This window comes from Sparus aurata, chromosome 17 (assembly GCF_900880675.1).
Source record: "Sparus aurata chromosome 17, fSpaAur1.1, whole genome shotgun sequence".
In the NCBI taxonomy this organism is placed as follows: Eukaryota; Metazoa; Chordata; class Actinopteri; order Spariformes; family Sparidae; genus Sparus; species Sparus aurata.
In genome coordinates this window covers 31,303,085-31,783,765 of record NC_044203.1, presented here as the reverse complement: position 1 = coordinate 31,783,765, position 480,681 = coordinate 31,303,085, and the positions used below count along the sequence as shown (strand labels likewise).

The 480,681-nt window shown below is 42.8% G+C and overlaps 16 protein-coding genes across 42 annotated transcripts; 7 read left to right on the top strand and 9 right to left on the bottom strand.

The window, feature by feature from the left end:
• Positions 1–7,124: 7,124 nt before the first annotated feature.
• On the top strand, positions 7,125–132,720 carry rftn1b (raftlin, lipid raft linker 1b). 2 transcript variants are annotated; one of them, XM_030393680.1, is made up of 10 exons: positions 7,125–7,789; positions 22,004–22,187; positions 60,190–60,367; positions 74,053–74,161; positions 81,603–82,068; positions 91,576–91,779; positions 104,108–104,226; positions 119,568–119,671; positions 126,672–126,747; positions 127,512–132,720. In XM_030393680.1, the coding sequence occupies exons 2-10, from the start codon at positions 22,040–22,042 to the stop codon at positions 128,157–128,159; spliced, it is 2,052 nt and encodes a 683-aa protein (XP_030249540.1). In that variant the 5' UTR covers positions 7,125–7,789; positions 22,004–22,039; the 3' UTR covers positions 128,160–132,720. The 2 variants fall into 2 exon arrangements, with proteins under 2 accessions (XP_030249540.1, XP_030249541.1); XM_030393681.1 differs by lacking the exons at positions 7,125–7,789; positions 22,004–22,187 and adding an exon at positions 59,020–59,105.
• Positions 132,721–137,898: 5,178 nt separating this feature from the next.
• On the bottom strand, positions 137,899–147,311 carry LOC115567286 (vitelline membrane outer layer protein 1 homolog). Its single transcript, XM_030393688.1, has 4 exons — positions 147,002–147,311; positions 144,386–144,498; positions 142,357–142,663; positions 137,899–137,993 (listed from the first exon to the last, which is right to left on the bottom strand). The coding sequence occupies exons 1-4, from the start codon at positions 147,209–147,211 to the stop codon at positions 137,991–137,993; spliced, it is 633 nt and encodes a 210-aa protein (XP_030249548.1). The 5' UTR covers positions 147,212–147,311; the 3' UTR covers positions 137,899–137,990.
• A 118-nt stretch (positions 147,312–147,429) lies between these two features.
• Positions 147,430–154,318, bottom strand: LOC115567283 (rano class II histocompatibility antigen, A beta chain-like). Of its 2 annotated transcripts, XM_030393683.1 has the most exons (5): positions 154,179–154,318; positions 153,532–153,801; positions 152,985–153,266; positions 149,014–149,125; positions 147,430–148,912 (listed from the first exon to the last, which is right to left on the bottom strand). In XM_030393683.1, exons 1-5 carry the CDS (start codon positions 154,240–154,242, stop codon positions 148,849–148,851), a joined length of 792 nt encoding a protein of 263 aa, XP_030249543.1. In that variant the 5' UTR covers positions 154,243–154,318; the 3' UTR covers positions 147,430–148,848. The 2 variants fall into 2 exon arrangements, with proteins under 2 accessions (XP_030249543.1, XP_030249544.1); XM_030393684.1 differs by lacking the exons at positions 147,430–148,912; positions 149,014–149,125 and adding an exon at positions 151,182–151,344.
• Positions 154,319–155,703: 1,385 nt separating this feature from the next.
• Positions 155,704–160,441, bottom strand: LOC115567284 (H-2 class II histocompatibility antigen, A-U alpha chain-like). Its single transcript, XM_030393685.1, has 4 exons — positions 160,214–160,441; positions 159,539–159,796; positions 157,149–157,433; positions 155,704–155,989 (listed from the first exon to the last, which is right to left on the bottom strand). The coding sequence occupies exons 1-4, from the start codon at positions 160,269–160,271 to the stop codon at positions 155,859–155,861; spliced, it is 732 nt and encodes a 243-aa protein (XP_030249545.1). The 5' UTR covers positions 160,272–160,441; the 3' UTR covers positions 155,704–155,858.
• An 847-nt stretch (positions 160,442–161,288) lies between these two features.
• On the bottom strand, positions 161,289–172,364 carry brd2b (bromodomain containing 2b). Of its 2 annotated transcripts, none has more exons than XM_030393678.1 (12): positions 172,226–172,364; positions 168,414–168,702; positions 168,079–168,216; positions 167,167–167,308; positions 166,716–166,879; positions 165,920–166,516; positions 165,617–165,745; positions 165,274–165,519; positions 164,900–165,153; positions 164,436–164,752; positions 163,134–163,262; positions 161,289–163,004 (listed from the first exon to the last, which is right to left on the bottom strand). In XM_030393678.1, the coding sequence occupies exons 1-12, from the start codon at positions 172,255–172,257 to the stop codon at positions 162,874–162,876; spliced, it is 2,568 nt and encodes an 855-aa protein (XP_030249538.1). In that variant the 5' UTR covers positions 172,258–172,364; the 3' UTR covers positions 161,289–162,873. The 2 variants fall into 2 exon arrangements, with proteins under 2 accessions (XP_030249538.1, XP_030249539.1); XM_030393679.1 differs by having other exon boundaries at positions 165,286–165,519.
• A 1,060-nt stretch (positions 172,365–173,424) lies between these two features.
• On the bottom strand, positions 173,425–182,705 carry tap1 (transporter 1, ATP-binding cassette, sub-family B (MDR/TAP)). The gene is made up of 13 exons (XM_030392500.1): positions 182,347–182,705; positions 180,659–180,991; positions 180,020–180,248; positions 179,704–179,818; positions 178,927–179,057; positions 178,151–178,356; positions 177,733–177,930; positions 177,392–177,520; positions 177,075–177,269; positions 176,815–176,988; positions 176,055–176,214; positions 174,877–175,013; positions 173,425–174,791 (listed from the first exon to the last, which is right to left on the bottom strand). The coding sequence occupies exons 2-13, from the start codon at positions 180,977–180,979 to the stop codon at positions 174,561–174,563; spliced, it is 2,226 nt and encodes a 741-aa protein (XP_030248360.1). The 5' UTR covers positions 180,980–180,991; positions 182,347–182,705; the 3' UTR covers positions 173,425–174,560.
• A 7,424-nt stretch (positions 182,706–190,129) lies between these two features.
• Positions 190,130–194,089, top strand: LOC115567881 (uncharacterized). Of its 2 annotated transcripts, none has more exons than XM_030394797.1 (5): positions 190,130–190,348; positions 190,670–190,777; positions 191,888–192,025; positions 192,125–192,745; positions 193,057–194,089. In XM_030394797.1, the coding sequence occupies exons 1-5, from the start codon at positions 190,303–190,305 to the stop codon at positions 193,932–193,934; spliced, it is 1,791 nt and encodes a 596-aa protein (XP_030250657.1). In that variant the 5' UTR covers positions 190,130–190,302; the 3' UTR covers positions 193,935–194,089. The 2 variants fall into 2 exon arrangements, with proteins under 2 accessions (XP_030250657.1, XP_030250658.1); XM_030394798.1 differs by lacking the exon at positions 190,130–190,348 and adding an exon at positions 190,393–190,588.
• Positions 194,090–194,360: 271 nt separating this feature from the next.
• On the top strand, positions 194,361–206,169 carry notchl (notch receptor, like). Its single transcript, XM_030394796.1, has 11 exons — positions 194,361–195,618; positions 198,017–198,161; positions 198,910–199,242; positions 200,586–200,806; positions 201,406–201,733; positions 202,159–202,334; positions 202,447–202,508; positions 202,794–202,917; positions 203,916–204,013; positions 204,109–204,440; positions 204,536–206,169. Exons 1-11 carry the CDS (start codon positions 195,567–195,569, stop codon positions 205,047–205,049), a joined length of 2,385 nt encoding a protein of 794 aa, XP_030250656.1. The 5' UTR covers positions 194,361–195,566; the 3' UTR covers positions 205,050–206,169.
• A 1,718-nt stretch (positions 206,170–207,887) lies between these two features.
• On the bottom strand, positions 207,888–209,067 carry LOC115567902 (transcription factor HES-7-like). Its single transcript, XM_030394838.1, has 3 exons — positions 208,967–209,067; positions 208,748–208,834; positions 207,888–208,632 (listed from the first exon to the last, which is right to left on the bottom strand). Exons 1-3 carry the CDS (start codon positions 209,009–209,011, stop codon positions 208,108–208,110), a joined length of 657 nt encoding a protein of 218 aa, XP_030250698.1. The 5' UTR covers positions 209,012–209,067; the 3' UTR covers positions 207,888–208,107.
• Positions 209,068–215,934: 6,867 nt separating this feature from the next.
• Positions 215,935–217,097, bottom strand: LOC115567774 (enhancer of split mbeta protein-like). Its single transcript, XM_030394622.1, has 3 exons — positions 217,053–217,097; positions 216,765–216,860; positions 215,935–216,629 (listed from the first exon to the last, which is right to left on the bottom strand). Exons 1-3 carry the CDS (start codon positions 217,095–217,097, stop codon positions 216,093–216,095), a joined length of 678 nt encoding a protein of 225 aa, XP_030250482.1. The 3' UTR covers positions 215,935–216,092.
• Positions 217,098–219,452: 2,355 nt separating this feature from the next.
• pbx2 (pre-B-cell leukemia homeobox 2) lies at positions 219,453–226,731 on the bottom strand. 4 transcript variants are annotated; one of them, XM_030394200.1, is made up of 8 exons: positions 226,322–226,731; positions 225,577–225,650; positions 223,904–224,148; positions 223,015–223,205; positions 222,261–222,396; positions 221,916–222,057; positions 221,140–221,234; positions 219,453–220,286 (listed from the first exon to the last, which is right to left on the bottom strand). In XM_030394200.1, exons 1-8 carry the CDS (start codon positions 226,561–226,563, stop codon positions 220,206–220,208), a joined length of 1,206 nt encoding a protein of 401 aa, XP_030250060.1. In that variant the 5' UTR covers positions 226,564–226,731; the 3' UTR covers positions 219,453–220,205. The 4 variants fall into 4 exon arrangements, with proteins under 4 accessions (XP_030250060.1, XP_030250061.1, XP_030250063.1 ...); XM_030394201.1 differs by lacking the exon at positions 226,322–226,731 and adding an exon at positions 225,977–226,221; XM_030394203.1 differs by lacking the exon at positions 226,322–226,731 and adding an exon at positions 225,760–225,877.
• Positions 225,497–230,374, top strand: gpsm3 (G protein signaling modulator 3). Of its 3 annotated transcripts, none has more exons than XM_030394206.1 (6): positions 225,497–225,515; positions 227,493–227,584; positions 228,053–228,618; positions 228,903–229,068; positions 229,320–229,573; positions 229,702–230,374. In XM_030394206.1, the coding sequence occupies exons 3-6, from the start codon at positions 228,073–228,075 to the stop codon at positions 229,840–229,842; spliced, it is 1,107 nt and encodes a 368-aa protein (XP_030250066.1). In that variant the 5' UTR covers positions 225,497–225,515; positions 227,493–227,584; positions 228,053–228,072; the 3' UTR covers positions 229,843–230,374. The 3 variants fall into 3 exon arrangements, with proteins under 3 accessions (XP_030250066.1, XP_030250064.1, XP_030250065.1); XM_030394204.1 differs by lacking the exon at positions 225,497–225,515 and adding an exon at positions 225,737–225,854 and having other exon boundaries at positions 229,702–230,372; XM_030394205.1 differs by lacking the exon at positions 225,497–225,515 and adding an exon at positions 227,260–227,278.
• A 2,027-nt stretch (positions 230,375–232,401) lies between these two features.
• On the top strand, positions 232,402–241,189 carry dnase2 (deoxyribonuclease II, lysosomal). Of its 2 annotated transcripts, none has more exons than XM_030393246.1 (7): positions 232,402–232,589; positions 234,335–234,432; positions 234,612–234,783; positions 235,438–235,540; positions 236,118–236,282; positions 238,924–239,142; positions 239,860–241,189. In XM_030393246.1, the coding sequence occupies exons 2-7, from the start codon at positions 234,335–234,337 to the stop codon at positions 240,228–240,230; spliced, it is 1,128 nt and encodes a 375-aa protein (XP_030249106.1). In that variant the 5' UTR covers positions 232,402–232,589; the 3' UTR covers positions 240,231–241,189. The 2 variants fall into 2 exon arrangements, with proteins under 2 accessions (XP_030249106.1, XP_030249105.1); XM_030393245.1 differs by having other exon boundaries at positions 232,481–232,638.
• A 170-nt stretch (positions 241,190–241,359) lies between these two features.
• On the bottom strand, positions 241,360–277,630 carry rgl2 (ral guanine nucleotide dissociation stimulator-like 2). Of its 4 annotated transcripts, XM_030393242.1 has the most exons (21): positions 277,417–277,630; positions 273,415–273,575; positions 262,639–262,686; positions 262,135–262,218; positions 261,869–262,035; positions 259,919–259,975; positions 258,833–259,029; positions 256,957–257,066; positions 256,655–256,870; positions 255,511–255,614; positions 253,562–253,646; positions 248,416–248,475; positions 247,379–247,465; positions 247,226–247,258; positions 246,629–246,750; positions 246,453–246,521; positions 245,103–245,196; positions 244,714–244,938; positions 244,363–244,477; positions 243,480–243,675; positions 241,360–243,400 (listed from the first exon to the last, which is right to left on the bottom strand). In XM_030393242.1, exons 2-20 carry the CDS (start codon positions 273,565–273,567, stop codon positions 243,494–243,496), a joined length of 2,208 nt encoding a protein of 735 aa, XP_030249102.1. In that variant the 5' UTR covers positions 273,568–273,575; positions 277,417–277,630; the 3' UTR covers positions 241,360–243,400; positions 243,480–243,493. The 4 variants fall into 4 exon arrangements, with proteins under 4 accessions (XP_030249102.1, XP_030249101.1, XP_030249103.1 ...); XM_030393241.1 differs by having other exon boundaries at positions 241,360–243,675; positions 277,417–277,629; XM_030393243.1 differs by lacking the exons at positions 273,415–273,575; positions 277,417–277,630 and adding an exon at positions 265,508–265,772 and having other exon boundaries at positions 241,360–243,675.
• A 4,432-nt stretch (positions 277,631–282,062) lies between these two features.
• phf1 (PHD finger protein 1) lies at positions 282,063–306,578 on the top strand. Its single transcript, XM_030394317.1, has 16 exons — positions 282,063–282,375; positions 283,209–283,287; positions 283,448–283,529; positions 284,173–284,259; positions 286,177–286,271; positions 286,844–286,992; positions 288,791–288,886; positions 291,127–291,195; positions 291,409–291,532; positions 293,134–293,201; positions 293,747–293,878; positions 296,421–296,499; positions 297,968–298,083; positions 299,276–299,362; positions 301,645–301,952; positions 302,031–306,578. Exons 2-16 carry the CDS (start codon positions 283,210–283,212, stop codon positions 302,153–302,155), a joined length of 1,695 nt encoding a protein of 564 aa, XP_030250177.1. The 5' UTR covers positions 282,063–282,375; position 283,209; the 3' UTR covers positions 302,156–306,578.
• A 2,865-nt stretch (positions 306,579–309,443) lies between these two features.
• syngap1b (synaptic Ras GTPase activating protein 1b) lies at positions 309,444–479,411 on the top strand. 14 transcript variants are annotated; one of them, XM_030393284.1, is made up of 23 exons: positions 310,669–311,111; positions 340,817–341,032; positions 341,424–341,540; positions 352,815–353,110; positions 372,442–372,547; positions 420,941–421,440; positions 427,967–428,088; positions 440,373–440,526; positions 440,928–441,026; positions 444,261–444,500; positions 446,457–446,792; positions 446,883–447,027; positions 448,770–448,914; positions 449,087–449,323; positions 449,737–449,938; positions 450,450–450,652; positions 451,643–451,844; positions 452,224–452,814; positions 453,759–454,199; positions 454,492–454,665; positions 455,022–455,233; positions 460,545–460,617; positions 473,703–479,411. In XM_030393284.1, exons 3-23 carry the CDS (start codon positions 341,534–341,536, stop codon positions 474,042–474,044), a joined length of 4,827 nt encoding a protein of 1,608 aa, XP_030249144.1. In that variant the 5' UTR covers positions 310,669–311,111; positions 340,817–341,032; positions 341,424–341,533; the 3' UTR covers positions 474,045–479,411. The 14 variants fall into 14 exon arrangements, with proteins under 14 accessions (XP_030249141.1, XP_030249142.1, XP_030249144.1 ...); XM_030393281.1 differs by lacking the exons at positions 340,817–341,032; positions 341,424–341,540 and adding an exon at positions 309,444–309,619 and having other exon boundaries at positions 310,993–311,111; XM_030393282.1 differs by lacking the exons at positions 340,817–341,032; positions 341,424–341,540 and adding an exon at positions 310,037–310,170 and having other exon boundaries at positions 310,993–311,111.
• Positions 479,412–480,681: the final 1,270 nt, after the last annotated feature.

Sequence of the window (480,681 nt, the reverse complement as noted above, 5' to 3'; positions counted from 1 at the left end):
GTGCTAATGCAGCTGACCGTGCAAGCAGCACTTTATCACCCATTTTCACGTTTCTTCTTCTCCAGTGGATGTAGTAATTATTAGCCATCGTTACTACCAGTGTTACGTGACGAAGATGTGTTCATGCTATGAACTTTTTTATTACATCCTGGGAACACCATGGTTGATTTTCATTTTAGGACACAGCCTCTAAACTTTTGTTTCTGTCTTGTGTCCGACAAAGAAATCCAAAAAGAAAAAATAACTATATTGTTTATTATTAAATATTGGTTTGTTACACAGGGACTTAAATTATCAACATTAATACACATTACTAGGATTACACCAGAATTAGTCAAAAGGATATTTTTTTTGTCTGTAGTCTCTGAACAAATGTTAGATAAAGTATTCACCCTGAAGAAAAATAAAGATTTAAAGGAATCTAAAATGACTAAAGTTCAGTTGGAAAAGGGTACAATCACGCAGAGCAATAATAAAACAGGGATTCCAATGTTAGTTAAGATAAAATATGATAGGAAAGTAATGTACACCAAATGTTGTGATGAGGTGCTGATCACTGGAAGTAGACTTGGAAGGAGGAGAAAAAAGTTGTCGCACACCTCGGGGACATATTTGCACGTCTGTTTGTCTGTTTTATTGCAGCCGTCGGGCCGTAGTTAACACTGTTGATCTTGAATTACACGTGGAGCCAGACAGTGTGACGCACTGATGTCTACCTTTAAGTAAAGATAACAAGGACCATAAATAACCATGCTTCATTATCAGGCGCTTGTTGAAATGTACGACATAAACAGAAAATAACACACGGAGCTAGAAACTCATATGAAGAGAAATAAAGACAGAATCACTTCTAATCACAGTGAAAGTCATGTAACATCTTTAAAGGCTCACTTTCCACTTTGAACACCGGGGGGCACTGTCACATCTCTAGTCACAGAGGAGCTCAACACAACCGTGCTCTTTGTATGAAGCCTTGAATATAATGGACCCTGTGATTGAACAACCTTATTACTTTACAGCAGAAATGATGAGACTCATTTAGGTTCTCACAGGGATGTCTTTTGTTCCACTCAACTCTCTCGTCCAATCAGCTGTCCGTCTGAGTCCTCAGCCGCTCATGTAAGACCGACGCTTGCACAAACACCACGCTTGGCCGCCCATCTATACAACACGTCTCACATCATGTGTCTCGTTTCAGTCGTCCCACGGTCTTCGGGTGGGAACGCGACGGTGACCTGTAGGGCCGCCTCAGCGACGAAGGTCAAGTCACAGAACGTTAAACGCACATAATGTAAAGCTAAACAATAAACCTGTTGAAGTGTGTATTCATAGATGACATCATGTTTATGTCATCTTCCCATGTTCTCACATTGTTTCCCCTTTTTGACATGTTTTTAATCGAAGGCTAAAGCACGTTGGCACTCTCTCTGTGGGCGATCATCACGGTCATTCACGCCTCGGCGCCTGTCAGGATTGCTTCAGCGTTTTTGGCATTTGTTTGATTTCATTAACCTGCTGGAAGCCCGGTGGAGCATCCACCCGACGTTAACAATCTCACTCTCTTTTGTTCTTTAATTCCAACCTCAGGTATCTCCACAGGTGTTTCATAGGTATCATTTACCAGTATGACCCTCTTTTCCCCTCCAACATCGAACCTTTTTTCAGGGAAGGTGGTCTAACGCCCTACCAAAACCATGTTGGATCTAGATAAGCTTTGACAGTCTCCAACCGTGCTTTCCGGAAGGGTGATTAAAGTCTAATGGGGCTCCCGGCGTGACGGCAAACAGAGGCAGAAAACCTCCATCTTTTAAAAGACACATATCATTAATTTGCGGCCTGGAGATAGATTGTCGCGGCAACGTCTGAGCGACACAATGAGGGCTCCTCTTGAAACGGCAGCTTCAACCCCAAATGAGCGAGTGAATCCCCTGCTAGGCTAAAAATGACTTTGAGAAAGAGCTCAATGTCATGATCACATTGTGTGGGGCTATAAATCTAATCACAGCGTGTGGAGCGCTTCACCAGTAATTATGGCAACTCATCAAAAAAATCAAGACATCCTTTGTCTGTCTTTATCTCGCCGCTGCCTGTCAGTGCGTTATATCTTTGACAAGCATCAATTTTATTTGCATTTCATCATCTGCACAGATATTTTTCTTGGTTTGTTTGTAAGTTAGATAAACATAGATGTATAGATTTACATTTGTAAGTGCCATTAACATCTCTACAATACGTGTCATATCACGTTCACTTGATGTGTATATGAGCTGACTTTCATATCGGTAGGAGGAAGGGATGGTGGCGGCGTTTCAGCCAGGCAAGAGGGTTTGCGAAGCCAGAGACCACTGTTCAGGGCTGTGTTTCAACATTTGAAAGCCTGAAACCACTTAATATTTTTAAATGGAGATGTCGTCCACGTTAGATGTTGGGACAATTTTCTCGTTTTCTGTGTTTGTGGAAACAAAACCAGGCATTTTAAACCTTACTGAGTGTTGTTATTTTTTTTGGATAATCCTTACTAGATCATAAGCACAGTGCTGCAGCAACATACTATTAAAAATTAAAAACTAAAGAAGTGCCAAGTGGCAGAATATTAAATTTTTTGCATGTATTGGCCAACGTTTTTTCTTGCGTTTGAAAAAAAGTTGGTTTGTCAACAGGATTACACAAATAATTCTGAACAGATTTCCTCAAACTTGGATGGAGGAGGGGTCTTGGCGCAGATCAGACCCAATTAACTTTTACTGCAAGTCCAGGAATGTTTGCGAGACAGGGCAACTTCCAGCATTTTTGGTAATTTCTCAGGGAATGATACACGGATGTTGTTGAAAAAAATCAGGCGTACTGAGGTGGCTGTAGCTGATCCACATAAAATGCCAGATCTAGTGGATTTTAATGTTTTTATTGTATATCTTGATTGAATTAAAGAGGACTGTTGGGCATTGGTGGAGGTATGCACTCTACTGAGAGGCATTCTGGTAATATTTATGAATCCTGAACCTTGTCATAATGCAGATGTTGCAGATTAGGTTGATGTAAGGCTCCACGGTCATGTCAGGTTATACTCTCTGTCATGGGCCAAATGCTCACATGAGCGTGCTAACATGCTCACAGTAACAGTGTCAACATGCTAATGTTTAACCTGTGTAATGCATTCCAGGTTCTCTACCTTAGTAAAGCATGTCAGCATGCTATCACACGCTAATTAGCACTAAACACAACAAAGCTGAGGCTAATGAGGTCATCCGTGTTGGAAAAATGTGCTCATAAACCAGAATTTTGGACAAATTAGAGTAATTTGAACTGATGAATAATCTAGATACAAATTCAAGGGCTGTCCAAAGTTAGTATTCATTTTCTGGGGATCACAAACAGCTGCGCAAACTTTAATAGCAATCCATCCAACAGCTGTTGAGATATTACCGACTGGACCAAAGTCGTAGTTTGACAGACAGACAGCTGTTTGCAAGGCTTAAAAAATATATCTTAATATTTTGTGTACAACAGCTGTGTACTGCCCTCTAAACAGCACTTTTCATCATAGTTTTCTCTGCATCCTTGAGAAACAGATGCTAAGGCCTGTTAAAATAGCACCCATTGTCAAAAACTCTCATTCAGCACGATCCTGAATCCGTGACCCGGCGGGCTCCTGCTGCAATGGAGCCAGATGGATTTCGGCGAAACAAAACAAAACAAAACAAAAAGTCTGTCTCATCATTCCTGTCAATAAATGTGGCTGGAAAGAGGCTGCAGTAAAAAAAATAAATAAAAAAAAACATGCTGCAAAACTTGAATGTCACTCAGTTAATTACTCGGAGACAAAAACAACAAAATTAAAACACTAATCCTCACGACTTATTGCCTTTTTACCCCTGAAGCACCTACAGGGACATTTTGTTATTCGTTCAATTATTGCACATGTTGAGAAATCGTATTCTCTCTCTGTTACATTCCATTCTCATTACGCCCTGAACACAGCCTTTTTATCTAACCTTGACTCATTTTGACGCATGCTGTTTCCATCCCCCTCTCATCCCGAACCAGCTTCAGCATTTATAACTCACTCGTTGTTACTATGTGCTTTACTTCTCATCTCAAGCTTGAGGCAAGTCGAAGCTCTCTCTCTGTATATACCTGTTTGCTTCATTAAACTTCTCAACTCTGCTTTTTTTAGCGCTCGTTGCCTCTAGTGTGTGTGTCACATGACGCTCCTCAGCAGCTGGTCTGTCATCGTGGAGATTATTTAGTGTTATCACATGACCTCATCATTCAGTAATAGGGCTACAGTTCAATGTATATTGCGAAAGATTGAGGATGAACCTTTGAGCGAAGATGAAATTTCCACAATTAAGTAATAATCCAAATGAGTTTCCCTTTTCTTTCACTAGCTTTGTTCCACTCTCTGAAGATGTAGGTGAGCCGCCGGTCAAAGCGTTTCACCCACCAGGATCCAGTCCAAGTCTTAAGCCTCTCTCCAGACACAGGGGTCAGTGTGTCACGTGTCCTCAAAACAAAGCATGCAACAGCAAACCAAACAACTCTGTCTGCTGAAATGCTGTCAACATCATCCTTTTCCTGAACTTTAAAGGGATATTCCGGCGTAAATTTAATCCATGGTCTAAATCACAGTGAAACTGTGTTAGACTCCCTCTCGAGAGATCAAGTTAGCAGACCGCTAAATTTACGGAGTTTTATCAACCTCAGAAACGACCGCACGACAACAATACACTGCAGTAAATGGATCCAAATATAAACCGCCACCAAAAAGCCACAAATAATGCTCAGAACAGCACCAAACTTCAGCAACAGTACAAATAGGGTCTCAGCACATAGTCCGGGGCATCTAACCTCCGCTAGCTTAGCTGGATTTCTACTGAAAAGCTGACTAAATTTACCACTCTTCTGCAGCAGCTTCCTGTTGACGGGAAGTCCCGACGAGTCGATTACCGAGTGCAGTAGAGTTCCGCGGCTCATGGATGAAAATGTATGATTATGACTCCATGGAAAAGCAATCAAAGTTCATATGTGTCTTACCTGCCAGTTTATAACAGTTATTACCGAGAGAGGACAGGGAAAAGAACAGAATTGAGCATTTCTAATCGTCGTGTCGGGACTTCCCCGACCCGGAAGCTGATGGAGGAGAGTTGAAATCTGTTTTTAGCCTCCCAATAGAAATCCAGCTAAGCTAGCGGAGGTTAGATGCCCCAGACTATGTGCTGAGACCCTATTTGTACTGTTGCTGAAATTTGGTGCTGTTCTGAGCATAATTTGTGGCTTTTTGGTGGCGGTTTATATTTGGATCCATTTACTGCAGTGTATTGTTGTTGTGTGGTCATTTCTGAGGTTGATAAAACTCCGTAAATTAGCGGTCTGCTAACTTGATCTCTTGAGAGGGAGTCTAACACAGTTTCACGGTGTGTTAAACTTACACTGGAATATCCATTTAAGCCTCACAACAACTGATTTTGGGGCCACTTGGGAGCAGCAGAAACAAGATGTAAACAAAAAAACTAACATCACCTTTTAAGTCACAGTCACACGTCCAGCAGGTACAACATTAGCAATCGCCTGATGTCGTGTTTCTGACCATCTGATCAACGTAAGTCCAGTGTTCACTTTCCTTTTTTATCAGCTTTAGTTTGGTCTCCACCAACGCCTGAGGAAGATACCTGGTTCATCAGCAGCTAATTGTCTCTTTTTGTTCACCAGCTAGTTGCTAACTTCGTTTGTCTGACATTTGGTGCTGGGCAGGTTGTGCAGCCAAAGTGGACTGGAGAGTTAAATGCTTCAGAGTGGAACTGCAGATTTGGTTGATACTTCTAATTACAAGAGACACCTTTCACAAACATGTCGTCACGTGGTCCATTGTTAAAGAGGAATTAAACAACAATTTTATTTCCCCCTCGTAGAGTTTTCCTTGTCACAAAGATAGTGTTAGCAAGACAGCTACCGTCCAAAGCAAGAAGTTGTTCCAACCTTTGTCCTGTGATTACGATCGGGGGAAAACAATTTACTTTTTTCATGCTGTAATTCGACACAGGGAACCAATCTATACACGGGTGGTGTCATTTTTCTCCATCCATTACACCGTCCGATCAGTATTTACTTCAGAATGATGCGCTGAGGCAAAAAAGGAAAGTTGTTGTTGCCAGATTCACATTAAAATATCAATTGCAGAAGCCTTTAAATCTGAAATGGTGAAAAATATTCAACAATCAAAACGGTCAGCAGGAAGAAACCCAGCCGTGGTCAAAACCAAACAGCCATTTACGGTATCCATCAATAGACTTTCGGCACTGCAGACTGTTAATGGTTCAGCCTGACAGTGATGGAAACTTCTTCCCCGATGCAGATTTGCCTTCCTGTGTTGACCTCCAGCGAGGATCCACTGTACCAACATGGATCTCTGCTGGTTGTTGTTGTTGTTGTTGTTGTAGTTCAGGTAGTGGAAGCTGCTGTCATGTTGTAAATCACAGTTTATGTTTCAGAGGTCTGCTGTTTCTCCAGAGTGGTGGTCCTTCGTACAAACCGGCTTTAAATAATGGATACGGAGCTATGGGGGGTCTCGACCCGGACGTATTAAATATGCATAACCACTACAGAGTGAAGTGAAGTTGTGAGAGACTCGCACACACACACACACACACACACAAGCGTAAACACACACACAGCTACATTCAACAAAACAACCATCATTTAAATATCCCTTAGACTTCTTTAGTCAAACTTACCACCAGCTCCTGCAACACCCCTACAGAGTGCACGTGTGGATGTGTGTGTGTGTGTGTGTGTGTGTGCATGCGTGTGTGCATGTGTGTGTGTGTATCGACTATGTGGCAGTCTACTTTCTTTCTTTCTCACCGGCACAGTCTCTCAAACAAACTATTGATTACAATCTCTACCCGCCAATCTTTCTGTGGTCCTTCACTCCCTAAACAACACCCACCACCACCGCCGCCACCATCCTTCCTCCTCCCTCTCTCTCTCTCTCTCCCTCTCTTTCCCTCTCTCTCTCTGACTCTGGTATTTCCCAGCGAAGCCCCCTCCTCACCTCCCCTCCGTCAACCCCCTCATCCTCCCTCCCTCCCTTTATTTCTATCCCCCTCCTCCTCCTCCTCCTCCTCCTCTCCTCAGATGGATTCTTCAGTCAGCCGAGTGGAACTGGTGCGGCTGCTGGAGAGATAGGCAGAGAGGCAGAGAGGCTGTGCTGAACAGACGCTGGGTCAGAGCGCTCAGTTGCTTCAGACAATCACAGGGGAGCGACAGAAAGACACAGGAAAGAGGCGCACACAGAGACGGAGAGAGAGAGAGAACACCACACAGAAAGAGAGAAAAGAGAGGGAGAGACAGGGGAGGGAGGTAAATATGTGACAGGATGTGGTTTCCCTGAGCTTGCAGAACATCGGCATACAGGCATACTTTGAGCATGACCTAAACACACCGAGCTTACAAGTGTGTTTGAGCTCCGTTAGGTGGCGAGAGGGGGGGAAAGACGAAGCAAACCGCTGGAGCTGCTGCTGCTGCTGCTGCTGCTGTGCCCGTAGAGCTGACAGACGCTCTTGGTTTTCTCCGCCGCCTGCAGGAGGATTGTGTTTCTTTTCACAGCCGAGCCAGCTCCACGGCAAGACCTCAGTCAGCTGGTCGGACAGGATCTGAACCCGTCCTCCATCCTCTCTCTTTTTTGCGCTGGTCTCCTCCCAAGTAGAATGCGTTTGTCTGCTGGAAGCTCTGGTCCAGTCGGTGCCTTCGCGTCCAAGCAGTGAACTTTTTCGACGAGATCGTGAAACAGGTAAGTTCTGCTGTCTGTTTTGTTACTTCCTGCCAGATGTGTTACTATACTCCCCTGGACGGCAGCCACTAGTGTAAACTTGGACTTGCGCGTGAGGAATTGTTTGCACCCACAGAGAGTCGGGGCTCGTTAAGATGTCGCCGCAAGCCACAAGTTTGGCTTTTTTTTTTCTCTTTTCGACCGGCGTGTTCGACGAGAAAAGGCTCGACATCCACTGTACCGCACAGATTCCCATGCTTCACACACTCCGGCCATTCATCAGGCACATCAATAGGTCTGGTTGTTTTGAAGTCACATGCGTGATGGATGGAAGAGAATGTCAAAAATGTCCACTGGATCCAATCACAGACTTTGAACCCTGACAGTGCTTCAAGATGTGCCCGGCGTACAGTATCGCCCCACTCCCACCGGTGAGGGCAGAGACGGGGGGGGGGGAGTGTGCGATTTGTGAGCCGCTGTTCCGTATCCACGAAGGGGTCCAAGTGTGGGCTTCCCTGCGTGTTTCGTTCCTCCCTGTGCAGCATGCGCGCCGATGCGTTCGCGTCTGTCTGTGCAAGTGACTGTTTACACGCTTAGCCTATGTGCTGCGGTACGTGAGCTCAGCCATGCATATGCGTGCGTGCGGGTACGAGACAAGGAGGTTTTTTTAAAAGGGAAAAACAAGTTGAGCGATGGCAGGAGGTGAAGGAAGGGCGGGGGGGGGGGATGTCAGGGAGGAGGAAGACGAGGGCATGAGAGAGAGGAAAAGCCGGGGGAAGAGGAGAAAAGAGTGTGTGTGAGTGTGTGTGTGTGTGTGTGTGTGTGTGTGAGAGAGAAAGTGAGAGAGGGAGCTCCGTCTGACTGAACTGCTGTTAATTAGTTCCAGCTGGTGAGTTGTGGTGCGTCGGGCTGCGTTAACTCTACTGTGTTGGCGGGTCAGGAGTTCTCTCTGTCTCTGCCTCACACACACACACACACACACACACACACACACACACACGGAAACTACACACAGATAAACACAGGTACAAAACCATTTAGAACAAAAACATCACCCAACGCGTTCAGCATATGGGCAGCAACACACAAGCACAAACACTGAAACACAATATGCACAATATCAAACACACGCGTACGCACATAGAAAAGCGTGACACCCAAACTGACACGCGTTTAAACAGAAAAGGCCACAGATGTAAAGATGCGTGACACACAAAGTAAACACATATAAATACAACACACATGTTAACAGACTCGCCGACAAACACACACACACGCGCGCACAGCGAGAAGAAAAAAAAACAGCCATGTGCTCGGCGTCAAGTGAGCTTATCAAAGGGTTGATGTGGCGAAAACATGCAACATGCAATGAACACATGTGCCTACACGCAGCACATGCACATGACGTGCACGTGAACCGAGGAGCACACACACACACATACACACACGTTGAAACACACACACACACACACACACAGGGAAACACTCCTCCACAGAAAGCCCATGTGGCTCCATCGGACGCCGACCAAATGTGGAAGCGATTGTCGTCTGGGCTTCGCTACGCCACAACGTCGCTTGGAACCATTATGCAAAAGGGCAAAAGGTGAAGAGGTCATTACATTAAAGGGCTAATTCACCCAAATTAGGAAAAACGATATTTTCATACGTATCTCTAATGATACGTAATCATGTAGATAGTCATCGCTGTAATTTTTGTCTCCAAACCCAAAACAATGACAATTATATTTTACCACTTTTTAACTTTATCAAGATTTTCTAATTATTTACTTTGGCTGTATACATGTCTTATAAACGTGTTACAGTAATAGATTACTTTAAGTGGTAACAGAGTTATATAATGTGTTTGTTGTGGGATTTGTGGTAATATAGTTCCTTTTACCATTACCGCCCCCAAATTAAACTGCTGCACATGGTTAGATCGGTTGGACAATCCACAATTCCATTTTTCAATCCAGAATTCGCAAATAATTCACATGATTTGCCTGATTGATAAGCAAAAGAGATGAAGAAAAAGTGGTGACTCGACCTCTGAAGCCGTTATAAAGTCCCAATTTGTGCCCATTCTTCCATAGTTTAGATTTAGTGATGGTCCACTTATCAAAATGTAAAGAGAATGATGATAAACAATACATTCTGAATGATAGTTCAAGGTTTTATAGTCAGTAGTGATCAGGTTAGTTCAAGGCTACATGTTTAACCTCTTCTATTTGTCGTTCGTCTGCAGTGACGAAAAAGTAGTGAAACACATACTGTAAAGAAATGTGTTACTTCCAAATGACAATAACTAGTAATGTGTAATACAACTTGCCCAACACTGGTTACAAGTCATTAATAAGAATGATGTATGGGTCGCCATGTTGTGAAGTCTCTCCGGCTGGTGTTCTTCCTCCTGCATGACATTTCCTCCGACCTCCCTCCGGTGGACCATTCAACCGAAACCGAGACCAGAATCAGTTTTTTATCATGAAGTTATCAGAAAATAGGTGCAGAGCTTTTTGAAGGTCTGTGGCTGCGAGGTGAACTCGTCCTATTGTGATTTAAGGGATGGAAGGCCAAACGCTCACCGTCCTTGTTCTGTTTAAAATTGCATTCTTTTGTTCGGCGGCGGACGACACGAGGCTCCAGCGGTTCCGGGTTCAGCCATATCAAGTGAATATCTTCCAGTCTTTTTTCAATATGTAAGCTTCATTTCCCTGACGGAGCTTCGGCGCCGGGCTGCAGTCGAGGAACTGCGAAAAAAAGAAATGAGGAATTGTGCACTGAAAAGACTGTAACCATGAGAGATAACCACTAGATTTGGTTGATAGAGACTTGTAACAGCGAACCTTGCCCTTCGTGGTCATGCATTAGAAAAGGGTGACTTGGCGGCCGGTGCGGACACGAGGAATGATTACAGAGATCGATAACTCTCTTATGAATGCACACGTGGGCCGATATTTTATTAAGATAGACGTAAAGTATCTGGACGTAACCTTTAATGCAGACCTTTAACATCCGGCGACAGATGAGACGGATTGCCGTGAAAACCTTTTATTGATGATTTATTATCGTCGCTAACCTTTAGCGACGGCTTATTAGAAAGTGAAAAACTGACGACTCGTTATTAATGACGTTATTCACATTTCCTCCACAGAACTGATGTTTTTTTGGGGTTTTTTTTAGGAGGTAAGATCCACTGACCTTTAATGTAGATTCATGACATTTTATTTATGACTTATTAGCTCCAACGAGGAGATCTCAAACCCAAAACTAACAGCGTCGCACAAAATCAACGAGAGGTAACGGAGAATATGTCGGCAATTTGGGTGTACTGACTCTTTTCTTGTATATCGGAAACAAATCAGTCAGCCGCAGCCTACAGTAGCAGTCACAAACTCCCTCTGACTTTTTTCAGATGTTGCTTTCCCCTTTTTACTTTCAGCCATCCGTCCGTGTTGATTTTTCTTTTCGCTCCAGTCTTTTAGCAAACATGTATTTTAATCAACTTATGTTTGCTATCTGATCCGGGCACAGCGAATCCCCCTGTGCTGTGTGAAATTTGATTAAGGTAATTGGCAAGCGTTGGCTTGTGTAAACTGTAATGTGCACTCCCTCTCCAGCTCGGTACGTATAGACAAACACCCGCGGAGAGACGCTTCGACAAATACCAGAACATTCCATACTCAGGCAAATTTAGGGTACATCTAATTGAAAGCGGGGGGTTATTTTTAAAACCATTTCAATTTCATTTCGACTTTCATTTCATGCCGCGCCTGTTTTGCTGCTGGAGGAAAACTCACACAAGGTTCAGATTTGGGACATGATGAAATATAAACGTACTGAGTGATTTGACTCCAAAATAAGTTGCCGGAAGGTGATTTTCTGCTCTTCCAAAATCAAAACAAGTACTAAGATTGGATGACTACATACTGTAAGTCTTCGGTTGACAGAGTTATCTGTGTTTTTTGTTTTTTGGAGATATTCGACGCTTGATTCCTGGTATTTTTTAGTCATGGTTTGGTGAGTTTTGAACAGAAACTGAGCAGAAATCAGATTTGGCATCCTCACTGGCAGTAATATCAACCTTGTGCAGTAAACATGGCTGAACGACACACGGGTGAATGAAGCGTCAGTTTTGCAGTTGTCATGACAGGGCGTCATCTTGATTGCAGCCTCCGCTCGTCGTCTCCCTGTGAAATGTTCGGTTACAAGATCTCGGCCAAAGATTATTTTCCCCTCGCTCCCCTCCTAGGTGACAGTGATCATGCTTCTGATGATGCTAAGTTATTCAAGCCTCTGGCACTGCCCTAGACCTGAGACGGCGTATTAGGAGGAGTCCTGCGGGCGGGACGGGAAACAAAAGAGCCAATCTTCAGCCAGTTGTGTAGTAGCTTAGCCTCCAAGGGAAGAAGAGGAAAAAAAAAAAAAAAAAAAAAGAGAGAATGCCCCTTGATATTTCTGTAAGGCAAATTGACTCCTGTTGTAATGGGTGGTCAAGAAAATTGCAGTCGTATTGATTGGGTAATGTTCAACATGGACATGTCGATACGGTGTCTGAAAACCTAAGAACTGGCTTTAATAAAAAATGACCTGCCTGGAGCAAGTTCACAGAAAGCAATGAGTCACTCACGGGAAATCTCTCGAAACCCCTCCGTGTTTTAGAGAAAAATAGCAAAGGAGGCGACCAGAGACTTTATTTTTCTATTTTTAACCAAGTATTTTGCTCTCCTGCTTTTCTGGAGATGACAAACAATCCCTCTTTTCACCACGTCTCTTTGGCTGCAGCTAGAAAACAACCGGCGTAGTGTTTGTGCGGGTTTGGGGGCTGCTTTTTCCACTTGTGAGAACTGTACAAATCCCAGCGTGGATAGATTATGCACAGCAAATCAAACTCATGACTGTCAGAGACACGCAGAGAGGAGAGAGGAGAGGAAGGGGGGAACAGGAGGACATGGAGTGTTCGCTCCTGCACATGGAGGAGAGGAGAGAAGGGGGCCGGTCCTGGTGATGAAGAGGGGCGAGAGCTTATAGCGGCCGGAAAAAAAGAGAAGAAAGAAACTGACAATGAAAGAGAGAGAGGTTGAGAAAGATTGGTGCCTATTATTCTCCTGTGAAGGGAATAGTCATAGAGGGGTTGGTTCCCATGGCAATAGCTCCCTCAAAGCGTTCGTGAGTGTGTGTGTTTGTGTGTGTGTGTGTGTGTGTGTGTGTGTGTGTGGACGGACTGTAACCGGGCCTTGAGACCGCACCGAGACGAGGTTGGCCGCGGCTGTAGCGAAGCGCGGAGCCTCCCGGAGCCTTGAAGCGGCGGAGAATCTCAGACAGACACCATTGTTTACTCGGCTGTTCTCTCCACTTCACTCATCACCCCTCATCTTCCATTTCTCTTTTTTTCTCTCCTCTTTCGTTCGCTCACCATTATGTATCGTCCTTGGGCATTCAGAGCAGATATAACAAATTCAGCGAGTGAAAAACCAATTCCACCTCAGGCACCCGTGGGCTCCTTGCAGGGGAGTGGGTAATGGCTGAGACGTAGAAATGTCTTTCGCTTGTCTGTAGCATCTTCAGCATAAGAATGCTTTAGGGGCCTCCTCAAGTCATCATGCACTGACTCACAATACTTAAAACTCTGTCTCCTTTGTGACCTTTTTACAGTAAATGCTGATTTTACATATTTTATATGTCTAGTTCATATAAGATGGAGCAAATCTGTCCTAAAAACAACATCCTGGATGTGACACTGGCATTAATCGATAAAGAAAGTGATGGATTTTTACTTTGGTGACCCAGAAAAGTGGAAATAGTTCACATTAGTTAGTTCACAGTTTGTCTACAGAACCCCATCAAATGTGAACTCTGACCTACAGGGTGTCGCTACTGTTATCTGTTGTTGTCACATAGAGATTTTGAAGGCATTTTGATTTAAATCATTAAAAAATTTGAGCCAATATTTCCAAGAGAACGGTGTTACGCCAAAGTAATCTACGTCTACTTTAGTAAGCATGCTAACCTGCTAGCCCTGGCCGGTCTTGGCCCCTAATCTGGTACTATAAATTAAGTTTAGCCTTAGTTCATGCAGGACACTGAAGTTATATGCCACCACTGTAATGCCCCAATATAGTTTACAAGTAAACAAAATAAACTGAGATGTTAATTGTCAAGAAGTGTCAAGTATGGAAATATTTTCACACTTATTTTCCTGAAACTTGGCATCTGTTTGTCTCAAAGGCAGTTTTGTATCCAGCCATGCTCACTATGATGCCGCCCACAGAGACACTTAGCTGCACAGCTAAACGAGCTAACTTGCTAACGGTGGCTAGTTGCTACAGCCAAAATTAGCTACAGCGAAGAGTATAGCGAGCAGCGGTTAGCTTATAGTTCTGGAGCTACTAGCCAGTGTCTAAAGTGCAGGTGGGGTTCTGTGTTTTCTTCTTGATGTAAAAGTCTGGACTATAAAGTTCAAATTCCTCCTCAGAACATTTAAAGCTCCGCTACAGTTTTGGTATTTTTGTACAGGCAGTGGATCAAATGACCACATCATGTGGAGGCTAACGCTTGTTGTGACAAACCCACAAATAATGATCACCCGAGTATGCATCTCTGCAAGGCCTTTTAGCCTCTTTTAGCTCGTTGTTTTGGTTTTGAAAAGTCTGCCCGTGACCACAACATGCTCTGATAAACCAACCGTGCACCAAAAATGGGATACAGATAAGATTAGCGACTTGCTTTAAGTGACATCCAGATGATGACACTATACTGCACAGCCAAATGAGCTAACTTGCTGCCAAAATTAACTACAGCGAGCAGCGCTTAGCTTATAGTTTAGGAGCTACCTTCAGCGGGTGGCCATATCTTACAAATGACACCTTTAAAGTAATACTCTACTGATATCCTTTGTTTTAAACATCATATTTGAAGCCCCTGCATGTTAAACAATTGCTCTGGAGAGTCTGCAGTGTTATCTGTTGTGGAAGACAGCAAAACATGGACAGCTCAGATTCACTACAGTCGATGGAGTTCACCCGGTTTCACGGTGAAAAGCGTAAAAGCCTTTTTAGAAGCCACTCATGCAGCACGATGCACTTCGTCTCTGTCCTTCTGTGTGCTCTCTGTGGTCCACTAAGTGATATTTTAACCAAAAATCCCCAATTTTTTGTTAAAGACATAGTCTGTTTGTTGCCTGCCAGCTATGTAAGCTTTTTTTTTTTTGATGCTCATAAGTAGTGTAAGCAGGAGTGGAGTAGGTAAACAGCTAACTGTGTCAGTGACGGTGTATTCAACCACATGGGACCAACATACTTTTCAAGCCCACGGGCAGACAATATACATTTTCTAACCATAACCATTTAAACCATTTAATAAAAGCGTCCTGTCAACAGTATGTACAGCACATGTAGCTACACACTGCAGGCCCCTCTCTTTATAGGACTGTATAATCACTAAAGGTTGCAGCATTAACATCCTGCCTCAGGGTCCATTGTCTTTTCTCTCTCTTGGGTCCGACTTTTTTCCAACCTCTCTGTCCTGCTTATGTGAAGATTCAAGGTGGTAAGGACGGAAGTGAGGAAGGAAGGAAGAAAAGGAAAGAGTGGGAGATTTTCAAATGGTGTTAACATTTCCACCCGAAGCAGCCGAGAGTGAGGCTGAAGTTCAGAGGGTTGGAAAAACGATTTCTTGACCAAACGTAAGGATATTGGCCTCATCGGCTGAGTGTCTTGTGACCTTTTCCACAGACTAGGTTGTTTGTAAGTGCTTGTTCCAGGAAAGAAAGGACTCATCTGAGCGTTTTCTAAGGTCGGGGTAACTCTAGGCAAACTGGTGCTTTCACTCCTTTCATAACCTGGTTGGTGTGAAATCAAAAGGCAGAACAACCGCTGGGATTTAATGACAACAACTGTAATGTCAGCATGAATTCATATTCTGCTGTTCACAGCCACCTTCTGATCCGTAGGCAACAAGTGATGTATAATCATATTTATGCAAGGTCATTTGGTTACCATGGTTACAGCTGGGGACTTTCCCTGATACACCTGAAAGTAAAAATGCTCTGAAGCAGAAGTCTGTTGAGCTCGAGTCACACTTGTCTCATTCAGTAGTCCCCAACCCTGAAGTGCACTGAAATTTCATTCTTTTAATGGCCAACAAGGGGTGTGACTAACCTGGTTGCAAAAGAAATCCAATCATATGTAAGCTTATGAGAAAATTATGCTACTTCTCACTGAATTTATCACCTCGGTAAACAGTTTCCTAATGAGTTTATTATCTCAATCACTAAAGTTTTAAGTCTTCTTCAACACAGCATGATGTTCATTTTGTAAATGATGCTCCCATTTGGCGTTAACTAAACAATAAAGCAATGTTGTGATAAGCAAGTTGCCATCATGGCGTGTCCTGGGGTTCAATCACAGCCCAGTAGGCAGGATATTGTGTTGGCAGGTAACGTTTCTACAACCAGAAGATATTTTTACGTACACCTGGGGATATTTCCATCCATATTTGTCATGTCAAAAGCGGCTAGTTTTATACAGGAAGTTGGACACTCTCCATTCGTGATCGTAGCGACCAAAACATGTATTTTGAACCAAACCACGATGCATTTCTAACCCTATCCAAGTGCTTTATGTGCCTCACCCTAAACAGAGCATACTCATAGCATTGTGACAACCCAAACTGCGTAAGTTAAGTTGCAACATAGTGAAACATTCAGTTTTAACTCATCTGTGGTTTTGCAGAAATGTACTTAGCTAATATTTATTCAGGCGACTGGGTTGCCAGTCAGGATATCCTCCTAAGTCTCCATCCTTTTCAGATACATGTGGTCAACTCTGGCCCCATAAAACAACGAAGTCGACTGATGCATTGCCAGACTTGAGGCTTCAAAATGGTAGTCCACAAAGAATGGGTGACATCACCGTGTTTGTGTCCACGGGGTTAATTATTACACAATCTACTGAGGTTACCCAATAAACCAAACAGTAACTGCCCTCCATTAATATTACTTTATTATAGTTTTATACGATCCTGGGAACGCAGGAGCCCTTTGAGCCGACACACCCAGACAACCTATGATGTCATTATTACAGTAAAGATGACCAGCTGATTTCAGATCTGCGTGGGAGAACTAAACTAAGTGGTGGTGCCTTTTAAAAAACGGTCGATGTTTGTCAGACTGTGGAAAAAGTTTCTCGGTCTCTCAGCTCTGGCAGTCCTTCAAGGTGTACATTATAGTATAAAACTGGTTGGATATTTGCTAAAATGTAGGTGTATGGTGATCACAAACAGCAGGTGACAGTCTGCACAATCCCAGTTTTGATGTAGGCAGGAAGTTAAGAGAGCTGATTCGTTTCTGAAACACACAAGGTCAGAAGATCTACGGTCCCTCCAACTCCTTCCTTTTCTTGCAGCAGTATGTCGTGTTACTTCAACCTTTGTTGCTCACGTCTCAAATACTACATCAGAAAACGACCGCTGCTGTCATTTTTCTCGGAGGACACAATCACAGGAGGCTTCTTATCAAGAAAACATACTGTAAACATGGATCGTTTGAAGCATTTCAACTAAAAAACACTGCTGTTGTTTCCCCTGCAAGGCCAGCCTTGTCCTCTCATTTTTACGTGGTGGTCCCTGATCCCTTGGCTCTACTCTTCACAGTAAACTACGGATGATACCGGATCAGCAGTGCCCACCACCAAACTCAGCCCAGCGCTCCACTTCACATGTCAGATTAGAAAAAAGATCAAAAGTCAGGGGAAAAGGCAAAGAGGACGATAAAGCGTGAGGGAGGGAGAGAAAAGGAGAAAGTGGGCTTTAAAGGGAGACTACATGGAGAGGAACACAAGAACACTGTGTCCTAATTAATGTCTTCCTCCATTAATCCACTCTGAGGCTTCTCATGCTGCTGGGTTTGATCTCAACGTTGATATCAAAGCCTGGAAACACGGCCTTGTAATGTGGGGAAGATCTCAGTCAGACGGAATTAAGGGAAAATCATTCAGCGCAGTTTTTTCTCGTCCCTGTGATGTCTAAAGTGCAGGTGGGGTTCTGTGTTTTCTTCTTGATGTAAAAATCAGGACTTTAAAGTTCAAATTCCTCCTCAGAACATTTAAAGCTCCGCCACAGTTTTGGTATTTTTGTGCGAGCAGTGGATCAAATCACCACATCATGCCGAGGCTAACGCTCGTCGTGACAAACCCACAAATAATGATCACCTGAGTATGCATCTCTGCAAGGCCTTTTAGCCTCTTTTAGCTCGTTGTTTTGGTTTCGAAAAGTCTTCTCTCGACCTAAACATGCTCTGATAAACCAACCGTGCACCAAAAATGGGATACAGATAAGATTAGCGACCTGCTGTAGGCGACATCCAGCTGTTTTTTATCGTAAGGAACTCTGATAAACCTGTTTGCTACCTGCCTACACTGCCTCACTCTCAATGGCAGCGTGGTACACTTTAAACAGTGATGCTTAGAGCGTGAGGAATCGAAAGCGCTAGTTCAGTAATGTAACCTCGAGCCCGAGTACGTTATTGCATCGAGAGCAACTGGGACGAAACAAATGGAAAAGCACTTTGAGTAAGAAGTGCAGTCAACATAGCTAGCCAGACGGGCTAATGTTAGCTCTGACAGGCGACTGCTGGACAGCTCTCACAATATGATCCTCACAAATATCTATCTAACTATTTTATCAGTGCTGACTGTGAGATGCAGTCTGATCCAGCCTCTCCATCCATTTTAATGGATGTTGGGCTTTTTGAAAGAGACCGGGTCTGAGGTGTGTAACTACAAGTCAACATTTACTTATTTGAACTTATTCATGATCTTTTCATAAGCCCGATCAAGTAGTTTTGGTGCCTAAACCTACTCAAAAATTGCGACTTGCATGTTCACAGCAGCAAGCTTCTGTATTTGGTGAGTTGGGAGTGAGAACACAAAACAAACTAAGTTAGCGGCTAGCTTGTGAGTATAACGGCGCATTTAGCAGCTAACGAGCCAGGAGATTCCCCCGGGAGGTGATGGAGACCAAAATAGAGCTAAAAGGAGAGTTGATATTGAACTTGAATGTGTTAGGTGGCCAGAACAACCACTCCAAATGATGCTAATGTTGCTTCATGTCTTAGTCCACAATAACAGCTTTATGAGGTGATAACATGCCCTGGATTTGTGATTTCAGTGTTCCTCTACCCCAAAATCAATGATTCCAGCTTTCAGAATGTGCTAAATCCCCAGAAAAGCAACAGGCAAAGACCCCAGTGATCAATGAGGGCGCAGAAAACAAAGCAAACCTTGATCCAACAAACCGTTGCTGATTGACAGACAGAAAGCATGGGGGCGAATGGCAAACATTCAGCACAATACAAAGTGCCGCGGGATGTTTTGGTTGCTAGGGCCAAAGCTAAGTGCATCCTTACTACAACAAAGCATCCGAACGTCAATGTCAGACTTATGAGTAGGAAATCTCATCGAATAGGACCTCTTATCGAATAAAACCTCAAAAAGCCATTAGCGAGAGACAAAAGATAGAACAAAATGGCAAGAGGATCGTTGCTAATTCAGCAAAAGGGAAATCAATGGCCCCCTTCCTGTTTTTTCTGGAGCTACCCAGCGTCTGTGTACCCAGTGAAGAATCCCTCAGCCCCTGCCTGTCAATCTCCAAAAAAAAAAAAAACCCACGGTGTAGAGGAGACGAGGCGGGGCGTGATGAGGCAGTCGGAGCTCCGGCCTCCGAGGAGAGGTTCGAGGCGAGAAACAGTGACTCAAATAAAAAAAAAAAGATCTCACATTTTCATTGTCAGTTCAGCTCTAAAAATACCCGAACTCGACTCACATCGCCTCCTCTCTGGTCTCAAGGAGCTATGCAAATACACAAGCCCCTCCATTTCTTTTCTCCTCCACTTTGTTTTCCTTCCACACCCCTCCGTCAAAGCCGCCGCCCCCCCCCCGTCCTATTGTTCTGAATACCTCTTCTCCATCTCTTGTAGACTACATGACAGAGCCTCGCCTTCCCTCTTGTTGTTCCTACTCTCTCCGGGGTTGGGGGGGGGGGGGGGGGGGAGAAATGATAAAAGCTATTTACAAGTAACTGTAGGCAACAGCGAAATCCAAGATGTGGAAAAATTCAAGCTTTTTTGTTCCTTTTCTTTCTTTCTTTCTTTCTCTCTTTCACCCTGTTTTCTTTGATGGCAGAGCCACTTGTGATGCTGCGTGCTGAACTGCAGCACAGCGCGGCGCAGTCCTGAGTGACAATTTAAGGGAGGACTGAAGCGCTTTTAGCGACTTTTTACTATGCCGGCGTGTGGAAGAGGAAGCAAGACATCAGTCCTTCTTGGCACGTGCTGAAAGGCAGCGACGCAACTCCTCGGCACATCTCAAACACCTACAAGCCGTTTAGAAGCGCTTCTGAAGTTTTCAAACGCACGAGGCGCGCGGCACGCGGGACTCGGCGTGTTCTGGTATTAATCACAAGTCCATCAGCCTGCGGTCCGCCTCAGGGAGCTGCTGCGAGGCCTCGTGGAGATACGATTGTGAGGCCACGTTAGGATTCATAAAAACCCAACAAAGACTTTTATGTAAGTGCCACTGGAAACACTGGCTTTCATGACAGCCGTAATGAATCTCCTGCCTCATCTCTCACTCTTTCTCTCTCTCCCTCCTCCCTTGTTGTGTGTTGATCACCCCTTTTCTATTCAGCGGACTCTAATTGCACGCTCTTTTTCTCTCCAGACTCGACTCCCCCCCCCCCCCCCCTCCACCTCACCCACCCCCCCGGCATCCCTTTTTTTCTGACGAACAATCTCCAACCCGGCCGCCCCCATTTCCTCTTTCTCTCCTGATTGATTCTCACCTTTTCCATTCTTGCCGTTCACCTCATTAACGGAGCCCCCGTCTGCTCGTTTCCTATTTTTTCGCCTCCCACTCCTTCCTACATCCCGAAACCCCCCGCCGCCCCTCCTCACTTCCTGTCCTGTCGTCTCTCTGAAGCGGCGGCCGTCTCGCGGATTCGCAGTCTCCGGCCAAGGCCCCGCGACGTTCTGTAATTAGAATGAGGCATAATAGAGAGGGTTCCTCATCAGGCGAGGTGGAAGGGGGGAGAGGGGGAGGGGGAGGGCACCGCCGCCATCTACCCATCCATCCATCCATCCATCCTTGAGTTTAATCAGCGGCACACAATAGGATGTCACCTGCTCCCAGACGCGGCCGCTGGAGAGAGGCGGCGATGCTGTCACAAACCATTTGGGGCGAGGCGGCTCTTTAAGGCCTCCTCCTCCTCTCACGGTTGTCTCCGGTAATTTGGTCTCCCTGGGAACGAGGCGGAGGGAGCCCGTGAAGAATCAAGCTCGTTTAATTGTGTTTATTTATTTATTTACCGACGCTTATCCGGCGTGTTCTTCTTTATTGGTTTTTCCCTCCCGGAGTCCCCGAGGAATCACGGATATCTGACAGCATGAATGTTTGCTTTCACATGTGTGTGCATACCCGCCGGTCTGTGTGCAGCGTGTCACAGGAAGCTCATGCCGGCCCTTAATCAGCTGTGACCGGCGTGGGAAAGTCGAGGGAAACAGTGTGTTTACTCAAACGCAGCGACAAGTGTTTTGACATCATCATACTTTACACAAGTTTTCCGTTTCGTATTATGTCACTCTGCAATTTAGCAAACATTTCCTCGACGCTTACAGTTCGGTTACGCTGACGACTGAAGAGTTTACGCAGAAGATGAGGCGATTTGCTAGTAAAAGTCGATGAAGTGTAAACAAATTCCGGAGCCGTTGTGCTTGATGAGTACTTCACATTATGATGCTCCAAGGTTAAATGCACAACATTCACTGCCGCCAGATATGGCACTTGAGCACCAGCATCTCAGAACAACACAAATGAAAGCGTTGTTCATTCATTCAGTAAAGTACGAAAAAAAAAGAAGGAAAGTGACATCAGCTCCATACTCCAACATTAATCACTGTTATAGAGTGTTTTTGCAGTAAACCCTCTCTCCCCCTGCTGAAAATACATTTTCTGGTATCCCTGCACACTTTACCCAATCAGGACAGAGAACTCCATAAAGAAGGCGGTCCTGTCTGCTCGTGAACGCAGAAAGCAGGGTCGTCCTGTTTGCGCTGTTGTCCGCCGATTACTGCTGCGTATTCATACGGTGACGTGGAGACGATGGAGGGGGATTGCAAACTGCGACACGGGCGGGAAGTTAGTTAAAACGACACCGTCTAAGTGTGTTTTGTCTGTTCTGCAGGGTCCGTGCGCTGAGAGACAGACACACCGTGGAGCCATGGGCTGCGGGCTGCGTAAGATGAAGCCGACGTCGGAGGAGACCAGTCCAGGGAAGATTTACTCCACCTTGAAGAGACCACAGGTGGAGACCAAGGTGGGCGTGGCTTATACCTACCGCTACCTGGACTTCCTCATCGGCAAAGATGGTAAGAGTCTTTAACAATCCGATTAAAAGCGACACTCGTTAATCTGCGCTCTTAATTGGTTTGTTCTGCTGGAAAATCCACTGTTTCATCCTTATTTATGTAAACGGCCTGCGATCCTTTTTCGTTTTATTCGGAGTTTCGTCTTCGAAATTGAGTACAGCCCGCCAAGCTGAGCACTAAAAGCCAGAACTCCCTAGTTACTATTGATCAGTTATCCCCACAGCGCCCTTATGCTGATATGTTACAGTCATTTTGTGCCGCGTGGTCGTAAAAAACTGAATTATTGCCTCTTCCACATGCACAGCTGAAATTATATGAATAGCTCAGGGCCTTTGGCATTTTGCTGCATCATACTTCTGCATGATAAGACGACAGTGTGCCTCACAGCTTCTGCAAAAAAGGGGGGGCTGATCTGCACTAGCGATCTACAGCCCTGCGCTGCGTGTGGTGTTTTACTGAACAATGCCACCTCCAGTGTGATTAATCTGTCTAACCCCTCTAAATATGCCATTATACCTGCATATCCCCCGTAGAAAGAAGGATTCAGCTGCAGATCGGTCTCGCGTATGGAATAAAAGCGCTCCGGCTGTAATTTTCATCAGGAGTTTCTTGTAATGATGGAGTGTTAATTAGCGCCTGCTCCCTGTATAGCAGCCACTGTTGTAATTTCGTTTTCTGACAATTAGTCAGTCAAGCTTCCACGTCGTGCTAATGATATAGAATTTTCCAGCCCAATCTACGCCAAACATCCTGCTGGTGGCCATCAATTACGCGTGGCACCGAGTCCGACTTGCCTAGCAGGGGACGCAAACAACAAAGTAAAGAGCGGGCCGGCTGGGTGATGTGTTCAAGGGCAGAGGCTCGGTCCTCACCCCAACTACTGTGTGCGTCAGCTGGTTTTCAGGATGTTTCAGCGGCCTGGTCGGCTCTGTGCTCTGACCGGCTGTCGTGAGCGGTAAACATGAACAAAAACAAGAGTGAAGTAAGATGTGGCTGTCGGTCTAACAGTCTGTGGCTCCCTGGTGCTGTGGATGGAAATATGGGAATGAATCATTTCCCTTTTTTTAAAGACACCATACCTCCACTTACACAGACACACACACACACACACACACACACACACACACACACACACAGACACACACAGAGAAGAGGCCGGCAGTGCCCCCTCCTCTCCTTCCTCTCCTCAGTCTGAGGTGTTTATGAGATAGGAGGTGGGTGTTGTTTCCTGAGATGCCGAGACCTAAATTAACCGCCCAGGGGATTCTTTGTGTGTGTGTGTGTGTGTGTGTGTGTGTTGTGTTTTCAACTTAAAAGAACCCAATTTTCCACCAAAAGCAACTGATTTACCTCAAAAAGGCAGATGTTTACGTTGAGCTTTAACATATAGGTCCATTTCATGTCAGGTGAGGTTTGTTTGGATTGGATTTAGATATTACTTGAGGTTTTAATCAGGTTGTGTCAGGTCACCTGAGGATAAGAGATAAAGTTAAGATACGTAGGATCACTTGATTGATTGGCAAAAAACAGATTCGAAGCAGCTAAAATCTATATTTTTTAAGGAAAAAAACAACAAAAGACGTTAAAAAAACCAATGTCATGATGTGAAAGAAGTCGCTTGTAGTGATGAACCGCACAGAGGATTATCTTCTGAATCTGCATCACAGAGCTTCATGCTGAGTTTCATCTCAACAACTCTCATATGACACGTGAACACAATTGTATTTTTGGACGTGAGGTCACACCCTCCCACAAAAACGCCAACACTTGATGGCTGTCTGCTCCGCGCGTTTCATCCGGAAGCTTATTCTGATGTCATGAAAACGGTTCATGTTTGTCTGAGGTGAGGAATCAGCCGTACAGTCGGCCGCATCTGTCTTCATGTAAACTCAATGATAAAAATTCAATTATTCTTCTTGAACAGTTCTTCAGGAGCATCGTGTGACACCGTGTGCCCCTGATTTGTAGCAAATGAGCAGCAGGCAGCGTGATGCCCTGTATCTCAGAAACGCAGCGCAGCTCTACATGACCGCATTGCGAGGATGTTTTGACGTTAGACCATGAATGGAAAATTGTGAAATTTTGAATCCTGTGCACGGACAATAGCGTCATTTTTCGGCTGCAGCAGGCTACCTACTCGTTGCCAAAACAGCTGACGAACACAGATCGGCATCCAAAAGATCCAGATATGCAGCTGGTAGAGACCAAAAACAGAGCAAACAGAAAGATGATTGGACAACTGCAACTGTTCGTCAAAACAACTTAAAAGGTGATGATATGTCCAACCATTACAGAAATCCGTGAACGGAGACTTAGCATTGAACGCTAACAGCATGGGGTCAGAACTTTACACTGTGTTTTAAGCGTCTTAACATGCTCCACATCTCACACCAAAAGTTATGCAACATCAGCAGACACCTTACAACACAGCACTGTAGCGTGTATGACTCAAACTGAATAAAAAAAGTAGTTAAAACAGTGTGTTTGTGCAAGCAGCTACTTACCTGTTTGTTGACATCCGTGTCGTCCAGTAGCTAGACCAAACTAGTCAATCCGTCGAGCGTGCACTTACTCCCTCACTGGCGGAGACGGAAACGTATTCCAGCATTTTCGTGTTTCTGTTCATAATGTCCATTTCTATGTTACAGCCTGTCATGAGCCATGAGCCTTACAATAGCCTGTTAAGCCTGTTAAGTGCACACTCGATGGATATGCTAGTTTGGTCTAGCTACCGGAAGGCACGGATGTCAACAAACAGGTGTGTGGCTGCTTGCACAAACACACTGTTTTAACTACTTTTTTATTCATTTTGAGTCATACACGCTACAGTGCTGTGTGCTAAGGTGTCTGCTGATGTTGCATAACTTTTGGTGTGAGATGTGGAGCATGTTAAGACGCTTCAAACACAGTGTAAAGTTCTGACCCCATGCTGTTAGCGTTCAATGCTAAGTCTCCGTTCACGGAGCTCTGTAATGGTTGGACCAAATTTGTTTGCGTCTTCGGTACTGGCAAGTCAAGGGTAGCTTGAGCAATGAAGCTGCATGTTTAAATCGACCGAAGTTCTCCTTTAAAAGGTGATGATATGTCCAATGCTCTGTTAAAGAAAAACAGGTAAAAAACGAACATGGAACAATTACAGGCATCGTTTTTGGACCGCCGAGAAAAATGTTGTTATTGACTCCCATTTATAGGTGCAAACAGGCATGGCATGCATGCTGATCCCTGCACACATGAAGAATACGTTCTGCCTGTCTGATGAGACACAGTCAGTCAGTGTGCTGACGTCCCTATAAATAGGCTGTGAACCTCGAATATCCAGATTAAAACGAATACATACACAACCCCCCCCCCCCCTCCTTACACAACCAATGTTCCCGAGGCGGTTAGTTGTAGCAGGAGAGCCATTTTTCTTTTCCTCCGTCCAAACACGAGGAAACGCGATGACATTTCGCCGCTTGCACATGGAACCAAAACAAAGACAGAGACCAGACTGGAAGCAAATCAATACCCAGAGTCATTAAAAAGAGTAATCTGCCTCCTTTATGAGACTGCTAGGATAACCTGATAAAGGTGTTTACATGACAGGTGCAATAATTAAAAGTACTGTGCTGATTATAATCAAATTAACAGGCTGCCTGGAAACAGAGTGACTTCTGTCCCTCTTCGGGTCAGATATATTGATTCACAAAGTAGAGACTAATGTCATCGACCAACTTGCGCTTGAGACGTTCGAGCAGGGCGGACGAAGGTGGAGAAAAAGTTTAAGAGCGGGTGTCGGCTTGGGATCAGACTGAGGTTAAATATGTAATAGAGGTCGTTAAGGTTGAGGTGCATGTGAAATTAATGCGCTCCGGCGGGAAGATTGTGTGTGTGTGTTTGTGTGCGCTGGAGGCCGGGGAGGAGTCAGGACGCTATATTTAGACATCACTCTGTTATTTCTGCTCGTGACAGTTATAGCTGAAATGATGGTGGGAGGGGAGCTCGGCGGCGACGGTGGGAGGTTGCCGGAGTGGAGGAGGAGGAGGAGGAGGAGGGGGAGGAGGGAGGAGGGGGGATGGTACGGGAAGCCGGGAGATGTAGTGCGCGGCGTGTTCGCCCTGACAGTTGATTAGTCTCCATTAGTTTGTCAGGCTGACTAGACTGGATGGATGAAGGAGCTCGAGGATCGTGGGCGTCTGGGGGGCCAGGCAGGCTCATCCAGCCTTCCCCTCCGTAAGGGGGACAGAAGGGAAAGGCGGGGCCGGGAGGGGAGGCAGGAGGTGGACGGGTGCCTGCCTTTTGTTGAACTCTGTGTGTGTGTGTGTGTGTGTGTGTGTGTGTCTTTGGCTCGCGGCCACATTATTATCTTCAAGTATTGCCTGTAATGGTGGGGGTTGGTACTTACTGTAATCAGTTTCCTCATGCTCTGTCGCTCCGTCACTGTCAGTACGCCTCTGTCTCCTCTGTGTTTCATATCCTAAAATATGTGTCTGCAAATGTGTGTGTGTGTGTGTGTGTGTGTGTATTGGGAGCACATTATGTTTGAGAAATCAGTCTTTAGTCCAAATGTCTGAATCATTTGACAGCATCAGCAGATTTTTTTTGGGGGGGGGGGGTGTTGGGTTGAAAGGGTCAGCGTGTTACTCATAGCTGTAATTACCTCGTACCAGGTGTGTAAGTGTAGGTAATGATTCATGTGTCCGGCCTTTTTCCTACAGGAAGCCTTTTGAATTATTTAACACGTCGTCAGAGATTATGAATGTGAAAGTGGTCTCTGGTTCAGCTGCGGGGTTTCACATAAGTACAGTTACTTACAGAGAGAGCCGATCGTTTTTTTTTACTTGACGAGTGGCTCACGGCTTAAGCAGCGTAGTAAAGATGCTCGCTGACAGTGTTCGGATCATTACACGTACTTTTTCCTCAAATAATGACTTGTGTTGCTTCAAAACTGAACAGCTTCTCTGCCCGTCTCTGAAAGGCACCCCGTGGAGGTTTCCGCAAAACAAAAAAAAAAAGTTTTTTCTCCTCGAAACAGACCGTGCGTGTCCTTCATTCACAACAAACACGCTGAATGCTTTTTCATTCCCTCGAAAAAGAAACGGAAAAGTCGACACTGAAAGCAACAAAACACAACTTCCTGGACAAAGATTAGGGTGGTTGGAGAGTTTCATCCCCAGGTCGGCAAATACTGACGTTTTGGGTTGGCGCTCGAATCGAGATGCCAACCCAACGCATCAATATTTGACTTTTGCTCCGGTTGTTACTGCATTTGTACGTCTATGTTTGCTAACAAGCTGTCTGCCTCCCCCGTGCTTTTTGCTAGAGCATCTCTTCTCCGCATGTTACCTGTCAATCAGTGGAATGATGCTCTTTTGCTCGTCATAGTCTCTATAAACGGATGTTTCCATATGAGTGAACCGACTTCAGGCTGCAGGGGTGAGATCCTGGTATCGGAAGCGCTCTGGCGTCCGTTTGCAGGCGATCCGTCCGTGTGGAGAGCAAAGGAGGTGGGACGCTTGGGCCGATATGCTTTTGGCTTTCGTCTGACATTTAGCTCTTCATTAGCTTTTAAAAGAGTGGCTTCTGAACTCCATTAGCACTGTCGTGTCTGCATCTGCAAACTGTTCTCAAAGATGTTGCGACATAGCGTAACTACGCGGGGTACCTTGAATGCAAGAGCGCGACTTTTGAAAAGAAGGTAACAAAACCTTCATCTAGAAAATCAGAAGTTAGAAATAAGAAAGTAAGAAAACCCTTTTTCCAAGTCAACACTCTCACTTCACCACCTTTCTTGGTCTGATATGACCGTTGGCTTGTGAGGGCTAATGTAATCAGTCCCAGAGCAGATGTTGCTTCTCAGTTTCCTGAATGTACGACTCTTTGCCGCTCATGGTGTTGTCATGCTTTCTGTCAGCGTCTCACACCGTGCCAGGAAGCACTTGTTGATTCCTGATTGCAGACCCTTGTCACTCTCCATCAGGTCGCCTAACTGTCATGTTTTTAAAGCAACCGAGCGAATCGGAGGGAAACTCAAAATGCCGTTGTCATGTCAACAAGTCTCATTTTAACTTTTGGCTCACGAAAATTGAATCGGCAATATCATATTTTATTATCTCACGGTTACAAGTGATTACATCAATGTATTATTATGTTGTGACACAAAAAGAAATCAATCTGTTTGTTTGATCTCCAGCATGATAAAACATACTGTCACAGCAGCGCAAGAGCAACTGTCGAAAGAGTGTTTTGTATCTTTTATTTAGGGGAACCAGTGTCGCTGTTTCCGTCAAATCTTTCATTTCTTTATATAAAGTTCACGAACCAGAAGCAGAAGGAACAGTTCCCGCATCAGCATTTTCTGCATCTTCTTGCTTCCCCTTCACCTCTCCTCCTCTTCTTGGGAAAAAAAACAAAAAAATGCCCTCGTGATGCTTTCACTGTGACTACTGCACTGTGAATAATGTTTGTAATAATTTCCCTGCCACCGTGTTAGATCATAGCTTTCCGCAACCGCCGCCATAATGGCCCCTCAGGCTGCTAACCCGCCACCGAATGTACAAAAATAACACCTTTTCGCTGCAGAAGCGGTGATGAAAGGGAGAGTAAATCGGCGGAAAGCTGTAAGTAATGAACCTCCTCTGCACTAAATATCATTGTCAGCCCACCAGTGAGTTGTTGCCTCATGTTGCTGTATCATTTCGGAGCGCGCGCTCAGCTTCACGGCCACTCCGCGGCCATTCAATCACCTCAGAAAAGAGCTGCGGAAAAAAACAAAATCGGGAGAGTCTGTCTGATATTGAGATCATGACCCTTCGGGGAGCTGAGAAGGCGCCTGGCTGTTGCCGTTCTAGATGGCGTGGAAATAAAGGGCCACTGCGAAACCGTAAAAACACGCAAGCACAACAAAACGAGGAAGGTGCGGCGTGAATTTTCTTAAAATGTGATTTTTAACTGTTCGGAAAAATGTCAGCAGGGATGAAAAAAAAAACATGAAAACATGCTCAACACCTTCTCAGCGGGCAGCTTTGGGAAATACGGGGAAATATGAAGATGTCGCCCTTGACATCAAAGCCGCGTGCAGGCTTGTGAGGCCTGCACACACACACACACACACACACACATGCATATGCACACACAGAGGCCCCGACACACACCGCTTGATTTCATCTCAGGGAGCTAGACACGTCATTTATATGCAAAACCCCCAGAGCCCCGAGTCCCCTTGTTAATATGAGCTGTAGCAGGTGAGTGACACGCAGGAGCGGCCTCCCCCCCCCCCCCCCCCCTCCGTCACTCCACTCAGATATAAGACGGAGCCGCAGGAGAGGTCAGCAGGAACGCCGCGCCGCACCGCGCCGCACAGAGTGGCTTTTCCGAGGGGGAGATTAGTCCTCGGATGGCGGGGGAGCCGGGATTTATCCCCCGGCTCCGCGGCTTGAGAGGCGGAATTGAATCGCAGTTATTGAAGGGGAGAATGACATTGAAGACTGAATTCACGGTCATCTGGTTTTTACATTATATTTCCATTATACAGCCGCTGGCCTGGGCGTGGCCGCGCGGCTCAAGTCAAAACACGATTGTGAATTCGACGCAGGCCCGAAGTGAGCTGAATGGGAAATGTGTTTCTGGTGGTCGGAGGAATCAAAACGGGCAAAGCGGGTGATTATGTATCGGAAAAATACTGAATTAATAATTCCGGGCCCTCCTTTGGAAAACAGGCCTGTCGTTGCCCACTGAGCGCTCCTGATGAAGGCATTCAACGTGATTGCCGGTAAATTGCAGGGATCTCTTTTTTCGAAGGCGCGCATGAAATATGCATCAGCCGCCGTCCGAACCGACAGTACCGATTCAGCCTCGTGCCACTGCTCCTTGTTCCTGCCTCCCTCCGCAGCCGGTGGCATGCTAAGTGGATGCTACTCGCGTTGTTTGCGGGGGGGGGGACCAGTCAGGCAGCAAAATGCCAAGCCATCGTTTGCTGAGACAAAGATGTCAGAGCAGCATTTTAGGCGTGTGACAGAGCCAGAGCTCAGCAGGTCCCACTCGCTAAGCTTCAAACGGCTGCAACTGCTGACAACGTTTTCGGCAACAGGAAACTGCTCGGTTCCTTCCTCATTCTCCCTCCTCCCCGTCTCTCGCTCGGCAGTGTGTTTAAGATTAGCTCTCTCCTTGTAACGCTCCGTATTCTGTGCAGAGTATTTCCTGTGTCTGAAGGCTTTGTTGTCGCAGCTAACAGAACTCAGTATCCAGGACGCGTTATGTGTGTGCGTGTGTGTGTGTGTGTGTACGCCGTTTCGGCAAATGCAATTTCGCTTGCGTGGAGAAATATTCTGCTCATGATTTAATTCAGGTCGTTCAGGGCGGCAGGACGAGTGTGTTGCAGTTGTTGTTGTTGTTGTTGTTGTTGTTGTTGTTGTTGTTGTTGTTGTTGTGTGAGACGGGATGTGAGGAATATAAAGGTGGAGGGTCGGAGTGTAAAAGCAAAACAAACAACGGAAGCAGATGTGTCAAAACAAAGATTCATTTGAAGGGGGCAATGTGTAGTTTTGGGGAAGAGATTTGAAATCAGAAGTGATTTTTATGCATAAACAAACTTGATAAACAAACCTTAAAGCACAACAAATCTCATCCTGGTTTACTTTGTTTATACGTGGCGGACCCTGCCACCTTTCTGGCTTCAGACAGCGTTGTGGGGGACCTTATTTCCCTCTGAGAACAGCTTGTTTATCCACTGCGTTATTAACTTATTAATATTGCAAGAGTTGGAATTTCTTCTGCTGCACAGTGTCCCCTTAAAGTCAATCTTCTGGGGCATTTGGATTTTAATCCGAGTCCCCCTGGATTTCTGACATTCCAGTCATGATTGCACTTTCTTAACGTCCGGGTCGTCAACCGTCTCGGTGCTTCAGGAAAGAAAACACATCCTGAGGCTCTCTGGGTTTTATTTTGAAGATTCAAATTCTGCGTGTGGGTGGGGAACCTGCGTCATTAGACGAGCAAGTGAGTGTGAGTGTTTTGAAGAGAGAGGAAATGAGGGGGGAAGATAGAAACCGAGATACAGCCTGTGTGTGTGTGTGTGATGTGTACATATTCTGTGTGCACACATGTAGCCGGCTGACATGTCTTTCTGGTGTCGGGCCCGCCGTGTGTCCGGGTCTGCGTCTGGTCTTTAGGTGTGTTTGCACACTGCTGTGTTTTATCCAGCCTTCTGTCCTCTTATTGCTCCTTCTAACGTGGCCTCCGCTGTTTTTCCTGCCCGCCTGACAGACAATACGCCCGAGCGCCCCCTCAAAGCTTTATTGGCTCTTATTGCCATCGCACTCAGATCCAATATGCCAGTATTGATTGTGTTGAAATGCAATCAGGGTCTCCACAGCAGAGGAGCAAACAATCTAAATTTAACAGAACACCTCCGCCGGCCTTCAGCCCAGCCCTGATAGCACCTCCCAGAGAGGAACAAATGTATTTATGTGTGCGCAGAGAAATCTTTCACGTGGTCACGACTATTGTTAGACGCTCTTCCAAGAAGCTTGTGAGGCCGCGCAGGCAGAGCGTGCAGGAAGTGACCTCAGCCCTGACCTCACTTCCTGCCAAGTGGGCGGTTACAGCGTGTTTTTAAAGCAAAAGATGATCAGATCACAGATGTCAGTTTGCAGACAAACCTGCAGCCCTCAATCACGAGTTATTAAATCACAAAGTAAAAATTTGATTGAAAAAGAGACCACGCCAACCGGTGCTCCTCTCTCCCACAGAAAACACTGCTCCTGAAACGCCTCGTCAGTAGTCCCGCCTTAGAGTCTGCGTCTTCCTGACATCACTACGTCACCATGACACACATTTATATAACTTACGCCTGCATTCACGGAAAGAAATTAAGTTAACTCGAAGCTGAAAACAGGACATGACGGTGAGCGTTGCCGGGTGAGGCGTGTGTGAGCTGACCAATCAGAGCAGTATGGGTATTCGGGAGGGGTCTTAAAGAGACAGGAGCCAAAACAGAACATCAGACTTTACGTGTATTTGTGTTTTTGGAACGTTAAACATGTAAAATTATTACCTAAACTTAATAATATGAATTAATTAATGCATGAAAACCTTAAATCCTGATTTTATTAATATTCTTTAGTTGTTTTTCGACTGAAAATACACCGGTCCACTCCCTTTTTACTCACCCACTGGGTTCTTTTTTTAGATATAATCTGAAGACTATTAAAAAATGGCAACTTAATGAAACTACTGTAGTGTTAATTATATCATCATTTTTAAATAACTAGCTGCCAAATATCTCTTCACTGCTGTCAGCACCTTGCATTAGACCTAAAATGTAATTCATGAGTGCAAACTCAGATATTGCCACTCTTTGCCGCCCCGAAATATAAACAAGTTTTGATTTTGGCTCTTCGGGGGAAAAAAAAAAAATGCATACTTGACATTCCTCCAGGGGGTGTGAAATGATTTTATGAGCTCAAGAGCCCTGACAATTTTCTCAGCTCATATAGGAACCCATGTGATCGCTGAGCTGAAGTGAAGAAGAAGAAGAAGAAGAAAAAAAAAAGAGTTATGAGTTTTCTCCCGACTGTGAGAATGTGAACGCTGTGAATAACCATGATTTGTCAGCGTGATAATGAAATTCTCAGCTGCCTTTCCGCTGTACAAAGCTATAAATTGCTCCTCGTGTCGAACTCTGTGTCCTTTTTTTTTTTGAGAATCAATTTACACAGAGGTAGAAGAGGCAACACTTTATGATAAAGTGTTAGATATTTGTTTAAAAAAATAACCGTTAATTCATTTTTGGGGGAACATGTCACCGCAAACTGGTGTCACTGAATGTCTAAACGGCAGTCTTCAGTCATCGACTGCAAAACAAAAAGGTTCGTACACGTGCAGGAGCTCTTTTCCATTAAGCCTGGAGATAAAACACTGCTTTGTGTGTGGTGTCGGCTCAGCAGGGACAACAACATATTTAATAGAAAAGTGGGATTAAATTGTAATTAAGAGACATCACGGTGCACTGCTGCATCTCTCAAATAGGCACCAAATAAGAAAAACAACCGAAAAATGATTCCCGTGTTGATCAGAGACGGCTGAGTCCTCCTCGTCCTCGTTCACTTAAAGACCCTTTTTTTCTCTTCAACGCTTTGGCTCGGGCTGTTTCGACGAGGGTGGCACGAGAGCCCGCGAAACAGCGATTAAAAGATATCTAGACATCCCTTTTGCAGACAGTTGTGGTCGTCTTTCTCCCTCAGCCAAAATCTCTTCCCGCCCCCGTTAACTAGCTCCAGCTGAGACTTTTCAGGCCTTGTGAAGTTGTGCGAGCCCCTCCCACCACTCTGGACGTGTTAGGAGTTGGAAGCCGGGGCGCCTCTCAAAAGGGCGTTTGAAGTTTTTTTTTTCCTCTCGTTAGTTTGAATCGGCAGAAGCGGCGCGGCCTCTTTGTGCCGCGCCAGACCGCCCGCTGGATTCTCCTTACTCAGATATGAGCTATCAGCTAAGGCTGGAATCAATACGAAAAAAGGAAGAGGAAAAAAAAGCAGCTGTTTTATTTAAGCGTATTTGACAAACAGGGTGAGAAAATGTTTGTCGAGCGAAGCCGAAACGTCTCCTCCTTATGCTGCGCTGCTGACAGCGGCGTCTTCAGACAGCTCCGTGAGTCACGCTACACTCGGCTGTGTGTGCGGCGGCCTCGCAGACCTTTAATGCGATTCTACCCTCGCAAGCCCGGACTAACGATTCGCCCCGAAGCCGCTGTCAGGCGACGAACGGAGACGCTTCAGACTTGCTTGTGTTTTCAACCCATCGCATCGAGGGGTGGCGTTTCAAAAAATAGGACGCTGATTGGGGTCAGCGTTCGTGCACGTTACAGTTTGATTGCACTTACACCCACGTGGGAACGCAGAGAGAGCGATTTGTCGCCGTGACCAATTTGCAGTCGCGGAGGAGAGACAGGGGGAGAAGCAATCACCAACCCCAGGTGCAACGCGGACCTATAATTCTCTATTCTTCGGGCGGTGTCTGGCGAGAGCACCTTGATTAGTGGAGTTTAAAACGCCTGACGATAAGTCTAAACACTGTCAGGAAGCTGCCACCTGCTGTGGAATCAGAGCTCACCGGTCAATTGATGCGTGCATTACAAAGCAGTATGTTTTTACAGATTTTCTCTATAAAACCCCTAAAAAAATAGGTATTATTTTTAAACACGTCATCCAAAAGTTGCTCTGTGCCACAAAAAGACGCCGATCGCCAAACATCACAGCAGTTTGCAGCGAGCACAAGTGAGAAAAATCTTCTCAAAAACAAGCTTCTGGTTAAATTCACAAAGCCGTGTCGACTCTGTTTGACTTGAACTTTGTGACCTGTGAAAATGAGGCAGCCAATAACTCATCGCATCTCTTTTTTCGTCGACTCTATTGTTGTAATCGTAGACAAAAGACAGAGACAGGTGTCAAAGAGGCACAGTGGGTGGTTAATTATGAAATAGATATTGCGCACGCACACTCGCTGTGTCATAATTACACATCTGTCTCATATTTCACTCGGGTGTCTGGCTCTTTGGGTCCGCCATTGTTTCAAAATAACAGTGGTGGGATGCAGGTTCGTATGAAGGGAGGCCACCTGTTGCTCGGCAGGGTCCCCATCTGGAGGGAGATTAAAGTGCGGGGGCCGTCTATAATTTGACTTAATTACTTCTGAAGAGACTGGGTGATGGATTAGCACTGTGTTTCTATTAGCATACGCTCGCTCTCTGGTTCCCAGTGGCCCTCCAGTGCAGCCCAGCGAAACTCTCAATTGTTTAAAGCCAGCCATCCGTATTCCTCCACCTCCAAGTCTGAGTTAGGATTAGATGATTTATTGTTTTGCTTGTATGTGGGGCTGAAATTAAGTTTTGGGGTTCTTTAAGGACACACTCGGTGGCGATGTTGTTCTGGGGGTTAATCAATCAACCGCTTTGGTCCAGGCTTGAATATGTCAATAACGATTGGATGTACTGCCTTGAAATTTTGTGAAAACATTTATGGTCTCCGTAGAGTGAATCCATGACATTGGTGACTTTGGGACCTTTCCTCCAGTGCAACCATGAGGTTGACATTTGCGGTTTTGCATGAAATGTCTAGACAGCTCTTGGACGTGTTGTTATGAAATGAAACGCGGACCTTCACCTTCCCCACAAGATGATGTGCTATAACTCTGGTCATTCCTTGATTTTTCCATCCAGCGCCATCAACAGATCAAAATTTACATCCGTCAAATACGTCAACTACTCGCAAACACTCCCATTAGCCTCAGATGTTTTGTGCTAATTAGCAACTGTTAGCATGCTTACACCAGCTAAATGTCCGCATGTTAGCACTGTCAGCGTGAGACAAGCTCCCAGGAAGAGCGCCGGGCTTTAAAGACCATCTGATAACATCCCGTGATGCACAGGGGCCAAAAATACTTTCTTCCTCATAAGCTTACATTAAGACAGACGCAGTTACAAAATTATTAGTTTCAATATCAGAATTTGATCCGTTCAGTCTGATAACGTTTGGAAGAGCTGCGAGGTTTAGAGCCGGAATCGAGACATATCGGACACTGATCACGGATTGCCAAAGCGTCCATCAATACATCAACAATCCGTGTCATCCATAGCCGATGTGATGGATGTTTGACATTAAAACACTTGCCGGGAAATGTCATTGTCATATTTAACTGAATTTCTCCAAAACACATGTTTCATCTAAATCTTTAAATGCCAGATGGATCCTAAGGTCATGATTGGACAAGTGTCTCTGACTTTAAAGAGATACTAACCCTCTCCAGTTTGGGTCTCAAACTGAAGAACAGTTTTCAGTTTCTCTCAGAAGGTTGTGAGAACAAAGTGCGGTTATGTAACACCATCTTCCTCTCACAAATTAAAGTTGGATTCCTAAGGGATGATACCCAACTTGGCTCGATCCAGCAGGGGATTTGCTGCCCGAGCCTGATTTGGTCCTGTCCTGTACCGTGCTGACTTTACAAGGACTTTATTTATTCTCGTGCTGCGTCACACCTGTTCTGAGTCTGAGCAATGTAATTTATTTGGTTTCAAATGGAAAAACCCCCGAACCACTCAGCGCTGCTTTGTTTCATTTGCAATTCCGGTGCACTTTGTGGCAGGTGTTGCATTTATGTTTGTTTGTGAAATAAAATTGGATTGTGTAATTGCTGTAGCTCATTATAAAATAAAAAAATAAACCTCATGCTTTAGCTATAAATACTTTGAAGTTATAGGCAACAGATATCTGATTTGTTGGCACATCAACACAATATGTTTCTCTGCCTCACACACTCCTCTCAACCGCTGCACACAGGAACTATTCGGCTTGTGTTATTGCAGCACATTAACTAAAATGACGGATTAGTGCTGAAGGTGTAGCCTGGATAACGGGGGGGGGGGAAACCCTCAATGTTTCACGGTCGAACCCTTTTCTGAGAGCTTGAAGATGTGAATAAAAGAAAGGAAGATAATCCTGAGCTTATAGTCTTGGGACGGTGTTCAGAGACTCCGGGCAGTACCGGCCCAGATACTGACTTTAAAACTGCTCTGCTCTGCAACAAACAGGTCACCAGAGCCCTCGTGCAGCTTCACAGTCAAGAGCAATTTGCAAGCCTGGAACCATTTCACACTTTGTTGTTATTTTTAGTCCGACTTCTCGTCTTGTAAGTGTGGAACAGACTGACTAACAGTTGGCTGGTGGAGTCTTTAAAGGAGAAACATATTTAGTGTCAGTGTTACACTCAGGGCTGTGGATGCCGCCTTTGAACTGATTTGCAGTGACTGACCTGCGGTCGTTGACTTATAAACATTCCGCTCTCTGTTCCTGAGCAGTTCATCTTCTGCGCTTTGATCTATGACACTTTTCTAACAGGTCTGTTTTACTTTTTGGTGACTCAAGTGTTCAGAATAAATGTTGGCAAACCGCAGAGAAGTTAAAACTTCACCTCTCTTTATGTTGTTATTCTTGCTGACGCGCTAAGGTTTAGCTACAACATCCACTCGGTTAGGGTCAGGAAAACATTGTGTTTTGGCTCAAAATACCTGTTTTTCGTCGCAGCAAACATGACTTGATATTTCCAGAGGGCGCATTAGAAACATCAGTTTGTTGTCGTCACAAACACGGCTGGAAATTGCCTCAAGTTCTCAAGTGGTTTCACACTTTTAGCCGTTTCTGCAAAACCACGGATAAGTTCAAACTTGATGTTGCTTCATGTTGCTTAGGGTTTAGGATTTCTCTTTTGCCTTTCATGCTCATGCTCTTGTTTGGTCAAGGCACAAAAAACACCTGTTTTTTGGCTGCCACGCTCGTGTATGGAGATGGTTCAAGTCCCCGACACAAATCGCTGGTTATAGTCGGCACAAAAAGACGCTGGAAATGTCTCCAGGTGTCAATAAAAATATCCAGTGGTGGGACTTGAACTGCAGCCTTGTTGGATGTAATAACCGCCACAAATCCCAACGTGTCTGTGGTCTGCAGAAAGGTTAGCTGTCAACATTTCATCCTGCCGACTGAGCTGCATTTTCTTCTTCTGCTCCCATCAGCCTCGCTACAGAAACACTTGACTCTTCAGAGCGGCAGCCACATTCCCACTCGAAGATTTGACAACTTGATGGATATCGAACTGTCGCGCTGTTACAAACCTCTTTCATCTGGCATTTGTAACAAATCGAGGACTCATTTTTCAGTCCTCATCGCCCACACGGTCCGCGTGAGGCACCGGCAGTAAAAGTCTGGCTCGGATGTCAGAGAAACAAGAGAGTGTGACATGGGAGCTCCTACACTCGCAAGTTCCCAGATGTTTCCTTGCATCTTTATCACAACACACCTTGTAGTAAAACCGTGATGTCCCCGAGCTACCTTTGGCGCCCCCAGATCAAGCCCACGCTCGCCTTCGCTTCCCCTCTGACACTGAACATCACCCAGCCGGGTAGTCTGGGCGAGCCTTCTGCCAGCGGAGTATCAGAAGTGACAAGTCGGGTTCTTCTCCCGTCAGGGCCTCGCTGGTAATTGAAGAGGAAAGCACAGCTCGCACTGCAGACGTTTCGATGGGCGAACTGAAGGAATGTCAAGGACTTGGAGCTGGAGTGAGAGTGTTTCTGAGTGTGTGTGAAGGTGTGTGTGTGTCTGAGTCTGCAGTGATTTGTGGGGTTTTTTGTGCCTGTCTCTATCTGTCTACCGACCTTGACATGTACATGATTTTGTAGTAACAGTAATGACAGTAACACAGTACAGTTACTCAGGGATCTTACTTAAATATAGACCTTTTAATGCTACGTTATACTTCTACTTCACAACGCTTACCCTGCTGGAAAAACCAGCATAGACCAGCACCCAAACACAACATATGCTGGTCTTGCTGGTCACCAGCAAGACCAGCATATGTTGTGTTTTGGTGCTGGTCTATGCTGGCTTTTCCCACTAAGGTATTTGTCAGCTGTAGTTGCTACATGCTTTGCAGGTTATCTAGCATATAAAATACACTGAATTACCATAAAGTACATTAAACTACCCAACAGTGTGTACAATGTTCATGAACATGCTGCATTACTGTCTTAAAAATTTATTTATATGTTATAAAATATAATAAAAAAAACATAAAGGGCACATTTTTCCTGCATAGTGAGAACTTTGAGGGTTTGATATGGACGATAAATGGACTAAATACTGCTTTTTATCCAAAGTGCTTCACAATTTGCATCTCATTCACACTCACACGAGGCAGCGGGCTAACCGCTGGGCTAAACATAGCTGAGGAATCTGAGATTAGCAAACACCCCGCTTTACCTGATGTGTCTGCTACATCCGCATGATAAATCTTTGTAAGTGCTTTTAAAGGTACTCCAGAGGTCGCCTCCATTGTTCCCCAGTGCAAACAAACACGACGCTTCCAGTTTCACCAAGGATGGAAGCAGCGTCGAGGAGAAAGAGGCCGACTGAATGAAGCAATAACGGTGGTTTAATGAATGCACGAAGCTAATTGTCGCTGTTTTTGAGCTGATTACGGGTGAATGTTTTTTTGTTGTTTTTTTTACCTAGCTGCAGCAGTTTAGCATAAAGAAAAACAATCCGCCCACTAACTAAACCGACTTGTCCTTCGGAGCGTTAGGCAAGGCACTGGAGCTGAACCTGACATTTGTGCAATAGAGAAGCAAAGTTTGGACGTTTCCGGTGCGCCGTTATTTCTGAAAAGATTTGTACAAACTGCAAAAATGTGAAAGGAGAGTTCACCAGTTCAGTGAGCTTGTTCCGCTAGCCGCAGAGAAGCTAATGGAGAAGTATCGATCTCCGACAGAGAGGACAGTTAAGGTGGACCGCTCTTAAAACTTGGTTCGATATAAATGCACGGGTAATTCATTGTTTTGTTGTTAGCAAAAAAAAAAAATTGACCTTAAAGCTCAAAAAGGAGCCTCATATAAGAAACAATACTAAAATCAAAAGCCGGAAAAGACACGTGAGATATCGCGTTGCGTTGTTGCCGGAAGACAGCAGCGTTCCACCTTAACTCTCCTCCAGGTTACGTCGCATTTTGGAGATCGATACTTCTCGGCTGCCATGACGGCGGCGAGCGGAACAAGCTACTGCTAACTTGAGTTGCTCAAAAACCTTCTTTTTAGTAAACTCTGTGTACACAAACAATGTTCTCAATGCTCGTGTTCATGTGTAGAGAACCTGGTGATACTACGAGTAAAGTTTCATGTTGTATCAAGTCTTATTAGTGTTTTAAAAAAAGGGATTGTGATGCTAGCGTAAAAGTGCCCCTAGCATTCCATTGAAAATGAGTTTGACGTGAAAACGAGAATACGGTAAATCTTAAAAGTGCCTCATTCATCGTAATTCTGCTTTTACACGAAGGTTTGACTTATATATATTCACATAAAAAGCCTAGGTTGCATTTTGGCGCGAGTGTTGCTTTAAATTGACAGTTATCTTTGGTGTCATTCATGGCAAAATACAAACAGGATCTGTCTAATTGTCAGTAACTTCACTTCTGTAATCAAGTACTTTATTTTGCTATTCTGTCCCTGTATCATGTACAGTAACCTACTTCAATCATAATTGAGTCCTGAGTACAATTAATATCTGAACGTTTAATCTGCGTTTCTGAAGCCAGCACAGCTCCCTGATCACAAAACCTGACATACGAAGGAAAAAACAGGAAACTCTGCAGCAGGTTCAGGTTTGGAGCAGAACAGAACAGAGAAAGTTAGACCGAAGCTTTGGAGAAACAGAAACCTGTTTGATTCGAATGCTGCTGCTGATAATGCTCTGATTGAGAAGTTGAGTTTAATAGCAGTAGTTTTCCTTCTGATTGAGTAACATTTCAGTGATGTAACCGTACTCGTACAGATTATCAGTGCGCTGCGAGCTCCGGCCTGCTCTGTTTGGCTGTGTGATGAGATTAGTGCAGGATATCAGCGGTCTGTGGTGTATGATATGGGTCGTTAGTAGATCTGGATGTCGCCAGTAGCCGGGCGACAGAGTTGCTGCTGCTGCCAGTCCAAAACAAAACAAAAAAAAAACCCCCCCACACACACACAGCTGTGCAGCAGACGCAGGGGTAAGTGCTTACTGTCTAAAAGCACACTGACTTTAAACTCGTAATGGAAAAGTTATGCATCTGTGGCTTTGCTGCTAAAAGTACCTGCTGAATATTTCCACTTCCATTACCAACAACACACCTGCCAATAGCGACCACTTTAAAAGATAATCTGCAGCAATCTACGGCGGGAAAAAAAAAAGTCAGCGAAATATCTCTGAATATATAAAACTTTTGATTTCTCTTTTTTCTTGCCTGAAAGGTAACAACAATGATGGCGCCGGTTGTTTGCCCTGGCTGCCGTCTTCAGAGTATGGAGTAAATTATGCACCACAATCAGCGGCACAAAGCATCTAATGGCAGACCCACAGTGTCGCTTGAAACATCCCGAGCCTGTCAGAGAACTTAATCATCGCACAACCCCGTGTTTTAAAATTCAAATGTGCGCTCTTTTGCATTGCTAATGGAAGAAAAAAAAAAAAAAAAAAAAACCCCAATCAAGCCGGCGCGTCTCAGCAGAAAACGCTTCAAATGTGATTTTCGACAGGAGGGAAATGTTGGAGGGTAACTGTATGGAAGGAAAAAAAAAAAAAAAAAAGCTCGCCTCGCAAGTTGTAGTTAGCAGAGGACAGGAAGTGAGAGCGGCGTGCGGCACCCGAGCGGCGCGCTGGTTGAAGAACGCAGCAGTGGAGCCGTCGTGGGCTTTGATCAACAACCTGCTCGTTCACCACAGCTTGTCTCTCAAGCGCCGTCTCCAGGCAACTGAGGGCTGTCAGCAGAGGAGGTGGCGTTGAGCGGACAAAACGCACTCTGGAGGCCTCCTGTCAGCCTCGAGTCTGAAGATGGAGGCAGTTCCTGAGAGAGAGAGAGGGAGAGAGAGAATGAAACAGAGGGAAAATATAAAGACCTTTTCTCCTTCTATATATAAACCTTTTTACTGCCCGAACAAATTACAGGTAGTTTTCCTCCATCAAGACATCCGGGCGCCTGTTCGTTTAGCTGCGAGCCATCAAAACACAGAGTTACAGTCGTTTAGCAAAAAGGGAACGGCTGATGAATCTGGCTCGCTTTTTCTTCCTATCTCCAGTAAAAAAAAAAGCTTCCGCCGGAGCTCTGGACACAGATTGAGAGATGCATACGTATTTGCAAATTTAGCCCAGGCAGCCCTTAAACGCTCCGTCTAGACAAAGAGAAAGCGATTGCATTAGCATTTCGCCGGCCATCCAGTCTGTTTGTTTTTATCTTTATTTACCCAGGAAAGCTCTGCCGTGCGCTCTCGTTCGGCAACAGCAACGCCCTTCACACTCGCTCAGCTGCAGACATTAAGGCCTGGGAGCTGCCCGGTACCACCACAGTCTGGTGCCAGTCAGCACCATCTGAGCAGTCGGCCGTTGAGCACCTTGCTCAAGGGCATCTTAAACAGAAGTTGTTGACGGAGCAAAACAGCGCGTTTCATTCGCTTCCCGCGTCCAGATTTTCCTCGCTCCTCCGGTCCAGAGTTTGCTTTTTTTTTTTATTTTTGCCTCGGGGCAGATGCTCCACCATTTTTTTCCTGTCGCCACTTTCTTTTTCTCTAAAAAGCGATCCTTCGCTGCCCATTACCCTAACGGCAAGACTTCCAAAGTAGGGAGTGGGGATGCTGGGGTTTGTGGGAAGAAACCGGTCGTGTTTCTGCGGCGTTTCTATCATATTTCACTCAAGTTTGAATCTCAGGAGTGTGTCCACTTCAGATTTGTCATCCTCGAGTGTGTTCATTAAAAGCAAAGGTCAAAAAGCTGCTGCGCTCAATATCTACTTACAGCTTCATCTTCATTCCGGCAGCGGGTGTCCGTTTCTCAGACTGATACCAGAGATATAAAAATCAATACTAATCAGAAAACGTGATTAATTCTGGTTTGTTTTCAGTGTAACAGTCACGCCCGGACCTTTTTAATAAAGCGCTCTGTGGCCGTAGGATTTCGACCCTCCGGCAGCAGCTCAGTCCGACGTTATTAGCGCGGCGAGTGTCGTCATGTCCACCCGCAGCATCTGGGAAGTGAACAGGAGCAGACTGTTCTGCTCTACATGCAGGTGTGATCCCATCGGGCCGAGTGTTACTGTGAGAATGTGAGGCGGGAGAGCGCAGGAGGTGTGAAGGCACAGCGAGAGAGAGAGTGTGTCTCCAGTCTGTGTGTGTGTGTGTAAGAACTTCTGCTCAATGATATCACAAAACTTTATTTAAAACTGCGCTCAAACTGTACAGTATCCTTTTTTTTGGATATGTTGCATCTTTGCCTCGATACAAATATGAACGGAAGCGAGGGAATCGATACAGACGAAGAAGCAGAAGAAGGTGCGAGACGTGAACGAGAGAGAAACCGGGCTTTCATACGAGAACAGCAGCAAAGTGTTTGCAGTGGTGAGGCGGGCGTCGTTTCCGGCCCGTTTTGAGTCATACTTTCATGAGTCTGGTGGCTTATGATTAAGAGAAGGAAGTTTCCGACTCTTGATGGTTATCATAGCGACAGTTATATTACCGATCCAATGATTGTGAGGTAAAAAAAAAAAAAACTATTAAAAAAACACCTACAAACAACAAAGAAATTACCAGGAATGAGCACTTTTCATATTTGATTTGTCAGTAAAGTATTTATTTGGGTGACTCAGCTACAGGTCTGTAGTTTGGCATTAAAGCCGCATCGCGGTCATGACCTCTAAATCACACAAGCCACGCCCTGAAGAGTACCCAGTTTAATCTTCTATTCTACTCCAAACCTGATCATTATTTGCAAAATGGACGTCACGTTGTGTTGAAGAAGACTTGAAACGAGCGACTGAGACCGTGAACTCATTAAGAAACTGTCCACTGAGGTTGTAAATCAAGTGAGAAGTAGGGTCATTTTCTCATAAGCTTACATAGAATTAGACTTCTTTTTGAAACCAGTGGAGTCAACCCTTTACAGACTGCCAGAAAGAAGCCAGGTTTAAAGGTTAAATTGACCCCAAAATGAGTTAGTGGTTGGTCCATATGTCTATTCACCACAAAACATTTCTGGACCTTCGCAGCGTTGCATCATTCTTCAGACGATGAAAACATGAAATGGCTCCAGACAGCTCGCCTCTGAGAATCCAAATCGATTTGAAAAGACGTTATCAACACCTTTACTTCGCACCAGAATCTTCACCGTAGCTACAAAGCTTAAAGCGTTAGCGCACACCCCGTCTGAAGCGTGTGCACAAGCCGAAACCTCGTGTCTTTTTAAATCGGTTTGGGATCTCCGGACATCCACGTCTACTTCAGTTGTTGAAGAGAATGTTTCGCTGCGGAAGCTCCGAGAATGTTTTTGCGGCCTCCGAGACGTCACCTGACTTTTCCGACCTTGTGAACTCATCCTGTAAGTCACGCCTGCGTCGGCTTCACTGGAGCTGGAAACCTCTGATCATATTTTATAGCCAGTGGTTTCACACGGAAGTTTGGGGATTTTCCAGTCGTCCTATCTCTCTCTCACACACACTCACACACACACACACACACAACAGATACACTTCATGTTTTAATGAGTCCAGCTGTCCACAGAGGCTGTGAAAATGGGCTTCCACTCTCGTTGAACGCGTAATAAATGCAACGCTAGGCATATTTTTATGGTTCAGGTCTATTGTGTGTTGGGTTCAGAGAGCTGAGTGCCTGCATTCATCCAGCGGAGACACAGACAGGAGGGCTGACGCTGTGATGTTGTTACGTAAGGTAACCTAAAAACATATTTATTCTCTCAGTTATGGCGCTCCATCAACACTCGGGCAGCATTTCTCTTTCACAAAACCTAATACTTTTGAGAACGGCCTGAAAATGCCAACTTAAGACTTGTGTACAAGGAAAGCAACGATGTTCGGCTGCTCAGTCACAGTCAGGAGACCCCGCCGTGTCGTCATTCACCGAACATTTTAGTGTTTGTTGTTACTGCGCTCTGTCAGTGTTGGATATCACACCTGTATCATCCTGAAAAGGGATTTTGCTCGATGTAGTTAACAGGCAGCGTCTGCGAGCTGCAATCAAATCACAATTTCTACGCTTCTTCTTGTCGTCCGACGGCGGAAACGGAACGCGTGAGAACAATTATTTTGCGGAATCGGCTGAACCGAAACACTGCAGGTGCGCGGTTCACGCCAAATGCACGGTTCCGTCGCTGGCGACCAAAATGAAGCGAGGAGGAAGGAGAAGAGATGTGTTAGTTTGTTTTCTTTGCCACTGTAACTGTTTAAACGCTTCAGTGTGGATCCGTCGCTTTCACAGCTAAAACAGCTTTGTCAGATTAAGTCGGGGGTTTAGTGAGGATGAAGTCTGAGGGACCAAACAAGCTACCGAGTACGTGAATCGGGGAGAGAGCGAGCGGGAGAGTAAATAAAGCGACTGATGGAGCACAACTGCGGTCGTTAGCGTGTGCGTGCCAGCGAGCTGATGAGCGATCGGGCCTATATGTCAGAGTGGAATGGCGTGAATACAGTAAGTGTGTGTGAGTGTAGGCCAGTGAGCGAGAGAGAGAGAGAGAGAAAGGAGGGAGGCACCAGCAGATCCAGTGACTTTCCCAGTGACTCATTAGGTGGGTAATTAAGGCACAAAGCTTTGGCCCCAGGGCTTCAACCGAGCTGCACTCTGAGCGCCGACTGCTAATGACGCCGTCCTGGACCTCAGAGAGCGAGGCGGAGAGACACGCTGTAGATTAGTCCACACAGGAGGTGCCTCCTCACACAGAGAGGTGAAAAGACGGAGCGGTCGATAGTGTTCACATCCTGCCATCCTGTAATGGACAGTAAACCCACCCAAACTCTGTTTTGTGTCTGCAGAATAATGTGGAGTTCACTCAGAGGTGCAACACCTTGCGTTTTCGGTGGTCTGTTAGAGGAGCTACCTGTTGCTTTTTGCCACGTACCTCATTGGCAAGACGTGTCATCACCATGAAGGAATTTTCATCGTGAGCTTCTCTCTCCTCTATTGATTTTTTTGGGTAGAATTTCATCTGGCAGGACGGATCTGAGGAAAAGTATTGAACAAGAGAAAGAATAACGCTGTTTTTTTCTTCTTCCAGCCGGGCGATAAATCATATCACTGCGGTGATTCAATACTGTACGGGATTCGGCTGCTGTTATAGCAACTGTGTGGCGTCGACTCGCATTTATATTGTGTTTTTTTCTCTCAGAGCACTCCGAAACACTCGTCGCTCGCTCCACCTCCCGAGCCGCAGTGTGTCCCAGCGCTTTGAAAGCCGCTAAGTGACACAATTCTCTGAGGTTATTCAAGCGTTTTAACTCAACGGTGAACGTTTCTACTTGTTTGAGGTCATTGCAGTTGCATTACGAAGGTGTTTTCCTGTAATCGTGACGAGGAGGTTATGTTTTCGCCCGTGCAAGTTAGTTTGACTGTTGGTTGGATTGTCGGCAGGATCGCACAAAAACTACTGAACAGATTTCCACAAGAACTCGGATGGAGGACGAGTAGACCCAAGAAACTGTTGGTGTGGATCCAGGAATCTTCTCTCGCTTTTAACATTGTGACATTTTCATTAATATCATAAAAATGAGGCGTGTTCAGGTGGCTTAGCGAGTAAAGTTCCCCCGTGCAAATTTCCACAGGCAGAAATCCAGAGCAGCCTACAGCTTGGGGTGTATTTTGACACTCAGAACAAGAAGAACTGAAAATATTGTACACTAAATTCTGGTTTTGTTTATACCAGCCAATGTTTGACCAACTGGAAACCTCAGGTCACTCAGTTTTTTTCCCCCCCCTTCACCGTAGCGTTCAATCTCGGGCCCACCTTGCACCGGCTGGCTCGCTCTGCAGTCTTGACACTGAGGGGAAGGAATTACAGGAAAATACAGAAAATAGACCCCTCGGTGTAGAGGCAGAGAAAGATGTTAGGAGCAAGAGGAGACCCTTCAAAGAATCTGCTCTTCTCTTACACAGTGTAGAGAAAAGATGGAGGGAGGAGGAGGAGGGGGGGTTTTCGGGAGGGGGCAGCGGCAGATAAAAAAAAAAAAAAAGAAAAAAGAAAAGCAGTGGTAAAAAGCGAGATGGAGCGAGCTGAAGAGAGTGGGGCAGATTCCCCGCAGAGAGCCGAGGCAGGAAAAATAGGCTAAACGTGCGGGGGAGCCAAGCAGGAAAACTTGAGGCAAAGGGGGTGAGAGGAGTGGGAGCTGAGGGAGATGAGAGAGGAAACTAAAAGGAGGTGGCGGTGGGGAGGACGGAGGAGTTACTGGCATTTCCATTTTGAGCCTGTATGAAGGCTAATGACTTGAGGCGGGCTGCTGAGACGAGCGAGGGTGCTGCAGGTGGTCCTCGCAGGAGTGGAGAGCTCCTGAGGAGAATAAGGCCATTTTAATTGGACATTGAATAACGATATGACTGCTTCCCAGAGAGAATAGTGGGGAGGTGCTTTCCGTTCCAAAAGGCCAATTACAGCTAGTTCGCGTCCGCGCGGCTTTTATCGAGACGTTATGAAGATGCAAAGGTTCGAATCAGGTTTCGCATTAATCCTGCTCGGGGAATAGACGTCGTGGCATCGATCAAGACAAAAATAACCGTCACTGAGTGGTGTTCTCTTTTGTCCATTAGTCGGCCTTTGGTGTGATATTTTAATGAGCGTGTCCCGGTGGCGTTTGTATCTCAGGCTCTGATATCATGAGCATTAGGACGTACATGACAAAATACACATAATACACATATAATCATACAAAATCCTGAAGAAAAAGTCCAGTTTTCTCATTAAAAAAATGCACGAATAAACCATATTAAAGTATACTATGTTATGTGATCTGCAGGGATGGAGAAATATGACCTCGCTCTGCATTTCCTCTCAACTCCACAGAGATCTCTCACTTCATTGTTTTGGTTCATTTGGATTTCAGCTTCACTGCTCTCATCAGCTGCCGAGAGAGCTGCTGGTGAACACAGTGGTGCATGTGGTACCGACCCAACACAGAGCGGAACGCAGAGTGAATACTGGACTTGAATAAATGCAAATGCCGCTCCGTGTAAGTACGCAACCGCACTAATCTGTGTGCAATGCATAAACGAGTATCCTGGCCGTCTGAATCAAAGCGACCGTCTTGTGAATGAAACACAAAACGTCTTCTCTGAACTGAACTGTACGCAGGTTTATGAAGCGACAAGTGAGCTGCTGGTCAGCTGGTTTGTATCTTGTCCTTGAACTGATTACACGATGAGAGCTGTCCTGTATTGAGTTTCCTCTGGCTGGAGCTTTCGTCCCAACATAGCCTCGGTGTCATTTACACTGGAGACGGTCGGGACATGTCACCAACACTTGGTGAAATGTTTTCATCCGCACCGCTTTTACAAAGTGTAATTAGTTAAAACTGTGCAAGGATTATCAACCACTTTGTGGAAACTAATGTGGGAACATTTAAGAATGAAGAATAACCTTTTGCTTGAGCGTCTTAGCACTTTGTAAGTCGAGAAGATGACAATATTGTGATGCCAGCTTGCTCTTAAGTGGCCAAAGAATCAAATGATACTGCTTTAACTAGCATAAAGTAGGAATATTTAAACCTGCAATAACTGGAGGCAATGGAAGCAAATGACAGCAATAGAAAGAATAGGTTAATAACATATGATCACTGTAGTTGGTGGCAAATTTGTAGCCAACAGCATCATTGGAGGAACATTAACTGTTATTTTAAGTCATCTTTCTAATATTCAAGTTCATTTTTCACTCGCTTTTTGCTCCGTTTTGGTCTCCACCAACTATGAGAGAAATATCAGGCTCTTTAGCCACTAAATGCTTCACTATGTCCACCAGCTAGTTGCTAACTGTTGCCTGCTGTGGCCAAAAATGACATAATGCGATTGATGTAAGTGAACCAAAAACAATAAAGGGGTGGATCAACAACCAAAACAATTTGCTGAAAGACACTAAAATGCTACGTACAGCTTCGTTGTTCTGCAATCAGCCCTGCTTAACTACAAGTAGTCGTACGATCCATTGCTACATGATAAAGAGTAAAAGTATATGGATCATAGCCGCTTAAAGTAAAGAAAACATTGATTCAACACAATATTCCACTGACTACATCCGCTTGTTTCTCTCCTGAAGTGTCAGAAAGTTGAACGTCACGTTGTGACGCACCAGAAATAAGTAGATAATAAATAAATAAAGTGGCTCAGCATCATCGTCCACAACTTCCTTTTCATCTGTAAGAAAACAAATACACTCTGTCCTCTAAGACGCTGTGCGCCAGTACGAACACATCAGCCGCTAATTGAGCCATTACTATTAGCAGAAACAAACAATCCTCTAATCACGACGAGGTGAGGCAATATCACCGACGAGATGTGGTGGGCTGGAGCAGCAGGATCAGAAATCAGTTGCAGCGGGTGGATAATATATGCCGGGCTATTTTCTCCCCCATGCAAATGCGGTCGAACCATTTCTCCCAGAGGCGGAGCATGGCGCGCGCGTGTGTGCAGAGCCTCGGCGCTTCAATCTTTCAGCTTATTAATTTCATATTTACTCATTTATTTTTAAATGTGTTGAGTGATGGAAATGCGGCAGGCTGCAGCTCAGAGGTGCTTACACGGCAGATGGGTTTAAAAGGGGAAGTGAGCCAGTGTCAGAGGCAGGATTTCAATTCGAACTTGAGAGATCCATTCTCTTTTTATTATTCATGGAAAGTGAGAATTATCTCGGCGAAGTCCGCTGAGCATACATGGAGTCCGACTGTGCTGCTTATTCAATACAAAAAAAAGCATTTTAACAGTTCGTCCTGCTCAAAGGCAAACTGGCACTATTTTTCAGACGGGGAAGACTGATTCCTGTCTTTTTTTCATTCGGCTTTTGATGGATTCAAACTGGCAGCCTCACTTTGGCAACAAAACCTCGTCTGTGCTTCCTTCAAGTGTAAATGCAACCGAGGAGCTTTACGGAAGATTAGAAGGTGATTTGAGACGCATTCTCGGCAGATGTTGGAATGGATTTTTGAAGCCACGTTCGTGATCTTTACACAACACCAACACAGTCTCACATCGAAATGTGTAACAGCACAAAACACGAGTCCTTTCTAATTTGCCTTTTCTTGCGTCTGTGTCATGTGACTGTCAAGTTTATGTGGCCGACATCTTGGAGGAAAAGGGAAGATTTTAAGCAAGTTTCTGCATGAAATATAGTATTTCTAGAAAGAACTGTATTTTATTTCCATATGCTTTGTTCTGTGACTGTGTATGATTGTTAGTTTTCAGATATCATAAAGATTTTTCCATCTCTTGCCAGAAATTAGAGGTAAAATGCACCATTTTCTAGTGTTGCCATGGTGGTTGCTATGGACTCTGCTATGGCTGAAACCACATAGCTGGCTCGTTTGAATCACTGTCTTTATCCTCTATAGGTATCAGAGCTGTTATGTCGGTTGTGTTGTGTCCTGTACCTGTTGGACGATGTTATTTCAATACATATGAAGCTCAGTCTGAGGTGGGAAAAGCGATTTATACCGAACCTGTGTCTTTTCAAATCACCCTCTGATATAACAGAAATAAATACTCGATGATCCCGATTGAGACCAGTCTGATAAAAAGTTGAACCCGGCTCAGCGTTGTTCTGCACCTCGTTATCACACCGTCTACCGAGGCACTGTGGTGGACAATCAAACATGTGTAAGGGCTGGTTTCGCACACATGTACGGGTATCTGGGGCGGCTACCAAACGTGTTGTTGGAGACGCAAACAAAGAGGTCATCAGGGTTGAGACTGCACTGTCGTTCAGGTTATCAGTCTTTTATCACACTTTCTGTCAGTGTGAGTGCGTAACCATGGTGAAGGGGTGTAGTGCAGAGACCTGAGAGAATCCACCATTCAGTGGAAAATAAAGACAGGAGCTCCAACGCGTAGATTTTAAATTTCCGAGCCTTGAAAAAGAGCTTGCCACAGACATGATTAGAAGCTTCGCCACTGTAGGTAAAAGGAATAACTCAACAAATGTCTCCACAACAGGTAAAATAACTGTTGCCGTGAAAGCTCTCCAGAGTTTTCAATGATATATTTGAATCTGATAAGCGTCTGATAAGCCTTCGGGCGAATGGATCCATTTCCAACTGGCCTTCCCTCGATCGTCTATCACTCTCACCTGGAGCAACACACCCCTCACCGCTGCAGCCTCTCGCGTCGCCCCGACACAGAGCTGCTGTCAGTGTGAATGCCGGCTGAAATATTGAGGAAATGATTTGCTTGTCGGTTGCCAAAACCACCCGAGGGCGAAGCTTCACCGATGTTCCTCAGGTGGTTTAAAAAAAAAAAAAAGAACGATATCAGCAAGCAACCCAATTACCAGAATAAATGTTGGCAGAGTATGTTTCTGCAAAACCAGGATGATATCAAAACTTTACATTTCGTCGGGTTGTTTTTTCAGTTTTATGTTGTGCTTACCATCTGGTTAGGATTAGCCACAATACACACTTGGTCGGGGTTAGCAAAAGATCACGTTTCAGCCCGAAAAAAAACCCACCTTTGTCTTGTCTCCTCGAACATGCCTGGAGGCCTTCCCTTAAAAATATCCAGCGGTGACACACTTCCAAGTGTTGAATCGCCTTCTCCAACTGCAGCAAATGGATTGGCAGCTTTCTCGGCTAACTGTACGGCTAATGCCAAACCCTCCCTCCTCTCGACAGTCGGCTCGTATATGTACAAATATGAACATGGGTAGAAGAAGATACTGCCAATGTTTAAATCTGGAGACTTTATGCAGATAATGGGACTAAAATAAACCAAACATTGACGTTAAATGGTATATCCATCCCCTAAATTGTATACTACGCGGAGGATAGTGGCGCAAACAGTTTTTAGATCTGGTGGTCTGCTGTCGTAATAATTGTTCATCTAATCCCTCTTCATGCCAACCGTTGAACACCACTGTGTGTGTGTGTGTGTGTGTGTGTGTGTGTGTGTGTGTGTGTGGGTGAGAGCGAGCGACACACATGGTAAGCGAGGTTTTTTTGTCCTGCTCATTCATGCGAGTCATCCGAGTGTTTGTGTCAGTTACTCGTTAGTTAAACTGTTTGAGCACAAGTCATCCAGAAGTGTTCGGCTAATTCTCCCTCCCTCCCACTCGCTCGCTCGCTCTTTCTCCTGCTTCTTCTTCTTCTTCTTCTTCTTCAAATCTCTTCCTCTCTTCTTCCTTCGCCGTCCCTCTCGCTGTCCGCCTTCTCGCTCCTCTGTTTGGATCATTTCTCTTCATCTTCCTTGCGCATTAAATGCTATTTGGAATTTGCCCAGACGAGAGACACGTGAAGTGAGTGCAGCTGCTAATTCCCAGTGATGAGTCAGTGAAATGTGTGTGGCCATGTGTGGAAGGTCGGCCCTCGGAGAAATAAACTGAACGTGTGTTTATTATTTATTCTGCTCCTTGGATGAACCCTCTCTCCCGCATGCATATTCAAATTGCATGTTTACATCTTCACTCCGAGCCGAATGCAGAGCCTGACGAGGCTCGTTCGCACTCGCTCGTCCTCCTTCGTGCTCTGTTTGAACGCGAACGAACCGCGAAATGTTTCCTCACTGTCTATCGAGGCTATCCGAGTTATCTATCCCTCCTTATTAGTGCATTTTCTTAATGAAAATACCTTATTCTTCCCTGTCATCCTCTCTTTTTTTTTTATTTTGGAAGGGCTTATCTTATCTGCATTTTCACACGCTTGCAATTGGATAATCACATTGTTCAATCTGAAGGTTGTTAAGAAAGCAATCTCACCACGAGCTCCGTCTCGTCGCTGCACTGGAGCGTTTGATCAAATCTTGTGATCTCCGTCAGCAGATGGAGTTTGCTCAGCTGTCATGGAATGGTAAATGTTCAAATTTCCATTTTTCTTTTTTTTTTTTTTTTTCGCTAAGCATTTCAAGGATGTTTCATCCATTTTGCCTGAAAAGCTGAGATTTTGAAATTCGCTGCCAACCTTGAAAAACCTCCCGTTTCTTGATGAAGATTATGTGATTTAATCAAAAGCCTCAGAACAGCGATTACAAAGACCCGGTGAACATTTGTTTCGATTTTAAGGTCAAGAATGAATGTTGAACGCGTTCCCCTTCATGTTTTTGTCTTTTTCAAACAGTTGAACGTTTGAGCTTCACTGTATAAAATGAGGTATGTGCAGAGTTTGACACTTAAATGCAGTTTTTTCTCTGCTTCTTTGGAAATCTGGTCTCAAGAGGCGGGACTACGAGCGAGATTTGTGACTTCACAAATAGTTTGGAAGCCAACCCCGGTCTGATATTTAGCCTACAGGATTGTGATGTGGAAACTTGAAACCTCCAGATAACACAGACTGAGAATAGACTTCACAGCGAAGCAGAAGACGTCTTGTGTCCAGCAGTCAAACTTTGGAAATGAAAAACATTAGCACTTTCACATAATCTTGATTTTTTAATGAGGAAGGAGTTGGTGTCATTTTAAGGATTTTAATGTGGTATTTATACTTTTTTCTTTAAAAACCATGACCACCATTGCAATTGACCAATCCTGCTGTTGTGATGTCACAGCTCTGCAACAAGAGAGGCTGTGACAGAGACACAACTCGCCTTATTACAAGACACTGTACCATCAAAATGATTTTAAGCTGTTATTCTAAGGTTTAAAAAAAAGTTACATATGGTTGTTTTAAGCATAGGAGTATCACTCAGCTGGTATCCAGTTTGGAAAACATTATTAAACTGTTCACTTCACTCTTCACACTAAGTTTACTTATTGTTTTCCATTTCATGTCAGTTTTCTGTTGCTGTTTGATCAGCTTTAGGGAACTAAAAGACTTTTAGGTTACGGAAAACATGGTTTGGGTTAAAATCGTCCCTTTCACAATGTTAAACACATGTTCAAAAGAACAACTACGCCAAACTATTACTAAGACATGTTTGGTAAGTTTCAACGATTGTCCTGGAGCAATATTCATTTTGTTCAAGGAACAAGAACAACACAGCTGTTTCAGGTCGTTCAATAAAATCTGTCAGCATGCAAAACTGTGGCCGTCCAAATTACAACTGGGGTTTTGCCACGATGACACACACAGACTAACAAGGCGAAAACATTACCAGCTGACGCCGTTGTGGCCGTTGTAACATGCAACGGGTGTGTTTTCAAGTGGAAAAAGATGGCGAACGTCTTAAACAGCGTCAGCTGAGAATCAAGAGGACAATAAAGACGTCACATCTTGTTGAACACTTTAAATGGCGCCGTTGTTTCACCTGTAATGTTCCGGTGATCGCTTGATATAAACGACTCCTGACACAGCACAGAAGTCATTCTGACCGCCGATCTGTCATCAAAGATGAGCGGCGAGCAGCCGATGGTATACGTTTCCATTAGCCTGAAGATACGACTGTCACTCCCTCCTCACACATTCATACATACATTCCCCCCCTCTGTGTTTAATGTCGGTGTCTGTTTGACGGCTCTGCGCTAACACAATTTTCCAGAAAACCAATTTGTTGGTTGTCAGCCAGAAGCTCCCCCTTTTTTTTTTTTTTCTCATTATTTGTCACGAGGCGATTTGTTCCTGTGAGTTTTTTGGGGGCTTCTTCCTCTGTTGATGTGTGCGAGAATTTACATCCAGGGTAAACAAAAAAAGACGGACGAAGTAATTGGTCGGCCAGTTTGCCACGCTGATCGACCACACACCCAAAATAATTTCGCCGTATCAAACATCAACGCTGACACTTGCACGCGGCGGTTGCGCGGCGGCTAATTTGCTCTCTATCAAATACGCAAACAAAGAGATTCTCCTTTGATAAAAAAACGACTTTAGGGGCATCGTCAACCACAGTAAACATCCGTACAACAGCACGAGATTCAGCACCGGGGCAACGCTTTGCTCTGGGGACGGCGTGATAAATAAAATTTGTTATCATAAATAAATGTACAGCCACAGTGTGTTTAAAAGGCCCCTGGATGAGATTATTAGCAGCTCACACAGCGATTAAAGCAAACTTAAGAAGTCGCCAGCGGCTGTGTTCCCACTGCCTAATTGAAACCATTCCTTATTTACTCATCTCGACTAAGGGGATCAGAGAGCAAGCAAAGACGGTTTCATTTTCTACTTAATATCTACCGCCTCGTGAATCATGCGCACCGGCGATAGCTTCCCTCTGGGGGAGAGGACAGGGTGCTCGCGTCGCACCGAAATGAAGAGGGAAAGGGAAGGAGAGAGGGGGGGGGGGGGAAAAAATAACAAAATCACAGATCACAGACGGATTAATTCCATTTCTAAAGGCAGCCAGCAGTGGAGGACGCGGGAGAAGAAAGGGAGGGAGGAGGGGAGCGGGATACGTTTTTCGCCCGTTTGCTATGGCGGCCTATTTCTTTGTGTTAATTCCTCCATGCCTTTTAACTTCTAAAGCTCCTGCATTGTGGCGCAGTAGGACAGAGTGTGATTGAGAAATTTTGGGAGTATTTTTAGCCAAAGCACTCAGTCGGCCCGAGGGGACAGCATATGATTTTTTTTCTCTCCCTCTCTCTCCCTCTCTTCCTCTTTTCCTCTTCTGCTTCTTTCGTGGTTTCACAATGAACCTCTGGATTTGTGCCCCGGAGGAAGAGTTTGGGATCCGACACTGAATCAGCTCTCGAGCTACATCACAGGAGCTGCCTCTTGATTGGCGCTAGCAGGCTTGTTCCAGAAATCCTTTTTTTTTTCTTCTTCTTCTTCTTCCTCTTCTACTTCTTCTTCTTCTTCTTCTATTGCATTCTTGAAGGTGCCGTGTGGCGAGATGAAAACACGTCACATCCCCGCGTTACAGCCTGCACGGAAAAAGGGGTTGAACAATGTCACACGCGTGAGCTTTGGTTGAATAAGACAGCCGGAGGGGGGGAAGAGCGGATTGTCAAGGTGTAAAAGGGAGTGACAGATTCAATGTAGGAGGATTACAATAATCTCATTCATAAAGAGTAACAGTCGTAATCAATTATTGAAAGGAGACGAATCTCATTAGAGATACAACCTGATGTTTCGTGGGTTTTTTCGACGAACATCAGCTGCAGACGTACGTGTGAAGTTACGAATACAAATACTCTCTTCAGGTATCCGTACTTCACTTGAATATTGTTTTTCGGACGACTTTCTACTTCTGTTCCGTACATTTGAACACACATATCTGCACTTTCTACTCCTTACATTTTCAAAACAGGCTCGTTACTTTAGCTTTGATGCATTTGAGGGAAATTATCGAAACGTGCCTGCAGACGGCTCTCCCTTTCTTCTCATATCCGCGTGTTCGCGAATTAAGTCCCAAAGCCTCAGATTAGTTCGGACTTCTCGACATCTTCAGCTCAGGCGGATGCATGCGCGCCTCATTTGCATCCGTCCACTATCTTCTTTGCGTTGCCTGCACAGCGTACAGTGTGTAACTGTGCCAATATTTGCGCTCAGTCTGAAGAAGCTGCAAGAGCAAACAAGTTGGTTTATTGTCGAGCCGTCGAGCGATGTGCATGTAATAACGCTCCTCCCTTCATTAATCAAAGATGATTATTCAAGTTCGTTTACACGCACAATCGCATGAAGCACGCGCGCCACGAAACGCCTCGGTGTCTTCTCGGATAAATGAAAGAATCACGCAGAAAAATCAACAACAAACAGAAGAAACGCGCAGAATTAAACACCCGCAGCTCAACAAATCGATGTTATATTGAGGACGATCCACAACATGTTACTGTCACAGCGACACGGGAGCTTGTTGACCTAAAAGCGGCCTTTGCTCGGGTCAAATGTAGTAAACGTCACAGATGTTGTGCAGAACAGCTTCACGCGCTTTAAAAGCCTTTAACACCGCACGAGTGACAACACTCAGGATGTGTGAGAGTTTAAATGATGGATGAATGAGTGATCTGAATTTGACCCCCGACGCCGTCGTGTTGCGTCGCCGGGAAAAACAACTTGCTCACATGTGGAGGAAGGATTCAGATATTGCACTTAGGTAAAAGTAGCAATAACGCTGTTTGGAATCAGTTTAAATTGGCAGTGAAGATAAAAATGTTAGCGTCAAAATTTAGAATAACCAGTGATGGAATGTAGCTAAGTACAATTTACTCAAATACTCAGGCATTTTGGTTAAGTTTCTCCAGTTTTTGCACTAAAAGCAGTTTAATTATTTATGTACCGAGTAATTTTCCATTTGAGGATCAATAAAGTTTGATTGTGATCTGTAATATCACATCCAACTCATTCGTTGGTCATACTATGTGTCATTAAACTACAATTGCAGAGTAACCAGGACCAAAGTTAACACATACATGTAGCGGAGTAAACATCAATAATTGCTTCTCAATATTAGTGAGGTGGAAGAATAAAGTACCAGAAATAAAAACAGCATACTCAAGTTAAGAACAAGCACAAGTACAGTATTTAAATAAATGTTATTAGTAACGATCCACCACTAAAAACAACTCAACTGTGAAAATAAATCATTTTCAACAACTCATAATGAGTTATATTTCCAATAAGAGGCAGGAAGTTGGAGTTCTGACGAGTTACCTTCAGGTTTTACAAAAACAATCGATGTCAAACAGTTCAGCGCATCATATTACAGTTTTTAGGTTTTTAAAAATCGAGCAATCTGTATCAAAATGAACCTCAAGGCAGATTTTCCTGCCTCGTCACGAGCTTTACTGTTTTAATTTGAAAGTCTACCACACACACAGTTAAAGACACCTCTCTGCCCGTCTGCTCCGCCCTCCCTCTGACCTCCCAGTGCACTTCTGTACCATGACTTTTCCCATGGATCTGAACCTTTTCGTTCTGTATAGTCTCATTGACTCCAATTAACCAAAACGGCGTTTCCCACGTCTCGTGACAGCTCGCACAGACAACCAGACCTCCTCTCCCTCCCTCCCCTCCCCCTCCTCCTCCTCCTCCTCCCTGGTCTCCCGTTTTGCATCCAGCTCTTTGTCTTGGCGCTCTCCCACGTGCCCCAGCTGTTTGGCCCGCAGTAAATGTCGCCTCGTACAGCGTACTGCTGGGATCCCAGCCGACGCACATCTGGGGCCAAGCGCCGTCTCTCTGGTCACGGCCTCTCTAACTTTCCCTCTCCATCGTTCCTTCCTGTCCATCCTCCTCTCCCTCCATTTTTTTTTCTAATCTAATTGCTCCCATTCCTGAACCAGAACATCTCTCCCTTCCCCCCCCCCCTCCTCCAGCTCATTACCATATGTCTTGATTGGCTGATGTTGCCTGACAGAAGCTGTGTGTGGTTTGTTGTAACACAGCTGGTTGCTCCCCGAACCAGCGCATCACCGGCGGCTGTCTGCGGCAGCTTTTTTTTTCCCTTCAGGGGAGGAAATACTGCTGAGGACGAGCTTTGCACAGCAACTCCGTCCCCAGCGTTCCTGTTTTTAAGCAGCGGGCCACGCGTTGATTGCGAGCCCATTAATGTCAGGCCCCTGTCCGCTCTCCTCGGACAGCTAAGTTGAGCTGAGAGGGAATCAAAGCAAGTGTCAGAATATAGAGAGCCGCTGTGATGCCGAGCCTTAGCAATCAGCTCTGATTGGATTTTGATCCACTCTTATTAACTCCCAGATTGAAGGGATGGAGTGAAAAGCGTGATGCTAATTGCCAAAACAAACTGGGAATGACTCTAAAAATCAGTGTTGGTATCTGAATTGCAAATCTTCACATGTTGTTGTTTTTTTTTTGTTTTTTTCTCCCTCTCTCTCTCTTTGGAAAGCAATTTTCCTTCTCGTCTTCCAGTGTGGTGCCTCTCCATTTCAATCTCGGCGGTGCCGCGTGGCATTATCATTAAAGATGAGCGAAGTCAGGCAGGTGGAGCCGCGCCGCAAACCTTTCTGCAACAATAAAGACCTCCCGCTTTAATTAAAACGGAGGAAAAATCAAAACGAGGCTAACAGCTGTGATAAAGAATTTACATTTCTGTCATTTGCATAGCGCGACAGAAATAGTTCAGATAGTCAGAAGTGCGGTGGAAAAACGTTTCCCATGCGGTTTCATTTCCACAGTTTACTCAGAGTCACCTGAAACCGAACGCAGGGATTTTATTTTTCTTTTTTTTCGCAGAAGCAGCGTGAATCCTGGAACATCTAAAGTAATAAACTGCTCTCAGCTGTAAATGTCACTCCGTGCTGCAGCGGGGAGAAGAAAAAAAAAAAAAAAAAGCGACAGACAGACAGTGGCAGAACAGAATTAAAGAGCCTTCAGTGGTGGGAAAAAAAAAAAAAGACTTTCAGAAGACTTCCAGCAACAGGCAGCGTGTCGGGGCCGAATCAGGGGCCAGGTGTGCGGAGAGGAGCAGGATCAGGTGATTGGCTAATGGAGGGGAGGTCCGAGGGCATCTGGTGGACAGGTGGGGAATGATGAAGTCTGGAAAGGTCAATGAAAAGGCAGGTGTTGGAAAGAGGCTCGATCCCAGACATGTTCCAGGTGAGTCAGTGAGGGTTTAGGGGGCCGTCGAGTGTGTGAGGGCTCCCTCTCAGACACTATGAGCTCTTTTTGGCGGCCACATTTTCTGCACACTTTGCCTAAGGGAATTACCCACAGTTCATAGCGCTGTTATTTATTTATTTTTTTAAAAAAAGAGGAGATTTAATAGTGCATTCAATAAACATTCACATGACCACCCCCTCAAGGCGGGGCAGCAACTCGTAAAAGTCAGAGAACACGAGTTTTGGTACACGAGTTGCCAAAACGTGAAACATGGAGGTTATTGATGATCACGTGGCTTAGATAATATGTTTCTTTGCTCTTCCTTGACAGTTGTCAATGTGTCGTACTTGGAACTACGTGAGCGCAGCATAATACCAGAGGATGCCTTTTAAAGCATTTAGAAAAAACGATGATGCATCCTTGAATAACTGAATCATTTTTATTATGCTATATGCAACGTTTTATAACTTTTTTCCTCTGAAAACTCCAATTAAATATGTTTCTCCTGCGTGTACGTGGCACTGTTGTTTTTTCTGTTTTTTTTTTTTTATATATAAAAAAGTGCCAAACCCGCGAGATACCTTGAAATGTCTCGCCCCTATTTTTACCGTCTCATCCCCTTTAAACCTCTCACACTCAAACACTCGCCAGGTGACGTCAGCTAAGTCTGTGAGACAGCGTGACGGTTAATGTCGTCTGAGCCGCTTCCAGTTGAAAGTGATTCATACTGCAGGAAATCCAGTTTAACCTCCTTGTTCACTCTTTTTTTTTTTTTCCTTCTCTCTTCTGTTGAAGTGATTCAGTTTGGAGACTCAGCGGTGATTTCTTTAGAATAAGCAGAATAATAATAATAATAAGAAGAAGAAGTGCGTTGCGAACATGGTCACTGACCTCAAACATGGATAACAGGAAAACTCCACTTGCCGGGTTTGATGAGCAAGAAACTGTCTCGTTTCCTGACAAAGTTTGATGCAAAACCAGCAAAAGATGTGTGCAGATACATAAACGATGACCTCGCCAGTCATTCCACCTCCAAACTGTTTTGTCTCACACTTCTTTTTTCTCTCCGTTTGTCTCTCAGGTGGGACGTCCACGCTGCGTCTCTCGTCGGTGCGCGAGCTGCCGGGCCAGCTGCAGGAGCTCTACCAGCAGGGCTTCGTCCTGGCCTCCGTTCACCCGTTCATCCACCCCTGTGGTCCAGAGTCCAACAGCCCCCAGCACCAGCTCTACCGGGCCATACTGGTGCGACTCAACGACGGGTAAGCGGCCATTAAATACAGTATGTGATGCATTTGTAACGGAGGCAAGGGTCAAAGCATTAGTTCGCACGAGGCCGAGGCTAATGGAGAACGTCCACCTACGGTTTCTTCAGACAGTTCAGCCGTTAAAGGTCGACGACAGCGACCGTTTGTGTTCCAGTGAAAAGTATGCAGAAGTATTAGTGAAGTATTTTCATTACGTCGTCTGCTCGAGGAAGATTAAGGCCGTGCTCAGTTATAATCGTGGTGCTTCAGGCTTAAAGCTAATGTAGAAAATATCCAGATTCTCATAAACAGAAGTTCAGTTTTAAAGGTGCACTACGCAGTTTCGGGGGACTGCGTAGTGCACGTTAACCAAAAGAGAAAAAATAATCTTCACTGACAGATTGTTTTAACGCCTAAACAAACTACACAAACAGACTCACTTCTCTGTCGTGACTGAACAAACAAGCTGAGCTCAAAGGACGACACAGTTTCACACCGTTTTTACTTTGTTTATGTTAGGCGGACCCTGCCACGTTCCTGTATTCCAACCGCGCTCTGGGACCTTATTTTCCTCTGGGAGCAGCTTGTAAAAAACTATATTTCTGTTTGTATTATTACCTCATTAATACTGTAAATATTCAAATTCAGAGTTTGAATTTGTTTTTCAGAATGACACAGTGACCCTTTAAACCTTCATGTTTTGGGTAAATTCACGTTTTCATGCTTTAATCTGAGAGTTTTAAGGATTTGAGGGGGATTTAATGATTTTAAAAAAATGCAAATTTACACATTTTTCACTAAAATTGATGAAAAAAATAATAAACACATACATTTGCAGCCCACCAGTTTACACAGATTGTTGAGTCTCTCTTTAATGAATCAGCCACACTGTCATTAGTGGGGGGGGTGAAAGGTTGTGACGATTAAAGGAAGGGAGCCTCATTAGAAGACATTTATTTTACCAAACAGAGCGGGGGGGCAGACCCCGAGGTAATCATCTTCCGGGGGGCCTCAGACATCTTAGCTTCACCCCTGAGACGGAGACCACAGAACAGTGCAGCCATTAGAGCCCCTTAAGAAAATATCTTGATTACTGATTAATCCTAATTGGTGCAATTATGCAGAAAAACACTTGATGGGATTCAGGTTTGATTTATTTTTTCATGTGTTGAACAGTACAAAAAAAAAAGAAAAGAAAAAAGCATTGCTGGCTTTGATTTATATAATGATTCTGAATGTCTGCGGCTACTTTTTGGCGTTGCGTGTTATGTTGGTAATGTGGGATGGAGAGATCGCACAATGGCTGCCACCTGAAAATAACAGTGGCGATTATGCCGCGTTTCATATCAGTCGGGAAACCTTTCGGTGTTTCTCTGCACGCGAGCGTCTCAACATCTGCTTGTGGCTCCGCAAGCTGTCATGTGGGCAGCTGTATCTGGACGTGAGTCAGCAGTAATCTCAGTCGTCCATCTCCCCGCTCTTTCAACGCTCCGGCCAAAACCGGCTGCATGGCCCAAAGTCACCGCCGCCCCCTACATCTGCCCTCCAGCCCTGTGCCCAAGCCCCTCCGTCCTGGGAACTGTGGGGGTGGGTGTGTCTTTTTTCGGTCAGGGAAGGGCGCCAGGGAGCGGCTCCAAGGGTGGCAGAAGGGCATGTGGTGGGGGTGATAGAGGGCTGAAGGGTGGAGGTTTTGTCTTGCATGAATCCTTCTTTCTAGACTATACCAGACTTCAGCTTTCGGGGAAAATTCGGGGAGGTTTTGAGGGTTTTTTTGGGGTCGGACTGACAGCGAAGGGGTCACTGAACCTGATCAGCTTCAAGTCAAAAACATGACAATCAAAAAGACTGACGCCGCGAAGGAGAAGTTTTTCTTTCCCTGGCAGCAGTGACATGCAGACAGGCGGAGTCCAGCATCTGAAGCCCCAGTGGCTGCTCGTGTCTGGCTCTGAAGTCCGGTGGAACATCCAGGCCTGTTTACCAAAACACTGTTCCCTGGCTGCAGGGCACGGATGTGTGTGAGGGGGTCTGTCTGCTGTGTGTGAATCTGTGTGTATGTGTGTGTGTGTCTCGTCTCTGTCTGAAGAGATCCACTTCTTGTACCTCACTCGTCTTTGGATTGTTTTCTGAGGTTTGCACGCAAACTTAATAAACGTCGGCGATGCACAACTCTGCAAACGACGGATATGTTGACGCTTTACGTTTCTTCACGTGGCAATTTTGCATGTTTGTTAAGGTTCAGCCTTCAATTTTAAGTCTTGACAACGCTGCTCTGGTTGGGTTTAGGCACAAGCAACACATTTCTTGTTGTGTCGCCACAAAACAACACCAAGTTCTGTCAGCAACAAACAGGTCTGGAATTGTCCAGATGTCTCGTGAAAAGCATCCGGTTCTGTCGGCACCAAATACATCTGGAGTGGTTTTTACGTGTCATCACAAATACCTGGTTTTGTCACCTCGAACAGGTCTGCAAATGCTCCGACGTGTCGTGTTTTTGCCGGCACAAATACATCCGGAAAAATGTCCTGACATCTTCTCGAAAAACACCCAGTTCTGTCGCCACAAATAAGCCTGCAAATGTCCTGATGTCTCATCCCCAGCATCTGTTCTTTTGCCACCGACGCAGATGGAGATGTCCTGACATCCCATCAAAAACCACCGGCTCTGTCTGCAACAGATCCATGCGGACACATGTCGACATCACATCAAAACCATCTGGTTTTGTCTCCTCCGGCTCCTGGCTTGAAAGTCTGCTCATTTACATGCCACGCAAACGTGATGTAACACGTATTTTTATAAAAGTCAACATGGTGCGTCATGCGAGAGGTACAAATTTAAACTCATCCACGGTTTGCAGAAACACAAATGCCAACATTATATTCTGGCGACTCGGCCGTGCATTTTCCATTCGCTCCGTCTCTGTGCTTATGTTATGTAGCTGTATATGTGCGTGTGTGTGTGTGTGTGCGTGTGTGTGTGTGTGTGTGCGTGTGTGTGAGTGTGCGCGCGCTGGATAAATCCTCCTCTCTGCTCCTCCGCAGCAGAATCCACCACGAATCCCCTCGCAGCTTAAAACACATTTCTGAATGCAGACAAACCATTTCTGTAATTTCTTCACTGCTGAGCATAAGCACAACACCACAGCCACTAATCTACATTGACATCTCAGTCATTTAGCTAAAGCTCTCACCCACAGCGACAGTACAATAACCGCAGAAAACCAATACCCGATATTACCAGCAACCAAGAGTGAGGAGCGTAATAATCAGAGCCGCTGTGCACTGACAGCTCTGCTGCAACCACAGGCTGATCATGTAACATAAACGGCACAGAAGACACGAAATAAATACTGAAGAGAGACTTACTGTGGAGGGCTTTTGTTCTTGTTGTTGTTTTCAGCAAAAAAAAATTAATGAATAGAGGCTCAGGGATGAGATTCAGGAGAGGATGACCAGAGGGAATTTGGAGAAAAAGATGAATTTAAGATGAAAACTTTGTTGATCCTCGTGGGAGAGCGAGGAGGAAATGTAAGGATTCAAATTAGAAGAAGAAGAAGAAAAAAGAAGAAGAAGAAGAAGAAGACTATAATACAAGGCGAGTGAGCAATAAACAAAACACAATTCATTCAAAAAGTAATATATTAGAAGGAGAGCAATTAATTGGTTTGCTGTATTGTATGCCGGTGATGATCAAAATTCTTAGGTGCAATGAGAGTGTTCGGAAATTGTGTCCTGAGGTAAAAAAAACAGTTTTCGAGTCAGTGCCAACAGTCTAACGCGCTCTCCTGTTTCCCTTCCCCTCGTCCACGCCGGTGTTGGTCGGAGATATCGGGGTTTGTTTTCCTCTCTCCAGGAGGAACCGCGGCTCTTCCTCGTCGTACAGCTCGAGGAACAACCTCCGCAGCGTGAGATAATTCCTCACAGCAAACGTGACAACTTCATTTTGGGTTCGTCAGACTTTCCGTTTCATCGTCGTTCGATGTTCATTTTTATGCCCAAGTGTGTGTGTGTGTGTGTGTGTGCGGCGCAAAAGGTGTTAGGGCGCGCCTCGCTTCCTGTCAATCACCTGACAGCCGCAGGGAGAAAACGCGGCAGAAGAAAAAATAAATACATATTTGCAAACTTGTTGCCGGAGAGTTTTACTCCTCGCATCCAGTTCCGTTTTATCTGAGGCGTCTTTGTGCGTCGGGGTTTCACATGCAGTTATTTTATGTAATTTCAAAAAGTGGATGTTGAAAGAGTGACACTCATTAGTCATGTTTCCTTTTCATCGTGCCTCGCCGACCAAAGAGGCTTCACGTCAGTTGCTTCCACCTCCTACCTGCTGCACATCGCAATAACAACAATGCTTTAAAGTTTTTATGATCCGTCACCTCGGTGGTTTGTGTTGAGTTAAAGCGGCTTTCAAGGAGAGTCCGGTGTTTGTTAATTCTGGCAGCACCCGAGGGACAAAAAGCTGTGCGAGGGCCGACGCCTCGCGTCGTTAAAGATCTTGATCCGCCCGGCTCGCTCGCTGCGTTTGTTTTGGGAGCGAGTGAAAGATCGCAGCGACACATTTGTTATTCTTGAACGCAGCTGATTGCAGAATGCATGCGATGAGGTAACGTCTGTACTCGTTTGGCTGTGGAAGAGGAAAAACCGCAATATGACGACGGAGACGCAATGAAAAGCTTCTTCCTTCTGCAGGCTGCGATTTGACTTTCAGGACAGATTAGTCAGAATAATCTTATAGAGGTAAAATCAAGGCATCAGTATCAAATAGAGACTGTTTCATAACCAGGTGATAACTTGTTGTAGTACCTGTGTGAGGTTATGAACGACTGTTATGGTTAAAATGCGTCACTGGTGACTTTTGGAAGTCAAACTTTGGCCCAACTATCCTCCCTGACTCGATCCCTACGTTGTTTTCTGTCCTTCTAGTTATGTCACACAGTCACGATCACATTAGACGGTTAAAACCCTTTAATTTTTCACTTAAAGTGTTTGTAAGTTTTGAGCACATTTCTGAAACTTACCTGCGTAATCAGTGCGTGTTTCCATCAGCTGCCTTCATATGAAAATATTGAAGATGTGACTCTGATCCATCACAGCTTTTCAATCACCGCCGCTCACGTGAGATGTCTCTTTTCATCTTTTACAATCAGTGGATTTGTCTCCTTCTATCCACGCGGTCATGATGTCTTTATCAGCTGATATGGCGATGGTATAGAAGAAGCACCAGCAGGACTTACTCACACTCTCTTTCCGCCTGAGTCCAGGATGAAAAGCGTAATGTGCTGGGAGCTGCTGTGTGCTCAGGAGTCAGAGCGGGTCGTCCACTAATCGGAGGGCTGGTAGTTCAATCTCCGGCTCCAGCCGCATGTCGAGCAAGATACCGGCTGTTCCACTGGTGTGTGAGTGTATAGAAATATTGTGGGGCTTCGATAGGAAGCACTCTTTACTATATTTTGGCTATTTATTCTTACCACTTAAAGTTTTTTAAGCATTAATAAAGTCTCAAGTAGTTTTAGTTCTCGCACACAGCAGAAAATATCCTTTAAATGAAATCAGTTACGTTCCTCCGCGCACTGAAAAGTACCATAGTTTGACTCAGTTCTATCAGTTTCACCAAATGTATCAGAAATCATGTTTTGGTGCAGCAGATGGCTCCGGATACGACGGCACCGTCGAGGCCCGGCAGCCATTACTACTGAGAGGAACGTGTGAAACGGTGCGGGAGCCAAGTCAGAACTTTTTCGTGGTAAACAGTTGGGGTAAAAAAAAACAAAAAACAGAGAGCCAAACTTTCTGAATTAATCCAGAAGTGTCCCAGAATCTGCAAGTGAACTGATTTAAACTGCTAAATGTTTGATCAGGTTTCTAATGTACGACGTTGAATCTTTAGCTTCGGCTCAGCTGAACTTAAAGTTCAGCGACTGAATGTTTTTTTACTGAAACAGTTGGGAGTCCTAGTCGACATCTCTCCTTATGTTTTCATGAATACAGGCGCGCACCTTTGACTTCTTCCCAAAGAACCAGACGTTTTCAAAGCCAGTTGTTCATCTTTTATTCCGACGAAGCCTTGGAACTGCCACCCACTGTTGTCTGTGCAGAGAATGATCAGGACTTTTTACTTTTCAGTAATGCCTGTTACTCCCACTGCCTTCACCCTCTTGGTAAATGCATAAAGCCGCCGACTTTAACGCACCTGCTGTGGGGTGAAAACAAGGCAGTCTGCCACGTTTGAGAAGGTCACGTAGTTGTAATGCACGGCACCTTATGTGCCCTCCTCTCCTCGCAGATTGTGTCCATTAGTAATCACCTCCCATGCTGTTGTGTGGAACACCTCGGGTTCACGTCCAGCATGCCCAGGCATTCGTAACAGTCCAAACACTCCTGCTGCAAAACAGAAATATCGATTCCGTATGAAAAGATCACAGCTGAATGGACTGCATCACTCTTTTTTTTTTAGAAAAAGACATGCTTGCCTGACTCTGGAGGGAAAACGACACCATGAGGGGCGAAGCGAGGACGGAAAAGAAAATCACAGTTGGAGTGTGAAGAAGTAGAGAGAGGAAGACAGAAGGAGGCTGAATATAGGATAAAAAAAAGGAGAGAGAAAGAGAGAGAAAGAGAGATTGAGTGAAAAGGGCAGAGGAGTCTACTATCCTTTGATGGCCCTGACCGAAAGCCGGGGCGCGGGCTTTATCTCGGGCGTCTGTCACCGTGGCGACAGCTGCTCACATCAGCACCAGCCCAGGGGAATCCAAATCTCCAACCAGGAAAAAAAAAAAAAGAAAAAACCAAGGCAGAGAAATATGAGAAATCAAAAAAAAAAAACCCACAGCATCTCCTCTCCAGTTCCCCTCGCGCTGTCAGAAATCAAAAGGAAGAAGAAGAAGAAGGAGAAGAAGAAGACCGGGAGGGGGGGTGTGTGGTGTTACAGTGAATGGGATTGAAAGCACGACAGCGAGCAGCCATTCACCCGTCGCTCCAAAACACACAGCTCTTTTTGCAAATGCACAAAAAAAAAAAAAAAACAACGCGAGGAGCCGACTGACGCGCCGCAGCCGTGCGAGCGTCTTCATTTAGCATTCACAGTACGTCTGCGGACATAAAATCGCCGTCAAGTCCCGACGGCGTTGGCCTCAGCGTGAGAAGCTCAGCCCGACGAGGCGCTTCACGTGGAGGAGGGTGACGCCGCAGGAATCCGTGCACAGTCAGGAGCTGCGCAGAGGTTGTGTACATACAGCGGCGTGTCATCTGTAAATGTTAAGATGCCGTCACCTGACCGACATATCTCGTTAGGTTGCTTATAACGTTAGGAACCTTTGATGGCGCCCCCCCCCCCAGCTGCCCCCTCCCCACTGCTGCAGGAAAACAAGAAAAAAAAAACTGCATTGCAGACAGGATGGATTGGACCGTTTGAAAATTTTTAAATGTCAACTGTCAGATTTCCCAGTGTTCAATTTGATTGCGATGGAATGGGGTTACAGTTCAGCAGGCAATGTCTGACGGGATATATTCATCATTATTGGGTAATTGCAAGGAGCTCCGGCGTGCTCAGCCGGAGAAAAAAAAAAAAACGAGGGACTGGATGAGAGAGACGGGGCTGAGAGGTGGGAGAGAGAGGGGTGGAGAAAAGAGGAAAATAGAGAGGTACGGACTGAAAACCATTAGAGGGGATTCGCTCCGGTGAAATCTCTCACAAATGTGTGAAAATGTGACATTAGGAGGGGGGGCTGTGCTGTGTTATTAAAGCTCGGCGGCGACAGCGTGCTAAACACGGGTTCAGATGCTCCCTGGCTGTGTCTTTATCCCCGTAATACGAGCGGTGCGCGATGGAGGTGGGTGAGAGGCTCTGACACGGCTCTGTTCCCCCCCGATACAAAGAAGCGCGCTCGCGTTTTCATTAACATCCGGCGACTATAATGTGAGTAACGCCGTACGCAGCCTTGAGCTCCTTTCCGTAGCATGATGAAAGCTTTTATCGTGCGAGTGCAATTCACCTCCTTTCAAAGAATTTCCTCAAACAGGTTAGACTGACGCAATAAATTAAACACTTTACTGAATACACACCTTATTACTGCACGACAATGATCGCTTTAAAACAAATATGCCCGGATCTGACCTCTTGTTTCAGCTGCACGCTGTATATCTCTACGCAGCCCCGCAGGCAGTGCGATGCACTCATGACTTCAGCAGCTTATACATAACAAGGGATCGGTGGTTTAGTGTTTAAATCCAAACTGAAGTGATTCAGATCTCACAAAGCCGAACGTTTTTAAAAAGGGACAGCATTTGGACTCTTACCATTCAAAGCTGTGGTGACTGTATCGTAGCCACATTGGCGATGTGGCTCGTCCAAAGACTGAAACATCTTAACACCTTTCCAACCTACCGACTTTTCCTCAGGTGCCACTGTATCTTTGGTTTTTAGTTCAGTATCTTGGAAACAGGAGATCAGTTCACATTGTGTTCACGCATTCCTGACCGAGCCACCAGCAGGTCGAAGTTTTCACTCATTCAGTTAACAGGGTCACAGGGATTTAGGCACAAAAACCACCAGGTTAAACATCGCGGTTTGGCTTAAACTACCTGTTTCGGTCCCACTTTGAAAACCTCCACGCATCCTTAAAACTTTCCAGTGGCGTGACTCAAGTTGTAGTTGGCCATTCGGCAGCCTTGTTGGCTTGTGACAGCACCAACGCCTCCCACTCCACCTGCGGCTGCGACAGATTGATCGCCAACTTTCTTACCCGCTCTCTGATGAGCGATCTGATGTTTCCCCTTAAGTTATAGCAACAGGTGAGCAAGTGAAACCAACCGTTACTGCAAATACAATTTGAATTTCTCTGAGAGAATTTGGGATCATGTAAGTAGACAATTTAACAACATATATAACAACGGTTGAGTCATTTTTACACATTTTAGAGCAGAAATGTTTCATCGGCGTCCCTGTTAGCATCATGAGAAACTCCAATAACAGAAACACCAAAGAATTTGCAGTTATTGCCCCATACGAAGCCAATTGTATGATGAAGAAAGAAGGTGACCACTTTGTGCAAATGTCCTCAACCAGTAAAACTCAATCGAGCTTCCGCGTTGTTCTCAGAAGACTTCAGGATTCAACAAAGGAGGATTAAAACTGATCGTAGACACGTTGTTACTGTTTGTCTTCCAGTGAGCAACAGTGATATGTCAACACAATCCCTTTTCATACCCCGGCGAACACGGTGTAATTGGAAGCCGCACATTTACAAATGATATAGCCGCTGCACTGCTAAAAACAAATCCCAACGCAGGCCATTAACAGGTAATACGCAATTAGTTACCATGTGAACGTTGAGCTCCAGCAGGAGCGATTAGTCCAACACAAGATGCTCTGTGGAGAAGCAAAGCGCGTGACCCATCTGTGGGCAGACAAGGAGAGTAGATGGAGGTGGGGGGGGGAGGAGGTTTAGCAGGTGTATTAACCCAGGAGGGAGCTCCAGGTAGGCAGGCAGGCATTTGACACTCGTCTAACCACACGAGACCTCAGCGGCTGACAGCCGGTGCGGCACGCTGCATGAAAAGTCACTGTTTCACACAGAGAAGATGGACTGCAGGTGATGCAGCTGCTATTTTTAACCCGAGGCCTCCCTCCAGGACTGAGCGCACCGCTTGAATTGTTGTTCTCTCTCTCTCTCTCTCCTCTCTCTGCCTCCACGCAGAGTTTTGTTCCAAACTGAGTTATTCACCGTTTGAAACGAGGTGTCACCTTCGCCGTGCAAAAACGAAATCAAAGCTTAAGTGCCCGCTTCTTTTATTTAAAGGAAAAAAGTCCTTTAGAAGGACTGAATCATTTTTATTTAATGATATATTCTCAATGATGTCGTGGAAGCCTCAATTTCTCTCCAATATCATGAAATAAAAAGAGCTTTTCATTGCATCCTTTGAAGATGCCTTTTCAACATGAAGCATACCAGGACGCTCCGCTCACTGAAGTCGAGTGTAATAATCGAGAATTAAAGAAAGGAAAGGCAACACATGGCTCGTGCTCGGCCGCTGACTGTCAGTATCTCTCTCCTCCTCTCTCTGTTTTGCATCCTGAACACGGCTGATTGTGCTTCATGGCGAACCAACGGAGGATACATCCACCTGCTCTGACAGCATCACCAGTCTTCTGCCATCGCGCCTTTGAATGTTATGACGCTGCGAAAAAAAAGAGCGAGAGGCGGCTCTCGGCTCGTCGTAATGAATGTTTCACAGAGCGTTTGAAGTTTGTACTTGACGAGTCAGTCGGCCCAGTTTCTGCTCTGCCGTGTGCTGCGACAGCGATATGTACGCACAGCGCCGAGCAGGAGTGTGGTGACGGTGGGGTTTTTTTGTGAGGGGCTGGATGGATGACATAAGTGTCCATTGGTTATGCCATGAGGTCTAAGGCCAGGGTTTTAAAGGGCCTGATTCTGATTCATGCGGGGACGATACTAGACTTCTATGACTGGAGCGAGCCTGTGAAGATGAAGGTTAGCGATGTTTGTTCAGACAGTAAAAATGGAACATTTTGACAGGGCTGGGAAAGAAAACAGATTCAGACTCATCAAGCGAAAAGACATCAAGGAAATACAAAGAAGCTCGTCTGAACAGGCGCGTGTCTTTTGAGTATTAAAACTCTGGCAGCTCGGGCGAACTTTAAAGGGGCACTCCTCCAACTTTATATGTCAAAGTGTTTTTTTTTTTTTTTTTACAAAGGCTCGACTGTACCTTTTCAAGTCTGAAAAAATTACTCAAATTATGCCAGCTCGGGCCTGGAGACCAAAAATCTTCAGAAGAAAGCCACGTGTGATGGACTAGAGGTTTAAAGTTTGAACATTTTGGTGTTTACCGGGCCAGTGTTTCTGGATCTTGGGCCGAACGTCTCTGCCTCCGCTGCACATTTTGACTGTTCCTTTCTAAAAAACCCCGTCTCTTGTGAGTCCCATTATGGCTTTACATTACTAAACAGCTGGGTGTCCCCTTTAATTCGCATTTTTCATGCGAACAACAAACGAGGCACGCAGTTAGTTTAATTCGCTGTTTTTTAGTGAAATCACAGGAGCAGTTTGATGGGTTTTTGTATTTGCTTTCTTGCTGAGTGTAGAGAAGATTGATTTTCAGATCTATTTGCTGAATATGAAGCTGCAGCCAGAAGCTGATAGCTCAAAGGTTTATATCTTAAACCAAAATGGGAAAACGGGAGTTGTATTCTTCTAACTAACTATTCTTGACCAGTTGAGAGACAGAAACGTACATATTCCAAACACAACAGCCAGAATAAATGATGAACTTTACATTTCTTTATGTCACAGCTTTAACCCCTTAAAGAACACCGTTCCAACATAGGAACACCCTTCACTAAACGAACACCCTTCAGAAAAACTAATACTTTTTTTTGCTAATAGTTTTAAGCATCAGATCTTAACAGTATATACTCACTGTTGGAAAGCTGAGACTGTCGTGATTATTTTAACCCAAAAAAACTTATTTCCAGACCATGTAATAACCTTCTAAACTCACCATGACACAACATTAGAAAGAGCCCTCTACGGCAAGAAGCAAGAATGCCTACATACCTTCGGAGTGTTCCCTTTTTCCACAGCTACAACGTCATGCCACAATTTTTTTTTTTCATAGTTCGCCAAGAGTCCATAGAATGGGAATATCCATGTCATTATACCAAAAACTAGCTACAAGTGTCGAAAAAGCAAGAAACCCCAGGGTCTTAGCTTTCATTTGAGACCAAGATTATGTTTCTAGGTAAAGTCGTTCTCAAGTTATAAGCCTTTGAATCTCAGTAGGCGCTCTTGGGAAAAAGGGACCCAAGCAAAACCACAGACATGCCTTTAGAAAAAAAAATGTGAAAAATCATTTTTTTAGTCTTTTGACTTCAAATTTTGAGCGTAGCAAGCTGAGACCTGTGGCTATGGCCTAATTGTGTCTGCTGTGGCTATAGACATACTAGACCTATATCTTAGTCAGTTTATTGACATTTGAATTGGACCGAAACCAAAACCTGTGTTCCAACCTCTGTAACTCTGTGTCAGTATGTCATAGAATCACACTTACACTTCTAGAACACTTGAGGGTGTTACCTTTCCAATGGTACCAAGCACATGAGTCTCAAACTATGTGGGAGCTGTCATGCTTTTAATTTCGGTATGTCGTTTTGGAAAAAGAAGCTTAAAACGGGGGCGTTCATTAAGAGTTAAGTTGCTTTAAGCTCAGTTTTCTATTTTATGCTGTGACATCACTGTGCTTGTGATCTGGACGGGTGTAGGCACAAAAACCACTTGGTTAGGTTCAGGAAAAGATCACGTTTCAGCTTAAAATACCTGATTTTGTTGCCACAAACACACCTGTATATAACCTCGAAGTCCCGTTAAAGATGTCCAGTGGTTTCAACCTTAAAGATGTTGAAACGCTGTCGTCCCTTGTCAAAAAATATCCAGGTTGTCGCACTTACAGGTGTTGAAAGGCATTCTTGAACTGCAGCCACTGTCTTGGCAGCCGTCCCGCCTGTACAGCCACACCACCATCTTCCCCCCTCCGCCTCTCGACATGACGGTCAGGTCATAAAGATTTAATGTGAACTTGATACGACATGTTTTGTAGAAATATCAATATTGTACCAGCGACAAGTACAAATGTGCACAGCGAATGGGCTGGCTGTTCTATAAACTTCCCTTTGCACTGTTAGAACTGCTTTGCTACTAATTTCCCAAATGTTGTTTATAGCGGATACATTAAATTCCTCAATCTGCATCCAGTCGGGGGCATGACATAGAAATCTCTTTGATAAAGTCTCGGGAACACACACACACACACACACACACACACACACACACACACATAGTGACATGAGTTGGACTCAGAGGGGGTCTTTGCATCAACTGGGAAGCTGAGAGCAGAGCCTTTAATACACACACCAGCATCTTTTATCCTCCCACACATCAGGTGTCCATGTAAAGCCTTACCTCTCGCAGCGCGCACACACACACAACCTTCACACACCCACACACACACACACACACACACACACACCTACTGTATGTGCGTGTAGACTCTGTAGCACGCGGAGGAAAAGGGCGTGCGGGGCTTCTTCTCCTTGTCAACAGGATGAGGAGCAGGGGGATGGAGGCTGGGGCATTCGTCGACTCAGGGCTAGCTCTGGGATTTCCTCCAGAGGACAGAATAGGAAAATACAACGCCATATAAATAGATTCTCCGCGCTCAAAATACTGATATGGCCTCAGCGGGGAGGGCTGAAGGCGGGCGGGAGGGCTGCACAGACGAGATTTGCATTGAATTTCCTGCTCTCTGTGCGCCCCGTGTGCTTTCCTTCATCCATGTGGATCTTTGTCTCACTTAAGTGTTTTATTGTATTTTCCTTCCCGCCTCCCACGGGGCAACAATAACATTAACAAAAGCTTCTTGATGCAGCATAATTTGTTGATAGGGGGTTATTTATTTTTTTTTTGTATTACAGATTTGATGTCTGTTTGTGGATGTTTCATGACTGTAATTTCTGAGATTTTAAGGCTGCTCGCGAATGTGTGTTTGCACGAGTGTGTGTGTGTGTGTGTGTGTGTGTGTGAACGCATGGGCACCCCCTGTGTGTTGGAGAGCACTCGTCCAGCAGGCTGTCTGGCCCGAAGGCTGAAACTCATTGTCCTCTCTGTCTTCCCCCCACTGTGGTGCCTGCAGGGCGGAAAGGAGCCAGTCGGTCTGCCCACCGTACAAACTACAGCTGGAAGAGTGTCTGACTGCCGAGCAGGTGCCCACCCCAGAGCTCATCCAGGGCTACGTCAAGAAGGTAGGGGCCCGCATTACAAATGCCAAGCTGAAGGTTTTGTCAGTTCGCGCCCAGCTGGAAGGAGGGAAGCAGGGAGGAAGAGATGGTGAAGGATGGATGCAGAGACAATGTGGAGGCTTTTTATATATATATATATATATACACACCGAGTCAGGGATCCAACGCAGGAGTAGTAGAGGAGGAAATGTACCAGAATATAAATTCAGCCTGCTACCAAAACACTACTTTGTTCAACATGTCGCCGAGCACAATGTTTACATGTTTGCAGCTGTGTTTCAGTGAATCAGCCACATGGCTAAACGTGCCTGCTGTCAAGGCTGAAGGCTTTTTTAACAGCAGCTTGTCACAGAATGCTCCGAGCACAGTTGGCAATAAAGTACACCGTGTTGGAGGAGTGACAGAGGGATTTCTTTAAACGTGATTGCCACTTTTGAAAAATAAGAAAGAAAACGTAGGGGGGGCGGCGGCGGTGAAGTGTGTGTGTGTGTGTGTGTATTTCAGGAGGTGTCAGGTATGAATTAGTGGAACTTTTTGTTGCCAACCCTTTGATATGAGCCATGTTGGCAGGCTTCTACTACAACTACTACAAGTGTGCTTGTGTTGGATTTATTTACTTCAGCATCAAACGTTTTCTGACACGGTTCTGCTTCGGCCGTCCTGATCTCAGAATCTGCCTTAAATCCACGTTCTTTCTAACGGCCAGCAAGGGACGACTCCCTCTGGTTGCAAAAGAAGTGGGACTGTATGTAAGCTTATGAGAAAAGGACTCTACTTCTCACTTGATTTTTCACCTCATCAAACAGTTTTGTGATGAATTTGTTGTATCAATCCCTAGTTTCAAGTCTTCTTCAATACAGCGTTATAGTAAAATAGACAATTAAGCAGTTGCTACCGCAGCATGTCCTCTGGTTCTCTGTCACGTCCAATCAGAATCAGAATCAGTACTTCTTTATTGTCCCACAAACGGGGAAATTTGTTTGTCACAGTAGCCAAAGGACAGTAGTATTTTAAAAAACAATAACAATGATCAGGACATCTTCCACAGCTTCGCCCTCTTGAGTAAATATGGTCACAAAAACCAAGATGGTGACGTCTTTAACGTCTCAAATCTCAAAGGTGAAACCATTGCCTAAGTGTGTAATCTGCATTCTTTCTCATGGCCAGCAAGTCTCCACTGGTTGCAAAAGAAGTTGGATTGTATGTAAGCTTATGAGAAAATGTCTCTACTTCTCATTAAACTGTTTCTTACTGAGTTTACTGTTTCAGTCACCAGTTTCAAGGCTTGTTCAATAGAACACAATGTTTATTTTGTAAATTATAACCTGTTCAGAGTAAAATAAACAATGAAGCAGTTGCTACCACAGCAAGTCCTCCGTTTCTCCGTCACATCCAATCAGGACGTCCTCTCCAGCTCCGCCCTCTTGAGTAAATATGGTCACGAATCCCAAGATGTGATGGCTTTAATGTCAAGCTTGGGGCCTCAAATTAAAATAGTCCACAAGCCAATGGGCGACGTCACGGTAGGTTTATACTTCGCTCGAGCCAAAGCGACCAACAGAACGTCAACATAATTGTCTAAAAACTACCACAAATATTCATCCTGTCATGCAGCAGTTTATCGTTCTTTAATCCTCTTGGTTTTAGTGAACAATAGTGGTGGAGGTAATCAGAACAGAGATCTTGCTGTGTCATGACTCAATCAAAAAAACTACTCGTAACCAACCGAAAGACCAAATCGAGAGGAGACACAAGAACAGAACAATACTTTCTCTAAGTTTTTGTACTCAGGAGGGAGAAATTTTGCCTTTGCTTGCATGTGCAGAAATACAACAATATATCACATTCAGAACAGGACAATAAAGTAAAAGGCATGAGGGAGCTACTCTGTATACTGTTGGATAGTTTCATCTATACCACAGAATCATGTTTTAAAGATTGGTAAACCTTTTGTTTCTCAAGCCTAAATGTCTATACAGCAATGGCATTTAGATCGGTTCCCTACTAACCTCGCTCTCACGATCCAACTTTGTCCGCCACCAGGCATGAAATCTCCCGGGGAAAATGAAGGCCGACTGGCGCTCCGGTCACCCGTCATGTCTCCCTCCTCTGTGTTTCCACTTTAAGTGATTCTACTTGAGCGAATGCATTCTCCACCTCTGAGCGGGTCCGAGCTGTAACATTTGTGAAGTTTAAACATTTATTCTTTTTTTTATCCATAAATCTCTCCCTCCTCAAAACCCATCTGTCTCACAGACGTCACGGGATGAAAGGATTTCTCTCTGGGTTCACACAGAGTTAAACATTTTTAGATTTTTCAATATGCAGCGTATTGTGCATCTGCAGTGCCTGAATGTATGAATGTAATACTCTAAAAAGCGGTGTTTCCTTTAACGGTTCAAGGCTGAAGTTAATTAGCAAACCAAATAGCTTAACATCTCTGTATTTTTCATGGGGGGGAGATGAAGGCAGCTAACAGCAGCTCACTGATCTGATAATGAATCGGCTCTGTAGCGCGTGTCGCCGCTGCGAACGCACGGCTGTCGCGAGCCCGTTTGAAATGCCACTTCAGAAGATATATATGTGAACACGCCCTCCTCTCTTGCCAGCTCGTTACGCCGCGTCATCATGATTCAACCTCCTCCACCTAATCTGTATATTACCGGCCGTGATGTCGGACCTTTGAAGCCTCGCCGCTGAACTTTTCTGTACGTTTTGCCCTTCGATTAGTCATGCAACCGCAGTCCTGTAGGACCTCATTACTGTTGGTTATCATTTTAATCTACTGAGCTGCTACAGGACTGCTGGAGGAGGAGAAGAAGGAGGAGGAGGAGGAGGAGGAGGAGGCCATGCTAGAAATCTATTAAAAAGGAAGTGGACATGGATGAGTGGCGGAGGAGTGAGTCCATTTCCTTCAGCCTCTCTCTTGGATTCTGTTTCCTTCTGTTTTTCTCCCTCTTCATCTTCTTCTTTTTTTAACTCTCATTTTCTCTCCCCTGTCTCAATCTCCGTCGTTATCCCTCTTCCTCTCCTCCCCTCATCTCTCCGCTCACTCTCTCAAATCTCTCTCTCCCGCTCTCTCCCGGGGTTTTTTCATCTTGACCTTCAGACACCTCCTCCTGGTGCCACTTTAATAACTTACGGGGGGAAATAGGAAATGTGGTCTCAAGTCAAAATTGAAATGGGTTTTTCACTGCGAGCTGTTGATATTCCGGCGGCAGAATAAGAGGAAAGCTGCTTCCAGAATATTTTTCATCAAGTTGGCGCTCTGCGTCATTTTCGGCTAATGAAGAGAAACGATGTGATGCAAAGTTTTTGCTTTTTGACCTCGAAAACCTCATTTTCTTGACCCGGGTTGGTTCCTTCACGGGTCAGAGCAACTTGTCCTTTCATTTAGATTGAGAAGTTTCAAGGAATGCTAATGTTGTCCTCCATTTGTTCTTTAATAATAATGCAGCGGGTGCATTACTGTACAGTATATCCCAGTGGTGCATCTTCTTATCCTCAGATTCAATCATCACCCCTAGCATCCAGTTTCCCTCCTTCCCTTTAGCTAGTAGCCTCAAGGTTATTAAAAATGGTCTCATCCCGCCTGGATACATAAAATATATTCTGTAACATCTTGTTCCTGCTTTTAATTGTAGCTGGATCGAGATGATACAGAATATAAATCATGTATACTGTGTAGATTCATCTTGTTCCAGCTTGTAATAGAAGCACTGAAGGGGAAACAACCCAAGACCATTTGTTTTTTTTATGGCTGCATACATCAAATGGAAACATTCAAGATGTCTTAAGCATCATTCGCCACCCGAGCTGTTAGAGGATTTAATGCTGATTGTGTGTTTTCTTTAAATACACATTCAGGTTCCCCAGAGGATTAACCCTGATGATTTCACTGCTTTTTAGGGCATTTTGCGTTGGTGCCACTCTTTAATGAAATGTCTTGTATTTTGGATGGATTGGCTTGTAATCTGGTGCAGATATTCAGATCGCCTTCAGGGTGGTTTGAATCATCTTTGTTGATCCCTTCACGTCTCAACTTGCACCATCATTGTTTCAAAAATGTCAGTTTGTCCATTTCTTTGGTTTATGATCAAATGCTTCAACGTCAGTCATGACTTTCCCCCCAGCTTCAGTCATACAGTCTGTTTTTATCAGCTAGGGTTTGATAAATATTAACTGCTAAACACCATCACTGACATTGTGATAACCAAACTCGATCGCTAGCATAAATGTAAATGTTGCAATGTTATGTTTCATTAGGATCAATTTTTAATTTTATGTTGTTGTGTTCTGGTTAGGTTTAGGCACAAAATAATACTTGGAAAGGAAAGGAAAAGATCAGATTTTGACTTAAAATACCTGTTTTGTTGTCATAAACACGGCTGGAAATTGTCCCAACGTTGCGTTAAAAGTACCCTGTTTTTGGCTGCAATTGTCTCATTAAAAATCTGTTTTGTCACCATTAACACAGCTGGGAAATGTCCCAACATAAGAAAAAACAGTGGTCAATGGCTTGGAACCATCATCTCCTCTTCCTTCTGACATGACAGTTAGCTCATATATACACGTGAAATGTGAACGTGATATGAGACGCAATGGAGTGAAAATGTATGATAATATGAAACATACAGGTTGCAGAAATGTACAATGGCAACATTTTATTCTGGTGACTGGGCTGGATCATGTTACTATGCTAACGTTAGCACTTAAAGCACCACTGTTGGTACGTATAGCCACACAGCGCAACACGCATGGAAAGAGAAGCATCTTATTTTATACAAATTCTCTCAAACTTCAGCCGGACATATTTTGTATTTTTGAAAATTAAATGGTAACTGACTAAACTAATCATTTCAGCACTAAATGTTTATTAATCCTGCTGAATATTTACATTTACGTCCTCTTAGAGAAAGATCTACACTAAATTTGACAAACTGGCGAACAAAAAAAAACATCTAATCTCAATCATGATCGACATTGCAATCGAAATTGGATGAGCTCTAATTGGCCCTGTAGACCACAGCCAGACTTTTTAAAAAGCGCATCAATTTATTTATTTATTTGCACCCTTAACACACAACGTGGCATCAAGTGAGTTCTTTTTTGGCACAAGCTCCTCGTCCTCCACGCTGCACGCTAGAACTCACATCAACGAGCCGCAGATCTGCTCGTCAGGAGGAGGTTATGTTTGGAAACAGAAGGTTCTCGCTGATTGAAATAACCCGAGAAGATGATTGTGGACACCTTCAAGATGAATCGTGAATCTAAAAATCATCAGATCACCCGCCCCTAACTCTCGTATTTTGTGATTTATTCCCGTTTTGTCACTTCCACAACCTCGCAGTGTATTTGCAGTTTATCTGCACTCGATGCTGATCTGCTGGCAAAGACGTCTCTGGAGGAAGAAAAAAAAAAGGAATCTAATCCGAACGGCTCTACTTTGTCAAACAAGTGATTTGATAAAATGATAATGATAATGGTACTAAAAATAAATTTGATCATTACAGCCTTCTATTCAAATGTACGTTGCCATCAGCTGCGGCAACATTAGACAGTCGCAGCCATTCATCTCTCTCTCCCTCTCTGACTGCCTGCATTACCATTAAATGAGATACACCAGTTGCTCCCTTTTATCTCAGCAATTCCATTTCAACATATTGGTACGAGGAATATGATGTGGACGCACCCGGAGAGCGTTCACTGATATTAAACAATATGGCTGGAAACAATGTGACTGTTTTTTTCCAATTTAATTTCATAGTGAATAACCTGCGACTTTGATTTGATTTTTATTCTCTTCCCTCACTGCGGCTCCGAGATAGAGACCGGCGCCGCCTTCGCTCGGAGGAGGGGCGGCGGGGCTGGTGGTTGTTGTTGGAAGGCGGCAGAAATGGAGAATAGCATCATTAACATTCTCTGACAGTTAACGTTTCAATCTCGCTCCGTGGCAGAATCCCAATATTGACGTAAAATACCAGCTGACAATAAGAAATGAAGGGGGAGAGGGAGGGAGAAAAAGTGGAGTGTTGGATTTTGGGATGCGGCCCGGGCCTCACTGGGGTTTGCGGGTTTTGCTCCAATCTAATCAACGACTACTTGATTGGAGAAGCTGCTGGGAAGGAAGGCGAAAAGAAAAACAGACGGGGTAGAAAAACAAAGATCCAACAGACGCCGAAAGAAAAAGAAAAATCTCGAGAGAAACAATTTCAAGATAATTGATGTCAAACTAGTTCTGAAAGTTTGGTTTCAGTTTGAGATATCTCTGGAAGTAACTTGTGTATGTTCTGCTTCACGTTGTTCTTATTTTGCATCCCAATTTCTACATTTTGCTGATGCTCTAAACCCAAAAAATTTGGAGTGCAACAGCAGCTCCATATCCAAGACCTCCAACGGTTTATGCAATCAATTCTAGGACTGCGACCAATAAGTATTTTTAGCATCAACTAGCCTTCTGACTTTCTTGATGAATCTTTCAAAACTTTTTTTACTAAATGTTTTTTTTGCCTTCGCCAAGGATTATTATGTTTTCGCCAAGTTTCCGTTGGTTTGTTGGTTTGTGAGCAGATTATGCAGAAACGTATTCACACGAAACTTTTGGGGGTGTGAAGAGACCCTGTTAACTCTTCCTGGGGTTCTCCGGATTATCTGCGGATCCGGATAAAGGGACGGATCCAAAACATTTCTTTCTTACTTTCTTTAACGCTGCATGAAAGGCAATTTTCCGACATTTCCGACAAATTTCTCAGGGAATAATTCATAGATAGTGGTGAATTAAGCGTATTGCAGTAAAGGAGGATAATTTGATGTGGATCCAACAAAAACAAATCTGGATCTTCCGCAGGTTTTATTGCTCTCCTGCTTTCCATTTTTCGTCCCTCTTTGTGAAGCACTTTTTAAGTGTATTTGGTTAAGGTGCCATATAAATAAAGATTTCAGACTTACAGTTATCAATTTTCTTTCACGGATGACAAAAAAGCAGCACATTAGAGCAGTAGAGCACATACCTCCGCCAAGGCTCAGCAGTCTCCTTTGATCCCATAAAGCCTGATCTAATATAAAGTTTGATAACCCTGAATCACTCTATATCAAACCATCCATAACTGCTGAACCATAATTTAAGTCCACCAGATCTACGATTCAAATCAAATTCTGCTCATTCATAGATACTAGACACCTGAATATGCCTGAATCTTTTTTGTCAAGTTCCTGCATCACCCCCTGAGAAATTAACAAAAAAGGTGGAAAACTCTTGCAATCTTAAAGAAAATATAAATATTCTGGGCCAGGACTCATCCTCCTCAAACTAGAAGCTGATTAACTTTCTGATGACTGTCTGATCCTACAATCAAACAAGGTGGCAGCAGTCACATCACCTGTATTTGTGTCATTTGTTGTTATTATTCTGACTTAATCTCCCTTCTGTTCATTCTCCCAACAGCAGATCCAGGATGCTGCTGACCAGGGGGTGATGTTTGTGGGATTCGTCCAGGAACCCTACGGGGCCCCATGCACCAGGATCAGAGAACCAGACACCCCCTCCCTCTCCCTGCACTCCAGCCCCAGCTCCGTGCTCGGTTCCCTGGGCAGCTGCAGCCCCTCGAACCCTTCGAGTCCCAGAAACCACGCGGAACCAGGAGCTCAGGCTGAAGCAGCGGACAAAGAGGGGAATGAGGAAGGAGCGCTGGGCGGAGAGAAGAATCAAAGTGAGAACACTGGGAACCATTCAGGGACCAGGGTGGAGGGCAGCCTGGACGAGCTCTCGCCCGCGGCGTCTCCGATATCAGAGGGAGATCTGGAGCACAGCGAGGAGCTGACGGAGGAGGAGTCGCCGTGTCACAACAACAACAAAGACAGTGGCACAGACACAAAGGAGAGGCCGAGATACCGCCTGCGGAGGGGCGATGGTGAGTGGTCTCTGTGGTCGCCATCTTAAACTCAAACTAAAAGGAAAATGATGTGTTCAGCAAATCACATGTAAAGCAGGGCTGTGATGTTTTTTACATGCTGTGATCAGTGAGTGAATCTGGAGGACAAGAGGGAACACAAAGCAGTCACCACAGTAGGCGACTAATTTGATAATTATTAAATTATTATTATTACGTTTTTGTTGGACGATACCGTTTTGGGTCAAGGACAAACATGGAGACATTTAATGTGCTACAGTTACATAGAATTGAAAGATAAATAAACAAAGGTACAACATATTAAAAGATATAAAGATGTATGTATGTATGTAAACATTTAGAACAAATACAGATGTCACTACGTTCGATTTGGCGGTGATGGTTACAGTGATGCCCTGGCTGCAGAAAAGGTGGTGAAATAATTGAACATAATTTAATCCACGAGTAGCTGCAGTGTTCAGGGTGAGGGTTAGACATCGCCCATGACCCACTTCAGAATTAGAAAAATAGATAATTTGGACAGGCCGTGTATACAAAGATACAAACTGTCTCTTCTTACCTTCAACCACGTTCCACAATGGAGAAACAGATAAATACCTCAGGAGCAAACTTACTGAAGGCCAGCAAATGAAACTGTTTCAAAATGCTGTCATGGTATAAAACTTTGGGTATTTGCAACCCACTCACAGAACATCTTGTAGGTTTAGGCATGAAAAGCATGTCGTTAGCGTTCAGAAAAAGATCATGTTTCTGCTTAAATTATCAGAACAAACATGGTTGGAAGTCGTCCTGATGCCACAGCCATCACAGGTCCCTCCACCTTCTGACAGCAAAGTCCTCGTAGAAACACGTTAACGTGAACTTGTGTAAACAAATTGTAGAGCTGTCGGTATCGTATGTTTGACACATACAAGTTTGAACTACTCCACGGTTTAACATTTGGATCATGCGACTGGGCTGGTATTTCCACGGCTGCTTATCATTGGAAGTGTGTGAGCAAATGTGTTATTTTGTTGTTTGGGCGGACTGACCCTTTAAAGTAAAATACACTAATTGGCCCAATGGGGGAATTAAAAGGTCACAAATTCAAACCTTTACGAAGCTTTAAAACTCGACACGTCCAAATGATGCGGGACCTGCCACACAGCCATCTTTACAAACTACACAGAAAGGCCCTAATGAGGGAAGATAATTAAGATAATTAAAGGTCAAAACTTCAAAGCGTGAAAGGCCGCAACGGCTGCACCGCCACAGGCCCAGCGTGGATGAAACTGGTGTTCTGTGTCGTTTGTGGGCACGGGATGAGTGTTGTCTTAACATTTGTCATAATGATTTAGCGCCGCGCGTTGATACGTATTCACCACAGTGAGCTCCCTCTTCAAGCCGCCATCGACTGCTGGTCCCAGAGCAGCCGAAATCAGTCGGGGGTTAAATCCTGCACTGAAGGGCGCCTGCTGTAAACTGTCTCTTCTTGTCTAGCAGAGATAGATTCAAACTGACAGCTTCTAATCTTCAGCCAATATCTGTCTGCATATCTGTGTAACTTGTGTTCCGGGTTTGATTTTGCAGCCATACCTTTTGGCTGTTTAACTAAAGAACAGCGGGGTGCCGCAGATCCCTCTTGAAACACTTGGCAACTGCGGAGGTGTCATTTCCTGCTATTGCCTCAATGTTACACAACAATGTGCTGCCTTGGGATATAATCCTCTCTATCCGTTACACAAAAGAAATCGTCTTATAGCTGTGGTGCATACAAATTCACACTTAGACGATGAAGCGGGAGCGTCTGTGAAATTCGCCACAACGGTTTTTGTCGGGTTTCTCTGAAAAAAAAAACGAAAAAAAACGCACATTTCATGGCTCGCTTTCCGCCGTGCCAGGGAGCGAGGCATACGTAGCTACACCTCGTCTTCGTTATTCATGGTACCCCGCTTTTTTTTTTTTTTTTTCTGTGCGAACGGTGTCAGAATTAGCACAGACATTTATAGTTTCGGCTTTATTTGAGCATTTCGAATTGACAGATGGAGACACCCACTCCTCCCCTCCCGTCCCCTCCCGTCCTGCAGCCTCTCCTCCGCTCACGCAGCCTATTTGTGATATGTGTCAGTGCAATGTGCAAACTGTATATTAGATACACATCCCAGTGGGAGTGCTAACGTGTGTGTTTATATATACTGTATATTTGTGTGCACAGTCTGCAATATAATTAGATTCAAAGCACTGAAAGCTAGATGTTGCATAATGAATGCGCTCTTTGGTGTGTGTGTGCGTACTTTGTGCTTTTTGTTTGCATGTGTCTTTGTCTTCGTATATATATATGTATATGTGCCATAACACACAGTTGGCATCACAGCAGACCACAGCCCACTGGTCCATCTGGGCCTCCCTACAGTGCATTTTGCAGCGAGATAATCCCCCACTGCCTCGTCCTCTACCTCCCTCAGCTTCACAGCTCTCTCCCTCTTCCCCCACCTTCATCCCCCTGAATCTCTGCGACAACGCCAGCAGCGCCGGTGTAGCAGCCAGCCGGGGTGGTGGAGGAAGCCTGCCAAGCTCCCATGTCCCTCTCTACTAATGCCCAGTCTGCCGAGGAGGCCCGAGAGTCTCGGCTACTGCTGGCTTGTCCTCGCTAATCCTCAGATCTTGAGGTGAACGCCGTGCAAGTGCTGGCAGTCGAAGCTGGCGAAAGTCGGTGGCTTAACTGCCGGAAGAGGATCTCCATGCCCGAGACTGGAGCAGTGGATAGAAACTGAGCTCATAAGTTTGGGGACTCAAACGCTTGGATGGTTTGAGAGAAAAGGGATTCTGGTGGAACAGCGAACGGAAAGCAGAACATGGCGGTGACAGCTGTAGAATTGTGTCTGGATAAAACGACCCTCTGCCCCAAAATGTGCTTTACATAGATTCATTCACTTTGCATCAGCAGAAACAATTTGTAGAAAATTAAACAGATTATTGTCAGGAAACATTTGTATTTCACCCGATTTAAGCTATTTTCCTACGCTATCAGTTGCTGGCACTTAAAGCGTGATTAATGGTTATTTTAAGTGAGCTGCAAGCTCTTAGTTAAGATAAGGGAGAGGTCATGGCAGTCAAATATTGATAAAGTCAACGTTGACTTAAGGCCACTAATGGGATGTGTTGACTTTTTCAACATTTAGTCTCTCTGTAACCTTGACCGAGTGTTTTAGTAGCCTCAAACTAACATCACACAGGTGTTTTCTACACTTTTCTTAAAGTGAAACTCTCGCCAAAAAGGAACCGAGGGTCTTTTTGTGAATGTATGTGAGTCAAACGTTCGTTTAAAAGCATAATTACGACGAAAGCGCCCCTTTTAAGATTGACTGTATTTTCGTTTTCGGGTCAAAATCATTTTCAGTGGAGTGCTAGGAGCAAATACTATGTTAGCATCAAAATCTGTATTTTTAAAACACTAAGAAGGCTCGACACAACATGAAACTTTGCTCGTAGTATCACCAGGGTCTCTACACATGAACACAAGCACTGAGAACATTGTTTGTGTACACAGAGTTTACTAAAAAGAAGGTTTTTGAACAACTCACGTTAGCAGCAGCTTGTTCCGCTCGCCGCCGTCCTGCCAGTGGAGAAGTGTCGATCTCCGAATGTGACGTAACCTGGAGGACAGTTAAGGTGGAACGCTCCTGAAGCTTAGTTCCATATAAATGCACAGATAATTCGTTGTTTTGTCGTTAGCGAAAATCAATACTGACCTTGACATTGAAAAAGGAGCCTCATATAAGAAACAATACTAAAATCAAAAGCCGGAAGAGACACGTGAGATATCGCTTGGACAGTTGTTGCCGGAAGACAGTAGTTCCACCTTAACACTCCTTCATGTCATGAATATCTGCTGCACTGTATTCAGTGGCTAACAATTTAGGAATTCTACGCTCAGGCTGATCGATAAGACTTTCCATTCCGTGCTTTCACTCATGCCACTTTTATACCAACATCAGCATGTATACGCAGGTGTTTTTAAAAGCAGGCTAGAAGTATGATTTTGACTCACGAGTTGGCCTTCCTGTGTATTCTTTTCTTTTGTGTCACACTACAAAAGCAGGCAACAGTCGAAAGCAGCAGATCATTTACCTCAGACGACTTTAAAGGTGCTTTAAAATGGTCTCAACCAATAACGGTCTCAATATTGTTTGTATCCTGGGCTGATGATTTAGATAGCTAAAGAGCGAGACATCCCGCTTCTTTCTCATCTCTGATTGTTTCTTTTTTGTTCAACCAATCCCAACTTTAAAAAGAAACTGTGTCAGGGTCGACCGCACCTCCTCACTAAGGTTTCTATCACTCCTTTGCTCAGAGTCCCTCTAAGACGTTTCCTAAGTCACTCCTTTCAAGAAACCTTCAGGCTAAGGAGCTCACGGAGAGTAGTCACTTTATTATTAGTAAATTAATAAAGAGTTTGGATAGAAGGTGCGCAGGGGACGCTGCGAGACGGAGGTGAAAATGCACGAGAAGCTCAGCCAAAGACACGGGGTATTTATTCGCTGTCAACATCTCACAAACAAGCGTTTAATTTACCGAGATATCTGTTCCTCTGATGCTGAAAATTGCTTGTGTTCCCTTTTCCAAGTTTCTCAAAGCCACAAACAAGTATAATGAGCTTTACACCAACTCAAAGATTATAATCAAGTTAAGAGCTTTATCACAGGTGTAATCCTGAGGAAATCAGTCTGAAATCTTGAGTCAATGTGCAGACATCTGACGCTTGTTTTTGGTTTTTTTTGATCCGTGAGATCTGTGCTCTGATAGGATCAGTGTCCAGCTCCTCAGATTAGAGAAAAATACGCTGAAATGATGACACGTCTCCTTGGAAAAAGCCACACTGCTGAGATCATTGCAGGGTTACTGCCGTCGACCTTGTCATTCTGACAGCCGGGCTTGCCATCAGATAAGCCTTTGAAGCAACATGCTTTCAACGTCCTAACGACACTCGCGCGCTCGTTTTCTTGTTAGCCGAGCCGCCGGCGACAACAGGAGACAGGTTCGCTACGCAGACTTTATCCTGAGAGGCTTAGAGGTCGTCTGCTGAGGTAATGAATTTGTGCGATTAGGGTTCAAAAGACTTAGTCATAGGCTTCTGTGTGTGTGTATCACACTATTTGGGCATTAATTAAGACTTTACTGCCCTTCAGTACAAAAATGACCAGAATAATCCTCTGAAGTTATTGATTAGGACTCATTACTTTGCTATACGGTGACATTTCTGGCTTCCAAAGCCTTGTTCTTGTTGATAAAGCCAAGAGGCAAATACGATTGATATATTTTCAGAGCAGTGTTGCTGATGGGGACAGGGGGAGTTGTGAACTTGTCTGAGAGATCTGTATCTGTTACTAATGGAGTTTCTCCAAGATCAGAGATTGTCTGACCTTGTGTCCGTCCTTGCGGTAAAGTACTCAGGGTTTCTGCGGGTCCTTAAAAAGTCTGAAAATCCAATAATCTTAAAATGTTGTCAGGTTAGAACTGATTGGATTACGAAGTTAGCGTTACTTTGATAAACGTTGCGGTCTCAGTCAACTTCAGCCTTCAGCTTTTAAATGGGATCTTGAGGAATGTTTGCATTGATCTACAGTAACACGACAGCAAAACAAAACCATGTGGAACCAATAACCAGAAATCAGAGCACGCCCAGCGTGTACGTATCGTGATATAAAAGACAAGATAAGTTCAAAATATGTGTTGTTTGTTTTGGTCCAATCTCCTCTCCCGTCACAAACCACTTGGTTAGGGTTAAGAAAACATCACGGTTTGGCTCAAAATACCTGTTCTGGTGCCACGATCACGGAAATAGCTTGTTTTGGTCGACACAAAAACAGCTAGAAATGTCTCCAGGTGTCATTAAATATATCCAGTGGTGTGACGCGAACACGCAGCCCCGGTGGCTCGTAATGAAACCACCACCATCCCCTGATATCTCTACGTGATTTATGAGCTGAAGGAAAGTTTCCACCGACCGTCATTTCTGTGCTAAGCTAACTGGACCTCACATCTTATTGATATAATTCAAAGACTATCAAACTTAAAAGGTAGAATCAGAATTTCAATAGTGAACATGTTACTGTTTGGTCACTGGCTGTTTCAAACGCGGGGTTAACATGATGAGCTTTAATCTGTAATCACGTCTAAATTGGGATCCACAGTTGTGTGACTCACGCTGCTCTGCACCACGCAGTCTTCATCTTGTATCCCCCGTTTCTGTTTCTGTCGTAATTAGTTCCGTAGTTCGGTTAGTTTAAGACAGAAAACTCTGTTTGTAAATGTTTACAGCCCGTCAGCCTGTTATTGGCGCTGCTCCGTGTACAATAATTCCAGATGAAAAACAAGGCGGTGATTTGTCCGACAGAATGCGAGGCTTTTTCCGGGGCCTCGTGAGCGATTGTGATTAACTCCTGCAGAATTTGTCAAAATGACGGTGTGAAATGTCTCAGAGCACCAGATGAAATCACGGCTCCGGTTTGACTTACAGCCGTCCTGCGGTCCAGAGTGATGGACAACAGCCTGACAGATGTTTTTATGTCTTCACATAAATAGGAGAAGACAGTCTCCTCTCATCTTTCGGTACCACCCCTCCCCCTTCCTGTTTTTGCCCCTGCTGAAGTTCCCCTCAGGCGAGGCAATTAATCCCTCCGACGCTCCAGCGTATCTCATGTGAGCACAGCTCTGCCGAGCACACCCAGGAAGTGTTTGCAAAGTCTGACCGAATAAAAGGTTAGAAAATGAGCCTCTCACCCCTCCACCTGAGTTACAGTCGCCTCTGGCGCCGTAATCGCAGCGTCATTAGGCTGTAACGAAGTGCAATGGATGGACAACTCTCAGCGATCGTACAGAAAACTTGTGCTGTTGTGAGAAAGGATCCGGGGAGCACGTTTCTCATGGCGGTTATTTTATTTCAGGCCGTTATAAATGGAACTATCCAGAACAATCCCATCAGTAGCATTGGATTGATCTGTGTTTAATATGGTTTGATGTTGTCACTTATCTAATTACGCTGTGATTGCAGTAAATAAGAGCTGGGACCACAGAGCTTTACAGCATTTTTTTTGGGGGGGGGAGGGGAATCTGCTACATGACACAATTTTTCAAACGCAGTCTTGTTTATGAGCTGCCTGAAGCTCCCCGACACACAAGAAGGATTCACGTTGGGTAAAAATCGCAGCGATGCATCATCTCAGGCCCCTGCACACAAACTGTGAATCAGCTCGTACGATACAGATCGCTACAGAATCATTCACAGCGAGGAGACGGGCTGTTTTGGCAAAGTCGGGACGCCTGTTGAATGGGAAGTCATTTCGTTGCCGCGCGTCGTCCAAGATTGGTTCGCCATATTGTCCGCGTTGTAACGCGGGGTAACGTGGGGGAGGACGGAGGGGAAGGGGGCGCGCGAGCACTCTGCTGTGATTCCACTTTTTTTTTCCTCGAGAGTGACAAATGACAAGATTTGGGGAATTTGGTGGCCAGCTGTCACATCAGTCAGACGAGCCAGACGAGAAATGGTTATAAATGATTCATTCTTTCCTGGGTGTCTGCCGGACGGACGGACGGAACGGAGGAACCGAAAGCGACTGAGCCATGATCCCCTCCCCTCACCGCCGCCGCCACCGCCACCGCCACCAACACCGCCCCACGTCAAAGTGTGCGTGTGGGCGGCACATTCTGCTCATCCATCTGGTTCACTCGGGGAATGACAGTCCGACATTTGCATTGGAAAGAGAGAAAGGGGGGAAAATGTTAGCAGACTGGATTTGAATCACCCCCCGCCTGTTTCTAACCCCGCTCACATCTCACGTTTTGTGTGTTTTTTTTTTTTGTTTTCCTTCAGAGCAAACATTTCACTCACTCACATCTCAACAAATAAAACTCTCCCCACTTTGATTCAGTACGATACGAGCGAGGAGCGGTGACATACGTACCGTGGGCACACTTCCAAGCCTGGTTCTCCCTCCTGAGGCCCGCTGCATTATGTATATTTCTGCTTGATGTAAACAACGGCTAGCTGGAGAGCTCTTAATGCATTATTCAAGGTTAGACTGCGAATTAACTCTGTTACAATAAAACGGTCCCTTTTAAGTTCTGCATCAGCAGAGTAGCGTCTCTTCTGCAACGCATGAAAAGGGAAATGAGGATGACTTGTAGCATGAATATGATCAAATTGCTTTTGATTCACTTCACGTTTGTTGTTGAAATTGAACCAACTGGAAAAAAAATAAAAGAAGAAGCAGCGTCCTTGGAAAAAGATTTTCAGCGTAATTTGTGAGTCCAGCTCGAGGCAACGCGAATCTCATCTTGTATTACTTTTTTTATTTCTCTTCTATTTTGCACCTGTCAGGTGGAACTTTTGCTCATGATATGATAATGATGGTAAAGTTTTATTATAGTGTCTTGCATACAAATGTGTCCTGGATGAACTTAAAGGACACCAGAGAAAATTCCTGTAAAACAGACGCAGGATGCTAAAAGACACAAAAAGACCCGAAAATAAAGAGTTTCACTGAAGTTACATGATCAGATTGTCAGAGACGTAATGTCCACTGCAGAAATGATATATTGAAGTTGTTAAACAAGTATGAATTTGTATTAAGAAATATCAATATCTATATAAAAAAGAGAAAAAGATACACAATCTGGACTTTTTTGAGAGGAAGGACGCTGGAAAAAATACCAAAATTGAACAACACAGACATTTGGAAACTCAGGGACATATTTTGCTACTTTTTGGTATTTTTTTGCTTTCAGTGCCTCCAATCTTAATGTACTAATTTCCATGCCAATTTATTTTTACCATGGCCAATTTGTTGTGCTCAGTGTTTGGAATTATTTCCAAGGACCTCTTCAAATCTTCCACTTTCCTGGGCTGTTTTTTTTATTATCATCCACCTCTTACAGAGCAATTCTATCTCCGCCACATTTCTCAAGGACATGAATATCGAACTGGGCGGAAAACAAGAAAGCACTATCTGCTGTTGACAACTGATGACCGGGAACACTGTGGCCAACTTTTCTTGGCCAAGAACCGTGTTGACTGTGCTCACATTGGCTCTGTTTTCCTTGTTTGCTCGTTGGAAATAAATGTACTTCCAATTGATTACCGCCACGTTGCTCACACTGCGGTCGCGTAGTGTCTGTCAGCGTAGTAAAGATGCGGGTCTCTGCATCTCATTATAACTAATTGCGGCACATAGGTGTTTCGCATCGCATCAGAAGAAGTTATATATTTTAAACCAGAACTCTGCTGTGTCTCAGCCAACCGTTTACCGAGCCATTCCTCATAACTTCTGGCAGCTGAAGTGAGGCAAAGTGCTCCAACAGACGGAGCCAAACTACACTTTGGACCGTTGCCAGTGAACAGCAGCAGTTCAAGAATCATGCAGTAAAACTTGAGACTTCCACAGATGATACATTTGTATTGTCACAACCCTGACAGAGTTTAAACCGACGGTTTTTTTGTTTTTTTTGTTTTCTGTCGTGTGTCAACAGGGGTGGAGCTGCTCGCTTTGTACAACCACCCGCCGGTCCGAGAGGGCCAGATGAAGTACTACACTGTCAAGGTGCCGCTGCGGGTTCAGAACTGCGACGAGGGGGTCAAGGGCGTGGAGGCCAACTGGCTGGATCACATGACCCAGCACTTCAACAACGGAGCCTCGCTGGTCGACGGATACTTCCACCTCGGCAACGTCAACGGTAAGGAAAGAGACGTGTCATGAGGAGTAAAAACTCATACGCAAACAAAAATATTTTAAAATGAACCAACACTGTTTAATTTTATCCCCCTCAGTATTTAACAAGCCTTCACCTTTGGTGTCGGTCTCTAGAATTGTCCCTCTGCGTGTACTCTCAGAGCTCACACTGTCTCAGTTATTAAAACTCCTAAATGTCCCCAAATTGCATTTTTATCCGCTCACAGTTTGACCATTAAAAATGTCAACATCGAGCAGAAGCCAACCTCCTTCCTGCCGACCTCTATAAAATAGAAATACCCGGGGCGGGTAATGATGCACCTTGGCCTGTGCGTCATTAATTATGCATTAGCTGTAGTTAATTTTTTTCCCACCAGAAAAAAAAAAAACAAACAATCAGAGAATACTGGAGCAGCACTCCTCCGTCAGTGTCAGGAGGCGGCGCAGCACTTGCAGACACACGCTGGTTGACTGCAGAAGCTGTGGCTGTCATGCGTTTGAAAATGCGAAGCTCCATTAATGTAATGAGAAAGCTTTCACTCAACGTGCCGCAGCAACAAAGAATCAACACCCAGCTTCCGCAGCTATTGAGACTTCGGCGTCTAATCTCATTGTTTTCGGTCCTCTTGTCACATGTAAAACTGCAGCGAGCCGTTTCCAATTAGAACGATCAAGATGAGTGCGCGCTATCTGCAAAACGCGGAAACAGACGAACGTATGATGTGAAAGTAAATGAGGGAAAGGTGAGAAAAGTTAAGAAACAAGCGCCGCGAGTCAGATAGCTTTATTCTTATAACTGATCAAAGTAGAACTTGAAATCAGGCGGATATCAGACAAAGATGACTAATAGGACGCTCGTGTCGCTCTGTGCCTACACATCAGCCGTAACAAAGTAAATGAGCCGGTGATGCATCGACGCCGTCTCTATGCAACTTTGTTTTGTCTTGTTCTTTTTTTATCCCCACAGTGGAGAAAAGAAAGAGCTCGACGCTGGTTTGAATACTGTTGCATGACTTTAGGGATGACGTTATCGCGGATCAGTCGACCACATTCGTCCAGACTTCAGTATCTCAACAGCTGTTTGATTGACTTTGCGTTTATCTTCCCCGGAGGATGAATTACATGTGTTTGGACGTGACCCGACAAAGCCACTTAGAATTTACGGTGCCGACCGTGGCTCTGAAAAATCAGAGGCCTATTGTGTAATAATAAATCCATGGCTCTGACTGTGATGCCGAAGAGGCAGACAGATTTATAATTACCCTTGTTTCTTTCAGTCCCGCCCTTCTGTCTGCTCTGTCTAGGATCAATAATGTCTTCTCAAGTATTCGTTATAAATACTCTATCTATACCACTGTATATTTCAGCCTACACTGTCTGAGAGTGCCCATCATGATCGCAGTGACAAGCAGCAACATGTAGACACAGAAGAGCTGGAGGACGAGACAGTGCTGCCTCTAATATTCATGTAATATTTCAGAAATTCCTTTATTAGTTTGTTTGACATCTTTGTGACAATTCAGCAGCTTCTGTGCTGCCGGAAATACACCTTTATATGAAACAACCTGTGACAAAATGTTTAAGGGGTGGCATGACTACAGATATAAAGAAATCCAGGGAATAACTAGAAGTAAACAAGTCGCTTCGTGTTTGAATGGAAGCCGTCTTAAGAAGTGAACATTTTTCTACTTTTACATTCAAGGTTAATGATGTCCGTGACAACTTTGAAGCTGAACATTAAGATCACATAAACCCATAAAGGTGTCATCATCAATAACTGGGGGCTGCTGACTAATGCCTTTAATGCAGCTCCCACTGAGACAATCAGTGCATTTACATGCACAGCTTAGTCGGATTACAGCCATAGTTCGACTATGCTACTCAATCAGACAACTGCAATAGTCCGAGTATACATGCCGGTGAGAAAATCGGATTATTGTCCGGAGCATGTCATACCCCAGTACGATAGGTGGCGCTGTACCCGTTTCAACTAGTGTTAACGGCGCACCTCCAGCTGACCTCTTTACGTCACCAGCAGCAACAAACTGCAACAGCATTTAAGAAAGATTGCGTACGAAGAGCGAGTCGAAGCTACATCTTTGTATATTTTGTATATGGTGTACATGATAATTACACAAACTAGATGCATAGTTTGATGAATGGCGCTCTTTCTTGCGGTGATTTCGGAGGAAAGACGCTGCCGCCATCCTTCTACTTCCGGCTCACGGCCCCGGGAAGGAGAGCTCAAGCCAGCGCAGAACGCAAAATCCGATCCGATCTGATGGAATGTATACATGCAGGAGTAATGCGACTATCAATCGAATAATCTAAATGAATCCGACTATGAGAAATCCGATCCGGTCCGATTTTAGTCAGACTAAGGTGTATACATGCATCTTAAAAATCCGTAATTCGGTTTTCTTGAGTGTCATGTAAGCGCACTGATTGAGTGGACGCCGCAGTAACGGGAGCCCACTAGATGGCGAAACACACACATCAGTCGTGGGATTCACCAATAGTTGATAGGGATAGGGCGACTCCAACCACAGATCGATCTCTCCAGAGCCGGTGTTTGGTTTTTACTCCTCCGGGCTCCTGTAGAAACATGGCAGTGCAACATGGCGGCCTCCATGGAAGTCGGTCCATGTTCCATTTCTGCCAATAGGTCCCCCTTAATCCTAAAATACACACTGGACCTTTATGCGTGTTAGCATCGTGACCCTCCATTATATTAGAAGAAGAAGACATTTCAGTCTTTATAGAATTGCTCCACCAACACCACCTCAGTTTGGTATTCGTAAGAACTCCTCGTTTCATAAGATTCGATGACGGCGACATCCAACGCACGCGTAACATCAGAGGTTGTTTCTTCACATCTACAGTCTGCACAGACAATGCACTCTGAAACCAGGATTTAAATTAAAAACGAGGCGCTGCTGTCGTGTTCAACAAACGATTAAAGGGATGGAGTCTGTTTTTCACCGGCGTTGTGAGCGTCTGACATAATGACTCGTTCTTTAAGGGGAATTCTTAAGAAGCTGGGGTTCGTGGAGCTGTTTGGTATCCTCTTTTAAACTATTTCCTGTTTGGGTTTTCCTCTTCCATCAGACCCCGGCGGCTCCGTGCGATCGCTCCGACGCTGGAGAAATAAGCCAGCCAGAGTAAATAAGAGTCATAATTCATTAATCTGGGAAAGTGAACGCCTCAGCAACTCTGAAACATAGATAATTAACCTGATAACAAATTAGTGCCTCCTTGCATATTTTATGTCCAGAGAATGGAGTAATGAAGTGTATTATTATGATTCAATTTCTTTTTTTTTCTGCCTGTTAGGGTCCTCTAACATATTTTGCATTTTTCATGCACGGCTAAGCTATGCGTCTCCTGAAGAGTGAGATTACAGGCCGGGACAGAGAACAGATCGGCTGCATTACGAGACTGTCTCTGCCGTCACCGACTCACAGGAGCGATGTGAAGCTCGCGGCTCAAACCTCACCCTCTTTAGAAAAACAGACAACTTTACAGAGGTGAACGCTGTTACTCTGTGGGTTTTGGTCTCCTGAGAGCAGCTGGCAGTGTGACATCAAAGCGGCATCCCGTTTGTTGTTAGCAGCTAATTACATCAAACAGCCGCGCGGCTTCGGTGTTTCGGAATCAGAATCCACTCCTGCCTTTTTTTTCCATTTTTAGCAACTTCTTTGAGGCGAGGGGTTTTTTTTGGGAATTCGTGATGAGACGCTCGACGGCGATGCTGGAGACCGACTCCAGCCTTTAAAAAAAAAAGAACATCAAGGACGCGTCTGACAGCGAAACAGCGCGTTAGAGGACGCGGACTGACGCGTGCATTCGGACGGGAGACGGAAGTGACAGTGACAGGCTGGTTTTGCCGCGGTGCCTCGGCTTTCATGAGCTGACAGATTCATGAGCCTTCTAATGAGTGTAATTGGGTTATTTTTGAAGACTGACCTTCTTCTGCCCGATTATTTTCGCTGTCATCCTGCTGTGCTAATATTGTTTTTACAGTATTTGTGTTACAAGACATAAAGAATACATTGAAATAAGACTGACAGTGTGAGCAGACAGTCTAGAAGCTTTTGCCACAGGTGGAGAGAATAGAAAACTAGAAGCTGCTTCACGTTGCTCGCTCGTACCGTGCATGTAGATCGGAGATGTATCGAGGCCCGAGATCATTTATAGACAAGTTGTAAGATTTTAAACTCCCTCCTCTGACACACAGCGGGCCGATACAGTGATTTAAGGACTGGTGTAAAATGCTCCATGAATGTCTAGCGGCATGTTTTATTGTGTCTGGGAGTTGGCAGGTACGGCAGATTGGACCTTCTACTACTAAAAAGCCCCTGAAGTGCCTGAAGGATGCTGGTCCTCGTTTGAACCGGACGCTCTCCGATTAAAACCCGCCTGATTGGAAAGTTTGAAGCGGTTGTAATGCTGCTGTAATCTGCAGCAGATTATAAAACGTCCAATTTGGCATCCGTGACAAAAATACAACAGATTTCTCATCAGTCAGCCGGCAAAATACAATATAGATTTATTTCACTGACTCAACTGCTGTGATCCAAGATTGAACACTAAAAGTACCAGTCATCTGAGAGTTGCGTTATTATGCAAAACCAACAGCTGAGTTATTGATTGAAATCATCTCTCCATGCAGCTCCTGAGCTTCTGATTCCTCGCTTCCAGAAAAGTATCATCATTTATCATAATAAGCCCGGAAGAGCCGCATACCTTAATCATGGAGGTTTGACAGGGTAATGGACAATGTGAGTGACTGGCCAATATCGGCATTCAAACATAATGATATATCGATATATGACCCTCGTATAAAGTGGTTTTATTGCAGACTTTTTCACGACGAACCCACATCTGATGAGGATTTGTCTTTTAGATGTTTTGTAACCAAAAGTGTATAAAGCCAATGACAAGATCATCAAATGGGGGATTGTTTTCATTTTGTTGAAGAACTGTGGACAGTAGTCACTGTAGAGAGATGAATAGATTTTCGATCTCGTTTGCATTCTGCCATGAATTACACACACGACGTTCGTCAATTTAAAAGATAATTTTTCAAGTCGTGAAACTCAATATACGCTCATTACAGACACTAACATGGCCACCGCTTCGGCACGGAAAAGGTCTTTTAAAAAAAAGGTGAAAATCACATTAATCTGGTCTGATGTTGACAACTTCAGTCATGTGAAAGGAGAGTTAGTCAGTTCTCTGAACAGGCTGATATACAGGACCGGCTCTGCAGGGGCTCAGTTTGGGTTTTGGTGAGTCTTGTACTCAAACTTCCCTCAAGTTGAAAAATTATCATTTATATTGCCAAACATCACTTGTGTAACTCAGGATAAAATTCAAACAGAATCAAAAAATGACTTGTCCACTACCATACATATACCTAGAAGGTCCCATGTTGGTCCACTGAAAGCAGTGTGACTTCTCCTCTCTGTACACTCTGTCACAGTGTACAGATAATTATTGATGTAATTACAGTGAAAATGAATAAATAATTCCCTCAAGGACCCCCTGTGGGCGCCTGTACTGCACTTTGAGACCGGTTAATTCTCTTGGCCTGCTTACATTCATACATCCGTTTGATGTTTAGCCTTCATTTTACTTTAATAAGAGTAATGAGCATGATTGATGGGATTTATTCACCTTTTGAAACCATCCAAGGTACATTTTCAGAGGGAAAACTCACATTGCGTTCATTCCAAGAATCAGGAAACTGATTGTTTACTTGACGATTACACCGTCTGATGAAATTTGTGGTAATTGTTGGTTTATTTTCTGGCTGTTGACCTGGAGTTCATACGTAATCTGCATCGCCATTCACGTCCCCGCAGTCAGCCAGTCAGTCGGCTGCTCTGGCCTTCTCCTAAATACCGCGTTACCTTTCTATTGTCTCCGACAGTCGGCTGTTTGGCAACGTCCGGAGGGACACGCACTTACGCACAAGCACGCACAAAAACACACCGTGTCCCCGCGCTCCTCGTGAAGATGGGTTTCCATGGTGAAGCTGGATGAGAACGAATTAAGGGGCATTGTTTGCATGCGCACATTTATGTGTATATTTGTGTGTGTGTGTGCTGAAGGGTCCCTGAGACGGTGACAGTCCTGTCTGGCGTGGCAGCATTGTTTGCGGCGAGCGCAGACCTCCGCCTCAGCCACAGAATGGGATATTATAGCGATATTGAATTGAATTTACAGATCCTAAGCTGCACGCAGGCCCCGCTGTCAGGCATTAAAGATTCATACACACTGTGGCACAAGGCACACACAGGCCGACATACGTCCAGTATATACCTCCAAAAACACACACACACGTGCATTCACACAACATACACGTTAAGTTGAGATTACCTCCCTGGAGTTGGGAGCAGGGTGTGTGGTTGAGTGTGTTTACTGAAGAACTGACAGTCGTGGTGTTGACGGGGAGTTTGCCTTTGTTACTTGTATAGCTTAAGCTATCTCCAGAGCCACAATGAGGATTTGTAGCCCGGGTTGTGAGACATTGAGCTATTCATATGCATGACAGTCAGCCCTCACTGGTTGCTAAATTTGGGCAAAGCCAGTGGTGGGAGAAAAGAAGAAAAAGAGAGAGAGAGAGGGAGGGAGAGAGGGATACATAGAATATGAATTCCAATAAGGTTTTTTTTCTTTATAAAGAGATTCAGGGATGGGAAGTGATGTGCAAGCACTTCTCTGAGACAGCAGTTGACAAGAGGTGGAATTACAACTGCCATGTTGGTGCATGTGCGTAAACATAATGGATGCACACGCGTGTTTCGATGTGTGTAAAAGGTTTTGACAGCACAGCGTGTGTCCTTTCACCGTGTGAGTCAGGTTCTACCGCCGTGTTGCTCTTAATGCAGTCATAGTTGGCTTTTTCCTGCTCTGTTCATTGAATTTGGGCGTGTGAGCTAACTGCAAATGCACCCAGGTGCTCCAGCTGAAACCTCTCAAAGCTCGCGTCTCGTCGTTTAAAGTGACAACGCGAGCCGAGTCAGCTGCGGGAATCACTTACACGAGCTTGTCAAATAGAAAGATGGATCGTGTTCGCAGCTGCGGGGCTTGACAAATGACAACCGAGCACCCCGTTTTAACCTGCCTGTAAATAAAAGTGACATTTTCAAGGTTTTCTTTTTGAGAGTCTCAGGAGCGCCGGGTTGATCCCTTTGTTATACGTCAAAACCACCGTGGGCAAAAAAGTTTAACAAAAGGGTTTAACAATGGAAGAGTTTATCCACAAGTAGCGCTGCAGCTAGAGTGCAGCGCTCCCTGTCCACACGGCAAACTGTCCCTGAGTCAGTCGCTTAACTCCAGATTACTTCTGATGGCTGGACACACCCGTCCAGCACCTTGCAAGTGCCCCTCTGACAGCACTGAGTGCTGGATATGCAGTCCATTAATTCTTTAACATGTTTTACACTGGAAGATCCCGCGTAGCCCCGACCACCACGGTACCGCTCAGCCCAGTCGGCGGGATTTAATGTCAGCAGTTAACGTTTCTGCAATTGAGTTTATTACATCCAGCAAGGCTGCAAAATGCCCCGCTGCATTTTGAGTCACAGCAGTTGATATTTGTAAGGACACCTGGGCACATGTCCATCCGCCGTTGTTGCATCAAAAGCGGTGTTTTTTTAAAAAGAAGACCTGCCGACATTTCCAGCGTTTTTTTGGAAGTATTTTTAGCCAAACCATGATTGTTTTCCTGACCCTAACCAGCTCTGTGACAATCGTCAAATAGAAAACTCATAACACAGAGACTTAAAGTTGCAACATAAAGAAACGTTGAGCTTCAACTTATTTGTGGTTTTGCAGAAACCTTCTTAAGGTCGAGTTGCACCCATTATGATCCTGCCATTTGGGGAGAAACAATCTGTCTTGTTTGTATTTCTTTAAACCATCTTTAAATCATCATCGTCCTGGGTGGCGCCAAGCAAAGGGAGCAGCAGCTGCAAAATGGAGACAAGACTTGGCATCAAAATGGCTAAATTCCTGCACCATAAGTTAGCAGTTGCGAGTTTGTTTACGTTCACACTATCAGCAACCAGGTTTGGTTCAAGGTAACTTGCCATTTTCACATTTAGTAGCTCGGGGGTTGTTGTCGCCGTCCACAGAGACAGCGATTTTGAAAAACGCCGACAGATTGGAAGGGGAAGAGAATGGCGACGGAATTAGTCGGATGGCAGACTTCTACCCACAGTCAACGTCTGGTGAATCAGACGAACAGTCCTCCCTCCCACGCACGCTTTAATCACAGAATATACTGTATTTATCCTTACATTTTACCATATTAAAAATTCTAAATCCTATGTGTGTAATTCCCTCGATGGTTGGAGAATAAATCCCTTTCCGCAGCTCTGAGAAAGCCTCATCCTCGTCCTGAGTATCTCTGCGTTCACCAACTCCACAGCGCTTTGAATGCGCCAGCGAACACCCTGTGGTCCACTCTGGTGAGCACACATGGCCGAGCTCATGCAGAGGAAGAAGGTACCAGCTCTGTGTTGGTGGAAAACAGAACTTGATTATTACTAATAAAGATTAAAAATTAATATATTGGAATTGTTCTGTTTATTAAGAAAAACAGGCATGTTTGCTCATGTTGCCCACTTGGAGTTTTCCCCCTCTGTGTTCTCTGTATTCAGACCAAAACACAGTGACATTTGCAAACGCCCCCTTGGTATCCAATCATCATCCTGTCCATCCTCTGTTCCTTTTCTACCAGCTAAAGTCTGCCCGGTAACCCACAGGTACCAGCCTGCCAGCTGCCAAACCTTTGGCTCTGCAGGGGAAGAGCCACATCCAATCCACACATTAGACGCCCTCGCCTCTGTCTCTCTTCGTCCCTTTCTCTGGATCTCCGTCAGGTCCCGTTTGAAATATAGATAAGCTGTCAAGCGGCTGTCTCCAGCACTCTGACACACATGTTTAAATCATGTCAGCAGACATGACCCGGGGCAGGGTCACCTTCCATCTCGGCGGCGGTCAGCTGGACTTGAACACATGCAGTATATACTTATCTGGGCAAGTGCAAGACTTCACGAGTTCAAGAGATTCATATACGAACATACCGTACACCAAAATAAATATCTAGATTACAGCGCTTTCTTACTAATGAGTCAACCAACACTAAATTGATGGTTTTGCATTAAAGGGAAGCTCCTTTTTTAATCTTTCTGTTAAGTAATCCACTGCAGGCGATTCCACTGCCGAACCAAAAATAATGTCCATAGAAACTTCTCAAACTCTGCAGCTTGTCGAACATATGGTGCTGCAGCCATATGTTCAACAAGCTGCAAACATTTCTACTATAAATTGCGATTAAACAACAAGATATCCTCGTGTGTAGTTGGTCCTCGGGGCCAAAAGAACATAGCATCGGAGCGACTGCCAGAATGAAAGACAGGAAATGATGCCACTTCAACATAACACCACGGAGGCTCAGAAGAGCTCGAGGGCACTTAAGGAAACAGACAGAATCACCTCTGCTTCTCACGCCAGCTGTCTGCTGGACGTCTGAGTTTGCAGACTGAGCTGATTTCGGCTCATCGTTTTCTGCTCACGGTCTGGATTGACCTTCCTTCCTCCTACATCTTTACACAGGAGGAAACCAACCAAACTCCTCATAGTGCTTTGAAACCAAAGACACAAAATGGAGACCAGATCAAGTGCCTTTCTCTGTATTATCTTGATACTCATTACAAATCTCTCTTACAAATGTGTCCTGCAGTTTAGTTACTGTAATATTTAAAGGACCATGCCAGAGTTTTTGCAAGTTGTACCTACTCAAAACACAACTGCATCGTTTGAATCTTAAAAAGGGAAATTCCACTAGAGTACTAATGCACATGTGGAAAAAAAGTAGTATAAAGTCCTTTTATGGCTCCAGAAGAAGCTGCATGTGATCTGATAAAGTGCCTCCAGTGATGTCACTGAGTTAGCTTTGAGTTGCATTGTGGGTAATGTATGCACCAGGTTTTTAAAAGGAAGAAGAATGTGTGGAATGAAAAAAAAGATGATATCTCTGGTTCTGCTGTATTGATTGCTAAACAGAATCATAGGAGAAAATAATCAGCAAACAAAAGAGAGGAAAATTAATTAGTTGCAGCCTCAGTTGGAGTTCTAACCAACAAACTTGCCGTATACCCTCTCTGGCGTTTGCTCATTCAAAACACTGTGTGCTAGAAAATCGATGTACAACAGCAGGTTTGCGAACATGTCCGTGAATATCGGGAACAAACAGCTTCCAAACTGTCTTGATATGTGCAGCCAGAGACTTCACATCTACATTCAAACACCCACACTGCAAAAAAAGAAAAAAAAAAAAACTACGACAAGCTCAAAAACACATTAAGTTTCGGTCTCTGGGTGTCAGCGTGTCCTGTTGTTGATCCTCTCCTCTGTCATTTGGGTGCTGATTTCGGCTGCTGCGTGTCACCGGGTGCCACTCACCGTCACCCTGCCTCTCCGGCGTTTTCTTGACTCTCCCCCTCCGTTTGCCTCTGTGTCTCTCAGTCCCAGTGCTGTCACTCCCTGTTTTTAGTGCGACTGTATTTGCATGCCTCGCCCCGCGACCTTGAGTGTGTGAGTCACGGGGGGATGGAGAACAATTTCACTGAGGGCGCACAGCGGTTTTTGCAAGTGTAAACAAGTTATTCTCAGTCGGCCCGCCGGCTGCTCGGCTCGGCTCTCAGTCAATAGGCGCAAGATAATGTTTATTCGTGCACGCAACCGGTGCATTCCCCTGATGGACTCCACGCCCCCAGCAGCCAACTCCTTCTCAGCCACCTCTCTCGCTCTCCCCCTCTTTCTCTCTCTCTCCCCCCCTGCTCTGCCTCCGTCTGCATTATCACCGGAGACAGGCCGCTCTCGCCAGAGCGACGAGACAGAAACCCTGTGCTGATCTCACCTGACTGATCCCTGTCGCGCCGGCAGGGAACCGATGGCGGGGCCTCGCCGCATCACGATTTACCAAAGGGCTTTCTTTCCAATTATGCGCCAGGAGCTGAGGAATGAGATGGAGAAGACTGGGGGAGGAAGGGGCTGATGGAGGGAGCCGAGGAAGAGAAAGGGCGATCGGGTAGATGGGGGGGGAGGTGGGTGTGGGGGGGGACAACGACAATGTCTGTATTTGAGAGAGCCAGTAGATGTCTGAGAGATGTCTTCAATTGAGCGTGCGCGGGTCCTAAATGGCTTTTCGGGGAGGGGGAAATAAAAGAGCCTGTCATCCCTCCACTCTATCGCTCCCTCTGTCTTGCTCACTCCCTCCTTCCTTCCCTCTCCTCGGGCTCTCCAGCCGCCTCTCATCCCCCTATTATTAGGCCCCGGTAATGAAATGTGGAGTGTCTCGTATTGGTGCCTGGGCCCCGGCAAACTGTATTAGTGTGTAAAAGGCGTGGGAGTAATGAGAAAGCACTCAGGCCAGCCGGGGAAGACTGGACCACGGGGCGTGTACCGCGTCCGCGCGGGTATGTGTGCGTGTCCGCTCGTAATGTGCATGTGCATCAAATGAATAACAAGAGACGTCGGGTGGAGAGGGGTCCCGCCTCTCGGGGGCCGGAGTGGTGTTTCTGTCTCGGATGCCAATCCCGCGATTGTTAGCCTCCGAACAGAAGAGGAGCTTAGAAAATCTATTTGGTCAGCAGCGCACAATCTCACCAGTGGCCCGAAGCATCACCGTCAATGTCTTTATGTGGCTCACTTAATTCGAGCCTTTTAAAGGTGAATTATGCAGGCTTAGCAGAAGGATTTGTGCTTTAATGCCTCGCGGACTGACTTCATTAAATCAGCGGCTACGTCTCTGCCATCGCTAAAGTCTGTCCGTCCTGTTTACAAGCGGTGGTTCTCTCGGTCCCGAATCCTGTGAGCCCCGGCGTTCACCTTGCTTCCCAGTTGTAATTAGCCTCTGTTTAGCTGTCTAGCATGAAAACCAGCAGAGCTCTGGGCCCCCGCCGCGCGCCGCTGATGTAGCGCATAATGTCTCCTCTTCGTTTTTAACATCCCAGAAGGGGAATACCTGCTTCTTTCTTTTCTTTTTTTTTTTTTAACGCCGTCTCCCTGCATAATGTATAAGTGCACACTGCTCATACAAATGGCCCACACCACTGGCTATGTAAGAAAGGGTTGTGTGTGAATGTGTGAATGAGTGATATCATTCCATTTCCTCTGGCCTGCAGCGCCTAAAGCGGTGGCAGAGACAAGACAGACACGCTCCATCCAGTAAATACTCTTTTCACGGTTGGATTTCTTCTCTCTCTCTCTCCCCCCCCCCCCCACCAACCCCTCCTTCGTCTTCTTCTCTGCAGATCTGCTGCCTAAGTCGGTGGAAAGCGTCTTCATCTTCCAGGAGGGAAATGAAGGCGAGCCGAACGTAGCCACGCCGACGTACGACGCCATCGTGGTGGAGCAGTGGACCGTCATTGATGTGAGTGGAGAGATTTGTTGTTTGTGCCGTTTAATGAGAGGGTTTGTATTTTAGATATTTGCTTATATGTGGCGGACCCTGCCACCGTTCCAGCTTAAAAACAATCTTCTGTGGGCTTTATTTCCCTCTGAGAACACCTAGTTTCAGTTCAGTTAATTTAAAAAGTAAATATTTCTGCTTTTCTGTATTACTACCTCATTAATCATAGTTTGGGTTTCTTCACGAAAAACTTAGTAGAGGCCCTTTAAAAATCTGATTTTCAACGAGCTCAGAGAAAACGTTCACTTTGAGTAATGAACCCGAAAAACAGCCTTCGAGTGTCGAACTCTGCACATTCATCATTCAACGCCGAGAAACTTTCAGCTGTGGGAGCAAGAAGAAAAACTCCAATGATGTGATCCCATTGATCCTATCATGTTTCAGTATTCCACTGTGCAAATTGATTGATTGATTGGTACTTTCAATTAAAAAACAGCTCAGAATCAGAAGATTAACATTATGTTTGATTCTCATACGGTTAATGATTGACATCCAGTACTGACTAGACGCGACCGACGCTCAGTTTTTGGTGCTGATGTCGCTCTGTAGGTCACTGGTTCGAATCCTCCGACTCCTCCAGCTGCACGTCGAAGTATCCAAAAACAAGAAACTAAATCCTCAATTGCATGGCAGCCTGTGTGGGCGGATGTGACAAACTGTTGTAAAGCGTTTTGAGCTTACAATAGCGCTATAGAAATGCAATTTCATTTAACGGCACCAGAAAACCCAAACAAACTCCAGCGGAGATTCAGAGACTTGGATAATTTAAGACGAGGCTTATTGAAGATGTTCTGAAAGGCTTAGGGCACCTTACTTCTACTTTATTTTGTTTTTTTTTCCTTTAAAGAAATAGTATGTAACATTTCCACATTAAAATGTCTATGAACTGTCAGACATTTCTTATATATTTTGTTGAGTTTTGTAGCTACCTGTAAATGTATCCCAAATGTTTCCAACAATGTTCAAAATTCAGAGAAATCAGTGATTGTGCTCAAGGTGACGGTGAATTTAACCTGGTTGCAACCCGCTATAACTCACTAACTATTCATCCTACATGACTAAAAGTAAAGTGAAAAAAACCTCGTCTGAGTCACATTAAATAGATTTTCATCAGCAAGTTTGCTCGTCAGACAGTGATGACCGCAACAAAAACTGCATCTTTTGTTTCCATCGCTTTGGCCGACTCTTGTGGGCAAAAAAATTATACACTGCGCATTTAATTTGTCACCAATCAATCTCTGAAAAATGTTCTTGTTAACGTCGTGGTATTCATCGTTATCTTTATCGACACTGGCCAGCCGTGTTTGGAGCACAAATCCTCTTTAGGAGTCTGGTCCTCTGGCATTGAAATCGCTTGTCACTCAGATAATGTGGCCTTCCACCCGCTCCTCACTCTCCAGCCAACCTTTCCCCCCCCCACTCCACCCCTCCACCCAACAACCCTGAAGGCAAATCTGGCAAATCTCAATTTATGGGACATGTGTCGCGGTCGCTTGTCTTATCAGGAGCAAACAAGCCCTTATCTGCCCGCCGATTAGTGTCTCTCCTCAGCACAAGTTCCAAGTTGGAAATTGATTTCTGTCTAGAGTTGAAGGGTTTGCGGCCATTTCAATGCCTTTCATCTGTATGTGTGTGTGCGTGTGTGTGAGTGTGAGTGTCTGCGTGCGTACATGTTTGTGCACGTCGCTGTATGTGCACGTGTTTGTGACCACTAAGTGTGTGCCGATGAGTTTGGATTTGTGTGTCTGTACGTGTTTGCCGATGCTATCTCTGTAATTGAATTTAGATTTTTTTTTTTTTTTTTTTTTTCGCGGCCCGTGGCTGTCCAAGTGTGAAAGGAGACTTTTGTCCCCCAAATGCGGCTCCATGATTGTCCGGCCCGATGCTGATGGCCACATGTGCCAATAAAAAAAGAATAAATAAAAGACTCCTGCAGTCGTCTGGTGGCGGCGGCGGAGCCTCCCCCTCCTCCCAGATGAATGGTGAAACTGTTACAGCTTAATGGATTTCAAGGCTTCCTCAGAAACGTCAACACGTGAGCGACGGTGAACCGACACCCAGCGTTCCAGGAGATCCGATCAGCTCTTCCACTGGGACTCTATAAAAAAAAATAAAAAATAACGGTTTCGCCCGAGCAGATCCGCGCCGCGCCAAATCAGATTGACAACGCACTCGTTCACAAAGGCCGATCAGGGCCTCACATCATCCCTATTCATTGTGATAACTGCCTAAAATTGGTATGCAAAGTATCCCCGCAGCTCATTATTGTTTCAGCGCCGAGATAATTACAATGAAAAATAATGCAGGATATTGATTGCGAGTGGTGTTTTTTTCCTTTCCCCCTCTTTTATTCTGTATATACGTCGTCTTTATTCCCCCCCCTCCTCGTGCTTTACAGTTTTATTTATCCAAAAAGTCTGACAGGTGGTCGGATGCACGAAGCTCACGGAGCAAAAAACAAGCCGTTTCATTACGGCAATCATTTATATTGTCCTCAAGTGGGAGTGTGTCGTCGCTGAGGGGGGGAAGGTGTTTTTAATTGTTCCAGATATAAATGAGTTACGTCTAATCAGAGGGTTTACTGATCTACAGGTGTTTCGCAAAGCAGCAGAGACGTGACGAGCTGCAGGATTCGACTCGGTACTTTACACATACATTAGTAACCTTTTAACGAGTCGTCTCATTATATTAAAGTCAGTCTATATTAACAGTTTGAGAGTTACTAGAGTTACGGTAAGGTTGCACTTTGGATGACAATGTCTGCAATACCCCTCTCACACTGGATAGAAACCCATAAACACACACTGACATCTGGCTTTTGCCTTTAATTGGAATGGACACAGACAGAATTCACCGCCAGGTATTTATCACCGTGATCGAAACACAACACCTGGGTGGACACGCTGCTTTCCGACCCTCGTCAGTCAGGTCGCTCGACGTTGCCAGGATGTTGGCTCGTTAATACTTTTCCATTCATCTCTGTCCAAGTTGCGCCCGAGCAACGCTCAGCCAGCGGTGAGAAGAAATTCAAACTCCCAATTTTGATATTCAAGATATTGATGACATAATGATACAAACCTTTTCCATAACTGAATAAACAAGCTGTCCTCAGAGGAAGTAATGGTCAGCAGAACACTGTTGGAGGCTAGAAAGGTGGCAGGGTCCGCCACATATAAACAACATGAAATGGTATGAGACTGTGTTGGCTTTTAAGGTCAGTTTGTTTATTCAATTCATGAAAACAAAGAGTTTTGGCATAAGATATAATTCGATAAAGATCTTTCTCTCCTTCCCCAAAACTAAAAAGTGCACGTTTAAGAACAAGATATTAGAAATAGTAAGAAGTGGAACATTGTCAGTGGCTTCTGTCTCACCAACTGCCTGATGGGTACTTTGCATCTGCAACACATGCGCGGAAAAGAAGACACAAAGATGTCTCACTCCTCAGCTACTTACGGAAAAAACGATGTTATTTTTCAGGTTTTCATCCTGGCACATTCATGATGAGGAACATGATACACCAGGAAAAAAAATGCAAACCCATGTTCAGTTCTGGCACTAGCAAAAGGAGTCAATTGCCCTTTTTTAGCAGGCTTTTGTCCATTCTTGGCTACTGTACAAACATGGCTGTGCCAGACAAAGGACTCGTGGGAGAACATTTAAAAGGGTCTTTTTCTAAAGGTGATGAAAAGAAGGTGATTCTTAATTTTAGGAGATTAAAAAGTAATGAAAACATTATCACGAATGTTATAGTCCATTTCTGCCAATAGACCCCCTTCAACGCTGGACCTTTAATGTATATGCAAATGAATGCAGATACATTAAAGAAGCTAATCAAAAGCTAAGTGGTCGTCTGATGATGGCAGATGAGTTACGAGATGGCATTTCGGCTCATTCGTTCTGCCTATTTTGTTCTCCACGCTGACTGCTTACCTGCAGCCACAGCCCGCCTACACATGATAAACATAATCAGTCAATTTTACTCGGACTACCAAAACGCTTCCGATGCGACAGTCTCAGTCGGTGCCCTACAGAGTTGTTTGCATCCGTATGCAGATATCCGTTTATAGATTTAGACAAAAGTGATGGCGGGAAGCTTTGCATCGCACACGAGGCAATCAAAACCTTGTGGGTCCAAAGATTCAGACTTCAGATAAATCACTGAAAGAAATTAAAGAAACCAAGCTACACAAAAGGAAAATCTCAAACTGACAAGCTAAGACACAAGCGCAGTGAAAACTTCTACCGCTTCGACTGAATGACAGCGGAGAACAGCCTGGAGGAAAACAGAACAAACACAGCGCATGAAGCCGGAGCTCGGCTGCTTATATTCTGCATAAAAATACCATCAGCGCTCCGGAACTACGACAGCAGATACAGACGTGTCTTATAGCGTCATCCCAAAAGCTAAACAACACAGATTTCGGACAGATGTCCCAAATACATTTAAAAAGATGCAGCAGTTGCCTGAACATGACATTTTTTTGCTGTTTTTTTCCTGAGCAAAATGACCTGAATAGGAGCCATATGGATGTCGGTGAAGTGCTCCAAATGAATAACTCATCAAGGGCCTCCACTACGAAACTCCAATTAGGGCCGGCTCCACATCTTTTGTGTCCTGTGGGAAAATCAATAGAGGGGCTGCCTTGGAACTAATGTACTGAAAGCCCTGTTTCCTATCACCGAGATTCACAGGAGCAATATTCACACAAAAACACGGTCTCCGTCAGACCTCGGCTGGGGTTTGGTCTTAATATGTTTGTTCGCCATGAGCCGCTGCAGCAGCAGAGAATTTATTTATCAAGAGGGACAGAGTGCATTAGCAGGAGGGTGTTGTGTTCTCAGTCTTTCTGCATCCAGATAAAACAGAGAAGGAGCACCGGAGTCACAAAAACATCCATGTGTGTTTGGTTTTTTTATTAAAAGATGAACTGATATTCACCCCCAGCACGGCTAGCGCTTTGTGAGGAGTCTGATGTTTCTTCGGAGCCTCTCGTATTCTCTTTCATGCCTTCCTAAAAACGTTGTTTATAGCGCCATTATCCACTTCAAGTCTGCCAGAACCCAGCAGTGGGTCCATTATGACAAATGTATGTTGTGCAAGGAGCGGCGTTCGATACTCTCAGGATGATACTTAAATTTTACAAGTATATCCAACATGTCATGCTAAAGGGGAAATGTTTATTGGATGTTTTCATCTGATCTAATAGCGCAGTCGTAAAACAGCAGCCCTGTCGCCGAGGAATAACGTTTATATCCGGCTAATAGCAAAGAGAGCGTTTTGTCGGAAACATAGCGCTGCAGGAATTAACATTTTCTATTAACATAATCAGGAAATGTTGTTAATTAATGAAGCTGGCAATCAGGGCCGCACAATTTATTGACACATTATCGGAATTGTAAAATGGCCGAATGCAATATCCACTTTTTTAGAAACTGCAATTTTTTGATAAAAAGGTAAAAACGTGTGATAAAGCAGAATTATAATTAGAATTCATTCAGGGCACATACCTCCACCCAGCAGTCCCCCTTTTGTCCTCACCCATAGATACCAGCCGTGTAACGATCCTGATCCGTGCATCATTCCAAGAGAAATTAAAGAACGTGCCGGAAAAATGTGCTATCTCACAATTCCTGGATACACCCCTTTATCTGGACCTGCACCAAGAGTTAATTGTACACGGTAAAGGTTGAGGGTAGGGAAAAGATTGTGATTGGTTTTGAGTCAGCATTGACTTAAGATGTAGTAATTTTATTAGCAATTTGCAATTAAATCACGTTTTTTTCCTGAAGTGCTTTACTTGCCTGAACCCAACCACAGACATGAATATCATCCACATCGACCACCTTCCTGCATCAGGGACGTATTTCATGTAATTATAGGAATCATTTGATAAGATGCTAATTTAAATGCTAATGAGGCAGAGTTGTAACAATCCTCCCATCGTTGGTTTGAGTATTTCACCTGAGCATCATGTCAGCACTAAGAGATGGTTTTTTTAGGCAGCGTCGTTAAGGTCTGACGTTTGAAAATGAAAAAGATTGGAAAGCCTCGTCTCATCCGTCTCGACTGTCTGTGATTGGGTTGCATTGTGGGAAACGTAGGCAGCGGAGGTTAAGCAGGAAGAAGACTGTGGAACATTGAGTCTGACAGGGTTGTATCAGTGCTATGTTGGTGGAGCTTTCTTGTAAATGGGCACAGCAGTGATTCAAGATTAGGAAACAGATTCAAGTCAGATAACCTGATTAAGACGATCCTCCCCCAAAACGGCCACATCAGTCAGTAGTCAGGTTTATTATAAGCAGGGGCGGTTCTGGGGGGGGCAGACTCTGGGTCTGGACCCCCCTGTGGCCCCCCTGACAGGGAGTCTGCATTAATAACATAATGACAGATTTCTTTCAATGATTTTGTTCTGAAGGGAAAGGCAGAAATAAAGTGTCTCAGCAGTTTACTACCCAATCAAAATTGCTGAAATTGTAAACACTGCTTTTTCTGAATGAGGGATTTATCCTTTTTCCCGGGTTGTATGTGCCCCCTTACAAAAAAAGCCGGCCCCAACCTGGCCCCCCTATTAAAACTGGTCTAGAACCGCCACTGATTATAAGGCAGGTGGTATAATACAAAGAGCAAGTAGGTCCACATGTGGAGGAGATTGAGGGAGATGGATGAACCAAACAGCAACCAGCTCATGATGTTAACCTTGTGTAAAAAGCTGCAACTGTTAAGCTTCTTTAAATAATAGTTACTGGACGTAACTCCTCTTCTACGAGTACATGAGCCTGTTACTGGTATCTTCCAGCAGTTTTATGCCTCATTTTGTCGCTCACTGACAAACAACCTTTTCTGTCCTTTAGGTATGAGGATGTGCTGGTAGATTTAAAGTCCAACTTCAAAATCCTGTTTTTTTCATGCCCCAGGTTTGTAATGCAGGTGATTTGTTTGAAAGTCGTTGTTTTGCTCAAGATTTCTACGACTTGACAAAGCTCCTCCAGAGAAGTCCGGCTGTGCGGTACTCCCTGCAGCTATTACACTGCCATATAATCTTAGTAAAGTGCCCCTTTGAGAGGGAAATCAGGGATAAAGAGGTCGAAAATCAACATTCAGCTACTATACTTGACTACATTTCTGTACAAGACCATCATTTTCTCCAAACCCCCCAAAAAAGCATATTTTTACTCTCACCCTTTCTGATATTCAGCCGTGCACATACTTTCGATTCTTATTCACCACGTGCGTAAGTGCCACCACCCCAATACAAAGAAGGGGAATAGAATATAAAGGGGGCACAAACAAAAGTCCATTCACCTCCATTTCAGCACGACTCTCCAAACCTGTGCATGCAAGTGACCTTATCCTGCGAGGCCACAGAGCGCTGGAGGTAGATGAGAATCTATTTTTCTTTCTTACTGACTCTTTAAAAATATTTCTTACCAGACTAATAACACTGGCACGAGCGTTTGTTACTCTAATTGGGTGCAGCAGAGAAGCAGCAAGGCTCTTGTACATATAATCACAGTGGGGGGAAAAAAAAAAAAGAAATATATAAAAAAATATACAAGAAAATGATTATTTCTGTGCAGAAAACTTCAACAAATTGAAAGAGCAGGAAGCACGATAGATTTCAAACTCCCTGGTTACCACGAGAAAACCCTTTTCTCTCTATCATTAGAGCCGCTTGAACATTAAAGAAAAAATAACTGATACTTTATTACACAGAATGATTTAAAGCGAAGATTTTAAGAGATTTAAGATTTAAACCGTTTTCACTCTGACTTCTTGAGGAACGAGAGGCAGAGCGAATGAGAGGCTGTGTACACTTTCATCTCACGATTTACAGCTTTTTAAGCATTCACTTTTTGTACACGGTTTTTGACATATTTTGAGGTATTAGAAACTTTGGGTTGTCATTGCGCGATTGTAAGAAAAAGTAAAAATGTTTTCTCAACCACTTAAAAAACGCCGCAGTTTGATGTCGCGGGCTTGCTCACTCCTTGATCTTGACAACTCGTAACCCGGCAGACAAACAAGTAATGAAAGATATATATGCGTGGAGAGAGTTCAGAGAAAGTGTCGGCTCCTGGAGAAAGACACCTTAAAAGTTAATATCACTGGAGTTCAAATTGAAGAAATGGCAGTCCAAAGTGAAAGGAGCTTAACAGCGCCGACATTGTTGTCGCTCGTTCCCAGAATTTACTTGCGTGCCCGACTTTGAAGAGCGGCACTTCACAGTCTCCAGGAATGGAAAAAAAAAAGGGGGGGGGAAAGAAAATGGGATTAGGGCCCCACATCACAGCTGTGGTACGGCAGAGAGGGATCTTTGAAGAAATAGTTTTAAGACATAGAAAAAGAAACCTCAGTCACACACACACACACACAAACATCTCGTGTGTTCGGTCCCTCTTGAAATCAGGGTCATGCAAAAGGCATCAACTTCCTCTGGGTTCACTAGAATCACTTCAGTGGTCGATACTCAGAACACAGGATGCAGATTTGCAGGTTCGAGCCCGATTCTTCACTCGCGGCGTACATGATATGATACCTTAAAGTGTTGCTGTGCCTGTGCGTGTGCATGCTGCGGCCTGCATGCCGCACGCGGCGCCGATCATTAGCGCGTGCCGCCTGTCCGTGATATCTCTATCCTCTCTGACTGAGGTGAGAGAAGAGGTGACCTAGATAGAGGGAGAGTAATTTGCACTGTCCCTGCGAGTGTGAGATCGCGGCCCGCTCTGTCACACAACGTGACGATGATGCTGATAGATCGGAGTTGGAGGGAGAGGTTCTGGCGGTTCATGGGCTGCAGTTGTTTACCGGCGCAAGTAGAGATATCAGAAACAAGTAATAACATGCGTCTAAAAATGTGGCAGTATTATTGTGACCGGAGGTGGAAAGTAACATTTCAACACTCATATCCTGTAGTGCAGGACGGTTTCGGGGTGATTGAGCGTTTTGTTTGAGAAAGAAATATTACTAAATATTAATAGACTTCTACTTCGACTACGATCTCTGTTTTTGTCAGGGAGAGCAATCTATCTTTAAGAATTCATTGTGCAATATCAAACGAGTCACCAGTTACCAAACATGTTATATGGCTTCATAAAAAATGACCTTTTTCGGACCAAAATCGTCACATTATCTAAATCCATTCGGTAGAGGAATTGTTGGCAGTGTACTTTTATGCAAACCAAGCATGTGCTGAAACTTTACATTGCTTTATGTTGCAACTTCTCTCTAGGTTAAATTTTCAGTTTTTCAGTGTGCTCATGTTCTGGTTAGGTCGAGGAAAAGATCATGTTTTGCCGAAAAAGATGTCCTGAAATATCCAATAAAACGTGGATGGAACTTGTCCCGAGGTCTCCTTAAAAAAATCCAGTAGTTTCACACTTACAAGCGTGGAAAACGCGGTGGTAATGGCACCATTGCCTACAATACACATAAATGTGAAAAACAAATGAAAAGAAACAAGGAAAGTCCAACAAACAAAACCAGATTTGACTGGTTGACCTTTTTATTTTCTTATTTCCTAAAACCGATACATTTGGGGGATCTCATGATGTTTGGATTGTGATTCTTTGGAGGGGGCTTGACCCCTTGGTCACATTTGACTTGTAAAGACATTTCAGATTGCTGTATCGAGGTCTGACTATCTCTCTGATGAGCGACCACATCATGGAGGCCCCTCAGAAAATGGCCTGATATGCCGTTAACACCAGGCTGTGGGGACGTCAGAGAAGAATCAGTGTTGTGTTGGCGGCAGATCTGAGTCCAAATTGAGGTTAACATGAGACAGAGAGTGCCTTTGTTCCCCTCTTCTCCAAAGTAGGCTGTGGTGATAAAGAGTCAGTTGAGTCAACCTTAAAAAAAAAAAAAAGAGCCAACTAGCTGCCGGGCTAATTGAACAAAGCAATAAACAGAGAAGCATGAGGAGCTCTGCTGTCAGAATAAGACTCCGGGACATCTATTTCTTCTTTTTTTCATTATTATAAAATAATAAGTACTGCTGCTTTTAAGCCGATGATTTGTCTGACGATCTGTCTCCGCACCACCATTTGAACCATCAGCTTCAATCATTAAATGCTAACATTTTTTATCCTCCCTGCAAAAGTGCACGATAAAAGCTTCCACTGACAGCTCGGGAGGAACGTGGACAGCTCCTGCACCGGCTGAGCCTTTGTCTCCCTCAGCTACTTCGTCGTGTGTTGCCAGGCTGCATAGTTTAGTCTGGACTCTAAGGTGGGCTAATGCCTCATAAAAGTTCAGATGCACTTTGGATGTCTTTCATTAAACTGTGTTATTGTTGCAGCGATGCAATTTTAAACAATGAAAAAGCTCCCTGGATGGTGCGTAGGTGTGCTGGGGGGACGGCCCAGCTGTGTGCCCGGTGCAGCTACGGGGATATTTTTAGATCCTGTGGTAGAATCAACGATCCAGAGCAGCCACGAAATGAACATTGTGGCATGATTGTATTTTCCCAACTACTGTCTTATGAATTTTTAGCCAAGGTGAGCAAGAAGTCCTGACGGAGCTCAAAAAACCGTACGAACGGCAAGCTGGTGATACTGCTGAGCTGCTATCGGTAGCTCCATTAGCTCGACCGCAAACCAGATGCGCTCGCACAAGAGGCATTGATTACTTTCATGACTTCTGGCCAGTGAGCTGATGTATCATCCAAACACAGAACTGATCAGAAGCAGCCATTAGTCAAGTGTACAAAAAGAGAAGGGCGCACACATTAAAGATTTCTTCCGAGCGTCTTTTGAAAAAGGGGCCAGTGACACTCACAAAAGGTTACTGTAGCGTTTGAAAACATAGCGGATGTTGATTTTCTGTTGCTGTGACAACACTCCAGGCCAAGCGAAGCCCATCAGGAATACTTTCCGAGTGCCCTTTCTTTTAAAAAAGGTATTTGCTTCATCATTACCCGACTGTGTCTGCAAACCTATTGACCCGAGTTGTCTGCAAAATTACAGCAATATTCAGAGCCGGCGAGAAGAAAAAAAAACAAAAAAACAGAACTATGGTTTGTTATGTCTGCCTTACCGTGTCAGCAGAGGGGGTTAAAAGTAAGAACAATGCTCTGGTGTTTTTGCTGAGCAGACTATCAGAGGGCACTTTGAACTCCGGCGCTGACCTGCAGCTGCACCCTCGTCTGCCACGGGCCCGAAAACAAACCCCCGTCTGAGGTCTACATTCCCGAAAACCGGATAATATATCTCCTTAACTTCTCGGAGGATGATAGAGAGGAGCCTTAGCATCAGAAATCTTTGAGATTAGACGTGGTGTTATTGCCTCTGCAGCTGTTATTATAGCAGCCGACATCAGCGGAGGAAGCTGTGACGGTTAAGTATCTGACATGCTCACCTCCTCCCTGCTGAGATGCCCTTTAGCAAGGTGGTCGCTCCGAGGTAGAGACGATGTCTAACCGTGCGAAGAGATGATCTCAGGAAGAAAAAAGGAAAATAAAAAAGCGTGGATTTAATTTAAAAGTAGCTTAAAGCGGAGAGCTCCTCTCTCCTCTTACCATGTGGTCCTTCTTTATATTCTCGCAAGATACCATCGCAGACAAAGATGGCCGTGTGATTACTTTGTGTTTTAGCCTCACAGGTTTACTGCCGGAGTGCTGATGCAGCGAGGTGGCCCCTGCATGATAAGTCAGGGTGGAGAGAGAGGGGGAGCCAGACTACAGGGACTATGATTAACTCTCACCTCCTCCAAAAAGAACAGCGAGCCATTACAGAAAAATTATTTCTCAATTTACTTCCCGGGCAAGCTTTGAAAGAGAGCCTGTTTCTGGGAGCCAATCCAACACAAACGCCCCGAAAAGAAATGTAGATGCGCCGCTCCCTGTAGGAGCTCAGAAAGTAATGCTTGTGTAAATAATGTCTGGAGCGCCGTCTTGTATCCTAACGATTAGCTCTGTGCAGCCCACGACTTGATGTGTGAGTGCTTTAGGTCTGTTTGTGCGTGTACTGTCGTCCCGGTCAATAAGAATCCGTGGAAGAGAAATGAGACGTTGTGCGGTGGAGTGGGTTTAAGTGTTTGGACTTAAAGTCTGTCTCATGGCAGCAAATGAGCGCTGCATGCTGATCAGCCCCCCTCTCTCTCTCTCTCTCCGTCTCTCTCAGAAATGCTCTGACTCTTTAATCTCTCTGTATCGCCACCCATTACACCCTGCTGCAAAATTAGTAGAGATAATGCCAGTAGGAAACCGCTGCAGTCGTAGTAGCAACTGCAGTACTTGTACTTGAAACGTTGCAGTAACGGCTCGGAGGATAGTGGTACACCTGGCAGTACTTGTAGGAGTAGAAGCTGTCATGGTAATTACAATGGTAGTAGTTGTAGTAGTAATAGTAGTAACTGAATGATACCACCACTGGTATCACTAGTGCGCCTCGGGATCCTGTTACATTATTACTGCAATATACAACACGTAATGAGTTTTCACTTGACTGTATCAGTTCTCTGCATGCAGTCGTTTCCCCAGTATGAAAGCAGAATATATACCCCTGAGAAAACCCTTTTTCCTTCCAGGCAAACCCGCAGTATTTCACCAACGCACGCAATTGTTGGGTGGTGGGAATTATTAGAGTGTGACACATCAAAGGCGCTGACTGACAGCCGGTGTGAGGGAGGATGACGAGGGGAAAACAGACCTGCAGAGCAGTTAACCTCATTTTGTTTTCCTTTTTTACTTTTGTGACTGGTTTAAATTAAGTCTGTTGCTGCATTTATGTGATTTAATCTATTTCAGATGAATTATTGAACCGTTTTGTTAATATTTCATGAGCGATACTGTTGTTTGTTCAGTTTTAGTGGGCACGACTAGATAAAAACAAACAAAAGTGATTAGATGAGATGTTTAATAGAGGCTGTTTTGTATGGATGTGATTACAGGTGTGCTTTGAGACTCTGACTTGCCCTTTGCCTTGGGCACAAAACGATGGGGAACGGAAAAAAAACTGATCAAGATGAGGAATTATAACTAATCTGCACCCTATAATTAAGAGGCAGCTGAGGTGTTAACCGTAAAGAGTGCTAACGATGGGAATAGTAACAGTATAAGCTGTGTTAGTTGTAATAACTGTGGGGGTTTTAATTAAAGACATTCTGTACATGTGGCAGTGGCTCAGGGGTAGAGCCAGCATCATGTTATCTAAAGGTTGCTAGTTCGATTCCCCTGGTCTGCATGTGGAAGTGTCCTTGGGCAAAATACTGAACCGTCTCCTGATGTCCTTGCATGGCAGCAACCGCCATCAGCATGAATTACTGTTACTGTCTCCGTTAGAGTAAATGTTAATACAACAAATGTTGACCAGATCAAGTAAATTAAACACATTAAACATTAAGCATTACTACTTGTTGTATCTGTGTAAATACAGTCATGGTGGTATAACTTAAGTACTTGGTCGTTTCCACTGTTGTAGTAGCAGATGTTGCTGTGATGGCGGTTTGGTATGAGCAGTCGGGGTCGTGATATTAATAACAGTAGTCTTTTAGTAGTTGTTGTTCTCATAGTTTCTGTTCGAGTATGACTATTAGATCAGTTTATAGTAAATGACTTACAGTAGCGATTCGACCGTGTCATTACGTCACGCGAGTAGCGATATGAGTCACATTTTATTTTAATCCTGATTTTAGCTTCATGTAAGCGATCGTGTTCTTATTCTGTAGATGCTGACTTCGACACTTGATTGAAGCCAAATTTTGTTTCATGCATCGATTTCATACATATTTCCCGCAGCTGAATGTGGTTCGTTCATTCTTAAAAAACGTTCGGATCTCATTGAGAATTTGAAATCATGTTTGTGGGTTTGCAGAATGTTTGTTCACACAACCTGCAGCAGCAATGACGGATCAGTTCTATGATGATTGAAGGTTAACGAGGTTATGATTTGTACAGTGAAGAAATAAAAGAGCAGAGGACACAACAACATCAACTAGCAGCCTGCTTACCACAATAAAGGCTTTGATTTGCAGTAACTTGCCCTGTACCTGTTTAATAAATGGGACCCATGGTGTCATGGCGTGCAGTCACATGTGTGTTAACGTGGCCCTCCGCGTACAGCACATGCACACGGAAACCTTGGCTGGTGCAGCTTTAATTAGAGAAGACTTTCACACTTCACAGTACAGTGAAGGCTAATGTGGCGTGTGTAGGTGTGATGTATTCCTGAGCCTCTGTTCTCGTACAGTTGATCAGCGCTCTATGAATAGACTCTGCAAACTTCTGAGGCGTTTGCGTTCGCCGCCTTCCTGACTCATATCAGCGCTCACACTGCAGCGCCGAGTCTAACGGTCTGGGTTTTATGTAAAACGGGGAACAGCCCAAAACGCTGACCCTCTTGTCTTTCAAACTGTTTTTTTTATTTAGCACAGACCACAGCTCTAGGCATCATCTCAGAATCTGAGAATCAGGAGCAACCGATTGAGGTCTCTCAGTAACTGGTATGTTATAGAACTGCAGATGTGTGTGATTCTGTGTGTGTGTGTGTGTGCGTGCGTGCCAATGCACACGCTGGAGGTAAAAGCAATTTGACTGACACGCGTTGCGGTTTCTCGATTTCAGCAGGTGCCGAACATGGCAGGAATGGCAAACCACAGCACGCTTCCTCTCTGAACAGGGTGTGTGTGTGTGTGTGTGTGTGTGTGTGTGTGTGTGTTCTGAAAGTACATTAAGTAATCTGTGTGCATCTCAGTTTGAATCACTGACAGGACCTATTTCCCCCCCCAAGTCAGCACAAGCGTTGTTTGTAGTTTCGTCCATCTTTAATGTAAATCTGTGATTAAAGCGATGCTCATTTAACGGCAGTTCAAAAAAGCACAAACATCATCACAGTGTCAGTGCCATAAAGTGAGCAGTTTCACATGAGCGGTATGTTTGTTCAAGGACTCACCGTGCCGACACACACTTGACCTGAATAGAGGTGGCTGCCATGTTGACTCACGGCAACCTGGGACTTTCTGTAGCGTTCTGGTCCGCGCTTTAGTTTTCTATACTTCCCTGTGTGCATTTTTTTCCTTTGACAAACAACCTCTAAGAAAACTCGCAGACATTATATTAAAGCCTTTATATGTCGGAGGGAAGATTTCAGCTGAGATTTGAGCTGCTGCTGCGGGATGCAGACGACGTTTGATTGCATCTCGTGCCTCTAAGAAGCCTCACAGCTGTAATCACGATGCACTCTGCTGCACGCTGTTCGCTGTGCTGTGTGCTGCGTGTGATGTTTAAACCGAGGAAGGACGGAGATTAGGGGTTGTTTGGATTGATTGTAGGTTTGTAACAGACATCTCGTTCCCTCCACAGGGTTTGCAGGTGAAGGCAGATTACATCCCCCTGCTTCAGTCGCTGGCCACGTATGGATGGAGGCTCACCTGTGTGCTGCCAACTCCTGTAATCAAAACTAACAGGTACTGACCATCATCTGACTATCAAAAAGGGACAACAAGTAATCTGTGACCTCTACCGACCCCTGTTGGCAAGATGCAGTAACTGCAGCAACAGAGACTAAAGACATATATGTTAATTTTCACCTATTAAACCAGCAAATCCTTTAAGAAAATTTTAAAAAAGAGTAATACAGTAACATGGAGGAGCTCTATAGCAATTAAACCCTGCAGTTAAGATATTGCTTAGTTAAAAATACTTAAGTATTATGAGTTAAAATGCACCTATAGTGTCAAAAGGTAGTCATACTGCACAATGACCCTTTCAATTCAATTAAAACGTAGCTGGTTAATGTGGAGCTGATTAGTTTATGATGATGTATGAAATCTGTTGAAGTATAAAGTGTTCAATCCATCACCAGAATGAATGTTAACCACCAAGTATGTTTCTGCAAGATCACAGATAAGTTCCAACTTAAACTTTCTTTATGTTGCAACTTTACGTTTGTCAATCATGTGTTTGGCTTAGAATACTTGTTTTGGTTGGCACCATCACGGGCCCAGATGGTCCTACTTCCTGTGATAAAATTACCCAGTTTTGGTCACCACAACAGCTGGAAATCCCCGGGTCACAAACACAACTGGATCCTCAAAATCCCCGGCGTCCTTAAAAAAAAATACCTTAGTGGTGTGTGACTTAAACTGCACACAACATCACCGTCCCGTCCACCTCCTGCTGTGTAAGGTGGCTAAAAAGCGTATAATGTAAACATGATATGCCACATTTGGCAACCTCGGACGTATCTGTGATTTGCAGAAACATTAACTGTTAACATTATATCTCAAAAACCTGGCTAAAAGAACATTACAATGGAAATACTCGAGGCAAGGCACAAGTTCTAGCACCCATAATCAATCAATTAGGGATTTAAAGAGCCTAATTGTCAGAAAAGTTTATTTTTGAGTTACATTCCCAACTCGTCAAATACTGACGCTTTGGGGTGGATCGGGACAGTCGCCATCCCAAAGCGTCAGTATTTGACGAGCTTTTCTTACAAATAGAACCATTTAATGACTGCATACAAATGCATAGAGACCACATTAAAACATCTTTAACACAAAGCAATAATAAAAGGTAAATGTTAATACCATTTTAAATGAAAGGATGAAAGGGAATAAAACTGAATTTTAAAAAAGCAATGTAGTGAGAGACATCTATAAATAAATAGTCAGCACAGAGACATTTTAGTGTTTCACTTGATTCTGTGACATAACTGAATTTTTATTTTTGCCTTCTGGTCCCCAAAAATAATGCGACACATTTCATTTGACTTTTTCATGCGTATCCATGCAGATGCATATATGCACCCATATCCCAACATCCCCTTACGAATTTTGAGCAGTGTTTTATGTTCCAACACTGCTCCTGAATCATTTAAAAACCTGCTGGATTTTTCCCCCCCTGAAAAAAACATCGTTACCAAGCCGGAGACGAGACTCTTTTTCTTAGTTCATAAAAAAAAGAAGAAGTTGGCGTTTGAGAGCAGGTTTTTCACAAGATAACAAAGAAGCAGCTTTTTAGCGCTATAACCCGATGTAACAGCTCTGAGTCACTGCAGTGTTTGCCGGGTTTTGTTTTTTATTTAAAGTTCTGCGAATCAAACGAAAATGGAAAATGTCTCTCCACTTCTCGCTCTGTTGTGTGGGGGCAACTCTTAAGTTCACACGGAACCTATAAAAGTTTTTTTCCTACGGAAGTGTGAGGCTGAAAACTGAGCCCTGTGTGAAAAGTTATTGTAACTTTCTGCATGAGCGTAAAACCTGCTGCACTGTATATGCAACAGCTTTCTGTAAAAACCGGAACGCGGTATAAATTATAACAGCGGCCCGCCTCGTCTGTTTAAGTTATTGTTCAAAAGAAATACGACAGCTTTTAGAAAATATTGACCCAAATCTGTTCCAGTTGAGGCTGAGCTCCGAGCCGAGCAGCAGCTCTGACTGATGGCGGAAAATCTCCTCACAGAAATGTAACGGTCGCTCGGCTAAGCCTGCGCTGACTCATCACTCATGGCTGCTATATGAGTGTACCGTACATCCGCTTATGGTCAAAGGCCTCGCATGTTTTTCAGGCGCCCTGGAGAGCCTGACTTCAAAAACAGAATTTGGTCTTTAACATGCTGAGAATGAACCAGTCAAACGCTTCACTCCAGATCCAGCGTGGATGATTAAGTCTCTCTTCAAACAAGTCACACAAACCACTCATATTTTGGGTGCAAAATAGAAAATAGAATACAAAAAATTCATATGATGTTTCGTACCAATAAATAAATGAAAGTGCAGTATAATTAGTAGCAGTTATTAGTATATAGGCTGTGTAACTACCCTTAAACAGGCAGCAACGTGAAAACAGTCGGAAAACATTATCGGAAAGTCATAAATCAGAAAAGGATGAGACAAGAGCTCATCTAATATTAATTAGTAGAGTAGTACTGAAGTATTCAACGAAGATCACCCAACGGTAATTTAACAGTCACTTAGAACGCTGTATTAGCGACACATTAGCTTCCAGAGAGCTAATGGCTAGCTTGGCATTTTGTGTATCACACACAAGTCGACAAAACCAAAACAGATGCAGTCAGATAATATTCCAACAACAACAACAACAGGACATTTTGGGGATCAGAATAAAGACGCCCTGATACCATTAGCCATCACAGATTTGTCAAAGTGAAACTTTAGCTGCTGTGTAACTGTGAAAGTTACGGTTGTGACGTTTGTGACATCACGCTAACAAGTCGTTTCTGGAAGTCACTAGACGACCGGCGGTTTATTGTCATGGTGACATTTTTGTCAAATGTGCAAACATGTTTATTTCTGTTTATCTTCAGCTGTGATGTTTAAAGATCCCGTATATCGTAAAACACAATGATTTGATCTGACATTTGGGGGCTGCTGGGCTTGTTTTTATGTTCTGTGTTACTCTTTGATATCTATCTACACAAGACATCTCGGACTAACTGCTAGTTTGGGCCGAACTCAAGCTGTCATTTTCTTCAGTCTGTGGCCCGGCGGCCTCCAACCCGACATTAGTGAAAGTGTTTGTTTTTGTTTAGAATAATTGAGATGTCTACGCTTTGACTTAAAAATCATGAGCAAAAGACTACAAGAAAATTGTGTGTAAGCCGGTGCTTGGTGCAGGGGTGAAATCCTCCAGGAGGTTACTGTAGACAAACATTTGTTCTGTAATAAGGGAGATTCTTAGAGCTATGAGACGCTTGTTTTCAGTTGTACTTGCGACATAACTGTGGTTCCTATAGCAACAGAATGAAAACAAACTGCTGATGGCAGATTAGTCATCACAAAAGCAAAAATAAGCTCACAAGTAGATGAAAAGTAAGGGTAAGTCCCCTGTTACTCATTGTGAAAGAGTGCACCATCAGCCTTATTATTATTATCATGTTAAAAGACAAATAGCAGCCAGAGCCTCTTCAGACTTCTCCACCAAACCACCGGACTACAAAGCAGCTTCTGAGTCGATTTCAGTGACTGGGACCAAAACCCACAGTCCTTGAACTTTGCAAAACGTACGCCTGTGTCCAAAGTTCAGCTGCACCGCCGGTTATGCTAGTGTTCCCCACTTCCTGCCCCTTTTGCTTCGGCGAAGCACGGAAACATTGCACAAGAAGGTACGAGGTGATTTTATATAAGACTGTAACCTGAGAGGATCCACGCATCATCTGACAAACTCACACTGAGGCCAAACGTTAGAATGCCTTTTTTGCACACAGTAAAGGCTCCAACTGTTGTCTTCCTGTCACTTTACATGAATGTAAATGTAAATAAGCGTTTACAAAAATGGATACATCCATCATAGACGATATAACCATCACTGCCCGTTTCATCTGCATCCGCAAGCTTTCAGAGGGCGTTGCACAAATACCAATTAAACGAACGCAGAGTGCAGACAGAGGACTCGCGTGTATACATGTCTCACATTGAGCATAAATAATAGGGATCTTTGTTCAGACAGGAGAAAGGATCACGACCAATAACAGCTCCAGCGTGAATACACTTCAGCCCAGGCGCTCAAGTATTGGTTTTAAAATGTGAAACTATTCTTTAATATAATGTTGTGGTGTGTCAGGACTGATGAAGTGTGCGTGTAGCGTTTCCATCAGCGCGCTGACCGATTGTTCGCCGCCTCGGTCGGTCATGTTTGCTGCTCTTTCACAACACGTCTGATTAATTACCTCTCTATTTTCATCCTTTGTTTTTTTGTTTTTTTTATCCCCCCCACCTTCCCTCTGCCTCTCTCTCTCTCTCTCTCTCTCTCTCCTCTCGCTCAAAATGCCACAACACAACAGCACAACATGGCTAATTAATCAGAGTCGCCCTAGATACAGTACAAGACGGAGCTCATTTCTCTCCCTGCCTTCAGAGCATTTTGCACGCCGGAATAATGGTTGATGATCTATTTCAGATTAGCAATACTCATTACACTTGTTTTTCCTGGTGTTGACTCCTCCATTTTTAAATAGGAAAATGTGCAAAATGCATTCTTTTTGTGTGTGTGTGTCGTCGTCTGAGGGGCTCGCAGTTCTGCACTTCATCTGGAGGGGTCGGATGAGTGTCAGTGATCTCAGCGGCGTCTGAAATTAATGCTAACTGGTGCTCAGCGGCTCCTCCACACAACATTAATTCATGTAGTTGTCTCCGAGCATGCATCCATGCTCGCCGCATTCAATTAATGCAGATGGTAATTACATTTTGGAGCCATTAACTACAGTAAATGTGAATTCCTCCTGCATTAACGACGAGGCGAGTGAACAAGGAAACAAGAAGGTTCGGATAAATTGGTTAATTATCGCAGGTGTCTAAATTCGTTGGAGACTAAATAGTGATCAGTGCGTTGCGTTAGAGAGTCTTTGTATTTCTTGGGTGCAGCATTTTAATGTGCCAATGCTTTTACCTTACCTTATTCTATATATATATATATATATATATATATATATATATATATATATATATATAAGTGTCAGTTTGCTGCATAGGTGCGCTTCTCCCCTATAGATGAAGCCAGCAACGAGTACATTCAGCCGTAAATTGACACAGGCTATTGCTGTTCTGTATGGCTTCAAGTCATAATAGCTCGGCTGGCACTGACAGGCAAGAGTAGGCTCGGCAAAGGCCTGTAATTTTCTAAGCCATCCGCTCCCTTTTCGAGCTTAATGTGCTGGGGCTTTTTGCCGGGAACTTCAAGTTAGTTTTCAACTATGATTCGCCCAGAAAGCCATCCAGCATTCTTGACAGCCCCAGAAAATGGCAGTATGGATAAATGGTGGAAGGAAGGAGGTAATGGAAAAAAAAAAGAAGTTGCGGTGGGGCTTTGAATGGTTTAGATAGTAAGCCTTCTGCTGGAGGAGTCTCAAAACCCATTTGATGTTGAGAAAGGGAAGATTTGTTGCCGGCTTTTAGGGTTCTGCAGCGATCATAAACCTGCCATCTTTCCTCATGTGCGCGGTTGAGCGGGCGGCTTAACTTTAGACAGCATCTGACCTTTGTGTGCATGTGTGTGTGCGCGCGTGTTATTGAACTTGTGTCAGAGAGCAGCACGGGACAGCGTATCTCCTTTTAAGCCCTGTCCGATAATAGCAAAACATAATGGAAAGGAATAAAGCAGAAACGAACAATGAAACTGTCACAAAAGCGTCTGTCACGGGAGATAAAAGCAGAGAGGTAAACTGAGCTAGTGGCGTGAGAACGCCGGGCGGTGAAAAGGAGCTGTGCATGACAAAGATGAGCAGACGCAGGAGTGAGAGCGAAGCGTGAGAGACAGGAAGCCTACTCAGAAATGAATCTGCATTTCCTGCCACGATTAATCTGTCAGCACGAGCAGATTATCCCTCTCAGAACACAGGAGTGTGACATGTGCATGGGACGGAGGATTATATTTGGGAAATTGAGGAAAAGAGACGAAATGCGTGTTCTGAGAAGCCGAGGGCGTTCACGAGTTGCATACAGACATTCGGGGAAACGTCAAGATCCGCCCCCCTCCCCCCCTGCATGCGAAAAATCACTTTCAAGTGGGGGGAAAAGTGGGGAAATGACACTGATAGATGACAGCAGTGAAGAGGTTGGGCCACAAATGTGAGCCTATGTCCTTAAACTGTCAGATAAGGGTGTGAAGCATGAGCTGCGGCCGGCGATCACGCTACTATCGTGATGGAAGGTCAGAAAGAGTGTGGATGACGCTGTGTTATCCCAGGATTTAACTCACATGAATTATACGTGTTTATCTCGGAGTTCGCAGCAATCTGTCAGGCAACGAAAACAATAAATAATGAAGAATCTGTCGATGTTTACGTGTGTCTAAGGTTCTCGTGCATGTAAAAGATCTTGAAAGTTAAAAAGGTCAAAGTCCACACCGACAGAAGCTCGTCTCTCCCACAGAAAACGCTGCTCCTCAAACGCCTCGTCAGTAGTCCCGCCTTTAATTCCGTGACTTTATGACATCACAAACATCCCCATGTCACACATTTTTTGTCATTTACGTCCTGCAGCTAGTTTGGCACGTAATAACTGAATTAACAAAGCTGCTCTGTTGTTGTTAGTGGTGCCGGCTCAGACGTGCGTGAGCTGACCAATCAGAGCAGGCTGGGTATTCAGGAGGAGGGGCCTTAAAGAGACAGGAGCAAAAACAGAGCGTTTCAGACAGAGAGGGAATACAGAGCTGTAGCACTGGAAAGAAGAGAAGAATTTGGGTTTTTTAGCATTAAGACATGTAAATGTATTCTAGTAGTAACACAAAATAACATTAGGAACCTGAAAATGAGCAAAAAAAAATGAAAAGCAAGTGGGAACAGCTTAGTTTGATCTCCTAATCATTCTCTTTTTATTCTTCATCATTTCAAAAAGAAGTGTTTGATTGAGGAATTAAATTATCTCAGAGACCTCTTGAATTGCCAACATTTTTCAAAATGATCCTCTCCACTCTCTTCATCTCTCTCTGTCCTCATTCTTTCAGTGATGGAAGTCTGTCCACCAAGCAGATTGTTTTCCTGCAGAGACCCGTGTTGGGCCGAAAGAGGAGGGAATCAAAGGTACGCGACCTCACATTCCTTTTATGTATTTCTTGGCAAATTGGGGTTTTCTCCCACCAGTCCTTCTGTCAGCTCCTTAACATATATCCAAGACCAACATCACCTTCCGCCACCTCCAATCCCGCAGCTGTTTTTGTTTTAGGGAAGCCAAACACACACACACACACAGCGCCGGACAAATGTGAATGGACTCCTCTCTGTTTGAGATATCAGGAGTTCTTCAACAGACGAATGTTGTTTGGGGAAGCTGGGTTGGTAATGCTTCCTCGGCGACCCTGAATAGTGGTGATAACCTCTAAAGCTAACCTTTGTCCGCAGTGGAATGAATCCATGTTGACGCTTTCTGTGACCCGCGTTTAAACCGCCGTCACAACAACAAATTTAATAGGCCCCGAAGACTCAGGGAATTGCTGGCGTTAACAAGATTTTCTTTGCAGTTTATCCAAGTTCCCTCTCTATCCCTGCGCTGTGTGGAACGCTGCAGAAGTTGTTCAAGTAATTGAGGACATATTGCATTCGCTTTTTTTCTGTTTGTTTGGTCAGACTGCCGGCCTCGGGGCCACCAATAATTCCCCTCAAAATGGCCTCAATTTCCTTCCTGGCATCAGTGAGACTCATTTGAATTAGCTCATTATCCCAGGACAATATTAGATCCACTCTTGATCCATTCTTAATTAAGTCTGTGTGTACTTCTTGGTGCCCCAAAAGCATATTCAAAGATTTACATTCCACTAACATGCTAATGTTAATTTTGAATGTTTCAGAAATTGATCTTCAAGCCCCGAAGCAAGTCCAACAAGAACTGCATCAAAGACACGGCGAAGAACAAGAAGAAGAAGAAGACGAAAACGGAGAAGGACGCCGAGGATCCCAAGATTCTGGATGACAGAGACAAGGCTGAGAGAGAGGAAGACAGGAGCGGGGATGAAAGGGTGAACGCAACAGATGCGGAGGGAGAAAGAGAAAGTGAGACGTCGAGAGAGGGGGAGGCGAGGTGTGAGGGAGATAGAAAGATCGACGATGGGATCAAAATCAGCGTAGAGACTGCTGAGGAGAAAGATGGGGGAGCAGAGACGAAAGACGAAAAGGAAGAAGAGGAAGAAGAGAAGATCGATGGATCAAAGGAGAACGGAGAGCCTTTGCGAAAGGGGGAGGTCCACGAGGTGACGAAAATCGTTGCGACTGTCGAAACGCAGAGCGAGACCAAAGAAAAGGAGGACGGCGGCGGGGCGGAAGTTGAAGCCGTGATCGAAAACGGGGTCGAGACGGACGAGGAGAAAGACGAGGGCGAAGAGAGCGCGATCAAATGCAAGACGGAAGAGCCGGCGGGCGCGGAGGTCGTCGCCAAGGAGATCGTGGCAGATTCACCGGCCACACCAAATAATCAAAGCCCAGAGGAGACTCAAGAGTAGCCCCGCGTAGTCGAGGTCGAAGGTTTTTCCCCCACCCTACCTCTCGAATTCCCCATCATGAGAACTGGTTCAGTGTTGCCCCCTGATCCAAATCAAAAAGGGGCTTTAATCCTCCCCCATCGCTGCAGCATTTCTCCAAAACTACCATCTTTCATCAGATGACTCCCCGCGCAACCTGCCGCAGTGTAGCGACAGAACGATTTCATGTATTTTCAGACGTAAGCCCTGCTGTATAACCACACACACTGAATGTATATATCCGAAACATGGAGTCGCTGGTGCAGGATAGTCGATGTGGAGACACTGGAATAGCTGGACCGGGTCCGACATGGGGGGGGTGGGTTGAGTGTCTAGAAAGATGATCGCAATCTTCTTTTACTTGGGAGGAAGGAGAATCAGTTTAAAGGCCCGGTCACACCATCACATAAAACTAAGTCAGAGGCGAAATCAGTTCGTTTTTAAATGGAATCTAAGATATTTGTGGGTTCGCTCGTCATCTATCTGTATCCATACTCGGAACATGGAAGTTTAAAAAGGTAGGGAGGCTGATTCTGGAGACAGATAGTTGATTCAGTTCATTCCGAGGTCGTCATATGTTTAGAATAAAATAATATTACCCCACGAAACCCACTAGTGCCTATGTCATCAAGCCTCTAGAGCTACAAATTTTCCCAAAAGGCGCAGGGATAAATTACACTCTGCCGCTTTCCGGCGTGACCGGGTCTTTAAAACGGAACGAGGAGTTTGGCGTCAAGAACAGCAGCGACGTTTGATCTTGAATTCTCGCGGATCGAGGAAAAAGTTCTCTGCCTGCTTTTGAGGAAATAGTTTGAGAAACATACACGTCCTAAATACATCTACGGAGATATATCACCTGTTACAAGGTGTTCGCTCGCCTGAGAGTCGAGCAGCTCTCTTCAGAAAAAAACAACACCAGTCAGCTCCGAGAAAACCCGAGAGGCAGGATCGTGACATCATCATGACTGACAATACAAGGGCACGTGTGCTCAGAGAAGCGTCTTACGTGATCACAGACTGCGTCACCACCTCCCCATTCCTTTCGTTCTGTGCACCGTACAGTGTTGAGTTGCGATGTGGAGGGAAGTTGGAGGAGAGACGCCGGTAGAGGTGATGGGAAAGGCGTTTGTTGCGACAGGCAATCCAAAGTAGGGTGTAGAGATAATTGTTTACGCTGAGCTCTAAGCCGTCAAGTGCTTCAAAGAGAGCCGATAATCACTCTTTGGTGTGGTGTGCTAAGCCCACCTTGCATACAGAATGTTCCATATTCAAAGCCGAAGTCAGATAAGGATGTGAAATTCAGCTGAATGTTTTGCAGCTCAAGGGCAGAACTCGTACTTAGATGCACCTAGTTAGCTCGAGCGAGGATTTACTTCCACGCGAAAAAAAAAAGGTAAATTTTTTTGAAAAATTACAATTCCAGTCGACGGCCACAAACAAAAGCCCTTGTCAAGCGTGGAAGCGGAGGTGAAGCCGTGCGGTCAGGAGCGAGCCTTGTTGTTTTTAACCGAGAGATTGAGACGGAGAAATTGGGACAAAAGAGAGTTTTGAGAGCGATTGCGGAGCGTTACGGAGTCAAATAAAAGAAATAAATAGGCTCATTTAAAGTAACGGCCGTGTGCGTCCCGCGTGTCCCCGCTGAGATTCCCTTCATTATTTTACCTCCAGCTCTTTAAGCACCTCTTACCAGACATCATTTCTGACAATAAGCAAGTCATAATGTGCTGTTTTCACGGCATCAAGTAGCTTTCCATTTAAAAAAAAAAAAAAAAACGGGGGGAATAAAAGAGGGGAGGGAGGGGTGGCGACGTTCACGGTGCGGAGCTCTCATTAGCTCACTAATGGATTTTGTCAGTGGGGTATCTGTCAGGAATCATGCATTTATAATGGGGAGGGGGAGGGGGAGGGGGTCACTTATTGGCGGAGATATTGACAGCACAACACCTCAAACGTGTCGAGCGAAATAGCCTTCAGATTTACCGCTGATGTCACAGGGAAGCACTTGCACTGAGGAGGAAGGAGTGTTGCGCGAGAACGTGCGCGCACTCCATCACAAACACCCGTCAGAAGAACCTATTTATTAAAACGTTTGCATTCAGTTAATCGAGGAACTTAAACTACCTGCCGTCCTGATTTACGCGGACTATAATTTGTCATAATTTGGATCGTTTTGTTTTACGAGAACAGATGATACCTCGGTGTCTCCTTTGTTTTTTTTGTGGGGGGGGGGGAGGGTTGAAACTCTTCAAAGTAAGATCGATTATGCCGAATAAGTGCTCTCCTTAATGAATTCCGCCCGCCGCTGAGATTTTTTTCAATGTTAAAATGGCAAAGTGTTATTGTGTAGAGTAGAAAATATGAAAACTGTGACCAGCTTAGCCTTATTACTATACTGTAAATGGCCCACAATCCGCTTTTAGAAAACTGTCTTTTAGAGGCACAATGGTGATTTTAAGTGTTCTATGTTTGTTCTAGTCGAACAGGAGAGTTTTTTGCTACAGTCCGTGTTGGTATTTTGAAGCTGTCGTTCCCTGTTTTATTACTGGCATTCAGAGTGAGGGGGATACATCATTTTGAAGTGTGATATGTTTTTTTTTTTTTTTGGGATTTATTTTTGAGAGCAGTTTTTTTTTTTTTTTTTATTATGATTGCTGTTGTGAATGTTCTGTTTTCTGAGTCAGGAGATTTTTAACGGTGACTTCGCGTTGCCTCTGCTGTTCCGCTAAAAAAAAAAAAGAAGAAGAAAAAAAAAAAGCTTGCTTAAAAATGTATTTCTGACTGACGCTTCGAGCTACCTCCCGAGGGCTGTTGTTGGTTTTTAAAAACCGAAGGGGTCACCGCCTATGTGACCCCCCCTGAAACATATGCTCCTTGTCCTCTCGCCCCTCCACTATGACAGAGCCCGGACCTTGCGAGCGTGAGGTCATCGCTAATGGCGGACGAGGTCAAGGGTCACATATGAGCCGGAATGGATTTTCCACAGCTGTACACAGGAGTTTTTTTGCACGAGCACATGACAACATAACCACTATATCGAAAAATAAGATATGAAGTCATATCATAATATTCTCTGTGGTATTTTATTTCATTTTATTCCCCCCCCCACCCCCCAAAACTTCATTCTCTCAGCTGCTTCTAGCTTTCGGCTGTTTGAGCTTTAATAAGCACTTATTGTATTCAAGAAATATTTTGCGCCGCCTCTCGGATCAGAGCTGCCGGGGACTCAGCTGTCACTTTTCACACGTTTGTCAGAATGTGACAAAGATGAAGTATGAAAGGCAATACCAGAAGACGAAGCCGTTTGATAGCTGACGAGATCATCATGAATATATTTGCGGGGGGGAAATTTCCCCTGCTGAATCCTGGTCAACTTATTTTTTCGTCAGATTTAATCAATTTCTACATTTTCTCCAGCGTGGAGATAAACTGTCATCTTTCTGTTTCATGAATACAAATGTATTTCAGTGTTAACCTCTTTTTTTCGTTTTTTTGTTTTCTCTCTTATCTGAAACTGTGACATTTATTCCCCTTTTGGCATCCTGTGAAAACAGACGGATCGTATTCCTCTCTATCTAGAGGAGCAGAGTTTTGGAAAATCAGTTAAGCGGCGAGATGATCTCGCGTGACATGATTGTTTTTCCACTCCCGCTACATCTCTGTCCGACATCCACAAACATGGCTGATTGTAACCTTGACAAAAGTCACAACCGGGCCTGTATCCGTCCGTCCCACCTGAGGCCGCGGCCTTCAGCGCCCCATCTTCCCCTGATAAGGGCTGATTGCTTGCGGTGCAGTCTAACCTCTGACACGAGTACACTCCAGGGGACTGTGGGTAATTGTGATTTTTGTTCTGTTTTTTTCGTCTGGTATTACCAAAAAAGAAAAGGCAAAACACAGACAGGGAGAGCGAAGCGAGGCAGGATCTGACACTTCATCAGCTAAATGATGCCGAACCATGTTAACGCAGCCGTCCGTGAAAAGAAGGAGACCTTTGACTAATGTTAGACTTAAATATACATTTGCAGCCCTCTACTCGTCTGTGTAGCAAAAAAAGGGTAATATACAGTTTCCTGTCTTATATCAGCATAACTGTCTGAGCCTCAATAGTGGCGCTGGTGCAATTGTTCTTGGTAACGCTGTAAAAAAAAAGAAAAAAAGAAAAAAAGAAAAATGTAATGGTTCATTTCCTGTGTGCTACTATGATGTGAAACAGGCAGAGTAGAAATGACAGAACATGATACAATAGGATGCCGTCATTTTTTCTTTTCTGTGTTGTCACTTTAGCTTGCTCACAGCCTCTGGAAAATGTATTCTTAGTTTTTTTTTTTGTCTCTGATGTTTTTTTTGTTTTTTTTTATCACCTCGGCTGCCATCTTGAATGTTGAGTATCTTTGATCATGTGCTGATGTCACCTGCGTAGCAGTGTTTGCTATCGAGGAAGAAGAAGTATTCTTTATCTTTGCTATCCTGAGTATGTCCACATTCCTATTGTTCATGACATCTGTACAATTTGTATATTATAAAATGATTTATATTTAATGTGTACACGTGTCCTCGCTTCTTTTGTGTCAACGGAGATGAAGCGTCCGTTTGTTGAGGCGACGGCTGTTAAAGCTTCAACGCTCAAGTGCGAAACTTTTTCAGGGTTTTCATTTTTCCGGTAAGAGAAGAAAAATGAGCACAGGCGCAAACATCCTGCAAACGGGAAGCAGACAAGACCTCTTAAAGAAATAATATGTAGCGTGTCCAACAATGTCCTAACTCCCCGGTAAACTGTTGCGTAACTAAAACTTTTAAACATTACCTCGTCGGTGCTCATTTCTGCCCGAGACCTCTCGGATAGATTTTTCTTCAGCACTGGTGGTTATTTAACAATGAAGACAACAACTCCCATGATCCCAAAATACTTAACGTCTTCTGTTTTGTTTATTGATTGAGAGACCCTGAGCGGCATAAATTAAATTCTGTGCATTTAAGTAACGTCTAAGTGTGTGTTTGACTCCAGATCAAGTCCAAAACAACAAAAAAAGGGCCTAGTTGCAAGACAACTGTGATATACTGCAACTAAAATCACTCAGTGGTACGATGTGGATTTAACTTTGAATTATTTGGTAAAATCATGTCCAAAAAAAGTCAAAGAAAAAACATAATTATAATTAAAAAAATAATATTTCCTTGCTGGATTTTACAAAAGGGTGTTAAAAGTGCAGATATTTCAATACTTTAATGTTTTAAAAAGTACAATATCTACATTCGACAGTATCAAAAGAACCTCAGATATAAAAAAAAAAAAAAGACAGACTGACAACCCAAGGCTGTTAGGATATTAAAGGAATAGTTCACCCAAAAATGTAAATTCATTTTCTACTGGACAAGATGGGGACTTATTTTAAACATTACAAAAGATCTGAGATTTATTTGAAAAGACAAATTTACACCTTGGGTCGAGCTTGTGCTAGCACCTGGCTGCTAACACTTTTAGCTTATTACAGTGATGATTCTTGGCTTTAAAAAAAAGGGCGTGAATAATATATTTGTGATCTCTGGGCTGCTGAAGACTTTGATTACACTGGACAAGCTGTCTGGAGCAGTTTCACGTTTATTTTTGGTTGGGTTTTTTAAATTTTAAAAGATGTCCCCATCTACTTCAGTTGTTGAGGAGAAAGCTACACAGCTGTTTTGATGTGAAGCTTCAGAAATGAGTTTGAAACTTCACCTTACATGAACGGCGTTACATGAACATGGTGGTGAGAAGTTTAAGACTAGATTTACATTTTTGGGTGAACTGTTTCTTTAACATTACTACAAATGTCTTGTGTAATTTGTTCTTTACCAGCTTGGTGTGCAGGTTGCTAATAAGAAAAATGAGAAATAAATTATTCTATTTTAAAGGACGTTTTTCTCTTTTTGCTGTGACGCTGAAAGACGTATCAAGTATGTTTTTTATACTAGTATTGCATTGAAGTTTTAAAGTCTGATTTCGTGACAACCTGCACTTATAAATGCAATTAAAGAACTTATAATCATTCAGCATCTCTATGTGGAGCTGACAGCAGAGCGGCCTTTCCAGTCTGAGAGACACTCACAAGGCAGGGACATGTCTGGGATTATAGAAGAAGAAAAGCAAAAAAAAAAACCCTCTCAAGACCAGATTTGTGTACTCAGCCGTACCTGCAACCTTCACAATCAGCAGACAACATTCAGTCCTCCTGCTCCAGTCCTCTCTGTGTCATTAACCAGAGAAAAACAACTTCTTCCTGTGTTCCAGTTCCACACAAAGACGGTCCACACAGCCCGCGGAGAAACGCAGAAAGCAACTGGAAGATGGAATGACGACTTCAGTCCACTGAGCACGGTGAAAATACAGGAAGGAGCCGAATGCAGCAGGGAAGTGACACTTAGAGACCCCGAATTACTACTTTCTCTAAGAGAGAAGAACTTCTGCTCCGTCTGGTTATTACCTTCATCACCGTGGAACCCTCAGAATACATCAAGTTTATAGTTATTACACCCCAACGCCACAACAACACTATTCATTTCCCCCCCTCGCATCAAAACAACACCATTCAGCCCCAAAACTGCGGCTCCTGCATCAATATTTCACATAAGACCAGCAGCTCGGGTGATAATACCCCTACAGTGTTTATGAACAGAACCATATTTACAGTTGAGTCCACACAGCCGGGGTGATCTATCATGAGCTCGGAGCCCATGGGAGCGTAAGGTCATTAAGAGGAGGGCTTTCCCTTCAACCAAAACCGCAAGCACCATATCCATTCTGTTCACTACAGGAGGCGTTAATGGCTCTCGAGGCAGATTGGGGACCGCTGGCGAGAAACTAAGCTGGTCAGAAACACATCGAGCCTGTGGTTTGGATATTAAACTTATGACCCGGGGCGTTACATCCCAGAACCCAGGGGTAATGCTGCACACAGACCTGCTGAGGCCAGCGTGTTTTTGCATAATGAAGCATGTTTTTGGAGCGAAGAAATGTTTTCATGATCGAGGTACAGGATGTCATAAACACCGTTCAGGGTTGATTGAATGCAGGTTTTTTTCGGTGTCGGTCCCCAGAGGGCTCCCGAGGCTCAGTGTGAGGCGGAGCTGCGCGGCTCTGCCAGGTGTTCAGAGGTGAATTGATTGATTCAGAATTCATTACACCCATAAAAATCAGTCTCACATGTTTATACTGGATGTGACATGGCACAACAGTCAGTGTTTCTGGGGAGATTTGGTTCAAAGCTCCGGTTGACGCAGCGCTGCCATCTAGTGTATGTCCAACACCTCAAAACACACAGGATGCCTACATACAAGCACTGAAGTGATCATTGATACTCATCATGAGTATTGATCAGCGGAATATGTATCTAATACCAATGGAAAGCTTAGATTCATGTGATTTGATTCATTCAAACCGTTTTAAGATGCAATGACAACAGCAAGTACAATTAACAAGCATCCAACACCACAAACAAACAATCGCTTACAAAGTTTGGGGAACTTACCAACTTGGTCTTGGTCTTCCACTGGTCCATAAAACTCCAACAAAGCAGTCTTGCTACATTCCCAAAGGTCCAGTCCATCCATTCCAATAAAATACTTAATCCAAAATACACTTTTATGTCCATAAATAGCTGTAAAATATTGACAAACTGCTATCCCATGTGGTGTCATGGGTCAAAATCTTCTACTAATTCGCTTTGAAACTCCAGCTTTCCTTTGATTTTCTGGTGCCATGTGAATATCAAAATGGCGACTGACCTTCAGGCCTTCAACTGACACCTCATTTAACCCAATAGGAGCTTCTATGTCCTGACTGAAGCCCACAGCAGCCAATGAGCACCCATGCCTCTCTCCTGAGCTGCTTAAAAGCCAGCTGCTGTACAATGAAAATGATGATAATGCAAGTTTACACTGTTCTATCCATTTGCCTAGTTGTATACGCGCTTGTATTCGACTATTGTATATGCACAGAGTTAGTGTAAATATATAAATGTGTTTAAGGGTTATTATGTGGTCAGAAAATTATCTTTTTTGGCTGATTCCTGGAGATCTTCTTAGATAAACACATATAAAGTGTTTATTTCCAGTGACATTGGTAACAAATTTGGACTTGGACCATGTAAGTCTAACGGGGGTAGCTATAAGCCATCTGCAGGTTTAGTTTTACATTGAACCCAAAAACCATTACCATTACTGTACTCAAAATGCTTCAACAACAGCTTTGAACTCAGTTGGGGTTTGACTGGTGTTGACAAGGCGTTTGAGGATAACTTAACATTAATTTCCAGGAATGATATCAAACAAAATGTGTTAGAAACTGGTGGCATACGGTTTGAAAGATGGGGGATCCAATGAAATATGTTATTGAGCTGCATCATGGGAAATGTAGGAGCTAATCTTACATCTGCTGTTTGGATTTGATCTCTTTTCCGCCTAGGTGAAATACCCCTTTAAGTAGGATTATCAAAAATCAACATATTCCACACAATGTGACATTATCTTATATTTATTGTGTCAGATTGTTCCAACTTTTCGTTGAGGCTAAATTATGTTATGACTGAGTAAAAAACTGGAACCATGTCTCCGTGTTTTAATGTCGACACCAGTCAATCAATCAAGTGGAGATATTCTAGATTCCTTGTGTATCGTTCAGCCCGAAGCTTCTGGTCTCATTGGAAACTTTCACTTCTCTACAGCTATTTAAAGTAAAGCTCTGCGGGTTTCATCCAAGTCTGGCTGCACAGCGTGTGTGTGTGCACTAGTGAGGCAGTGAGGTTTGCTGTACACACACACACACACACACACACACACACACTCAGAACTTCAAAAGGCATTTGTCTGTACGTCTGAGACAAAAGCAAAGAGAACGATATCTGCGGTGTACATTAGAAATGAGCTCACTCCTCGCACCTCGTCGACACTCCTTGTGCCCACATTAGCATATCCGTTTTTTCCAAGCAGACCAAACAAGTGCACTCGAACATCTAACTCCAGTAAGTACACTTTGAACTCAGATATGAGGTCAGCAGGAGTGTATTAATTACCATAACAGAGAGGCACTCTGTCGCTGTGTGTTAAAGACTATAATCACTTCGCCTTGACTTGCAGAATCTTCTGGAAACCATTACCGCAGTGTTTGATAACGTCCTCGAGTTCCCTCCGCACACACTCTGTGCTAGCAGATTAACTACTCACCGATTAATTAACACAATTACCTCTGTGTGTGCCAATCGTTGTCTTATCAACCTTTGTCAGGCCTTAAACTGTAAATTAATTAATATCCCCTCTCTTGTCATTTCTTAATTACCTCCGTTCCAGCAGGAATTCTTGGAAAAGCCTGTGTCAGCGGCTCTGTTTTGTGCACACGTGCTTATTAGGACTTCGCTGTGAGCTCATTGGTTGATTAGCCAGGATATGAAAACATGCTGCTCTCACGCTGATGAGAGGTGATGAGGGGATGGCACGATGCAAAAAAAAAAAAAGTGGCTCTTCAGATGTGGGGCTCGATTCGAAGCGGCGCTCCTTAATCTTTCTGTTTTTCCCGCTGAAGGTGACACTCGACTTTGTTTACCGAGCAGGATCGCTTCGTCGAAACAGCTGTCAAGTTCACGGCAGACTGCTGTGAACTGCCAGTGGTGTTTGAGCTATTCAAAAAAAGGAAGGAGCTGACATAATTAACATGAAGACTTTCTGGAAATCATCAGAGAGACAACAGCAATTCAAGAGTGCTTTTTATTCATTAGTCGTCTTTGAGTTCAGGGTGGTGGAGATGGACGGGATCACACCACTCAGGTCTGCTTCGTGCTCCGATCACTGTCGATGAAAAAACACCACACACAAATTCATAAACAGCAAAGAGTGGCGGGAGTTTAATACAGTGAAGATATTGAATTTGGTAACCGCATATACTATTCCTGAAAAGTCTTCTACCTTCAGATGTTAAAAAAAATAGATCCAAACTCAACGTCCCACCTGACAAATCCATCTCATCTCAAGGTCCATTTACAGTGGTTGCAGCTCAAGACTTAAACTTAATCACCAGAGTTTGGAAGCGACCTCGAGCAGCTGTAGTAAACGTTACAGATGCAAAGGAGAAAATGAGGAGCAGGAGTATAAAGAGTGAAGAGTCTGTGTTGGGGGTCGTCAGGGGATGGATGGTCGGGTTAAAACAGGCACAGGACTCCGATGTCCAATGTTCATGTCCAGCGAGAAACAAGAAGTCACCAGTGAGTTCTTTGACTATACTTATTGAGGAATCGCTGACCATCAACTTATTCAGGTGTGTAGGATTAAGGATGTGAAGCAACTTAACATTTCCTCAGGTTTAATATTCAATTTTATCTTTGACACCACTGTGCTTATGCTCTGGTTAGGTTTAGGCACGAGGGCCACTTGAGGATGCTTTGGCTCAAAATACACGATTTGGCGTCACAAAAATGGCTGGAGATGTCCTGAACTCCCATCAAAAATATTTGTTTTTTGTCGGCACAAACTTGAAAATTTGTTGTGGTTCCAGACTTATAAATGTTGAAACGCAGTCTTGAACTGCAGTCACTGGCTTGCAAGCCTTCTTGCCTGCAACTCATCCACCATCATCTCCACCTCTTGGATATGAAGGTAAATATGGTATTTGGGCTAAAACGTATGAACAAATGTGAACATATGCTTTGCAAAAACTTTAAATAACCAACATTTGGGCCGGATCATTCACTAAAACTTGGTAAACTCTGTCATGCTGTTAATTTAATGTTGAGGTGAGGTTGTTGTGTGAACTTTCACATTTCGCAGCTGATTTTCAGGTCGTTCTCTCCGTTGTTTCTTGAACACTTCCATGTTTATTTGACATCAATAAGAACACAGAACACTTCCAACACTCATTCTGGTATTTAAAATCCATATTCAGAAAGTGGGGAATATCTTAAAAAGACTCGAGAGAACAGCTCTGATGGGATTGTATTTCTGTGTTCATGAGGACCCCATGGTGGTCTGCCGTCAAACCTGCTGCTCATTTTCTTTGATCTGAACCGGAATAAAACAAAAAAAAAAATCTTTCCTTTGTTGTATTTTTAGGATTTGGCTCATTGAGATTCAGCCCACTAACAAATTGAGGCTTGCAAACAAAAAAAAACAAAAAAAAATCAGAAAGTCATTTGGTTATTGCTCACTTATTAATCTCTCATCATCCCCTCAGAGGTTAAAAACAGAGCGGAAAACAACAAATCTAATTCAGGTCTATGTAGCTGTGATTAAGCATTGCGGTCTTGTCTGCGCTCTCTGATATAATTCACCTCTGCAGTGTTTATCAGTGGAGAACATACAGCGTGGCACGGCTGAAAATTAAGTGTCAAGACCAGGGCGGCGTTTCACAAAGCGGCATTAGCGAGTCAACCATGAAATGTAAATATCTTCTGCAATTTCATCATTAGCGAGCACGGCTGAATCATATTTCTTAAACCCTAATATTAAACACGTTCTGTACATGAATCACTGGGATGGGGCGTAATCTGTGGCAGTGTTTCCTGCCCGTCTTGCTAATACGAGGACATTACAAAACCCGAGGAACAGCTGGTGGTTAAGTCGCTCAAGTAGCCCGGATCGGCATCTCCGTCGCCCGGGAACATCTGGAGAACATCTAGTGTCATCACCAGAAGCTCTCCAGTTAATGAGAAATCCTGAGGGCGCAGCCGCTCGATTGGCTGAGAGGTTGAATGAAACACATTCTGTCGCCCGATGTCACCGGCTTGATGAGTTGAGACAGCCATCTCAGACACATTTATGATTTGCAGGATTAATCACTGGAACCATTGGTGGAAAGTAACTGATTACATTCACTCAAGTTTTATTCTTAAAACCACTTCATGAACGCCCCCATTTTAAGGTTCTTTTTCCAAAACTTCATACCGAAATTAAAAGCATGACAGCTCCCACATAGTTTCAGACTTAAGGCTGTGCTTGGTACCATTGGAAAGGTAACACCCTCAAGTTTTAGAAGTTTTCTAGAAGTGTAAGTGTGATTCTATGACATACTGACACAGAGTTACAGAGGTTTGAACACAGGTTTTGGTTTCCGTTCAATTCAAATGTCTATAAACTGACTAAGATATAAGGGCTCAGGTATGTCTGTGGACACAGCAGACACAATTAGGCCATAGCCACAGGTCCCAGCTTGCTACACTCAAAATTTGAAGTCAAAAGACTAAAAAAATTGATTTTTCACAAATTTTTTTCTAAAGGCATGTCTGTGCGTTTTGCTTGGGTCCTTTTTTTCCAAGAGTGCCTACTGAGATTCAAAGGCTTATAACTTGAGAACCCCTTTACCTAGCAACATAATCTTGGTCTCAGATGAAAGCTAAGACCCTGGGGTTTCTTGTTTGTTCGACACTTGTAGCTAGTTTTGGGTAAAATGACATGGATATTCCCATTCTATGGACTCTTGGCGAACTATGGAAAAAAAATGGTAGCATGACGTTGTAGCTGTGGAAAAAGGGAACACTCCGAAGGTGTGTAGGCATTCTTGCTTCTTGCGGTAGAGGGCTCTTTCTAATGTTGTGTCATGGTGAGTTAAGAAGGCTATTACATGGTCTGGAAATAACTTTTTTGCGCTTAAAATAATCACGACAGTCTCAGCTTTCCAACAGTGAGTATATACTGTTAAGATCTGATGCTTAAAACTATTAGCAAAAAAAATTATTCGTTTTTACGAAGGGTGTTCGTTTAGTGAAGGGTGTTCCCATGTTGGAACGGTGTTACTTAAGGGGTTAAAAAATCTCGTGTGGGATTTAGTGGCATCAGGCCGCGTGGTTGCAGATCACAACTAACTGAATACCCCTCGCCTCAGCCTCACAAACAACATGAAAGGCCTTCTCTAGAGCCAGCGCTTGGTTTGTCTGTTCCGGGCTACTGTAGAAAACATGGCGGCCTCCATGAAAGGGTATCCTCTCTCTGTGCAGATATCAGAGGCTCACTCTAAAGCCTTGGTCACGCTACACAACTTTCTGTCTTGTAATCAGGAGTCTTGCAGTCGTCGTGGTTGGCACTCTACACGACTGATCGGCGGCAGGAGGGGTCATGTATTACAAGATCACACACAGAAATGACAACAGCTGAAGTTGTTTGTGTGCTGATTTGTAGCCAAAAAACAAGGAAGAAAAAGGAAAAGGAATACAAGTGAGAGGATGGAAAATGGTCCACGACCATTAATTTGTTTTTTTTTTGGAGCACCAGCGTCTTTCTTTTGATTGTTATTTAATGAGGAGAGATGAGCAGCATGTGGAAAACTAGAGAAAAAGGGAGTTTGACATCTGAACTTATCAGAAAAGAGCTGGGGTTGTCATCATCGCTCGTTTTTAAGCTGATCATGTTCATGTTAAACATCGGGATGGGACTTGGATCGATCCTCATATACATCTGACAGAAAAGTCCATGAGGGGAGGTGAGCTTTTTTTTTCATAGCACTTCAGAGAGTTTAACAACTGAACTTGTCAGAAAGGAGCTCGGGTTGTCGCCATCGCTCTTTTCAAGTTAACCGATCCGATGTGTGAACCGATGTGCTTTAATCATCCATCACATTAGCCAACGTCAATAAAAATGAGGGTAGTGTTGGGCTCCCAAACCCGCCAATGACGCAAACAGATATTTAGCCTGCTAGATAACAAGTAGACATCAGGAACAAATCGTTAAGCTCTTCGATCGCGTCCTTGAACAGTTCACAGGACGATCGTTGATGGCAGGAGCGCGTGTCTCTGGAAAATCAGGGCTAAAATCCTGAATGAAATGTTAAGTAAAGAAAACACAACAGTTCTTATTTTTAGGGGATTGTACGCTAATGAAAACAGAATTTTGGCTGCCAATATATCCTCGTACCTTTACGTACAGTGTTCTCTTCTTGAGTATTTCTATTCGATGCTACACTCACAGGAGCCATCACAGGTACTTTAATACTACTACATTTTGTCGATAATACTCCTGTCTCGAGGAGAATGGGATGGATTTTCTTGCATCTTGCTGCAGGTTAGGGTTTCCTCCAATACTTTCAGACAACTTTCATGTGTCTTGGCTCCACCACAGATGAAGTAAAAGTGTTCTCACTGGCCAAAATAAACCACAATTAAACTCAATAATAACCACTCAGCATTGTCTGGGCTTTTCTTCTCCTTTACGTGACCCTCAGTCTTACCTGTTGAGGCTTGTTACAGCAATGGAAGCGCACATCGTTCAGGCTGGAGTCGTCAAGGCCGTACTGGTACTCCTCCATCTTGGACTCGATGCCGCAGATTCCTCCGTTGACGCACTCCTGGCTCCAGTGGCCGTACTCTCCCCAGTCCATGCCGGGCCCCTCCAGCAGCGGGTTGCTGCTGCAGCGGAACTTGATGTTGTTCACGGTCGTGTCGTCTCCGAACAGACCCAGGTGGGGCTCCACGTTGATCTGGAAAGAGGTGAGCACGCCGCGGGGGCAGTACTGGGGCTGGGACCAGTCACCGAAGCTGGACAGGAGAGCAGCAAATACATGAGAGGGAGAAAAATGGGAAAAGATCCAAGATTTGAGCTGGAAACACAGGAGGGACGTCAGGACATTTCAACATCTGAACACCTAATTTGCAATCCTGGCAGGAGCGGAGTTTTCATTTCCCCTCTGATCGTGATGGGAAACTGCCAATCTCCAGCTTCCCGTTGCTTTCAAAGTACCTACTTTATTTATCTTAATTCTTATTTAACCTTTATAGCGCAGCCAGGTTAGTCCCACTGCGATCGTGGATCTCTTTCACAAGAGAGATCTGGCCCCCGCAACAAACAGCTGCATGCTTAAAACATCAATGGAAACATGTCGGCACGAGTGGCAGACACGCTCAAAGACGGTGGAGGAAAGTATTTCCATTGATATGTTCATTACTGAATCCCTCCTGCTGTACGCTGGCCGCCTCAAATGAAAATAATTGTATCAGAAGGCCGAATTCAAGCAGATATTTCTGAGGATACAGAGAAAGTATTCAGATTAGCGGCTTCACTTACAAATAAAACTCTTGTAGACTTGAAGTTGTCCTTGAACACAAAACAGCTTTATAAAACATGTTTACTGTTATTATCTGAGCAGCCTTTTTATTTTTCTATTGATTGATTTTTCTTTTTAGCCTTGGATGTGGATATCATCTCTTTTTTTAACACGTTATTGAAAAAACATTAAAGTATTGATACTTTCGACGACCCTAATACTTTATTTTTTAATTATGTTTTAGGTTATGAAAACTTCAGCTATTACCATTTAATTCAAATTGATCAGAATGAGTAAAATCTTTTAAATCACAAAAAAAAACTATTTTTCTTTAAAATCCTATTATTGATATAACTTCACTTATTTGTGCCGTTTTTCTCTTGATTTTTGTTTTAGTTTTAATTTTTTTTCATTAACATTAAGGGTATTGTTTCATGAACTATTGTTATATAAACAAGGTCCTGATTTGTTTCAATTTGTATTTTTTCCCCTCATTTGTTAATTTAACTTTATTTGCATATGGAGCATAAACTGATGCCTCACACCGCAGCGTTTAAGCTCATTTAAAATACAGAAAACTCAAAAACAAACACACAAACGACAGTACAAATACAAACTCCACAATAAATACGTAAAAGAAAGTTTAAACAGAGCAATATAAAACACAAACTGTAATAAAAAAATACTATAAAGTGCCATAAAACAAGAAGCGCTACATCATTCGTGACTTCTCTTCGGTGACTCCAGTCAGGATCCAGTTTGAGTTCTGCCGGTAAAGAGTTCCACATGTTGACCAGATAAAAGATTTTTGTCTGAATGAGGATTTTTGCCACAACTCTCACTGGATGCTCCAAATGTTAATGAGCCTGAAACTCTGAAACCACAAAGCCACCGAGCGCCAGAGGAGCCTGATGGTGATTCTGTCGACTTTTAAAGATGAGCAAACTGGATAAAATGATCAAAACTTGTCATATTTAGTATCTTAAGGGCAGCACTTTGTTATGTTGTCATATCTTTCAAACCCATGAGCATTTATTTAACATTTAATAGCATTTAATAACTGCATTATCAATCAAAAAGAAAGAATAAACGCCTTTCAGTGGGATCAGTTAATGGCATAAAACTCCTCTATTTCCTAACTACTTCTTATTTTCAGTTACAACTTTATGAAGGATGTTTCATTAGAAGGTGGTTTTAGTGGTTGTGGGCGACTTACTAGCCAGTGTGGGATTCAACAGAGTACAGGAAGCTGCGGTCCTCATCCTTGGCACAGATGAGGCGGATCCCGTTCAGGGCGGTGTCGTCGGCTCCGTACTGGTTGGACTCCACCTGAGGAAACAGAACACAGTTCCCAGAAGCGGCACCAGCTCCGGTCAAACCTGCTCGTTATCTCCTTCTTCTTCTCGTTATCTTATTACTGTGAAGCAGCAGCCAAATTTGAAGGAAAGGTGACATTTTTCTCAGTAAATGTTAATTGTTAACACATAAAGGGATGTTTTAAATGCTGTTCTCAGGTCTGTGGTGATTAGGTTTGGGGGTTTTTGCCAATGGAGCTCGCTTTAATCTGATATTTGTCCATCTTTAAACTTTAATCACATGCCAACTCGTACGCCAAACCAGTTCTTGGTGACTGTAGCTGTTCGTCCTCTCCACACTGGCTGTAAAGTGATCGCTCTCCAACACGACTCAAACATAAGATGGGCCCCCCCCCCCAATCCTAAACTTAGCTGAAATTAATACGAGGATTCGGAGTTAGCCAAATAGAGTTGGTTTCTTTCAAAGTTGGTACAAATTCCCCCTTTGTGTTGCCCTGTTGGTGATGTTTCTGAGCTGCAGGGGAGGAATCGCAACACAAAGAAGGAATTTTGAACTCGGAAGATTTGACTAACTCCACTGAAGCCTCATTAGCTCTGGCAGAACATGAATGCAGTTCAATGGATTTTCGCACAAAAACGAGGACTCCGACTCGCGTCCCTAATCTCTCACATTGAGGTCGCATGAGCAGAGGATCGCTTACGGGCCGCTGTGGAGAGACGGCGAGGGCTGCGGCGACCGAACACTGTTCTGCACACAGATGCTGCCCTAAAAATGAGGTTTCTTCAATGTCAAACCCTTTCAACTAGCTCTTCGCAAAAACTAATTGGAGAAAGGAAAGGTGAGCGTGGATAACTCTGACGCTTTAACTCCAACTTCAGCAGCAGCTCATCGTCTGTATCTTCTGGCTCTTTGCTTCAGTGTCTTCAGCCGACTGGCTTTTGTACTGAGAAGGACACGTGTTACCAATCAAGGCAATCGACTCGAGGCCGATCACATGTCCACACGGATCAGACTGAAACATGACAACAGCCAGGAAACAAAAGAAAGGACGGAAGGAAGGAAGAGGAAGAAATCACCAATCACTACATTTTATCTATGCAAATACACCTTTTTATGTTTAAAGTCACACACACAAGTGAAATGAATTCCGACCTTTTGAGTCACCATGTAAACAAAAAAAGTACAATATCACAAATGAAGAGTTAAAGCGGCATCACTGGCGTATAAACGTGACATATATGAAGATATTATAAATAGGAAAATAGCATAAAATCTGCCTTCAGTTGGCCTCGAGTTGATTGTCTTGATTTGGAACACCCGTCAGGATTATCGTTTTGTTACGATGATTGTTGTTGCTGTCCTGAAAAAGGCTGCGCGCTAAACGGTGACCTTGACAATCAGAAATAAATGCGTTTGAGTTGTTGTAAGTGTGCGACTTCTGTGTTTCTGCCTGTCACTTGTGTTCTAAACTTAAATGCCACATTGGGATTCACCTCGTCAGGAAGTGAAATCATTAAACTGAAGTTTAAGTAACGTTTTTGGTAGCATTTTATTCTACAGGTCCGTAACTTTCATGGTAAAAAGGTTATAATTACAAAACAAGTTTCCCTCAATTCACAACAATAATTATCTCCAAATATATTGAAAACTACCCCGATATTATTTAACAATAAAATTTTTCTGCTTTTTTTTCCAACAAGCAGTTCATAAATAGCTGATAAATAAATTTCCATCCAATTAGTTTCTGCTTATCTACTGCTGGTCGTGCGATTTTAATTTTTCTGAACAATGTATACTGCCACCAATTCAACAATCAATCAGGCTCTTTTTTCTCTTTTCATGTCACACTCACAAACACAAAGTTATTATACAAATATTATTAATTTATTTGCTAATGTTTTGTTGCCTCGAAATAAAAAAAAATTGACATTTAACTTGAGTGGAGTGAAAACGTTATTATTAGGCCCCAGTGGGAAATTAGCCGTGTGATTAGCAATTTATGGTGGCTAAACTATAAAATAAAAACAAAAAATACATTCAGGTTGGTTGCACAGATCTGCAGAAAGTACAGAAATTGCTGAAAATGTAATGTAAACTTTTTTTTGTACAGTTCGCTGCAGAAGTCAGAGGGCTAAAAATAGCTGGAAATGAAGCTGCAACAACTTATTTCAATTTAGGGGCTGCTGAGGGGAAGTTAGTTGGAAGTTTCCTGAAAATGTATCAAAGAAATAACCAGAAAGGAACGAGTTGGAAACTAAAATGGCAAAGATCAGCATCCTGGAAATGTATTAAAGAAATCCCCACTTTACTAACTAACCTGCAGCATATTATGATCAAATCATGGTGGGTCATCTTTAATATATATCAAGGTTGTTATCGTGGTAATTTGGGAGTAAATTTCAAATGTGTTATTTGGTAAAATGAAGTGTTACCCGCTCGTCTTTCTTCGACCCTGCTGAAGTTGGGTTGCACTGATACAAATATCTTTACTATGTGAATGTGTCCGTGTCTTTACCCTGATGCTGAAGCCAACAGCAAAGAACTCATCCGGACACATCTCAGGCCAGGTCCAGTTTCCAAACTGCTCTCCGTTGTTCACGGTAAGCAGAGATCTGTACTGTCGGCTGTTGTAGGCCGAACCGGCGCGCTGCAAGAAGGTTTTCTCCTCACACAGCCCGCTGGACAGCACAGCCAGCAGGGCCACCACGGTGTGCAGACTCGCCATGTTGACAGACGTGAGTCAGTGTTTCACTCTGAAATGCCAACTAACAAGTACCCGGGGTTCGGGATCAAGGCTCTTATAGCTCCTCGGGCGATTTCAGAATAGAGCACTCGTATCAGGATGGATCATTTACAGAGTCGCAGAGTGGTGTGGGAACGAGCAGCTGGTGTCGGGGAGAGAGAGATGTTGTCTCCATGATGTTCAAAGACAAAGTATCCTGGTTTTGCTTTTAATAATCCATTTATCTTTTACATTACAACATGCAGGAAACATTTCTACATCAGCAGGTCTGCGCTGGCTTTACAAACAGGAAAAGGTTCAGCAGCAGCACGACCTTTACACTTATGAATTATAGCAATCGATGTTGGAGGGATTGTTGTTTTCCAAAATTAATAATATATAGATTGAGAATTGTGCTGCCAGTGAATAAGAGATTAGTGGAAAAGGTGGAAACTGTTTATTTCGTCTCGCCCGGATGAGCCCAGACGTCACACCTTATCACTGCCGACAGATAAAAACTGAGAAAGCCCATTTTCACTGAAATAAGATAAACAGCCTTTTACTTTCGATAAAAGTGTCACTGAAAAAGCCGTCAGTGTATTCATGCACACATTGTCACACATTAACATGAAAAAGACACAAATTCTCCTACATTATCTGCATGTATAGGACCGTAAAAAGCTAAGATGGTACCATAAAAACACCTAAAGGGCAACTCCACGAGTTTTTCACATTAAAGTGTGTTTACAGGTCTTGGAGAGTCCTGCTACACGGTATCTATGAAAAAAAGGAGTATAAAGCATTTTGTGGCTCCAGAAGAAGCTGCATGTAATCTGATAAATTTCCTTTCAGTGATGTCACTCAGTGGCTATGTTGCATTGTGGGTAATGTAGGAGAGATTCATCCAGAAAATTAAAGGCGCTGTTTGTAAGAAAAGTTTATTTCTGAGCCTCATCTCCCGCCTCGTCGATTAATGGCGCTCTTGGTTTCCAAACCCGTCTGAAACTGGCGTCATTAAAACTCAAAAATCAACTTTTCTTACGTATAGCTCCTTTAAGATGCTCAAGTAAAGTACAAATACCTCAAAATTGTACTTAACAGTACTTGAGTAGCTGTAATAATCACTAGGCTACTGAAAATAACCTTAATGTCGAGTTTACAGTTATTTGTTATTCAAAAAGCTCCTGGTTTTTCTTAATTCAATAGGTTTAATGAATGTTCTTTATCCTTCAATCCTTCAAACACTTCATACAGACATACAGATCCAACAGACACAGACATGACATGTCTCACAATAACTCTCATTTCAAGGTGAAGCTGTTTTTGCAGGTGAGACATTAATCCTACAAAATGATCACCACACAAAGTCAGAACTATTTATGGCACTTTTTCTGAAGGATAATATGTCAGCCGGGTCCTTTGTTGACACAAATGATAAAGGAGGAGCTCCACCATGTCCTGGAGCCAGTTGTCATTTTCCCACGATGCCGTTTGTCTCCTCCCACTGTAGGTTAGTAACAGCAGCATGCTGAAGGGGACTGTTCTCTCTTTCTGTTCCACCTTTAATGCTTTATAATAAAACCTAATCCCAGTCCTCTGCTGAGCTTTATTATGTTTGATTCATTTCAGCATTGCCCTCTCTAGAATTCTGGCAGATCACGTGGAGATGTCGGTTCTTGGCTGCTTAATGAGCTGAAGTCAAACCTGAAGTGTGAAAAGAAAGTGTTACAAAACCAAAGCTCACAGTCTGCTCTCAGTCACCGTCTCTGACTGAACTCGTAACACCGACACTGACGTCAACACACCTCCGTTTCCACCAATAGTAAGCCGCTCCACCGACGGCTACGGTGACGCCGATAAGGAAGAAGATGATCCCGGCTGTCTTCATCAGGCGTTTGGCATCCAGTGCAGAGCTGTCTACAGTGAGAGGGAGGAACAATGATAGTGACATCGAATCCTTTAGTAGATCAGCATACTCAGTTACATATTCAATACCTTTCTAAGTGACGTGAGGATAAAGTTAGCACCATCTGAAAGCAGAGAGCACGAAAACACCACAACTAAAAGGGCTAATAACACCTTAAAGGGACAAAAAACATCTACTAGATTATGTTAGTGTGAGCTGTCTAGTTTTGGAGATGTCAGCTGTCGAGATGTCGGCCTTCTCTGGACTACAGCTGAACAACATGGCAGTCCAGGTTAGCGTTGATGGCTAGGAGCGAGAAGGTCGTGGGTTCAAGACCTGGCACGTTCTCCCCACTCCTGCGTGCGTTCTCTCCTGGTACTCTGGCTTCAAAGACAGTGATAAGTTGACGTGAATGGTTGTTTGTCCCCAAACGTCAGCCCTGTGACGAACTGACTACTCATCCAGGGTGAACCCGCTCGCCCAACGTCTGCTGCACTGCAAAAAAGGGGGGGTCTAAAAACAAGATAAAAACACTACATCTGAGGGAAAAGGTACTCAAAACAAGTGAAATTATCTGTCCATGCAGCAAGATAATTTCACGTGACAAGATTTCTTAAATTAAGATTGTTAAATCTAGAAATAAGAATGTCTATAGAGGTATTTGGAAGGCTACAAAATAAGCCAAACATGCTGGTTTTAAGATGAGATTACTTAAAATTTAACTTTTTACAACCCTAAATTAAGTTAAATATACTAAGTATAAGCATAAAAATAAGCGTAAAATGCTGGTTTTAAGATGAGATTACTTAAAAAGTAACTTTTTACACTTAGTTTTAAAGACAATACCATTGTTCCAATAAAATATAGTCTTTGTGACATTATTGCCCACAGACAATAATATGGAGGAATAATAAGTATGTATGGGTGTATCATGTATTGGGTGACCCAGTTTGCCTGTTTCCTGTTTTGTGTTTCCTGCGCCAGTTTCGTGAACAAACATTGGTCATCATCTGCTTGAAGTCAGAGCAATAAACTCTGTTTTTTCAGATGCTTTTTGTGTGACTCTTGAATCAAGCAAGTTGAGTTTGTTACTGAATCTTAAAACAAGATTATTTTGATGAGACTTTGGGGGAGAGATGTAACATATCTTATTTTAACAGTTATTCACCTCATTTTAAGATTTCCTGCCTGTTTGAGACAAAAAAGATAAGGTTTGCTTGATATAAGATTATAGTGTAAAGTTGAACACTTAAAATAAGAAATTAACTCTTAAAACAATACAAATTATCTAACACTTCTAAATCTAAGTTTTTTTTTTCTTGGTAAGAACCAAATAATTTGCAGTGTGCTCAAAGCGCTGACAATACATTTAAAGCACTCAGTGTTTCTTTCCAGAAATCATGACCCGGTTACTCTCCAGAGTTGTGGGCAGTTTAATGTAAGAACGTATTTTCTTTCTAGCACATAACACCAGCCGACTGTATCACCACACAAGAGGAAAGATGCATCTATTCATGGACGAGAGGTTCTTGCTCGTGACATCCTGAAATGTGAAAGGTGAGCTGACGTTGGAAGTAAGCTGGCTTAGTGACATGAAACCACTCACAACAAGGTCTGTGGATTATCTTCTAGGTCACGATTTCTGGACGAAAACATTAATGTTGAGTTTTTTTAAATGTATTTTCCATTCAACACACGAGGAGGCAGACATCTCGACGGCCAATATCTCCAAAAGTACGCAACTCAAATCAAAACAATCTAGATGACTGAATAGAACAACAGGTGAGAAGGGATTTCGGGTGTGAACTGTCCCTTTAATAATCACTTTTTCTCTAAACGCACAATTCTCAATATAAATTGAATTACTTTAATTTGAGGTTCCTTATCATAGACACACAGGTCCACTTTTCAATTGTTTCTAGGACAGATTTCATTCCAAACGCTGGACCTGAGTGAAGTTTTCTTTCCCCTCCTAGAAAATTAAAATGTAACATCGTGTATTGTGCACCCACAGGTAGGAGGAAGATAAGGTGTCCTGGCAAATGTGCACGGAAATTCTTCAATAATTCTATTTTGCCGTCTGATGAAGCTTTTGCGAAAATATCTGTCACTCAGCCCGAGTGTTTAATGATCCCAATAGTAGATATTCGGACTCGGGCAGCGGGCAAAATAAGCCGAGCTTGAATATTGGTTGAAAGCAGAAGGTGACAACAGCCAGTCAGTCGGAAATCTGGAAAGGAAGCCGGCGGTAGGAGGAATAATGAGGGAATGAGGAGCAGGTGAGCAGGTAAGTGTGGAGGTCAGGTGGGAACACACCAGTAGGAACGACTGCTGGACAGAAAGAAGACAGCAGGTTTGGGAAGTCCTCGGAGAAGTGAGATGCCTGATGGCTGAGAGGAGAGACGGACCTCTTGACAACCCACCACCTCCCCAGTCATTACGCTGCCTTCGTGTCACATCAGAGTAATCGTAATTACGAGTTTCCAACTTGTAAATAGCATTCACGTCAAAAGGGAACTTTTTTAAAAGCTCCGACTGGCTCTGACTCGGAGCTTAATAACATGGAAGTGCCTGACAACGCGGCGAACGAGGAGGCCTAACGTCAGCCAGAGTCCATCATTCAATATAATTAAACCCCAATTTAATGGACATATTGTAATTTTGTCGATGCACAGTATTTTTAACCCTGTATCACACAACCCTCTTGAGTTTGTCAGATGACATGAATGCTTGCATGTCATCGCATGAAACATGAGCGCAGATTTAACAAATGTGGCTCCGTGTTCCGGCAGCTGGCTCGTCCTCGCCACCGGAATCTACACCGACCATGTGAACCCACCGTGATATCACACATTGGTTTGAGTTTGGCATTACAGCTGTCACCATCTTGGTATTTTGGAACCAGACGTGAGAAGTTTTGGACGTGAGGTTGGAAGTTGGGAGGTTATCAACATTGGATCGGACTAAAAACTAGAGGAAGTGCCGTGGTAGCGATAAAAAGGTAGCCAAGCAACCCAGTCGCCATGATAATGTTTCTGCAAACCACAGAGATGTTGAAACTTTACATTTCTTTATGTTGCAATGTTATGTTTTTTATTAGGAAACAATGCTCTGGTTATGTCTAGGAACAAACCCACTTGATCAGGGACAGGGAAAGATCATGTTCTGGCTCAAAATACCTGGTTTTGTCTCCATAAATGTCGCTGGAGACGTCCTGACTTTCTGTCAAAATATACCTTTTTGTCACCACAAACAGGACTGGAAATTTTTTAATTGTCTCCTTAAAAATACCCAGCAGTCTCACGCTTTCAAACGTTGAAAAGCGATGGTCCCTCATCAAAATGATCAAGTGGTTTGGCACTGACAAATGTTCAAACGCAGGCTTGGGCTGAGCCATTCCCTAAAGCATCATCTGCTTTATCGTCTGTTTTACTCTAAATGGGACCATAATTTAAAAAATGAACATCATGATGTAATGAGGATGAGTTGGAAGTAGCAATTGAGACAATAATGTCATGTAATAAATCACGTGAGAAGAAAGCTTACATACAATCTGATTACTTTTTGCAACCAGTGGAGTCACCGCCTGCTGATCATTAGGAAGGATGCAGGTTTAAGGATCTTCCACAAGGACACACCATCTATATTTTACACAGTCAATGGTCCAGACAGTCTTGAGGGACGATGCTGGCCTTCTTTATGTCGTCATAGTCCTGCACTCAAAATCTATAAATACTGGAACTCATTTCCCAAATTAAATATCCTCACTGAATTGGAAATAAAACATGGTAAGTAAAAAAGACACTTTACTCAGTAATGTCATGTGTGGCATTAACATTTTTAAGTTTTCTCCTCCTGACTCATCCTTACCCCAGTCCACCTCCAGACCCGCTCTCAGGCTCCTGTGGTCCACCCTGCAGGTCACCCTCTCCCATTTTCTGGGTGTGAACTCCAGATAGGAGTGAAGCTGGTAGCTCCAGTCCCCGTTGGCCATGACGTCTGTCGACGCCACGTCCGTGGTGACCTCTACCCCGTCTCTCAGCCAGCTCACACTCACTTCCTTGGGGAAAAACCCCCAGACGCTGCACTCAAGCATGGACCTCTCTCCGTAGTCAGCTGGCTTGGTCTGATGGACTTTGACAATCGGAGGCACTGGAGTGTAAAAATGATTAGAGCACCAAATTAGCTAAATGACCTGCTGGACGTAAAGCCCGCTTCAAGCACAGTGCAGAGGAGAGAGTCAAGGGCTAAACAGTTTTCTTCAAGACATTTAATTAAAGAATGAGGAGAGAACAATTGCTTCCATTTTCCAATGAAGCAAATTAAGCCAATGAAGTGGAATTGTTAGGTGTTTAATGCCCCGCTTCGAAATCCCCCTCAGGTTTTTTTTGAAGAGTAGAAATCAAACAAAACGTACCGTTTCTTTCCAGCGTGCTCTTTATGAATAGTCTTGCGTTGTATCTGCAAACAGTCTCCACTTGAATTCTTCTTAATCTCATTTTCCAAGCCTGATTGTTGAAATGGTCTGCATCCTTGATGCAGTGTTCTGCAAAGCCAATATACTTCCCGACCCGAGAGTCATATATGGTGCAAAGCTTCTGGTTGAACACGTTTTTCACAAAGAAGACCATGTCCTTCATGTCGTCACTATACTCGCAGTCATACATCCCCTGAACTACATAACCACCTGCAATAAAGAGAAAATCAGTTATTACCTCAAGTGTGACAATATTCAGTCATTTGTTTTACTGCACATTTGCTGAACAACTTGTTCTCTTTCAAAGAGGAGGTTTTATGCAAACAAACTTTAAATTCCACCACTTCAATCCAGACTGAAATGTCTCAACATCTATTGAATTCATTGCCATGAAATCTAGTGTGGACTGTCATGGTGCCTGGAGGATGGAGCCTCCTGACTGTGGTGTGCCCCTGACTTTTCCTTCATTTTGAGGTGCGATGCTTCGGCAATGCCACAATGCTAGTATTGTGTTAATGGGTGTGCAAACTATTTCTAAAAGTAAAATGATTCTCATGAATAAAAGTTGAATTAAACCAGAAGCCTACCTGCGGGTGCAGTGCAGAGTAAAGCAGCACAGACTGTCAGTTTGCACAGAAGATAAAGTCCCATCTTCTACAACATAAAGTTGATGACTTGCTGCGGAAAAGTCTTTCGGACTCAATCGAGCTCCTAAAAGCCTCTCGAGGCTGCTTCCTCCTTTCTGGTATAATAAATGGCACTACTGTTTATGCACGGGAATACTGAGAGGAACTGGTCTTTCAAGCTTTTGTTGGCACGTTCATTTGATCGGAGAGAAATGGGCAAAACCAGAATGTGGTCAGACTGGTTTCACTCTTGGCACGCAGCGCCTATCATCCTGCGTATTCAGCATTGCCACTTCTGTACACTGATTTGTCATTCAGCATTTGTTCTCTCTGCTTTTGCATTTAAGTCTAATTGCAGTCTGAGTCTCACTTCCATCCAATGTATGAATTATTACGTCTTTGCCACTGAATATATGCTCTTAGTGCGGAGTAAAAGCTGCAGTATTTTCAGCCTTCGCGATCTCAGACTCATCCCTCAGAGGCTCCACACACTTCCATATTAAAATGTGGCAGCTATCTTATCAATCACTGTGCGGATAATTAGATTCAGGCCCGAGCCAAACAAACCCAGCAGAGAACAGAGGCGGTTTGGAGCGTCGCCATTATGTGCCGGTATTAAAACACGAGCAAGCGGACATGACAAACATTATTTACTGATCATTTGTGTCACCGCAGGACCCGCGATCTGCCCGGAAGCTTAGTCAGTGTTCTGATAATTGATGGTGACTTTTTGAACATGCCATTGATCACAATGGCTGCCGTGATGAATGGTTTATAAAGACGCACACACACATCAACGTAAGGAAAATGTCCCCTTTAATGTGTTTTGCAAACCAACTTTAAACAGGAACAGATAGTATCCAACTTCCCCTCCAGAGACTTATTTGCACATGACAAACACAATAAGCCACAGACCTGTGGTAAAACAGGGGGAAAACCTCAGAATTGTCTTGTAAAATGCATATTTATTGAATCCATTTTACTGGATTAAAAACATTTTACCGTAAAATGAAAGAAAATGATCACCCCAAAAATCGAAAATACCTTTTTTTTGGGGAGAGTTTTGGAGATGTCGTCCGTAAAGATGTCTGCCTCTTCTCAAATATAATCAAACTTGAAGGCACTCAGCTTGAAAAATACATTAAAAGAATTCAGCAGCAATGTCTCTTTCCAGAAATCCTGACCCAGTTGCTCGAGATAAATCACAGACTGCATGAGCAGTTTCATGTAGGAGTCGCCACACAGAAGAAAGCCGGCATCTACCCTTGGTCTAGACTCACAGTATGTGTCAGAATATGTCTTTTCTTATTTAGAGGTGTTGGTCAGTGGATTGTGTTACTGTTGGACAGAGTCATGCCGTTCGATTCCTTAAACTCCCGTCACACGAGACAGTGTCAGGATGCAAAAAATAATATTTGCCAAAATGTCACACTGTTTCTCCAACTGACAGTATTTTTGCTCATGTTTAATCTCAGAGTTGTTGCAGAAATCACTTTTTTTTTTTTTTTTTTTTAAAACGACACTGACAACATAAAGCATTCTCCCTCCATCTCACTCCCAGAGGAAAAAACACCTGGGAAGGAAAAGATAAAGTCGATCACACGTCTGACATCGAAATTCAGGTGTTGGTCTTGATGCGCGTCACGCCCGACAGGACTTGTTGGCTTTCGTGATGAACCAGAGTCCTGTGACAACTCCAATCAGGCCCAGGATCACACCACAAACACACACTGCCGTCTCCACAGCCTGCTGGTCTGTGTGTACCTCCACCTCTGCAGAAAAAAAAAAAAAACACACAGACAGACACCGTAAGAGTTTTTTGCTGATGTGTTTCTGAGAGCTGGCATTAGTCTTACAGCCAGCTGTCGGTGATGTTTAATATTTAACAAGAGTCCTACTTTACCATCTATCACTTGAATCTTTAAGGTCCCACTCTCTGCCAATCTATATATGCACAGTTCATCAGTTCACTTAGCAGAAGTGGGCAATAATGGCTGAGAATGTATTTAACATTCTTAATAAATTGCATTACTCCGACATACACATTCGTCAAGTGGTATTTGAAGTTGCAAAATAGTGGCTTTATGTTGTCTTCAGCCATAACAGGTCATCTCTGTTGTGTTAGCATGCAGCTCTGTGCAAAGTGGCGTTTTGACCCGATGATGGCCCTTATAAAACAGCTAAGGGCAGGGGCGGTTCTAGGGGGGGGCCAACAGGGGCCAGTGCCCCCGTAACTCTGAGTCTGGACCCCCCTGTGGCCCCCCCAACAGGGAGTCTGCATCAATAATACAATGACAGATTTCTTGCAATGATTTGGTTCTGAAGGGAAAGGCAGAAATAAAGTGTCTCAGCAGTTTACTACCCAATCAAAATTGTTGAAATTGTAAACACTGCTTTGTCTGAATGAGGGATTTGTCCTTTTTTCCGGGTTGTATATGCCCCCTAACAAAAAAGCCGGCCCCAACCTGGCCCCCCTATGAAAACTGGTCTAGAACCGCCACTGGCTAAGGGATCAACAAAGTGATTACACTTCATCCTGAAATAACTGTAACGTATGTGCTTCAAGGCCCTCCGTCAAACAGTCGTCAAAACAATTTCCAAAGAAAAAAGAGGTAACACAAATGTTGTGATAGAGGAAAAGTCGCTCAGCAGGGTTCATCCTCATGGGACCATGAATATCTGCACATTATGTCATGTCATGGCAACTAGCATCATATTTAGCCATGCTAGCACCCTGCCAGCTAATCCAGATCATACAAGTACTGTCCACAATATAAAACTGAGTAGCTATACATCCCTCTCCATTTTCTACATATCTTGGTTTTATTTTTACAAGTGCATCAGATTGTTTGCTCTTCTGTTTCATACCGTGAACATCCCCCATCTGTTACTTTCACACCCTCTGACCCTCTGTTATATTGACCGACGTACCCCAGAACCTGTTGAGAGGCGCCCTCAGGCTGATGTGGCCCACGCTGCAGGAGTAGATGTCGCCCTGCTGAGGAGTGAAGTCCAGGTAGGACGAGAGGCGGAAGCTGAAGTCGCTGTTGGAGTAGTACTGAGTCTGGCTGACATCGCTCTGGTCCACCGGCTGCCCGTTCCTGGTCCAGGTGATCCGGACTTCAGGCGGATGGAAGTCGCTGACGAAGCAGATGAGGGTGTTGGGGACCCCGAGTTCCATCTCCTGCTTGGAGTAGATCAGGGAGGTGGGGCTGGCTGCAGACGTTTGACAGAGGAGGCCACAGTTACATTATATGGTATCACATCATTACTCCATTATGTGATTTTGTTTTTTTTTTTTACATCTACTTCTACAACCATGAGCGGATTATGAGACAATGACATTTAAAAGGCTCCCCACCACTGTTTATAGGAACACACGTAGATTGAAAGAGACAACATATCTTTTTGTCTCCTTGTGTTAGCTGTATACTTCGTTGTAGTACTTTTCTGTCTCTTTGTAGTCACATGATGGACTTAGGCAAAGAAATATTAACACCTTGGGCCCATGATGTGCCCAGTTGGCCTGTTAATTAATCTATCCATGACTGAAAAAAACACGCATGTAACAGCCTCCAAGTGTAAGTCCAGTATTCACTGTGTTTTAGCTCTGTTTTGGGAAAATATGTGGCTCTTTTAGGTCCTGAACACTTCATTTTGTTCTCAAGTTAGTTGCTAACTGTGTCCGCCTGCTGTTTGGTGCTGCTGTTTGGTGCAGTGGCTTTTTAGAGCTCTCATCTATGAAACCAGCTGCCTGCTGTGGCCAACAACGATGGTAAGAGAGCCGTGAGAGTAAACCAAAAGGGATTTTGCGGGCCGGACAGCCGAACAATAAGCAGATACTCGCTAACGAGCTCAGTAAAGTGTAGCTGCAGCTTCAGGTGATAATTCTCTGAAGGTTAATCGCTATGAGCGACAGTTTTCACGTTCCCACTGTTTTCAAAATGTCATCTAATAGATTTTTTTAAATAAAAATGTCAATTAGCCACTTTAAAGTAATTGAAAAAATATTAAGTGGCACTGGAACAGCACTCTCTATGCCCAACCTCGATACTGGGTCAAATGCCCAGTGTGGCTCCAATCATCCACCACAAAAACATTTTAGAGATTCCTTTGACAGGCCAACCGGGGGAAGATCACTTAGATGTGCATACCGGTACTACCCAACCCAGTGCTGATTAATGGAAAGTCCCCTGTGCAGAGCTACACAATAAACAGCGACAGACGCTTTAACCTGCACGACAATACGTGCGTGATTATACACTCAGAGAGGTTAATTGCAGCTCCCAGGGACTTCCTCCGCTCGTACCTGCTCCTCTCTCATGCATACACACCAGAGCAGAGCGCCACTCTCATTAACTTGTGTCGAACAACACGGCTTACTGTTTCATTACACTACTTAGATTCGCCGACTTTTGTTCTTTGGGATTTGGCGGATATCTAGTTCGAGTTTTGGACGGATGAACCCAGCAGCCTGACTCTGGCCGTTTACTGGTGTTTGCTGCGTTCTTGTCACTTGTAACAGCTTTTATTTGGAGCTTTAGAGCGTCAGACAGGGGTTTTCTGACCTTAAGGTAGTGGTGAAAAGTAATCAAGTATACTCACTCAAGCAGTGCTCTTAAAGGGTAACTCCAGTTTGTGTTTATAGGTTTTGGGGAGTACTAGAGCACATGTGAAAATGGAGTATCAAGCCTTTTGTTGCAGAAGAGGAAGCTGCATGTTAGCTGACAAATTGCCTAAACGTGACTGTGACTCAGTGGCTAAGATGCATTGTGGGCAATGCAGGATCTCAACAGGCAGCAGGGGCGGTTCTAGGGGGGGGGGCTAACAGGGGCCAGTGCCCCCGTAACTCTGAGTCTGGACCCCCCTGTGGCCCCCCTGACAGAGAGTCAGCATTAATAATACAATGACAGATTTCTTGCAATGATTTTGTTCTGAAGGGAAAGACAGAAATAAAGTGTCTCAGCAGTTTACTACCCAATGAAAATTGCTGAAATTGTAAACACTGCTTTGTCTGAATGAGGGATTTATCTTTTTTTCCGGGTTGTATGTGCCCCCTAACAAAAATGCCGGCCCCAACTTGGCCCCCCTATTAAAACTGGTCTAGAACCACCACTGACAGGCAGATTGATAGTTTGCACAGGAAGACAGTGAGCTAAGGGAACTAGGGATGTTACATCAGTACAGAAGGTGTTTGCTTTTGGACCTCGAATCATCGTCAAGGTTTAGTTTGGGCCCTTCAAGAGAACATTCCATTCAGGACTCCACAACTCAGAGGCTTGTAGATTCAGAAACAACAAACAGTGTTTCAACAGCCTCACCTATGGCATCTGGAGTATTATTATCTCTCTTCATTGCAATCGGGATGTTGTAGTGGCAGGTACCGAGGTCCACGTACGCGTCCTCAGCGAGTCGAGGATCCGGGGTCCACTGCTTTGCAAACTCGGGCAGACGTTGGACTGCCTGATAGGTGACAGGGTCAAGATACAGGAGCTCATCGCCGTCAAATTCAATGTCATCTTGGCCTTCTCCCGACACGTTCCGTTGGCAGAAGGTGATAAAGCGAAGCAAGTGTTTACCTGAGGAGATTCAATGCACATGACGAGACAGGACGGTGTTTGCAATGAGCAGCCAAGCTGCTTTCACAAGTGAATCTTGTGTCTTTGCTGTGGAGAATTAACACTGGACATCATCCAAACTGCTACCAAAATGTTTGGCTGAATTTGGCTCCATCAGCCACACTGGCAGGGAACCAACCATGAGGATTTGTATTGTAAAAAAAAAAATGTTTTACAGATGTTAAATGGAAAAGTATTTTACAAACTGGTTATAGAGTTTGGCTGATCAAATTGTAAAGGTAAGTTTTATCAGATTTTCATAACCTACTGCCTCTTTTCATCATATTCTGCATTTTGTTTGAGCTTTTACATAAATAAAAACAAGAACTCTCACTGCCTCCTCACAGTCATGAATAACACACCTACACAAAGACTTACCTCGACTGCAGTGTAGTAGACAGATAACCAGCAGAACTGGCAACAGGTTCTTCGCCATGTTGCATTTATCAGATCCAACAATCACCGAACTGAACAGGTTTCGCTGCCTGCAGTTTGTCCCTACGGAACAAGAAAACTATTGGAAACACACGCTGAGATGACTTCCTTAAAACACAAACCAATCTCTGCTCCTATGTCACTGACAACTAAACTGCTTCCACCTTTAAAACCCTGGAGAAGAGCTGGAACTCAGATTTTAACATGAGTCACTGCTGCCACCTAGTGGAGGAGCGTCACAGCCGCAATATGACACACTGAAAAACACTATTTTTCATTAAAAGACCCAAGTTTGCAGCAATTATCTTGTTTTTAAACCTGAAAAAAAAGCAACATTATGCACATTTTTTCCTTAAAGTAACTTACATGTAAAAATGTATAATTGTTACAAACCTGGGGTGTGTATTTATGACAGTGGTGTTGCACTGTGGGGGGTGCCAAATCGCACAAAATACCACTTTTTACATAACACTGCAGCAAAACACCAAGTTCACAGTAAGTATTTAGTGTTTTTTTTTAAAGATATGGAATGCCCCAGAAATCTTATGTCCCATCACACGTCAGTAAATAAAACACATTTTATATAAAGTGTATCGCAATTGAGTACCAAAACGAACAAAATCACAAGAATGAGGGGTTAATGCTCAGTAACAGCTTTAAGGAAATGGTCATCTTTATCTTGAATATCTGCAGATTCTTTTCTTTTTAATAAATTAGTTGTTAAGTCTATTAAAACTTAGGTAAAAATAGGCAAAACAGTGGGGAAAACACGTCTTATTTGGGAAAGGTTTGCTTGTTAAAACTAGAAAGTATTGAAATTATTGATAAAAACAAAAAAGCTGCAAATTTTGACATGCGAGACACGTTTGTGCTCGCTAAATCATTTAAACGGTGAATGGATAATTAAAAACGTGTCAAAACTGAAAGCAGACTGAGCTCAGCGCCGTGCTCAAAGTTTTTAAATATACATTAATAACACATTCCCGCTGATCGCAGACAGCCACACAAGACTCCGAACTCCTTCTACAGAAGAGAATATTTTAATAAACACACTTGTCAAATGAAAAGGTATGTTTCTGAGAGGCAACAACCTGCTTGTTGACCGGAGGCAGCAATGCTCATGTGAACGCTCTTCAGGAAACAACAAAGACAGTTTAAGTGGAATGAGAAAGAACAGCAGGTAAAAAACAGGAAAGTAAACGAGATATAACTGAGAAAAGAAGACTAAACAGCAGAAATACAATAGTTTGTGCAACAGCAAATACAGTTTAAGTATATACACAAGCATATATTCTTTCACTGAACATTCAACAACAGCTTCAACTATGCATGGACTATGAGGACTGTCTCTTTATGTCTAAATAAAGATCCATCTTTATTCACTTGTAGTGTTATTCAGCTTCGGTGCATTCAATCAACAAATCTGTTCCGGTAAGTGCCGAGCAGCCAAAAGATTTCTTTAAGAAGCCTTCACGGAGCTTTCAAGTGCTACAGATATCTTCAAGGAACTAATGCAATACTTCACGTGTTACGTAGGTCGATGTGGAAGTTAGAAACCTGCACTATAACCGGAGAACATTCAGCGGCCTGTGTTCAGCTATTGAGAAATAGATGCACACGTGTTGAGATGCTGAGAACAATATCAAAGCTGAACAGTAAGACCTGACCTCAAACTACTGAAGACATTACTTTGATAAGTGTTATATTTATAAGACTAGTCCATCTTGAAATGGCCGATGGACCTTTAGGAGTAAAAGTGCAGCCTTTAAAAAAAAAAAAAAATCAATACAAACTGAATGAGTATGTTACTGAAATGCAAACTTTTCTAAAGTGTTTCTGGTACTGTACTACTGCTTAAACCCACTTTTGTTTTCAAAAAACAAGAACTACAGGATGTAAAACAGAAATGATCCAGAAATAAAAGTGCAACCAAGTTTACATTTTAACCTGAAAATGGCAGAACTGTGAACGCGACACGGAATCTCCGCGCTCAATTTCGTATTTTTTTGTTATTAACAATCTGGTTGATTAAGGCGGAGTCTAGGGGGCTGATCTAAAATGAAGCATGACAGAAGGCCAGATGTTAGAAAAGCGAGGCTCGTGACCAAAGGGTTGCTGGTTCAAATTCCAGAAATGTTTGAGGAAAGGTGTGTGTGAAGAAAACAAATAAATAAACACTCTTCCATTCCCTCACCAGAGGACACAGCGTAAGGCCAGCCAAAGCAGATCTGGAGTAAGGCCCATCTTCCACATTATTCTTCTTTTCTTTCTTTTTTTTTTTCTAATTACTCCGCTTCCCTCTTTGGGGATCACCATAAAATTCTTCTTTATAAAAGAAACATACATTTTTACAAGTATTTACAAAAGGAAAGGAAGGGGAAACCAAGGCATTTAGTGTTTGGGTTCCTACGATTATCCACAGAGGTTTCACATCCCTCAGTCCCACATTCAAAACATTTTACGAGTCCACTTGGAGTGTTTTTTTCTTTTCGCCATGGTGTCTAATATCTCAGCCCACTTCTGTTTTCAGGGTGTGTTGTGTCCTGGGCCAGCCCAAGTCCCTGAGTTATTAGTGCTTTCTCTCTTAGCCAGCGCTAAGGATCTCAACCAGAGTCTGAATCACTGGTGTCTGAGGACGAGGAAGAAGAGGAGGAGGATGATGAGTCAGAGCTGGAACTGCTGCCACTGAGGCGTGTCGGCTGGGTGTTCGTCTCTACAGCGCTGGGCTTCTCCACTGTGGAGAGAACAAATGGTTTTATGGAGACGGGAGAAAAGGACAAACTGTTAACATACTTAATGAAAGAAAAACAGGAAATTGAAAATCAAGACATTAAAAAGGTGCCTGTGGTGCACATGAACTCACCTTTGGGTTTCGCAGGTTTCTTGACGGAATTGAGTTGCCCGCTGACATCCTGCAGCCTCCTCTCCAGCTCCCTCCTCTTTTCCAGAGTCAGCTCCTCTTTAGACTTGCCAACGCTGCCTTTCTTTCCTGCTGTACACGAGAAGATGACAAAAGATGTTACAGACCCTGAGTCCACATGGCGATGCATTGCATGTTCGGTGCAAGGCCATATTGAGACCAAATCAGGCATTGAAGCGAATAGTGCAGAGCCGAGGGGCCGCAACAAGTCTGCAGAGTACTTTCTACGGCTGCATCTGACGGATATTTCTCATTGACGATTAATCTGTTATTTCGTGATTACTTGATTAGCTGTTTGTTATATAAATAGTCAGGAATGGTGAAAAAAGTTGATGGTGACCGTCTCCCTAAGCTCAGCATGCCGTCCTCGGATGTCTCATTTTGTCCACAACTCATAGATATTCACTCTAATACTGGAGGAATTTGGCGGACCTCTGAATGTTTGTGCATGTGTCTTTTATTGGCCTACCCGATAGTATCCGTTTCACCCTGACAGCGAACGTCTCATGTCAACAAGCACTTATAAGGAAACATAAGAAAATTCCATTATTAGAAACAGGTTTATGTTTCTACAAAAGTTTATTCTTTCTTTCTTTTTTTTCCCCTGCACCACTGCCGCCTAAAAGCATCTTCTTTGGACTGAAGTGAGCTGCAGTTAGTATTTTGGAGTGGAGTGGTCTTGGAACATCATGGCTTTCAACCAGGAATTACTTGAGGTAGCATGGTCCAAATCTAATCACACAAAAGTAATGGGATGGCACGTGATACCCCAAAGACCAAATACTCACTCTTCATATTAGCTCCATTTAGCTGAACCGAAAAGAGCTGTAGCTTCATTCTGCAGTTTGGCTCCCTGAGTCGCAGACTTGACTGTCCACCAAGGTATTCCAAAAAACCTGGCTAATAACATTTCTCATTGACTTTTTACATGTGTAGCTAGTACAATTATCAATGTGGCTTTATGACACGACTCAAACTTATATGACATGTCACTGATCAAATGCACTGTGTTGCTGGATATTCTAATACAGCCCTTCAGTCATTGAGACACACACACAGAGGGGAGAGATCAATAAAGGAGTGGGTATAGTGTCATCTGAGAGTCTGACTTAACTGGCTGAGAAAACTATATCACACGCCAATTTGGCTTAATACTATGATTATATTGTTACTTGTTAAGTAAATGCAGTCAGATGTTACTAAACCAACATATACTGGTATTTGCTTGGTGGACGTTTCATTCACCTTGATCAGCGTAAGGCTTCCGGGGCTTCTTCCTCAGACAGGTCATGACGTAGCGCTCCAGCTCTTTCAGTGTCGACGGCTTGAGAGTCTCAAAGTCAATCTCGATCTCCTCCGGGTTAGTGTCCCTCAGTGAAGGCTCCCTGGACTGAATGATGTGCACCACACGACCCAGCTTCTCTCCTGGTAGCTTGTTGATGTCAAGGCTCAGCTGGCGCTTCTCATCGTACGACATTGGCACGATCTCCTCCTCTTCCTCGGAGTCGTAGTGTGGCAGCATGGTAGGGGCCACCGGTGGGTAGAACGGCTTCTTTGCAGCCCTGCGGAATCAAGCGGAAGCGATACAGTCGGGACAGAAGCCCATAATTACCAATTTGCTACATATAGATAAATAAAGATACAAGACTACGTTTATTTAACTGTGTATTGAGAAGCTTTAAACTGTAAGATAATTATTCACTACTAACTTGCTGTTCTTGTTACTCTTCTTCCCCTGGCTTTTTTTAGGCTGGGGGGTGCTTGCTCTGGCAGACTTGGTTTTCAGTATCTTGCCGGGCATTTTCCATTCCTCAGAGCCAGCTCTGCTTCTAACAACCCGACTTCGCTTCTCCACCTTCTTCTTTTTCTTCTTTTCCTTTTTGTCCTTTTTCTCTTTCTTCTTCTTGGGCTTGACGATGGGGCCTTGGGAGAGGGCAGCCAGCTGCTCATGCATGGCTCGGAGCTGTTTAGGAAGGAAAATATGAGAAATTCATCATTGTGAAAAAAATGTTTTGTTCCCACATGAAATATGTCATAATAATAAAAAAAAGACACCTGGATAAATAAATAGTACTGGTCTTACTTGTGTGCACACCTGGTCCTGCAACTCAGCCAAGCGATGTGCTCGCTCCTCCTCGCTGTCCGAGTTGGGGCTGCTTTCGCTCTCTTCGCTCTCGCTGCTGGGTTCGCTCTCGGAGGTGGAGGAGGACGAGGACGAGGAGGAGGAAGAAGAGGAGGATGAGGATGTCGGATGGCCGCTCATCGACATGGCTGTGTGATCCATGTGTGGTTCATCCGGCATCTTGGCAAAACGAAACTCAAACACATCCTGGAGTACCACAAAGAAGCCAAAATCAAACAGTGAGAAAGGGGGAAGGGACTTTGCTTTCAGTCTAATTATTCAAAAGGTAGACAGCCAGGCTCACCTGCAGCTTCCGTGCCATGCCCACAACATCGTGGTCGGGTGGGTTGTACTTGTAGCAGTTGGAGAACATAAGCCTGACGTCACTAGCAAACTGTTGAGCGTCCCTGTATTCACGACAGTCCATCTTCCTCTGATGAAGAGTTTGGAAGAGACTAAATTAGTTTCAAAAGTCTCAAAAGTTATTTTATGGCAATAGATGTACTCAAATATAAAAAGGTAATGGCAAAAAATACATATATTTACATGCATCTGCTGATCAAATTTTACTATGTGATCAGTATTACTCATTGACTTGACAAGTCACCTTGATGGTGCTCAGGTCCATGGGACACTTGATGATGTCATGATAGTCATGGAGTCCCAGTGCAGCCGCGTCCACGGGTGTGTAGAAAGGCCAGGCGTACGCAGCATGTTTCTTTGACAACATTTCCTTCAGCAGCCCGCTGCAGTACCTCAGCTGAGGGCTCAGTTTGCCCTTCCTTGAGGGCTGTGGCTGAACCGAATCAGGCAAGTCCTTCTTGGGGGGTTTAATGGGGCGTCCGCTGCCCACTCTGCGCCCAGTGTTCGCCATCATCGGCTGGAGCAGGACGGGACCTCCCGGGCTTCTGACCAACCCCATTCCAGGTGGAGTCTCCAAGCTCATGCCGCCCATGGAGGAGATGGAGTGCATGGAGGTGTCATGGACTTGGCCCCCGTGGCCCCCATGACCCCCATGGCCTCCGTGGCCTCCATGGTTTCCATGGTTCCCATGGTTTCCATGGTTTCCATGGCTTCCATGGCCACCGTGTCCTCCATGGCCTCCTTTCCCCAAGCCAACCATGTGCGTTGGTCCTGACATTCCCACAGATAGGCCCATGGTAGAGGGGGTGGTGGTGTCTGCCTTACGTTTAACACCTTTTTTCTAGAAATAAAGATGTTGGAAATCACTATGACCAGAATATTAAGGCTTAATTCCAATCCCTCCTTCTAAAGATTATTTTCTGATCGTACAAAATATTTTGCAATTTTTCTTTTAATCAAATATTCAAATATGTCAGTTCTGCCTTGTACAATATGTACCTTTTAATATTTTTGCAGACAATTATGTTTTTTGTATGTACCTTGGTTGTAGGCTGTGTAGGTGGCAGGCCCATGATATTGGCCGGAGGCAGGCTTTTGGTCAGCACAGTCTGGGGGGAGTTGGCCAGCATGGACTCTCCGGTATCCGAGGAAGATGGGGAGTAAGCTGACTGGGACACCGCTGGCACCTGCTGAGCCCTCGATGCTGAGAGGTACAGTATATTCAACTTTAGTGACAGAACTCCGGTACAGAATGACAAGGTGTTAAAAGTTTCAATAGTCTTGGGGAAGCCTATTATCAATCGAGCAGAGTGGCTTTTCAGCAAGATTTTTATTATATACGATACAATTATGCAACAGGAAACATGCAGATACGAGACTGTCAACATGTCCAAATTGTGTAGTTGTAGTTGTGTAATAACAAAAAGTGTCCGAGGATTCTATTAGTGAACTAACAAAAACAACTGTTCATCAACTTTGTCTCAAACTCACAAGATTTTCGACCTCTTCCCCTGCTGTTTTTGTTTCGAGGAGCTGGAGGAGGCAGCTCAACTTCATCCTCGGGCATCTGGGCCACCTTTTGGAGGAAGATCTTCTCTAAAGACTGAGCCATCAGCACAATGTCGTCTGTCGGCTAGCCAAGAAAACAATTTAGAAACACATTAGCAGACTAAAAAAGAAACCAGAAGTGAGCAACAAAAGTAAAAATAGTGATGTATGGATGAAACTCATGGTGAAAATAATATTTTACGTGACTCCTTGAGGGCAGAATTAATGTTTTTGGGAATCTCTACATATTAGAAATCCTCAGCCAAGATGCTTCAGACAACCTGTCAAAGCCTAATGGAGGATGTGGTTGTTGGAAGGATAAAAAAACATATCTCTCCAAAACAGCTGTCAGATTGGTAATATAGTAACATGGTCATGGATCAATGATACATTTTCCTGATGCAGCACCATGTTTCTCAACTGTTGAATGTGATAGTCATATGTTCCCTTGTCAACTTGATATTTTCATTTTCTCTTTTGCCTCACAAGTTTTGCTTTAGCACATGTATAGTCTCTGCAGGTCAGTACTCACTCTATTGCGCAAGAAAGAAAAGGATATCCAACATGGATCTGTTTACAAAGTGTTAAATGAACATCTTCTCATGGGAAATAAAGAAAAGGTTTAAAATTGCCTCTCCTGATGATGAGAAAATTCCTGGATCTGCACCTGAATCTTCCTATACAAACTAAATAAAAAACTTTGTGAGGTCAGTTAAAACTAAAAACTGTGAGCAAGGTCCACCTGATATGTGATGTAATCAGCAGAGTGAGGCTGTCTTACTGAGGTAGTGTAAAAGAGGAATTACAAAAGGACAAAGACACGATGGAGTGAGATGTTTATTACCTTTAACCTACCTTGTTGTAGATGTAGCAGTTGGTGAACATCGTGTTGAAGTCCTGTATGCACTCACTTGCACTGCGGTAGAAGCTGTTCTCAAGACGTTTCTTGATGGTCCCCATGTCCATGGGTTGTTTGATAATTTTGTGGTAATCCTGAAAAAGACAGCATGATAGAGAGCATGAAACCACAAATTGTGGAGAATGTTGAACAGTGCAAATTAACAAAAGCAGCATCCAGCAAAGGGTTTTTATTTTTGACATCTGAGCCTAGCCACCACCATGAGTTGCAGAATTACACAACAAAATTAAAGTGAAAGTGGAAAGTGAAAATCTTGTATGTTGAAGCTCACCGGTAGGTTAAGCCTATAGGCATCCACGGGCTCGTAGAAAGGCCAGGCAAAGCTATGCCTCCACAGAGACTTCATCAGGGTCCTCTGGAGAAACTGTAGCTGGTTGGTCATGCGGCCTGGTCGGTTGGGATCCTTCACTGGGGGCTGTGGTGGGGCAGGGGGCCCCTGGGGCATCATGTGCGGCAGAGATGGGCTCTCAAAGTCCTCGTACAGCAAGGAGGGCTTGCGAATGCGTTTGCCCGAGCTGCTGTGTTGGTCCATCCCGCCACTGGACAACCCGACCAGAGAGCTGTAGGAGACAGAAAGAGGATGGGAAAAGATTTTTAAAAAGGAAAAAATTTTATCTGATGAGCAGAAAGAACTGTAGGGGCAGAACTGCTGCCAAAGAACAAATGTGGTGAGACTGAAAGTATCAATAAAAAAAGATATCAACTATATGATTAAAAAAAAACAGAAAAAAGGGGAACGGTCAGTTAATGTGTGAGAATACAAAGACACACAAGATCACAGAGAGAGCTTCTAGTGAAGGAAACTGCCCTTTTAAGTTGCATGTGTTGCTCTATGACCTTTGCCACCCGTATTGATGCAGTCATTGATTCATCCATCTGCGCTCAATTCCCACCAATGCATGTACTCATGAAACAACTGCCTATGTCAAAAAGTGGAGCCTATACATGCTTCATTCATGTAACCAATGAACAGTGAAGCTATGGCTCTGCCCTGCCAGTCAGCTAACTGTTATCTAGGGAAGTAGGACTCAATACGCTGCTACTTTTAGAGCAGTCATGGGAACCGCCATTGCATGGGTCCTATCCAATTATATAAACAAACATTCGCATATAGAAAGGCGGGTAGAGAAGACCCTAAAATCTATATGTGACATGTTGTCACATCTAGCTTCTCTTAAATATCCAAAATAGCTTTTATAATAGTACGAAAATACCAGCACTGTGTCCATGGCTGAAATTGGAAGTTGAATCAAATGACTTAGAGTCATGATATCTAAAATAAACCACTACCTGCTCACTTTTCTCAACAAGAGGCTCTGATTCTATACAGTTGGTTCACAGTCACTTTTCTCGTATTAATTGTTTTTGTACATTGAAATGATGCTGCTCAACCTCAACAGAATAATAATGTTGAACAGGGAAAGGGACGAAAAACCACTTTGTGCTGTCAAATTCAATATTCGTCAAAAAGAAAGTGTCATAAAAACATTAATAAACAAAACTTTGACACAAAAGATAATTAAAATTTAAAATGTGCTTAAAAATAGGGCCTAAAAAGCATGGACATATTCATTTCAAATCTCAACACTGCTCTTTCCTGTGTGGTAACTGTGACCTCTGGTTTCTCTCCATTTAAGACAGGATGAACGTCATGAATACTCCTGCCGATGCCCTTGACGAAGGTACTGTGGTCTGAAAATTGGAGTTGGTTCATGCTGGGCAGTACAGCTGCTAGTAAAGTCTCTATTAAGAAAATGTTAATGCAAAGGAAACATTCACCAACAGGAATAAACACATTTAAGAGAGGATTTGCAGATCCCAGAAAGCGCTACGATTCACCGGCATCTTCAGTCTCAACTGTGGCTCATCACAAATACACACACCACACATCCTACAGTAAATATATATAGACCTGAGAAGTTTCTCTCTCCATGTAGTCAGATGAGGCCGGCCGCCCATTCAACCCCATCATTCCTGTTTCACACCCTCTAAGCAGAGCACATGAACCAGATTTAGAAGAGGTTAAATCTCACCCCACAATTCAGGACACACTGCTGCCCCACTGACACACTAACTGTGGCAAAGCCTGTGAGCTGATTTTCTACATCAGTTAGAACCAATCATAGCAACACAAAGAAGAGCTGAACCGCATTAGTGTTGGGAAAAATACAAGCAACCGTGCACTGAACACATAACAGTGCAAAATTCCTGTCAAATTCTACTTTACAAAATCTTGAAAATGAACTGAAATAGTACAAATGTGACTTGAGATGTTTTACTTGAAATGCTCTCAATATCTTGATCACTGTAACGTTGTGAGTTGGTTTTATCATGGTTTTTTATCTGGTACACGTATGTCCAACAACCTACTTATTCAGAATCTTAAAACACATTGTAGGTTTTTAGTGTAACACATAGAACCATAAAAAGAACCATCATGAGGGACAAATGTCAGTTCACCTACCTCACTAATGTATCTACATCCTCAAGGACATCACCTTGGCTTGATAAGTGGTTCTGAAATAAGGGTTCAGGTGGAAAGAAATGTTTTTAAAGGAACTTCATTATATGCGGGCAGTGAAATGGTGGGGATAGTAAGAGGCCAGATTGGATACTTATGGTATATTCACTATGGATATCTATGGTATATCTATTTACTCATATATGTATGGATTTTTACACAAATCCAAACTAATTTCTCCTCATTTGTTGGTTGCATTTACTTTGTGTAAAGCGAGTTTAACTAAACATTAACTAAATATGCGTTTAAAATGTGAGGGGACAAAAACAGCGTTTTCAACCAGTGGTGTGTCAAACAGACATGTCCACAGCGTGCCCAGTGTAAATGACACTTGGTATATAAAAAGAGCACTGCCAAAAAACACATCTGAAAATGTTAAAATTATACAATAGATTTTGTTTTCAATTTTAAACGTTTATATTAATTACAACGCTTGAGAAAAGAGTCCTCTACAGATTTATGAATGCATTATGTCCAGTAAAATATGCAACCTTTGTATAAAGTACAGTCTATTATGTCATAACATATGAGAATAACCATGATAGTTGGGGGTTAATCCTACACTTTATTTACTCTATGATCCAACGTTACTGTTTTATTACTTTCTAGCGAAAATGTATGACAGTTGAGGATGTGGTGTTTCGTCCTGGATTCAATCAAATTCTGCTTGTACTGAAAAGCATTACGACAGCCCACAAACCATCTGTACCAATTAACAAAAACAAAGGAAGGTCAGTGAGAGTTTGGACCTACAATCCAACAGCTGGTGATCGCGTGGTAAAGATGCCCCGCCCTCACTGTTTGTAAACACTGCCTCACAATGACAGGAACGATTGACGGACAGCAATTTTGCAGTCGGATAAAAGAAAAAAAGCACCACCTCTTTCCCTAACTCAGAAAAGATTCAACTATTAACCTGTTAGTCAGTCCCTGTCAGTCGTTTTACCTCTGCATACGTTACAGACATTTGTCCAGCGGCACAGGAGCTGCGAGGCGGAAGCTAACAGAGAGCTAGCTAGCGTCACTGGACTGCAACAATGCATGACAAATCTAATGGTTCATTTGAAGCTGCTGCATGTTTTATAAGCAACCGCTGCGCATTAGAAGCGTACTGGACACGGTACGTTATAACCAGTTATCTCACACGATAGTTACACAAACTGCGAGATTAGCGCTAGCAGGGTGCCTGGGCGATGAATGACCCGACTGACAGAAAGCCGGCGGGGAGCTGCCGGTGGGGCTGCAGCTGTCCGCCTCCTTTGTGCCAGCTCACGAGTGAAACTAAAAGCTAAAAGAAAAGGGCGAGTCTGCAAGTGTGCCTACAGTGTAGTAACGTTATAAGCAAGTCACGATGAGGTGGTCTACTGTACCAGCTAGCTAAACCCGTCTGTGTCTTAAGGAAACCGTTCGCTGACAAGCTAGCGTTGTTATGGGGAGGCTAACTGCAACAAAACGCAGCTAATGCTCACAATATAATGACAGTTAACGTCAGTTTGCACTGGAGGGACGATTAAATCTCCTCTATATAAACAGGCATCGATGGAGATTACCGCGGACTTTACCTGTCGTGAGGCGGGTTGACGGCCGCTTCCATCGGGCTGAAGGCGGAGTGTTATTACAATCCAATTTTTCCACCGCTGTTGACGCTGCACTTGCACTGAAACGCCACTGAGCAGCTCCGCAGTGAAATGGCGCCTAAACGCTTCCGCTTGACCCTATATAAACCCACCACGTGGCAGTGTCGCGTATTTCCTGTCATGTTCGCGGCGATCCTGCGCTCTGATTGGCTGCGGGCAGACGTCCGTCAAACCACATGGTCCCGCCCACCACTTCATGGTCGGTACATCTTGTTCTCTGACATGTTTGAACACAATGGCAGCAGCTCCGCACTGCGTTCAAAATGCCTCAGTTTCTACATTTTTTTCACCTCTAACTACTCACAGTAACGTTTCTATTTTTACAGACGAGTGCCCTTGAGTCTGCAGGGAACTGTTGTTATGCGTGTTATGTGATTTTCATATCTGCAGTGCGTTACTAATGCAGGACTTCTCTGCCTTATGAAACATCTTCGTATTATGATGTAGGTGGTAAGTGTCGGTATTTTTATGGACATGGAAATACTGACAAGTATTCTGGCCTGGAATACATGTGTGGGAAATCAGTTGTCTGAACAGGTTTTAATGTGGTACGCTGATGGACATAAATGAGTCTTTTTAAACCCAGAAACTTCTTGAGATTGTCACCACAAGACTTGCCTTAAAGTTATTAAGAGCCAAATTGCTTGATTTGGATTTATTCAACCCCTGTAAGTTAGTGGCTAATGCTCCTGTTGGCTTAACGAGAAAGACCCTTTGACAGATCATAACTAACTGTAGTCTTTCAGCCTGGGAGCTAATTTGAAAGGGACACTGCTGTGATTTATAAAAGCAGGGGGCACTCACAAGATTCAGTTTGGAAATGGGCACCCTGCCTTCCAGTAAATGTCTACATCTATCAGACACCACACTTCATAGATTTCTGTTAGAAATTAAGCCTTAAACCCCAGACGACATAACCCTATCTCCTAAAACTTTGGAAATCTGCCCCCTAGAGCTACATTTTAGGGTTGTTTTTACTGGCTGACTAGTGATACATGATGAACAATGTGTAACGTGTAAAATTGGTGCTCCTTTAAGTGCAAAGTGACATAACAGATCCCCATCTCTGGCAAAAAACAACATTTAACCAATCACCTGCGACAATTTGCACTTAGAGAAAAGAAAAGAATTCAAAAGTTTTATTTTTTAAAGCTTGACAAACAAAGAGCCAACAGGTTCAAACATAGTAAGGAATTCTCAATACAGGGAAAAGTTCAATAAAAACAAAACAAATATGCAGACAATTAAGAAAAATAAATACAAACAAAACATTTTGTGACTTTAATTTTTAAATATTGCATTTCACAATCACTAAATTCTTATCTGAGTGATTTCTTCTACATCTACATTTGCAAAGTGTGTGAAGCAATAGTGTGTGTGAACATCATAAAACCTCTTCAAGATGATTCTCATTCACACCCACTGGCGTATGTCAGCTGCCCAGTAGGAACTAGGGTTGGGTGATAAGGTTATAAATATCTAACCAGAAGGGCCAGTTTGTTATACACGCTACCACCAGCGGAGCCAGTTTGTAAATGATACTCGTCCCAAAGACAGTCGGAAGATTCAGTGCTGTTAACTTGATATTCTTTCAATGGAAAACACTCTCCAGTTCTGATTTCACTGATGCGTTAGCAGCAGCTATGCAAACCTCTTGAAGAACCGCCATTGTTGTTTCCAAACAGTCACCTCTCCCGCTGGTCGTCAAATGTGAACCTCACCCGTAGCTGCCAGTAGTTCCTCATAGGATGCTGATTGGTTGCACCACTGCGTGTTCTACCACAAGCGCAGTGACTTAAGTCTGTCAAGATATATTTATGAGATCAGGAGATCTCGCAAATCCAGCTGCCTCGCTGGATAATAACTACCACTGGATGATGAAAATTAGAATCTGTGTTGTGATCGATGTTGCAAATCAATTAGCGGGACTTGATTTTTGGTGATGATTTGCATCAATGCAATGAGGAACCTTAATATGTGATATGTTAAATCTGGTCATGTTGCAGAAAATGTATTATCTATGATAACATTTTCTGGAGTAGAGATTTCAAGTACATTTTGCCTATTTCCAATGTGTATGGAGAAGAAAAATATTCTTAATGGCCATAAACTCCAGCAACACTTTGGTGTTATGGAGTGTGGTCTCACAATGAAGTTGTTATTCATAGTGTTGCTGGAGTTTTGACCCTTTTAAGTCAGGACATTTAATCAGTAACTTTGACTGCTTCTCAGGCCTGAAGACAACCTCCGCCCGCACGCATCAGTGTGTGTCATTCTTCTCCTCTTGTTGGCGGTGGAAGCCCATGTTCTGCTTTCTGACCAGTTCAGCATAGAGGCCGCCTTTCTCCAGCAGCACATCATGGCTGCCCTCCTCCTTTACCATCCCTTCGTGGAGGACAAATATACGATTGGCCTTCTCTACAACACTTACGTTGTTGGAAATCAACAGCACGGAGCAGTTGTTGGTTTGGTTCAACAGAGCTTGGTGCACCTGTTGAGAACAATCGTGGCCTGGTGTTAGATGCGGAAAACATGAGTAATAATAGGCAAAATTACACAACTCTAGAATGTCCAACCTGGTATGCGTTCTCTGAGTCCAAGTCACTGGTGGCGTTGTCCAGTATCAGGATTTTGGGATGTCTGATTAACGCTCTGGCAATGGCAATGCGCTGCTTCTGGCCTCCAGACACCTGTCCTCCCTTCTCACCAGCATCTGTTCAACAGACATACAGTTATTGTGTTTGTGTACATCTTTAGACGATGAAGTGTATTTTGCATTTGGCAGGACCACAGGGCCAGAGTCCTGTTACACAAGAGCTCTTAATTAAATTCATAAGCCTTTCATAACCTTCCGCAGAGTTTATGCAGGGATCACAAAGTTAAGTAAAGGTTACGCATGACAACATGAAGACAAACCTGTCGCGACAATATGAATTGTATTTCAATTCCCCCAGCACTATGTAATAATAATGTGTGGATTGCAGTTATATTTGGTGTCCAGGCCAAAAGTAAATGAGCATTTTGATTAATGGGCGTTTGGAATGTGGTTGGGTGAAGTAATACATCATTAATGAGTTGAGTTTGTGAAATACTTGCAACAATGCCGCCACAGCAGAAACGATGAGCGATCTCACCATTAAGACAGACGCTGTGTGCGGTTATGCACAAGCACAACAGTAAAACTTCATTCATTATTTAGCCTCCTTATAAATAATGAGCTCAATCAGAGCCATTTAAAAAATAGTTTTAAAAGCAAAAGGTTAATTCTGTTTTCTATGGAAAATATCTTTTGTCCTGTCAATTATTTAAATGTAATTTGTCAACTATTTTTTGGTTTCGCTGCTTAAAGTCTCAAAATATTTGTGGCAGGGACATTACTGCACACATGGACACAAAATTCAAAATTATAGATCTATCTTTTATGAAAAATCTGACATTTTATGCCCAGTCAATTTGGCCTTGTGATATTGAACATGACTCACAAAATATTGTGAGTGGCAGGTGGATTAAAATTCACATATTATGCAGATTTGGTTGATGCCAGAGCCGATCCACACGTCACTAGTATGTAAGAAAAATTCCAAATTATAAAATCAATTCAGTTTTCATGATGAAACGGTGATCTTCCTAGCTATTGCACATTCAGCATCTAAAAATGTAAATGTAAATGAAAAATAATAAGTGACAAAACCCCCTGAGAAGAACCAAACCTTAGGATTCACTCTAAAAAAGAAGCTGAGTCTGTGGGTCGAACCTGTGTCGTATCCATTTGACAGTTCCATGATGAAGTCGTGGGCACTAGCCAGCTTGGCAGCCTTGTACATCTCCTCATCAGAGGCGTCCTCGCAGCCATACTTGATGTTCTCCCGCACAGAGCGAGCAAACAGTACACAGTCTTGGCTCACCACAGCAATCTATAAACAAACAGGATGAAGGGGGGAAACGTCAGTGAGAATGGTTTACAAGGAGGGCAACAGCAGAGTGAAACTAGGCAGCAAGTGCAACCAAGTGTCTCTGTAATAATCCAAAGTGTTAGAGGAAAGATCAAACAGAACGGAAGGAGTGATATTAAAGACATACTTGGAACATTACGGGAGGAAACTTTCAATGAACTGTGATTCACCTTTCTTATATCGTCATCACTGAGCAGCTCAGGGCTAATTTCATTTTATTTTCATTTTATGGTCTCAGCTGCAGAATTCATTTAGTATTTGCCATTTTGAATTCAAGTCAATTTTTGTGGTATAATGACTTGATAATCCCCTTAGGGTGTCACTATCTCCCCCATACACAGACACCCTCAACATCCCAAATGAGAGGTCCTGAAAGGCTTAAAAGCTCCTTACAGTCTTACTGTCATTTTTTTTATTTTTTTATACATAGTTAAGTAGGAAGACAAACTCATCAGGGCACCTCTAGGCTTCCTATAATTGCATTCACAGCAAATCAAATTAGGTGACAATGTTAGCTAAATGCTTTAAGGATTCAAAATAGAGTGTGTCGTGACAAAACACCTTTTCATGTAGGTACTCATCCTTGTAGCTTTGCAGTGGTTTCCCATCCAGCAGGATCTCACCGGCTTGCGGCTGGTAAAATCTCTCCAGCAGCTTGACACAAGTGGACTTCCCTGATCTGTTGAGCCCCACGATGGCAGTGACTTTGCCTGGCTTTATGTCTATAGACACATCCTAGTAGAACAAAAAAGCAGGGTGAATTGAAAAGATTCATTTAAATTTCTACATCAAACAAATACAAAGAAGTTTAAGGTGCATACCTTGAGAACAAGAGTGTCTTCGTCCGTCCTTCCAGAATAGGAAAATGTAACTTTTTTGAATTGAATGTGTCCCTCAAGATCTCGAGGGGTCAAATTGCCCGCTGGAGGTACTTTAGGTTTGCGATCCAGATACTCAAAGATCTTCTCAGATGCACCAATCGCCTTCTTCACCTCCGGGTAATAATGCATGACAGCCTGGAAGAGAAGTGGTAGGATGAGGCATTTAATCAGCTATTTCTACTTCTGCATTATAAACGTGTGCGAGAACATAATTATTTCATTGTAACATATTCCCTTTATCTTTGCCTGTGACTCACCTCAACAGCAGAGGCAAACTGTAGCTCATAGAGGACAAATGACACCAGGTCTCCACTGCTAACGCCTCCCCTGGTCACAAGAGTCCCTCCATAGTACAGAATACACACCTTCAAGGCCAACGTGGCCATCTGGAAGAACATATAAGACACTTTTAAGGACCTGTTTTAAGGAATACTGACATTTTTTTTTCCTTGAAAATTCAGGTTCGGTTCTCCTAAGGTGCTCAATTTTGAGGAACAACTGTTGCCAATAGAAAACTGAAATGGTAGATTGATAAACACATCATGCTCACAGACTGCTAAGAAATTATTGCACACTTTTAAAGAGGTGTTCAACTCACGCTGTTAGCCCAGGTAGAGGCTGCATAGGCTGCAGCTTCCTTTTTATTGAGGGCGTAAGTATCGTCCAGTTGCCGCCTGTACCTCTCCGTCTCACCGTCCTCATTGGCAAAACTCCTCACTGTCTTCATGGAGGAGAAGGTATCTGTGGCCACCTGGTTGGCTTTCGCCAGTGAATCCCGAACTTTTTTTGCCATGGTCTGAAACACAGATGAAAAAAAAAGCATGAAGCTGTGGGCCATAAAACCCAAAACAGTTTAAAGTTGCTAAAACTCTCCACAGAGCTGAGTGGAAGTGGGCTCACCACATCAAGAAACACCTTTCAAACTATAAAAACTCTTTCTAATGCATCATTCATCTAAAAATATATGATTAGAACAGCTTTGAAGAACATGCAAGATTTAGAGAACCCCTCTGTACCTGGTGGAAGTGTCCAGTCAGCTCAGGTATGACCCAGATGATGGGCAGCCCCATGCAAGTGAGCAGAGTCATCTTCCACGACTGGCTCACCATGAAGAACAGGAGGAAGCCAAAACGTGCCGTGTACCACATGACAAGACTCAGTTTCTCACTCAGTGCCTCGCTCATATCGTTGGTATCAGTGGTAATGCGGGACACCAGTTCACCTGAGAGAAGAGTTGTCCTTTAGTCTCGAGAACGTATTTATTAGGACACTGACAACAATAAAGTAACTGAGCTAGGCCTCAATACAAATACAACCATGTACAGGGTTCGTACACTTTTTTCAAGGTCAAATTCAAGCACTTTTCAAGCACTTTTAAGGGTCATTTTTAAGATTTTCCAGCACCTTATTGCTGGGGTGAAATACGTATCTAAGGGAATATATATACTTGTGATTTTTTTCTTAACTTTTTATCACAGTTATGTACATTGTATCATGCTGTAAACATCTAAAATTATATTTTATAATAGCAAAAACTTCAGAAATTAATTATCCAGTCTGATCCCAATTTTGTGAAAGACACAGAGTTATAATGTCAAGCACTTACAAGCACTTAAACTAAAATCCAAGCACTTTTCAGACCGTGAAAACACAACATTGAAATTCAAGCACTTTCAAGGATTTCAAGCACCCGTACGAACCCTGCATGTACCATAAGTATGAAGAAAAATACTCTCTTAGATTAAAAGTACTCTCTCTTATAAAGATTACTTCCTGTCGGGTAAGTTGTTACCTGTCGAATTGGCGTCAAAGAAAGCAATCTCCTGTTTCAGGACAGCCTGGAAGACGATTCCCTGCACTGAGGTGTGAATGCGGCTCATGGTGACGTTGTACATGAGGTCGCATACAAACTCAAGCACAGCACTGAAACACAAAAGAGACGCAGTGCAGTGTAAAGTACCATAAATAGCAATACAACAGACTGTCACCTCCGCCAGAAACAATACTACAGAATACAACTTCACAATAAACACGGAATCAATTCAGAAAATATAAAAGCATCAGATAATAAATCTCAGAGGGGAATGTTAGACTCTAGTTTGAGGTACTGTCATATACAGTAGTTACTAGATTTAAATGAGATATGAGAGGTAATTTGGGAGCTTCAGAGGTAGAGCTTCATAAATGAGTAACAAGATGGATACATCTTCTTGGTTGCACTGAGGTCCTGTAAGGAAGTTATAAGGAAATCGAACTGTTTGGTTTGTGCACAAATTTGAAAAATATAGAATTTGTTTTAACTCAATTCCTTTTTCTACATCTCATTATTTTCAGAAATTGTAATTCCATGTGAGGAATATTTTTTATAAAAAGCAGATAAAACTCAAGTATCAGAAACACTTGTATGACCTTCTGTTTCCAGATAGATCACATATTTGCTTTTGAGGTAAATTATGACCTGACAAATATTCTGATTTTAAAAAAAAAAGACGGATGAGAAACAGTTTGAGTTTAGATTTTTTTTAAACTCCATCATGCTTTAACCACTTTGTTTCGAAGCTTACATTACCTGGCAACAGTCATTAGTGTCATGAATTTGATGGCCTCTGTGAATGCATCGGGTGCTTCTTCATTCATGATCCAGTCCGCCACACGTCCAGTGTACTGAGGAATAGCCATCTCACCTGAGGACAGGTGACAGCAAAATGTATTACCAACTGTTTTGTTAATCCATTAATCAGACCTAAAGAATCAGCAGAGTCAGTGGACTGGAGACATAACTGGCATTTTAATGGCATATGACTGAATGTGACCATGAAGTCTTTTGCATATTCTTATTTGCCTTCTAGACTTTCCATGCCTAAAGGAGCTGTTGTCGCACTTACCATAAGAAGAAACGACCACAAGAAACAGCACAGCAACAAAGCGTCCGAGATAGGGCAGCATGTATTCCATCAGTCTCTTCAGCGAGGCCCCGGTGTCCTCTTTAGGCTTCTCAGCCGGCGCCCTCATCAGCAGAGATGAGATGTATCCACCCCAGGAGAGTAAAAGAGACGACACATATCGGCTCCAGTAGAGCCAGGCCACACCTGCCACAACATAACCCTGTAACACCTGTAAAACACAAGACAGGTTTTAATGCATAGATAAAGAAGAATATTACATGAAGTAAATCAGTAAATTGCTTCAGGTGATTCCGCCAAGCATTAGGGTGAAAGTAAAAACAACATTTGGGGGAAAAAATGGGGAATTTCTCCTTCTCTTCAGACTGGTTGGTTTTGGTTTCAGTCTTGTTCCTGTTTCACAACTTTAACAAATATTTCAATCCTGCTGTGACAGGTGCAACGACTGGATTCTATATTCAATGCCACAACTAAACATATACTTTGGTTTTCAAGAAATAGAAAACTTGATGGGCATGTGTCATTATTTTAACTTAAGCCTGAAATAAAGTAAGAATGAAAATCAGTAATCAAACAGTTGCAGGGTCCATCTCAGTTCAGCAGCAGAACACAGCTACCCACCCTTTCCCAGGAGTGCCATCCCCACAGTTCCTCCAGGGTGGACTGCCCGAGTGCCCAGAGAAGAGTGATGTACACCGGGAAGTGGAAGCAAAGGACCCCTAAGCGCTGCAGCCCCTCGAAGCTGCTCATCCACGGCAGGCTCCCGGGGTAGGTGAAGGTGAGGAGGAGCAGGACGCACGCCCTGGTCAGCGCTCCTCCCCACAGGGTGATGAACGGACTGGAGAGGAGGAGGGGCGAGAGCTGGGCCAGGCGGATGGTGTGCACCACACACACATCCAGGCACATGAAAAGCAGCGGGGCAAAGTAGCTCATTTTCTGCATAATGCACAGGGCCTGCAAATGTAAGTGACAGCGAGGGTCAGTGGCTGAGTATCAGGGATAGAATGTAACTAAGTACTGTATGTGAGTACAAGTTTGAGGTACTTTACATGAGTATTTACGTTCTCTGCTACTTTATACTTCCACACCACTACAGTTGGAGGCAAATATTTTTTTTTACTGCACTACATTTATTTGGAAACTTTTGTAACTAGTTGGTAGTGGTCTAATTATATTCTTTAAAAAAAAAAACATTGACTATGGCAATCAGAAAAATGCTGAATACCAGATAATTGGCCCAATTGCACAAATCGGGCGAATGAAGATATATTTATTATTTTACTTTTACTTGTACTTTTGATAACCAAGTACACTGGTTGCCAGAAAAGAACGTATTTATATCCATATACACATTATATAGTTAGGGATACTGGGATATCTTTGTCTTTCACTTGATTGTTTACTCTGTGTTCTATTCTGTGATCTAAATATTTCTAAAATAATGCGACACATTTTGTTTTATCACATATCCATGGACATGCATATACCAATATGCCAATGTACCTAACTCATTTTGAGTAGTGTAATGTATATACTGAATTTATATCTTTACCTTTACTTAGTTATAAACTTTTTACAACACTGCTGAGTATTCAAGTCAACAAATGCAATCAGTTTGTAACCAGTGGAACTAACAGAAGCCTTTAAAAGAAGTCATGCACTCAAAGCTATACTTAAGTATTTAAGTATTATCTGTAAATATTTCAAGTAACAAAAGTGAAAGTGCTTGTGCAGATAAATGGTCCCGGTCAGTGTTTTTTGTGGTGTTTTTGGATTCTTTCTCAACTTTTAATGAGCTCAGAAAAACAATGGATACTGGACAGGGACGTTATAAACTAATAAGGAAGTAGTTGCTGTAACTGTCAGAGAAATGTCACGTAAATGTAATGTAAAGTATTCAAGTAAATATACTTTTTTTACAATCCACATCTGGAAAACACGGATATCACCTGTGGCTAACACATGTAGAATACACAGCTTAAAATCCAGCCTATTTATTCTTTTTATAACCATATAAACCAGGTCCATAATTGACTGTTACCTTAGATGCCCTTCATTTAAAAAGGTTACAGTGTTTACTTTCAGTTTTGAATTACTTTCGTTTTCATCCACACGCCTGATTTCTTTGAAACAGTCTGGCTGTAATTCAAGATAAAAAAAAAAAAAAACCGAGCCACAGCAGCACGAAAACAAATGAGCAGAACTGAAATACAACATAACTATTAGCGTTTGGGTCAAAATGCATGCTACAGTAAATACAGTAAGCTAGCACAGTTTAGCTAACGTTAACGCTAACAAATCAAACTTACGTGTAACGTTACTGTCGACGAGCCCTCTTCAGATGTGGCCGCTGATCGATAAACGTCTGAGACTGTAAATCGACCACGATATTAGCTCTGGAAAACTAATAAACCTCGTCTATTTAACGAGCCAGAACCGGCTGCAAGTGCAGACGTTGACTCAGCTTCTTCGACTGATAAAGTGAAACCGAAAGTACATATTTATAATGTCTAACGACGGAAAGTCCCCGTTCTGTCCCGGTGTCTGCCGCAATGGCGGACGAAGACAAGCGAGGAATAAAACATTTTGCTTTAAGGAAGTAGATTATTTATCTACCGAGTCCAGCTTTCTTAAACTTTGGGAGATACGATAATGTATGTTGCATGTGACACAGTACAGTTGTAATATGATCCGCCTGGTTGTCAACCTCGACTACATTCAAAGATGGCGGCCCACCGGCGCCATCTTGTGACGGGGAGCTGTAACTGCCACACCTTCATCACCTGTCAGTCCTGAGACGTCATCATCAGAAAGTGTAAAAATCACATTCATTCGTGTGGAGTTAGCCTCTAACACTGTTTTAGTTTGTTATTTAACACCCACTGTTTTCTTCAAGCACTTTGAATCACGTTGAATTCCATTTTTATTCAGAGACATAGAAAATAATCGAAACTAAAACATTAATACATTAAAACAGCATCTGAAAGACAGAAAATATAATTAGCTACAGATAAAAATAATAAATGCATTAAATGAATGTACTTATTTGAAAGCCACAGTGAACAGTTGTGTTTTTTTCCACAATGACAACTGTAAATCCCTTTTTAATTTGAACTATTTATCAATGGATTCATATTTTAATTTATAATTCCTTATTTTATTACACATAAAAACATCAAGTAATGATACATTTAATATAATATTATTGAAAACTTTGTAATTTAATCTATTTTAGACTATGCTTTATTTTATAAATGCCTATATTTATTGAACAATTAGTTAAATGCTTGATTACTATTGTACTTGACACTTCTGGTCTGTCTTTGAAAGAGAGTGGGACAAAATGGCAGACAGCCATGGACATTAGACTGACCCTCAGTCGTACTCATTAACTACAAAATACTTACTAAAAACAAAGATGGGGAAGATTAATTTTTGACAGGAGTTTCTGCCTTGATGAATGAAAGAATGTGAGTTTGCTTAATTTCCAAAGAAAGTACCTCCTGCTCGTATTAAAAACACCAAAACTTTTTTTGCCAAAATGTAACATTGTGAGTGACAGGAGATTCTGAATGAATTGACATAGATTGGGAACGATGGAGGAACGACAGCGAGTTAAGAAAATTGGTACTGTTTGTTCTCCTCCAGACATTTAGACTGGAATTGAGCACGGCAGCTTCAGATTGTCAGTGGCGCTCTTGTGTTTGAAGTCTATACAGCCAAGAGTATGAGTCTGTTTGAGCAGCACAACATTTCCTACTGATCTGATAGAAAACATTTGACAACACCAGGCTTTGAAAATAAGTTTTACTCATTTAATGCTACATCTCAGACAGACAGAAAACAAAGCAGTCTATTTTGTTCAGGATGTTCAGGAGTCTCACAGCCTGAGGACAGAAGCTACGTCAGTGCCATGTTTGATCCCCCTCGTAAACTACAGGTGAAAGATACTCACACTTTCCTTTCAGGCTCCTGTGGCGGCTCGTCTCCATTGTTTGGCTCTTCTTGGTGATTCGTCCTTTCAACCGTCCATCACCTGCAAGATGAGAAAGAAGAGCAGTGGTAGTTTCACGTGTGCAGGTTTTGGGGGGAGTTTTCAGTGAATTTGTGGAAGTTTATAGAGTAATTGTGTGTCATTGTGGAGATTTTGAGTCTCTTTGTGGAGCTTTTTTGTGTCATTGTGGAGGTTTTGTGTGTATCTGTGGAGGTTTTGTGTATATTTATGGAACTTTGTGAAGTTTTTGTATGCATTTATGGTTATTTTGTGTGACATTATGAAGATTTTTTGTCTTTCTTGGGAGATTTTGAGTGTATTTGTGGAGGTTTTGTGTGCTTTTGTGGAGATTTTGTCTGTCATTGTGGAGGTTTTGTGTGTCATTGTGGAGGTTTTTTGTGTCATTGTGGAGGTTTTGTGTATATTTGTGGAGTTTGTGTGTATTTATGGTTATTTTATGTGTCAATATGAAGACATTTAGTCTTTTTTGGGAGTATCTGTGGAAGTTTTGTGTGTTTTTGTAAAGGTTTTGTGTTTATTTGTGGAGGTTTTGAGTGTATCTGTAAAAAGCATTTAACATGTGTTTACACTGAGAGCCACAACATTAGAACCAGTGACAAGTGAAAAAAATAACATGAATCATAGTGTTCCAATGCCATGTTCGGCTGTGAAACCATGAGTCCTAGCATTCATGTGGATGACTCTTTGACAAATACCAGTCACCCAAACACAGCTGCAGACCGAGTACACCCCCTCATGGCAGCAGCACTCCTTGATGGCAGTGCCCCCCCAGCAGGACAACGCGCCTGCAATGCTGCAAAAACTGCTCAGGAACGACCCGAGGAATGTGGGAAAGAGCTCAAGGTGTCAACCTGGCCTCCAGATTCCCCAGATCTCAATCCATGGGGGCCCCAACATGGATGGGAGTTGGTTCTGGCGCATCCCATAGATGCTCAACTGTATTGGGATCTGGAGAGTGAGGAGGCCAGTTTGACACCTTGGGTTCTTTGCCATGGGGGGTGTAGTTGGTCTGAACAGTGTTTGGGTGGGTGGTGTTTGTCAAAGAAGATCCACAGAAATGACAGAACTCAAAGTTTCCCAGCAGAACATTTGATTGTAACAAGATGATCAATGCTCACTTCACTTGTCAGTTGTTTTAATATTGTGGCTGAACAGTGGAGATATACATGTTAAATAAAATATGATTATATCATTTATATTATATATAAATGAGATCAAATAAATGCGGGCGTTCTAAACAGACAGACTGTTTATATTTCCTCTCAGTAAACAAAAAACATTTAAAAAACTACTAAATTTAAAGAGCTGTGTCCTACAGAGACACTATAGTGGCTTCTACCAACCCAAACTGTTGGTATTCAACGACCTGTGAATGAGACTCGACTACCCTCTAGAATCATTTACTGATTTTAGAGTATTAATGAACAGCAACTGACACATCTCACACTTTCTGCCTTTAATTTTTGCACCTCCATTGCACTGACCTTGTTGGACCAGGTGTCTCTCCTCTCCAGGTCTGATCAACATACAGGTCAGAGCTGTTCCACCTGAAGCTGAAGACAAGTCCCACTGTTCACCTGGAGAGAGGAGGAAGTACTTTTTTATGATGACTACATGCATATGTGTGTGTGTGTGTTTGTGTATATATATTCTGATTATAGCAGTAGGTAAAAAAAAAGATGTAATCAGATTACAGACACATCTGGCAAAAAGGGGATTTCTTACAGGATTATAATTTCATAATAAAGAATGGTATATAACCATGTGCATGACGTCACTTCAGGAGTCTCACATCACTCTGCACTATAAAATCTGCTACAATCTGATTTAATAAATGTGTTTTTTAAAGGTAAACCAAAAGTTAACCAAATGTATTAAATCCTGAGAACATTTAGTGCTTTATAGACGAGTAATATGATGTTAAAGAACTGAGACAAACACACTAAATCCATTCTGTGCAGGCTACAATGAGGCTGCATATTGTGTGTATAAACTACTTTAGCTGCTCAAAATGACCTTCTAGATGCTGACATACTAACATACTGAGACATTATTACACACAACACATGGAGCCTGTTAGCTAACTGTGCTGTAATCAGATATTCAGCTGTAAAGATGCTAGTATTAACAAGCTAACATCACACAGCACGATAATGCCTTCATGCTAACACTCTCCAACAGACACACATGTTAGCTAACATTCTGTTCTGTACTTTTACCATAAAATGAATTAAATTAAATGTGAATGATGACTTCATGGGGATGATGTCACAGAAAGGGGCAGGGCACTAGTACATATTATATATGTAAGAATCTATTTCTTACCATTTTATTATATACTGTTTATTTTGTACTTTTATTAATGTTTATTGATTAGGCTGTTGTGACACGCAGATATCTCCGTTTGCAGGACCAATAAAGGAATTCTGATTCTGATCCTGATTCTGAGTCAATCGCACTCATGGGAATTGCATGAGGAGGTCAGTGACGTGATATTCTGATCAGTCACAAATAAGAAAATGTTTCTTATATTTTATCACATTATGTTTGTGTTGGAACTGTCACATGGTTCTGATATGAGAGCGGCCTAAATTGCACTAACAAAGGAAAATGCATTGACCCTGAAGTACTTCAAGTTTACTCTGACAAGTTTTTCCATTCTATTAGGGCCCGAGCGCTATCAGTACGAGGCCCTATTGTATCTGTAAGTTGAAGTTTTTCTTCTGCCGAAAGAAGCGCATTTTTGGCGGCACAAACACACACTTTCTCTCACACATAACACACACACAACTTTTTGAAAGAAGGCAACTGAAGCGCTATCTTACTCTCAGCCATTAGAATTGCGGACAAACATCATCTGATTTACATGACATTTACAGGTTGTTTTCACCACACCACACACTACAACATGACATATAATTGATGGGTGATCTCTGGCCCCTTAGCAAAAAGTAGTTTATTCAAGTGTACTACAAGTATACTTATTTCATACTAAAACTGAGGCAGTATACTTGAAGTGTACTTTTTATATACTACATTTTATATACTTAAGAAAAGTATAGTGAAGTATACTTGGCTTATACTGAAAAGTATAAAGAATAGTCTAAGACTAAGTACATTAATACTTAGACTTATACTTTAATACTAAAGCTTATACTTGTACTTTAGTATACTGTGGACTGTGGCGCAAAGACTCTTGGGTATTCTGTTGTTGTTGGTGTAATTATGGTTTGTGAATGTGTTTGTGAATAAGATGATGTGTAAGATGGTTGCGGGTTAATTCACATCCTTGTTCTGTGGTTAAACTGTGTCGACTTAACAAAGATGATAAAATTGTTGGCACCGTGAGTGAAGGGGTGTTTTCCGGGAGAGACTTGCCGTCCGTTAAGCTGTGGGCATGTATGATAATAAATGGTGTATCTCTTGTTAGAGAGATACATTACCAGCGCTAACACTTACAATATCTTGATGCAAGTACAGAAAAAAATTGAGTCTTTGAGTTGTGCTTACATTTAATTTAGCAGAATAAAAATGTTTTTCACTACACACATTTGCTTTGAGGTACTACCCCTCAATTTACATGTTGATAAACTAAAATGTGGACTAAAAGTATATACTTAGTACACTAGTGGTATATAGATGAGTGTACTTGTTGTATACTTGAAAGTGTACTTCTGTAAACTTAAAATGTCCTTATAAAGTAAACTTAAAGTATACTTTTATAAACTTAAAATGTTCCAATTTAGTCCGAAGAAGTATTAAATTAGTATACTTTCTAGTATGCTACAAGTACATGGTCCATAGTATACTTGCTACACTTATACTTATACTCAAGCATACTTAATAAAATGAACTTCAAGTATACTACTTTTTGCTAAGAGGCACCACATAGTGGACACTGGCAGTGTTATTTCACCAATTCAGACTACATCCAATTAACGCGTGTACGTGCAGACATCTACAGCCCGACGTATGTGGGCGGCGAGGGCCTGATCATCTCTGCCTGCAGCTTTAATTAAATTTCTTTTTCTTGTGTTGTTGTCTGCATATGAACATTACTCAAGGTTTTTGGGCCAAACTGTATGTCATCAAGACAGTGTAAGACCATTAAAATGTGATAGATGGCTATAGTGCAGTGTACCTTAAAAAGCAGGCATCGTAAAAAGAAGAAGTTGGATTTTTCTGTTTGGACCTCCTCTGTGTATTCACTCTAAAGGCCTTTTTAACTATTTTGTTGCAGATAGTTGTCTGCTCTGCTTGGTCGGCCCTGTGTTGTGTTGCACCCCACTAAGACCACTGAGGCCATGAATCCTGCAGCAGATACTTTGAACTGCCTGATAGTTTCCTTCCTTCCCTCTGCTTTCATGTTAGAACAATTTGATGAGCAAAGCTATAAATGTTCTCACTATTTTAAGCAGCCTGTTTGCTAGCCCCTCAAAATCACTCACACTTTAAATCCCTTTCCTTTTAAGTATATTCTAAAAATACAATACTCATCTTTGACAGATTCATAGTGAAAGGGAAGCCCCCTTTTATTTATACAGCCTAATTTAGTGCCTAGAGAGACCAACTTGTTCTTTTCACCCCCGCCTCAATATTATTATTACGGACAATCACTTCTTTTCTGTGTTGTCAGGGTTTAATTTCAGATGTCAGTGAGTTGTTTTTATTTCAACTAAAGAGTGATTTCTCCTGTAATGTTAACGTACAGCTTCATTTAATGCTCAAAGAGGTCAAATAATCTATTTTAAATAATAAGGCAGAAATCACGGAAATGACCATGACCATAAATCTCTGTTTTTGCTTGCTTCCTGCCTCGTTACTTACTGACGTCACAGGCTGTCAGATGTATCTTGTGACCTTTTGTAGGGGGCCTGACACCGGTTTGAACCCACTGGACTGAAATATCCTGACGAAAGGAGTTAAAACAAGCCCCAACTCAACCAGACAAATCAGTAAAATGCCGTAATATTGATGCATCAGTATTCTGCCAATTCTCTGCAAGTTTTTCCTTATTTACTTATATATATTTTGCTAATGCTGAGGTACACATTTGAAAGCAGAACTTTTACTTGTAATAAAGTACATTTACATTCATGTACTGATACTTTAAGTTTTATACATCCATTCAAATACTGCACTTAAGTTCAAACTCAAGATATTACTCGAGTCTTTTTATTCATGCTAGACCAAACTAGATTGCTGATAATACACATACTTTTACTTAAATAAGGTTTTGAAAACAGTAACTTTTGCTTTTCTTTTACTCACTTCTTATATTGCTACTTTCACAGAGAGACAATTCTCCTTCTGAAACCAAAGTAAATTATCATAAACCTCCTTGTGTTAGCTGTAACATTATTTTGGTTGGGCAATTATGAAAAACTTGAGCTGTGCTTCAGGAGGGGAACTTTTTTTTGTAGCGGACTCTCTTTGTCAAGCTGTGAGAGGAGGCAGAATGTTTATATAAATATTTTTAATGTAATGGGGTAGCTGTGGCTCAGGGGTAGACCCGGCCTCTTGTTATCAGAAGGTTGCTGGTTCGATTCCCCTGGTCTTGCATGTCAAAGTGTCTGAACCGCGAACTGCTCCTGATGTGCTGGTCGGCACCTTGCATGGCAGCCACTGCCATCAGTGAATGTATGTATGAATTACTGCAAATTGCTTTGGACAAAAGTGATTCCTAAATACCAAAAATGTAAATGTGATGAAGTGTAATGAACTGTAGTTTCAGTGTTTTGTAAACCTGTGATGGTTGCACACTACATGTGCATGAAAAATCAAACTAATCAATCAATCTAGAGCAGTAAAATGCAAAAATGCACATTAATGCAGCAGTGACATTCATCCAAAAACATCATATATGATAATAGAAACTAACAGGGATGATACACACATTTGTACTCAAACAAGGTTTTAAAAACAGGACTTTTACTTTCAATCAAGTACTTCAGCCTTATTAAAGTACAGGATGTGAGTTCTTCTCCCGCCACTGTGCAACAACCCTGTCTTCTTCTCTCTTTAAATCTGACAAGTGAGTGACACACTAACTTCATGGTTTCTGCCCCCCGAACGCCAGTGCGCATGCTCAGACATGGCAGCAGCCAGCCGCGGAGCTCCCACTGAGGATCCGTAGCTGAAGACGAGCGGAGCTAACTGAGCGGACAGATGTTGTGTTTCGCTGTCAGGGACGTGATGGAGTAAACAGCCGGAGGAGGAGGAGGAGGGAAAAACTTGTGATCTGGTCTGGATGGAACCGACGGGTCTACGAGACGTTTTCAAATGTATAACACTATGTAAGCGAAGCGAGAATACGTGTCGTTTCAATCCACCGGGGCTGCCGTAGTTTAGTTTAGCTTGATATTAGCTTATAAAGGTTGCGAAATATGAGACGTGATGAGCAGTTTTATTTCACCTTATCGCTCAGTGTCAGGCCCCGTGACGCCTTCTTCCTCCCACATCTGGATTTAGACACATGGCTTTGCTGTCTGACGTTTAAATATGGATGTGCAGTGTGTTATGTTATTGGTTTAAAGGTGTGGATGGACAAACATGCTTGATGCTAATCTCTAACAACAACAACAACAACAACAACATGTGTCTTGTCTTTTTTTCAGCCATTGCAGCAATGGAGGATATTGGTCTCCATCCCAAGCCCAGCAATGACCCCCCTGTCCACAGACCCACAGTCACTGAGACCTTTGGGCTGCACCACATCCCACCAGGTGAGCTCAGGTACTGTGGTGCTGTTTAAAGGAGAAGTTCACCCCAAACGTTAAAAATTCAGGCATTAGCTACTCACCTCCTGGGGGGAAAAAAAGTGAGGTGAAATTTTGTCATCCACAAAACATTTGTGGAGCTTCACAGACATACAGCGCTGCAGCGTTCTCCTACGCAACTGATGTAGATGGGGATTTGTGTAAATGAGTAAATAAGAACAATTGAAAGAAGATATTAAATGGCCCCCAGCGTTAGTCAAGTGTGGAAGCACTGAAATCAGACAGGGTGCGCCGTTAAATAAGCAGCCGCAGTGAAGATTTGGTCTTATAAAGGATGTGAATAACGTCTTTACAAATCAGTTTTGGATCTCATGGCTCCCGATGACTTAGTGGATTGCGACAGACAAGATGTAAGGCGCTGTTTTATCTTTATTTTCAGTTGTTTTCAAGTCGCCATCTACTTCAGTTGTTTAGGAGAATGCTGCGATGCTGTTTTGCTTTGAAGCTCCAAAATTGTTTTGTGGACTCCGAAACTTTCCCCGACTTTCCACCAGCGCGGTGATAAGCACATAATGACTGAATTAAATTATTTTTTTTGTTGAACTGTTCCTTTAAAGAAACACAGCAGTTTCTGTAAGGCAGCGCAGGCCAGAACAATGAATCACTGTCACACATCATGAAAATGTGATAAAATGTTTTTCATATTATTACAACGTGCACACTTTATAACTTTTCTTGTTATAACAATGAACTTTATTGACATAAAACATTGCCTGTTATAACGTGATAACTTACATTGTTATAACGTGAAACGCTTCACTTTGTAAGGTGATTATACAGCGTGAAACTATCTAGTAAGGTCACATGTTCTTTGTTGTAATAAATTACCATATTATAACTTAAAACTTTTCACATTATGACAAGATAATTAGTTTATCGTTTCGACAAGAAAAGGTTCTTGCTGTAACATGATTAAGTCTGCATTTTGGAGTAATTTGACATCACTTAAACATCTTGTCAAAAGTGATACCGATCCATTTTTCTTTTTTCTGGCGCGGCAGAAATACACTTCCGTATCACTGACATGTCTTCACAAGATGTGTGTGTTTTATTCAGACCCTCTGCAAGTCGGTGATGCGAGCAGGAAATCTGATGGAGCGTCCAATAAAAGGTCCCACTCGGTGATGACAGCACAGCCGCAGATGATCCCCCAGTTTCCTTCACCAAACGCAGGTCCTCTGGGTGCTGATACCAGTAAGTATCCAGTGTTTTGTCTTGGATAACTGAAGTCTGTTTATTTCAGATTGCTGCTCCCAATAATTGATCCAATTATTTCAACATTCCTTCCTACAGCTGCAAAGAATGGGAACACTCGTCTGGACAAAGCAGGGGCTGACAGAAAGAAACCCAAAGCCAAACACGCGGATCCATCAAAGTGGAAGCAGAACAAGCAGAAACAGCTGAGGATGGAGGGCAAAGCGTACGCGAGCAAACGCAAAAAAGACGGCGAGTTGGTGACAAAGCAGCCGAGAGCTGTGGGACCGAGGTGCACCTCGAACGCCTGCAAAAAGGCGTCGAACCGGCTGTGCAATGAAATCGACGAGGAGGCCAGGAAGAGGGTGTTTGACGAGTTCTGGAAGCACATGAACTGGACTCAGAGAAAACAGTACGTGGCGGGACAGGTCGACTGCGACCCCGTGGAAAGATCTCGAGCGGCGGGATCGCAGTCGAGGAGATCGGTTTCGCTGCGCTATCACTTGGTGGTGGACGGCAAGAGGAAACAAGTGTGCAAAAACATGTTCCTGAGCACTCTGGGGATCGGAGAGTGGTCCGTGCTCAACTGGGCGCAGAAAGCAGGAACGAAAAACAGTGAATCGAATGAAAACAGGCCGGAGAAGAGGCAGGCTGTCCCTCAGGGCCCACGACAGAACCCCTCTTCTTCCACAGTCAGTAATACTATGGAAGATACGCAAGGTGAGTGGTTGTTTGATTTGTCTGTTTCAGCGGAAAGAGAGCGAGAAAGCGCAAAGGGGCGGCTGTAGATCAGGAGGTAGCGCAGGTCGCCTTGTATGTGGAAGGTTGCTGGTTCAAATCCCCTGCTGCACGTCAGAGTGGTTCTTGGGAAGTGTCCGCAGGCAAGATACTATTTAAAGATGTTTGGATACTGACGACACAAGTGTTTGTAAGTGTATCACATTAATACCTCACCCATGTTAATGACATTTCCCTGTTGTTGTTTTTCTTTTGCCTTTTTCTGCGAAACGATTGAATGCCACCGGAACCAGAACCAGAGGGGCCTCCCAGAAAGAAATCCAGAGTCGCCCGGCCGCTAACATGGAAGCAAAATCGACAGAAGCAACTTCGGATGGAGGGGAAATCTTACGTCAGCAAACGGAAGAAAGACGGTATCACCATAACCAAAGCTCAGAGGGCCATCGGGCCGAGATGCACGTCCAGCGCCTGCAAAAGAGCATCAAACCGCTTCTGCGCTGACTTCAGTGAAGAGATGAGGGACGAGCTGTTCACCACTTTCTGGCAGCGCATGAACTGGCCTCAGAGAAAGATCCACGTGGCCGAGTTAGTCGACTGCGACCCGGTGGAACGAACGCGAGCACCCTGGACTCAGTCGAGAAGATCCGTCTCGATGCGGTATCATTTGTTAGCCGGCAGCGACAGAAGACAAGTTTGCAAAAAGATGTTCCTCTCCACTTTGGGGGTCGGAGAGTGGTCGGTGCTCAACTGGGCGCAGAACTCATCCAAGCAGGACGATTCGGAGGAAAACGGCAAGAGGCGAACACAGAGGAAGTCCCGTAAAGCTTCAGAGCACGTATTCCTGAAGGAGTTCCTCGAGAGTTTACCCAAAGTGCCCTCGTACTGTTGCGGGACGGCCATATCCAAGCTCTACCTGGAGCCGGTCTTCTCAAACATGTCCGAGGTGTACCGGCACTACTACAACCACTGCTTAGAGAAGACGAAGGCGCCGCTCTCACGGCAGGTTTTCTGTGCCGTATTTAAAAAGATGGATTTGGGATTATGCGACCCTAAAAAGGATCAAGGGTGTTCTTTCGGCGCGACTGGAAACTTATTTAATGAGCTGTGGGAGGAATACTGCCTGGAGAGAGGAGCGGCGGGACCATCGCCAGAGAAAACCGGTAACCAGTAAAAAAAGAAAAAGAGATAAAGGACAAAAATGGACGAGCTGTGTGTTACTCCAGTATTTACAACATGATCATATACGTCTTGTGGAAAGTTTATATTGAAGTCTTTGCCAAAGTGACTGTACTTGGTCTTACATTTCATTAAATCCTGCAAAGCATAGACTGTGGTTGCTTTCTTCCAGGCTCACAGTCCAGTTGTTTTTATGCTGATGCAGTTGTTTTACATAAAGGAGACATGCTGTGCTCATATTCAGGTTCGTCGTTTGATTGTGTGCTCCTGCTACAATACATGTTGATGGTTTGATGCTCATAAACACATACAGCACTGTATTCCCCCCTCTTGTCTGAGTAACTCTGTTAACTCTGGTCGGTCGTCTCACACACGCCTGAGCCGGCACCGCTCACCGCGTCTCAGGTCGGCTCTGTGGTGTTTTCAGCTTACGGTTGTCTTCGCTTCTACCATGAAGAAAGGATGAAATTAGGCAAACGTGTGACACGGTGATGTCTTTGAATTGAAGGCAGGACGTTCAGAGTTGTGTTTTCTGTGGGAAAGAGGAGCTTCTGTCAACTCTCAGGACCTTTAACATTCAAAAGAGCCATTGAACGCAGCAGGAAAGGAAAAAAAAATGAAAAGGCATAACAGGTTTCCTTTAAACAAACCACAAGGAACTTTAAACTATTTAGGAAACAGACTCAACGTCTCACTGATGCCTCTTTGTGACCTACTTGAGCAAACAAGACCAGCAGAGAGAAGATTGGCTATTTCTACAGACGATACTTATTATAATTCAGACATTCTAAATGCACGTCACCGTTCAGCAAGTTTAGAGCATATGGTCTTATGGGATTCTATGCCAGTTGTCATTATTAGTCCAGGACTGAAACTAAAATATGTCATAATATGTGTGCGAAAAAAATACGAGAGCATATTCGTCTAGGTCAAAGTCAGACGCCGTTAAAGGACTTTTTTTCTTTCACTCTGCTTGACCAAGGAGCCACTTAGGCATCCAAATGTTTTCTTTTGTGAGTTAAATAAGAAGAAGTAACAGAAGCAGTTGACCGAGCACTCAGTTAAGTTTTTTCAACTCAGCAGCAGGACAAACCTTGTGCGTGTGTTCATGCGTGTCTTTCTAATGGTCAGATTCAAACCACGCCGTCCCGTCACTCCCCCGCACAGCATTTAACACATTGAAATAACGGCTCCTCCAGCAGCTGACTCTCTTATATTGTGGGGCTTTTTTTTTTTTCTTCTCCCAAGTTGAGACGCACTCACACACGCACATACGGTCATCACCCTCCTATTCTTCTCCACACAGTGGCAGGAAGTTGTCCAGATATCCGCAGGGCCTCTGAAAAAAAAAAAAAAAAATAGCGAGTGAACAAAGTGGGCTGGGTGGTGGTGGTGGTGGTGTTGGAAGGTGTCGGCGGCCGCGGCGGTGATGGAATCAGGCGACTTCACTCAGAGTTAACGGTTCATTGTGAACAGCGGGAGTAAAAGGGACACCACGGAGTTTTACAACGGTGTAAAACCCTGTGAGTCCCGGCTGAGCTGCCCGAGATCAGACGCAGGTTTACCAAACAGCTGGACTGTGGACTGCTGAGCAGAGACAGACAGGCTGACAGCTGGTGACCTGAAGATGTCGGCTCTGAGGACGCTTGTTCTGCTGGGACTGAGCTGGACGTGTGTCGGTGAGTCAACCGTGTTCACTTTTATTTTTTAGAAGCGTCCTCAAGAAGGGACACAGAACATTTATGTTATTTGTTGTTGTTTTTCTATTTTATATGAAGTTAGAAAGTAAGAAAATTAGAGTCAAGAAAAGGGAAAAAGGTCCCTTTTTGTTGATCCCTGTTTTTAAAAATATCATTACATCTTTGAGCCATGAAGATGCTCAAAGTGTTCTCGGTGATTTCTTTAAAAATTGGTATCTTTCTTTTGCACATACATGAGACACCTCACCTGTTTAATGTGGAGTGAAATTGCATCCTGTGTCTGTAATCCGAAAACCAGTTTGAAAAATTGTGATCTGATCTGTGATCTGATCTCTGAGCTGTCTTAAATTAAGCAACATTTGTAAGGAGCTACTTTAAAGGGTAACTCCACCAATTTTAATCATTTAACACATTAACACACGCGGCTAACAGCTCCCAGAGAGCACAGCTGCACATGAGAAAAAAACTAGTATAAAGCCTTTTGTGGCTCCAGAGGAAGCTGCAGATAATCAGAGAAATTCCCTCTAGTGATGTCACTCGGTTGTTAAGTTGCATTGTGGGAAATGCACCCGCCAGGTTTTGTATGACTTTTCTCATATATTGAGTAGCACTTCCTGTACACACTTTGAATATGTGTTAGTTCATTTTTAACAGTCTGTAATAGACATATTGTTTGTGAGTTTTATTTTTTGTTCAGATAAGATGTTAAATTGGAAAATATTCTGTTAAGGCCAAAGTTAAACTTTTTTTGTTTTTGCTTAACAGTTTGAACGCTGTGTAAAATATAAGTCAAACAGAATATAATTCACTAATCCTTTTGACATATAAATACGATATATATATCAGGGTTCGTACGGGTGCTTGAAATCCTTGAAAGTACTTGAGTTTCAATGTTGTGTTTTCAAGGTCTGAAAAGTGCTTGGATTTTAGTTTAAGTGCTTGAAAGTGCTTGACATTATAACTCTGTGTCTTTCACAAAATTGGGATCAGACTGGATAATTAATTTCTGAAGTTTTTGCTATTATGAAACATAATTTTAGATGTTTACAGCATCATACAATGTACATTATTGTGATAAAAAGTGAAGAAAAAATAATGAGTTTATATATTCCTGTAGAAAAGTATTTTACCCCAGCAGTGAGGTGCTGGAAAATCTTTAAAATTACCCTTAAAAGTGCTTGAAAAGTGCTTGAATTTGACCTTGAAAAATGTGTACGAACCCTGATATATAGATTTACCTCATCAGCTTCATTGATTTTGTGTAAATATACGCTTATTCTATTAATGTTATGTAGCAACATGTAGCAAACAAGTTGGAACAAGGTCAAGAAAAGACTGGGAAAGTTGTGAAATGCTCCAAAAACACCTGTTTGAAACATTCGACAGGTAAACAGGTTCACTGGTAACTAACAGGTGATGGTGTCATTAATGGGTGTGAAACAGGCGTCCACTGAAAGCTCGTCGTTCACAGGTGGGGACGAGGAGACCACTTTGTGAAACGATATCACTACATGGGCTCAGAAACACAGCTTATTTGCAGATGAGGGAGTTCTGATTTTCCACAGCATCCCATCGTTTGGAATCACAGTTGTAATTCTTTTATATTCATCAAAATATAAGTTTAACTGTTGTTCCTTCTGTAGCAGGGAGGCTCCATTTGCTGATCAAGTGAATCCAAAGTGTTCAACACGTCACATGTCTAATTTCAGCTCTATTGTTCGTGCCTTTTTTTCCTTTTTTTTTCATGCTATGATTTTATGATCCCGCACACACCTGCCAAGCCCATTGTCCGACTCCATCACATTCCTCATCGCCACGGTGACGACCTTCGACCTTTATCAAGGCCCGGCCCACTCCATTTCCTGTTGCTATTCGCTTCTCCTGGAAACTTCCTGTTTATGTCGGGCCCGTTTCCTGCTCCCTTTAACGGCCCGTATCAGGGCCCATCGGCTCGCGGCTTGACCTGCATTGTTATGAATAGTTGCTAATGCCCTGAAACAATGAGGGGTTTGAATATGTGGGTGAGTTGGTCCTGCGATAAAACACTTAGTGAAAACAGTTTGCGTGGTCGGGTGAAACTGCGAGACCTGATAAAATAATGTACAGTCTGAATTAAGATTACGTTTGTTTTCCCAGTGTGCAAACATATGATGTGTGGGAGTGATGTTTGTTCACCTTTAACATATGCGAGTGCTGATAAAATCCGCCTGCAGTTTAAGACATACATGTGTGCATATGATCCATTCAAGGGAAACGTCCATAAAAACACTCAGCAACTGTCTGTATCCCTCTACAAATACAACATTATAACACTTTAACTAGTACATTTTGCACTCTTGCAACTTTTTTGCGCGCTAATATGTGTTTCTCCCCGCAGCTGCGCCTGGTGATCCGTGGGGCCATTGTCCAGTCAGAAGAGAGTGTAAGGGCAAGTTTGGAAACGGAGTATGTAACAAAGAGTGTATGGAGCCCGAGTGTCTCCGAGACGGCTTCGACTGCGAGAACGACCGGGGACCCTGCAAGTAAAACACTTTCATCCTTTTCATGGACATGAAACCAAAAAGGAAAATAACATTTTCATCTTAACATTTCATGTTTTCACTGGTTTATTTGCGCCAGTGTTCACATGTACTTTATAGTTCTTCTTTGTGTGTATTTATATGTTAAACTTGGTTGAGACACTCAGAATAGCAGGTAACTTAAGGTTGGAAAGTCATCTTGAATATTATAAATTCAACTCTGTTCATAATCATTAATCCGCACACTCGTGTCAAGAAGATTAAAATACTAAAACGTTGTCTTTGGCACAAAGACGCAGTCACCATAACAAAACCTAGGAAAGTGCAACAAACAATTAAAAAGACAAAATTGTAATCAGATTGTTGATTTGTCACTGTGCAAAAAAAATAGGAGCAGTGAAGAGTAAGTGACTGAATGGTAGTGCAGAGTGAAGAAAGACTCACGATAATGAAGGAGGCGGAACCTAAATGGATTGTCTTTTACCTGAAACCTGTTCTGTTAGGATCAATAAACTCAGTCTATTCTTTTCAACATGTATCTGCTTGGAGTCTCTAAAGAATTTATTATTTTTTTCTTCCAAAGTTCATTCTGAACCCTAGAAATAATAGTTTGACATTCAAACATCTCTTTGTCTTTGTTCAGAGCTCTGGGCAAAAAGAAAGTCACCAAGTACACCATTAGTTGAGATTATTTTGTAATTTCCTGTCTTTTTCCTTCCATCTCTTCATCCTTCCTCGTCATGGCTCTCAGTCCGGCTCACATCCAGTACTGCCGCGATCACTACGGCAACTCCCACTGTGAGCAGGGATGCGACAGCGCCCCCTGTGGATGGGACGGCAGCGACTGCTTCAAAAACCAGAGCCCCGTGTGGGCCAAAGGCACCCTGGTCTTTCACACCAGAATCCCACATCAACGCGGCACCTTCACCAACAGCTCCCTGCTCTGGGCGGCCAGTGTTCTCCTCCAGTCGCCAGTCATACTGCGAGGCTCCGCCCCCCTCGCCACTGAAAAGAACTTGTTTGATTTGGACCATCAGCAGCTTGCCAACACGCTGACTCAGGCATCAGCAGATGACTCCGATGGGTAGGTGGAGAGTCAAAAGTAAAAAAAAAAAGGAAGTGAGTGTAGTTATGTTGTTTTTAACCATTAAGTCCCAGAGAGTCTGGAATATTTTGAAACAGACAAAACAATACCGAAGTAAGGAGAAATAATAATGATATAAAGAAATAAGGCTACAATCAGAAAAAAGACAATTAACAATGAAGTCATTTTCCATAGAATCTTCAAGAGTATTGAATTCTGCCAAAGGAACCAAATAAAGAAGAATAAATAAATCCTTCCCATTAAGGGGGTGTAAATGAAGTTATCGATCTATCTATCTTTGCGGGACTAATAAAGGAAAAAAAGGAATTTTTGATAATGACATCAAATCTTGCTTTATTCCCAGAGTGCGGTGAAGTACTCATGTCTATCGGAGACGCATGGAGAAACACACTAAAACCCAACATATCAAAGACGTATGACTTCTGATGAATACATTTCCCAGGAAAATGAAAGAACACACTTTAGAAACTAGGTACATTTTTTACACTGCAAACAAGTTTGAGGGACAAACAACATTTTGATAAAATAATCAGTAATTAACCTCCTCCTCTCTGAAGAGTCTTTTCTGGAGGCATTTCTTCATCAGAAGTCATATGACGTAGATACGTTGGTTTTTTAGTCTTCAGTAGCTGTCACCATATGTCACCAGAGCTAGATTTGGGGATGAAACGGTCCTTTTTCTATTTTAGTTCCCTTGCTTTCACCATAAAGCCACTTGGCTGCTGACTGTTCAGTTGTATATTTAGGTTTCTTACGCTGCTATGTTAGCTGTATGCTATATATATCAATATCCAGTTGCACTCCCTAACAACGGACTTTGTAAAATTGGTGGAGTTCCCTTTAAAAGAGAGATTTTCATCAAGGAAAACCTACCTACTTTTGTTGTGACAACATCCACCATTTCTATAGGGTTCTAAGCAGTAGAAAGCAACAACAACTTAATTTTGTCTGCATTCAACGCAAGTTTGGGTTATTTGAGCTGAGATTATCAAATATTAAAAGCAGACTGTAGTGTTTGGAGGGCATCGTCGGGCAAAGATTCACAGCTAAACTGAAAGATAAAGGGGGCCAAGCACTGAACCTTGGGGAACTCCATTACGTAGAGTAGGACAGTCCGAACTTAGCCGACTGACTGACATGCATATTAATATCCATGTGCATAAAATCAGAGTTATATCAGGGGTGTTTGTTTTGTTAGAGGGTGTAACTCCTCACAAATGACTGAAGTGAATTCATCCTGACAAACCTCAACAATCTAACTGACCCCTCATTAATGACGTTTGCTCCTACCTAACGTTTCCCCCCCTCTCGCCCTTTACTAGCTCCCTCCTTTTCCTCCAAGTGGACAACAGACCGTGCTCCCGTCTGCCCTCTACCTGTTTCCCCTATGCCACCGAGGCAGCCAGTTTCCTGAATGCCGTCAGGATGCGGAGCCCTCCCTCGTTCTCCTCCCTGCCGAAGCTGACGGCCGTCATCGATATAAGAGGTGTCCGAGAGGAAATAGGAAACAGAGAGGAGGAAACCGTGAAAAAGGAAGTCAAAGGTAAGCTGTCATGTCCTGTCTCTCCCTCACACACACACACACACACCCACACACACACTTCCAGCTTTGAATTCCATCCAAACAAAACACCATAAACACCTTTTCCATTTCCAGTGTGTAGATGTGCTGATGGTCAGCGCTGCACGTTTCACTTTTAGCTGTTCAAACATTTAATGGTCAGGGTCAGAGCGCAGCATGAAAACACAATGACAGGGCGACAACCGATGAAGCTGGTTTGATCTGGTCCAAATATAAAAAGTGACAAAGCATTGAAATGACTTTTATGGGCAGTAGTGGTGTGCTGGGCTCACCAAACAAGAAGTTTAGCACACGATTTCTTACAACGTTCTCACTCTTTTATGAATTATTTAATCATTACTTAATCATTAACAACTCAACAAGATTGGATAAGAAGTTCCTTATTAACTAATGGTTAACTAGCAGTTAGTTCCTCATTCGTTCCTGAATTGTTTATCTAGTAACTACAAAATGTTGCATCTCTTATTGTTCTATGTTATTGTAAGTTGAATCTCACATCACTACTTGAGAATGTATGTATTTATGGAAAGTTTACATCATTTCTAATCTTCCTCTCAAAGAGCCGACCCCGGCGTGGATATGGGCCGTGATCGCCATCACGATCGGGCTGCTGCTGGTGCTGCCCCTGCTGGTGTTCTTGGTGGTGAGGAGGGTGAGGCAGCGGCGGGCGGAGAGGGGAAGCAGCAGTAGCAGGGTGAGACACCGCTCCACCGTCACCGACAATGACCCCAAATCCAAGGCCCTGGTGACGCACGCAGCCCACCAGGAGCAGAGGGTCCGATCCAGCAGAGAGAAAGATAAGATCAGCTTGAGGAAAAAGAAGAAAGCGAAGGAAGCGGAGAAGAAGAGAAGGAGGGAACCGCTCGGGGAGGATGCCATCAGAATGCGGTGAGAGGAGCCGCTTTGAAAGACGTGGGAGGATGTTTTGTCTGCTGGAGGAATGATGTCACGGCACAAACGTGGTTTATTTCTAACACAAGCTACAACTCATCCTGTGTAGTTATTGAAAAGGCCGAATGTCAGTTGGAGATCAACTTTATTCTCATTTATTAATTAATTGTATTTTAAATACATGAAGGATTAGTCCATAGTGAACAATAGGTTTCTCTAATCCCTGCCATGTTCCAGGTCCCAGCCCATTTCCTCAAAGACGACCGACCCATGTAAGGTTTTTTTATGAAAACAAACCCTTAAATGGCAGGACTGCACTCTTTGTGTTCGGGTGTGTTGCAGAGCTCTCCAGTGAGTCGTGAATCAAACCACAGCAGTCTCTTAACGTGCTCAGCCACAACAACTGTTGCTTTTGTTTCCAGACCTCTCAAGAGGGACCAGGATATAGGAAGTGACACAGACTTTACCCAGAGTTCAATGGAAGACATCAGTGCGCGATGCTCCAGGCGACAGGAGGACGCCTCCATCTGTGACCACAGGACTCAGGAGCAGAAACACTACCGGGCGGGAGGCTCGCAGCCCCACAGAGCAATACAGCGTGAGGGCTCAACTTTAATCATCCCTTCATTTTTACTCACTTACTGAAATGGAATTTGCATGTCAAGGCAGGTTAGACTGATTTGTATGCATGTGTATTTGTTCTCCTGCAGCTCCACCTAGAGGATGGGAGAGAACCGCCATGCCTCCTCCTCTGCTCAGCCCTCCACAGCAGGTCAGTCCTTAGGTTTTGTTTCTCACAGTGTTTAATTTTATCCATATTGTTCAGAGCCAGGACTTAGATATAACTACTATGGCTGTATTAGTTCATTCTCCTTTCTATTCTGTATCTCATATGGTTCTGTTTTGGACCGATAAATATCTGTTAAGTGCTTGATTTTGATTTTAATTTGGACCACGTTGTAACAGACCGAACTTAAAACTGTGGACGATACCTTTATGAAATATGTGATACATTATGTGCATGTCTGTGTTCTTGGTGGTTCGGTCGCGTTGGCAGTCTGCAGAGTGGTGCGGCCCCGATGGGTCTGTGGTTCTGATCCGAGCGGTGCGAAGCGGGCTGGACAGGGTGGTCCTAGAGCTGCTGCGAGCAGGAGTTCCTGTCAACAACACTGACCATACTGGTAATGCATCACTGTCACAGTTACTAATGTTAGTCTGGCTCAGCCTCAGACCTCAGTCACGTAGCGTTTTCATGGGGCCGCACAGTTAATCGAAAATATTACCTAGATCACAGAAGCTGCACGAGAGGTCCTGGCCTACAAATCTTCTTCTCCAGATGTTAGAAAACATCATCATAATTCACTTTACAAACTCAGCCATTTCCCTGCAAGTGTAATGGCAGCAATGGATCAGAAGCAGAGACGTCCAGTTGCCTACGACACAACACTTAGATTAACCATGAGCCAGATTGCTGAGAACCTTCATCAACAAATTCCAAATATATGTTTAGATATTTTAGTCATAAATTCAGTATATTGTCTTAAACCCTTTCCCTGTCCACAAGCCATATCTAAATCAAACACATGACTGGGTTAAAGGTCCACCTGTAGGTCCCGTCGGCCACCATAACAAAGCATCAGAACTTGGCAAGTTGGGATTGAGACTCAAAAATCAACCTTCTCACAAAGTTGACCTGTAACCCTTTGGAGAAAACTCACATGATTCTCTGACACCTGTACACTGAGGGGCTGAAGTGACTGCTGTAACTTACCCCGTCTCTCTCACGTCCTCCTTCTGTGTCCCTCCTCTCTCGACCTGTGCTCATCTCTCCATTGCTTCCATCTCTTCCTCCTCCTCCTCCTCCTCCTCCAGCTCCCCTGCTGCCCTCCTCCGACTCCGACCAAAGTTAATGTGCTCAAACTCGTGTTGACGGACGGATTAACTTTGCTGCTTGTCTTCCTGTTGCCTCTCTCTGTCTTCCTCTTCTTGCACCACGATATTTTCTCCGTCTCTTTCTCATTTCGGCTGAAACTGTTTCACCTCCACATCCCGTCCCTCCATCCTCCCTCTCCTCACCACCTGGGCTCGACTCTGTTGTGTAATGGTTGTTCATTGGCTGACTTACTCCCTCCCTTCTTCCCCCTGACCTCCCCTCCACTCACACTACTGTCTCTCTCAGGGAGATCAGCCCTGCACTGGGCATCCTCAGTAAACCACCTCTCCCTAACAAGGACGCTCATTCGCTACGGGGCTGCTGTGGACCTGCAAGACAACAAGGTCAGTTCTGATCGGACAGATCACCACGCTTGTGCATAAATACTGTGAGAAATACCCTCCAGGTATCCTTATGTTTATGATTGTTTCTCCCACAGGGTGAGACAGCGCTCTTCCTCTCTGCCGTCCATGGTTGCTATGATACAGCCCGACTCCTCCTCCTTCACGGTGCCAACCTGGAGCTGCACGACCGCAGGGGACGCCGTCCGATCGACATGGCCAGAGAAGGCATGCATCACCAGGTCATGGAGCTCCTCCTGGCTCACCAGATCCAGAGAGGGCCCGTTGCCGTGGAGTCGACCAACGACATGATGTGGGAGGAGCGCGCTCTGATGTACTCGCCATGGGTCGGATCACAAGGCCTGCCCGGAAGAAGTGCCTCCTTCTCTGGGATCATAGCGCATCGAGATATGACGCCGCCTCCACAAAAGTACGTGTTCAGGTCGCCGTGGAAGAATAACATGCACCTTCAACCCCGTTACTGTGTTTCAGTCTAATGTTGTGATGGCTTTCTTGTCTTGCCAGTGATTGGTCGATGAGCCGCGTGCAGTACCCCGCCCCTCAGAACTGGCGGCCACAGCTCAACCAATCTGCAACAGCGCTGGTCCCTCCAAGGATCATGGGCCGCTCGCCTCGGCCAATCAGCACCTTACAGGAGGTGACCTCGGAAGACGAGGACCGCGACAGGCACCACCAGGAAGTCCCCAGAGCTGCGACGCCTCACTTCCTGTCGCCGCAGCCCGCCCCCCGGCAGCGCTCCTTCTCTTGCACCCAGCATGCATTGCAGCGTCGCTCCAGCAACCACCAGCCAGAGCCCAATTATATCATCGTGACAGACAGAACAGCCAATGAGCCCATAGAACGAGTGGTCGTTTCCCCTCCCACGGACGCCGCCAACCAGCCGGAACGCCCGCCGGTCGCAAACGGCAGCAGTCACAGCAGAGCAGAACACACAGCGGTGAGTTCGGTCAGTTCAGAGCAGAAATCCAGAGGTGAGAGGTTAAACAACGCCGCCGACTCCACACAAACGGCCCTGTAGAGAGCAGGGAGAGGCGACAGCGTGTCCGCTTGCCTTTTCTGTCAGCCAGTGAGAACGTGTGAGGGAGATGATGACTTAAAATGAAGCCGTGTTAACAGAGAGGCACTGAGTTTGTTGTAGAATTAAGTGTATTTTGTTGTTAAGCCCGATGAGAAAAAACAGAAAAGCTTACAAGAAAGCCCAACGCTGAAGAGAGCCCAACCCTCGATTGACTGTCACGTTGGGACCTTAAAGGAACAGTTCGACCAAAAATGAAAATTCAGACGTTATCCATAAATCATTTCTGGAGCTTCACAGCAGGACAGCGTGGCAGCGGTTCTCCTTAAAACTGGATGTAGCTGGAGACTTCATGTAAAACATTTTAAAAAAGCGGCTCCATACATCTCGTCCAGCTTGGTCCAAATCTCCGGAAGCCTCGTGATCCCAAACTGGTTTAAAAGACGTTATTCACACTTTTTTTTAAGACAGAATCGTCACTGTGGCTGCTCAGATAAATGTTTTAGCACACTCTTTCTATGCTTGCGAACTCCAGGACGACACCAGAGCTGTATGGAGCCATTTTCAGTTTTTTACATTGTTTTGTTTTTATTCTTTCAAAGAAGGTTTCAGATACTTTAGTCGTTTGGGAGAAAGTTGAAACACCGTGTGAGCATGGGGGGGGTGATTAGATAATGACTGGATTTGTATTTTTGGGCGAGCTGTTCCTTTAATTAACTTTTTAAAATGTTTAATTTGTTCCTGTTAAATTAAAACACAGCAGCTCTTGGAGATGTTCCCTCCCAGTTTTAACTCATCTTTGTCTAAATTATTGTTATATGTTTGACCGGAGAGGGAGAAGTTTGTTCCTTGTACATTTTGTTGTTCCACGGCGCAGTCAGAACGGTGATATAACAACCCGACTGAGACGATGTTGTGAAATACTGTATATATTGACATTGTGCTGACATCACGGCAGGTTGTATTCTGATCATTGTGGAAACAATCGTGGAGAAATATTAATATAACATTTAAAAGAAAACGTGTGCATGGTTGCACAAAGAGGTCAGATTTGCTCTGATACATGTAATAAAGTGACTTTTCATGCAAATAATAAAAAGGATCCTTTAGTTTGTTATTTGAATTAACTTCTAATTCTTTCGTAATTTCTTGTTTTCCCTTTTCGAACAAAAGCAATGTTTAAGAAAACATACAATGAATAAGTCCCTCATAATCATGACAAATAATAAGGCGACTGGAAAGAATAATAGATAAATACTAGAAGAATTCATGATGTTTTTTCACGTGATGTTTGGGGAGGTTTTGATTATTTTCTATAAATCTGCCTATGGAGGGAATTACTTTCCCTTTCACATCATGGTCGCATGTTGTTATACAAAGGCTGCACTTCACATTGAAAAGCAGACAGGTAGGGTTTTACTGATTTGGTGAAGGAAAGAGGTGGAGATGTCAGCATGAGCATCACGATGCAAACATACAGCCAATCATGTTGTATGACATGAAAACAAGAAAATGTTCTCTAAAACACATCAGGTTCACGTGTAAGTCTGCATTCATCTAATTTAATCAGGCTAAACTATTTAGTTTATTCACATTGACTCAAGATGGAAAAATGGAAAATGCACACGTCACTTAAAGTCACTGTTGTAGATGTTCACTGAGGTTTATTCACGCCAACTGACTGATCTTGCAAACCTGGCGCGGGTAGGTGTTATTTCAGGCACGCGCCATGTGGATCAGTGTGTTTCTTTGGCATTTAAAATGTTCAACGAGAACAACTCACAGTTTCTAGCAGCACAAAGTGTTAACAGAGAAACTTATTTCACCTTATCAGGAACGAAATCTCAAACAAACATGACGTCAATATTTTTCTCTCTTTTTTATCCAAAACGTTTTTATTTATATGACTTTATTATGGCTTATAAAAAGTAATCCAGCTGTCATTCCAGCGTTTTCTGGCCTGGGTTCAGACTTATTTTTTCTCGTGGGAAAAGGGGAAATGACGCCGCGTTTACAGCTTTATTACCTGTTAGAACTGATACATCATTTGAAAGGTGGCGCAGAGATGAGACACTTCCCGCGTTCTCACGCGCGTTCGACGACGTTTGAGATGCAAATGAGCGACAAACTGAACGAACTGTGAGGTGGTATGAACAAATCGTCACTCGGGCGATGACACGATCAGAAAAGCTGCAGCGTGAGAACGTCAAAACTGTCATTTTCTCACATTCTGTCCATAGTTTTGGGATATTTTAAGCAGATTCTTAGATTTGGCCATGGAGCCGTTTTACGCGCGCAAATTACGCGACTGTTTATGAGTGGATGTTAACTTTTATTTTCCCTGAAATCCCCCTTCAAACGGGCAAAACATTGCCTCAATCAATTTCGATGTCACAGCGGGAAGACATGATATTACGCACGAGATTGGCACATTTTACGCACAGACTCTATTCTGTATCAACTTTATTTCCGTAGCTCAGATGTAACTATAATTTCTTACATATGAATATTCTAATAACATTAAGTTGATAATCTCTAATACGTGTTATAATAGAGTCCTAATGACGTGTAAAAGTAAGTATGTGTCTGTTGACTGTGTGCATGTTGTCGTTTTTGGAGGAGAGGATTAAACGTGTTCCGTTGTGTGAAACGTCACCGCGTGGTGCCTCTCATCCTCCCGTGCGTGACAGCAGTCCACACGTCCGCGCCCGAGGACACGTGCCGGCGAACAATCAATGAACACATGAATCGTTTAGTGATTTTTCCTTGTGTTTATTTACAAATGACAAAAATAAATTAAGGTGCAAAAATACATCATTAGTGACGCAATCAACACGGGTTGGCCTGTGAAGGCTGCAGCAGCACTTTGGTGTGATCATAATAAAATTTACAGTCTCTACACATTTATCAGACTTTACAGAAAACAGGAGGCCCGTGTTTAATACATTGCACTGAAAATGTCCTTGTAGAAAATCAATTGGACAACACACAGTGTTGTTTTAATATCAGTCAGCGTCTTAGAATCGATAAAAGTTCAAGTTTTTGAGTCGCTGCGCTGTGATCAGGGCCAGGGCCTCCACAGCGACTGGCTGAGCGCTTGGCTCTGAGGCGGACTCTGTTTGCCCGCTCGACTCGCCTCTCTGTGGGGCTGCTGGGGAGTCGTGGGGCAACGATTCGAGTCTCCGCCGGTCTGAACACTACTGACCACAGGCGTGCAAAGTCTTCTGCCAGATCTGTGTATCAGTACTTGAAGAATCGACCTGGAGGAATTCTTGAGGAGCAGGGAGCTGGAGGAGGACCGAGCTTCATCCGTCCTCATTTGGACGCCTGCGGAGTCAGAGTCTGAGCGGGAGAAGCGAGCAGCAAAAGACGCGTCCAGAGCCGCTCCGAGCCACAGGCCTTTCCCCTCAGGCCCCAGGAAGTGAGCGGCTCTCTGCAGGCAGGAGGAGAAGCCGTCTTGGAGGGACTGTTTCTGGCCTCCACCGCCGGCATCAGTTCTCGCCTTGTCTCCTGCAGCGGTGTTCTGGAGGAAGAGGACTGTGTGCTCGAGGATCTCAGCTTTCTCCACTCGGCGCTGAGTCGCTTCCTAGGACAGAAACAGAGGAGAAGACAGAGAGAGTCAATAACATGTTTCTCAGCCCCTATTTTGAAATCGTTCATCCTGGAGGGTGAACAGACCACCTGTGTTCTGTGGTCTTTACCTGTTGCTGCAGCAGAAGAGTCTTGAGGCTCTCCAGGCTACGGTTCATTCTCTCTCTTCGACGTCTCTCCACCTGAGGTTTGAGACTCTACGAGACAGAAACGAGAAAATAAAAATTAATAAATCTTCCATACTGAGTAATGTGCACCTCAACAGAGACCATACAGAATGTGCTACACAACAATGTAATATTCCATGAAAGCATGAACGATCCAAGTACCTTTCTTTTGGCCTTCGCGTCCTCTGAATCCTGAAGAAATTTCATGATTGTATTCCAAGAACAATCCAGCGGTGCCTGCCGGTCCTTCAGTCAGAGCTGAATGTGGCCCCTCAGCCTTCACTGAGGGCTTTTAAGCTGTAGGTGGGCGTAACTTCAGGCTCCACCCACCACAGACTTGATTATACTACAGCTTTTGCTCCATGCTTGAACTGTTAAACTCACTTTTACGAAGTCAATAATGTTTTTTTTTTTAAGTATTCAACAGAACAAGCGAATGTCTTCTTAGTTGTGACTCTTTTTTCCTGCAGTTTGAGACCATTCAGTTTAAAAGTTCAGTGTTGGCCATATCAGTGCAAAGGGACAGATTGTTTTTTGTTAGTTTTTGTGTGTTTGAAGTTATTATATTTTATTATTTTCTACATAAGCTTTTTTAAATGACCCGACTTTAACACAGTTAGTGAAGTAGATCGATGCAGACTGAAGGACCCAATTTAAAAAAACCTTAACTTATCTGCAGCCACGTGCAGCTGCAGAGCCGAGTGTTTGCGGCACGCGCCTGTGAAGGTGTCTCCGGCTCGTGTGACGCTTATTTGCATCTGTAAGAGAAAAGCGACACACATCCGCCGAAACAGCGTGAAGCTCAGACAAACGACCGTGGGGGGACGTCTCCCCTCATTATTATGGACGTCGACACGAGACGTGTCCTCAGGCAGAAACTGCAAAACAAAAAGGAGTCTGGAGCCGAAAAATCAGATGGGATCGAAAACTTTTTGAGTGAGCGCTCACTCAGCGACTCACTGATGATTCATGTTTTCCATAGATTCTATAAAATCTGCAAAAACAAGCTTTTACCGGCGTGCGTAAAATCTACTTTGTTATGCGCAACTCTCTAAGTCAGTGTTGTATCTTGGCTGTAAAAAAACAAACAAACTAAAGAGTCAAAAACTGCAGAATGAAGCTGAATATATCTTAATTTATTAAAAATAAAAAATAAATGTTTCTTGACCAACAAACAATCTGCAAGGTCTGCTGAAGGTAGCATCTATATGTCGCGCGTAAAATGACAAATACCTGTGAGATGAAGAGATCAAATGGCGGCACGTTTCATGACGACATTCGGAGAAGCAACGCGTGGGAACCCGAGAGCCACCTCTCCCCCAGACTTTCCCCTCAAACCCTCTTTGTAATGATGTATCGATTCTAACAGGTAATAAAGTGTAAATGGAGCTCCCTGCGCAATGTTCCCATGAGAGAGAGCTGAAGGAACGACTCTCACAATTACAAAAATGAGTGTAGGCTTGTTGGTGTTGACCGTCTCTCACACAGAGTAAACAACACCGAATGAAGTCGTGGTCGAATAATCTACCAAAAATCTCCTCTACCTGTTTCTCACATGATACTGTAGTTCCCAGGGGACGAACGCAGTGCGCGTAAAGTCTAGACCTAACGCGTCAAGTCTATTCTTTTACGCGCGGCTCTTTCAATAACTCTGATGAGTTACAGGATCGAACTGAAATGGCAAAACATTTTTTTTTAACTCATGGCACAAACTGCAATACATCTCCAAGTTCCGCGTGTGCATGTGGGAACCTGAGAGACACCTTTCCTCGAAGCACACTTTATACTGGAAGTATCGGTTTTAACAGGTAATAAAATGTGAGTTGGGCTCCCTGCGTAATTTTCCCATGAGAGAGAACTGAATTTGCTACCCCCACATTTTCCTAAACTACTAATGGTTTGTTCGGTTGACAGCCTCCCACACTTAACGCAACTGAACCAAGTCGTTGTGTCATCTGCTTTCGGATAATCTACAAATTCTATTCGCACCTTACATTTTGTAAAACAATACAGTCGTTCTTAAGGGACAACCGCGCGTAAATAGTTGAAGACTTTACGCTTAAAGTCTTTCCTTTTACGCGCGGCTCGTCTTTTTTAGTTACAGCACTGAAACAAAACGCCAAAACATTGTTTGACTCGTGTCGCACTTTGCTGCTCTTAGTTTGAGCTCCACGTGTGTCTGTGGGAACCTGAGAGCCACCTCTCCTCCAAGCACACTTTATGAATGAAGTATCGGTTCTAACAGGTAATAAAGTGAGGATGGAGCCTCCTGCTCCACGTTCCCAGGATGAGAAAGAGCTGGGGGACGTTCTCCCACTGGCTCACTTACTCAACATTTGTCTGACTGCATGTTGTTGTGTCAGACGCCAGACGTGCATGGACGAAATGCCACTTATTTATATGTATTTATTGCCACTTGGCTTGGAGAACACGTGACCATTTGCCTCGGCGTTCCAGCGACTTTATAACAGTTTGTCATCGAGAACGCGTCTTATGTAAACTGTTCGCTTTGCGGTGTAGGAAGAAGTACTAAGAACTTTAAAGTAAAAGTATCTATAAATCAATTAAAGTGTCAAAGTAATAATCTCGTTTAATTAAAATTATTAATAATGAAAATTTAAAAACGACTGTTTTATGTATCATTTGTTCATTTCCTTCTTTAGATTTTTCTTCTTTTTTTTCTTTTTTTTCACACATGGTGACAAAACCACGCGCCTAAAAACCCTTCACTATCAGGGCACGTGCAGCTGCCGGGCTGAGTGTAAGCGGCACGCGCCTTTCAAAGGTGTCACCGGCTCGTGTGACGCTTAATTTGCACGTGGAAGAGAGAAAGAACAAACATCCGCCAAAACAGCGTGAAGCTCAGACATGTGGCCGTGGGTGACTTCTCACCTCATTATTATGGAGGGCGACACGAGACGTGTCCTGCGGCAGAGACTGCCTGAAAAAATGAGTCTGGAGCACAGAAATCAGATGGGATCGAAATAATTTGGAGTGAGCGTTCACTCAGCGACTCACTGATGAGTACGATTCTCATAAATTCTGTAAAATCTGCATAAAGGAAACCTTTACGCGTGCGTAGAAATCCCCTATTTTGTGCGCAGAACTGTAAAGTGTTGTCTTTTGGGCGTAAAACAAAACTAAAGAGACAATTTAAAGTTGAATATGTTATTTTATGCAAAATGTGTTTCCAAATCTACAAACAATCTGCAAAGTCTGCCAAAAATGGCAGCTATGTGTCGCGCGTAAAATGGCAAATACCTGTGAAATCATGAGATCAAATGGCGGCACGTTTCATGACGACATTCGGAGAAGCAACGCGTGGGAACCCGAGAGCCACCTCTCCCCCAGACTTCTCCCCTCAAACCCTCTTTGTAATGATGTATCGATTCTAACAGGTAATAAAGTGTGAATGGAGCTCCCTGCGTAATGTTCCCATGAGAGAGAGCTGAAGGAGCGACTCTCACATTAACCGAAATCACGAATGGTTCGTCTGTGTTGACCGTCTCGCATACTCAGTAAACAAAACTGAATCAACTCGTCTACCAGGAACTCTCTTTGACCGAAGTTTGTCTTTCACGTGGCACATTACAATTTCTCAAAGGAGACTGTCGTTCTCTAGGGTGCGCATACAGGCTCAGGCTTTACGCGTAAAGTCTCAATTTTTACGCGTGGCTCGTCCAATTGATATATTTACTGCCAGTGCTCTTGTCAAACTCTGCGACAATTATTTTGAGTTCTACGTGTATCGGTGGGAACCAGAGAGCCACCTCCCCTCCAAGCACACTTTATGAATGAAGTATCGGTTCTAACAGGTAATAAAGTGAGGATGGAGCCTCCTGCTCCACGTTCCCAGGATGAGAAAGAGCTGGGGGACGTTCTCCCACTGGCTCACTTACTCAACATTTGTCTGACTGCGCGTTGTTGTGCCAGACGCCAAATGTGCATCTATAAAAAAAAGGAAAAAAAAGCCACTTATTTATGTGTCACACTATAATCCTGTTAGGAGGACACTTGGCCATTTGCCTCATTGTCCCACCGATATCAGAACACTTATTTATCTTTCAGAGCCTGTTTTGGTTACATGGATCAAACTGTTAGGCTGTTCTTTTATGGAAATGCTCACAACAACAAGCTATGGTTTTATAAACATGTGTGTTTTTCTACCTCTGTCAGTATGTTTCGCTCTGAGCTCAAAAAATTGGAGAGAAACTCGATATTTCAGGCTGATATTTCAGCTGTAATGATCGCATCCTGTTGAATTCAGAGATAAACTATAATTTTCAGTCGGTGATTACTATCTTACATTTATTCTACACACTGACTGCGGGAACGAACCTCGTCTCTCTGTTATGTGACTCTGATGTTAACCTTAACAGCAGAGACAGACACGTGCTGCAGCTCCAGCAGCACACGACCACTTCACACCTGATTCAAAACACTCGACAGTCAGAAGAAAAAAAAACGTTTAACAACCGACTGAATTCGTTACACAACACATGTTGTAACAGACTTCAAGTATTTCCATTCATTATATTTATTTTAACGTATTCATACAGGGGAGCTGTTGTTCGTCAGTTCTTCATCAGACACGTGGAAAAACATTTTCAGCCGAGTTATGAAAATCTTCTCTCTTTATTGTTGGAGAGCCCCTCAGCCTTTGGCACGCGTCCATGCCTCCATTTCGAAAGACATGGTAACATATCCTCAATATCACTGAGAAAGCTTAAATAAGTAAGTTAATATCAGACGACCATAAAAGCCAATAGTTTCTGTTATCTTCACGTAAAGTCGCAATTAAAACTATCCAACGACGATTAAATGCATGAACCATAATGGATAAAACACTAATGACCTGTTTTCACAAGAAAACACGACAGTTTTCTTCAGGAGAGTTTCAAGCCAGTGTTTTTATCAGGTCAGTATCACAATACTCCACACACACACACACACACACACAGGCCGAATACAGTGTGTTGGGGGAAGTTTCCAGAGTCAGCGCTCCTCATTAAAACTGAGGTGCAAACTCACAATCCCAAAGAGCTCCATGCGTAAAATAATCCAAACGACAGGGTAAGCGTGGTGCGTAATTTGCATTTGAAGGACCCGCGTGTGTTTGTGGGAACCTGAAGGCCCACAGTCCTCCACGCACACTTCTTTTTAATGATGCTCTAATTCTAACAGGTAATAAAGGTGCAAACGGGCGCTTTTCCCATGAGAACGAGCCAGAACTGTGGCTCTCATGCTGCCTCACATCAGGTTTCTGAGTAAATAGTCAAATGTGGTCGGCTAAACTATAGTTGATTGTTATTTCACTGTTTACAAACACTGAAATGCTTTATAAAGGAATTATTATGCAGACGTGTAATGTAAAGTGTGTTCGTAATAGATTTTTTTTATATATAAATGCGTTTATTAAACATTTTTTGGTTGTTGCAAGTCAAAAAACTATTAACTGACAATTAACTGTATTTATATTTGTTGAATATGATGACCATAACGTGTTACCTTTACATTTACCTTTATAGCAATAGTATTGGTTTTTCATATTCACTGTCATTGATTCAACTGCAGGTCCCGATGACAGACCGGACTGTCATCTTACGTCCAGCACTGGCAAATGAACCCTTGGCTTTTCGTGTATTGATAACCAGCTGGACATTCACCTGATCCCTTACTGGTCTGATAAAATGTGTGTTTCAAAAAAGTTAAATATCACTCCTCCAGAAAAAAAAAGAGAAATGCACACTGACAACTCTAACAAAGAGGAAAGCTGTGACGACATGTGGAGGACAAACGTCCTCTGAGTGTCGCTGGGCTTCAAAGGGGCTGCAGGAGGTGTCAGGACACGTTTAGCTTCCTGCGAGGTGACACCGGACACGCGCACAAAACGCAGGTCCTGGGGTGTGTGTGTGTGTGGTGTGGTGAGAGGATGAATACTAACCACACTGAAAACCAGCGTGGACATGAGCTCAGTGTTTCATTCTGTCAGATCAACAGCGTGACAGAAGATATTCTGACGTGTAGTTTTAAACTGCTGGATCAAGTTCTGCGTGTCGGGACTGTTGAGCTGCTGCATCCTGAATAAGTCTGACTCAGTTACACATTTCAATATATTCTACTTAAAGTGTGGAACGATATGACGCGACAAAGAATTGTAGTTTGAGGAACAGAGCACGTTTGATCAGACTTCCTTCAGAGCAGAACAGATGTTTGAACAGATGTGTCAGGGCTGTTTGCTGCAACTAAATCCAGATTTGTATATGATTGATGCGTTCTGTTCGCACTTTTATTGTAGATCTAATCGCAGAAACGTCTCCCAGCCATGTTATCTTTTTTTTTTTTTTTTTATTGCATCCAAACCGAGTGAGCAGAGTGAGCAGTCAGCTTTGATGTCTTTGAAGTGAGAGCTGCTGCTGATCTCTCGCACCTCACGGTCAGACTTCACACCTGGAGGATGTCGCTCCGCAGGAAGCCATGCTTCACACCTCCGCCTCCGGACTAAACAGAGCTGTCAGCACAAACAGAAGCCTCGTTTGTATCGAAACAAATAAAGAGAAATCACTGACACCAGCCGCTTTCATTGTAAAATGTTTTTTTTTATTTTTGTATAAAAAAGGGGGAGGCTGCTCGCCACAGGGAGACAGTCAGAATAAATTAGTGTGCAAAATAGACAAGATTTATAAAAAAAAATACGAAGAGAACACAGGATGTCCTAATGCCAGCAGACATCGTGGCACACAGGTGAGTGTGAGGGGCCGCGCGGGGCTCATCCCAGCCTCGAACCCTGAGGTCCCACACCTGGAAATGTGACGGATGGACACTCAATCATTACCAACGTCAGAATCACACTCCTGCATCGTGTCAGCCGATGTGGCGGAGGGCTTTTTTAGCAGTACGTGAAGGAGGGCAGGAACTCTGCAGCTCCATGATACTCACCTCTAAACTCGCTCTCCAGCCCAGCAGCAGACCCAGCCGGACAGCTCGGCCCCGGCCACATGATCCAGCTCGCGTCGGGGGAGAGAGTCTCTGTGCCTGTCGGCAGAACGGGCGGCTGACCACTGAGCAGTGAGTCAACACTGTCACACATACAGCACATGTACAGATGAGATTTACATTATTTACAGGCTTTGAGGTCGAACAGCAAACACCGTGGTGAGTTATCAGAGGACCGGAGGTCGTTGGTTTGCAGGGTTACAATGCAAATGTTCTGTCACGAGCACTACAGCTGTTACATGAATCATTTCAAGTCATCAAAAGTTCAGACGTCAGAGGTGACTGCTGGTGATCAGTGCCAGGGCCTCCACAGACTCTGGCTGAGCGCGCTGATCTGAGACGGGCTCTGCTTGCTGTCTCGCTGAGTTTGTCTCTGAGCCTGTTGGGGAGTTTTCTGAAACTCCTGCTGGGCTGGAATTTCATACGGATGAGCCAAACTCCTCGCGCTGGAGGCCCTTGCATTCAGTCTGTGCTTGGATTTCTGCCTCAGCATCCGAAGAATGGATTTAGTGTGTGGCAGGGAGCTGGAGGAGGAGCGAGCTTCGTCGGGTCCCCCCTGGACGCCTGCGGAGTCAGAGTCTGAGCGGGAGAGGCGAGCAGCAAAAGACGCGTCCAGAGCCGCTCCGAGCCACAGGCCTTTCCCCTCGGGCCCCAGGAAGTGAGCGGCTCTCTGCAGGCAGGTGGAGATGCCGTCTTGGAACGAGTGTTTCTGGCCTCCACCGCCATCAACGCCTCCAGCTTCTGCTTTGTCTCCTTTGGCGATCTTCTGGAGGAAGAGGACTGTGTGCTCCAGTATCTCAGCTTTCTCCACTCTGCGCTGAGGCCCACCCTGGAGGAAAACATCAACATGGGTTACATAAGGAAAAACTGTGGATTTCTTTGTAAAGCAACAATAAGATGAAAACCATGTTATCTTTATTCCAGAAATCACACTGTAGATTCTACACATAAAGGTTTATTTTACCAGTTGTTGTGGCTCCTGGAGCAACATGGTCCGCAGACGCTCCAGACTGCGGTTCATCCTCTCCCTTCGACGTTTCTCCACCTGAGATTTGATGAACTAAAAGAGAGAAGAAGAAAAAAAAAAGTTTTAGGGAAGACCAAAAAATCCACTTAATTCACTTTGAGTAAAACGATTTCTTCCCAACTAGCTGGTCAATGTTTTCTGAGACTTTTCTCTAAAGCAAGACTATAATTTCCATCATTTCATTCTAAATTCCAAAATAAAACAATTGGCACAAAATATATTTACCTTTCTTTCGTCTGTTCCATCTTCAGTTTCCTGTAAAAGTTGCATTGTAGCCTGTGGTTTCCTATTCCAGAGTTCGCAGAAGAGACGTTCCCTCACGGTCTGGATCTGATCAGGTAATGACATTCTGGTGTCAGACTCCAGCTTTTACCTCCTGACCACCAGCCCCTCAGACTCCTCCCACCACACGATCCGACTTTTACAATCCCTCTCCTCACCTCCTCGTGAAACCCCCCACCCCACCCCTCCTCACAGCCTCATCGTTTTGCATTCACAGTGTATAAACTTTAATTTTGACTATCCTCACATTTTATTGCTCTGAAACCTCGAGGTCACCGTCATGCAACTAAATCAGCTCGTGCTTAAGCAACAAGAAGGAAAACGCTCGTGTGAAAACGTACGCTTTACGCACGATCCCCGTGCGTAAAGAGCCGTGCGTAAATTGAAATTTCAATTCGATGACTTATTGGAGAACTAGATTTTTGATTTTTGCATCATCCAAAAAATAAAAACGTGACAGAAAGTCACACATCTTGACATAAACAACAAATGAGAACACGTTTAAAGCATTTATAATCATAATATTTTAAATTTTCCTGTGACATTTCATGTGACGCTAAATTGTGAGTCCACGGTGATGCTTAAGCACATCTATTTTCTTTTACAGCCCATTATCATCAAATAAGATGAGCAGATTCCTGGTGACATCTGAAGGCTGATGTGTTACAGGACTGGAGAGTGAAGAGATTTGGATGCAGTGAAGTCAGCAACCATACAATACAAACAAACCGTACATTTGTGTGCGTCATTTCAGTTGGCAAGCCTGCCCATCTGTCATTCTGGTGCATGAATGAACCAGAACCTGCGACACCTTTCCGTCCATGATAAAAGTTCTGGTGCCAAATTAATAAACCAGAGCCTTCAACTTCTTCTGTTCCCGGCGCGCTCACTTACGACGAGTGCCGACACTTCACCATCCCCGCATGGCGCCTTTGCATTTGTCAGTCGGGCCCCGCGGGGTGAAGGTGTAACGAGGGTTGTTAACATTTCGCATTCGCACCTCCACGACACAATAGACCACGCGTGCCATTTGGGCAGCTGTCTCGTGCTGGAGCGCCGTTTAGCGCCACAGTTGTTCCACATTTGCTCGTGCGGATCCTTTGATGCCGCCGGGCGACCGTGGGAAAGCCGAGTGACGGCGACGGCGCACACGTCTCATCTTTTGTGGATCCTGAGCTGGAGCCCGAGGTCCCTCAGGGGTCGTTAGCTGATGAAGATTAATTAACAGCCTTGATTGTGTTATAGCTGAGGAGCATCGTTGTAACACCAACGCTTTATCTCAGCCTGACCTTTTGGCTAATTAAGAGGAAGGAGCGGCCTATTCATGCGTAAAACTCGGTCTTATTTCTTATCTTGGGAATCTTTAACATCTGGTGGGTGAAAAATGAACGTTTGCTATTTAAGCTCCGGTTCATTCATACTTTCGATGTTGATCACTGTCCTCTCATTAAAACTACATGATATCCAGTAACCTTTTAGGCGCATTCCTCCCTCAGCTGATCGAACCTTGCACCAACACACTGGACAAAAACATGCTGTCCACAGTTTTCACTGGAAACATCTCTTCAAGGGAGACCTGTGAATCATCCAGAGTCATCGGGTCAGTGTAGCTGGAAAGACACATTTGTATATTTCTAAATTTAGTTTTTGCGAGGGCCAGAAATTAAAGGAATAATTCACCCAAAAACGCAGATTCAGTCAGTATCTACTCACAACTCATGCTGATGGAAAATTGGGTGAAGTTTCATCATCCAGACAACATTCCTGGAACTTCAGAGCAGAGCAGTGTTAAAGCATTCCCCTAAACAACTGAACAGAAGTAGATGGGGACTTGTTTTAAACAATTTTTAAAAAATAAATACAAACTTGACCAACTTGATCCAGGTCTTTGGAAGCCCCGAGAGCCCAAATTGACTAATAAACACCACATTTTCATCCCATTTAAGATGAAATCTTCGCTGCAGCTGCTGAGCTAAAAGTGTACAGCACCTCATCTGACATGCATACGAGCTCGACTGCATGTTGAGGCGGCACATAACATACTTTCAATTCATTTTGAGATCGCAGGGCTTCAAAAAAACTTTTTTAACATGCATAATTCAAATCAAGTTCTACTTCAGTTGCTTAGAATGCTGTTTTGCTGTGAAGCTCCTGATGTGTTTTGTAGACTACAAGGCAAAGGGAAAGGAGGGCAAATATGTCACAAGCTGGCAAACAAAACCAAAACCATTTGTTGGGAGGTCCTTTGTCATTTCTATGAACCGACCCTTTAATAAAGCCGCCCCCACCGAGATTTCCCACTGTGACCTCTTGACTCGACATAAATCTGGACAAAGCACCATCTGGTTGTGAATACAGAGAGTCTTTATTGTAAAAGAGGTAGAGAGAATACAGGTGTTTCACTGTACAGAGAAAAGACAGCACTGTTGATACACTCATTCAAACCATTAATGTGGACTCAGACGCGCTTCATTCATTTTACAGGGACACATAAGCCCGGTAGAAAAAAGAAAAAAACAAACGAACAAACAAGAACAGAGAAACAAACACACCAAATCTTTGGATTTTTCTCTATTGCCCTCTCATTCACTAAATGCATTCTCTCTTTCCGAGCTGTTAAAATGAAAATAGTTGTAGCACTAATAATAAAACAGCAATAATAATATTAATAATAATAATGATATAGTGTGCTAAAAACCGTGATAATGCAGTAACCTCCCCTCCCTCCCTCCCATTCCCTGACCACAAACACACCTCAGTAACATGTCAAAAGTAGTGGAAAACAAACCCAACAACCCCCCGATAATAAAACCACACCTGCATGCACACAACACACACACGCACACACATCTCCACTCGAGCATCCGTGCACTCAGCTAATCATACCAACATAATGATGACCAACGCTGAGCAGTAAGAAAAGGGAAATAAAAATAAAAACAGTGTACATTTAAAATAGTCAAACCAAACAAACAACGTACAAAAACAACTGCAGCCAAGTGGGAAGTGTGAAGTCATTCTTTTCTGTCTTTTTTTTTTCCCCCCCGTCGTCAAACTTTCCGTCGCTGTCGTTTCTGTGCCGGATGGGCGCCGCCATCAGTCAGAGTTATCCGAGTGGTCGCTGTGGGGCGAGGCGCCGGGCGGGGGAGAGCTTCGACCGTGCCAGTTCCCGTTAGCCTGAGAAGTCGAAAAAAAGGAAAATGACGGACACACAACAAAGGAGGAGAGAGTGTCAGGGGGAAGAGGGTTTTCACATTAACGCAGACTATTCTACACAACCTCAAGATTTCTATCACTGATTTAATTTATTCTGGGGAGCTACTCTCCCAGATCAAGTGTAAAAAAATTAATTCCAAAATTCTTAACGTGTTTAAGAAATACGCAACGTTTGGATTTCTTTTTGTCAAATCTGAGGTGATCCACAAACAGATTAAAACCAACAATGCGACAGTCGGTCTCTCAAAACTTTCCCACTTCCTTAGTCCGTCTTTGGAGTCCACAGTGTTTTCCACTCAAAATAGTTCACAAATATATAGCTTCTTAATTGGCTGCTACCTCAACACGCAGCTCTTTGTGTTTTTCCTTTGGTGACTCACTCTTAAACACAGAGTACCAGATGCTCTTTTTGATGTAGCTCCTGTTATATTTACATCAGTGTGTTTTAATGTGTCCCGTCTCTGACTGTGATATGTTGTGTTTTTAAAAAGCATCTTGTGACAGATGCAAGCAAAAGTACTATTTAAATAAGTATTTCCTTTATTTATTCTGCTCCTTTTTTTTCCCTTAGGAATGGTAATTGCCTAAATCATTCAACGGTTTTCAGCAAACATTACTCAAACAGGATGGCACAGTGAATTTGTTCTTATCATACATATTGTGTATGTTTGTGGACAACAACAGAGCTCTATGACACAGAGATTACGTGTCTCACAAGAGCAAGTCATTGTGGGTTTCTATCTCTCATGCGATGTGTCGACAACAGCAACGGCCTTATCATTTAAATCTATGCCTGAGTGTTATCATCAAATACCTGCATGCCCATTTGGTAAGCAGACTGCTCGCCGTTCACAGGTGGAACCCCGAGGAACAGGTCAGCTGACCCGGACAGAGAGAAGGACCCAGACCCTGAAGAAAGACAAAAACAGGAGAAAAGGCTTAGCACGTGTTTGTCTGTTTAACGTAAAGATATCTGCTAAATGTGGTTGTTGATGTAGCAGTTTACTGTCAAATACTATTAATATGCTATTAATGCCATAACAGAATGCTATACTGTGAATTAAACAGCTATTAAATGTGAAAGAGTACGAATGTAAAAGGGAACAACGTCCAAAAACACGATGTAAATTACTCTCATGTCAAACTTGAATTTGAGCCCTGTGTTCAGCACATTACTGCCCCAGCTGTCACATTAGGATTCATACATTAGCTCCCCAGCTAATCCAAGTCAGTAGCAAACTATTCCTAGCCCTGTGCCAGGAAAAGTGTGGCTAGCAGCTGCAGAGTAGGCGAGATACAAAAGAGAATTGTGCTGCAGATCGGTTCAAAAACACACAACAAAATTGGGATTATAGGCGTGACTGCAATTCCTCTTTGTTTACTTGGTACTTCCTTGATACCTGACAACTCCAACATGTTAGTTTCCACAGCCTCGGGTTACACATTGTGTTCAGGTACACAGCTCAGTCGTATGATTGACAAATTCCGGGATGGAGACAAATTCAGCCAGAAAAGGGCAGAGCTGACAGTATATTTCACTCTCCTCCAGAGGAGCAGCTGCATGCTGTAGCGTTCACTGTTTTCTGGTACCTGTAGAGTTTGGAGTGTGCGGGGAATCGTCTCCCTGTCTCGCCCCCAAGGCTGTCTTCATGGCATAAAGGTTGGCCTCCTCTTGGAACTTGCCAATGTTTTTCTTGTAGCGGATTCTCTTGTTGCCAAACCAGTTGGAGACCTGGCGGAGAAAACAGAACAATACCATGAAGTTAACACATTTTAGAGAGAAGATGTTCTGCCCCAAACAAACTCTCGTCTTTCAACTTGAGTTAACCTGTTATTTTATTTGTTTACTGACACTAAAACTCAATTACAGATTTAGAGACACTGAAAGTCCTTCTTGGAGGTTGTCAGAACACCAAAAATAGTTCAGCAGTTTACCTGAGAGATGGTGATTCCACACTGTTTGGCGAGTTCCTCTTTGGCTTCTTCACTTGGGTAAGGGTTGGACAGGTGGGAGTAGAAATACTCATTCAGGACCTCTGTGGCCTGTTTGCTGAAGTTGCGTCTTTTGCGCCTGATGAAACACGAGCAGGTTATAAGTATTGGGGAAAAAAAAATGTGTGATCACCTCCCCTTTCTGTTATTGATTAGATTTTGCAAAACTTCAACAAGACACATCAATAAAGCTGAATATTTCTACGTTTGGCACAGAGTAGAGTTGCAACCAGTTTTCACTGCATAACAACTGTCTCAGAATATATTAGGTTTTCAGGGCATCCAGTATTACACAATTACATTATTATTATTATTATCAATATTATTATTATTATTATTATTATTATTATTATTATCAGTTACAATAACCCCTAAAGGAATGAAAACAAGGGTTTTTTGGTTTTGTCCTGACAGAGATGAAAAGCAAACCATGAAACTGGTGTGAATCATGAAAAATGACCCTTTGTGCATTAGGATACATTTGCCAGTTTTGCCTGTATCTTAGTATTTCACAGTAACTCTCATTTGAAGCCATCACACCTGTAGCGAATCCAAGCTGACACTAATTACTGACCTCCACAAAGGGGAAAGGTGAAACCTTTTGCCTAAAGCGTTGAGTGCATAATACACAAAAGATAGATTTCCAGTGCAAAATTCCTTTCAAACAACAGCAACAACAACAACAATGCACGCCTACCTGGCATCAAGGAAGCGTGACCTCAGGATCATGACCGCCTCACAGGTGCTCTGCTTCAGCTGGGTCTGGATTGAGCTGAACTTGCGGTGGATGATCGCCACCATGCGCTCAATCTCCCGCGGAGTCACGGGCCGTGTACGCGACTGCTCCCTGAGCAGGTTCATCACATGGGTGGTGAATTCAGTGCATGCCTGGTGAGGAGAGGCATAAGACGACGGACAGTGAAGGAAGGAAATGTGCAAAGCGGTAACGCTGAGTGTATTATTTCAAACAGGGTTGTTATGATTTAGCAAAGCCAAGTCTGAATTTTGCAACGTGACATTTGAACTGTTTTTGTCAAGAAGACATTCTCATCATGTCACTAATGTTCTTGTCAGTAGGCATGTGTATTCATGTAGAAGCATAATTACTAAAGGTCTTTGATTACCTGGTATGTCCCGCTGGCAAATTCAGCATACAGAATGTAAGCTCTACATAACTTTAGTGTAGAAGAGTTTTCTTAAGTATTGTATGTGCAGCAAGTTAAACAGGCCACTCACAACGAATAGGTTATAATAAAGCGCATCGTATGTTGCTGATTAGTATCATCAAAACACTGAATTTAACAACAGATTTAAATGTGTTTTGAATAACAGCACACAAACAGGCTTCAGTGTTGGTTGAACTATGTGTTGGATAAATAATCTTAAGATGCCTTTTCTCAAACAGAGATTCAGAGCTTATACCCGGTGTGTTTTGACCAGCAACATGAGGAAAGAAGAGAATTCCCCGACAGGGAGAAGTTATGTGACTGAACTCTAGACCTAACATGTCAATGGATTACGCTTCTGGCGAGCAGGCAAGCGTGTACAGGCAATGTCAGCTCTCATCTCCTGTTGCGACACGGTACCTGCTCATACTTCTCCAGCTCAGTGTGGTAGATACTGCGAATCTGGCTCAACTTGCTTTTGTAGTCGGAGTGCTCGAGCGAGCTGTCAGGTGACATCCCTCCCGAGCTGGTGGCAGCAGACACAGCAGCGGCGGCCCCGCCACCCTTCTCCGGCCCCGCTACACCCTCCGCCAGCAGCATGTTGTCCAGTCGCACCAGCTGAGGATCCTGAGGTTCATCCTCCTGGGCGTTCCTCATTGACAGGCCTGTCAATACAATACATGTCAGTGTCTGTGTGCGTAATACAAACGGATGACTGTATATTAAGTAAGGCTGCAGGATAAGGTCAAATAAAAAGATTAAAAATTACAATGCGACAATTTTGACATACATTACAATTGTGATATGATGTAAAATTCGTGAAATTGATCTTTTTTCCCCCAATAATTTAATTCTCACTGAAAAAAGCTTAAAAAAATCATGATGATGCGACATTTGTTAGGGTCTGTACTAGGTAATTTATATTATCAGTTATCAGAATCGAAATAATTAATCCTGGTGGGGGAAACTGCAAATGTTATTGGTTGATGATGACAGTTGACAGTTGATCTGAAGCCATCATGCTTTCATTGCACAGCATTTACACAACTTTTTAAAGTCTGTAATCTTTCAATAAATAATAATAATAAGAAGAAGAAGACTATGGAACCAAACATTTGATTGCAGGCCTGGATGTTTTCTGCCGTTTCAGGGGAATACCTATAAATTGGCAATAGATGTGCTACAGGAGTTGAGTGAGAAGAGAAGCCTTCATCAAGTTTTAGCACAAAAAAATCAAAAGATAGCTGTGGAATACGCGCAGGTTCCCGTAAACACCTGGAAAGTTTCCTTTTTAAATCGAAAACATCTATAATGATCTATATCGTATATATCGGCCATGTGAAGCAGTGCATCCCAAGACTGTACCAAACAAACATCACTTCGTTTAGTGCATCACTCTCATGTTTAGCTTGTAGTCACTCTGCTGTGATGCTTATCTCTAACCCATGTCAAAACATCCTTTTGCAAAGGCTCAGTGCAGAGAAATGTAACGGGACTGAGAGCGAACGGGACCATAACTTTGCACCGTGTCTTTGAGGGCGTCTGTTTTTAGATGCATGTCTTAAATAAGTGATTCACTTTGTGCAAGAAAATAAACACATCAAGTTATTTTGTACAGCACAAACAAAAAAAAAAAATCTAGCAGCATTTCTCATCACAATCTTATTCTTCTGTAACATGATCCGTTTGTTTGAGGAGCTGGACTGCGCTCAGCTCTTACTGCACATTTATCAAACCGACCAGCAACATGTATTGCAGGAGACACTGTTTGTTCAGCTGCTGTCTCTATTTTTATACCAAAGAGCATTTTACACAACAGCTTTCTTAATCATATGACTCACCCTATACGTTTGTTTTTCATATTACAAGTAAACATACTGAGTTGTTAACAACCAGAGTCAAATCAGTTTTTTTTGAGAGTGTGTGTGTACACTTGATTTGACTTTATTAGCTCCTGATGACACATTGTCAACACAGTCTAATAACGCTGCAATAAACCAAGAATCCGGCGCACGTCAAAACCGCAAGCCAGGTGGGTTTCACATCAACACAAGGCAACAAAACACATGAAAACATTAGAATAAAAGCGTTACCAGTTTTTTCCTTGATCTCACACAGGACGCTGAATAAAGCAGGTTTCATTCGGTGACAGTTGAGTGCATGTTTCCTGCACACAAAACAAGAACAAATCGTTTGAGGGGGGGCTGCAAACAAGAGGGAGGGCGAAGACATGCAAATGAACCAAAACAAAAACACGATTTAACTGACTTGAGCACCTTTAACCGTGGCTACGTTAGCAAACGTTAGCTTCCGGCTAGCAACGAGCTAAGGAGGCTACCCTTCAATGGTTTCGCTTTCTAATTAAGCTAAAGTAAGTTCGGGTGTATGTTTTTTTAATTTGTTGACGATATAATTAATTGTTTACATGTGGAAGAGCTCGCTGTGTACATGTCTGCATTAGCGCTACCTGTTAGCCACCTATTGTAGCCTCACCTTGCTAGCCGAGCAAGCTAACAACAATGGCTAACGTTAGCTGCGTTGAAGACCACCGATGCTCCAAGAAACGCCTGTTTGTAAATGACAGCAACGAAACAACAAGCACTGACTGCATTTACAGCAAAAGAGCGGGTAATAAAAAAAAAATAAAAAAACTTTGTTTACGTTAGCTTACGTTTGCTAATTAGTTAGCAGCTGGCTAAACAACCTAAACAATAGATCTGAAGTTCAGGAAACTTTGCCACAGCGAGTCGGAGTCGTGGGGGGGAAAAAACAAAACAGCTTCAGCGTAAAAAAAAAAACATTCAAAGAAAATTAAAAGAAATCAAAGTTGTCACTAACTTTGCTTGCGCCTCGTCCAAACTTTGGTCGGTGATGGTCATTATTTGCTGCAGTATGTCGCCAATATCTCTGCGTGTTTCGTGTCCGTTCTCTGTGCCCTCGAGGCCCGAGTCCCCTCCGTCGGACCGGTGCTGGGAAGCCTGGTGAACCGAGTTAAGTGCGTGCATCCCGGGGTGGCCGCTCATGCCGAGTCCCCGGCCGTTGGAGGGCCCGTTGCCCGTCAGAGGCTGCTGCTGCAACATTTTCGAGCGACGCACAGTGGCGACGACTGCTGCCCGACTGTGCTCACAGGCGCACACGGCAAAAGCCTGAGCAGCCGAGGAGGCACCGGGTCCCCTAGCGATGGACGGGAAAAGCTACAAGCCATGTCAACACAACACAACACAACATGTGATAGACGATGCTTTTTCTCTCCTAGGCTGCAGAGAGAGAGGGCGGGTGTAATACTGCTGAGGGTAAACACAACCACAACAGCAAAACAGCTGCAACAACAAACTCCTGCATCATTTTTCAGAAAAAGCAGAAGTGTGTGGGTGTGTGTGTGTGTCAGACAAAATAGATTAGATCTAACAACATAAAATGCAGATTATGTGCTCTCTTCTGTCACCCCACAGTCCTAATCCTAATTACAAGCATCTGACAGAGAGACTTTGAGATTATTAAGCTTCCCCTAAAATGTCCCCCTGGTTTTAACATCACAATCTCACTCAGACAAGTTTTTCTTTTCTCACTTGTCTCAACTCCACTTCTCGTTTTAGCAGCGAGTCAACAGGATGTGTGCCAAAACCACAGCAGTGTCAGAAGAACTGTGCGCCTGTTTCAACATGTTGCAGCTCCAAGCCTGTCATAATCAAATGAGCAGCAGCTTAAAACGCCGCTTTGCCTCTGTTGTGACAGCTTATAAGGTTTATCTCAGGGATGACAACTTCTGCTTGGGACCATGCTTAGGAATGCAGGGTAGGAAATGCCTTGCAACAGTAGTATTTCATAATAGCAAAGACCTGACAAGATGTGGGCGAAATAAATAGGGGTGGGCTGTGGTAAGAGGAACAGGAAGAGAGGAGACGAGAGAGAGAAGGTAGCAAAGCAGACAGAAAGGGCGAGAGCTTGTCACGTCGGTATGTGAAACTCTTCAAGCTGCTTTTTTTTTTCTTCTCCTTTCTCCAAAAAGATATTGGCAACACGAGTGACGGGCTAAAAAAATGCTTTGCTCCGTCGGCGGCGACTTCAAGAGGTGATGCTTTAAAGACACAAAGTTCAAAGGTAAGTGTCAAATGACTGATTTGAAATGTTCAGATGTTTTAACAAGGGAAACCTTTTTTTGGGGGGGGGCAATACAAGAGAATATGAACGTGGAAAAAAGAGGTACAGTGACGCTTTTGGCAAATTTTACAAGGTGAGTCATCAGACAGCAACAAGAAGGGGATGTCTGAGATAGTACTCTTGTCACGCACCTTTGTTGTCGTGCAGATGGCAGGACTGTGACTTACGATTGGATTTTCAGCTCAGACATCTGTAGCCAGCACACTAGAACCTGCCAAACTGGTTTCACGCGCTCGAAAGCCGTCTCCATGTGTGTTTTCCAAGCAACTTCAGGGTTATTACGTGTCGTGTTTGCTGAGACATTATCTCCCTCTTTGAGTATCGACAATGGGGTTCCTCAAAGTTTTTTGACCCGAGATCTTTGACCTCTACCCCCCCCCCTATGTGTGCTGTGTGTCTTCCTGTCAGGGGTTTCGACAGTGAGATTAATGGACTGCGCAGAGATCAAGGTTGAAATGGCTGAAGGGGGGCTGCTGCTGGAGCGTCTCGTCATCACGGAGGAGGGAGACGAAACCGAGGGTGTCATTGAAAAGGGGGCTGCGAGCGGCTCGGCTGTCATCGTTGAGAGCGACGGCGGAGAGTCGGCTCTGAAGGGGGAAGAGGAGCGCACAGGAGAGGACGAGACTGCAGACTGTATAGCAACTACAATGTGTTTTGAAGATCAGAGCCTGGGGAGACAACAAAGCACAGCAGAGGACGGCCAGACAGAGGAGGTGGTTGTGAGTGAAGAGGGGAAACAAGGGGATGACAAACCGGAGGAAGCTGAGAGCGTGAACGATGGACAAAACAGAGGCGAAGGTCCGAGCGAAGGGCAGACACATGAGGGGATGAGGATTAATGAAAACCCTGAGAAGCCCGGCGACACAGAGGACGACAAGGCAACAGAAAACAACCCTCAAGTGGATATAAAGAGGTTGAATTCCTCTGAACAACAACCTGAAGGGGCACAAAGCGAAGAGGAGGATCCGAAAAAGGTTTGTGGACTGTTTTTTTTCTTTTCTTCATTTTACGTAGGCATATCTCCTGCGATCATCTCCCTGTAATAATCTTGACTTTATCAAACGGCCACCATTTCAAAAAAAACAATCTTGTGATGGAAAAACAGTGGGCATGGTTTTGTAACAGAGCATGTGGGATTACGTAGGTGTCGAGTGAATTCTTTTGCTGTGCCAACAAACAGTCTGTGCCGCTCAACTGAGAGACCTTTACCTCCCTCCCTCGCTCACTTTTTTCTGCCACCTGCCCGCGTGTTTCTCAGGCTCGCCGGTTAACTCCCGAGTTCCCGGAGGCGCTGTACGAGCTGCTCTTCACCCTCCAGGAGGGGCGACGGCTCAATGACCAGCGCTGCTCCTTCAGGCTGGAGAATGGGGTCAGGAGGAGGAGGTGCCACTCCGAGCCCAACACCACCAAGCCCGCCAACAGAGGTGAGAGGCTGTGCTCAGAATCTTTACGTAGTGAAACCGATCCAGCTGTTTCATTTGTTTCCATGTAATGATGCTGACTCATGTTGATCAAGCTGAAACAACAAGAAAACCAGCCGTACCCCTAAGTGACTCAAGAATGTTTTGCAAGCGGTGCCATGCAACGTTTCCCACGTCTGTCTTTGACCGCCGACTGTATTTCAATTCTCCTGCCATCTGACCATCAAAGCTCTTTTTCTCTTCGTTCTCCACAGTCCAGTTTTCCTCCATGACTTCACTGCAGAAAGAGGAGTTTTTTGATCTGGTGGCCACCGCGCAGGCTCGCCGGCTGGATGACCAGAGGGCGCAACTCGAAGGTTCGTCACCGCCAAAACCAAAAGGCAGAAGTTTCAGAGGCAGCATAAAGCAGCTCTCCTTTGTGAAGAAGCCTGCACCAGTTCCTGCACCAGTTCCAGCACCAGTTCCTGTCCCCAAAGAGGATCTGTATAATATGATTCTCACGACACAGGTAAGCCAGCTGATTTGCTTAGATTCTTTTATCAAGGCACAAATGTGCAGTTACAGCAGAAAACGTGTCGTGTAGGGACGTTGTTTGATCATTTCAGGACATTCATTTATGAAACTTGTGTCCTACAGGCCCAGGGCAGGCTGGAGGACCAGCGCAGCAGGGCTCCTGGTCCCATGGACGACGAGGACTTCTTCTCCCTGCTCCTGAGGGTCCAGGGGGGACGCATGGACGAGCAGAGGACTGAGTTTCCATGCTTGCTGCAAACCTGAGATTGGAAATTAAAAAAAGAACTGTGGGGCTTCAGTGGGGGCCGTCCAGTATTGCAGCCATTTTTAGCCTGATTTCCTGTTGAAACAGGTTTTTTTTAAAATTGCTTCGTTTTAGGGAATTGCCATCCCTCTTGATAGTGTTCAGTGTTAAAGCTGTTGAGTTTGCAGCAAAAACGCTAATGTTTGAGCAACAGAGCTTTTTAATGTGACCCGGGGGACGTTCCTGATGAGATTGTGAAGTTTACTGCTAGTTACTTTTTTTTTTTTCTTTCCTACAAATAGGGTCAGTAGATGTGCTTTCTTATCTCGCCAAATTTTGGATTTTTATTGCGTGTTTGCGATGAGCGGTTGAATGATTTGCGTGTGCTGGGAAGCAGTCTACTGGTCTCTCTATTGCTTTTCCTTATTTGCACAGTAGACATTAAACACACCAAGGATGGTGGTGAAGACGTAATAGCTCCAAGGTCGCACAGTACTTGACTGTATATGGATAATTCTCCACCAGAAAATAAACAGAACATCTATCTGTGCCTTTTTTTGCATTTACCCCATTTATTGTTCAAAATGTCAGGAGAAGAAGAGATTTAACTCCCCGTGAGAGGATTCTGTATTCTTTCCTTTGTCTCGTTTCAGTGTATTTTTGCATATCAAACACACGAGCTTGTAACTTGAAGCATTTTAGCAGTGACCCTAACAACGAGGCGTGAAACCGGTTCTGTTATCTTCATCATTAATCATCATGGACCTGCAGGCTCACTTTCCCATAAACTAGTGATGGTGTCTAATCTTTTTACAGCGTCCTGTTGCAAATAAATCTGATCATTCCCATGGAAAGAGACGAGGTAGTGATGGCACGTTTAGGGAACAAATGAGGCAAAGATAACGATGTTAATTTCTCACAGATATAAACTGAATCTTATCTTATCGCAAAGTTCCTGAATTTTGATTTACATTACTCTGAGTCATTTTCACTGAAGGTCACATTAATTCAACAGCAAAACGTGGATTTACACAATGAATAGTGATATTGTTCATTAAAGGACTTGATCAAAGAGGGCTCGATGCATGAAATAACATCAAATTCGAACTTCAATATTGCAGATACATGGATATATAAAACTCCTGAACCTTGCAAAAATGCTGTTTATAATCAGAGGCCACAGAGTGTCACCAGCCAGATGGGGCCCTCTGGAAACCTGTGACCTCCCCTGGTTGTGTGTTTAGCTCAGCTCAGTGCAAAATCTTTGTGAGGAAGTCCTGGTCAGTCTGCACAAGTGAGGTTAGGACGACGGGAGGTTGCTGTGTCACTTCCTCAAACCGAGCACATGTGAGAGCAACACTTTAACCAACACTGCTGGTTCAGATCCTCTTTAACTGAAGATAAAATATTGTAAGTTAATCAGAAAAAACAAAAATACTGCCTCTAAAAGCGTTGTAATCACTTTAAAAATATGAGGGGAAAACATTCAACTCATCAAAAATGTTAAATGTCAGATGTGGCAATTATTGATGAGGCAGCCTTTATTCCATCACATGACTTGCTCCTCTTGGCCGCTGCTCCAAATCATCAAGCGATACAGAGTGAAACATTTCATATAAAAAGAGGAGGAACCAGAGGAGGGGAAGAAAAACATGCAACAAAAAAAGAAGCCACATATTACACCACAATTGTGAAAGAATCCAACAGGAAGAAACAACAACAGGCCAGTTAACAAGATTCAAGTTCCACTTTTAGAATGGAAACATGTATTCACATAGGGTTGGGTCAGTACACTATGTCATTCCTCTTTTCTGGCTTTCTGTCAGAGACCAGACTTTGATCAGTTCCATATTTATTTATTTTTTTCATATTTTCTAGATGGTTGGTTCAGAAGTGAGATGTTGGGGTATTTACTGAAGCAGATTTTAGATTCTAGTTCCACAATAAGGTCATTTGCATTACTATATCAGCAAAGGGGATAGCAAAAACAGAGAGCATAAAACAAAACCATAATGAAGGTAAAAAACATAATTAAATAGAAGCAGTAAGAACAGTATAAACAACATAAATAAGAAACAAAACTTCAAAAATATTTACAACATTGCGCATTGACAAAATCTTTGTATTATTTTATGACATAGTATATATCGTTTATTGTTTAAATTTATAAATATCTTTGGGTGATAAGTATTATTGTAGAGTTGCCCTACTTCAATAGGACAAATCTTATAAAGTTACAACAAAGTGGTTAATGAATATATTAAGTCTATGTTTATTTTAGGTTCATTTAAAGTCAGGGATTTTATTTATTCAGTTATTTATTTATTCATTTACTAACTTATTTTAAAGTCAATTTAGCTGTGGCTGTTTTTTCTTTGAAGCCCCGCCCACCCATTGGCGACACCGATCACTTGACAGAAACCTAGGACTTTTAGAGAAGGATAAGACACCAGCCAGGAAGTAGAGAAGTGTGTCAAAATGAGTTTAACTCATCAATGTCGCGACGGTTTCGTTTTATTTTTTGATAGTTATTGTTTAGTACATTTTATACACTTACATTAACAACTGCTAAGTGGCGTTTATATTGTCATTTAACTGTTTAAAGTGTCACGCGAGAAGACCGTTGGCGGTTGGCGCGCTTTGTACCGCGTCACTGTCTCATCCCGCTGCTGTAGTCCCAGACCCAAACAAGGATGTAGGTGAAGATGAAAGTTACTGGGAGCAGCGCTGGGAACCAACCACAGCTTATATCCATGCTGAGGACGAGGTGAGAATCTTTTGAGGACATAGATGAGGAGGAAGACGCTCAGATAGAGGTGGGTACAAGTGTTAACATTAAACTTAGCTCGTGCTTTCACTGACTGACTGACTGACTGACTTCGCGTTTTTAACAGTTAGCAACAACTTGCATTAGCCTCGCTGTGATTTAATGTCGCTGTCAATCTTTAAGATTTGTTTGTTTTTTAAAGGGCGTTTTTCTACCTGGAGCTGTAGGTTTTTAACTGAACACAAGGTGTTTACGTTTCCTACTTTTTGGCGAATGTCACATTATGCTGCTCCTGAATCCAGAGTTCAACAATGAAGGCACAAATAAACTTAGCTAATCCTCTTTTGTCATTTAGCATACAGTTTGTACACAGTTAAAATTGGACTAGTGGTGGCGTGTAATCACTGCATTTACTCTATTACTCTGCTGTACTTGAGTATTTACATTTTATGCTATACTCTACTCTTAATAAATTGGGATAATTGAGTGTTTCACTTAATTTTTTTATTCTGTGAAGTTTTATTTTGTGTTTTTGAATATTTTTGGTCCACTATGTGTTCTATGCGACTTTTATTGCATATCCATGCACCTGTATATATGCATCCATATCCCAATGTCCCTAACATATTTTTTGATGTATGCTTCTTATCATTTCAGGAGGAAATACTGTACTTTTTCCTCCAGTACTTCTATTTAAAACGTGTTAGTTATTGTTTATTTTGCAGATGGAAGGGGCACTATGTAGTTTTGGAAAATAAATTTAAACTAAAAATGTTGCTATTGACAATACTAATGAGTTAATAATACAAATTCAGAAATGCTCGTATCAAAAGTACAAGTAAAAGTAAATTACACATATTTACATGTGCGTCTAAATCATGTACGACGGGTCAACTGATAACTGCGTCTGATATTCAGCATTCTTAATGACATAGTTAGTGTTTTTTAAAGTGTGATGCTTGTCCCTGATGCAGCATGCAGTCTGCAAAGTAACTAAAGTTATCAAAGAATCAAAGATGTCGTGGAGTGAAAAGTGCCGTATCAGCCTCCAAAATGTGGTGAAGTGGAAGTATGAAGTAGCAGAAAAAGGAAATAGTCAAGTAAAGTGCAAGTTCCTTAAAAAATCGCACCTCAGAAGAGTAAGTGAGGAAATACACTTATTTACATTCATCACTGCTCAGCAGTTTATGAGTATCTCCACCTTTATAAGCTGCAACATTAATTTGATGATAATTATAACAAAATAACTCAATATATAGTTTTCTGGATCGAGTCATCTTCCTGCAGTACTTTTGTCTGTAAATTAAAGTACGACGGCAAGAACAACCAGTTTCCTGGTTCATCTCGGGGATGTGTCTCTGTAGAGTTGTGTAAAGGTTAAGTTCAACTTCTCTACACATTACAGTACACCCAGAAGCCTCAGTTCCTTATGCAGGTTTTTCAGAATAGGTTCACCTTTTCTTTGTCCGGAAACGACGCTCAGTCAAGACTTTCTGTCAACACCATGGCTGATGTAAGGCTTATGCATTTTTGCACATGACAAGGACCGTGCACTCTGTCACTTATTTTTTAAAATTGATTCAGGATGGAATCTCTGTGCAGCATCTAATTGCCCTTTTAAAAGTAAATTCGAGTATGTCAGCATCATTCTAACATAAACGTATCCAATTATCTTTGTAGCTGTAAGTACTGTTTATATTTACATGGCTATAATGATTAATTTAAGTCCTGACTCTTTTTCTCAGATGCTGCTGTACCTGTCCCTGCTGATCTTTTGTGTGCCACTAGGGGGCGACACCTCACCAATCAGCTGCTACAATGACAAAGGCGATGCAGTCGATTGGTAATTCACAGATAATCAGGCATTTAAAAATACACTCCATCATTTCTTTTAACCCCATTAGAACACCAACTACAACATTTAAACTATGATCTTTAAATCAGTTCAGTATCAAGCTCTTCTAGTTGCATCTTTACAAATGTCTCTCAGGTGAACTTACAGTCTCATTCTCCTTTTCTTAGGTTCTATGTGTACAAGCTGCCTAAAGAACATGGCAAAAAATCCCCCCAGCGTGGTGAGATGTATCTGCTGCTGGAGAAAGGGAGTGAAGGATGGACCAGTGGGAAGGAGACGGTGAACGACACCACGGGAGCTTTGGGCAGGACAGTCGGACAGCTGTACTCACAAGGACAGGTCTGTTTCCATCAGGAGCATTTTTTTATCCCCAACAAAAATGGAACAAATACTACTTTTGTTTGTTTCATTGAGATTTTAGGTCCTTTCTCTAGAAAATCAATCGACAGGGATAGGGTCTGTTAATATAACATGTCTTTGAGCCAATTTTTGCATTAATGTTGGTTTATTTACTTGAATTCTCATCATCCACAACTTCACCGAACTGTATTTTGCTCAAGCTGCATCAGTAGCAAAGACTCGCAGGTTTTTCTATACATCAGCAGATGTTTTATATTTTTGCTTGCTTCTGCTTTTTTCGCTGCAGTCCTGTGACTTCTCATTTCATAAACAGACATACTGAAAGCTGCGATAAGCTTTTGTGATAGAAGTGTTTCTGCTAAATTTGACATTCGATCAGAGAAAGAAACTGAGAATGAGAAGTGAAATTCACTTGCTCGTTTATACACAGTGGAGTTTTTTTCTCCGAAAAGGCTGTGGAAAGGTGACAGAGTAGTGTCAACAGCATGGTCGTATAAAAACACATATGTTTGTCTCAACCTATCACATCGATGTTATGCTCTTTTATTTCATTTTCAGCTGAAGTGTGTTTTTTCGTGTGTGATACAAGCCCGAGTATGACCGTTTCTCATTTCAGTAATTCACTCTTCACAGAACACAGAGCTCGCGTACATCCTTTACAACGACCAGAGGCCGCCTGTGGACTTTGGTGACAGATGGATTCACAACAGTGGAAGCAGTGGGGGGCACACGAAAGGTGAACGCAGGAGCAGTCAAGATCCAATACCTGCGCAGACCAGAGAGGCTGAACTATGCCAAAGCAAAAATGTCACTTAAATCAAGCTTATTATACACCATATACTGTTGACTTGGACACTACGTCCATATGATTGTACGGGGAAGTACATTTTAAAACACGTCATGCTAATCCAGTTTACACGCTACAGGTTTTTGCAAACAGCAGCTAAAACAGAACTACTTAAATTCAGAGACTTGATTTTAAAACAACATACATACGGACAGAAATGTTCAACTTATAGTGTCCAAAGTTGTGATTAAAGGGAGAGAGACAGTACAATGTTAGAGGACTTTGCATTTAAAGGGTAATTTATGTTTTATAACAATATATCAAATGAAAAAATGTCCTAATGTTTAAGGGGTCCTCTGTTGTTAATTTACTTAAAAAAAATCATTGTATTCCTGTTTAAATGGTGGATTAATGGAACAGTTGTAGTGACAAACTGAACATTTTCGGCACAATGTCAAAGTTAAAAACACGGAAGAAGATCCTTGATGCTTTTTTTGCTGACAGTTTTAATATCTGTGTTCCTCAGGTGTCGTCCTGCTGGATAAAAATCAGGGCTTCTGGTTGGTCCACAGCACCCCTCACTTCCCCCCGGTACGACAGGCAGGACAGTATTCTTACCCCAGCAGCGGTGTGAACAACGGACAGAACTTTATCTGCGTCACCTACCCGCTCGAGCGCTTCCAGGCCATCGGTAAGCACTTTAGTTCGGCCAGATGCTGAAAAGCACAGACAGGGTTCCTATTGTAATGATGTTTAAATGGATAATGGTATTAGATTACAGTAACAAGATAACACGATTCATACTCTGCCTTCTGTCTGCTTTTATATTAGGAATAAATACGATTTAATTAGGAAGTACATCCTTTTCACACATATATCTGTTTATTAAGAAAGGTATTTTTTTGCTCAGTATATTAAAAACCTGGAGCTTTTAAAATGCTGTTATTTTGTAAACAAAGTCTGCAAGATCAGGAGTGAGACAGGGCTCATATATTCGGCCTTTTAATTAAGTTTCTTTTTAATTAAGGAAGTTCCTCAGTGGAGAGGCTGTTAAACCAAGAACAGAGAAATAATATTTTTAAGTATATTTAAGATTCCCTGCTAGTGATTGCTGCGTTACTCTGCTTAAAAAGCTGCTTTATAAAAACAAGTCAATGAGGTTTTAAATGTAAATTAGAATTCTCCTGAAACCATAAATATTTTACCTTTTTTCGATTTGTTCACAATAAAAGTTTAAAAGAGACTTCAGACATCTGACTTTGCCAATATCATAAATCGTCACTCGGGATGTGAATCACGAGTTGTGTGGCTAGTGACGGCGTCTCACAGGAGCCGTCTCATCTTGAAAAGGAATTTTCTCCCATCGTTATTGTGTTGTCGTCACCCAGCGCTTAATAATCCAGTCAGGTGTTGACACAACAACAATCCCGATCCAAGGTAATCAGCGTAAACAGGTGTCATCAGCATGTCACCGCGCCGCCCGTGCAGTTACCTGGCAGACCCAGCAGTTGGCACAGTTGCTATGGCAGTGCCTGGGGTAATGTAATTAGATTGAGGTGTGTTTCCATAGAGATATCGGCCCTCACACTGCGGCATGCGTGTGCTCCATCAGATTCTTGCCTCTCCAGCTGGGATGTGGAGAAGTGTGACTGCGTCCGCCGTGACGTGGACACGAGGCGCATAAATGTTTTGTCAAACAGCAGAAGGCGATCACAGCCTTGTCACGTTTCATTTTCCAGCACCTTGCAGCATGAATTTGCACGTTAATGAAGGGAAACTGTGGGGTGACGCAGAGTTCACACAGACTTCCTGTGTCTTTTCCTTCATGTGCCGACTAGAATGATGACAGAGATGTTGTCTTTCTTATGTTTTGGTTAGCTGTTTAAGTAATTTGGTTAGCTCAACTACCTCTGTTTATAGAATGGAATTAGTGTTGAATCCAAGCCAATTGGATGATTTGTAAATTGATAGAAAATTAACCAAAAGCTATTTTCACAATCGACTAAAAGTCATTTATCAGGCAGCAAAAGTCGACAACCATGTTAGCATCTCTGCAAGAATGTACTGTAGCTCAGTGGAGCTTTGAGCTAGTTGCTAACATCAGCATGCTACTCTGCTCACAATGACAATGCTAACATGCTGATGTTCAGCAGGTATAATATTTACCATGTTCACCATCTTAGTTTAGCGTGTTAGCATACTAGCATTTAAAAACTAGCAGTAAACACAAAGAACAGCTGAGAGTTCTGGAAATCTTGTGTCATTAAACTAAAGAATGGGATAAACTGAAAAAACTGCAATTCATCCAATAGTTCTCAAAACCAAAATCAACTAGAATGGCCCTCAGTAGAGCGCATACCTCCGCCAAGTTCCAGTAGTCCCCTCGCTCATAGACACCAGCCACCTAAATACATCAGATCTGCATTATTCCCTGAGAAATGAACAAAAATGTCACTTTCATTGCAATCCATTTTATTGCTATTGATATATTTCATCCTGGTCCAAAGTGTTGGACCAACGTACCAGCTGACTTCGCTGTCACTCAAATGTGAAGACCTGCTGCTTTTCACCTGATTTTTTTTAGTTTTGTAAATGAAATCAGTGTGAGTTTTAGAGTGCAGTGCTGACAAAACAAACTGTTCTGATAGGCTACCATGGATTAAAAATTCTGATGATCATTCCTCCCCACTAATTACTGTTTATAGACTAAGTGATGAATCAATTGAGCTGAAAATAATGGGAGCTGGTAAATCAATAATGAAGCGTAGTCTTCAGTTGCATCCCTAATGGAGCTCATGGAAAGACAGTGAGTGCTTTTAATGTGTTGAGGTTAGAATCAAAGTGTAAAGTGATGAATTGCATATTGGTTTATTTTTATGTGTGATATAGATAGAAGTAAGGAACAACTCGCTTATATTGATCCATCTTTTTCCTAAGTTGTTGACGTTTTTGTAGAATTTCTGTCAAATCTTTCCCCAGATTACTCGCTAAATTTAGAAAAAGAGGTGCAGAAAGAACATTTTCTCCACATCACTGCACTCAGCTAGAGTGACTCTGAGAAATGCTGGAAATTACCACCTCTAGTAGAAGCAGATGAATGTGTACATGTTTTTATTTTTCCTCATCGCAGTAAACGGTAAAGTCCTTCCACCGTACAGTATGTGTGGTTGTACTATCTGTCCATCATCTGTTGCCGCGCACTGTTTCACTGCAGTGCCTCTGCACCAGTGCCGCCGAGACAGTGCTATTCATTTTCTGTGCTCAACAAACAGAGTGATCCTGAAGTGCCGTTAGCAGCGTCTGCCTTAAATCTAATTTGTTTTGCACCACAGGAGAGCAGCTTCAGATCAATCAGCCTAATGTGTACGACTGTGACGTCCCCGAGTCCTTGGCGTCGCTGGTGCCCGCGCTGGCTGCCGTCTGCAAGAAGAAACCGCTTTCTGGTCACATCTTTCCACAGACGAAACCTGTGTCCAATCGCAGCGTGACGCTGACCTCAAAGGGTGGCACGGACTTCATCAGCTTTGCCAAAGGAGCCTCTTTCCACAACGGTACGACTTTGAAGAAATAAATGTAGTTTCAAGTCTGCTCTGGCCTCAGGTATGCAGGTATGAATAGGCCAATGTGAGCATCTTCTTATTTGTGATATTATTACTCCATCCTCCAGGGAAAGTTCACTCCAAAATCCAAATTACATATTTTTCCTCTTGCCTGAAGTGCCATTTTAGTTGTTTTGTTGTAAGCTACCAAGTTTTGGAGATACCAGGCGTAGAGATGTCTGCCTTCTCTGGAATATAATGAAACTAGACGGCACACATCACGTCGCAGTTGTGGACTGAGCGTCTCGCGCTCATGTAAACATTTATGTTGTCCTCCTCCACTGAGCTTCTGTGTTCGGTACATTAGGTCGCTAGCTTCTTGATGCCGCAACCTTCTGCACAGTGACACAGAAAGAAAATAGTTCCTGTATGAAACTGCTCGCAACAAGGTCTGTGGATTATTTTGAGTAACCAGATGCTGTTAACCTTTTCAGAGTTTCAGAGTACAGCCTAGTTTAGTTTATAGATCAAACAGACATCTCTACAGCCAACATCTCAGCAAGTCACACCAAAACAAACCAGACAAATAAATAGTGCTTTAAGAGGAGAGATATGTTTTTGTTTTTTTTATTTTGGGGTGAACTGTCCCTTTAACACAACAGTTCAAGTTTGCTGGCAATAAAACGATGAAAACATCTTCCTATCCATCCTTCCTCTCTGCCTCATCAGACCTGTACCACTCCTGGGTGGCCCCCACCCTCCAGTCAGACCTCCTGGTCCAGTTCTGGATTCGCTCCACGGGCATCCTCCCCTCCGACTGCTCGCAGGGCTGGAAGGTCCTGGACATCACGCTCATCAACCCGGGGCAGACGTTCACCTTCAAGGCTTCTCAGGACCACTCCAAGTGGGCCGTCAGCACCCAGGCGTCCAGCTCGGGGGCCGGAGGAGGCTGGGTGTGCGTGGGGGACATAAACCGGAACGAGGCGGAGGAGAAGCGAGGCGGTGGCACGGTGTGTCTGCGTGACCCGGTGGTGTGGAAGGCTTACAGGACAGCAGCGCTGCAGTGTGAGGCTTGTGGAGGTGGAACGATCCAGTGTTGATAAACCCGCTGGAGTCAGATTTGTCCGCTGGGCATGTTGGGTTTTAAGTGAAATGTTTGGTACAATGGATATATCTGTTTTAATGCGGTTGTACAGTTTATACATTATACATTTGTGTGATAGTTCGAAGAGGACAGGTGAAAAAAAAATCAATAAAGAAATATCTCAAGTGAAATGGCCAAATCCAACTTTGGCAGAATATCATGCATTAATGTAGGACCCCATCGCTCACAGCACGAATCAGATTGATGAAATATGTTTTTGGGGCCTTTGAGGTGTAAAAAGCCATTTTACTCGTTCAGAATGATCATTAGTCGTAGTTATCGAGGGCTGTTACGTCCTCCTCTTCAAACTTAATGCACTCAGAACAATGCTGGAGGAGTAGAAGTAGTCAGATCTGACAGGAATCAGAGGGCTTTGAGAGAAATACGGTGTTCATTTTGAAAAACACTAAAGCCTCAAAGTGCCACTGTTAATGAAATCGTTTGTTCAAGTGTCTTTGTGACCACTGGGTACTGTTCTAACTGAGGCTGAGACGAGGTGGCAGGTTATATAAGTGCTGCCTCGCTTTGTTGAGCTTCTGTTTAAATCAATATGGCTGGTTTGTGGGTGCGATCTCAGGGAGTGTGTTCAGCTTTGCCGGTTAAAAATGTAAGAAAAATGGATTCGATGGAATTTGAAATGTACGGGCATAAATTGCACTATTTAACATTCAGGCACTGATGGCATTTAGGTGAGAGGAATGCTTTAATACTTTGCGTTTCAGGACTGTGTGTGGTATTAGCTGACCTCGTCTGAATTTAAAATAACACATCGCAAGCTCTTTTTCTTAATCATATGCTTTTGATTTTATAGTTGTATCACATTCCCACATATATTCATAGATTTTTTACCTTGATTTTGCTTGAAGAAAAAAGATGCTGGCTGTCTTGAATCTTAATAAAAAAGACCAAAACAGGTGTGGTTTTGTCACTGATGTATATTTTTTTCACCTTATTCATAAGAAAAATATATTTGACATCTGACATTGACACTTGGAGACTGTTTAACTCTTTTAAGGTGTACTCAGCATGAAAATATATGTCTGTATTGAACTCAGAATATGTTACAGCACAACAGTCGAGAGCAATGACGTCATATAAAAGTAAATTTATTACCACAAAAATAGGACATCCTGTATGTAGTGCATAAATAGCTTCGATGTGAAACGACACGGCACCAGAGGCGGCCGCACTGCCTCTGTGTGTATTGTTTACATTCTAATGCAAACATGGGAGAGATGAGCATCCTGTGGAGAAAAGGCACTAAAACAATCGGCAACATAGCACAACGTCAGCACACATCGTCTGAAGAAGTCCTCTCCCTGGTCCCGTTTGGGCTCGTGCCTCAGCCGACCGGCCTCACCAGCACCGAGCAGGAGAAAAACCAGAGGTCACAAGAGTTCGTCAAAGTCCAGAAGCTGCGTGTTTTTAAACCTACACTGAAGCCAACATGTTAGTTCATAACATGAAATCTGCGCTGAGGCCTTGTACTGTCAGTAAACAGCAGTGAAGATGTGTCCAGCTGAGCCGCGGCATAAATAAAGTGTAGCGTACGCTCTGTTTCCTTTAACCCAACAATGGTGGTGTATTGTTGTGGTTCTGCTCTTCCTCGTGGTTTTGGTTGTACTGTGATAAACTGAAGCAAAGCCACCAGCTTTCAAAGTGCTGCAGGGTGTTTTTAAAGCTGCAATAATCCATTTGTTTGGCCACCAGGGGGCGGACAAAACTTCCTGTATAAGTTGTTACAGCTAACGTGTTAGCACCTAGCTGCCTACAAACACAACCAGCTTGAGAAAAATTATTTATCTGGGGTTAAATTTTTGTCCAATTGACAAAATAAGTGCATATTAATATCTTTTAAGGGTCTTGTTTGGTTTTGAAGCTCCTGAGAAAAATATCTGGCTCTGCAGCTGGATGTTTGACTTTCTTCAACAGCTGGATTAGCTAGTTGCTAATTTCCAGAAACAGATTTCTAGATATTTAAATGTGGTATCTGTGGCCAAGGGACAAGATTTTGTTATTGGAAGTGTTTTGGTTCTGTTTCTAGTCCAAGTATTGGGCTGTGAAGTCCATTTCTAAGACTCAGATACCCCCTAGAAAAAGCTCCTTCTCATTCTTTTAAGTTTAGTCAGTCCAAGCAGCCTCTTTCACAATATGAATAGTCATATAATCCATTTCCATTATGCAAAAATATTGATTAATGCAGCTTTAGGTTCATGTTGAAATGATTCTGTGATTGAGTGAAAGCTGAAATAATGATTCTTACTATCTGTAGACGCATGCCGGCCTGTTTAAAGTGGAGATCCTGCAGGTAGGTGATGCATATTTTCCTCGACCAATCAGCTACTGGACAGTTCAGACACGAGGACCGTAAGCTGCTCGCCGGTGTAAACACAATGTTGACATCATACAGACGTACAAAATATATAAATATATACAAAACATATATTTGTCTCCAGTATTTTTGCTACAACGATGCACTTGCGCTGAATCTTTTTGGTCTTCCTCGTGTGTGCTTTTTTTTTTTTTAACTTTCCCCCGCAGCCGGATCTGACAGGCTCTGTATGATGAGATTGCATTTTTGCTTCTTGTGTCCCAAATCCTTCATCCTCGCATCTCAGGAGGTCACAGAAGTCCCGAACAATCATATCTTCTCTTTTTTTTTCTTTTTTTACATTTAGAGACATCACTCACAACTGAGGCACACAACAACAACAACAACAACAACAACAATAACAACAAGGGATTTCCTACTTTGCTATAGGCAAATTAAAAGAGATCCTAATCATGGAGTTGGGATGGAAAAAAGAAAAAAATGCATCAAGTGCTACCTGACTGGGACTCGAGAGCCAGCACCACAAAAGCAGTCAGTTAAAGGCTTCCGTTGCTCTTCTTTTTAGGTGTGAATGAGAAATGCATACTGTTTGGAGAAACTGCAGCAGACGGCTCTGGTGAACGCAGCAGGGCGGCTGGAGGTTTGAAATGTTTGACAGAACCCGCTCTGGAGTCGCTGATAAAAATAGACGGAGGAGGACTTGGTCTTGGTGTTTTTTGGTAGAGCAAGCGTTGTGGGAGCACGAAACAAAAAGGCGCATGTCAAGTTTTGTTTTCGCACAGAGAAGGCCACATTCACTGTTTGTGAGAGCTCGGCCCCGCGTTCGCGTCGGGGCGATGAGGAGAGTCTGTCGCTGTGGTACGAAGATGAGGGAAAAAAATCTGCTGTCAAAACAGAGTCCTGACCAGTCTCCTCCCCTTGGCCTTGATTCGAGGAAAAGTGGCGCTCGTCTCTGTGTTGATTGGCTGTGAGCCCAGAGGAGTGTTCCCGCCTTTCCTTCTCAACAGGAAGTCAACGCTGGACGACGTCATGGCATAGAAGACGTTTCCTGTAGCGGGGATGATCAGCTCTGCGTTAAGAGAGGAAAAGAGGAGAACAAATAAGCTGAATTCAATAACGCTTCTCTGAAGACACTGCACTGATGATGTCGTGACGTGAATTTTTTAATGCATTTTATTCACATTCTAAGACATAAATGTTCTCAATTTATATGTATTTGTCGTGGTCCTTGGTTTTAGTGGTTTACAGTGATATAAAACAGAGAAAAGCGGAAAATCAACCTATGAGATCGCCACATTTGAGCAGCTGTAACAGGCAAATGTTATAAAAAAAAAAAGACTAAAATGGTGAATAATTTATCACAACGGTTGTTGACGTCTGTTGATCCCAAAAATCAGCAAGTTTACTACTGGCTGCAGATCTTGTATATATATTATATTTGTCACAAGGCTGAAAATACATCTCAGTGATGATAAAATCAGATGGTGTGCTCGACTGTTGAGAAGCTGTTCTACAACCGCAAGCCACAGTTATTGTTGGCACCGCTGTCACGAAAACAATGGTTTCCGTATTCCTCTGAGCAGCAGCCACCAACGACACGGAAAGAGATACGAGTTTATTGCTCAATTTCGTCTGTAATGGAGACGTGAAAGCAGATCCAAAAGGTGCCAGGCTGCCAAATCTCAGTTTTGTCTTTGTGTGAATCCACCACATACACCACATGTCCACTTTACGTTGCAGACGGACTCGTCTTTACCTTTTCCTTCAGGCAGGAGTTGGATCAGCTCATATCTGGATGCCTGCTTGGGGTCCTGATTGTGCTTTTCTAAGGCGGAGCTGATCACAGTGGGGGTCTTGTCATTGCTCGTAACCTGAGGGGAGAGAGGGGTGTAACAATGACACTAAGACAGCTTGATTTGCACTAATGATATCCTGGGCCCATTGTTTCCTGAAGATCTGATTCTGATGACTATCATTACGGGATCTTTTTTCGCAGATAAGAGGAAAAGGCTGTAAGTGCAGCATGTCGCAGATAATTTCAGTCGGAGCGTTTTGTATAATCTCCCTGCCGCCTGAAATTAGATTTTAAATTGTTTTGAGTTCATACCAGTATGCTTCGGTACAGGTTTCCATCCTGCAGGTCCATCCGTATCCGGATGATTCGCATGTCGGGCCCCGAGCCCGGGATGTTATTGGGGGGGTTGTTGCCGCAGGAGGCCGATCGGCGGTGTGATTTTGTGGGAGTGGATGGAGTCAGTGTGGCAGGGGTGGAGTCGCTGGACGGAGGAGTCGTGTCAACATCCAGGCAGGACACAGACGGAGATCTCATATGCTGCGATAGAAATGAAAAACAATCAGCGCTGATTAAAATCAACCACGCAATTATAACCCTTGTTAGCAGAGCCAAACAAAAGTAAAACGAGCGTCATTCTTCTGTGAATCTGTGAATCATAGAAATCCACAGCTGGCCTTTAGGTGTAAGTAATAATATATTACCTTTGTGAGTTTTGACAGCAGATTATTGACAGGGGAGGGGAAGTCGAAGAGGCTGTCACTGTCACCAGCCAGGCTGGTCCGGGAGGTACTCAGGCTGTCAACACATGTATAAACGCAAATTAGGGTTGACACTAATGATTGTTTTCATCATCTATTTATAATCATATCAACAAAATGTCAAGAGAATTGTGAAAAATGCACCAAGACCAAGGCGATGCCTTTGAGCTGCTTGTTTTGTGTGGTCCAAAATCTGAAAACGGACATTTATGAAAGTTGGAACGAGGCTTTTGTTTTATTGCTATTTATTTTGTCTTGAGCACTAAATTCCATAAAAATCGTGCCCGAGGTTGAGATATGCTGACACTTTCTACAAAACTCAAGTCGAGGAAATTCAATCTGTGTAGAGCTGAAAAAAAACCAAATTTGCCATAACGCAACACAAGTGCATCTTTTATTTTAGACTCTTCCTGTCTGGCAAACGTCCACATCTGTCAGCGCTGCTTTGAAACACAGGCTCTTTGTTACCAGAGACATTTTTCATAAGATTGTATACACAGTCTGACAAGTGCTCATTGTGACGAGAAGTGTTGTAGAAAGTGACCCAACGTCATACAAGAGCAAAAGTGGAGGTCAAGTATATGAATAATATCGAGTAAAAGTGTTTTTCCAAGACTTAAAACATTTCTTTTTGCCACTGCTTTTAACTGAAGCAATTCAAGTATTTGAACTGCATTATGCTCTACAGTCTTGTTTCTTTTAAAGCTTTTCTATTTTAGCCTACTTGTTTTGATGTTTGTTTCTTAATGTTTTTACCGATCTTAAAATGCTATTTTTTAAAATGTTTTTTAATGCAATCTTTAATGTCTTTCAAATGAAATTGTTATGTCTTTTAATGTTATTTGTGTGTGCCTGTAAAGCACTTTGAGTTGCCTCGTGTCTGAAATGTGCTATACAAATAAACTTGCCTTGCCTTAAAGTATCTGATATTAAATGTGCTAAAGTATACAAATTACTAATAAATGTTATTTAAACACTGATGTATTTATGTACCTCATACTATGTCACATGATTATTGGCCGGGACAATTATCAGATCTGATATTCAGCATTTTATCGTTCGCTTCTTTGGCTCTGATGCAGCAAGTAATCTGCAAAGTAACTAGTAACTAAAGTTATCATGTAGTGGAGTAGAAACTGCAATATTTGCCTCCAAAACGCATATAGTGGAGTGGAAGCATGGAAAGCACCAATAAAGTCAAGTAAAAGTACCTCAAAACTGTATGTGTGTGTTGTGTGTTTGTATGTGTGTGTGTGTGTGTGTGTGTGTGTGTGTGTGTGTAGCAGAGCTCACTCTGGGCACTGGGTGATGATGACGGTCGGAGTAAGGCCAGGCGCTTCGATTTCACTGGACAGTCTGTAGCTGAAATCAGACATCAGCAGTTATTTAAATCGAACCAAACAGTTCATCTGAAGGGCAACAGACACGTCAGTTGATGCGTCTGATGTACATCGTATCGGCGTACGTACCTCTCCTCCTCTGTGAGCGTGGGCACACTCTGATACCACTGTGTGAAGGCCTCGTCAGCGGTGAAAACACAGTTTTTGCAGGAAGACTGCAGGAGCCGGATTTGAGCTAAAACCTCAAATTCCTGTTAACAAAGAGACATATCACCACAGAGTTTCATAATAATAAAAAAAAGCACCCATGCTGGCTGATCTAGTGTTACTGTGCCAGCTCTTTTTTTTTCCTCCCCCCTCGTCTTGCACCTCACAGCGCCCTCCACTTAATCATTCCCTCCCTCAGATAATACGTTACCTCTGCTCGCTCTAATATGCTCTTATCCCCCCAAAATTATCCCGAGTCTCTCTCCTCTTTTTATAGCTCCTACTCTGTTCGGTTTCTTCCCTCTAACAGGATTCTTTTTTTTTTTTTCGACACTCATGCACCTTGCTACTTTTTTTTTTGTAAAGTCAGCGCTGCCAGGAAAAAAACTGGGGATCTCAGTCCACCGCTGCTCTTTGTTAAAGCCGCTCGGGATCGGAACAACAAAAAAACCCCCCAAAAAAAACAGACTGAACTTTTAACCTTCCATCTCTCGGGCTGATGCACATTGCGACACTCACCCTTCTCCTTTTGTCGAAGTTGATGTAGCCGTTCTGCAAAAAGGGAGTGACAGGATGTGTGTGTTCAGTTCAGTTTGATAATTGTAAAACACTGAGCAACTTCCAGGTGGGTTGCGACCGGCTTTCCCCTTGATAGAGATGAGAGTCACTTACATCCAGCCTGTCTTTGACTGCCGTGTCCAGCATGGTGAGGTCGGTGAGGAAGATACCCAGGTAGGGCACGGTGCCCTGGGCGTTGGACTGTGCAACAGAAAGAAAAAAAAAGTGTTTCATCCGTTCCCCCCAGAGGTTTCTATTCACAGCCCACACAGCGAGGGATTTCAGAGCAGCCGCCTGCAGCTATTTTTCAAACGGTGGCGATGGCTCGGGATTCATCACACACACACACACACACACACACACGAGACAGACCCTCTGTTCCAATTCTCCGCTGCGTGCCGGTCGATCCCCCTTACAACCCTCCATCAAACCCGCTGAAACACCCCCTGCTTGGCAAAAGTGGCATCCGTGTCGATGTTTGAATGCAGCGTTCTGCGGGAGAACAGTACTTTCAAGTGCTTTTATTCTGAAATCCATTATCAAGCTGTCAAACATGGAGCTTATTATCTATTACAATTGAGCGCCTCTTACTAATAGACCTAAAGATACGTTCAATATTCACGGCACCAAACATGCAGCGATGAAATACGATTAATAAGCTCCTGAAAAGTGACAATCCAGATCACAGATCACGTTTCTGAAGATATTATGCCACGCTTTGTCCCCTAACTTTTTACAATACTAATGACACTTTTGCAGTGTCTTACATCATTCCCAAATTTTTCCAAGGTCTCCCATAAAGGCCCGTGGGGATGTTCAACCCCTCAGGCTGAAATGATTGTTATGCACACCAGACGTGGGCTGTTAAGTTGGTGAAACTTGTTTCTTTTTTTGAGTTTGTTTTAAAGTTTCTCCTCCGTGACTGAAACTATCTGAAATGTCTCGGTGACCCCGAATGATTTGACCCCTCCTCCCCCGGTGAGAATCATTTTGCAAATCTTAAACTATGCGTGTGAACTCGGACTGTACTGTCTTTGGTTTTCACTGGAGTTCATCTCATTTCTAAAAGTTCAACCCAACGACCTTCCACAATGAAAGCCTGCCTCCCGAAAAGCTCCATCGCTGCCCGTCTTTATCTCCACCCAACTTACCCTGTTAACATGTTTGTTGTTGAGCCTGTTGTCGAGGTTGGCGAACTTGGATGTGCCCTCCTGAAAGACAAGAAGCAGGAGAATTCTCAGGTTTAGGTTCATTTTTTTGAAATAATTGTTTTGTTGTGTCCATTTAGTAGCTGTTTCTGCAGCTTTCAGTCACATCACATGATCCTCAACGGCAGATTGAGTGCCAGCAATTGATATATTCTGACTTTAAATCTCCACTTGACTTGGTTGGGTACAGGAAACGTTATGAACATTATTATGTAAGTACCAGTGAGTAACAGACAAGGAGTGAGGTCACATGTTTTAGGCCAAAATATGATTTCTTTCTCTTTTCCTACATTCTTAAATATCAAGCGACCATCAGTGAAAACGGAAATACAAATCTCTGGTGAGTAGACTCAATCACATCGCCACGTTTTGGATAGTTATTAGTTAGAGTTACCATGAAATCAATAGCTCCTTTTAAGGCACAATGGATGAGAAAATATTCAGAAAAAATGGAATTAGTAACTGTGATTCTATGATAACTTGGCAAAAGCCACTGCACCATGTATCACGATCTTCTCTGCCTTGTGTGTTCCAAAGAGAAATTCTATATTCTATCATTGAAAAGGTCGGTACTTTCTGCTACAATATATAAATGCTTGTATATAGTATATCTGCTGGCATGTGTGCTGGGTTTAAACCTGCAATAATACAGTTGTATGGCCACTTCAGGGCAGCGCAAACATTACAAATTATCACTTTTTTCTAGATTACATTTCTAACACATAAAACCGGAAGCTGATTACACATCCAGCAGATGAAATCAAGTTTATCAGTCATTTGGCGTTGTGTTTCTGGACACCTAATGAACGTAAATCCAATATTCATTCTCTTATATCATCTCTGATCTGGTTTCCATGTCCAGAGGGAAACATCTGGCTCCACTACTCGGCATTGGGGTGCACGATCCGAGATATATATATAGGTATAGGTCCCAATATTGACAAAATAGCTGGATCTGGGATCGGAAAAATTAACAGATCCACATGCCAATCCAGTTTTTTTTCTTTCTTCCATCGCAGCACATCTTATGTCATTCATCAGCAACACGTGCGTCGCATGCTAGAAGAATTTAGTTAACCGTTAAGCAACGTGGAGCGAGCCAAAGAGCCGGCTGTGTGGAGATATTTCGCGCTTGCCACGCCAACTAGTTCGACGGCTGTTTGCAATGTCTGCAAAGTAAATGTTTCGAGTGGTGGTGGTAGTGCTGCAAAGTACAATACTACCAATTTAATCAAGCACATCCAAAAGCACCATGCTGAGGAGCACGCCGAATTACTGCAGCTCCACAAAACCAAAGGAGCAGGAGACAGTACAGCTCAGCAGCTAACTTTGGCAGATCCACTTCAACGACGCGAAAAGTTTCCGACGGAAAGCTTGAAAGCATCTGCAGTAACACAGAAAGTTTCAGAATTCAGTGTTTTAGATGATCAACTATGTCGGCTGTTGAAGACGAGGGCTTCCATTGCCTACTGGAATACTTGGATCCAAGGTACTCTCTTCCATCACGCAAGTATTTTTCCAAAACCGGTGTGCAGTTTATTATTAATTCAACATCGGTATCGGTATCGGGACTGAGAAAGCCGAATCAGTGCATCCCTAGCTCGGCACACAGCACAGAGTGGATATCAGAGGGGTTTTCTTGGGGAAAACAGTCACAGAATATACAGAATGATTTTAAAAAAAAATGACATTTAATACAAATTACCATAAATGTCCAATCTTACTAGATGAAACTGGGTCCTGTCTCGACGAATGACGTGGACGTTTGTTAATTTGTGTGACATTTACAAGCTGACTCATCCGTCACAACAACTTGACATCAGCCTTTTTTAAATTATGCCATTTAATTGTTGTTATATGTAAGTGTTGTTGGACCGCTCGGTGCTTCTATGACAATGTTGTGAATAATTTCTTAGCCCAAAACTTTTAGTAAGTCGTCTCTTTGTCTGAATCACTCATCTTACGCTCTCTCTGCGAGTCGCAGTCATTTTCAGACGAGCCGGGAGATCAAGAGAAGCAAGTAACTGCTGGAAAAGAAATCAAAGGGCAACAGAAGACGATGGTGTTTTTGTGGAATCAAAGCTCGAAGTGAAGCTTTTCAGAAATGAAAGCAAATGTTTGGAAGAATTCCTTTGGGGGCATCACGGGTAAAATCGCAGCTAATGCAAAAGGTATTGATGCCTGCACTGCGCCACGGCAGCCAATCACAGCACGGCTAATCCTGCCAACTTCCCCAACTCTCTGACACAGTGCAAACTAAATATAATGTACGTCTTCAGATGGGTGTCTCACTGAAGTGGAAGTGTTGACAGAATAAGGGCAGGTCTTCTCAACCAGATTAGGCTGGTTTCTGCTCTTTAAAGCGGTCTTAAATCTCTAACACTGCATGTTGTTTGCGGCAGCTGAAGATAAGCCTCGACTTCAGTCTGTCTAATTTAACAAATGTGGTCCAGAAGAGGAGCTTTTACGAGACGTATCACGGGATGCCAGCGAAGAGGAGTCACATGGCCTGTCAGGGCTGCAGTTCGCGGCCTAACAGACGTCTCTGTGTCTGTAGCTCCTCACCACTTCAGCCAATAATGAAATATATCGACAACTACTGGATGGATTCAGAGGAAATATCATTATTCCCAGAGGAAGTATTCTAACTCTTTTAGTTGCTTGACTTCAGCATCGCCACGTGGTTGACATTTGTGGTTTTCAGTAACAAGTCTTGTCTAGACTAATGGCTTTATATTTGCAATTGACTTACAAAAAAATCTGTCAGCACAGTACAAAGCGGGGCCAAGCAGAGACTTGTGGTCAGGACCAGCGGGGGAAACTTCACATAACCAGGAAGTAAACACGGAAGCTAGGAAACGTTTTTTGGCATATGCGCCTGGAGACTGAATGAAATCAGTCAGAATTCAGAATCCACGATGAAAGTGAGGGGAAACAGATCATGGAAAGAAGCACAGGATTTCATCTGTTTGCGTCCAGCGTGAGACCAAAAGTCAACAGGGAGTTCTTTTAACTTCATCACGTACACAGCGTAACAGAAGCGACACAGGTACGTTTGTAACAGAAGTTACAGAAGTAACGCGGTGATTCAAGGCCATGCACGACTTCCAGAAAGTGAAAGAACCCCCAGAATGATTGACAGGTCTGATAACACTGTGATCAGACGAGGCGGGCCCGACTGATTTCCGCTGATGAGACTGTAATTACGCCGCCGACAGGAGCCTTTCCTGCACAAAATCTGAGGACGGGAACAATGTGTTGATTAAAAAGTCAGTCGTTCGCCTCCTCTCTGAAGTTTGCTCCTCCATTTTCCGGAGTCATCAGAAGTCATATGACGTTCATCTTATATATCTCCCTTTGACTTCAATAAAGCCGTCACCACAGTCTGGCCCCACAGCGAGAGTCGGCGACGTAATGACCCTTCCTTCCTTTCTTTAAAGGGACATTCTGGTGTAAATTTAATCCATGGTCTAACACACCGTGAAACTGTGTTAGCCTCCTTCTCGAGAGATCAAGTTTGCAGACCGCTAGCTAACGTAGATTTAGCATCCTCAGAAACAACCGCACAACAACATTACATTGCAGTAAATGGGTTTAAAACCGCCATCAAAGAGCCACAAATAATGCTCAGAACAGCACCATGATGGTTTTATATTTGGACCCATTGCAATGTAATGTTGTCGTGCAGTTGTTTCTGAGGATGCTAAAACTACGTTAGCTAGCGGTCTGCAAACTTTATCTCTAAAACTTACGGCGGCAAACTGTGTTCCAGGTTGCCGCCGTCGTATAAACATTGTGAATCTGACAAATATTATAATTCCTACACTTCCTGTTTGATCTGCTGCACATGGAGCCATACTCAAGGTAAAACAAGATGTTAGCATCCATTAGCATCCAACCACTTCCAGCACCAACATTACCACTCGATTACATCCAGCGTGTTTCACTGCCAGGCTAAAATAAATGTGTCTGTGATATTTTAGAGCTAATTAATTTCCTTTTGAATCAGTTATGTTAGCGAGGAAGTGGTTGGATGCCATCTTTAGCTGTCGTCTAAGAGAAGCTGATGGGCGACACGTGAATATCCGTCTATCCTTCGACACATCAGCGTGTTTGCAGTGTTAGCATTTAGCTCAATCACAGCCTCAAGGAAGCTGCCAGTGTGTCTGATGACTGTTAACAAAATCCTGAATAATAATAATAATATTTCTCATGATGTTTGCACAATTAAGGATATTAGAGGCAGGGAGAGTATTGACATCTTGCTTTCCGCGGGGATGAGCTCGTACATTAAACAGCCATTTCTAAAAAATCAGGTCCAAAACTGTGATCACACTGAGTCAAGCAGAGATAATTGAGCTCAGAACCAAAGACCCGCTGTGTCTCTCTCTCTCTCTCTCTCTCTGAATGCATCCACAGTGCACCGCCACGCATTATCCACACAGACATAGACTCAGAGTGTTTGTGGTGACGGGAGAGAGAGAGTTCGGAGGAAAAAAAAAAGCATCTTTGAAGATTTTTCTAGCAAGGCGGTTGAAAAGATAAGCGGTAAAAGGCCCCAACAAGCAGCCGAGAACATCACAGATCTGAGTAAAAATAGGCCCGAAACAAGTTCAAGACATCAAAAAAACAGAGTTGTTGAAATCTGACTCGGGAAAACTGCGACTCCAACACTACAAGCACTCAGACTGGCAGCTTTCCAGCGTGAGAAAACTGCTTTTCCAGCTTTTAAAGGGCCAGCCAGTTAGTTTTTATCACAACACACATGACAAAATGACAAGATATCACAAAACACGGCGCTCAGACTCGAACCTTTTCTCTTTTAAACTGAACAAAACTGTTTGAACGCCGTGTCACGACGCAAGTAGAAAGCAGCCTCTGTGTGTGTGTGTGTGTGTGTGTGCCGTCAATACCGGATCAGATTTCTCACTGAACCTGCTTCTGTTTACCCTGAAGGTGGCCTATAATGTAAATGACATCATCGCTCAGAGCCTGGTTCCCATGTTCGTCTCCCACCTGACTCTTCTAAACACAGTATATATCACATTTGCGTTATCATCCTTGTGTATTTGTCTCGTTATAAACTCACCTCCTTCAGGAGCTCTCTGCTCTGCGAGTAGTTGTCTTTGTCTGAGAATATCTCCGACAGCTCCTCGTATCTCCTCACCGCCTCCCTGTCAGTCAACAGAGAGTTTGGTTTACGGTTAATTATCATTTACATTATCACTTTATGTGTTTCGCTTATGGAGCTGATCGGATGTAATGAAGGCGTTTCCATTTGAGCTCAATTTGAGGAGCGCAAAGACGAAAAGCACGTGTTGTTTTTGGTAATGCACGTCTGAATGACTGATGGAAAAAGTGAGTGAAACATGTTTAATATCAATAACAGAACGGCGGTGAGTCAGAGGCGATGCGGTGACTGAAAAACGTCTTGTCGAGGGGAACAACAGTGCTGAAGTGGCATCTAAAGTTTGAGCGTAAGACATTTTACTTCTGCTTCTCTGTGAGGTCGACTTGTTTTACACGGTTGCTTTGGAGCTTAATAAAGAAAGCGTTCACATAAGTTTCCTGGTATGTCGTTTGAAGCTATGAGGAAACTTCAGCAGTATTAGACAAAACACAGGTCAACTTTAAATATGAGGTGATATACGATCAATCGATTAGACGTTCTGTCTATAAAATGGCAGGAATTAGTAAACAATACCCAGCTGGTGTCTTCAAATGTCTTGTTTTGTCTTTTCAACAGCTGAAAAACACATAAAATACAGATTTTCTATTTTCTTAACAGAAAATCCTCAAAATTAAGAAGTAGGAATGCAGAACTGTTTGGTATTCTTACCTGGAAAATAACTAAAAGATCAAATATTTGCTAGAAAAGATTTTTCCTGATGATTGTAGATTGGTATAACGCATGTTGAGCCATTTCCAACCTGTTTTTTGTACAGTAGTGTACCAAAACTTGAGGCTAAGCATTTAACACCATGATACAGAACCATGTGGTGCTCTATGTTAACTGCCTGGTACTGTTACCTGGTGTCCTGTAGGCCCGTGGACCTTTCTCTCTGCAGACAGCTGAAGTGAAACTAACATTATGTTGTCAGCTAACAGGCAACAGTGACATGACATGACAAACTGTTACACTGTTAGAAATATCTTATGATATGTTTTATTCAAAAGGAGACTATCATCTGTATTGGACACCTGAGGTGACACTGCTGAAATTTCATTCCTACCAGCAGAGGTCAATAAAAGTCCTCAGTTGCTCAACACTTCAACACCTTCTTCACATCCTAGTTCTGCTTTACACCTCAGGTCTGATGCATATTTGTTCAAATGTCACGTGTCGACCTCCTGTCATTTTTACAGGCGTACTTATCGACATGTTTGATTGACTAATGATCGGTTATCGTTGTCCTGACCTCTTTTATTTTAGTTTGTTTTTATGTGAGGCGATCAGAAAGGACAGCAACCAAGGAATCTCATTGATGCTGAGATTTTTTATTTTCCTTTAATCATATTTATTTCCTTTTTCTCTTCTTTCTATTTCTCTCTCTTGGTGGTGTTGTTCCTGTATGTTGATTGCATTGCTGGGTGTTAATTTTGTTCTAATCATGTACTTTTATTGTTCTCTTTCTTAAAAATGGCAATCAAGACTTGAAAGACAAGTGAGAATTGTCCTCTGCGTATACGACAATACAGCCATAATTTTCTTTATATCTTAAAGGTTCAGTGTGAAGGATTTAGTGGCTGACATTGCAGATTTCAACCAACTGAACCCCTTCCCCTTTTCTCACCCTCTCCTGCGGCGGTTGCTACGAAATAAAAACAGAAAACACGTAATGCCCTCTAGTTTGGTCGGCCCCTCTCCCTCAGTAGATACAAAAACACAACTGTTCTTATTTCCAGGTGATTACACGCTGATGAAAACATAAATCATGAATATCTTATCGCATTTCTCTTCCAGTACATCCCCCCTTAAATCCTTCACACTGGACCTTTAACTTGACCCTATAAACCGAGAGTTGCCCGGCTGCAGACCTGTCGGTGTCCTGCCACGTCCTCCTCAGTCGGTGGATGGGGTTGCTCTGCAGCGCCGACACGATGGCGTACAGCGAGGAGAAGTTCTTCCTGGCTCGGCACTCCTGTTGAGAGCACGCACGGAAGAAATACGCTCATTAGCATGCACACACACACACACACACACACACACACACACACACATGCAAGCGCTCACTGTAACTGAGAACACCTGTGGGTGTGGATCTGGCCGGTATTGAGTTTCAGTGCTGAATTATGTATGCCGCTAAAGAGGTTTGTCCCCGAAGAGCGCTGGGATGGGCTCAGGACGGCAGCTTGGCAGCGGACCAGTGATACCTCGCTTTGCCAGAGAGGATGTGGAGTGTGTGTGTGTGTGTGTGTGATACAAACGGGGGGGGAACGGAGCTGCATTTTATTCACAGATAAAGAGGGTTTGGTGAGGAATAAAACTGTTACCATAACAGCCAAGAACAGGATGTGTTTATGTGTGTGTTGGAGCAGATCCTGCCGCTGCTGTGAGCTCTTCAATATTTTAAAAAGAAGCGATTGTTGCGCCTAATAACCATAACAGTGTTACATAACTCGGCTGATCTACATTTCTCTTGTATAATACCGATATTCTTAAGCAGATTCAATCCTCCGCTGTTCGCCTCGCGGTCGTACATGAAATCTTTTGACTCAGCACATTCCCGCTATGTGCTTTTTTCACGCAGAGATCTTTTCCTCTTCCATTTCCCTACATTAAAAATAAGCAGATTTTTTTTTTTTTAACAATCTCTCTTCAAAAGTGGTCGGTCTACCAAATGCAGTCAAACAGAGAGAGCATTATTTTGTTATTTGCAGCTGCTGCTCTCTCCTCTGGAGAAGACTTATTACTGCTAGCTCCCAGCTAGTGATTAAAAAGGGAAATTACTAGTTCAGTCGGAGCAGAAAACAAGCAGGCTGTGGATCTGTGATGGTATGTGCATGGTCGGAGCTCAGAATAGGATTATGGTTGGGGGATTAATGTGGGTTCATTGTAGGAAAATGCACAGTTGAGGGTTTTTAGAAGGCTTGAAACCCCGACTGACACACGGCTGAAGTCTCATTTCATGGTGAAAACGCTTGTAAAACAGGCTGTGACCTTTCACGGTTGCGCACTGACCTCCGCCACGCTGATCCACTTCTCCAGCAGTCGAGCTCTCTGTTGGCTGCGCAGCTTCGTAGGCCAAAGGCAGGACGCTAAGACTGCGTTGGCCAACTTGTTGAACTGACGTACGGTGGCCCGGACGGACCAGCAGACGCCTTCCCTCCCTTTCTTATCCCTCTGCGACCACAGCGAACCGAGGCAGTGGTACGGGACGAGACGGACAAACAGCTCCTGGGAAGTAAGTTCAGTTAAGTTTGAGTATTTGTTCATTTTCACCATCATCAAAAACATGTTGCGGCCAAAAAAGAGAAACTCACTGTCTCTATCTTGGTGAGCTGCTCAGCGATGAGCGCTCCAGGGAATCCCAGGACGCTGGTGGGTTCAAACTTGGAGGCGTCGAGAGACGGGCTGGTGGAACCGGTCTGATCTGCAAAGAGTGAAGCTATTAAATAAAACTGTGCATCCAAGATACGAGACGCACCTTTGTTTGTATTCACTTTATATCTCTTAAATCCTGCAGGAGTTGCAGGAATCAGTTTCTCTCGGAGCTGTTGCTGTGACCAGAGTGATAATGAAGTTGTTTTTGTTTCCGCAGAACTGTGGCTTTCTCCAGATAACGGCTCAGTTATCCAGTTATCTCAAGAAAACCAGAGGAAGCTAAGTATCTCATTTTAATGAGAAAATAACTTTATCTTGAGATAAGAGGTTTCACTCGAGACCTCAAGATTAGAGGATGAGACGAATCAAGATTTAGAGTCAGCGCTAGTAGGGCCGCAGCTGTGCGGTGCGTCGAGCTTAATGCTAATGCTAGCATGGCAACAAGCTCCCAGTGAGATTTCCAGATATTTAATCGTGGACAAATTGATTTTTCTCTCTCTCTCCTGTATAAACACATGCAGAATATTTAGCTATTATCGACGTCATCCTCTTTTTAAGAGGTGGCGGTGGTTCCTTTATTACCGCCGGCTATCTCTTAGCTGTAATGTTAGCCTCGTGGCTATCGATCGCCTCCTCAGCCCGGCTGGAAGCAGCCGTCTGAGAAAACTGAATAAAGTTGGTCACTGTTGGTCTTGGCAGTTCCGTCTTTTTCTTCTCCCTTCTCCATTATTTTTGTTTTTCTCTTGTCTTTATTAGTTCTGTTTCCTGTTTTATTTCGGCGTCTTAACTCTCCTCTTGTTTCAGATCCCATCCTACCCTCTGTGTGTTATCCCGCCACTGTGTTTGATCCCTGATGCGTAACACCTGTCCCTCGTTCATCCTCTACCTCCCTTGTGTATATCGCCTGCACGCTCCCTGTCTTCCGTGCCAGTTCATCTTTGTCTCCCAGTAGCAGACGTTCCAGTGTTTTTTTTTCCCCTTGAGATTTCCTTCCTCGAGTGTTTGACCCTGTTTTTGTTCCTGACTCTCTTTGCCTCTGCCTGATCCCTTTGTGTCTGTTCGCTCCGCTGACTGATCTCCTGTGTACCGAACCTGATCCCAGTAAAGATTTTTCTGCCTTTGTACCTTTATCTGTCTTGCATTTGGGTTCTTTATCTAGTGTGTCAGATCTGGTCATGTGCAGGTCCTGGCATGACAAGGACATTCACTCAAGAATTAGCTAGTGGTTAGTTTAAATCAGTGGTTTTCTCAGGTCATGTGGTCATGTCATGTGGGCCTCTGGTGCACTTTTCACATTACCTCCCACAAGAACTGAATCATACCATAATCAGGAAGAGCAGCTTTTAAATTATGAAACAGGCTATATTTGACATAAGCAAAAATAAATACCGCTCTGCCCTCTTCTCCCCCTTATGGACGGCCCTGATGCAATAGATGAAATTCAGAGAGTCGCCACAGTTATTACAGTTCATCCCGAGGGACGATTTGAATATTCAAAATTTCAAGGCAATCTATTTAATAGTTGATGGAATATTTCGGAGACGGAGACAGACCGTCGTTTCTATCCACGGAGCAACAAGCTGAAGGATTCTGACCATTTGGTTTTCACAGCGGAGAAGCTCTCGTGTCTACAACATTTCAGCAAAATTATCAAATGTTCAAGGATTTTAAACAACCTTGTAGGCGCTCTTGAGTTCAGAAAACCGCTCCGATGAAACAAACTTCTGAAGCGGTCTGATTTACTCCGAGAGGACGAGACAACCTCATCTACTGTGGTCTTAACAGTGTCATTTCAATCCCACTTAAAATACAGACCTTTATGGGCCTCCGGGAGCAGGGCTTTCTCGCTGAGCTCCTCGGCTATCCTGAGGAGGCGAGCGCGGAGGTCGGCCGCAGACGAGGAGTCCTGAGGGAGGAGGGGAGCGAGGCGCAGCAGGCGGGAGGGCTCCCCCAAGCTCTTAAAGTCCTCGGGATACTCGGAGAGCCACGTGCTGAACACTGTGCACACCGCTCTGCAGAAACGAGGAGAGAAAAATGTTAAAGGAAGGAAGATTTTCTACCTTTCCTTACTGACATTCAAAACTGATTAAGCATTCCTGCAACGTTGGACTACATATTTTATAGTTGATAATCTTTTGTTTTTCAGGCTTGGCATCCAGAAAGGAACAACAAGAAATCAGGTCCGACCTATAGCTTGTAAGTTACGAGAAATCAATCATCAGATTTCACTGGGAAGAGGAAAAGGGGAGGCATGATCGTGGGACTCTCATCTGTTCCCTGGTTTAAACCCCCCCGAGCTGGTGCAGGTTTGCCGGAAGCAGATAAACAAGCCCGTTTCAGATTGAAATTGATTGAATGTATTGATATTTTCCAGCACATCAAAAACGGTTGCCAAGAAATCGCGTTCTCAAGGGGTTTAGACAAGAAAAGCAGCTTTAGAGATGAGTCTATAATTTAGTGGATGCAAAGGATCAGGATTGTGTGCTTTTCACAGAGGCTGAGCGTTGAGCCTGTTTGAACAGCGAGAGCCAACAGCAAGAAGGACCTCCGCTAAGAAAAGCACGGGATTCAAATGATAGCTGACATCAGCATGCGAGAAATAATAATTAAAAATATACACTTTAAAAATCATGATACTGGTGGAAACGTGTGATTTGTTAGCTACCGTTCCCAACAACGCAGGTTCTTTTCTGTGAGACTAAATGAGATCTTACATTCTCCTAAATTAAAAATCTGAACATTACTGATGGTTTGCACAGTTTTACATAAACTACATGAAAGAAATAGTTCCTTGAGATGGTTTGGACTTCCTGTCGGTAGCTTTTGTTCTGGTGTCTTCTCCTGATACGGCCCACGGCTCCACAATTAACACAAACATGTCACGAGTTTTCCAAAACTCACTTATTGAAAGCTTGTCTCGTCTGGCTCCTCTCGCTCTCCCCAGGCGGGTTCTCCAATCTGTTCGCAAGAAAGTAAAAGTTAGTGGAGCTGAACAAGAAAAATTCAGAGGCGTCAGAGTCATCCACTTTCAAATACGTGCATCTGCTGCGTCTTAAATCAACCGAATGCTTAAAGCGAATACATTCATTTGCGGTTTATGTTTCTCAGGGTGCTTTTCAGCAAAGGTGTCGTCCTCATGTTTACTGGTAAACTGAGCATGTCACCAGTTTAAACTGGCTCCTACATTTTCCAAACAGGTGCTTCATACAAAAGCCTTCATTATTTAGTAAAGACTTGATATCAGAACCAAAAGCCCTCAGATGAAAGTTTTTTTGCTGAATTATGCTGCAGGAATTTTAAACAGAATCACAGCTAGTTCCTGAATTGTATGTCTAGAAACTGCTGTTTTAAATTAGACTCTAGCTGGCAAAGCTGAACTCACACCTGTTTATCTTGTGGAACTGGAAATTAGATGTACAGTAAGTTGATCAACATGTTTTTTTGACGACGCCAATGTAAACATTTAACCGCACTTTGGCGTCTTATAACCAGCACTGTGGCTGCAAAGATGACAGAGTCTGTCGGCCGGTCCAGCACTTCTATCTGAAATATCTCAACATCTACAGTACACGATGGAGAGGCACAACATTTTATATTGACATTTGTGGTTCCAAAAAGGAAGAATCCTGCCGACTTTGTTGATCCCCCGACTGTGTTGATACCATCAAATGTGGTTCAAACATTCATACTGCCGTCAGGATAAACTGTAATTTCATCAGGTGCCATTTCCAAGTCAAAATCTTACTTTGTCTAATAGTTAAACTTATGATAGTGTTCATTTTGTCAGGCTAATGAAGACGATGACTTCATATTTTCTGTTTTCCATGACTAAGATGACAAAATGACGAGAGGGCGCCACTTTTTTGTTGAGGAGACTAAACTGTAAAATAAAATCTTTTCTCTATTCTTGTTAGATTTAAATATCATGGACTGTTTTCCTTTTTTTTGTTTCGGTGCATCAGTCTCACGTCGGCTGCTCCAGGCACCACATCAGGACGAAACAATGAGCACAGTCAGGACTCAAAGGATTATTTCCGATGCTCGAAAGGCAAGTTTGTCACGTGCTTCTGGTGACCAGAAAAAGGTTTAAAGACTTTCTTCTGTCTGGGCAGCTGTCTGTGTTTAAAAAGAGAAGCTGTTGATTCATGTTGCATGTGTGCGTATCTGTCTCTGATCGACCATCAGAGCATTAAGACCTGACACTTTCTGCAAAACTGCACTCGTAAGCATTCAACCTGTGTTTTTCATTAGATAGTGATGAAATAAAATCATACGTATAATATGGAATTGGACCAGATTTATAGGAATGTTCAATATAATGACTAAAAAAATGTCAGTTTTCATTGACTAAAACTAAAAACTTGACTAAAAGATCATGATATGGTCGACCTTACACAATAAAAACACATGACTAGGACTAAATAAAACGTAGCCTGCAAAACTAACATTAACATAAGACTCAGCTGTGTTCAGTGCTAATTTATTAGCATGCTAACACCACTCAGGTGGGGATGAAGGAAAACATGACACCTTCTGAACATCAGCATGTAAGTGAAGTTGTTGATTAGAGCAGACTAAGAGTCTCTCTTCTGTCCTCCATTCACTTTCTTTTCGTCTTCCTCCACCCAGTCTCCCCCGGGACAGGATCAGTCTGAGACTTCATCGCTTCACACCGCACAGAACCGAGCCCGACAGGATGCCGACAGCTGCTGTGGTTTCTGTGCATCACTGCACCTGAGGCTGCTCTCACACCAGATCTTTAACCTGCTGTGTTTTTTGTTCTCTTTTTGTTTAAACCCCTCCCCTGAAAACAAACGTAACTGCGCTGATCGCAGACGAACACCCCCCTACCTGTCAGAGAGGATGTCCAGCACTCTCTTGGTGGAGGTGAAGGATCGATACGTGGAGAGGAAGATGGTGACGAAGGAGGAGTCTCCCATGGAGAATGAGTGGAGGAGGTGGAGCACCAGCTTCTCCTCCGTCCCGGCTTTCACACACTGGGAGCGAGACATCGCCGACTGGAAGACGACAGGAAGGAACGAGAGAGGAAGTTACGTCTTACTGCAAATATGAGGCCCTTTTCTGCCGCTCGTCTCCGTCCGTCATGCACGACTCACCATCGGACTGTTGAGGGAGCCATGTTGCTGTTTGACCACCACCGTGTAGATCACTCCATCCTCCTCTTCCTCCACCACCGTGGACTGTGGAGCACAGAAACCGGGTCAAGTCAGCGTTCATGTGTCGACTCTGGATTCTCTAGACTACACTGAGCAAACAATCTGTTTGGCTGTTTGGTGTCACGGGAAAAGTGTTTTCAGCTGATGTTGTTTCAAAGCCCTAAATTTAACTTTGTCCTTTGTCTGAACTAAACAGACTCGCTCATTAAAATAATTACCCAGATATAATCTGTTCAACAAGAAGACACCCAGGACCCGCGTATGTTTAATAAAAAGGCATAAAATCAAGCTGCTTTGAGCTCATTCGTCACATCCTACATGGAGCTGCTGTAACGATCCCGTTTTAGCCTGCGGGGAAACTCCCTGACACAGTTACCCCGTTTCACACTGGGTACTGACTCACAGGCACATTATCACCGACATGCTACACTGCGCTGGCCTTACCAGATCCAGAGGACAGTACCAGGTGGTCTTCATTGGTGAGGGCTCTGCCTGAGGAAGACATCCAAACAAAGCAGCTGTTATTAATACAGAAGCGCCAATTTGTCTTGTAAGATTAAAGCTACTGAACACAACATGTGGTCTCTCGGCGTACAGGCCGAGGCAGCGATCGTCCGTGTTTTTGACCTGTGATCAAACTAATCCTGACCCAGAATCACAGACTGCTGCTGCCCTTCAGCCACAGAATGATTTTCTTTCATTCGATGGTTTTATTTGATTAATTTCACAGTACACTGATGCACAAACTACTCAAAACACACACATGTTATACAAGTAAACGCGTTGCTTGCGATCTGCCAGCGCAACTACCTACAGCTTCCACACTAAAACTCACTGCACAACTTAAGCTAACATGCTTATTGCTTTTGTTCATATAAGCTTTCTCCACATCTTTCTTCATTCAATGCTTCTTTTATAAACTTTGTCCGACATTATCGCTCATTTTATTCCTTTATTCCATCCCGATTCAAAATATCAGAACATTTGTTTACAGTCTTTGATTTTCCGTGTGTGTCGCCTGGAGACGGCTGCAGCTGCGTGTTGCACAATCCGATATTATATAATCACAACAAAGCTGAACTGTGAACGTTTAAGAGGTCGTCCAAAAAAAAAAAAAACACATTATCAAGGATAAGTATCGTGAAAGGGAATTTGGTTTGTGTGTCCGTCTCTGCCTGGACTTCTTTTTTTTGGCGGATGGACACACGTGCATCACTAATGTTATTAATGATAAAAAAAAAAAAAAACACACATTCAGCTGCGTCACACAGAGCGCCTGTTGTGTGCACAAGATAAAAAAAAAAACATCGTATATCAGGACTTTGAGGGCGAGGTATGCAGCAGAATTTGGGCTGATTAGTCTTATAAATATTACGCAGGCGCCACACATTTTTCAACAACAACCTACACAGAATGAGCTCACATTTAACGATATCTAACATAGAAATCATTGATTAACAAAAGAGGGTTAGGAGTTAAATGGCGCTGTAAATGCTGAAAAACATATAATCAATGTGATTTTGATTATCTCTCAACTAGGTTTAGTCTACTAGAGCGCGAGTGGCCTTTCACATAAATATCTGTATTGGAAAAAGATCCTCGATGGGAAATTTCAAATTATTAAAATTTTACGCGCACTGGTGTCCTTTTACACAATAAAGTCAAATATCCTGCCTCGGTTACATATCTGTGTCGCAAGTGTTTGACGGCCACATGTGAAGGATCATTGCAAGAAAGCCAATATCGGCCAATATATCAGCGTAAGCCCCACAAACCCAGTATCGTTCGAGCTCTAAAACTAATAATCCACTCCATTTAAACTGCCCACGACCAAATTAAATAAATATCTATGAATGTGTCTTGGCAGCATCAGCGCGAAGCCTTATCAACGACTACATATTGACACAAACTGTTCTTGGATACCACGATAGCAGCAAGTCGCAGTATGTTTGCTAATATTACAAGACATTTCTGATGAGATGGAACGTAACTTAAGTACGTTTACTCAAACGCTGTAGTTGAAGTGGAGTTTTGTGGGGGTTATATTTCTACTTAGATACATTTCAGAGGCAGATATTGTACTTTTAAGCACATGACATTCATCTGACAGTTGCAGTTATTAGTTACGACACGAGATTATCCATTAAAATAAACATAGCAATAAAATAATTTGTTTCAGGATTGATTGCTTCCTGATCTTTGTGGCATGTGACGCCCACAAACATCAGTGTATGGTAAAGTTCAAAATGTTATTATTACATATTTTTATTGACATTTCTACTCGAGAAAAGGTTCTGAGTGTCTTTCCACCGCTTTTAAAGGCCCACATTTCCACATACATACATACAGAGCTTAAATGAATAATGGAAGATCAGCGTTTGGTGTTTCTTAGCATGTAAACTCATCCTCAGCAAACGATATTCTAGATGGTGTTTGTTCTCGCGGTGAAGGAGCCGTCAGCCGGTGTTGTGTCTTGTCGGTGGGTGGGTGGATTCTGCCCCGTTGTTTACATCTGGACCGCAGGCTGCGCGTTTTAGTAATACACCGATCAATAGCACTTTACACTTCTCCCGACACTGATGGTTTCACAGCCTTGACTTTCCATGATCAAATATGTATGAGTCTGTGTGAAGTCATCCCGGTCCGTCTGGCGCAATCTCCACACCGCTTTAGACGATGTGTGTGTGTGTGTGTGTGTGTGTGTGTGTGTGTGTGTGTGCTCGTCGTGAGTCAGTAGCTTCTGCTCTACAAAAACACATGAGCAGCACCATGGAAACATACTGAGAGCAAACACACCAAAAATCTTACAGGCCTCTGAAGAAAGTGACGCTAACGACTGTCCTGTATCTTCATTCATTTTGCATGTGCTGACTTGTGACTTTTTCTCGCTTGCAAATTCAACGATCACATATAAGAGACAAGAGGAATATCCGCACAGACGGCAGAAGTGGCTGAGCTCCGGTACTCCCCCCCCCCCCCCCGCTCGTCCTATGGTGTAATTAGTTGTAATAAGCACGTTAGCCTCTGTTAGCCCCATTCAAATTACCTTGACTTGGCTCGATCGAAGGTCAGTGCAGCAAGCCGGCGCTCCGCGCAATTCAGAGAGGGATATCCTACCGCACTAAATTATGAAGTCTGCGTATCAAACCTGTTATTCTACCGGATATCTCCGCTTGCTTCTACGCAAATCTGCCTGCGATTCTATCTTTTCCATGAACTCTGCCACACACACACCCACACACACACACACACACACACACACACACACACACACAAAAAGGAAAAAAAAAAACAAAATGGTCTCACAAGTTACCTTTACTCCAGCAAGTCCAGGCAGGTAGCAATCCCTAAGCTTTCTGGAAAACTTCAGGATAAAGGCACCAATAGTATTTCCACTTTCTCCATTTTCACTCATCTGTCGCTCCCTCTTCGTCCTCTCTCGCTCGATATTTGACCAAACTGCTGCCTATCTCGCTGTCAGTTGACCTAGATCTGTCTGTTTACGTCCGAACGCTGGGCCTGTCTGCGTCTTGTGGCTCTAAATCACAAAGGCACACCTGAAGCAGGAGCTAAGTCCGGCCCCCGCGAGCCTGCATCACCTGGGCACACCCATAAGACACACACACACACACACACACTACAAACAAAGAGATAGGTATATGTTGAGGTTGATAGCACAACACTCACTCCCAGCGAGTCACCTTTCACGGGCAGAATGCGGATGAAACACACTCACATACAAAAACACACACCGCTCACACGAATACAGACCCTCATCAATGCACACACACACACACACACACACACACACACACACACACACACACACACACGTTGAGAGACAAAGCCCTGAAGCTATTTCCAGAACAATACCCCCCTCTCTTCTCTCCTGCCTCTCTCTGTGTCTTTGCAGATGACCTTCCCATGCAGATAAACCAGTTTAACTGAGTATCCTGTTTAATTCAACCCTGTAGGCCGCCGTGCAGTTTAGACCCACAGCTCTTCACACTGGGGTTTTTTTTTTTTTTTCATCTGGAGGCCTGACACGCCGTTTGAGCAGTAAGAGGCCTGTAGTCTCGTAACGAGAGGGTAATAAATGCTCCGACAGCCACTAAACCAGGAAGCAAGCTGTGTTTGTTTAAGGGGCTAATGGCATCGCAGAGTGAAGCCATGTTAACTAGGTGGAGACTCTCACAGATGTGTGAATGTGCGGAGGGCAGCTAGCTAATGAGTCAGTCAAATAACACAGCATGGATAAATATGATAATATAAGCTATTTTCATTGATTTCTTTATGGCCACTTAAACATAACATTTATCATATGAAGTTACGTTGCAGCTAATGTGTTCGCAAACAGTCGCCTTTTGAAATAACCAGGAGACACAGAGCAACATTAGCTTCAGCATTAGCTTTCATCTGGAGTCCTGTTTCTCGCTAATATAACTCACATATACGCTCTACTTTTAGCTCTGTTTTTGTCTCCACCAACTTGAAAACAAGGCTATATGTGGCTCATTAACTACTTAATGCTAGGTGCTAACGCTGACTGCAGTGTACTGCAGGTTCACCAAAGCTTGTTAGGCTAAAAACAGCTGGCTGTTGCAGCAGGATACGAGGTCGATGAGAACGGTGATCTAAAATTAGTCAAGTTGCAACGAAAACAATAAGCTAAATGTTAAAATCCTTGGTACAAATGAGATGAACTGCAAAGATGGGCAATTTCACATGACATATTGTCATTTTACCCATTGCCTACACAGAAATATGAATTACTGCAGCTTTAAAGGTGGAATATGAAAGAATTTTAGCTCAAAACAGTCAAAAAATAAACTTCAATCAGTAAAATAACAGTCGACATCAGGGCCTGAAAACCTCCTTCTCCTGGTGGTCCAAAGCTCCTGTGCTAGCTGTGGGTTGGGCCGCTAGCTGCACAGCTAACTGAGCTAACTTCCTGCCAACAAGTTGACAGCAGCGACAGTTAGCAGCTGTTAGCGGTCGCTCTGTGGATATGCTGCCCCCTATTTGTTTGGAGTATGAATTCAACAGGTGGCCAATTCTTACATATGGCACCTTTAAGTATGCAGAGATATAATTTTATCCTAAAGTCAAGTCATCCAGGTAAATAGAGTGGGCGAAAAACGTTAAAAGCAAAATGCTGTGTGAACTACTTCAGGAGTGAAGCTGTTAATGTCATTAGTCATCCTAAAAAGCCAGACTACACAGAGTGACTTGTATTTACTCTGACTTAAAGCCTGACATCACCTACTGTATCATTAGGTCCCGCTTGACACAACTTGCAGAAGCTTTATTTAATCTGGGTTTATAGCTGTAGTTATAATCCTGACCATTTTGTAAACTTCACTGATCTGAGGCTTCATTAAACACTCTGAATGTGCCGATAGAGAATAAATGCTTAAAGGTCCAGAATTGTGTTTTCATCACCTTATGAAGGGTGTTCAGTTGGCTCCAATGTACAACATCACCCCTAGATGCCACTAAATCCTACACGATGGATGGACCATTAAAAGGTCTTGAACATACTTCTTATTTAGCAAACAAACACTGTCTGAGCTTGGTTAAATGCTGTAGGATCATATAATTCCCTCCAACGCACAACGTCTCTCAAAGCTCTTTTTCCGGTCACTTTTCTGGCCTCTGGCAGTTCAGCAGCACAGGGACCCTGTGGGCCTTTATCACAGACACGAAGAAAAACCAGTACCCCGGCTCTGACAGCGCTGGTATATTGAGATAAAACCAAATTCAGCGGAGCGTCAATTGGGTTCGCGTTCTGACACCAGGCTGAATCTGGGTCAGAGAAGCCAGCCTTCTCTGCAGAGGAGCTTCTCAAAGGGTAATAGGTGTGTGTAATTTTGGAGTTCAGCTGCTTCAAAGGCCGGTGGATAGGCATCGTGATTACAGGCCACTGCAGCGGGTGGCACGATTTCAAAAGGACTCTGCAGCTGCTATTAGGGAATCTCGACTAAGAGTTGACTTTTCCCTCACGTACCATTGTTTTTGCCATCTCACTCTTTGTTTGTGTTCTTTTGAAAGATGGGATCTTCTCGCAGGGCCCCGAGCTCTCCTTTCTCTTAAAGTTCCCCCACCCCCAGCCGCAAGCAGGAAGTACATAATAAGTTGAGACAAACACAGGAAGCAGGACGTGCTGTCGTGTTGCGCGGCTATTTTTCTTCCCCTCTCCTTCCATCACAAGTCCAAGCTGCGTCAACCTCTGCTCCCGCACGACTACGTCAGCAGAAGGGCAACAGGCAGGAAGCCAACTCTCCATTTTCACCCCCTGGTTTTTCAAAAACAACCAGTTCCAGCCTTTTTTTTTTCTCAAACAGAATCCATGTAGTTGGACTTCCGCTGTGCCAAAAAAGCTTTGACTTTGAACAAATACACACACCGCTGACGCCCTTATTTACAACCCTGCACAAGTCTCTCCACCAAACAGGGGGTCATAAATACATCTTCTGAGGCTTTATTTAAAGATAACCATTGTTTTTCTGAGTGGTCAGAAACCCCGACCTCTTCCTTCCTATCTTTCTCCCTGCTCCTCTTCTCACGCTTTCATCTACGTATCCCTCGGTGCCCGTTATCTACTCTCTTTCAAGTAAAACTCTGTGGCATTAGAGCCAAAGCTGTTCTACTCCCCTTAAAGGAAAAAAAAAACCCCTGTGGATACTCTGTTTCTGTAGATATCATCAGTATGTGATGTTTTGCAAGTTAGTTTGAAGGGAAAATCTTACTTTTCTGTGTTCAAACTTTGCCTTAACCTGGCTGCTGTGATTCGACATCAGTGAGTGATTTCTTTTGAATTCCCAGATAAGAGGCTTTCATTTGTTCCTGTCAGTCAATGGTGAGGTTATGTGTGTATTTACAGCAGCTAACTAGCCAGCCGAGGAATATGGGGGTTAAAACATACGGCCGAAAGTGTGTGGACACGCAAACATGCTGAACATGTTATTCCAAGACCACTGGCTTTGATTAGACAAAATAAATAGTGGATGAAGGTTCAAGGCCTGAAAAGTGAAGCGGCTTAAACCTGCATTCTTTAAAACAGCCAGCAGGAGACCACCTGTCTGATAACATATAAGCTTATGAGAAAACAACCCTACTTCTCACTTGATTTATGACCTCAGTAAACAGTTTCCTCATGAGTTTATGGTCTCAAGCAATAGTTTCAAGTCTTCTTCATCACAGCATGATGTTCATTTTGTAAATCATGGTCCCATTTAGAGTTAAATAGACGATAAGCACGGTTGCTTTCGCTATTTGGGGCGCACAGTTCCACCCTCTCGTCTAATTTTGTCATCTCTGGATCCAAAAACCCAAGATGGTGAGAGCATCAACTCAAGGCCTCAAAACCGTCGTCCACAAAACAATGGAGGATGTCATGGTTTGGTTTACGCTTCCTCTCGAGACAATTATTTCTGTCACTTTTTACGTATACAACCGAGTGAAACACTATGAATGACTTCCTGGAGAGGCTGTCTGAGGATGTGCTCTGTTTTCACCCTTTTTAAACAACATCATGTCTCCATCCTCTCTATGATGGCCGACCTATCGCACCACCTTCAAGCTGTAGCCATTCAAAACACTTTTTGCCTCCCAGTGTGGTCAGGCCCAAACCAGGACTTTGCTCTTACAGCTGGTGTTCCAGTTAAACCCGTGTGTGCTGGGTAGAGTTGAGGTCAGGTTAAGTCCTTCCACACACCAGTATGCTACTATTACCTTCATTTAAATTAGGGGTCCAGCCCAAACCATACAAAACAGACACAGACCAATACTTAAGCTATAAATGTTAAGCTGTAGCATTTCTATTTCTGCCCTTCACGTGAAACACATGCGGTCATCACATGTGTTTCAAAAAAGGAGTTCTTAACTTGTAGTTTGTGCTCATCGAAGGATAAAATGTAGATTTAATAGCTGTCATAAGTTGTTGTGTTTAAACTCGCAGACTTCTTCCATCCCCTTGTGGACCATCTACTGCAATCGTGCCGCCTTTCTCTGAAACTGTACGTTTCGTCGTTGTCGATAAATGGAGCAGCTAAATGTGCTGTATCATGTAAAAGGTGTCTTGTTATCTTTGGGAAATAGGGAACGATTTGCTCCGTATTGCATTTCTGTGTCATGGAATGAGAAAGGAGTCGAGATTATAAACGAAAGAACGCACGTCAATGGGATCAAACGGTTTTATATACATGTCACAGCTCGTCCACGCTGGCCTATCACAAAATGTGCACTTACACAGACGTGAATGCGACACCTGTGAAGCGTTCAGATGGACTCTTCTCATGAAATGTTAACCCACTTGAGGGACTCGTCTTATAACAGCCGGGCCCCTTATTCAAAATGCCTCTTAGCTGTATGTGCATCCTCGTCTACTGAGGCTACCTTCACATATTTCTACTTTCTCTGTGAAGGATTTCTTGTAAATTGTTGAATATCTACACAAAATGGTGAGTTTGATTTAAATCTCAGCTGACAACTCTTCAGCAGCCGCCTTTGAAATATCCTGTTCTTTTGAAACCATTATCTACATTCGGCCAGTTCTCCTTTGAGAGCTGCAAAATACGCCGGCAAGCAAAAAAAGAAAAAAGGAAACAGGCTTAAAAAAATGCTTCATCAATATCAGTTACCATGCCGAAGTGTCAAGGTAGGTGTTAGATTCGATTTTCACCTCAAGAAATGAAACCGAACTCGAAAAACGCAATTTGCCTCTTTCGCCTACGAGCTTCGCTTTTCGCTCGAGGTTGCCACTTCATGCATTCTGACTCACACATTCAGGTTTGCTCATTAAAGAATGAGCGAGTGGCTGTATCGGGTTCCACTCGACAGACTGTCCTTGGAGACGGACCCGTGATACTGGATACTGTTTACAGGCAGAGCAGGTGTACACCAGCATCGACCAGCCACACCGCCACATACATTATTTACTGCCAGGTCCAGCAGCCGCCACGTGACGCGGGCACGGAGGAAGTCTGCTCATTCGGAAAGAGAGTCAGGGCAACTTCTTTTTTTAGCCCTGAGGAGTTTCTCGAGGGCCGGCGTGAAGTAAAAAACCAAAGAGCCATTTGTAGGTCATGTTTGGTGGGGGCCAAGAGAGCTGGTCAGGAGAACATCATGACTCGGGGGGGAATGTTTTGTTGCTTTTGTTACTTTAGCTCAGCTGTAGATGTCAAAAACATAAAACTGAGGCCTCGTTTTCATCCTCACTCTCATTTTTAGTCAGCTGGTCTGAAACATCTCCAGTGACATTAGCAATGGATTTCTTTTTCTCGTTAAAACAAGACGTCATAAAAAGAAAACAACACCTCAACTGTGTGCGAAATTCAGACAGCATCCAAATAAAAAGCTCCTGATAAGGTTTAACGAGCCTCACTATCAAGTCACTAAACATTAACAGAGGGGAAAGGTCGTGGGAATTTCACCCGTGCCGTAAACCTTCTGACTTCCTCAATTTTAGTTCAACTTTAGTCCACATCACATGTGGCTTAGGGTGGGTGAACACGATGTTTACCTGGACACAAACAAACTTTTATGCAGAGGGAAAAAGAAATATCCAAAAAGTGCATTACATCACTACATTCATGCCAGTGCTTTGAGCTAAATGCTAACCCCGACATGCTAACAAGCTCATAATGACCATGCAAACATCCCGAGGCTAAGCAGGTCTATTGTTTACCATTTGCTAATTAGCAATAAAGTCAAAGTGCAGCTGAGGCTGATGGGAATGTAATTAGTTTTGCAGGTATTTGGTCATAAATTAGAATTTTGACATGCTGATGACACTGAAGGGAAAATGTGAAGAGGGATCACCAACGTTATCACAACCCATCCTGACGGGGACATAAATAATACAACTAATAGTTTCTGAAATACGTCATTCAAAACTGAAAATCTCAACTTTATGGCTGCGCTACAGGAAAAGTCAGAATGAGTTATCCTCTAAAGACCAAGGAGGTTTGTACGGGCATCCGATACCTGCTGAGATATTTCAGTCAGGATGAAAGTGGCGGACAAACAAGCTGACTGAAAATGAGAGTCAAAGTGAAACTGGGACTGTTTGGTTCCCAAAATCCCGTCAGTATCGTAATTACAATTACAGTGTGACTGAGAAAGGCTTTGCTTTGTACGCACTTTTAGTAAGAATAGGACAGCAGATTTTTTTGAAGACCAACGCCATAATTCTATTGTTTACTCAATATAAAATATGAAACAGGAATATGAAATAAGTTACGTCTTGACTAACGTGGAGAAGTCGCGGTTAGTTCAGACTTTGATTTAATAACAGCTGGACGGAGAGGAGCGACCAGCGGAGAAACAGTTAAACCAAGTAAAACTTGGCAAAAACTACTGCATTAATACAGGAATAAAATCTGTTGTCATGATGTTTAAAGCTGCAACGAGGAACTTTCTTTTTTTGTTGTTGATTCTGGCGTCCCCTGTGGACAAAAATGAAACAAAATAAACTTTGTTTAGCACCGTAACACCAGACTACAGAGCAGCTTCTCTCCTCGGACTGTGAGACTCCTGGATCAACCTCAGCAGTCCGTCGTAAAAAAAAATAGTTTTTATAATACAGAAGCAACAGTATTAAATTGGGACTGTTTCATCGCCAGTTAAAAGTCTCCTGCAGCAGGTTATTAAGTTTAAATTACTTCAGGAGATGAACAGTTTGGTTCGTGAAGCTACGATGTTTTTGCCGTGCTTTCAGTCCGAGTGCCACTATTCCTTTGAAAAATGGGTTTAATTTTCGTCTGAGTAACTGGTTGAATTCACTCAGTTAATGGAAAATAACAGCGTTTGGGTCGGTCTGACGGAGAAGCAGTAAATGTATGTCATCTTCATTTCTCCCTCTCTCTCTCTCTCTCTCCGTCTGATTCACAATGACTCTTTTCCCTCAGGGTTTTTTTTCTGAAAACCAGCCGACCGCATCTGCTGTTTATTCAAGAAAAACTGGTGGTCCGACGCAGCTTGTGCGGTTTCACAGAGGACTGCCTTGAAATGCTGTTAGCTGTGTCGGCCGACGGGAGCCGTGACAAATAAAAGGTATCCCCTCTCGAGGAAAAACGAATAAACCGGGCCGGCGGCACAAAAATAACAACAGCAAATAAGCGATGTGAGAAACGCTACAACTTCATCTCACCCTGTGTAACGCGCTCAAGTGACAAAGTGATGGATGTGTTCCAATGAGGCTGAGGAGAAAACACTCACCTGTGAGGCGTCCAATTCGTCACTCCCCCTCCCCGATTGGCTGCTTGGAGTGCCGCTATCCGGCGGCAAGGGCCTGTAGCCAATGAGGGGGACCTCGTTTGACTCCACCCCCGGCAGGTCACAACCACCTGTTCGCATGTTACGGGGCAGCATGGCGCCGGCTGCCGGAAGGAAGTAGAGAAAAGGAAGTTAGTCGCGGTCTGTTAGGCAGCCGTTCAGGTAATAATACACATTAGTAATAAAAAGTAACATTTACAGCTCGTCAGACTTTATTCAACTTATAAATACACTCTTAAAAAGTGTTTTAGTATAATGCTCGCACTAATATTGTGACTTCCTGTGTGTAAAACAATTCATTTTACTACTGTCGGTTTCTTGGATTCAGTGAATGATTTTAAAAGAAGTGGGAAGTAATGAAGTGAAAATACTTTGTGCTTGTACTTTTTTTTTGCAACTTTTTCTGACTTTTTAGGTTCATTGCGCTACTTTTAATGCCTTTTTTTAGGGGGAATCATCAATTATTTTTATTTTGTGTCATTGCACGCCGCCTTCCCAACATCCCGAGACTGATTTCAGTGCATTACAGCAGACAGTAGACGGAAGAAGACGGAAACAGACAGAGAACGGGGAGAAAAGTCGTGTTAGTGTCTCGCATCTGCAGACCTCTGCCCAGAGTTCTGCCCTTATTTTTTTCAATTTGTTGCTGCTCTGGACGCTTTACCGATCCAAGATGTTGGTATTTGACATCCTGGGAATGAAACTCATCAATCAGCTACCTTTCTGGTGTGTTTTTACGAACAGCTCGGGGAAAAAAAATCCTCCTGATTCTCACTTTAAGTTTAACAGTCTTTGAATTATATTAATATCATGTTTTTCGGTTAGATCTTCTACTTGAGTGCAGAACGTGTATACTTTTGGCACCAACTCTGGATTCGAGGTTCGAAAATACATTTCTGATCTGCCGTTCTTGTACATCATGAATCATCCAGGCTCTGTCAGCTCGTCTGGCACATGTCTGAGTCTGAAGCTCGTTCTCTGCACATCACATATCTGAGACGCACTCCTCTATACCTTCAGGTTTCACTTCTGTAAAAGTGCGGCTTGATACTCGTCTACTCATCACTTCCTTTCATTGACTTAATTCAGGACATTTCACGCACATTCTGCACCGCACTTTCATTTTTACACTTTCATTTATTCTGTTTTATCGAGTCTGCAGTTTGTTTTTTTCCCCTCTGTTTTATTTCACTCTTCTTAAATGTTGTTTGTGTCTTTTTTTTTTTTAATCAGGTCTTAAGGGACCGTCAGGTGCCTGCATGGGTATTAAACAGGTATTGCTTGCTATAAACAATCCTCCGTGCGTAATGGCCGTTAAAAGATCCCTCTCTGACGAGCTTGAGTGTAAGTGACGGAGGACGAACTCCAAAGTTCTCATTCAGTGCAACGTTTTATTCAAAAGTATATCTGAAGTGAACATGCAGTTCTGGGATACCTTTTTTTTATGTCTTATGTCACAATTAAAACAAAATTACACGCCAATAAATGTATTCCCACTTTATTTTCTGTGATTGACTTGTGATTTGTTGCGATGAATACCGGCTAAAGATCAACGCAGGCTGTATCAGGCTTTTTTAAAACGGATCGGCCTCGCTGCAGGGAGCTCTGGAGGCCATTTCGTGGATAATTTGTTTAACACGTTCACTGTGCCGGACAGCAGGTCAGGATTTGCATAGCAACCCCTCCTTCCATTTCCCCTTTCCCCCGCTTTGGTATTTGGATTGCCATGAAGATAAACATCTAGTAAACAATGTTTCAGGAAGAGAGGTGCAGAGGCGGGAGAGGCAGAAGCAGAGGCAGACGATGAAAAAGACGCTATTTAAATGTGACTTTTGCCAGGTGATTATACTGAAACCTCTGCACGGAGATTCAGTCGTTAATAAACGATGTGCGCTTTGCAGTTTCCACTTTGTTTGTGAGCAGAGGACGGCTGTCAGGTGGCTGCTGGAGCTGAAAACACACAGAATCAATCCCCCTGAAGGACCCCTGTGGACTCTCACAGCGCCTGATGAGAAAGAGCTAAAAAAGCCTTGAGTGTGATTTAAAAATGTGCCGGCACTCCCAAACTTTCCATCGTGCTTTTGTCCCCCTGCAGACTCGCAGCAGTGTCGACTCTCTTTCATTTGCTGAATGTTTCAAATGTATGGAGAAAGATGGTGTGTTGATATAGATTAAATAAAAATGACAAAGTCACTGTAATGTCTCATAGAGAAGAGCTACAGTGTGGAAGCTTATGTGAAGTATTATTTAAACTAAAGATCTTTATGTGCACGGTTACATTCAGAAACATCAGCATTAGCCTGAGAGAACGAAGGAGGACGGACTTGAAATTATAAATGAGGTTCAATTTTGCTTTTGCCGTCCTGTCGACGAGGATGTCAGGATGTAGATTTTACATTAATGGTGATTACTTTTGGCTGGATGATTATGAAAATCTTCACGAAGGGAACGAAGCGTGGGAGAGAAGAAATCTTACAATTTTTGTTTTGTAATAATCAACTAAATCTTTCAGACAGACAGAAAGAAAGAACAGTTTTGACATTGAGCACATTGAGCACTGTGTTGCAGAGATATCTATTGAAGTCAGCATGCTAACCAGCTAGCCTATACAGCTCCTTGTGTGGCCAGAGTCTGCTAATGCTGCCGCTCGGTTTACTGCAAGCTCCCAGGAAGAGCGACTTGGACTCTTGGAAGTACCCAAACCGTGTAATTACATCCTCACATGATGCACAGGGGCCCCAAAGATACTTTTTTTCGTAAGCTTATATTGTGAAAGAAGCAACTGTAAAACGGTGGATACATTTTTTTGAGTGCAAAATAAAATATAACTTGAATGCCACACAAATGCACAAATTAAAAAGCTTTGAATGACGATGAAACACGTCATTTAGCGGGGGATGTGACGCTCTATTTTACAGCAGCTTCTTTCACAATGTGAGCCAAAGGAAAACATGTTTTGGGGCCCCAGTGCATCACGTGACGTTATAATTACACAATATGGCCACCACAAAAGTCGGCTTCAAAGCCCGGCGCTCTTCCTGGGGGACGGATCCGGACAGGAAGCTCGGGAGAACCGTGGAAGTGTTGCTGTTCACGCTGCTAGCACAGGAGCTTTGACCCAGGGCTAGCTGGTTAGCATGCTAAACAACATCACATCAGAGCTTTATCACAATTTCAGTTATGTCTTAAATGTTATCAACCTAAACTCATGCATGCAGTTGCACCTCTAAGTGTGCAGTGACAACAGCAGCTTCAACTTCTGGAGTCTTGTCAATCATGATGGTTGGAGGGCTTTTTTTTTTTGGTTGTTGTTGTTGTTGTTGTTGTTGTTGTTGTTGTTGTGCAGGACAGGACAGACAAAAATACCCCAAAACCGGTATCATAATCACTTAAGTTGTCGCCACTGTGGGGTTTGTTTCCATGTTGCACAAGAAAACTCAGTCACAGTTTGCATGTGAGAGAGAGAAGGAAGGACACACGAGGGCCTGCAGGGAAAACAAGTCAGGAACAGTGCAGCTTATGATCTGACCAACGGCTGTGCAGCCTCCTGAATGGCTGCTATTCACTGCCTCTGACCACATATGACTGGAGTGTACACACACACACACACACACATTATATATACAGCAGTAACTAGGCTACAGTTAAGTCACACCCTATAATGCTCCTTTTCTGCACATTACAGCAGCCATAGGGTGGTGCTGCAGTCATGAGAGCTCTGTCACAATATGCTGCTCTGATAAGAATAGACGCTTTGAGGGCTGTAAAAGTTTGTGCGTGCTGACACTCCTGTTACAACACACAGCTCTGTGACTGATGCTTCCTACTATGAGTCACTCGCTGACATTAAGGCCCTGGAGATTTAAATAAAATAATAATAGTAATAATAAAAAAACATGCGATACACAAATGAAGTGGAGGAAATAAGCTGTGGTTCCAACTTACCTAGAGCCGAGTGTCACTCGCGGGATGTGGGCTGTTCCGGCGGGGCTCGGGCTGCATCGGGTGACCGCCGGTGCTGCTGCTGCCGCTGCTGCTGCTGCTGCTGGATCGTCGGCCGGGGCTCAGCTGAGGAGAGTCGCGCCCATCTGTACCACCGTCACCGACGACAACGACGAGGGAGCTCCGTCCTCCGCCTCGGCCCCCCCCCCTCCACCCACTCTGTCTCCCCCCCTATCAGTGTCCACACGCCGCTCGTCTGTCCAGACTTAAGCAGCTGATAGCGCACTTTGGATCAGGCTGCAAACTCCCTCTCCTCCTCTCTCCTCCTCCTCCCTCCTCCCTCCTCTCTCCTCCCCCCTCCTCCCTCTCCACCGTCGCAGTTCCTGTATGTTGTGCACTCAGCGCCTTTGGCAACAGCTCGGTGTCTCCGGGTGGCTCACAGTGCGGGGACGGCAGCGCAGCACACCGGCCTCTGCGCGCCGCTCCTCCGGGGAAATGTCACCTCAGGGAGCGAGGGAGACACGCGCACGGACGCATTTCCGCACCGTCGGCTCGCGCGCACGCACGCGCACACATGCGCTTTTATTGTTGCCAGCCACAGTTTTTAACCCTCGTGCAACTGTTGAGACACTTTATGTATGATACTAATTATTTATTTTATAATTATTGGATCTTACTGGCTGTATTAATACATTTTGCATACATTTTGGATAAAGTGTTTTGTTTTAAAGAGGTCATATTATGCTTATTTTCAGGTTCATGCTTTTATTTGGGGGTCCTGATAAACCAGCTTTACATACTTTAATTTTCAAAAAACACATAATTTTTCTCACATGGTGCATTGCTGCAGGACCCCTTTTCAATCTGTGTCTTGAACGCTCCGGTTTAGCAACAGAGTGAGACACCTGGCTCCTGTTCAATCTCTGTTGAGAGCTGCACATGGGCATTACTTTACAGGCAGGATGTAGCCAATCAGAGGCAGAGTTGGGCCAGTAGGTCATGCTGAGCAAGGTAGTATGATCTAACAAAAGGCCGCTACAGCTGGTAACCATGCTGCGGTACAGCCCTATATCAATATATATATATATATATATATATATATATATATATATATATATATATATATATATATAAATAACTAGGCTATATAACGGCTGTTACATAGTGATGCATGTAAGTTACAGAAGTAAAGGCTCGACTCCAAATCAGGTGTTTCATGCAGTGCAGGAGCAGAGTAACTCTCTTTGTCAGATAAAATGCTGAAAATTGCACAAAATGCTCTACGACACAATAAAAGAGATGCAAAAGCCCAACAAGCATAATATGACCTCAGCCTGAGCTCATGTACAGGGCCGTAGTCAGAATTTTAGAAGTACTGAGATCTTTACCTACATAACTACAGCCCTGCTCACATAATGTCTATAATACATTGTGTATATTACAGACAGCTACAACTGTTGCACATGTTATGAACCATTAAAACTTTGTATTGATGCCACTACATGTCATAATCATGCAGCCCGTGATATTAGGCTTTTATTTTGTGGTCCTGGATAAGTTTTTGTATTTAAAGGGTTAAAAATTCTGAAACGATTAATATTTTTGGTCATTATAACAACTGACGTTGGTTGAAAAATGTAACCCATTAATATGTAGCATTTTATAGCAATCATTGACATGGAACCTTTTTTGTACCGAATGTGGTTTGAGTAATCTTCTTCACCTCGTGTCATCTGATCCTGAGCTAAACCATAACCCTCAATCTGAAAGGCCACAGACACCTTGTTTGAATAAGTTTGATCGTGTTTCTTACAAATCAAACCTTAATTCTAATCATGCAAATCCTAATCTAAACTCAGCCTTAAAGAAACAGTTCACCTAAAAGAGAAAATTCACTATTTTATCACAGGTATAAAGTTGCAGAAAATGGAAATAATCAAGTGAAGTACAAGTTCATCAAAACTGCACTTGAGTAAATGTACTCACGTTACTTTCCATCACTGGAGTCGATCGATTATCAGATCCAATATTCAGCATTTCTTTGATTATCAAAATCAGTGTTTTTTAACCCGATTCTTTTTGAAATGGATTAATTTTATGATGTGATATTCTGATTTTGATTCAAGGGGCAATCTGCAAAGTAACAGGTAACTAAAATATTAAAATAAATGTAGAAATAGATTTTATTTAATTTTTTTTGCAGAAAATGGAATCCTTACCACATCATATACTCAGTCATGGAATGTAACCATGTACATTTACTCAAGTTCTGTACAGTTGTATGGTATTTATACTTCATTTGCTGCTACTTTACACTTCCACTTCGCTACAGTTTTGGTGGCTAATATTGTACTTTTTACTCCTACTCTAGATTCATTTGATAGCTTTAGTTTCTAGTTCGTTTGCAGATTACATGCTGCATGAGATTCAGAGCAGCATAATTTAAAAATGCATTTATTATATCAGCAGTCAGATAAAACAACACAATCGAGTCTGATGATCAGAAAAATGCTGAATACGGACTCTTACTTGTGCTGTCATACAGTCATACTTCAAGACTTTTACTCAAGTGTTGGATATAAAATAGGCCCCACTGACTCCATCCGACCATGTGGAGGTTGAGGCCTGTTTGATTCCAGTCTGCCACTTTGTGACCTCTCATCACAGTGCAGGAGCATCAAGAAGTTCAACATGTCATCTCCTTTTTCATTCTAACATGTTCAAGAGTCTTGACGAGGTGCAACACTCCAGAATTAAAGCAAACAAACAACAGTTATATCTCATAAATCGCATGACGTATAACCTCAGTCAGGATGTAAGAAGTGGCCTTGAACGCCCCTCAGACCTGCTGCCTGATTGCGGTGCTGCTGCAGTCCTTGTATTTGCTCGCCACCCAGTGGTAACAGTGGGAAATTGGCACTTTAACACTCTTTTAATCTGCCAGGGGCCATTTTGAACCGCACGGCGGTGTTACCGCACGGCTGAGTGGTGGGAGTGAAATGTGTAAGACGTAAATAAACAAGAAAAAGACACAAACAAGGCGAAATAAACAAGTAACACCTTGAAGTGGATCCATGAGCCTGCAGCCAAACCTCACTGTGAGTATCACCTGCTGCACAGGACGCCTCATTAAAACACTGTTGGGATTTAATGAGCAGGATTTTTCTGTCACGGTGTTTGTCTTTTGTTTCAAAGCTGCAAATATATATTATTCATATTTAATACACATTTACCGAGGTGAAGTTTTGGGGGATCGTGGGTGATATCTGTCACGTGTGACTCGCGCTGCTGTAATCAGAGCCAGGCTCGTGTCGCGTGAACACTGTTTCCCCCATCATACATTGAAATTAGCCACATCCCGGATGTCTCGTGAGAGGGAGGTGACCCTCTGGGTGTCACATCTGTCCTGCAGATGTGGAGTTTGTCCACCTCGGAGTGAAAGCTTGTCGTTATTTCAGCAGAAAGAGCCGCTTGAGAGGAGGGGTGATTGCAAAATGTGCGAACTGCGTAAAGAAAGGTGGATTGTTCTTCTTTTTTGTGTGCGTGGTGCACAGTAGTGACCTCGCCTGTAGGTTTAGAGTGGCGTGTCATGTTAAAGTTGACTCACTTTGCAGAAGAGATGATGTGCAACAGCAAACTCCACCTAAAAGACAGAACAATTAGCAGATAAACCGCTCAAAGAACATCTGGACTTCTTTTGTTTTGTTGGATGTTTCTGTGGTGCACCTGAGTGACCTCACCTGTAGGTTTTTAGAGCCACATGTTGCGTTTGAGTTGACTCATTTTTTTAAAGAAGAGACAACATGGTGTGCAACAGGACACTGCACTTTAAATCAAGACTGAAAAAAACCGCAGATGAATCGCGTAAAATTGGGCCGGAGGAGGCAGATAATGTGTGTGTGTGAGCAGAGAGTGCTCAGTGCTCATGCTGCCTGCTCAGTTTGAAAACTTTTCCTCCACGGGCTCCCTAAACTTGGCCGGCCCCCCTTGTTGGAGACCAATTAATGAGGCGGCTAAACTCATTAATTGGGCACTTAATTGGCCCCTGTCGCTGCGCGCGCTGCTTCCGCCGGCTCTTAGCGCGCCGCCAGCTCTCCCTCCCCTCCATCCCTCCCTCGCTCCCTCCCTCCGCCAGACATCACAATCCCACCTTGTCACAACGATTTAGGGTCAGCGCCTCAGACGGGAAGGTGCTCTCGCCGTAGACTCCCGCCTCCCCCCCCCCCCAGCCTCCTCCTCCCCTCCTCCTGCCACCTCTGGATCCCCCCTCCATCAGTATCTCCCTCCCACTCCATCTCGGTGTTTTATGTCTGCGTCACAACAAGTCGGTCGAGAGCGAGAGGCAGAGGATGATGGCGTCTCTGGCGGCTTGATTCCGGCGCTGCTCTGACAGGAAAAAAAGAAAAAAAAAGAAAAAGAAAACCCGCCTTAATAGCATCAATAGGTGGTAGTGGTGGTGGTGGTGGTGGTGGCGGAGAGGGTGAGGGGCGGGGAGGAGGAGGGGAGGGAGGGGGGAGGAACAGGAGAGCAACAAAAAAAAAAAAAAAAAAGCGACGGGGGACATGACGGAACGGCACAGCGGAGGACGGACAAACTAGGCTGAGAGACGGACGGACCCCCCCCCCCCACACACACACCTTCACCCCCTTCCTCCTCCCCCTACCCCTCCTCCCCCACCTCCTCCTCCTCCTCCTCCTCTTTGACGGCTTGACTGACACACACACACACACGCACACGCACGCACACAGAGGCGCTTGGCTCAGACAGGGACATACATGCACATCATCCACTTTTTGCGAACACGCAGGCTGCGCATCCGAGCGCGCAGTAATTGGGCAGCGGAGATCCACAGCAGCAGCGGCGGCGGCAGCGGCGGCGGCGGCAGCAGCAGATGAGGGCATTTCATGTCCAGCCTGCCCAGGAATCACTGTGACCCCGACGGATAGGAGTTCGACTTGACAGGTACCCTTCACCGGCCAGCCTCACTGTACCACATTTGCCCCCGATTTCCTCTCCTCTGATTCACAAACAGGAGGCTACGCACACTGTTATGCATCCTGCGTCTCTCTGTCTTCCTTGACTTGAGTGCATGCACTGGAACAAATGCTCAGCGTGCAGAGATAATAGCCCCGCACGGTCGTTTCTTTCTTTCTTTCTTTTATTTATTTATTTATTTTTTTTTCTTCACGCAGTCTATTCAAGTTTTTCAAAAAGATGTTGGAGGGGGGGGGGGGGGGGGGGGAGAGAAAGACAGAAGAAGAAGAAGAAGAAGAAGAAGAAGAAGATGGGGGGGCAAAACAGCAAAGTGGCTGGCAGATGCTTCAAGTAGCTGCACAGTGATCTTTGCTCATTCAGTCAAACTGTATTGCAGCAGTCATCATGCAGTGTTTCCTGTGAGTGTGTGTGTGTGTGTGTGTGTGCGCGTTTCATGTGTGCAGTGATCATTTGTCTTGCTCTCCGGTTGTGTACTCACTCTCATCTTTCACCGTGGTGGATACAGGCTGTCGCTATGCTCTGGTTCTGAAAGGAGGAGGAGGAAGAGGAGGAGGAGGTGGAGGGTGGTGTTGGTGGTTGGTGGTGGTGATGTTGGGGTGGTGGTGGGGGGGTGTTTGGATTTTAACCCCTTTGCACCGCCTGTCTGAGAGCCAGCCGAAAGAAGGAGAAGGGAAAAAAAAAAAAAAACGCCGGGGCCATAAACCCCCTCCGTCAGCAATGGCAGCAAAGTATTCAGCGAATAAATCGGATTTCCATTTCACATGAGCCCGGCTCCCTCTCCTCTCTGTCTCTCTCCTCAGGATGGGGGGAGTAAGTGAAGGAGATGATGTGTTGGCTCGATGGAGTGATGGACTACTGTACCTCGGCAATGTGAAAAGAGTAAGTGCAATGTGGGAGCGCGTGTGTGTGTGTGTGTGTGACGGAGAGATACTTTAGAGTGTGTGTGTGTGTGTGTGCGGTGAGTGTGTTCACTGGGATTTTTGAAAAGACTTCCATTTAGTTTTGTCAATCATCCGCTCACCTGCTATCTCCCTCTCAGGTAGATGGAGTCAAGCAATGTTGTCTGGTGAGATTCGAGGACAACTCCGAGTTCTGGGTGCTGAGAAAGGACATCCACTCGTGTAAGGAAAACTCTTTTTCCCATTCCACAGATAGGAGAGTAAATAGCTTCCTGTTGGGAGCAGCTTTTTTAAAAAAAAATGCTCCTAGGTTGAGTTTTTTATTTTTTATTTAATACAAATCTTTTCTGTTTGAGCGCGACTCCCGACTACAAGGTGTTTTGTTTCCACTCGGAAACTTTGCCTGAGGAGTTTAAAGGAGCACTTTTCCCGATTCTTCCCCCCTCGTGAGCTCCAAAACTTTCTCAGTTTTTTTTTTCCAAGAGAAAAGGCAGAGACGAAAATTACCAAGGTTATGACGCTAAGTGCTGTGAGGTGTTAACGTATATTAGAGTCTATTTACGAATGTATTAGGCTAATGACTCCTCAGGGAAATGTCGCCCCCACTCCGCCAAAATATCAAACCTAGGGCGGGCGGGCGGATGGGGGGGGGGAGTTGGACGCTTGTTAGGACCAGCCTGAATATCCTCCCGTCAAATGAAGTGAAATCTAAAAGGGTGCAGGAGACACTGAAATCAATGAGGTGGCAAGGATGTGAATCAATATACATAAATTAATGCTGTTGACTGCTCCCTCTCTGTCTTCCTCTTTCACATTTACTTCCTCCCCTCCCCTGCCTCTCTCTGTCTTCCTCTGTTTGCCTCAGTCGCCGCCGGAGTGGAAGAAGTTTGCTGTATTTGTGACGCTCCGCCTCTTAAAGAACCCCTCATAAATTGTCTTAAATGTCGCCACGGTAAGGAAGCACGCCTGATCATACGCTGTCAACGCGCTGGTTTTCTCTGCCAGTTCCTCGCGCTGACCTTGAAGATTTGACACAGTATGGTAAATAACAGTGTTTGCTCTTAAGAGGGAAAAACAACAGAGAAAAACCGTATATCATAAATGATAGATACGAGTTGTTGTACGGGCGTCCTGACCGGAATAAGAATGAGACGGTCATGGACGGGGCGCTTTCATCACAGACCTAAATGCCACGAGATGTCTTTAGTTGGGCCAATTCAAAGATCACAGCCAGACGTATTTTGAGACGCAAAGATACTCAAATCAAATGATTTTTCCACAAAAATATTAATCAATTATGTCATAAAAAGATCTTAAAATCAACGTTGCTGTCATTGACAAATCCAGAATCTGTGAATATCCAAATTCGTATCAGTTTCAGAACTTCTGGACACAACATGTGTTTCATCGTCCGCTCTCAGTTCGGGCTGCACTGGACAAAACTGTGATGATTCAGCTTTCTCTGATACATATTTTAGAGATGGGGGTCGTGATTTTTGAATATTCCAATAGTCATTTTACTTATAAAATTAGAATAGTTCATGCATCTATTGTTTAAGTATATTTCCCCTTGTTTTCACACTTGTTTTATCTGTGATATCTTTGAATAATGGTCGAGTAGCTCCTGGTGAATATCGAATGGATTGATTTAAAATCCAAGAATATCTTCCAGATGAGTTGAATAGCTCTGATTGTAAATAACGATGAATTCCAGAATGATTGGGAGGGATTTTATAGGTGAATGCATTTTATCAAACAACCAAAAGAAGGACCTGCTTTGAAACGAGCCCGCAGGACGTCTGTAAGACTGTGATGTCACAACTATACGTTCACCGCCCGCAGCCGCTGCAAAACACTTGGCAGAGCTGATCCAGTGACAGGTTGGGCGGTGCCTGCTCGGGCCTGTGAGAGCCGGCCAATCAGAGCAGACTGGGCTTGCTGAGAGGTGTGGCTTGAAGAGACAGACGTTCAGACAGGGAGTGAATAGAGGTGCCGCAGGAATGGACAGTATGAGTCGGATAGCGAGTTTTTAAGGCATGTCAACATTTTCTAGTGCACAGACTTAAGTTGATTTTTGAGTCTCATTGCAAACTCATCAAATACAGACGCACTGGGATGGAAGCTGGCCCCATCTACAATCCCAATGCGTCAGTATTTGACGAGTTGGGAATGAGACTTAAAGAATTAAAGTCTTCTTACAAATAGCACCTTTAAATCAGACCAAATGATGTTATATTAGAGAGACGTCTCTTGCAATCACGGAGGATGAGAACCTTGAGAGTTTTGCTTTTGTGTCGAGCAGCAAACACAAGTTGTAGCATGACGGGTTCGAGTTAATTTGCCGTCCTTGACACTGCGATGTGACTAATGCAATATCAATGCTTAAGACTGATGTATTGTGCGGCTCGGCTCTCAGCGTTTGTGCGCCGGCTTAGAAAAAAAAACCGTGTTAATAATGCTCTCATTTGCACTCAGATTAACGTTGTGTTGAGCAGGGACGGGAGTGAAAACAGTCTTCTGCTGTAGAACTCTGCACACACATCGTTAAAGTTTAAATGATGAAATAATGTATACTGAGCTGAAAGCGGGAAGAAGTTTTACAGGGATGCACAAGCAGATCCTCACCGCCACGTCTTCTTCTTCGCGGCTCAGTCAGACGAGCGCGGGCTGCTGACAGTTTGTTTTCTGAGGAGAAAGCACAAATATACTCGCCGCTCCCGGGATGCAAACTGTGTAGTAAAAATGTTTTGCATGCCGCTGGAACAAACTAGCAGAGCACTAAACCTGGAGCCGCCCTGCCATTATTGTCACTCCGGCTGTCTGTCTTGTAAACACAAATTAAACGCTCTGCCTCCTCCTCCCATTACAGGTTATCATCCAGAGTGCCACACGCCAGCCATCGAACCGGAAGCTGACAGCGATTCGTGGATATGTCGGCAATGTGTCTTTGCAGTCTCAACCAAGGTCAGGCTGCTAATCTCTCCGTCTCACACTCCGGGTGGGGGGTGGTGGTGGAGGAGGGAGGTGGGGACATTCGGCGTGTAATATGGGAGGAATCCAGTCAAATATATCAGACTTTGCTGCCACTATACTGTTGTGTACAGCAGAAAATTGGTTTATACGAGGCGAAATCCCCTCCCCCCCCCCCCCCCCGTATCGAATTCAGTATTAGATGTTCTACATTGTGTCCGAGGAAATCATGAGGAATCGATAGTTATGAAGCTGAAAAATTACGCTGAAGTTGAGAGAAAGTACGTCTGAAGTCAATCAATCACACGTGCTCCAGTTCTGCGGATGCGAGATGAGAAGGCATCCAGTTAATTGTCACTCGGTCAATGTCCGTATCTCATTGTCCAGGCACGCGCTGCTCACGGACACTATCTCTCACGGCTGACCTACAATAAAACGAGACGTATCGCCCTCTCCCCGTCGAATGTGATCAGTCTCCCCTCGCCGTTCTGACATGACAGTGATTTGAGGGGCCACCGACCAATCAGCTCTGTCCCAAAACTGTGTTTTGTTTTTTTTTTTTCCAGAGAGGCGGCGCCCTCAAACGGGGACGCTTCGCCCGGCTCATGCAGTTCATGAAACTCCGGCTCCCGTACCAGCTGTCGTCTTTAGACTGGGACCCGCAGCACCTGACCAATCAGCAGCAGTGTTACTGCTACTGTGCCGGACCTGGAGAGTGAGTGACGCTGCAGAGGCCAGTTTGAGTTTGAATGTACAGTTCATGTGTGCTCTGTAGCGTTAGTGGGGCTACGGCCTTCAAATAATGTTGCGATCATTTAGCTTCCTTGGGCGTGCAATGTCATGATTATCTTGTTCAGTAGGCTTAAAACTTGTACTAGAATAACTTTAAACCTTATGTTTAGCGAGGAAACAAATATTTTTGTTCCATCACAGATATGACACGCGTCAAACAATCAAATAATATTAGATAACTTATCATAAATCTTCAGGTCTTCCTGCACAACTAAAGGCTAAATGAATGGTGGTAACCTCGTTGGTGTAGTTTGGAATTGGTAGAATTTACTTTATCTTCACTTGTAGCTTGTTGGGGAATACAATGTGCAAGCGATGCCTTCAGCCACGCTGACAGGCTCAGGTAATTCAAAATAAATCAAGAAACCAGTATAGGACAGTACGTCAGCGAGCTCAACAGCTTTTTATCTTAATTCACCATTATTCAGATTATGAAATGATTAATTTATTGTGATTGTGCTGTTTTACTGTGACCCACAATTACATTTTTTATGGTCCCATCCCTACCCAACGGTTTGAATTCCACTCAAAAGCACTTCCTGCACGCTAGGACTCAGCGACAGAATTTAAATATCACAATATTTTTGACTGAATACCTCAATGTTGTAATTGCGACAGTACTGCAGACTGTTGGCAAGTTTACAAAATGTTTTGTTGAAAAAAGATATGTTGAAATCGATATCGGCTCATGAATAAACATTATAGTTTTAAAACATATCACATGTTTTTGGTAATTTATAATTACAGTGACGTTTATTGTTCCAGTACGCTGCTGTCATTTTAGACAATTAGAAGCTTTTATACATCTGTAAAATACCTGCCTTCATTACGCAAAAAATGTGTGTACACCGGCCGATAAACCGATAGCAGAACTTTTTTACTTCCTAATATTGTTACAGCCATCGGCCCCAAAAAGTCCATATCGGTCGCGCTCTTATATTAACACAGTGAGATTTTTGTGGATATAAAGACTAACAAGGGTAAAGAACAAGTAGAACAATTTGGTAAGTACAGAAAATGTCATGACTTTGCTGTAAGGCAGCTGTCAAAAACAAGAAAAGACAACCGTTAATGGCATAAATGAACGATATTTCAAGTATATAGTCTCAAGTCAAGATATGGATACATTGCCCGTCGCTAAACATGAGACAGTTTCTCTAAAAAGCTCAATCTCGTCTAAGTCGAAGTCAATTTGTGGCTTTTTTTTTCTTTTTGCAGATTGCGTGCAGCATATCAGACATGTGTCAAACAGTATTAGCAGTTTGAGTTTGTTTCTGTCTGTCTGTGATGTATGAGTGAGGTTTACTGCACCAATTCAGATACTGTCAGGTGAGTTGTCAATCAAAGACACAAATATACACCAAACCAGTCGTTTGAATGCATTTACTGTGCGTTTCATATTTCACTGCTTTGGTTTGTGTTGCACTCCTTCGCTCATGTGGAAACCTCTCCGCCCACCCGGCTCGTAAAGATTTAAAAAAAAACAAACACCCAAACTCCCAAAACTGCCGCGTCTTTATGAGCAGGCGGACCCGGTGGGAGTTCACACCTGAAGACGCATTTCATCTCAGGCAAAATGTGAACTGGCAGCTGCAGACATCATCCTTCAGTCTTCTCTCAATTACAAACACAAACTTGTGTGGTGACAGATGTTGTGCACATTCATTCGTTCATTCGTGTGTTTTAAGTATCTCCATGTTTTTTTACGTGTCGTCCCGCAGGTGGAACCTGAAGATGCTGCAGTGTGGAGGCTGTGGTCAGTGGTTCCACGAGGCCTGCACACAGTGTCTAACCAAGCCATTACTGTATGGAGACAGGTGTGTGTTACCGCAAAAAGAAAGAAACTCTGGATATTTCATATTCAGAATGTCCTGACAAGAAATGAGAAAAGTTTTCTGGCTGGAGTTTGGCGCGGCTGACACGCGCAAACAGGATTTTTCGAAGCAGGTATCAACATTTGTGTAGAGCCACTAGGACTGCAGAATTTCAAAATAAGATACTTCAAGCTCCTGTTAGTAGGATAGTAATATTGACGCTTTGGTGCTTCCAAACTTGACGAGTTGGGAATCTTTCAACATCATCCCCTCACCAACAGGAACCTTAAAGTGAAATGTAACTTAAAATAAGTTTTCTCTTTCTTAGAATATTTTTGTTTCAGCATGCTGCAGAGCACATGTTCATGCACATCACATGCACATACATCATCCACGATTAGTCATGAGATAAAATCTAATTGTGATTGACAACAAGCGCAACAATCGCGGCTCCGAACAGGAACTATCGAGAAGAGAAGTGTGGAGCAGGAGGAGAATATTTCAAGCAGCTCCTGTTGAAACTGAGGTCGACGATTGATAGACGCTACTTCGCTGAAACGCCCGTAGCACCTGCTAACGTTAGCGGCAAAACAGCCAGTTGACTGACTTGGTGCAGCCACCAGCAGGGGGCAGTAATGACAGAAGTAGAGGATGAACATTGCATAAAGAGCCTGAAAAGTCTTTCTCGGAGGGTGTTGGTGATCTTTTTGTAAAACCTAACCAAGTTATTTTGGTGCCTTTCATTCGCAAATGTAAGCACGACGCTGACACAGCCGGCCGACGGGCCTTTTACGCGTTTTGTCCTGATACCAGGTTGATATTTGAGAGTAAAAATGAATACAAACTGCTGCTTTTTATTGGTTCCCCGTTCACCATATGTTGTTTACCGTGTTAGCTCAGTATTCAGGTTAGATTTGGCAGAAACCTACCTGTGCTGTTGCTAACAGTGGTTTGACAATTTATTTGATCAAGTGATTAAATTATTCAGAAATGAGAGTCTTTCTGACAGCGATAACGTCGTCAGGTTGCTGGTTTTGTCCAAACAACATTAGAAAAAACCCACAAATATGAACAACAATTTAAAAATCCAAAAATAAAACAAAGAAAACCACTATAATTACAGTCAGAAGCTGCAACCAGGGAATATTTTGCCTTTTTACTCGATGAATAACAAACTAATGATTAATAATGACATTTGTTTCTGACACATTTTTGTTAGATTCATCGAGTCAGCTGTAGATTTCCGTCTGATCGAGATAATCAAATGAAGACGTCGACATGACAGCTTCACTTGTCAGAGAATTACCTTAATTAGCTTAAGACTAAATCATTAGTGCGCGTGTTAATGTACTCACTGACTTGCGATACAAGGACAAGAGCTCCCTCACACACTTGGGAGCAAAAGGGACGGCGACAGACAGCCGAGCAGACACATCACCGGCTCTCTGGTGGTAGTTCGGATATGATGTTGGGAGGATACGCAAAACTGCTGATCGGGGCGCGGTTTGATTGGCTGCGTCCCATGCCTGTAATAAAACGTATCCATCCATTAAGTTATTATTGTCATTAACCATCTGTGTGTTAGCCGTCTTGAGTTCTACACCCGCCCCGACACCGTGTTATTGCCGAACCTGTCTTGAGGGTGGAGGGGGAAAAAAAAAAGGAGGGATTAGATTTAGATTGACAGTCGGGGAGAGTGAGGCCGGATTGGTACAACATCTGCTGAGCAGGTGATGGAGGAAGAGTGAAGACTGAGTTCACAGTTGGAATAGTAAACGCGCGCTGCCGTCATACCGCGTCTGCTCTTCATCTTTCCGGGTGACCTTCAGCGAAACGCATGAATATAGAAGGACGAATGCACATAATGTTGTTGTGGCGAGTGAGCTGAGTTTCAGGGTCACCCAGGACCAGAATATACAGTGAAAGAGACAACACGTGTCGGCTTATCTTCACTTCAGATTGATATACATGATTAAGACGTCCTGAGAAATGAGGATGTGAGGAAAACGGGCGAAAAAATGACATTGTATGTGATTAACTTGGACTAAATGATAAGAATCTGCAAGGTGGAAATACATATTTTGGGCCACAATAGTCAATAAAGAAGACGGTAATGTGAGGATTGTGAGGATGAAAGGAAATATACTCCGCGAAGGAAAGACAAAATTCAAGATGACAGACTTTTTTTTTTAAGAATTCTAATTATATTTTGCATGAATGTCTTTTTTTTAATTTTTTTTCAGGTTTTATCAGTTCCAGTGCTCGGTGTGTACGAAGGGACCAGAGACCATCCAAAGACTACCCATGACCTGGTGATGTACTGACACGTTCGCAGCGGAACAATCACAGCAGTTATTTTTACAGTAGTAGAAAAAAAACAAACATCAGAAGTCAAAAATAAGTATTTCAGGTTTGAGAGTAAACATTGCTGGTTCACACACACACACAACATGGTGATGTAGTTATATGTATTAAACATGTGGTTTAATTCTTCCAACTTTTCTTTTTGTATTTTAAAAATGCAGGGTGGATTTGGCTCATTTAGTGCTCTACCATCTCTCGCTGTGCTGCAAGAGGAAATACTTTGATTTTGACCATGAAATCCTGTCCTTCACCAATGAGAATTGGGAGTCGCTGCTCCTCGGCGCGGTATTGATATTTCCTCGTTTAAGCACCATGATGAAATGATGTGAAATGCTGCTAGCCCCCCCTCTTTTTTTTTTTTTTTTGCATTTGAGACTTAAAGCCTATTAACCACCATTAAAGTAAAATTTAATGTTTAAAAAAGAATGACCTCTGCGTGAGTTTAAAGGGAATCTGCTAAGTTAAAGAACTGAATATGACATTGCATGTTGTTATGATCTAAGATACAGTTGTTCTTAACCTTTACTGACTGACGTTCCCCCCTGAGCTAATCAAGGAACCCTCGCCAGCTGAGGATGTTATTTAGCACTGTTAGCCTACTTAGGGTATTATAAGTTGCTAGAATATTTCTTCATACATTTTTTTAAGTTGATTTGGTTTGCATTTGTGCTAGGCTACTATTACTTTGTCTTTTAGCTGAACAATTCCATGTATCCATTACTTTTAGCTAGCTAACTATTCTTCATCAGATATCCAGCTTTTAGCTATATATTTTAGCTGTTGAACTAGCTTTGATTAGCTAACAATTCAACTGATTAAACATTACTTTTAGCTAAATAACTGAATATGATTAGCTAACAGTTCAACTGTTCGTCTTTTGCTTTTAGCTAACTAGCTTTGATAAGCTAACAAGTCGATCGATTGGGCCTATCCATTACTTTAAGCTGACTATATGACTAGCTAACACTTCAACTATTTATGCCTATTTATTACTTTTAGCAAACTCACAGAATACAATTAGCTAAAAATGAATCTGTTAGCTAACCATTTGAGCTAAGCTTTGTTTCAACTGTCTGTCAAATACTCTGAGCTAACAAGTCAACAATTTGTAAAAATGTATGTTTAGCAAACTATTGTTTCATTAGTTGAAGCAAAGAATAGCCACTGTGACCGTAGCTACCGTAGCTAACTGTTAATCAAAATACGTTAACTAACAATTCAACTATGTATCCGTTAGCCTACTTTTAGCTAACTTGTTCTGCTGTTTATCCAATTGGGCTACATTTAGCTAACAATTCAGTTGTTTATCTCTTACTTTAAGCTCATTTTAGCCATCAAGCCACTGCTTTTACCTCACTATTTTTAGGTTGTAGCGTTTGTCCAGTAGTTTACTTTTGGCAAACTATTTAAACTGGTTTTATCCATTACTTTTAGCCATCTATTTAAACTGTTTATCCAATATGTTAAGTGAAAGACTTCTCATGGACTTTTAGTGATCCACAAAGTAGTGCTTAGGCCCAAACTTGTGATAGCGCCCCCTTTTAAAACTGAAGTTTCTCCACAGATAATAAAGAGAAGATAAAAGTAGAGATGACTGAGAGGGGGGATTTTTTTAAAGGCGTTTCCTGAACATCTAGCTGAGTTCTTTGCTTTTCCTTTAAGCAGTTTCTCAGCCTAAAGACATTTTGAAATGCATTGTTTGTCCTGTCATCACATGACAGCAGGGGTTTTCAGCCATGTAGCTGCAACGAGCGGTTTTCCATATTAACACTATCGCTGTCAGCGACTGTAAAAAGAAAATGATTGTATGCATTAAAGGCTCTCTGTCTGATGGCTGTCCGCTGTGTAAACACGGCTTTGATTTTTCATTCCTGTCTGTCCTCCAGCTCTCTGACACGCCAAGGCAAGACCGCTGTCACAATCTCCTCAACGCTCTGAACTCCCACAAGGACAGGTAAGTCATCACATATGATGAGCAGAATAAACAGCGGCCGCACATGACTGGATTGATGAGCAGCACTCCATGAATAGAGGGGTCTTCTTAGTGCGCCACGGTTTGTAATGTCGGACACGCTGGTTGAAATGAGCGAGGTGAAATGTGACTCTGAATAAAGAGGGAGCAAAATGGAACATGGAAAATGGGGCGAGAGGAAATTTGCCTATTTTGTCTCGTCAAAGAAGGACAGACGTCGTCGTTGTTTTTAAATCACAATAACAAGTCTGAAGGTGTGATTGTGTTTTTTTTATTTGGGTTGAAATTTTCTGCAAAAAACAAAAATCTTGCAGCGACAAAACTGCTCATTTCTCCTTAATTACAATCACAACCTTTGAAATGTTCCTGAGTCGACTTTTTACAAGTACGTTTTGCAACACAATGTTAAATTCATTATTAGCATCGAAGAGGAGTAACGGAAAATAGAACAAACGTAACGTGACGCTACGTTTTAAGAATCGACACCAGACTTGTACAAGCTGTGTCTCTGATGTCGCCCCCACCAGGTTCGTCTCCGGGAAGGAGATCAAGAAGAAGAAGTGTCTTTTCGGGCTTCAGGTCCGAGCCCCACCTCCTCTGACAACCGATTCGTCGCCCCTCATCACCGACCCACCGACCAACATCACGCACCGGAGAAGGTCAGAGTAAGGACAGCGCCTCTCTCTCTCTTTTTTTTTCGGCTCTTATCTCAATAAGAGCGCCGGGACTCCCGCCGGGCGTATAGTCATTACGCATGAACAATTAACTTTAGGAATCAAAGGGCTGCAATTTTCATATGCCAGCAAAAGTATCAGTGTCTTAATAATCTCCTAAAAGAGTGTAAAACCCCCCCTGTGTGCTCACACTTTCACACCCGCTACTGTGTGTGTGTGTGCTCGTGTCCTGTCGTCGGCAGATTTCACAGACACGCATTCCGTTTTAAATAATTTTTACCGTTTAGCTGCAGCTTATTCAGACTGAACTGCAATGAAATAATTAGCAGTGGAGCAGCCGTCAGCAGGTACTTCTTTTTATTTGACCAAAAACTCGTGTTATTTGAGTGTCGAGTATAAAGTTTGCTATGGAAACCACATACATATGTTCAGTAATTTATCCTTCGATTTCTAATGTTTTCACCAACTTCACCAACAATCAGAGACTCAAAACATTTGAATCCTACTCTGTAAATCGTTCAGTTTTTAAGGGAGAAAAGGTTTTAGCTCCCTTTACTAGCTGATGCTGTCGACGGTGACGCTGGACGTTGGTCAGTTTTGTCGATCGTGCTCGGATTCAAAACAGAAACCCGGCTCGTCTATTTCATGAGCCAAGTGTGTAGGAGAGGGATGAGTAGACCAAAAGTTCAGGAAGCCTGATGAAGGTCTAGAGCCGAAACATTGATGATAAATGTAATTTTGCGAGGTAGACGGTGCGTGGGAGTTTGCTTGCAACTTTAATTCGACACGGAAAAGATATAACTCCGCAACTCAAGGACAGACTGACATGAAATGTGATGTCTAAATCCTCAGAGCTCAGCGGGAAGTAACATGAAGACAGTATAGATACGTTTATTCCAGATGTTAGAGTTAAGGATGCTCGTAATGACTCATTTCTTGGTTAGATAAGTTTAAATGTAAACTTAAACTTAGGAAAAAGCATTGTGTATATTTCACAGAACAATTTGAAAGCATTGATCACGTTATTCAGTAATTAAATTGTATCTTAAATGCCGATGAAATGTTTGGAACTGTGCACCGTTCACTATGAACATAATGTGCATCATCCTACAGAAATGACGACAGAGTTAGGAATCAACATTTCATGAAAAAGTGTTAATATACATAAAAAAAAAGAGAAAAGTGCCGGATTAGTCATCAGAATGTCACGGGTTGTTAACATTATTCACTTGTTTCTGTGCAAAATAACATGTGACGTGCAAACATGTGCTTTCAGAGTGTACATTGATTAAATAACAAGTTTAACCACCTAGCATTTCTTGTGCCGACAGTCCTCACAGTATCATTTCTGATGATTCAAATCATTTCAGTCAAGGATCAACTCTGTCATCTATGACGCAGACTAAACTCAGTTCTGCAATTAAGGATTTTCTTTAAATTAGCTGCAGATATTTTTGGCCTATGGAGGCTGAACTTGTTCTATTTCGGACTCTCTGTGAGATCTCCGCTTGCACCGCCCGAGATCAGATGATCATCTCTGTGTGCAGAGGAAGATTCATGCTCTCCAAAAGCTAAACCCTTCACATGTGGCAGACTGAGGTTGCAACAATATGAGATTTGCAGGTTATGAAAACCGGAAATAACGCTACACAACATAAATATCATGCCTGCATGCCCTGACAGAAATAAAAAACTGTTTTTTCAACAACACTGATACAGTAGAATGAAATACCGCAGCTAAGTAAATGTGGCATGATAACCCTCAGTTTTCATTCAAAAGCGTATAAAAAAACGTAGTGTTTTGCTGCAACCATTGGCCACATGGCGCCTTATCTTTTGAGTCACCCTCAGGCCAAAACGTCAAGACTGCACACAGGATGTCTTATAATTAAGTGGACAGATTGCAAAGCTATTTGCTGAATGCGTCCCGCGTTGCTCCGAGGACAAATCCCTTTTTGATCCTTACGACTCGTTAGCCTCGCCCCCCCAGGCCAGGACAAAATATACATTTAAGATTCCTTCCACCTGTACGGCTCTAATTATAGCAGAACGAGAAGCACGTTGTTTATCACACTCTGCATTATCGAATTTTTGGGGGTTTTAATGGACATTTCGGCAGGTTTTTTTAAGAGCTCCAGGTCTGTTTGTATAAACAAGTCAGGAGTCAGACGCTACAGGAGACGAGTTTCGGCTTCAAGCTGAAGAAAGTCAATGAGGGAAATTTGTGTAGAATAAGGCTCGGAGGAGGAGGAGGAGGAGGAGGAGGAGGAGGGGTTTTATATCATTCTTCTCATATTTTTCAACCTCTCTGCCGGTGATGTTTGTGCTCATATATATGTAAAATATGTTGCTTACATAATACATCAAAACCGTTCACTTTATCATCCCTCTTCTCCCTTATTCTTGTACTTTACACCTCTCTGTAGGCGTTTACGGAGACGCACTAATAAAGTAGACGTAGCAAAAAGATAAATAAAAAATGCTTGTATATTAATTTATGTGTGTTTTTTTTTTTTGTTCACTTCAGCCCGTTGTCACTTCCCTGCCAGAGGAGAGTGGGGGGTGCAGAGTCGCGTAAATCAAAGCGTCGCATCATGGAGACACAGGTCAGTGCCTCTGTCTCCACCTCAGGGCGAGGAGGGAGGCCCGGGCCACAGAACCTCTCTGATTATTTTCTCCCCTTTTCTCTCTCTCTTTTTTTTTTTTACGCAGCCCAGGTAAACAGCTCTGTGCGATCCAAATAACCTGTCAGTCAGGCGCTGTGATGAAGGTTCATTTCGCAGTCTAGCTCAGTCTTCGTGTCTTTCAGCAGCCAGTGCAGCTCAGCGGCTCAGTATTTTTTTCCCTTCTCCTTCTTCGCTTGTATGTTTAATGCCCGCCGCTGCTTTAGAGTCTGTGGTTAGAGCAAAGGTAAGCGTGTGAGAGATGAAGTGTGTTTGGCTCGGTTAAAATGTATAATTCAAATGCAAAAACTTGGCTGCGCGAAAAAGAAAAAAAAAAAAAAACCCGCTCATGTATTTCATCAACATCTGCAGATCTGCACCGCATTTATCATGATCATCAAACCCAATTCCCAGCGGGATCACGCGCTGAAACGTGGAAACATCACATGTGGCAGTTACTATTTTTACACTGCAATCTTAACGGAGAATGCTCATTGTACTGTGTCCTCCTACACAATACTCAGATCTGTGTATGTGCGCATACAGTAATCCTGGAACAATACGCTCCGCAGAGCACTCGTCTTCACTCTGGCACATCCAGGCCCCCATTGTGCCCCTCTGATTGATGCTAATCTCCGTCCGTCTTGGAGGAGCAGGTTCGTTGTCGCGGGGAGAGTGAGATGGGAAGGAATGCTGATATGCATAGCCTGGGATCACTTCCAAGTGCACTTTGCAGTCGATTACAGTTTGGCCAGGTGGCGCTGGCACCTTGACAGTGCAGCATTGACAGAGCACATCCATTTAAAGGCACAGACGTCGAGTAGGGCCACTGAATAATAATCTCCCATCCTGATAGTAATGCTAGAGAAGGGAATGATAATGGGCCAAGTGCGGTGCCATATGTCACAGTCCAGCGGTGAGAAATGCAAAAGCCCGTATGTGGCGTCCCCCCCAGATGATGTTTCCAGTGATTGATCGCCCCGGCGATGCTCTGATGTTTTTACTTTTCATGGGTCCTGACTCGGTGTGTCAGGAAAGCTGCCTCACTAACCAGCCGGCTCCCTGAGATATGTGATGGAGGTGATATATTTAAGCGGGACTTCCTACGGCTGTGTCTGATGAGCCTTGATGATGAGACTCACATTCATTAATGCTTGTAGTGTGGATTTACAGACATGTCTGCCCTCAGGAAGGGCTGGGACGTGGAATTCGAGCCCTTATGTCTTTTTCTAAGGATGCAAAAGCTTCACAAAATGTACTTCAACTTGGCTTTTCAGTAAACAAACCTTCATCGAGACGTATGAATTTCATTTCCTGCTTTTGTAGCACGGAGAGGCTTCAGAGCCTGATTGACTCCTGTGATCATGTTGGCACCCAGACAAGCTGATCTGTGTGTGTCTCCTGTGCCCAGGCGTGTCCACCCCCAGTTGCTGCCAACCCCATTGAGCTACTGCCATGTTGCCATGGATACATGGGAGGGGCCAGCCTTTACAACTCCAGGAAGTCAGAGGAGGAGCTTAGTTTGAGGTAAGGGCTGTTGAACCGCTCTGGTCTCTGTACTGTTACATTATGGATAGACAGTGAAGGGCTCAGGAACATGTGACGATACGGCGGCACTGCGCTTGTGACCAAAGACCAACTGATGGTTAAAAACTGCCCATGAGCTTTAGTGTTTTGTCCCCAAATGTGACCTTCCAGCTACAACAGATCAGCGCAGACAAAATTCACCATGTGACTACGTATGAAATATTGTAGGAGAATGCCTCACCACCAGCTTTAAAGGTGCAATATGTAAGATTGGCCACCTGTTGAATTCATACTCCAAACAAACAGGGGGCAGCATATCAACAGAGTAACGGCTAACTGCTGCTAACTATAGCTGCTATTAGGGATCTAGTAAGTTCAGTTAACTGTGCAGCTAGCAGTCGTATTAGCTGACTCTGACGCTCCAAGGGAGTGTTGTTGTTGTTGTTGTTGTTATTGATGATGTTGTTGTTGTTGTTATTGTTGCTTACTATGGGACTATTACCCCGGCTATAAGGCTAGCTGGTTAGCATTCTAACTACCATAGATCTTTAACATATTACAAAGAAGTCAAAACGGTAAGCCTTTCTTTTACAGCCCCCTAATTACCTGGTATTTACCTGGTAAATTTATGGTAGCACAAAAGTGTTAGTAGGTAATTACCAATTGTAAAAAGAAAGTAAATACAATACCTAGTAACACATTTCTGTTACCATATATTTACTGGGTAAATAGCTAGTAATTAGGGGACTGTAACTACCTGCTTATTACCAGCAGTAAGTACCGAATAACACACTATAATTTACCAGGTAAATACCCAGCATTTTGGCCAGAGTTTCATTGCACTTACCCTCTTAGTAATTACCCAATAACACTATCGTTTATCATATAGTTACCAGGTAAGTGCCCAGTATTTTGGCCATAGTTTCATTGTATTTACTTTCTTATTACCATTGGTAATTACCTAGTAACACTTTTGTGTTACCATGAATTTACCAGGTAAATACCTGGTAATTAGGGGACTGTAAAAGAAAGGCTTACCGTCAAAACTATTATTTCTTCACATATTGTTGATCATTTAATTTAATTTTGAATGAAGTAAACAAAGATTTCTTACAGAATGCACCTTTACAGTTGTAAAGCCTCTTAAACTGCCTGTACAGTTGTGTTCATCCTCTGTGCATCTCGTCCACAGCTCTCCTCCAAAGCGGATGTACGCCCTGTACCACACCACCTACAACGGAAACAATGGGCTCTCCAGGAGTCTCCATCACTACAACAGGTTTTAATCATCTATCGTCATCCTCATCTCTGGTCGCTCCTGCAGCGCCGTGTATATATAGTCACATGTTGAAGCTGCTCTGTCCAACCAGGAAATTTCACTGCTGAGCTCCTCCTGGTAGTTCACAATCGTACCATAACAGCAACAAGTTAACAGGATACCAACAGTCGTGGCACCAACTTACCATTCTTTCCAAGACATTTCAGCAGTCAAACAGCTCATTTACTTCAGATGTTATGCTTTCCTCCGCATTTAAAAAATGGTCTGTTTGAAAGAAATGTTAAACACATTTGAGTACAAAGCATAAAGAGAACTAAATCACTTTGCATCGTTACAGCCAGTGCTACATTTTAGCCCGTGTTACGCTGCTATAAACAGAATTTTGTCGCTGCATGTAATCAAAATATGTTTTGAGAGGATTTCAGCCTCTTACGACCTTTTTGAGTTGTCTCATTATGTCCTTCAGAAGTCATACATCAAGTTTAAAAAGCTGCTAATTGGTAATCAGGAGTATAACTCACCTTTGAAGTAGTTCATGTAATAAGGATTGATTACATCAATTTAAAGCTGCATTAATTGATTTTTTTTGGCCACTTGCGGGGCAGCGTGACCACAGCATATTGTCTCCTTATAAAGCTGATATGAGGCAACTTTTAGCAAACATTTGGTCTTTTACACGTCCAGCAGGCATGGAGGAAAATTAGCATTCAATTCGAGTCACATTTCTGGCCACCTGACAAATGCAAGTCCAATATCCACTCCTCCTTTTAGCTCTGTCTTACTCGAACACTTTGGGGAAATATTCTGGCTCTTTAGCTGCCAAATGCTCCACTACGTTCACCAGCTAGCGCTAATTTTGTCCGTCTGCTGTGTGGTGCTGAGCAGGTACCGAAGAGAGGTGTTTTTTTTATAGCGTTGCAAAGATAACTGCTGGAAACAAGATTGGTGATAGCGGCGAGCGTGAACCAAAACAGTCAGTTCCTGCTGTAGTACTAAAACAATAACTCAGAAGACACTACAATGCGCTGTAGGCTGGAGTTGAGGTGATTTTTCAACTCCAACCCTGCACCTGACTACCGGGTAGGGTAGTAACAGACCACATGTAATCTGAATTACAAAATCTGACTACTAAGAACCAGGTAACTATAATCAGCCCATAGTGCATTTCATTGCATGTAATTATAGTTATATTGTCAAGTAATTCTTGATTACACAACATATCTTCAGAATGTGACGATTCTAAGAAAGTTTTTTGATAACCGATAACACTAAAGTTCATGTGACTTACAGGGTTTCTTAGACAAGCGCTCCACTGTCTGATGGACCTTGCAGAGAAAAAAAAAAGAATGATATTGTATCGAGATTGGAAGCCTCAAGCAGCTGAAGTCCTTCCATTTCTGTCAATACTGCCTTCACATCGCCTTCAAAAAAGGTGCAACAAAAGAACCGGCTATGTCCAGTGCAATTTGCGCGAGCCTTGATAAGTTGCTGTCGTCCATGAAAACCTCAGCCTGACATCAGAAGAAACACTCAGAGAAACAGCAGCCGACATGTTGGGGAGTACAACACGCAGTACACCTGTAGTCTGTAAGAAAGCTTTGCTGCAGCGATCACACATCGTCTTTTGTGCCACACTAACTTGATATTTGTGCAAATCTGTTGCTTTTTAAGTAATGAAACTTGGCACACACATCCTCCATGAGCATGTATGCAACATATTAAAGCATTGTACCAACAGCACCACCCTTTCTCTAAAACACATTATTCAGTTAGCACCAACTACGGGTGGCCCCATCAGACATCCTGTCACCAATGTTACATTTTACTGACTGCTCTGACAAAGCTCAGAGTTTTGTGATGTATTTGCTACTTAAAAGACATTGATTGTTACCGTATCACTGCTGCATTTACAAATTCAAATATCCTTGTTTCATCTGACTTACTGTGAATGCTGAATATGCAAAATATTGCGTCCGTCTAATCTGACCCAAACCTGCACACTAGGCAGGATCTAAGCACAGTCCTTTGCCCTTCAGTGGCCCAGACGAAGGAGACACATTTTAATTGTATGTATTGTATTGTATAATAAAGATATACAACTCTAGAAGTACTAAGAACCAAACCTCTGTCTTGAAGATAACCAATTTTAGCTAAACATTTCCTGTATATACATGATTTACAGATTTCATGTGAACGCCAACATATATGTAGATGAACTAAAATATGTTTCAGACTGAATTAATGAGCATGATGAAAATAATCCTTGTCTCTTTTTTTCCCAGTGCGGAGGACACCTGCAGAGTACCACCACCTTGCTTTCCATACCCGCTCAACTCCAATGGCAGCCATCACCACCACCACCTCCACCAGCACCATCACAACCACCAACACCAACACCAACAGAACCACCAACACAACCATCAACACAGCCACCAACACAACCACCAACACAACCACCAACACCAGCCGGGCCAGAAGCAGCTGGAGCCCCTCATCCTACGTGATATTCCCCCTTACCAGGCCAGCATGGGCGGCGGGGGTGGCACAGGTGGAGGAGGCGGAGGCGGAGGCGGCGGCGGAGGGGGAGGAGGTGGCAGCGGAGGAGACAGTGGTGGTGGCGGTGGCGGTGGCGGTGGTGGAGGTGGAGGTGGTGGGGTGGTAGTCGGAGGCGGGGACGGGACAGTTGCCAGGAACTGGGGGGGAGGGGAGGCAGTGAGGATCTTGGCGAGACGCGTCACGCCGGACGGGAAGGTGCAGTACCTGGTGGAGTGGGAGAACGTGAGTTTGTACTGACACACCGAGAGCGAACGCGAGACGCAATGACTGTTCTGCAGTTGCCACAGGAATACTGTGTATGTAACATGTGGCGGTGTTTAAAGTACAAACAGAAACTAAGAGAGAAAAAAAGAATCCCTACACGTTGCAAATCCAGGTTGCTCTCATAGCATCACCTCTACTCTACTTCATTATAGCTCACTACTCGTTACTAAATGTCCCTCTTTGCTAGTGTTTCTCTGATATTTGTACTGTTAACTTTGGAATATGCCTTTGCATTTATCATGTTTTACAGTGATGACGGAAGATATCTAAACCTCCGGATGATTTGTGAATCTTTAGAGAAACACGTCTTTATTTGTGCTCATATCTGGATATATATTAATGTGGGTAAAGCAACAGTATAATAGAAGAAATTAAGAAAAGAAAGATAACTGCTTTTTCACTGCTCGTGTCCTCAGGGGGAAAAATAAGTGAGCGAAAATGAACTATTATGTAATCTTTTACTTGCTGCATTCTTTACATTTAGTTATTATGTATTTATGCATAATACAAAACGTTCCACTGCTTGTCATGATGTCATGAGAAAAACACAATGATGACAGTAATCCACGACTGTTTTGGTCATTGGATCAAACACTTTTTGTAATGAGACTAAAAGCATGTAAAAGCAAAAATGTCTTATGTTTTAAATGTGAGACTCTGGGATAAAATCGGGATCAGTGACATTAAAACGTTTGAGAGCCACTGATCTTGACGACACGCAATTTAAAAGAATAGTTCAACATTTTGGAAACACTCTTATTTGCTTTCTTGCCGAGAGTTAGATTAGAAAATGGATACCTTTCATATCTCAAAAGCATACCCCCCACAATATGGACCCATTTACAATCAGCTTGATGTGCGTTACGTTGATATGCTGTTTTAAAAACAGGACAAAATCTTTTTTAAGTTGAATAAATTACGACACAATGTGGCACAAAGATCTGCAGGTCAAAAGACTTTATGAGGTCAAGATTAAAAACTTGCCAAATCCTTCTAAAGAGTGAATGTTTTGTAGATGCTTTTTCCAGTATTTTCATTATTAAATTGTAAAATCATACTTTGCATAGAATTTTAATACTTCAGTGATGTTGAAAATTTGGCCTGAGGCACTTTTCAAACCAAATTCATCCCAATCATAGTCTTCATATCTTCTCTATGCTAAGCTAAGATAACATTTAGAGAACAAAGTGAGAAAGCGAATAAGCATATTTCCAAAAATGTGAGACCGTAACCAACAAAAAAACAATAAAAGTCAGCCTGTTGTGAATTATGTTGGCGTATTGTTTTTAAAACGAAGTTATTTATGACACAATGTGGCTCGTAGGACAAATATCTGCAGACCAAATGTTTAAAGAGGACAGGATGAAAACCGAGTTACATTTTCTTAAAAAAAAAAGAAAGTTGAAAATATTCAAATGACTGTATTTTCACTATAAAACCTCATCTCTGGTAAAAAAGTAGCAGTTCATCCCAATCAGAGTCTAGACATCCAGACATCTTAAAGACCCGACTCAAGTGCTCAGTTCTAAGTGGGACCCTTCAATTTAAATAAAGATAATCTTTCAGTTTCACTCATTTGTTCCTTTTAAAGGTCTGAAAAACAAAATATTTAGAGAGGGAACTTCTTCTGGCACACGATACGGAGATTTCAAGGGTTGATCCAGCCAAACAGCGAGAAGCCAACCCCACACACTCCCATCAGCCTTTTTCGCTTTTATAACGGCTCATTCATCAACTGATGGTTAATGTTCACGCGGAGTTCGGCGGGAAGATTAGCCCAGAAGTGAGCGGTGATGAATGGTCCGTCATCAGCGAGAGGCGCGGTGACAGCTGGGTGGCGGCTGCTGGCTGCTGGCGGGAAAAGCAGTAACCTTTCCTTGGCGAGGGAAGAGACGGCTTATACAGCACTGCTGACCGCACGGATCGTAGTTTGATGCCTTGCTCAAGGGCACATGCACGGCAGACAAATCCTCCGGAGGTTTTCATATTTTTGTTCTCGTCGCGGTATGTTAATAAGAGATTGTATACATGTTATTACGGGGTTACTTATTTGTTATGTTAGATTTTGTCATGATTTACATTTAGCCTACTGTATGTATTAGAAATAGGAGCCACGAGAGGGCTTTTGTTTTATAGATAGAATTATATATTCACAATATATTGCTATGACCAGATAACTTGATTTTATTTTTTTGACGTGGTTTGCATAGTGCCTATATGGGGTGTGTACCTGCCTATTGGTCTGCTGACCCGAGTCGACCAATCAGACGACGGAGAGACGAGCGAGGCTACTACATAAAGAGGATTTTTATTTATCAAGTTGACAGATACAGACTACAAGGACCAGTTATAATGTTGAGAAGAGCCTTTTCTCTTTTTCTTTTTCTTTTTTTTAATGAGAACAGACTGTGATGTTACTGTACATTCCAAACAAACTCCAAAAAAGAAATATATACGTCGCTGAAACGTCTGTTGGACGTCAACAGACTGGATTATTATTTGGGAAAAAGGCGTTTTTCTGTTTTTTTTGTTCTGACGAGTGTTAGATGTGACAACGACCAGCCGAAGGTACCAGCCGCTCGACTGCTGTCGTTCAGTTTTAACGTCTTAGGGAGTTCGGTCCTTGCGTTCAAAGTTACAGTACAGGTAAAGGAGACACTGATAGGCCCAACTTCTAACTCAGGCCCGTAGTATCTTCCAGGGTCTTGGAGTCTATAAATTAAAAAGGCACAGCATGGCATTCAAGCAACGGTTCAACGAAAAAAGTGAGAATTCGGTCATTATCTTCTCCTTCTCTTGCAGGTGGAGAGTCGGGTGAAATTTTGTACGTGACAAAACATTTCTGGAGAAAAACAGCATCACGACATTCTCCTAAACAACTGAAGTAGCTGGGGACTTGTTTCAAAATGTAAAAAAAAAAATATATAAAACATTTTTGTTGCCGAAATCTAGCTTAGCTAAGCTAAGCTAAAAGTGTTTGCACACACCCCATCCAAAGGGGGTTCACAAGCTTGACAGCTTTATACATTTTGGATGTTAATAATCCTCTGACGAAGTGGATTTCGGCAGAGGAGACGAGATCCAGACGAAGAATGATTAGCCACAGCCACGGTCTCTCTGGGTCGTGAAGTCTGTAGAAAGTAGAAATACAAAAGTTATATAATAAATCAGACTTGAATTACCGGAAATGTAACGTTAGATCGCGAGGTCCCGTTAGCATTGTCTAGCGCCGCATAAGCGCGTCGTCTAGCTTTTGCGCGCACTTCAGTCAGAGAGCATGCTAACGCTTTTAGCTCAGCAGCTACAGTGAAACTTCGGGCTGAAAAAGGGTGTGAATAACATCTTTTCAAATCAGTTTTGGGTCTTAGGATTTACAGAGACAGAGCCAGAAGAGTTGCACGTAACCATTTTATGTTTCCTTTATTTTATTTTATTTTTTTAAGTTTCAAAGTCCCCACTTAAGTTGTTTTGCAGAACGCTGAAACGTGCTTTTGCTGAGAAGCTCCAGAAATGTTTCGTGGAATACGAAACTTCCCCCGACGTTCCCTGACGATGAGGGGCGAGTATATACAGACTGGAATTTTCTTTTTTGGGTGAACTGCTCCTTTTAAGAAGATCAAGCCTGACTGATGGCGTCCCTTCTTTCTCAGATATGTTTATAGACTCACGCGAGGTGCTGAAGTTGGATCTTATCTTAGGTCACACAAATCTAGAATACTGTGGTGCAAGTTTCAGAGTTTATATTTTATACAGAGGTTTATTTCAGCAGTCTGTTGCGATAAAACTTACATAGCGTATACATTTATCAGTTTCGTCTTTAGAGAAAGACCGTAGTGCAGGTTTAGTTTGTAAAAAGCAGAGGACAAATACAGCATTTATACCGTCATAATCAAAACAATGCAAAACTCTCAGATTTTATTTGAACACCGACCTCTCCTCTCTGTTGAAGTATATCTTCCTGCGCCTGTGCAGACATTTCAGGCCGGTGAAATGATGTTGCATTGCGATTTTCCATCCTCCTCAGTGACTATTTGACTGTAGTTTATTAGGAAGGGGTGGTGTGTGTCGGAAACCTTTCTAGGAGATGGTGATGAATGTATCTGTGTGTTTTCTATGGTATGTCTATACCCGTCAAGTGCTCGTCATAGGTTGTACTCTAGGTGGAACTCAAACCGATTAGCTCAAAACAAAAATAGGAGGAGATAAAGACATCACCATTGAGGAACATCGTTTACTTTTTGGGGGGCGGGGAGAGGTAGACTTCTTTTTTTTTCTGATTAGTAGTCAAGTCCAAGTTCAGTTCGATGTATTTTTGGAGAAATTACGTTTGTACATGTATAATCTGCGTTGACACCTAATATGTAACATGAATAATAAAAAAGAAAATCACCTCGTACGACGTGTTGTTTTGTTTATTAGTACGTACAGGAAAACATCAAGTCAATCTCACACTTACTCTCTCTGTACTTGGAATATGTTTTTTTTTTTCTTCACCTTGTTCTGTCTTAAAAGTGAGAGATTAGGTATTCAAAAACTATAAAATGTCTGAAGGCTGGGAGTGCAGCGCTGTCAAACTGCGGTCGATGTTAAATGCTGCCTTTTGAGCCGAGCACAAACCAGGATCATGAACTCTGACTTAACCCCGAAAATTGGGAAATTTGGGTAATTTCTAAATAACTGTGATGACATAAAGGCAGGGTTAGAGTCCTCTCGGTGGTCAGAGAACGGTCAAAAGACACAATAACTTGCAAATGATTTAACTGAATGAAGCGTGACTAATTAAGTTGCTTCAGCTGATAAGTCAAGAGGCCAAATTGAACAGCTGCAGACACGAGGATCTCAACTCGAGGTCCAATTATGACCTTTTTTCTGAGCTTTCAGTACCATCTCCTGGTCTTTATCAGCGACTGGAACTGACTTCCACTTTTTTTTTTTATCACCTCACACATAATAAAGGTCAGATAATGACACACGAGTCAGCTCGTAAGTATAGCTTGAGTTTATTTTGTCTCACAACTAAGAGAATAATCGAGAGCCAAAGGTCGAACCTTGTGGAACACCTGAAAAAAAAACACAACAGAAAGTTTTATTCAGAAGTTTATTCAGATGAATTCTAGAGGTGCCAATGAGCCTTTTGCAGTCTTCTGTCAAGTCAGACACTATGTTTTGGTCAGTGTCCCCCAAACTTCATTAATATTGACTCACAATATTTACCTCTACTGAAAGCAAATAACAGGGTCAGTATTATCAAACTATGAAGAGCGAGCTGAGGGGAATATAAGGTCCATTTATCAAGAGACTTCCTCCTACTTTGAGCAAGGTGTAAGTGTAGCATACTGAATAAGAGCAACTCCCCTGTGATCATGTAATTAATCACATGTACGCTCTGAGGAGTGGCCAATAACAGAGGATTTACTCGGCACCCGCCCCACTGAATTTAAATTTAAGTGAAATCCTCAATATCTCAATTTACAAATCACCATGTGAGATTATTGGATAACAATCCAATACACAGTTTTATTTGTTGTTATTGGCTGCTGTGGAAACAAGGAGAACAAACTGGAGTTGGGAGAAAAAACACAGAGAAATCAGATAATAAGGGGAGTTAAGTTCAACATTAAAGGGTAACTCCACCAATTTTACTCATTAAAGTGTGTTTACAGCTCTTGGGGAGCACTGCTGCATCTGTTAAAAAGTAGGATAAAACCTTTTGCAGCTCCAGAGGAAGCTGCATGCAATCTGATTAATTGCCTCCAGTGATGTCACTCAGTGGCCATTGCATTGTGGGTAATGTAGGCGCTGTTTAAAAAAGCAGTCCACTGGTCTTCACATTAATTCCCATCACCGTTGGACTCACTGAAAGTTCATTAGCAGAATACCTTTTTTTATTCTGTTCGTCTGCCAACATTACCCATAATGCCACTTAGCCACTGAGTGACATCACTCATTTTTATTTATCAGACTACATGCAGCTTCCTCTGGAGCCACAAAAGACTTTTATACTATGACACATACTTTGCTCAAGTATTTTTAAGTTTTAAGAAATTAAATAAGCAGCTTGAACTCTTAAATTTGCTAGTATGGGTTGAAGTGAAGGATTTTTACTTAATTAGTCGAAAATGACAGCCCTGATTATAATACACCCTCAGGAGTTTCTAGATAATAATGTATGTTTGTCGCACCTATTTCTATATAGTCCATCACCTGTGGAAAGCAGGTGAGGCTGACATTTTTTATTGCTTCTGTCATTGGTAACAACCACTGTAGGTGGCAATCAAACAACCTCGTTGAGGAATCCCTATAAATTAGTCCGATGGGGATGATGAATTGCATCAGAGCCAAATGCGTCCTGCAGGAAAGATTAACTACTTTTTTTGGCAGAAAATGTACGACTGCTGCCAGAGTGAAAGAAAGATGTTTATTTTGTGTTTGTGCCAAGTGCAATGATTTTTTTCAGAAGAATAGAAATTCTGAATAATGAGTGGAAAGATTAATGCCACGTCTCGACTGTGACAGGATGTTTTATTTCCAAGGAGGCAGAAGCGATGACAATTGAAATCTGCTTGTCTTTGGTTTTTATCATTTTTAATGTGACAGCTAGGAGCCGACTGTACAACTCACGGTCACTTGGTATGTTTTGAGTCTGAGGATGAAGTCTTATTTAATCCTGTGGCCGTCACAAGACATTTTGATATGGTGGCACAGTAGGAAAGAAAAACAGGTGTAAATGATAAAATGAATGATGGCTCAGTTCCACTGAGCTGATTTGGTCTCAGCATCCTTTAATTGCGCACGCTGGCTCACTGCCATGCTTGGACAGTTTAATAATCAGAGCCATCATTAATGTTATGAGCGACACCCGTGCTTTTAATACTATGAAGAGTGTCTGCTGTGACAAAGACAACTGCTCAGGTGTGTTTCTAATTGAAACTAAGTAGGTACGGCAGACTGGTAATACATTTTAACATTTTACCTGAGAATGTAGTAGAGCCATTTGTGAGAAATTATGACCCCATGAGGTGCCTTTATAATCTTGTTTACCAAATACGTGGAAAATTGAGCTTTCTCTCTCCTACCTTCTCAAATATTTGTTCATCCCTCATTTTTTTAGGGTAAAAATATTCATGATTTGATTGGTCCTCCAGGCTCCAGCTGAGCCTGCAGTTACCGGCTTCGACCACAAGGTGGCGGCCACATCTCAACATTTACACCAAACACAAACGCTGCACTGTGCTGCCTTCACTTGCTCCTCTGGCGCCGTGAAGTGCAGAAGTGATGACCGCCTCACTTACAAACAGGATATTGGAATGATTTCGGTTGGAAGAACAAAACCAAGAAGTGCTGTTTTTGCTTGATTTAGTTTTTTATTGGACCTGAACAACAGATGTCACGTCTTTGAAGGAGGAACAGGAGGAAGACAACTTGTGGTTCATTCATGTGAGTACCTGTAAATTAGCCAAAAGTTAGTCAGAATTAGCACGTACATTTCTTATTTTCCTGTCAATTTACAGCTTCAGTCGATTCAGCTTCAATACTTGTGACAGTTAAGATCAACAGAGACTAAAATTAACAGTTTAAGAGACAGAATATGCTTTAATTTATATCCGCAAATCGACAACCTAAACAACTCTCATCACGCTGGGTCTTTAATGACGAGTTAAGTCATGAGCAAATAGGAATTTCGTAATTGCGATTTCTCCCACGCCACGCAAAGGCAGCACACTCGAGCTCAGGGGCGCCATTTTGGCTCCACAGCTTCTCCCCTCGATGCAGTTCCTGTGTTTGGTCATGTGCATCGCGCAAATCCAGCGTCGCATGATTTCCCTTTGGGAAGTATGGAGAAGAGTGAAGTGGGAGGAGGTGGCTGTCGTCAAGTAGAAACCCAAACTTTAATGTTTAGTGTGAAATTATCGTCAGTTTTATGTTTTATATATTATTTTTGCGGCAACTGTCCGGGAACAAGCTAGCAGTTAGCTTGTTTTCAACAGGTAAGACTTTGAGGAGCACGAAAACATCAGTTTGTAGAGGCTGAACAGAGGGAGCTAATCACCTGGAGTAATTAAAATAAAACATTTAAAGTGTCGCCACAGAGAGTTAAAAACTATGCTGCTGCAATTTTAATGGGCCCTTATTAACCTGAGGAGGAATGTAGAATATATACAAACACACACACACACAACACACACACACACACACACACACACACAGTACAGTAGCCTGAAGCTGTACAGTGAAATTTCCATTCACTGCAACATTATTATAATAATATATATTTCATTTTTCACCGCGTGAGTCGAGCTGTAAAACCGTAAAACGCAAAAAAAGCGCGTAAAGATATGTTAGAGATATTGTGAAACGTGCGCGCCCCCCCCCCCTCCACACACACACGCACGCGCGCGGAAACACATGCGCGCGCGTGCTCGGTCCTCCACCCCCTTCCCTCTCTCTCTCTCTCTCTCTCTCTCTCTCTCCCTCACACACACACACACACACACACACGCTCACTCGCGTTTCACCCTCACACCTCAGCGCAGCGGCGTGCAAATAAACACACACACGCACACACTCACACACACTCACTCTCACACACACACGCACGCACTCACTCACTCACTCACGCACACACACACACATATTTCTGCATCCTGTATTTTTTTACGCACCGGGAGCCGGGCGCTTTATAAGCGGTCGTGGATTTTATGATGCCAGTTTTTATAACAGCGGAATATTGGCCTCTCCGTCGGCTCCTACTGTGAATAGCACTATATCGCGTGTGTTTTTTTTTTATTTTTTTTATTTTTATTTTCCAGATTTATTTCTAATTTGGTTCCCCCCCCCCCACCTCCGTTACTTCTGAGCACCGAGAGACCGCCGAGACGCACAGCCTACGTTCAATGCCGTTGGAACATGTCCTATGTTCCCTTTCAAGGTAAGGCACAGCAGACATTTAACATTTTTTCTGTCCTCCACACTGCATCTTTTTCTTTTTCTGTCCTCCTCCCCCGTTCCTCACCATCCTCTCCCTCTCTCTCCTCTCTCCTCTCTCTCTCCCTCTTCTGTCTCTCTGACACTATCATATGCAATAGGCATATTCTAAAAAGCACCATAGCCGACAGGTGCATAGAAAAATAAGCCCCGGAGTGCCTTCTAGATGGATGCCCACACACACAAACACACACACACACACACACAAACAGACGCACGCAGAAAACACACCACGGCTCCCAGCGCAGCGTGTGTCCGTTTGAGAGAAAAAAAAAAAACCTGTGCATGCGGCAATTATAGTATTGTAATAAGGTATGCATGTGTACTGGTGTCACGGTGTACTCCTGCAAGTGCATTCCAGCAGCAGCAGCAGCAGCAGCAGCAGCACAGCGATGATGATTGGGAGAGAAAAAATGCTGTAATATTCCTGAAATATTCCCACAATAATCCAGTGGCACTCTCAAGGAGTTTATGGAGAAGGCTCCGTAGTTACTCTGGTGGGAAATTGCAATCATATTCTTTAACGTGCCTTTCAAGGAGTTTTGATCGCGCTTGTAGTACTTGATTTTATTTGAATCCCCATTGAAATATCCCCCTCGTAGTGTGTCACGAGATTTTGTCAGTATCCTGAATGGACTGTGAGCAAAAAAACACCCAAAAAAACTTTGGCCCCACTAAAAAAAAAATATGTAGATGACCAGAATGAGAGGCTACTTCATTCCTACTGGTTCTTTTCTCTCTCCCCCCCCCCCCCCCCCCCCGTACTCGAGTGTGAGTGGGTGAAAGGCGCTTCGGTGTACGGTAAAAGGCAGATTCCCCTCGGTATCATCGCACTGCAACTGTGACTAATGCTATATGTGAGCAGGCGTGCTGCAGTGAGCTGCCTCAAATCTATCCAGTCGACACGTTCAATTTGCAGTGTGCGTGTGTGTGTGTGTGTGTGTGTTATTAGAGGGGCTAATTCTGGAGAAAGCAAGGTCCTCAAACGTGACGGCCGGAGTGAGATGAGACGCCCAGTGCAAAGTTTGGAAGAGCCGGGAAGGATTTTATTTTGTTTTTTTTGGGGTGGTGGGGTTTGTGTGAGTACCTGTTATCAAGAAGGGTAGCTGTAGGGATGGGGAGGATGTGCTTGTGTGTGTGTGTGTGTGTGTGTGAGTGTGTGTGACGGAGAGAGGGAGAGGAAGAGAGCGGCAGCGTAGTCAGTGTGTGGGTTCGGGAGAGAGTGGAGGTGTGCTGCATGTGACTGCCGGGGTGAGAGAGAGTGATGTTTCATGTGTGGATACGAGCGCACACGCACAGACCTGTAACCCTTTTGTAGAAACAACGCGGGCTGCCTCCAAAATGGAGACTAATGTGGACCTCAAAAAAAACAAAAAACAAACCTAACTGTCAGCTCCTGGACTTCGTCGTAACCCCGGAGTCATCATCCGAGCCGCATACGAAAAGAGAGACCAAATTTAACTGTGGCCGCTCGCTCGGCTCCCTTTCACTGCTTCTTTATTCCCTCCGAGCGAAGCAGATAATGGCCAAAATGCCCTCTTGTGCGAGTGCAGCTATAGAACTTGGTTGCATAATGCTGGTGAGATGCTCTGCCACTGTGTGTGTGTGTGTGTGTGTGTTTGTGTGTGTTTGTGTATGTGTGCAAGCCCACTCTGGGAGTCATTGCCAGGAAATTGTGAGCACAGTGCTGCACCTTCAAAACCTGCCAGCGATGGCACCGAGTACTCTTTCTCTGTGATCGCACAGTGGCGTTTCGTTTTAGACATTGTTTTTCCGAGCTGAGCACTGGTTAGTCTTCTCCAATTTGCTACAACTGCTGAGGGGTTTAGCCCTAAGCTGGAATGTAAGGCATATCAATATGGAGATAGAGACCAATCTGCTCGGATTTTTAACTTCATGATTGCAGCAGTTGTATTTAAAATGTCACTCACTTGAGACGACACCTGTAAACCCGCTCTTTTTTTAGTTATTATGTCCAAAAGTCCCTAAATGTGTCCCTTTAAATGTAATGTTAGAACTCAGAGAAGCATGTTGATATAAGGCCCGCAGCTAATGATTATTTTCCTTGTCCTTTAGCTGTTTGGTTTATTAAATGTCAAAAAATGGTGAAAAATGGTCAAAGACAGTGTTTCCCAAAGCCCGAGAAGATGTTCTCGGATGTCTTGTTTTGTCCACAACCCAACATTATTCCGTTTATTGTCATACAGGAGTAAAGAAACCAGAACATATTCACATTTCAGAAGCTGGAAAGAGAAAGCTGATATGTGTTGGTGCCAAAGCTATATCGTGTTGCAGGGATGGCGTGATTTTGTAGGCTAACCAGGAAGTTAGCATCGACCTGGTTGCCCAATGGGATTCTTCCATAGGATCTTGGATTACACCTGAAAATACACAACACAAGTCTATGATGCTTACACGTTTTGTCCAGCAATACATTACACAACAATATTCTGAATATAACCTGAACATGTTTTAAGCTCACCCCAGACATTTTTGGAGCCATAAAACCAAAGAACCATTCAAAAAAAATCCACTGACTTCAAGATGAGGAAACCGGAAGTGCAAAAAAATACTTCCGGTGCTTCATGACTAATTCCTGTGGCAGTCTATTAATCGCTCAACGGGAGCTCAATCAACAAATATTTGTGAAAAATTATATAAGCGAAATAGTTGATAGGTTTCCGTATCCAGCATCTACACTGAGAGAGGTGACTGGTTTTCTCACTTTTATTTCATCATTAATTGAACATCTTTTGGTAACTGGACTGTTGATTGGGCAAGATTTAAAGATGACACCTTTTGGGATTTGGAAAATTGTGACGCATTTTTTAATCTTTTCTGATATTATATAGAACAAACAGACAATTACATGGCTGCAACTCAACGCTTATTATATTACTGATGAATCTGCAGATTATTTCCACTATTGATCTTTAAATGTACGATGTATATTGGTGCCAAAACGATTTAATCGAATATTTTTTTCCTTATATAGTAAAGGCAAAAAAATGTTGACAAGCAGAAACAGTTACTGGTTCCAGCATCTTATATTTGACCATTACTTGAACATCTGTTGGCTCCTGGATTGTTGATTTGAGCGAGATTTGAAGATGACACCTTTGGGAATTGTGATGTAAATTTGTCAATATTTTCTGACGTTTTATCGACCATACACTCAATTAAATAGTGGGGCTGCAACAAATGCTTGTTTTTATGAGTGATGTACATGCAGATTATCTTCTTGATTAATATAATGTAATAAAAAACATAGTGAATTTCAAAATTGCTTGTTTTTGTCCAACCAACAGTCCAAAGACCCTTCATTTATGATCATAGATAACAAAGAAAACGTTTAAATCCTTCCATTCAACAAGCTTGAAATAGCAAATGTTTGACATTTTAACTTGGAAAAACGTCTCTTTTCTGATTGACTAGTCAATGTATTGGCCAATGGTTGCAGCTCTGTCAATAAGCAACATAATCAATTGAGTGAATAATCGCTTAGTTGCGAAGCCTCGTATGAATTTGGGCCAACCAGCTGAATAAACTCTAGACAGATACTCTATCCATCTCCCCTGTCTACCTATACATTAGAAGCTCCATGGTTACTCAAAGCGATTATGTAACACTGTGTGATATTTATTGCCGCACAGTGACTCAACATCTACAGATAAAATATGTGGTAAGCCGGCTGATATTAGTGTGACATTGATTTGCGATGAGATATAGGTTCACATATGGGGAGAGAGGGGTAAAAAAAAACCAAAAAAAAAAAAACCCGACACCCTCACCGATCTTGCAGATGTATCTGAGCCCACATTGACGAGTGTGTTAAGCTAATGTACCAGGCAAAGCCATTTGCAGTCATGCCAAGTACCGGCTCACATGAACAGGCAGTTAGTGGGAGGCAGGCAGCAGCAGCAGCAGCAGCAGATATGGGCCTTCCTATCTTGGCTAAATCTTTTTCCTCCCTCATTCGCTCTCTTAAACTCACACCTCCTTTTCAGTCTATCTCTTTCTTTCTTTTCCTTTCTCTCTCTCTCTGCTGTGGTCGACCCCCCTCATGCCGAACCACCCACACACACACACACACATATATACTACACACACACACACGCTCTCCTACCCCCTCACTGTCTCTTCTCTCTCTCTCTCTTTTCCCATCTCCACAATGGCTGCATCCACGAGTGCAGATGGACACTATGAAAGCGAGCAGCCAGCCGCTGAGCTATCCCTGGCCTTGTCGATTTTACAGTAGTTTGATACAGCAGCTCCTGTCAAGCATGGCCATAGTTAAAGAGACAGCGCACCGCCAGTGCACTGCAGCACCCCATCTTCTCCCTCCTTCTCTTCCCCTCTCTTTCTCCCATGTGACATAAGGGACTGTCTTACACCCCTCCACTACTCAGACTGTGCCAAGAACCATCATCTGTTAGGCTATTACTGTACTGCATGCGCGAGATTCATCTAGCCCTGCGCACTAGATGATCCGTCAAAAAGCGAGAGCCCATTCATTCTCCGGTGGGGCGCCAAGCGTACTGGAGATGCGTCTGCGGCGGCTTTTTCAAGTGTTGTGTCGAATTAGCGGCGGAGGCGACCAAGTGGCGAGGATTCGGGGGAAGTGATTTGCTTTTAATCGCACACGTAGGGCTGAATCCTCCAGCCGGAGAGAGCTTCTCGTCTGGTGTTGACACATCTTTAGTGATCTGATGTTTTGCGAATCAAAGAACCCCCTGTCCAAGTTCAGGGACGTTTTAGATTTGCTGGCCGAATTCCCTCTAGATACGGGAAGTCAGCACTTCTAAATGTCAAACTAGACTCGGTGCCTTCAGCTTTTTCATTTATTTTGATCAAGTATCCCCAAAGCTTTCTGGTCAAAGACAGGCAGTGATGTCAGGATATTGAGGAAATATCACTCATGTCATTATTCTGGCCCGCAGATAGGAAGTCAGTCAGCGTTCAACAAGACCTCATTTGAATTCACACACACAATATTTTTACATATTCATCATCATGTGCGAAGATCCGATGAATAAGCACATGGGGGTCGCCTACTTAGCTTGTTTAAACACGTATTATCTGGCAGCAGTTTCAGGGTCTTTGATACCCTGGAGGTCAATCAATATTTGACCTCAGCAGCAAACGATATGTCTGTAACACACCAGGGACTGTGACCATGTAGACCCATTGATAATCTAACAAGTGGAAGTACTGCGACCTCAGGCGGGATCTAAACATGATGTGACATTTTACTTGAGATGAATTCTTTATCACATTTGGGGCATTCTGTATTCTTGGCCCCGGTAGAGGTCAACATGACCGCTCACTAGTTGAACGGCTCCAGTTTCCAGAAGTGAATTTCTCCATTCTTTCACTCGACAATGACATTTCAATAAAATAAGAGTTGAAGAGCTAGCTAAGCCTGTAACCAAGCCAACCAACTGTGAGATGAATCATGACCATAAAACATTTGATCCGAAACGAAAAACAGGTCGTAAGACAGAAAAAAGACAAAGGTAAAACTATGTACATGCTTATTTGAAGACAACTCATCCCATCAAACATTTTGAATTATTCCTTTCCAGCAATCACTGACTGGTGTTGATGCTTCTCCTTATCTCTAAAGAACAGCAGTGTGATCGGAAAGTGAAATTGTGATTGCTCCGTGGGAATTGCAACGTAAATAATCTGATCGTGGTAGCAGTACATGGCTAGTCAGCACAACTGTGTCAGTCAGGTGACATTTCCATGGTAACAGCAAGCTCAGCCAATCAGAGATGTTGCTGTTTCATTTGAGGATTGTGGGTAGTGTGGTCCAACGTGTTTCTATACCGTCTCATAGCAGGGTTACGACATTATGGCTAATAATCAATATCCTCAATTTATAATATGAACGGGAGTTTTTACTTCTGCAACCTCACTGTTCACACTATCATGATACACTGTCCATGAATAACAATACTGTCACGATACAGCGATTCTGTGGTAATCGATAGGAAAAAAATCTTCAATTATTCATTGATGGGCTGAGTGATTATTTTTGCATTATTGTATGCTATATTGTGATACAAGATATTTATCTTGGTGTCGTGAAATCTCCTCAAAAGCAATTCGTAAATTCTGGGACGTGGCAACAAAATCAAATATCACGATGCTTTTGACGAAATACCTTGATAACGATATTTTGTCGATTTTGTAGGGACTGACAAGATATTAACACAATGATATTTTTGGATGAGTAGTTTGATTAAGCGATGTGGATATAATGACTAGGTGGGTAAATGACAGTTATTAAAACATAGACCAGTCTGGTAAGTTTAGAAAATGACATCACTACTTTGTAATGAATGCTTTAAATGAGGTAGAAACGGCACTTCTATCAAGATATAACAATCCAAAATCCAAGACGATAAACTCTGGCTCACTTATTTATTTTTTTTAATCTGTGTAAATTAAGTTTACACCTCAAGAAGTCATGAAGAAGTGACTCTGGTGAATCAGCATTTCTATGTTTTGATTAAAATATCGATATTTCATGCCAGTGTACAGAAAACGTATCTGAGAGGAGGCGATACAATATATTCCTGCGTCAAATTGTGTCCCAGCCCCTACAAAGTCCGATTCGTAGAGTATCCGTGGAAAGCCTCCACATGGTTTATTTTTGGCACGTAGATGAATCTTAAGTCCACATGTGTCGTCACTTTCTCTGTCTTTTTTGTTCAGGATCAACAGATTGAGTTCAGTCTTGAGCTGATCCTCTTTTCTCTTTTTTTTCTCCCAATCTGTTGGCCAACACTAAACTAGCTCCAGTAAAGAATGCCCAGGCCCCTTATCCTCTCAGAGCCTTTCAGTGCTTTACTGATACTGGGGGAATCTACATGGCGCCTGCTGGAGTTGCTGGGAGGAGTGGCTTCTTAGATTCAGCTACACTTTGGGTGGGTGGGTAATTCAATTCTGCTGCAAAGCCTGAGTGGAATGACTCAATGGGTTTGTGCACTGAGACCCAGAGAGAGAGAGAGAGAATGTCTTGGCTTTTGATTGATCTTGTCAGGATTCACTCACAGCAAAAAGGTCAGGACGAGCTGCCTCCTCTCTCCTGAGCCAATCAGCGGGCTGCCAATCCGGGATAATGATCTCCCTCTGGATATGGTTGGCTCATAAGGTTTGCGGGCATGATGTCATCCGATCCCATGGATGCCCGTGATTCAGAACTGTGAGGTTTTAGCCAAATACCCAAGGCAGTGTGAGAAGTTACTGTACATATGTCAGTATGTTAGCAGTAAGAGGAATCCATCGCAGGACAGGAGATTATTTAGTGCTTCGATTGTAGGCTGCAACTACCTAATTTAAGTGCAGATTCAAGTGTGAGTTATTTTTTAAATTAATCAATTAGTTTTTGGGCTATTAAATATAAGAAAATGGTCAAAAAATATCATACTAGTGTCTCTGTAAGCCCAAGATGTCTCAAATGCCCCCAAAACATGCAGTTAACTGTCAAAAGAAAAAATAAATCCAAAAATATTCACATTTAAGAAGCCGGAATCATAGAAATGTATTTATTTTTCCTCATGGCATGAAGGGATATTGTTTAGTGCTTTGTTTTAAGGCTGCAACTAACTAATTTAATCATCAGTCAATCCTTCATTTATTTTTATCAGTTAATCAATTAGTTGTTTGGTCTATAAAATGTCCACGCTGACATTTTCAAATGTCTTGAATTGTCGTAGAGAAATCAAGAGACCAGGAAAACACATTTGAGAGGCTGGAATCAGATAATTTTACTCAGACTGCTTAATCAATTATCAAAATAGTGAGGGATCAATAAAGTTGTATACAACTGATAACAATCCAAAGGTCTACTTAATTTGTATGCGTGTGTTGAGGTGCCTAGTCAGATAAATATCGGGCTGCACAGTAATGTAAAACATTGTTTTGATTATCTTTGACAGATATTGTGATTTTAATATGATTATTGATTAGTGTCAATGGTTATTTCTGCATCAAATTGTGTTTTTTTTCACTGAAAAACTATAAGATGATATTTGTTGAGGTCTGTAACACACAAGCATGTTTTCTTACATCTGGAGAACAGGATTTATAGGCCAGGCAACTCTGCAGCACTTCAGTACTTCATCATAATGCCGTTTGGTCAAACAATTAAACTTTTACAATACATTACAGCCTCTGCAATTTGGAAATTGTACCTGGACATACTGCAGTTCTGATAGTATTTTGAATAATTGTGCAGCCCTAGTTAGATAGTCCTGTTGTGTCCGGTCGTATTACCATTTAAAATAACGTGGCACTTAATTGCTCACATAAATATAAAAGTTCTCAAACTGAGACGACTTCACAAAGTGTAATAAGTATTATAATTAAGGTAACTTTTCTTATTTAATATGATATGAAACCCAAACTGTTTCATGTAATTTCTTCTGGCTGCAAAAAAAAAATTGCCTCGATGTTAAATGATATTGTGCATAATTAAGAATATATACAGTACGCTGGGGGACGATTTTATCACTTTCTTTGACATGCACACTCAAAGTCATACATTTCAAGTGCCTTTAAAAAAAAAGATCCTCCCTGAAGTAGCTTGAGGGCCAGTAAAATAAGGGCTGCTACCACAGGCTGTAAAATAATAGCCTCTGAAATTAATAGGAAAAAAAAACCTACATCTCTGTTCACTGAAGCCTGAAGCTGGATTAAACATCAGTGTCAGGCTATCAATCTGTGGAATACAGAACTCTCTGCTCAGGCTCACATGCGTCATGCTACACAACACTGAGCAAGACCACACTGAACTGTTGGGGTGTTTAATAAGTCACCTGTAGAGCCGTTCACTCTTCTATTTTTACCTTCTTTGTGTCTCTGTGTATGTTTTGCAGTTGTGTGTTTTTACAGTGCATGTTTGGTTCTGTGTCTGAGGTGCTGCAGTCTCACTTCAGCTCGCGGTCATATGAGGTTAGGATATTATTTTACAGTAGCAGCTCAGCTGAGCCGATCCTCCGTTCAAATCTGGATTAAGTGTGAAACATACGAGCGTCAGTTAGCAAATAATCTGGATATTGTTGATTTCCCGTCTCAGTTATGGAAGATTTATTTTTAAACTAGTGGCACGTTAGCGGAAGTAAGAAGTAGTAGTTAAACCATCATGGTGTTGAGAAAACATGATTAAAGCTCTCTTGAACATTGTTGCTCGTGGCAGGTTACCTCACCTCTGTTCCCATTTAAATATGTTCAATCAAACACATTGATGTGAACAGCCCTAGTCCAAATTTACAGCATTTTCTTTCGAGCAGTGAAGAGGCACTTTTGGGCACAATGCCATGGCAACATGTAAGAAATCCTGGTGTGACTGGTAAAATATCGATGAATATTTTATTTTTACCAACTAATAATTACACAGGGTGTCAGAGTGAAAGCATTTTCATGACAAAACTGACAAGAATAGGTGAGAACCTGAAAACTAAAGGCCATTTTTGGAAGAGAAACACACACACACACACACCTCTGTAGTCCCTGGATGAACCTTATTCTGTGAGAAACGTTGATAATCCGTTGAGTTACTCACACACATGAGGGTTTTGCTGCTTTTCTCTGTTTTATGAAATTGCAAAATGAATGTATCTGGGTTTTGGACTGATAATCAGACAGTTCAAAACTCAGATACTAGCCAACAAGACAGCCAAATGGGTGACCGCAGTTTGAGTCACACCACTCAATATTTTTAAGGACATCTTGGGATATTTCCAGCTGCTTTCATGGCGACAAAACTGAATGTTTTTGTAAGGAGACCTGGGGACACTGCCATCCATTTGGGTGGTAAATAAGCTATTTTTAAGCCAAACCATGATTTTTTTTCCACACCAACCACAACCAAGTTCTTTCTGTACGAAAACCTAAGCGGAGCATAAACACAGCGGTGTGACAAGAGAGGAAGGACAAACGTAAACATACTTAGCTAACATTTAATCTGGCAATTGGGTTCCTCCATTGGCTCAGGGAAATAATGATGACTACATTATACTCTGACTTATATAAACCAAACAATTAACTGATAAACTGAGAAAATAATTGACCTAATAATGAGCAATGAAAATGTTGGTCGCAGTTCAGAGCATTTTCTGCACCCACTGTGTTTCAGTCCAGAGCCGACGTGTCCATACATTTAATTGGTCACCGTAAGCTCCGTCTCATGTCTAAAAGTAGTACTCCACCGCACTTGATGTGCTCATGAAAGATTTTCACTACCGGTCTGTCGGTTTAGGGGTTTACACTATCGCCTCACAGCGAGAAGACCCAGGTTTGATCCTTGGCTCTGCCTGTGCCGAGTTTGCACGTTTGTGTGGGTTTTTTTCTGTGGTTTCCTCCCACATTCAAAGACGTGCAAGTCAGGCAGAGTGGAGACTCTAAATTGCCCGTAGGTATGAATGTGAGCGCGAGTGGATGTCTGCCTATGTGCGTTCAACCTGCGATGGACTGGCGACCTGCCCAGTGTCCTGCCATCCGCCCGGTGCATGCTGGGAAAGGCTGTAGCCCCAGGTGTGCCAGAAAAAGGATTAAGTGGGCAGAGAAATTAAATGAATAAATGATTAACCAGATGCATCTTTCTTGGCATTGAACATATCAAGTAAAGAAATAAAGAACATTATGAACTTTCGACATATTTTAGGACATAAACCATTTCACAGTTGACGCAATCAATCGATTAACCGAGCGATTTTCTTTCAATACGCTGCCCGGTTAAGATCTGTGTTGATCGTTCCATCGGCACGGCCATGTGGTTGATTACATCCCTGCATTAGTTTGTTCACGTAGCACGGATCTGATGGCCAATCAGGATATGTAAGACAACATTCAATACCGCAGCCTCCACAATTCAGCCGAAAAGAACATTGTGAATGCCTTTAAGATCGATCACAATCTAATCGCCCACCCTATGTTTTTGAATGTGACTCATTCTATCAGGACTGAAGACCACAACTACATGTTTGCACAACATAGGATTTATCTAAAGATCATCTTACAACATGAACCAAAGGTAGAGTAGCTATCGTCTGTCAAACGAGGACTGTGAAGTGCCATACTATATTATCCTCCTAATGAATCATTTTGTAAGTGTATGTGTCACCCTTCTTTATGTTCGATGTCTGACTTTGAAATGAAACTCTTTTTTTTTTAATGCGTGTGTTGTGAGCAGACCCCGGCATTTCAAAGACCTCCATTACCATTTAAAAGATTTGAAATCAGTTATGTTTTTTAATAGGTTATGTCGGCTCTGCCTCGATTTTCCGATTGTGGATTAGAGCAAATCTGTTTCCCGAGAGTTTTCGCAAGAATGGCTGTGTTCAGTATTTTTGTATGTGTGCCTGTATGTGTGTTTTGTGCCTCTGTACTCGTATCGTTGTGTGTAATATGTGTGTAGCGGTGTTTTACCTCCACTCAAAGGACCTCATAAAGGTTAGCAGGCTCACTCAACAGCTGATGGTAAATTTAGCCTCCTTTTCACACAGTCCCACACACGATTTGAGTATTTTTCCTACTGTATCAGACCATATCCAGGCATGTTGCTGCTCTGAAGAGGTGTGCATTTATTCGAACATATTAATGATCGGAATTAGAGTTTGTCGAGATGAGAATGATTTAGCAAAAATACTTGTGTAATATTTTAATATCGGATGTCATGGGTTAATGTTTGATTACGTTTGGCACTCCAGAGTTGCGATGAGTCTTTCTGGATGGGACTGAATGTAATAGAACAACACGACTCTTGTGGGTTTTTTTTTTTTTTTTTTTTGATTAACGGCAACGTCAAACAGGTAGGAATGGATTGCGATGAGAAGGGCTCGCAGGACGCCAAAACTACACTTTTAATTTTAAGGGTTCTCACTCTCAAGTTTTAAATTTGGAAAATTGCAAACCCCACTCAAGACCATCTCATATTTCCTAGTGCCTTTTAAGAGCAGAAGGAAATAAATGCCTCCATCCAAAGATCACTGCACGAAAAAAGGCCATTTTTGGCAGTGTAATATTTTTATGTAATCCAGAGGAGAATGGTTAACCCACTGTTCCTATTGTTAAAATGTTCTGGGATTTTAAGATTGCCGCATTTAAGGCTGGAAGTCTTCCTCTAACGGATAAAGACGAAGCACTTCATGCACCTCTTTTTGTAAGAGGTCTGAAGTTACACCTAATGAGCTTCTCCGGTTTATTTTTCCCTCGCAGTATTTGCACACACTTAACGTGAGAAAAGCCACATTACGGATCTTTTCCAACCGCTCTCAGCTCTGGCACACGCTGGCATTATTTATGGGTGAAAGGTTGCCTTGCAGATGCTACAATCCAAGTGGTTTGCCACCACGTCATGACCCCCAGGTCTCCAGCCTGGCTTTTATGTAACACACGTAATGTAGTGGAAACTGAACATATGACAGGAACTGCTAGGTTGTTTTCTCTCGTGGGATATAATATGTATATAAAACTTTGCATATCTACTGGTTTTGTTGGCAGTATCAGTCTGTCATATGTCTCCTCTCTTTGATGAAAACTGAAAGTACGTTTAAAGGGATACTCCGGTGTAAGTTTAATCCATGGTCTAAATCACAGTGAAGCTGTGTTAGACTCCCTCTCGAGAGATCCAGTTAGCAGACCGCTAATTTACGGAGCTTTATCAACCTCAGAAACAACCGCACGACAGCAATACACTGCAGTAAATGGGTCCAAATATAAACCGCCACCAAAAAGCCACAAATAATGCTCAGAACAGCACCAAACTTCAGCAACAGTGAAACAGGGTCTCAGCACATAGTCCGGGGCATCTAACCTCCGCTAGCTTAGCTGGATTTCTATTAGAAGCTAAAAACAGATTTCAACTCTCCTCCATCAGCTTCCGGGTCGGGGAAGTCCCGACACGACGATTACCGAGTGCGATTAGAAATGCTCAGTTCCGTTCTTTTCCCTGTCCGCTCTCGATAATAACTGTTATAAACTGGCAGGTAAGACACATATGAACTTTGATTGCTTTTCCATGGAGTCATAATCAGACATTTTCATCCATGAGCCGCGGAACTCTACTGCACTCGGTAATCGAGTCGTCGGGACTTCCCGTCAACAGGAAGCTGCTGCAGAAGAGTGTTAAATTTAGTCAGCTTTTCAGTAGAAACCCAGCTAAGCTAGCGGAGGTTAGATGCCCCGGACTATGTGCTGAGACCCTATTTGTACTGTTGCTGAAGTTTGGTGCTGTTCTGAGCATTATTTGTGGCTTTTTGGTGGCGGTTTATATTTGGATCCATTTACTGCAGTGTATTATTGTCAAGCGGTCGTTTCAGAGGTTGATAAAACTCCGTAAATTAGCGGTCTGCTAACTTGATCTCTCGAGAGGGAGTCTAACACAGTTTCACAGTGTGTTAGACCATGGATTAAATTTACACCGGAATATCCCTTTAAATACATGATATCTGTGGATTCCCATTACATGAATACATCAAAAAATACTTTGGGTGGAGACAGTCAATTATGTATAAATCGTGAAATACATTTAAGAATCCGGGTGTGCTCATTCCAGGCCCGCCTGATTCGATCTCAATAAGTTATATCAAGCGTAGCGTGTCAAACGCTGGTGATGTCTTGAAGTTCCAACATATTGTTCAGTCAGCGTTTTTTACACCTGGGTGAACATGGCTTCAGCTTTCTGTGAGGTTTTATTAATCACTCCTGTAGTTCAAGGTCTCAGAGAGGTCTAACACGCAAGACTAGATTCAGAATATGTTAGAATGTGAATGTAGTGGTCTGTCAGGATTCTTTGAGCCAAATGACTGCCGAACAGGCTGTGGGGATATGTGTATATTTTAGATTAAGCATCTGAGCGGACACCGTGAAGAAAAGGAAAACGGAGGTTTGGTCTGCGTTGATCTTGGACGGCAAGTGTTCCTGGTGTGTCAGTTTGTGTTGAGCCAACACTGGCCTGTCTGTTTTCATCAGCTGTGTTTGCAGGGCACTGTCATTTTTAGCTCGCAGAATATATCAGCAAGGAAAACATCTGGTGCGACTCTATCATCTGACCGGTTTGATCGAGGAAGGGGTACGTGTCTGATCTTTCAAGTGATGTCATCACCTCACACTGAATAAACTCGCGGGGTGGAGAGGAGACATGGAGTTAATATACTGTAGGGAAACAGGAAGAGCTGACTTGCATAAAATGAATGCCAAGCCGTCCCCCCAAAGACAGAGCATGCACTTCGTGCAAACACAGTAATCTTCCGGCATATGCTCATTCCTGGACTGTATTTCTGTTTTAATGCAAAAGAAAGCAGGAAATCACAAAACAATACGAGCCTATGAATACAATTACGGAGTTCCTGACTCCGCCGGGGTTTGGCTTGATATTTTATATCTCACAATTTATGAGTGCATTTTTTAAACCTTTATTTATCCAGGGAAGATTCTGCTGAGCATGCCCCGCCCGCTCCTTTTAAGAAACCCCCCCTGCTTCTCTTTCATGTAGTTACACATTCAGGCGCTTTGGAGATGCCTCATGCAGCCGCAGTATTCCTCAGGTGATTACCGTGCGGCCCTGCTGGACCTGCTGGGGTTTAGCTGCCTTGCCCGGTTGCTGATTGTTGTTGAGGACGGGCGAGCAGCCGTCATTTACGACCCACTAAGATTTTTTTTTTTTTTTTCCCCCGGCAGGCTCACAGATTTAAAACCAGCCAAACTTTCAGTCACAAGCGCACATCTCAGACCCTCTGGGGAGAGGAGAGTGTTAGGCATTCACTTAACTTGCCATGTATTTGGAGTGAAGATGTGAACTAATGGCATCTGGCAGGAATGGCTGCTGCGCACTGGAAGCCCACTGCTTGTGTCTTGTTTGTGGTGAGGGCAGATGTGCTTCCGTTGGAGGTATGTGTCCGTTCCTATTAGAGATAAAACAGAGGCCTGAGGTGAGCACTCAGGGGGCTTGCAGTGACATCCCTGCCTAATGTCTGACATCATCAGCAACAGTGATGAGAGAATGAGTTCACGGTGACGCATGTTTGTGTGCTCATACAGACACTGATACTTCAGGAGAAGCTGATGTCATATATCCCTTCATGCTGGCTTGGGTAGATAGGACAGGATCGTTAGAGCCGTCACGCATACACACACACACACCAACAGGCACAAACAATATGTCGCTGAATGGACTTTTTTTTCCATTTTAAAGAGGCCAAAGTATCGGATAAGAACTTGAAAACGAGGCGACAGTGTGAAAGGGGATATTCATAACCTAGAGAAAATGATCACCTGAGTCTGCGGCTCTCCTCGGCTTTACGGAGCTTTATAACAAGTTTCAGCACATAATTTAGCTGTGAACTCCACAACTTTACTGTCTCGGTTCACTACTTGGGCTCTCATTGTCATTTTTCGGTACACACACACACAGAGAGCAACTTAGCAGCTAAAGAGCCAGTTATTTCCCTCGGGAGATGGTAAATACCAAAAACTGAGATAAAAGAGAGCGAATAATGGATTCAAATTCTTCAGGTGGCTGATGGTGGTGGCGAATCCAATGAATGCTAATGTTGCTCTTTGGATGTGTAAATTAGCAAGTTTGCTTGTTGATTTAATCGTCCTTACTGCTTGGTCACCTATTTGCAAGTTAACGTGAAGTTCAGTTAAACTTTTAAAGTGAAAACTACATCGCTTCTGTTTTCCTCAGCGTAGCAAATGCTCAAACACAGGTCCTTGATTTAGTCCAACATGGAGACGTGAAAGCGGATAATGATGGTGCCAGGTAGTATTATGTTAACATAAAGATGTTAAAGTAGAGAAATAAGATAAAAACAACTGAAGAAAAACACAAAGATGAAAAACGAAATAGCTGAAACTGACTACATAGCGACGTCAATGCAGTTTATAGAGATATTACGTTGTCCAAATTAATAATACCAAGCAAACTGTACAAATAACTAACAAAATCGCTTTCTTTTAAATGTAGAGACCACATAAAGATTGGTTTTATACAACAACTAACCGTGGAACGTCACATATGCTCCATATTGTGAGATATTGATATCAGAGAACAGTATTCTCTTCTAATAATATGATATTGATTTCAATCATGTTGCTCAGCTCTGAATGTGATTCATTAACTGCACACACACACTCACACAGAAAGATGTGTGCAATGAAACTCTTTAATCCTCAGGCTTCCCACAAAAAAGAACGGGAAATAGATAATTTCAAGTCCAGTGAGACGTACATGGGTCTTTCTTTTTTTTTTCTCCCTGAGATGATACAAATACCCTCACACTGTTTCTCTAATTAAAAAGAACAGGTCATGAATTACAGCACTTATGTAAAGGTGGCTGCAGAAGATCTCCTTTCTCCTGCTTCAGCATTTGTGTTCTGGCAGCTGAACTGCTGCACTTTACCCATTCATGTAACTGTGTGAGAGAGTCTTTGCAAATTGGTGTGTGTTTGCTTATGTCAGATTATCTCATGTGCTTTATTTTTTTTCTTTTTATTGCTTGCATGTGAATGTGTTCATGTGTTCCCCCCGGGTGTGTATGCGAGTTAATGTCCATTTTGTGTAGAAAACAGCAACACCTGCTCTTCCCCATACGGTCGACATACCAGCTGGAACACGCGATCCCTTATTAATTTCATCTGCTACAACAAATCTACCTCAACCATGACAGAGTGTGGATGTGGATGAGGCAGAGGAGGCAGGTTAAAGAGGTTGGAGCTCAGGATCAGGAATGTGTTTCCTAATATTTGGCACTGTCGGTGTGTGTGTGTGTGTGTGTATCCTTGTGCAAGTGCAGTTCATGCATCATGTACTTGCTGAAAAGTGAGCTGTGAAGAATGAGCGAATGTGTTAGCCCCGCTGGAAGATGTATGTGAGAAAAAACATATTTTTGTCTCATACACCGATGGCTCCGACGGCCCGCGTAGTTAATGGAGTTTACAAGCGTGTGCACTGATGAACTTTTATGGGAAGTGACAGTACAGTGATGGTATGCCATGTAGTCATGAATATCTGAGAACTGTGGAGTGGAAGCTGTCGTAACACCCCGGTTAAAATGTCTGAGAGGACACGAAAAAGTTCTCCAGGTCTCTGTCGACACGGGTGCCTGTTGTTGTGGATGTGGATTTGTTAATGCGCTTAGCCTCTGCAGCCACTTGCTGCGGTTTTTTCGCTGCACCTCCAGGGACTCTTTAGATTAGCAGCAGGAACTTCACACCACTAGACGAGAACATTCAATCCTGCATTGCTTTGTGATTGTCTTGACATTGCAGAGGTCTTCAGCTAACCATTTAAGGCTATACTTTCTGTTTTACTAACTCAGTGAAACTTACTGGCTGCATGAATCCCCAAACCCCCAATAATCCTCGCCAAGGAGGTTATGATTTCACCCATATTGGTTTGTTTGTTTGCCTGTTGGTTGGTCGGCAAGTTTACACTAAAACTAACGAATGGATTTCCAAGAAAAACCTGGATAGAGTTGGGATCTTGGCTCAAATCAGGTGTATTTAGGTGGCTGTCTATGAGTGGGTATAATTTGATGTAGATCAAAATAAAAATCCAGAACCGGCAGATTTTGAATAAGCCTGTGATTATTTGATTTGAGAGCAGGCTTGATTGAATTATAGGGAACTGTTTTGCCCTGGTGATATGCCACCTACTGAGTGTCATTCTAGTTTTGTTATGTGATAGCGAAAACTGTCGGGTCAGTTGTCCATCGACCATGGCTGTCAGTCATCGACCACTGAGCCTTCTATCATCGCTATCAACACTGTGAGAGAGCTAAACAGTAGTACGCCTCTTAGAGTTGATGCAGGAGTACTTTGTGACATGTTAGTGCTAGTCAGTGCAATACGTGTTCGTGTCCTTGGTTATGTTGGTGGCAGCAGAGTGTCTCAGCTCCTTCAGTATAGCTAGCTAACTTAGTGTTATAAGCTGAACACAAGAACGTTTAACAAGATGTGCATTGGCAGCTGGCCCGGCAGGGATTTGGGCATCATCTGCCTGACTTTGCTGATATTGGGAGCCAGAGTTTTCTCTGCTGGGCAAGACAGTTGGAAAGTATCAGTGAATACAGTTGTGAGCTGGTGAGGATTCTTCCTCCTCGTTTGAGCAAGACGGCTTCATTTTTGTGCAGTGGGAGGAAGTGAAGACCAAGTCCCTAGGAAGAGCACCAGGCTTTGAAGACAGCATTCATAGTGGTCAAACTGTGTGATTACAACATCACGTGATACCCTGGGGCCCAAAAACACTTTTTCCCATAAGCTTACATCATGAAAGAAGCAGCTTTAAAATTGTGGATATATTTTTTGTTTGTACTCTCCGCGGAATGACTCATTTCACTGTGATAATTTGAGCCATTCGGTCCGAGAAAAACACTTGGAAAATCTAGAAGAGTGGCACAATTAAATCATTTTATTCTATTTCAGGTTAGCTGGGTGCTAAACAGGAAGTTAGCCGGCTTGGTCGAGAAATATAGATAATACAAAGGTTCAAAATTTGATCCGTTGTTAACCCTCAACCCAAAAATCAGATGGGCCTCATGGTTCACTGAGGCACGAAGAGGCTGCTGACAATATGCAGCTTTAAAGGCTTCGGCTGTACCAGAACCGTGTACCCCAGCATTTATCATTTTGATAGTATGAAGCTGGTCAGATTGAAAAAAATAAATAGATCTTATAATGCTCAGCCAGCAATCAGTACAGCAGGGCAGTCCACACATAATACGTCCAGTCACACTTCATCCAGAATGCTCCCAGTAGATAAATTTAATCAAATCCATCGATGTTTGAGCTGATGGGATCAGAATGTTAGTGGGATTACTGCAATCTATGGTATCTATGCCTGTGAAGAGCATGCTGAACACAGTGTGCGGCTCTTATCTGAAGCATCCTGCCAGTGAAGAAATGCTGGCTGCTCACTCAGCTGAGAGATAGGCCAGGTGGAACGAACCATGTCGGTCCTATGGTCTTCATCTCACTGCTGCCAAACAAATGACGGTCTGATAGATATGGGTTTCTGAGAGATGATGCGCATATTTTTAGGCTGAAGCTGCAAATCAGGCGGTCGTTTGTACCAACAGTCACCATGTTAACATTTGATTTTAAAGCCCAAAGTAAAAACTGAAAAAAAATCATAAGCTCTCTGGGCCAGATTTGCTTTTCATTCACTTACTTGGCTCAAAACCTGCGTTGAGTTAAAGTCTAATTTACTTAGATGGCCGGTAATTACGCAATCAGAGAATCAGACTGACTTCTGTGCAGAGTCTATGAGTGAAGAAGAGCCGCTAGGTGCAGTTCAGACATCTGCAGGCTCAGGATACAGTCACAATGTAGTTGTTAAACATAATTAAACTCTGAGAAAAGTATGATTGTATTAATCAAGTAAAGTGGTAGTAAAGATGTAGTCATTAAACATACTTTTGGGGAAATGGTATTGTCAAAAGTATATCCCAACTTGTCAAATATGGCAGCTTTCAGTGACTCAGTGGACCACGAGCTTTAAACTATGTCCCTCTTCTTACCTCTCTAGCTTCAGTTTTGCAAGTAAGCCATCGTAAATTTGCAACGTCCAGTTACACATTCAAAATAAAGCTGACAAACATACAATGACTTTTGGGGTGTAAATGTTGCAGTTTGGTGAGTTGTTCCCCACAAAAACACTTGGTTAGGTTAAGGAAAAGATTTTGCTTTGGGTTATCTGCAGGCTCAGGATACAGTCACAATGTAGTTGTTAAACATAATTAAACTCTGAGGAAAGTATGATTGTAATAATCAAGTAAAGTGGTGGTAAAGATGTAGTCATTAAACATACTTTGGGGAAATGGTATTGTAGAACTAACAAGTTTACAACTTTATCTGCAGTTTTTTGTTTCTACCCTGGTTCAACATGTTCTAAGTCCCAACTTGTCAAATACGACAGCTTTCAGTGACTCAGTGAACCATGAGCTTTAATCTATGTCGCTCTTCTTACCCCTCTAGCTTCAGTTTTGCAAGTAAGCCATCGTAAATTTGCAACGTCATTCAAAATAAAGCTGACAAACATACAATGACTTTTGGGGTGTAAATGTTGCAGTTTGGTTAGGTTAAGGAAGAGACTTTGCTTTGGGTTAAAAGTAATGTTATGCAGTTTATGTTAACTGATGTTATGTTGAAGTAAAAAAAACAGATCAATGTTGACTTTTGGTTGCACACAGGACACAAACCTCACTCTGTTGGCTGGAAGTCCTGTGTTTGCCCCACTGACACCGCTTTTCTAGATCTTTATAATACTGTCAAAGAGGTTCAGCTCCAGAAAATGATGCTAGAACTTGAGGGGAACTTACAGCACCACAGTTTGAAGCGTTAGACCGTCGGCAGAGCCGCCATATTTGACCCACTGAGAGTGAGAACAGACTTTGAGGTCTGAACTTGTTTTCATTGTGGCGTTTATCACTCCCCTCTTTTTGTATCTGATAAACTGTTATTTGTTTTTTAGTTTAATCATGGCAAACTCAAACCATTGGTGTGCCCTCATTGAAGTCTGAAAAGAACATGGGTTAAACACTGAACCTGTACATAAGTATGCATATATATTTGTATAAAGAAAACATAGATAACACGTTTCCTGTGACATGATGTGTTTGTAAGGAAGTGTAAAAGACTTAGTAAATCTGTTCCTCAGTGTTATTCACAGCTTCACTTCTTGTCATTCTCCGAAACAGTATTTAGACTTGGGGTCACTAAAACTCCACTGAACCCAGACTAATGAAATTCTTTCTTTGTGGGTCTGTGCTTCCTTAAGGCAATATGGCTGACCTAATCTTTTCAATTGTAGGACAACATTTGCTAACATAAAATATCTGCTATGCAGGACTTAAAAATAGTCAACATAATGGTCAATTTCATGAATTACCAGAACATAACATGCAATTTAGTGTTTTTGTGCAGCAGTAGCAGGAGGATCCTTCATCGTGACAGCAGCTGTCATTACTTGTTAATATTTCTGCAATATGTTTGTTGTGACCTTGAGAGTTCAGCCAATTTGATGGATAGTCAGACAGACTCGACTCAAAAAAAGATACACAGCTGGTTCTCTAAAGACGCACGACAAACTTCTGTTGTAGGTAAATGGAAACTTCATGCTGAGTAATGGTAGCACTGATGTTATTACGGGCACTTTTTTTCTACTAGCTTCTGCTAATTTCTGCTACAGATATGTATTATAATAAACTTCTGTCTTTGCTTTGAAGCTCTTTAAACTATTCTCTTTCCTCTGTTGTGTTTAACCCCCATGCTCCGCTGTCTGTCAGCTGTTTGCCAGACGCTGCTGAGGCAACATGAGTTGAGGTGTGTTATGAGTGAGAAGTTTCAACCCTTTGGGTAATGAGACAATGACACAGTTCCTAGTCTATCTCTGGATTGAGGACAGATGACTATAATTGTTCTTTATCTCATAGGGACAGCTTGGCTCGACCCGCTTTCAATCAGCGTGGCGACACCAAAGAGGGAAACACAAACACGCAGGGGTCAGGGCGCGAAGAGCGTGACCCGCAAGCACCGCGAGGCTAACACAGTTGTAGTTCAGCTTCGTTAAGGTCAATGTCCTGCCTCAGAAAATGTGTTTTACCGAAGAGGATAAAGCATTACACGTGATGCATCTGATGCATAACTAAAGATTCAAGACTTAGACTAGAGTTAGTGTCACGAACACATGGACAGGGACTCCTGTTCATGTACACCTGGCAAACTCTGAAGCGTGTGGGCGCCATTGATGTACTTATTTATGACTTGGTTTGGACTTGAAACTCTAAGTTTAGGACTCATGGTTTGAACGACCTGTCCCACCACTGAATAACATCTAGTGTATTCCTAAAACGATGCAAGCGGCGTGAGGCAGTCCCTTCCTGATCACAAGCTAGCACCTAGCCTTTGTCGATACCATGAGTTGAAGATTCTTGCCAATATGGCTTATTTCTAATTATTAAGTACATATTATAGGCTGATCAGAGCACCTCAGGACACAAATTGTGGTTTATTTTCATGACACAGTGACAGAAAGTGCAGAGAGCAGATTAATGTACAGCCACATACTGAAAGGCCACTTTTGGTGATGTTATGGTGCTCCATCTGTAGCTGCGCTCACTAGAGGAGAAAGATTAGAGTTCTTACGTTATCAGCATTCGTGGTTGGTGCTCAGTGCACCACGGCACCCTGACGCTTTAATGATAGGAGGGTTTAGAATAACTGGCACCATAAATTCAATTACCATGGGAGGAGATAACATATTGGCTTACTGTACCATGTTGGTCTTGTCCAAGGCGAGCCCAGCGTAAGTAATGGCTCAATGATATTAGGTGAGAAGCCGAAGAGAACCAGCAGCAGTTTAACTAGAGGACAGGGGCATCTATAAACCCTCTCCCTGACATACATCAATAGTTTCTGCTTCCTCGATGTCTGCTAAGAGCTTCATGGCACCTCCAGACGTCAGCAGCAAGAAAAGTTATTTTGACCTGCTTGAGGGACTTCAATCAGGCAAATAGGTGTTACTTGTTGAGAGCGACTGACGCACAGAACGAGGTTGTTCCGGATTCGAATGTTTAACAGCTGTATTACCATAATAATGACATTTCAAGGTCTGAATAGACTACAGTGTTAATGAGGTCTGGGTCTTTGTTTAAGTACACAGTCTTCAGTTTCACACTGTAAACTGGATTGTGTTCAATCTTCATGAAAAGTGGCAATCAGAGAATCAAACATAGTATGCATTTGAAACTGACTGATTGTGTGCCTGGCTCATTTTTATTCTATTATTTATTTATTATTTTAATATTAATAATAAGTACCAAAAGTAAGAATCCAGAATGGCCCATTTCAGAATAATATATATTTATATTGTATTGCTGGATCATTTTAATGTTGCAGCTGGTGCAGTTGCAGTTCATTTTAATTTGTTTTATATACAGTTGGTGAGCTAAGTCTATGATAAAACATCATAATTTGTTCACAATTGTAGATTTTTATTTTGTATTAATAGTCGGAATCTGCAAAGTGACTTCGTTAAGTTATTGATTAAATCTAGTTTGGGAGTGAAAAAGTACAATAGTTTTGTGAAACATTAAGTGGAGTGGAAGTATAAAGTAGCAGAAAATGAAAATACTCAAGTAAAGTACAAGTATCATAGAATTATACTTACAGTACAGCACTTGAGTAAATTGTACCTCACATCCTATCACTGGTTATTCCAAATCTTGACTAAACTATCCAAATATCTGTTGTCGGTGGACATGATCGCTTGTAATCAGTTTGGATATTATACTGGCCCTTCGCAGGCCTTGTTGTGATTTGTGTCTTCCTCTCTTGTGCTTTGGCTTTTTGAACTGGCATCAGTCTTGTGTTTGGTCGCCAAACTGTGGCGCGTTGGCTGCGCTGAGTGTTGTGGCCTCCAGTGCAGCTCTGCCTCTGAGGAATGTTGATACAACCAAAACCAACGCTTCAGATTGAGTGTTTACGTTGTTTTAGGGGGATTCAACTGGACTTTGGGGCGCTTACTTGATGTAGGTGGTGTTATATTAGTTGTATTATAGATCCTGTCTTTTCCAGCAGGTGCTAGTTGTAATGAATTCAAAAGAATTTGAAGCTTCTCACCGTTATGTGGTATTACTTGATATATTCTTGTAAGTCCATGTGAGCGTGCAGAGCTCTCCGTGCTCCCCATTCATCTTTATTTTCTCCTCACAGCACACCGAATATCACCTTCACAGCCAGGTTGAGAGGCAGGACTGCACCTCTGAATGAAGCAGCAGCAGCAGCAGCAGCAGAGAGAGAGATGTCCAGCATCTCTTTTTCCCCACATAGTGTTTATTTATTCACACCCGGAGTGAAAAGGGCCTTACAGAGCAACCTGGAGAGTTTCCTGTGTAGTCTGTCGGACTGTTTAGAGCAAAATGCAGGAGAGATCTGAAGTCAGAGAGATAAAAAGATGGTGGACTGGGGAGTTATGGGGAGAGAACAGCAGAGTGAGAGAGTCGGAGAGCAAAAATCACAGGGCGTGAGAGGGAGGGAGTGGATTAGAGAGAGACTCAGCTGAGGTGCAATCCAACCAGCAAAGACGAGGATAGCCAGGCCTACTTTTTGTTGGATGATGTATTGCCTCAGAAATACTTATAATAAACAGTATTATTGTTATTTTAAGATAACTTTAAGCCATCTAATTCAATGATAAGTACACCCTTGCAATCAACTTTCATTTCTTAAGAATATTACAACCCAATCGCCCGAATAAATGTTGGCAAAGAACATTTCTGCAAAAACCACAGATGAGTTAAAACTGGGCGTTTCTTTATGTTGCAACTTTACGCCCGTTAAGTTCAAATTTTCTTTTTCTCTCTTGTCACAGCGCTGTGCGTATGCCCCGCTTGGGTTTAGGCACAAAAAAACACTTGGTTAGGGTTCGGAAAACTTCATGGTTTGGCTTGAAAATACCTGTTTTTGGGTGCCATGATCACTGATGGAGATGGTCTGACTCATGGAAAACAGAAACCGCTGGAAAACGTCCGCAGGTCCCTTTAAAAAACACTTACTTTTGACGTGACAAAAATGGTCAACGGTTTTAAAGTGCCCTTAAAAATATCCAGTGGTGTGTCTGAACCGCGGTCGGCCGTTTTGCAGCCTCGTCGGCTGTAACAATGCCACCTCTGTCCCCTCCATCTCCTGATGTGAATGTCAGGTAATAAGCATTTAATGTGAACGTGATATGCTGTGTTTGCTACAAATGTCAACCCTCGGCTGTATCTGCGGTTTGCGGCAAACGTTAACTGCTGACATCATATCCTGGCGACTGGGCTGAACATTCAGACATTGTTATTGGAAAGTGGAAAAAATATGAAAGCATCCTGAAGAGATAAAACCTGAAATAAATCCACAGTACCAAAACCAATCAATAAGATGTGGGAAAAACAAAACAAAATATACAACGAAAAAGATAGAATGAAAAAGAAAACCCTGCGAGTCATTCTGGCATCATGTTGGCTTCGGTGCTGATGACAGTCGGATGTAAACAAACACACAACGGGCAATATGGAGGTCGGCAAAAATGATCGAGGTTGTGCACATCGATCCATGTTTCCTATGGAAGTGAAAGATAAAGAAGAGTGATGTGAATGATGACCTGATTACGACATAGACTTGGCAAGAAACAATCCGCGGTGTGTGTGTGTGTGTTCGGCGTGGGCGCACAGCAGCACAAAGGCAGCCTGGACACTCTGAAGTCTTCACATACCTGCTCACCGTGACCTTACCAAAATATCTGATGCTTCCTCCATGAATGAGGCATCTTATTTTGAATTTTATGAACACCAGCGCTTACATTATTGTATTGTTATGGCACGTATTTGTGTCTTTGGCAGAGAGAAATACGTTCTGATGGGGAATATTCTTCTTTCCTTATGTTATTTCGGGCTACAGCTTCGATTAAGTGTTTTGTCGATTGATTTATAGTTCAAGATTATAGTTTATAGTTCCAGCTTTTTAAATGTAAGGACTTGCTGCTTTTTTTTTTTGTAATTCATGAGAGCAAATTGAGAGTCTTTGGGTTTTGGACTGTTGGGCGGACGAATGAGTAATTTTGAAGGCGACACATCGGAAACTGTGACGAATGAAATACTGCGACGATAACGACAATAATTGTTTTTCCCACAGGAACTACAGGATGTGCTTCGGCCTGAAAAAAAAAAAAAAACTTGATGGAATTATTCGCACATTTTCATATCTGTGACATTTTAAAAAGTTTGCGTGAAAAAGATTTGCCTGACATTTCCGCAGAGACATCGCAAGAGCGAGAGCGGTACGGTTAAAAGACATTAGGTAAGTGAAGGAGAGAAACAGAGAATGAGGGAGAGAGTGCGAGCGAAGAAAAAAAAAAAAAATTAAAGAGAGAGAAGCAGAGAGAGGGAGAGAGAGTTGTGGGAGTGAGTGTAAAGCGAGTGGGAGACTGAGAGCGAGCGAGAGAGCGGTGGAGAGGGAGGCTGTGAGAGGCGGCTGCTGCACAGCTATAACAGGCGAACGCAACTTTGCTATTGGCCGGAGCCTGAATGGTCTCAAGCTGTTCCTGTCATTCATCGCTATTTACTTGAGTCCAGTCCATTCAGAATCTTTGGGGGGGGGAAATCCTCACCACATTGAGATGCAGGAGATAAACAGTCTCCTCTCCGTGCCCCTCACGGCCTTTGGGACATTTAAACAATGAAATCAAACTGTTTCAATGTGTCGTTTGCTCTGTTTTCTGTCTCGTTGCGGGCAGTACGGTCCAAGTCTCCTCAGAGGTTTCAAGCGAGTGTGCATTGAGGTTCGTGCAAGTAAATGCAAATGAATGACAGGGACATCTTGAGGCCGTTTGCGCTACTGCTGGCCCGTTCCACGCGAGTGATGAACACGGATGATCACCAAAGTACCAGACACAAAAGTTGAGATTGCAGCAGATGGAGTCATTTGTTTTTTATTGTGAATTTATTGTGTGGTTATTATTAGCAATCTGTTAGTCCTAACACGCGTGCCTGTGTGGTTTTTGTCTTCGCCAATGTTGGTTTGATGTTCTAACGAGGATTTTGGAGATCAGGAGAGAAAGGGAAAGGCCGCATGTACGAGAGAAAAAACAAGAGATCGCGCTTACATGTCAGGTAGAGATGCATTTGAATTTAGATTTTGGAGAGGCAGAGAGAACATCACAGAGATCTGGGAAACAAAAATAGAAGAACAGAGTGTGAGAGAAGATGGAGGAGTGAGAGGGAACAGGAGAGAGGTGAATGGTAAAAATGTGATTCTAGGACAGATTATTATTTATTTTTTTTTAATCCCGCATAGAGGAAAACTGAGGATGAAAGGGAAGAGAGTGACAGCTTAAATACAAAAGGGAGGAGACGGGAGGAACAGAGATGGAGATGAGGTAAAAAAAGGTTTACGGGGGGGATGAGAGAGAAGGCAACATCCAGGAGGAAGAGGCCAGAGAGGGAGCCAGAGAGCGAAGGTGTGGGGGGGCTGAGAAACAGATGGGCAGGAGGAGGAGGAGGGGAGAGATGGATGGGAAAAGGGGGAGGTGGGGGTTTGAGAGAAGGCTGCCAGGAGTTAGTGTCAAAAGTTGGACTTCATTGGGATTCATGGCGGGGTGATGGCCACATCGACTCCTCCCTCCCCCTCGGGAATATTGCATTTTTTTTTTTATTTCTCATCTCGAGGTCAGCTCATCGTGGAGCTGACATCTACAGTATATCTGCACACAGCGGAGTTTTTCTTTACTGTTTAAAGATGTGCTCAGAAGTCTAACATTAACACAACATTCACCTGCTATAGATAAGCTGTAGCTGTAATCACCCCTCCTCTCTTTTGAAGCTTTTGAAGCAGGACTCTTTTTAATTTCCGTGCCAAAGTTGCTCTTAAAGCAGCAGAGTGGGACTTCTTACATGTAGATGAACATCAATTATATTCCTTGTCCTTGCCAAATGAGTTTACAGAATGCTGATTAAGCCCAAAACCAGATTAACATTTCGCATTATGCTATGCTGGAGTTTTAATATCTGGAGTCTGCGGCGACTTTCTCGCAGTGTGTTTTACATCAGGAGCGACTGTAGCGGCCACAGCAAACAGTGCCGCGGTGCCTGCTGTATGTCGTCATGAGCACGTAGACAGTGTTTGTGTAATTACTGTCACTGCCAGGAGGGGGAGACAAAGTGTATCGCTGCGGGTTTAAAGTTCATTTGAAGCTTAAAATGGGGGTTTCAGCACTCTTAATTCACCAAATCATGTCGCTGTATTTTTATTCGCCGGATGTCCTCTTTGTGTTTCCTCGGACAGTGTTTCCTGAACCACAGGAGAGCAGCGCTGTCACATGTACTCCAGGTGTTGGTTGTGCTATGCTAGCAGCTAATGCCTCAAGACACTAGCCACTGACTCACGCCACCCTCGCAGCTCCCTCTGTGGCTGCTAGAGACTTTTTACAACTTTTTTCACATGTGCAGTACTCCTCCCCAAGAACTATGACTAGACTTTGATTTGCAAAAATCAGCGGGCTTTCCCTTTAAGTTGTCAATATGCTTCTGTGAAACCACCTCGGGCAGTTTTCATAACTTCCTGAAGATGACAGTCGTACCTGCTTCGCGCAGCTTTAGTCGAGTCTGCAAATGTAAAAACACATGTCTGAACTGAACTCTCTTTTTTTAAACTTCACTCAACTCCTTCCACCACTTTTTGTGATGAGTTTCTCTGATAAGACGCTCCTAAAGTGTGCGCTACGTTTGTGTGAGTTAGCGTGTCTTGCCTCTCTCTGTGACAGCAAGCTTTTGTATGAAATGTGTTAGCTGTGTTTCTAAGCACGGTGTCCAGGGTCTAAATCAAGTTGCAAAGACATTATTATTATTATTACGCACATATTAGTACTTTCCAAGAGTACAGGAACTTTGGGGGTGGAGCCTCAGGGTCCGATTGGTTGAGTACTTGTAGCATTTTATGTCAGCCACCATTTTGAAAAGCTGTAAACCGGTTTCTTTTCCGTTCGTTGTGTTTTCGCCATATCGACATGGAGATATAGGAGAAAGCATACGGTTAATGGATCGACGATGGTCTTTGTTGTAGAAGGGGGGCGCCGAAATGACGCAAACAATGGGCTGAAAGGAACCTCGTGGTTCCTTGAAAAAGTTGTTCCTGGGACTTAAAAGTTCAGGGTACTTTGGGTGCAAACGCAGTTTTTTGTTCCTTGCCTTTGCAGTGTAGTTTCTTTGGGAGCAGATCACTTCACAGCCAGTATGGAGAGGAGGAGTGTTTGCAGCGATCAAACACACTCCTAATGTACACGCAGTACATATGGCGTGTGAGAATTGTATTAAGAGAAGGGGAAAAAAAAAAAAAATGGAACCGATCCAAGATAACGGCTCCTGTGAGTGTTAAAACACAGATTAATTCCTGCACAGCGATACATCGATGGTATATTTGGTACCTTTTGATCTGTTTGACAATGTTGCAGAGCTTTGGATTACTGCATACGTACTCAGTGCCAACTTACGCTCACGGTGTGTGTGTATATATAGTTAGAGATGGAAAGAGAGAAAGGAGAGGGGGAGGGATGGAGAGACAGAAACAGAGGGAGTACGAGAGTGAGAGGGAGGTACAAGTCAGTATTTCATGGATGGCTGTGTTGCTATGGGAACAAGATGTGGGCTCCCTATTCCCAAAAAAGTGTCCTCCTTCCTTCCTCCCTTCCTTCCCTTCTTTCCCTCTCTCTGTCTCTCGTCACTTCATTTCTCTCTTCTTCTTCTTCACGGCGTCCACAGCATCTCTCTCCTCTTCCCTTTCCCCCCCCCCGATCACATCCCACCACATGCCTCCTCTCTCTCTCTCCCTCTCTCTCTCTCTCTCTCTTACTCTCGCTCTCTCAACCTCTCATCCTCTCCTCTGTCATCCATCCTTTCCCCGCCCACTCATTCACCTCTCTCTCTCTCTCCCTCTGTCCATTCTCCTCCTCTCCTCCTCTTCTTCCTCGCTCTTCCCCAGATTCCCTCTCTGTCCTCCCCTCTCTGCCTCCTCTCTCTCCATCCCTCTCTTTCTCTCTCTGATCCCTCTGTCTCTTTAACACTCACTTATATTCTATTCTTTTCTCGGTTGTCATGGCAATAGGCTGGGGGCGTGAGGGAGCGAGCGCGAGCAAGCGAGCGGGAGTGGGTGTTTCGGAAGTGACATCTCTTGGGCAGTAACCTTGTTTCCTGTGTGGTGGAGTTGGGGGCGGATTCAAGGCGCTAGCAGCGCAGCAACAGTGACGCCGTGTGGACGCTTTGGGTGAGCAATGGGGAACCCGGGACGCGCCGCGTGAGGGCTGGGTGAATGATCTGATAGGTGAGATACTCTCTCTCTCTCTCTTTCCATCTCTCCCACTCTCTCTCCTTCTCTGTCACACACACATACACACATGTCCGTATACACACAAACGCACACACACCTTTACCCTCATCCTCCCCTCTTCTCGTCTCTCCTTCATGGTTGAAGTGGATTCATTGTAGCAGGTGAAATCAAAAAGGGATCAAAGGCAGTTCTTTATTCTTTTCTTTTCTTTTTTTTTTTTTTGTTTTTACACATGTAATGCTCTCAGTCTACACACAGACGACACACACTTGTAGACATAGGTAGAAAAACACATCAGCTTACATGTGTTTGGCACTGTAGTGGCAGCTGGTCCTGTACGTGCTGTTATAGTAATTGGGAAGTGCGGTTTTTTTTTTTACTCCAGAAGACTGATTAGTAGCCCTGAAGAGAGCGTATTGTACTCAGGAATGGAGTGTGATATGGAGGGGAGGTGCGTACAGTTCTGATGGTACTGAAGAGGAGGATAAAGTGCTGATGGAAGGTAGGTATTAACGCTCGGGGCAAAGGGATGCATACCGACTCTAGGGGGGGCACTGTGACTTTGCTGTGCAATTTATCTGAGTGGTAGCAAGTGTGATCTCGGGGTGTAATTGGAATCTGCATTAATTAATTGTTCTCGCCACTTGGGGTCAGAAAAACTCCATTGCAAGCTGAAAAGCTTCACCTCTAACATATTTCCCCCTTATAATATGGCTGGAGCTAATGAGTTAGCAAACAGTTGACTGTTCACACATCATGCAGCCACCAAGCGGCATAAGCATTTCTTTGGAGTTATGTTTCTGGACTTTTTAGCTGCCGTAAGCTCAACTGTGTTCACCAGCTAGTTGCTAACTTTGCCTGCCATTCAGTGCTGAGCAGGTAGCGTACAGCGGGTCTGTCAGAGCCTTTTGGTTTGTTTTGCTAGAACAGATGATAAAAGTGAAGTACAAGGTCAATAAATGTGGAATTTGCAGGCCATAAAACCAAAACAGTGAGGCCGAGAATGTATTCACGGATCTGCAGTTAAAGGGATATTCCGGTGTAAGTTTAATCCATGGTCTAACACACCGTGAAACTGTGTTAGACTCCCTCTCGAGAGATCAAGTTAGCAGACCGCTAATTTACGGAGTTTTATCAACCTCAGAAACGACCGCACGACTGCAGTAAATGGGTCCAAATATAAACCGCCACCAAAAAGCCACAAATAATGCTCAGAACAGCACCAAACTTCAGCAAGAGTACAAATAGGGTCTCAGCACATAGTCCGGGGCATCTAACCTCCGCTAGCTTAGCTGGATTTCTATTGTGAAGCTAAAAACAGATTTCAACTCTCCTCCATCAGCTTCCGGGTCGGGGAAGTCCCGACGCGACGATTACCGAGTGCGATTAGAAATGCTCAATTCCGTTCTTTTCCCTGTCCGCTCTCGATAATAACTGTTATAAACTGGCAGGTAAGACACATATGAACTTTGATTGCTTTTCCATGGAGTCATAATCATACATTTTCATCCATGAGCTGCGGAACTCTACTGCACTCAGTAATCGACTCGTCGGGACTTCCCGTCAACAGGAAGCTGCAGCAGAAGAGAGGTAAATTTAGTCAGCTTTTCAGTTGAAATCCAGCTAAGCTAGCGGAGGTTAGATGCCCCGGACTATGTGCTGAGACCCTATTTGTACTCTTGCTGAAGTTTGGTGCTGTTCTGAGCATTATTTGTGGCTTTTTGGTGGCGGTTTATATTTGGATCCATTTACTGCAGTGTATTGTTGTCGTGCGGTCATTTCTGAGGTTGATAAAACTCCGTAAATTAGCGGTCTGCTAACTTGATCTCTCGAGAGGGAGTCTAACACAGTTTCACGGTGATTTAGACCATGGATTAAATTTACACCGGAATATCCCTTTAAGTGCACAGATAACCTGAGTTGAAGTATCCTAAAAGGCATCAGGTGAAAGAATGTACTGTACTAAAAAGCCAAAAGAGCAGCAGAGTGAAGTAATAATTCTCTTTGTTTCGTCTCCACAAGCGATTCCTCTCATTACACACAGACGTTTGATAAAGTGGTAATGTAAAGTAAGAAGTGGACAACTTTAAAGGTAGATTTATACTTATTGTATAGTCTCGTACACATTTGATTCCACCACTGCTCCACAGCCAAAAGTTAACAAATACGCACATACAGACCCAAAAGTGTGCCGTCATGCATGGACCTGTTAGTTTACACAACAGAGCTTCATTTAATGTTAGCACGTACTCTAATGATTATTTTTTATTGCTGATTATTAATGATTATCAGGTCTAACAGGTGTCAGAAAATGCTGAAAATGTCTATCAGCGTTACCCAGAACTCAAGATGACGTCCTCAGATGTCCTGTTTGGTTTTTCACACCTGATACCACATATTCACTTTACTGTCAGTGAAGAGTAATGAAACCAGAAAATATTCACATCTAAGAAGATGAAATCAGGTGAATTTTGACATCTAAAATAAAAAAGATACATACAAATGTACTAGCTGACATCTAAATCTATTAATCGATGTGACAGTTATTGAAGCCAGGAGTCACAGGAGGGGACACTCGATCCAAAATGTTTCCCAAACGAACATGTCTGTTTCACATTAGCTACACTTTGATTCTATCCGACAGTTTGCTGACTGTTTGGGAAAATAATTAAATGTCTTTGCCACAACATTACAAAGTGTAGTGACAGATGACTCAGACGTGAAGACATATCTGTCCTCTGGCCGTGAATCGTGAGAGGATGAAGAATGGCAGCGTCACTCGATGTCTGCTTCGGATCATGCCGGTCTGGTATCACTTCATGTAAGGGAGGACTTTGTTCTGCTGTTCAGGATGTGCAGAATCAGTAGGCTGTATCTATGACCCAGATCAACGCCTTCAAATACAAATAAACTGACCTAGAAATGAGACAAAATACAGAGGGAAAATGCTGACTGAAAGTGTTTTTTCGCGTGTCATGATTTATTCAGTTTATAGTAGATTCTCGTCGGCTGTTGTGTCGTAAAACCGACAGGCGACGACTTCAGCAAACTGTCGTCATAAATAGTGAAGCAACAATCGCAGTATAACAGACGTTTAAGCGTCAAATGAACGTGTCAAAGTCCACATTACACCGAGTGTAATTACAAAAAAAAAAAAAACTACCCTTTATAATGTGATCATTAAAATGACATTAAGTAATCAGCTCTAACTGCGGCGACACAGATAAAACTTATCTCCTACTCAAGTCTGACACCGCCTCCGATTCCGCCAGCACCCCTGAGTGACGGTAGCCTGTAATTGGCACAAATAAAGTCACATTTTCACAATCGAGATCCCTAATTAAAGTCGAGATCCAACACGAACGTCTGTTGCGGAGCTAGTGTCATGATGCAAAGTGCTGTAATGGCGCCGCCGCTTGTCATTTTCACCGCTGATTGCTCGTCAGGCCGCACGGTACTTCATCTTTGAGCTATTTGGGGAGCAGTTGTGGCGGGAGGTGGCGAGACCGCGAGCGCGTTAAATTGCTCGCGCTGGATATTGAGTTTTGAAAGCCAGAGGTCTCACCACCCCGTGAGGTAATCGTTGAGTAATTGGTATTGATCAACAAACCTATCAACCCCCTGCAGACATATTTAGCTAACTTTGTGCTATGGAGCAGAAAGAATATACTGATTACCTTTTAACGAAGCAAAGTCCTGATTTCTGAATGTAGATTATTATTTATTTTTCTCCTACCGTGGCCAAAATTAATATAAGTCTAATGAGCTGGAGTTTCTCCTTCGCGGCACATCGCCGAAAGTTGGAGGCATGACCGATGTGCTTGTTCAGCGAGAAGCCTCGTACTTCGGGGCCTCTGTGACCCCGCTGCTGACACTTGACGTCCCCCCTTGACTCAGCACTGACGGCAGCCTGCTGTACTGTACTGCACATATGCAGCACTCTGACTCACCGCTCGTCAAACTGCAGCACTGCATCCTCTCACCGCCGTCCAGATATTCATTCTCAAAGCAAAGCAACATCTGTATTCCGTTGGTATGTTTTCCAGTTATCCTTTTGGAAGGCAGTATTATGTGATACTGGTGCAGTCGAGGTCGCAGTAATGACATGTGCACACACACACACACACACACTGTGTGGTGCCTTCTTGCCTAGAAAGTCAGATGCTTTGGTCCGCCATGCTTGCAGTAGTACATTATCTGCCCCGGGCGGCCCGGGGATATTGCAAGCTTTATTTTTAGCGCTGTTTGGGAGCTCAGCGATGTGTATAAATCAACATTAGGCCTGTCGGGTCCCAGTAATGACAACGTTGACTAAGGCTGACCAGTCATCCGATTGGTGCATGGCACTCTTCTTTGTAAACTGCTAAGGATGGCAGAAAAGGGAAAAAGAGCCCACAGAGAGCGAAGGAGAGCGAGGAACAAAAGGCAGGGCAAAGAAAATGCAGCGAGAGAGAGAGAGAGAGAGAGAGAGAGAGAGCGGGCCGGTGAGAGTGAATGAAAGACAGATGAGGTAGAGGAAGATGAGCGGAGAAAAGAGGCGTCTCAGCATTTCTGCTTAGTGCCAAATCGTTACAGCGTATGTGCACCTTGTACGTACGAACGGACAGACATAAGAATGAGTCTGCTCATTGAAATTCTGTCCACTGCGCTTCACAGGCCCTTAATAGGCAGCCTCGGGGGTGGAGAGGTAGGCCTACAGTAGAGTAGCGCAGATTGGGCTGTGGATGACTCACGCTGCTATCCTCCAGTGAATATCTCAGCATCATGACTTTGCCGTCTACAGTTGCAAAGTTTGGAGTCGAGGGCTCGTAGGTGCTTTTTTGGAGAGAGGGCGAGCGTGCCACACAGCGCTTCATCTCCCCCCCGAAGCCCCGCGAGAACGAGCAACAAGCCACAGCGCGCTTATTCAGCATCTATCACATCCATCTGCTGTAACGGGCTCGGCGTCGAGTTGACACGGACACCCAGAAACGACGAAAACAAAGCATCGCAAGAGCGGAATAAGTCAACAGCGATACGTCCCCTCTTAATCATAAAATATATGAAGACGCTAACAGCCGTAAAATGAAAGAGATTTGTTCGATGCAAGGAATAACACTTTCACAGTTTCCCTTTGCAACAGAAATATTTTGCCGTGCAGCCTTTGAAGATAAAATTACCAAACAACCTGCTGTGCAACAGAGCAGCTCAGAGCATATTAATAGAGCGTAAAGCCTTGTACCTTTAAAATGCCTTTTCAGCTGCAAAGCCGCGGTTGTGAGAAAAGTTTTTATGAGTCACATCCATTCCAGCCGTAATCTTTACGATTCATCACACGACGCTCCACGCTATGTATATTCGGAGTTTTATGTGTGTTTGTGTGCGGGTTTAAATGTGATGAGCTAAAAAAGAGCCGCAACTGAAATAAGCTGTTTGGGTTTTTATTGTGTCGACGGTGTTTTGTTCTCAACTCCACTGCAGAGCTGCAGAACTGTATTAATCATCAGAAGCTCAAAATCTGTCGGTGTTGCTTCCAAAAGCATCACTTGAATTTCTACAGAAGAGACGAACATCACCGTGTCATAAAGAACATTTTATGTTTATTCATTCATTTATATTATAAACTGATGATATGATAAACAAATGCTGCAACATAAATAAAGGAAAAAAAGCCAACATTGTCTGATTCCAACACCTTAAATGTGAATATCTTCTGGTTTCTTTACTTCTGTATGACAGTGAACTGAATATATTTTTGACATTTTACAACCCAAACACTTAATCAGTTCATTGAGAATGAAAGTGATCATTAGTCACATCCCTACATTAATCATTTAAAGGATACTTCCTCCAGTATTCCACATTATAAAGTGTGTTTTCAAGTCTTTGGGAGTACTTCTGCACATGAGGAAAACTAATGTCACTCAGTGGCTACGTTGCATTGTGGGTTATGTAGTTGCCAGGCAGTTTATCAGATTGCATGCAGCTTCCTCTGGAACCACAAACGGCTTTATTCCACTTTTTTGACACATGCAGTCATACTCCACAAGACACACTTAAACGTGTTAAACCGGTCGAGTTGCCCGAAGGTCATTTTTGAGGCTGAAGTGCCAAATTCTGGATCATTACAGGATCTCAGAATTGTTAGAATCTGCTGCTCTTTGTGGTCGCACATTACAAAAAACTAAAGATTTTTAGGTCATGGGTTGTCAATCAAACTAAACAAGAGATTTGACATGTCACCTTGTGCTTGTAATGGATATTTGTCACTGTTTTCTGATGTATTATAGACCAAAATTAATCAAATAATCAAGAAAATAAATGGCAGATTAATCAATAATGAGAGTAATCCTTAGTTACAGCCTCAGAAAGCCCTGGGATTAGGCTACTCCACATGGAAAATAATAAAGTAAGGTAAAAATCAATTAGCCAGCTGTCAAAAATTCCCTAAATGAATTATGTACTTTTGGTGGATTATAGAATTTTGTCATGCAACATGATTCATTCTCGCCCCCTGTCTTTGTTCTAGTGTTGAAAACTGAGACGAAGGCCCTGCAGAGGATATCGTGACCCTTCAGCGAAGCCCCCATCACAGTGGCCCATATTCATGGCCCTGGAGTCTTTGTCCACCCAAATGACTCATATTACATCATATTATTTTAACCCCCCCCTGAGAACAATACGCATCTGTGTACGTGCAACTTTTCGTGACTGGACCAAATGGCAGCTGAGTGTTCAGAGCGATCATCCCACATCAAAAAGAGGCCCGGATTTTATTCAAAAACATCATCCATTAGTCTGATTGAAGGGCCCTCGAGCGAGACACCGAACCTCTCCCCCTCCTCAGCGAGATGAAAACTGTGTGACCACACGTGAGTCCGTGTTTGACAGAATTCAAACCCTCGCTTCGTGAACTCCGCTCTGCATGCTTCACTCCTTCCCGTTCCTTGAATCGCCCATATTAATTAGCTGCGCTTGTTTAGGCGCTCATCTATATTTCAGCAGCTTGATTCATAATTCAAACAGGAACTTGAAAGATCAACTGAGTTGTTATTTTGCCACAATTAGATGATTGCCTGTTGTGCTTTTTGCGTTCTGGCTGGGGACGGGGGGGGGGAAGCACCGTAGCCGTCAGCTTCATCTCCTGTCAAGAGCCGGGGAGGAATCTGAGAAGTGATGATGCAGTAAAATAATCCGTCATGACATGCCGTGGTGCTGCTTTGTGGGCGACATGGTGACTGTTTGTGGCTTAGTTTCAAGAGGAGAGAGTGCAGAGCCTCAGTCAGTCATCTTGTCAAACACGAGAACAGAAGGTCAGCGGCCACTGTCAGGGATTCAACTGGAGGCCACAGCTTGGATTTACTGTTGTAAAATATGTGTATCGGCTTTTCTGGGAGAATGTGTGATTGTGTGAAACTGTGTGAAAATGTGCGCGTGTGTGTGTGTGTGTGGGTTCTGGCCTTGTAGTACAGCCCGCAGATGTTGCAAGTGTGAATTTAGCTTTGGTGTGAGCCCCTGGGGGAATGTTGCTTCGACTGATTCACACTCTGCAGAAGTCTTTCTCAACTTGTTTACCCCAGGATTTGTTTTAAAGTGTCCTCAATGTTTTCCAGGCTAAGGACCCCTTAGCTGACAGAGAGATGGAGCACAGGCCCCCTGCAGGGTTCGTACGGGTGCTTGAAATCCTTGAAAGTGCTTGAATTTGAATGTTGTGTTTTCAAGGTCTGAAAAGTGCTTGGATTTTAGTTTAAGTGCTTGAAAGTGCTTGACATTATAACTCTGTGTCTTTCACAAAATTGGGATCAGACTGGATAATTAATTTCTGAAGTTTTTGCTATTATGTAACATAATTTTAGATGTTTACAGCATAATATAATGTACATAATTGTGATAAAACGTGAAGAATAAAATCATGAGTATATATATTCCTGTAGATAAGTACTTTACCCCAGCAATAAGGTGCTGGAAAATCTTGAAAATTACCCTTAAAAGTGCTTGAAAAGTGCTTGAATTTGACCTTGAAAAATGTGTACGAACCCTGCCCCTGCTACATTCAGTATATTGTAAAAAAAAACCCCAATAATATGTAGGGTGGCCTATAGTGCAGTGTAAGAACAAGGTTAGCGTATGGTTAGCTTAGCTTGCTCACATGATTGCAGGAGGAATCATGGAAAGACTGCTAACAATGTTGTGTGAATTAAATGTTGTTTTTTTGTCATTAAAATAAAACTTTAAAAATATCATCAAACAATTATTAGGCAGCTGCAGTGACTCTCAGGATCCGCTAGGGGGCCCGTATCCTATATTGAAGATCCAGGTTTTAAAGGGACAACTCGCCCCAAAATCAAACATATATATTTTTACCCGTCCCTGTATTTGAACTAATTTTTTTGGGTGGTAGTTGCCACTTAGTTCCAGCAGTAGAGACGTCTGGCTTCTCTTAAATATAATCGAATTAGATGTTTTCCAAGTTACTCAAGATAGTCCACAGATCTTATTGTGAGCAGTTTCATGGAGGAACTATTTCCTAACTGCAACATAACACCGCGCTGAAGGATGTCTGCATCAACTCATGGATGAAGAGTTTGTCCTTGTGGCAGCGTGGGATGTAAAAATGACTGGGATCTTTTTCAGGACGTCACGTTAGCTCGCTTAGTTAGCTTGGGTAAGCTAGCTGCTCCTTCTGCACAGTCATATGTAAAGAAAATAGTTCCTATGAAACAGTTAACATCAATCTATTAGGATTGTTTTGAGTAACCGTGTTGTGATTTCTATAAAGAGATATTGAGTCTTCTGAATGTATTTTTTGGCGCTTTGAGCAACACAAATCAAGTGTCATCTAGTTCTGTTGTTTCTGAGAGAAGGCAGCGATTTCTACATCTGATATCTCCACAATTCCGCAGCTCACACCTAAATAATTCTAGATGGATAAATTAGTAAGAGCGACAATATGTATTTCCATTTTTGTTTTCGGAGCAACTTATTCATGAATCTCCCCGTCTGGACCGGATCATGTAATCTCGATGCAAGCGGAGTGATGATTCGCCTCATAGGGAGATGCTGTCATCTTTTTTTATTTTGAATATGAACCAAAGTTTTAAAACAAGTACAATTGATTCAGCCTGCTGGCAATGTTTGAAGACACTGTATTGTAGCTGACTGGTTCGCAGCCATGTTCCACTGGACTGTTTCTTAAGAGTGGAGAGTCTTTGAATTCCAGCATCAGGCAGCATGAAGTGTGAGAACTGCCTCAAGACGTTTGCCTTTGTGTTTGTAGCTGAAAACTATGAAAAAGTAGCGGCGTAATCTGGAGCATGTGAGAGATGCTGCTGTTGCCTTTTGCTTCATGGAAAAGCAATAAAAAAATGTCAAAATCTTAAACAGAGATGATGAATAAGGAGCATTAAGAGAAAAAAGAGAAAGTTGCAAGGTCAGTATTCGAACAACACAAGAAGCCTTTTAGGTTTTTGAGCAGTTCACATAGAGAAGGATGCAGCACAAGTATGAAAATCTTTAAAATGCATTTTTATGTTATATTATGTGGAATCATACTTTGCAGAAAAATGTGCTTTAATCAAATTTTATGCGAGAAAAACGGCTTGTACGGATTGTATTTAACATCGGAAGCAAACATTATTATTCTTCGCCTTTGGTGTATTTCTGTAAGAAAAACTTAAATTAAAACTGTGCAATAAGGCCGGAAAACTTAAGACAGCAGTGAAGGAAGAAAAGACAAAGTGCCTCATTTACCAAAGGTCCTTAGCCACATTTTTCACTTAAGAGGAAGTCAAACAGCTACCTGGGAGAAATCCATATTAATGTCTCCAATACTCTGTGATCAATTTCTTAAATTATCCAAGGCACAGAGCCCTAAGATATAATTTAATTTTTTTTTTCCCAGGTCTTCATAAATGATCCTCGGAATCAAGGATAACGTCAGAGATAATTTGTACCCCCGCCGAAGAGATTACAGTTTCATTCCTCCGTCTGTCCGTCTGTCTCTCAGCAGGATATCTCGGGAAACCTTGGAACAGATTTTCTGTAGAGTTTGGTGGACAGGGCAGCCTCAGGCCAGAGAACAGATGATTAGATTTTTGGTGGAGTCGGATCCGGGACTTCTTCAATTAGACGATTATCACTTTTAGCTGTGAGTGTGACCATAAAACTAACAGGGTGTGTGACCAAAGGGTGTGTTTGCAGAGTCACAGTCAAGTGCCTTTGTCTTTTAAACGAAGCAGATAGAGTGAAGAGAACTGCGTGTTGGAGTGTTTCCAGGTATCTTTCTGGCACTTTACATCCAGGACCCACGTTTTTACAAGAACACCAAAAGTGCCTGTTCTTTTTTTAAAATCCTTTTTATGTAAACAGGAGTGAGTTTATAGAAAACAAGGGGCCAGCGGAGGACATTTACTCTGAAAAGTGAGCCAGTGTGAGGTGATGTAGGTAGGTGTAGCGTTGATGTAGGTCCAACTCTTGTTCGTGAATCATGTCCAGCTGTTTTTGACTCAAACTGTTCCAACAAGCTGTCCAGAATCATCTGTGTAGATATTTATACAGTTTGTGAGCATTCGGTCGCTCTCATTATGTCAATATATGTGTGTGTGTGTGTTGTGTGGAAGGGGCGTAGGTAATCTAAAGATTTTAGATCTTGATTGATCGTCACAGTCTGCTTTTCAGCTGTGTAGTAGTGATGTGGTGTTTAATGTCCTATTACTAAATGGTCCTAAACTTCACATAACCTAATTGACTAGCAGATCTGCGCTACATGAACTTAGCGCTGCAGTGATGTGACCGGCTAGATGACGATGCTGATTGGATGAATTACTTCACGCAGCTCTTTCTTCTTCTTCGTATTTCGTGCTGTTATGTTGTTGACAGGATTGCCCATCCCTCATGTGCAAAGAGAAATATGCTAAATCTTGTGGATGCAGATACATTTGTGTTATTGTTTCAGCCTTTTATTGTAAGTCTGCCTTTTTTTGAAGGGTTAGTTAAAAAATTTGAGAAGTCTCTTTCATGCCCAGACTTAGACGAAAGGATCAATACCACTTAGCTTAGCATAATTACTCGAAACAGGGTGGAACATCTCGCCTAGCCGCGTCCAAATGGTGTAAAACTTGCCTCCCAGATCTTGTAAAGCTTCATGTATATTTTGTTTGCCAAATGCAAATAAGAAACAAAATGTAAAAGCAATAAATTGCGCTTTTTACGGGAAGATTATTTGCTGGACTTTGCTGCCTTTGGACACCGTCAGGGTAGCTGTTTCCCCTTCTAAGCTAAGCTACAGAAACTGTTTGCCGGCAGTAGCTTCACATTTAAGAGAGTGATTTATGATAATGGAATAAAAATGGCATTGATCTTTTCATATAACCTATGGGACTAAATGTGAATTGAGCGTATTTTCTAAAAATGTCGAAACAAATCCTTCAGTCCAGATAATTTTTATCTTTGTTTTGTCAGTTTTTGAAGCGTCTTTGCTCCCACAGTTGTATTTATCTTCTTGCCAAACATCTTTCTCTAAAAAAGTCTCTATGATAAGATGAACTATGTTATTATGATTAATTAACACCCCAGAATCAGCTTCTGTTTCTGGCGTTGTCTTGCGCTGATGTCTAATGACCTCTTTCAGCCCGACCTGTCCAACACACTCAAATGGCACTTGACACCGATGTTATGAGGACAGACACGTGTCTCAGCATCACAGCCCTCCTACCGATGATCCTAACTGACCTTCTTTTTCCTCCCTATCTCTCCTACACCCCCTTCTTCCCTCTCTTCCTCCTTCTCTCCTGTCCAGATGCAAGGTGTGCCGTCCCCCCCTCCTATCATCATCACCATCATCGCTCCCACGCCCACTCCTTCCACGCTCCCTCCTACGACCGTCCCGCTCCCGAACGCCCCTCCTACGACCGTCCCTCCTTCGACCGATCCATCTACGACCGACCTTCCTTCGACCGCCCCTCCTACAACCGGCCCTTGCACGAGCGCCCCATATACGACCGCCCCACCCACGACCGTCCTCACCACGACCACTGGAACCCCAATCTTCGCGTGAGCTCCGGAAATCAGCTCTACATGTTGGACCAGGAGGAGGTACTGTACTCCACACACCGGGAATACACTGATACTGATTCTGGTTGCGTACAGACGGGACGTCGATTGATGAAATGGCCAATTAGTGTTACATAAACACAAACCTTAATGACCTTAATTTAACATGTGAAGAATATAGATAACATATTATTCACTGTTTGAACTGATAGAGGACTCTGCAGAGGACCCGCTGCGGTAATATACTGAAGTATATTTCACATATTCTGACATCTAACAGATTTGATCACAATTAGACGAGAGCTGATGCCAAGAATATTTCAAGGTCTGCCTGTCACTGTTTTGTTTTATGAACTTGTATTGTTCTGACATTTTGCCAAAGTGCAATCAAAGCAACTTGACTATTTCTGCTTTCTGTCTGAAGTCAAGTCACAATCCATCCAATAGAGAGGTAACTCAAGATCAAGTCAAGGCCTCATTGTTGGCTTGTGTAAGTCTGGTGTATACTAAATGAAGCTGAAAATGTTAAAGCATCATTCGTTTTCAGCCAATATTTATTAATTTAGCAGTAGTTTCGTGTTTCTGCTGTCATAACACAGCTGGGAAGCTTCACAGTGAAAGCGTGATCTTCTGCCGCTACACCGCTGGAATGTAATTGCTAGTGAGAGAGAGCTGTTCCTAAATTATTTTTACTCTAGTCTTAAATATCGTAACACCGATAATGAATATTTTAAACCCTTTCAGTACTGATTTTCCCACAGTATTGAACCCAGCTTTGCTTTCTCACTCTTTATTCTCCCGGACAGCAAATGGAGACACACACAACTCATATCATACTGAATTTTGGTACGTTCACATCACACGTTACAGTAGAGTTAAAGCTAAGGTAACTTTAAACTGCATTTCATGTATGAAAGGTGCTACACAAATGATAATAATGATTATATTTATAAGTAGGGTTGGGATCTTATAGCTGATTCCCATTTGGATCCAGTTCCAAGTTTGTAAGAATCCCAGTTTCAAAACCAGTTTTCTTCTAACATTAATCGTTTTAAGGCAATCTGAGGAATGTGCAACAAGTTGTAAACGTGACAATTCAATATTATCATCTTAAGTTTGAATGTACACTGTGAGCAGACAATGAGCAGACATGCTTCATTATCATCCATTTAAAGTCGTGTTTCTGGTCATGCAGCAAATGTAAGTTCATTATTTACTCTCCTCTCCTTTTAGCTCTGATTTGGTCTCCACACACTCTAAAAAAACATAATTGGCTCTTCAGTGATCCACAACTGGAATTAAATTATGAATATGTTTTAATGTCAGTCCTTGATAATAAACATAAAGTCATTGTTATTGTTGGAATTTAAACCTTAACTGACTATGAAACTGTGTTTTTGTGATGATTTTGATTAGAAAAGCAGGTTTTACACTTGAGTCAGATTCAATAAAACGCTGACTTACCAAAAACTGTAGTTACATCTAATTGGTATTGTCAGCATGGCCTTTTATAAGGTTGTTTCACACAGTCGTTGTGCTACTTACTGTAAATAACCCTACTTTTTTAAGTTAATATCTGTTAAAAAGGACGTCGGAGACAGAATATATTTCCAGCTTTCCAGGAGTTCTGTCGCCTCAGGCTCGATTTGAAGGGCACATGTTAATTCCGTGGGAAGTCATCTGTGGATGGAAACTTTTGGTAATCCTCTGGATTGTTTAATTGGATCATAACTGTGTAACCATTGAGTTCAAAGGAAAAAGAAAAAAACACTCCTAAACTTTTGTGATATCTGTGATGTTGAGTTCTTGAGTGCATTAACTTGCTCTTTACTTGCAGGTGGATATTTCTCTTAGCTACTTAATTGCAGGACAACAGAAATAGTTCTTCTCCACCTTTTGTGGTTGTAGTGAATGGTGATGTTTCTGAGCTACTGTTGGAGATGAACTTCTGACCTTATGCATAATCACTTTCCCCTCTTTTACTTGTAACTGTAACCTGAGTAACTGACACCAACCCCTGACTTTATTAGGTTTGAACTTTTCATTTTTTTCATCCGTACCACGGGAAAAAGTTCATGTAATGGCATGTTATCTATCTTCTATTTAGCTGGGCAGACACTGTACAGATTAAACCTGATTTCAGTCCTGAATGAGTTGCCGCCGACTAATTTGGGCTGAATTTAATGTGTGTTTCGATGAAGTCAACACCATCTTGCAGCCACAAGTGAGATACGATTCACCTCTCTGTGCCCGGAGTCTTTGTCCCTCATTTATTTTGGTGTCTCTGCCAGTAATGTCAGTGTAGTTGAGTGGTCATCGTCCTCTGCTGCTAACACATAGCATCTGTTATAACATGTTCTTCAGCACCAAGGTTTACGCTACATCGAGGAGCAAGGGCAGAGATGAGGTGGAATATCTCTGTAAAGCTGTTCTTTGATCATGTGCTGGCGCCTCGTGAAGTTCTCTCATTAGACGCCTGGTGTATATACCATCAAGGCGATCTTGAGCCTCCTTCTTCATCGGCCAGGTTTCTGCTCCACAGAGGAAAATGCTCTCCAGACAAGCTCCGAAGAAGGCCAGCATTGTTGACTTTGAAATACTCGATTGCCAGATGATGTGAAGGTTGTTACAGGCACTCCAGGGTTGTTCCTCTCCGTGTATGGAAGGCCGTTTTTCATCCTCACTGATGGTCACGTACTCTTTTCTGTGCATTGAGAAACGGATCAAACTTGGCTGCAGAATTCTAAAGGGATGTTGAGTAGAGATTGTCCGCATAGTCAAGATCAGGCACATGACTTCCTGATTGCTTCTGCTTGATGATAAGGCCTTTGTCTGGGGTCAAGACTTTGCCTGTAGTCCACCACAATTGCTAAAGAATCTCCCTGATTGAGAACTCCTTAGATGGACAATCAATGCCTTGCACATGTAAGGCACTGGCTTTGACGTCTCATCTTGGCCACCACAATTCAAGAGGACGTGGATCACAATCTTTCTGTCGACATTACCAATACCTCGGCGAAAATACAATTGCTGCCTTATGCTCGGAGATTCTTCGAAGTTCTTCTATGATTCTCTGCAGGCCAAAAATCTGCGGCAGTGTTGATTTGCTTTTGCAGAAGCTGTTTTGGTTCCGTTGGAGGATTAACATGAAGGGAATTTTGTTAAGTAGCATAAAGTTGTAGATCTTCAAGGCTAGAGTTGAGAGTGTGATTTCTCTGTTATTCTGAGGCAGATCAACTTTCTTTTAGAGTGGAGTGATTGAAAACTTTGCAAAGGCTGCTGGTTTGTGTCCTTAACTGCACTCGTTACAGAAGTCCAACAGATGTTTATGAAAGATTGGGCTCTTCCAGACGACGGCTGGCGGCCTGTTGTCTTGATGTTTCTTAACTCTTCTAGGCATTTTTTGAATCTCATCCAGTCTGGATTGGCAGAGTATTCACTACTTAATGGTTAAGGAAAGGATCTTCAACTTTAGTGTGACACTGTTCCCTGCTTTCACCCACAATGTGCGTCACGTGAGAACTTTGTAAGTTCCCTCAGGGCTGCCCAGGTGTCGAAGATGATGGTGGTAACGATATTCTGTACACCGCTTCTGGTCAAAAAAATCCCATGAGAATACGTTTGACTCACATCCTGGTAGTCGAATATAGAGAGCATCTACAACCAGTGTTGGTTGTTGTTTCTGTCTTTCACAATGCTCCACCATGTGGATGGATTGGTTATTAATTGACAAACATTACAGAAAGCACATTAAAAATGCATCAGGGTTGTATTTTCCCTTGAAGGTTTTATATAAATATAACTTACTGCTCACGTACTGATGTAACATTAGAGTCCGAATTGAAATCTGACACATATCTAACTGGAAAAATGCTTCATTGAAAGCAGTATTCTTTGTCCCTGTATTTATCTTTCGGAAAGATTTAGAAGGAGTTCTGTTTCAGCTGTTTTATCACATTCACAGCTGTGGAGCTTCACAGTGAAACTACAACCTTCTGCTGTCAAAGCCGCAGAATATAATTGTTGGAGAACGAGCCAGAGCTCTCTCTCAGTTATTTTTATTCAGTTTCCCCGGTTGATTTTCAGATGACTTACAGTAGTAAATATCAGTATGTAAGTGTTGATTAACTTGACTATTTTTGGTCCTGCGTTTGTGTGCTGATGTACCAGAAACACACGTAGTGCATCACTGAACCTGCTGCTGGTTGTGAGCAAAAATCTCATGTTGCTCTGTAGGCCAGGAGAGGGTACTGTTCTTCAACTTTTCTACCTCTGCGTCGCAACAAAACTGCCTCTACACACCAAAATTACACCGTTTAAGCCAAGACTGCTGATTCATAACACCACTTATAACACTGCTGTTAATGGACCAGCGCCATATAAAATCCATAGGTCATTTCCCAAAACTTAGCAGGGCTGTTCTTCTTAGGCGATTTATACGCTGATGTACTTTTTAATTTGCTTTAAAGCCCTAAACTCTGACTCATCAGCACTTTATAGAAGTACAGTAGCATAGCTGAAAGTCAGACTTTCATACTGTTTCATCTCACTTTTATCATATTTGATTGTTACCTGCCTCGCCGTTTGATGTATTTGATGTACTCTGTGTATTACACGGTATGTATTTGTGTGTAGCGTCTAATTCAAGCCCCGCACTTAGGCAAATAACTATGTTCCGCAATGTTGGCGAGTCAATAAAGTAATGGATCTTTTTGCAGTCATTCAACGTGTACCAGCGGCGACTTAACTGTAGCGCGTGTGCGCGGCTGCCGATAGTATTTCAACTCGTCATCACTCAGAGGAACAGAGCGCGCCGCGATCCCGATAAGAGACCGGCGCTGTTCTGGAGGGACTGAATGGAGAGCCCAGTTCAATTAATCAGAGCCCTGTCCCTGTCTAATTGTGCCAATAAGGCAGCAGCTGTGAATGGATCGGAGGCAGGACTGGCGCGCTGATAGCCGTCACCTCGGCGACGGCGAGATGGTGTTAAATATTCATGCTTGTCACTCACCTCATGCAGAGCGGGTGACTCTCTTTTCCTCTCTCTCTCTCTCTCTCTTTTCATTTTTTTCTTTTTTTTTTCTTTTAGCACACACAGATTCACATGCTCACCATTCCATTTATTCCCATTTGTTTTAGATGGCTTCAGTGGCTCGTCAGAAAAAAGCAATCATACTGTACGATTCCAAAGATATGGAGGATCAGTGGAGGGTTTCGCCTCTTTTCTCCTCTTTGGTATCGCTGCCTTCTGCACAGTTTTTGGTATCAGCCCATCTTAAAATACACACATTTCACCTCTCTGATCTTCTGTTTGCTTATATGCTCGGCATCTGAGCTCAGCGTCACCTGTCCAATCCGTGGCTCTCCCCTCGCCTCCTCCAGAGGCTCAATCCTGGTTTTAATGCCCTCCATTGATGCATCACTCTTACCTTTTTTTTCTCTCCTGTTCTCTCTGTTGCCTCCAGTCTTTCTCCTCTTTTTATCCTATCCGTCTGCTGTTCCATCTCTCCCCTCCTACCAATCTCTCACTCTCTGCCTGTCTCTCACCTTCCTTCCCTCATTTAGTTTGCATATTCACTGCTACCACACGTCTTCTGTCCCTTCCCTCCATCTCTCCCATCGCAGTTTCTCCCTTTTTCTTTTTTTCCTGCCCCTCACCCTTTCACCTCATCCACTCGCCCACTCTCTCCCCCCCTCCTCCCGCCATCTCTCCCTCTCACTGTGGTGACTGGCAGGAGTCTCTGGCTCTCCCACAGGCCACCTGTCTCCGTCCTCACAGCTCCATTCACTTGCTGCTCCCTTTTTTCTTTCTTTTGTTGGTTTGTTTTATGAATGACGACCATCAGACAGACGCAGGTGAGAAGTCGAAGAGCCGAGGGGGTCGCTTCGGGGGAACAAAATTCCCCTTTTGAGTCTGAAATGTGTCACCATGGAAATGTGTGTTAATCGTGCGCCTGTGTAGCTCTCGACTTCTGGTGTTTTGGGCTCATTGAACTGTTTCCTAGTGGAGGCACTTCATAGGGCTCAAATGGGATTACACTCGCTGACATGTCAACACCTCTGGCTCAGTTCAGTTGCCAAGGATAATAGATATGCTGACATGATGTGTTGTGTGAGTGGCACGTTTTGACACCGTGCATCCAGCGCAAAATACCCATGAAAGCCGAAAACAGGCCTGTGAAATTAAAAATGACGAGGCAAACATGCCGTCTATAATTACAGGGCCTTCTTTTTACTATTTTTTTTTTTTTCCTCCTGATTTGTCACTGCATCCTTACAAGTGGATCTGACTTCTACACTCTCTCCCCTGAGTATGTGATTGGTAGAAAAAGTCCTTCCCATGCAGTGCAGTCAGAGCAAGAAAAATGGAAATGTGTTGTTTTAAAAAAAAACAAAAAAACAAGCGAGCACGCAGCCTGAAGCAGCAGAAAAATGTCACTTAGTGTTACCCTGTCTGTGTGATCATATATTAGGATTAGAATAAACATATTTTTGTGGTACAAACGGATGCAGCTCAGCAGCTCAAGAATTACTGTACAGTTGAATCCACAATCCTGTGAAGCAGCGGCAACAAATGCATCATTATTGACTTCATTATGCGGAGATCAGAGGAACAGAGGGGCCAACAAGACTTTTTGTCCCCTCACTTTCAGGTCTTACGGTAATAAAGTGGTAAGCCGGGTGTTACGGTCGTTTATTGAACGCTGGCATTAATGTCCTGTAGCAGTGCATCAGATAATTGATCGCAGAATGTTTTTGTGATTTTATTTCGCTTGTAGTGGTAAAACATTACCAACACAAACACTGGAACCCTTTTCTATTTATAATGTCTATGAATCTGTCCCAGTACCTGCAGCAGTTACAGCGGCAACTACCCAAAACAGCCCGAGCTCCTTTGGAGCATACAGAGTCTCCTCACAGCATTATGTCATCAAAATTCACCTACATTTTTTGTCCCTCCCCACCAAGTCTGTGCTGCTGGCAGGGATTGTGCATTCTGTTGCATAGTATTGTGCAACAGTGCTGCTTTTCCTGTCTGTCTTTTTGCCCTCTTGGTTCAGTGAATCATACACACAGTTCAGATTTTATGTTTAGTGTTCAGTACCTTTTTTTGCCTTATGTGGAGGCCTGAAGGTTAGAGAAGCGATCTTGTGACCGGAGAGTCATTTGTTCAATCCCGTGGATCGGCTGGAGAAATCTGGGTGTGGAAAAGCAGCTTTTACCCCTCCAGCATTGCCACCACTGAGGTGCCCTTGAGCAAAGCCCTTAACCCAAACCGCTCCAGTGGAACTACTCAGTGGCTAAGAAGATCACCATCTTACAGGTGTGAATGTGATCCGGGCATTCCTAAAACAGAACATTGCTCTTATTGAAACTCCCTTGAATGAATAAGGGTTAAAACAAGTCTGTGTTTGATGTTAGAAAGAAGGAAGTGCAGTTTTAAGTCGAGTAGAAATTCCCAGTGATGGCGGTTGGTTATCGACCTCCTCACTCGCCGGACCGCTTGGAAGAATCTGGGTTGGAAAAATCAACGCAGGCAGTGACGAAAATAATATTCTTTCTCAGACTGAACTTAATAGTCTGTGAGATCTGGATGTGTGAATGTTCATCCTCTTCACTGCTGAATCTGCTGCTCCGCCTCTTTCTGTCCTGCAGGGGGAGCGAGAGGGCCGGCAGTGATGGCTGCCTGCCATCCTCTCCTCCTCCTCCTCCTCCTCCTTCCCTCATCTCACATTAATCTGGGGTGACAGAGTTTCATATACCACCGCCACGCACCAGTGCCCTGTCCCCCAAGTCATGTGTCCTGGCCGCGCCACCCCAACTGTGCCAGTGTTACGCAAGGAAAACTGACGGGGGGGCACAAGCCTTCTTTAGCTGTGAAATATCAACACTGAGACACACTGAGAAGTAAATATGGTTCTGTAGTAATTACAGAATAAATTGTATTGTGGAGTACATTTCCCTCTTTGGTAAAAGAGTTGCCTCCATTTGTATGTTGGTGGCTCTGACACTGAATATGAGAGGATTAGTGTATGAGCTGTTCTGCAAACAAGCCACAGCACCTCACTGGCTTTAGCCTGTAGCTACTGTTGTCACAGTGCGTGAAGAGGTGGATAGCATGTTTGCTTATGACCCTGGAGAACACATTCAGGTGGCTGTCGCGTGGGAGTCAGAGGGATTAATTATGTAATAAATGTAGGTGGGCAGCGACTCTCAGAGGAGAAGGGAAAAGGTTGATTGTTTTAGTAAGCTAGCTGACCCGAACCCCCCGAGGCAAAGTCCTGGTATTTGAGTAACTATTACATGCCATTTGAATAAAAATGTCACTCAGTCAGAAATAAAACATTTTTTAAAAGGTCATCTTGTACATACAAGAGTTTAAATGTCTTTTATCTCTGCGTTTTGATTAATTGGCCTATCCCCGTGGACGGTGTACAGTTTTCCTTTCTTCAATACCTCGGAGGCACCTGGAGAGAAAGAGAGGAAACTGGGCCTAATTTGTCTCCTTCCAACTTACTAGGAGCAACTGCCAGATCCCCATGACCTTAAAAGCAAACCTCTGCCATTTATCAGTTTTATTAAGAAGAATGGTGCTCGCTCAGGTCTGTCTCTGTGGGATTTTGACACTTATGGGTGGTTTGAACTTTTCCTGCGCACTTAACGTCTACAAGTACACGTAACAAACCAACTCAACTAACATTTATGTTCTATATACCTATTTATAGGTCTTATTCACAACAGCTTCCAGTTTGAACAACAGTAAAAAAAAAACAACTAAACACCTCTCTTTGCATGTAGCTGTAACAACGTGACATTTTATCTTGCTCAGCGTGCGTTTTACCCGCTCAAATCCTCCAGGAGAACAAAGCAGAATCAGGTCGTCGTCTCAGTGTCACATTTCTTGCTTACTTACATCATATTATGCTGTTTTCATGTTACATAAGCATTTAGTTGTTGGTTTTTTGCAGACAAAATGGTCTGTGTAGAATAAATTACATGGTATTTTAGTCGAAATATAGAGCTGTAAAGATATAAAAAGTCATAATACTGTCATTTATTGCAGTAACAACATTAGAATAATTTTGTAAAACCCCATAACAGCACAACCTGTGTGCAATAATTCAACTCAACCATCATGTGCCCTATTATATTATTTTTTGTGACATTTCTGTGGCATGTATTAATACTGTTTATCATTGTGAATGACTTACTATTGCAGTATTACTCAATATTATCTATACTTTAGTTATAGTGTAGTATATTTTGCCACCATCTTCTATTAGTATTTCTATTTACAAAGCCGTCACATACTTACTTATTTTTATGTTTTAGTATTTTATACTGTGTATTTTATTCTTACTTACTGTTTTGTCTTATGTCTTATTTTCTTTCTCTATTTATATCTTGTTAATATCTATAGTGTGATGATCATTTTTTTAGAAGAAGCAACTGTAATGCACAGAATTTCCCCAGCTGGTATAAATGAAGTCTTTCTCATTCTGATCTGATAAAAGACAGATAAAAGGTCAGATTTTTATGTAGCATGACTTTTTTCACATCAGCAGTAGGAATGAGATTTTAAGGGTATGGATTACTGTCTCAGAAAATATCAAAGTTTTATGGTATCTAACAATTCTTCTTCTTCTTCTTCTTCTTCTTATCATCATTATTACTATTATATACTATATATGTGTGATCTCCTGACAGACATAGATGTTGACATAAACTTGCGTTTTTGAATAGTTTGCATGTCAGACATTGGTTCTGCTTGTGAAAAGGCCAAACATGGTCAAAATGTCATCCCTCTTGGCCTGTTGGCTGTGTGTGTGTGTGTGTGTGTGTGTGTGTGTGTGAGATTCTGTGAGCTGGATCACTGTGTGTTTCATAAACACTGTAGCCAGAGCCTGAGGTCAAAAGGAGGAAGAACATCTGTCTGTGAAAGGACTGTTGGTCTGAAGGACAAACCGTGCTTTTGGCCAGCTCATGATGCATGGGAGTGTGTGTGTGTGTGTGTGTGTGTGTGTGTGTGTTTCCATGCTGAGGTGAAATTCATTTCTGTATTTGCACAGGTGCATGGCCAAATTGTTGTTATTGCCCTGTAAGACTGTGTTCATGGTTTATGTGTTTGTTTGTGTGTGTGTGTGTGTGTGTGTGAGTGTGTGTGTGTGAGAGAGAGAGAGTGTGTGTGTGTGTGTGAGAGAGTGTGTGTGTGTGTGGTTGTGTGTGAGCCAGAGTTCGACAGCCAGCAGTGTTTGATCACTGCTCTGTTAAGAAATAATGGATTGCACAGTTTTCGCCCATTACACACTATTTCTTGCACACAAATACACACTCCCCTCACTCGTCTTTCTTCCTCACACAGATTTGTACTTTCTGTCTTTCTTGCACACACACACACACACACACACACACACACACACACACACACACACACACACACACACACACAGTGTCCCACCATATTCCCCTGCTCCTCACAGCTGGGCCTGAGGAAGCAGTAGTGACATATGGGCACGCCAGCCTGCAGCATCGCTCAACTCAACCTGCCAAGCCGAACAAAAACACCCTCCTCCAGCTCCAGATCAATGGCACTCCTCTCCCTCCCTCTCTCTTCCTTCCTCTAGCATCACCCTCTTCCTCCTCTCCTCCCTCGTCCAACACCACCATCCTGCAACCTACTCCTTTCTCTCCATGCCAGGACCGGCTTCTGTCTCGTCCAGTGTGGCGCAGTTGTTTGTTTCGGTCTGAAATTTGACGAGCGCGTTCATTTACAATGTTCTGATTGTTAGAATCAGAAATGGATCGATTTCAACCCAGCCCATTAGAACAGTCGTCATGGATGCTTAACTCCCATCAGGAAAACAAATTACAAATTGGATGAAATAAACGGGCAAGCCAACCTTGAATGAGATGTCCAACTGCACTTATTCCTACACTTGCATTCATTTGTAGGACTATTTTGTCTTTTGTCCCTTTTCTTGGGTGTAACCACTCATCTCTAACCAAACTTTAACAGAGAACTGACAGAAAAATGTTCCTCAATAAGAGGAAAAAGAACTGAAACCTAATAAGTGAAACAACATGTCAGCTTCACCACCGTAACCCAAACTGCAACATCTGGCGATAATGGTGAAATTTAGCTAAATGCTGGTGGAACTCTGTAGATGCATGATTAGGATTAATATTGTAAAAGACAGTAACAGCTTTTTTCATCTTGCTATGATTTTGGTCCATCTGCTCTATCTGCTCATCCAACATTTGGTCAGGAACAGGATATCTTCCCAATTACCCGCCACACTTGGATTGGATATTTTTTGGCTATCAGGGAGTGATTTCTGATTTAGTGACCTCCTGACCGTTCATCGACTGTAACCGTTAACGACGCATAACTCTGCTCGAAGGTACCTCGAAGCTGTACTTCCTGATCTTCATAAAATCAATGGTATTCATAGTCCCCAGAAGACATACATTTTTTCTAAACACTGTGACCTTTCATATAGAAGGGTCAACATAAATTTACTTACTGTATTACTGCATTATTTATCCAAACTAAAGTATGATTATTTTAACCCAGTGTTAGACACAAGACTCTCACATGTACAAATATAACATTCAAAACAATAACAGATACAACTATTATTATCAGTTGATTAAACAAATAGTGACATGTAGGTATAAATGGAGCTGAAGTTGGTTATACAGTAGAATATACCACTAACACTTACACAAAACATCCACTTGTCTTAGTTGGTTTTCTATCCATTATTAAAGGTCCTATATAAAGGATTTAGTGGCATCTAGCTACCAGTAGCAACATGGTAATCTAATATGGCGGACTCCGTTAAAGACTCACTACCTCTGTACATATAAGAGGTTCATTCTAACACAACAAAAACATATTTGTTCCTAATGTCAGGTGAGAATAATCCAAACTACCAATAGAAATATCTAAATCCCCTCTGCTACACACTGCACCTTAATGTTTAGCGATTATTGCATTGCTGCTATATCGACCTGAATTCGCCCAATTTTGACCCAGTGATTTAAAGCAGTTGCGCCCTGTCCAAAAGCCTTTACATAAACGGAACCCGGACACATTTTCTAACTTTTCAAACACAGATAATCCATCAAATTCACCCGCTTAACGCGGGAAATGGCCAGCTGTTGTGAGGTGGGATTGCAGGAATTAGATATGTCTCTCGCGCTCTCTATATTCTCTCCTCACACAACCACTTCCATCACTTTCACCAAGTACAAACGAGTGAAACACCACGGATGTCTCTGAGCAGATGCTGTGTCTTTATCCCAATTGCACTGAACCAACCTTTTCTATTAAGAAAGGCGTTTTGAAACCCTCGCCTTAAGAGCAGTGACTGTGCATTTCTCTTTTTTCATTGAGAGCTAATGGATATTTCGGCTTCTAGGTGGCACCATACCAGGCCTTTCAACAGAAGTTTATTTTAGCATCGCTATATTGTGCTCTAAATTAAATTACTTTTTCAAATTTTGTGTGCGAGGTGTAAGTGCACCATCTGAAGTGGTTAAAAGTCAGCGTGCTAGCCTAATGCTGCCTCTCGATGGATGCTGAGTGCCGGCCTGCCAGCTCGCCGTGCCCACTCATGGCGTCCTCGGAGCTGGTGTTATGTCACGTCTCCAGCTGCAGACCCCACAACATCTGACCAATCGAATCCTGCCACACGCAGAGTAGAAATAGCCTCCAGGTGTTCCCTCCTCCCACCAGATGGAAGCAGATGTGGGATGCTTATTGGTTAGCTTGATGTGTCGGGGTGGGATACAGGAAAAAAAAAGATATTCTGGGTCTTTTCCATGAGTCAAGTTGTCAGTGATGAATTGCACTGGGCAGGGCAGCAGTGGGGGGGGGAGAGCGAGTGGGCTTGCTCTTCTTCAAGTAGATGTGATTAAGGAAAATTACCATATTTAGCTCCTTGTAATTGGACAGTGTTGACATCTAGATGGCTTGTCAAGAATTTGACTTTTAACACTCATGGGTTTTCAGCTATTTATGTGCTGCTCATGTTATGAAACACACGTTTGCTTTTTTTTTTTTTTTTCTGAAGAGAAAGATGTTGATCCATATGGAAAAGACAGAAACCTGTGCCTGTATTTTGTAACCTTCTTGCAACTCGTACTGTAGATAAAAGTAAACGGAGCCCATTTGTCTCCACTGGATTCCATGGCAACAGCTGAAAAACTGGACAGAGAGAAGCATCACTTTAACCCTGCTGAAAATCACTACTATTCCTTCAATAACCGCGAAACCATTCAGCGAGATTACCTGCGGTCTGAGTTTGCTACTCCTCCACACTCGCTCCCCATTCCTTCTTCATGGCGCTGGCGCAGTGCTCAGTCAGGCATTATGAAACCACTTTGCTTATTACTGTATATTTAGAAACACTATAAAGCAACATGGTCACAGTAAAGTTACATTATGCAACCGGGGGCTTTATTTGCGTTGCTGATCAATGAAGTGCCGGTTGAATGTGAGGTTAATTCAGGTTTACTGTTACTCGTTTGGCACTAAAGCATATTCAATTAGTCGAACAGAGTGCTCGGCCACTCCGCGCTGCTGTTCCCTACATTAATCTGGCAGAGAGAATTAAAAGAGGGTTAGAGAAAAGCTGTGTGCGCTGACAAGACTTGGATTTAAATTGAAGCAGGATGCACTAAGAAAGTCTGGAATTTAGATTGAAGCTAGCTGTCTTTTGAGTTTCTTCTTTTTTATGGTCTAATAACGTCTCTCTGGTATGAGTCATACTCTTAAATACTGTGAGACCATGTAAAATTGCTATACAGTTAACACCGCGGCAGCTATCACTTTCATATCTCTGGGTGTATTCAGACACTCTGAGCAATGTTCCAGACCAATAATTTTGACTTCCGTATGGCAGAATTAATGTTGCATTTAGCCATTAGCTTGCAGAGACACACACAGTTCCTCAATATTTTATTCAGACAATGTTCAATATCTCAGTATAGAGGATACTTTATCAAAGCAGTGTTTATTTGTAGAGCATTATCACATATGGAAGCAGAGTTCTTGAGAAATTAAACAATTTATAGAACAATAAATAGAACATAGAGCAAATAAAACACACTTAAAGGGTAGCGCCAATATTTTTAAACATTAAATTGCATATGGTAGAATTTAGTATAAAAGCCTTTTGTTGCGCCAAAGGAAGCTGCATGTAATCTGATAATGCGCCTCTGTTTTCACAAGTGCATTGTGGGTAATGTAGGCATCAGTTTCTGGAAAGGACAAACAGTTTAAAAATATCTCTGGTTCTGCTGTTTTGATTTTGACCTTTTGTTTTTAAACTGTCGATAATGAGTCACTGTTGCAGGAGTGCAATGCCAGACTACTGGACTGCTTTCCAAAACCTGTTGTCTACATTACCCACAATGCAACTTGGCCACTGAGTGACATCACTGGAGGCAATTTACCAGATTACATGCAGCTTCCTTTGGAGCCACAAAAGACCTTTATACTATTTTATTCACATACACATACACAAGTACACATACAAAAGGAAATAAACAAATTAAAGTACAAAAGCAGAAAACCACAGTAATTTTTATAGGGGTTATTCAAGATATGGCGGCCATTTTTAGTGTATAATAGGATAGGATAATAGGATAAAACTTTAAAACACGACCTCGCCTGTGAACATTTGTGGCTGTGTCTCGTCAGATAGATTTTCATCAGCACTGACGGTTGTTTAATAATGAAAACAACGACTCCCATTATCCCATGCTACTTGCATCTTCTGTTCTGTCTGTAATGAGCGACTCCTAATGGCAGAAATTAAACACGGTGTGTTTAATTTGACTGGACAACAAACACTGATCAACAATTAACCAGTTGAGCTTGTAATGCAGACAAGACAAACAGGATAACAAAATAAAGAGTGCAAAAATAAAAAATGACTTCTGCAGATATTCTGATTCATCATATCCCACAGCACAGTGTTGACATATTGCAGTACCATCTTGAAGGCAATATTTTCTACGCGCTATGATTTTTGTTTTGAAGTTTTGATCACGTTCAAAGTTGAAATATGTACAGTAAGTTGACTGCCCTCTGCAGCACTCAGAGGCGACTGATGGTAAAGACGTTGTCACAGCATGGTATGCCAGCTGGTCTACATCAACCATGATATATTAATGCTATGCCAACCTTAATATATTATGTATTCTATCATGAACTAAGAAATGGGCTCAGTGGAATTTTGACCTGTCTGTGGCACCGGATGAAAAGTGAGAGGACCGGCAAAGTCATTTAGTTTTTTCCTCTTGATACAATGAACTTGTGAAGCTAAATGTCACGGCGATCCATCCCGTTACGGAGATTTCATCCAGGATCAAAGTGGAGGGCCAACAGATGCAGTGACAGACAAGCCAGCAAGATAAAAACCTTGATAAGTGGTTAAAAAAAAAAAAAAAAACTCTTATTGTGTTATTGCCCCCAACAAATAGGAAACTTTAAATGAACATACACATTGCATTCCCACACTGGACTCATAAAGAACGGATGCTGCTTAATGTATTTTTCATCAAGGAGTTTTTGCTGTAATTTCATCAAAACAAGCAATATGCGCCAACAAAGCACTGCATTACAATGTAGCGTGGTGCACTTTGGTTGCACAAGCAGCAAAGTGGAGAATAATCATGTCGGCACTTGATTTATGATGCTTGTCCCCGATTAAGTTGGATATAGAGACTCATATAAACACGATCCCGATGCTGCGATGTGAAGCATCTTCTGCTCGGCTGCTCCAACTAGATTATTGCAGTAGGGGTGTGAAGCTATGTGTGTGTGTGTGTGTGTGTGTGTGTGTGTGTGTGTGTGTGTTCATGTGTCTGACATGATACAACTCTGATGTGGTAGTGGAGAATATTGGTCGCTTGGAGTGGAGCAGTGTCGGCATTAAATTTTGATGTGCCCTCGCTCTGATGGACTCACATCTGCACATACAAAACAGTCGTGCGATGTGGGCAGCAACCACACACACACACACACACACAGACACACACACACACAAACACACACAAACACACACACACACACACACACAGACACACACACACACAAACACACACAAACACGCACACCCCTGCTTTGTCGTTTTTTCTTCTTAACAGAGATCCTTTGGAGTGAGTGGCACTCGCCCGTCTTGTGGGACATATGGCTCAGCGTGACCTGCCGGTGTCCTTCACTGTCGCTGGCTTCGCCCCAAAGCCCCCCAGGCTGCACTATCCTGCACTGCTCTGCAGTTAGTCCCACCTCCTGACACTGTCTCTCTGTGTTCACACCAGCTCTTTTATGTCCCGATGTTGCATTTCTGTTTGACGCCAGTCTCAATAGGACACACTAAAAAAGCACAGCGGTCTTGTGGCGGAGCACAGAAAAGGGCTGCTGTATTTTCTACAGACTGCTTGACTTGTCAGTAAGGGTACATGGAGGACAGGGGCTGCAGCTCAGAGGACTTCACTGAAGGTATATACATGTTTGAAACGATCAGATTAAAGCCATTTTTTTTTGGCATTTGTTAAAGCTCCAGTTATGGATTTTTTTTTGGCCGCAGAAGAACACCACCGTTCAGGAGAGATGACAAAGACTCAGAGACACTGATGGCTTAGTTTGAGATAGTTTAAACAACAAGATCTTGGAGGAGCAACATAACACTCTACTGTCTTCGCAGAATCATATTTCTTCCCCAACAACCGCAACAAGCTGAAAAACCTGTAAAATCTCATGCAATCCATCACAACGTCTCAGCCGTAAATTCTAGCTTTTCATAGATAATAATGTTGAGTTTTGAGTGAGAGAGAGATTTGTTTAATTATATATTTATTATTGAGGTTGTAGGATGAGGGGGATTTCTAATGGTTCGGCCACCCTATCTACACACATGACAGTGAAGTATAATAAGCGCATATTTCAATATTATGCATTCCAGCGCAGCACCACCATCAACTATGAACCCAGTAACGTATATATGTAGTTAAATTAACACCTTTGTGAAAGTTTTAATGAAAAAGTGTCTGTTTTAAGCTTTGAAAAGGCAGAATATACAGCAGAGCTGTTATATGAGACATTATTCAGGCCAGGAACCCCGGAGCTGATAGAGAGATGGAGCAGAAACCCTCCACTACGTAGATTCTGTTGCATATTAAACTGAGACTGTAAGGTGTCTACAGTATAAGAACAGGTGCCGCACAGTGATTTAGTGTACCGTTAGCTTAGTTTGCTGACTTGGTTGCGCTTGGAGTCAAGGGCAGGACAGTCTGTGCTAATAACAATGTTGGATTTATGTTAACGTGTATTTTTGGACACATTTTAATAAAAGAAAAATAGAAAATGTTCAAAATATCATCAATATTTTGGAGGTCCCCCTTTGAAAAACCAGGCATTAGACTGTCTAGTTGTACCTGATAGAGAGGCGACAGCGAGTGTTTGTTCTCGGTGTGGTCGATGTATTTACACCAAATTGGCAATTTACACATCAAGCAGACATGGAGCAACATTTACATGGATTTTAAGTCCACCTGACAGGTCCAAAATTAACTCTCCTTTCAGCTCTGCCTTGTCTCCACCAACTCCTGAGGAAAATATTTGGATCTCATAATCACTGGGTGGGTTACTGAAGGTTCATATGGGCTTTTTTTATTTTTTATTTTTGCTAAAAACAGCTGCCTGCTGCTGCAGAGACATGAAGTTCAGCGTAAGTTCAGTCGGGAAGACTATATTAATGTTCATTCATTCACACCTCTCTCTTTCTTGCTCTTTCCCCACTTTTTAATCAGCTGGCTGTGGCCGTTTACTGCTGCAGCTATACCAACCGGACTTTGGCACGATTATATCAACCAATCATGTCGTTGTGTTGCTGTTGTTTCAGTGCAAAATCGTTGCAACCCTCCTCAGCCCCGTTCACCTCCAGTCCATTACATCCAGTGCCCATATTGAGGCCGTTTCCTATACTACTCATGCTACTACACTGATAGAAGTCATGATGGGACTCATCTGATGTGCACATTGCAAAAGATATGTATTCATTCAGAACGACATCTCTGAAAATGGGTTGAAAAAAGAAATTCAGTCAGCTAAAAGAGGCTAAAATGCCTCAACATTTATTGGTTTTCAGCTATTGAATTTATAGCTGACTGTTTTGATGATGAATTCATCAGTTTGAGTCATGTTTCAGAAGAAATGGCTTCTTAATTCAGCTTCTTAAATGTAGTTTTGTGTGGTTTCTGTGACAGTAAACTGAACATCTTAAGGTTGTGGACAAAACAAGTCATTTCAGGACGTCATCTTGGCATTTTATCACCCAAACAACTCATTAAATTAATTAATCGTTGTAAAAGTCACCAGTGTATTTGGTCCACCCAGCTTAGACTATTACAGTCTAATCCTGCAGCCCAGCTTTCACCTATCACTGCAACACAGTGTGTTACTTTAAAAGAAAACTCATCATGAACTTCTGCAGTGGCTTTTTATTTCTGTGTGCATTTCTTGGTGTTCTGGGGCCCCGTGCCAACAAAGTACCAGCTTTGGTGTTCAAGTCAAGATTTATAGGTCTGTACTTTACAGTATTCGCTGTATTTTCTGAGTGTAGCTGTGATGCTTCAACAGGAGCAGTGCCTCTGATTAGTGTGGCACATTCTCCCATTTATTTTCCCTCAAGTCTCACTTTTATGAATTCAGGGACTGTGGGGCCGACTGTGCCGGAGCTGTGAAATGTGGTTTATTTTTTCTATATACATTTTTTCTCCCTTTTTCCTTTTTGTTTTCAGTTATACAATGAACTGCTGTGAAGGATGGTATCTGAGAAGTTTTTGAGTTCTTGCCGTGTCTTTTATCTGCCTTTCTTGCTATCAGTTTTGTTGAATGATGTGTTAAGTCTTTAAAGAGCGTGATGTAACTGGTTGCCTGCGGGTTGCATCCGACCTCATATTAACCTCAGATATATTCCTTGGATGAATTAAATGGGCTTGGTTGTTGTTTGCCGTTGCTTTAATTAGAGGTTTATCAGTTCATTCATGATTTCGGGAACCTCACCGGCACCTATTAAACATCGTTTGTTTGTTATCAGCCATTTTTAATCAGTGCAATCTCCAAAAAACAAGTTTGATGATCTGACTAAAGCTTTCTTCTGCAACTATTAGTCCAACAGTGCTGCAGTTATTTATAAAGCAATGTGAACACAGTGGTTCTTTCAATGCATCAAAGAGAAGGACGAAGAGGGCGCAGTTGCACTCGTGTGTTCATATTCTGGACTGAGTGTCCGGATCGAGCACATCAGGAGTGTGTTTGTGTGCTAACCTTGTGCTCTCTCTCTCTCTCCGTGCAGGTACACCCTTTGCTGATGCGCGAGCGGCGCTCAGAGTCTCACAGGAACAAGCTGCTGCGGAGGACAGTCAGCGTTCCTGTTGAGGGACGGCACCATCCCGAGATGGGTGAGCGGACAAACATTACGGCAGCTTTCATTCTAAAACATTCAAATCAAGAGCCAACCAGCAGTTATTTTACATTCCCACCTTTTATAAGTGTAATCAAATGTAATCAAACACCTCACTGAGCTATTTTTGATGTCTCAACTTTGTTCAACTCCGCTCCCTTCCTGTCCATTTTGATCCTCGAACACATCATCACCTGTGTTACTTTAGGTTAGCGTGCTTACAATAATAGGGTAGTTGCATAGCAACAAAGTGATGTAAAGCTCTTTGCATCCTTTGAGCCATTACTCTCTCTCTGTTAGCGGCAACGCTCACAGCAGCACTCTGCATCTGAGTGGAGATAAAAGCATCCCATCTGATCGGAGCTTAAGGCAGCTGTTTTCCTCTCTAGCTTTTGCCTCGCTATTCTTTCTGTCAGGACGGCTGATTTATCATTTATCTTGCTCTGAAATGAAATTCCTTTAATGATACCTTGATAATTATATGCATGTCTTTCAGTCTCTCTGTCTCTCTATACTTTTTTTCCCCTCAAGTTTTATTTTTGCAGTCGTCTTCTTTATTTGCGCTTTAAAAACTTTTCTTACTCTGCATTTTCTTCCCCCTCTCTGCTCTTATTTTGCTGTATTGCCCTCTCAAACTCCCCCTGGATACTGTGAAACTGACCCGCTGATAGCACGCCTCTGTTTGTTTTTGCCTGACTCAGTCTCTCCGGGCCCTCTACAAATGTCCCGCTCAGTTTCTCCCTCTCCCTTCACCCTCCACCTCTCCGCCTCACTCCGCTATTTTAAGGGCCTCCCTTGCGACGTCCTCCGTCTATGATTCTGCCGTCGCTGCCACCTCAACAGTTGTGCTGATTCATCTGGATAAATATTTTCCCTCTGTTTTTCACGAGTGGCTCCCTGACCTCGAAGCAGTCAAGAACTGACACATCAGTTGACATGGTCCCGCCTTGCTTTGACATACGCTGACACAGCAATGCCAGGTCCTGTCGCCCATGTGTAAGCGTATTGTAAACACATCCACATATGTTTGGTACTCCACGCTCCCGGCCATAAAGCAATGACACCATTACGGACCATCTGGTGACTACACCCAAAGAGCCAAAAGAGATTAATGGGCCCCAGGCTATTAGTAATTATCAGATCAACAAAAAAAAAGCAAATGGAGGTTGTCATACGGCCACAATGAGAGATGAAGTCCACAGGGAGCAACTTGACCTATTTAATAAAACCCCTGACATACACACTGAACTGATAAAGCTTCAGTGGCGATGTTAATGTGGTGTGAATAAGTGGGAACCAAGATTGTTTAACGAGTCACTCTATGGAAATGTATTATATCATCTCTTCATTGTAAAAGTGGAATGGTGCAGATTTCGCTGAGCACCCAACGGATCACGCTGAGGTTGTACTGGGCAGTTTCGTCTTCAATGGACTTGCATTTCTCTTAGCGCTTTTCCAGTCTACTGACCGCTCGAAGGGATTCACAACCTTCGCACACCAAGGTGCCAATTTGGGGTTCGCGATCTTGCTCAAGGACACTTTGACATGCAGCTGGGGATTCGAGCCAGCGACCTTCCCATTACTAGACGACCCGGTCTACCTCTTGAGCTACAGCCGCCTGCAAAAGAATATTAGTATCTGTTCTAGTCGGTTTGACCCTGGGAAAAAAAGCAAACGTTCTCAGTGAGTGAAATAAATAATTAATAAAGCCAATAACCCTTATGGTGTGTGTGAGTGTACAGTTTGGGCTCAGTGGAGATTACACCTAAAATTTTATGTAATTGTTCAGGATTTTGATAAATATGCTTGTTTGTGTCATTGCAAAGGTTTTGATGAGGAGTTTGAAAGTACTCCTACGACTGTAGACTAGATATAAAGTTACATTCTGCAGTTGGTTAGCTTAGCTTAGCTTAGCACAAAGACGGTAAACGGAGTAAAGCTGATAGCCTGGCTCGTTCAAAGGCATCAAAATCGGCTTGCTTTATTTTTAAAAGGAGTCGCTGCAGCTCATTAAAAGCTCTCAATAGGACCACGTGCTGCAGATCTCATATTTCCAGAACCTCTAATGTTTCTATCAGCGCCTCTTGAGATCACTAATTAACACTTTATTCTTTTGGCTCACTAAAAGGTTTTTTCACACCTTGTTTCAGATTTTAGTTTAGATTTATTCGACTATAATAACCTTCAGATTCTCTATCATGTGTGGCCTTATATCGAAATAAACCCTCAATATTGTCAGCGTCAGTGTTAATGTGGGAGCCATGATGTATATGAGCTTCAGTCTCAGGCTGCTTTATCTGTCTGTCTTTATTTGAGCAGAATGCATTTATGGTGTTTATATTCCTCTACACGTATCTAACGTTGAGCACATTTTGTAAATATTCAGGACCATTCTTTCCTTTCCAAAATGACGAATGAGTTGCGTCTTTCATACAATTGAAAGACATGACCTCGCTATCCTTAATAAATCCAAGCTTTTATTATTAACAATATTTCCCTGTGCTGAGAGGAGATTTAACTGCAGATGCCGCGGCTGCCGAAGCTGCCAAACACGCGTCCAACACTAATATGTCAATCTTGATTCATTATTCATCAGTGGGGTAAAAGTCTACATTTTTCAGCAGATATTGATGAATGGAGACATTTGACAACAATCCCAGCTGGATGCCGGCTGTGGTGACACACTGAGATGGAAGATATCGGGCTCTGCAGTCGTTCTGTGATTAGTCTAACACATAAAGCCTCAGTAGGTTTGATTTCAATCCTCCGTCGCCGACACATCACGCCACGCATATCACTTTCCGTTGTCATGCACTTGTGTGTACCTTTAACGTTCCAGAAAACATTTAAAGTTTAGGAGGTAATTAACGTATAATGAAGACATTAATTTTGCCGGATAATTACAGTGCAGCGTAAGCATTTTATGCAAAAATGAGGCTTAATTAACAATTCATGATTGTGACAGGGGAAAATGGCTTTTCTTAACTACAAGAGAAGAAAAAAAAAAAGCTTTCTTTCTCTTGAGTTTGTTTTATGCTCGGTTGCAAACTTTGAAGAGTTAGTTCTGTTAGGAGAGGACTCCAATAATAGTTGTATAGGATTATTGCACTTATGACTCATCAAAATTAGATGTTACAGTATGTTTTTTGATAGTGCTACAGCTGAAATATGCAAATAAATTGATTGCATGTAGATTACAGCCTAAACAATGCTGTGTTTTTGAGACCGACTAAGTTTCATATCGTTCTCATAATGATGAATTGGTTGAATGTATGAAAGGATGCCTCAAATGTGGTTATTAAAGAAATGGCAGTTATTATACGATTGCAATGTAAAGATCAGGGCAGCCAAATGTGGGTTGCGGCGGCCCCGTCTCCTAGAAACTACGTCTATATCAAACCTATTTACAACAGCAAACACAATCTGAGGAGCGCGTTATGTTTTCCCATTAACATAATGAGAAAGTGCTCTTAAAATTTCCACTTGGCAAGTCGCAAAAATGTTGATGCTAAATGTACATTTAGCCAAAATAAGCTATCTTGTAGTTTGTGTAGGCTGCTGTTTCCAAACCTCGAGTTTGGCGTCACGCCGATCGTCATCTTAGTGTTCTGGAGCCAAAAGTGACCTTGTTTGGACGAGAGAGCGGAGCTGGTGCAGATATCCTGATTGGATCTGACTCTGAACCTGAGGACACGCTGTGGAAGCATCTTGTCAGTGTAGCCACACTTTAAAGCAGACCCTGCTTATTTGTCTGTTTAACTCTAAATGGGAACATCACGCTGTATTGAAGAAGACTAGCAGTCATTAAACTCTTTAGATAACTGTTCAATGAGGTAATAAATCAAGCGAGAAGAAGGGTCATTTTCTCATAAGCTTACATACAATCAGACTTTGAGTCACCCCCTGCTCGCCATTGAAAGGAATGCAGATTTGAGACACTTCTGTTTCACTTTTCACTCTTATTAACGTTAAACTGAAATCACGATCTCCCCCCGACTTTTACCAGAATGCTCTTGTTGCCTGAATATATCCACAAACGGGAGTCTGGTGCTGAAATTCTGGATTCTGTTGCTGCAGTCCTGCACTTTGTTCTTGAATGTAGAGTTTAATTCCCTCAAAGAAACAATTGTCTTTGAACATAATCCAGCCAGCGATTATGTTTGTCATCCCAATGTAATTATGAAAAACACTTTGGTAATTTACAAATTCCTAGGAGACAGGGTTGATTGAGGACATTTTTTTTCCCAGCTAATTTCCATAACATTTTAAGTTGAACTGTCCTCCGTACTTTTAATATATGTTGTTGTGGGCAAACAGAAACAAAAAGAAAACATTCACATTCTCTCTCTCTCTCTCTCTCTCCCTCATTAACCTCTCCGGAACGCGATGCGATAATCCCCATTAATGAATTTGGCCTTTAATGTTTTGTGTTCAGATTGTAAATTGACTTCATCTAAGTCTGCTCTCTTGTTATTGAGAGAAACCTTATTTATCTGAATGACTTAGCCGCGGGGGGGGAGAAAAAAATCGTAGCACTCAGAAGCTGATTGGTTGTTAACTTCGGCTGAATAGTTTTTCAGCAACAGCAGTTTAAACATACGGTGACTTCTCCCTCAGTTTGTCCTTGTAGATCTCACTTATTCCTTTAGCTATCTCAGCTTAGCAGGCTATTGTGATAAAGCGAGCTCAGCTGAGCCATTTTTCCAGCGCCCTTTATAATGTGTGACCTTCATGGGATGTTTATACAGTGTGTTTCAGCTCGGATGCTGCATTCTTGGCATACCGCACCTTTTTTTCTCCGTGTCTGCTCATGTATTCTTTTCACTATATAGATATAAATAATAAATCACATTAGATTTCCAGCCTACTTCTAACCCTCTGCTGTCACACTCCCCATTCTGCACTTTCTGTTCTGCCTCACTACGCGGCCTTTACCCTTGCTTCCCTCTCTGACACCATCCCGCTCCACTCACCCACCCACTCAACCCGCAGGCTACATGTTCCCTCCTAAAAAGAGGAGGACAAAACACACTGACACGAAGAATTAAGAGACGGAGGAGACAAATCGCATAAGAAAAACAGAGGTGTTAGACGTAGACTGTTGTTAGCGCCGAGACAAACATAATGAGTCATTGCGGTCTCATCTCAGCAAGACCTAAAACAAAAAGACATAGACGATTTCTCTGCAATGTCTGTGTTTGAAAGGCAAACTTTTCTTTCTTTATTTTTAAAGCAAACATAAAATTTGCACTTCAAACGCGGAGAAAGTTCACTAGTAAAGAAAAAAACGCTGCCACATTGAACTACATCTCAGTCTGAATCTTCTGATTCCCAGAATAGATGTCGACATGGATCGAGGCGATATATCACGTAAAGATAACGCTGTAATATGTTAGAATTCTGCATTGAAATATCTAAAAAAACAACTCGACATTTGTTATATATTTTGTTGAGTGTGTATCTACATTATCCCAAATGTTTCCAGTGATGTTTAAACCCAGACAAGTTTACTCAAGGTTGCTAAAACTTCTGATATAAAGTCAGCAGAGCAAGTTTGACTCCTGTATTCTATCTATTTGTGTTACTCTAAGCTAGAGGATAAATGCTTTATACTTAGGGGGTGTGCGTGTCTTCATTTTTGAATACAGGTCCATCGCTGAACATCTCATATTTTCCTCCTCTCCTCTCTGTATTACCACATTCATAAAGTAAAGTAAATTTTCCCTCAGTGACCATAATAGAGCTCGCCTCCTTGCATCGCTGCTGCAGTCAGGTTGATTAATGTTAGCGAGGATCAATCAACTTTTGAATCCCAAATGTTTAAAAGTAATCTCCCTGCTGTCCTCCCATCAGTCAGTGGCTCCGAATAAGCGCAGAATCCAAATCGTCCGTGGTGAATATGTCCACTGTGGTAAATTAACACCCCTTGTAGTCTATAGGACTGTCTTTACTACTAAATCCCTTCTGCGACAGGGAACGAAGGTTAAAAGAATGTACTCACTGATTCAAGCTCTTTGTTTTTAACTTGTTGAGGAGGTATCATCTCCGCTAACGAGAGGTTCTACCTTGTTTGGTGTTGCTGGGTTGCTAATGTCATCCATCTATGCCAGGAGCGTCTGAACTATGGAGCATCTGAACTAGTTTGCGAGCTTGTTCTTGCTTAAATGATTTAGATTGTATGTTTTCAGTTCAAGTCCGACCACCGAATGTGAACACCCTGTTATTAATTTTGTGAAGCTATTGCATCCATTGCTTGACTTTCATCCCACATCTTTGCCAGAAAATTAGACCTAAAATACACAAATAACACTCCACAAAAGCAGTGTTATTTTGCTTTATTTTTCAGACGGATGGATCGCCAGCAGCTAAAAGCATTTTTTTGCTGGTTTAAGAATTTGCTACAGCTGGATCTGTGGATGTTTTGATCTCTGTGAACGTGGGTTTTCTAGACTCAATTGAAAAAGGAAAACTTTACAAACTCGCAGCTTACAAATGGTAAATAGTTGACGCCTTTTGGCGGAGTTTCACTTTAAAGCGATGCGTTTATCTTCATACGAGCTTCTATGTTGGTATTACTTAATGGAAAAAATAGCCTGAAGTCGTGCAACGTACGGAATAAAACCAATGAAATATCAAATCATGCATAGGATTCAAAATGCCACTGATCCTGCATCCCAGTGCTAACCTGACAGAAGCCATATTTCTGCGTTATGAGTTCACTTGCGTAATAATTTCTGTTTCTACATGTGGACTCAACTTTTGATTTTGAGTGCTTCGCTGCAGTTGACCTTTTAAATCTGTGACCTTAATGCGCAGTGAAATTACCCAACCAGTGACCTGCAAAATCCTCGTTCCATCAATACTAGAAAGACCTGCCAACCTGAACCAAATGCTCTGAGTTTTAAGGGCATCGGCGAGGGCTGGCAGGCTGTCGAGGCTTAAGTGCATTTATTTTTTACTCTGACCAATCCTAAAAAAAAACTGATTGATTAAATAGTTCTAGAAAAACTCACAAAGGGACATTTTGAGAGAGTTGAGAATGCCTTTCACACGTTAAACTGCTAACGTAAAGAAAAGCTGGATTAAAAAATGAATTTCGTGTCTATGGCAGTGTGATATAGAGCCGCATAATTAGCTGCTTCAGTGTTTCGAGGTTGGTGATAAGAGTTCATTTAGACAATGGGAGCGTTTTGCGCCAGTGTGAGCTGGAGTAGCAGTATTACTGTGCAGGGTGACAGTTTATAAACCGTGTGAGTCAGTCTCTGGGAAAAAGGGGGAAAATCCGCCCCTGAGAAGTCAGGGCTTGTGTTCAGAGAGATTTGCTGAATCATCTGGCTGTCTTGCCTTTGGAACGGCGAATGAATACAAATGGTCTGCTACACTGTTTGTGCTCGGCGTTTGATGGACACGGACACAGAGGCCCCCCCTGAAAATGAGTGCGGCACTTTATGAAGCCGCGTGTCCACTGGGTTGGATCAATAGACGGTCTGTCAGAGTAGTGCTCTCTTTGCCAAACTGCTTTATATGTATTGAATATTTCACTGAGTTGCATATTTTAGCCCATGCAAACAATGAGTCATTATCATACTGGGGAGCGTAGAGAGTTTGTTCTTGGAAGACGTTGGAATTTACCCCCAAATCGAAAGCACTTAACCAGGGTAAGTGAAAATGAGTCATCAGATGGCGGTTTAAAAAAAGATATTTGAATATCTTTGTGTTGTACAGTTTGGATTATGGGGACAGTAAATTTCATGAGATTCAAGAACTGCCTGAGGGTTATATTTTGATAACATGGTCCGCCAAATATAAAATGATCAGACGCATACTACAACAGACATCTTATCGTGAAATCACTCCAGAAACGTGGTGTTGTCTTGCTGTTGGTCCGTTGGTCAGTCGGTCCAGATTCAAATATCTCAACAAGTTGGATGGGTTGCCAACAAAAACTCTGATGATCTTTAAAGGGACAGTGTGTAACGATTTAAGTAATTCATTAACTCAAATCAACGTCTTCGTTCATAAGTAAGTCGTCATTGGTGTACAATTACCTCTGCCAACAATCTGACTTATCCTCCTGAGCGAAGAATTACCTATCTGAATATACATAGCACGGGCAAGCTCTATGGAGGCCACCATGTCTTTCCAGTTTTAAAAAACTATGGACTGCTGAGAGGGACAAAAAGCACTACATGGTACTACGTAGTAAGGTTAAACGTGTTTTCGCTCAAAACCAGCTTGACTGCGGAACTGAGAGGGAACCTCTAGTTTTATAGCCTTAATAACTAACTACATTTTTACCTCATTACTTGAATCAGTAGAAATACTCAACGCTGTTGGGAAAGAGTCCATATTTTGAAAATGAGTTTCTTGTCCGTCAGGGCCACCGTAGCTTCTGGAATGTCTCCAACGTCTTCAGAACGGGAGGGGTGAGCAAAGGAGTGTTGCAATGTAGAACCTCACAGCTAGATGGCGCTAAATACTTGATATATTACACACTGTCCCTTTAAAGATTATCTCCACCACAATCATCAGGTTAGCATTTGTGGTTTTGAGTAACAGTTCATACATAGCGATCTGGCATGTAAACAAACATGAACGCAGGTTTTGCCTCAGATCTGGGAACTTTTGTTGGCGATCTCCAAAACCTGTCAAACCAAGAGACCTGAGCTGACATTCAAAATACACTTTTTGGAGTAACTTAATAACCAAATGTAAACAGGAGTGGAAGTTGTAGCCTATTCAGGTGGAAATAAAGCCATGGATAACCTTTTTGCCCATCAAAGCTTCACTGTAGATATATATTTTTTTGTTGTTGTGAAAAATGTTACAAAACAACTTTATACACCGGAGCATCACAGCCTTAAACTCAGAATTGAAAGCAGTTGCAGCGAGATTGCGAGGGCAGAGCTTTACATTCCAACATTCAAGGTCTTTCTGAGTTGAGACGAGTGAGTCGGGCGAGCCGAGATACCAGGCCTCCTCCGGTGTTTGGGTGGGTGGTTACAGTCCGTCAGATGGAGCGATATCAAGTTAGTTAGAAAACAGCTAAAAAAGAAAGACTGACATTTCAGAGTGAACCCTCTCACCACCTGGCTGACAATCAGATCTCCTTCACTTCTTTCCTAAACGTGTTTGCTCACAGCTGGCATTTTGAGATAATACGGCAGGGCAGTCTTAACAACACCATGCATTAAGACTTTTATGCAAAGTGATATGTAAATGGGATGATTATATAACATGAAATGTCTCTCTGAGTGATATACCCCGTGGGCTGGTGTGATATAACGGACAGCTATATTATCATACCTTAACAACATGCACAAAGTGGAAAAATAGCGAGAGAAAGCAAAGCAAGCCCGGCCTCAGTTTGAGTGACAGCTGGCCACCAGCTCAGCGCACACGAGGGTCTTCGGCTCTCCAGCGCCACAGCTCTTAGTCAGCTTCAGGTGTGGTAGTCAGCTTACACACACACACACACACACACACACATAGCTCCCTCGTCCATGGGGACTGCTTCTATCTGCCGTGTAACGATGAGAGGATTTAAAACCTCTGCGAAAGGTTCACTCACCAAACGCTTCTTCTCTGCAAGGTGTTTGAAACAGATGATTTCAGACCAGTCAGCCTGTCTTCTCCCAAGTGTTTGATATGTTTATGCCGCACACAACCTCACTGCAAAGTATCCATACATCTATATGGCATCCTCTATAGTAGGCTACGTATATCTATCATTAGGTTTCTATAAATATTCCAGAGTGTGTCTTAATTGCTTTAGCGCCGAGAGATGGTGACAGTTTTATCGCAAGACTCATTGATCCTCGTGATATATCTCTGATCTTAAAGCTCAACAATCAGCGGAATAATGATGATCTACACCAGTGATTCCCCACCAGGGGTACGTGTGATGTAGGGGCTAAAATTGCAGTTGCCAAGAAGCATGAAAGATTGTAAAGCGCAAAAATAAGTATATTTCTTGTCCCTATAAACTACCAGCTACGATTGGCTGACTGCACAGGAACGACCTGAGTCAGTCGTAACACCTTTACACCACCTGCTGTGATTGACTCGTTAACAAGCGGGTAGAAAGTAATAAATAAAAGTTATGGATAGAAAGGAAGAAAAAAAAAACACCCAATACATGTCAAACTCCAGATCTCAGCTCGGCTCTTTTACTTCCTCCACTGCAGGAAAACAACAATATCTCCCAATTCCGTGTTAGTATATTTTACACAGAACAGCGAGGAGGAATTGTGATAATGATAATAATAAACCTTATTTATTTTCTTCCCTGTTTTTACGGCCTCCTGGAAGCGTCAGGCTAGTTCACCAAACAATACGCACATAACAACACAGCTAAGCAAAAGAGCTAACTCTTTAGCTAAGTGTATAATCATGCTTTACATTGTTTGAAAGTTTAGATTGTTGTGATTCTATTCATGTAAACCATTTCAGAATAAAACAAGAAACAAGCGAACAAACTGGCATCATTTGAGCAGACAAGAGCTTCTATGTCCGCCCTAGAGACTACAACAGCCAATGAATCAATCAACCAACTCTCTCTTCTTTCTCCTCTCTCCTGAGCCAATAATATTCCAGCCTCCAGATGATACATGCATTACAGCCAATGAGATTTCAAATCCAGCAATATATAGTTTCTATCATCTATATTTAAAAGCCCTAAACTTGGAAAGTTTCAAAGTTTTTGTTGCTTTATGCATTTTGCTCGTTGTATAGGCTGTTTCTTCACCTCAGCACTTGTTTTTGACTGTTTTATATGCAAGTTAGTGTAAGTAACCAATAAAACACAGGTATTAGGATATGAACAGATTTGAAAAAAAAATAAAAAAAAATAAATTGCATAAATTCATGAAAAAAAATACAATAAAAGTGAGTTTGCCTGCCTGAGATCCTTAACCCTAACCCCATCAGGAGTCACAGATATAGCTATGAGCCAGACACTTCAAGGCTTAAAAACAAGCAGTAAAATCCTAAAATCAATTCTGAACCTCTCAGGTAACAAGTGAAGGACAACACGCATTGATGCAAAGTGGTTGCTTCTCTTTGTACGTGTTAAAAGCCCGGCAGCAGCATTTTGTATCGGCTGTAGTCTAAGGATGTTACGCCTGCTAATTCCAGGATAAGGTGCATTGCAGTGGGAATAAAGACGGAAGATTCCCATCTGGAACCTGTGGGGAAAGGGGCTTCAGTGAAAGCAGATTGGATGATAACTTAAGCAAACATCCGGGATCTCTATATCTTTCATGAAAGAAAGTTTCGTAACAGTATCCAGAGTCCACGTTCATATCGTCAGTCGTGTTGATTAACACTCTCGGGCTGTTGGAGAGCTTCAGACAAAGAGGTGGGGAATGACGGATCTTGATTGCGGAAAACTAATATGTATCTGAAAATGACCCTCCTCCGAGCTCAGCAGCCCACAGATCAGCTCTTCAGAAGATGCCAACAGAAATATTTACTGCAGCCCCGGGTTGCTTCACTCAGTAATGCAGCAGTCACTTATAGATTTGTAGCTGTGTTTCTTTCCCCCCTCTCTGCTGTTGTGTTCCCCTACAGTGCACTGGCACTCCTTCCATTTCCCCATATTTTTTGGCAGCAGCTGTCTCCGCTATAAATTTAAAGTACACACAAATGCATCCGCTGGATCTCAGCTATAGAGGAAAGAAAAAGTGGCGATAAAAACGAATTCAGCAGTTAGGCAAGCGTCTTTAACATATTGTGTGCAGGAATTGTCTTCAATGATGAGTCCTTTAAAGGAGCCCAGGGATGAGGTCATAATGCCACCGTTAATGGACGGCAGGTCTTGAGTTTATATGTACAGACACATTTCACTGTCTTACAAGTGTATTTAATACGTCTTAACGGCCCTGAAAAGCAATTTTCTCACTGAGCTCTCTTATTATCATCTCTGGGGTTCCTGCCAGACTTAGAGCAATTTTTGGTTACTTCACATGAGAGAATTTCTGTAATTTTTGTTTCATCTGCACTCGTCTCGCTGGGTTGCAGTGGACAGGGCTCATTCGGGGAAAAGGTGAAATCACAGTATTTGAATATTGCATATGTAGCAATATTAAAAAAATAAAAAATCTGCTGACGGATGCTGTGGGACTGCTTGCTTACAGAAAGTTGCCAGTACCATTGATTAAATCTGATCAAGCCAAGAAGTCCCGATTAAGCAGATTAGCCAATCTTTTAATTGTTGAACAGTTAATTAATGATATCTGGGTTTCTTTCCCCCCCAAAATAGAACTTTGCTTGATTAGTTGTTACTTATTTAGTTATGAATATTTAAAGATATTAAGAAATACCAAGGTTTCATTACAGAGAAATTCAACAGCAGGTTAAAAAAGCTTTCCCATAAATCTACCCAACAGTGATGACGCGGTGCACCAACAGCACACCGTTGAGTTTCCCGACAGTTTCAACCAATATGGTGCTGTTGAAGACGGACTTCTAATAAGCATGGAGAAGAAGGATATCATGCTAATACACATAAATACCAAGCAAGGTGAGGATATCCAAACATAAGAAATTAAAATCCTATTTTTTCAAGTGCATGTCAAGGCACACGTAGCATTTTAAGCCCCATTTTTGGCAAAGTCACCATCCTTTCATGTGTTTTTTATCAGATTTGACCAGTGATTCTTTACACGCAGTTTCTTTTTCCCACAAAATCACGGCTCTCTGATTCAGATAGGGGCCTGGTCTTGTTTGCCGGAAATTGGCTGCCTTGTGGAAAGACTTGCCTTTAAGGATTTAAATCACCTGTTGCAGAGCCCTCCTGTCCTGATCCTGAACAAAGCATGCCAATTAGAAGGGATGCTTTCAATTGCTCCTCCGCAGAAGTTGGCCACATTAACCATGTCCCCTGTTTCATTTCTGTTGATATTAAAAACATCATGCTAAACTGGCAAAACTGCAAATTCACAACTTGTCCGATCGGCCTGACAGCTCGTGTTTCTTGCCATGTGGCGCCTGTTGTGGAGATGTTTCTCGGCAGTTACTTTGGAGTACAGTTTTATCACAACTGAGAGACTCGGTGGCCAAAACTACTAAAATAAGATCCAGGTTGTGATAAACCAGAATTAGCCTTGAAATTTACGTGTCATTGTAGGCGGACCAAACACTGTATTCTTCCAATTCTTGTTTTCTTTTTCACTTCCTGGTCCGCTGACATTTTCCGTTTGCCATAAAAAAAAAAAAAGATGTCTTAATGTCATCACGACTCTTGAAAGGCACGTTATTGATGTAGACATTCATCAGATCGGACGCAGATAGACATACGATCATGCCTGCACATATGCCACATCAAACCACATCAAGTCATTTGACAAGTTCCCCCGAGGTGGCATTATGTAGATGTGGTACATCGGCGTATATTCCTCTGGGAAATAAACCGCTTCACACATCTGGTTATCACGTTAAAACTCCCCCAGGACGCACACTCAGTAGCATCAAACACTCACCAGTATCACCTCTAGACAAGATGGCAGTCATCTTCTCACTGCGGTTTCCGTCTTTTTCAGTCTTAGCTGAGTGCATGTGCTCAGTCGCACCCCGCCTCACTCCGAGCTGCACACATTCACACCTGGCAGATGCCCAGAACAACCAGTCCTTTACTACTGGGCACTTCACAGCTCTTCAGGCAGAGTTTTGGGGGATGAAGTGTTATGTTCAGGCTCATCTCAACAGTAGCTGCAGGGTGGAGCGCGTCTCATTGACTATTCCGTAATTTACCCAGAGTTTACGGAGCTACAGAGCGAGCGCTAGGTTATTACAGGTGAGAGATCTAAGTGCAATGCATAACAAGTGTGTGAATAGGTCTCAAATGTGCACACGCAGTATTGTAGAGCCTTTCAACTTATGCTGGATGTCACTCCAGTTTGCATATTAACATTTCTGTTGCACATTAACATTTTGCATGGCATCTCTTGTCATTCTTATTCAGGATATCTCTCTCTTTTAAAACATTAACCCAATCAATACTACTACTACTGCAATTAATTAACAAACAATACCTCATGTTGCACATTTTTGCAACATGAGGTAAAGGTGTTAGCTGGTTTGTTCACCTAAATTATGAAATGAGTGATAATGAGAGCCTGAATTAGTGCTCTACGATCGCCAAGCAAGACAAATATTTACTACGTCTGCTGCAAATTATAATTATAAGTTTAGCAGGTATTCACCGGGACTATAGCTGCAAATGAGGGGCAGCTTCTTTTGATCGAGTTCTGCTAAACAAGATGTGTTGCGTGGCTGTTTTTGATGTGTCGTGCATGTCTGGATTGCAATGAGGTGCAAGAGAAAGTGTTTTCTTCTGATGGACCTTAAATATTGATTGAGGAGAAAAAGACAGGGAGAGAACTGCGAGCATGTTTTCATAACACGGGAGAAGTGCTGGCCAGATAGTCGACAGTTATCAGCTCAACAAAAAGATCAGTGAGCGAATGAGTTGTGAGAATCAACTCTGCTGATAAACAGGTAAGAAAAAACACAACTTATGCTGGTGCGGCATAACTCCACCAAGGCCCCAACAGTCCACTTCAATTAAATCAAGCTAAATAGATACCAGCCCCCTAAATATGTCTGATTTCTTCATCAACATGCATGTGTTATTCCCCAAGATATAACAAAAATGTTCAGTGTCTAAGTATATCACACTGTTAAGAATTAAATTCCATGGGCTGTCCCTTTATCCAGACCTGCACCAAATGTTAATGGGGGTCTTTTTGAAGCTGACGCCCATCCTCTATCCAGGTTTCGCTGAAATCTGTTCACTAGTTTTTGTTTAATCCTGCAGACAAACCAAGCAACCAATAGACGAACAAAACCTGGCACCATTAAAAACATATCCCCCTCGGCAGAGGTAATAATGGCCAGTCTAACTGTCCTCTTTATACGGAGCTGAGAGCTGAGCAGATGTTGAGGTATTTCACACGTTTCAAATGTGACAACTCTCTCCCAAGTCAAGATTTGTCCTCTGGGCATCATAGATGTTTGTACCATTTGTACCAATTTCATATAAATCCGCCCAGTAGCTGTTGAGATATTTCAGTCAGGAACAAAGTTGTAAATCAACCAACCATTTGACCGAGCCACAACTTTTAGTCTGGGGTTGTTCAGATACCAGTGCCAGTATCAGAAAAAGGCCTCCACCACTGCCTGAAAGTAAATATATTGACGTGGACACAAGTTTATGCACCAATCCAATACTTTATGGAAATTGCCAATTATCATACATCGCAAGCCACTTGTGTAACCTCATGCACATTCTATATCACTTGTATAGGAGCATTACCTGGTATCAGCTCATACACAAAGTTCAGGTATTGGAATCGCTACGGAAAGGAAAAACATTTATCAGCACATCTCTATTTAAGTCTTTAGTTGATCAATGTGGTCCAGCATGAACACAGTTCAACCTGAAAAGATCTGGAAACACAAAATGTGACTTATTCATGTGTTTCAGTCCTCTGCCCTCTCCCGAGCTCCATACAAACCAGCAGCCCTCCATGTACGAGCCCAAAGCGCTTTCCTAACCTTTAGCATCCTGCCAGCTCTCAGCGATGCATCAACCACCCAGGTGTGAATCATGAAAAGCTGGCTAACGGCAGCAATATTAGAACCGGGGCGGTTCAATAAAGAAGACGTAGAGAGACACAAGAAAACCGTGGTGCTACAACCTTGACAGAGCTGCTGGCGAGTTTGCAATACATCCGCCTTGACAAAAGAGTAAAAATAGACTTTAGGAAGCAGTGAAAAAAAAAAAGTCAAGGACGAGATGGTTTGCAAGATGACAGCAGATACATACCACTTTATGAATGGAGACGTCAGTGCCAGCTCTTTGACAGAAAGGTACGGCGTAAAAGACGAAGCTGTACATATTAATTTGGTCTGTTTTACTGCCAAGCAACTCAGAAGTTTGAGGATAAATACTTACCTGCCAAGTTTAAGTGTGTCTTGTACTTAATGGCCATCTCTTTTTCCCATTTGTTACTTTAAGGGCGCAGTAATGTGACATAAACTGTGCCATTTTTAAAGGCACCTTCCAAAACACTAATCAGTTTAGAAGAATGATTATCTAAATGTTATGATTAAACATCAAAAACATGGATTATTTTCAACGTATATAATAGAATATATCTAATCACTGTGTTTGAAACATTAGCTTATTCTCAACAGCAGGTCTAACGTTATTAATTAAATTATTTTTTTAATGATGTTAAAAATTGCTGTCAGTCTGTCAACTAAGGAAAACTTTGTTGTTTTAATTACAATGCAATAAAGTGATGTAGATGAAATAATTACACGGCTCAAAGCTTCACCGAGGGATTCTGACGAGGGAGGGTTTTAAATTTAGTATGCTGTTGTTCAGAAGACAGACAATGACGGGGGAGGTTGCTGGAATTCAAAGTAAAAGCACTGACACACCAACACACACACACAGACACTCACACACACACACACACACACACACTCACACACACACACACACACACACACACACATATATATATCCTGTCAGCAGATTTTAAAACAGCTGGGGTTAGTTTAGGAAACTAAAGAAAACACATGTAATTGGCTACAGATGTGATTTTCTTTCCATTTTTAAATCTCATCAGTTTTATTTATAAAAAGCCAGAATCACAATCTGTACAGTGAACGACGTCCTCTGACCTCTTTTCCAGGTAGGAAAAACAAAAAAACAAAAAAGGAAAGAAACTTAAGAAAGAGCCACAGAGGAAGGATCTCTTTATCCCAGGACCTAAAGACATGCAATAGGTGCTGCATGTACAAAACAATATGACAATATGATATTGAATTGACAGAATATCATATTGTATGAAATATAAGTAAAGAATGTGGATCCAGGAAGACGACATAGCAGTAAGCCGAGCCCACGCGACGTCCTTTCCACCGCGGTGACCTGGAAGATAATTAGCAAAAAAAAACAATCAAAGATTTATTTATTCGAGTCCTTCATTTGACACAGTGACCTTACAGATGGGGTTGGCACTTTTGCACAAAGAGTTCACGCAAGACTGCTCTCAATATGAGTGTAATAAGGTGGAAAATTAATTTGATACTCCCCATAATCGCAGTGAGCTCAGTGTTCATTATCATGAGAAGAATGAAATAAGTTTTTACACAAATCTGGTGAGAGTTTAGTCGGTTTAACAGGTAAATGGATATTCGAGGTCTGAGTGATTCTAAATGAAGCCAGTTTGTTGTTATTTGTTTATATCATGGTCCCATTTAGAGTAAAATAGATAATAAAGCAGGGGATGATTTAGGGCGTGGCTACATTGCGATTGACAGGTCGCCACCACAGTTCTGAGTCAGGACATCCTCTCCAGTTCCGTCCTCTCGTCTAAGTACAGTTACGTTTGGCTCCAGAAAACCAAGTTGACGACTCGAGGCTTCGATTCAGTTAGTCCACAAACTAATGAGTGATGTCTTGGCGGGTTTACACAATCGATGGAGAGTGTCAGCTTGATTTACCGAGTTGAGCTCAGCAGCACACTCGTGTCACTCCTCATCACTCACTTTTATGAAGTGGTATGAAAACAGTCGAGAAATCTCTATTTCCAAACTAAAAACGTTGAATTAACTCGACATCAGTGAAATTACAACATTGTATTTGATGCCAGAAGATGAGTTGATTCCACCAGATTCCTGTGAGATGTTTCCCACTGTGAATAAGTAAAAATTGGTGGTTTACATGAAAATCGTATTATTCTTGTCAGTTGTTTTGAAGTGATTTTGAGTCAATGAGTCTGAACTTGCCAAAGTTACTGGAAAACAAATGTAACACTCCCTGGTGTTAACTCGTTAATTCTTTCCTCCGTCTTTTGTTGTTTGCTCGGTTTCTAACGCTCACTCCAGATTTATACTGAGCCATATCATAAACTGTCGGAGTAAGACACTAATCAGTCGCATCACAAATCATGCCCTACGGTGGTAGTAAATTTGGAAGTGATAATTTATGAATGGGGAAAAAAAAAAAAAAGCGAGAGAGGGAAATTAAGAAAGCTGTATCATGTATTAGCTCAGCGAGAATTTTTCATGTTCCCCGCAGGCAAATCCACTTTCTCAAATGAATTATTCCGTGTCAAAACAGATGTTTGCAGCCTCGCGGGGACGGAGATGAACAGCTGGACATAGTAAAGGAAAGTTTACTTCTCTCCCCTGATGATTAGCCATGTATGACTACACATGCATGAATATCATTTGTGCTGTTCTGGCAGGCCGGACTGGAATACAAACTGAGTAGCATAACTCTTCTGCTGCTGTGCTCCCGTATATATTTCTCCCACGGTGTAGCTGAAGGCATTTCAAAGAATGCAAATAACCATGAGAGAATTCCCTCCCCAAAATAGCGTCATTTATCTCAATAGACTCGCATTACTTTCATGTGTCTGAACTTTGATGCGAGTGTGCAGTTTGAATGCGCAGCGTATTTATCAGACTCCTTACACGTGGATCGCGATCACGCCGGGTCAGAAAAAGGTTGTCCATCGCCTGTCGCATCTCTTTAGGAAACGCAAAAATGCTGCTGGTAGCACCTTTAAACTGGTCACCTCGGGCCTTCTGTGAACTAAACTATCCGTGTGAAGTATTTCACCAAAGTATCAGAGATCAGAAAAGGAGGCGGCTGCTCGGTAACACCTGGCTTCTGCTGCCCTGTAGTCAGTTGCCTAACTCTGCATAATGAGCGGAGCAACTGCGGGTCAATAGCAGGGCAGCCTGCCAGAGGAGTCGAATGCTAATTTTCGAAGAAGACGAATGCAGTGTGGTACTGAAGGAGGCTGTGCCAAGAAAGTTGTCTTATATATTGTTTACACCTGGCATTAACATAAGTCTCCACACGCAGCTCACGGATCTCGGATCTCCAAATCTATGTGCAAATGAATATGCACATCATTTCTGTTTCTGTTCACACTTCGGCTCCACTCTTTAGGGTGGTGGTTAAACTGGACCTGAGCCACCAATCCAAACAGACTCAATGAGACTCAAAGTCTTTTTCAGAATCTCAGTAAAACTTTAAATTGTCCTCCTTAATGCACACACACCTCTCTGCTTCCCTCTCCCTGTATGCCTCCGCTCTGTTGACTTTCTTTGTCAGCAGTATCTTTTATAAACTCGCTCCAAAAAAACCCACAAAAAACGCTCCTGACATTTTGGATTTTTCTTTTTTCAATTTATGTTTTCCACATCAGCAGGTGAGCCGTGTGTGGAGGAGGCTTGTCGTTAATTACGAACCCTATCGAAGCGATCAAACCCGACGCGGAACCGAAACACATTGCAATCACCACTTACAAGCTTTTTACGAAACAACAGCGCAAGTAGGCCCTACATTAGATAGGAGAGGTTGCAGGATGTAAAACCAGAGAGCATCTGTCTGTCTCTATGTCTCTCTCTGCAAGAACATGTACGCAACTGAACGGGAGGTGCAGAGTTGAGGGCAGATCGTCCGCCAGATAATCGATCACGGGCGGTGTCGCTTACTCAAGCGAATAAAAGAACAGAAGTGCAAAGCGTTTGAACATGTCGCCAAGTATACTCGGAGAACACGGCCACCCTCATGCGTCTTGGGTCCCTTCGCACCTGTACTTAGCGTTGTCCACTCGCATGTTAGTGCCAGCTGTAAACAGGGCCTCACGTCTCTTCCAGCTTGTTAAAGGGATATTCCGGTGTAAATTTAATCCGTGGTCTAACATACCGTGAAACTGTGTTAGACTCCCTCTCGAGAGATCAAGTTAGCAGACCGCTAATTTACGGAGTTTTATCAACCTCAGAAACGACCGCACGACAACAGTACACCAATACAAATGGATCCAAATATAAACTGCCACCAAAAAGCCACAAATAATGCTCAGAACAGCACCAAACTTCAGCAACAGTACAAATAGGGTCTCAGCACATAGTCCGGGGCATCTAACCTCCGCTAGCTTAGCTGGATTTCCACTGAAAAGCTGACTAAATTTACCACTCTTCTGCAGCAGCTTCCTGTTGACGGGAAGTCCCGATGACTCGATTACCGAGTGCAGTAGAGTTCCGCGGCTCATGGATGAAAATGTGTTATTATGACTCCATGGAAAAGCAATCAAAGTTCATATGTGTCTTACCTGCCAGTTTATAACAGTTATTATCGGGAGCGGACAGGGAAAAGAACGGAATTGAGCATTTCTAACCGCACTCGGTAATCATCGCGTCGGGACTTCCCCGACCCGGAAGCTGATGGAGGAGAGTTGAAATCTGTTTTTAGCTTCACAATAGAAATCCAGCTAAGCTAGCGGAGGTTAGATGCCCCGGACTATGTGCTGAGACCCTATTTGTACTGTTGCTGAAGTTTGGTGCTGTTCTGAGCATTATTTGTGGCTTTTTGGTGGCGGTTTATATTTGGATCCATTTACTGCAGTGTATTGTTGTCGTGCGGTCGTTTCTGAGGTTGATAAAACTCCGTAAATTAGCGGTCTGCTAACTTGATCTCTCGAGAGGGAGTCTAACACAGTTTCACGGTGTGTTAGACCATGGATTAAACTTACACCGGAATATCCCTTTAAGATGAGACGGCACCGCAGGAGGTGGATCTGCCCCTCTTCGTTTATTCATTTTCTTCAAATTGTTGGGGAGAAACAAAGTCGTGTTACGTTAAAGCAGAAAGCGTTAGTGGGTTCTGCGCGATCGCAGTAAATAAAATGAGGAATGAATGTGATCTCAAACTCGCAATCCAGATCAGAAGACAGATGGGTTTTTTTGTTGTTGACTTCATCTCAAACCAAACAACAGTATGAGGCTCACGTTTATCCTTTGATAGGTTTAAAGATATATTTATCACATCACAAAGAACGCATCTGCGAGAAAAATAAAGCTCCTTTAGAAAGTGGCGTTTCTTTGTTTTCAGTATAAAAGCAACAAATTACGACTAAGAAAACTCTGTGGAATAGACTTGAGACTGTATCTGTGCACAGCATCTCGCGTTAATCCAATCGTATCTCAATGACGAATATCTCACAATCTCCTCATCCCTTTGCACTTACTGGTGTGTGATATTAGTCTGCATCCTCCTTTCACTCTTTTCCCTGGTGATCTGTGTGTAAGAGTGTTATGTGTGTGTGTGTGTGTGTGTGTGGTACTATTAGGCTTTCTAGTTTGTACTCAACGGCCTTTTAATTGAATATCTTCACACAGCAGTACAATGCAGCTTGGGCAGAGAGGGGGAGAGAGAGAGAGAGGGAGGGAGGGGCTGGAGGAAGAAGAAAAGGAGAAATTAGAGAGTGACGATCGTGAGACAGAAAGTAAGCGAGGGAGAGAGAGGAGGGCGGTGTTGTCAGGCCAACACCAGCTCTGTGTCTCGTTGTCACCTCGAGGCTCCGCGCTGTTCTGTGCTGATGCACACAGTCTTCTTCAGCCTTGAGTAAGATGTGGTGCTGTGTGTGTTTAATGCAGTGCTCATTCCTGCAAGCGGCAGTTTGATATTAAAAAGTTTTTTCCATATGCATCTCTCGGCTTCGTCAGTCTTCTGTGGCGTCAGTCGAAACCCCCCGATCCGCGTCCTTCGCTGTGCATGCGGCGCGGCATTCCTACAAGTGGTTCTTTCCGCAGTACATGTACGCGTGTAGGTGGATGTGACAAAGCTGGCAATATGTTCATGTTGTCATGCAGGTTTAACATATGTCGGCGCTCAGACGCCACGTGTATGCGCGTGTCTCTCTTTTTAGGAAATAGCGAATCCGAGAATGTTTTGTTTGCACCTCACACCTCGTGATGAGCGTTTCTTTGCAGCTTCTCTTGGAGGGAACAAACTTCATACGGACCTCGGTGTCCTTGCGCTTTGGAAAAGGGCCGTGTGTGTTGATGTAACGTGAGTGAAGATGCACAGGTCCTGATTTTGCCATCTGTTTGCCTGCAGAATTCCAGACTTGACGTGATGTTTTGAAGAAATAATTCATCTGTGGAGTTATTCTCTGCTTGGCTAAGAGTCTAGTTGAAGTCATCATCAAGTTTTTCTCCTTTTCCCCCCCAAATTCATCCTTGTGCCCTCCATTAACTCTGACTTAATATCTTAGCAAGGCAGTATAATTCATGAAAAAAGTAAGATGAATAACACTTAAGCCAAGGATTCATCAAGGGTAGCTCAGCTCTATTGCGAAAGCAGCACATTACTCCAGACTGCACAGCTCTGAATCTGAAATGATGATTTCTCCCCAGCCGTCCATGTCAGAGTGCAGGAGTACATCATTTCCTTCGAGGAGAACGCTCTCTCTCCTCGACGACTTGGAGAGTTTGCTTCCCACAAGGACGTACCTGAGCGGCGACTTGGCATCGCCGAATCTGATAGTCACCTCCTCAAATCCTTCCACATCTCCTGGCACAGCAGTAGTTGGCGAGGCACCGATGATTCACAAATGACTTTGCAATAACCGGATAGCTGAAAACAAGAGCTGCAGAGATGTGATTGTGTGGGTGGTCGATGCACCATTGGCAGGTGGCAGTATTTTAAAGGTTAAAAATGTGGGCTTTTATTTGGAAATGGTCTGATTTGAATCTGCAAAATGGCAGTGGAGAAAATATGAAATTCAGGTCTAAATAATGAAAAACAGAGACTATTGTTGATCTGATCCTGAGGACGGCTAAAACCTGTCCAGAACCGTCGACATTTGAGCAGTATGTTGCTGGAAAATGGCACGTTTCTAATTACAATCAGCCGGTGTGTCTCTGATTACCAGTGAGCTCCTGTTCCTAAACATGTCGACAGAATTGTCTTCTGTAAAACACCCAATAAAAGCCACTTCACCTAATTCTGCTGCACTCATTTGGTGTTGTACTCCTTAAAAACTTTGCAGTGGTTACTAGTTTATTAAGCGACAGAAACTCATATTATTGCATGAGTTTCTGTCCCTTGCACTTGCCAAATACAACCATTTACCGTTAACTGAAAGACAGGAAATAGCGTGGCAGTCACTGTTGGCTTGTGAAAATCTTGAATCCTGGTCTGTTGTTGTTTCAGCTTCAAAACGGGATAAAAAAAAAAAATTGCTCTTCTATCAGTCAAGAGCCTGTCAGGAACACGACTAAGAGTTATTTGTTATTTGTGCCAATCAATCCAGTAGATGTTGAGATATTTCACAGGATAAGGAAAATGTTTGGCCTGCTGGTGGAGCTGGGAGAAAAGTGAAGGGATCACAAAGAGTAATTGGGATTGATCGTCTGGACACCGCGGATATGATGTCTGCATCAGATTTCATGGCAATCCAATAGTTGTCCGTCGCCACCAAAGTGGGGGGCCGACCAGCCGACGGACTGACATCCCCATCCCTGGATCCTTGCTGTTGGCGTAGCCACGAACGTCTAACATTCTCTCTTAATGCCACAAGCTAGCGGTATGAATAAGCCCCCAGCTCTTGGCATTAAAAACGATATTACCCTGATGGACACACGGATACGCCCGTGGGTCATGTGCTGATGTTTGCGTGCGATGCCTGGTTTGGGCTGGTCTATTTTTAACACTCTCATGCTACAGCTAACGGCAACAGTGCACTTAAAAGTGTGTCTGAAAACAGTGAAACAGGCGATGCAGTAACAGAATCTTGATTCGTATTTCATCAGCATTGCACAGTTTGACAGGTCAATCTTATCTTCGCGAGCCCGGTGCGTAGCGCTGGACGGACTCGTTTGCATAAAGAAGATGTCGAGTCGCGATTATGCAAATTCAGATACGGCGACTGGTCCGTCAACTCGCCGTGGATCTCGCATCTCCTGCTCGTCATAGAAAATACTTTGCACTTTGACTACAGCTCAGGTCCCCGCTGCAGCCGTCAGCTCCATCTTTAGTCCCTATTAGAACAGCAACAAGTGCCTTTGACTCCGGTGTGCTGTATTTTGGGCAGCCATGATGGAGCGTGCACTGAATACACTGTCCGAATGACATCTGTTTATATCCTCTAAGCTGTTTTATGATATTTTATCATTTATTATGAATGCTGTCCAACTCCGATTGCAGCCTAATCGATCAGAGTGACCCTGCTGCCCCGATGGAGGTTAAAAAGAGAAGAAATATATACCCACGCTCACATGCCGGCTCCATCCCAGCCTGGCATCCTCTTCGCCTCGTCGTCATCCTGCCTTGGCATTAGGCCCAGCCAGGTGGCGGTGTGCTCCTGTCTAGTCCTGTCCTCCTTGTTCAGCCATCCATCATCCCGTCACATAATACAAGACTTTCTCTGTGGCACTTCTTACAATGCAATACCCGGCCTCCTCCCATCTCTCCATTTTCCTCCTCCAGCTCTTCAGGGGTCCGGCTGTCACAGTGTGTTTCCTGTTACAACTCTTCTGATTCCTTCCCTCCGCTGTCAGCCCAAACCTGCTGTTATCTATCCGTCCGAAACACGGAGGCAGACACAAGCTGGCGTCTGCTCGGCAGTTGTTCGGCTGGGGTTGGAGCCGATGGCACTCGGTCAAGTTGGGACTGATTGGGTGGAGATGGGGGATGGGGAGCGGGCATCGAGTAGGAATGGAAGTGTAAGAGCAGTTCCATCACGCATCGTAGCTCCCTGGGAGTTAGAAGATGGCTAATGAGGTTTTCGAGAGAGCATGTCAAAAACAAATTAGCACATTTATTATGAATAATGCTTTTTTTCTTGTATCTGCAGCCACGTTTTCTTTTAGTAATCAAATGAGCAAAATAGTCTCACAAGGGAAAATCAAAAATCAGCCTTTAGCATCGTGGCAGTCATTAATATGTGTATTCATCGCGTAAGGATGACTTTGTGTCAGGAGCAAAGAGCAAAAAGGGTTACAACAGAGCACCCGTCCTCAGGAATCTCTCACCGAGACAAAAGCACTCTTATAATGCAACAATTGTTCTGATATTTTTCCATTTAAATACAAAAAAGAGGGCATAGTTGTGGAAACAGGTGAGTTTTAACTGATTTCCAGTGGTTTAAAAGGTATGAAGCTTTCATGGGAAAGAAGTGAGCACCCCGCAGCTCTCACATCTAGACTGCTATTATGACTTTAACATAATGATAAACCTTTGAACATAATCATAATAAAGCATAAAACTTAATTGAATGTCAGGATTGAGTGCTTACGCTTTTAATAGAGTTATAAAGCAGTATTTTCTTTCACTTTCAAGTTTTCTTTTGATGATATCCTCGTTGGTCTTTCACATAAAAAAGAAAAAACACAGGAGTCTCAAGAGATTCATGACCAGAAGTTTTAACTATTCCAACTCTGCTTAAAGAAGATGTGTTTGGTTCCTGGCAGATTACTTTTAAGCCCTATGGTACCCATGAGCCTCGATCATCATCGCTAAAGCTTTAATAAATATCAAAGTCTGAAGGCTAAAGCTCAGCCGATTAGATGTTTCCTACCAGAATGCTCCTCTGGAGTCTCTGACGTCTGTCCTTAAAAGATGAGGTGAAAATTTTAAGAAAAACACTTTGAGCTTTGGGCTCTGAAATGTGAAGCTAACAGGGAAGTGCCTTTCAAATGGCCAGCAGGGGGGCAACTCAACTGGTTCCATAAAGAGGTCTGATTGTATGTAAGCTCATGAGAAATTGACGCTGCTTCACAGTTGATTTATTACGTCAGTCAACGGTTTCCTAAAGAGTTTATGGTCCCAATCACAAGTTTGAAGGTTTCTTCAACACAGCATGATGTTCATTTTCTAAATTATGGTTCTGTTTAGAGTAAAAAGATCACAATTGAAGGTTTGCATTTCTTTACAACGTTGTGTTTTCAGTTTCTCAGTGGAGCCCGACTGATATTTTTTGCAGTTTGCAGTTTTAGTCATATCCCAATTCTTTACCTCATGATATCGGTATCGGCATCAGCCCCTAAAAGTCTGAGTTCTCAGTCCGATTCTGTCAAGATATCATCCCAAGCTCCACCCTCTTGACCAAATTTGGTCGCTGCTGGTTCCAAGAAACAAAGAAGGCGACGGCTGTAATAGCAAACTCGAGGCTTCAGAACATTAGTCCGCAAACCAGTGGGTGACGTCACCCTCTTACTGGGAGGTAGATGAGATGGCTGATACCACTTTTACGTCTGTATGGTAATATAACACTCCCGCTAGTGGCCAGTTGTCTAAGCTTGGCATCAGTGTAGGAAACGGGGCTTAACAGTGAAAAACAAATACGATTAAATGTATTTATTAGTAAGCTTTAGAGGTGCTGGTAGGCAGATTTTTGCCAGGCTAGTTTGTTTCCTCGATTATTTATGCCATAATTTTGTTTTTCTTATCTAACTCTTGGCAAGAAACAAAAACAGAAGCCCGTTTCCTAGAAAGTTCTTATGTTGCGCCTCTGACTTTACATCTAAGAATAGATACTGTAGATGTTTTCTCGCACAGTCGCTCGTCATTTATACTGATGATTCATGCCCATCTAAGCCTGAAAGGTGCTTAAACTGGCAGTCCACACATTGTCTGCAACAGAATTGAGGGTCCTGGATGTATATAATTCCTTCTGATTTGCTACCCTGTTTCTTGCTCAAGAACACCTCGGCAGGATGAGTGTTTATCGTCCACCTTTTGCTGCTTTTCCGACAATCCTCTTTGCAGCGTCTCACCATGAGAACAGCAGTAAAACATGATTGGATTAATGCTGATGGGACAGGTTGGCTGCCTGACTTGCTTACATATGGATTACATGGGTAGGAATGGCGTGCATGTACAGGAGCTGCACAAGCTTCCAAATTCAATGTTGGTTTTAGGCAGATTGCACATGCAGCAAACTGAGAAGTGCTGGAAAAGGAGTGTGTGTGTGTGTGTGTGTGTGTGTGTGTGAAGGCTGCAGAGACTCACGTAGCAACGCGGCGTAAGAAGAAGACGTCGAAGAAGAAGAAAAGGCGACAGATGAGAGGAGAGGACAGAGGGAACAGGCGGAGGAGAGGAAAAGATTACTACCATAGTGCATCAGGCTTAGCTTCACATCCTTAATGGTAACCATGGAAATAATTATAGAGCAGACAGACAGGCTGTGTTGGAGAAAGAGAGGGAGAGTGAGAGAAAGAGGGACGCAGAGGGAAAAAAAGACAACGGGAGAGGAGGAGAGAAACAAAACCGTGGGGGGTAAAGTAGCTGAAATGTTTGTTGGAATCCCCCAAAAAAACCCCGTCGCTGCAGTCTGTGGTGAGACGGCGCGAGCGGGAATGTGGTGGAAGTTGAACCCACGTAGTGTCAGTTCTAACCACCTTCTCGCTGAATAGAGTTGACCAAACCTCCAGCCAGATATAAGTGTGTGTGTGTGCGTGTGTGTGTGTGCTCATGAATGAAGATTTCCACCACTTGCACGGAGGTCACACCATTTCTTTTCCGTCCACCTTCACGTCTCACCAGCGATAGACAAAAAAAAAGGACTCTGGCGCGGCGAGTACAGCCACATTACAGTGTCATCATACAAACGATGGTTTTAAAAAAAGTTCGCTTCGAACCCACGGTTGTCATGGAAACAGATCTAAGATACCCTTTACCCCTTTCTGGAAGTGCTGATTGCTTATCATTGCTGGGAAAAAGGAAAAAAAAAAAAGCCCAATCAATGGGAACGTCCTTAAGACTGAAATTATAAAGAACTTGATGTCAGAAACTGACCGAGATGTAGAATCAGGCGTTTGGTTGATTTGAGTAAATTGGATTGTGCGGCCCTGCTGGTTGTTGTATGGATTTCTGAGCAGTGCCTATATACTTCAGAGGCATGGAGAGGCATGTCAGCTGGTGGGGAAATTTATCAGGAGTCATGCGAGGCTCGGGTGAAAGAAATTAGCAGCCTGGTTTTTAATTTTGATCGGTCATGTTTTGGCCCCCCGCGGGTGTTTAACGCTGCGCACGGGCAGGTGGTAACACACACTGCTCAGCTCTGCCGACGTATATTGTGTGAGTAATAACATGCTCGCATGCTTCCCACACATTTGCCCCTGGCTTTGAACTCCACACTGCTGCTGTGTGGTGTGTGTGTGTGTGTGTGTGTCAGTAGAAGGTGAAAAGGGAAATGGAGAGGGGTTGAAGAGAGGAAGAAAGAGAGGATAAAAAGTGATCAAGGCTTCTTGCAGGGCTTAAAATCACTCCAGGTCCCAGCGGGGATCCAGCCAGCCCCACCCCTCCTAAACATCTCTCTCTCTCTCTCTCTCTCTCTCTCCCTCTCTCTCCCTCTCTCGCTCTCTTACACACTACTGGAAATGGAGAGAGAGAGAGAGAGAGAGGGAGAGAGGGAGCTAGAGAGGGAGATTGAAGCGCAGGACATCAGTGTGCTGCTGCTCCCTCCCTAAACTGTGCTGCTGTCCACCTGTGCAGGATTATCTGCGTCCAGGCAGCGGACAGGAGACGCCACCGCGTCCTGCGCTTTGCCGAGCGGATTACTTGTGGATGAACCGCCGTTCAGTGGGAAGGAAGACGAGGGACTAAGTTGCCATTATCGCCTCGTTTTTTCTTTCTTTCTTTCTTTTTTTTTTTTTTGTTGCGCTGCCTGTCAGCTGCTGGCACACGCTCAGTTTTTAGGCACTGCAGTTTTTAGACTACTTTATTCTGTGGCGTTCGCTTGTTTCTTGGCCACCAGCTCACTTCGTGTGTCTCTTTCTCTTCCCACATCGCTCTGTGTTTTTTTTTTTTTTTTTTTTTTTTTTTTTTGAGGGTGCCGGTCCACATCTCACCGCCTGCATTGGAAATTAAAGCTTCCGTTTTTAATTCTGCTCGCTGGCTGCCCCGTTGGAGGGGTCCGATCAGGATAAAAAATTTAAAAAAAAAGGCGCAGCAGCGGAGCGCGTCTCCTCCGCCTGTACGTTGGCGCACATACAGAGAGGCGGACGTATTGCGCACCGCACCGCACCGCTCCTTCACGCACACATGGGCACGGATACGCGCGCTCACACGCACGTGCGCACACACGAACGCACATCCAGGCACGCAGCTGTTTTCCCTCTGCGTGCACACCTCGCCTTTGATTGCCATTAAAACTGCAGTTTTGTCCCCCTGAGTCCACAGCAGAGGCGCGTTTTTTTACCTTTTCAACCCCAATCCATCCCGGGCAAGTTCATTTTTGACATGCACAAGGCGGACACCCACTAAGGAAACCATCGCAGAAAACATTCCCATCTAAAAGATGAGAGAAATTGGCCTCAGCGGATCTTCCGTCGGTCACCGGAATTGCGAGTGCAGGGTCGGGGCGGAGGGCACCGGGGAGAGAGGACAGGGAGAGGCCGGGGAGGAGGAGCTCTCAGCCGGACTGCCCGCCGCGGAACAGCCGCTGCTGCCGGTGCTCGAGAAGCAGGCTGCTGCTGCCGGGGGGAGGCGGGGGGAGGATGAACAGTGCCTCAGTGTGAAATTATAACACTCAGCTGGCTTTGGGAGTGTTTGTTTTTCTGTCGTTTTACCTCTCACTAATTAGTCTGAGGATGCGAGATAACGAACAGTGGCCTACTTAATAACTGTCATCTGTACTCTGATCAACGTGGCACTTTTGGGTCACCTTAAAGGTAAATTCAGCACTCTGGAGAAGTGAAGGTCTGCAGGCTCGAGTTTTTACCTGAGCAGTAAGGACATCCTCCCACTTTCACAGGCCACTTGCACCACTTTAACTTTTGTGTAATGGTTCCTCTTCTCTTTTTTTTTTTCTTGATAGCTTAAGGTGTTTGTAGTTGATAAGTCAGATTTACCCGAGAGAAAACTCGTAATAATATACCTGTAATCTTTATATAGGGACTTCTAGTGTGTCTGTGGTGCTCAGTAGTGAGTTTATGGTCACCATATTGCACTTGATGGTATTTTTTATGTCTTAAATATTGCTAGGCTATAATATTTCTTTAGAATCAATATATATATATAGTTTTCTGTGATATTTGTAAAGCAGTGTACTTTAAATTTATTATAAGACCACTATAGTTCTTTTTTCTAGTATACCTGAGGAGTTCACTTACTCTGAGATATATCCAGATATCTTGAAGGAGCCCTGTTTCCAGGTGCCTTGGCGGTGGAGGCTAGAGATTTATCATTTATTCATATAGCTATTTGTCTATGAAATATTTAAAGGTCGAGGATTGATTTAAGGGCCACCATTCATCCATTTGCAATATGGAAGGGTTTAGCTGCGTCTGGCTTTTGTAATGGAATCGATTTGACTGGCTTTGCATTAGTTTGAGTCCTCTTGATTCCCCCCTTTTTTTTCCTAGGCTAATTTGAGCGCCGACTATCCGAGCAATACTTCTCTCGTCTGGAACTCGAACACGGCCTTATAAAAAACCCCTCCAGAGGATTGTCACCCGCTAATCAGACAGTCAGACAGACACACGTGTGTCATGACACTTGTTGGCAGGTGCCGTTTGCAGATACACCAACACGCTCAGTTATTTATAGACGCTAATATCACTGTGTGCTTTTGGAGTATCGATTCAGATCCGGTGTCGATGCTCGGTGGAATGTAACGCAAAACTACGGAGCTGCTGCAGTTTCAAACAGACACCGAGACTCAGTGGAATACAGGCCGAAGTTCAGTGAATGCATCTCCAGTGTTAGCTGGCATCGGCTTACTGTGGGGGTCACATAGACTGGAAGCCCAGAGACATTGTCTCTAGAAGTCTGGACACAAAGCACAACAAGCCCCACCTGATCTAGGTAGGACATGTTCGACTTCTTATTTGACATTTGTTCCTCAAAAATAAATCATTTTTTATGTTCTTTTTGTCCAGAAAAACCATTAAAATCATGCAAAAGGTGTTACATGGTGCAGATTGTGCTTCTGAAACTGAAAATAGATTGCAATGACGTTAATAATGTTTAGCAGTGAGTGTACCTTCCATACCAGCAGTTGTGTTTTTCTGAGTGGGCGGTTCAATTTCACCAGCGTCTGCCATCTCATTTTTAAGATACAATCTGAGATTATTAACTGTACATAAAAACCAGGGTCTGAGAACGTGCAGGCTGTGAATACGCTGCCAACCTTCACTACTTGCACCCGTCTCTTGTCCAATGACATCACTTTTCTCCGTGTGTTTCTGTGGGGTTGTTCTGAAGCTCAGGAGCACAAACAGTCCTGCGCTTCCCACCGGCCGTCTCCTCCCTCACATGCACTGTGATATTCAAGCGAAAAAAAACTCTGCATAAAACGGTATTCATGTTGCTTTTATCGAGCTGGACGGTCCAGCTGATTTTTCAGAGCGTTCAATAATCTCTCCCAGAGCGAAAAGCTCAAAAATAAAAAAAGACTTCATGTACAGTAGATAATGTACTCTGACAAGCAACCAAGCCCGGCGGATCAGATCAGACTTGGCTTTCTTCTCTTTGCTGTAAAAATCAAACAAATTCCCAATGTGAAACAGTAGCTTGATCCAAAATTAGCCGTCTCTTTCTCTTCGCAGCGAGGCTGCAGTAGGTGCAGTTTGCAGAAAGAAGCGGAAAGACACTCGCTCGCTCTCCCCTCCCATCACCTCCCACTGAGGCAAAAGACAGTCAGCAGACAGTTTGACTGACAGCTCAGAACGATGCTCTCCTCGTTTACCTCGGATGCCCAAGACACAACACTAACATTGACAGCAAATAGCGGAGAAATGGCACCATCAATATTACCGGGATTCTGTGACATTATCACACTCATTTCTCTTAACCCAGCGTGAGAATTACTTTTCTGCCTGATTCAAACAAAATGCCAACTTGCCGGCGACAGATTTGCGCCCGTGACATCATGCAAAGTACTGCAAAGACAAAAAAAAAACAGACAGGGCAGAGAAATCATTTGTTTTCCACCAGCAGCTTGCAGATTCTGAGATACTAAAAAAACATTTTTTTCTTTTCTCTCAGGCAACTCAGCTCTGAGAATACAAAGGACTGTCCAGCATCTTGGTTTTCTGCCAACTTGGCTCCTCCTGCTCATGTAGAGTAGAAAAACTTGTGATCAGCAGTCAAAATGTCTCATGATCAGGATGTTGGCTGGTGCATCTCTCTCACAGTGTGTGTGTGTGTGTGTGTGCGTAGTTTTCTTCTTTTTTTTTTAGTTTTCTGTTACAGTAACTGATATTTGAAGGTTGCATCATTTAACTCTACATTTGAGTAAACCAGTGGTAGCATTTTTGTTTTTTTTTACTTTCAGCTGTTGTGTAACGTTCAACGTCAAGAGGATTTGACTTATTTATATAACAATGAGATTATTGCTATTTGCAGCCAGACTTTGCATTGCTTTTTCGATAGAGCTGAAATGATAAGATGACGGACAGCTGCAACAGTTAATCGATTAGTTGTCATCTGTTAAATGTATTTAAATTTAGCAGAAGCTTTTGTTTAATGAGACTTGTAGCAATTCATACACTGATGATGCAAGGTGCCGACCAGCACATCAGAAGCAGTTTGGGGTCCAAGGACACTTTGACATGCAGACCAAGGATCGAAATAGCAACCTTCTGATAACAAGACGCTGGCTCATAGCCGCCCTTCACATATTTGGTTAATCAGTTATACATTTGAATAATGTTTTTGGAAAAAAAGTCAAAATTCTCAGATTCCAGCTTTCATTAATGTGAATATGTGACAGTAAACTGAATGTCTTTGGTTTGTGGGCAAAACTAGTTGTTCGAGGATGTAATCTAAGGCTGTGGGAACAGCTGATCGGAACGATTGTTTTTTTTACATTTTTCCGCATGTTATAGACCAAAAAAGTAGCCAGTTGATCAAGAAACAAATCTGCAAAACATGAATCGCTTAAAGGGATACTCCAGTCATTTAGTAATGCACTTTTAAAGTTATGGAAAAAGACAGATTGTAGAAAAGAAAAAAAATTGAAGCAGCAATATCCTGAGTCTTTGTCCCTGGTAAAGAGAGCAATGACGCCACATCCGGGCTTCACCAAATTAGTTTCGTCCACGTCCATCAAATTCACAGACACTCCTCCTGTAATGGCTTTTTTATAAGTAGTTTTCAAGGCGTTTATCATGACGTTTTGTTCGACGGGACAGCTGAGAGAAATGACAGGAAATGGGACGAGAGAGAGGAAGTGATAAGCAGCAAAGGGCCACGGGTTGGACTCAAACTCCGGGCTGCTGCGGCGAGGACGCTCTGCACTGCAGCATCTCTTAATGGGACGCGTGCTCTACCGACTGAGCGACGGGGTGCCACGTCATGCCTCTTTAAAACTTTCTGGCCATAATCATTCTGTTCGGAGCTGTTTACTTGGTCCATGGTTTCAGTCCTCTCCGTCCCAGCATCTTTAAAGACATGCCTGGACAGCGGTCGCTCCTCAACACAACCCTCCTCAGTTGAGCTGTGACATGTATCGAGCGATCGGTCGAGGGCTTATGGGAAAAGAAGTTCATTAAGGGATGCTAAAATAGAAAAAATTGTAGGGCTGACCCAAAAGCTTCAAAGCTTCTGCCGTTGTCATGGTAATCAATGTCCAAATCAGCGTTCAAAGGAAGAAATCGTTGCGTCGGCTGAAGCGAGAAAGACTCAAAATGCTGATAAAGAGTGTGAGAAATGGAGCCTCTCCACGGTGTTTAAGCAGTCTCAGAACGTGCGCACTGTAAAACCAGCGAGGGAGAATTTCTGCTCCGCTTGCATAAATGTGCCCCGCCACGTTTGTGGCTGCGCAACACGCGCTCACTTGTCAAGTTGACTTTGGAGACACTGGCTGATGCTGCGCTTCCTGTCCGCATCCCTCAATGACCGTGATGTTGATAGCCTGCGTTGTGCCGCTTCCCTCTCATGTCGAAACTTTGAATATTTGAGAGCGACCTGCACTGACGATTCGAAGCAAAGCTGTTAGTCAGGGCAACCCTAAAAATATTGAATAAACTGAGCTAGTCATTAGATATACAGAACGCATAACCAACTGCTGAGACAGGCTGGATTTTTTTGTTCATTAGCATGTGATTTGAATACATTTTTGAAGTTGAGTTTTTTTCTTATTTCTGGAAGAGAATCTGTAAGGTCCAGTTTCATTTGGCTCTCCATGAGTCATGTTTCAAAAACCCTCGACGCTCACATCTTTCAAACTGCACACCTCCAGTTTATAACACACAGGCTTTCTGTTAAAAAATCGAAGTCACACACTGGGAGAAAAAAATTGGAAAACCTTAGAAAGATCCTCCACAGAAGCCACGAAAGACATTACACAACTGAGCGGCGCTCGTCATGATGAGAAATCTGAGTGCGCGGGTCACTTATCAAAACAAAAGTGCCAAATATTTGTTTGCCAGCTTCTGAAATGTGAGAATTTTGTGTTTGTCTCAGTTTTTATGATGATGATAATTGCAAATTGAATATCTTTTTGGGGTTTTCGGAGTGTTGGTTGGACAAAACAAAGCAAAAACAAGACCCTTTGACTTCTGGGAAATTGTGAAACCGAACAGTGAATCCAGATAATGAAAATGTTTCTTTGTTGCAGCTGTATTTGTCCGTGTCATCGTCAGATCCCCTCGCATTATCTAACATGGCTGCTCTTGGAAATGGATTCTGACACAGCAGACTTGTGGGCTCTGCAGATCACATGCATCATTCATGGAAACACAGTGTTGCTGTTTGCACACTGTCCATTAGTGATGTGTTCGTAGACTGAGGGGTCAGAGTTTGCAGGTAAACGCTGCTCGACATCTGCGCACATTTACCTCTTTCAGATCGGTCTGAACAGCCTCTGCAGAGCTTCATCATCATCCCGAGCGGCGACCAATCGCTCGTCCAGATAAATGTTATTCCCAAGTAATGAGACTCCTGTATGGAATGAAACCACCAAACCCGCCCCCCCCCCCCATTCGCAGCATTAGTGCCTTGCTTTTTTTTTTACCTGCTCGTTCTCCACATCTATACATTTTATGAATTATGTAATAATGAGAGTCCCCCCTGATGCAGCCGCTGCGTCGTACTTTAAACACAGGAGAGAGACCGCCTTACATTTCTAGTCACAGTTCACGGATCAAAAGCAAACAGGGAGCTAACCGGCGTTCTATCATAACAAAGGCAAACATACAAAAAGCCCTGAGCGTTTCAGCGCTATTAAGACACCCACTCCCTCTCCAGCCTCCATCTCTGGCTCTTGTGCTCCCTCCCTCTCTCCATCCAACTCCCCCTTCCTCAGTGCGACTCCCCCCCCCCCCCCTCGCCCTCCCTTCCCTTGTTACCGCTCCCACAGATGCATTTCCTCCATCTCTCCCTTCCTTTTTTCTCTCCATCAAGCTCTCTCTTTCTCTTTCTCTTTCTGTCGTCCTGTCTTCACTCCATACAGTCTTGCTCTCGCGCTGTCCCTCCTCCTCCTACACATACACTTACCCACCCACCCCTCTGCGCACACACACACACACGCACACACACACACAGTGCTCTTTTTTCTGTTTTTTTAACCAACCTCTTACTCATGTGTGTCTACATCCCTCCCTCCCACTCTTTTAACTCTGTCTCTCTCTCTCAGTTCTCTCAGAGGGTCTAAGCTGGAAGCGTTTGCCACCCACACATTCCCTCTTCAGCTTTCAGCTTGACATCAGATTTACATTCACAATGAGCAAGCGCAGCATTTCACATGTTGCCTAGCACATGGCTACGCACACAAACATGTGAACTCACGGGCGGCTTGTGTGCTCACGTTCGCCTGCATTACATCGTACTGTACGCGAGACGTAAGGTTTTGTTTTCTGCGTGCGTACACGCTGATCTGATGCTGCGGTTATTCGCCTGTAAACCAAAATGTCGATTGACAGAAAAAGCAATTCTGATTATCAGTTAATTAAACAAAGATCTAAAGCATATGCTGGCTCCAGCTTCGTAGCGGGGAGGATTTGCTGCTTTTCTCTATTTTGTCTGACTGTAAATGGAATATTTCTGTACTGAAGGACTGAAGGATGTCACCTTGGGCTCTCAAACAAATCGAAGGTGCATTTATGCCTGTTATCTGACATTTTATCAACAGTCCATCGAAGAAATTAAGAGATTCATTTATAAAGAAAGAACATTCAACACTCATCCGTCGAGTGTTTCTGATCTGACATTCAGACCCCGTTTATGCCCAGAGTTGAGGGAATGATTCAACATTTTGTTAAAGAAGAGAAGATGAAGACCACTCTCATGGCTTGGTAACTATGGCGCTGGAGTAAAGAACCATTAGCTGAGTTCTCATGAAGACAAGAGGGGGAACTCGCTGTCAAAAGTTCAAAAAGGCACCTGTCAACACCTTTAAAGCTCATTAATCAATAGCTTTATATGAATAGGATCTCACTCACAGATACCAGCCGTTTGAATACGCCAAAGTTTTCCATCCAACTGCATGCATTATTTACTACCTCACAGTGTTGGAGAAAATGAGAAAAGATGCCCGGATGCGTCCCCGTTATCCGGATCCAAACCACCAAAATTAATGGGCTCTATTCTGCGCTGAGAACCCGTCCTCCGCTCAGGTTTTATGGAAATCCGTGCAGCGGTTTTTGTGTAATCCTGCTGACAAACCAACCAGCGAACAAACGAACAAACACATGCATAACCATCTTGGCGGAGGTAATTAGTGAGCTTAAGAGTTTTGGTAGCTGTGTTTTTTAAACTTTGGACACGGCGAGGCTCGTCACGCTTAGCCGGACCTCTGGTTTGTTTGTGTTTATTAAAACCAATCATGATTATCTTGAGCAGCGTTAAACCCAGTAAGCACTGCAGCGATGGTGCTCCTGCATAATATTGTCAGGGACTTGTTTTGCGTGAAGCGGAGGTGAGCTCTGGCATTAAAACGGCTAAATCCTTGCAAAACAAAAAGGTAAGAACTGCTAGTTTATTGGGTCCACACTGTTAGCAACCACGCTAGGGTTAAGGCACCCCGCCATTTTCAGCATGTACAGGTAGGCTGCTAGCTCGGAGGTGGTTGCTGTTGCTCGTAGCGACATGGATTTTGAAAACAGTAACACACGGACAGTGGAAGGGATGACAGTGCTGCCTGAAATAGACGCCTAATGGCAGGTTTATACCACCAGTTTACATCCGATGAGTCAGACTAGAGCAAGGCTAGCAGTTTCCCCCCCCCGCTGCCAGTCTTTATTCCTATTTCTTCTTTGCTCCCGCTTCATATTCAGCATGCCGATATTGAGAATAATATTGTTTTTTTGTCTTTTTTTTTTTTTTCATTTGACTCTCGGCAAGGAAGCAAATGAGTGTACTTTCAAAATGTCAAACTATTCCTTGAACATGTGATTTTGGATCTGGATCTGTGTAAGCGTGTTGCTGCAAGGTGTTTCAACGCACACAGGACGCTTTGCAATCGCAAGGCTTTCGTATGAGCCAGACCACATCTGTGGACGGTCTTTACATCACGATCAGATCTCAGCCAGGCATTAATCTGCACAGTTAGCCCCATTCCTGAAGAGTCACTTAAAACCAGGCTGGAAAGCAGCTACTCACTGCCCTCTCTCACCCTCTCGAACTCGTGGGTGTGCTAAGAAGTGTGCTTTATCGAACCTTTAACCACCCCCTTGAAGGTGAAAAGTTAAACCTCTTGAGGGCCGAGCTGCCTCCTCCTTCTCGAGCGAAACCCGGCAAAATGCCCCTTTCCTCTGACCTGGCACGCTCCATGTTTGTTAACCAGTCCACAAGATGACCCACTAATAATACCAGGTGTCAGTGCGAATGCAGACGATTAGATATCATTAGCTGTGTCCAAAAAAGAAACCCTTCTTCATACACTACTCTCTACATAATAGACCCTCAATGATTCACGGTCTTTTTGCATCATGGCAGCATTAACGTCAGACAGCTGTAGTGGCGCACAGCTGTAATTTTCACATCTCTAAAAATGGGACACATCACATGTTGATACCACACTCCGGTTGCGATGACAGCGATCTGACCAGCGTTGTTTGTTCCACATGACTCGACACATCTTCTTCGTCATGAATGAGTCTCTTAATTGGCGTGCACTCTAACCCTCCTTTTTTCTGAGCGATATTGCAACACAGCAGTGGTAAGAAAGAGCAACTTGCGCAGTGCTATCACGGCGCGCGGTTGATTTATTAAGGCGCTAAATTGAAGAGACAAGCACGTCTACCTGCCGCGTGACCCCAGTCAGGCTGAATCCCAACCTCCCCACGACACGATGAATCCTTTTTCAAGCCTTTACATCATCTCTAAACAATAGTTACATAATTGCATTTTTAAAACAGGTAGAGCGAGCGAATGGGAACGCGTCCTCAGACTGTCTGCTAGCGCCGCCGCGTCAGTCATCAGCAGTGATCTTAAGAATAATTAAGCTGTTTAAATGATTTACTGGGATCCATCAAGTCTGTGTGAATGCAGAGATCATTCCTTTGCTGGGTATATGTGTGTGTGTGCATGTGTGTGTGTGTGTGTGTGTGTGTGTGCATGTGTGGATGCGTAGCGGTACTCCATATAGTATGCATGCAGGAACACCAGAGCTCCTTCTCTATTCAGAGCTTTGTTGTATAGTATGTTTGAAACTAAAATGTACGGTACTTCAGGAAGAGGAAAAAAAAAAAAAAAAAAAGGTTCCCATGGCAACGAAACACAGAGCCTGGGTTGGGATCAAGAAGAGAGTGAGAAATAGATTTAAATGGATGTGTCCGGGCCGATGCTTTTGTTAACGCTTTAATAAAAAAAGGAACGCTTAATGACAGTTAATGTGCGAATTCAAGTGTTATGAAAGAAGACAGAGATCACGCCGTTCCTTCCTTTCTTCTTTTTTCTTTCTCCTCCGCTCAATACCCTCCGCTGTCTCCACCCATCTCACATTCTTCCATAAAGACTGTGGATCAGATGATTTTATACACTTGGTTCTGAATGAGTCTTTTGCGCACTGCTGCCGCCCACATTTCTCCACTCGGCGCATGTTAAGTGTAGAAAAAGGAGCAGGTACGGGTGGATTATGTTTGAGAAGAGAGATTTTGGTTCTGTATGCAAGTTTAAGAGTGCGATTTTTTTTTTGCCGAAATGAGAAATCTGCTCCCGGTGCCTGCTCTTACCAAATAATAGATAATGCAGCGTGTGGAGTACGTCCAGGTGCATGTTAAAAGTACAGGAGCGCGTAAATGCTTCAAGTGTTGTGCAAGTCGCCGTGTCGTCCACTTCCAACCATGAGGTGACAAAAAACACGTAATGGCCAGGTCACTTAACTCTCAACAAAACCCTTGACGGTGCTGTTGTGATTGACGCCATTTTCAAGCATCTTCTAGTTTGAGAAGAGAAAATGTCAGCAGGTGTCACCGTCAGAGAAAAACGGAGGGGATGTTTAGCCCGGGGAGTGAGTGTCAGTAGTCAATCTGTCCGTCAAGACAGAAGCAGGATGATGTTTGTATGTACAGCACATGTATAAACAGAGGATGACAATGACGTGATGAGTGCTTGGTATTGTAGTTGTAGCTGAAGGGAACAAGAGATTGAATGTAAGCGGGGCAGCATTTTCTTCCTTTAGACAGCACTTGGTGATTCAAGGATTAAAGATAACAGTGAAGATCCGGTTGAATATGAATTGAATCTTTATAGTTTAAAGGTGTATTCTTACCTGAATACGTCAGGTCTGTCTGTCTCACCCACCAGCAACAAGTGGATTTGGAGTCTGGTTGCTATGAACAACGGACGTAATGTTACAGTACAACAGCGTCGAGAGCTGTTTGTCTCCTTGAAGTTATATCTTATATTAATTAAATGTTTGTTGGGGACAAGAGTCAGGAAGAAAACAGTCGAGAGAGCTGATGATCGGGGATCGTTTTGATTCTATTAAATTTGATTTACATCCACTGTTAAAAGACAGAAATCTTTTCAGGTAGGCTTGCAAATTTTACGCAATGTATTAATTTGATGGTCAGCTGCCACCAATTTATCATTGAAATATGTTGAATGTATTTAAATAAGAAAAGTGTTTTAACCAATGATATGACCTATGTTTGATGCATAATCAAAGTGAGCTACATTAGGAGTATATACTAAGTCACTTGAATGATGATGATGATGATTTTAATCGTCTGTCGCTATTTAACATCCAGCCCAACAAATTTCAAATTATATTAAGGCTGCCGAATGGCTCAAATATCGTGATATCAGTTACAAATTAATATAGTATGTGCTGCTTGTCAAAGACTTGATTGGAAATTTGAATCGATAATTTTGCAGTTTCATCATTTCGCATTTATTCTGTCATATCTGAATGAACATTGATATTCCTTTTTTTTTTTTATTAGCGCCTAGAAACTATTTTAAAGACTGCTATTTTCTTTTTTAGAGTGACCACAGTGTGTCACATCTGTCAGGGATCTTCCTGGCTAATTTACAGCTGCTTCACTTTACGTTACCACACTTTCCTGACCACCTTTCTGTTTTTTCCAGGCATTTCTCGTTGCCTCTTTCTTTCCTTCCAGCACTTCACTTGGAGTGTTTGGTCGTATACTGTAAATAGAATCGGTGCAGTACAGTAGCTTTACATGTTCAGCCAGCGCCGGTAAGCCGGAGGATCCTGTTCTCTGCGCCTCTTTATGGCGTTCTCTGTCCTGGTTTCACCAGAAAATCTCTCTTTTACTGTACGAGCAGAAGGAGGAGAGACATGTGTTACTGACCAAACACTTCATAACAGTGATTACTGTTGGAATATAAAGCTATTTAACACGTATTCCTAAGAAAAACAACACTTACAACAGCTTTGATGATAGATGCATTTATTTATTCATTTATTACATAAACCAACAAGTAAATGATGTATTTTAACAGACTGCTCTGTAGTTACAGATAAGGACATTGTCGCTGTATGTGATGTTTGTATATTGCCGTGTGTTTTTATTGCATGTTTGCACACGGCTGTATTTAGCTGCATTAATTGCCGGGAGCGTTCATCCTCCCTGCACTGGCTGCTGCCGCTGCAGCTGTTCAGCACAGAAAAAAAAAAAAACATCCCGTGCTCCCTGTAAGTGTTGCAGACCTATGTGTCCTCAAATTATAGCCATGATTTATACTCTGTATACTGTAAGTCAAGTGTAATCTGCCCTCTGTGGCCAATCCTCCAAATTACAAGAGAGAGGATTAGTCTGCCCCCCCTCCCAGATCTCTACCCTCAGTGTGATTCGATACAGGAGAGTGCGAATACAAGCAGACAGTGTGTTCTCACTGGGAAAGTCTAGAAATATGATGTTTTGGAGGTCAAACTGCATTTAAATCCCAACACTGCTCCGGAGTCTCTTTGGAGATTAGGAAAGTAAATGCTTACATGGCGCGGGGGATTCTTGCTCAGCGGTTTTTGAATGGAATGTAATGTGAAACACAAACGCCTGCGAGTGGCTCCCATAAACATAATGCTTAGTCAGACGGTTTATTTGCTTGTGAACAGTAATCATCATGGATTTTGTTTTTTTGCTGTTTACAGACCACTTGATAATTTAACAACACACTGTAAATTTGTTTTCCGTAAAATCATCAAATTAATTTACCCATCTGTCATCGTTAATTAGACTTGTTTAGTTTTTATCTTTTGGATGGTTCACTTAGTAGGGCTGTACCCAAATTAGAGATGCAGCAGTAACATTTACCTGCACGCTAATAAACCGCTCACTTTGTGATTTATAAAGTTACCAGATTATTCAAGCATAATGCGAAAGTGCTTTATCGGATAAAAGCCGATATTGAATTATGAGGAATCTGATAAACACACCTAGTTTTTTGCCCAATATTCAGTTTTATTTGGCGCATATATCTCTTTAATCCGGTTTCTTTCGTCACTTAATTGGTATTGTTTTGCAAACTTAACAAATCTCACATAAGGAATGCCCTGACCAGCATAGACGTCGACGTTGATGATGTTGTGAGGGTGAAAAAGAACCAAACTGTTTTACGTCGTGCACTTTGAAATAAATCCAACTTCCAACTGAATCACGTTAACCCGTTTATTTTCTCATTATCGCATTACTAAAGTGCATGTTAACGCTTCATAACCTGTTTATTCCCAGTTACGTGATTATTGTGGTCATGTAAACGTGCTCACTGATTAGTCTGTTTGTCATTCAAAAGAAAATAAGTGGCCAACATGGCATCATCGATCAATTGTTTCAGTCATTGATCATGCAAACACATCAAACATTTTCTGGCCCCAGCTTCTTCAGTATAAGAATTTGCTTCTTTCTTTTTCTTTTGTGATAGTAAATGAAGAGTCTTTGGGATTTGGACTGTTGGTCAGCCAAATGAAGCAACTTAAAGCATCACTTTGGGATCTGGGAAATTGTAATGAGCAATTTTCAGAATTTTGAGACATTTTATAGACAAAACATTAAATCTGTTAATCATGAAAACGGCGGATAATGAAAGTAATTGTCTGTTACAGCCTTAACCCAAAACTCTGATCTCTTATGTGTAAACATCGTATTTACAGACAGTCAAAGAAAAAGACAACGTGTGTCCTGGTGATCGTCACCATGAGGAGTCTCCTTGAAGTGGAGCTAGCTGATTTTGCTAGCATTCGATGGAGTTGTGTTGCCTTCAGTTTCCCTCAAAACTTTGTAAAAGTTAAGAGCTGGCTTCTTCATGAATTGTTCCAATGATCATTTTTAGGTGGCAGTCCTGGTGAGTAGTCATATCACACCCCATAAAATAGAATGCTCTGACAAAGGCTCAGTGCCAAAACACGTAAGAATTTAGCTTTATTATTTGAGCACAAAAAGCAAGTGAACAGTGAGTGTTTTGTCCCTCTTGACACGCTACACGTACGATACAAAAGTAGGTGTTTTTGTAGTTCACACTTTCTGTACTTTTGGGGTAAGAAAATTAAATCTGCGACAACCTAAAGGAGACAAAGACTTGGTAGGTTTCCAACCGGAATCAGGACTTCCATCCCAATGAAACCCTCCACTGGAGGATGTAATAAAACACGTGCTCTCTGAAAGTCCAGATTGGCACCAACAGGAGTCACCCTAAGGGTTCGTACAGTACACCGACTCACAGGCGGCCCGTCTTTTCTGAGCTCACTGTCTATAGCTAAACCCACAGTGGTTTTTTTTTTTACTCTAAGACTGATGACAGTTGAGTCCTAAATCACCACTCTCCCCTTGGCACAATCTGCTCCTGCAGGAGAAACTAATTAGTTTGGGAAACAACATATTCTGAAGTGGATTTCGATACCACTGTTCTGAGGCCTTTTAATTGAGATGGCTACAGTTATGATGCATCATAATGATGGCAAAACCTCCAGCCGTACGGGGCATCACCCATGATAATTGCTGTTAATTAACACTTCTTGCGGAGTAACAAACACCTAAGAAACTGTGAGCACCACTGTGAGCGAGTGACGGCAGCCAGGCAAGATGAATGAACAATATTTGTAGAAAGTTCACGAACTCAGAACTCATTCAACACCTCTCAACTAAACACGATCGATTCTTGGAACGGTTTCGCCAAAAACAGGAGCAGGAGCAGATCTTCCTCTCACATTTTTCACACTTGCAGTCTATCGAGCAGAGATGAATATTCAGGGAAATCTGCACCACTGATTTCAAACCCTCATCAGGTAGACTTTCGTTCCAAGGTTGAAAAATAAGACATCTAAGAAAGACGTCACAAAAATCCTCATCCTGGCTCCTCCGGTAGACGTCTTCTGATGTTAATTGAGGTTTAATAGGATATGTTTTAGCCGGTTGGTAAAGTCCATCATCCATCTGACGTGAACCAAGTTTTTACACAGGTAGCAGAGTTGTACTTAATGATTTCCCTTAGGTGCACCCAATGATACACTTTTTTTTAAACTTTTAGATAAATTCTGTAGATTATTACAAATGGGAATAAAGTTTTTATTTTGTGCATGTCCATCTAAAGTTGTTTCACCCCGGAGCCCTGCAGTCACAAGAGTCCTCTGGTGACGCGTTTGAATCCTTGAATCCAGCCCGGTTCAGCATCCAGCAGTTTTATAATGACCCTTTTCTAATGTTCTGTCCTTCTGGGAAAAAAACAGCTCCTCGCCCGAGTACAAATGCATCCAGTTTTGCCACTTCTTCTTCTTTCTCTTCTTCTTCTTCTTCGTCTTCGTCCTCTTCTCATTTGTCCCCTTCTTTTCTTCTTTTATTTTTCCTTCTTCTCCTTCTTCTTCTTCTTCTCCTTCGTCTCCTTCTCCATCTCCTTCTTCTTCTTCCAAAGAAAAATGTGTCTTGTTTCACAAACTTGTTGAATGTTAGATATATTACAGCAACATTGGCATGAAAAAAAAAACGCTCTTCGGCTGAGTACACATGCATCAAGATTTGCCCCTTCTTCTTCTTCTTCTCCTTCTCCTTTCATTTGTCCCCTTCTTTTCTTGTTCTTTTTCTTCTTATTCTTCCTCTTTTTCTCCTTTTCTTTCTCATTTGTCCCCTTCTTTTCTTCTTCTTCTTCGTCTTTTCCTTCTCCTCCTTCGCCTCCTTCTCCATCTCTTTCTTCTTGTTCTCCTTCTTCCTCTTATTCTCATTTGTCCCCTTCTTTTCTTCGTTTTCTTTTCCTTCTCCGTCGTCTTCTTCTTCTTCTTCTTCTCCTTCTTCCTCTTCTTCTACTTCTCCTTTCATTTGTCCCCTTCTTTTCTTCTTCTTCTTCTTTTCCTTCTTCTTCCTCTTCTTCTCCTTCCCCTCCTTCTTCTCCTTCTTCTTCTTCTTTACTGCTGTTGAGTTTAATAATGATTAGTGTCCACTTAAGTTTCCTTACCGCTATCTGCTCGGCTGGTCCCTTTACTCCCGGTTCCTGATTGTGGCTGCATGTGTGAAAAGTGAAAATTAATAGCAGTGCTTGAAAAGTTATCCCAGCAATTTACTGGGAACTGTGATGGAAAGAGGCTGAAGACTCTTGAAAATGTTCAGAGTAACTTTGCGCCAATCTTCCTGTACGCATATTTTTACATTTTAGAAAGTTTGCCATTATGTAATCCTTTTACATAGAATTACAAACAATTTTCAAAATTGCGCCTTTATACCTCTGATTGGAGCAAGACGTTGAGTTTCTCCGGTGCTTTATCTCTAACCTTGTCTGCTCTCTCAGATTTAATTTCGAAGACTCTTCCACCAGTCGCTCGTCCAGCCTACAGAGTTTGATGCGGTAGTTTAAAGCTGTGTATTTTGGGCAAAGAGACACTGGCATGTTTTGATGTCTTGGCGGAGTGAAAGAAAGAAAAAAAACAAAAACACCATTGTGGTCATCTTTCTCCCTCTCTGTGTGGGCTGGACGAAATGTTAGGCTTGCAGACAGAAGGACGGGCAGGTTTTTTCGCGGTGAAAAGATTGCCATTTGGACAGGTAAATGAAAGAAATCGAAAAGGACAGGGGCGATGAGGATAAAAGAGGAATACAGATAAAGGTAATAGGGAGAAAATGGAGGGTTCTAGATGCCACACAAATGTGAAAAGGGAGCGAGGGAGAGGATGGTATGAAAGCAGGAAGAGGGTGCAAGACGGAGAAAGAAATGAAAGAGAGAGAGGAGAGAGATCAGGGGCTGAAGAGAGGTAGAGGGATAAATGCACTATTTGAATTATGTAAAATAGCTGCGTGGGAGAGAGGAGGTGTGTGTGTGTGTGTGTGTGTGTGTGTGTCGGAGTGTGAGTGTGACTGTGTGACAGAAGAGGCTGAGAGAAGGAAAGAGCAGAGACGAGACAGCATGATCAACACGAGGAGTCGGGGTGAGATCGGCTTCAATGCTCGAAAAATAGACGGGAAATGAGAAGCAACTTACATTTCTCCGTTATCACACTGTAGATATTTTTCTTTGATGGGGTCACGCAGGGAGGAAAAGGAAAAATAATACAAGGAAAGGGGGGGGGGGAACAAAAAAGGTGCAGAGATGTAAAGTCGGCTTTGATATCATCCTGCTGGAGTTTGGCGACGATATGAATGATTATCTAAGCAGGGCTCCTACACAGGTGGTCACGGCGGCTTTATTAGACGCAGGATTGCTTCGTCTTCGTCTGGTCCAGTCCGTCTGAAACATCACAGCAACTGTAGGATGAGTTGCCAAGACATTTTTTGCACAGTGATCCCAACGACTTTCATCAGGTGCAGGGCTGCAGATCTTTGCACAGACGAACATGATTCCCAAGACTGTGATTCCTAAAGACTGACTCTTCCTCTTGCTCCGCCGTGAGGTTGATATTTGTGGTTTTACGTGACATTTCTCTACATCTCTAACTCATGTTAACCTCAGGATGAACTGTAATCAAACCTCAAATACCTTCAAAAACAAGTAACATTAACTGATTAAACATGAATGAACCGACAATCGGCACAAATACTCAATAAAGAAGTTGTTATCAAAGATATCAGAATAAACTGCAAAATGCTGGTATTACGCAATATATAAGATAAAATTAATCTGTAATTTGAAATACAAACTAGTTGGTATTCTTAATCATTCACAGGACTTAATCTGTCCTTCACTCCAAAAGTAGCTCACTCTGATTTGGTATCAAACATACACACTCATTACATAACTTATTTAGTACATTATGAAGAACCAATAATCGATTGTTAAGGCAGCCGACTATCAATTAAAGCCAACTGGAATTTGCACCCCTGCTGTCAGCTGCACTTGAAACAGAAACATAGTTTGGACCAGCGTGTGATATGAAACCTTGTCAAACTCTGACAGTTATTCATTTTTTAAAGGTTCGTCCTGTTCCCATTTAATGGCACGCTGCTATTTTGGTGACGAACATGTTTGAATAAGATTCGGTGGCAGCGTTGTGTTTCCGTGTCCATGCAGCTGAGGTCAGAACAGCTTCACTGTGCCGCGGTGGACGCCAACTTGTAAGCCAATAAGGACATCTGTCAGCCGAGCGGTCGAGACGAATGCTGAACAACCACAGTTGTCCTTGGTTTGATTCTGCCCGGGGACCCTTGTTACCCCTCGCTTTCTCCTTCTCTCCCCTCACGTCCGGTCTGTATCTTTGTTGTCACTGTTATTTGAAGGCAAAAATGCTCAAATATTAAAATGATTAAATAAAATAAAGCAAAATAGGAGAAATATCAATATTTACCAGCCGAATGCTCCTAAGAATTTGTCTTGTGCAGAAATAATAAGTTTGCTTCTTTTTTTCTGCGTGTGACCAATTCATTTTCTTTTCATCTTGATGCTATTATTATTTTTTATAGCAAATATATTCATGAAGCACAGCTGCCACAACAGCGCAGCAGTTCCAAAACGAACTAAATTATTGAAAAAGTCTTCCAGAATTTAAAACACTCTCATCGGACGGTCGGTATTTCGGTCCAGCTGCATGCTGCAGTGTCCTTCGGCACGATACTGAACCTCAAATTGTTCCTGATGATTCTTCAAGAGTGACGTGTGTTGACAAGTGCTTTGAGTCGTCAGGAGAAAGTGCTATAAAGATGCAGACCATTGAACATATAATTTTAAAAAAAACTTCAAATAAAGCTTCACAAAAAAAGGAGTTAAGAGGAAAATGTATATGGGCTTACTGACATTTAAAAACAAGCCTATAAAGAAAGTTAAAGCAATAAAAACATTGACGTTTGAATTCCTCTCTGAAGGTGGCCAAAGTCAGACAAACCAATACATCCTCAGTGTGTCGCAAGTGTGTCTCGATTTCATAACATCATGCAGAGCGGACGAGCCCGGAACTGTTTAATGATTTATAGACAGGCAGTGAGATTTGTAATTCTGTGAAACACGTGGACCATTCGTGGCGTTCGCAAATGTCACTTTCATCATCCTGTGCATGTGGAGGAATCTGCCTGGAGGACACTGGCGCAGAGACAGACATGAAGTACTGACATTTTATTGAGTTTAAGGACAACAGGGGAGATAACATGGAGATATATATAAAACACATACCGGCCGAAAACAGGCAATAACTGTACATGAACATTTACACCATCACCGTCATCCATCAAGCGTAGGACAGGAGTTTATTCCCTTACTGACCAAATCAGTGCATTAGGTCGTCGGTAGTCAATAAAGGCTTTGTTTGTCCGATGTTCAATCCTCTCTATCCACGCTTCTCCCGGTCCCTGCCCTCAACATGCACGCTGTTAACATTCGCCTCATCTGACGTCCAGACAGGAAATCCATCTCTCCGATAGTCTCTCTCCCACTCCGTCAACCTCCTATCCTCCGTGGACGAAGGTGTATTTAAGTTGGTGTGTGTGTGTGTGTGTGTGTGTGTGTGTGTAGCAGCAGTGCCGGTGGATGGGTGTGACCCTGCACGGTTTTATTTCTGCCTCGCTCACCTTTGACATCCATCTATCTCTCATATTCCTCCGTGCCGTCTTTCATTCCTTCAGGCAGACTGTCAATAACAGCTCTCCCGCTGCTGTTGATTTCCACAATGGCCCCGTCTTTTTCTCTCCCCTCGTCCTCTCGCTCTACCTGCGTCCGAGCACTGTCCTGTCCTTATTCTACCTCTAATGTTTCACTTCCGCGGACGTGTGCCGGCGTCTCACCTGTCGACCTCCTCTCTTTGTGTCTTGTTAGATCATCGCGCCCGGCGGAAGAGCATAGCCACCGGGAAGCAGCCCAGCATGGAGGTCCCTCCCACTGCCCCCCTTCAACCCTTCCGACAATCCGTGAGTAACCCTCCCTGTTCCCGGCCTCGCTCGCTGCCTCCGACCCTCTCGCTGTCCCTCATCCCTCATCCCGCCCTGGGCCCGCCGCACACCTGCGGCCGACGGGCCAGCGGCACCCCGCCTCACCCTTTCCCCCTCTCCCTGGCTGTCTCCCCCTCCCTCGCCTTTTGCCAGCAGCGGCAGCAGCAGCAGCAGCAGCCGCAGCAAAAGGGCTCCAAGAAAGGGCCCGGCACGCCCCCCTTGCCCCGCTCGCTGCCCCTCTCCCCCTCCCTGTCCTTCACCCTGCCCCACTCGCCTGCCGCCCCCTCCTCCTCCCCCCCCTTCTTGTACTGGGGCGGAGACTGGAGGGCTGCTGGTTCGAGTCCAGTGGCAGGAGGACCGTTTATTGCGCCACTGCCCCCTTATGAGGTATGTTACACAAACATGGCTGACGCAGAGACACTGGCTACGTTTAACACACATGTTCATATGTTCAGCTGACTGAAACATCTCGCTTCTTTTAGTTCTGTTCTCTAAAGTCTGTGTTCACGCATATTCACAGGATTATCAGAACAGCTCGTCTGGAAGAGTCATACCAGTGTGTCTGCAAAGTTTCAGCCCCTTAAATGCATAATGACTATTTTCAAATGCATGCCACAATTGTTATGCTACCACTCAAGGCAGCCATTGGTCTCCATTAATTTCCCAATGGTGTGAAAATCAATTAGCGGACGTGCTTTAGTTGTATAATCCGCATTAATGTTTGTTAGTTCACAACCGTGTGATAATGCAGTTTAAGTGCAGGACGTTTGCTGCGATGGATTCTGTTCATTCGTTTGCTTGCAACGAATTTATTGACATAGAATGATAGAACTTCATGAATATGTACAATGCAAAACAATCAAGTGAAAGCAGGCAAGATGAAAACATCAAGACAAAACAAAGCATATTATCGAGCACTAGAAGACGATACGGAATAAACGGGGTTATCTAGTTGTTATGCTAAAATCCCAGTTGAATTATTTATCATTTAAAGTTGTTGTGTGTAGTTTTACTCTTCTGTGCTCTGTTCTTATTTTAAAACACTTTGTAGCTTTTGAAAAGTGGTGTACAAATCAAGTTATTATAAGTAGTCGTGGAAGAAGAAACAAGAGTTAACACAACTCAGCCAAGTTTCACGGTGCACAAATTATTTTATCTCGCAGAAATGAATGAAAACCAAACGGAGACCTGGAATGGCAAGAAAAATGTGTTCGCGATTGTAAAACAGCAGCACGTGATTTAAAGTTAATGTGACTCGTAGTAAATGGATAAAAACGTAAAATGTCAAACACCTGGTATGATTCTTTTAATGTCAACAAAAGACATGACATATAAAAGAAAAAAGATACGCTGTCACTGAAACTCCTGGGATCATCATGTCTGTTTTTTTTTTTTTTATATCAGAGACGACTTCAGTCAAAGAGGGAGAGAGGAGCTGGCAGCCAAACACATTCTTTTTTGCTCTGTGGACAGAAATAATCTGTTTATTGTTTTATTCATGGCAACAGAAACTGGATCACAAGGTATCAAACATGCACATAAATGGGCTTAAAGGATAGATTGGTGTCTTATTAAGTTTGTGCCCGGTGGTCTACGTGTCCTTCCCATTATGTCTGCTGCTGTTTTGCACACCGTCCCTGCAGCTGGAAAAAAGCAGGGCTTGTTTTTCGTCTCTTCGTCAGGAAAACTATTTGCCGCCCCTTCAGTGTTGCAGTGTTGAGAAACGGCTTCGAAAGACTTCAGAATCACAGAAGCCAGATCATCCATTTGAGTTAATATGAAGCCTCGGCGTTTTCATATCAATATTTCAGGTTCTGTGATTGGATGAGCAAGACTGAAGGGTCGGAGGAGTTTCATAGCATGAACGGAAAAAGCCTTTCTCTGACTGCCTCTGTGATTGTCCTTCACTCGACTGTGAATCACCCTTAAAGGAGGAAATAGAAATTTGGCAAAGAAATAACCACTAAAAAGTAAACAGAGGTCTAGTCGTTGCTGTGTAGTAGGAGCAGTTTGATTTACTGTCTACCTCCGTAAAAAAAAAAAGCCAAATACCAAATACTATGTAGTGCACATTTTGCAGATCATGGCTGAAGTCAATCATTTTACAGTACAGCTGCGGTGTCAACTGCCTGCGAGACACTTTTGATCCCTTTAGTTTTTAAGACAGCGTCTCCTTCAGGGCAACATGGATGTAAAGCAGCAGAAGAGCTTATTAGAGGAAATATTGTTTGCACGAAAGTGAATGTTGCAGGAAGCAGATATAAAAATACTCTAACACAAGGGAAAGTCCTTTATTAAAAAGCCACTAACATAGAGGAATGTATAGGATTGCTTACTGTACTTAAATGATCAAAAGTAACAGTACGAATAATGCAGGAAAATGTCCGTAATATCCGTAACATTTTCTTTACTTTTGCAGCAAAATTCGGAGAGACTGTCAGCATAAAACCGACTTGGATAACCAACCGTCATAGCTGTGAAGTGAAAAATGAAATAGCATTATCAGCTAACACTGATAGCATGCTAGCTGTGTGATATATACACAGTGCATGCATTAGTTCTTTAAACAAAATATGTAACAGGAGCCAGTACACAGACCTGGAAGAGCCAACAAGAACCATAAGCTACAGGATCATATTATTATTGATGCATTAATGTGTAAGTAGCAGTTCAGACTCCTTGACATACTGTTTGGTGCTTATAGTGTAATTTAGCAGCCGAATCATGATCTGTAACTGAAGCTGTTGTGTGGAAAAAGGTATAATATGTTCCCCCTAAATCGTAGTGTAGTCGTCTCAATCCTCAAATAAAATCACACAGGCAGCACAGAGCCGTTCATTTCATCCCATGTTTGACAATTAGTGTTTTAAAATTTAATATCTAATTACACCCAGCTACTTAATGCGGACAGCAGCAGATGGGCTCAACTACAAAGTGACAGCAGTTCTCTCCTTTTAACCTGATACGAACCCAAAGGCGACCAGCAGCGGGGAAAACGTATCCGCTGAAGATGAAGCCGATGTCTTCCCCCCCCCCTCCTCACTATCACCTCGTTTCATTGAGCTTTATTGTGATTCAGGCTTTTCTCTCTCTCTCTCTCTCTTTCTCTCTGTATTGAATACTTTTACTTTTTGAGACTTAAAGTGTCAGACGGAGCGGCTAATCAAATCAGATTTAGTCACGCAGGCTATTAGATGAGAACCAGCAGATGGAGCCAAGTCTTTTAGTCATATCCTCAAGACAGGCTTCAAAGCCATTTGAGTCATGCCAGATGACGAGGTGTCATTTCCTACCAGCTATTCTCCCCGCTGAATAATGCTGTTATGCTATAGGTATATAAATGGCATCACTGTCTGCGAGTCTTTGGAATGCACCTGAAAAGCTGAATGGGTGAAATCGTCTTCTGGGCACGGTGGAACATAAGAAAGAGAGAGAAAAAAAGAAAGTGATATTTCATGCATATTTTGAGCTCCAGAATTACCTTCACAGCTAACACTTGAAGGTTCAGAGTGTGAAAACAGCTTTGAAATTTGACATTCATGGTCCTACAAACGTGTTTGGTTTTTAATGTTATTATTGGACCGAAAAAACTAATTTGGGTGAGAAATGTCACAACCTACAGATCACGTCGAAATCTTAATTACGAAATGAATTTCTTTTAACAAGTGAAATCAACTTTTCTTGCCATTATTTGACTTGCTGTTAAATTTTATCATTTAAACTGCTGTTTTTTTTGTGTACATTTAGAACAAATGTCTTGTTTCTCTGGTTCTCCTGTGAATGGATCAGTGTGAAGTGTAAGAACTGGTCAGCGTTAAAGTCGTGGTTAAACTCTGTCGGGTCAGGTTTGTTTTCGGCAGGATGATCCTGCAAACAAAAGGGTCAATCCCAATATCTCCACGTGCCGTCCTGAACACTAAAGTACACTTCTTAACACCGCCAGGTAGCAGGCAAGCACATCCTACGTCGAATAGTACACACTTATTCTAATGTGGCTTCGATGTTGTATTAAAGCTAAGTGTATCTGACAATTCATCACAGTCTACTGCGCAATATCAGTCCAGACATAGACCGAGGGCTGGTTTTAGGACCGGCGATGATCAGCAAACATGAAGAGTTTAAGTTTATGACAGGTTGGATTCATCCTGAACATTACTGACGTCCAAACTCCACAAAGAGAAAGCCAAACCTCCACAGATGGCGATCCAGTCATATAGACAATCTGTTCTGCTAGAGGGGACTAATGAAGAATGATATTGCATATAAGACTCTGTCAAGTTAAGTGTTAAATATAATTTGCTTTAATCAAAGATTCTGAAAAATATATTGTATCCTTAAAACTTTCAGCAGACAGAAATCGTTAAAATGATATCGTGTTATCTCAGATCAGTGGTTCCCAGAGTGGTCAGGCCAAGACTGTTACAACATTTATCATTTAATCGTCATTGTGTCGCCACATTTAAAAAAGAATCAGCTACATTTACATTAAACGTTAGTCTTGAATCCACGCCAGTATGTTTTGACCCCAAACCCCCAAAATGAGACAAAGAAAGTAAAAGACTAACGCAGCAGCAGACCAACGACTCCCAAGTTCTGCGAGGTTAAATTGCTGTTTTTCTCAAAGGAGTCTGGTGCCTCTAAAGAGAGCCTAGATGTATTTAACAGCCCAAGTTTCCCAACAGAAAGTGCTGTCTGACTGCCAGGTAAAGTGGGGAAAATATTCTAAATATAGTGTACACTTAAACTCATATTGATTTTCTAGCTGGCAAAAATGCTTCCCTTATCCGCAGCAGCACATCACTTAGCCTCTGTGCTTGTATACCTGCCATCTACTGTAGGTAACACACTGACTCATACAGCCACACTTCCAAAAAAAAAAAACCCTGAACTAATCCTTTAACGTCATCTTATGTTTGGTTTCAAACGCATCAAAATAGAAGGAAGAAACCCAGAAAATCAAAACCTTCAAGTTGGAAACTGTTTAATATGCAGTTGCGCCGCAGCTGATGACATGTCAGCGCATGGCTGCCAGTTGTCATAGCAACGCGACACACTTTGTGACAGGACTTTTTCAAGGAAGTCAGCAGTGAGATTAAACAGCGAAAATCAAGAGGAGAGATGCAACATTTGACACAGTAAACAGAGTTCAAAGAAACGCTGCGACGTCTCTGCCCTCGACACAGTCTGACAGCGCTGAATCTGAGCTGACCGACGGAAAATCAGCTAACGACCTCGCGGATAGAAATGTGTCTGCCTGTGAAAGACAGACGTCCGTCCGTATCTGCTTTCGCGATGCCATTTCACATTCTCAAGATCATGTATGTGTGATCTGGCTCCCTGTAATCCCCGTTAGACATGAAAACAAGACAAGAAAGCACCTGTCAGTGCACACAGACCTGCAGGTTGTGTCTTCTCTCCCCAAAAACCTTTTTATTGTTCATTTATTTTATTGTCAGAAACTGAATTTCATCTTATAATTATGTTAAGATTGGTTTATTATCACCTGAAACTAAGAATTGTTGTTTTTATTACCTTAGAATGAGTCTTTATTATCTACAGCAGAGTGTTGGACCGCCATCTTTCTACAGTAGCCCAGAACAGACAAACTAAACACGAGGGGTTTTCAGTTGGTTGCGGTCTGCAGCTAAACCCCCTAAATGCCCTTAAACTCTACACACTGCAGTCTAAACCCATTTTTATTTTAAAGAAAATAACAAATATAAGCTATAAGCAAAACCTTCAGGAGCCAATTTATTTCTCTGTAACTGGAGAAGAAACCAGATTATCTGGAAATAAGAGAGGTTTACAGATCATATCTTAAACCTCCCAACCTCCCAGAGTTTGTAGATGTACTTGAAAGTCATATATTCTATTCATATAATACATTTGTACGTGTAAATATGAGAGAAAAACAGGTGTGTATTTTGAGTTTTTACTGGTATAACATCAAAAAGAGCTGATTGCCCATCGAGAGGTTGATTTTGATTGATTTTTGCAGATAACTGTTTATCTTGTGATTGAGTATTGGCCTCTATAGTTTCACTTAATATTGATATAACCTTAAGATATTAAATCTAAAACTGTAAAAACCTAAAAGCGTGTTCTTAAATACATAATACTTTAGAAGGTTGGGGTGTCATGACAAAAAAACTTCCTTTGAAGGGGTGATGTTGTCTGAACATTTTGGGAACCACTGTCCTAGAAAACTTGATTTAATTGCATGTTTCTTTCTTTTTATTGTGACTGTATTATTAGTTATTAGTCCCAACAGATCATCTAATTGTTCCTTGATTATATGGTAACTGTCGTAGCAGTCTGACCAGGCGTCAAATTCAAATTACCACAAATTCATCACACTTGACTCCTCTGCAATCCTGCGAGCACGGGTATTGGGACTGACCCCCCGAGTCATGCTCTGCCTTATCAGTGAACAATTTCCTGTGTCAGTGTTTTCAGATTGTGTGATTTGATCATGTAAGGAAGCTCGCGCAGGACAAACTGTGTGAGGCTGCACGCTGCTGAGCTTGTTGTTGGACTGTGTGGCACACCACTGCCCACCACAGGATCTGTGTCACCACTGCAGCTCCCTGTGACGAGTGGACATGTGTGGGTGTTTGATTTTTCGTTGATAATAAATCTACCTTGTGCTCTCCCCCCATCACGCATCCTGTGTTTCATTTGTGTGCGTCTCCATCTGATTTTTTTGTTGTTGTGTGTTGCTGAAATGCATCCCACACAAACCACGGCAACTCCATGGGAACCTCTTTCTATTTCACACTAACCACACGTCAATCTTTTCTAACTCGCATCGACCACTTCCTCTCCTCTGTAACGTCGCACCATGCACCTCCACCGTCTCTTCCTCCATCTGTCTGCCCTTGCTGTCGCTCTCGTCCTCCTCCACCCGCTCCAGAGTTTCCTCAGTAGAAGGTTGAAGGGCTCGATCAAGAGGGCTAAGAGTCAGCCCAAACTGGACCGAACCAGCAGTTTCCGCCACATGATCCTCCCCCGCTTCCGCAGTGCCGACCAAGACAGGTCAGTGAGTGAGTGTGTTGCAGACGATTGATCTGCTGTGTCTGGCTGAGTTAACACGGGGTGGTTGTGTTTGTGCAAATGTTATAACATCTTTTCTATCTACTTCTACAATTTAAAACATGTTTCTCAGTGAAAGAGAATGTTGGGTTGTAGAAATATTCTATTACATTGTATATTTTAATTCCTACACGAGTAAAATTACAGAATTCTTACCAGGAAAATGTGCTATGAGTATTATTTTTGTCTGTAGAATGAAAATATATATTTATCTGTGAAATTATTAGATTGTAGATACTGATATATTAATGTTTAAGCAGCATGTTACATGATGTAGCTGGCTGAGAAGAAGCTTTTCGTACAGTTGATAGTTTAGTTCACTGGTTCCCAACTAATGGTCACAAGATAAATCTCAGATGACATCAGATGATTACTCAGAACTTATATCCCATAGTGTTGAAAGACTTTGTTACAAAAAGTCATGTATTAAAATGTTTATCTTGGTAACAGTACATAAGTGTTTGCATTTAAAAATACTTTAAAGTACCAAAAGTAAAAGTAAGTCATTATTCCAGAGAGATGCATGTTATTGTATTAGAATCATTTATTCGTTAATTATATGTTGAAGCTTGTAAAGGTGGTTTAAAGCAACATTATGTAGAAATTGGCATTTTGTGTGATTTTGCACTGAGACAGAGACACAATTCACCCTTTTACGAAACTGTGTATCATCAAAATGATTTAGAAGCTGTAATTTTAACAGTGCTTTAACATTTTTTATAGTATAACTGATGGGTAGCTGGTGAATTTCCCTTCTGGGATCAATAACATTTTATCTTAATCTTCATTATTACATCCTGATTTATTTAGTTAGATCGATTAAACTTAATCTGCAAAGTCACTGGTGACCAGTGGTGAAGTTGTCAGATAAATGTAGCTGAGGAAAAAAGTTAAACATTTTTTATTTAACCTTTATTTAACCAGGAAAAGTTTCAGTGAGATTAAAAGTCTATTTTTCAAGAGAGTCCTGGCAGAGACGGGCAGCAACACAGCTTCAGTGAGATAAAAAATGAAAACTTATTCCAAGTGACTTACTCTGTATCAGACTAATCATATGATCACACTCTTGCCTATTGTTTATTCCACTTTATTACACGGCTCTTCTTAATGCTGTAGAATATTCCATTCACTTGAACGGGCCTTCCCAACATTTGGCGGTCAATTATTTTCGTATAATTGACCGCTGCTAAGCATATTTGACCGTTGTCAAGGAAAGTGGCCTTTTTGCCTCTGATTCACGTATTTCGTATCACTCCGCGCTCTAAAATCTTTGCTCCGCAAGTAGTCCGGCCACTTATCACCCCAGCGTCTTCGGTCGCTAAGCAACGTCAGCTGATCTGTAGTCTACTTCATATCAAACAAAAACTTACTCCTAGGCCACTAGTATGGATGAGTTTCACATTAACTTTCATATTCTTGGAAAATACGGTGATTTCAACTCTTGGCAAAGTCAGTTTGTTGTCAAGTTGTCGTCACCGGTCAAGAAAAGAAAAAGAGAGGAAAGCAGCGAAGAGGGAGAAGCGAAACGGTGTCGGTTTGGCAAACTATATTTCTCTGCTGAAAAACACTCTGAACGGTAACAAATAAATTGTAAAAAGACACACTGTGTCAAGTTTTTTTTCGTGTTGGCAAGTAACCGTGTAATAAGCGGGATAATGTATAGAACGGTTCGCGTCAGGGTCCGGTTCGTCCTGTCGGGACTTATTTTCCTGATAGTGACCGCCATTCTATACATTATCCCTGACGTATTGCACTATTCTCACCCCGGAAACTCAACCCTGCCTAACCCGGCCCGGTTGACTTCCTCTATGGTGAAGACTGCGGAGTCTGAATTCCGAGCTCCTGGCACTGTGTAATTGCATCTTCCTATTTATTTATTTATCCACATTTGCACTTAATTTTCTCCTGTTTTGTTGTACTGTTGTCCTTATGTGCAGTGTCCTTGAGTGCTTTGAAAGGCGCCTTTAAATAAAATGCATTATTATTATTATTATGATTATTATATCAATTAAAATGAAGACTGATAGCAATTAGTGAGACATAACTATCAAAAGCCTTCATTTAGAATCAGTGCATCCAATGAGATCAGCAGTATTTGCCTCTGAAGTACAAAAAAGAGAAAAAAGAAAGAACACACGTCTGCTACACACTTGGTCTTGTCTTTATCCAAGTATCGACAAATTTGGCTTCAAACAGTTATTCAAATAAAGCTCATGTGAGAAGTTTAAATGAGAAATCTCTCTTCAGTGAAAACATTGACTATCAAAAACATCTGGAACATGACAAGAACTCCCAACTCTGCTTTTTTGACTGAGGCCACGAGCCAAAGCGGTTGAACACTGATTTACCAATGTGTTGAATTTCATAAGCTTATATGTCTTTTAATCAAAATCCTAATCGAGGATGTAATAAGTAAAGGTGGAGGTGGAAAGTAGCAAAAAATAGGAATCCTCCAAACTCAAATCCATCTTTATCATGTCACTGTCTCTAAACCTGTTTCTATCCGTCTGAGTCATCCTTCCATCTTTATTCATCTCCATCCATCACTGATATAAATTGTTGTTTATTCTACACTCTCATGTCCCACCACAGTGTCGGTTACAATTAAAACACTCGGCACCGTCGCTTGTCTCTCTGCCGGGGCCGTGAAAACAAAAAAAACAAAAAAAAAAACATCCCCCCTTTCTCCATGGCAACCAGCAGACAGCCATATGGCAGCTGCACAGACCATAATGAGTCAGTGGGAGATTTGCTTAATTATACCTCCTCTGTATCTTGGTACGTAGCTGTTGCAGCACTGGCTCTCATCAGGCAGAGAAGCTCCAGAGGTATAAGACTAATTTTAGACAGAGACTTTACTGGTGTAAGTTTGTACATATGGAGCATAATAACACAAACGTCAGCCTTTAAGAGCTTCATCCCGCGAGTTTTAGCCTCTTTTGCACACAAAAAACATATGGTCTTTCTCTCGAGCTCCGCCTTGATGAGTTGTTGGGATCAGTAGGTGATTTAATGGTGGATTAAGGGGCGATGCACTCTCTCTTTCAAGCACAGTGACCAAAATGTATCCCTGTTAACCCGGCAGCAGAGAGAGCGTTTAGTTGGATATGTTCAGTCCGTCTGACTCGTGGCTCTGACTGAAGTTTGTGTAAGTTAGAAACCCGACGATGGTTCTGAAATATCAGCGGTGATAAACACACGGCGCTGTCCGTGGTGCTGAAGTAGAAGACCGCTTTGTTGCACCCTTTTCCTTTTTTATTCATCTCTTTTTCTCTTCCCTGTACCAGACGTGTCACTCAAGTCTTGTGCGAGTCAAATCAAGTCCTTTCATCAAGACAAGTGAAGTACCAAGTCTTGAAACGTCGAGTCTCATCTGCAGTATCCAGTGTTTGTAAAGAGAAAAGAGAGAAGGCGTCAGTACGTGTCTAATAATGACGTCGTTGACCGGTTTATTTAATCAGTCCAAGAAGTGCGACAGTGAATTGCAATTTTGGTTTATTGAGATTCAGGGAAATAACTGTAATCAAACAAAACAAAAACGTTATAAAGCTCTCCTCATTTTTCCTCAATCAAAAAACATCCCCTCCCCATCATTTTAAAGAGGGAACTACTCATGGAAAGACTTTAAAAACTGAACAGAAAGCATCAAATGAACAGTCGAGTCGTTCTAGTTATAATGTCTCGATTGAAGTCTTTAATGTTGACGTCTAAGTTGAGTCTCAAGTTGTTATTTTCTGTCGAGTCAAGTAGCAAGCCATCAAAACAGTGACTAAGTGTCTCTTAAGGGAGAATGCAGTTCTTTCTCTATCCTCCTGACTACCAGGAAAAAAAAAATATATCGCATATGTCCAATCACATTTTTTTTTAATTCCCCAATCTTTGTAAGGTAATTAGAATACTGAAAACATTTTCTTTGGAAAGAAAGCTTTTATTTTTGCGATATCATATGTCCATGTTACGACCCTCTAGTAACAGTCCACTACAGTGGACATTGGAACACCATACATGTGAAACTGAACCTCGATGGCAACCAAGGTGCTTCTGAGAATGACTCCCTTTCTTTTCATTTGAAAAAACAGAACAAAGTGGAGGAAATAACTACAAATGTCCACTCCAGAGGACATTTTTAAAAACTTAAATACTATGCTAAAATACAGTTAAAAAATTCAGACAATGTTTTAATGTGTTGTTAAGAGACTTTTATAAAATATGCCAACAACATTTCAAGCCAAAATTTGCTCAATAAAAAGTATCATGTGTTTACTTTCCCATAAAATGTGCTTGCCACTTTCCTAAATGAGGAAGAGAAAGGTACCAAAGCCCCACCCCTTCACATTTGGTATCATTGAAAAGCCTTAAATGTCCTCTGTAGATAGCAAAAGGAGTGAATTTTGTAATATAAAGTGGGTGGGAGATATTCAGGTTTAGAAATGTCCTCCACAGAGGACAAATTTGAACTACTGGTAGTCAGGAGGATATCCGCGTATATCGGCTGCAGATACAGTATATTGGTACCGACTTATATGTTGTCTGATACTTGCTGTTTTGTATCAATCAATCAATCAATCAGACCACACACACACACACACACACACACACACACACACACACACACACACACACACACACGTATCCAAGCTACTTAATACACAATAGGCAAAATAAAAGAATGAGTCATAATAAGTGAATAAATAGTAATAAATGCACGACAATGCAGAAAAAGACACTCAGAACATTTATAATTATTACAATCCCAGTGAAGTTTACTATTTCATTGCACTGTTTGCACTCATTGCACTCATTTTAGATGTAAACTTTACTGTTAAACTGTATAAAAATAAGAAATAAAGTGTGTTTATATCAGCAGACATATCAATATCTGAATTTGTTTTGCTTCCTAATATCAGTAGCAGGTAAAATTGCCAAATCGCCCCGCTGGTATATAAAACATAAAGAAAAAATTAAAGCTGCGAGCAGCGTTGAACGGGCCCTCGCAGTCCACGCGCGTCAGGGCCTGCTGCCGTCGATGCATGCTGCCGTCGGGGCTTGCTCAAGCAACACCTTCCGCTGACGAAGTCGTTGCTTTATAATTCGGTGGCCTGCTATTGTCGGTGTGAATAATGTACGCTGAAGTCAGAAAAATTGTGTGAACTGCTGCATAATTCCCCGGACAAAGACTGAGTCGATGGTCTGAAATTTTTTTTCGTCCGGTGAGGGAGGAGGGAGGAGCGAGACAACCGCATAAGTGATGATGATTGGCTCCCTAACATTGAGTGAGAGTTCTTAAGCCAATCAGTGGCAATGTTCGGTGTACAAACAAGCCACACACACACACACCAGCCTCACACACTCAAACTAGCAGAGGGGAACTGCGGCTATGGCGAGTCCGGAGGGAAAGTTGATGTTTTCAAAGTGGAAGTACAGACACTGTTTTAATCTCATTTGTCCACGTCCGTTGTAAGCAACTCTGATCTAATGAAGCATCTCTAAAAGGCACACGCTTCTACAAAACTAACACTGGACAAAACTCTGTTGCTGACGCTGTTGATGATGACAGCAGGCCAGGTGTGGCTAACGTGTGCTTTAAAAACTGAATACATGCCCAATAGTTTGAGGTCTTCTGACTCTTTAAAAGTTAGAATGGTGTGTCTAGCTCAAAGTATGAGGGATAAGGAGAGGTTGAAGGTCGATGAGTTTTGAAGAGGACTTGAAGATTTCCCCATTTACTTTCCATTCAAAATGATTAGACTGCGACCAGAGCGCCACCTAAGGGCCGATTTGCACCAAATTTTACACAGACCATCAATAGGCGTTACCACATAATTATGACACCAAACAATTCAGCTGAATGCAGGGAACACATAGGGATGAGGTTTAATAATATGCAACATATTAAGTGGGAGTTATGAGCCAAAAACGCTTTTGCATTGAAAATAGCGCCACCTGGTGGTCATTTTCGGTGAGTGAGTCACAGGGGCCATTCTATAGCACCTCTATGAATTTCATTTCCATAAGTGTTATGGTGTGGGCACAGGGCCAATTATACAATTAAAGTGACGCCAGAGCGCCACCTAGTGGTGGATCGGTAAACCCTTTGTCGGATGTCCTCAGGAGGGCACTGACAATAAATGTACCAAGTTTCATCTTATTCCGATGCACCGTTGTGGAGATATAAAATACATCAATTTAAAGAGCGCCACCTTGTGGTCATCGCCTAAAATTTTGCACAGGGCCTCAGGGAATCATGGGGAAGTAGTATCCTGAGTTTCATGTCATTTGATCTGACTACTGTGGAAATATCCAACACTTCCTGTTTTGAGCCAAATCTGCAGGAATTTGTTATTTAATAACTTCAAAATTATTTATTTTAATTAGAATCCTTTAATAACTTTTTGTCAGGAGGGTCCAGAGATGCTGTGTGCCAAGTTTCGCGCAAATCGGTGAAATAGCCTGGGAGGAGTTCGAAAAAGTAGGTTTTCGACATTTTGCGACGTAGCAAAAAAAAAACGGTAGGCGGAAATGGGCGTGGCCTATACCACGAGATTCAGCACAATCCACTGAACGCGTGGATGTATGATTTTTGAATGTGCGACAAAGTATATGGGAGTTATTAGCCTAAACGCGCTTTCCTTAATAACAGCGCCACCTAGTGGTGGAAATTCAGGACGACAATAGATTATAAAATTTTTCGCCAGGTGTGACTTATATTCCAAGTTTGGTGAGTTTTGGGGTATGTTCACGCAGTGAAAAATGCGATCATTTTGTGAGAAGAAAAATAATAATAATCATTTGAAAAACAATAGGGTCCTTGCAGGTTCCCTGCTCGGGCCCTAATAAATGAGGGAGGATGTGTTTTTCATACAAAACGTCTTCAGTGTTTTATTTTTTATTGCAACTAATTGTATTAAATCTCTAAAATCTTACATAATACTCAAACAACCCAGTTTTCAGAATCAGAAACTGATGTATTGCCAAGAACGATTTTACACCAACGAGGAATTTGTCTTAGTGGGGAAGGTGTGTACATTTAAGACAATAAACAATGAACGAACGGTGACTATATTATATACATTGTAAACAAACAGAGACATAAAATGTGAATGAGATAGATAGAGATAAAAAAAAAGATGGAAGAGCTGTACAGGAATGTGCAAAAGTCATAAAAATGTACAAGTTCCGCATTATTGTGATGCTTCTGATTCCCCAAAGCGACATGACGCCTTCAGAATCACCTTTCAGCGTACCGACAGTCCAGAACTCACAAAGCTATTCAGTCTTCTGTTACATAAAAAGAAAGAAAACAAATCGAAAAGCTAATCAAGAGAAAGAGAGAAAGTTTGGTTCTGTCTGCAAAAAATGACATTAATGATTAGTAGGTCGTCAAAATAGTTACCGATTCATTTTCTGTCCATCGACAAATAAATTAAATAGACGCGTGGAGTCGCTCTGAGCTTTAACTTCGTCCTTTCAGCTGATCTATAAGCTCCCACTCGACACATGCAGCCAAGACAAACTCAAACTTCTGGCGTGAAGGTCATTCTGGTAATCTAAACACTGGGCGAGAGTGCACTCAGGAGAGCGCTAAAACCTTTTCTGAGCCAGGTGTCTGCCGAGATGCGCTTCCACATGATTTATTCATTTGGGAAGTTCGTGGATGTGGATATTATCTCCGGCCGGTCTGAGGAGACACGGAGCGGACGAGAGAGTTGAGAGCCGTGTGAAGTCGGGGGTTTGTTTTCACAGCTCCTGGTTTACTCTGGTGTGTTTTTTTTTCTCTGTCAGAGATGTTGGAGAACATCTGCAGCTTTGTTCATTATTATTCTCTATTTTTTATTCTCTTCTTTATTTATTCAGGGAGGGTTTGCTGAGAACACATGTAGTTTTTCAGCCTGGACTGAAATTCATGCAGCCAAAAAATTTTCCTCTCAGCTCCAAAACAGGCTCCAAAACTCACAATAACATACGTTTCTTTCAAGTTTTTCAATAATTACTTTTAGATGCGAACGCCCAATGGGTCCCTGAGTTTCCTTCTCTTACTGTAGGTCATATAACTCGTATACCATTTACCGTTTCAGTGCGATTTGATTCAATTTAAAGCGTTTTATAACCTGCATAGAATTAATGCTCTGTATATTTTCATTTTCACTTATCAGCTCATCTGTTGAGTGCTTTTCCAGTGAAAAAATGGTTTTCAGAGTCCAAAACCTGAAGATATTAATCTGCAGTCATATTAAACAGAAGAAAGCCGCCAATCCTCACTCTTGATAAGTTGCAAAAGTTTTTTTTTTCAACACATAACAAACATTGATATAAAAAATGAGAACTAATCAAGAAAAATAAGACAAAATGATTGCATTTAACAACTTAAAGAAAGAGAAAAAGGCAAAATAAATGAATAAATACGATTTTTTTCTCCTTTTTACACAAAAGTAAATCACGTCTAGGTCAAAGGTCCATAAGAGGTTCTCATGTCCTCAGAAATATGCCCAGTTCAGCAAGATGCATTTCTTTGCTACACAGGATATTATGTCAGTCTTTTTCACAGAAATGGGTCCAGTATTCTGTCCAGTTCTGTACTAAAGAGGTACCACGTTGATGTCATGTTCAAAGGAATTTAAAATACATGAAGAGTCAAAAATCAAACATGTTTTTTGGGCCTCAGTTAGCTGTAACACTGGTTAAATCTTATAAGAGTTGCAACTTACTCTTCCTTTTCCGTACATCTGCGAATATTTTTCACAATTGATTGTTCAGTCTATGAAATGTAAAACAAATCAAAGACGGGAGGAAAGCAGAAGCGCTTTTTGTTTGATTAAATCGCTTCAAAACTCCAGCAGGTTAAATTTCTACCTCGACCGATCGCTCCGGCTTTTCTCTAGTATCGATCAGCTCAGTTCGGTGTCTTAAACAACTTAAAGATAGAGAGAAAGGCAAAATAAATGATTAGATAAGAATGATTTAATCAGCTACAGAAACATTTCTCTCCTTTTTACACAAAAGTAAATCATGTCTAGCTCAAAGGTCCATAGGAGGTTCTCATGTCCTCAGAAATATGCCCAGTTCAGCAAGATGCATTTCTTTGCTACACAGAAATGGGTCCAGTGTTCAGTCCAGTTCTGTACCAAAGAGGTACCGCGTGCATCGGTGTCATGTTCAAAGGATTTTAAAACACCTGAACAGTCAAAAATCAAACATGTTTTATTTTATTTTAGTCTTTTAAGCCCTCAGTTAGCTGTAACATTGGTTAAATCTTATAAGAGTTGCAACTGATGCTTCCTTTTCGGTACATCTGCGAATATTTTTCACAATTGATTTTTCAGTCTATGAAATGTAAAACAAAATTGTGAAAATTGTCACAAAAGTTCTGAAATCTTGTCTTCAAATGTCAAAATCAAAGACGGGAGGAAAGCAGAAGCGCTTTTTGTTTGATTAAATCGCTTCAAAACTCCAGCAGGTTAAATTTCTACCTCGAACCGATCGCTCCGGCTTTTCTTTAGTATCGATTAGCTCAGTTCGGTGTCTTTGCGCTGAGGTTGGTTGTCAGACTGATTCTGCTTTAGTTCACTCAGCGATGCACAAAATACGTTCTCACCATCACAAAGCGTATCTGCTGATTGAATCTTTGTCTCTGGACCCTTTTTTCCTCTCAGACGTGTGCTCCTTCAGCCGTGACGCGTTAAATAAAATTTGCAAGATGTGTATGAATGTGTGTGAGTGTGTGTGCACGTGTGTGTGTGTGTGTGTGTGTGTGTGTGTGTTGTCTTTTCATGTTTGCCTCTCCCAGCTGAGACCTGGCGTAGACCTCCTTTTACCTCCAGCACTCTTACTCTCGCTCTCAATCCCTCCCACATCCTCCTTCCCTCTAATCCTCGCTCTCACTTTCTTCCTCTCCAAAGGATCCACTGTTTACATAATCAACGTGATTTCCTCCGAGAGGTCTTCTCCCTCTCTCGATCCCCCCCCCCTTCCCCTCTCAGCCTTCCCTTCTCTCCCATCCTTTCATGACCTCCCCCACTCTCTCTTTCTCTTTATTTCCCTCAATCTGACTCATTCCTATGGGTCTATTTTTATCTCTTTCTCTCTCTCTCTCTTGCTCTCCCTCTCCGTCCCGTACATGCAATCAGTTTTCTGTTGATGAACGTTATGATTGAACGTAGACAAAAGCAGTGCGAGCGCAGGGGAAGAGCTGAGAGTCGGACGCAGCACGGAGGAGGATATACAGTACCTTTTCTTCCTTTCCTTTTTCCTCATCTCCATCCCCCTTTTTTCTTCTTGCGAGGGGTCCTCGTCACACCTGACCGTCCCTCCTCGCTCTCCGGTTAGACTCGCTGTCTCGTCATACGTTTTGTCTGAGTGGATGCATACATCTGTTTGTGGGAGTAAGTGTGTAGGTGAGCGTGACTTTTTTTACCGGAAAAACCCTCTTCACTTGTTAGCGCGAGCCGTTTTTATTATTTTTTATCTTGCATATGTGTGTCAGGCTTGATGATGTTATTAAGACTCATCTTCGGATATTTTGTGGGGAGTTTAGAATTTTTTTTGCCTGGAGGGAAGAGACGGGGATTAATCTGGACAGACAGCTACGCAAACACTTTAAAAAAAAAAGATAAAACTGTGGCGCATTGTGAAAGTTAATCCTTTCTGATTGTGTGTAATAGCTGACGCGATACAAACAAGTCAAACAGGGTTAGAATGAGCGTTTGTGCGAGCGCTGACTCATTAGTCTGAGTCAGTTTGCCGTCTATTCAATCTGGGTTTTCTTAAAAAAATTCAACTAATGAACCTCGTGGTGTCAGTCAGTCAGTCAGTCAGTCAGTCAGTCCACTTCACAGCTGCCTGTTAAATAATTCAGAAAATTTTCATTATTTTTCTTGGCCTGCTCTTTCTCTCTCTTTGCCTCTCAGCCACCAAAGCGATAATAGCTTTGACTAAATGATGATTACTTGGCGTCGACGGCCAAACCAGCAAAAAAAAAAGTGCTAAAATCTATGTCAGGATTCGTCTTAAAGGATACGTAAATTATTCTTTGTGTTATTTTGCACAGGGAGATTCTTACTGCTTGTTCCTGGTGTCCTCCCTTTAGTATGAACAGTGGATCTTTTCTCCATGCTTTATGTAGAATATCTTATGTAATTTACTTAAACTCAACTTGGCAAACGGACGGCTTGTGTTGCCAGCTGGATGTCTTTTTTTATTGGCCCGAGATACTCATACCATAGATAGCAACGGGGATGTTTTAATAGCCCTTTTATTACAAATGATCCACATTAGGGGATCGATAGATTTTGTGGTTTCAGGGCCAGTAGTCTTACCAGTCATCAGTAATCAAGGAGACAGATAATCGACATTTGGAAACGATAGACATTTGCAGTAAAATTAAAATCTCAGTGACAAAATATAGAATAACCAGCGATCGAGTATAACTTACCGATCCAGTGGAAAGAATGTCTCAAGTCCTGGTGGTTCTCACTCTCCTGCTTCGCCCTCTTTGCCTCCTCCGTCAGCAGCATCCATTTTTTCCGTCGTTATCCCGGTTCTTCCACTCTTACCTGAGGATTGTGACCAGGAAAAACCACCCCTCTTCCTGTTTTGGTTGACGAGTGGTAGTCGCCTTATGTGCTGTAATATAACCTTCATTTTCCGGGAAAAATCCAGTCGATGGCCGGCCGAAATGTATATTGAAAGTGAGGTTCATAGGAAACCAATCCATATGAGGATGGCGTCATTTGTCTTGGGCCATTACACCGTGCAATCTGTGAGTCAAATCAAAAAACGATTGACAATTAATTTGGAGGTACTTGTACTTCACCTTGAGTATTTATTCTTTATACTTCACGACATTTTTCTAAAGCCATACTCACCTTTTTCCAGCTTGGTCTGAGTAAATATCCTTGTTTTTCCACTTTTTAAATGTGTTCTGTTATGTAATTTGCTTTTAACGTACCTGTACAAAATGTTGTTTTACTTCACCATATAAGCCTCTAGTAACCTTGTTAAGAAAGCAGCTATATAAATAAATGTGATGCTTATTATTATTACATAATCTTATTTGATATCTGTAGTTTCTATGCAGATTCAAGTTTTGAGCCCTTAAGAAAGAACACATCTCTTTTATACGCTGAAGGACAGATATTTTCCATTAGTTTCTCATACACCGTGCTGAAGCCACCTTCAGTAACGGAGCCTCTCCCTCCTGCACATCTAACCACAACTATCACTCCTCCCAGGACCCGTTTGATGCAGAGCTTCAAAGAGTCCCACTCCCATGAGTCCTTGCTGTCTCCCAGCAGCGCCGCCGAGGCGCTGGACCTCACGCTGGACGAGGACGCCATCATCAAACCTGTTCACTCGAGCATCCTGGGACAAGAGTACTGCTTTGAGGTGAGAGCTGAGCGGCACGGTGTGGACAAAAAACAACAGCGCACTCACACACAAAGTGCAGTGTACAGAGCAGTAAGTAGCAGCAGAGATGTTGTTTCAGCCTGACAAGTGACAGTGATGTGATGTGAAAGAGACTGATGTGAAGTGAAAACATATTTTTCTTCTTTCTTTTTTTTTGTACATGTGAAAAAATGAAAGCAACAAGGACACTGAAATGCGTCCCTACATAATTTGCTGCAGGAGTCTGTCAGCTTTTTTTCCATCACCTTTCCATTAGTGGAACATGACAGAGGTTGAGAGTGAATACAAGACTTTTTTTTTTTTTTTTTGGCGCCTTAGTTGCAGTCTCCATAGTTACTAATGGCTGTGGTTGTTGAATTTACCATTGGCTATAACCTCAGGTGACTACGGCATCGGGAACCAAGTGCTTTGCGTGTCGCTCAGCTGCAGAGAGAGACAAATGGATCGAGAACCTGCAGAGAGCTGTCAAGCCCAACAAGGTGAGGGGAGAGAAAGGGATGCGGTAGAGGAAGCAAAAAAAAAAAAAACAACAAAAAAAAAACGGGTGAACCCTCTGTCTGTGTGTCTCTCTCTCTCCTCCCCGTCTCCCGTTGTTGTTGTCTGTTTTCAATAAGAGCGCACCGCTTCATTTCTCTGTGTGAACTCCATCCTCGTGTCTGTGTGTGTCTGTGCTGAACAATTTAGTCGCTTCTCCAAGCAAATATTAAAGCTGCACGAGGTAATGTTGCAGGGTGGAGGATCCGAACTGCTGCTTTGGGGAAAAAAAAAAAAAAAAAACTCTCGATGTCCACGAATCAGGTAATGTGATCCCAGTAAATTATACACAGCAGGCTCGTGTTTACAAAAAGCAGCGTGACTCTGATGGTCGATGTTAAAGGATCCTGAAGTGACTATACACGAAAAATCCAGACAGACCCTCACTGTGAGCCTCATGCAAGAACCACATAGAAAAAATATAGTTCTGAAGCAGAGATGGGGATTGTTGTTACCAGAGACATTATCGATTATGTTTGTCAGTCTGATTTTTTTATCGGTTCAACAGACAGACCGTCGTAACGTTCCAGCATGTTGCTGATGTTTCCACCTTTTACTTGTACTGATCATTTTACTGACATTACAATTGGCACTGTCGTCACGTTGAAGCCACACTTTAGACCGTCTCTTCCTCCCCTCTGTGAATCCTTCTTGTTGTTCCGAGACGTTTCCAGCTGTACAGACGAGGGATGAGCGAGCACGCCATCACCTGCAGCTGCGCCCGTGTTCGGAAGAGGTGGATGGGACTGAGCAGAAGTGGTTAATAAAGGCCTGAAATTCATTTGAAGTTGCAATATTTAAATCATTTTGCAGAACAGCCTCAGAATTCAGTTTAAAAAAACAGCATTTTTGACCACAAGGGTAATTGTTCTACTTACAGAACAAGCTTTTTATAAACTTGAATAAATAGTCTACCCAAAGACGATTGTTTTGGAAGACGCCACATTAGCCCTTCACTACCCCTTCATTACAGATTTATTAGTTGTGTATCTGCATTATCCCAAATGTTTCCAACAAGTGCCCAAGGACAAAAACAAAATTTACTCAGGATAAGAGAGCATTTAATTTGGATCAAATCAGATGTCAGAGAGCGAGAGGATCTGTGGCGCTGTCAGCCCGAGTCACGTTAGATTTATCTTCAGTGATGGCAGGGTGTCGACAATGACGACAACAACTCAGACGATCCCACACTGCTTTACGACATCATCAGACTCCATCTTTTGTTTTCATAGTTTTAATTGAGAGACCCTGAGCTCTTTCAACCATCTCAGGGTCTTTCCTGCAGATCACCGTCAGCTGTGGTCCCTCTTGTTTCACCTGACAGCCTAACTTCAGCTGTTGAAGGCTTTAACAGGCTGTGTAATATCTCTGACTGTCTTGTCCCCTTCACCCCGTCTGACCTCACGTTAAATCATCCCCTCTTTATTTCTGTTACAGTACAGAGCTGCTCAATACCGCCTTGTCCACCACTGATATATTCAACTTCCTGTCAGGGAAAGGGGGAGGGGGTTTGGTGAATCCAATTTAAAACACTTGAACGATCGAGGCTCACAGAAATAAAGTTCAGAATAGGAAAATGTTCTTGCATGAAGCCCAATGTCATACCTGACACCCGACTAAAAGAAGAAGTGCACAGATGGGATCCTCTACTTTCAATGCACATCTATCGAGCGATTTAAGCGGACGCGACGGTGTGTTTTCACATAACAATCAGTCCTGGTGCAGCTTTAAGGCGCTGTGATTTTATTTCCATCCTCACAGCTCCCTAAAAAAAATAAAACAAATCTCAGCCTTTCATATCAGCTCAGAGTAAAACCAGTACCCTAATTTTTATTTTTACACAGATTTCATATTTCTCAAAAAAAAAAAAAATTCCCCCATATCTTCTCTCTGTGTTATTACGAGGAGTGAACAGGCATGTGAGATATGCAGCTTTGAAGGCGACCGGGGACGCCGAGTTATTAAGGCAGACTGAGATGAAACATCACCCGACTTGTACTCCTCGTCCAGATGCTCGGGCCGCGGGGGTCCTGGCTGAGTCATGGAGCTCCAAGGACTCCACACGGGGGCTCTCTCTCCAAAATTGTCCCCCCCCCCCCCCCCCACCCACGAACAACTCCAAACTGTGCGGCTCAAACCAGATGCATCGTCGGAGATAAGGCTCACCGCAGAGTCGAGGCTTATCATTATGCTTCTCAACATTTTTTTTTTCTTTTTAATTCCCTCTTTGAGCTTTTGGTTGTTTGTTGTTTCAAAAAAAAAAAAAAAAAAGCAGAGCAGCCACTTCACCCTGCTTTCATTTTTTCTTTTTTTTACCTTTTTTGGTAGTAAAAATATGACAGAAACTCGGGGAAGATGTAACACGATATCAAGGCGGTAAAAACTCGAGCCCATGCTGGTGCTGCTGCACCGTATGTGCACTGGCAAACTGAGCCACCAGATGCCCGGCGCATTCAAACTCAGAGGTTCGGAATTAATTATGCCTCGTGTTTGGCGCCGGTTATCAAAGAGCATACAAATGGAGAACTTAAGAGCCGTGGATGTGGCTGACGCTCGCGTATCGAGGCGTCTAAATTAGGACCTAAATAGTCTGAAGCAAACAGGGGGCTAACAACAATGGCATTTGAGCCCCGATTGAAATGACTCAGCCCCCAGTTCGACTGGAGCGTCACTCTGCAATCAACGCGGCGCTCTCTCCTCCCATGGGGGATGTCAAATATAGCTTTGGTCTTTGTGATCATGATTAGGAAGCGTAGCTGTCTACAGAAGCACTTCCACCATTGTGTCTGTCCCTCGTCTCTGCAGCACACGTGCTTTGTGTCATCTGTGTCTTCTGCGTTGTGGTGGATTACGTTCTCCATCCAGTGTCCTCCTCCTCTCCTTCGCATCTTCTGTTTCCTTTCCTCTCCGCGTCGCTGTCATGCTGTCTTCTGTATTCAAGAACAATTCATCACATACAGTCTTCGGTCTACAGTCACCAGCCATTTCTCTCCTGTCATTTACTCTGTTCTCCTGCAGGCTGACCTGCTGTCGCCCCTTTATTCACACACTCTGCCTCTCTTTCCATAACTTGTTCTTTTGCTGTTTGTCATGTATCATCTCCTCTTGCAAAGCTTTTTTAGAGAGTGTTTTATAAGCTGCACTTGACCTTGTTTGACCCCGTCTTCATCTCCGTGCAGGACAACAGCCGGAGGGTGGACAATGTGCTCAAACTGTGGATCATCGAGGCCCGCGAGCTTCCAGCCAAGAAGCGCTACTACTGCGAACTTTGTCTGGACGACATGCTGTACGCACGCACCACCAGCAAGCCCCGCACCGACACCGTCTTCTGGGGCGAGCACTTCGAATTCAACAACCTGCCAGCCGTCCGCAACCTACGCCTTCATCTATACAAGGAGACGGACAAGAAGAGACGCAAGGTAACAAAAGAGGTTTGTAGAGCAGGGAGGTCTGAGGATGTGGTATGTCGCAGCAAAGCAAAGACAAAAAGCACCGCTTTAATATTTGTTTCAGTTCAGCCTTCTGTTTCCTAAAGCTCACGTGTAGGATTTATCAGGATGTGTTGGCAGAAAATTGTTTTCATCAGCGTGTGATCACTTGGGGCTTAAAATCGCTGTATTTTTGTTTCTTAGAATGAGCCTTTATATCCTCTTCCACTGAGTCCTCCATGGTGCAGTGACATTTAATACAGAAGCCCAGAATGGACAAACCTAACACAAGCCTTAGAGGGATAATTCAGTGTCTGCAGTCTGCAACCTCACTGCTAGATGCCACTAAATCCTAAACACTGGACTTCTGTAGGATCGCTACAGCTGTGTTATGATTTTACGGGAATAGAAATACTCAAATATACCATAAAGTGAACTCTTGAGTGGCTTTAATTGGTGTTATTTTTATACTATAATTAATCATTTGTTATAATAAAATGAGTCATATGAGAGTCTGACAACAGTGTGACAGCATGAAAAGAGTTGCTGGATCCAGCTGTTTAGTTTCAGCTCGTTGTTGAGCCGTTCCTCCGCTCGTTCACTCTCGCCGCTCTCGCAGCGTCGATGGCAGCGACGGCAAGCAGCTGTTTTGTGCCGCAAAGCTCTAAAAAGCCTCTGTACACTACCCGCTCAGCACCAGGCGGCAGACAGACGCCATTAGTGACTAGCTGGTGACAGTAAGCCCTTTTTACACAAAGGTCTCACAACACAGCTGCAACTGAGACTCTCTTCACGCCACCTTTGTTTATTCATCACTCACACAGTGGCGCCACTTTGTGCGATTTCTGCTAGGAAGAAAAAGAGGCGTGACATGCGACACAAACATCTTACATACACGTCCAAAAAACTATGTCAGGACATGGCGATGAAAAACCTGTATGCCTCCGCTATAAGGCGGTTGATCTGAATTTACGATTTGGAGGGTAGTGAGATCCTGGACCTCCATTTTTCCAGCATTTTTGGTTGCTGGCGTTCGTCTTTGAATTTGTTGCTAACTGCTGCCAGCGGGTGTTTAAATCTCCCACCTGTAGGTCGCGCAGATACTGTAACGCGGCGTAAAAACGCTGAATCCTGCCAGCTTCCTACCTTTTTAACAGAGTGGTGAGGCAGAATATCAGTGCAACATCCCCGACTTTAACAGGCTTCGTAAAAGGGGCTATTAGTGGAGCATTTAGCAATTAAAGAGCCAGATATTTCCCTCAGGAGCTGGAAAACAGCTATGAGAGAGTGATTATTGGACTTTATCAGGTAGACAGAAACACGGCTGTGAATTTAGATAATATTGCTCCACAACTCTGCAAATAAGAATCTGTTTCGCCGTTTCAACTTAAAAGGTGAATATTAGAGTAAGTATTAGCTCCCCTCCTAAACAATCTGCCTCACTGAAGCCTCAAATAGCAAACCGTGAGGAAGAAACATGATGCTAAATTCTTACATTGTCATTCAGCGGCTTTATAACACAATGGCCAATAGCGAAAGGGGGTCTCGTCTGTCTTGTCTTTGTCATTTTGCTTCAAAACAGTTCCGGTTATAGAATGTCCATAGTTCTGGCTGCAGGGAGAGAGGAGAGTCTTCAAGCTCAAACCACAGAAAGCCAGAAAAGCCAGAAACAATCATGACTGATAAAGTAATCATTGTGTCATTTCTATTCTAGGTGCAGCACCACCATAACAAAACAACTGATTTCTAGCTTCGAACCTCACTCCAGGGATCCGGTGTTAGTCTTGCTGCTCATTATTTATTCAGCGCTTCGGCTTTAAATGAACTTTTTAGGCCGTTTTACACTCTCCGATTATTTTTCTACAATTTCGCACAGATGTTTTGAGACACAAGCTTCTGTCTGAAACCTGCTTATCTCCACTAAAATCAACTTGTTTTCCTTCTCAGGAAAAGAGCACATACTTAGGACTTGTAAGCATCCCCATCTCAAGCATCACCGGACGTCAGTTTGTGGAGCAGTGGTACCCGGTCATCCAGCCCAGCGTCCTCACCAAGGGGGCCGGGGTCGGAGGGGGGAAGATCATCAACGCATCCCTACGCCTCAAATCCCGCTTCCAGACCATGAACATCCTCCCCATGGAGCTGTACAAGGAGTTCGCGGAGTACGTCACCAATAACTACCGCACCATGTGTGCCGTGCTGGAGCCCGTGCTGAGTGTGAAGAGCAAAGAGGAGGTGGCCTGTGCGCTGGTGCATATACTGCAGAGCACGGGGAAAGCTAAGGTAGGGACGACCTCCGTGTGGCGTTAAAGTACGTCAGACTGATCTGAAACAAAGATTTTCCAGAGCCTAATTTTCTTTCCCTTTGTCCAGGACTTCCTGTCGGACATGGCGATGTGCGAGGTAGACAGATTCATCGACCGAGAACACCTTATCTTCAGAGAGAACACTCTGGCCACCAAAGCCATAGAAGAGTACCTCAAACTGATCGGACATAAGTACCTCAAGGATGCTATAGGTGAGCCCGAACGGTTTCTCACTCCGTAAACTAACTGCGCAATTTGAACACCAATATGAAATTAATTTGAAACTCAGGGGATGAACTTCTGGAGGTTTGGGAAGGACAAAAACTTTTAATCAAAGAAAAATTCTCCCTTAGATTTACCCACTTTCTCTCAGCCAGCCTCGTTGTTTTTTGCTTTAAGGGATGGTTCGGTTTTGTGGGGGGAACGTTATAATTTCCCAGCATACTCAGTTTTTTTTTTTTATCTTTGAATATCTTAACAATTATATTGTAATTTGGAGCTGCAGTGCTAAAACATTTAACAGGAAGTGGAAAGGAGGCAAGATAATGTAATTTAATAGTATAAATGAAGATAGAATACGTAACATGTAGCTGAAACTGCTACACATCAAATTGTATAGTATAAAACAATTATATTTGGGTTAAATATACATATAAAATAAAAATAATTCAGTTGCAAAGCAGGTAGAATGATTTAGAATACAATTTTAAATCAAATAGAATAGAAATGATTAGTCAAATTGAGTTAAAGCAAAGATACAAACCATTTTAAACAAGGTTAAAACTTCAGGAATATACATGCAGGTTGTTTTCACACTTAGAGTAAGAAAAAACACCGTCTCCTGGATTTGTCTCAACTGTTTGTACATTTACTGCCGTACTGTTCGATAACCTGAACCAGAAGTGTAGAGGCGGGGAGGCGGTCGGCGAAATATGAGGCTGCTAAATAATTTAAAGCTTTGTAAACGATATTGCTCTTTTAAAATCAATCCTTAAAGAGACAGGAAGCCAATGTAAAGATGCTAAGTTGGGTGTGTTGCTCTGTGATTCACCCGTATGTGCTAAATCTCTGGCAGCCGCATTTTGAAAAGCTGAAGTGTGTCCAGTGATTTTTTTTGGGTTTTTTTATGTAATCAAGTTAAAACAGCACTGCGATGATTCAGACATGAGAACACCAACACTTTCTTTGCATCAGGAAGAGCAAAATATGACGTTAACAATCTCTCTCACATGGAAAAAAAAGCTGTAATTTGACCTCATGCAATAGAAATAGTTCTTACTAGAGGTTCAATTTGATTCAGTTTCAAGATCAACAAATTATTGGTTTTATTTGCAGACATTTTCAATTTGTTCTTAAATAGATAGGAAGGTATCAAGTGTGATATAAACGCCACATTTTCTATTTACTGCACTGAGGCGGTCAAAACGATGCAATTTATTCATAATGTAATAACAGTATTTTACAAGAAGCTAAAAGAAGAGTCCGGTGGTCCAGGTGAACTGAACAACATGTTTCCTGTATATGTAGCAGTACATGCAAATGCTGCAAGTGTTGTTTTCTGTTTTTGTCGGCGAGCGCCAGACGCCCGCCCTTACAGCAGGCGAGGGTGGAGAGAAAAAATAGAATAGAATAGAAATAAAAATAGAATCGGCAGTCCTGCTTTTGACTTACATCATTGAAACTGAATCCTCTTTCTATCGATTTTGAATATAGAATTGAGTTTGTTTACAACCCTAGTTGTTACACATCTAATAAGCAACATTCAAACTGTTCCTTTATATCTGATAGTTAACTTTCTCTACGCGATATGCCGCTGGAAAACTCTCCTACTCTCCCATAATGCATTTCTTTTCCCTCTCTACGTGGTTCCTCTATGTAACGAGACTAAACTGATCTTGGTGATTGTTTCTACCGTCTTGCTGTGACTCTGTGACTAATGAAATGTCATTTGCAGGGGAGTTCATAAGGGCCTTGTATGAGTCAGAGGAAAATTGCGAAGTGGACCCCATGAGAACACCACCCTCTGTGCTCCCAGACCACCAAGCCAATCTCCGAATGTGCTGTGAACTGGCACTCTGCAAGATCGTTAACTCCCATTGGTAAGTAGTTACCAGATGCAAAAAAAAAATAAAAAATCAAACAAACAGTATGTTTATTCCTCTCTGCTACTTTAAAGATTGATGAGACTTCAGATTCTTCTCCGGGGAGCTGAAGAGAGTCTGACAGTCTCCGTCAGTTTGTGTCTGATCCTGCGGTATATCCTCTTCGCAGTGTTTTCCCTCGAGAGCTTAAGGAAGTGTTTGCCTCCTGGAGAGTGCGCTGCGCCGAGAGAGGTCGGGAAGACATCGCCGACCGTCTCATCAGCGGCTCCCTCTTCCTGCGCTTCCTGTGTCCCGCCATCATGTCCCCGTCGCTCTTCAATCTCACCCAGGAGTATCCTGACGAGCAGACGTCACGCACGCTCACCCTCATCGCGAAAGTAGTGCAAAACCTGGCTAACTTCTCCAAGTCAGTTTGATTTCATTTTACTCACAGACTTTACCAATCAGTCACCGATCGTTTAGAGGGGCAGTTTCAAATTTGCAAGTATTCAGTCAAAACTTGAAAAGAATCTCCTCCTGTTTTACAAGAAAAGAGGCCTTTTTTTTTAACTAAAATCTTAATTTAGGGCTTTGTGAGGTGACAAAGAAAGCTGACCATCAGCTACATGCAATACTTTTAATACTTTTGTTTAGTCTGTCTTCCCTGCAGCGCCCAAAATGATTAAAATAATAATATCTGGAGTCGTCATAGAATAAAACAAGAACATAAGCTGACATTTAACTTAAGCCTTTTCTACTTTTTTTCATTCCCTTTCCTCGTCTCTTCTTCTCTTTTTTTACCCCTCCACCTGCTTATCTCCTCCCTTTGCCCACCTGCAGGTTCGGCAATAAAGAGGAGTACATGTGTTTCATGAACGAGTTCTTAGAGATGGAGTGGGGCTCCATGCAGCAGTTCCTGTACGAGATCTCCAACCTGGACAGTGTCAGCAATGCAGGCGGCTTTGAGGGATACATCGACCTCGGCAGGGAGCTGTCCATACTGCACAGTCTCCTCTGGGAGGTCATGGCTCAGCTCAGCAAGGTAAACACAAACATCTGTGATACTATAAAGAACAATTATACGCTTATTAACCAAAATAAGCATGTTATTTTTTTCTCTATCCTATATCTTCTCATGATGATATAATGCATACCAGTAGAAAACCTCTGGCTTCAATCAAATTAAATTTTCCAGCTGTTGCATTAAAAAGCATTGTATTGTTGAGGTTGACGTGTTTTTGTGTCCGTCCTTTATATGTCGCGGCAAAGTTTATTACCCTGAAGACAAACTGCCCCAAACTAAGACTGGTTATGTGATTTCCGGGTTTGAATTTCAACATTTTTGTCTCAAAAATGTCTCACCGTTCTCTTACCTCAAACCTGCTTTGTTTAATGAGGCTGTCAGTCATTAATCAGGCTTGAGCTGTCATTAGCATGCAGGCATCCAGGTGAGTGGAGGTGGATATATGGCATTTTAATAAAAGCCTTACTTTAGATAACTCAGAGATGAATGATTCTTTTTAAATCTCGGTTTCTTTGTCCCTCAATCACAGGACGCCATCATCAAACTGGGTCCTTTGCCTCGCCTCCTGAATGACATCAGCATGGCCTTGCGTAACCCACACCTCCAGAGGCAGCCCAGCCATCAGACGGACAGGGTGCAGGAGAGGCAGACAGACAGGCTGCTGTCCCGGCCGAGCTTCAACAGGGGAATCTCATCCGAGTTCCAGAACCTCATGATGAGGGATCTTAATAGGTAGACGGTCTCATAACAGCTCTGGTAGACAGTCTGTCCCTGTGTTTTCTGCTTCGGATGACTTCATCAACGATTCTGAAACTTGAATTTCTCTGTTTTTGCTTCATGTTTTACTGGTGTGAAAAAAATATCTCCAGGAAAATTGTTTATTATTTGCAAACTGTTGGGCTACTTACTTGAAAACTCATCAAGTACTGATCATACTGTACATTACTCATGAGAAAACGTATAACACTGCTATGAAAGTAATGTTTTAAATTAGTTGCTTTTCTTTCATTACCCAGCGCAGTTCATGAATGAGGGCTTACGTTAGCAAGACCAATAAGAAGAGCCACATGAGTAAGACAGCTTTGGAGTTAGCAGAAGCCACATTTTATCCTTTTTCTGGTAAAACAGAGAACTGAATCACTCCTGAGTCAAGCTGAGAGATCAAACTGATATCAAAGATCCAACAATCCTCTTCAGTGTTACCACAAAAACTGTCTAAATTACTGAGCAGTCCTTTGCTTTGGAAACTGGATTGTAATTACTGAGGATAGAAATTGTCATCACATTATTGTAGCATGTTGTTTTGATCATTTATTAATATATCGATTGTTTCCCATATTAATTAATTACCTGTTAGAGCCATAAAATGTCAGAATATAGGGAAAAAGAAATGTCTTCAAATGTCGTCTTTTGTCTGCCCAACTCTCAGATTCAGTTTATTGTTGCACAAGATAAAGGACGACAGAACATGTTTACATCTATTATTATGATATGTTGCAGATTATTGTCTGACAACAAACCTACCAGATCTTAACTTTCTTAGGCTCCATCTTCAGTTATTGTTGGCCTTCAATCTGTATGAGGGTTTGATGTTATACAAAAACATCTAAGTTTATAGTCATTAATTGAACATATTTAAATTTTAGATATAATATAATTTCATGGGAATTAAATGTATCACTTTTATCCTCCACGTCTTACATCCCCCCTGCTGTTTTCCAGCTCTATAGATATCACTCGCTTGCCTTCCCCCACCTCCACCGGAGGGGTCATGCCATCCCGCGCCCAGTTGAGTTTTCAGGACCGTGACCATCCCCATCGAGCGTCCTCCAAAGACATGTTTTACGTATCACGCCCTCCCCTGGCCCGATCCAGCCCGGCCTACTGCACGAGCAGCTCGGACATCACGGAGCCCGACCCTAAGGTGAGTTTTATCGCACTGATTTTACGGGAATCATCATCCCATCCGCTAGGTTTACCTTTTCCAAAGGGAGGTTAGTATGACGTGCATGTCAGTCATACTGAATTAGAATCTGCCATCGTGTGATCGAGGCTGTAGTTTATCATGACATCTGCTTTTTTTCCACTGATTCACCACGCAACTCATCCTAGCGGTATTTCCTGGGAAATACTTTGAGGCATTCCGATATCCAGGCCTCGCGGTAAAAACACCCGCACCACCCTCACCCATATCATCCGTGGCCACCTAACATACATAAAAACAGGGGGCACTCTAGCCTCTCATGTCCCTAATTATTTAGGTGCTCAGTGTCAATAAAAGCGTATCTATGATGGACCTCCAGGATTCCCGAATGAACAGCGTGTCTAACCTGCAGTCGGTGGACATGCTCAACTCCTCCCAGGCCTCCATCGCCGGCATGGGCAGCTTCGGAGGGCTGAGCAGCGGAGGCGGTGGCGGCCTGGGGTCGGGCCTGAGCAGCCAGCTGCGGGCCGGTGGGAGGTTGTCAGCTGGCTCTGGCGGCTCCAGCATGTCCGGCGGCCTTCGGCTGAGCCAGCTGAGCCAGATGGGCACCACCACCGACTCGCTATCCCAGCAGCAGCAACAGCAGGCCGCCGCCATGCGCTACCCGCTTTCCTTCCAGAATCCACTCTTTCATCTGGCGACTGCTGATGGGCCTCAACAACAGCTCCATCACCAGCACAGCCGAGCTCAACCCCCAGCACCCCTGCTCCTGGCGCCAGACCCTGAGCCCTCTCACCAGGCCTACCTTCCACAGTTCGCCCATGGGGGGTTCTCTCGCAGTGAGGACCTGTCCACCCTCAGGACCAGGGATGGGCACCTGGGCCAACCCAGCATCATCCACTCTCACAGCTACAGTGACGACTACAGCAGGGCCGACTATGGACGCAGACAGATGTCCATCCAAGTGCAGGTAGATGCATTTTGTATTCTCATGATGACTTAAAGCCTCTATGTGTCGATTTCTGTGTCTTTTAAATTATTCCACCATTGACACTTCTACTCTTCATTTTCATTGTAATTTGATTGATTTTTTCATTTCATTTGAAAATTTAGTTTTCAAAATGGCCCAAAAACCAAGGATGTTCATTATACAACAACATAACTCAAGAAGAACCAACAAATCCTCACATTTAAGAAACTAGAGTCAGACATTTTGTTTTTATTTACAAGTTGATCACTAGAAGATGAATCTGTAAGGATTTTGATTGGCAACTAGAATGGCACCCGGTAACTGAGAAAAAACTCCTGGATCTGTCCGTTTATCCAAAAGTTACTGGGGTCTATTCTGGGCTGAGGCCCATCCTTCATCCAAAGTTTTCATAGTTCACTAGTTTTTGCATAATCTTGCTCACAAACCACCCAACAAACAAACAAGGGTGATCCAGAGGCAATAAAATGTCACTTTGAAGCAAAAACTACCAAAGATTCTCAAGTTACAGTTTCACAGTTGTGAGGATTTGCGGGTTTTCTTCAGTAAATGTGATGGCAAACTGACTCTCTGTTGGTTTTGTACTGTTGGTCTGACAAACAAAGCAATGGAAAATGTCACTTTGGGCTTAAGGAAGTCAACATTTTTCACCATTCTCTGACATTCCATAGGCAAACGATAATAAAGATGGTTCGTTGCAGCCCATATATGACACAGAAAATGACGGGGATGACATGAAACTGTAAAGACATCCAACTCATCTATCTATCTCTCAAACTTCCTGGATTGTATTTCATTGTCCAGTCATCGCAGCCTCGTTTTCAGTCTTAATGCCTACAAAGTGTAAAGTTGCACCATCTACCCCAAAAATAACTAAAGAAAGAAATGAAAATGCTAACTTATTATTTACTTGTTTTCCTCTGAAGGATAACCTCCAACATCAACAACAAATGATGGGCATGACCTCCCAGACGGGGACCTCCCACTCCTCCCTGGCTGCCACGCCCCCCTCCACAGTCCAACCCATGCGCCAGAGTTCTGTTGCCCCGCCTCCCACCCAGCGAGTCAAATCCCAGACCTCCCATCAGCTGTCGGTCAGTGCGGCCGCCACACCTGCCGCTCCTGCCAAAACACGACCGCAGAGCGGGAATCTCCTCCAGTCACCAGAGTCCGGATACGGCGGCAGGCAGCACGGCGGCCGGCAGCTGTCCGTCAAAGACAACACTGCCCCGGGCCTGCCCCACCAGCAGAGCTCTGTCAGGGAAAGCCAGAGTCCACAGGGAACCACGAGTCAGAGCACTCAACAGTCACCACAACAACAGTCTCAGCCGCAACAGCACCTGCTCAAACCCACCATGAGCAAACAGGTAACATCTGAACTCCTTTGATTCTCTTTACTCTGTTTTACTCTGCAGTTTTTTCTAGCAGCCCCTTTGCTAACACCAGCATTGTGTATGAGATGTCAGTCACTGTATCTGGTTTTTGTTTGTATGTGTGTGGAGCTCCTAAAGGAGATCATTGTCAGGGTCCTTGAGACGCTCAAGATGTCTGAACTTATGCAACTCTGAGGCACTTAAATCACTCGTTATGAAACCGAGGATCTGGCATCCATTTAAGAACTCATGTTCTCATATTCAGTGTGCTGGCCTTTCTTCCCAGGGCTCCCAGACTCCATCCACTCTCAATCCACCAACCCCGGCCAATGAGCGAACAGTGGCCTGGGTCTCCAACATGCCTCATCTGTCAGCTGACATCGAAAGTTCGCGGATTGACCGTGAAGAGTTCAAACTGAAGGAGTACTCTAAGAGCATGGATGAGTCACGCATGGACAGGGTAGGTTTCACTTTTAAGAGCTGCCCTTTAAATGATAAAAAAGACCCTTTAATACATGTTTTGTAAAATGCAAAGGAACACTGAGTCATGTCTATCATTGCTGAGCAGATGGTGCTCAGATCAAACGGTGTGGGAAACAACAACCACCAGCCAAGTGTTAACTCTTTAAGATTTCTGTGTATTCACTCTACATCAGCCTTCATGCACCAGCCGCTCTCATTTGGAATATTTGGAGGTGTTTCTCTACTTCCCAGTATGTCTTGTATATTAATGAATGTGCATAAATCAAGGCATGTAAACACTAACCCGGTTAAGGCATTTTCTAATTTAGCGTCCCCTCCGTATTTTCGCCTCAGGTAAAGGAATACGAGGAGGAGATCCACTCCCTGAAGGAGCGCCTGCTGATGTCCCACAAAAAGCTGGAGGAGTACGAGCGGAGGCTCCTCACGCAGGAGCAGCAGACCAATAAGATCCTCCTACAGTACCAGAACCGACTCGATGACAGTGAGAGGAGGCTACGGCAACAGCAAGTGGAGAAAGACTCCCAAATTAAAGGAATAATTAACAGGTAAATGGAGGCTGTTGTTGGGATGGAGGGCAAAAGACAGCTAAGACGTCGTTTTTGACTTTAGTTTATTTGGTGAATTGACTTTATGAGTTGTCATCCAAAACGTGTGAAAGAAGTGACATATTCTCTCAGATAAAGATTGATAGCATTAATTAAAATGCATTATCGTACTTCCGAGGAGTAAGTGGAAGCAGAGGACTGCGATTGACACAGTACATTTTTAGAGTATTGGATTTTATTTCAACAAGAGCGAAACATGAACTTGAAGCAGTGCTATTTTTCTTTCCAGAGATACATACAGTATATTGCATATTGGAATATGACTCTATTTACACGGTTGTTATGTTGCAAAGAATATTGGAGGGTAGGAGGTTGTTTCAGTTTCATTAAGTAACACAGTCCTGGGAGGAAGGCGGAGAGCTGCACAGCATATTGAAAGCCAAAGCTGCAGATATGTAATGAGTGACAAATTAAATGAGAGACTATTATAAGCAAGCCAGAGATCTATATCTTCTTCGATAAGCGTGCAGGGCATGTTCCCTCGGCGGTTGGTTCTTTTCAACTGAGTTAAGCCGGACAAAAAGAGTCTCCGATTGTCCTCGAAGCTCTTGTTGTGGTAGCGAATCTGCTCTCGCATCCTCGCAATGTGGTTTGTTATTCGAGAACATCATATTTGGCCCGACTGTGGCGAAAACTCCAGCTGAGTCTTAATTCATTGAGTGCTTGTGTGAAATTGTAATGGCGCCGTGTCTGAGTGCAGTCTTTAGTTTTTATCGATTGACCACAGAATTAAGTAGTTGATGCGAAAAAAGAGTGGAGTATTGATCGCTCTCTGAGTCGTATGCAGGCCCGAAAAAACCAAATGTTTGCTGTGGATTCTTTGCGTATTTTGAGTGTGACTGCAGATTAGCGACGCTGCCTGAATTTAGTTTATTTTTTAATAGTGGAGAGAGTACACAACATTTTTCTTGTTCACATCTTATAATAGTCTGTGGTCTGCAAACTGAAGGGTGGATAACTGTGACAGAGAATATTGCCACTTCTAATCCACTCCAGGAAAGAAGACATGGAATGAAGACAGAGACAGTCCTGCTCGTCTTTTATTGGGGAACATCTTATAAACCTTGTATATAAAACCACCATTAAAACATCCTTCCCTATCCTATCTATCATCAGCCGCCTTTTATAAGCACAGCTACTAACTGGATCTCTGGAACATTTCAGATTCCACATAGCTTAATTCTCAATTGACTCTCCCAAGAGATTGTGAAAAGCACAAGAGGATCTTAAAATCTGATCGCTTCAGAAAACATGTCTGCACTTTTTAAAAGCAACACAGAGCAATGTTCTGGACCTTCAGGCGCAGGACTATGGAAGACAATGGGTTAATATTAGCTCTTCCATTTTGAACCGAGGTGAACCGTGTTCGCTTGAAGGACTGCTTTCTACAGAGCGAACATGGGGAGCACCGCCTCTCTCTCTCTCTCTTTGTTACATTCATACGGAGCTATGGTGTAAGAAGAAGAGGGAGGAGAGTCACAGACTATGATGAAGATTCAAGCATGAAGGCATAAAAAGGAAATATGCCACATCACAGAAAACTTTATCAGAGCACTTAAAGCCAAACCATTGATACTGCTCCCCTGGAGTATAAGCTCAAAGCGAATACAGTAAATCTGCTGCACACAGAGAGCAAAGTGTGCAGACAGCTGATATCTCCGAGGCTTACACTTGCAACTTGTGTGATTTTTATCATCAGACCACATAAGGATGAATTAAGTAGCAGATCTGGATGCTTCCGAGTCAGTTTTACTCACTATTTACTGAGCCAGACCATGGTGCATCGTTTGGACACATTTTTAATTTAAATTCACCCATGAGCAATGAAAAGAAAAGTGTGACTGCCAAGAAACATGGTCCCCGGCCATCGTATTGGATTGATCGGACTACAAAATCTTAGCAAGCTGACAGCATTATGTGATAGTTCATCTAAAATTTACTTTGTAAAAAAAAAATGTCACACTCAGATACATCACGTCGGTGCAAATGCAAGCTCAGGTTCTGCAAAAAGGAGCGCGCGTGATCCTGAACTCACGGCTCCTACGTAGGCTTGAAAAAAATCTCTTCACCCGCAGAACAAAAAAGGAAACACTTAGCGTCGTGTTTCAGCTGTCGGAGATTTTTTTCTTTCAGAGAAGCCTTAATGTTCTGCGCACAAACTTTACTTTAAACTCGGAGCAGCTCCAATATCTTGTCGTTTGGACCAGATACAGTTTTTTTTTTTTGTTCTCAACAATCTAATTTAAACCAAAGCCAAATATTGAGTTCAAGGTCAAGCTATGTTAAATCCACTGAAAACACTGAATCCACTTTACTTGTAGCACTTATATCTATATTTTTTCTTTCCCATTCGTTGGCTACAGGCTCTCCAATTTTTTTTTTTGTTGTCAAAATATTTTATTCCTTTTGGGTAATAAATGATAATAAATATATAGATAACAAATATAAACTATTTATCTTCCCCCAAGCTGTTTTAAAAGAAGATTTACTTTTTGAGAGATTAGTGAGATTCTATGGTCTTGATTGTACCCCTCATAGTAATAATCTATTTTTAACTATACTCCATAGCATATAAAGTCTGTGATGCAAGAGCCATAACAATAATAATATATGAGATATATATATATATATATATATATGAATTCTATTGAGAGTGATATTATAATTATTTTAAAACCTTGCAATAGCGAAACCTTTTAGCAGGAGAAGCGCAATAATAGATACGAAATCTCCACGTGTACATGCAGGATCCTGCTGAGGTGTTGTCGTATGCATCTTGTGTACATAAAGAAACTTTTCTGCCAAAATCTTCTACCAGGTGCCACAATGCAGTATCTAAACAGAGTAGAAATAAAAGACCTGGAATACTGTAAAGTGCAAAAATAACCACAGAGGCAACGTGACAACAAAAGACGTGACTCTTTTGACAACAGTTTGTTTCTGCAAAAGTGTGTTTTTCTTACGTTTATTTTTGGCTTTTATCTGTACGGTGTTTGTGAATTTATCTGCATTTTTGAATGAAAGTCTGCAATGGTTATTATTTATGAATTAGAGCGCAACAAAAAGATTTTTCTCTCTTCTATCTGTATGATTTTGCTGTATATGCTTGGTATTATTTTTGACCTGCAAGTCCGTCATTGGTGGTCGTCCAGTGACATGGTGATCAGAGTAGTCGTTTAAGAAACGCTAGACAGTATTGTCATTTAAACTTATGCAGCTACAGTATGATTTGAATATTATTATTATTATTATAAAAAGGGCAACCGTTTTATTTTCCTTCTCCCTCTCCAGAGATATAGATAACATTCTGGTGTCAGTATATCCGCCTCTCTTCTGTAGCAAGAATTTAATTGATAGGCTGTATAGATTGTACAACGGCAAAAACCTTTGTTTTAAAATCTTGCAAATGAATTCATAGTGGTGATGAGTTTTGGCTTGATGTGTGTGTGTGATCAATATATTGGTCTGATTGACATGGCTTGTAGCAGCAGCCAAGAGTTTATAGTCTCTATATTTATTATGCAGACCTGTGTCAAATAGTCATAGCAAATAATTCTTAGTTTGGTTTAACCACAGGGGAGGGTGGGAAGTCTGCTGCACCAATCAGACGCCGAGAGGTAAGTTTTCAGTCAAACTGTATGTCGGCAATACAACGGGAAGTATTTGCAGCTGCTGTTTGATCCAGGTCTGTTGTTTTCTTTCCATTGACTTCACATTAACTTTACATCGTTTGTCTCTTGCCTTCTTTTCTCTGTAGCAAAAATATTCAGACATTGTGACCTCATGTTGGTTGGACACACATTGTTTTTTGACTACATGTATGACTTGACCTCAAAAGCACACTACTTGAAGAACAACTGGATATGAAAAAGCTTAACTTCTTTTTTTTTTGTAACATATCACCCACATGAATCATTGTCTGCCTCTTGAAGTCATGTCGAAAATCTTAATGCTGTAAACCCCATGTTACATTCCATTGTTTTTTCGGGACAGTGCTTATATTTCTGTCTGTGCTTTACAGTATGATTGATTCTTTTTTTCTTTTTCCTATTCTCTTCTTCTTTTGTAAAAAAATTAATAAATAAATAACTCTCGACACTGTACATTGTTTATGGAATAAAACATCCAAACGCTTATGTTTGAAACTTCACCTGTGGATTTTCGTTCTTTATTGTCGAACATGTGCTTTCTCTGTGTTCTGAATGAAAAAAAAAAAAACATATGAATGTGCTGAAAGTAGCCTTGGGTGACACAATACGACTTGATTGGTGGTAATATTTAATCTGCCCTCGAAAAACCTGATGGCAATTAAAATGTTCCTGTTGAGTATTTGATTAATGAACACATGAATGACTTTCTTTCTGGTCATTTTACCCAAACGAATTGACATTAATCTGCAAAGTTGCTTATTAGTGAACTATTATAAAGGGATAATATTCCAGCAGGATGTTTAATCTGCTGTTGTAAATCGGGATAAAAAGTCAATCCAATGAAGTCTATCGTGTGACGAGGACTTTTTTTATTCACACTAACTTCTATTTGGCATCCATCACCACCATAACAATACTCACAGTTTTAGCCAGTTGGCCGTGTAACTGCAAGGTAACCTTGTGTGAGAACCTTCCTTGAAAGACTCTTTCTGGATTAAATCCCTCGCACTCGGTTTAATCATGAGAGCCGGGAAAACCTGCGCTTGTCCGATGGCTCGTGAAACATGCAGCATTAAGCTCGCCCCATATCTGCGAGCTGTGTCTTTGAAATGATTAGTCAAAAGGATTTTGCCTTGGTCAGTCTGTGTTATGTAAGACAGGCAATTCCCTAGGGGATGATCCGGGCTCGGTTACTGGACCATTCACTCAACGAAAACTGAGCGTAATTGTCCACAGTTGGCTGTAATTGCTCTTGGAAAACACCTTAAATTGGGTTAAAAAAAAAAAATGCTTTGATGAATCCCATGGGTGCTAGAAGAGAAAGAAGGCTCCACCAGTGAAAATTGGCAGTGCCTCATAAAGCGTGGCTTGGGGTTGCAGCTGCTCCACATTTGCTTAAAAAAAGATTGAGCAGCCCTATCAGGTTTGAGACGCAGGTAAACCAAACGCCTTGTCACTGTGGTGTCGTTGAGACAGATGTTACAGATGCATCTGCTCAACTTCTTGTCGAGTATCATCTTTGAATTCACAATACTCCCTCTCTTTCTGTCACCCAACCCTTCCCCCATTTCTCTCTCTCTCTCTCTCTCTCTCCTTCCAAGACTCATGGCTGTGGAGGATGAGTTAAGGGGAGGACCCATCATTGAGCCAAAAACCAGGATTTTCGCTGATCAGGTCTGTGAGACTGCTTCTTCTCTCGTCGAGTCCGTACGATGGCCCGTGCTGTCTTCTCTCCCCCCTCTTCCTCTCTTTTTTTTCCCCGCTACTGTTATTATTTTGTCTGCTGAGTGTCTGTGGTCCCTCTGATTGTCTTGCCCTGTCCCCAACCCGTCCCTGTGTTTGGGTTTGACTGCCATCTGTCTGCCAACACACCTGGGAGCTTTGAAGATCAGAGAGTGTTGCTGTTTGCATTCCTCGGCTCAAGCTACCGAGACTCTAGCTGGGTTTGTGAGCATATCTCCGCCTGTGGTGATGACCATGTTGCCAGTTCTATTGTGTTGTCGAGCATGTCGGGGTTGAAACTCATTTTCACACATGATGCGGAACCAGACTTACTCTCAGATTATTGAACAGCTGAGCCCCAAACACTGCGTAGTGGTGGTGGTGGTGCTGTTGTGTTTTCAGGAGCTTCCTTCTTTAGTCGCTTCTCATTCCATGCTCTCAACCCGCCCCCTTTCTTATCCCTTCAAATTAACGAGCCCACCTCCAAGCATGACTCATGCTGTAAATATAGCGTTTTGCGCGCATACTTATATATTTTGTCTATATATATGTGTATGTGTTCGTGTGCAAGAAAAAATGCTAAGAATGGAAGAGGTAATGACACTGACTACTCAGCTCATTCATATGTTTGTCCAGATCCGTTTTGTTTTAATCAGAGCCAAAATACTCATATTCATACTGAGATAATCCTTCTATTTCTATGTAATTATTTCTGATAGTCACCAGCAGTGGTGGAAGACATAGACAGATCTTTATATAACAAAAAGTAACAAAAGCATCATGTAGCGTATTCTTTGGTGCCAACTGATGTGTGAAAGGTGCAGCATGGAAGTATTTTACTCAAACCCAGCCACCAGATAAATGTTGGCAAAGTACGATTCTTTTAAACAACAACTAAGTCAAAAGTTTACATTTCTTTAGATTGAAAAAAAAATGGTCCCTTGTCATAAAGCTGTGGTTATGCTCTGGTTAGGTTTAGACACAAAAACCACTTGGTTAGGGTTTAAAAAACATAATATAAAGGCTTTGAATACCTGTTTTGGTCTCCATGAACACAACTGGAGATGTTCCAAATATCCTGGGTTTTTTTTACTTCAACAAATGTCTGGAAATCATCCTGACATCGCCTTAAAAATATCCAGCAGTGTCATGTTTACAAATGGTGAGACAAATGCTGAGTAAGGCCCAAACCGTGGTCACCAGCGTGTCGCCTCCACCTCCTGATATGTTTATTTTGAGTTATGGTGGAGTGACGCATCTAGGAGTCGTATGGTTAAAGATGGTAGGACTGTGAAACCAATATGGTGTCTAAAAAATGTACGTTGTGCACCTTTAATGTACCTGATAAAGGCAGTTGGGTATAAATTGTACTTTTCCCTGCGTATCAATAAAGTCCTATTATATATATATATATATATATATATATATATATATATATATATATATGTATATATATATATGTATATATATATATATATATATATATATATATATATATGTATATATATATGTATATATATATATGTATATATGTATATATATATATATATATATATATATATATATATATATTATTATTTTTTTTGTTTTGTTTATTTGTTGATTATATTTAGCATTTTCAACCTGAATTAAAAACTAGAATAAAAATATATGCCTCTAAATTTTAGTGAAGCTGAGAAGTATACTCTTGATCGGCTAATCGATTCCTCTCTTGGTCCTTTTAGCTCATCTGTGATCCACATTGGAATTTCCTATTTGCAAATATTGTGTCTTCTTTAAGCCCTGCTGGGCGCCAGATGGATAAAGCTTGCAGCGTAGGACGATGACTTAAGTGCCATTAAAGTGTAGGCAATTAGGAATGTGAGATTTGATTTAGTGCAGATAATAACAAAAATAAATAGATAAAACAGTAAGAGACTCACATTTACCGTAAATAAAAATAGATTCAGGACCTTTAGAAGCCCAATGAATCATGTTGAATCTTGTTCATTGTCAGCAAAAAAAGGTGGTGTAGTCATAACACCTTCTATGTGGATGACACACAGTATTAAAGCAGTGTTGTCATTCTTGTCTTCTGTCTCAGGATACATTACTGATACATGATGTCAAGATGCAATTTTATGGAGTTTTATAGAGAATATGTTCAAAATTATAATGGGTTAAATCTGTCATATTCCTTTTTTTAAATTTGAATCATGCTGTAAAACTCTGCTGATAAACAAAATTACTGTAATTTAGAGCTAATATGTGTTTTGATTAAATAACATTGGTGTTCCATGCTAAAATGCTAACAGCAGCTATGCTCAAGATTTTCCGACACGCTTTCACTCACATTTCATTTCCTAACTCATCATTGCTTTCGTTTCATCCAACATGATCCGTAATTTTATTACAGAAAACATTGCAAAAATTAAGCTTTGAATAAACACAGCATCTTCTAGTACTTTAACTGATGAAGAAGCTCAAGTAGAATGTCTAAATTCTTTCTTTATAAACAAGTGAAATACTCAGTTTGAGGTGAGGACTTGTTCGTTATTCTCAGTGAACAAAGAACCAAATAAATGATTTGTTTAACAAGCTTACAAGTCTAAGGAACTGTTAAGAGTAGTGTCAAAGGGTTAAATGCCAGTGTTGAGCAGCAACACAAGGCTTTATATCTGCCGGTGACAATTTAAGCTCCAATACTGCCTTGACAAAAATGTTTATAGGATTACAGAGGAGCGCACAGCGAGCGGAAACCTGCTTAACATTCAGACTGTGCTGGAGGTTATCTTCAGTGTGCTGGAGTCTCCAGGAGTTTCTAGAGTGCTTTATTCCAGCAGCTCAAACTGTACAAAGTGAAATCATAACCTTAAAGGTTTTATGAAATAGTCTGCCTTATTTGCTTACTTTACTAGAGACACCTGTCTGACAAATCTCTCAGGCTTTTATGTTTGTGGCCACAACAATTTATAACATTAAAGAAGCTAAAGAAATAACTGTGTTTAAATCACTGGGAGCTGCAGTGGATGCATACGATGAGCAGAACATATGATAATATACAATTCAACACAGTTGAGACTTATGTTAGCAGTCCTGTGTGGCGGTACTTTGGCACAGAGTTGCTTTGAGCTAAATGCTAATGTCAGCATGCTAATATTCTCATGATGGCAATGCTAACATGCTGACGCTCAGGTGTAATGTTTACCATGTTTAGCATCTTAGTTTAGCGTGTTAGCTTTTGGAAGTAACATTTCCTAATGAGCGCTAAACACATAGTACAGTTAGTATTAGACAAATCACAAATCATCCTGAGGGGGAGGTTACGGCTGGTAAAAGATTTCAGGGCAGTTTGTTAAATATATGTCCAAGTATTTTACTAAAAACCACAAATGTGAACCTCAAGGAAAAGTCATGGGCTCACCAAAATCATTCCGATTTAAGGAATTGTTCACCCAGAAATTTAAATTCGGTCATTATCTACTCACCTCCACACCGATCAAAACAGGAAAACAACTGTGAAAGTAGATGGGGACTTGTTTTAAACATATAAAACCTAAAAAAAAATAACAAAACGCTCCATTCTGCTCATCCAGCCTAATCCAAGTCTTTGTTTGGAAAACCCGGAGATTTCCATCTAAAGTGGGTGCAAAAGCTCAACAGTGCATCAAGGTTCTAAATACAGTCTGTTGTATTGTATTAAGTGTCCTTTTCACCATCTATTTCAGTTGTTTAGGAGAATGTTGTAACACTGTTTTGCTATGAAGCTCAAGAAATGTCTTGCAGACTATAAAACTTCCATCAACTTAATTTTCATGAGAAGGGGTATACATAATTATGACATTTTTATAATTTTTGGGTGAACTGTTCCTTGAATCATACACTGTTATGTGTTTATGACAAATAACAGTTGTTGAGATATTTCATTGCAAATTAATCAACATTGCATGGCTAAAAAAATACTGTCTGACTGATAGTACCAGTGTTTGTTTGACGTTGTACTGTAAACAGGTATGAACAGCAGTTGATCCACAGGAAGAGATGCTACAAGATAAGATTTGTTTAGTTGTAATGCTCCTTTAATCTACATGCATCTTGTGGTGCTTGTTGTTAAAACAAACGGTGCATTAAGTGGACATTTTATGAAGCTGTTCATAAATTACAGGTCGTTTTATATTTCAGCTTCAGAGCCTCACAAACCTCAACATAAAACACAAGCAGACATTTAAGTCCTGTGTGACGACACTTCACTTTAATGGGTGAGATTGGTGCAGGGGGAAGTAAACTGATAGGTAGTGACAGGAGGAGAGGAATGATGCAATCGTTTCCTCAGGCCACTGCTACGTACTGACTTCCAAAACAACAGCCCACACTTAATTAGAGCTCACATAATAAAAACAGGTGTAGGATGCCATAGTCCTTCACACAGTGTGCATACAAGATTAACACACCCTCCATACTGATATTTTACCATGTCTCTGCTATTAGAAGGACATAATTTCAGCATAAGTAAATAAACATACACTCCAGCAACTGATAAGGTAATAACTGCCAAATAATGTAACAGGTTTTGGAAAGTCTTAAAAAGATGCCTTGGAAGTTACAGAAAAGTGCACAGTGGTCTTGAAATATCATCATTATTGTGTCAACAAGTAAGATATAATTGGTAAGTAGGTGATCATTTACAAGCAGCGTATTTGAAATGTCTTTAAAACGACCCGCAAATGACCACAATAATGACCCCAAACAAGATTTAATGATAAATAATATTCAGCTATTTTTTTATTTTTTATTTTTTTACAAATTAGCAGTCCTTCCCAGCATGCATTGTTTAATAGTTCAAACTATCCTGAGATCTTTCTTTTTCATAGTTTTAAGAAAGCATATATGATTGAAACGTACATTTTAAGTAATGTAATGTTTTTTATGAAGACATCACTAACCATGATAGAGGTTAATACTGATTCAGTCTTGACCCAAGTAGTTTCATTTATGTAACAATATTGGAACAAAGTAGCGTATCAGATACTTAAATGATTGTGTTGACTCAACATTTAACTTTATATGAGCTGAATGGTTAAGATGTGTAAATGTTGTGCACTCCATCTCACGAGGCACAGTCACGTAGTACTCATGGAGCATTACAAGGGAGTTTTGAGTTTCATTTAGGTATCAATAATAATTAATCATTATGAGGGATTATTGTTAATTATGATAAATAATATGATCTAATTTGCATTAGATCACCTTGTGTGATGCAATGCACAACATCATGGTGCCCGATGTGAGGCGCTGCATAACATTAAGGTGCCCCATGTGAGGCGCTACATAACATGATGGTGCCCCGTGTGAGGCGCTGCATAAACATACATTACAGGCTGGTTCCTTATAGAATAGATCTTATTGTTTGTTTAAGTTAAGTTAGTTATTTCATGCTACTCCAGAAAATAAATAATTTATATGAACTAATGATTTTGAGCCTACTAATGTAAGCTTGATATGTCTACACATTCAATTATGTGTTTAAGTTTGTTAAACTAGACCTGTTTAGTTTCACCTGGTATAAAGACTTGGATGGTTATAGAAGATGGGTTTCCACACAATTTTCTAGTGAGGTCAACTCATTCAGGATGTAGTCAAGAGTGTAGTTTGAAATGAAACCCCAACAACTTATTTTGATTTAGTGGCCTGCTGAGGCAAAGTAAGACAGAAACTAGCTGTGAATTTCCTGAAAATATGTTAAATAAATGACCAGATATTTAGTAACTGTTTGTTGGACAATAACATATTTATCAATGAATAATGTTGGCGTAATTTCTAATAGATGTTGAGGTAATAAGGGAGAAATTTCATTATTTACTTGATAATTACTAACAACTTTCTATGAAATTTCTGCACCTGCGAAATGTGTTACCATCATTTCTAATGCTTGCCGTAGACAGTAACATTAGTTTTCTGCCACCTTTTTTACTGGAATGACTGAGAAAATGGCAATAAATTGCACACTGTGTTATTAAAAAGGTCTTTCAAATCTGAAGACAGCAGAAAACCTGTACATGCTAATCCAATAAATTGCATCACATTATTACACTAACAAATTCAGTGTAACACATTTCATTTGATGGTCCAATAACCTTGACTAATGATTTAACAAATTAAGGTTAATACGTTATGAATTTACATTGAACAGCCCTCTTTCAGCTAGTCAGTGCCATTTAAAGTTGAATCCTTTATAAAGACATTGTGGTATATTTTTTTTACAGTATCTGGCAGTTACTGCTCATTATCAGTTATAGAACTGAAACGTCTGGGTTTTTTAAACAATCTTTACAGCCTTTTTTAGATTTTGTGAACTCTTCGTTTGATCAGCAGCCATCAGCAAGGTGTTTATAATGAGGAAACTGCCTAATGATTTTGCAGTGACATTAATCATATCGATGTTTCATTCATAAGATCTGATTGCACTCTTTTATCTGTTTTAATTGTTGCAACTTCTTGAGAGTTGGTGATTTTCTGAGCGCGTGTGTGGTGTGTTGTGAGTTACAATAAAACCTGTTTTTTTTCTCTTGTTTTCTTTTGGATAAAGTATATTGATGTGAATATTATTCTGTGTTTTCCAAGTGTGTATATTTATCTTTATGTAGTAGACGATTGCACGTTTGATAAGCATGTTTTACTAACCTCTCTGAAGCAGGAAACATGCAAGATTCAGCTTCCTAAAAAAGGCTATAATTGAATTTACAAAGCTGCTTTCAGATGCAGATGTCGCTTGGAGCACAGAGTTAACGCCTTATTCTTTTCTTGTCCTGAGCATGACTTCTGTTAATGACACAAAGCATGGCACGCTGCTTTAACGCTTTCAGGCTGTTGGGTTGTCCGATAATGTTGCGCGTGTATGGTTGCCATTACGTATGTGTATGTAAATGTGCGTTAGTGGGCCTTTTTTGTGTATATTTATGTCATTTTTTTCCAGTTTCATTTTCTGTTCTGCATTGTGTCGTTCGGGTGGCCGTTGATTTTCTCGACCCTCACTGCCCTTCTCAATCCTCCCCACACTGCACACAAACCTTCCCTCCTTCTTTTGCTGTCCACTTCCTCCTCCTGCACCCCTGCCTTCAACCCTCCTCTCCTCTTCCTCTCCTCTCCCCTCTTCCTCTCCTCTCCTCTCCTCCTATGTTGATGAGATACGGTGATTTCTCTTAGGGGAGGCGTCAGTCCATCCTAGTGCAGCCCCGTCTCGCGCCTGTCCCACCCCGAGTAACCAGGTAATAAACAAACCGGCAAACTCTCACTCTCCATCCATATCCTGCTGCCTCTTTTCCACTTCTGCTGTTCTCTATGTGCGTCCCTGTCCACATGCAGCACCCTGTGAACTCACTGCAAGTCCAACACACTGACGGGCCCACCTTACTTTCCCATTTATCTTCCAGAAAAAAGGGGCCTGTCACAGAGTATTTTGGACAGAGGTGCTGATGGCTCTGAAGGGCACACCTCCATGTTGAAAGAGTGACAACAAAACAAGATTTAACTGTGAGCTAAGTAGCTAATGTGGCAGCGAGAGCTGTTCATCTGATATATGTCTGAACTGTAGCGCCTATAAATCATACTCCACACACTCTCCACAGCACCAGGCCAACCTGTGATCACTTTTTACTCAAGGATACCAGATTAATTTAATGTATGTAAACAAGAGTTTGGATTGAACACAGTTCCTACCCTTTGAGTGCCCTGATGCAAGAAAACTAGCTATCTTTTTATCCTTTTAGCAGAGGGCTGGCTTAATTTTACAAGCTAGCCAACTAGCTAAATTACTGTAGCTAGCTTTTTAGCACACCTATGGTTTATGTGACCCATCCTTTAACCTAAACGACTGAATGGGTCGATTGTTTGCATCTTCCAAAGCAACATGACAGCAGCAAACCTGCCAGACCTCTGTCTATGCTCGCAGTGTTGTTGGTTAGGTTTCAGAAAACAATGTGGTTTTGGTACCTACATTACCTAAATAACTTAAGTCACGTAATGTATGTCTTTTTTCACACTGGATCTGATCATGAACGAAAGACCTACCTTCTACCTATGAGGACCTTAACTCTTAATTACTTGTGTTACTTATATTACTTGTCCACACTTCCTACGTCCCTGCTGTAATAATCAAAACAGTCACTAGAGGTCGCTGCTTAACACTTAACATATCTATGCATCATAATAAGCTGCTGTCATTTTCGTGGGCTGTTGGCTCAGGAAAAGCCAATTTGGCTCATCTGGTCCCACAGTTATAAGTCTTCTTAATCGTTTTTGATATAGTAAAGTATGTAACAGTCCTATCGTAGGATTTATCATAAAAAGGAAACTACAACTTTATTTTAACAGACAGAAATGTTTTTTAACCTGCTGTGGTTTTGTTGTCACTCTCCCAACACTCTCACTGCCACTTTGCATCCACTGGTAACTCTGAAAATACTTTGTGACAGCGAGTTTAGGGAGTTTATTTCAGATCTGACATGAATAATATGCTCTCTCACAACATATTAATAAGCCTTGGCAGAAATGTATAGAAACAGAAGCACTTAAGCCATTTAAAAATATTAAACATTGACTGTTTTGTGTGTGACTGTTTGCAGTGCTCTACAAATGTAACAATTAAAAGTGTCATTAAGACGCACAATTCAGTCATAACCAGCAGTTCACAGACATAATATATGCCAACAATAACATGACTGAATGCTAATGATTTTCATGTCATATACAGATACCTTCCTGTGTCTCTCTGCATTGTGTAAAGCAGAGAAATACAAAATAATCAATGAATACCATTGATTCTTAAGCAGATGTTGGCATTTGCAAATATTCATAGCCACCACATTTTATAACTTGAGCTGATTAACTGGGAATATATTAACCAATATAATCTATAACCTTTCTCCATTGAAAGGTTGAAGAGTCGAAGTTAGGGTTAGTTTGTATGATAAATAATATTACTACTCGTACATTTATTACAAACAGGACGCAGATTTCCTCTGGCTGTTACAAATGTACAATGACAAGTCATCAGCAAAAAACATAAACAGAAAATATTTTTAAGCTTTACGTTACTTTCTGCCAAGTAGCTGCACAAAAAAATCCAATAAAAGAAATCACACACAATCACATGTTTTACGGTTCCATAGACTTCTGTCCAGATGTGTGAACATTAACACACAAGCTGTCACATTTTGTGCCTGTTTACTGGTTAAACATCTGGTTAAAAACAGGCCCAAATGTGGATTTGTATCCATTCTTTGTGATAAATCTGTCCAAAAGTCTCTGGATTATTGTGTGAATTATCTTTTATTAAAGATTTTTTCCCCTCTAACATATGTTTTCCTACACACATGAACTCACATTTCCATTCAGTTTTTTTCCATCCCTCCCAGCACACCCTCAGACAAACAACGTGAATTATGGGGAAATCTCCGTATCTGACCCGATCCTTCCCTGACGAACACTGATTAATGTGCATTGATGTGTACTGTGTATGTTTTCTGTGTCTTTCAGTGAGTCTGTGTTTTTTCTGATATTTATGTGTTTGTGTATGTGTTTGGCACCTGGGCACATTATTTGGTTGAATGGTGGCGTATGGAGCGTCTGATGAAGTGTGACATGCGTATTTTTTGTTTCGTTTTGGCGTCAGAGTCAGAGCTCTCCACCTGGCAAGCTATAGTCATTTTAAGCCATATATAAATATATACATATATATATAAACTTATTAAACCAACACTCACAGCAGGTTTTTTATTTCAAACATGGAGGCGAGAAAGATTTTTCAGTTTGCTTTAGACATCCACATCAAATTGATTGGAGATTGGAGGAGATGGGTAAGAACCTGTGTGTACGACACTATCTGCATCATTACCAAACACCACAACATTTCAGTACTCCGCTAAGTGTTTTGTGTTTCTGTCTCCAGTACAACAATTTTCATTAGCATAAAAAACACTCTCACATCGAGCTGTAATTGAATGCACCAAGTAATCAAAACACTACAGCCCACAGAGAGTGAAGCGAGTTTGGTAAGTTAAAAAAAAAAAAAAAAAAAAGGATGTCAGTAAACATTTTTGCCATGTCTTTGTTCAGCTGCTTGATCCCTGAGTTTAATAGACATGTGTATTGTGTCTACACATGGATATTAAACGACACTGTTGGTCGTGTTTGAGAGTAATGAAACAAGTGTCGGTGGAGTCATGTTACTGGCATCCTGTAACTGTCTGTAACCATATAGAAACCGTAGCTGTTCATAGCACCAGTTAGCAGCTGAAACTGTATTTCATTCATTTTGGTTCTGATTGAGAAGAGAAAAAACCTGCTAATTCATATCAAATTTGGGGGTAATTTTTCCTTTTTTTGTTTTTTGTTCTTCCTCTCTTCACTTCTTTCTTTTAAGTGAAATGGAAACACCTTCCACTCAGTATGGACACACCCATCAGATACAGCTTTATCCAGTGATAATTTGCTTTTGCTCCTTCTTTGATTCATTTTCTCTACTGGATGCAGACCAAACTCTCCCTCCTACTTCCTGTCTTTTCCCCCTCTACAGCATGTCACCCCCATTCATATTGCGGTATTCATACTTCTTGTATGTGAGCAATAAAGTGGTATTTAATGTCATACATATTTTCCAATGTTTGATGAAGAAAATAAAGCTGAGTTAAATTAGCTTGTTTTTTCACATTTCTCAGTGAAACAGAGAGTCTCTGTAATTATGTCTAGACACCACACAGCAAATGTGCCAGGCGAGATCAATCGAGTGCAATTATTTCAAGAGGTTCTACACTGGTCTGATGGTAAAACTGTGATTTTCAGCTTTTCAAAGTGCTTCTATATTCAAATCATCTTGCAGTAGCTCTTGGATACAGTGAGCACCGTCATGAATAGAGTCCTCATAGTTGTCTTATTGGCACAATAACCCAATTGTTTTCTCTCCCCACTGCTCCTTCACAGACGTCAGTGAACAGGACTGGGAGTGAAGGCTTGCTAACACACTTTGAAATATACTAATAATGATATTTGCATTGCTGTTATTCTGCGCCAATGTAAGTAAAGAAAAGATGGCAAAACCAAACTTTGACTTATTCACTGATCAAAAGCTCCAACCCAGGATGAGCACCCATGCAGCAGCTCATGCCCTTTTCCACCAAGCAGTCCGAGGGGCAGTTTCGGAGCCAGGGGGTACCATTTCTTGAACTAGTTCTTTGCATCTTGACAGCCAGAGAACTGGCTCTTGGTCAGAAAAATTGGTTCAAGAGCAGCACCAAACGTTGCTGGTCTGGAACAGAGAACCGCTTACGTCAGGGGTTTAAGGGTGGGATTATCGACCAAGGACCAACTAAAACATTATTAGGCACTTTTATAACTAGAGCATGTATCGCTTTTAGTCTGAATTGTGCAGAGAATAGTAAAGAAAGCTTTTCACTGTGGATTGATATCTACCGACGCCCCAAATGGTCATGAATTGAAAATATTAGTTCCTCTGTTTTCCTGTGATGATGAGTTACATTTTATTTGTGATTCTTCCGACAATCCCAGAGCATCATTGTTTGACAAGTTTGCGAATAAGACTCAGAGATCAACTTTTCTTTCAAGTAGTACATTTAACAAGTGTAGCAATAACCGCACAGACCAGTGTGTATGTATCGGTCCACTCTCATGAATCTTATGAAATTGGAAAAGCAATATTTGTGGTGTTGTGATGATGACATAACAAACTTCGTTTCTCTGGATCACAAATAAAAATATCTTTTGTCTAATTTGTTATTCCCTTATAATGACAACTCATGGTCTTGAGAAAACAAATAAAATTTAACTCACTATCACGGGAGAAAGGACATAATATGGTTGACCCATGACGGTTTAAGGCCTCCTTAGATATCAGCATAGAAGCAATCGCGATGAGCAGCTCGTTGTGCCAGTTGTGTTACACTGTAATGCTGATTTAGTCATGCAAAGCCAGGAACTGCTTCTGTAAAATGTCGATGTAGTCCGCCAACGCCATTCCAAAGACATGCTTGGATATCGAGACGTATACGGTCACATAATGACTCTATGGAAAAGCAGACCGGTTCTTACCAACACTAGCGTTAGCCCAGAACTTGGCTCTCGTTGGTGGTAAAGGGTTGCGGTCGATGGGTTTGGGTCCAGACATTTTGCTTGGTGAATCTGACAGAGGTTTGGATCTCTTGCCATGCTATAGGATGCACCTTGCTTTTTGAATTTGGCTCTGAGCTCTATGTGGCTTTGTGCATGTTCTCAGTAAGAGGCTGATGCTACAGTGTGTGCTGTTAAGATATTTTTAGAAGCCATGATTATAGAGTTCTTTTAAAAATACTTTCAGCTACTCGAGCTCGCACATTTAAGTAAAAACGTAGTCGATATTGATCATGATTTGTACTCATTGGCAAAGAATGACTCATTTTAACTTTACCTTTCCTGACACCCGACAAACACCCCCTTGCTACTCATCCCCGAGAGGATCAGGACCATTTGAGCTCAAGAATTTTAATTCCCCTTCATCCCCTCTTTCCCTGTGTCCCTTTTTTCCTGTGCTGCCATTTCTATTGGTGTACGTCATGCATCAACTCTGTGACTCATTTGGCTCTCTCTTTCTCCTCTCTTTCATTCTTTCTTTCTTTCTGTGTGGTTCTTCCAACCCCTTATCACTTGTCTTTTTTTTTCTAACTCCTCCTTACTTTGCTACTGACATTGCTTTTACACGTTTTCATTCCAACTCGCTTCTTTGTATTCGCCCGATGTTGATGTTTCTCCACAATCACATCCTCCTCTGGTGATTTTTTCCTCCTTTATCCCATCTGTATCTCACTATTCTTACTTCCTCCCACACTCTCACACCTCTTCAACATGTGATTTTTTTCCCTCCACATGTCACGTTATCTGCCTTGATTGGACATCTCCTTTACGACTCCTCACTACCCCCCTCCCATCGCTCATTGAATGGCCTCTCTCCTACGACCACCTCTCCCCGCTCCCACTCCTCTTTCCCCTCCCCTCTCTCTCTATCTCGCTAGGAGGACCAGCTTTCCTCCCTGGGTTCTGCAGACCCCGGTGTGAAAACTGAAGGTGGAGGGGGAGGAGGAGGAGGAGGAGGAGGAGGAGCGGTAACCAACGATCAAGGCCTCAGAATCTCTTCCTCGGGCATTTCCTCCGACAGCTCACCCCACAATGGAGTCCTCCCCCAAACTGTAGACCCTCCCTCTCTACCCACTCCTCATCAGCATCCTAGTCAGAATGGAGAGCTCCGTGGCAACAAAACATCCTCCCCCATGACAACCTCACAGGCAACCGGAACCAGGGCAGCAGCAACTACAGGCATAGCAGAAGAAGGGGGAGTAGGTCAAACACAACACTGAGCCAAATCAGAGAGAGACGACACTGTCCCATTTTAGCGAGACAATGCTTTGAAAAAAAAAGAACGATAGATATTCTTAATCCTGGGGCAAGAGAGAGAAGAAAAAGTGCGCGGGAGACGAGTAGCAATCATACAGCTACTGTACAGTGCATAACACATGAACACACAACACAAAGGGCTCTTCAACGGACACTCGTTCTCTTGATGCTCACGTGGAGCTTCAGTCGGTATCAGTCTTGCAGGACAAGATAGTGATACCCTGTAAACGTGCTGTTTGAATCAGTCAAACAAAGCAAACCAAGCCGATATGTGAACATCCGCTCTGTGCTCTCATTGCCTGTCCGTGGCCTCATGAGAAACAAACACGCGTAAGGAACAAAACACTATAGAATGTCTTGCACCCCAAAGACTTCATAGTAGCCATTAGCAAGTGCTATAAGCCAGCTTATAGTCACCCTTGACTCCCATGGATGTAGGTGCATTAAATATATCCTGAACACGCCAGGCTGCAAAATCGTTTAGGTAGAGACGTGGTGATGTAGTCTGGCTTTTCTTAGTGCCTTTGAGTGTTTTTCAACAGGGTTTTCCATTAGAGATCTGATACGGAGGTTACAGGTGGAGATCCAAGTCAGAGTCAGAGTCTCTTGCTAGTCAGAGAAATGATCTGTGGGCTAAAAAAAAAAAATTAAAAGACACAAGATCAAGCGTCGTAAAAGGTTTGAGTGACGGAAGACATTTTTGGGAACTTTTCTTTTTTTTTTTTTTCAATCTAAGGGACTTCTTGTTTTTTTGGACTGAGCTCGTGCAATTTTTCTCTTCTCAATCTCAGAACCGATATGTGATAAACTGGTGCTAAACAGAAACAAAATGGTGCCATTTTCCAAGTCTAATGTCTGTGTCCTGCCATAGCACTGCCTCTTTCATTGATTCATTCACTGTCTCTTCTCTCTCTCCTGTGATTTGTCTTTGACAGGACTTTTTCCTTCCCCCCCACGATATGTTTTGTACATGTCTTTGTCTTTGTTCTTTGTGCATCCTGTTGTTGTTCTTATGTCTGATGGGGTTTGGTTGGGGTTTCCATATCTGTGTTTTTAGAAGCACCCTCCTCCAATCTCTGGTTTTATTTACAGTAAATAAAAAAAATGGCTCCCCGGCTCAAAAATTGATGGATCATCTATTGAATGGGTTATTGCAAATTTGTGGAGACCGAGCCCCAGAGTGCTATCTTCAGTTTACACGGAGCATTAAACAATTTTAAAAGATTGAATGAAGCTACTCTGAGTGAAATGAATGAATGGAGTTTATTCTCAGTTTTAAGGTTTCTTTTTCTTTCAGTTAAAATGTGTTGGTCCATTGTGTTCATGTACGGAAGATAAATGGTGCCAATATCGGTACTTTTTAATTTAACAAAAAATTCTCTTACAATTTTTTGAGTGCTTACAAACACTAACGACAGATTAGTAATAATCCCCTTATGTTTTTAATTTGATGCACTTTAACCACACATTATTAAAGCAAACATCGCCAGCATGACAAGATATCATCTCCCCAAATATGTGTGAAAAAAAACATTTGAACCATTTAGGTTTGCCATTAAGTGCCTGGGATAAATATACTGAGCATCCTTTGGCCAGTAGACTAGCTAGTCATCGACCAGATGCACATTTTAAAGCCTTGCATAGGACCCTAAGAATATATTACACCCCTGATGCTTTAAATAATTCAGTGAGAACATGCTTTTTTCATGTTGTTTCCATACTTTCAGGTTTCATTTCAAAATGAAAAGAGTGGCATCTATCTCTAATTATAATTAAATGACTTTTTAGAGTAAACTGTTTTAATTTACGGTCAATTTTAGAAATACTGTATGATGTATTTTTTGAAATGAACTCTTCCGTTTGTCATGTGTCAAATGCTGAGAACACGAGTCTTTAAAATGTTTGTAACGTGTATCCATTTTCCTTCATTTTGTGTATGAACTGTCTGTTGTAAGGTTCGTCTGGATGTGAATATGTTTCTTTGTCTCTGTAGCCTCACACACACACTGGTGTCGCTCTGCAACAACTCAGCTTGTTTAAACGTGCAGGTTGAACCAAGACGAGTTGAAGAGTTCCACCTCAGCCATTTTTTCTCTTCAGAGAGAACAGGTCACTTACTTTGCAGTGTCCAAAGGTCGACATTGGCCAATGCTAGTACTCTCCAGGACAGTGCTAGCGGATTAGCTCACACTTTCAGTGAATGTTTAACTGTTGAACCACCAAATGTTAATAATGCTAGCAAGTCTTAAGCAGGGAAAGATTGTCTTCTATTTAGACAGCTTGTAGGGCTACCTTTTCTTCTTGTGAAATCACTTGTGTATGAAGAATGTTGGATATAAAGGGGTCTAGGTGTGAACATCAGTGTCTTTTCAGAGATGATCCGTGATTGAGAAATTAACATTGCTGTGAAAATACCTCAGTGACTCAGGTAAACAAGCAGTTGCCTCAGAGCTGAACATATATATATATATATATAAAACTATAGAAAAGAGATGAGTCCAGCTTTGGAAAGACTGCCACCATGCAGCAGATACTCGGTCTCTAGCTATGCTTCAATAGCACCTGATCAAGCACCCTCCCCCGTTTCTTCTCTCTCTCTGTCTCCCTTTTTTCTCCCCCTAGCCACTCTCAAAGCTTCATCGAGGACAATGTGGAACCTAATTGGCTGATGCACCATCGACAGTCCACAGGGTGGCATAGCCAAATGTCCAGAGCCCTCTCTCGTGACGCGATTGGCTGACAAAGGGAGAACTTGGGGCATTGGTCCCATTCTCTTTGCTCAAAGGATGGTGCAGAGCCCCAGCGGACCATGTAAGGAAATGCTGGGATTTTTTTTTTTTTTATCTTAACTTGGGCCCTCTCTCTCTCTGATTTGATGACAGGATAATTTTTTTTTTAAAGTGTGTTTGACGCCTCTTGCTTGGATCTACATTTTACTTTTTAAAAAGGTAGGCTGGACACATATCGGGGCGTTTGTTAGCCTGCCGAGCATGCAAAGAACAGCTATGCAGTCTGATCAATCAGCAGAATGGAGGAACACAAAGGCCAAGGAAGGCGCGAGGCTCAAAATCGAGAGAGAGGGGGGAGGTGTATTGTGGGTAAGATGTATTTCAACGGTGCTTGACTTCTCTTGAAATTTCAGTCAAAGCTGATTTACTTTTCAAAGCATTTATTTCTCTCTCTCTCTCTCTCTCTTATAGTCTTTTCAAATTACCCTTTGATTCATCTACTCACTCTTTATCTATCTAGGAAAGCATTATTTAACCGCTTCATTTTTACTCCAGTTTAGACACACTTGATCTCTTTCTCATAGTTTTAGCTCTTCCGTTCCAGTCTCTTTACAGACTTTGATTTTAAAAAGGAAACTAAATATGCACAGCCTAAATACAACAAGTGAAACTGCTTCAGAAACCACAACTCTTGCTTCAGTGAAGACTTTGAAAAAAACCGGACAGAATGTTATTATTTATATTTCTATGATACTTGCTTATTCTTACAATAGTATACGACGAGAAAAAAAAAAAACAGATAAAAAACTCTTCATCAGAAATCTTCCGGAGCAGATATTTATTTCTTGATATAGATAGACGCCTCTATCTAATGGAAGTTCATAAATAATCCATTTTATATGAACCAAGTTTTCTTACTGAGACAATCTTGTGGAGAGAATCGTTGCCCTGAAGGACGTTGACGAAAAAGGGATGAACTTGTGTTTTACCTACTCCCCTTACAGCAGTTTGCACGTTGCTGTGACCTGTGCCCTCCCTCCTCTTAGTTACGCTCACTCGAAATCAAATTACAGAGAAAAAAAAAAGTGGACGGATGTTTTCTTGCCCAACAATCGCCATGGAGCTCTCCATTTACGGACGATGTGAAGGTGTTTTTCGGATGAGGACGTCCCCTTACAGCTATTGTTTTGTATTCGACTATCTTGTCTGTAGAGTTTTAAACCGAGCAGAGGATGAACTCTTGGTTTCAGTGTGGGCCACATTTCTGCAGTCCAATCGCAGTAAAACAAAAACAAAAACTCCCCATTTATTTCTACGGATGGACTCCACTGACACCAGGCCGAGTTGAAATCCCTGCCAATTTCCACTTCTGACTGAAATACAGAGAGAGATATGTTAGAGGTCCTGCTAAAAAACGAGTGAATGTGTTTGTATATAAGTGTGTGTACTGGCTAAATCTTTGTGTATATACTGGATAAATGTGTATATATGGTATGTCTATGTGTATATACAGTTTGTTTGTATATGCAGAGTGTACAGTTATTTTTTCCTCTAATGTTTCTCTCTCTTTCTATGAATAGGTCTTCTCAAGTTACCAATACTGAGGCATGGAAAGGTTTTTAAATGTACCGAGCTATCCGAGGCACTTTGTGTGCAGACTTAGAAATATCAGCGAGGTCTGTCACTTATAGCTGCGTTCTCGAGAGCTCTCATACAAGAAGTAAACTCGCATAATCTTAAGCTTGCACTCATTTTCTGACCAACTAAAAAGCTTTTCTAAGTAGATTTGGGTGACCAAGCAATGTTTGTACATATATAGACTAAGACAATTTCTTTTCTTTTCTTATTTTTTTTTCCAGAAACCTCCATCTGCATTTCTTTGAAAAATTCTCGACCTGTTTTTTGAGTTCTTGCGTATCTGACTTTCACTTTAGGTTCCTATGGTATATGTTTGCAACGGTTGTCATTCAGAGTTATATATTTATTCCGACAACCCTTATATATTTCTTGAAATTTTGTTCCCCAAATTCTGCCTCTCGTGGAGCCGTCTGACCTTTTGTTAAGATTCGGTCGGACTGGCGAATCCTTCCATGAAAGTATACTGTCATTACTGGACATTTGCTTGTTTTTGTATAGGTCCTTAATAAATAAGTGTGCCTCCCCCCTTATACTCTTACTAACCTTAGATCCATTAACTCCGCTGGTCACTCATCTTCATACCCCTTGACAAGCCATAGCCCCCCCCCCCCCCCACCTCCTCCCCAAAACTCCTCTATTGTTGTTTTGACAGGACAGACATTTGGGGATTTTGTGTATATTAATGGAAGAGTGGTGTTGAAGAGTGTATTGCAGTTGTATATGGATTTGTTATGAATGTGGATATTCTGATCATTGAATTATTATTGTAATAATGATAATAATTATTGCCACTTTTGTTGATTAATTCCTTTGATGCGGTTGATGAAGATGCCATTGTTCCTTTTTTTTTTTTCCTTTTTTTTTCTTTTGGAATACACCGGAATTTATATTTTTCGGGTGGGTGAATCTGGAGATAGAAATACGTAAATAAATTAATAAATAAACAAATAATTAAATTCTTAACCGGGTGTGGAAAACGTGTGTTTCTGTTTCTTGATGCGCCACCTTGGAATTTAAACACCCATCCACATCAAGATTAAAGGGTAAGTCTCCTTCCTAATCAACTGAAGCTGCTCCATCACTATTTTTATGTGGCTGGTCCATTATATTTCGGCTACGCAGGTAAAAACTACATAGAACTATGCAGAAAATGTATACAGTCGGTTTTTAACAGATTAAAGTAAATACCTGATTGTAAAAGAGGCAATGTGACGCAGCAGAGCAACCCTGTGTTTGTATTTACATAACACCTTAAAGTTGACATATTCAGGTTCATAATTTTATTTTGTGTTTCTGATAGAATAGGTTTACATGCTTTAATGCTCAAAAACACATCAGTTTTCTCATACTGTCCAGCACTGCAGCTCTCCATTCCCCCTCTGTTTTAGCTACTGTCTCTTTAAGACTATTACAGTCTGCTTTGATTGGTCAGCTCTCGCGTGCCTGACCCAGCATTGCTAACAACAACAGAGCAGCTGTGCAAAATCAATTCTTACGTGCCAAAACTAGCTGCTCGGCTTAAATAATGCAAATGTGTGACATGATGACGTAGTGTGATGTCACAAAGTTACAGCATTAAAGATGGGACTACTGGCGAGGCGTTGAAGGAGCAGTTTTTTCTGTGGGAGAGAGGAGCTTCTTCTGACCTTTTTAACTAAGGAAAAAACTGAGGGAGCATAATTGGTCTCCTTTAAGATAAATCAATCAATGTGTAGCCTTTACTTAAATTACATAGTTAATTTATCCACTACCAGTCAATATAACATATCCAAAGAACCACAAAGACAAACCCTGTTCTGCCCGACGATAACAGCTTAAATGCATGGGGCATGGACATGATTGTCACAAAATTTCAAAAACTCTGTTGCTTTCCAGAAACTATTAAACACACACTGGTGCTTACTCTCATAGTGGGTGACATGTTTGTTCAATACCATGAGCACACATACACACACTAGAGCATCAAATGCGTATTAATCCACAGCTGAAAATAGTCCCGAACAAATGCACAATTTTGCCTTTGGAAAAAAAATAATAAAAGTAAGTAAAAAATAAAAGTACTTATTTGTGTGACCTTCTTTTAAGGATTTGCAGCTTTGGTAGGAACAAAGGGACTCAGAGCTGCAGACAGACAAAGTCAGAAAGTGCTGGCTTGTTGACAACAATGAAAATATAGAACAACGCCACACTAATCATTTAAATGTTCAGAAACACAAGTAACTTTTTGTCTGTA

Bases quoted from the DNA above. Each gene is read 5' to 3' on its own strand.
- tap1 (XM_030392500.1), bottom strand. From the start codon at position 180,979: ATGCAGAAAATGAGCTACTTTGCCCCGCTGCTTTTCATGTGCCTGGAT. The intron at 180,249-180,658 runs GTGGGTAGCTGT...TGTGTTTTACAG, and splicing joins GATGGCACTCCTGGGAAAGG to GTGTTACAGGGTTATGTTGT. The intron at 176,215-176,814 runs GTGTTTTGTCAC...GTTTGTTTATAG, and splicing joins ATGAGTACCTACATGAAAAG to ATTGCTGTGGTGAGCCAAGA.
- LOC115567284 (XM_030393685.1), bottom strand. From the start codon at position 160,271: ATGGCGAAGAACCTGTTGCCAGTTCTGCTGGTTATCTGTCTACTACAC. The intron at 157,434-159,538 runs GTGAGGCTGTTG...AAACGTCTGCAG, and splicing joins TAATACTCCAGATGCCATAG to CCAGCCCCACCTCCCTGATC. The intron at 155,990-157,148 runs GTACGTCGGTCA...TTTTTTCTGCAG, and splicing joins GCCTCTCAACAGGTTCTGGG to AGGTGGAGGTACACACAGAC.
- dnase2 (XM_030393246.1), top strand. From the start codon at position 234,335: ATGCTGCTGTACCTGTCCCTGCTGATCTTTTGTGTGCCACTAGGGGGC. The intron at 234,433-234,611 runs GTAATTCACAGA...TCCTTTTCTTAG, and splicing joins AAAGGCGATGCAGTCGATTG to GTTCTATGTGTACAAGCTGC. The intron at 234,784-235,437 runs GTCTGTTTCCAT...CACTCTTCACAG, and splicing joins AGCTGTACTCACAAGGACAG to AACACAGAGCTCGCGTACAT.
- phf1 (XM_030394317.1), top strand. From the start codon at position 283,210: ATGGGGGGAGTAAGTGAAGGAGATGATGTGTTGGCTCGATGGAGTGAT. The intron at 293,879-296,420 runs GTCAGAGTAAGG...TGTTCACTTCAG, and splicing joins AACATCACGCACCGGAGAAG to CCCGTTGTCACTTCCCTGCC. The intron at 301,953-302,030 runs GTGGCAGCGGAG...TGGTAGTCGGAG, and splicing joins CGGCGGCGGAGGGGGAGGAG to GCGGGGACGGGACAGTTGCC.
- rgl2 (XM_030393242.1), bottom strand. From the start codon at position 273,567: ATGCTGCCCCGTAACATGCGAACAGGTGGTTGTGACCTGCCGGGGGTG. The intron at 257,067-258,832 runs GTCTGTATTTTA...CACTCTTTGCAG, and splicing joins GCTCCCGGAGGCCCATAAAG to ATCAGACCGGTTCCACCAGC. The intron at 245,197-246,452 runs GTGAGCTCTGCT...ATGTGTTGACAG, and splicing joins ATCATCACCCAGTGCCCAGA to CCTGAGTACCTCCCGGACCA.
- LOC115567286 (XM_030393688.1), bottom strand. From the start codon at position 147,211: ATGGCGAGTCTGCACACCGTGGTGGCCCTGCTGGCTGTGCTGTCCAGC. The intron at 144,499-147,001 runs GTAAAGACACGG...CTGTTTCCTCAG, and splicing joins CTGTTGGCTTCAGCATCAGG to GTGGAGTCCAACCAGTACGG. The intron at 142,664-144,385 runs GTAAGTCGCCCA...TCTCCTGTCCAG, and splicing joins GTTGAATCCCACACTGGCTA to CTTCGGTGACTGGTCCCAGC.
- rftn1b (XM_030393680.1), top strand. From the start codon at position 22,040: ATGGGCTGCGGGCTGCGTAAGATGAAGCCGACGTCGGAGGAGACCAGT. The intron at 60,368-74,052 runs GTAAGCGGCCAT...TGGTGCCTGCAG, and splicing joins CTGGTGCGACTCAACGACGG to GGCGGAAAGGAGCCAGTCGG. The intron at 126,748-127,511 runs GTACGCGACCTC...TGAATGTTTCAG, and splicing joins GAAAGAGGAGGGAATCAAAG to AAATTGATCTTCAAGCCCCG.
- brd2b (XM_030393678.1), bottom strand. From the start codon at position 172,257: ATGGAAGCGGCCGTCAACCCGCCTCACGACAG. The intron at 168,217-168,413 runs GTGAGCTTCAAC...TGTCTTTTTCAG, and splicing joins CCTATAGGCTTAACCTACCG to GATTACCACAAAATTATCAA. The intron at 165,154-165,273 runs GTAAGACCAGTA...CTTCCTAAACAG, and splicing joins AGGACCAGGTGTGCACACAA to CTCCGAGCCATGCATGAGCA.
- gpsm3 (XM_030394206.1), top strand. From the start codon at position 228,073: ATGGACTGCGCAGAGATCAAGGTTGAAATGGCTGAAGGGGGGCTGCTG. The intron at 228,619-228,902 runs GTTTGTGGACTG...CGTGTTTCTCAG, and splicing joins AAGAGGAGGATCCGAAAAAG to GCTCGCCGGTTAACTCCCGA. The intron at 229,069-229,319 runs GTGAGAGGCTGT...CGTTCTCCACAG, and splicing joins CACCAAGCCCGCCAACAGAG to TCCAGTTTTCCTCCATGACT.
- LOC115567774 (XM_030394622.1), bottom strand. From the start codon at position 217,097: ATGCAACTTTTACAGGAAACTGAAGATGGAACAGACGAAAGAAAG. The intron at 216,861-217,052 runs GTAAATATATTT...TCTCTCTTTTAG, and splicing joins ATGGAACAGACGAAAGAAAG to TTCATCAAATCTCAGGTGGA. The intron at 216,630-216,764 runs GTAAAATAAACC...GTTTTCCTCCAG, and splicing joins TCCAGGAGCCACAACAACTG to GGTGGGCCTCAGCGCAGAGT.
- notchl (XM_030394796.1), top strand. From the start codon at position 195,567: ATGTCGGCTCTGAGGACGCTTGTTCTGCTGGGACTGAGCTGGACGTGT. The intron at 195,619-198,016 runs GTGAGTCAACCG...TTCTCCCCGCAG, and splicing joins ACTGAGCTGGACGTGTGTCG to CTGCGCCTGGTGATCCGTGG. The intron at 202,335-202,446 runs GTGAGGGCTCAA...GTTCTCCTGCAG, and splicing joins GCCCCACAGAGCAATACAGC to CTCCACCTAGAGGATGGGAG.
- pbx2 (XM_030394200.1), bottom strand. From the start codon at position 226,563: ATGTTGCAGCAGCAGCCTCTGACGGGCAACGGGCCCTCCAACGGCCGG. The intron at 222,397-223,014 runs GTAGGCGTGCAT...GTGTTTCATCAG, and splicing joins TCACGCTTCCTTGATGCCAG to GCGCAAAAGACGCAACTTCA. The intron at 221,235-221,915 runs GTACCAGAAAAC...GTCTTTCTTCAG, and splicing joins GCACACTCCAAACTCTACAG to GGTCTGGGTCCTTCTCTCTG.
- LOC115567902 (XM_030394838.1), bottom strand. From the start codon at position 209,011: ATGAAATTTCTTCAGGATTCAGAGGACGCGAAGGCCAAAAGAAAG. The intron at 208,835-208,966 runs GTACTTGGATCG...TCTGTCTCGTAG, and splicing joins ACGCGAAGGCCAAAAGAAAG to AGTCTCAAACCTCAGGTGGA. The intron at 208,633-208,747 runs GTAAAGACCACA...TTTCTGTCCTAG, and splicing joins CTCTTCTGCTGCAGCAACAG to GAAGCGACTCAGCGCCGAGT.
- LOC115567881 (XM_030394797.1), top strand. From the start codon at position 190,303: ATGGAACCGACGGGTCTACGAGACGTTTTCAAATGTATAACACTAT. The intron at 190,349-190,669 runs GTAAGCGAAGCG...TCTTTTTTTCAG, and splicing joins TTTCAAATGTATAACACTAT to CCATTGCAGCAATGGAGGAT. The intron at 192,026-192,124 runs GTAAGTATCCAG...TCCTTCCTACAG, and splicing joins TCCTCTGGGTGCTGATACCA to CTGCAAAGAATGGGAACACT.
- LOC115567283 (XM_030393683.1), bottom strand. From the start codon at position 154,242: ATGGGACTTTATCTTCTGTGCAAACTGACAGTCTGTGCTGCTTTACTC. The intron at 153,802-154,178 runs GTAGGCTTCTGG...TCTTTATTGCAG, and splicing joins ACTCTGCACTGCACCCGCAG to GTGGTTATGTAGTTCAGGGG. The intron at 148,913-149,013 runs GTGTGTTGACGT...TTCACACTTCAG, and splicing joins TACTATTGGTGGAAACGGAG to GTTTGACTTCAGCTCATTAA.
- syngap1b (XM_030393281.1), top strand. From the start codon at position 311,090: ATGTCCTATGTTCCCTTTCAAG. The intron at 447,028-448,769 runs GTGAGCCCGAAC...TGTCATTTGCAG, and splicing joins GTACCTCAAGGATGCTATAG to GGGAGTTCATAAGGGCCTTG. The intron at 450,653-451,642 runs GTAGACGGTCTC...GCTGTTTTCCAG, and splicing joins ATGATGAGGGATCTTAATAG to CTCTATAGATATCACTCGCT.